The 576,716-nt window shown below is 42.0% G+C and overlaps 3 protein-coding genes across 7 annotated transcripts; 2 read left to right on the forward strand and 1 right to left on the reverse strand.

The window, feature by feature from the left end:
• The first annotated feature begins 213,021 nt into the window (after nt 1–213,021).
• GADL1 (glutamate decarboxylase like 1) lies at nt 213,022–329,970 on the forward strand. 2 transcript variants are annotated; one of them, XM_067561847.1, is made up of 15 exons: nt 213,022–213,066; nt 231,919–232,091; nt 232,969–233,095; nt 240,609–240,699; nt 242,304–242,410; nt 244,571–244,686; nt 249,429–249,508; nt 249,620–249,674; nt 253,593–253,709; nt 263,091–263,155; nt 263,409–263,490; nt 283,334–283,533; nt 292,599–292,650; nt 293,481–293,570; nt 328,852–329,970. In XM_067561847.1, exons 1-15 carry the CDS (start codon nt 213,060–213,062, stop codon nt 329,023–329,025), a joined length of 1,536 nt encoding a protein of 511 aa, XP_067417948.1. In that variant the 5' UTR covers nt 213,022–213,059; the 3' UTR covers nt 329,026–329,970. The 2 variants fall into 2 exon arrangements, with proteins under 2 accessions (XP_067417948.1, XP_067417949.1); XM_067561848.1 differs by lacking the exon at nt 328,852–329,970 and adding an exon at nt 321,860–322,535.
• A 14,399-nt stretch (nt 329,971–344,369) lies between these two features.
• Nucleotides 344,370–460,779, reverse strand: TGFBR2 (transforming growth factor beta receptor 2). Of its 3 annotated transcripts, XM_067561849.1 has the most exons (8): nt 421,400–421,450; nt 409,236–409,517; nt 382,101–382,272; nt 379,917–380,107; nt 366,066–366,865; nt 362,344–362,485; nt 349,148–349,275; nt 344,370–346,606 (listed from the first exon to the last, which is right to left on the reverse strand). In XM_067561849.1, exons 1-8 carry the CDS (start codon nt 421,407–421,409, stop codon nt 346,427–346,429), a joined length of 1,905 nt encoding a protein of 634 aa, XP_067417950.1. In that variant the 5' UTR covers nt 421,410–421,450; the 3' UTR covers nt 344,370–346,426. The 3 variants fall into 3 exon arrangements, with proteins under 3 accessions (XP_067417950.1, XP_067417951.1, XP_067417952.1); XM_067561850.1 differs by lacking the exons at nt 409,236–409,517; nt 421,400–421,450 and adding an exon at nt 460,130–460,779; XM_067561851.1 differs by lacking the exons at nt 409,236–409,517; nt 421,400–421,450 and adding an exon at nt 385,514–385,530.
• A 97,430-nt stretch (nt 460,780–558,209) lies between these two features.
• Nucleotides 558,210–567,336, forward strand: LOC137162248 (zinc finger and SCAN domain-containing protein 29-like). Of its 2 annotated transcripts, none has more exons than XR_010922339.1 (2): nt 558,210–566,472; nt 566,851–567,336. XR_010922339.1 is itself a non-coding variant. In XM_067561852.1 (2 exons), exons 1-2 carry the CDS (start codon nt 565,856–565,858, stop codon nt 566,982–566,984), a joined length of 516 nt encoding a protein of 171 aa, XP_067417953.1. In that variant the 5' UTR covers nt 558,210–565,855; the 3' UTR covers nt 566,985–567,336. The 2 variants fall into 2 exon arrangements, 1 of the variants encoding a protein (XP_067417953.1); XM_067561852.1 differs by having other exon boundaries at nt 558,210–566,237.
• Nucleotides 567,337–576,716: the final 9,380 nt, after the last annotated feature.

The raw sequence follows: 576,716 nt of genomic DNA on the forward strand, positions 1-576,716 counted from the left end.
TTGCTTCCCCATTTGCCTGGGGTTAGGGCCCGGCTCCGAAAGTGAACGGTGTCTGCTGGGGCCTATGATAGCGGCGCACTACCTGCCTCTCCGGCTGGCGGCACCAGCTCGTCAGGCCACGTCTGTCTCCACTGGGCAGCTGGGAGGCCTGACCTCCTGTAGGAGGAGGATTGGAGAGAATAACTTTCCCAGGCCCAGCCTCACCTGCCTGGAGCCTTGTGTTGTGTATTCTCTCCCCAGGGGGAGAAGCAAGTCAGTGGTGTGTCGTGTTGTGGTGGGGCTTGGGGAGGGGGGGATCTGTTTCCTAAACACTGTAAAGTGTTCCCATCTATTGTCACTGGCTAGTAATATTTAGTGTTTTTCTTGCAGTCCCATTTTTTGGAGCCACATGACTGCCTGGGAAGCTCCGCTTTCATTTAAAAAAAGTTTATAACAGAGAGAAGCTTGGAGGCAAATTAAAAAACAAAACAAACCAACTTCTATTTTTAAATTTTCATTAACATTGGGGGGGGGGGGGGGGGGCCTGACTCATGATGTTTTGAGCACTTGAGGTTGCCAGTTCTGCTACCAACTATATAACCAGCCCTGCTGCTGGGATTCTAATCAAGGAAATGTAAGCTGAGGTAGATTCCCTTTATATGAAATGTTGTGTTAGAGTAGGAGCTGTCCAGGAAAATGCATGGTGCTTCTGCACTGCTGAATACTTGTACCACTAACTCATCATGTGGCCTTCCCTTAGGTGTAATTTTCCACAACGGTCACTCAAGTTTTTGGTGCCTCAATTTTGGGCATTCAGTTTGAGACACAAAAGGCCTGATTTCCCAGGTAATGAGTATTTGCTGCTCCTATTTCAGTTACTTACTTCATTGGGAGTTATTTGTGCTCAGCACTTCTGAAAATAAGACCCTAGCAATTCCAAATTGTATGCTCAGAATTAGTTTTTGCCTTGTCTGTCTGTTTCCCCAGCTGTTAAGAGAATAATAATTTCTTTTGTAGATAGTTTGAAATCCTTGGCTAAAAGATGCCATGTAAGTGGAAGGCAGTATTGTTGTCTAGGAGGGACTTTTGATTATTTTAACTCAATATTTAATTTATTTTGCTATGGTGCTTGGTAGCAGTAAAGAAGATGAGCATATAGTAAGTAGCATCCTGATCTTGACAAAAACCTCTGTCCCCATCAGAACATGAGACTTTATATAATTTGTATAACGAACCGAATAATTACTACTGTACAAGTACCACAAAAAATATAATATAAAATACATAAATAACTTATAAAATAAGAGACCTTCCTGCAGGCTTGTATGCAGAGGCACAAGTGCCCACCCACGTGGATCTCAGTGCAACTCAGCCATAGTTATTTTACTATTTGATAGATGATTCTTTATATAGCATAAATAAGTATCCAACCTGTTGTCAACCTCCTCTCATCTGTCATCTCATGTGCCCTGCTTGTTCCAGAAGGAGAGTGACTTTAAAAGCTACTTTAAAATTAGTCCTAAATGGGAGGAGTTTCCACTTCAAATAGCCATTAGGTCTGTACAACTTAAAGCTGTGTGTATTTATTTTTTAAAATGATCTCTTAGATTTTTAGGAGCAACAGCATGGCAATCTAGAGTAGGCGTTTTTTAGACTAAGGTCCAGGAAAACTGAGAAAACTCTACAAGATCCAGTGCTGCCAAACATGCATTCTTTAAAATGTAACTTTTGAATATAATAAATGTACTTTGCTAGTGTTGTTCTAATAGGCCAATAATATGTCTGAGGGAAATGAAGTTAAACACTTTCAATGCCCCTGTTCCGATGTTCCCTCCTAAATTATTTTTTTATAAGTTGACCAACTGGCAATTCAAGTGAAGAATTTTTTACATTGGTTCATGAGAAAAGTGCAAATGTATCTAAAAGTTTGCCACTATCAAACTTCTGATGTGGACTGATTTTTATTTCTGAACCAGGGTCATTCCATTCTTTGACTGGGATGATTTGCTATTAAAAATTAGGATCCAATCTTTTGATGGCTGTGCTTCCTGGCAGTGAGGCACTAGAGCTATTGCTTTAAAGGATTGATGATGTATACAGGAGTTCTTCACCCTCAACCTCCTCCTCAAACTGGAGAGTTTGAGAAAAGATTCCATAGACAGAAATCAGCCTGGAAAAATACACAAAGAAACTTGGTTTACACAGCTTTTGTATCGATTTAATTATTTTGGTGAGGCATGTGATTTTTTTTTTTAACCAAAATAATTAGTTTGATAAAAATCCTAATATACTGCCATTAACTTATTCCTTTAAACTTATGAAGGAATTATTATTATTAAGCAAAAACAATGAGTCCTGTAGCACCTTTCAGACTAACAAATTTCTGCGGGCATAAGCTTTTGTGGGCTGCAACCCACTTCATCAGATGCATGACGAAATGGGTTGCAGCCCACGAAAAGCTTATGCCCGCAGAAATTTGTTAGTCTTTAAGGTGCTACAGAACTCTCGTTGTTTTTGCTGTATACAGGCTAACACGGCTACCCCTCTGGAACTTTTCATTATAAATATGCTGTTACTGGTATTCCTTAATAACTGTATTAATTGCAGCCACCCTAGTGGGGGTTGTACCACTTTAACTATACCAGTATCATTAAAGCTGTACAATTTTTGCATGTAGATAAGCCCAGAGAACTTGATTCATTTGAATGCTGACAAAAGGTAGAGTGTCTTCTCATCCCTGGTAATAAATTATGTTGTTCTCTGTTTCAAACAATTCAGAAAGCTGGACCTTTGAATTCCTCAGAACTCAGTCAAAGAATTTCAATGGTAATAAAAGCATATTTCTATTAAAAGCTGTCTTTGGTGTCTGTAAATATGTACTTAGATTGCTCTGTTGAAATTGTAGCATGAAATAAGGATAGTAGTCTTCATAGTAAAATAGATCAAACAAATATGATTCCGTGAGTCTTCATCTCCATAGGAATTAGGAATGGAAAATACCTCTCCTCTGCCAGTGCAGTTTACAGTTCTCCAATAGAGAACATAATACAGCTCTCCAGTAGAGGGTATATATCTTGGTGGGAGAGAGACTGATTTACTTTTGTCATCATGTAAGCACCAAAGATAGTACCTTCTCTTACCTCCATCCTTCTATCTCTTTCCAAATCCTTACCTTGGGTATTGTGGATATTCTTGTTTTTTAGTAGATCTGCACTAAAGATCAAGGACCACTGGTTCTTTGCCTAATGACCATTTATGTTTTCTCATGCAGAAGAGTAATCTTCTGTTCTGAGGATTCAGAAGAATACCCAAATACCTCCATTCCCTGAAGAAAAGTTAATTTTTGGGTGGTTTTTAAAATCTTCACATTTCCTTAAGGGTGAAGTTATCGTATGTTGATGGCTGTATTAGGTAACGAATGTTGCAGTTGGTGATATGGTATGGCATAGTTGTTAAAATTGGAGAATCTTAAAGTTATTTCTGTAAACAGTCAGGAAAATGTAAAATCAGAACTCATTCTCCAGCTGATCTACAGTACGTCTTTGACATTAAACTCACTGGTGACTAATGGCAAACAAAATTTGTCTTAGAGAAATTGGACAAGCAAGCATACCTTTGCACTTTTAATTAATAATTCATCACAATCAAAAGAAAAAAACAAATTAGGCTGTTTAGAGGAGGAGAAGGTGCTGTAGTCTAGTAAGCTTATATGGTCAAAGAGCAGTTCTGGTTTGATGTGGATGAGCTGGTCATTTTTAAACAGACATCTAAATTCCTTGTTGTCCTGTAAGAGAAGACTTCAGTAGTCTTACACTTCAAGACATCTCTTTTACAGGTGACTAGAGCAACTGCTGTAACAACACGTTGTACGCAGAAAAAAAGTATAGGGTACTGAATATTATGGTGCTGCATAAATGAGTTTAGCAAAAGGGACTGATGCCATGGTGATGAGCTCAGTTAAGTAAATAGATAAAAAAAATTATTTAAATGTATAGCACTATTTAAACCACAAAAAATGTAAAACTTGAAATTCCCAGGGAAAATTATGTGCAACAGTAGAATGCACTGAAAAAAAAAAGAAACCCTATGTATTAGGCTTTATCTACACACCCAAACTGCATCCGTTTAACTGAAATTGATTTTTAAATATACTTCATCTGGTGCCATCCTATGCAGATACATTTCAATCCAAACTAAATTGATATGTCATTTGTAAAAATTGTTACAAAGATTGTCAATGAAGGAGTTTGCAGAAGTTTTTAAATTTGTTTTAGTTAAACTGGTGCAATTTTTGTCTTTAGACAAGGCATAAATCTACCATTATGTCTAACAGCAACATTTTGACTCAAATCTCATTGCCAGTAACTTTCTACCATAACTTTCCTTTTCCCAACTCTAGAATTAAGAGTTGTAAAATGTAGAAAATAAGTTGTCAAAAAAAGTAAACTTCAAAATCCTACCCACTGCAATCTCGTTTCCAGTAAAATGTCCCATGTCTTTATTTCTTACTTTCCTCTTTCTGTCTGCATTTTTCCTCCCCCCACTTTAGTTTCTTTCATCTCTCCTTTCTACACTTTCTCTTCCAGTGTCTTTTACTTTTTACTGAAAATGTAACTTTTTTTTAAACAACCTTGAACAGAGTTGCATTTTGTGTGTCCTCTTTTCCATTGACACTTATCTCTCCACTTTTTCTTTTGCTACAATTCCATTGTTCCTCTCCTACTCCTTCTTTCTTTTTTCCTGTGTGGTTCTCCTAGCAGCCTCCTCTTTCCTACCAGTTAGCAAGTGTGGTTCCCCCTCTCCACCCTCCAAGAGGCTAAAGGACTGCCCTAATATTCACTCCACCCCATCTCCCATGGGCTTTGCAGTTGCGGGGAATCACCAGGGCATAAGGAAGCCTTGGCCACATCCTCTCCTGTCCCCAGCTAGCGTCTGAGTAAGGCTAACCAGAAAACAAGAATGCCATTTCCTGAAAAATTGAGGTTTTGGGGTTTTTGTTCTGATGCAGAATGAACCTGAGACCTTCTGAAACTTTTCACAAAAATGAGAGAGAGAGAGAGAGAGAGCCTCTCCTAAATGGCCAATAAGCCAGTGATTTGGGTGCTCCTCTAAGATGTAGGAGACCCTTCAAGTCCCTGCTTTTCAACAACTTTTGATGAAACTGATAAGTTTCTGTGAAAAATTGTGGTTTAGATGAGTCAACAATTACCAACAAAAACATTTAGTCAAAAAATTCCTGACCACTTCTACCTCTGACATGGCCCATGTGTTTCCGGGTATTCTGTGGGATTCACCCAGATGTGGGCCTTATATTTGCCCTATCACTCCTTTATGCCAGCTCTGCCAATGCAAAGGTATTCTCTCTCTCTCTTCCTTAGTTTCTCCAACCATGTTACTGCTTTGGTTTTTCTCTTTTTGCAATAGTCCCCTTCCCTGCCAGAATGACCAAGGTAAGTGCTCTCACTGGGCAGGTTTTAAAAAAAAAAAAAAAAAAAAAAGATTCCCTTCGCAACATGTATATGCACTAGGGCCCCTTACACTTGCAAACCTCTGGGGTACCTGTCTTGGAAAGCTGTGATAGCTTGTCATCTGTATTGTTAGTAAATGGCTTAATCATAACTTGGTTATCATTGCTAAAGGATTTAGAAAAGTGTTACTGCAAAATGTTCATATTGTTTAATATTATTAAGGAAGGGCTTCTTCCGGGTGATCAGCACATAAAAATATGTAAATACCATTTACTTTAGTGATACCTACTAAATAACCATATCAAGCAGGTGAATAGTCATATTTAGTATATAAATAAAATCTTAATGGTTATATTTATTGTTAGGTCCTTTGAAATTATGGTTCCTAGGTTTCCATTCATGCACCATGTTATGACATCAAAGCGGCCAAGGAATTCTGAAGGATTAAGATCACCTAGGGGGAAATGGAGTAAGATAATTTATTAAAAATAGATGGGTTCTGATACTGCCCATTTGAAATTAATAGGCGTTTTGCCATAAATTCCAGTGGGAGCAGGATCAGGCCTTTGGTGCAGGAACTGTACCATATTACAGTGGTTTTCTGTGGTGGCTGTGACTCCTCAGCATGCACTCTGTTATGATATCAGAAGAACAGTGCCTGGCAAGTTTTGTGTTCTTGAAAAGGACGGGGGAATTAAGGCCTGATCCAAAGCTTGTTGAAGCCAGTGGGAGACTTTTCATTGACTTCAATGGGCTTTGGATCAAGCCTTCTGTTATTTAAAGACTGAATGTGCTTTCCATTCCCTAAGCCTAATTAAGAGGGACATTCCTCACAATTGTTGAAGTACATGGATTTTTTTTTTTATTTGCGGGTCACCTTTAAAATACGGACATATTTGATCAAAGTCCAACAATTGTGAATTTATTTTGGCTGATAAATTTTGACAGGTTGTTTAGCTCAGGAAAGTACTACCATAGTAATAAAAGATATTGTCTTCAGTGCATTAACTAATTCAGGTGGAAAAATTCTGAAGATCATGTAATGTAATGTCAGCAAAGAATTCCCCGTGCTTGAAAAATTACCTTTCCAAGCTCTCTGCAGCTTTGTCCTTAAGCAGAGTTGTAGCCTAAAAATGCCTATCCTTGAAGAAAGAGGTTATTTTACACAGTATTGTCTTCAGAATATTTCTGTTACTAGTAACTCAGACTGTATAGTCTCATCTTTCTTTGTATTTTCTAAGTTCCTTTCTGGTATTTTACTAAGCAGCTGCTGCACAGAACTAATCAACTAACCATCAGAATTGCAAAAGAATTTCTTATGTAATTTTGTCATGGAGTGACCCTACAAAGAAACACAATGCAATATAAAACAAGAGTTTATGGGCAATTGGAGGGTGATGTAATTTCATCCTTTTGTCACAAATAGATCTGAATTGTCACTCTTGAATTCATTCAAGTATCATTCTTGAAGTATCAATCCATAGCATTCTTGAATTCAGCAATGACTTTAAAGTAAGTTAATGTGAATTTTCTGGACACTGCAATGGCATCAACTGATTTTAGGGGCTCATGGTGCAAAGACTCCGTTACATCATGACAGTTACTCAGGGCCATATAATGACTTCAGTCTACTCATGGAGTGAAGGCAGTATATGGCTCTAAAATATTCTGCAATGCCTGATAAATGGCTCCTTAATTTAAACCTCAGGAGTCTCTTATATTATTCATTTTAGACCCCAAAATTACAGGTATTTGACATAAACCTGCTGACATCTCAACTTTTATTGTTGTAAATTATTTATCTCAGAAAAGCTGAATCTTTGTTATAAAAAGTCTTAAATTAATCCCACAATGTTTAAAGCATGGTGCTGTATTTGTCGTCTTGTGTCCTTTTTGGGGGGTAGGTTTGTTTTATATTTGAGCCTTGAGAGATTGAGGTTCATACCAATAAATGCCAATTACTTTTTTAAACTCTTTTTGAAAACTCATCTAATACCTCACATCAGTTTACCAAAAAGTCTCATTCCCAAAAGAAAACAGCCACTCAATTTGGAGAGATGGAAAAAGTTATGCTTTTTCTGGTGGGGCTTATAATTATAACCAGATTCAGAGACACTGTTGCACAAATAAGAACATGGCTAAAGGACAGATTCTAAAGCTAAAGCAGTTAAGCCACTATACAAGCAACGGAGAGAGAGACAGAGAGGCATCAGTCATATGATATGACTTTTTGGGTAGTTTATTTTCCTTCCCTGGTGTGGCAATCAGGCAGTGTGAGGTGGAGGTTCACAAACCCAACAAGTCATGTAACCAACAATCTTGTACTCAAGCCACCCTTTCTGCTGAACTTCACTGTGCATTACACATTAGAGAACTTGTCATATCTATTATTTACTCATGTTATGGCATTTACACTTCTGCAGTTAATTCTGTATGGGTGTCTTTCATCTGAGGATTTCTAAGTGCTTTACAAACACTAATTATTCCTCTCAGGTAGGTTGGTATTATCCTCATTTAACACATAGGGATCATGAAGCACAAAGTTGTGCAAGGTCATCCAAAGCTTCTCAGAGGTGTGCTATAACAATAGATCATATTGCTTCTCCATAACACTAGATCATACTGCTTCTCCAACACACAGTGTGATATAATGGATTGATCAGCACTAATTGGAGATACATGTATTTAGAGTGTGTATGTATATTTATTCTTCCAAGTATATGATATGAAATTAGCACGGCTTTTTTTCTTCTTTATATGTGTACTGATAACAGTTATGCCAGCACAATTCTAAGAATGTTTATTAGTAGTGGTTGCTGCTGGAGTAGAGGAGAAAGCTCAGACATTTTTGTTATCCCTAAGATTTAAAAAAATGTTCAGTATCATGGTGACTACATTGTAAAAAAATAAATCTTTAGTAGCCAAAGGATATTGCGCAACAGATATAATTTTAAAGTGGGTGCAATTTTGGGCCTATATTACTTGCTAATTTTATAGTGTCCAAGGTCTTTAGCTTACTTCTGATGCTTACTCAATAAAGACCTGCAGTATCATTCAAGATACTGAGGACTTGTGATTTCATTGTGAGTTAAGGGTTCTCAGAACTACCCAGGAAGTGCTCCATATCATTCAGGATTCAGGCCTAAGAACAGATGCATGTTGTTTTGCCAGAACATTTGTACCGTGTCATAGGAGGCTTTTATAACTTTTCAGGGAAAAGACTTGTATTTGACAGGCCTTCAAACTGTGTTGAGAACAACACCCAGAAAAGATGATGAAAGTCACAGTGAGCAAAATGTAGTCAAAAGGGTTAATTTAATTCTTCATGGACCCTTGACTGAAACAAAATCCTGGCTCCATATTTAATTGCAATAGTATAAAGTAGACCTATGATGTGGGTCTGAAGTCCATAGCTAATCTGTTGAGATGCCTGGATTGGGGCATTTGCATTGTAATATCTTTTTGCTGATTAGCAGGAGTGTTTTACTTTACCTGAACATTTTGGCTTTACACGTCTAGTCTTGTTCATACAACATCTAAAGTGTGCTACCTGCTATACAGACTGATATGACTGTTCCTGCCCCAAAGAGCTTACAGTCTATAAATTTATACTGACACTTCTGTCTTTTCCTAGATTATTCAGTTTATTAATGTCAAGAATAAATTCAGGAATCAGTAGATTTATGGATCCCTTTTCTTTTGAGAATACTGTAATGGTCTTGATGTATAAGGTTCCAAACAATTGGTCAATGGTACTAATAAAAAAAAAAGCATTAGCAATTTTGCCACTCTTCTTAGTTTGCTAAGTCTTTTCCCTTTGCAACTCTTTAGTATAACTTCTGTTTTCAGCAAAGACACACACTATGGTTTTTACTGCAGACAAAATATGATTTGTGTGAAAATCTTAAACTATATAATCTTGGCTGTTAATTATTGATATTTGAATTATACATGCCAGTCTTCTCCTGTTTGTAAACTGAGTATGAGAGTCTAGTAAAGACTAATGAACATTGTTAGGCTATGATTTTTTGCTCTCTTCTTTAATTCAGACTATGTCAGGGCACACCTTGGCATGTGAAAAGAAAGTGTTCAAATACTGTTGTAATAATATTCAGAGTTCTTGTTAAGCTGGGGAGAATGCAGCATTGTCCCAGTTTTCTCCCTCCTGCCTAAGACTTGTAGTTTCGAGTTAAATGCTGCTACCCCAAACTCTCACACAGAGGTTTAATGTGGTTTCTTTTAATAAGATGGGGGGAAATGTTTCCTTACACAATCACAGATGAGCAGAAAGTGTCTCATGCATTCACTACTGGTCCTCATATCCTGGTATCATGAAAGCTGTGAATACCAAGTGTAATAACTGTGAAGTCTTTCATTTAATTTTTTATTTTAGCTGAGATTGAGCTATGTTATAGAAGATCAGCCAGATTCTCTAGAGTATTATAAGCACTTTCTGCCAGCATAATACAATTATATTCTGGAATATGATAGACTGTTCTGAAAATTCTGAAACACAAGGTCAACCCCTGAGTGCTTCCAGATATGCAGTGCAGAATCATATTAATTTATGATTGCAGGGAATTTTCTATGTCTCTGTCACAGATTAGGAGAGTTTTAGAGAACTACAGATCCCCATCCTACAAGTGGTCAAGCCACTGGAATGGCTTGGGGCAGCCAGGTACCTGGCCACAAGCGACTTTGCAAAAAAGCTACTGGCAGATCCCATATACTTCAAAATCGAGGGAAAAGATGGCATTCACCTTGCCCTTCGGACTGTAACACTTTCTGACCATGCCATTAGGGCTGCATGGAGTGACCTCAACCTTTCAGAGGCTAATGGATCAGGTGCTTCTTTCACATGGACACTATGCCACAGCTTAGACAATATAGAAATATATAGCCCAGATTGGGACAACCAACTATGTCATGTCACTGTGGTGTTAAAATCAATCGCCAAAGCTGGCTGACTGCCAACTCGGCTAAGTGTAGATTCAGGAATAGTGAGGCCACATACCTGGAGTATGTGATGAGAGGTGGGCCTATTCGCCTGCTCATGGACAAAGTGCAGGCTTTGGCCAACTACCTTATACCCCGTGACCAAAAACCAAGTTAGGTAATTTTGGGGGTTGAACAGATACTACAGGCGATTCATGCCTAATTTCACCACCATCCTGACCCCCTCTTTAAAACCTGACGAGATGAGACCTTGGAAAGTGTTGTGGTCAGATGAGTGTGATGCAGCCTTCAAAATGTTGAAGCAGGTGGTGTCATGGTGCTCTTCAATCCAGATTTATGCTCCAGACAGATGCATTACACTTGGGGTGGTACTCTCTCAGACCTTTGAGTAACACCCCATATTGTATTTAAGCCAAAAGCTGTTCCTGCATGAAAGAGCCTACTGTGTGATAGAAAAGGAGGCCCTGGCCATGAAGTGAGCCATTGATGCCTTGCAGTACTACCTATCGGGGAAAGTCTCTTTTGCTCATCGTGAATTACAGGCCCCTCTGATGGCTACACACAATAAAGGACACAAAAGCTCGGATCATGCATTGGTACCTAGCTCTCCAGCCATACTGGTTCCAGGGCTGGCAGGGTTCATACCAATGTTGATTTCTTTTCACAAAACATGAATGTGGGGGTGGATAAAGAGGACACATCCACCACCAGAAGCGACTCCCCTGTGTTGTTTTTGAGGGGAAGGCTATGTGACAGGGTGTATAGGCCCCACACAGATGAGGAAGGAGCCACAGAAGCCCTGCTGGTAGGGCTAGTCCCAACCCTCTGGCTCTGTCAATCACACATGATAGAGAGGAGGGCTCTAAAAGGGAGGAAACTGCAGTCAGCAGGGGGAGAAGGAGCAGGATTGCCCTAGTCACCAGACTGCAGGAGTGACTCCTGACACTCTAGAGTGAAATCCTAGGCAGGAGAGCTTCACTCCAACCCTGAGGAGCATACAGTGGACTCCCAGGGTAAGACAGACTGGCTGAGCCTGACACAGAGAGCCAGCCAGAGCTATTTCCCCAAATATATTATCTTGGGACTGGACTGTTGCTAGCACAGTAGACACCCTGCCCCCCTTTTTCTGGGACCTCTGGGAGAGAGGTGTGGGGTGTTTGTTACTTCCATTTTGTTCACCCAACTGGAGAGACTTAGGGAGGTCAACAAAGGGCAGAGCCCCCCTTGCAAGGAAAGTGGGACAGGTGTTGCCACCAGTGTCAATAATTGGGAATGGTCAGATTCCCCCACCTTCTGAGGTAGGAACCACGAAGAACTCTGTTACAAGCAGCTTTTCTTAAAGAAACTATTGTTAGATGTTTGCTCAAGAAACTGTCTCTTGTCATAGACAATCTCTCTAATAGTTGTACTTGTTCAAATCTCCTTTTCAGTAATATTAGCAAAAAAGCAGTGGGGGGGGGGGGGAAGGGGGAGGAGGAAGGCAGGGAGGGGGGAACTGCAGTAACAACTGGAGTTTTCAGTCTGGTTTTAGGCCTGACTATAATACAAGAATTGGACCTAAGAATGGATCAGCTCCTGATAATGGAAGAAGATAGGACGTCCAAACTGAATCTGAGTGTTGGGATGAAGTTTGTTTGGGAGTTAAGAATGTTTTATGGGACCACTTTTCTAAGATCTATTTTGGCATGTTTTGCTTAAAATTTGTGGTTTTTTTAAACTGATATAATGCATCTAGGCTCTGATACAGCATAGCACTTAAATATATGAGTAGTCCCACTAAAGTGCTTAAAGTTAAGCTCATGTTGAAATGTTTTGATGGATCAGGACCATAGAAAATGTAATGGGCATAAAGGAAAATGTATCTAAACATGAGTATTCATAGGTTTAAGTGGATATACAGTGATATTATCTATTCATATTATGCTTAGTGCAAATTGACACTTCTTTTAAGACAATTCTACTCTTCAGCTATTCATGTACTGAAAGTCTGTATAGGGCACATCCTGGACCAGAGAAATTTCTTGTAGTTCCATTAGAAAAAATATCCTTGCTAAATATACATTCTTATTTTATTTAGCATTTATATAGTGCTAATCATTTACAAGGTCTTTTGTAGTTTTTTCAGTCTAAAGGCCAGATGGTGCACTGCCCTGTACAGATGTGCAGGCAAGGAGAGAGTGCAAGGACCCTACTGTGCTCCCCTTGCATCCCAATACAGGGATTGGGCAGAATGCCAACACAATGGTTGGGTGGGGTAAGGTTGAGGCTCTGGCTCACCTCAGTACTGCCCTGGCTCATGGATGTGGAGAGTACCTGCTGGGCCCTTTCAAAAGGTGCCAGAATGGCCACAATACACTTTCATTTCTGGAGACATTGTGCCCTGTCTTGAGCACAATGTTCCTGGGGGCTCTCACTGGGACAGTGCACCTATTCATCTTCCTCAACCTGGCTGGTAGCTTTATAGCCACATTTTGGACCTAAATGTACGTTGTATACACTTAGTTTATATGTATAACTTTGTTATTTCATATTACTTTGAGCATATAACTTGGTGTTTTGGAGTAGAGTCCAAATGTAAATGTCATAAAACATACTATTTAAAAGTGTATGTATGAAACTATTTGTGAAATAGGATTCAGAATGTGAATCACTGATTTTATTTTGTTGCAATTTTAGAAGCATTAATCAACTTGTCAGATTACTCAGCTTTATCACCTAGCATAATGAAGCAAAGAGTTTTCTAAAGATGCTGCTGTCAAGGAATGCTTGTTTTATTATAAAAAAGTCACTGGTCTCTGTTGTAAGCTTCATGACTCATAGAACTTAGAGATGGAAAAGTCCTACTAGGTCATCTAGTCCATCTCCCTGCCACTGTATATTTTGCAGTTCTTTAGCTAATCTAGTTTTAAACATCTCCAAAAGTAATGGGATTTTGACCACTTCCCTCAGGAAATTATTGAACACTGCAGTAAAAATCATCTTTGTGATGTTTTCTCTGATATTCAGCATAATTTTTTTTTGTTAAAAGGATACCACCAACTTGGAACCTAGTCTGTTTAAAAAAAATGAGTTAAATATATTTTCAAGTGCTACCTCTGTCCAAGTCTCTTACCAATTTTTGTGTTTTAACCATCACGTTTCCCCACATTTTAAAAAAATGTTTTGCTGTCCCCTGTTAAAGGCCCACACAAGGAACAGGGGGAAACTGATTATCCTGGGGAAAACAGTGAAAAATAACATTTGAAAAATCATTGTCAAATGCCCTGAGTAAATAAATGCGGGGAAGGGAGGGGAGGGAGGGAATGAAGATGTTTTTCCCCTCTCATTTCTTTCTGTTATAGCCATTTTAAGTTTAACTTTTAGCAACAATTAGTCAACAAAACCTCATTTTTATGTTGACATCTTTAATTTCATCCTATTAATCCTACTCCTACATACCCTTTTACTACCCTAAATAGTTCTTCCTCCACGGGATGGACACCCTGGAAGTGCATAGGATGAACTCCCTGGAAGTCACGTCTCATGTACTAAAGAAGTTGTCTTTTAATAATTTTTATGTGAAGGGTCAAATATAAAGGAGTATATTAAAGATGCTGGACTCTAACATCCTATTTCATTTTGCTTCTGGCTTTTATTAAGCTGTTGTTGTTCCTTCTTAAAGATGCAACAGCAATCATTACTAGTGACTCTAGAGTACATTTCAGCACATCTACTTGTCCACAGATGCTATTATCCATCTCCTCTCAGTGGGAAAGTTATGGGATAATGATTTGCAGTATCCTCTAAAATTATATGCAGTAGAAAAATGATTAGTAGTAATCTCTGAAACAAAAACAAATCAGTTTAATTAAACAAACACCAAAACAATAGAACAAATATGCTTGTAGCAAAATAAAGTTATATTTCCTCTTGCCTCATCTTTTGTTGGTTTATTTTTTTAAAACTGACATTAAATATATTGTCCTCTTTCTTAGCCTCCACACTTTGCCCAGAGTTTTACAATAGAAAGAATAACCTACAGGCCCATATCTCAAAACTGCCTGTTAGGAGGCCTGAAAAGCCACCCTGTTTTTAAGTAGTACGGTAGCAGGATGAAGGTTAAATAACAATATGCAGCTTCACCACTTTGACAGTTCATAGTCTTTTCTTTCTTTCCACAAGAGATTCATAAATGAACAAGTACTGTCAGAGCAATGGATTTGGACAAATCAAGCTTAACAGAGAGTCTTTGGGTGGACAGAGAAATCAGCCCCATGATGGCCTAAAGCCATTTAGCATAAAAGCAATCAGGCAGAGCAGCTTCAATTTTTTACAGCAGTCCCACAAGCCTCAAATTGTTTATCTGAGATTTATTTTCACAAATAGCCATTTTTATAGTACACTTTTATTATCCTCATCCAAAAACAGGAGACAAGGGTTCCAAGTAATCTGTTGCCCTTAATTCCAGTACCTCCATTGTATTTTATTGGTATATTCTAGTAGTAAAAATAATAATACTGAGTACTTGCATAGTACTTTACATCTTTCAACAAAAAAAAAAAAATCCCACCAATTTTACAAACATTAACTAGTTATGTCTTCTGAGCTAGATATGTATTATCTCTTATTTTATAGGTGGATAAACTGAGACAGAAGGAGGTTAAGGACCACATTTTCATGAGCAGCCTGCAATTTTAGATTTCTCAGTTTTTGGGTACCAAACCTTAGAAACTCTAGGGCTTGATTTTCAGAGGCTCTGAGCACACCTGCCCCTTCAGTTGATTTCATCTGGGGAATCCTAGGTGATTGTATCAGTAGTCAGTTAGGAGTATGAGCAAGGGAACATAGTTTAAATAGTATCTTGAGTGGAGGAGGAAGAGAATAGGGATTCCACACTTCCCCCTTCACGTCTGAACATTTCCTTCCATTGTGAAGTGACAGCTGAGAGGAGTGGATCATGGATTTCTCTTCCATCCTTCATCCTGCTACCCTCAGCAGTCCAACTTAATGATCCTGTTCATTATGCCGTTCCCATCACCATTCTTTTTGCTCCCTCTCTCTCCGTCCCTCCTCCTCCTCATTTTCCCTCTCATTTTACCCACACTCCTCTCTCTTACTCCCACAGTCCCTTCCCATAACTCCTCTCTTATACTTAAACCCCAATGAGTGCCTCCAAAAAATTCTATAAAGTTGTTTTATTTAAATTACAAAAAAAAAAAAAAAAAAAAAAAAATTCCCAGACAAAAAGCATGTGTAGATGAAGTTAAGGAGGAAAGTACGTATCACCCTGGCTTACCTCCTGCTTGCCCTCCACATTCTATGTGAAAACACACCAGTTTTCCCCTTCCTCCTGTCCTTACATTCCGTAACACACACCCCCGTTTTCTTCTCCCTGCTGAGCAGGTATGTAATCCCCTGCACAATCCTCTCTAGTGAGTAGATCGGGTGCAACAGCTAGTTTTTTAAAAGCAATATTTTGGAATATGTCAATTTTTATTGCTATTTTTCACAGCTGAAAGTTTATCTGTCAGAGGCTAGTACAGAAAGTCTTCGAAGAGAAACTTACGAAGATCTGCTAGCTTTCCAAACAATAACCACTTTCTATTGTTCTCAATAGGAGTGAAGCCAAGCTCCTTTCAGAGTAGATGGTGGCCCAACCTCCTGTCTGAAGATGGAGAGGTGCACTGTGAGGTAGACAGTAGAAGCTCTCAATAAGTTGCACTTCTTTGCTAAGGGCAGCTTATTGATTCAATTCCTTTGAGATGACTGCCATTTTGAAACTGGGCAATTTTTTGTGGATTTCTCTAACAAAGAACATTACTCTTCAGCATCTATTAGTCCTATAATTTTTCCAAATGTTACCTATATATCAGATTTTAGCAAGCATTAACTATCTGAAAAATTCCAAGAGTTTGTGTCCATCACTGAAACCATCCAGGACAAAGAATAAAAATTAAATATATATATATATAAACCAAAAAAACTGACCTAAGGAGCCAAATTTTTTTGAAGACTAATTTTAAAATTAATTTTAACTCATAAATAATTAACCAGTTTACCTGTAAAATCTTAAATTCAGTCAGTGCTCAGAGAGTAAGTGGTCTAATTTTGGGTAGAATATGCTGTATTCTTCCCATTCAAAGCCATCTGCTACAGGTCTGAGCTGCCAGAAATATATTCATTAATGAATAAATGAAAAAACAGTATAAAAATAGTGTTTGTGAGACACACACACAGAAAGAACATTTAGATTGCCTGATTAGTAGTATTGTCAAAGTTTTATCCCTTAACAGGCTGAGGGTAAATTTTGAACATGAACCTGTCACTAAAATATTCCCTTTTACTGAAAGGAAAGGATTAGCAGAGAGCATATATGACTGTATGATGCTCATATAGGCATTATTTTCATGTGTGAGACTCATTATTTGGCATGTGATATTTAAGAAGCTCTCTGATGTGCTAATATTCTTAGAATGTCAATAGATGTTTCTTATTTATAAACACACTACAAAGGTTGGAATAGTTTTATTATCACAGTTTTTAATCAAAACTGGAGGGGGGTGTTTAGGAGGTTTGGATAATCCTCTTTCCATGTATTTTTGGGATTAATTTTTAATAGTTCATCTCTTTCAATGGTAGTTTAAGCATGGAAGTTCTGATCTAAGGCAAGCTTTTGAATCAAGGTCCAATTTCAATATTGAAAAGGGCAATACATTTTACCTACAGAGATTTAACATAATCTAGCAAAATCTGCCAGTACATTTTGATGTTTATTTATAGAAAAAGCCTGATAATTATAAATGATATTTAAAAAGCGCTTGCAATGTCTTTTAAGGATATTATGAAGTCACAATAGTGGTTCCACAGTTAAGGTTGTAACTCACTTTCCATTAGAAGCTCAATATTGAACTTGTCTCTGGTTTTCACAAAAGAAAGTGTCTTTCTCCCCTAAAATTTGTGTGTCATGTCTAGTGTAAGGAAACTGCTTAGGGAAAGATTGAGGTTAATTGGACAAGATCATTTCTGAGTGGTTGGAAATTTGGGGGGAGGGAAAGAGGAAGTGTTGTTTTTACATGAATAAAGGTCTTAATTTTTTTGAGAAGTGATATAAAAATGCCTTTGTCCAGGCACTACACAATTGTTCTATTCATTAGTACTGGAAAGCATCTAGTAAATAGGCCTTTTATATCAGATAAGATGCATAACATTGACATTACTACAAAAATGTGAATGACAGAATTTCATCAGGACCTGTGATGTTTAAAATTTTTTGACCGGTCTTAGAAAGCTTATCAGCTCTGCTAACACACCCAACATAATTATTCTCTATAAACCAAATCACTTTGGTTCAAAGAACATAGTAAGTCTACAGATCAACTAGGTTTGCATTGACTCACTTTTTTTAAAAAGTGAAAATTACTATAGATCATTATTTATATTTGTTCAATGAGTTGGAGTTATAGGAACCACTTACACATGTGCTTTCCTTTAGCTGCTCTGGATCCAATTCAGCAAAGCATTTAGTATGTGAGCAACCCCATCCCTACTTAGCAAAGCACATAATTATGTCCCATTTGCTTCAATATTATTATTTGTATTATGGTAGCATGTAGGAGCCCCAGTCATGGACCAGGATCTTATAATGCTAGGCATGTACAAACACGTAACAAAAAGACAGTCCCTACCCTGAAGAACTTGCAATCTAATTAATCAGTAGGATTTAAGCATGTGTTTAAGTACATTGTTGAATACAGATGTGCTTAAGTGGTTTCTTTTTTTAATCAGGACCTGTGAGAAGTACCATTTGAGTTAAAAGTGAATACTCACAATGTGTAAAATTAAGTACACGTGTAAGTCTTTACAGGTCAGGACCTAAATCTTAAATAACCAAGTTACATTTTCCATCTGAAAATAAATTTGGTATAGTCTCATACATAGACAATAACATATCAAAATCTCAAAGCTCTGCCCTTTGAAATGCTGAAATATCTAATATCCCAGGATAATTGAGAAACATGCTTTCCTTACTTAAAACTCTACCTGGATGTTATGATTTTATAAATATTTGAAAAGTCAAGGTTAAATCAACTTCCTCCTGGGTTTTACAACTAGCATACTTTCTTCTACTTTACCTCTTTGCTTCTATACCCTTGCACTTCCAAAAAAGTTCAGTGCTGGATTGAGTTCACTACCTTGTTTATTAATGTAACCTCTATTTTTTGAGTCAATTTGTTATGTGCTATCAAGGAGACAAGGTACACTTCCTTTCCATTCAGAATGCTGATAATGGATGAAACTTCAGGAATGAATAATCAAAATGCTGTTGCTTTAATTCCCTTATAGAAAAAGATAAGGGGTCAAATTCATCCCTGGTGAAGCTCCACTGCAGCTTGTCTGTTCTTATCTTCTCATAATAATTATACTAGCATAAATGTTGTTACAGAAACTCTGATTAATGGCACTAATGAGACTTCATTATTATTCTCCGACAGAAGATTTCTCTTCCTTTTACTCTGCTAAGTAGGGGAAATCAACATGTGAGTCTTCACCTTATTTTTTGATACATGATAGTTACTGGATTGTTGACCTGGCATGTGGTATTTTATTTCTGTAACTATATTCAAACTTCAGTAAAATATTATCTTAAAATAATAAAAAGATAATCTCAAGGCTGATAGACCTGAAATTAGATGCAACATCTTTGTAGATGTGTGTGTCCAAGAGTAGGATGACATTTTAATACCTACCTAAGTGCTGAATTAAGTGCGGGTTACCTTGGTAATGAGTACCCTATCTGGTTACAAGAATAGAGCAGACAGGGAGAATGAAAGATAAGTCTCTGTGAGTGATCATGACCACAAACTGCACCTTCTTCAAAAATTAATGATACAGAGAAAGTTATTTGTACACATATTGGTAGGAGGGGTGGAGGAAGAAGACTCTTAGGGCAACCTATAATGTGCCAGTTATCAAAATTCAAATCTCTATTAATTAGCACATTACTATTTGTACACCTAATAAAGGAAAAGAAAGTATCAGGGAATAACAAAGTAGTATCATTAGTATCCCTAATCTGGGTATCTGTAACAACTATTTATGCTAGTATAATTATTCAGAGAGTAAAAGAACAGAGAGAATTTACACAAACACTACAAGTCTTCTGGACCTAAGTCTGGATAGGAATGATGATAATTCTACAATTCAAGAATTCCTAAAGGATAGCAATACTAAAGTAGCTGAGTTTGCAATAACTCTTCAGCTGTTTGGAGGCATAATTTAGCTCAAAAGTCTGCTGAAATATACATTCATCCTTTCATCACCATCCAGAAATGGACATGAGATGTCATGCCTCTTGCAAGGCAAAAAGGTCATTAATGGCCTCAACTCGCTGAAGGTGCCCCAATACCGTGCAGGAAATGGGGTGGGCTGAAATTGTCCTTCATAACTCCGTAACTGCTAAACTATAAATCAAAACTTTAGATTTAACATCTTGGTCAAGGCTTCAACTGGTCTTATGCTTTAGGTTTTATGAACAATTAAGGAGCAAACTGTTTTCAGTCAAAGAAGTGTGGAAGAAGCCTATTGCAGCTGTCTGTTTCCAATTCCTCGTTTTCAGAGTGCAGATCCAGAACTCCTGCAATCACGTCTAGTTGCCTTTGCAGGTAAAAAGGCTGTTTCAATTATTTTTTAAAAAAATGCTTCACTACCATTAATTTGCTGTTCAACTTCTTTATACAGTATATTGAATTTAAAACCTTAGTCCCACAGGTGTGTTTTTGCTCTGGAATATCATTGACACTTCTTCATGAGGGATGGAATAATTCAGATACTGTACATAGCAACTTTTAAATTGGAAAACATCCAACTCCCAAACCCTGCTGCAGCTGTTAAGATCTGGTTCCTGACTATAAAGGGGTCACAAACAGGGCAGTACTGTTGGTAAAATTAGTAGGCTTTTTTCCCTGTGAGTCAATTAGTCAATACTAGTATAATCAGACCTCCATCTAACGACCAGGCTAGAAAATTTTTAAACCATTATGCAAGAAATCTGTGGCTTCCTGCCTTCGTACCTTCTCTGAGAGGTGACCTATTCTCAGGGTCAAATTCACTGGTGGGAGTAAACTTGCACTCCCTAAAATAGCTTGATGTAATTGTGTCCGATGGGAAATTCAGATGTTTTTCTATGGGGAGTGGGTTTAAATTCCAGACTGGTCTTCACAGGCACCCATCAATGTAGGCTGCTTGGGAGAGGTGTATAATCAGCGTATTTTCCAGAAGACCAGCTCAGTACCTGGGCAGAGTAGGTATTATTGGACTTCATTCCAAGAGGACTTATTACTGCCTCTGGGGGAGCCTACATCTGCTGTTGAACTGGCAAAATGAACTGAGCCCTTAGAGCTCTAATTCTTCTTTTGTTTTTGAACACAACTGGATGAAATAAAGAGCAAGGAGTCAGTAGCATACTAAACATCGGAGCCCATGCTTTCCTGCTAATCCTTTCAAAGACCTTATATGCACATGAACAAGGTACAATCTGGTGGAACTTCTTTTGTGAGTTCTATTAGGATGATTAGCAGTTGTTCAAAAGGACCCTCTGGGAACACTGATCAAGGAAGGAATGGAGCAACCCAAAAATGGTCTTGTTGATGCCTGCAGGTCTACTGTCCTCAAGTGAGTCAAAAACACTTCATGATCAACTGCACCAGAGGCAACTGATTGAAATAGGAATATCAGCATGAATTCCCAAACTTTATCTATCCATCAGGAGATCATCTGCTCACATCACCAATGCTGTCTCTGTGCTGTACCCAGATCTTTATCCAGCTTGAAACAGGTCTAGCAATTCTGAGGTTTTCTCATCACAACTCTCAATATAACATTAATCACAAATGGAAGATTAGATACTGGGTGATAATTGGATGGATTGTCAAAAGCATTGGTCTCAAGACTCTCTGGAAGCACCCTTGCTCCATTAAGATTAAAGAGTAGACCATCAAAACAGGCCCCAAGGCCCGACAAGGTAGATGCATTTCAATTTCAAGGACACAGTGATTGATCCATGACAAAGGCAAAATTTCTAAGTGTCAAACATCCTGTCTGAGCCTACACACTAGATCAAGAGTGTGAATGACTTTGTGAGCTGAGCCATTAACTTCCTGTGTTAGTCCCATGGTTGAAATAAAATCCTGAAATTATTCAGAGGATTGAAAAACAACACAAACCACTGGTGCACCCAAGAGTTTAGGACAGAAAGTGAAGAACACTGTAGTTATCTTGAAACTCCATTTTGTCTAACTAAAATTCACCTGGTAATTACCCAACTGTAATGCAGATTGAACACTGAGGACTGAACTGTTTAGAGCAATTTATGTCTTTTTACTGTGTCTTATATAAGAAGGCCTTGCTCCTTGAGAGATATTAATAGATTCTACTACAATACAGATAAATCATAACTGAGGCTAACAACTCTTCCTGTTGTGAAAAGTACCATACATTTTTGAAAGATTGCAGATAGTTAGGATCTTGATTTTAAATTCCATTCAAAAGAAGGCACCTTCACTGGCAAGGTATCTTCTCACCCCATTCTGGGGGACTGATACTGTACTGGCCCAGAGAAAAGTGTATTATCACTAACAATGCCTCCTGCAATATCTAGATTTTCTTAAAAGGTCTCCTATCCAAGTTCTTAACAGGGCCTCACATTTTCTTAGCTTATGCGATATGAAGAGATCGCAGCCTAAGGTGGTCTGGATGGAAAATTAGAACCACTGAACAAAGAAAATGCTGAAATTTCATCCTCTGCAGGATTTCCAGTTTCATTAGCTTGATTGAAAGCAGCATTTCACTAAATGTAAAGCTGCAGCAAAACTCAGCACAGATAGTGCATTTAATGTATGCTCTGGGCAGTGAAGCTGAAACTATTTTCAAGTAATTTCCTTGAATGTTGGATCCAGCCAACATGTAAGTCTTAATAACATAGGATTTTTTTTTCTCTGAACAGCAATTGGTGCCTCTGCCAATGCAGGCCAAGGTCCTCCCTGACAAAGTTGGGCCATTGTTTCATGTAGCATGATGTTGCATATCAGCATGTAGCAATATAATATCATAATATGATGCTATCACATCCACCCCAAATATGTTCTTTTCAGTTCTATGTGGTATGAAAGACTGTCAATCCCTAGCAAAGACTCTTAAGGGCATGCCTATGCTTGGAGCTGGCGGTGTGATTCCCAGCTTCAGGAGACATACTTGTGCTAGCTCTGATTTGAGCTAGCATGCTAAAAATAGATTATAGCTGCAGCAGCAAGGGCTGCAGGTTGGGTTAGCTGCCCTGAACATTTACCCATCTGAGACCATAGGCATTTACTTGGGTGGCTAGCTATTTGCGCCACCGCAATTATGCAGAGCTAGCATGAGAGAGCCAGCTCCAAGAGTAGACATACCCTAATGATATGTTTACACTGCATTCAGAGGTGTGACTGTAGCATGTGTACATATGTTCGAACTAGTTTTGATCTTGCTAGCTCCAATAGCAGTAAAGTCGTGGCAGAGCATGAAGCAGCAGGAGCTAGTCATTCAAGTACAGACCCAAGGGTCCAGGAAGGCTTGTATCACCTGTACTGCCATCCATGCTGCCACAAGTTCACACCTATTGCTGTTGGTGCTAGCTAGATCCAAGCTAGCTCATGTATGCTTAGCAGTGTTACAGTCACACCTCTGATGGCAGTAGAGACATACCTAATTTTGTATCCATATTCACCCTAATTATGCTCTAGTTAAAGACAGAAGTATGTTTAAGATCAACAAATATAGAAGTATTCTGCTCAAAAAGGGGAAGATGTGCGTGTTGTATCTTTACATGCGGAGATAGACATATGCAAAGAAGACAAAAAGTGCAAGTGGGAGACGTTAAGAAGAGATCTGTGACAAAATTTTACCTATTTAAAAAAATATTTCCAACTGTAGAAGCATGATGCTGTGCATTGACACAGAGCAATGCCTTTTGCCTTAGTTTTGGTATATCAGTGATTCCAATTTTCTACCCATTTTAAATGCTGCCTGTGGTAGTCTGCAGCTAGACTTAATCAGATAATAAAATTTATCTGTTTGGTATTTGGGATCCTAGGCCATGACTAAGGGTTTTAGGTGCTAATAAATAATAATAACAGGTTTCCTTTAATCATTACTTCTGCTCAGAGAAAATGAATGAAATTCTAGAAAAATTTCTTCAGAATTAAATCTGCAGAGCTTGTGGGGATAAGAATAGCTGATTTTGGCTTCACTTCTTGTCTGTTTGCCTTTGTGATGTACAGTTGATATTTAAGAACTGGACCTAATTCTCCACTCCCTAGCATCTTGTAATGTCATTCACACTCATGCAAGTGGGTGTAAAATGCTGCCATTCTGTTTGGGTAGCACTTTACACCCATTTTCCACTCACTGTGCCCAGGTGTAAATGATTACAGAAGGTGGAAGGCAGTGGAAAATCAGGCCTGGTGGGATTAAATTCCCTATGAAAACAGACACATTTTGCTCATTGTTGGGGTGTTATATTTAACATGACAACATAAAGAGTGACTAAAACTTTGAGTCATGGAACCTTATGTCCCCCAAAGTATTTTTTAACATAGGAGTTCTCATCCTGGGCTTTGTGACCCTCAAGGTCTTTGTGTCAAGATATTGCAAGCCCTCTGCCCTACTTTCATTGCTAAAGGAGAGGGAGGGGCAGGGCAGAGTGAGGTCCCAGTATGAAAAAGGTTGAGAACCACTGATCTGTTTTTTATTTCCTTTCTAAGATGCAATGGGACTTTCACATGTGTTATGTGGCTAGGAGTAAGAGTCTTAGAAATGAGTCTGCTTTTTGGCACTGTAAGGTCTTCAACAAGCAGGATTATCAGAAAATTATTTTGTTCAACTTTTTAACTGTTTTGCTGGTAAAAAGGATATGGTAACTAAGAAATTCAATTATACTAGAAGGTCTGGCATAAAGCATATAATCAGAAGAACCTTCTGGGAACCTATGGTCAAACCAGGCCTTAGATGATATAGATGAGCATTGAATAATGGCTTCCTGTCTCGTAAACTCTGGATACTGTTGGTTCACAGAAATTCTGCTCCAAATTAGCAGCCATTTTGGCATTTGGGCACTGTTCCATGTTTACAACAATGGCTAATTTGGAAGGGGTGAAATTTTAACAGGGTGGAATCTGACCCCAGAGATTTCAGAGTGCTATCTAACAGAGAGTAGATCTTCTGGGGTGACAGATGTAATCACTATTTCCATAAGTCTTAATTGTTGAGGAGTGTGATTGTTCACTGCTGGGGATGATTTGGATTTGTAAATTATTAAAGCTGTAGATTTAATAGCTAAAACAGAATTTCTCAGATAATTGCTGGAGTTGAGTCAATACAGTGTTTTATATAAGTTCCATATGGTGGATTATAGATTCTTTTAGCAAGAGATACAAAGTGCTTTAAGGTGCTCCTTAAAGTTCAGAACAGGAATTTGGCATTTTGGTATAGTGAATAGCACAGCAGATGCTTTTTTTTTGAGTTCTTGGACCTCTTTGGAAAGAATAACGTCCCAAGGGAAGGAAACAAAGGACTAGATCCACTAAAGGGATTTAGGCGTTTTGACGCTGAGCATCGCAGTGCTAACTTTTAGGCACCTAGAAAACAACAGGAACAATGCTGTGATCTACAAAGCCTGAGTTAGTTGCCTAATCTACTATACAATGAATGGGGAGAGACAGGCATCTTAGAATAGGTGGGGAGCTGCTTAAGCTAGCCCATGGGAGATGCCAAGAAGAGGGGTGTGTCTGAAGCCCTGCCCCTCTCACAGATATAAGCACTAAAGTCCTGGTTGCAGGCAAGCACCTATCTCTGCTAAAGATCAGCAAACTGGAGGAAGATAGGTGTTCTTCTGCCTAAGTTGCAGTGGGGCCCAATCCAGTAGGTGTGCTCAGAGGACATCCAACTCCACACAGATCAGCTAGGGGGAGGAGGCGGCAGCCCTCCTTTGTAGCCTTTAGCCCAGTAGTTGGGGCACCCACCTGAGAGGTGGGAGACCCCCAGTCTAAGTCCCCCTGCTGCCTGATGAGGAGAAGGGATTTGAGCAGGGGCCTCCCACCACTCAGTTGAGTGCCCCAGTCATTGGGCTCTAGAGTCAGTTTTACTCTTTCTCAGTTCCAACTAATATTTAATTATTCACTTATTTAATTGAAGTGGAAAAACTTCAGTAGGAAAGATTGCAAGAGACCCATATCTAAACTTCCTTGGGGTAAGAGCACTCACCTGGGAGATGGGAGACCCCTTTTCAAAGCCCTTCTCATCAGGCCCAAGGAGTGCAGGGCAGTCTTCCACACCTTGGGTGAGTGCTATAATAACTAAAGTTTGTAAGGGAGGTGATCCACCTTCCTCTAGCTGATTGGCATACAGTAGGTAGCCTCTGAGCACTGGATTGTGCCCTGCATGCAAGTTAGGTGGAGGACTTCCTATTTTATCCCCAGTTCTTGGATTGCTCTGGGGCTTAGGTGGGAGATAGGCATCTGGATGCCTAGAGTAGGCAGCATTACACATGCCCAGAGATAAAAAAGCAGGGAACTTTTACTGCAAAAACGTAGGTGCTGAGTGAATTTAGGCCCCTCCAGGATTAACTAGCTGCTGAGTGAGGGTTTTGTGGATCTCAGTGGAACTTAAAAATGGGACGTGGGTACCTAAATAACTTTGTGGATCCAGGTTAACTTGTTTAGTATACAGCAATGGTTCTTAACCATTTCCATACTTAGATCCTCCTCCTATCTAGCTGGGATCTAGCCAATAGCCCCCTTAGTATGTGAAAGACAGTGTAGTCATGATCCTCTGATACTGACATTGAGAAACCATGGGTTAAAGAATTACCTTCCACCTACCTAAATTTCTTTGATATTTCAATTGAATTCTTCTTCACTTTCTGTTCTAGAAAAATACAGTATCGTGTTGCTGTTCACAGTGAAATAGCTGCCACATTCCACACCAGATGTGGATGCATTTCAGAGTGGTGAAGCGATCCCTATAATATTGTTGTAACTCTTAATAAAGTGTTTTGAGATCCCTGAATGAAAGGCACTATAAAAATACAAAATGTAAGTATTGTTACTTAGGCACTTTTGAGATCTACGCAGTATATAACTGCTAGATTTTTTTTTTTAAATTAGCACTCTTTTAAAAATGGTACTTGTTTTTTCTGATGTGTAATATATTTGGCTGTGTTTATCAGTAAAGGGGGCTGATATGTTAATAGGATATCCCCTTTCTTAGGCATCAGATTTAAAATAGTGTCGTCTAACTTTTTTCCCTACCTGGAGTTGACTGTAAATTAATATATTTTCTTCTTGTAATTGATGGCATTTTCCATTATTATTCTCTACTGCCAGAGCATGACTATTACTCACCAAATGCTGATAATATCGTGGCACCTTATTCCATTGCTGTCTTTAAACATATACCTCTGTTTGCTGTATTAAGAAGCACATAGAAGGACTTTAACTCAGTGTGCCTCATAGGTTAAATGTTGATAAGGATAATTTTATTTCAAAGGCTTTTTTTTTGGTAAGCTTGCCCACATTCATTAAAACCTTTGTATTTAAAAAAATCTGGAGATAATAATTGAGGGAGTTCTGTATTAGTATCTTGGCTACATAAAATTGTTTCTAGAATGCAAACAAGAAACAGAAAATGAGATTGGTAATGATTTGGAAAAAAAAAATCTATTTGGCTCTGGATTGTTAGAAGTACTGATTTCTTTGCCTTTATGGGTTGATCCTTTATGATGTCTCCTGAAATGGAGATATGACTCAGATGGGCAGTGGGCCTTTCAAATGCTTTGCCATCTCCAAAGACGACAAGAGGGGAGCAGAGTAGGGCAAATCATAGTACAGAGTGGTTAACTCCAAAAGATTTGGTTAGTTTCAACAAACTTGCAACATGCAAACCTTTTGGAACTTGTGTGCAGGGAAAGCAACATTTTTTATTTTTGATATTATTGTTTGCATTATAGTAGCATCCATAGATCCCAATATGTTGGGTGATGTAACAAACATATTAGAAGACAGTCTCTGCCTCAAAGACCTTACAGTCTGAGGGCGTGATGCTGCAATGAGCTCCACATGGGTAGACTTTTGTGCCCACATGGAGGTCTTTGAAGGATCACGGCCTAATTGAAGACAGGCAGTCGGAGAGATGAGAAAGGGAGGATGAGGGTAACAGTAATTGAAATGTGGCTACATATACTGGCTATGGGACAATTAGCTGATTTCAAAGCAAAATACTTTTTAAAATGTAAAGAAATCAGAAGTATTAATAATCTCAGTAAGTCCCACTGGCCACTTGCCTAGGCATAATCAGTTGACAATTTACTGCAGGCATCATGGTAGAAGTGTACAACCTTCCCCCTTCCACCCCTCAAAAAAAAAAAAAAAAAAAAAAAAAAAGATAAAGAAAAAAACCCAACTTTCCCCCCTAGCTTTAATGTCCTCATTCGTTTCTTAATCATGTTGATGTCTTGGATCTTTAATTTCTTCTGACATCCTGTTTTAGCCGCTCTGTCTGTAATGTTCTAGCTCTGTACTTTTAGCTCTCGCCCTTTTGTTTGGTCTAGCTCAGCAAAACCCTCGCCCTTGTGTTACTATTAATGTTAGAAACTGATGTCCAAAAGCCCAATATGTTAAAAACCACTCAGTATATTCCAAATGATCCCAACTCATTTATAATTTAGAAATCAATTTCCTGATAGTACTATGAACACTGCAGAAAAATAAGCTATATCTGTAGACCTGATGGATGTCAACATCAATGGAAAATGAATTACTATTTGTAAAATATATGGATGTTGGTAATAATTACATAGCAAGCCATACTTAAAACAAGTCATGATCCATCACTCTCATGACAAAATCATCATACTCAACTATTCGGATGGCAGAACAATGCTCTGAACATTTGTTCTGTTTTTTTTTTTTTAAGAAAGAACAATAGAAATGCTTTTTTTGTTCCAACTGTATGAACAGCAAAATATCCTCATAAACATAATACTAAATGACCAAGGCATCCCCAAGTTCTCACTGGATTTAATCCTGCAATTTGTTATTTTCTGACTGACTATTTAAAGGAGAGTGGGGAAACATTTTTCTCCCTCTTCTTGCTCCACAGCCAGCGAAGGGCCAAATACAGTAGAAACATAATATTTCTGCTGTGCACATGGGACAGGACATTGAGCATCTGTACAAGTGAATTTGTAGCAACGCTCATGCCACAGAGCTAAGCTCTGTGGTGGTCTAGTTTATGGGTTAGTAGTGTAGGAGAGCAGAGTGGAAATTTATGGGTTAGGTGAGAGAATAGCCAGTGGGTCCATTAACTGTACATTTCCACTGTCCTCAGACATGGTAAATTGGGGTTGGAGTAGAGGGTTGTGGCTGCTACTAAGACCTGTGGGCTGGGATAGCAGCCGCAGGCTAACTGTGCTGGTGGCCCATGCCTTGCCTACTGGGTTTTGGGAAGATACAAAATATGGGAGTTCTTCATAGGGGCTGAGAACTTCACCCAAGTAAAATTCTAGACTGTGGTATATTACAAGAAGAGATGTCCCGAAAATGGCACATAGCTGATTACTGTTTGGGAGCGGGGAGGAGGGGGAAAGGAAGTATGTCTCAAAGCTTTAAAGTCTTTTTACAGTGTCCTAATTGGTTCTTGCAGATTGAAAACTGAAATTTTAAATTTTAAATCTTAAATTTTACTATTTAGGCAATTTATTTGGTTAGTTGCTATTACGTTTCTGTTGCTGAGATGGCTGACATTTATGTACTTCCTGGGGATGCATGAGTAAAATAAATCTAACATCTTTAAAACATACAGAAGTGAGAGAGGTGGATCCACAGTCAGTTATGATGCCTCCCAAACTATATACAAGTTGCGCTGCAGCTGTGCAGTTTTCTTTTTAGTAAGTATCTCTTTAATTGAATGAACTATTTTGGGTAGGGGAACTCATCTTGCAGAAGATACAGGCATTTATATAAATAATTAACTTTACAAGAATGTTATCCTTGGAGCTTAAAAGTCTTTACAATGTGTCTATGATTAGTACCTGTGCAATATGTATCTCCAGTGACCATTGTCTGACACGCTATCATTAATGTTCTTCACAAATGATTTTCCAGTAATCGTTCTTGACTCTAATTTAAAAGTGGTTTTTATGGAAATGGCTGTTCTGGCTGCTTCTAGCCAATAAATTAAAGTTCTAGAAAAATGCTAGAAAATAGAAACTGTAAGATGGAAGCCGTACTTAGTTATAATTTCTTGTGACTTCAGGTAATCTGAGTAGATTTAAATTCAGGGCATATGCAATGAGATGAATGAAAGGTCTGTTCTTGGAAGCTGTTATTCATCAATCAATTAACTCAGGAAATGTTTTAAAATTCTAATCTTCCTGCTTCAGCTATATTGAATTAAAATGTGACACCCAAGCCGTTAAAATTTCACCCTGAAATATATACTATGATATAGTATGTGACCATCCATCTGCCTTCTGAGGTAAGCAGATGGGGCCACTTTTACTGCAGTGAAAAATAAGGAAACATATTGTACCTTCTTTCTACAGAAAAATGAAATATGCCTGTTATGTATGGATTCATTTTTTTAAAGTAGGACTTAGCACATTTGTCTGAATGAAAAGTATCTGAAAAAAAGAAGGTGACAAAGATTTTATTAAAGTGGTGTAATCTTTATTTTGTAGGATGCCATTTTTGAATTTATAGATATTTAATAATTTTTAAATGTTAAAATAATGTTACATCAAAAATACAGCATCTTTAGCATAAAGGTTGAAATGTCATCCTTTTCACTCCCCAGGTTTGCCTCATTTATTAGAAGATATGTCTAAATTAATATAAAAAATTTGTTTTTAAAACTTATTAGCTAACATATTTCAACTAACATTTTAAAATCCTGATGTAGACAGGATAAGTTGTTAGTGGTGAATACTATAGAAGAGTGTAAGGTTCATCTCTTCCAGATAATACATGCTAAACTACAATTTGCCCTATTTATGCTAGAGTTTTAAAATATAGTAAAACAGTCCTTTTATTTTGATCTAGACAAACCCATAGGGGTCTTTGATCATGGGTGAATTTGTATCTATTAAGAGTTTCTCTATATGGGAACAACATAGTAGATTATTAGCCTCAGATCTTTCTGGGGTGAAATCTGGCTAGCTATATGGTTGACATATTCTAACTGAGCCAAGAGGTACAAGACTATTTTAGGTGCAAGAAAAGGTAATTGTGTACTCAACACTGAGAATTACTTTTGCATATACCTATTTTGTATGTGCAATGTATGTGGGCAGTTTTTAAAAATGTGGACCATAAAGGTGAGAGGAATCAAAATTTAGGACTCCCTTTTGATAAGATTTTTTTAAAACACAGATTGAGTCATGTTTAAAAGGATACCCATATACAAAACGAAGCTCGAGAAAACAGATTTCTTGAAAAAGCAGCTACCACCAAAACTGATAAGGACTCAACAGCTGACTCCTCCAGCTGCTGCTAAATCAATATGATTCTCTGGTCTTGAAATGTAAATAAGGATAACTCCATAAGAAAACTTTTGCAAAAGATTGGTCAGAAATGGAAAATTCAGAAGCCTCTAAGAACTTCTTGAGGAAGTTTGAAACTCTCTTGCCGAATATTTTGGAGGGATAGGTATAAAGTGCCAATATGGGACTGATCAGGTGAAGGAAGATAATATAGGGCTTTATTTAATTGGATTTCTACTAGACTCCCTATCCCAAGGTACTTCCCAGGTCCATTCTAAGACTGGGATTATTTAATATATTAATGATTCAGAAGATGAGGCATCAAAATTTGTGAATGATGCAAAATTATTTAGGTTGTCAAGTTTAGAGAAGAGTATGAGCCATTTCAGAAGGACCAAAGAAAACTACACAAATGAGAAATGTGATGGTAGATCAAATACAATTCAGGTAAATGCAAAATAATGCCAATTGGATGAAATGATTGGAACCATTCCGACATGCTAAGGGCAAATCTACACTTTGAACCAGGGGTGTAATTTTGAGCTCAAGGAGATATCTGCGCTAGCTCTGATTGAGCTACTGTGCTAAAAATAGTGTGTAACTGTTGGGGGGGACAAGCAATGGGAGGGGCTAGTTGCTCAGTATGTACCTAGCATCTCAGAGGGGCTGATACTTAGAGTGCCTATTCCTTGCTGCAGTTCATGCTACCATGGCTACGGTTCTATTTTTAGTGTGCTAGCTTGATCAGAGCTAGTGAGGATACATTTTCTCGAGCTGGGAATTACACCCCAGCCCAAAATGTAGACACAACCTGGTGAAGTTCTAAATTAACAGCAACCACTCAAGAAAAAAGTCCAATCATCACTGTCACCAGCTGAATGAAAACATTTACTCAAAGTATAGCAGCAGTCAAAAAAGTAAACTAGATGTTAGACCGTATTAAGAAGGGAATTGAGAACTTGTTGCACTGGACAGACCAGATGGAGAGGTCTGTGTAATGAGGCCATGTCCACTTTTGAGTAACAACATGTGAGGTCTCTGAAGGAGAAGAGAGCATCATAAGGTCAATGCCTAAAACACTACCTCCAACAATGACTACACTTGCAAGACATACAACCTTATTTGCAGATCCAGGATGGGACTCGCTTTTCCTGTGAGAAGCCATAAAAACAAATAAACCTATACCTCACACCAACGCTAGCTGAACACTCATCTGTCGAAGTGACGGGAGAATCTAACAACAAGAAAGGGACTGAGCACAGTACCGAAAATATTACAAATCTATTATATGAATTGATGGCAACCCTTCATCTTGAGTACTATGTTCATTTCTAGTCATATGCTCTCAGTTAGGATATTGATGAAACAGAAAAGTCCAGAGAAAGGCAATGAAAATGATTAGAGGCACGGAAAGACTTCCATATGTGGAGAGATTAAATAAATAACCTTAATCTTTTTACATAGGTGCAGAGATGAATAAGAGATGTGTAAATTATGAATGATTTAGAAGAGGCCAAGAAGGTGCTTTGATTTACCTGTTTCTCAGAATACAAGAACAAGAGAACATACAATGTAATCAATAGCTCAGTCAAAAACTGGTAACAGGAAATGCCTTTTTACAGAATGTGGCACTCACTGTTTCAAGACAAAGATTTGAGGCAAAGATTTTATAGGCTTAATAAAAGGCTAGACATTTCTATCTAAGGTAATTATTTATGGCCCCCATTACCATAGGAATTGACTACCATTAATGTAACACCCTTGTGAGGTAGGACATTACTATTCTCTCCATTTTATAGATGGAGAACTGAGGCACAGAAGGACTAGGATTGTGTCTACACAACATTGTTTAGTGAGTCTCGCACCCTGGATCAACAGACTCAGGCTAGTAGGGGACAGCCACGCTAGTGCTCTAAAAATAGCTGTATAGACAACACTTTGAAGGTGTGGCCTGGGCTGGCATTCAGGTTCTGAAGGCTAGGGAGGGGGAGTCACCAATCCTTCCATGAGAACTTTCTAAAGGTTATTTCCATCTCGATGCCTAATATGACCAAAGCACATAAGTTTGCATCTTTTGATTTCTGACCACTGGGTCTGCTTCCCTCCAATAATGCTACTAACCTAAGGATTCATCTTCTTTTCTATCCAGGAGATATGCAAAAGCCTTTGCCAGCACCGCATCTCAAAGGCTTCCATTTTTTTCATGTCAGCTGCATTAATTTCCCATGATTGCATCAGTCACTCTTGATAAAATTAAGCTTTCAACCAGTCGAGCTTTTGCACATTTGGAGATGTCACCATTGTCATGGGGCTTGGGGTGCAATCCAGACCATTAAGGGGTTGTGTCACCACTTGCCCTACAACTCTGGGTGCCTTATAGTGTTTTACTGCTGTAGTTTCTGGTCTGGGATGCTCCCAGCCAGCCTACAAGCATGCATATGCAATTTTGAGTGTCTGTGTGCTAGATAATTCAGCAGCTCTGACCCCAGCAGCCTGTCTACAGCCCCACTCTTGCTTCTCCCAGCCTTGGTTATTACTTGCAGGGTGACCCCAATGCACTCTCAGTTCCAAATTTTCCCCCAACCATGTGCTCTGCAATGTCCAGCCTTCTTCTGGACAATTCAGAGAAATAATAAGGTTTGTTTGTTCCTTTAAAGAGACAAAACCACATCATAGCTTATTAACTTAATTGGGGTAAATACACCCTTCCCTTCAAAGACAGCACTAAGTTGGTTTATAGTTAAAAAAAACAAAAAAAACCCCAGACAAACCAAATTTATTAACAATAAGACATAGGCAAAGTGATGCTATGTAAAAGAAAAAGTTCAAAATGGTTACAAGCAAATAAAAGTGAAAACATGCATCTAAGCTGGAGCAGAGGAGTGCATTGCCAACACTTCGGAGGATAGAGTGATCCCTTCAGAGGGATCGTGATAAATTGGAAAACTGGGCTATGGACAACAAAATTAAATTCAACAAAGACAAAGTAAGGTGCTACACTTAGGGAAGAAAAAACAAATGCACAAATATAAAATGGGGAATAACTGGCTTGGGAGCAGCACTGCTGACAAGCATCTAGGAGTTATGGTGGTTCACAACCTCAACATGAGTCAGCAGTACGATGCTGTGCAAAAAAATCAAATGCAATTTTAGTTTGCATTAACAGCATAGCATGCAAGTAATGGGAGGTGATAGTACCACTCTACTGGTTAGACCTCAGATGGAGTACTGTGTCCAATTTTGATCACCAACATATAGAAAGGATGTAAAGAAACTGGAAAGGATCCAGAGGCGAGCGACAAAGATGATGAAAGGGATGGAATGCAAGCCATAGGAACAAAGGCTGAAGGAACTGGGTATGTTTAGTTTGGAAAAGAGGAGCTCAAGCGGGAGGATATGATAGCAGTCTTCAAATAATTGAAAGGCTGCCATAAAAAAGAGGGAGAAAAGTTGTTCTCTCTTGTGAGAGAGGGCAGAACAAGAGGCAAATGGGGTTCATACTACAGCATAGCAGGTTTAGATTAAATCGCAGGAAAAACTTCCTAACTGTAAGAACAATAGGACAAAGGAACAGACTACCTACGGAGGTTGTGAAAGCTCCTTCACTGGAGGTTTTCAAAAGGAGTCTGGATAGCCATCTATCCTGGATGGTTTAGACACAACAAATCCTGCATCTTGGCAGGGGGTTAGATTAGATGACTCTTGTAGTCCCTTCTAAACCTATGGTTCTATGAAAACTTAATCTAGCAAGGTACAGGCTTTGTTCAAGACGGTTTCTCTCACCCATCTTTCTTCTTTACAACCATGGCTGACTTTCCATTGGTCAGGACCCTCGACAGAAGTACAAGATGCTGGCTTCCCTTGTTGTCTTAGGTGAAAAATCTTTGCTTAAGCAGGTTTTTCACCTATATTCAATTCTAGAGAGTTCAACCCCACCCCCCTTGGTTGAAGGGCCCATCTTTCTCAGCTTGCAAGATCTCTGTTCCTTTGTCTCTGTCTAGTGATAGATTCAAAGATGGCTTTTGTCTTTCCTTATATCTTCCAAAATTCAATGACTTTGTTTCAAGAGGCAGGATGACCTCAAGCTTTTCTTTCCTTTCTGTGGGCTTCCCATTCCCTTGCTGACTTGAATGTAAATGGGGCTTCCATTACTTTTGATCACACCTTGCTTAATTTCATTGGAGACAGGTAGGTTGCTGTGATGTTCCCTTCTGTCTGGGATAGAGCTATTTCTCTGTTATTTGGACACAGACTGTAAAGCCTAATATCAATGAATATCTGTAATTCCTTATACAGTGTAAATATATACATTTTACAATGATATTAGTCACCAATGTGTCATAGGCTTTCAGGAAACACCTCCCTCAATAAACCTTTATAAGGCAGTAATGTTGTATACAATCAGTTGATTCAATCACTTATCAGTTGAGGTTCAGACCCCCTGTCTTTATAGTCCAGATAAAGGTTCTCTTCCCTGCTGGAAGCTGTCTTTCCCCCCAGCTTTTGGCTTGATAGCTTTGTTTACCTAATATGTAAATGGACCTTCACTGTTTCTGACAGTTGACTGAGCGGGTCAGAGAAGCAAATACATATTGCTTTGCCTAGGGGAGACTTGTTAACCAATTCCCCTTGACATGCCTGTTTTAAAGACATTTTAGTAACAATTCCAACATATATCCATGACTCCTAATACTCACAGCATACATACATCATGCAAGAATATTGATGATCAGTGAGTTATTAGTTTTCCAGTGACATATGGCATGACACTCTTAGGTACAGGTTATGACCATAGTGAAGTCGGCTATGCTGAACTGGTCAGGTTACCTGATACCAGTGAGCGTCATGCTGTCTGATACTGGGATGCTCTCAGGGTCACACCTCACCCTTTACAAAGCTGCAAAACAGGTAGTCACTGGTTGACCTGGAGGCAGCAGGCCAGAGTCCTTTTTCCTGGACAGGGTATCTGCCACCATATTTTCCTTCCCTTTTATATAGAAGAAAATTGTCTTGTCATCTTTGTGTGCTTATAGGCTCCAGGACATGATATCAGAGAACATCCATAATTTCACCTACAGGGTTGTTACAAACATTTTATAGTGACATTAATGACCAGTGTATTAGGTTTCAAATTATATATTAAATATCACCTTTTAAATAAATATCATGACACCACTGAGTGAGGTGTAGCGGGTATGTCAGACCTGACAAGATCTGCTGACACAGAGTAGTGAACCAGAAATGAGCCTCTGTGTCACAACAGTTTTTCCAAATTTTCATGAGGGAGGCCGTGGCTGAGCAAGCCATTCTTAATCTTCCAATTTCTTTGGCACAGCCTCCTTGTTTGGATATGTATGATCCCAGGTAACTTGAATTCATCTACTGCCTCTACAACTTGACCGTTAAACATGATGTCTGCTTGCATTCTGTTTTTGTTCGTTGTTTCAATGTACATGCATTTTGTTTTTTGCCATATTCAGGGATAGTCTCATATTCCTCCTAACTTTTGACATTGGATACTCTGCTGTGTGCAACCTTGGAGGCAGGCCAAACCTATCAGTTGGAGACAGGGGAGGTGAGGCTCCCCCTCGAGAAACTGCCAGGTTTTGTCAATGTCCGCCTCTCCAGCTGCAGGCAGACAGGGATACCACTTCCTCCCCGCTGCAGAACATATTTAAAAAGAAAAAAAAGAAAGGAAAAATATGGCTTAAATTCTCCAGGCTGTCAGAGTCTGCCTTAATCAGCAGAGAGGATTCCCTTTCTCCTCAGTTGCTGGGACCCGCTGTGCTGCCTGCTCACCCATGTGGAGTATAGCATGGCAGAGAAGGCTCAGAGGGAACACCAGACGTTGTGTCTCATGCACCATTCCCATTGATGAAGTGTCTGCACGGAGATGTGAGCCTGTTCTGTGTGAGGCCTCTCTCAAGAGCTCAGTTGGGAGCAGTGTTTCCAGCAGCTTCCCTCCCTGAGCTGGAGAGCGCCTAGGAAGCAGTGACAGCATCTCAGCAGGAAAATCTCTGAGGCTTGACACAGGCAACAGAAGCCATCCCCAGGGCCAGCAAGGGGAGGCTCCCTCCTCCCTCCCCATGTGGGGGGAATGTAGGTTGAAGTACCTTATCAAAGAGCCAGGGAAGCTTTTTGCCCAGCTGCTGGAACCTGTGCTCAGAGCCACATCTATTGACCATGGAACAGCTGCCTAGTCCCTCCTCCTCCTCACTCTTGTGGAGGCAGGGAGCGACTGACAGTGATCCTGAGACAGAGCAAGGAGAATCTAGTAATGTTCCCTCAGGTCCCCCGCTTCCACAGCATGCCCCCTGGGATAGGGCATACAAACCCCACATTGGGAAACCAGGGGTTGAGGGCTCATTCTGGCCCCAGCCAGCATTCCTCCGGCACATCTGCAGCAAATGTTCCATCAAGTGGAGCACTTAAAAGAGAGATGAACAGCTCATTTGAATGGCGGAGGTGGAAGGAAACTAACCAGTTCCAGCAGAGCTGAAGCAGGTCCTGAGTCTGGCACCACTGTTCCCAAAGAAGGGCCCTCCCTGACAGAAGGGAGGCACTAACCCTGGGACAACCAGAAGAAGGAGAGGGAGATATCTTCCCTTCCTGTTCCCCTGCCGGTGAGTCTTGGATATTAAGAATCCCCTCCCTACAACGCCCCTGCTGGCTACAGACTACAGTGCAACCACGAGGCCACGCTCCCCTCGCAAGCCCTAAGGGGGAGGCACCCTTACGCACCCACCCCCCCGCCCGCCCAATCCTGCAGTGGCTCGGGGCTACTTTCTGCCATCAATGTTAGCCCAGTGCTATCTCCCAGTGCAGCTAACTGGCCAAGGACTGCCTTTGAATGTTCAGGGTTGGAGCCCTGGGGTGAGATCAGCCTATCTCTAGGCCACGTCAGGAATCTCCCTTAAACAAAACATGGGACCCTGGGCAGCTCCTCTCTGGACCCAGTACAGCACAAACCCTTAGAATCACAGAAGATTAGGGATGGAAGGGACCTCAGGAGGTCATCTAGTCCAACCCCCTGCTCAAAGCAGAACCAACCCCAACTAAATCATTCTTTCTCAGGGCAAGAAAGCTGCTCAGAAGAGTAACTACAAGATCCCTGCCTGCCTCCAGGAAACCATCAGTCTGAAATTTCTCTCTCCTTCTGAGGAGGAGGATCAAGGGGAGGCATAAGAAAGAGGGCTCACAAACGTTCAGATCCGTCTAGTGACAGCAATATAAAGCACAAAAAAAGCCCTCAATCCCTTTAATCTTCTGAAGGATCTGATGCAGGGGATTTCTCGAAAAGGCACTTTAGAGACATCAAGTGAAATCTGTTTCTCGCAGACTGTATAAATCTTCAGAGTGCAACAGGACAGACAATCCTCAGCATCTGGTTCCCCATTTCACCTTGACGGAGAAGGGGGGGGATAATCATCAGTGCTGGGTTCCTTTGCTCACACTCACAAGAGCAGCATAGCTAATCAATGAAGAAAAGACCAGAACATAGACACACAGTGTTTCTTCTCAGCATACATACACAGAACCCCACAACGGGAATTCTCCCTGATTTTGGATGGTACTGAATCCTTTTGAGTAGTCAATGAAACACCTGACTGTACACCTTGCATTTTTCAGTGATGTGATGGATGTTTATGATTTGATCATGAACCCAGCACATTGTGGTGGTAGTTTAGCTTCTATCATTTGCTTCATGCAATCCTGGTGTAATGGCATGGAGGTCACCACAGCACACCCCATTCCAATCAGGCGTGGAGTTGCAGGAGAACCCTGCCTCAGTTTCCCTTCTAAGGAAGCCAATAGCTCCACTTCAACCCCTCTTGACTCAGTAGAACTCTCCTTGGGGTTGGTTTATTATAAAACCTAACGCAAAATAGTTCAAAACAAAAAGTCCCAAGTAAACAAAGCGTTCTTTTAAAGCTCACACTCTGAGTTATGTTCCCAGTCCCCTCAGGTTTACCTCTGAGTCTTTTCTTACAGCAGGAACCCCAGCCCTCCTCATGGAGTCTGGGTAATTCAGGCAATTATCCCTCTCCTTAAACCAGGAGTCCCCAGCTCTCTTCCTGGAGCTGGGTTATAATTTAGCCCACTTTAGGGCCTTAGCAACTTCTCCCTCAGCTGGCCATTTCTTCTCTAAATAGTTCTCTGGCTCAGAGATTCAGCAGACCCATCTTCTCCTGTTGGTGTCTGCCAGTGTTTGTCCTGTTATGATGGTAGGCCTTTATGTGGTTTGCTTCTCACTGCTCATTCCCAATTGGCTGGGTGGAGAGGGCAGACTTGCCCTGCCCTCTCTGCAAGGCTCCTGTCCTTGGGCCCTTAAAGAAACAGTCATAGGATTTCCTCCCAAACATTTCTTACTCCTGCTTCCTCTCTCCCACTGCCTCTGAAGTCCTTGTATATATAATCAGTCCTTTCAGACTCTTAAAGGGCCATTCTATGTGGCGGGGTGGGCTGACCACTAGACACAACTGCCCTTAAGGGGCAGATGACCTCTCACACCTGGATTATGTAGAACAAAACTTTGCTCACGTGCAATATCAAAGAGATGATATGCTTGTTACTACTCTCTTTTATGTCTCTTTTCTTTGCTAACGGCAGAAAGATTCCCTTTGTCCGGTCATCTGCCCAATTTCTAGTGATCCATACATCACTGCAAATTTTCTACATGAGATCAACACTGCAGTCACCAGCCACTTTTAACAGTTGTGCTCCCTTCACGCTTTCCCCAGCTTCATTTTCATAATACCATGCACCACTTCCTCTCCCAGGATTGATGGCTCTGGCTCCATACTCTCTTTGCTGTCATCCTGTATTTGAATGGCTGTAATGAGGCATACGGATTGGCACAGTAATCTCTCCTCAGGTGTCTAATATCATTACCCTTAATGAGGATTCTGCCATCATGATCTTTTATTCTGTTCAATTGCAAAGGAAGTTTTTTGGTAAGAAGTCTCTCCACTGTAAATATACATTTTTTATTATTACTCTTCCTGGCTTCACTCTTATTCATTCTTATCTTGCCTAATTTGCCTTTGGATCTGGCTGCTCAATTCCTTGTACTCTTTCCTACATTCCTCAGTCTCCAAGCCATTCTTCTCCACTCTTTGCCATTGTTCCGCCAGCGCAAATACCTTCTCAATGAGCCATAGTGCAGTCTGATGCTGACTTTTGGAATGTGTACTTTGGCAGCTTTGCACATGAAAATTTTACTTTTATTACAAAGTTCATGAGAACATAAGAATGGTCATATTGGGCCAAACCAATGGTCCATCTAGCCCAGTATCCTGTCTTCCAACAGTGGCCAATGCCAGATGCTTCAGAGGGAATGAATAGAACAGGTAATCATCAAGTGATCCATTCTACCAGCCATTCCCAGTCTCTTGCAAACAGCAATCCTTGCCTATCCTGGCTAATAACCATTGATGGACCTATCCTCTATTAACTTACCTAGCTCTTTTTTGAGCCCCATTATAGTCTTGGCCTTCTCAACATCCTCTGGCAAGGAGTTCCATAGAATCAGGGCCGGATTAATTCTCCTGTGGGGCCGGGACTATTAGATTTTGTGTGGCTCCTTCACCACACTTGAGAAACGGGGATTAAAACGCCATTGTCCTACCCTCCCCCCTGAGCTGCTACCCCCGCCATACCCAAGAGCCTCTTCTGTGCTCTGCACTCTCCCCTCCCCGGCGCTGCCCCATTCACAGAGCAGTTCAGTGTCCTGCTCTCCCTCCTCCACTCCTCTGGGCAGCCCCCTCCACAGGACACCCCGTGCCCGCCTCCTACTTGGGTCACAGAGGATCCCCTGGGCTTTCCCCCGTGCTGTCCTTCTGCCCGGGGGCATTGCATTGCCACGGCCCTGCAAAGCCATTCCATCCATGCCCACCCCACTCTGCCAGTGGCAGTGCCTTGCCCTGGCTCCAGGCAGGCCCTGGCCAGCGCGTCCTCTCCGCCCCCTTTCCGCCCACGGCGCCAGGCTCTTCTCTCTGCTCGCGGGTCCTGCCGGGGCCCCTCTTAGCCTGAGGCCCTGGGCTGCAGCCCCTGAAGCCCCTGAGTTAATCCGGCCCTGCGCAGAATGTCTGTGCATTGTGTGAAGAAATACTCTTTTGTTCATTTTAAACCTGCTGCCTATTATTTTTCATTTGGTGATCCCTAGTTCTTGTGTTATGAGAAGGAGTAAATAACACTTCCTTATTTACTTTCTCTACACCAGTCAGGATTTTATAGACCTCTACCATATCCCCCTTAGTCAACTCTTTTACAAACTGAAAATTCTCAGTTTTATTGATCTCTCCTCCTATGGAAGCTTTTCCATACCCCTAATCATTTTAATTGCCCTTTTCTGTACCTTTTCCAATTCCAATATGTCTTTTTTGAGATGGGGTGACCAGATCTGCACACAGTATTCAAGATGTGGGTGTACCATGGATTTATAAAAAGGCAATATGATATTTTCTGTCTTATTATCTATTCCTTTCCTCATGATTCCCAACATTCTGTTAGCTTTTTTGCCTGCCACTGCACACTGAATGGATGTTTTTAGAGAACTATCCACAGTGACTCTAAGATCTCTTTCTTGAGTTGTAACAGCTAATTTAGACCCCATCATTTTATATGTATAGTTGGGATTATGGTTTCCAATGTGCATTACTCTGCATTTATCAACAGTGACTTTCATCTGCCATTTTGTTGCCCAGTCACCCAGTTTTGTGAGGTTCCTTTGTAACTCTTCGCAGTGTGCATTGGACTTAACTATCTTGGGTAGTTCTGTATCATCTGCAAAATTTGCCACCTCACTGTTTACCCCTTTTTCCAGATCATTTATGAGTATGTTAAACAGCACTGGTTCCAGTACAGACCCCTGGGGGACACCACTATTTAACTCTCTCCATTCTGAAAACTGACCATTTATTCCTACCCTTTGTTTCCTATTTTAACCAATTATTGATCCAGGAGAGGACCTTCCTTCTTATCCCATGATTGATTACTTTGCTTAAGAGCCTTTGGTAAGGGACCTTGTCAAAGGCTTTCTGAAAATCTAAGTACACCATATCCACTGGATCAGCCTTGTCCACATGCTTGTTGACCCCCTCAAAGAATTTTAGTAGATTGGTGAGGCATGATTTCTCTTTACAAAAACCATGTTGACTTTTCCCCAACAAATCGTATTCATCTATGTGTCTGATAATTCTGTCCTTTACTATAGTTTCAACCAATTTACATGGTACTGAAATTAGATTTACCAGCCTGTAATTGCCGGGATTGTCTCTGGAGCCTTTTTTAAAAATTGGTATCAGATTAGCTATCCTCCTGTCACCTGGTACAGAAGCTGATTTAAATGATAGGTTACATACCACAGTTAGTAGTTCTGCAATTTCACATTTGAGTTCCTTTAGAACTCTTGGGTGAATGCCATCTGGTCCTGGTGACTTAGGATTGTTTAATTTATCAATTTGTTCCAAAACCTTCTCTAATGACACCTCAATCTGGGACAGTTCCTCAGATTTATCAGCTAAAAAGAATGGCTCAGGTTTGGGAATCTCCCTCACATCCTCAGCCGTGAAGATTGATGCAAAGAATTAATTTAGTTTTTCCACAATAGCCTTATCTTCCTTGAGTGCTCCTGTAGCATCTTGATCCCCCACTGTTTAGGAGGCTTCCTGCTTCTGATGTACTTAAAATTTTTTCTGCTGTTACTTTGACTCTTTGGCTAGCTGTTCTTCAGATTCCTTTTTGGCTTTCTTAATTATATTTTTACACTTCCCTTGCCAGAGTTTATGCTCCTTTCTATTTTCCTTACTGGGATTTAACTTCCACTTTTAAAAAATGCCTTTTTGCCTCCAACTGCTTCCTTTAGTTTGTTGTTTAGTCACAGTGGCACTTTTTTAGTTCTCTTACTATGTTTTTTAATTTGGGGTATACATTTAAATTGAGCCTCTATTATGGTGTCTTTAAAAAGTTTCCATGCAGCTTGCAGGGATTTCACTTTTGGCACTGTACCTTTTAATTGCTGTTTAACCTACTTCCTGATTTTTGTGTAGTTCCCTTTTCTGAAATTAAATGCTATCGTGGTGGGCTGCTTTGGCGTCCCACTCCACAGGAATGTTAACTTTTATTATGTTATGGTCACTATTACCAAGTGGTTCAGCTATATTCAGCTCTTGGACCAGATCCTGTGCTCCACTTAGGATTAAAATCAGGAATTGCCTCTCCTCTTATGGATTCCAGGACTAGCTGCTCCAAGAAGCAGTCATTTAAGTTGCCAAGAAACTTTATCTCTGCATCCCATCCTGAGGTAACATGAACCCAGTCAATATGGAGATAGTTGAAATCCTCCATTATTAATTATTATTATTACTGAGTTTTTTAATTTTTATAGCCTCTTTAATCTCCCTGAGCATTTCACAGTCACTATCACCAGCTTGGTCAGGTGGTCAATAGTATATTCCTACTCCTATATTCTTATTATTTAAGCATGGAATTATAATCCATAGAGAGTCTATGGCATAGTTCGGTTTATTTAAGATTTTTATTTCATTTGACTCTATGCTTTCCTTCACATATAATACCACTCCATCACCAGTGCGACCTATTCTATCCTTCCAATATATTTTGTATCCTGGTATTAGTGTCCCATTGATTATCCTCGTTCCACCAAGTTTCTGTGATGCCTATTATATCAATATCGTCATTTAATATGAGGCACTCAAGTTCACCCATCTTAGTATTTAGACTTCTATCATTTATATAAAAGCACTTAAAAAACTGTCACTTTTTAGCTGTCTGCCATTATGTGATGTAATTGAATGGAACTCTTTTTCATTTGACGGTTTCTGATCAGATCCTACCCATCTTTTCTCTTCTTCCATTCTCTCCTCCTTACTAGGATACAGAGAATCTCCATTAATAGATCCTTCCCTAAGGGATGTCTCTGTCCAAACCACATGGTCCTCCTCACCTGTCAACTTTCCCCCAGCCCTTAGTTTAAAAACTGCTCTACGGCCTTCTTAATTTCACGTGCCAGCAATCTGGTTCCATTTTGGTTTAGGTGGAGCCCATCCTTCTTGTATAGGCTCCTTTCCCAAAAGATTCCCCAGTTCCTAATAAATCTAAACTCCTGCTCTCTACACCATCATCTCATCCACACATGAGATCCTGCAGTTCTGCCTATCTAACTAGCCCTGCGTGTGGAACTGGACGCTTTTCAGAGAATGCTACCATGGAAGTCCTGGACTTCAATCTCTCACCTTGCAGCCTAAATTTTTCCACCAGGACCTCTCTCTTATCCTTCCCTATATCACTGATACCTACATGTACCATGACCACCAGCTCCTCCCCGGCACTACACATAAATCTGTCTAGTTGTCTCAAGAGATCCACAATCTTTGCACCTGGTAGACAATTCACCATGCGGTTCTCCCGGTCAACATAAACGCAGCTATTTATGTTTCTAATGATCGAGTCCCCCATTACCATTACCTGTCTTTTCCTAATAACTAGAGTTCCCTTCTCCAGAGAGGTATTCTCAGTGCGAGAGGATACCATGATATCATCTGGAAGGAGGGTCCCAACTATGGGATCATTTCCTTCTGCTCAGTTTGATGTTCTCTTTCCCTGAGACTTTCATCCTCCTCAACAGTAAAGAGGCTGTCCTACCGGGGGTAGGACCATTCTCCTGTGCCCCGAAAAGTCTCATCTATGTACCTCTCTGTCTCCCTTAGCTTCTCCAGGTCAGCCACGCTGATCTCCAAAGCCCATATGCAGTCTCTGAGGGCCAGGAGATCCTTGCATTGAATGCACACATACACTGCCTGCTCATAGGGTAGGTAATCATACATGTTGCATTCAGCGCAATAAACTGAATAGCCTCCACTTTTTTGCTGGATTTCTGCCTGCATTCTGTTTTCACTCCTGCAGCTCTTTCTTTTATTGTTGGTTTTTTTATTGGGGGGGGGTATTGTCTTTAGTTTACAGCATGTTAATAAAGTGTATCTACTGCACCACTCTCCCACTCCCCCTCTAAACTCCCCTATTAGCTGCTCCTGTTTGCTAGCTCCTCTGGTTGCTTAGGAGTGGGCTTTTGAAACCTTGGTTCCTCCTGAGTAGCCCCGCCCCCTGGTTAAAGATTGATGGGTGTTACAGGGCTTGGAGATCAAAGCCTCATTAAGAAGCTCTCAGCCTTGCCTAGCAGGCCGATAGTATCAGCTTACAGTCCCCCAAACAAACAGACCACACAATATACTTCAGTCAAGCAGCAAGCACACCACTAAGACAAACACATAGACTACAGACAACTAACACCCCAAGGGTCATGTAGCCACTCCTACTTCACCTGCAGAACAGCCTCACAAAACTCCCCTGTTCACTGTCCCTGTTTGCTAGCTTATTTGGGTTATTCTCCTTTTTCACATGTAACAATGCCTCAAACCCATTCTGGATAGAAGTCACAGTTCTTCGAGTGCTTGCTCATGTCCATTCTACTATAGGTGTGTGCATACCTTCGTGCACGTTTCCTGGAAATTTTTTCCCCTTAGCAGATCCCGTAGGGCTGGCTCCGGTGCCCCCTGGAGCCCCGTGCACCAGCGGAGGCAATTTTGATGGTGTGCCTGAGGGTGGCGCCCCGACTGCTCTCCTGGATCCGCCCTGCCCGTTTCTAAACAGGTTAAGGCCCTTTTATCCCGAATAGGCAAAGATCACTTGGGACCGTTGGGTCCTTGGGATAATCTCAGGGGACTATGCCCTACAGTTCACATCTACTCCCCCCCAACAACCCTCCCTCTCCGTCCCTCTTCAGGGACCCCTCTCATGAGCAACTCCTCTTGCAGGAAGTGGACACCCTCCTCAACCTGGGAGCGGAGGAAATGGTCCCTCAAGGCAGAAGGGGAAAAGGGTTCCATTTCAGGTACTTCCTCATCCCCAAGGTGAAGGGGGGTCTGAGACCCATATTAGACCTGCGTTGTCTAAAGAAAAATGTCAAAGGACTCAGGTTTCACATGGTCTCCCTATCCTTCGTTATCCCTTCCCTGGATCCAGGAGACTGGTATGCTGCCCTCCACCTCAAGGATGCATATTTTCATGTGTCTATCCCCAGCCACAGGCGTTTTCTCCATTTCACGGAGGCTGGCTCCCACTACCAGTTTACAGCCCTACCCTTTAGCCTGCCTTCGGCTCCAAGGGTGTTCACCAAGTGCATGGTGGTAGTGGCTACACACCTGAGACGAAAGGGGGTGCAAATTTTTCCTTACCTGGATGATTGGCTGATCAGGGGCAGATCCAGGTCCCAAGTGCAGGAAAACGTGACCCTCACTTGCTCCATGTGCAGAGGCTGGGACTACACATAAACTAACAGAAGTCCACACTAACCCCAGTGCAACACATAGAATTCATTGGGGCCACCCTGGACACTTCCCAGGCCAGAACTTTCCTGCCTCAGCCACGTTTTGAGGCTATGTTCTCTATCATCTCCTAGCTGCATCGATGCCCCACGACAACAGCCAGGCACTGCCTACAGCTGTTAGGCTACATGGCGGCCTGCACGTACATAGTGAGACTAGCTCGCCTGACGCTCAGACTGCTTCAGGCATGGTTGGCCTAGGTATATGTGCCGAGCAGACACCCATTGGACTGGGTGGCCACAGTTCCTCCGCCCGTCTTACCCTCCCTAAACTGGTGGTGGACTCCCAGGGTAGTGATGACGTTGGACGTAGGATGGGGAGCCCACATCAGTGCCGACCTAGGCACTCAGGGGCTCTGGTTGGGGGAGGAGACGGGCCTGCACATCAATGTGAAGGAGCTGAGGGCCATTCGCCTAGCATGCAAGGTGTTCCTCTGATTCCTGACAGGCAGAATGGTGCAGGTGCTGATGGACAACACTGCACTGTTACAAAAACAAAAGACTCACAGGGCCCCCCTTTGAACCCATGGCTTCATGCTCTCTGCTCATCCTTTCATGGAAGGTCGCCTTCCTGGTGGCCATTACCTCAGCCAGGAGGGTCTCCGAGATTAGGGCCTTGACCTCGGTGCCCCCTTATACAGTATTCTATAAGGATAAAGTGCAGCTGAGGCCGCATCCAGCCTTCCTACCCAAGGTGGTTTCCCAATTTCATTGTAATCAAGATATTTTTCTCCCCGTGTTTTTTCCGAAACCTCATGGTTCAGAGGAGGAGAGGAGATGGCATTTGCTGGACGTGAGATGAGCCCTGGCCTTCTACATCGAGCGCACAAAGCCATTCCGGAAATCGATGCAGCTCTTCATCGCAGTGACCGACCGGATGAAAGGCTCACCTGTCTTCACCCAGCGCATCGCCTCGTGGATTACATCACGCATCAAGTTCTGCTACGAGCAGGTGAAGGTGCCGCTTCTGGGAACCATCACAGCTCACTCAACCAGAGCTCAAGCCTCATCTACGGCCTTCCTGGAGAGAGTGTCCCTGCAGGACATCTGCAAAGCCACCACCTGCTCGTCGGTGCATACCTTTGCATCCCACTACACCATCGTCCAGTAGGTGAGAGAGGACCAGAATTCAGCAGAGCGGTGCTGAGGGCAACTCGCCGGTAACTCCAACCCACCTCCAAAGGTATTGTTTGTTAGTCACCTGTAGTGGAATGGACATGAGCAATCACTTGAAGAAGAAAACAAGGTTACTTACCAGTAACTGATGTTCTTCGAGATGTGTTGCTCATGTCCATTCCACAACCCACCCCCGTCCCCGCTGCCAGAGTTGGCAGAAAGAAGGGACTGAGGGGGCGTAGGGCCGGCAGTGCCTCATATACTGCGGCATGTGTGCGGGCTGCAGAGGGTGCCGGAGCCAGCCCTACAGGATCTGCTAAGGGGAAAAATGTTCTGGGTAACTGTGCACGGAGGCATGCACTCACCTATATTGGAATGGACATGAACAACACATCTCAAAGAACATCAGTTACTGGTAAGTAACCTTGTTTTTTTGTTGATTCTGGACAAATCCAAATGCAGTGGATCTGCCCAATGTCTTATCTTTTATAATTTTATGTTTGAGGCTATCCGTTGATGGTCTGACCCTGTAATGGGGTGGCACCCCTTGTGAGCACACCCTTGGCTGAGTGCATGTGCCTGCATTCAATCTCTAATTGCAGTAGATTTTCCATGATTCGGCCCTCTGGCCAAGTCACACACAGTCTGAATGTGAAATACAAATCTCTACTGGGATAAACAGTCAAACAGGGGCCTATCCTAGTGCCCCTCAGTTGGCCTCTTCCTATACCCTTTCCCAGCCTCAGTCTTTAAGCAGCTCCACAGTCTTTAAACAATCCTGGCTCTGGCATCGAGCTGTGCCTCCAGGGCTCCCTCCCTAGAGGCAATGTCTTCGCCCTGTAGAAGAGGTGGCCTATCCTTCCCTATCAGTTTTGGGGGGAAGTCTCGCCCCCCTCTCAGCCACACCTGTGTGGGCAAGCATAAAGCAGGGGATTAGCTCTCTATAGTCTATTGCCCCAGGCCATCAGGCAGGATGGGGCAAGCACAGAGTCTGTATCCCTGGCTGCAGGCAGTTCCTTCAGGTCGTTGGCAGCAGGTAGCTCCTGCAAGTTGCAGGTGGCAGGCAGCTCTGGCAGGTCCTCTGAGCTGCAGCCAGTAGGCAGCTCGGGTGCTCTTCAGTGGTGCCATGGTCGGACTCGAGTCCCAGTACCAGGGAAGAGACATCCTTCTCCTCCAGCAGCTCCCCCTAGACTGAGTGGTAGGGTCCGCTCTTTATACTTCCTGTTCCTGTTCTGGCTTCGCCCTTCTGCTTGTGGTGTGGCAGGCATGGCTTCCCTGACCGAATGGCAGACCCTCCCTGTCAGTCTCGGAGGGAGACCACACCCCCTCGCTACATGCCCACTCTGGGCTTTTCTGGTACAATCCTCCATCTGGGCCACTAAACAGTGAATCCTCCAGGGATGTATCACAGTTCAATATTCAGGCTATTTCCCCAGTGGAGGGGGGGACCTGGGCCTGCTCACTCCTCTGGGTCCCAGCCTAGGGATCCTATGAATAGCAGCTACCTGATGTGTCCCTTTAACTAAAATGCATTGCTGCTATGATTCCCTGGGCCACTTCTCCATGGCCCCAGCATCTTCACAAATTCTTCACCCTCACTGTAGGGCTGAAGTCTTTGACCTTTTCTGCTCCCCCAATCCCTACCACCAACTGCTCCGTCTGTGGTCCTGTAGCTCTCTCAGCCAGGCAGAAATACTATCCATTCTTTTCCAGTTCCAGGCAACAACTGCTCTCTGATCTGCACTGCATTTCTTTTTATATGGGCCTTCTTGGCCCAGATTGGCTGCTCCCTGCAGCCTCTTTCTGATTGGTTGCACCCCACACAGCTTCTCTAGGCTGCTTGGAGGACTCATCTTCACTGCTCCTTTCTGGGACAGGGTGTGGTAAGACTACAAGGCCTCCAGCAGGGGGCATCAGGGCAGGTACTCCATGTTACAGACTTTAACTGTGCACTTGGGGAAGTCTTTATCTATTGGAGACTCAATGTCTAGTGTTGCTATATCATTACACAGTTAATCTAGGTTTTTGTCATACTGTCAGGTGACCTCCATGTGTCTAGGGTATTCGGTAAAGATGGTGTTTGTAATGACCAGGTGATTAGACTAGCAGAATTCAACTAAATACCTTCCCTGCTCATTGTGTAAACCCAGACCATTGTTTCCCATTACTTCTTTATGAGAGCTTACACTTCCAACTTTCAAATTCAAGTTCCCAATTACAAGGGAGATATCTCTGCTTGGTATTTTAATGAGTGTCTCCTCAAGCTGTTCAAAGAACTCATCAGTTCCATCATTGTCAGCTACAGTTGTAGAACTGTAAACCTGTATGATTGACATGTTGACTGGCTTGACTTGAAGACAAATTGTAATGATTCTATCACTGATTGGGTTATATCCAAGCACCCACTTTGAGGTCTCCTTGGATAAGATAAATGTGATGCCATTTTCATACATTTTCTCAGATCCTTAATAGTACTCTGCATATCCATCCATTGTCATGAAATGGTCTCTACTATTCCATCGTAGAGCTGAGATTCCACAGCTGTCTATCTTACATCTTTCCAATTCTTTGGTCATAATGGCAAACTTCCCATCATATGTACCCCTTATGATCCATGTTCCTACTCTGATGATTCATTTAAGAAGGTTCAGGTTACACTTTTCTTTGATGCAAACATCAGGCACTGTACTTTCTGACAGGTTTCATACAGCACCATCATAACCATAGTCTTAGTCCCCAGAACCTCTGGCCGAGTATAGTTTGTTGCACCTTCTGACCTGTGAGGGTATCACTGTCCACTGCCACACATGAATTAATGCTTTGACTTTGTTCTGCCATGAAAAATCTCATGAGAGAAATTACAGAGAGTTGTTTCCCATTGCCTTGCCTCCAGTTTGTGACTGCCATTGGTTAATTCATTGATTTAACTCTTCCATCTTTCAATGACATCTCTGCCATTGGGGTTCCCACTATCCTTCCCCAGCACTGATCCCCATGAAACTGTTGGCATTTCCTGAGGTTTGCCAAGTTTCTGAATGCTGCTCAGCATTTTGTGTCAGCAGGTTGCCAAGTAAACATTTGACTTTGACCTGTCTGACTTTGGTGACTGTACCAGAAGTTAAAGCTCCTGCTGGCATAGTTCTCAGGGTCTTTGGTCCCCAGTTACACTAGCTCAGATAAAAATGTTTAGCAGATATCTACCTCGTGCCTGCAGACATAAGCCAACCTCTGACTTCCTGAAGTTAGGAAGAAGCTCCACACATAAGCATGTTGTTGCACAATTGTCTATTAGAGACATTAGTTTACATCTTTCCCTATAGTATAAGGTTGTGGCTACTGTTGGAGACAGGATACCAGATTGGATGGACTATTGGTTTAATATGATATGACAATTCTTAGGTGAGAAATAAGGCTGTAAAGAGTTTATCAGTGAGGAATTGGAGGAGTCAATGAAACTCAGGCTTTAAACTTTGATCCTTGTGTTCAGACTATTTTGGTGATATTGGTTTTAAAAGGACGTTTTATTAAATGTACATGTCTTACCTTAATGGTTAGAATGTGAATTTCTTATTTATCTTGCTTTTTTCTTTTTGCTTAACCCTGGAAATTGTAGAATGTGGGGCTATAAAACGTCTTGGAAAGTATTACATTTCTGTAATACTTCAGGGTAAAAGAATCTTTCTTTATGGGGCTATATTACGATGTGGTGATGGATAATTACCCTGCTTGCAGGAAACAATAAATATACTGCTATGCGCTTGAGTTACTGTTTCTTTCTTTCGGGTATAATACACTTCTCTAGAATGGCATGAATGATAAACTATGCATGAACAGTTGTTAGTGTTTCCTCATTTAATTTTTCTTCTGAATATCTCTGCAATCTTGGATCTGCATAAAGCTGTAAATATGATTCTAATACTTTGCTGAGGAACCTGTTAAAACTCCAGAGCTATTTGAACTCTCTCTCTCTCTTTTATTTTTCTTTCTTCTACTTCAGAGGTGGCCAAATGTGGCCCACAGCTTGTGGAGGAGAGGCATATGGAGACTGCAGATCCCACAGGCAGTGCTCCATACCAATTTGAACAGAAGGCTGTTTGGATCAAGATACAGCATTGCATGTTAGGAGCTCTAGTCTCCAAGAACACACATCTATGTTAAAATGGCTACAGCCTACTCCCTTTAAGTAAAGTAGGCTTGACACTTGGGATATGGGCAAGTTGCTAATGCAGCTCTCAGCTGGTCAAAATTTGGGAACTTAAATCATGGCAAAAGAACTATAAAATGAAGTAAATTTACATAAAACTAGAACTTTACATCCTGGATTTTTTTCAGTTTATTCCAGGTCTGTAGATTTACTTTTTGGGTGTCAATTTAATTTATCTAATGATTCAATCAGTGCAGGACTCTCACTCTTGCGTTTCATCGTCCAGTGCAAATCAACTAGTGAAACTCCCTCTGATTTTTGACCCTCTGAGGATCTGCAGGCTGACTTGAGGGCTTTGTTTTACTAAGCATGCTCTAACCTCAGGTATCTCGGGCCCAAGAACACTTCAGACAGCAACTTTTCAGCTGTGATCAGTGAGGAAGCTCACTCCAAGAGCTGCTTCCAATGGTTCTAACTAACACAGCTCTAGCTTTTGTTGCTGCTGCCCCTGTTAGGAGCTGGGTATAGTTTTTTGTCACTATTTCCTTGAATCCCAGTCAGTCTCATTAATCTGAGGCTTCATCTTCCCTTCCACTCTTGGTATCACTTGCATTGAAATATTAATTTAGTCTCTCTAAGGCTTGCCTGAGGTACCAGCTGTTCAGCAATCGGGCTTTCTTCTTTGTGGCTACTGCCTAAGGCCTGAATGTTAGTGATTCCCATAGCTAGCACTCCTAGGAGCTTCTCTTGCTATCAGCCCCAGTCTCTGAGTCAAAGTTTCCCAATGCTATTTTCAGTTATTCAGCATAAGCCTTCAGTGGCTGTTGATAACCTTTATGTTGCATTTTTCTGTTTTATTTCTCTCTGATAGGTTCTCTGATGGCTGAACTTGATGTGTTGATAACAGCTGCTTCTTGCACTGTTACAAGGACTTAGCTGTGAGGCTCTGTTGGTTCACGGCCAGCTTAGCAGCATAGACCTTTTCCTCAGTGAATCTGATCTAGTGCTTGGAGCATCAATGTCCCTGTTGGTGCACAGGTGCGCCACTGCCTCAGCCCTTCAGTGCAACCAGCATCTCCACTGTTTTGGTGCCTTAAATACCTCTGTGCACAAATGCCTTGGCTCACTGGCACCTTGAGAGATGTAGTGCACCCACATCTCCATTTTCTTGAAACACCCGCTCCTCCTCCACCTCCACACACAAATGCCCCAGCTCTAGTGGACAGACAACTCTGCTAACAAGCCTGTTAGGTGCTTCGTGCACCAGCACCTTCATTGCCTTGGGACAGCAATGCCTCCTCTACCTCAGCATCCAGGTGCCTAAGCTGACCAGTACCTTGAGTAACTTGGGTGCACCAGAACCTCACTAGTCCCCACACATTTGCATTTCTACTGCCTCAGAGTGCAGGCTCTTTGCTGAACCCAGTGATGCATGTACATCTCCACTGGCTAGTGCATCACTGCCTAGGTAGCTGGACTGGTTCCTTAGCCTCAGCGGCCTTGGGTCCCTCACTCTCCTATGCAGAGCTGTGAGAATAACTGATTTTTTGGAACTGAAAAATTTAAAAAAAAGTTGTTTTGGGTCAGCCAAAATGAACTTTTTTTTCTCCTGGTGAACAGAAAAAGTCGATTTTTTTTTGTTTCAGGTCAAATGAAACATTTCGTTTGATTTGAAACGAACTGTTTAGTTTCACTTGGGAGTTTTCCTTTAACTTAAAAAAAATAAATAAAATGGAAGGAAAATTCAAAACAAAAAATTGTTTTGAATCTAGAAGTCAAACATTTCATTCTGAAAATGTCAAAAGAAAACATTTCAACTCTTTTTGGGGGGTGGAGTGGTGGGGTTTCGACTGAAACAATTTGTTGAATTTAACGTGAGTTCATTAAATATTTAATCTGATCTGAATCTGCATTTTTTTGTTCAAAAGAAGTGTCATCCAAAATGTTCACCCTACTCTACTCCTATGGAGGCATCAGTGCCTGAAGAGTTATGGCACTTCAGCCCTCAGAGTGCTTCAGCACATCTAGTGGCATATTGGTATCTTACGGGATACAACAGCACTATCAATGCACTGGCACTATCAGGGGATGTCAGGGTCATCAGCTGCCCATTGCTGCTTCTGTAAGGACAAGACTGTAGTATATAGATTGTAAGCTGTTTGAGGAAGGGACTATCTTTTTTTATTATATGTGCATGCAGTGCCTAGTGCATCGAGGCCCCATTCCCTGACGAGAGCATCTAAGTGCTACCTACATACAAATATTAAATAATAATAATGATAACTGGAGAATCATGCTTCCCTGAACTGATAATTCATTCCTGCTCTTTTACGATGCACTGGTGCCTCTATAGAAAAGATTAGACCTGATCTGTCTAAATACATTTATAACATTTTTTAAAGCCCCATTATTTGCCAGCTAAACTCAATATTAAGGCAATTTTAAAAAACAAAAATGTAATGTTGATCTGACCCATCATACCTTCATTTTGGAGTTGGTTTTGTGTTTCTTGGTAAATGTGTACCTTGGCAGGTATGTTATACTCAGCATCTCAAGTAAAATTTGTAGTAAAATCCTTCAGAATATTTTCCAAAAAGCACTGGCTGCAGCACACAAGCAAAGATAAACATCTGGGTCACATTTCAGAGATCTCTTTCAAAAGAGCAAACACCTGCGCACCAAAAATCACTTGATAAATATCCTGATTTTTACACTGAAAACAATTTGGTGTTAAATAAGGGGACACTCTGTGTGTTTAAGTTTCATTTCAGAAGATCCTATGGTTTTTTGTTTTATATGTGGAGGGAAAAATAAAGAAATTTGCCTTCAAGCTAAATCTTAAATCTTATTCTCGTATTAGGGCCAATCCTGTATCTTTTGCTGAAGTGATTAATTAATGGGGCTACTTGTACAAATAAGGATTACTCACATGAGTAAGTGGTGCAAGATTACATTGTAAAGCTGAATGACAAATCTTGGAAATTGGGAATTTCTAAAAGGAATGATAACAGAATTTTAACTACAACACTGCTACCGCAATATAGCTACTACAGCAGTAGACTGTAATATATACATGTATTTATGTATGATGACTTAATACAATATATTATTATGGAAGGGATGTTTGAGTCTAATTTTTAAGTTTAAAATTTTGACCTAGGATTGCAGCAAGAGATCAGCCAATCCAGGTTAAGATCTATAATTTTCTAAAAATTTATTCAATTGGCAAATGTTTGTAAGATATACTCAATGAAAACACACTCTCCAGAGTAAGTGTATATTGTACAGGAACTGAGAACCATGACTTTCAATGACCAATTAGTAACATAACTTTTGGACAGTGAATTTTTTTTAAATCTAGTTTACTTATAAATTTACTAGTATCCTACTGAGAACGTATTGGGAGTCTCAGAAGCTGCTGTTCCATACATAGAGTGGGATTTTTGATAGTACTCACCATAGACCCAACTACTCCTGTTAAAGAGGATAGGAATTTTATCATCAGCTAGGCTAATGCTGAAGGTTTTTGAAAATCTTACCCTTTACATTATAAGAAGGATTACTGAAACTCAATTTTTTTACTAGCGAGTATTCTGACAGTCCAACACTGTGCCATTAAATTAGTGACCTTGGATTCTTTTTGTAACTTGCTCAAGACCAGGCTTTCTGTAAGGTAATTGAAAGTGCATTCATTTCTGTGACATCTTAGGAAGTAAAACACCTGGTTAGTTTTTGTATTAGAGATCTCCTGTGTTAGTTCCCTTTCTGATATAAGAACTATTTCCTATTTCCCTTTTTCTCATTTGACATTTTCCTAGTAAATTAATTATGTTTTTCAAACCGCAGAAAATGTAAATTATTTTCCATTTTCAATGACTGACAATTTTATGGCGTATAGTATCTCTGCTTCAACATTGCAGGCTGATAAAAAGGAAGACTGTGAAATCATTTCGCATGTTATATTTAAATTTACCCAAAAAATGGAAGAGGCTTTGTCAAAAATGATGGTTAATCTTTTGGATTCTTTTAATAAATTGGAATTATGGGTGCAAACAGTGCAGAAAACTACTGTTGCCTTGTGCAAATCCAGATTACAGAAATTACAAACGTCTTGTTTAGGTACATGAGAAAAACGTTTTGTTGTTATAACCAGTGGTTTGATATGGTTGTCCTTGATAATATTCAAATGAGAAGGAAAAATGAGAATTCAGAACTGTGTTAAGAATATAATCTGAGAATCCTTTGTTTCTCTAAATACATTAGGGAACATCTTCAATTTACCTTATTTTAAAAGTCATATCTCGTAGATATTGAGTTTCTCAGATAGAAATTCCCTCCTCTTATACAGGTATATTTTTGAGACATAAATGTAAACAATACTATCTATATTGGAAGATCTTAAGGAAGCCTCTCCATTTGCAAACTTTGGGTATGCCGCTAAAGTTTATTTTGTTTTGCAACTTTAGGAATTATGTATTTAAATTATTTTATTCATTTCATAATGAGATTGTTAAATGGTATAAAAAATGTTACTTCTGGATTTGGTGAGATCCATACAAGGTCAAGTGCAGTGTGGAGCCCTGGCTCAGAGGGAGCTGTAGGTGGCAGATACATAAAATAATACATGGATCCTCTCACATTCAATTTCCTGAGTAAATAGGGTGCGGTGGGGGGCTGGGGAGTGTTGGAGATCCTTATAAATCCTACAGAAGTACTCTGGTCATTGCTCTTTTTGGTCCAGCTACTCAGGTCAAAGCTGGGCACTGGATCTGAATCCAGTAGAATTTCTATATTGATACAGAACTAGAAACTTTCCTCGGCTACAAATAAGGCCTCACTCATAATGTCTCAGATACACTACTCAGGGGAAAACTGTTCTGAAGGTCATCAAATCTGGACTCTGGCAAACCAAGGTGGGACGTAAGTTTTAGAGGCATGGATCACTCAGTTTTGGATTGCTGTTTCTGCACAATTGTTTAATTGCAAAACCAAAACAAAAATAATTTGAAGCATCCTCAGTAGAGTCATTCTGATTTTATTTTTCTGACTGTAATTGCAATGCTAAATAAAGCTAGAAAGTCCTATGTATCTTTTGTGAGTGATGGGGCATCTTCTCATTACAGAATCTGAACTGTTCTGGGACTGTTCAATCTCTAGTTTCTATCATGCTTCCCATATCTTTCTTTTTAATTGTGTAATGTGAGTGGAGAAATGGTGCAATTATGTGAAGTTAGTATTCTTCCTCTTAGTTACTTAAAAATATTTTTAAAAATCTTAGAAATATTGAGATTGTAAATTAATGACACTTACATGCACCTTTAACCTGAATAGCACTTCTTCAGCAATAGATCACTCCAACTCAGGCACCATGGTAGGCTTAGAGGTCATATTTAAATGCACTGAGAATTCTCCAACTGTTAAATTCAGTGGGCACAAATCGGATTTTAATCAACATTAGGCATGCATCTCCCCATATCACCTATTTTAGAGATATAGTTACCAATGCTGTTGCAAGGAAAATTTCCACTCTCCATTAGCATTTGATTTCCCTTGTGTCACTTTTGCATCATCTCAGGATAATGCTGTAGTGCAGCATTCTTTACTCTTTTTCACCCCCTTCCCTTCCTCCCCCACTGTCTGGAGGAGTCAGTCCCCTGTAAGACTCCAGTGTTGATGAGCATGTGGTAATATTTCCCTGCAGTATATGTAGCCACAGTTTTTTTATGGGATATGGATGGGGGATAGAATCTGATGAGAGCGTTACATATCAAGTGAGGAATAGTGTGTATTCTCTCCCACACTGCACAAATGGGTGCATGTAACAATGTGGGGTTTTTTTTTTTTTGCCACTTCATCATTAGTCACATTTTTCATCACTTTAATTTCTTTACTTTCAGGTGGTTTGGTTTTATGCATTGTCTAATAATTAATCTTTTCACACAGCCTTTTTCCCATTTGTCTGCAATAATAGCTTGCACAAAAGTGATCAAACACTGCTGGAATTTTGCTTTTCATTTTCACCATGTTATACATTTGAGCCTGATATTTAACTAGCATATTGGCTCTGCCAGATTTGTAGTTTCTTTTTGTCTGACATATTAAGGCATATGGTGTATTCTTTTATTATGCTTCTGTTCAGAATAAGATCTAGGAAGTATGAACATGTCTTAGAAAAATTTCCCTATTTCATTTTTTATGACAGAGGAAAAGCATAGGAGTTCTGCATTCTCTTCTTGGCTTTCCTGTGGTCACCTAAGTGACCTTGGACAAATTAGTGATTCCTTTCTATGCCTCAGTTTCCCCAATTCTAAAATGAGGATGATACTGTTTTCTATTTTCCAGAGAAATTGTGAATCTTAACTCAGTAATATAGGTACAGCTGTCCAAGATCTGTGGATAGAAGTTGTCAGAAAAGTTCAAAGTATTATTACTAATTTATTTTATTATTCCATCTCTGAACTGTATAACAATATTAATTTTTACCCTTTGAAAAGTAGATTTTACTTCAAGAAGTTTTCATAATGGTCTTCTGTGACACTGCTGGTCTGGGAATTAGAATATTTAAGGCATTTTTTTAAGAAGGAATTTTAAAGTGCTTTTAGAAGGAATATTAAAAGAGTTTGGATAATTCTCATTAAAAAAGCAAGTAAGTTAGCAACAACATTTCAATATTTGAATCAGCTGTTACTTTTAAACAGAGAAATTGTACCTGGGTAAAATGGCTAAATATTCTGTGATGTTTTCGCTGTATGGCTCCCATTTATCTCTATGGCTCTAATTGTAGCCATGTTACTAGGCCTTGCAAGGTGCTCTGGAAACAGAGGGGTAATTTTGTAGTTCCAGTATTACAGTATCAGAAAGCAGAAAAATAGTCATTGTCAGACTGCTTGTCAAATAATTTTATTTAATCAGTGCATATTATAAGTGGGGCTACCAGCCCCACCTATTACTTAGATTGCTCTATACTTCCTATGATACGACCTTGTTTTCCTTGCTTATAATTTTGCCAGTTTTAAAAATTTTCCATACCAGTTGTTTGCTTAGAGCTGATTTTTTTTTTTTTAAAGAATTTCAGCCCAAACAGTTCCGCTATTTCTGAGAATGAATCTAAGGAACAATACATTGGTTTGCCCAAATTCTTTGTGTCAGGGATGTGCCTTTAGCTTGACAGTAGTGCAAAGATATAGGAGACATACCTATGTGAGCCCCTGACTCTCCCTCCCCATTCAGCCAGCTAACACGCTTCTCCATTCTCTACTCTTGTTTTGATTACTGCAGCCTCCTTCCTTTGTTTCCTCTTTGACATCTACTTTATTCAGTCCATCCTAAACATGGCCACTAAAATTCATCATCCTTACCTACTAATCTGATCACATCACCCCTCCTCTTTAAATTTTCCACCTGCTCATTTCCCTCTGTATCAATTTAAACTCCATGTCTTTAAAGCCATACATAACTCAGCCCTGGCCTACATCTCTGCCTTCGAGCTGGGGGTGTGAATTCTTGCATGAGGAGACATACCTGCGCTAATGTGCTAAAAATAAAACATAGCTGTGCTGTGTGAGCAGCAGCGGGGCTAGTCACCCTGAGTATGTACCTGTCCAAGTTGTTAGGTACATACTTGGGGTGGCTAGCCTCACCCACCGCTTGTGCCACCAGGGCTATGTTCTATTTTAATCTTTTATTATGTCACCGTCCCCCTTCCTCTCTTTTGCCAATAAACCCAGCCTTCATTTTTTTCTTCTATCTCCATTGATTTTTTTCCCAACATTTCACCTGTGCATAGGACCCCTTTCCTATTCCAATCACCAACCTACTGCTCTCTATTCATTCAGGTCCCTCCCAGAGATTTCCTTCTTCCAGAATGCCCACAAGAAGTAAGTCAACAAAATATGGAATTAAAATGAAAGAATTCTAGTCACTTACTTCTCCAGCCTCGCCAGTACATGCTGTCTATATTATGGGGCAGATTCCAAGTTGGCGTAAATCAATGGAATTACATCGTTTTATACATCAGAAGAGCTGACTCCCAAGTCTTGTTTAGATTGCATGCCTTCAAGGCATCAAGCATGTTGGCAAGTTAGCAAATAACAATAACGATAAATTAAAACAAAACTGAGGAAAACTGTGGTTTCTGACAAACCTAAACATATGAGCTTTAAAATGCATTTAGGTTCAAAATGTCTTGAGACAATATTTTATTTTACATACACTGTACTACTCAGGGATACATTTTCAGCACTGCATGGGAGATTTGAGTAGCAACTTTTCCATTAATGTACATGGCAGTAATGCTGCCAAATCTCAAATGTCACAGCGTAAATTTACTTCTATATGTGATGTGGAAAGTATAATAAAAATCTTTCCCGACAATATACCAGGTGAGTATCAGAATCTGATGCATTCTTGCATATAATATGAGAATTCCTCCGTATAAACATTTTTGTATAGAAGATAACACAAATGTGAAAATAATTGAAAACTGAAATACAAATGGCAAATACAAAACTGGTATTACTAGACCTTTATGCCCTTTACCTCAAAGAGAAGCCTTTAAAAATATTATGCTGAACTGTTACAAGACTGCGGTTATTAGGAAATGGACCACAGTGGAAGTACTTCTGTAAGACGAATGGACTAGACTTACAAGAAATATGAAATGAGAATCTCTAATGATGGGAATAGAATGAATTTGTAAGAGGACATTTGGACACTTCCAATATCTGAGCACACTTAAGCATAAATCTGTGGTTAATAGTAGCAGTATTCTCAAATTATTACAAAAGTAGAGCACAAAAAATATTGCAGATAACAGAATATATTCCTAAGTACTCTTTGATGTATAATTAGGTAGATACAGTTATATTTTTTTCTTTGAAGGTTCTTAAGATACGTTGTCCTGCACTCCAATTGACTTCATAATGATCATTATACTGAATGGAATTATGTAGCAGAGAAAGATTTTTACAGTGCTAAAACTGTTCTAAAACTAAGCTCCATGCTATTCACAATTTTAAACTGTCCAATTCGTACAAAAAAGGGTGAGAGAGAAATGTAAGAAAAAGAAGTCAGGGTTCATGAAAGATGCCATATTAAAATATTGGAAATTGAAATCCTCTATTTAGTGTCAGGAGAAGTTACAGCACAATCTTCTCCCAAAATGGGCAACAGCTATCACCTGGCAAGAGCCCTGCTAGGGTTGAGATGGTAAATCACTCTTTGTGCCCTTTGTTTCGAGTGCTGACTGTAGCATGGTGGTCTGTTCACTAGGAAGACGCACCAAGGGAATGGACTCTCTTCCCCAGGCTCTATAGGTATCAGTTGGTACCAGCTTTCCAACCCTGGCTTGATCAGAAGCAGTGATCTAGAGATGAACAGCTTACCAATTGCCTCTCCTAGGAGCTTTTTCTGATTTTTAATGTAACTAAGAGGCAGTGAATCCCTTGTGCTGCTGAATGGGTGTCTTTCATGACAAGTATGTGGAGGTGATGTCTATATACCATGATGAAAATTCATGGGATACATTTTATTTTGTACATACCTTTAACTGACTCACCAGCCCTCTGCTCACTAGTCCATCTCTCCTGGGACTTATTCAAACATTCAAATGTGGTGATTTCCCAACAGCTCTCATTGACTTCAGTGGAAGCTGTTCAAAAATCACTTTTGAAAATCAGGCCATTTGTTTCAGTATCTAAATATGGATTTAGGAAGCTAACTCTAGGCATCTCTTTTTTGAAAAGCCTGGCCAATTTTTTCTAAGATCAGCGCATTTAAGAAAATTAGAGTAAAACAGTTCCCTGAGAACCCAAGTTAATATTCTCTAAAGTCTTTTAAAAAGTAAAAAAGAAGATACAGTCACCATAGTTTTGGTTTGCTCTTCTGTACAGCTTGTTCATAGTGATTAAAGCTGTGAGTTTTATCTTGGTATAAATTCCTGTCATAAAGTGTTCATGTGGCTGACGGGCAGCGTTTGATGTTTTCTTATGAATGGATTTGGATCAGTTTCAGTGGAGAAACTGTAATATTTATAATTGCCTTGGACAGTGTTCTGTATGGAATTAAATGTCCTAAGGCATAAAAGTAAATTAAGTCAGCCTAGGGTTCTCATTCATGGCAACTTTTGCTGCTTTGATTTTGGTAGGCATTGTACTGTGGGTTCTTTTGTTTGGTTGTTTTGACATTCACTGGCTTCTTTCTCCTCTCCTCTCCTCCCCTTTTATTTTCCTTCCCATTCACTGACTGAATTCTTTCTTGATTTTTAGAATTCAGTGAAACTGGGGTATGAAGGCAGAGATGACTGACTACCAAAAAAAAAAAACTGTTTGCCAACAGCCCCCACACCACAAAACCAGAAAGTGAAACTATATAGAGAAAAAACATTCTAGTTGCACTGAGCCTAAGTGAAATGCCATAGTCAGACAAACCGTCTAGCAACAGTTTCAGTGTGTGAGGTTAGTAACATAATGACCCAGCAACACTAGAAGTTATTAATTCTTCTTCTTCTTCAACATGTTCATTACAGTAGTGCCTAAGGCCCAGCCAAGAGCAGGGCCCCAGGGTGGGAGACACAGTACAGGCAGATAGCAGATAGTTCCTACCTCAAGAGCATACAATCTAAATAGACCAAACAGACAAAGGCTGGGGGAAGGGATCGAACACACAAGCAGAGCGAACACTGTGATAGCAACAATGTTCATTCTGTTTTTTGGCGGGAGGGGCGGGGGGGTTGGTGGGGAGAGTATCAGCTAAATGGAAAGAAAAAGGAAGGGGGATAGGGCAGGGGACATGAGAGCAAGATAGGCAGGTGTGGACTGAAGCTGTGGTGAGGAGATTGTGCAGGAGGGAGGGAGATGGAGGGTACCAACATTTGACATCAGTCATTGCTAGCACTGCTAGTGCCATTATGCATTAGAACCTGTGCCAGCGTTTAACAACAATTACCCATCACAACAGGCCTGAAGAGCCTCTCTCTGCATCACCAACCGGTGCCACTAAATGAAGCCACTACACCATCTACCACCACGTCGAGGTGGAGAAGGGGCCATTCAGAGAAGTCGGTAAAACCTTAAGGAAAATTTGTAGAAAGCTGCCTGTGGAGGAAAAGAGCAGGGGGCACGCCAGCCCACTGAGGAGCGGGGAGACCAAGAAAGGCCCTTCTGCCCCTCCTATGAAACTGCCAGTAATTTAAAAACATTTAGGTCATATATTAAGCAGTCTCTAGTTATTAGTAACACAGATGAGAACTTTTTTTAAAAAAATGATTTTTAATCTGCCAATGTCCCTTTTTAATAAAATAGTCATTTTTGAATGACCTTCCTTGTGTCTTACAAGGATATATGGTATTCAAATGTAATAGCAGGAAGAAACAGCAGGAGGTATCACAGTTGAACTTGTTTGGTTATAACTCCCTTCATATTTTGGCCCTGACCTTGCAAATGGCTCTATGTGAGCATGAGTCCACATGGAGGCCCACTGACCTCAACTGGGCTTCATAGAGAGCAGCTTTCAGGGCCAGGACCTTTGTCTGTGGCCTGTGCCCTATCCACTCAATCAACTGATACACCCTCACTGTGGAACCAGTGGTTCAAGCCATCTGGCTTCTAATAAGGGATGAATCTTGAAATATTTGGATTCTTACCAAAACTTCTTAGGTGTAGAAATCAAGTTGAACATCTTGTGAAAACATGGGCTTCTTGCAAGATTTAAAGAACTTCCTGGTCAGTAACAGCCTCTCAGAGCGGGTGTTTTGATGCTTCCAAACCAAAAGTAGGAAAATTTTTTTTCAGATATTGGTGCCTCTCTGCAACATTTCCAACAAGTACCTCTAATATACTTGTTGTTTAAGGTGTAACTATAAAGACATATAAACCCCCTCATGCAGGTTTTTGTTATTCCAGTAGTTTGCAGATTCATAGGGAACTGACTGACTTGAGTCACTTTTTCTTTTTGTTTGTTCTGCTTTCTTGTTCTGAGAAGCCTTTACTGAATCAAACAAAACTGCTTTAACTCCACTTCACCCTGGTGCAGCATGTCTATATTAGGGGTTGCACCTGATATTTTGGTAAATTCATATTGTTACTGTTCCACTTTAGACAGATACTTCAATAGTCAGTGGCCAGAGGGAGACAGTAAGAATGACTGCAGTCCAGTGGTTATAGCACTCCCCTGGGATGTGAGAGACGCAGGGTGCAGTCCTCCTGTTCCAACCACTCTTTCATTTTTTATCCACAGTGGAACAGCTTCAACAGCAAGGACTGAGGGAGCCCCAGATGAGACTATCCCATAGCTCTGTGGTTCGCGCATGCTCCTGAGCAGTGGAAGACTTCTGAACCTGGGTCTCCCACTTCCCAAGTGAGTATTCTAACCACTGAGCTAAAAGTTATAAGGTGGGCTGCTGTCACCAGTTGTTTTTTGCAAAGCAAGGCTGACACCTAACTCATTCCCAAAAGAAACTATTGAGGTGCCTAAGCCACCTGACTCTAGAAGACAGTTCCCATTTGTGGATTGCCCGTAGAGATCGTCACATCCTTGCAGCATGGACTTAGGTGCCTATCTCCAAAAGAAGAGAGGAGCTGAGCGCACACCACTCTCTCCAGCACCTCCTATTGGCTCTAGCTCTGTATGCAAGGCAGCTGCTAATAATTAACTCATAACGAATACTTGTTAGATTAAAGCCAACTCTGCCATCATACTTCAGGGCTTGGCTGGTACCCTCTTGTGCTATTCCAACACATTGAGGTTAATAACTCACCACCATTGTTAAAGTGGATCCAGAGTCACATCTCTGAGTATTTAAGTAAATAGAATGGTTCTGGTGTTGTTTTCTTTCCCTCCATGCTTCCAAATATAAAACTCAGTCAGAGTTTATATTTTCTTGTATTATTTCCAGTCCAGAATGCTGCAGATAGGCAAACATGATGTTGGCTTCTCTAGCAGGCAGCCATACCAAGGCTAGAGTTGGACAAATAGCAGTGATGAGCAAAGTCGTTTGTCCTAACAGAACGGAGGTGCAGTTACAAAGGGACGCATAGGTTGATTCAGTTCTGCATTTTTGTTGAATGGCCCACCGGTCTCTTTAAAAAAAACACCACCAATATCATGTTTAGGAGGATTTCATGGTAGTTTGCACAGAGATACCGACAGTATGTATAGCTGTAGTGGAAACCAAAAGTAACTGATAACAATGGCTCTGGGAATAATAATATTGTAGTTATTGTGGCTGCCCAGTACACCAAGCCCCTGGGTGCTAGCTCTATCACAACGCAGAGGCAAGCAGTTGAGGTGCTTCAGCAGCTAGGCTGCTCTTGGGACCCAAAAACCAGTGAGACACATGGCTAAGTGAAAGGTTGTTTTACTAGAGCTGGCAAGGAAAGGGAAAGGTTGCCAGTACCCTAAGTACAGAGGTTTAAACAGTTACAGTTCAAAGTGAGTGATAGCAGTGCTTGTTTGGGGTCCATGGGGCAGGCCTATTGGGAGTCAGGGCTCTTCAAACCTAGTGCCGGGGTGCCCTCTGCAATCCACTCTCCTTTCAAGGAAATAGGCATTCATGTATTTCCAAGCCAGGCTCAGTTTGTCTCTCTCACTGTGGCCTTTTATCTGGCCAGGGGAAAGGGAAGTGCAATGGAAGGGGGCTGACAGGAGTTAAGTCCCCTACTTTGTAGATCCCCTCACACTATATTGCAATTGCATAGTGCCTTTGACTTGAGGATTTACTTAATCAACTCAGAGGAAGACAGATATTATCATCCCCGTTTTGCAGATTAAAAAATTGAGGCACAGGGTTGTTAACTGAGTTAACCACAGTCACGTAGTGAGTCAGAAGCATTGCTGGGACTAGAGTATGACATAGAGAGGTAAGGAAGCACTAGAGAATAGCTCATGAGAGATGTGATGTTCTAAAGCTCTGCTTCATCACACTCCTTCTCCTTGCCCCAAACATTTATATTTTTAATGAGTTAGGAGGGATATTGCTTCAGAAAGTAAAATATTTTATACAAGTTATTTTAATAACTACATACAGTTATTTAACTACATACAGTTCAGCGAGGGATTATTCTGCATGTAAAAATCAAATCAAATGAGGAGACTTTATTTTACTCAGGGAAAATGTTGGAATTAAGGAATTAAGCAGTTAAAATGTATAGAACAGCCACACATTTTAGTACAAGAGAAACAAATTCCAATGCAGGGTATTTCTAAGTATTTTTAAGACCCACAACAACACTAAAATGTTGCAAGACTAATTTTAAAAGCTAGCAGAGGGAAGAGGAGATAGCAATTTATTATAAAACATTTTTTTCCCCGCTTAAATTGCAAAAGACCATTAGTTAGTTTGACACCCTCAAGTGTCTAAGTAAAGTTCCATTTATTCCAAAAGCACCTGTTGGCATATGATGTGGATTATCGTTCAGAGAGATGTGGATAGTAATTGATGCCCAAAGGAATGCTGAAATTGTACCTGTTTTTGGATAAAGATAATTCCATATCAAAAGATAATCTTATTAGACTGATCCTGTAACTTGTCCTGTGTATGGGACTCCTGGGCCTGAATGGAGCTCCACTGACTTCACAGCATCCCTGTCCTGGCACTGGGGGCTTCCTATGTGGAACAAACTGCAGATCAGAGCTTTTTAAGTGATCCTAGTACTTGAAGCTGTTTGCTCTGCTGGTGATTCACTGTTCATTATAAAAAAGAAAAACCAACACATTAATGGCTTGATTTTTTCCGGGGGTGTTGAGAATCTGTAGTGGGAGTCTGAATTCTCTGAATCCTCTGAAAATCAGGCCTTGAATTGATGAATCATACAAATGTTTCATCCCTTGCTTGGGAGTTAGTGTAGACTTTGGGAGAGAGCCCAGGATTGGGGCTCAAGAGAGCTAGAATCTATTCCCAGCTCTACCACTGTCCTTCTGGGAGATGGTGGGTGAGTCACATCAGTGCTCTATGGCTCAGTTTCCCCATCTGTGAAATAGGGATAATGATACTTACCTCTGTTCTCTGCTTTGAGATCTAGTGACAAAAAGCATTATGTAAGACCTATAGGGAATTATTTCTTCACAAAAGGCCTGATTCTGTCAGGTGCTGAGCATTTCATGAAAGACATTGAGTCCCCTTGACTCTCAATGGCTTCCACTGGATTTCAGTGTGTGCACCCCACCTGGCAGGAACCATGAAGTGTTCTCCAGAACAGGATGTTTTTCCCCCCATTATGAAAGTGCATCACATTTTCTACTTCCATATTACTAAGAGATTGTATTTTGGGAGTCTTCAAACTGAATAACAATATGGCATTTTTCAGTGGATTAACTCTGCACTGAACACTAAGGAAATAGAGGGCAGCTGAGCCAGTGCCACCATAGTTATGAATTTTAAATTGTGTATGCCTTCTCATTGTTTTAGGGCCGAATTATCCTTGAATCCCATGCATAATAGTTAATTCAGACTGCAGCAGCACTCATTAATGGGTGTGGAGCTGACGCACAGCAGGATTCCTTTCAGCTGCACTCTGCCAGCAAGTGCTACTAGTTCCAGCAGCTGCTGTTCAGGTCATGGGGAATTTTATAGGCCAGTTTTCCCTTCACTTGCAGAAACAATCCAACATAGTGAAACTGACTCTGAGTCAACGTGCTGACCCATCTGCAGGTGTTCAAGATCCAAGCAGAGCCACTTATCAGTTTGCTGAGATGACAGATACTAACATTTTATTGTCTCTAACACTTTCTCACAAATACAGATAAATCTAACTGAATATACATGTGCAGTAGAGCACTGTTATTTTAAGACTTGCTATGCTATTAACATTACCCATAATATAAGGTGACTGCTGCAATAACTTTGCACTCCATTTAGCAAATTACATATGCTCTTTCACCACATGAAATACTTTAATGACAATGAGCAATGCAAATAATTACTCAATGACAACTCAGGTACTCTGCAACAGAGTTTCTCAGGTAGCTATGGTAATTCGCTAATTATAGTATATAGAAGGTTGTTTCATTGCCTTGTATTGTAAGGTATAGATCACAGCTGACACACAGAATTGTTTCATCAGTTACATACAGACATTGTTAGCTTGCTCTTTTTAAAGTTGGGGGGCAAACTGACAAACGTAAGAAATCCAGAGTAGTCCTCCATAGACATCTGATGCGTGGTTGGGGAAGGGACAGCTGTTTGAGAAAGGCAGCAATCTCATTAGCTAGCAATGTTATAATCTGTATTGATATAGGTCAGTAGTTGTGGAGAGAATCACATCAAAAGCTTACTCCCTTTCGCTTACTTTTGTCTTCTGTTGAAACAGATTTCATTAGTCACTTGGCCTTTCTTCCAAGGATTCTTGGGAATTTAACTTGAAGAAACCATACAAAATAATCATTTAAGGGGGAAAGTGAGTTGTTCTAGGTGTGCCAATTATATTTGCTTTACTAATGATTCCTCTATTTGACAGTCCAAATGCCTAAAGCCATCAGTTCAGGAATCAAGTCTATAACATTGCTGCCTGATAAAGCTGCATCCTCTGTTTTAGGGGATTCTAATTTTATACACCCATCAAGAGAGTTCTTTCAGAAGGCTTCCAGAATGGTTTCTCTAGGCAACAAATTAATGGCCAAATGTCTCGGGAGTCTGCAGCAAGCAAGAGGCAATCAGCAGGGCTACACAAAGATTTGGGGGGGCCCTGGGCAAAATCTGGAACTGAGGCCCTTCTATCCTTCTAAAAAAACTACCACAGAGACAAAAGAGGCCCCGGAGGAGGAGGAGTGCTGGAGAGGGAGCTTCCCCCACACTGACCCTGCAGATACAGCTCCTGTACATGAAGCTGAATTTAGCTCTGCACTCCAGATGTTGCAACCTCACACCCAAGCTTGCAGCACCACTCAAGTTTGGCCTGGCCACACCTCTGTCATTATAGAGGTGGGAGCACGGCCAGGTCAAATTTGAGAGAGTAACATTGTGACCCTGTGAGCCAGGATGCAGCCCCAATTGGTCCAATTCCTTCAGTTTGGGGGCTCACTCAAATGGGGGGTGGGGGTGATGAGGCAAACTGCCCCTTTTCTTTCAGCCCCAGTCCTTCCTGGGTGGCCTTGGCTATCAGAGCAAATACCAAACCATCAGAAATAAGTTAATGACCAGGAAGTGGCCCTGGAGATAATAAATAGCAGATGTGAAATCTTTCTTTCTAACTCATGGAGGGGAAGTAAACTCTAAAATCTAGAAATTAATGTGTTGGGAAAAAGGATAAATGAGAAGTTGAAATGTTAAGCGTAGGTGCATCCCATGACACCATGTGGTCATGCTTTAAAAGCTTGTTCTCAGATCTCAGGTGTGGCTGCTTCACATGCAGCATGCACAGAACCTTCCTTAAGTGATTCACACAGGCCACTTGTTTGCTGTCTTGTACCCCAGGCCTGAAAACTGATCCAGAAGGGTGCACCTGTGTGGTGCCCTGTTAATTGCCGTGGGGCTCCATTTGGGTGTTGGGCTGTGTCCAGTCTGTAAGAGAGGAGCTAAGAGATCAACTGGTTAAGTGAATTTTAGTGCTCTTTTATTCAAATAAACCTTGAGGGGTTGGAAGTCTGAAAGGTCTAAATTATCATTCTAACTCTGCTACTGATTCATGGTATGGTTGTAGGCCCACAAGCTCAGTGAGGTAAGTTCAGTTGCAGGTCTGAACATTGCATCGTAGCCTGATCTTCACAATCTATTCAATGCTTTCAAAATAGACTGGATCCAGATTATAGATCTGCAGCAATCAAGACATTATATATATATATATATAGAGAGAGAGAGAGAGAGAGAGAGAGCTGTTTGTGAAGTAAATTGTCAGATGAGGGGCCTAGGATTCAAATATGCTTTGCTTTCCTGTTTGAGAAAGGGTACATGTATTAGCTATTCTGGAAGCACTTAAAAAAAAAATCTCCAGAAGTCATTTGTTTTGTGAATCTTATCATTAGAGAAGCTCAGGAATAAAACTCTTGACTCCTGTATCCTGAGTTCATGTTTACAATTTTTTGTATTGTTTGATTTGTTTTACACAGCAATATCTCTTTCTAAACAAACAACATAAAGCGGTAGCTTTGAAACAATTCTACTTTTAATTAGGAGCCCATAGCAGGAGATGTAGACTCAGTTGCATACAACATATAATCTGCTTCCTTAAACTTTGATTACCGAGGGCTTAAAATCAAACTGGTAGCTCACTGGACAGAAGTCCCTGCATTACATATGTATATACCTACTGAGAGTTATTCCCAAGAATGTCAATTCTTAATAATGTCTTGGAAACTATTTTAAATAACTTCATCCAATAGCTCAAATTATTAAGGCAAAGAGGAACTATGATATTATTTTTTCTGGAGTTGGCATGTGGAGGCACTGCTTTAGAGGAAATGTCTCAGCCTTCTTTGGTTATACACAGATTTAACCCTAGTTTGATTTGTGAGCCCTGTCAGTTTTTGCTTGTGATGACTCTGAGCAAAAGGGAAAGCTCACACAAAGACAAGATCCTCTTGTAGCAGTGATTCTAGGACAAAAACTGTCATAAAGAAACCTTGTTTACACAAGGAAATCTTAAATTTCCCTTTGTTGCTAATACTGGGTCCCTTGAAATTTTCTTAGCAATACCAGAGCCTTGGTGTATTCAGGGCTTTGGCTACAGATGCTATTTCAGCACCATATTAATTAGACTTTCTGCCAGCAGAGGTTTTCTGCACAGTCATCTAACTATGTCTGCAGCTCGCAGGCTGTCTAAATGAAGGCTCCTAACAATGGTGGGAAATTTTTCAAACTCTTCCCTATTACAGACAAGGCCAAAGCTGCTAATGTAAAACTCTGGGGTTTGGTTTTGGTAATTTTAGCAGTGAGAGTCCACCAACTTTTAGTGCCAGCAGGGAGCACATGAGTCAGTTAGTGTGTGACACCCTAGTGTGGACTAAAGCACTTTTTAGACAAGGCTTGGGCAGCCTTGGCATGACTAGGCCAGGAGGGGAGCGGAGCCTCTTGCTCAACCTTTGCCTGACCCTGCACCCTCTCCCTGATGCTCTCGTGGATGTGCTGGGAACTGTGTTTCACGAAAAGACCAATAAGCTCATTTATGCATGCCCTCTGGGATATTTTTGTCTGGGCCTCAAGATATGCAGCTTCTGTAGGAATGCATCTAGTTAATTAAGTACTCTGGTGACCTTAGGTCTAGCTTTTGAAACTTTTTTCCTCTTTCTTAACGTATTATTGTCTACCAACAAGGATAAATGGGGGAGGGAAGGCTTGGACTCTTTGGGGTCTCTTCTTGGACACAGCTTCTAGATCCTCCAACAACAGCTGGAAGATCAGGCCAATTGGAAAACCATTGCTGTTTCCACTCTAAGCCGCCCCAGACTTCGGTAATTATTGAGGGTTAAGGATTGGGTGTTTTACTAACCTGCTGTGGATGTGTGTAAGTGCTTGAGCCTAAGTAAAAGTATAGCTTTAAAGTAAGAACACTCGTGTTGTGTTTGAGCCTAAGTAAAGTATAGCTTTATAGTAAGAGCACTTTTGTGTTATACTGTTTCTACCAGTGCATCTGTCAGCTGGAGGGCCATGTCTCCATTTGGCTTATTTCCTGACACCTTCTTGCACAAAGTAAAGTTACAATGAACTTTGGGTTTGCAAAACCCCCGATAACACCTGAATGAATAGACAAGGGAATTTGAGTAGGGGCCTCTGTATTTGGCATTTGTGCAACTGCTACTGGAACACTGTATCCAGTTCTGGTGCCCACAATTCAAGAAGGATGTTGCTAAATTGGAGAAGTTTCAGAGAAGAGGCATGAGAATGATTAAAGAATTAGAAAACCTGTCTTATAGGGCTAGACTCAAGGAAGCCAATCTATTCAGCTTGAGAAAGAGAAGACTCAAGAGTGACTTGGTCACAGTTTATAAGTACCTGCATGGGGAACAAATATTTGATGATGGGCTCTTCAACCTATCAGACAAAGATATAACATGATCTAATGGCTGTAAATAGAAGCTGGACAAATTCAGATTGGAAATAAAGCATGCATTTTTAACTCTCAGGGTAATTAAGCATTGGAACAATTTACCAAGGGTCATGGTAGATTCTCCATCACTGGCAATTTTTAAATCAAGATGGGATTTTTTTGTTTAAAGACATGCTCTAATCAAACAGGAATTAATTCAATAAGGTTCTATGCTCAGTGTATGCAGGAGGTCAGCCTGTGTGGTCAAAGTAATCCCTCCTATCTTTATAATCTGTGAAAGCTCCCATAAATCCAGGTCTCCTGCTTAAAGCTTGAGGACTGCTGCCCATAAGATGGTGCCCTTGCCCAGTGTCAGTGAGTGGAGTTCCTGTGAGGGAGGCATTAAAATATGGCACTTTATTGATTATGAGGCACTCTACCATATTCAGAGTCCTTTATGATGAATATGATCAAAGTAGTAATACCTTGTGCAATTGATTGGAAACTACTGGGATCAGGGTTCTGTTATATGTTGTTAACTATTTGGCTATTGCCAAGTAAACCTGGGTCTTAAAGATTTCTTTCTTTTTAGGGCTCTGACCCTAGACATTATCCTTTTCATGCTGTCTGATGTACAGCAAAAAGAATTTGTTGTAAAATATATACTGAACAAGCAATAGGAAGGAAAAAGAAAATATATTTAATAGTCTAACCCAACACACCTTTGGGTTCCTCTGCATGTCTTATGTGGGCCTGTCTTTTTGATTGCAGCCTTCTTGGGACAGGGCATCTTTTGGTGTGTTCTATACAGCTCCATACACATAACTGATGTGTAATAGTTTTGGATTCTAATTCACTGTTGCAGTGTAATGTCTATCATTAGAAGTTAATTTATATGTTGTAATACTGCTGCTGGTAAAAGTTGGTCCCTGGGCTCCTTTAGTATTTTCAAGGCTTGTTTCTTTCTTTGCTTTTGTTTAATAGTGATGACACATCCCTTTAGGATAAAGGCATTTTAATAACCCTCTTCTAGCAGCAAGGAATTTTGGCACCTGCTTCAATGTTGATAACAGAGAGCATCTGTACCATTTGCTCTGATCATGCAGAGAGAGAGCGTTGACTTCATTTCTACAGCAAAGTTATGACTATAATTTCCCTTGATTGCAGTCTAGGTTCATTTAATTTGTGCTCAAGGGCCCTTCAAATAAAATGATTTCTACTGGATGAAAGATTTTGCTACAGCTGAGAGGCCAAAATATAACTTACTGTATTGGTTCTCATGAATACCACATATCTGCTATATCCAGGATGTACTAAGGAATCCATTTTGGATACTGAAAAAAAAAAAAAAGGCAAGAGCTGGGTAGCCACTTGAAAATGTATTTATGGAAACTTCCCATCAGGCATAAGAAGTCTCCTAGCACTTGGAACATGCGGACCCAAAGATTTTCTTTGTTATTTTCTAAGTCCTCCTTTGAATAAAAATTCTTTGATTGGATTATGATCACCTGCAGATGTAAATGTCCTTGCAGCCCTTCTGAGGGACTGTAGTGTCTTGTTATAGACTGGGGAAAGATTAAGACTGAAAAATAGTCCTATAAAGGGGAGAGGTATTTGCTGGCTCTTACACAAATGCAACTTTCTCAGCAGGGGAGAGGTAAAAATAAACTCGAGGAAGAAAAGAAAAATACACCAGCACTGACCCAAAAGGTACAGAGCAGGAGGACAAAGACAATTAATTCCTCTCACCTTCTTCGTTTGTTTCCAGAGGCAATTTGAACACCCATGGATTACCTACCTATACTCAAGGGGCATCCACTCTCATATCATAATTTTTTTCTCTCCCTCTAAACCCTTTGCTTACTGCTTCTAATTAAAACTAGACTGTGTATGTATTTATAAAATAAATAAAATGACTGTGAATGCAGGGACAGGCTGTATGTAGGCAATGGCATGCTTCTTGATGGGGAAGTGACTGCTAGGGTAGGTAAGAGCAAGTTATACAGTATACTTAAGTTGTTCTTGGAGGCAGGTTGACTCCCGTTATATGTACTTCATGGGAGCCAGAGGCACTCTGTGGAGAAACACTGCTGCTCAGTGACTTTGGATATGGAGAACAGCCGACACGATGTTTAGGGTTCATGCCACTCCTGCTGTAGGACCAAGACCCATTGAAATGTTGTCTAAGGCCACCTAGTGAAACAGAGGCTATGACCTCTTCCTTGAGTGAGTTTACTAAACTTAATAGGGATCCAATCATCATCGCTGTGTGTTAATTTGAGAAAGAACTTATGTGTATTATGTGTGAAAGTTCAAAGTGATGTACATGAATTTAAAAGGAAGTCCACCTACAAACAGCCTGGGACAGATTTGCGATTTGCCCCCATTGTAAGCTAGTGCAACACCGCTGACTTCAGAAGAGTAGCATAGGACAAATTCCATGTCTGGCCTGAGGTCCACCTAGTCCAGTAGCTTATTTCTTGACAGTGGCCTGCACCGGTTGTTTTAGAGGAAGGTACAAGAACCCTACAATAGATGGAGATGGGATAATCTATGCCCCATATTAAATCCCCTCCTGATTTCTAAGGGTATGGCTACACAGCATTTTGGAGTCAGCCTCCCAGTCTGGATTGTCAGATTTGGGTTAGCAGGGCTCACGCTCAAACTCTAAAAAGAGCTGTATAGACAGCACTTTGAAGTTGCGGCTTGGGCTCTGAAGACTAGGGAGGGGGATGGGCTTCAGAATCCAAGCTCCAGCCTGAGTCACAACTTCAAAGTGCTGTCTATACAACTATCTCTAGAGCACTAGCATGAGCCCAAGTCTGTTGATTTGGATTGGGAGGCTCGCTCCAAAACGATGCATACCCTAATAGAGATTGGCTTAAACCCTGAAGCATGCTGTTTAATAGCGCGTCCAAAATTTTGTTATCATACTAATGATGACAACTCTGGATATTCTTATCATCCATATAAATGTCCTTTTTGAATATATATTTTGTGTATATCCTTGCGCAAGATTCATTTTTGAGCCTTTTGGGAAGCCTGTTCTCAGTTTTGATATCAATAGGTCTTTCACTGTTTCCAAATTCCTTTCATCTCTGGCAAGGAAATAAGACTGTATATCTAAACAAGGCAGACTTGTAACACCAACCCTGTGACGAAATAAGGAGAGAATGTGGGTGACTCTTGGAGCTGTTGTAATTCAGTATCTGGTATGTGGAGGTAGAGTTTGCATTTATTTATTTAATGTTTTATAATAGGACAGATAAAAATCCACTTCTAGCACTTATGAAACTTTTATCAGTTGTCAGGCTTATGTTCATGTTTATCTGCATTCATAAGAATTCACCTAGAATATTACGTTTCAAAATGCATTTCCTTTTCTCTCTTGCATTTGCAAAACATGAAAAATAGTTATCCTGAATATATTAAATGAATGATTGAAAAATTTCCACCGTGTAGGATATGCTATATTAAAAATATTTTAAAAGTGTTCAGGGATGATCTACTAGAGCAGCAAAACAGACGTTTTTCTTCTCTTAAATTGGCATGTCAAGTAATAACAAGCTGTGTGTGTGTGGCGTGTGCACTTGTATGTTTTTAAGCAGAAGGCTAGTGCCTGCAGTGTATCTGTGGGGAATATGTGATTTGTGTATAATGTTTGTGAAGAGTATGAGCGGGTGTATGTCAGTTGTTTGTGTGTGTGTCGAGTCTGGGGAGCGGATATAGCTCTGTGGTGTGTGTGTGTGTGTATTGGCATGACGTCTGTGGCATGTGTGTGTTTGAGCGAGCAGTGAAGTATTAAGGATCCCTGCGTACTTACTGGACAAGCTGAGCAGAGATTTCATATTCACAACCTCTTGCAGGAAGAAAGTTGCTGAGCCTTGGAACTGGGGGACAGAGGGAGGGAGTGAGACAGACCCAGGGAAGGAGGGAGAAATGAAGGGATTAATCCAAGGGTTGGGAAACTTGGCTGCAAACAGGAAAAAGCAGCAGCAGCAGGGTGGGAGGAAGGCAGAGTTCAGCGGGTTCCTCTGTCCCAGCTGCCACATGGGCTGTGCACTCAGTGAGCACCAGCTCCAGCTGCAGTCACTATGCTCCGGAGATGGACAGGGGCTATCTTCCCCCAGCACTGCTTGCCTTGTTATCCTCCCTTTCCTGCTCCACAGCCTCAGGGGTAAATTTACTTTTAAAGTTTCACTGTAGGAAGTTAGTAGGAACTGTGTGGGGGTCGGGGGGAGAGGGGTTTTTGTGGTGGAGCCTGGTTACTGCATGTAGCCAGACTTTTTTAGCGGCTGGTCCTACCAGGTTCCCTTTTCGGCTGGACTTTCTGGTTGAAAACCGGACAGATGGCAACCCTACGTCTGTCTTACAGCTCTCCTCGTATCTGCTGCCTGGAATGTGACCTTCGCCACAGGATTTCCCTGCTAGTGTCTTCTCCCTGCCAACTCAGGGCCCTGCAGGAACCTTCCTACTCCTTGCAATGTCTGCAGACATCTGCCAACATCAGGTTGATGTTCAAGACCCAGGTACCTTCCCTTAAACCTTCCTGGGCAGGAAGTAATCAGTCCAGGTGCACTGGACCCTACTCCCTCTTATAGGGGTGAATCACTTTGTGACAGGACCTCAGAAGCTGTACATTGTTAGGACTTGTCCAAACACAAAGTTACACAGATGTTACCAGAGATGTGATTTTAAAATTGATTTAGTTAAACCAGTGCAGAAGGTTTGCATGGAAACTTAAATTGATATAAACCTGGCATATATTGCTGTGGCTTCAATTGATTAGGAACAGGTTTAAATTAAACCAAAATAAACTGTTCTCAAACCAAAATAAGTGTTGAAAGAGGCTTTGTTCCAGTTTAACTAAATTGGTTTAAAAACCAATTTAAATTAAACAAATGCAACTTCTTTGTATAGTCAGGGCCTTAGCTCTTCCACCTTAACTGAGGAAATAAGGGTATTTTCACAAAGACATAATTTCTCCAATGAACCGAAATACTAATTAGACTGAAGTTGAAGAGATGTAAACAAAAACAAAGAGTTTTAAATACACTGATTAAACGTCTCGTCTAGTTTCAGTTTTTCAACTTTCACTCTCTTGGCTATCATTTTACTAATTTTCCAATTGTCCTTGAGTCTTCCAGGCTAGATAGGACCAGAATTTCTGATATAACCTTTTCCCTCCCTTCCCCCACAGAAAAAAAATCCTTAGTTAATATAAAGTGTCATTGATATGGCAGTACAGTCATTAACCCATTTACTAAAATGGGAAAAGCTGCAGTGTACTTAGTTAGATATAAGACATAAAAACCAAGTTCAACATCTGTGTAACTGTCTTCGAGAGTTGCATCCGCTTATTCAAAGGCTAAATTTTATCCCAATGGGCCAAAATTAGCCAGGAGTAAACATGACTTGTTCCAGTTGGAGCCTATGGAGACATAAAATAAAGCACTCTCCTGTTAGTTTTTGTGCCCTGTTGTTAATTGCTTTTCCTCGTACTCTCTCTTTTCTTTTCCCCAGCTTTCTATCCCATTGGCATGTAATTTACTCATTTTGTATACCTATTGAAAGCCAAATTGGTGCTAGTTATATTACTTTACCATTTATACTTGTTTTCTTACACCAGACACAATGTATGTCTCTGTTCAATTTGGCAGCTTGGGAATTTTGCCTTACAGTTATACCCTTACATTACCTACCAACTCAATGGGATTGTATGGGTGAAACCGAGGATAGAATTTGGCCCAAGGCTGCTGTATGTTAATTTTTTAGAAGTCAATTAACTCCCCTCCCCCCCAAATTTCCATTAAAAGAAAAAGCCATTAATAAACAGTGGCAGAAAACTCCCACAAGCTTGTGCCTTGGGACAGGTTGGGTTAGATTATCTAACCTCATCATATTCCTTGACAATACAAAGGATTGAAAAATCAAAAATGGATGCTAGGAAGTGCAAGTTTTAGATGCTCCAGGCACGAGTGTATATATATATATATGATGGATAACCATTCAGCTGTGGTAGCTGAGTCAATAATTTCCAGACTTCAAGTGTTATATAGGCAATGTCAGGCTGCAGTCCAAGAATAGGAAAGGGTAGCCAATCCATGTCATAAAGCAAAGAATAACATCCAGTGGGTGGAAAGCATGTAGCAGTAGCCATTGAGCACTGGCATTAAATACAAGAGGCTTGCCCAAAAGTAAAATATTTTAAAGAGGCATTTAAATAGGAAACTCTTAGATTTAGGGCACATGTATCAGAGAGGGATGGCGATAGGGGAATGCCACCACCTATCAGTGGTTAGTGCATTTTGGTTCATTTAAATCTTTCCTTTAGTATAGAGTTCCCCTGCTAGTTGGGGAAGACAGGCCTGCTACATGTTGATGAAGGTCAGCAGTTTAAAAAATAAAAGTCCCATGCTGGGGTTGGCATAAGAGAATCAAGTCCAGTCAGTTGATACACAGCTGAATGACTTGGCATGTGAAGTCATGATCTGGAAAAAGCCTAGCAGAACAGCTAAGTACACTGAAGATCTGAACAACCAAAGTCTTTGAAGGAAGAAACTGCATGCGTGATACCTTACAAGTAATGAAAAATTGTATTGAACTCTATCCATGGGCTAGCTGGCTGCGAGCCCTATCTCCAGCTAAGGTCAGATGTGCCAAATTGAAGTTGGTCACAGAGATGAGCCTAGTGCTGGAGAGCAGCCAGGAGCAGATGGTCAGGCGGGAGCTGACTTGATGTCCCATCTGACATTTCAGCTCCTCAGGGTGAAGCATCAAGAGACAACTAACCACAAAAAAAAAAATGTTTTTTCACCAGTAAGCAGAAGTGAGAGAGGAAATTTACTGCTGAATTAGGTGCACTGGCACCATTAGCAGATTTGAGTCATAGCTCCAATTATGTCAGTAGGGATTTATAGAAATGTAGTGCTCATTTCCAAATAAATAGAATATTCTCTGCAAATACGTATATGGTTTTTTACTGTTTGGATTTGAGGTCTGTGTCCAGGGTGGAGAGGGGGAGTGTTGTTATGGAATCTTGACAGGGTTTAGATTAATCGGTGTTTGTTCCAGTAAAAATTGTAGTCTTGGTAAATGTCTGTTGTTGAAGACACTGAGTTAAATGTCTCCCCTTTTATTCAGTTTTTGTGTGGATAGCTGTTATACAAAATAGGAACTCCCAGATTGAGGTGTGAAGGGGGTATTAATGATTAATTTAAGATCCGTTCAGTGGAACTACTCTGTGAACCAAAGAGAGCAGGTTTCTGTACTTAGTTAAGTATCCTGTCTCCACAGTTGCTATGGTCAAATGCTGCAGAAAAATACTAAACTGAAGATAGAAATTTCTTCCTGATATTAGTTTTGTACCCTGGGTCTGTTTTATATTCTGATATAGGTGGATTGAAAGCCTTTGTTATTCTTGCTAGTGTAACTATGTGCTATGTGTGACAGGGTGTACAGGCCCCACCCAGATGAGAAAGGCACCAAAGGGGCCCCATATGTTGGGCTAGCCCTGCCCCTCCAGCCCTGTCAATCACATATGATAGGAAGGAGGCCTTTAAGAAGGAGGAAACAGTAGTCAGCTGCAGGGGAGAGCTCATCCCAAGCAGGAAACTACTGGAGTGACTTCTGAAGCCACATGGGGTATGTCTACCCAGCAAAGAAAAACCCGTAACTGGCTGACTCAGGCTTGTGGGGCTGGACTGCAAGGCTGTTTCATTGTTGCGCATACTTCCAGACTTGGTCTGGAGCCAAGCTCTGGGGTCCTCTCCTCTTGCAGGGTCCTAGAGCACAGGGTCTTAGAGCCCAGGCTCCAGCCCAAGCCCGGAAGTCTGCACAGCAGTGAAACAGCCCTGCACCCCAAGCTGGCTGGCACAGACCGGCTGCAGGTTTTTCTTTGCTGTGTAGACATCGCCTGGGAGAACAACCATCCAGATATCCACCCTGACCCTACTCCCAGGAGAAGCCTGAGAGAGGGAGCCCAATTCAGCAGCCCAACCAGAGGGACTCCTTGAAAACCACTCCACAGATGCTGTACTGCTGGTGATTCTGTTGCCTTTTTCCCTTTAGTGGGGCCCTGGGAGGAAGGTATGTCAAACGTCCTAGAGGGATGTATTGAGCTTTCTAATAATTCAGTAATTAATGCCACTCACTGAAATTTGGCTGGGCCAAATGTGAGTGAGTGGCATTGTGACCCAGCCCATGGGGTCACAATGCCTGACTGGGACCTGAACCAGAAGTGCGAAAATATTGTGAGGAAACCTGTCTCACAGGAAACCTGGATAAACCAGAAGTAGAAGTGCTGCAAGAAAATATCTTCTCACAAGATTCCCAGGTGAGTTTTTCACTAGTGCACTCTTGCTATTGTAAGGGGTGAGTGGACTCCAAGAAAAAAAAATACTAAGAGAGATTTAAAAAAGGTTGAGAATCTCTGATTTAGTATGTGATTTTTTCCCCCCAAATCACTGTAGTGTTTCTCTCACCTTAATCTTAATTGAATTACATAAATTATTGAAGACAAGAGTCTGTAACAGCCAAATTCTTGAAAGCATTGACTTCACTGGGATCTGTGGGTATCCAAGAGAAGAATTTGGGCCTTTCTGGTGGTTAAATCGACAAAGTCTCTACAGTACTGTAGCTGGCTGTGACCCTGAGCTGGCTTCTCTCAGATAGCCCTTTGCATTACTTCCACTCAGCTCATCTGGACTGGAGACAAAGCCTCTCTAATGAATTATATTTGAAACAAAAACTTTTACATCAAAATGTCCTTTCCTCCCCAGGCATCTCTCCTGGGATGTGGTTTTCCACAGCTTGGAGGAAGAGTTAAAACAATTCAGGGTATGTCTTCACTGCAGAGTTAACTCAAGTTAACGCCTCTCAAGTTATCCTGCTCCAAGTGAGAGCAGCCACATTGCAAGATAACACTCTCAAACTACATAGAGTGCTTGTGTTAGTAGCTATCAGGTTGTGCTAACTCGAACTGTAGCTATTTTTTTAATGTCGTCTACCCCAGAACTCCTGGAATTGGAGCTGTCTGGCACCGAAGACTTCCCTTCTAGGGGTCAGTATACCATGTTACATGTTCCATGGAAAATCCAAACTATGTAATTTAATTTAATTTAATGTAACTACTGTCAGACAGCTTTACAATTTGATTTTTTTAGATAGTCCATTGTTAAAATTTATTAAAGAACAAATTTAGATTTTTTGTAGTACTCATTCCACCTCTATACTCCAGAAAAAGATTTATTTAAAACATTCAAATCCCTCATTTCCAAGCCACTATATTTGTACTTTTGGTTCAGACAGAAAATAATAGAAATGTAGGGATGGAAGGGACCAGAAGAGGTCATCTAGTCCAGATCCCTGTGTTGAGGCACGTCCAAGTAAACCTAGAGCATCCTTGACAGGTGTTTGTCTAACTTGTTCTTAAAAACCTTCAATGATGGGGGTTCCACAACCTCCCTTGGAAGCCTATTTCAGAACTTAACTATCCTTATAGTTAGAAAGTTTTTCCTAATATATAATCCAGTGGTTTTCAACCTCTGGTCCGCGGACCTCTGGGAGTTCAGAGATTATGTCTAAGGGGTCCATGAAAGGTTGTCATTACCACAGAACAGTGGTTTTCAAACTGTGGTCTGCAGACTCCTGGGGGGTCCGCAGGCTATGTCTAAGATTTCCAAAGGGGTCCGCACCTCCATTAGAAAATTTTTAGGGGTCTGCAAATGAATAAAGGTTAAAAACCACTGATCTAATCTACATCTCCTTTACTGCAGATTAAGCCCATTACTCCTTATTCTACCTTCCATGGACATGGAGAACAATTACCATCTTCTTTATAACAGCCCTTGTCATATTTGAAGAATGTTATCAGGTTCTCCCCCGAGTCCTCATTTTCCCAAGACTAAACATGCCCAGTTTTTTTTAACCTTTCTTTGTAGGTTAGGTTTTCTAAACCTTTTGTCATTTTTGTTGCTCTCCTCTCGACATTTTCTAGTTTTGTCCACATCTTTCCTAGAGTGGGGTGCCCAGAACTGGACATAGTACTCCCGCTGAGGTCTCACCAGTGCTGAGTAGAGCAGGACAATTACCTCTCGTGTCTGACATATGACGCTTCTGCTAATACACCCAAAATACTAGCTTTTCTTGCAACTGCATCACATTGTTGATTCATATTCAATTTGTGATCCTCTATAACCCCTAGATCCTTTTCATTAGTACTACTGCCTAGCCAATTATTCTCCCATTTTGTAGTTGTGCACTTAATTTTTCCTTCCTAAGTGTAATACTTTGCACTTATCTATATTGAATTTCATCATGTTGATTTCAGACCAATTCTCCAATTTTTCAAGGTTTTTTTAATTCTAATCCCGTCCTTCAAAGTGCTAGCAACCCATCCCAGCATAGTGTCATCCACAAGTTTTTAAACATACTCTCCCATCCATTATCCAAGTAATTATTGAAAATATTAAATAGTACTGGACTTAGGAATGCCCCTGTGTGACCTCATTAGATACATCCCCTCAGTTTGACAGTGAACCATTGATAACTGCTCTTTGAGTACAATCTTTCAATCAGTTGTGCACCAACCTTATAATAATTTCCTCTAGACCACATGTCCCTAGTTTGCTTATGAGAATGTCATGTGGGACTGTCAAAAGCCTTACAAAAATCAAGATACATCATGTCTACAGCTTCCACCTCCCCCATCTTCTAGGCCAATAACCCTGTCAGAGAAGGAAATTAGGTTGATTTAGCATGATTTGTTCTTGACAAATCCATGTCGGCTATTGCCCATAACTCTATTATCCTCTAGATGCTTACAAACTGATTGTTTAATAATTTGTTCCAGTGTGTTTCTAGGTATTGAAGTTAGGTTGATTGGTTTATAATTTCCTTGGTCCTCTTTGTTCCCCTTTTTAAAGGTAGGTACTATGTTTGCCCTTCTCCAGTGTTCTTAGACCTCACCCATCCTGCATGAGTTCTCAGAGGTGATCACGAATGGTTCTGAGATTACTTCAGCTAGTTTCTTAAGAATCCGAGGGTGAATTTCATTAGGCCCTGCTGACTTGAATACATCTAACTTATCTAAATATTTTAAGCTGTTCTTTCTCTATTTTGGCTTGTTTTCCTTCCCCTTTGTTGTTAATATTAATTGTATTAAGTATCTGATCCCAATTTACCTTTTTAGTGAACATGGAAGCCAAACACATTAAACACCTCTGCCTTCTTGAGCTCCCCTTCCCTGCTAAGTAAAGCACCTACAATTTCCTTTATCTTTCTTTTGCTCTTAATGTATTTATAGAACTCCTTTTTATTGCCTCTTATTGCTTTTTATGTCCCTGGCTAGGTATAATTCATTTTGTGCTTTAGTCTTCCTGATTTTTGTCACTACATGCTTATGGTATTCTTTTGAACTCCTGTTTAGCAATTCATCCATGTTTCCACTTTTTGTAGGATTCCTTTTTGATTTTCAGGTCACTAAAGAGCTCCTGATGGATCCATATTGGCCTCTTACTATTCTTCCTATCTTTTGGAATCCTGCATCAGGATAGTGTTCAGTTCTGCTTTTAATATGATGTCTTTGAAAAACCACCAAACCCTTTTTCTGAAGCCCTTTTCCCCTTAGATATTCTTCCCATGGCATCTTGCCTACCAGATCTCTGAGATTGTTTGTCTGCTTTTTTGAAGTCCATTTTCCTCATTCTGCTTCTTTGATTCCTTCCTTTCCTTAGAATCATTAAATCTATCATTTCATCACCCAAATTGCCTTCAACCTTCACATTTACAAACCATTCCTCCTGTTAATCAGAATCACATCTAAAGTGGCTGTCCCCTTGGTTTCTTCCTCCACCTTCTGAAAAAAACAATTGTCCCCAATACATTCCAAGATCTTATTGGACATTTTATGTTTTGCCATTTAGTTTTTCCAACAGATGTCTGAGTAGTTGAAGTTCTCCATTACTACCAGGTCTTGTATTTTGGATATGTCTGTTATTTGTTCTAGAAATGCCTCATCCACCTCTGCCTCCTGAATTGGTGGTCTCTAGAAGACACTTACTATGGCATTTCCCATTTTCCCCCCTTTTATCTTCACCAGAGACTTTCAGTTGGTCTGCCTCCCACCTCCTTCTGGACATCAGAGCAAGTATATGTATAATACAACACCTCTTCCCTTTTTTCTCTGCCTGTCCTTCCTGTTATACCCATCTATACCAAATTTCAGTTATAAGATTTATCCCACCAAGTCTTTGTGATGCTATTTGTCATTATTTAGCTTATGTACTAACACTGCCCGTTCTCCCTATTTATTCTGTGTATTCTTTAAATTTATGTATAAACATCTAAGATGTTAAGTAGATTCCCCCACTGTTATCCCTCTTGTTGCTTCTGTGACCCTATTGTAATTTTCCATTCCCCTCCCCTCCCCAAGGTTTAGTCCTCTGTTAAGGTCACCTTTTTTATACCTGATGGTGAATTTGTGGGATCAGTTCCCTTTGAACCTAATTTAAAGTCCTCCTCACTGGATTAGTGAGTCAGTATGTGAAGGTGCTCTTCCCCTTTTTGGCTAGATGGACCCCATCTCTTTCCAGCATCCTCTTTCCCTGAACAGCATCTCATGGTCAAGAAATCCAAAGCTCTCCATTCAACCAGGAGGATGAACAAGAACACTAGGTACACCCCTGAACTCCTTCACCCTTGCTCACAGAGCTGTGTAGTCACTACTGATCTGCTCAGAGTCATACCTGGCAGTATCATTAGTGTCCATGTGGATGAGCAACATGGAGTAGTGGTCAGAGGGATAGATAAGTCATGCCAACCTTTATGTAACACCTGATGACTGGAAAAAAGCAAATATAGTGCCCATCTTCAAGAAAGGGAGGAAAGAGGATACAGGGAACTACAGACCGGTCAGCCTCACCTCAATCCCTGGAAAAACCATGGAGCAGGTCCTCAAGGAATCCATTTTAAGGCACTTGGAAGAGAGGAAGGTGATCAGGAACAGTCAACATGGATTCACCAAGAGAAAGTCATGCCTGACCAACCTGATTGCTTTCTATGAAGAGGTGACTGGCTCTGTGGATGTGGGGAAAGCAGTGGACATGATATACCTTAACTTTAGCAAGACTTTTGATACGGTCTCTCACAGTATTCTTATCAGCAAGTTAAAGAAGTATGGGTTGGATGAATGGACTATAAAATGGATAAAGAACTGGCTAGAGCATAGGGCTCAACGAGTAGTGATCAATGGCTCCATGTCTAGCTGGCAGCTGGTCACAAGCGGAGTGCCCCAGGGGTTGGTCCTGGGGCTGGTTTTGTTCAACATCTTCATTAATGATCTGGAGGATGGGGTAGATTGCACCCTCAAGTTTGCAAGTTTGCAGATGACACTAAGCTAGGGGGAGTGGTAGATACCCTGGAAGGTAGGGATAGGATACAGAAGGACCCAAACAAACTGGAGGATTGGGCCAAAAGAAAGCTGATGAGGTTCAGCAAGGACAAGTGCAGAGTCCTGCACTTAGGAAGGAAGAATCCCATGCACAGCTACAGACTGGGAACTGATGAGCTAGGCAGCAGTTCTGCAGAAAAGAACCTGGGGGTAACAGTGGATAAGACACTGGATATGAGTCAGCAGTGTGTCCTGGTTGCCAAAAAGGCTAATAGCATATTGGGTTGCATTAGGAGGAGCATTGCCAACAGATCGTTGGAAGTGATTATTCCCCTCTATTAGGCATTGGTGAGGCCACATTTGGAGTATTGTGTCCAGTTTTGGGCCCCCCACTACAAAAAAGATGTGGACAAGGTGGAGAGAGTCTAGCGGAGGGCAACAAAAATGTTTAGGGGGCTGGAGCACAAGACTTATGAGGAGAGGCTGAAGGAACTAGGTTTGTTTGTGTACAGAAGAGAAGAATGAGGGGGGATTTGATAGCAGCCTATAACTACCTGAAACGGGGTTCTAGGGAGGATGGAGCTAGGCTGTTCTCAGTGGTGGCAGATGACAGAACAAGGAGCAATGGTCTCAAGTTGCAGGGGGGGAGGTCTAGGTTGGACATTAGGAAAAGGTTTTTCACTAGGAGGTTGGTGAAGCACTGGAATGGGTTACCTGGGGAGGTGGTGGAATCTCCATCTTTAGAGGTTTTTAAGCTGCAGCTTGACAAAACCCTCGCTGGAATGATTTAGCTGAGGTTAGTCCTGCTCTGAGCAGGGGGTTGGACTAGATGACCTCCTGAGGTCCCTTCCAACTCTGATTCTATGATTCTTGGAAGTGGGCTCCAAGCAGGAAGCACATTTCCCAGGACATGAGGCAAGACTGGCAGATGGATGCCTATAGTCCCTGACCACCAGCACCCTGTTTCCTTTTCTTGGGTGTGGTGGCTGTGAGTGTCCCAGCCTTGGGAGAAGGCGGTGCTTCTCCTCAGCCATTGGGGCATGCTTCTCTTCTCCTGTTGCCAGAGCAGCATATGAGTTCCTGACTTCAATGGACAAGGGACCTGGACTGAGGTAGGGGTGGAGCATTTTCTACTGCCCAAGGTGGACAGCAGCCATTCTCTTCCCTGCAGAGCAGCTGGTTCTCTTCCTCCTCTGCGTGCCACAGCAGTCATTTGTAGTCTGCTAGCATTCTAAACCCTGGATGTCTACATATGCATCCTGTTGATCAAGTCCTCTGCTCCAGGATGCTACTCAGATAAGCCACCTCTTCCTGCAGCTCTCTTACCTGCTTCCGGAGAGATTCCACCATTTCACACTGGGTGATTCCCCCTGCCTGGCTTTCTTTGGTAGGGACATGCAGGTTGCATTCCCAGCAAGTCAAGGCCAGGGCCTGAGAAGCCTGCGGCTCAGGATGCCTGTCTGACCAGGGCCTCCACAGTCCACAGGTGCAGCAAAGGAAAAGCTAGCAGTGGTGTTGGTGATGTGCTGTTTTCCTCCTATTGCGGGTCCTTCTTAGAGTATCTGCAAAGTGGGTGGGGAGGGGGAGAATGAGTTTTCCTTAAACACATTTTTATTGTATTATAACTTGATTGTCTGCAGATCAACAGCACAAATATAATTGCCGAACCTCCCCTCTTGTCATATGATTTGATTCTTACACAGTTTGTGTTTTAAGGATATGTTAACTCTATTTTAAATCTAGCAGTAATTAGCATTGGCATTCCAAAAATATTGACATTTCCTAGTGGTCAGTTTCAGTAACTCTCTTTTTCTTGCATCTATTGATGATATTAGAATGTGATGATGCAAGTTAATATATAGTTAATGAAGAGTACACCCCCCTCCAAAATATTGTCCCCATTAAAAGTCTCGTTGATAGTTACCTAAAGTTTATCCAAATGTTTTGGATTATGGTAGTCCATGCAAATGTCTCATTGACTTAAATGAGAACAGGATTTAGCCCCAATCTCCATCTTGCCCATTTAGATGGGCTATTGCTCTGCTTCTATACATGTATAGCAATTTATGGTCCTGTAAAAATAGAGTACCTGAATGGTAGTGAGTTAACGAGGGAGACTATGTGCACTCCTCACTTTGAGCCCGGCACAGACTCAAGCACATTGCTATTCTACTTTCTCTAACTTTAAATATATATTACCATGAATTTCATGAGCTTACTAATGTGACTGTCACGTCTTTTGCATGAAAATGATAATCACTTTTTCCATTTAAGAACTTGATATTCTTTATGAACATATCTGAATTCTGCAAAGATAGTTGACAGTTCCTAGGTGTGTTTTTTTTCTTCTTCTTTTTTCTTTTATTATCTCACTTTTATAGAAATGCTAATGGAAAAACATGAAGGACAGCATAATATGGTGTTGCTCTAGTGATTCTGTGGTTAAGTTTTCCTCAGAGCTTTAATTATAAACTACTTATTTCAGCAGTTTAACTTTATAAATTCTCAGACAAACACACTTTGGGATACTTTCATGCCACTTGTAGGTGTAAACTGGACCTCTTTTAGCCAGAGGACCTTACTGGAGCTGGGAGTTCCTACCCAGGGATGGGAGGCTGCATGTGGTGGACTGGATTGAAATGAAAGAATATGAGAAGTTCAATTCTTCTCATACTTAAGGAAAATAATTACAGAACTATCATTGTCCCTTTGAGAGGTAGGTGCAATTAAATAAAATAAAGTCAGAATGTACTGGAGAGTGCTAAGTAAATGCCAACATATTGAATTGACTAGAGGAATAATTGCTGAGTATGCAAACAAAACCAAGAAAGTTTGAGTGTAGCAGGGGAGAGAGAAGAATATATAGGGGAGTATAACTCCCAGTCAGCATGTATGAAGTCAACATAATAGGATGTGTGAGCTCAGAATGGGAAAATGCTATAAGAAAGGACAAAACCTTGAAAGAGCACCAGCTAGGATACTCCTTTGTGAGCCATAGTTCTCCATATTCTGGAAACAGTTCCACAGACATTACATACATTCTAAGGCTCTGATTCAGGAAAGCATCCCTATTCAAGAAGCAAATTCTTAAGTTAAGCAAATTCTTAAACCCCATTAGAGTCAATGAGACTTAAGCATGTGCTTAAGTGATTTCCTGAATAGAAATGGCATGTGCTTAAGTAATTTCCTGAAATGGGGGCTAGAGAAAGACAAAGACCTTTTTGTTAAATTCTTAAGAAATAAATCTACAGGCTGATCACATTCGCAGAGCAACACCAGAACAGCACACTGCAAACATATCAAAATTGTAAAGCACAAAACCAATGATTAACAAAAATCCTTTGTTCAGAAAACAGCACTTTGGAAGCTTGATCTGTAAAGCCTCAAAGACCTCATTAGAAACTTGTAATCCTTTGTTTATTTACAAATATAAGATTTACTCTGACAGTTCTGCACCAGAAACCTAAACCCGGAACCCTTGGTCCCCAACGTTTCAGGGTGATTGCATCCATACCAGCTTTTGCAGTTCAGGCCCATTTCTGCAGAAAGCACAGCAGCTGCTTTAGCTGGTCTCTTGCTGTGAAAGATTCAATACCATGTCTTGGAAATAGGGAAAAACAACAGCTTTAAAACAATTTTAATGAAGATCTATGAGGCAAATTATTTTGTTTGTTAAATCCCCAAAAGGAAAATAGGAAATTCTGCACACACCGACTTATTAGGATATTAGCCAAGAAGCTACAACTCAGAGAAATAAAATGTCTTATGCCTTATGTGTTAATTTAAGATGAAATATTATTTACCTTTATGGATACCACAGGGACATCTTGTTTTTTCCCCTCTTTTTGAAATTTGCTTCTATGCTTTCAATATTTTTTCCTATTGCTTGAATTGGGAGTGTATAGTATGCCATAACCTTATTGCTCACTGAAAAGAGGATGAGTGAAGAGAGCTCCAACACTATAGCCAGCAGTAGAGAGACATGTAAGAAGGTCCAGAGTTGTGCTCCACTTCTGGAACTGTGCTAGATTGCAGCTCTGGACTACTCAGTCTACCACACCTTGTTTTTTTTCCATGCCCTCATATGCTGTCCTCCACCATTCCATAGTTGCTCTCCAAGCTTCCAACCTTCCCCCCAACCCCAACCCTCAAAACTCTTTGAACATTGCTCATTACACTCCGGGTATGCCAACATTGCAATAAGGAGGTGGGATAACAGCTAGCTAGATCACAGGTAGCTCAAGTAACAAGAACAGTGTAGCCACAGTAGCAGGGACAGTCACAAGCCTGAGTACAACCCCGCTCAGGACTTTAGGTACATACTTGATCAGCTAGCTCATGCTTCTGCAGCTACATTACTATTGTTACTCAAGCTACCTTTTGATCTAGCTAGATCAAAACTAACTTGGGTATATCTATACAAGCTGCAATCCCACCTCCTGATTGGAATGTAGATATACCAGTAGAGTAAAACTGACTTTCAATGGTACTTAAACACATTTGAAAATGTTACCCGAAGTCCTTTTAACGCATACCAATGGTTTGTACAAGCTCCAGCCATCTCATTGCCTGATCCTTTGAGGAGCTTGGAAGCACCCTTCAAATCCATATTAAGAGACATTCAGTCCCTCTCAGAATTGGGTCCACTGATCAAGGAGGCAGAAAGTTTAAAAAACAAACAGACAAAGCCTTTCCAAATGGGAGTTGTTCTTTGTCAAGACTACTGGATATGGTGGTTATTTCTGGCTGTGTTTCTCTGTGAGTCGCATATTTGGTGTCTAACAAGTCACCCACAAGTTTACAGTGTGTGGGCTGCAACTGAGAACCTGCTGCTGTACTTTATTACTGCTGTGCATGGTGTGTCCTGTCCATGGTATTTACTTTGACTTAATCTTAGCTATTAAATGACAAAGGCATCAGTTATCAGAACTTTTTTAGAAGTTTGAATGGAATGGCAATTTGGTGCAATGTTTATAGATCTTCTACAATTGTTTTCACTCTCTCTCTTGCCTCCTTGGAAATGTACTTTAATTTTTATCTTTTAATGGACTCTTCTGGTCTAAGGTGAGCGAGACAGACCCTGAGTGTTGAGTGGCCCGAGTGGTGGTCTCAACTTGGAACAAAGCTGGTCTCTCAACAGAGCACTGGTGTCAACACCACAGTGGTGGTTTTGTCATTCTTTTTGGCAGTCTCAGCCTAGATGCTCAGGAAAAAATGGACACAGAGACTGAACAGCTCTCCCATTTCTAATAGTAACCCCCTTCCATCCATGTTGACAGGTAAATAAGGGTAGCTTGCTCCTCTGCTGTATCTCTTCTGTGGAAACCAGAGGACTTCAGGTCACCAGGAATGTGTATCTGTACTCTTCACAAGGCCTAAATTTACAATCTTATAATAAAATGGAAAGAGAGAGGGGGTATTGATGTGGAAAAGTGCAGAAGAACCACACAAAATATTTGAGACTATTCTCTTGCAACAAACAAACAAACAAGTAAAGGGAGAAAACCTGGTATTATGCTTGCTGGAGAAAAGAGAATTAAGATGGGCTATATCTTTTTTGTTTTCAATATGCAAAAGAGAATAGTTTAGCTTGATGCATAATCACAAATAATTTGTATTAACAAATTTGCATCCAAACAAATAAGCTAATGACAGTGTCATAGTTCAGGGCAATTCCCCCTCACTGGTCTAGCAAGGGCAGCCACTTGCAGGCTTCCAGCTCCCCAGCTGCTGCCTCTCTTGGGTGGAGATGCACATCTCACTCCATTTTTGACCTGAGTATTTCCAGGCTGCACAGCTCCCTGTCTTCACTGTGTTATTCACAGCAGAGACACGTTGCCCAAGGACACCTGCTGCTTTCTCTTTAGAGATGGTTAACAGGTATAATAGCTACAGTTATAAGGCACCACAGAGCACTTTTTATACAAATCTGCTTTATTTTTAAGGTAAAGAGCGTTACAGAGAAAATATATTAAAACAAATAAAAGAACCTGCCCCCATGCTAATAAGCTTACCAGAGTTCACCCTAACATGGGCTCTGTCAGGAGCAGTCCTTCAAACCCCCGCCCAAGGAGATTCCTTGTGGTTACCAGTTCATCACAGCTTCAGCTCAAAACAGGCACCTTATGACCTCAGTAGGCCCGGTCTTTCCAACCCTACCCTAAGGATTAGGGCCCTGTGGATCAGGAGTCCTATTCAGTTTGCTGGATCAGGAAGAAGGCCTCAAGTCAGTTTAAAACCAGCCTCTATATCCAAAACTCCTTTTTTTTTTTGGTCTGTTGGTCCTGGGGGAATTCAGTTTGAACTAGTATATGCATATCTTTCCAATGGGGTTGGCTTCTCTGGAGATTTTACAACATGAGTGAATTTGTCTATTCAGCCCCTGTTGTTCTTCTGTTTACCCTTCCCATGGAAATACATACAATCCCACAACACCACCTACTCAATTTCATTGTTAGTACAATGTACCTCAGAGGTATTGACCTAATTCAGTAAGGGTTAATAAGGTTTATTTAATTCAATAAACCTTATTGAATTAAATTCAAGTTTATCTTAATTCTATAAGATTTATTCAGGATATTGTCAGTCTGTTACAGATAGATCCCAGGACCCAGAGGCAAATTACACATATGGAAATATCTGAAGAAAATTAGGTGAAGTATCAGCATATAGAGGGTGCTTATGGAATGCTCTACAAGGGGCAGCAATAGAAGAAACTAGCATGGTTGTGTTCAGAAGATGAACTAGATAGCAAAAATACTAGAAATGTATTGGCCTTATAGCTCAGGTCCTACTTGAATTGAGGAATGATTGACTTAAAATTGCAGCTGAGTTGCGGATAAGCCATGGAAAATTGCAGAAAAGTAATAATGGACCTTATTATTTGAGGTAATAAAGTCCATTATTGCTTTTCTGCGATTTTCCACTATTGGTTGCTTAGGGCTGAGAGTGGGGGCTTCCGCGGTTGGCTGCCTGAGGCTGAGAGCGGGGGCCCAGGACGGCCAGGGCTCCCACTGTTAGCCCTATACATGGCAGGGCTCCTGCTGTCAAAATTGCAGTGGAAGCCTAATATTGTGGAATCTGCAATTTCCGCAATACTGCAACTTAAGTAGGGCCTTACTTATAGCTCTTCTCTCCCAAGGATCTCAAAGCTCTTTATAAACAAGTCAGGGATTGATAGAGCTACCCTGTCCCTGAAATTCTGAAGTGGAATCTAACAGCACTGTTGTTGTTTAATAGCATATAGCAACACTATGTAAAGGATAATGAAAGGAAATGAAAAATACTGTATTGAATTGAAACTGCAAAGGACTTTTAGCTAGGCAGAATATATTTAATGGATATGAAATATGGCCACAAGAAATTTACCTGGTTTACCTCTCCGACTATTGTGAAAACAGTGGTGGGATCTTTAGCAAACATAACAGTTTAGAGCTTGTTTTACATATCATCTAAAAGATGGCCTCTCCAGCAGCAATGTGTACCCTAACACCATTGGTTCAGTATTGAGTCACATGAAAAAGTGTCTCCTGTTAACTTACCAGCACCACTTCCTTCCACATCTTGGTGGTCTTCTACCCTGATCGAGCCAAACTTGGCTTAGCTCGTGAGATCATTTGGGATCATACAACAAGGTGTAATGGCTATAGGCTGTGACCTTGATCCTCTGGTAGGATAGGGGCAGTCTTTCCCCTCCCTGATGGCACAGAGATGCCCTAAACCTGACATAGCTGGCCACTAGATGAGTCCTCCATTGTAGGGGTCCTCAAGTGGTATAAAGTGACCATGGCTGTTGGCAGCTGGTGCAGATTGGAACAGCATGCTCTCATTTATGTTGTGGAATCACTTGGCACCAGGAGAACTTCAGGACTGAGGGACTTTAAAAGTGGTTTAAAGCCACTTCTGTGCGTCTCTCCCCACCTTTCCCCTCTGAGGTATGCTGAGTTCTTCTTAGGTTAATAATTAGTACATCTTCCTCTTTTATGAGAGCTTGCTTTGATGTTCTTCCTAGTGCTTTGTTGCATGAAATTAAACTGGAACACTATTGTGACCTTTAATAAAGAAAGAAACACATTAATATTTTAAGATAAAAAGTTAATTAATTTAGCAATAACTGTAAAAATATGTTCAGGTAAGTTGTGATAAAAATTGATTGACATGTTTAAGATGTTTGGTATAAAGAAAATGTTTGCATTTCCCCTTTTTTATTTCATATTTGATATTGATTTTAAAAACATTAATTGTGTAAGCCTATGGCAGTTCTAGAGAAGGAGATCTCTGTCACAATCTGTTGCGGAGATGGAGGAAGAGACAGAATGAGCAGGCTTTGATTGCAAGCTTGTTACCTGCCATCCCAGTGGGAGTATTTTGGTTAAAATTTATTTAAGTTTTAGTTGTAGGAGTAATGACATGTTCTTATCCTGGCTGAGTGACAAAAGGGCAACAGTACTGTATTTAATAGGCCCTGAATGAAGAGACACCACAATCAAAATCTCCATCTTGAACAGCTGGGCAGTGGAGCTGAACGCATCCCAGGGGAAAGGGGTTCTTGTCTTGTTGGGAGGAGTGAATCCCTGGTGGCAAGGACCCTATTGGAGGGACCTATATATACGCTGGTGAACTGTTTACACAGATTATTGACAGAATTGAGTGAATTCTGGTACTAGGGACCTGGATCTGGGCCTCTGCCTGGCACCACTAGAGCTGTAGATATTATAGATGTGTTAGGAGCCTGAAACAGGTATCATGGCTACAGGTGAGAGATGACATGGGGACAGTGACATGAGACAATGTAGAGAGGGCATTGTGGCCAGCGGCAATGGCACAGCAAGAGATGATTCAGAGGCAGTGGCAAGGTGTCTCTTCACAGAAGCCAGTCAGTACTTATCCCTAGGGGCTGGAGATGGAGCTGCCCAAGTGCACTCCTGGGCTCTGGACCTTCATTAACCCCTGACAAACTGAATGGGGTGCACCAGAGAGGAAGAGGGGAGGGGAGTGACATTTGGGACACAAAGACATTTGTTCATTGGATGTTCACATTATTACATGGGGAAACTGAGGCAAAGGATTGCTGTCCAAGGTATTGTGGGGCTGAGTGTTTTACTTCCTCTCCATATAAATATGCGGTTGATTTATTGGTGTTGTTTCTGGCTGGCTTTTTTCTCTTAAAACTTTCTTTGTTTTATCACAAGTGTTGAGTCTGTGTTGCGGGTAAGTGTTGCCTGTTAAGGGCTCCCAGTGAAGGTATTTCATTTTTTCCAGGGTTCTTAGTTGGGATTAAAGCCAGTGGGGCTTGTTCATTTTAAGGGCAGAAGGTTACAACTGCCAACTTTTCTGCATACTAAAGCAAACTGGCATGTCTGGAGGGACACCGAAAATAAAGAAAATGTTTTCAGACTGGAACTGTGTTACCACAAAGGGGAGAAGGAAAGAGAGCCAGTTGCAGATACTGAGCAGAAAAAATAAGTCTATAAACCGTTCAGACACTCTCCCAAAGCAAAATGGATTCAGTCCACTGGGCTCAATACGACTTACATATTCAAATGCATTATTAGTTAAGCATTTGTCTCATTGCTTCCACAATGAAGTCAGATAATGTCAGTGACAGGAATGAATGAGCGCACAGCAATTTTAGAAGGAATCCTTAGTTTTTGAGACAACAAATTGCAGTGGTTCTATTTAATCCGTCAAAAAGGGATGAGAGAAGAGTCTGGCAGCCAGGCGGGAAGAAATAAAAGTCAAGAGCATAGTGTTCCAGCTATTTTAGGAGCCATTTACACTATGAAATTGACTGCATTTAAGAACTGTTGTTGAACACATTTGGGGAACAGCTGTGTTATTGCAAAATGTAAGGGTCTAGAATGTGTCTAGGCCTGTGTGGGTGCACAAGGGTGGGGGGTGGGGAGAGGGAGGATTTCCCTTCCCTATATTTTAAAGCCACAGTGCCAGTCCTTGAGTAGAGTCTGGGAGAGTCTATTGCTGTAGTCAGCACTAGAAACCCCACAGTACAAAAGGAAGCACCAATCTGTGAGCTGAGTGATTCAGGAGGAAAGCACACGCTGCAGCCTGTTTAAAATGTGTGCTGTAGCAGTAGCCACAGTTGTGCGCAACCCTCCCCAGTTATGAAGGTATGAAGGTATGAGGAGCTGCCATGAGTGTAAAGTCCCACCTCACCTTTCTCAAACGCCACAAAATATTAATATCAATGGAAATGTTTTCCTAATCTTCATTTAACTTTCCATGAAACATCTCTTTATTTAACAGAAAACTGCAAAAATGAGATAGCTAGATTAATCTTTTCCAAATAAGACCACGTAGCATGAATCATAAAAATATTTTAAGCCAATTTTTAGAAGTACCTGTCATTGTTTAAGTATCTCTATTCAGTGACTGGAGCTGTTGCGCCCTCTCTCTGCAGGGCTGCCATTTTGCTGATACTTCAAATAGGACCTCCTTCTGAGAAGTAAATTGAGAATAAGGAAATGCAACTCATCATGGGATGACATGAGAAAGAGATATCAAAGACACTATAAGGTAAGTGTTATTCCTTTAAAAAAGAGGTTGCTCACATCCCTACCGCACCTATCAAAGTCTTCATGTCAAACCTGTCCTGTATAAAATATTTCATTGTCTGTATGTATCAGTCAATCTTTGTGTGATGTGCTTAAACAATCTTTGATATTCCTCACAATTCTATATCTTTTATTTGTAATACTGCTACTGTCCCTCTGCTAAAGTCACACATGGAATACTATTTATCATATCACTGACTATTTCTGAAAATACTTGTTAAAATAATTTGGTTATCTTAATATTCTAGAAAGTTTAAAAATATAGAACTGACCTTAGAAATGTGAGTGGTTTTCATAATCAGGGATTCTTCTTTTGTGTTTATAGTTACGGCAGTTGCTTGCATTAATTGTGCATTTGCAAATGAAAGTTGTCTCCTCACTTGTGCGTGCAAAGGTTCAGGCCTGGTCTATACTACAAACTTAGATCAACGAAAGCCGCCTTATGTTGACCTAATAATGTATGTGTCTACACTATCAGGTCCCTTCTGCCAACCTAACTCGCCTTTTACCTTGACTTAATTGCTCACCTCTGTGAGAGGTGTAGCACTGAATTCAATATTGATGGGATGACAAAGAGGCAGTGTAGATGCAGTGTTCTGTAAGTCGACTGAATTGGTCTCCAGGAAGTGTTGCACAATCCTCCATTGTAACCGTTCTGGAGATCGTTTTCAACTTCACTGCACAGCAGCCAGGTACACAGGAAAGAGCCCCTCCCCTGTTAAAGCCCCAGGAACTTTTGAATTCCCATTTCCTGTTTGATCAGCCTGGAATGCTTGCTAGCCTAGTTGATCATGGCGATTTAATGCCCCAAATGCACTCCAGCCTGGAGTATATGGGAGCTGGAGAATCTTATTGGTCTGTGGGGAGAAGAGTCTGTGTAGGCACAGCTCCAATCCAGGCATAGAAACATAGACATCTATGAAAAGATTGCGCGGGTCATGGGGAAAAGGGCTACACCAGGAGGACACAGCAGCGCCGCATGAAAATCAAAGAACTTCAGTAAACATAAAAGAAGACAAGATGAGGCAAACAGTTGTTCTGGTTCTGCACCACAGACATGCTGCTTCTATAATGAGCTGCATGCGATTCTCAGTGGCGACACCACACTACCCCCCAAATACAGTGTGGATACCACGAAGGAGTCTGAGTCCTGGGCCACCTCAAGCAACAACGAGGATATTTTGGTTTTTTTCCCCACTTTTAAGAAGGTGAGTGTGAAAACAAGTTCCTGAATTATGTGGAAGAAGGTCCTAGCTTGCACTGAGGAAGGAACTAGAAAGGGGCTGCCCTCCATATAGGAAATCTTTATAAAAATAAACCTGTATGGTAGCTGGGGAGAGGAAAAGAAAGAGTTAACAAGCAAGAACACTGATCCAGAAGTCTGAGGGAAAGCTAACATGTCAATACCAACTGGGAGAGACTACAATTCCCTCCCTCCCACCCCCAATTTTTTTTCTAACTTGTTTTAGTGTTAAGCTTTTAAAGGCTCTTAAGCAGTCAGCTGTCATGGGATAAGAGGGAAGGTCCTCTCCTGGATCAGTAACTGATTAAACTTGGAAAAGAGATTACTAGGGGGGATATAATACAGGTCTGAAAAATCATGACTGGTGTGGAGAAAGTAAATAAGAAAGTGTTATTTATTCCTTCTCATACCACAAGAACTAGGGGTCACCCAATGAAATGAATAGGCAACAGGTTTAAAACGAACAAAAGAAAGTATTTTTTCACACAACACACAATCAACCTGTGGAACTCTTTGTCAGAGGATGTTGTGAAGGCCAAGACTATAACGGGGTTCAAAAAAGAAATAGATAAGTTAATGGAGGATAGGTCCATCAATGGCTATTAGCCAGGATAGACAGGGATTGCTGTTTGCCAGAGGCTGGGAATGGCCGATGGCATGGATCACTTGATGATTACCTGTTCTATTCATTCCCTCTGACGCATCTGTCATTGGCCACTGTCAGAAGACAAGATCCTGGGCTAGATGGACCATTGGTCTGACCCAATATGGCCATTCTTATATTACATTTGGTAATAAAAACACATTAAATCCCTTTCCTTGATAGGGTCTGGTTAATTTTGCTGAGAATTTCTACCAGCTTGCAAACTTTCTGACAAACTTCCAGAATAGCATACTGCAAGATCTCTAGTATTCAAATATTGTCTGTTTAAAGAACATAGCATCTTCTCCTCAGACTAGCACTCGATCTGGATTTCAAAAACTTTGTGTGACATCTCTTTGGACACTGAGAAATTGTTTATTTCTGGACTTATATGGTGTCTATAGCTATTGAGACCACAGAAATTCATTAAAATCATATGAAGTTCAAAACTTATCTGCAGTCCAGGCATTCGTAAAAACCCATTTGACTTAAGGCTTCCAGTTAACAAAGATGCTTGAGGAAACCTGAATAGAAATTTAAATACAAATAATGTTGTTATAACAAACAAGGGAAAGATTAGAACGTAAATTAAGTTCCTTTTTTCATACAATAAAGTTAAATGACTCAAACACTGTTTTAAATTCAGATATTTTTTTCTTTGCAGTGCCTAGTTCAATCTTTTCTCCCACCCACCCCATCTCTCAGGTTATGACATTTCTAACAACACTTTTTCAATATCTTCTAAAAACTGTAAATATAGATTTTTGTGATGAGTGATTCAAAGGGGATTTGCCAGTGCCGCCTAATGGTCAGGTAGGGGCATGGCATTTTTTTTTCTGGGCACTCCCTTTTTACAGCTGTTCCTGCCCTGTAAAAATCTGTCTTCAATCATTCAGCTCTCTGGCCAGGTCACGCGTTCAAGTCCACCCCTTTAAGGGTACATGTAAACAGTCCAACAATGAGGTAGTCTTCTGGATTAGACAAGAGACCCTAAGGCTTCCCCTTGGGTCAGGGTCTCATTGTCTGGACCCTTCTGTCTTCAGGGCCCTCCCTCAGTTAGATTCCCTGCACCAGGAATAGGCTTCTGTAGTTGGCCCCTCCTTAGGGATTGGTAGGGAAATCTAGGTCCACCTTCTCCACCAGGTTCAATTCAGGGCCCAGTTGTAAGTCCTGTACCCTGGAGTGCTATGCAGGTAGTACCGTGGATCAGGGCCTACCAGTCTGATCTCTTCCCAGCAGGTAAAGCTCTCAAAGAACTGAACACAAAGATAAAGTCTTTAACCTTCAGAGAGTCATAGATCCTGTCTTTGTTGGCTTGGTAAGGTCACATTAGCCGGGCTTCAGGCAACAAGAGCTCCTGCAGTGCCCCTTCTTAGGAGCTCAGAGTGTAGATTAGTTTACTGGCACGATCTGCCAGCCACTGAGCAACTCTGCTCCACTTTTAAGCTCCGCCTCCAGCCTGAGCAAGCTTGGTGGAGTAGAGCTGCCGGGGTGAAAAAAAAGCAAGTCTTTAACCCCTTGCTTTTCAGTGTGGGGTTTGTACCTTCATCCCTGGCCTAGAAAGCAGTGTATTTCCATCCTGGAAAACATCCATATGTTATTAGTGAAGTTGCTAAAATATTGGTTAGACAACAGTGACCCGCTGCCTACAGTTCTGATTCAGGAAGATATATATATATAGAGAGAGAGATTTTTTTTTTACTTGAGAAATCTGAGCAGATCATGTATTCAGATTTCTTCCTGCATCTGACTGCCTTAAACATCCCATCTGTGGTTTCTACTAGGTGAGTGCAGAAGCACTCACTTTGATAAAATAGATGTTGCAGAGATTTGACGTCAATGAATTTTTCATGCAGGCTGTTCCTGTGGGATTGCTGGCGCTAAATTCACTTGAAAAGCATATGCCTGGCAAAATTGCCACAATCCAAAGAAACCATGATCATGGCCAACAGTGAATAACACAGGATGAATAACAATAAGTTGTTTAAGGTATAACTTGGATTGAAGCCTGTGAGTGTTTAGGCTCTATCCTTGCACAAAACAGCTGCAGTCTAAGATATACTCCATTACAGCAGAATCTGTCTGGTTCCAAAGTGAGTCCCACTGCACATACATGCAGGTGTTTCTACACTGCACAATGTAAATCAGGAAAGTGTGTTGCAAATTAAACCCACCACTCTGCAATAACAGCTGCTCCCCTGCTTTTCCTCCACTCCAGTTTATCTACAGTAGACAATACAATACGCTAAAGTATTCATCACTAATTAGGATGCTGAGAGCAAAGGGTGTTTCTCACTGTAGAAATGAAGCAAAAGATTTCAGCTTTCACCCTGATTAAAGAAGAGATAATAATGTATGTTGTCTAAGAAATGCAAAAGCCAGTTAGGAGACTGTAACAGTCATTAGAGTTCCCTTATTTCCTCTTTGAAAGCCAAGGATATGAGAAAAAGGCAGGCAGAGAGTTTGCAAAGCTTTTGGATTAGATTCACCCCTGCCATGGGTGCAGGGTAGAGCAGCTTGCATCTCCCTGTGCTAGAGAGAGCTACTGTGCTTCAGGGAGGAATTGCTGCTTGCTTTCTCTCAGGGATTCCATCATGAAACAGCAGCTTTAATCTAGTGCAGGGATCCAGGAGAGGCCTGTGGACTGACACTACTGAATGGATCCAGGAAATTAAACCATCACCTTGCCGCTGGTTTAGTCCACACCCCTTCTCAGCCAGCATCACCCAGTGCTGGGGTTGCACTAGCTGATTATTGGTCCCAAGTATTGGAGGGGAAGTTGGAGCCACTTCTTCCTCCAGCATCTATGTCAGCAGAAGCTGCTGTAAACCCTTGATGAATTTGACCTGCTAACTCCTTCTAGCTTCTTTCTCTTTGCCACTGAACAAATACAAATGATGACAGTCTTCAGCAATACCGGTCATAGTTGCCACTCCTCATTGTCCTACCTTTAGGTTCTAAGTTGATGAGGGCATGGATTTTATTATATTCATTTAGCATATGAAGTGCTCTGTACAGTTACGGCATTACCTAAAGAAAGCCTAACTTTAATGTTATACAGACAAAAGTTCACAAAACATTTAAAACTTGTGATATATAAATTATTTTAGCTACTTGGTATGTGCAGTAATCATTCAGGAATGTGCTGCTTTCAGTGTCTTATTGCTATTATGAACTGGAAATTTACATACAATTTTAAAAAGCCTTCCAGTGAATTTAGTGATCTGTTGATAAGAGTTTGACATTGATGGAAACAAATCACCCTCTGATTAGCACGAAGTTCTGTGGCAGATAGCTTACAATTTTTAATACAGTTTTCAATCACTTTCATGCTCAGGAAGTTTTCCTGGGCCTGCTTGCAGTCTAGGGGACTCTATAGGGAAGTGTGTGATCTGGGTCTACCAGCCATTAGTCTGGAGGCAGCCATCCCAGGGTAAGGTGGGGGGAGAGAGATGTTTTAGAGAGCAGTCTGCTTTGTCTCTCTCTGGTTTTGGGTTCTTGTGTGTTATCATTCTGAATGCTAAGAAATAAAGTACTGTTATGCTGCAACCTTTCAGCAAGAATATTGTATGTTTTTAAGCCAACTTCTGTGTGTGTATGGTGTGAACATGACAGAGAAAGCTGGCAATGAAGATGGTATTTAGAGATTGTTAAGACAGAGTAAAGATAAAATGGCTACCTATAGCAATATGGCCAGTTTCCAGTTTAAGATTTTGCAACATAGACCAGAGCATTATTGGTATGCAAATGTTATAGAAGATACTAATGAACAAAGGGCTGTTTTTCCAACATTGGTGGGAAAAATCACATTTACAGTGCTTAAAGACATGTTTTCCAGAAGAATCTTGTGAGCAGGAGTGCAAGGACACAGCAGAGATTCTAAAGAACATTATGTATCTATCACAATTTCTTTTTAAACAGAAGGACATAAATTCAATCTAAGAAACCAAACAGAAAGGTAATGAATTTTTGGCAAGCCTGTAAAAACTGTCTGCTACTTGTTGTTTTGGTAATTTTCTGAAAGAGGCTCTCAGAGATCAGTTTGTTTCTGGAGTAAAACACACTGAATTTAGAGAGTGGCACAACTCACTTGATCTTACTGGCTGTCTACAGACTGGCGATTGCTAGACCCAGATTGCACACTTACCTATAGATTTACAATCAATCTACAATCTAATCTACAAGCAGGAAACCCCCCATGAGCATTTCAAGTGATGGCTTACAACTTTAATATAGTTTTCAATATACCATGAGTTCTGAAGCCATTTTAGATTAATAGTTTAGACCCTGATTCTGCAAACACATGCTTAACTTGAATTAAATGGGGGTCACTGATTTCATTGAAGCTAAGCATGTGTATAAGTGTTTGCAATATCACGTTCTTATCTTGTAAGACCTCCGTGGCAGAATTATTTTATTTATGTCTGTGTGATGCTTTAGGGGTTCACCCAGACCAGTAAGGGGTGGTATCATCACCTGTCCTGTAACCCTGTGCTGTGCAGCTTTGCCTTAGAGCCCTGGCACCAGCAGCCTGCTCCCAGCACAGTGGTCTCACCCTGGCTTCCACCAGCCTGGTTACTCCTTGCAGGGTGACACCAACAGTCCTTCCAGTCCCGAGTCTCCCCAAAATGATCTCTTCAGACCTTCACAGAAGTTAAGTTTGCAGCCTCCAAAGAGACAGAACGTACACCAGCCTAGTAGCTTGGCTGAGGATTTTACCCTTCAGTTTAATGCACAGCACTGAGATGGTTTTGTAATAAAACAAGAATAAGTTTATTAACAAAGAACAGAGATTTAAGTGATAATAAGTAAGACTAGAAGAGACAAGCATGGTGACAAGTCAAACCAAGCCTGCTTTCTAGTGACTACAACTTAATTTCAGCAAGTTACAATCTTTGTCTAAGTAGGTTTCTCATCTGTACTCAGTTTACAGCTATTCTTGGCTTCCAAGCCAGGAGGATCCTCTTTTCATGAACTCAAAAGGTGCTGCTCCTCTTTTTCCCCTAGATGATGGATATCTCAAAGACTTTTAGCAATTTCTTATATCTTCAAAGTTTATTTTCATTTTCAAAGTCAGGAAGCCCTTCTAGGGGCTCAGATTTCTGAGTCCGCCAGGGACCCAACAGCACGTTAATTTTTGCAATCTCCTGTGATTTTACAATGCAAATGATCTTCCTGTGATCCTGGATTCAAATGAATAGCCACGCCTGGCTTGATTTGCAATTGAGCCCAAGAGACCTTGGACATTCTGCCACCTTGGTCTGTTTACAGACTCCAAAACATAATATCAGAGTAACCATAATTTCACCTACAGCGTTATTATATACATTTCACAGTGATATTAATGACCAGCGTGGTGTTAGTTTTCAGTTGATATATTACAAGACACCCTTTAAATAAATGTCATGATGACAGTGTGTGAAATATATTGAGCTGCTCAGCTCAGCTGAGTTTTACTGTTACATACTAGGAGGCCTCTTGCCATCTGGGACTCTTAAGGTCACAGTCTGTACATTGTCCAGTACAATGTGATCCTATTCCCGGTCGGGGCCTGTGCACACTACTAAATGTGTTGATTTAATGATAACATTGCATAGGATCAAGTTGTTGATGCTATTCATTGCCATTTTAATTTTTTGGACTGTAACAGTAGTTTTATTTGGCTAGAGTTCCTTTGAATAGCACGCCATGGTATCCCAGGTTTTCTAGTGTGGTGGGATGAACACTCAGAAAGCAGGCTGTGCTGATTCTATACTTACATTTGTGCCTGAGGTAGAACATCCTGGCTCCATCTAATTAAACAATAAGTCATCGCAGGCAGCAGTGCCTTTCTGAAGGATTATTGCCCTCCTCAGTGGTATTGTCGAAAGGCACAAGGCTGCAGGCCAAGTAACATGAAGAGCAACACTCCTCCAGACATACCTTGCCTGGAATGTTTTCCTAATATGAAGTAAATATTTTCTCCCTTTTTTAAATTACGTACTGTCTGCTTGTGTAGACCACCTGTTGGCTGTTGCGGACAGTAATAAGGGCTGAGTTCAGGTGACACGTAAATATCCCCTTGCTAACATTTTGAATTGAGCAGCACTGAAAGAACTGAGAGCAGTCAGTCACTTCTGGCTCCATGCTAAGAGTGTGTGTGCAGGGCCGGAGGTGACTGAATGAGATCTATTGGTCATGCTTAAACTGTTGGCTGGGCCCACATTGTTTATCTTTGTTGGCTCACTCAGGAAACCTGTACAGCTGTGATCCAGGTTCTCATTGTCTCTCCCTAGACCTAGCCCATGACTGCTATTAAAACTGAACTGTATGTTGAATGTATCTTCTTGAAATAAATAGAGACCAAAACTATAGGTTCAGAGTTAGACTGAGTGGAGAATGGCAGCAGAATCGGGCTCTGGGGAGAGGTGGGAAAGGTCTATCTTGAACAGACTGTGAGAAGAAAGGGAAAAGAATAGGGACAGAAAAGAGCAGAGGGAGATGATTAAGGAACAAGAAGCAACTGCCAGGATTAAATGGCAGGGCAGTGCCAGGGAATGAAGAAAAATTCCTTGGTATGAAGGTAACAGTGCTGCCAGCAAGACTGGGAAGGGAGAGGGTCAGGGGAAGCCTTAGTCAGGAACAGCAATGTGGAGTTTGAGGTGAGTGACTGGGAAAGAAAATGAAGGAAGCCCCAACTAGTGATAGTGAAGTTGTAGTCTTCTGAGTGCTTTGGAGGGGAAACCTTAGTCAGGGGCAGGCAGCAGGCTGGAGGCAGCCTAGTTGTGGGTGCAGGGGAGTAACTTTGTGGGAGGCCATGGGAAGGGTCTTTGGAAGACTTCATCAGCAGCTTTCTGGCAAGGTAGGCTCATTAAAAGATCTTGTTAAGGTAGGAACAGTTGCTACAAGGGAGGCAGGGGAATAATAAAGACCCAGTCAGGGGCAGCTCCAGGAACATCAGGTAAGTAGGAGGAGGAAAGAACATTGATCTTCTCAGATATCCTCTAGCACTTATGTCTCACCAGTTGTGTTTATGGATTCACAGCACGGGGAGGCTGCAAATTCTTGGCTGGCCTAGAGGGCTTTGGTTCACGAAGCAAGGAGGTGTGTTGTGAGTAGCTTGCTCTCCCATTCTCTCCTCATATAGTACATGGAGAAATGAGGAACTTGAGCAGAACTATCTTTGTTTGCCTCTCTCGGGATCCCCCCCATTGTAGCACTCCCTGCAATCACAGGCTCCACAGTCTGTTAGAACCAGCACAGAGGAGAGCAGAAAGAGATAAATGAATTGTCTTCTCTCTGTATGTTAAATGCACAGTCTATTAAAGTCTGTGAAAAGCTGTAGCTTCTAAGTTGCCTAACACAACCATTTTCACCCCTCCCTCCATCTATCTATCTATCTCCCCCCAAAGCCAGTTTAATAAAACTTTGTATAAATTCCCACACTGTGTTGAATTGTCTGGAAGTATCTCATGTATAAATCATTTGAAAGCACACACAAATAGCCATCACTGGGAGAACTGAATGGTGAATTGTCTATCAGCTGTAATGACAGCTTCAAAAGGTATTTTTTTCCATCTCTCACTCTCCTGGAGAAGTTAAATACATGTAAGCGTTGGTGGGTAAGATTTTATTCAGCAAGAGTCATTAATTGATTTCTCTCTCCACCCAACAACAGATTGGGGGAGGAAATTCCATTGTTAATATAATCAGCACTTACAAAGAAAAATATATGCTTCTATATGTTGCACTTCTAGACAACTGGTACTCTTTTTGCTGTCAGTTTTATCTGGCACTCAGATAATATTATGATTAATAAATGAGATTTTATTTCTAAATCCATCATGGAGTTTGACTTTGATGGTCATAAAATTTTGTACAAGCAGTGTGTGAGATTTTTGTTTTGTTTCCTTTATGTCTAGCTAGTGGAAAAATTAAACAAGGAAAACGTGTGGGTGGGGGAGACATCAATGTTGTCCATAAAAATTCCTTAAAAATAAAAAAGATAACCCTTCCAAGACTAAGCATGTGTTTCAATCTCTTTTGGCTGTTTCACAGGCTTGGCTATCTTGGATAAAGTTATGAGAAATGTTCACACGAAAAAGAGCCAAATCAAACAGAATTCTCGTGGTTTTGGGTTGTTTTACAAACTAAGGGCCTAATCTTTCTGCCCTTATTCATACGAGAAGTCTTATTGGAAGTCCTATTGAAGTAAATGAGAATTCTCACAGAAGTAAAGGCAGCATGATCTGCCCATGGACTTGGTGCCGTGTTGCCCTAAAGGTTTGCTGAGGGAAATATACCTTTCTAGTGAACCTGGATTGATTGATGCTGTTGCACTTAGAATCGTGACAAATTAGTGGTGACACTGGGCGGCTTCAACAGTGTTTTGCTCAGTGGTTTGGAGTAAAAAGGAACCTGAAATTCAGAAGCCACGATCCCAAATGGGTCAATGCCAAAGGAAAATGTTTGTGTGAGCTGCTGCAAAGTGAAACTGGCGTTTCATACAGTTTTATGTTGCGCACTGTGGAGAAGGGTCTATGTTAAATTCTGTGATAGAAGATGTTGTTACAGGCTATGTATTATGTGAAATTGTATGATGGGGTATGTTGTTGGATGAAGACCAAAAGAACATGTGCTGCTGGGGGCACAGAGACTTAGGAGCTTGGATCCTGAACGGATGCATCACTCAGGCTGCTTGTTTGGAACTGTGGGGTTTGGATTGGAAGGGCATTGGCTTGCTTCTCTGGTGCGAAGGAGCAGGCTCCCAGAGGGGGTCAGGCAGCTAGACTGTGATCAGGAAAGAAAACCCTCTGGACTCTTATAAGATTAGGTTTTCCCTCTGGGAGTAAGAAGAAGGGTTACTGAATGCTATTGTTCGGTTGGTTCCATTTAATTTGATGAAATAAAAGTTTCAAACCCAGAAGTTAGAGGCACAGTCACTCAGTGGGTTTTGAAGGGAACTGCAGGGCCCACAAAATAGAGTTAGGTAAAGCAACCAGGATCACCAGATATTCACAGGCAAGTGTCCTGCAAGGAAGCTTAGAGAGGTAAAAGGGCTGTATTGAAGACCCAGAGACACTCATGTTGAACAAGGTATATGTCCAGGAAGGGGCAGGCCATGACACTAACACAATGTATTTTACATCAAAACAGTTTGATTATCATCCATAGTTTGTATGTTTATACCTTGGGACCCTGGTAGTTGGGGAACACAGGAATTTAATCTTGGCAAAAAAACTATAGAGCGCATTAATGCAGGGGCAAGCAAGTTGAAACAGCAGAGTTCTTACTGTTCTGTGATCAAAAGTTCTTTAAAGCTGTTATGATCTTCGTTATGTAATCTGATTCTCCACTATTTAAGGTTAGCAGGAGAGTTGTACCTTCAGCCCCAAGTGTTGAACGACTGGGAAAGTTTTGGAGTTTCACTCTGCTGTGTAGCTAGCCTTTGAAGTGATGGCCCATGGAGTGAATACATCCAGCTGGAGTGATCATCGTGTGTGCCCAGTTAAAGGATTTATTTGTAAAGATGGCAGAACATTTATGTCCTGCAGTTTCACTGTATCGAATATGTCTCTTTCTCTTTTTGCTGATTAGTACAGAAGATACTCTATTTTACAATTTAAAGGAGTACTTTGTCCTGCCTAGGGCTATGTCTTCACGGCCAGAAAGATGTGTTTTTACAACACAATAACTAACCCAGTAAAATCCTACTGGAGAGAAGGCACAGGTAGTTTTTATTGTGATGTAGCTAGTTTGTCAACACTATATCCCACACCTGGAGTTGATCTCAACTAGCTTTATCAAGGTGCCTTGTCTCCATTATGATTTTACAATGAGAGAGCTATCATGAGCTAATCCCTCTGTAAACAAATCACACACCGTCTTTGACAGTGAAGACATGAAACTCTGACTTCCCTAGTGGATAGGGTGCATTGTACTGGAGATCTTACAGTTTTGTGGTCACTCCTTGTACTTTGAGGAAAACATTTTTGTGTATGTTTGATTCAATTTACCCACTAATATTTGTTACTGCAAAATCTTGTAACAGTACCTAGCAATAAAGAGAAAAGAATTTTCTCTTTCAATTAAAGGGTGTTTGCCCCCACTCAAGTCTCCTGTATACAAGCCTGCAAACTAAGGCCCCAGCCCTGCAACCAATAGCATGTGGGCAGACTGTTGTACCTATGGGACCCATATTGACTTTGGTGGGGCTGCGTGAAGGCTGCCTGCGTGTTAACAGTTGCAAGACTGGAGGTAAAAGCCCTGTGACTTTCATTGATGTCAGTGGAACTTGTTATGTGAGTAAGGTATGGATCAGGCCCTATGTGAAAAGCTCCTGAGAGAAGTTTGAGTCTCATTAGCTGAATTGTGATGCACATTTAAATTGATATTTGTTAGCTCTCTATGGAGCTATTTCACAAAGGCATCTTTAAGGTCTAATCTTTATAGTTTTATATTGATATCCCCACCACTGAAAACAGACTACCTTTGGATTTAAGAAGACGGTAGTTCTGTTTATTTGAGAGGGTAAGATAGATGTATTTTTCACTTTTGAGTATTTACCCTACCTTTTCTAAATGAGAAGAAGCAGATCTTACTGCCCAAAGCTTGTTGTTGGACTTGCCAATAAATAGAGATTGCTCCCCTACTAGCTGATTTTGAACCAATTACTGAAATTGGAAACGTCTGAAACGTTAATATTCCCAATGAGAACAATACTAACTTTTGCATACAGATGAAGTTATACTATAACACATCAGAACATCCTACACATATAGAGCCTGAATCAAATTAGGCACCTTTTTTCAGGAATAATTTTGTGACTGCAATGAATTGCCTGGAAGAAAGAATTGTGTGTAGAATTCATTGTAGGTTCAAAATTGCTTGAAAATGGAGAGCCTGTTTGAAAATCAAGTCTTTAAAGAGTAGTTAAATATCAAGCAAGATAATTCTAGACTCTTCTGTATCTATCCAAAGTAGAGCTTGTCAGTTTTTCACAAGTGCTTTTCCCCAAAAAGATTATCTTTTTTTTTTTGGGGTGGGGTGGGGTGAGGTGGGGTATAGCAGCTCTAATCCAACCCAGGAAGGAAATACACATATGAAATTACTCTCTGAAGAACATACAACTGAAAAAGTGCAACTTCAGGTCTGTAAGCTAACCTAGGAGCTCTTCTAAGTCATCTGAGATAAAGATATTGTCTAAGTAAAGAAACATCATGAGATGGGAACTGGTCTCATTACCATGATGAAGTCTCTTGGGAAAATATACAGGCCAAACCCCCAATGCCCTCTGTTGTTAGAGATCTGCATTTCTGGTGGACCAGAGGCATTTCCTGTAGCTTGGATGCATAGGGATACTGAGAGCCTTTTGTTCTGAGCTGCTTTTGCTAGAGATTCTCACTGTAAATGGTGACATTAAGTCTCTGAGAGTATTCATATGAATGTTTGGTTAGACACAATGGGTGTGATCCAGAAAGTTACTTAGGTACTACGTTACTAAGTTCCGTTTTTAGGCATCATTGTGATCCACAAAACTCCCAGTCAGCAGCCTCCTAGCCTATAGGTGCCTAAACTCACTCGGTGCCTACGTTTTTGCCTGTGGGCATGTGCACTGCAGCTTCACTCTAGGATCCTGGGAACCTCTCTTCTGACTGAGCATATGCACTGCTACCTCATGATAGAGGCCCATGTCCCCCAAAGCCACCCAGCAATTCACAAACTGGGAAAGACAGGCGTTTGGTGGTGGTGGCCCAATCCAGTAGGCCATCTACAAAACAGGTGTGGGGAGGACTTCCCTTATAACTTCTAGTCTAGTGGATAGGGTACTCACCAAGCACTTGGGAGACCCCTGGATGACATCTGCTGTCCTCAGGGAAGAAGGGATTTGAATGGGGACAGCCACCTCAGGTGAATGCTCTAACCACAGGACTATGGAATCTCTCGTATGGAAGTTGTTCCACTTTAATTAAATCACTGAATAGTTAAATATTAATTGGGCCAGTGACAGTTAAAATGGCTCTATAGCCCAGTGCTTAGAGTAGTCACCTGAGAGGTGGCAGATCCCTGTTCAAATCACTGCTTTCTTTGGGGATGGAGGGGGGACTTGAACCACATGTTCTCTATGTTGTGGGTGAGTATGATAGGGTGAGTATCCTATCTACTAAGCTAAAGCCTTCACCCCAGTGTCAGGGTGCTAAGGTAGCCTGCAGGTAGATTGCACCTTCTTGAAGGAAGATACCTCTACATTTCAGGGAGCCCAAGGCAGCTGGGAAGAAGCACCAGGAAGTGAGTCTGCCCAGGATGTTCTGTGCTGGTAGAGGGGCCTGCAGGGAACAGGCAGGCTCCAGCTGAGTCAGGGACTGCCTCTGGAAGTAGTGGAGAAAATGCTCCTGTAGCAGAGCCAATGGGAGAGCAGAAAGAGCTGAGAAGCTCTGTGGTGAGTGGGTGGAAGAGGTTTAGAAAGGGGTGCTGATATATTGGTAGTCTGGGAAGAGGCTGACGCAAAGGCCTAAGATGGGGCAAGGTAGGAAGTGATCCAGGGGGCAGCAAAGACTCTGTATACTTAGGCCTTGTTTGCCTACTCAAGGACCATGGGGCCCATAAAACAAATGGAGAGGGAGGAACTCGGTTCTTCCACCATCCCACAGAGGAAAATGGAGTGGAAATGCCCTTGACAAGGGGTAAGGACTAGTGAGTCTGGACTTGGACTGAGGGTCAAATGTGAAGTTGAAGGAGTACTGGTCCACTCTGAACTGGCTGGAGGGGAGAGTTGAGAAGCAGACCACAGTAGGGCTGAAAAAGCTGTTAGCACGGGCAGCTAAAGGAGTAGAGCCTGATACACTATGCCCAGCCACTAGGAGGCCCATAGACCCATGTGTCACGCTTTCAGACTATTGAAGAGAAGTGCTAATTTCACCACACAGCCATGCTATATTTGGTGAGTCTCACAACACAGGCAGGCAGTGGTAGATGTCATCTATTTAATGTTACCCCTTCTGGCCCAAGCAGCTAGCCAACAATTTGGGGTCTTGTAAGTCATTCCAGTTAGGAGCAGGAAATTGGTGATAGCCAGATATTTCTGTGCTGCGATTTTGTTTATTTACAAAAATGTGCATAGTTCCTTTTCTCTGGATGCAGCAGGAAACAAAACAGTCCGCAACAGTTTATTTTGTTAGCTGTTCCAAGCTTCTTTCCACTTTGTACTCAAAAAACTTTCCCTCACCTTTCTGTCCAGGCCCCATTACTAGCTTTGTGTTACAGCCTGCTTGCTTTTCTCTTGCTGCTTTTGCTTTCTGTAGTGCTTCATCAACTTGTGCTGTGTGTGTGGCTGTCTCCCTCTCACACACACCAAAACAGTTCCACTAATCAAAGCACTAGCCCCTGCATCTGAAACCCCTTGAGCCCTCTGATTCAGATTTTCCCTATGCCTGTGTATGGGGTGCCAGGCTATTGTTTCAGACCCCTGATTACAATGGCTTCTTCACACTTATCCTGAATGCAAGGTGGTGGCTATGCCCAATCAATAACAAGGTATAACTCTCAATTATATTCTCACTGTAGGAAGTAAGTTCTTTGGGGCTGGGCCTGGGGCCTTATTCTTATTTATAACAAGGCCCCTTTATACCACTCTGATAATATGAAGTGGCTTTAAATGTAATTTATGCCCATTTAATTCTCTTTCACATGGCCAGTGGTGTAAAGGGGCCTTGGTGTAAAAGAAATTCTGGTCCCTAGTCAGTAAAACACCTCTCTCACTCCTCGTGCTAAATAAATAAGAAATAATCACCACAGTTTCTGTTGTCTCATAGCTATTGTCTCATAGGTCTGTCCTTCCTTAGCTGATGTCATTGAAAGGTCACAGTGAACATCTAAATGTGAAGAGTGATATGGCTTTCTCCCCTAGTTGATTGAAAATAATTTTTGGTCTGAAGGAAATTGCAGTTAACTATATAAATGTTGAGCTCTGGGTTCTCCTACTTCAAATGACTAGTTGGTTTGATCTGCTCTGTCCCTAAATCTCAACACTTCTGTAATACAGTAAGCTCACAATCTTTGATTGTATCTGACACTAACAAAGGAGTATTGATCAGAAATATCCTCCTTTGATTTTCTTTGGGTAGAGCATAAGATTCATCAGTAAAAGGAAGGAGTTGAGTAGCACACAAAATGAACTTTTCATCTACTCCTACAAAGATGTGCCTTAGAATTTTGACAACATAATCAATCTTTTTTTAAAGTTTCAGTACATTCAAAATGCAAAACAGTCTGAGCCTTCTACATTGAAGTCTCATATTGGCTGCACATACCACTTCAAGGGAACACTGGCACTTGATTCTCCATTACCTTGCTCCCTGCAGCCATTTAAGCTGTGCAAAGGACGTAGAACGTGATAACAAATCAGAATGCTAACAACTGACACTCACTGGGGGAAAATGACTATACAAGGCCGTGAAGAATCAGACCCGTTGTAGTTGAAGCAATGCAATGCCCTGCGGGGAGGGCAGTTACTTCCAAACCTTTTGAAGAGGATGTGGCATCTGCTTCCTTCTGTGCATGGTCATATCTGGTACAATAGGGTTGTGGCCGTGACCCTACCCATTCCTTGGTTCTCCCTAAGACTCCTCAGAAGAGGCAGAAACCAGCAGCAGCACTCTTCTTATGTATCCATTATCCTTCGGGGAATGCAAGGGCCACGTTTTGTAGCAGCTGATTTGGGGCCAGTATAGGTATGTAGGTAAGAAACAGGTAAAAGTTAAGGCAGTAATGCAAATATCTACAGGTCTTAAGCCTATAAATCGCTTACCCAAACTAATGGCCAAAGCCTTATCATAACATAAATGCACTTTTACAACAAGATAGTCATGCTGTTAGTGTTGTTAATTGCTGACAGATGACCCCAAGATGCCAGTTTGTGTGACCTTTAGATATTTTTAAGTTAAGAACATCAGCAGATGTTCAACTACAAGAATGCCATAGTAACTCATTGACATATAGGCTAATACATTTGAGGTAATGGATTTAGTGACCTATGAAAAGAGAACCCAACATTAGTAGGATTAAGAAATACAAATAAGGGGGAAAAGGTGGAAATCCTACTGAATATATGTTAGGTATGTTAGGTGTTAGATAACATGATAAAAGGTGGTACCTGGCCCATACACTCCAGGGAGATTTCCTGGAACCTGCCAGGCCAAAGGTCCACTCATAGGATATCTTACCGACTGCAGGGGTCCCCTGCAAAGGATGATCTGAATATGCAAATTACAGTGCTGGAAACATTGTATTACCTTAGTCTACTTTGCTGGTTTATAGTGTTTGTGATATTGCTATAGTGTTTGTTATAGTGTTTGTGATATTGCTAATAAAACTAAACCACAGAATGTGGCTGCTGCTATATCGGCACACGGGAGGAGGCTTTATGCATTCCCACTCTTTGTGTACCTCTTCAGGGCTAGGCACACTCTTGCCCTATGAATGTTTTCAGGGCAATGCAAAGTAATTTGTGTATTCTTCTAAGCAACATTTTTGATACAAGCATTTTCTTGAGTTATGGATCTGAGCTACAATTTTTCATTTTGACTTCCACATCCACACCATTCCTGTGTCTCGGATAAGTGATGATTAGAGCTTTGCTAAAGTAACTGTTTTTATAGCTCTAGCAGTGCTGATGTGAGAAAGGACAAGCACATTAATTATAAAGCACACTTCATTTGCACTGCCAGCTCTGGCCAGAAAACTTTCAATGGGCACTCTGGATCAGCTGATTCTGCTCCTGCCTCTCTGGAAGTGGAAGCCAAAATATTTTAGGAAGTTTACTGTTCATTTAAAATGATAAAGTATGGAACTACAATTCTTTTGTGAAAGCTACTCATGCCAAATGCACTGTACCACATATGGAATACTTAATTACAGAAGAAAGTTATGTTTCAATTGTTAGGGTAAGCTAACCAATATTGCTTACTCTCAACTGTAATTTACTTGTCTTACAACTCATTAAATTTGAGATATTGATTTTTTTTTTTTTGGTAGTAGATCGCTTAGTGGTTAAATGAGTACATTTTCTCTCTGGGACCTTGGCTTGAGTTTGATCTGTGTACGTCTGTCAAATGAGTCTGGAAAGCTCAAATCACTCTTAGACTATGCCTATGATATCATCACAGCAGACCTACTTGAATGGTATTAGTAATGTAACACTATTCCAGTGATTTACGCCTAGGTCTTGAAAGATGGTGTTCCAGCGGGATGACTAAGTGACTGTGATTGGATGTTAAACCCTAAAAGTCAGGATATAGGTGATTAACAGCTCCATCTGTTTCAAATTACACTGGGTACAAAGTTATAGTGAACAAAAAAATAGTTGGAATTATTCTCTTGTTCAGGAGAAGGCAGACACCCTGTGTGACCTGTCTGTGCCTAGGGAAGCCACCTGAAAATGCCAAGGTCAGGGCAGGCTGTAAAAGGAGAGCAGATTCTCCCAATACTGGTGGATGACACTGAAGTCAGACTTCCCAACCAGCCACAAACAATGCTTCTGATTCCCCACACTGGTTATCAAGATGCTAAAACAAAAATATACACAGCCCCCTTTACTGCATTTCAGTCTCTGGCTCCCAATCAGCCACTAGGTCCAGTAAAATGATCAGTTATTTAAAATTCTATGCTTTTTTCCAAAACCGTTCTCCTGACCCCAAAGGGTCAGCCACAGTACCAGATCAATATAAGTTTGGATCTTACCCAAAATACCACGCCGCTAGCCAATCCTTTAATAACTAAAACTAAAGGTTTATTATAAAAAGAAAGGAACAAACAATAAGAGAAATGTTAAATGGTTAAAGCAATCAGATATGTACAAATGATTTGAAAGTCCATATATATCAGGTTTCTAGAAGAATTGTGGAGTTTGCAGGCTTGTATCGTCCCTCTGGTGTACATCCAGTACCTGGATGGGTCTCAGTCCTTTGTTTCACAGCTTTGGTTGTAGATGAGTTGGTCCAGAGGTAGGTGTAGACTGAAGATTGAAGACAAAATGGATGTAGTGCAGCTGCCTTTTATGTCCTTTGGCCTTTGCCATGCTGCTTGTGGAAATTTACAGGAATAAGAGGGAGTCCAGACTCCAGGGTCACATGAGAAAGTCCTGGTGACTCATCAGGTATATCCCTGACTTCTCCCCCTGGGCCCATGGTACCTGTGAGTTTCCTTAATGGGCCATTAAGCAGGCTAGTGCTGCAGCCATCCTGTCTGGGGTGTCACCCAGAAACACAGCACAAGTTGAAATACAGATACATCGTACATATCCATACCTTCCAATACACATATGACACATGAACATAAACAATATCATCATACTTAGCAAATTATAACCTTTCTAATGGTACCTGACATGGCATATCTCTTATGAATGATTGTAATTTTGAAATATTAATGTTAAATAATATCATAAATGGTCCCCCTAATCTAGCCAGCATCACACCCCGTAGTGCACATAAGTACCCCAGAATGCAATACCATGGGTAAGGTGTCCTGATGGCAACCTGTTCAGACTTGAAGCATGAGGACTGATACACTATCTGGGTTAAATATCATAAAGGTAGATGGTATTCTATGCCCTGACTTTTTCGGAAGTTCTGAGCACCTGCTCCTCCTGTTTATGTCAGTGGAATTTGTGGGCTCTCCGCTCTTATAAAAGCCCAACCCTTTCTTCATGTGTCTAACCCTTTTTATCTTGTCAGATAATTTGCCTTTTATGTCAGTAAATCCCAGGGTTGTTAATTTTGCACTTAATTATTTCCTTTTGTTAACCTTACATTTTGTTGTTCAGTTCCACTTGGAATAAAGGAATTGCCATAACTGATCAGACCTGAAGTCCAGCTAGAGTCCAGTATCCCATCTCCAGCAATAACCAATACCTGTAACCTATAATGGTGCCTTATTGCAAAATTGTCACAGGGGAGAAGTTTATTTCCAGCCTCAGGCCATTAGGTATTAGTATATGTACTGGAGCAAGAAGGTTGATGTCCCTTGTAAATGTTCTTAGACAGAATTTTGTCTGCAGTTACATTTACTGTTGACCTAAAAGTCTAATCCCTCTTCAATCCAACTAGGCTTTTTGCCTCAATAACATCTTCTGGCAGTGAGTTTAATAAGTTATGCATATATTTCTTTTATCAGTATTAAAATGTGTTGCCTTTTATTTTAAGTGAGATGTTCTCTTGTTCTTTTGTTATGAGAAGGGGGTAAATAGGAGCACCCCTAGGACACCCTCTACACCATTCTTAATTTTATATACCTCTATCATGTCCCCTCTTTGTCTCCGCTCTAAATTAAATACTTTGACAATTCTTGAGGCACCCAGGACTATGAGTCATCTTATTACCCCCTGCCTCTAGCACGAGGGAGTCTTTCTTGTGGTACCTGGGTGTTAGCTCTCTGACACCACCAGCCTTTCCTTTGCTGTACAGCTTAACAATATGTGTACCTGAATCCCTTTGAATTACTCCCCTGTGCTCTCCAGCCCCTGACACTGGCTACTCACAGAATTTTCAGATCCTTTACACCCAAAGGTGCAGTGTACCCCAATTTATCAGTTTTACCTTAAACCACTATTTTTATAAACCACACAGGACATGTGAGCACGTATAATAAAACAAAAGTAGGCTTTTTAAGAGAGAATAAAGACTGAACTAGAAATCCAAGAAAGTGATGAAAAATAATTGGTTACAACAAAAAACAAAACCATAAAATACAAACGTGGGTCTACACTTATCAATGGTTACATTTCCTATCTAGTAAAATAGACGACCCCCAAAAGGCCAGGCTTTTGCAATGCTGGCTGGCTTCAGACAAACCAGGATCCAGGTGTTCATGAATGCCCCCCTCCCCCAGCTCATGCTCTACTTTGAGTTGTCCATCTAGATCTATCCCCTGCCTAGTTATAGGTCATTCTGAACCCTTCAGTCATTGAGCACTTTAAATTATTTCTTTCAGTGTGAATGGCCTTGAAATTATCTACACTGTTCAACATAGTGGTAGATGAATTTCAGTCACCCAATTTTATTTGTCATCCTCCTCCTCTTTCTTAGTCAGTTAGCATGATTCTGTCCTACTGTGAGGATTAGACAAGGTAACATTTATCCCTTCTCTACAGCCATCTGTGCACGCTTATCTCCACTCAATCAGCTGGCATAAAGGGTAGGGTATCTTCTTTCACATTAGTGTTCTATGGTTCAAATTAATTTTATGAGATACACTTCAGTCATCCATATCATGACAGAAAGACCATTTGTCTCTGTGTGTGCTATGATTCTACAAGTTCCCTCAGGAACCATCATCCTAACAGATGCTCTGCTAATAGAGACCTTGCAGTGAGATGGAGACACTAATTCCTTAACACAAGTCCTGTTCCACCTTTATATGCTTCCTTAAAAAGGATGGAGAATGCTTTTTTCCAAATGTAGGGGAGACAATTCTTGATCTCAGGTCCAAAGGGTAAATTTAATCACAAAGTAAACACAATAAGTATTTGTCTAGTCAAGGCAAGGGAAGGCCATACCACTCCTCTTTCACTCCTCAACTCCACAGATTAGGTCTAGCAGCAATGTGATGGAATTTTTAAAAAATGATGTGCATGGTCTGTCAATGGGCCACTATAACCTGATTTAGGTAAACTATATCAGAATGCAGCACAGGGAAATATGCTCACCACCATCTAGCTTTGGGTAGGTCTACACTAAAAGTACTACAGCGGCAGTACTACAGTGGCAGTATAGACACTACAGTGACTGAAGGGAGTTTTCTGTTGCTGCAGTAAATCCAGCCCCTTGAGAGGCGCTAGCTATTGATAGAACAAATCTTCTGCTGAAGCTGCATCTACAGTGGGAAGTAGGTCAACCTAACTATGTCGCATAGGGCATGACATTTTTCCCAGACCTAAGCAATGTTGCTAGGGAGATGTAACTTTTAAGTGTGGATTAGCCCTTAGTGTAATTAACAAAGTATCTTTCACGCAATCCAGTGGGTCTAAAACTGTGGTCTGTGGATCTGTTTCTGGCAAGACTGTGAAGCATCTTCAGGTTGTGATGCTCTCTGTTGTAGCCACACTGGTATTCTCTTAGCACTGAGCTAAACTAAAAAAGTGAGGCCCTCTCTGCACCCTGCATGCCTGCTTTCTGGTTTTTCTTGATCAGCTGTCTCTTTGGTATGAATTCAGTTATGAACATATTTGTCAATAAACTCACAATTGTAGGAGTAGCCAACACCCAAGAGGATGGAATAGAGCAGCCAAGTGACCCGGAGGGAGTAGGGTCTGCAGGTAGCAGTAACTGATTTAGAACTAATAAATGTACAGTTCTAACCCAGGGTGAGGAAGTAAACAGCATAGACGGGGAGGTGTCGCCAAGCAGACGCAGTGAGGTGCAGTGAAGTCTGTATATTTCATTGTCTCTTTAATGCTGTCCTAATGTTATATGTACATGTGTAAACAAGACTTGTACAGTCGTTGCCAGATGGAAGGTTATGCAGGAACATTGCCTCGTCAAGCCCCATGCAGACTGCGTGTGTGTGTGTGTGTGTGTTTATGCAAAACACGTGTATGTCTTTGATCAGTGTGGTCCACTCTAAGGCTTATACATTTTAACTTTAATTTGTATTTATAATACCATATTTGCACAACTGAGGTACTACAAATGTGGATCAAAGAAAGATTTGGAAAAAAATAAATATTAAAAAAAATGGACATAGGATCACTGATTCTCAATTACATTAAATTATTTTTTACCTCAAGGGTCTGTTCGGGTCTAGGCTAGCTTGGTAGTGTATAATCCAGGCCCAGTTTGTTTTGAAAACACCTGTCTTTGTGGTTTTGAGTCTCTAACATCTTACAGGGAGATTGTCAAGGCTGACAGGCCCAATATATAAACTGCCTTAAAAATCTCCACCTACACTGTTTTTAAAAACTCTCTCAGTGCTACCCACCCACAGTAGAAAGGGCAGTGACACAGATAACATCCTACCTTCTCAGCCAAACAACTCACTGCTAACAGAGTACTGGCTCCCTCAGTGCTCTCTGTGACACACCATCCTTGCTCTCTGCCTTTGTGCTCCAATCCTGTGAGCAGGCAGGGCATGAAATATACAAGAATCTTGCTCTCTGCTGTACTTGGTGAGCAAGACTCTTTCAGATTTCACTCCTCTGCACCACCTTGTAAGAACAAAGTAGAGTGGAGGGATAGTGTGAGATGCACAAGCCAGAACACAGCTGGTAGGTCTAATTTTAGGCCTACCAGCTTTCGTGGTGACCTTTCAACAACATAGATCGTATAGGTTTGTATCACAATTGCTTTTAAATAGGATTTATTCATTTAAAGGGGATGATAAATTGTTCCCTTTTATCAGACTCTTAAAACAAATAAGATTAAGGGAAGATTATTTTGGCGGGATAAGGGAGAGATGGACGCCCAACTAACCTCTCTAGGTCAGACTGCCTGCCTTCCTGCCATGTGTCAGTGCACAAGAGTTGGTGGAGAGGAAGCAAGCAGCCTTCCAACTCCCCATGTATGTCCAGGCATAGAAGCCAGGTACCACCTCCATTCTCGCTTTCCCTGTACACAATGATTTAGAGCTATTGGCAGTGCTGGAGACCCCAGTTGGAGCAGGCCAGGGCCAGGACAGCACCTCATTCTGGCCTAGGGAATAGAGAATGTGGAGCATGGAGTCCATGAGGGGGCTGTGCTCCCCCAGTGTTTCTAGAAGTGTTGAGCGAAATCCTGCTCACGCTGAAGTAAATGGAAAACGTCCATAGCTAGGATTTCACCCCATGTATCTGCTTCATGAATAATACCTCCAAGAGCTGCTGCTGGGATAGTGCACCTCTCCCAGCACAGGCTGTAGATTAAAGCCATCCCATTGTCCCTTTATACATGTTCAGGCAGAGGTAAATCCTGGCTTTGTCTCTATGGTGTGGAGCCCCTTTGGCACAGAACTATTGCTGTGGAAAGGAAAAGGGGGTAGGATTCCAAGGGGTCATCTATTCAGGGAACTCACTGCTTTGTTGGTTGATTGTCCCATGATCCTTCATTGCCCCCAGCTCCTGCAAGGGCTCTTCACAGTCTGAGCCTAATTCCTCTTCTCTCCCCCCACTGATGCGTCTCTGTACTAGCTACTTTGGGCAGAGAATGTGCCCCATTGTATATATGAGCAGATCTACCTGCTATATTCCTCCCCCACATCACCTTTGTATTTACACAGAAATTGAGGTGAAAAATTGATTTAAAATGTGCCACTGGTGCATTAACTCTGGTTTGGTTGGTTCCTTTATGGAAAGCCCAGGAAGATTCTGTGCAAAGCATACAGATTGTCTTCTCACTTGTCTTCTCTCTCCCCTTTAACAGAAATCCTAGCCACATCACGTTGTTTCTTTCTTGCTTTTCAAACCTTAGTTTTCTAATAACTTCTGGCTATGAATGCGTCTGCAAAACCTGACATCTGTGATGGCATTTTGCCTCACCTGTCACAACTATCCATATTTTAATAAATTAGCTGTACGGGGTTGCTGCTTTAGAGACCCAAGAGTGTAGCAAGTTATTTTACTGGCGTCTTTCTCTTCAACACCAATTGCTAGTCTCTTATCTACAGTTTGAATTTAGTGACCCAAGCATCCCGCGTTGCTAGTTGTAGCTATGTATTTTATGGACTTGGGGCATATTTAGAACTTAATGCCTGGCCTCAGTAACCAGGTCAAACACTTTGGCTGAAGTGGGGGTAGGAGGAAAGAGATCAATGATATAACTTCAGCAACTCCTCATGGCAGAAGATAGAAGGATCCGTGCACCAGCAGCTTCTCCAGCTCCTCCTGTGACTTACCCATGCTCCCTACTTTCCCCTTGTGTGTGGGTGCACAAGGGGCTGCCAAAGAGGTGAGGCCTATGCAGGGGAATGTACCCCAGATTCACTCCTTGTCATCCAGCCCAGTGCTCTTGTGCAGCAGAACAACTCTGGTTCTGTTGCATGAGGAGCCTCCACGCCTGCGGAGGAGGAGGCTGGATTAGAATCCTTGGGATAGCAATAACGTTTTTCAGAGGTGTCGTAAATCATCTCGTCCAAAAGCAATGAGGAAAAAGTGTGCCTGATTCTGGGAGAAAGGAGAGAGATGACATTGCTCTCCATATCAACCTGCCACTGAATCAAAAATGGACAGTAGCAACAAATCCCGGACACGGGGGAACATATCCCAAACGCAATGTGTAGTCTTCAGCCAGGGTGGCTCTTACACTTACCTGACAGACACTGAAAGGTCTCTCTGCTTTATACTTTGGCAATGTTCGTACAATTTGTCATTCCAGAGTTTCCTTGAATTCAATTAAAATTACTCCTGCTGGTCTAGTCCACGAATTCAAATCCCCCCCAAATATTATCGGCTGTAGCTTCCTTGTCCATGTTCCGTCAGAGGCCAATCACTTGTCAGCTTTCTCTGTGTGCATGCATACATTTTCTTCCATCTGTCCACAAACACCTCTCAAAGGTAGGCTTTGCTTCTTCCACCTCCTGATAGCCTTAATATGTTAATGACAGGGTATGATCTAATTTTTGCCTCACTTTGTCAATAGCACATTTGTCTAGCTTTCCTTCAAATTAAATTGACAAGAATGCACAAAAGAAAAAAGGTGACTGATCATGCTGAACTCTTGTGTAGTTGAAAAAGGTTCTGAGACACTGGAGGTGCCACTTAAATCTATGCTGACTCATTGCAGAATTAGATCGGAAATACTGAACACCCATTCAACATCCTGTAGGGCCGTGCTGATCTAGCTATGTGGCACCTTGCATGGTCATTGGCTGTCTCATAGGGAGATGACTTCCGGACAACCGCTGGAACTTCATTAGCTTCAACCTACTTTACTTGACTAAGATGCTATTGGGAAACTGTGGAATAGCAGAAGAAAGGAGCATTAAAATGCCAGGTAGTACCACTGAGCACGCCACAAGACATATTAGTGAAGTTATTTACTTTCTTTATATCTTGGGGGTAGAAGCAGCCTCTGAAGTTCCCAAAGTCAAATTTAATATAATACTTTTTGGACTGAAAAAACCAAACTAGCCTCTACACACAGCGTTAGAAGTCAGTTCCTGTGAGATAAATGAATACACCATCCTGCTATGTTCCTGCAGATGGAGTGTAGCTTCAGCGGGTGAGTTTTCAGTTCAATTGGAATAGTCTCTGTATTAATCCTTTATGCCTGGATTCAGAACTCTTATATTCAGTTCCTCAAAACGTTCGTGAAACGAGACATATACAAGTGCCCTCATTGGTGCCAAAGGTCAAAGCCTGAACAATAGAGGAAAGAATTTTATTGCTTTAAAGCATTAGACAACTTATCTGGAGAACAGCACCACAGGACTATCCTGAAAAGGAGGAAAGACAACCAGAGACTTCAATATGTTCATTGTCTTTGCAATGTATGTTAGCACTGCCATTAAAGAGAGACTGGAGATGATGGACTCTTAAAAAAAAAAAAAAAAAAAAAGTCCCAAGCTCGCTCTCAGTAAGAATGTAGAGGAGACAGCAGCATAAGTCAGAAACTGAGTACAGGAAGAAAAAAAACAGCTCTTGTACATTATGCAGGTTTCATAGAAACCGGATTAGTTCAAGCAGGGATAAAGTTTTTATTTATGATGATTTGCTTTTAACAAAGATGGAAGACATCCCTGACTAGTGGGGGAAGAGAAGAGTGCAGCAAGTTCATTCCTCTTGTGTTGTAATGTTTAAAAACTATGTTCCTAAGAAGTTAATTCCAAAAATGAATGCATGGGACCACAGTGTGTTATGAGATAAAGCAGTGAATCAGTTTATACAGTAAGATGACAAACAAAAGAAATAGGCACCTCTAAGTCAGGGGGCAAAAACACACAAACAGTGACTTGAATATTTAGCACAATAAGATTGCTTTCCCTGTGTACTGTATGTTTCTGCTTGCTTTTCCCTTGTCTTTATTATTGTATCTATTAATTTGTCAAAATATTTCCAACAAAAATGTGAAAAGGAGCATATGACAGTGAAAAGAACAGCTTTGTAGCTGAGCCACAAACAGATGGTCACAGTGAATGAGGCCTGGAATGAAACATCTAAAAGGGAAAATAAATGTCCTGGGCAGGTTTGACAAAATAGTGGCCAAAGAGGATGCCAGTCACCTTCTTTTGTAACTTGAAAACACTTTTTGTACCGCTCATAAACACGAGACCGTGCAGAACTCGCCTTGTCTTTTCCTTTTAGATGTTTAACAATGAAAGGAAAGTATTAACTATTTAGATGGGATGCAGAGCTGTCACACCATTTGTTGCAAACAGTCTCTGTGTCCAGTCCATACCATCTCTGGGTTCATTAGAGATGGATTCACACCAACCCCTAGCTCTGATCTATTTGAAGTATTTCCGAGACACATGCCCCAGCATTTTGGTAGATGGTGCTGATCAGAAGTTAATCCAAATCTAGTTTTGAATTTTGTAACTGGCCCAGTCTTTGTAATGGAGCAAACTAATAGATCTGAACCCTCCCCTCACCACAAAAAAAGCATGGGGGGGGGGGGGGGGGGTTCTTTTAAAATCCACTTCAGAATTTTGTCTTTGGGCCAGAAGTGGCGTAATTGGCAAACGATAATGGTGTCCGTCACTCCTTATGTAACCGAAATACAGCAATTCTTAAATCTTGTAGAACTTTGGTCTTTTACCCTGCTGGCTGGATTTATTCTAGCCAGCAAGCATTTCTGGCTCCTTTCAGTTCCTCTTCAGAGGGAGACATTTTTCCCACAACTCCCTAAAGCCCTGATCCCTAGGATATATTAGACAACATTCTAGGGGTTGTGTCTTTCCTCTGCCTCCAGCAATCCATCTGCTGAGCTAGCAGGCAGCTACACAAAGGAAGGCTGCCTCTGCCTGGCATTGCCAGAAAACTGTCCATCTCTCACTCCGCACAGTCCAGCAGCACCCTCTCTCTCCTATAAACTCAAAGAGTGGCACTAAAGCAGCTTATGAGTCCCCTGAGTTGGGGAGACAGCACTGGGGGAAGTCAAAGAGTGGAGAGAGAAATGGGGGAAGAAATTTAGGAAGGGAAATTTGCAGGTTGCAGAGAATTGGAAGGGACAGAAGACTAAGGGTATGTGAGACTCAAAGGGGGTGGGTTTGGAAACAGAAGGGAGGAGTATGCATGTTAATAATTGGTTTGCTTTCAAGGCATAGAGGTGCCAACATCAGATCAATCCTATCCCAGCCTTGAGGCAAGAGAAAGTGAAGAAAAGTGAGAGGCTTGAGCAAGGAAGCAAAGTTCAAGGGATCTTTAAAGACATGTAGAAAGACTGGTCCCTGCTCCAAAGAGATTACAGTCTCAATATGCAAAATAGAGACATGTAACCTGATTCTCTTTCTTGCCTTGCAACTTGTGTACTCATTTGCATCTGTGCAGACTGAGTGCAAAATGCTACCAACAATGGGAGGGGAGAGATCTGGCTTGCTAAACTTTTACATCCAATTTGCAAGGTGATAGTGTCTAGCTGAGGTGCAAATAAGTGCATAAGATGACCCAATGTTTGGAGGTGGGAGAAAAGGGATAAAACATAATTTAACTGCATAATTGCTTTGTTTAACACATAATTTCATGAGCACAAGGGTGTTTTTTAATTTGCTGTTTGCTCCATGTGTGAGCGCAATAAAAGGATGCTGAAGTGAGGTCAGAGCAGGGGCAGGTGGTTAGCGGGAGAAGAAGTGAATTTGTAAGAGGGATTTGAGGGAATGGAGTAAGGTTGCTTGATGTAATGGAGAAAAGCCATTCCAAGCATAGGGAGCAGAGTGAAAACAGTGGCTGAGACTGAGGATTGGTAGAAGCAGACTGAATTAACAGAATATAATGTGCTCAGAGCGCCAGGTGGGTGCATTCTACTTAAATAAATCCCCAAAAGCAGCGTGGTGAGAACCAAGCTGTAGGCAGGGACAGCACCCTGTCAAGTGTTTAAAGTGACAGCCAGGAGTTTGACCCTTCTGTGGAGTGAGACATGAAGCCAGGGGAGGGATCCAAGAAATGGGGCAGGAATGCCATCGTCAGAAGGCAGGGCAAGGAAGATAACTGTTGCCGCAGCAGGGTGAATAGACTGGAACATGGAAAATAAGAAGTGTGGAGGCTGGAGAAGAGGAACCATTAGTTCCTGGCAGATGTCCCATAACCCGGGTGAGAGTGACTATTCACTGCTCTGCTGGGCATTTATACTTACATCTGCCCCTTGCTTAGGTCTAATTCTAGTATCAGACTTGTGTGTGGTCTGTGTCACATCTATGGAAGAGTGTAGAAACTAGCCTTTTTTAGGGTTATGTTGTTTTTTTTGGGTCAGATTCCAGGAATTGCGCACAGAGCCACCCCCTCTGTTCCGTAGATTGTCAGTCTCGCAGTCTCACATGGTGTTACTTGGTATACCCAACCAAACTACAGTACTGCTTCTGCTTTCTGTGTCTGGAAATCTATGCTCAGCTAAGTTAGTAGTAACTGAAACACTTCACTGCTGATAAAACTTGACTGTGTGTCTTTTAGCAATTTCCTGTGAGAAGGCCGTTCAGATGAAATAAACAATATTAATCTACGCCAAGGTACATCTTTCCACAATGGAGACATTAATTGCTAAACATACTTGGTATATTGTCCACTAGTAAAGTGATTAACAGTATAGCTTGAAACATTAATGTCCATCAAAACCCATTTCATGGTACAACAATTTGAATGCTGTCTGAGTTACAGCAATGTGTTAATATTGTGTTTTCTTAATACTGGAATTAAAGCTTGTTTTCCAAGCCAAAATTACTGTCTCAATCTGCACTTCATAACACTGACTTTGGCAAGAGTAGCCTGATAAACTGCTCTAAACAATTTATAATCAGTCAGAGCAGATGATTTCTTTAGCTTGGACTAGTACCAAATCTGTTCAAAAACCAATTCAATTGCAGATATTACTTGATAATACAATGTCACTTTGTAGTGACAGACAAAAACTGCACTTTATAGGATGTGAACTTGGCACTTTAACATTAAACTGCCCCTCAAAACTTGTCATCTAAAATTATATCTGTAGGCTTTGCAGAATTAGATTTATTTCTTTTATATATTTTGAAGGATAATATCTATTTTAAAGAATTTTTAAATTTTTATTGATTTCAAACTTTCAGTTGTGCAGAATGATGGGTTTTAAGATTATTGTTTTATTTTCAGTTTTCAAATTTTCACAGTTGTGGGAAATCATGGGAGGATCAGACAAGAACAGTTGACAATACATGTTGAGATTCAAAAAGTTAAAGCTTTATAACAGTTGAAACAAATATTGTCACGTCAAAATATACAAAGTAAATATCTTTAAATCTTATTCTAATACATTCTCAAGTAGCATTTTTATTATTTTGCCTATCTGTAACTTTTCATTATTGATGCAAATATTTGTTCATCTGTTTGTGAGAGTATGGTGAAATGGTTGTTTACGGACATTTACCGATAATCCAATCCTTCCAACCCTAAATATCAGAAGCTGAGATTGCACATAACGTTCTACAGAAGTGGTTAAGGAATTGTTTCAAGAAATTTGCACGGAGACAACATGATTTATAGATCCAAATCTGCAGCTTCAATAAATGGTAATGAAATGTTGAACAAAGACAAAAGCTGACATTGTAGAAACTGCTGGATAAAAGGTTCAGGTTTCACTATCAATAGGCAGTAATTCACAAAACAAAAGACTTCTGTAAAGTATAGTCCAATATTGTTGGTAATAGATTTCTAAATCTAATTTAACAGATTGTAGAACATTAAAAATCTCAACTTAAAAGCCAATAAATAAGAACCTGTACCAGGCCTGGTCCCAAGGTGCGTGATACACATGGAACTCCTGTTTATTCTGGTGGGTTCTATGCTTCTGGAATCTGTTGCAGGAGTAGTGTAATAAACTATACAGGATTTTTTTCTCCTTTGGTTTGGCTGCAAATATATTCCAGACCCTCATGAGTTCATGCTGGTGACAAGAGAATGTCTGTACAGACAATCTTCTGAGAACTCACAAAATATAAATAGATTTTATGACATTTGACCATTTGACTTTTTTAAGAGATGGATGGGAATTAGTCATGCAGTTTCCATAGGAAGGAAATTGAAAAGAAGCTGGGTGGTATAATATGCTGATGTTTTAAGGATCCATTCTTTCTTTTAACTGAGATACTGTGCCTTGTTCATTTCCTATTCTACTGACAGGAGAAAATAGCAGTACAGTATCTCGGATACAGTTTTCTGATGGTGGCTGGCAAATGTTTACTATTTAATGGTGACCATTAAAAAGACTTTTTTTGTTTTTACATATCTCAAGATATGAAGAAAGTACTGGGTAGTTATGCCTAAGAGAAGAAATCATGAAGGGAGTCTTCCTCTCCCGCCCCCCACCAGTTGCCTGTAACCACAGGGAGCATTATGATACCATGTTTTTTGGCAAGTTGCTGGAAAACCACATCTTCCAGACTCATAGAATGGTCACCACTCTAAAATGTCAGCATTTATAGTAACTACACCATGGTACATAAGCAACAACAGTTTTCCATTGTTTGTAGTTTAGGAATTACCCTTGTTAAATGTCTGATATTTACTATCAAAAATTGATCTTTAATAGTGAACACATTTGTCTGTTTTGGACACAGCAGTTTGCTTTTGTTTGAAGTTCAAAAAACTATTTGGATGAAGAATTGGGATATTAACAAGGGGAAAGGAACACAAATCAAAATAGGGGAAGAACAGTTTAAATAATGTTTAAATCAGATATATTCAAGCTGGCAGGGCCTGATGAAATTCATCTTGGAGAACTTAAGGAACTAGCTGAAGCAACCTCAGAACTGTTAGTAATTTATCTTTGAGAGCTCCTGGAGTACGGGTGAGGCCCCAGAGAAGAAGGGAAAACGTAATACTATCTTTTTAAATGACTGCAAAGAGGACTGGGGGAATTATAGAGCAGTCAGCTAATTTCAATACCTGGACAGATTCTGGAGCAAATTATTAAACAATCAGTTTGTAGAATCTAAAGGATAATAGGTTTATGGGCAATAGCCAACATGGATTTGTCAAGGACACACTATAAGTGTGACCACCTTTTCAAAATGCAAAACGAGGACACATAAAGGAGGCCCTGCCCCTCTGTGGCCTTGCTCTCTGCTCCTTCTCTTCCCCTGAGGCCCTGCCCCCTAGCCAGACTGGAAGTCAGAGCTGGGCAGTAGTAAGAGCTGCCTAGGAAGCCCAGACTGCTGTGGGGAGCTCTGGACCCTCCACCTGCCCACTGAGAATGGCCACATACCATTCTCATAAGCAAAATAGGGAAACATGGTCTAGATGAAATTACTGTAAGGTGGATGCAAAAATGATTAAAAGACCATAATCAAAGAGTAGTTATCAACAGTTTGCTGTTAAACTAGAAAGACTTATCTAGTGGGGTCCTGCAGAGGTCTATTCTGAGTACAGTACTAGTCAATATTTTCCCTAATGACTTGGATAATGGAGTGGAAAATATGCTTGTAAAACTTGTAGCTAACACCAAGTTGATAACACCAGGTTGAAAGCGCTTTGAAGGACAGGATTACAATTCAAAATGACCTCAACAAATTGGAGAACTGGCCCGCAATCAACAAGATGAAATTCATAAAGATAAGCACAAAGTACTTCACTTAGGAAGGAAAAATTAAATGCCCAACTACAAAATGGGGAATAACTGACTAGGAAGTAGTACTGCTGAAAAAGGTTCTTGAGGTTATAGTAGATCAAAACTGAATATGAGTCAGCAATATGATGCAGTTGTGGAAAAAGCTAATATCATTCTTGGGTGTTTTAACTGGAATGTTGTATGTAAGACATGGGAGGTAGTTCTCCCATTCTACCTGGCACTGGTTAGGCCTCAGTTGGAGCTCTGTGTCCAGTTCTGGCTGCCACACTTTAGGAAAGATGTGGACAAACTGGAGAAAGTCCAGAGGAAAGCAACAAAAATGGTTAAAAGGTTTAGAAACCCTGACCTATGAATAAGGATAAGATTATGTCATGGAGGTCATGGATGCTGTGACTTCCAGAGACCTCTTTGACATTTTCTGCTTCATTCCCCAGGTAGCGGGCTGGAGCTGTCAGCCTGGTGGGGAGGGCCTCTCTGCACTCAGCAGCTGCTGAAGGGGGCCCCTGGAGCTCGCAGATGCCGCAGGCAGTGATTGCTTGACCCTCCCACTCCACAGCCGGGCTAGGGCTCTCATCCCCCCCACATAGGCTTCAGTATTGCTTAGTCAGCCCTCCCCGCCCCCATTGGTTTTAATAAAAGTCATGGACGGGTCACGGGCTTCCGTGAATTTTTGTATATTGCCTGTGACCTGTCTGTTACTTTTACTAAACATAACTGTGCCAAAATCTTAACCTTACCTATGAGGAAAGGTTAAAAAACTGGACATGGTTAGTCTTGAGAAAAGAAGACAGAGAGAGGACCTGATAACAGTCTTCAAATACAGTGAGGGCTATTATAAAGAGACTGATGATCAATTGGTCTCCATGTCCACTGAAAGTAGGTTAAGAAGCAATGGGTTTAAACCACAGCAAGGGAGATTTAGGTTAGATATTAGGAAAAACTTTCTAACTATAAGGATAGTTAAGCACTGGAACAGTCTTCCTATGGAGGTTGTGGAATCCCCGTTATTTGAGGCTTTAAGGAACAGGTTAGACAAACACCTGTCAGGGATGATCTAAATATATTTGATCCTGCCTCACAGCGGGGGATTGGACTAGATGACCTGTTGAGGTCCCTTTCAACCCTTCATTTGTATGATTATTATGGCTAATTATTTGTATTGCAGACAGACACCATAGTAGAGGCTCAATTTAAATGTACACCTCAAATTAAAAAAATGTAGTAAAAGGACCAAAAAAATGGCATCGTGGCTAAACAACAAAGTAAAAGAAGTTAGAGGCAAAAAGGTGTCCTTTAAAAAGTGGAAGACAAATCCTATTGAGAGAAAATGGAAAGGCGCATAAACTCTGGCAAATGAAGTGTAAAAATATCATTAGGAAGGCCCACAAGGAAGGTGAAGAACAACTAGCCAAAGAGTCAAAAAATAACAGCAAAATTTTTTTTAAAATACATCAGAAGCAGGAAGCCAGCTAAACAACTAGTGGGGCCACTGGACAATTGAGATGCTAAAGGAGCACTCAAAGAAGATAAGGCCATTGTGGAGAAACTAAATTAATTTTTTGCATCTGTCTTCACGGATGAGGATGTGAGGGAGATTCCCAAACTTGAGCCATTCCTTTTAGGTGACAAATCTGAGGAACTATCCCATATTGAGATGTCATTAGAGGAGGTTTTGGAACAAACTGATAAATTAAACAGTACTAAGTCACCAGGACCAGATGGCATTCACCCAAGAATTCTAAAGGAACTCAAATGTGAAATTGCACAACTACTAACTGTGGTATGTAACCTATCATTTAAATTAACTTCTGTACCAGATGACTGGAGGATAACTAATGTGATGCCAATTTTTTAAAAAGGCTCCAGAGGCGATCCCAGCAATTACAGGCCGGTAAGCCTAACTTCAGTACTAGGCAAATTGGCTGAAACTATAGTAAAGAACAGAATTAGTAGACACATAGACAAACATGATTTTCTGGGGAAGAGTCAATATGGTTTTTGTAAAGGGAAATCATGCTTCACCAATCTACTAGAATTCTTTGAGGGGTCAACAAGCATGTGGACAAGGATGATTCTGTAGATATAGTGTACTTAGATTTTCAGAAAGCCTTTGGCAAGGTCCCTCATCAAAGGCTCTTAAGCAAAGAAAGTGGTCATGGGATAAGAGAGAAGGTCCTCTCCTGCGTCAGTAACTGGTTAAAAGATAGGAAACAAAGGGTAGGAATAAATTATCATTTTTCAGAATGGAGAGAGGTAAATAGTAGTGTCCCCCAGAGGTCTCTACTGGGACCAGTACTGTTCAACATATTCATAAATGATCTGGAAAAAGGAGTAAACAGTGAGGTGGCAACATTTGCAGATGATATAATACTATTCAAGATAGTTAAGTCCAAAGCAGACTGCAAAGAGTTGCAAAGGGATGTTACAAAACTGGGTGACGGCACCAAAATCGCAGATTAAATTCAATGTTGATAAATGCAAAATAATGTATATTGGAAAACATAATCCCAACTATACTTATAAAATGATGGGGTCTAAATTAGCTACCACTCAAGACAGAAATCTTGGAGTCATTGTGGATAGTTCTCTGAAAACATCCACTCAATGTGCAGCAGCAGTCAAAAAAAAAAAAAAAAGCTAACAGAATGTTGGGAATCATTAGGAAAGGGATAGATAATAAGACAGAAAATGAAATATTGCCTCTATATAAATCCATGGTACATCCACACCTTGAATACTGTGTGCAGATGTGGTCATCCCATTTCAGAAAAGATTTATTGGAATTGGAAAAGGTACAGAAAAGGGCAACTAAAATGATTAGGAGTATGGAAAAGCTTCCATATGAAGAGAGATTAATAAGACTGGGACTTTTCAGCTTGTAAAAGAGATGATTCAGGTGGATATGACTGAGGTCTATAAAATCATAACTGGTGTGGACAAAGTAAATAAGGAAGTGTTATTTACTTTTTTTCTCATATCACAAGGACTAGGAATCAACAAACAAAATGAATAGGCAGCCAGTTTAAAATGAACAAAAGGAAGTATTTCTTCACACAACGCACAGGCTGACTGTGGAGCTCTTTGCAAGAGAATGCAATGGCATACTGAGGGTCTCCGGCACCTGGGGGCCAAGCCTACATTTGCGCTCCCCAGGCCTCATATGCCCCCCCCCCTCCGCACAAGGCAGGAGGGGTCCCAGTACTGATCCTCAGCAGCCCCAGGCTGGTTCTTCACGACAACACGTCCCCAGTGTCCCCTGCCTCCTGTGTGTGTTGAAGGGCCGGCCTGGTGTCCCCCACAGGCTGGCCTCTGGGGGCCTGGCCCCTGCCCCCCGCTTGGTACGCCATTGAGAGGACGTTGTGAAGGCCAAGACTATAACAGGGTTCAAAGAAGAGCTAGATAAGTTCATGGAGGATAGGTCCATCAATGACTAATAGGCAGGGATGTAAAACCATGCTCTGAAGTGTCCCTAGCTTGTGTTTGCCAGAAGAAGGGAATGGGCGACAAGGGATGGATCACTTGATGATTACCTGTTCTGTTCATTCCATCTGAAGAACCTGGCACTGGCCACTGTTGGAAGACCAGATGCTGGGCTAGATGGACCATTGGTCTGACCCAGTATGGCCATTCTTATATTCTTAGCATCTCAGTATCAGAGCTGCAATGTGTTAGGGGCTGCACAGACATAATGTAAGACAAAGGGTGGGAGAACTGAAGTATTATTATCCTCATTTAGAGATGGAGAAGTAGATCACAGAGAAATTAATTGACTAGCTCAAGATCACACAGGAAACATGGCAGAGCTGAAAAAGTAATACAGGTCTTATGAATGCCATTAAATGCCAGTTCAGTGCTTTCACCACAAGATTATCCTTCTTATGTGTTAAATATCTGAGCAAGAACACCTTGTAGTAGCTCTTGAAATTCAGTCCCACCATTCTCCCTAATAAACATTCTCCATGTACTGTTCTTAATTTTTAATTCTTTCTTAAAAAAGACCCATAAAGCTTTACACTTACATTACTTCTCAGTCTTTCTTTCAAGAACGTAGTTATAGGTGGGGTATACAGTAACTAAAATACTCTTGAAAGCTAATTCAGTTTTATTGCATTTAGTCTACTCAGCTAAATAATATAGATCTAGTTCCAGGTACTTGCTTTTTGCCTCAGTTTGTATAGTATTGGCACCATAGATTTCCTCTACAACAAGGAGTGATGTAGATTCCTCAATAAAACAATTTTTTAAACAGCTCATAGAAATTGAGAAAATGCTACTTAATTTTCCCTTTGATTTTTCTATGATGTTGAAAGATAGTCCCCAGATATTTGCTGGCTGACCTTGCAACCTTAAACACTGCAGTATAGTGTTATTTCTTGCAGACTATTTGACATAGTAAACTGTGTTTAAAAATTAGAGAACACCATCTGTGTATATACTGATACAGCTTTGTAGTCATTTTCCTTCAGTGAAAATCCTCAAATCCCTTGGTTATTTCTGCTGTTGTTTAAGGTCTTGATAACCATAGCAAAATGTTAAAGACAGAGGGAGTAACTCAGCCCTTTCCCCTGAAATGATCTGTCAACACACCATTTAGCAAGAGCTTTGCTGCAGGGGAGAGATTTAGGGCAATTACATGTTGTCTCAGTGTCTCATCAAACCCATACGTCTCCAGATTCTGAAACAGACTATCCCACTCTATCAAATAAATCTTGTATGGTATCCAAAGAGAGAAAGTATAGTTTTATTTTTCCAGACTCCCCAGGACATAATTAAGAATTATCATCAGATTGAGATGATTTAGCTGTGAAATTCCACAATATGGAGCATCACTATCTCTGCTGTCTGGAACTACTTTTGAGCATATGCTGTCTCAGTCATGGGGTTCTATTGTGACATGGACAAATGGTCTGTTAGGAACTAAATTGAAACTCCGATATTTTACCAGCTGACTGAAGCTGGGGCTTGAATCCAGAGGCCAAATTATTTGTGGCTTGTGAAAGAGGACACAACTATTTCCTTGAATGGAGTAAACCTGCTCATGCCATTAGCTAATATGGCCCCATAATTGCATTGGTAATGGACTAGTGCTTTCATTAATTTATTACAAGGCTTAAAATGAAAAGTCAGTCTTCAGTTCTATTTTATTACGTTCCTATACCATGCTGATTACTGTGATATCTCATCACCTAATTATTTATGAAAGGCTTACTAGCAGTTAACTCACAATGCTATCTGAGAGATTGCAGTTTCTCCTTGATTAAAAGCGAAATAATGGAAGTAACTGTGTGTTAATATAGGCTCACGTTGATTTTTAATGGCATCCACTGAATCTCTCATAGAATGACATATCTGAGATATACATTGGTCTTAGAACAAACAGGATAGTTTTTAACCTTGTGTAAATACATTTCCTAAGATGCTCAGATCTGTCTTGATACATTCTCTATATATTTTTATATTAAAAATAAAGTGTATGAATGATTTTTCAAGAGTTGATGTCATAGCTATGATGCCTATTTTACTTAATTTTCAAAGTGAAAAATCCAATCTGGATGCAAGTTTCATTTTATAAAGAAACTTTCCTTTTGGGAGATGGTGCACTTTCTCTTAAATAATGGCTAAACTTTCACAGGACTCTCGTAAATTTCTCCTGAACCCTTTTGTGCATGCTAATCCCCATCATCTGTGTGCACCAGTTTATTATACCAATATTAATAATTCCCTTCATTCGTAGACTGGGATTTGCAATGTGCCCAAAGCAGTTAGATGTCCAACTCTTATTGAAATTCAGTGGGTGCTAGCATCCATTTTCCTTAACCTCTGAAAATCCCAGCTGGGATACCTGCTTGCAATGTTGTGTTTACATTTTGCAACTGCTATTTATGAAGGTTCTGTAACAATTTATTAAAAAATAACAACTTGGAAATATTTAAATTCATGTAGGACATAGACCAGAATAATGTCTGTCCATGAAATTTCTCTCAAAGGAATGAAGATCAGGATAGCAAAGACTTTCTTCTTTTGTTTTGACCTGCTGATCACCTTTGCTTTCTTTTTTGTACTCTGCAAGAAAATGCTACAAACATTTTCCCTTTCCCGATATACAAGAAATATGAAATCATCTCTCAAAAACCTGAGCTCTCTCTATTTTATAATGTGTCTGGATTAAGCAACCTGTTTGCACATCAATTTTCTTCCAGTCCTGCCAAATCTTTCATAAACAATTCAAGCGGTGTAGCAGCATGATATGCCTTCACATCCATAATTTTCTATGGAGCCAAAAAATGTCAGGTATTTAATGATGACAGTATCTTTGGAAACCAACTTTAATATAATATAAAAGGTATCCTGGTTTACAATTGATTTTACTGAGCTAACCATTTTCTGGGCATCATTACTTTATACAGGTGGAATATGGATAGCTATTTCCTTAGAATGAAACAATTTGAGGCCTGTCATAAAAGTCTGAAAGAATACCTTCTCTGCTTCACTTCTCTTTTAACTGCCTCCATAAAACTTAAGGAATTGCAGTATAACTTTTGAAACCACTTTTACCATGGCAAACCAGAGAATGCTATTTGATAGTATTTAGGAGATTATGTTGTACTTAATATTAGTGGAATGTTTTGAAATTATATTTCTTTTCTGGCCTTTTTGGCTTATATACAAAGATCCCATTTTTTAAAATCAACATCTTTAAACAGGTCTCTGCCTCCTTGGCATTTCTTCATTCAACTTTTCATTTTATGCAAATTCCCCTGGGCTCTGACTAGTTCACAAGGTAACTTTGTAGTTTTCAGTGGTAAATGACAGCCAGTATCAGAAATTATGTTCTTTGTCTGACAGACAACTATGTTCATATTGCTAAATATTTGTCCTGAACTTTGAATGTAACTTTGTCAACTCCTCTCTTTCCTTCTTTCAGGGTCATCTGCATTGCATTTCTGAGGTATCTCACACAAGTCTTCCGATGTTCCTATATACAGGTTTGGTGTACCATTTGGATTCTGATAATGATGTATTTTGTGTGTGTGTAGTTGCTTTGGCTTTTAAAGGGGAACTGGAGGGCTCCATGTAACAATCAACTGAGCCATTCACCTGAATGGCATCTGCTAAAAACTGGCTCATGTTAGTAATGATGGCAACTCGTAACTGTTTGATAGCTATATGTGGCTTATGTGGTCTCAGCCCATTTCCTAATGGGATCCATAGGAAAAAAAATCTACTAACAGAACTATCATACTTGCTCACCGGGCCCAAGCATAATTTTTTCAGGTCCAGTATAAACTTGTAACACGGGCCTCCTCCCACACACACATACCACAATCCCTCATCCCATACATACAATCTCATGAGACATGAACATTTCTTTCCTCGTGGTAATGAGGGTTGCAGCCTGGATTGGGCCCCCAGGGCCTCCAAGCCCCGGTAAAGTGTATACCCTTTTCCCGTCCTCCATGTCGGGGACCTTGCTTGCTGACAGTTTGAGCAGAAAAGCTACGGAATGTAAAAGGTGGCAGCCTGAACATCCCTCTCAGACAAGTAGCCTCTCCATATCAAAGTTGGGACATACTGATGGGGCACTTTGGGAAGCTTGCAGTGTGTTGCACCTGCTCTTTATGTCCCCAGTTTAACAAAGCACTTAACGATATGAGTAATCCCCGTTGGTTTACATACTTCAAATTACACATGTGCTTTGTTGGAGGAAGGCCTAACTAAAAAAACAAGGCTCTTGACTATAAAATATGGAGGACTTCTCTAGCCCCTTATGTGAGTAGTGTTGTCATTCTGACACCTTTGAAAAATATTTGTTTCACTGAAAATAATTAGGGAGGTGAAAGGGGTAAGTTTTTTTAAATGACGAAAAATGATGGACCACTTACATATGCAGGTGACATATTTGAAACTGCGTAGATGTTCTGAATTTTGTGTCTTGCACACAGAGCATGCAACACTGTCAATGTTTCCAGTGTGAGAATTCGTGGCATTTGAAGCAATTATAATCTGTCAGCCCTCTGTCTGTTTTCTATAATGCCAATCATCGAAGCCTTTAAGTATTAGAATCTTAAAATATTCTACTATGAGTCAGAGAGCTCAGTTTACCTCACCAACCCTCTGCCTATAGAGACTGGAAACCCAACTGTGCCTTTTATATCTACTTTCCTAATATGGGTCCTCTGGTTGGACCAAGATATGAGAGGGTTAAGGATGGCGTAAAACCCTGATCCAGAGGCTGTAATTTAGAATAGCCTTAAGGGATTAACCCCTAGGGAGACCAGAATGGCCCAAAGGGGACATCAGAGGCAGAGTATCTGGGCCTGCTAATCTACCATTATCCATTACACTCAGTTAGCAGTGTGTATCTTTTGCTCTTTACACAATAGGGTCCAAATAACCATGTTTACTAACTATATATAAACAATCGAGTCCTAGCTTCCTATATATACTGTTGCTCTGGCTGGGGTTCCTGTGGCTTCTAGCACAGAGAAGACAGTGAGAGCTACTAGATGGCACATAAACTATTTTAAGGGATACTGCCCTATTCCTGTACACTACCTACTGTAGAGGCCACAGACCTCAGAGTACTTTTTAACTAAATGACTTATTTACTATGAAGGAGAGGAGTTAACATGTTTGTAAAAATGTTTTTTTATTTATAGATTATTGGGTTTCTTTTGAAAGAGTAATGTAAGACTTTACAGTTCTCTTTAAGGGTATCTAAAATTTTTCTTCCTTCTTTTAATTGTTAACTTCCATACATTTAAATGCATAAATAGATGTTTTATTAACAAAAAAAAAAAAAAAAACCCTCTAAAACTCCTTTGTATATTTTTGTTTTAAAATGTAGTTTAAAAAGATTTATCATGGAGAATTTCCATATATATTTTTCCAAATAAGAATAGCATGTAGTTCTGTGTTTGTTTTCTGTGAATTGTGTTTAAAAGGACTTGTGATGTGGTGTTCACACCACACCAGCCCTGAAAGGGTCAAGGAAGCTGAGAAAGGGCCAACTAGTGAGATAGGACACACATGAGGGGTTTAGGCTGAAGAAGGTTGGGAAATGGAGCTCAGCTGAGCAGGTGGGGACTGGACTAGTATAAAGCCAGGAAGCTGGCAACAGAAATGGCTGCAGTGAGGAAGTCTGCAGGCATTCTCTGTGGATTAGAAAGGGAAGGAGAGAACCAGGAAAAGAGTAGAACCTGGTCTTGAGGGAAGGGTGTACCCAGAAGAGAGAATGGTGAAGAAAGCTTGTGGGAAGCAAGTAGGAAGCAGCCCAGGGAGAGAGCAGCATGGCTGGGGATTGAGTAGCCCTTGGCTGTGTGTTGTAGGGTCCCTGGGCTGGAACCTGGAGTAGTGTGCAGGTCTGGGTTCCTCTACCACCTACTGACAAAGTGGCAGTGTCTGGACATCCTGTTCAGTGAGACTCTATATCCTGGAAGGGGAAACCACATAGTGACCTGGCTGGAGGGCTGAGTCACGAAGAGGAAGCTGTAGTCCCTAGAGGGAGAGGGGAGTCACAGAACAAGAGAGAAGACAACAGGTGGAGAGACTGAAAGGGGAAGCGTTGGATCTGAAAGAGAGCGGATTCCCAGAACAGCAAGGAGGAGTCACTGCTGGCAGTTAAAAAGCATCCTGTGACAGGATTACAGGAGCTTCTGCAGATCTCAGGTCCACAGGAATAATGGCTATGATGAACTTTTTTAAAGGGTGCAGTTTTTATGGCTTTTCAAAGCTCTGTAGGAATGCTAATTTATTAGGAGGAGAATCAAACAGGGAAGGGTAGAGGCCAGGGGATGGATGGGGAGACTTGAGCTGTGGAGGACTTCTTCAGAGCTAAGGATCAAAGGAACCTGCAGATTTTAGGAGCTGCACTTGGTCATCAACTTCTTTCTTGTGTCCCCCACAACTTCTACAATCTTCTCTATTTGGCTCTCCAACTTCCCTCTAGGTTCTCTTGTTTCATTTTGTGGCCTCAAAAGTGGCTCCTGTGTTTTTTAATAGGTGAGCAGATTTGCTGACTTATTAGATAAAGCCCCCCATGCTTTATCTAATAACAGGGGAGACTAGGACCTAAGGGAGAGGCTGGGTATCTTAACTCAGGAAGATGGCCCGAGAATAAGGGAGCAAGGAACACTGGGGAGCTTGAGAAGTCCTGCAGAGTCTCTGATTTCAAAGTCTCTTCTCCTGCCTTCTCTTGAAATCTAGTCTGTTCTCAACAGTTTTCCATCAAGTGGAACTTATCCAATATGTCCTATATTTAGTTTTGTAAGATGATGCCACTGATGTTTACCCAACAACATGTACTGTATCCAACAGTGTGAATAATTTCTCCTCAAACTTCAGCTGTCTCCATTCTGCATGTGGATACAATTGTTAATATTTTGAAATGTCTTACATAGTTGCTATGATAAGGGACTCCCGCTCTTGTGGAAAATGGATGTAACCTTGCGGTTTTGGTGGTTGACTATAACTTGTAAGCATAATTTTGGACTATTGGTTCCAGTGTGCCATACTGCCATGGATGGGGTAGAATGGCCTTCTAGGCTTGCCTTAAAGAATCAGTACACCCTATTACAGGTAGCATATTCAATTTGTGTATCAGCTTCAACTTGTTCCTTTCAATGTTTGCATAAGAGTTTGTCATTGAAAATTGAATCTAGTGCCATTATTTGTCTTTCTTCCATAACAGGGACTCTTGCTTTTGTATCTTTTTTTATTATTTGCTTGAAAAATTGCCAAGTTTATGATGGAAATTATTTTTAAAAAGGAGCCCTGAAAGATCATTTCACTCCATTGCAAATATATAGGGAGACACTTGCTCTTTGATTTAATTTATCCTATAATGGGATGGAGAGAGAGTAAATGGAAATCTGTGAATTTCTTTTGGAAATTGTAAGGTGCTCATACTGTACCCTGACAAGGGCAGTATAAATCCCATATAATGTAGAAATACATACCTCACAAAAATTTAAAAAGCAATTTCAAAAACTATATTAATGCCACATTATTTCTAATATAAATGAATACTGGAGAAATATTTTTTATGTCCCATCAACTTATATATTTCTACCATTACACTGATGTTAATTGATTCCATTTTAAGAATTATGGTTACTCATTATGTATTCATAGGATGTAGACTTCTTTATTAATGATGATGGTATTTTATGGTTCTCTTGAGGTAAGGTGGATGATCTTATTGGATTTTCTTTTTCTTTGTAGTTTTTTAAAAAATAATACCAACAGTGGGTTTCATTGCATAAAACGTTGCTCTTTGAAGGGTTCCAATTCTCCTTTGACTCCAACCTCCCACTCCTCTATCCAGGTGAAAATAATTCTGGGGTCTCATTTGCACCCCTTCTTGGCAATGTCAGCTTACGTGGTGCTTCTAAACAACACAGGCTCTCCAGGCATGAATCTCTGAGTCACATCAATTTTAGTTCCCTGTGGAGGTTTGTAGATTCAGCACTGATTACTGCTGGGGAAGTCGGTGACCGGAGGACAGGATGAGGATCAAGAGAAGTGCAGCCTGTGAAATCTTTTGTGTGCCGTATTACATGCGTACTGTATATCTTTATGCACAGGAGTCATTTTATTTTATAAATTGTGTTCTTGTCACATGGGGTGAAATATTTTCCGCACATAAAGACATGTGTAACACCATACGCAGCTAAAAAGTGTGTGAGTGCAATGAACAATGCACTTAAAAACTTCATGAGTAGAAGGGTGCATGGTATTTGTCTTCCCGAATGGCACAAGAGTCACTATCTAACAGTAAATCAGAGATTCCAGGTCTGCATTCTCTCACCTGCTGTAGTCATGGAGGTGTATCAAATCTCAGCCCAAAGTGACAATACATTTAGAAGCATCACATGCGTTGGGTCTGCTGTGCTTCTGACTTCTATAGCTGTCCTTGTAGATTTGAGAAGCAGCACATGAACTGGGGGGACCAACTGGGAAGGAATGGGGACTTAAGGACCATAGAGTTAAGGCTGGATCCTGGCTCCAGACATGACTCTTTAAACATCTCTATTAGCACAAAGGGGCCACAGAGCTGCTCTAGTAGGGCAGCTGAGGATCCTCCCAGGGTTCCTAGCTATCTATGCCAGCTCATGCCATTGCTTCCTGACATCCCCACCCAGAGGCATGGGTATGATGCGGGCATATCTAGGGGAAGGACATGACCTAAATACCACCGTATTCTTTCAATCTCCACTGTCATGATTGCTTCTAGGGGACTGTTCCCAGCTGGTGTAAGCAAGAACAGCCTAGGGCTGCTCAAATTTGCACTGTGGATGGGGCTAACATGACTCCTGGCAGCTTTAGGAATTAGGAGTGCAAAGTTGGCATACTTTATCTGGGCACAAGGCTTGGGCTTTGGGTTTGGTGTGGACAAAGGAATGGCAGCATGGAGCAAAGAACCTGAGCAGAGCTGAGCCCATACTGACTGTGGGGTGAAATCCAGTGTTTGCAGGAATCAATTCACCTAAAAAAGTTTCCCTGCTCTGATCTTCTGGCATGCAAATATTTTCCTGTGGAAAGGCTCCAGTTTAAAGATTCCTCTTTCTAAGCAGCTCTCACACACAACATTCATGCAGTGTTTTGAAGATGAAAATATTTTCCATCAGCTTGTTTTTGCTCCATCAGTTTGAATGACAGTCACTCTGGTATCACTTCTGAAAAATGATAATTAGCCTTCATATTAACATTGCTTTCTGTTGCTTATTGTAACTCACCACATACAAAGTAGAATTATTCTACCTGGTTTTCTACTAATTACATGTTTGTCTAGGTGCACTGCATTTGACTTTCTCTTGCATTTATATTTCTATTGGCTTTTTTTGCAGCTGATCTAAATACGTTTTCCAAAAGCAGCAGATGTTTGTTATGAATAATACCTCCCAGCGCTGCTCTGAACCATCCCCAGTGCAGGGCTACGTATGAATCTCATTCTAGCTCAAAGTAAGAGTGACTTTCTACTATATAAGAGAACTCATCTAATCTTTAGACGTCAGAAAAATATTTGGAAACGTGTACATAAGGGTGTGGGGTTTTGGGGGGAGGGCACCATTTAAGAAACTGAAAGGTACTACATTTATATTTGGGATAAAAGCATCTAGTAAATATAAATGCATCATCTGTGCTTTAGTCTATTTTTCTCTTGCAATAAGGTGTTAGAAGCCTTAAGGAGTTGAAAAGAGCAGAGCAGACAGACAAAGGGATTCTTATCACTTTCTCATACTCTGCACGTAACACCATTTTTTTTCCAGCAGTAAGGAATTTGTTTTCAAAAGAAGATTGTCAGGCTCACTAAGATTCATCAACTCCTACTGGTATTGTAAGCTTGAGCCAATAGTGACAGGTTTTCTTCCAGGACACTGCATATCACACAATATAAGCTTCCTTCAGTTGGAAGGATGATTGAGCTACAGTAACACCCTGCCAATCAACATTTATTGGGATCAGGTAAACAGGGTTAATGTAGTATTTCTGCTCACTAATCTGCAGCTTCTTTCAATTATGCTGATGATACTCCCCTCTGTCAGTATCTTTGAAGGAATTCAGAAGCTGACTTATCCTGCCCCCTTCCCCGTTAGGACTCCTAGGAATAAAATAAGAAACCAAAATGCTAAAGCTGAATTTAAGGCATCCATTTTCTAAAGGGCCTCAAGTTGGCCGCCAGTTTTGCACTCGCAAATAATTTAAGTTGCAATTTTGTGGCTGTGGATAATCATGGGTGTATTTTATAGCTGACTGGCAGGTGCAATTGGGTAGTTAGCTCACCAAGTGAGATAAAACACACATGCTTATTTACATTTTTTATAGGATCAGTTTTTATAAATATGCATTTTCATAGCACTTGATACATAAGTAATGTACTGACACTAACGAGGTGATATTGCAACACAAAAAACTGATAACAAGTCATAAGGTTTATACCACATCAGCAACTGGAAGTATAAGGAGCAGGAGGGCAGTTCATAGTGTCTGTATTTATTCCCTCTCTCAACTTTTGACTGGCAGGGCCCACGCCAGTTACCTCCTCCTGGTCACTTCTGTGTTTCATCCTGTAGCAAATGATCCTAACAAAATGTGTCATGGATTGTGTGAGACACAGGCGCATTGCTACCAGCTGGCAAAGGCTTCACTGTTCTGTAAGAGACACTCACTATACCTAGCAAAGCAATGATGTCATGTAAGGTAAAGCTTTTGTCATACTGATCCTTAGAATCACTGTGAGATGTCTGTACGGATGATATTTAAGGAGCTATGTATATGTACTGAAAATATGTTTTAAAGTCTGTGTCCAAGGCAGAGCTGACAAACAGGCTTTGTTCAGACAGGAGATAAGATGTGTATCTCTCTGTCAAATGTAAATTAAACATTGTAAGCCAGTACAATGGAAGACCTGTTTGCATCCAAAATTAACAGGGGGATGGGAAGACACTGGAGACTCAACCTGTCTGTGGGGCAAAAAATGAACTTTGAAGAAATTAAAAAAATGTAAAGAGACATTTTGTTATCCATTCACTGAGGAAAACCCCTGGTGGAGGGGGGCGCTTCATGAATGCTTGGATCCTGGTTTGTCTGAAATCAGCTAGCTCTGCCAAAGACTGAACATTTGGGGGGAAATCTATTTTATTATATAGGAAAATTAACCATTGATAAGTGTAGATGCAGGTTTGCATTTTATTATTTCGTTTTATATGTAGTCATTTCGATTTCCATTATCCTTACTATCTCTTAACTCTCAGCTTTTGAGAATGAACTTATGATTTTATTTCATTATAATATTCAAGTGCTGTGGTGTTATAGAGGAACTGATTCTCAGCTGAATCAAAGAAAATTGTATGTAATTGTCCCTGTGGGTTTAGTGAACCCTGGTAATTTTTGTGTGTGTCCAATAGTTAAGGGCTACAGGGGAATGGTTCAAAGAGTCTCTGGATGTACCTACTGTTAACCTGCAAAGCAAATTAAGGGCTGGCATATCCCTGGGGACATTACTTAGGTGACTAACAGACTGGTGATGTCAGGAATCTGGTTTAGTACCAGCAATTCTCTCTTTCATGGAGGCAGAGAGGTAACAAGGTGGCTCTCACTTCTGGGCACCCTGAGAAAGCATCGCAGATGGAATCTTATAAAAGTTCAGAGAATTCCAGTGCAATGAAGTTCCAGTGCATGGGCCTGCTGTATCTATGCAGCGATTTCCTGGCTTGATCTTAGCCTTCAGGGAGAGTATTCAGTGGTTAGTTTTCAAGGTTTCCTTCCCCTTTCCCCATTCCTATGCTTTTTTCCAGTGTGCAGCTTAGATTAGAAATACATTATGTGCTTCCTCTCTGTGGGCTCTTTGACTAAATTACAATCATTATCAAATTGGAGGCTCCAACACATATTAATAAATTATACACCAAGCAAATGTACTTTGCATAGATTTGATATTTTAATGGGAAGTTGTAATATACAGCATAGTGAAGTAATCAAGAGATGTTGTGTGAGTAAAACTTAACTGCTAAATTCTAATGTATATATGAACATTTAGATAAATTGAGAGAGGGCACCATGACTACCTCATCATTATGAAAAATTATATTCATGTTTTATGCAATTAAGACTATATTAAGCCTGTTTCAAGCAACTAACATGCAGATCAGATTCAGGAGAGATTAACTGGTGAGATGAATGCTTAAGCCTCATAACTTACTCCTGATTGAAAAGGAAATACTAAAATGAGGCTTTGGCAGAAGTTGGATGATGGTTTGCACTGAATCTGTTTTTTAAATGCACTGGGAAGGGTACAACACACCTTACCCCTAAACTTAGTCTTAAATATTGTAACCCAGAGTGCTCTGCACTTCCACTACTCTGAGCTGGTGGAGTGGCCTATAGATAGGGCTGTAGGCATCTGCCATAAGAGTAGCCCCTGAATTTGAGAGTGGCCATAGAAGCTTCATACCACATTTTGTTCCCCTCTCCTCTATAACCTGAACTCTCTCACTCACAATAGTTTCAAACCAAAGCATTCCAAAGTCATGAGTCAGGCTGCAAAAAATAATGGAGCTTGTCTTAAAAATCACCAAGATTTTACAAATAATAAATTTAAATTAATAATTTAAATAATAAATCCAGTTTTTGAGACTGTAGGTTTCACATATTCAACCTTTACTCAGCAATTGTGAGAACTAGAAACCTGCTTTAAGAAAAGCAAGCAAGCAAGCTGAGATTCCCGTATATTCACCTGACTCCAGGAGCTGGAGCTTCAAGAAAAACACTAAATATCGTGAATCCCATAATAAAATTGCGAGAGTTGGCAACACAGCTCTCAGGAGGTGCAGATGAGATTTGAGGCCACTGTCTGTAAGATGCATGTTTCTTTTATGTTTGGCTTCTGGCCTACATCACTCCATAGCCCCTACTAACCTCTATAGATATCACTTGCCTTTAATCAGCAAGCTCAGATAAGTTTCTGGGAAGAAAAATAGGTGTATTGAATGGTAAAATTGACAACACTGCAGGTAATATTGTTTATTTCTTTTGGCTGCATCTTATTTCTTTGGTCCTTTAAGCTAGGAGAAGTTAATTGGAAGAATAGACCACGCCTTACTCTCAGGAGAGTCCTACATCGTTTCCAGCTTGCTTTCCTTTGACTAAACCTTAGGGCATGTCTAAATTAGGAAAGTTGCATCATCTTAAATTAAGATAGAAATTTAAACTGATATAGTAAAACTGATGCAAAACTCATCCCCATTTCCAGCTGCTAACTTGCATTAGAAGCCAGTGGCGGTGCAGTAAATATTTTCTTAATGTTTCTTACCCTGGTAAGCGATTGAGTTGCTACAGGAATGCTATGGGATCATGACAGTGAAGAGATTGTGGTCCACGTATTAACACATCATCCACAATCTGGGCAGCTCTGGCTTAGATAGTCTTTTGATTGGCTTTCTCACTAAATAAGATAGATTTATGCTGTTCCTTTAAAGTTATTAGTCATACATACTCCACCAGCCTGAGCTGAGGGAGTCCATGGTTTGGAGCTGGATGAAGAAGATAATAGAATAGATATACAGAAGGAAAAATAAAGTCTGCAGCACTTGAAAAAGTGAAGGTGGCCTGGAAAGGTAGTGGTCCCCCAACCTTTTCAATTTGGAGAGCATTTTGGAAGGGAGAGATCCTTTCACGGCCTCAGCCACTCCTGCACTGGCAGAGCTATCTAAGTGCCAGGTGGGGAGTACACAGTGTTATGGAAGGGATTGCGCTCCCTTTGCATGCTGGTGGGATTTTGCTTCCTGGGACATAATCCCACCCAGAAATATGTCAGGGTGGTGGGGCTCCACAGTGACAATTGCCAGTGCCTAAGACAATAGTTGACTCTTAATATGAAACAATAATTCTCCAAAACATCTCACAGATAGGTACAGTATGTGTTCCTGTTGTACAGGAAAAAAAAACAGTGCATTAAACTTTCAGGCCACCCAACTGTTTTGCTAGTCTTCCCTGATATATATACTTTATCATTTGACCCTCGTTTTTGTTGTAATAACAAATTACACCTATCTGAAGAGCGTCAGATGGATCTGATCCTGCATTCTTTGTGTGACCCAAATGCCCACTGAAATCAGCTAAAGCTGTGGGAGCTCAATTAATGCAAAATCTGGCTATTTATAGGTTTAAGGTGAAAGTGGGGGTATTTATGTCAACAGCTAAGGTAGTTGTGATTTCTCCTACATTTTCAAAGAAAACAACATGGAGGATCACATTTTGGCCATCAGTTTTCACTGTTTCGCTGCTCCCACACATACCAAATGCCACCTAATATCCTGCCACAGCACACATGGTATAGTGGAGGTCCAGCAGTGGAACAGTTAAAGAAATACGGTTATTCATTAAGGCTGTGGCTCACAGGTTCCAGAAGATCAAGGGTTTCTAACAAGAATGTAGCTAGAATCTGAGAAGCAGATGCCCCTGAAAAATGAACACAGAAAGGAGAAAGAAAGGGCAGAGATAAAAAATAAATGGAGTTATCTAATTGCAATATTTCAAGTAAATGCAATAAAAATTGTCTGTGACTAGGGGTGGACTGAAAGCCAGCATTTGCTGTTCTGTACGGCTCTGTTTTATTTGCTGACAATACAGAAGTTATGTCTGGATGGCAATATACATTATATGTGAACTTGCCTTGATATGGTATATTCCTAAAGTATTAGTGGGAGCAGCAGTTTATAAAGGTTGTATCCAAAATGCCTAACTATGTGCAGTTAATGTGTTAAGATACTACCTCACCCACCGAGCCTCTCTCTGTGCTGTTAGCACAGATATTAAATTGTATGCTGCTGCTATTATAAACGACTGCTTTGCTGTCTTTCTCAGCAAAGCGGCAACATTCATCCTCTCAGGAAGAATAAGATGACCATCTGCATTTTTGCAGTGATGGCTACCCATAGCAAGGTCAATAAAAGAAAATCATGGTTTGTGCTTTGCAACACCAATAAATCAGCAGCAAGTCTTGTGCGGAGGCAAAAAATGAAAAACAATGTGTTGTGGAAAGACTTTTTATAATGCCAGCTGAATGGACAATTGAATGGGAAAACGCTTAGACTGAATCTCCTGTAATGGCTATGGCTAATGTTCTCTTCTTGAGGTACATACCAGAGCTGCTAGTGGCATAGTAATGTATGCACATTCAGACAGTATCTGCATGCTGGTGGTCTATCACACCAGTTTGTGCACCAAAGAACACTCGCCAGCTGCACGATTTCAGTCCCTTTATTTCAGGGCTTCAGTTTTTTTTCTTAAAAATAAAGCTATTTAACACAAGTTCAACATATCAATCCTGTCCTTTCCCCACAATCTGGGCTCTCCTGCAGGAGTTTATCTACTACCTACAGGATTACTTTCTCCATGCTCTCTGCCTGGGAGTCAAGGCAAGTATCTCTGCTTCCTTCTTCCTAGCCTGCTCCCTGCAGGATTATATTCCACAGTCCACCTACCTGAGAGTTATATATTAACTAGGTTCTTACTCTTGTTTCAGGGTTTCTTGAAGAAGCCTTCCTACGATCTTCAAAGCTGCCAATGTGCAACATGAGCAATGACCAAAATGTGAGACACTGGTGTTTTGTGGAGCATCAGTTGCATGAATTTCAATCAACAAGGTTTTAAAAGAGAAAACTAGAAAAGCAAACGTCAGCTTGTGCAGCCATAGGGGCCCTTTCCTGGTTTGCCAGCAAGGTTGGAATCCTGTGGAACTTTCAGATTCCTAGGACAGACCTCTACGGCTCGAGGTAAAAGAGTAACTGCTATCTTCTGTGTGAAATAACGATTAGAGAGAGGCCAGTAGGTTGTACAACTGTTTGCCGGAGAGCTGTGGATTACTGGTGGTCAGGAATCCGGGTTCTTTTCCTGGTTCTGGAAGGACAGTGTGATTTAGTGGTTAGGGGAATGGTAACAGACAGGATAGCCAAGCCCATGGTTCAATCATTCTGAGTGGCAATGTGTGTGTAGAAGACTTGGACCTGGGTTCTGTTACCACACATGACCTTGTACAATCTGTTATGTGATTTTAAAAATGGAGGAATGATACTTGGCTGCCTTCTAGGCCTTTTTCGATAATAAGGGTTCTAAAATCCACAGAAATAAAACAGCAGTCAATAGCTGTGAGACCAGAACCTGGCTTAGTGCATTTTCCCTAGGCTGCAGGGTATTTTGAGGGGAAGTGTTTCTTTCTTTCCCCATGATCTACCGGAGAGGATAAAACTAGAACCCACTTACCCTCTCACCACCACCACACACACACACACACGTGCACGCCATAATTATCCTGTGCATGGATAAATCATACACATCACCTTACACGCAAACAGAAATGTGCTAATTAGAGGTAAAGTCAATCTAGTAGTCAATGGTTGTAAATGGAATTTTGTCTGCCATGTTCATATAGATTCTGATGAATCTATATGACTATCTTACATGTGTTAAATAAATACAATACTAAATGGACCAAATTCATATAGAGCAATGAATGAAGACATTTCCCCCCAATTACTTTAATTCTGATTTATTTGCATTACATGTTCAATGACTATTTCTGTAATTTTCCTATGTCTATAGAAAAATAGCAGTTCAAGGGCCAAATTCTAGTCTGTGGTAGGGATGAGTAAAACCACAGTAACTCCACTGGAGTCAAAATTACAGGTTTAATGCAGATCAGAGCTCTATTCTTATCTACCTCTGTTGCAATTTTATATTCAGTGCTTAGATGCCATGGTGACAGCTACTCTATAAATACCTAAGGAAGAGTTTTTCCAGAGCACTCAAAATGCCATCAGTGGAAGCTGCACTTTTGAAAATCTCAGTTTCAAGAAATATTGAAAAGAGTAATTATCACTAGAATTTAGTTAAACTTACAGGTGATACGATGTATTATATACAAATGGGGCAGTAATCTCCCTTTCATAAATCAGACTATTATTCCATTTGTATTATATATTAGTAAATATTTGGGCTAAATCTTCTGACATAATAAACTCCCTATTCACGCAAAAGACCACTAGATGTCAGCACACTTCTACTTCCGTGCAATTGGAGCAGCAACCATCTGGTAGTAAAAAACCTGCCCCCTAATTGAGGATTTGATAATATACAGTATACAGTTGAAATTATTTTGTTCTTAGATGGTATTATAAGACACTCATATATGAATATGATATCATTTGTTTTAACCGACAAGGCAGGAGAGAACTTCAGGCATTTTAATGTTGACTTTTATGCTTGTTGCAAACTGCATTTACTCGCAGTTGTGTTCTGTCCATTGTCTTTCAGGAAGTATTATTCACTCTAGCTAGTGCCTGATCCTGCACTGATGTTAGCTAGAGTTTTGCCTGTATAAGCATTCCAGGATCAAACCTATTATAAATGATGATGTGGCTGCAAATTCAGTTTATAGTAGGAAGGGGCAGTGGGATCAGAAATCTATGGATTGCTTCAAGCATCATATTAACGGCATAGCACAAGGTACAGATATTTATTGGGTCAGGCAAGAAATAAATATATTTGGGACTTGTTTAACTCATCTGTATTGACCCTATTCTGGATGGGCACCTTAGAAATACCAGGAAAAATATGTGGCCATTCTGTATTCAGCCTATGTATACAGCATAGGTACAGGTTACTGGTTGTATTAGTTTAAAACTGTTAGATGAAAAGCATTCTTAAAAACATAGTCTTTTCACCACATTAGCAAGTATAATCAGGCCCTCTATGTTTAATGCTGTATCAGCGTTACTTAATCCATCAAGATGTAATCTCAGATCAAATGATAAAGCTTCAGTGGCTTTGACTATGAGCCTATTTTGTCATAATCATTGGAAAACTGAAGGGTAATGTGGTGGTTCAGAGAATTGGAAACAGAAAGCTAAAAGTTAATTTTTTGTTGTGTGTTTGTACAGCACCTCACACAATAGGATCCTTGTCCATGACTAAAACTCCTCTTTATTGTTAAGGTGCCCTTTACAGATACTTAAAGTTTAAGGCACATTTGTCCTTCATTGCAGTCTCTTTCAGTAGTGACATGATGCAAATCCTAATAAGTCTAGAGTCAGGCTCTAGATCCTGTCATTTGTTCAAAGCTGACTGGGCCCAGTAGTGTCTCAAAGTTGCTAGGTATTCTATGTGAAATGAGGCAGTGACCTCAGTCCGTTTCATAGAGGAGAGATCTTGTTCACAAAAACCACCATTGCAGCTGGGTTCTTGATTGCCACTTTCATCAGAAATGTCACTAGCTTGACTGAGGATGTAGGATGAACTATCATGTCACCGCTGAAAAAGACTGCAAGGAAGGATACATGTGCCCCATACCTTAAGTGTCAATAAAGAGTACCATAACAATAAAGTTATAGCTTCAAAAATGCATATGTTTCTTTAGGTAGGCTGGGCTTTCCACTAACTACTATCATGTTTGTCACTAGGGATTTGATAAAATAATTTAGGGTCTGATCCTACAGGTGCTGCATTGAAAACATACAATCCAGACACTTGGCAGAGATTAAGGCATGTATTTAGTAAAACGCTGAGCACCGTCAACTCCCACTGCAGCCAATGGGAGGGAGTTGAGATGCTCAGCACTTTACAGAAATCATCCCTTAATTTCTGACAAGTGTCTGGATCGTCTGTTTTCAATCCACTGAGGAGGAGACGCAGAATGTTTGCAGGTAAACTGACCCAAAATGCATTGCGATAATCAACCTGTCCTCTGAGGGCTATATTGGTATGAAGGTCACAGCATCAGCCTGGGGAAGGGAGCTTTTCACCCCGGCAATATTTCAAAGCTGATAAAAAGCTGACCAAGGCCTGGGAGAGAGTAAGGGGGAAACTCAGAGTCAAGAATAAGACTGAGGCTGTTGCTGTGTTTTGCTGACATAAAATGTATCCCGCTGAAGTACAGACCTGAGCCACTCACTTTATTCACTCTGTGCCTGGGGCTGGTTGCCTAGCAGCAGCTGTCTTAGCAGGATTTAGGCACACACAATTTCTCACTGTCCAGGTCTGACCTGCTGGTAAATATTTAGATAGCACAGAGACTTCCATGCCAGGGAATGCAGAAAGCTCAGAATGGTGGGTCTGGGGCTATCATGAGCACAGCGGTGAAAGCTCAGACAGGCTGGCTTTAGTGCTCATTTAAAAGAAATAACTTGCCTATCTTACTGATGCATAGCCTTTTGCTAAGCTGCTAGAAAGGGACTGATTTGTTTAAACAAGCAAATCTGGGTATTTGAGCCAAATAAATAGTGGGGAGAGGGGGAAGAATTACTGTTGGATTTAAGAGTGAATTTCAATGTGACTGTGTTAGTGACCCTCTTGTGTTCCCTTGCTGTGAACACTAGAGAAACATGCAGGAAGTCAGTAGGAAAAATGAGAACACTGATATGTCCCTTAGAAATATTATGGCTGCCTGTAATCAAAACAATGTGCAATCTGTTGCTAATAATTACGTAAGGGCCACATCAAGTTATTTGTGCCCAATGTCCCTCCCAGCACAGCACATCTCCTGCCCACCCCTGCTCCGGGGCATCTCCTGACTCTCAGCAGCATTCATGGAGCTGTGACAGCATCTGCCTTCTTGCCAGCTGCTCTGAAGACAACCAGCTGTGGGACAGTGAACCTTGCTGGCCTCTGCTTTGTGTGGTTGAGCTCGCTGGTTCCAGCTACCATCGCTTCAGCCCGGAGAAAGGAATAAATGGCTATCTACATGGCTCAGCTTCACTTTAATTCTCCCTCCATGGCAGTGTCTCAGCCACAGGAAATCCTTCTGGATCTCCACAGTCTAAACCTGGACAGGTGGATAAGAGGCAAAAGTCATAAGTGGGAAAGACTTGCACAAGGTATAGTGATGACCTTCAGCATTATATGGCATCTCAAGGAGTTTCATTTTCATTATGTGCTGTTGCAGCAAAATAATGGGTCAAATTCTGTGCTGGGGGAAAGTAGCACATCTCTTCAACAGAAGCCCATGGAGCTGTGAGTTGACATCAGCAGAGAATTTGGCTCAACTGTTTTGTAAACTAATCTGACGATGAAATACAAAATGGACAAACACATCATTCCTTAATTAAGGTTTTCATCTTGCAAGGTGCTGAGCATCATCAAAATCCTCATCCATTGCTGGATCAAGCCCTTTCTCCATTCTCTTCTCTGCAGGTTTTTATACAGTCCTCATTACCATGGTATCAGGATGCCTTTGGTAGTTCAGCTTTGTTCTGTGTCAATTAATAGTTGTCATTATCAAAAAAAACCATGTGTTTTGTCGGTCATTTTTTTTCTTGGGGCAGCAAGTCATTGTCCTTCCTTTCTGAATACAAGAGGATCCTAGACTGATTTCCAGTCACGTCTCTAATTAAATAAAGCCTTTCGTTCCAAATTCATCCATTTGGGCCTCAGTGACGGTGGAAGTTTCACAATGGTGAGTAGATGTAAGCCATGAGAGTTGATTTCATCTGACTCCCGCTGTTGGTTGCTTTTTTTGATATAACCCACTCTTGGGCTGGTGGAAACAATCAGCCAGGAGAAAGCAGTCCATCAATGGAACTAACATATACTGGCCTCATCTCACTATGAGGCATCAATGAAAGCTAGGGTTTAGGATTAGAGCTACAATGTTTAGCCACATACTATTTTTCTGAAGTGAAGAAATCTCTCTGTCTAGCTCACTCACTTAGTCTTCTTACAACATTTCCATTGTCTTCAATTTGCATGATTTGCTATATGAAAAGAATATTCTACCATTTTTGCCTTCAACCTCTTAAATATCTACCTTCGCTCTGGGCTAAGTGCCATATCTTTTAGCACAAGTCCATTTAATTCAGTGATGTCCAATGTATCTACAGACCCTATAGCAGCATGTTTCCTAAAGGCTTTAAAGTGCGTTAATGTGGCAAATAACCATCGGAACTCCAGGAGTTAAATATAGGTAGCAATGAATTCCTAGCCCTACTTATTAATGCTGGAGAAGTGCATGTGTCTTTAAATGATTAATCAGACAGAATGAAGCTGGCCATTAGTGTGCACTTCATGTTAATTGGAGCCATGATTCATTCATTTGCATTTTTTTCTTTCCACAGAGAATGGCTAAGTAAACCCTTTGCTCCTTACCTGGAAACCTGTGCCTATTTGTATATCAGAGAAGCTACTGATCATGGCAGCCAGTCAGCAAGCATTGCATCTGACAGTAAAAGCCCACATTGTATTCCAAACTCTTTCCTTTTCAGCGTAAAACTAACCAACCCTTTTGCCATTCCTTTTTCTTCATTAAAAAATCTGGTTATTACAGGAGACCAAGTTTCAAAGCTGGCTCAGGTTACAAGAGAAGAGCAATTCAGTCCCTAAGTGTTCAGTTGTTGAAAGTGCAACATGCCATAAAATCACTGAAGAGCTCAGTATTCTGTAATGGATGGTCTTTGCTCTGAAAAGGGCCAAGATTGGGATGGCAGGATTGTTGTAGGGCAGGACTGAGGTGCATTTGCCGAGCTATGTGTGGGATGTGCCTCCTCACGCTATGCCTGATTGTAGCCAGTAGCTGGTCAGTTCTGACTGCTATTGTGGGTGTGATTTTGAAGGAAATAGGAGCCAGGCAGATTCTATCCTAGCATTAGTACCTTCCTTTCACAAATGATGCATTCCTTTCCCCACCAGAAAATTATTTGTATGATAGTAATACATTGTGGCCCCAACCAAGATCATGGCCCCATGTTGCTAGGTGCTGTATATATACATAGTAAGAGACAATTTCTGCCCTAAAGATCTTACAATCTAAATAGGCAAAGCAGATGGACCGTGGGACAGAAAACAGAGTAAAAAAGAAGTGAAGTGACTTGCCCAAATTACTCAGAGGTCAGTGGCCAAACAGGGAACAGAACTCAGTTTGCCTGACTCCCAGTCCAGTGTCCATCTAATTAGCCACCTTGTCTATAACATTGGGCCAAACTGACCTGCGTTGAACTCCGCAGTGTAAAAGTCCTACAGAAGTTAAGAGGTGTTAAACCAATAGGGTGCTATTAAAATTACTTATAAATCTATAGAATTAAACAAATCTTTTCTATACCATTTTTTGAAAACTATTCTACAGAATTCGATAGTAGGGATATAATTTTCTATTAAACTCTGTAGCTTAATAAAAAAAACTACAAGCCTTTACAAATCTATCATTTTCTGTTAAATTCTAATAAACTATACAAGCCACATATGAATCTATCCTATTAGGTATTTTAAAAATTAACGCATTATTCTCAAATTTTAAAAGTACATTATGTAGCTATAACACAATAGTTCTATTCAATTTTACTTTTTTCATGTAATTTTGTACCAGCATTACTTTCTTCCTTGTGCACCATTCAACTTGGGACACATCTCGTTGCAGTCCATTGTCTGACTGGTAGAGCCTGCAGCAATGGGGACTCTTGTTTAATTGGAAAGATGCACTGGTGCAGAAAAGGTACATGTAGTTACTTCTTGCACTTGTACACCTTTTTTAAAAAATGAGTCATTACAGAGATGACAAACTGTCCTGTATTCTTTGATATGAAAGATTTCCAGAAACTGCCAGGTTGAGAAAATGGACAGAATTGAAACCTAAAATTCCTTCTATGTCATGTTATGGAATAGATGTATAAAGACAAATGCCAAGGAAGCATCAGTAGAGAATTTTTTAGATGCTTTTCACAGCAATCAGTGAAGTCTGATTTAAGAATATGATACAATTTTATTTTATACTTAGTATCTTCCAGATAAACTGATCTCAAAATGCTTCATTAGGTTAATTAATACAATTAGAGTTAAATAACAGCAGAAGAAGACAGACATTGCAAGGTGTGGGCAAGAACAAACAGCTGTTTTCAGCTGAGATTAAAAATGATATGGCATAATTTCAGTACGTTATTTGGTACTGCAGTGACCAGAGGCTTTCCAGCCAGCTCCAGTTATAGCTGAAAGTTGTCAAATAAGTAAAGTTAACCAAACAAAGAGAGACAAAGTGGGTGAGTTAATATGTTTTATTGGACCACCTTCTGTTGGGGAGACAAGGTTTGGAGCCACATAGAGCTCCTCTTCAGGTCTGGGAAAGGTACCCGAACATCACATGCAAGGAGGAACAGATTGTTTAGCATAAGTAGTTAGCACATGTTCTAAGGCATATTCAAGGCAGAGTGGCCAACTAACACATCTGCAGTCATAGGACAAAAAGAGGATTAGTGGGCTATAAGTTGTTGTAATAAACCATAAATCCAGTAAAAATGAGAGTCCTGTAGCACCTTAAAGACTAAAAAATTTCTGCAGGCATAAGTTTTCATGGGCTACAATCCACTTCATCAGATGCATGAAATGGAAATCAGAGATAGGAGGTATATATATACACATCCAAGGGTAAAAAAAAAACAATGGGGAGGGCACATACTAACAAAGTCAATTCAGTTAGAGTAGATGAGGCCTATTCACAACCGTTGATTAGAAGGTGAGAATGTGTGAACAGTGACCATTACTTCTTGTAATGAGATAACCGTTCCAAGTCCCTATTCAGACCCAGTCTGATTGTGTCAAGTTTGCATATGAGTTCCAGCTCTGCAGTTTCTCGCTGAAGTCTGTTTTTGAAGTTTTTTTGTAGAAGTATGGCAACTTTTAAGTCAGCTACAAAGTGTCCTGGGAGACTGAAGTGCTCTCCTACTGGTTTATGGATGTTACCATTTTTTATGTCTGATTTGTGTCCATTTCTTCTTTTGCGTAGTGACAGTCCAGTTTGGCCGATGTACATGGCAGAGGGGCATTGCTGGCACATGATGGCATATATTAGATTAGTAGATGTGCAGGTGAATGAGCTCCTGATGGTGTGGCTGATATGGTTAGGACCTGTGATGTTGTCACTAGAGTCGATATGCAGGTAGAGTTGGCAACGGGGTTTGTTGCAGGGATAGGTTCCTGGGTTAGTGTTCGTGTTGTATGGTGTATGGTTGCTGGTGAGTATTTGCTTCAGGTTGGGGGGCTGTCTGTAAGCAAGGATAGGCCTGCCTCCCATGGCTTGAGCAAGTGAGGGATCATCTGCTAGGATAGGTTGTAGATCCTTAATGATATGTTGGAGAGATTTTAGCTGGGGGCTGTAGATGATGGCCAGTGGTGTTCTGTTGTTTTCTTTGTTGGGTCTGTCCTGTCATAAGTGACTTATGGGTACCCGTCTGGCTCTGTCAATTAGTTTCTTCACCTCCCCAGGTGGGTATTGTAGTTTTAAGAAACACAGGAACAAATCTACACAGATACACCCTCTGAGCCCCGACCAGGGTTATTCTATCTGCTACCCAAGATCCACAAACCTGGGAATCCTGGACGCCCCATCATCTCAGGCATTGACACTCTCACAGCAGGACTGTCAGGCTATGTGGACTCTCCCCTCAGGCCCTATGCCACCAGCACTCCTAGCTATCTTTGTGATACCACTGACTTCCTGTGAAAACTACAATCCATTGGTGATCTCCCAGAAAACACTATCCTAGCCACTATGGATGTAGACGTTCTCTACACCAACATTCCACACAAAGATGGACTACAAGCCATCAGGAACATTTTCCCTGATGACGATATGGCACACCTGGTAGCTGAACTTTGTGACTTTGTCCTGACCCACAACTACTTCAGATTTGGAGACAATATATACCTTCAAGTCAGTGGCACAGCTATGGGCACCCACACGGCCCCAAAGTATGCCAACATTTTTATGGCTGACTAGAACACTGCTTTCTCGAAACTCATCCCCAAGCACCTCTTCTTTACCTACGCTACGTTGATGACATTTTCATCATCTGGACCCACAGGAAAGAGTCCCTCAAAGAATTCCACCGGGATTTCAATAATTTTCACCCCACCATCAACCTGAGCCTGGACCAGTCCACACAAGAAATCCACTTCCTGGACACGACAATACAAATAAAGGATGGTCACATTAATACTACCCTATACCGAAAACCAACTGACCGCAATACATACCTTCATGCCTCCAGCTTCCACCCTGGACACATTACACGATCCATTGTCTATAGCCAAGCCCTAAGATACAACTGGATTTTCTCTGATCCTTCAGACAGAGACAAACACCTACAGAAGCTCCATAAAACATTCTTAAAACTACAATACCCCACTTGGGAAGGTGAAGAAACAAATTGACAGAGCCAGATGGGTACCCAGAAGACGCCTACTATCTGTCCATGAATAGGCCTCATCTACTCAAACTGGATTGACTTTGTTAGCACTTGCCCTCCCCATTGTTGTTCTTACCCTTGGATGTGTGTGTGTGTATATGTATATATATATATATATACCTCCTATCTCTGATTTCCATTTCATGCATCTGATGAAGTGGGTTGCAGCCCACAAAAACTTATACCTGCAGGAATATTTTCATCTTTAAGGTGCTACAGGATACTCGTTGTTTTTGCTGTATACAGACTAACACGGCTACCCCTCTGGAACTTTTCACCATAAATCCAGTGTCTCTGTTCGTCCACGATTTTTAGTGTGTAGCAGAGTTATGAATTTAAGCACCTAGCAGGGGCGTGCACAGAAATTAAAATTTGTCGGCCAGTGTCTCTGTTCGTGGATAGAACAGAGACACTGGATTTATGGTTTATTACAACCATCTGTAACCCACTAACCTCCTCTCTTTTTCCTACGACTGTAGAGGTGTTAATGGGCCACTCTACCTTGAATGGTCCCTTAGAATATTTGCTAACTGGTTAGGCTGAACAGCCTGTTCCACCCTGCTTTTAATTGTGATGCTGGGAGTACCTTTCCGAGATCTGAAGAAGATCTCGATGTGGCTTGAAAGCTGTTGTCTCTCTCACCAACAGAAATGGGTTTAATAAGATATTATCTCATGCTCTTTGTCTGTCTAATCTCCTGGGACCAACTAAGCTATAACTACACTGCATCCAGACAAGAGAGCAGTTGGAATGAGGCGAATGGCTTGCAAAAAATATCTGAGCTCCATTGTCACGGCTGCATTTGAATCTGAACCTGCACAACAGTGTAAGTTCATCTCAGCATCAGAAACAGATGCTTGCATCATGACATTAATGCACCGCTTTGTGTTGGACAATTAATCCCTCATGCTAACTCCAGGAAAGCCCCAAGTCAGTCCCCAGAGTGCCAGAATGAGGAAGGCAGCCACTTCCTTGTATGGCTATTCCAGAGGAGTTCTGAGCTTAGGGAACCCATCCCTGGAGCATGGGCAGAAATTTGGCTGAGCTTGCAGAGGGCAGTTGCAGAACTTTAGCTACTTTAGTGTTACACACCCCAATACCAGTGCACCTGTGTGGGTCATCGTTTCATATGACAGCTATAGAGAAGGGAGAGTTACCATTTCCTTAGGAAAGCAAATCTTTGGCTGGTGTACATCACCCTATCTTCAGTGACTACAATGGAGCCGTGTCATAGAATCATAGCAGATTAGGGTTGGAAGGGAGTTCAGGAGGTCATCTAGTCCAACCCCTTGCTCAAAGCAGGACCAACCCCAACTAAATCATCCCAGCCAAGGCTATGTCAACCCAGGCCTTAAAAACCTCCAAGGATGGAGATTCCACTACCTCCCTAGGTAACCCATTCCACCCTCCTAGTGAAAATTTTTTTCCTGATGTCAGTTCACACCAGTTGAGGAATTGGCCTCATGGTGTTTTTAAGAGGTTTAGTACTAAAGCAAATGGTAATTCACCAGTCTAAAATTGAGCATACATGTATAAGCTCAGAATTAAATCACAGCCAAACCTGGTCAATCCTGTACTGTAGTACAAGCCTTGCAGGGACCCTTGGTCCTCAGGTAGCTATTCAGATTGGCAGCCCATGCTGAAACTCATGCCACCATATCAACACTGCTGAGTACCTCCCCAGGGTCCCTGGAAGGCTTGTGCTCTAGTTGCTTGCCTGTGCTGTAGTCTATGCCACCACGTCCACACGGCTATTGCTACCCATGCTAGCTAGATTAAACATAAAATGAGTATGCCTAGCCATGGTGCCATCTTACCTTTCTCTTGTAGTGTAGACACACCCAGAGAGAGAGAGAGAATCCTTGCCTTAACTTTTCATCTGTAAAGGACTTGTAGGCATAATATCTAGATGTTTTAAATATTTCAAATACATTTTAAATATTTTAAATGTTTAGTGTCTTATAATAAGTGTATAATTTACGTGCTTTGGATTTAATACCTGATGATAGACACAGATGCGATATCATTATAACACCACATTCCCAGCCTGGGGATACACGATTATTTGTCATGTAAATGGCACACGTATTACGCCATCACAGTTTATTACTGCAACTATGTTGGTTAAGTTACCTTCTTAATTTTTTTCCCTATGGAGCCTTCTGCATTTCAGTGATAGAGATCCACCTGTTTTTCCCACTCTTTATTAAACACACATACTTGAGGAATTATGCTGTGTCCAGCATTCTTCTGGCTTGGGAGGAGTGCTTGTTCTAAAGCCCATTGAAATCAGTAGAAAGACGTATTTCTACTTTAGTGGGTTATGGAATAGGGCCTTATTCCAGAGAGGTTTTTTTCTCTACCCTGTACCTCTTTTTGTCATCAGAATTATGAATCAGAAATTTGTGACAGGAGCCCACCAAAGGTATGACCTGCTGTATATTAGAGTTGGTTGAATAGCTAAAAAACAAAACTAATTTGTGAATATTTTTGTGAATGAAATGCAGGGTTTGGTTAATTATGGTAGGTGGGGTCATCTTATTCCTTATTTGTGAGTAATTAGGCAAGCACAGGTATTTGTGAAAATGCTTGTGAATCAGAGCTATTGATGGTATTCTAGGAATTAGAATTGGTGAAAAAGAAAATAGTCTCCCATGTTATATTGAATCTCTGTAAATCTACCATCAAACAACAAATTTTACATATGATACTGTTCTTTATTCCTTCCATAATAACATACTTGATGACAGTATCTTATTAAAATGAATTGGGCCAAACTCATCCTAGTTTTAACTCCAGGTAAGTCAGGGTGGGTATACCTGGGATAAATTCGGTTCTGTATCTTTCACTTGTATCACACACAGGTTTCAATACCAAAAGAAAGAAATCAATGTTGTACACAGAGGACAAGAATGCATTGAGAGAGAGAAAATGACCACTTTCTAGAGAGAAAATATTATATCTTTCCCTCTTTTTTTACTATTCTACTGAAATGGGTGACTGTTTTCCGGGAACTCATTTGAAATTATTATAAAGCAAATCCTCCCTCTCAGGAGAATGACAGAATGCAATGGAAAACTAAGAGGCTAATTGCAGGGGAAAACCCAGCTGTAATGCTAAATGAAAACATTCTGTGTGGATTTATAAGGAAGGACATTAACAATGTACTGTCTGACACTGGTTATGAGTAGCCAGCATCTCAGAGTATAGCCAGCATGAGAGGCAGAGCTATCAAGAAGTTAAGGAGGCTCAAAACCCATAAATTGTAAAGAGCAGATGCATTTGCCTTAAGGTAATAAAGAGATGAGAGAGGAATATAACAAGTCATAGACAAACACCCTGGAGACTTGGCTAGGTAAAATTGAGGTTTAAGGAAACCTTTTGCAGGCAAGCATGACATCAATATATAATGGTAGCCATCTAAGAATCTGTATGTCTCTGAGTTTGCAGCGTTTCCACTTTACTGTAAACTAAAGGAAATAATTCTGACTTACATGTGAGCAGACCACTCATTCGACCATCCATGGAATCAACCACTAGAGAAAGCCAGCATAGGAAAAGGGTTCTGGCATTGCTCATGTTTATCTTATGTCCCTCCTCCCCCTGGAATGTACTAGATGATAGGCTGACAAAATCAGTAACTATGATATATAGTATGAGAGTTTCAGCAAAGTCTTTGTCAAAATGCAGTGTGAGAACACTTAGGTAAAAAGAAGCAAGAATTTGAGATAAAGCTTGAAAGTACCTGGAATGTGATAAGCACAAAATCTTTGAGAAAGAATCTCTCAAACTGGAGTGCATGTTGAGGTTGCTGCTTGGAACCTGGAACAGATACTACTCTGTTTCCCTGGTGAAATCTTTTTGAGTCAGTGACGTTTTAGCAGTGTAACCGAGAGGCGAAACTGGCCTCATCTTTGTATTCAAAATTGATGAAAATATGGGAGGGTCCATTTTCAAAATGGTGTCTGGAGAACTGTGCCTTTGTAGGTGCTGGAAATGACTTAGATACTGCCCCTGTAAATGGAGCCTAGACTCAGCAATACTTTGAAGATGTTAGGTTCACTGATGACAAAATTGAAAGGACACAGAGGACACGGCTGTGAAAATTCAGAATGATCTGTATTTTTAGTAAATGGACAGATAGATTTTGGCAATAGTTTGCCATTTAAGTACATTTCTTACTTTTTACTCTTCTGATATGGGTGATCATACGTATTCTGTAAACTACTGTAGAGTGAAATGGCTAAAATGAGATGGAGAGAGAGCTTTGTCCAATGGTTAAAGTACAAGACTCTGAGACAGAAGATGGGGGTTCTTGTCCCAGCTTTGCCACAGACTTACTGTATGATTTAAATCACCTCATTTTCAGAGGTACTGAGCTTCTGCTTCTCCACTGACTTTTCATTGTGACAATACTTTGCCCTTCTATAGCACTATTCATCTAAGGGATATAAAGTGCTTTGCAGTAGTTTAGGAATCAAACCTTTCAACTAATCTCCATATTATAGATGGGGAAATTGAGGCAGAGAGCATTTACTTGTCTGATTTTATGACCCTCCTCCCCCCAGCCTGGAAGAAAGCTAATGTTGTGCCAATATTTTAAAAGGGTAAATTGTATGACTTGGATAATTATAGGCCTGCCAATCTTACATCGATCCCATGCAAGATAATGGAGCAGCTAAGATGGGACTTGATTAATAAAGAATTAAAGGAGAGTAATATAATTAATGGGTTTATAGCAAATAGAGCCTGTCAGTCTAACTTGATATCTTTTTTTTTATGAGATTACAAGTTTGATTGATAAAGGTAATAGTGTTGATGTAATATATTTAGAATTCTATCAGGCATTTGACTTGGTGCTGCATGCCATTTAAATTTAAAAATATAGAAGGATATAAAATTAACATGGCCCATCTGTGACTCTGAGAACCCCTAACTGCTAACTAGCAAAGGGTTCATTGTTCCATAATGGCAACTTCTATCAAACCTGACAAAATCACTATATAACTAACTTTCATGCATGCAGTATAGTTGTAGCAATGTCGGTCCCAGGATATTAGAGAGACAAGTTGGGTGAGGTAATATTTTTTACTGGACCAATTTCTGTTGGTGAGAGAGACAAGCTTTCAAGCCACACAGCTCTGGTTAGCTCCAAAAGTCAAAATGACTGTGTTAAGTATCTGTGTGTTGTATCTAGAAAAGCTGTTGAGGCAAAGAGACTGAAAATATATGCTCGCTGCTGCTTTTGCAGTAATCCACTGTCAGCTGGAAAATGGCAGGTGGCAGAATATGAATGGGTTCTGGCAGGATGGATGGCCTTTTCCTCACAAATATTTCTTCAGCTCTTCTGTTACCTCCCAGTAATAATGCTTACCTTTTTATAGAACACTGTCTGATTCGATGGCAACCTTTAGGTAGTTTATTGATTTAACATTTCTTCTGAGACACTGTGAAATATATGGTCCATAGACAATCCTATGCTTTGAAAGATGAGTCTGCTATGCTTTCTGGTGCCTGATCTGCAGTCTATGGTTCACATTCAATTGTTTTAATACAGTTTCTGTTCTGTTTATGGACTAAATTTTCTTTTCTGCAATTGGCAGTGGTACTGTATTACAGTCTTTGGTGTATATCTCTAATATACTTGCTGAAGTGAGCCATTTCATGGCGAAGTAACCTAATTGTAATAGAAATCTGTCTTGGTGGGACACTGTAGTTTAATATATCAAAGCAATAAAGAGTATGGAACGGGTTGGCAGAACTTTCCAAATCCATTTTATTTATTACTTAAAAGTAATGAAGCAAAATGCATTTATGAGAATGTGCTGTCTGAATGTTAATCTTCCCAGCTGTTGAACAGTATAAAATGATAACTGGTTCACTAAGAATTGCTTGTAGTTCATCTAAAAACTAGAGTTAACGAGTCATGTGGCTACTCTATCGGAGATTAGTATATGAAAGACAGTGGGACTGTGGGCTGGAACACAATAAAGATGATGATCAGAGATCCAGATTTTCAAAATTAGAAGGTTAAAGTTAGGCCCTTATCTGATATTTAGGCACCTACATATGTGGCTAATTTTGAAAAGATCTGAACATCTAGCAGCAATCACTGATCACTTTATTTAGGTGCTTAAATATGGTTTTAAGACTTTAACTTTAGGCTCCTGTGTTTGAAAATCTTGCCCATAGTCTTTAGTGTGTAGTAATTTTTCACTATAATTAACAAAATCTGGGGATCCAAATACATCTCTGGTGCAACCTAATTCATAGTAATGGGAATAAATTTGACCTATCAGGTTTTGGAGTGCAAACTGTTCATGGTAAATTCTAGTACCATGAAGGTTGGGATTTTCAAAAGCCTCAGCACTGGCCTAGTTCTGCTCCTATTGGTAAAACTTCCACTGATTTCAATGAGAACAGAGTCAGGCCAAAGATGAGCGCTTTATAAACTCCACCCCTAATTTTCCCCCGCTTTTTCCCCTCTAATTGGTTCCTGCAAGTTTCATTTCTTGGCTCTGTTTGTTTTGTTTTTCCTGTTTCATCCTTCTCTGTATCATCTTATCTCTGTCCTGTCTGTTAACTAATATGCTCATGCTAGTGCTGATGATCCTATCTGTATGTAATTATAGACAGTGATGTGCTACTGAGTAGGAGCTCCAGGGAGATGCCAAACTCCCTGTACACTCTAGAAGATGCAGTCCTTGTTTTTTTGTGAGATGCTGCCTTCTGGGGCAGAAACAAAGAAGCCCAGGATAGAGCAGTCACAGGCTGCAGCTACACAGAATAGCTGAAGGTTTGTTAGAGTCGGTCCATAAGTCTATTCATAATAAAGGATTTATTCTGACACCAGTCGGCTCGTGAGGAAGGTACTAAATGACTCCTGTTAGAGCTGGGTGAAATTTTTTGGACAAAACTTTTTTTGCTGAAAAATGCAGGGTCGGGTTAACCAAAACATTTTGCAGATTTGTGTTGTGTTTGTCAAATTGTTAGCATTAAAAAAAAAAACAAAAAAAGCCCTCCAGATAATCTTTCACTTTGACATTTTCTAAATGAAACATTTCAATTCAAAATGACATTTTATTTCAAATTTTACTTTAATTTTATTTTTTTTAAAAAGATACCCCCCCACACACACACACAAATGAAGCATATGTTTAGTTCAACCCAAAACAATATGTTTAGCTCACCAAATCAATTCCCTGTCACTGCAGGGGCCTCAGCATTGGTGCATCTCAGGGCAGGTCTACATTGCTGGCAAAATTCAGTGGCAGTCAACAGGAGTTACGCAAGCTACTTTGTTACTTCCCTTTAGCGTGCCGTCTCCACTGCACTGCGCCAACGGGAAATGCGTTCCTGTCGACAGAGTGCTACGCTCTTTTTGGAGGTGGTTTTAATAGATGGACTTCCGGATCGATTGTGTCTTCACTGCCGCACAGTCGATCCGGAAAAATCGATCTGATGGCAGTGAATTTGCCGCTATCAATGTGTATATAGTCTCAGTCTCTCCTATTCTCTAACTGTGGCACATGATAACTGAGTCTTGGGAGGACTGTAATACTTCAGGCTAATCTGGTTAGTGGGCTCAGTAGAGGGGTAACTGGATGCAGTTTAGTAGCCTGTCATATATAGGAGGTCAGGTTGGTGTGCCCTTCTGGCCTTAAATTCTATTACTGTTTTGTTCAACCTTGAAACTTTTTATTTTTTTCAGGTTGCTGGAAAATTAAAAAAAAAAAATCATTTTGTACTGACTCAAAACAATTTTTTTTTCTGGTTCAACCAGAGAACTATTCACACAGCTCTACTCCTGTCTGTCTATTTTCCATGCCTGTTTTAGTCAGATAAATGTATATTTATTTCTTCTTTCTTCAGCTAAATGTTTCAAAGACAGGGGTGCTTCTCTTTGGCTGGAAGAACATCCTCAGATACAATTCACCCCCTTGGCCTCCCATCTTGAACCACATCTCACTTTTGCCTCCTTTCTGTAAACTTTGCTCTCCTGCATATGCAAATCTGCCTGTTGCCATCTCCTCAAGTGCCCATGCATTCAACTCCCCTGCCTCAGCTTTTCAACTATTATTCTTTAAAGGATTTTGTGACAGAGTGTATGAAAACATTAGGCACTCAGTTACTATGGAGATTGTGTGGTGATGAGGGCCATGTGTGTATATGGATGAATAGACAGACACTTAACAAAAGTTAAGAACATAAGAACGGCCATAATGGGTCAGACCAATGGTCCATCTAGCCCAGTATCCTGCCTTCCGACAGTGGCCAATGCCAGCAGCTTCAGAGGGAATAAACAGAACAGGGAAATCATCAAGTAATCCATCTCCTGTCACCCATTCCCTGCTTCTGGCAGAGCAAGTTGAAATGTAGCAGCGTGCTCTAGTAGATGTGGTACAGGTCTGGGACTTGGGACTCGGAGACCTGGGTGCTAGTCCCAGTTCTATGTATGATCTGCTGGGGGTCTTCAGGCAAGCTACCTGGCCCCTCTGTGTCTCATTTTCCCCAGAAGTAAAATAGGGATGATGATACTCACCTTCCTTTGTAAAGCACTTTGTGATCTATGGATATGAATCTGCATCTCTGTCATCTCCTGTTCTCATCACATCTATGTGTGTTAGAATCAAGTGGGAGTTGGGGGTGGGGGGAAGTGGAAGGGGCACCTGACCTACTATAATTGCTTTTTCTGTACTGGCATATCCATACTCATCACATTACATTTAGGGGTCAGAATTGCTACTCTTTAGCGTGTTTTTGTTGAACAGCCCCAGCTCTATACTCTATTCTCCTGTTCAGAAGCCTACATGAAGGTTGAAGAGCAGAGGTGGAGCAGGAAGAAGCTTTGTCCACTGAAAGTCATTCCCAGTCCAACAAAAGTCTGCACTGAGAGGCTATCGGACTTTCTTCACATAGCAGCATAAGCAGTGCAGGGGACACCACAGTAAACAGTGTTAATGACTCAAATATTTACAGGCCTAAGGGGGAATCACCACTCACTTGATTTGGTGGCTGAGGCTGTAGGTTTTCCTACAGGAAATAAACACTCAAGAGATAGTGTGTGGAAAATAGTTTGCTAGAGCATTAATGTGAATACAATGCTCTGTAAATGACTGAGGCAATTATGTGCTGGAGAAGAGGGCAATATAAGATAAAACAGAAAGCAGAAGGCCACTTAGCCAGCTGGCCTCTTTCAGATCCATTATAAAATGTAAAACAGAAAGATACATCTAATATGAAAGTGGATCTAGTACATCACATAGACTCTAAAAGGAAACATGCTTACCTCGGAGGGTCTGTAAATATGTTGGGCCTGATTAGCCACTATCACTCCAGTTTTACACTAGCGCTCAACTGAGCTACACTGGTAAAACTGGAGTGCTGCGGCCGTGAAGCATGCCTCCCAGCTGGAACCCAAATATTAAAGACTTTTGTGTGTTCGCTCAAAGCCAGATGACAGGTGGTCCTGAGCAGATACACAAGGAAGGGTGAGAGTGTGTGAAAAGCCTTCCTTCTCCTGTTTTTTACTCCCCGTGCAGAGGTCCGCTTCAACTCATGGGTGGGGAGTGCAGGCACTGCACTAGTCTAAAGCTGTCAATACGGCTAGACTTCCAAAAAGGTAGGACGGTGAGACCAAATCCAGGACCCCACTACTTCCACCTGCACGAATCAGAGACGCTAGGCTAGGCTGGGAGAGAGAGAGAGCGCGCTTGCTACAGCCTGTCAAAGATGGAGTCCGTCAGAATTCTTCTGAGGATGCCTGCCACAACCTGACCCCTTTGCATCCTCTTCCACGCAGACAACATCTTCAAGCCAGAGCCTGGCTTTTAACCTTTGATGTATTAAGCAATAAGAGCTATGAAAGTTTAATCAACAGCATTCTTGCTCTACCAAACAAATGGGTAATTTCGCTCTCAATTTCGTAGTTCATTCCAGATTGTTTTTCCTGTAGATTTGCCTTCTGATATTTTCTGCCCTATCAATTCTAGTTTTTCTGAGTTATGTTTCTCAGTAAATAGAACTTTCCTTTTGGAAATGTCAAGCATGTTTTCAATTATTGTGTTCAATTCAGTTTTCCCTGTTAAGAGCCTGAAGGTTTATTAAGAAACTAAGTGCCAATGTGCAGGTCTTCCCAATTCCAGCTCTGTTCTAAGAGGAAATGGATATTGACCAATTCAGATCCTGGGGAATTGAGGGTTAGCCATCTCCCTGACAGCTCTCCCCAGAGGCTCCACACACACAGGTCTCAGGGAGTCTAGGATTCGTGTTTGAAATTCCATGTAGAATTCATTGAATGTTTATGACAAACATTTCTGACTATTCACCCAGTCCTAGTCACTCAGAATGAAATTCACCCATGTTCAGAGGCCGAATACAAGGATTATACACCATCTAAATCCAAGTGGTCCATAGGTTATGTGCGAGGTTCTGTGTATGGTGGGTGAATTTTGGTTTATATAGTGTAGTTGGAAAGAAAGTGGGAGTCAGTGTGTATGGATGAGAAGACAATGTGGCAGAAGGTAGCAGCAATCAGCCAGCAAGTTTCAAAGTCCATGGTTGAATGATGAAAATCTAGAAAGTGTAAAGTTAGATAAATAGATATAAATAATTTAGTGAATCAAATGCTTGTCAAAAGTGCTAAATTAAGTGCTCTGTAGACTGTTTATCCAAAGGATAAATTTAGTAGATAGCATGAACATTGGCTATACAAACTTTCCCATATGTGTCCTATTGTTACGCCTCAGACTTTAACTGGAGGGACAACCTCTAGGAAGGTAGTTCAGTCTCTATGCCTATTCAGTCCTTGGTCTTACAATTGAGACTATCATAAAGGTAAAGGTACAATTACAGCTGGTCTGGATTTTTCTGATGAAACTTTTTTTTTGTTGGAAAATGCTGATTTTGTCAAAACTGAAATGGTTTGCAGAAGAGTCGATTTTGACAAATTTCTCCTTTCAAAATTTTTTGAATTTTTTTTTTTGAAACTGTCAATGTCCCATTTTAAGTTTTCTGAATCTCTAACATTCTGTTTTTCAGGTCAAAATGAGTTTTTGTTTAGAAATTTAATTTATAGTTAAAAGTGTAACAATCAACTTATAAAAGTCAATATAAAAATGGAACATTTCAACATTATTGAAATTAAATATTTCTGTTGACCCGATTAAATTTTTCTCTTCAGATTTTTGGTTCATGAAAAATTTTGAGACTTTAACTTTCTGTTCTGATTCAGGATGGGAAATTTTTTTGAAATCTCAAATTGTCAGGGGACACAAAAACCATTTTGGGCCCACCTTAAGTGCTGTTTAAGGTCAACATTGGTGGTGGTTTTGTGAGGTTTACTCCTGTCCACTAGGAAACAGAGATGAGATGCCACCAAAAAGTCATCAGATGGCAATAACTATCAACTGCTAGAAACATGGGCTGCAACTGAAATGGCAGAAAACAATTTTAAATTTCTGTTTAGTTTCTGTAAAATATTTGATTAAAACCTCAAAATTAACTTCACATGGAAACAAATTTACCACACTTTTTTGATACTTTCAGGGTGGTACAAAGTGCTATTTGATGATCTGCACAATGAAATGAATACTATAAGGTGCTAACATACCCCAAACAATTTCTCCTCACCATTTCCTTCTCTCCTTTTCTATTTTCTACCACAGAAATGTTCTTCACTTGTGAAATATTTTGTGAAGCTGTCAGTGGTGTCATCTGATGGCTTGTGAGATTAATTTTAAGGTATGCTCAGGACAAAGAAGACAAAGTATACGTTATGTACACTATTCAAAATCCTTACAGGTGACAGTCTAAATCTGCTTTAGATATATCTGTCTTCCATAACCAATAAAGGGAAAGCTTTCTAAACAGACTTCCCCAACTCATTAAAGACCAGCCACAACATGCAAGTTATTTGATCTTCTTGGCCATGGTTAGTTTTTTTTTTCCAAAATTGGCTAGTGATTTTGGGTTCCTCAATTTTTTTGGAGTATTGAACTTGAGGCATCTATACCTGATTTTCAGAAAGTTGGCACTTGGCATTTTCAGAAATCCATCCCCCTTTAAGGTGTCTCAAACTAGCATCCCAAAATGAGAACACTCAAAATCACTAGTCACTTTTGAAAATGTCTGTGATGATCATGTGTGCTGCCAGCTGACACTGCAATATTCCATGTCCTATGGCACTTCTGCCGGATGTGCTCTGTAAACCATTGCTCACACGCTGTCAGAAAGAATCCAGGCTGGGCTATGTGTGTTGCCCCTGCCATCTGCTTTGTGTGCCTTCCACTGTTTGTCTACCTGTCAGGAACTGAATATCTTCTAAATGTCGCAAACAAACTGGCTCCAGTGCCAGTGGGGAGTGTGAATGTCCCATCTTATTTACTTGTTATGACTGGGCACCTAGTGTTCCTAATAACCTGATTTTTGCCTTGCTTTTGCATCTTAGTGAACAGATCTTCACACCCTACCAGAGTTACCTATGGCTGGGGTTTCTCTTCAACTTCCTGCTGGATTTTAAGCAGTATAGGGTGAAATCCTGTCGCCATTGAAGTCAATGGCAAAACTCCCAAAAGAACTCCCACTAAGACCACGATTTCAGTCCACATCCCTTGCTCCTTCTTTGACTTTGCCCACTTGAATCATCCTGCCCTCCCTTCTTCCCTGCTCATCTCTTCCCTTCCTCTCTCCCTCACATTTCACCGGCAAGATTTTTCCCCCTGTATTACCATGTAAACAACTTTATATACATTGCATATACCATGGCATGATACCACTTGATGGTGTGCTGTGGTACGGTTACAGTACAGTACATTACACACTACATTAACATATATTTGACTGCAAATCGAATGCACTATTTCAGAGAGAGGCAGAAAAGGTTGGATATCCCTACACACAGAATTCTGTAGCTTTCTTGCCAGTTCAGTGGAGGTCTTATGCTTTTACATTGTCGGCCTCCCAGGACTGGCAGTTCAGTGTCCAAAGTGAACCTGAAAAAACTTAGTTTGAGTAACTTTCCCTTTGCTTCAAAAGCCACTGCCAAATACATATGAACCAAAGACTTAAACAGGCGGGTCTTGTTTTGAGAGTAAAACACCTTTGGAATGGATTAAATTTCATTGTGATATTATTGATGTTGATTGTAACCTAAACAGAGGGAGGGAAGAGGATTTATTTTCTTTTTCTTACAGTATCTTAAAACCATTACTGCAATGGTAAGTTTGAATTTTGGGTACTGAGACCCTTCCACTCTCAAACTTATTGGGCTCTGAGGACACTCAGCCCCTTGAAGAAGGCAGTCAGGACCTTTCAAGATTGAGCTCTTATTCATCATGTACATACTACTGTGTAACATATTACTCCATGTTGCCTTTGAACCATGACAGTTATTTGCACATTAAAATCCTTGACAAATATACCTAAAGGGACACTGATAAGGCTATGTCAAAAATTGTATCTACCTTTAAAAATTCTATGAATCCTTCACTAATGTCCTGCTGAGAGCGTCAGCACTATTTTTCTTTGTTAAATAAAAATGCCAGCCATGCTAGCTTACCTGATTAAAGCACATTAGGAATCTTTTTTTTTGAACACCATGTATTTTATATGATATGAGCGCCCATGTACACATAATAACTTTTTTTTTTTTTTTTTTTTTGGTGCTATGTGTCTGCTCTATTCTTGTACCTAAGCGGTCAAATGGAATTGAAAAAAATTCCTTCAGAGCAAGTACAAAACCCGCACATTACTTTCTGGCTGGGCATACAAAACAGCGAAAAGGCACAGCATGGAATACTTTTATCAGAATATATCATATGCTCCAAGAGCACTTCTGCAAATAAAGCCACAACAGACACACTCGAGAGGAATGTACAACATCCTTTTATTTCAAAGATGTCTTTATTACTACAAATGCCTACGCTGCCCACATTCTCCCTGCTGTTTCTATTAGGTATCACATCCTATTCTAATCTCCTGGAGTGAAGTTCATTCCTGTGCATGGGCCAGCAAAAGGCCTATGCACCACTTAAGTGCCGCTGAAGCGCTGTTTTGAGGGCTTGTGCCAGCTGTCTTCACAGGGTGAATTTCATCCTCAGGCAGTGTTAAATGTGCTGTTTAAACAGATGAAGCATTGCACTGCAGGGATGGCTTCATTTCATGGTCTTTATGTACCCTTAGCTGTCTCATAGGTGTGGTATGAGGCTTAGCTAAAGTTTGTAAAGTGTTTGAAATCTTGGACTGGAAAGATCTGACACATTGTTACTCTTGTAATTATTAATCCTAATGTGCACTATAAATGCATTTGTAGAAAGGCATATTATCATCAACAGAGCATGTCATGCAAAGATACACATTTTCCCCATTTAGTTCAAAGGCAGAAGGTAAGTCTGATTTGTATCCATTCTAGGCAAGTAAATTAACTGGCAGTAGTTCATTTGCCTGTGGGGTGGAGATGGGGAATTGGCCAAAACACAACTTTCATGAATCACATTCCAGCTCTCAGCAATCTGGATATATTATATCAGATCCATTTGCCAATCAAAGAATAAATCATTAAGTAAGAAGTGAGACTATTAAAATAATTAAGAAAACCCAAATACAGCACATCACATTTCCTTCATCAGCCGGTACAGTTAAAACTATATTTAAACAACAAACAGTAGGGAGAGACATTAAATTCCTATATAATTTGTCATCTTCTGATGCAGCTGTAGCTCCCATTGTAGCGTATGGTAATAATAGAGAATGTTTGTAAAACATAGTTGGAGAAGATAATTATCCAAATCTAGGTCTGTTATTTCCTTTGTTAAAATCTTGTTATTCAGTAGCTTTTCTGCAGATTCAGGGCTCCCAGACATGTACTATTTCCCTTGATACATACTCTTTAACTTTGCTGGGTACTGGATCAGTGCTTCTGGTTTTTTGTTTTTTGTTTTTTTTTGCCTAGAAAAGCCTGCTGATGTGGGATAAAGGCACAACTTTTTACTTTTCATTGGGGTGGTCAGGGAATGTATTCTAGAAAATACTCTGGTGTTTAACCTGAACAGTTGTGCCAACCATCAATGTGGTTCATGCTAGTGGCTGTGCCACCCCTGCTTTCTACCCTGCCCTTGTTCCACCGCAAGCCTTCTCTGCTCCAGCTCTATTCCTGCCTACCCCTGATTCCTGGCTCTAGCCTTGGGCTTGTTGCCTGACCACAACTCCATCTCTGCCCTTTGATTCTGTTCTGGCTCCTGGCTCCAACCACTGGCTTGTTTCCTAACCATGACTCAGTTCTGTTCTCTGAATCTGCTCCGACCACTAGGTCGCACCACCTGCACCTTGTTGTGTGGTGCATCTGCCTTATCAAGGCATTGTTCTTTTAGGTTATTTTATCTAATTTCCATCTCAGTAAGGACACGGTACCTTGCAAACCATTTAGTTTCTCATTAATCTTTTCCAGCGTGGCTCCGTTTTTCATCTGTCTCCACAGTTACTATCTGGAGAGAGGAAGCTGCTGTTCCCATCACTTGTCACATGCAATGCATGGTTGCTTTTGATCCCTTGGCCTGAATAATCATTTTTGTTTTGTTTTTTTAAATTAGGAACGAGTATATCCCTTTAGCTGCATTTTACTCCGTCTGAGCTCCTGTGCAAGAAAATTCACCGAATGAAACTTCAATAGGAGCTGAAAAATAAATAGAGGAGCAGATCTGAAGTGTGTCCTGCTACTTGGGACCAAGCCCTACTCCTCAGTGTTTCTTTTAACAGTATTTGTGGAATTGGAACAATCTAGAATTTCAACATGTGCCTTAGAGTAGAAATCCAAAGGGCCGTATCCTAAGCTTGCTTACTTTTGCAAAACTCCCAATGATGTAAATGGACATTTGAGGACTTTGGGATTTGACCTACTATAGTCATGCAAAATGAAAACGTGTGTATGTTTTCGGGGTGAACAAATTAATGAAAACTGCAGCCCAAAGGAAGAAAAAAGATACATGAAAGGAGTGCCTTTTTCCTCTTATATCAGACCTCAGACCCCCCTGCGTTGCTGCCACTTCAAACAAGAGGGATGTGTCTTCAGCTACAATTATATCCACATCCTCTAAGAGCAAGATCTTACACTCAATCTGAATGATCAGTTCCCTCTCTTATGAAATGCCCGCAGTTATATTACTGAGACTCGTAATTTTGTCATTTCATAGTCTAAGAAGGGTAGCCAAATTCAGTAGCACTCCTGAGATAAAAAGGTGCTGTAAGAATCAGTGCTGCTGGCCCAATAGGTGGCAGTCTTCCTACTGTGTCAGTTCTGAACAATGCCCTCGCAAGATATCAAGGAGTACTAGGTCAGTAGAGGAAATGGCTTTTGAATGAATACAACTTGACTGCTTGTCGCCATTAAATATTCCATGGCTTTTTATTTGATTTATCTTTGAGTGAGAAGAGGTTAGATTTATTCTATGATGTCCTGCTCAAATTCTCCTGCAGCTTCAGCTGGATAAGGTATCTATTTTTTTGTCCTGTAATATTGCTGTGTACCATTTAATGGTCTTCCATACTAGAGGTGGTTGCATTTAAGTGATGAGTGATGTGATCGCTCTGTACAGGTTACAAAGTTTGTCAAGTGCCTTGGGATCTTTAATACAGCACATTTCATCTAAATGCAGTCATCATTATTAAAGACATGGCCCTTATTAATATGGATCCAATAATGAACAGCAAGATGACTGAAAAATAGTACGGTGCTTGACGCTGCTGAACCCTATTGACTTGCTTCATTTTATATGATACATCACAGAAGACACCCTCCATGGAATGGTTATTTAAGGTTCCTCTTAATCTGGAATACTTCCCGCCCCACCCCCCACATTGTAACAGTTTTTAAGAATAATTTAACTTTCTCTGTCATGGAGCGAGGAAGTTGTTTAGCTTAGCTACAAGATGATAAGCGCCTTAGACCTACTATAGATAGAGAGATTAGACTAACAAGGAAGAATTAAGACATAAATATTTGGTATTTGAAATGGTAAATACTAAATGCTGCCATTTTAAGAACAAAAACTGTAATGAGGAATGCTCAGGTTAAAATGTTTCTTCATATAGTCACAGAGGCAAAAATATCAGAGGGTAAGAATCAAAACTAAAGAAAATCAGTGAAGCTTTTCTTTTAAATTATGCACCAGTTAAATTTCTGCCTCTTGCTGATCAGTCTAATCCCGTTAATGAGGCTAGGTAAGCAAAAAGGTGGCAGTAATGATGATGATGATGACTCAGGGATTTCTGCTTCCAGAGAAAGCAAGCAGAAGCTGGTTAGTCTAAACAGCACTGCCCAGTGAATCTATGGTTGCTCTTTCCAGCTGAGTTGCTGGAAGGATGTGTGGCAAGCTAATAGCACTTAGAGACACTTGTCTTCCTTATGTGCACATATTATGGCAATATATATGCATATATTCTACAAGTGTGATCATGTGCCAGTCAATCTCTAATAGGTGGGATGTGAATTTTGTATAGCTAAATCTACATATTTGCATTGCAAGTTGCAAAATGATGATATGAAACAAAACATTTCTTTTCTTTTTTTAAACATTGCAAGGTTATCTTGCAAGCTGGTATTCTAACAATAAAACAATATCAGGGTCTAGCTAAAGTAGGGATTTTTACACTGATGTGAACCTTTGGTGTTGATAAGCTGCACTGTTGTATAGTGGAGAATACATTAGTGCAGCTTACCCTGGTTTGGTGGTAGCTATTGTGATTCAAAATTCCCAAATGCAAATAGCCATAGGGTACTTTACCACTCACAAATAATGTGGCCATCCCAAATCTTTCTATCATTTCATTCTATATTCTGTGGAAACTGCATATGTAACAGGAAAAAGTATTTTGGGAAAGTATTAGGGAGTTCTTAAGATTTCTATTGTGATTATTTTTTTTAATCCCTTCACCTGTAAAGGCACATGGCTGAGTTACCATCATTCCATCATGAGTCCAACTGTCAAGGTTCAGCAGAAGAACATGTACTGGAATACAATACAAATGTTTTATACAGATGCTTGCATACTCAAAAGAATTCTAAGGCAACTTACAAAACAATGAGTTAGATTTTGGTACTACTTTGATGTTGTTGAAAACCATATCAGCAGTTATGCACCATCAATAGCTTGCACATACAGTTTTGGACACTAGAATCTATTTTGCTGAAAGCTATAGAACTTGACAATTTGACTTATTTTTCTCATATAATATTATGGTGGATTTATTGCTTAGTCACGGTATAAATGTAACTGAACTTTGCTGAAAACCTGGATGGCAACTGCAGGCGTTAGTCATTATTCAGATATACAGGATAGGAGAGCATGTCCCATGCAATACAGGACTTTTGTCTATTTCACTTGAATAACTCCTGGCATGCTATGCAAATGAAAGCTGAACAGGCTCCAATGTGTTCTGCAATGCTAAGACTTAGTTATGAATATGGTAGGGGTTTTGATGTTAGGTTAACACTGAAAAAACCTCAGTGAAGAAAAATTTTAGTATATAGGCTTATAAGGTATAAACGAAGAGTCCTCCAAATGTAGACGTTTTGCAGATTTGAAAACGATAGGACCTCCCTATGCTTGTTGGGAGTCCATGCCCAGGAGCATGGGCTTCAGTGGAAGCTGTTTAAAAATAACACCCCCTTCACACCAAATATTTTTTGAAACACGATAATTCCTTCATTTCCTCCTAAAAGTGAGTCTTAAAGGCCACAATTTTGAAACCCTAGTAGACAGCATCTCATTCTCTCTCGCGTCTGACTTGTTCATGCACTCTCTACTAGAAACGAGGCAAAACATTAAGGCATTTTAGCATAGAGGAGAAAGTATAAACGTGGGGCTTAACTTTCATTAAACCAACTTTGCTTCCTATCAGCTTGTCTCTGTTCCTAGCTGGACACCAGAAAACAGCTTCATTTCAAGGGTGGCTTTATAGTGCTTTTTGCTGCTAGCTTATGGTTTTGTATGTGTCAGCCTCTGAGTTGGCTATCAGACACTCTCTTTTTCTGTCTTGGCTCTCAGCTCCTACTCCCAGATCCTGATCTCTTGTATCCTGCACTCCTAGTTGCTGTTTCTATCTGACTTCTTGATTATGTGATGTTTATTAAAAGTTTTTTAGTCCAAGAGGGTATGATAGTTTTAAAGTACACATGTATAACCTTGACAGGATGAGTCCTGAAAAGTCGAGTTTATAGAATGCTATTTATACTAGAGAAATTGATCAGATATTTTTTGTCAGTTACACTTCTTGGTCTATTATTTTACTTGTATCCCTCATTCTGGGCCTGTCCTATATTGTGTCCCACATTTGAGTCATGGTAAGTTGACCTGGATATGGAGAATCCGCCTACACAGTTCACACCCACAAACACTGATGGGTGGTTGGAGGCCTGCAAGGCACATATGGGTGGCTCACAGTGCTTCTCTGTTCTGCCACCTGCACTCCTGTTCCTGCAATGACTACTGCCATTTCTTTCTTGTTACCTTATATTAACTCAGGGTCTTGCAGTGCCTCAGCCAGACCCAGGTATAGAGCCATGTTGAACTGTTGCTCTTGTATGTAAAAGGCTCTGGGAAAATCCAGATCCCGAGGTCTTTGGAAGTAGCGGTGGCCAGTCTGAGGCCACAGGCTGCATGGAGAGAAGCTGCAGAAGCAATGAGGTTAGGAAGAGTAGGCAGGGAGCCAGCCTGAACTTTGTTCCTGAGTTGTTTTCAGTCTATTGGAGAGGCGATATACACACTGGGTTCTCTCATGGAGACATTCATTTTGTTCTTTGCTCTTCCAGATTGAAAATAACAGGCATTTTAGCGTAAAAGTATGTGTGTTGCCTTTTTGTGGGAGGGGACTTGGGTCTCTTGACCTGAAGAATTAAGGAGAATTGGAGCTTGGAGGTTCAAGAAAGGCATATTTGCCACTAGGGGAAGCAGAAGGATTTTGGCAGTTAATGAAATTGGATAGGGAGCTCTTATTATGCAGTGCTGCTTGGTTAATACCACCATTCCTCACTGGCCATTGAGTTCCTATGAGCATGCATCAGAATGGTTGCTGTCGCTGGGGACAGGCAGGATTTTCAGGAGTTTACTGGTATGCAGAAAACTTAGGCGTAACAGTGTCAAGCTACATGTAAGCAAGGTCTGAGTGTCTGAGTAAAGGGGGGGCACATTATTTGCATGGGCTTTATATCTGCATGAGTACAATTAAGTACTTAGCATAATTTATCTAGGTGCGGAGCGTAATGGGAAATGGTTACAGGGCTGGGTTTGGGTTACAAACCACTTTTGTGTTAACTGCTGGGGTAATTAAATGTTGTCCTTCAATTGTATGAACAGATGTCAGCAAAACTGTGCTTAATCTGTTATGATAGAACACTTCACCCTAAACTAGACAGAGCTCCCCAAGGGTGGCAGGCCGATGTTTCAGCCTGGAAAAGCGGGCGGTGGAGGAGTCTCCTGTTGGGATTGCAAGGGCCAAGCAAAAGGGCTGCCCCAGGCAGGGAGTGACTCTCGCCTCCCATTGTTAAAAGGTAGACTTAATGACTCACCTTGGAGTCTTTTGTTTCTTGAAAGCAGGGACATTTCCTGTATGACAGCAGAACGTTTACAGCAGAAGGTTTACAGACATTGGAGAAACCATTGCAGAGGGCTGTCCTGAGGAGAGCAGTGACTGCTGAGCAAATGGACCGGACTAGAATGGTGCCAGCCCAGGGTGGCCAGCGGTCGGAGGAGGGGCCGGCACAGTCGGTGCCAGCAGTCGGTGGGAGATTGGCGTGGTCGTTGCCAGTGGTGGGGACTCAGTGAGGCCTAGACAAGCCTGTGTTGGACTGGGGCGGAGCCACACCTGAGAGGTGGATATTGCAACTACGATGGTCAGTACAGGGGCAAGAAGGAAGGGAGAGGCGAAGGACATGCCCTGTACTCTGGGATGGGTTTGGGCTCATTGAGTTCATGAACTCTGTTTGCCCTGTTTCCCAAACCAGTGTGGTGTTATCTCTGTTTTGCTATTAAAAGGTTTCTTTCTACACTCAGACTCTGTGCTTGCGAGAGGAAAAGTATTGCCCTTTGGAGGGCGCCCAGGGGATAGTGTGTAATTTCCCAGGTGACTGGGTGGGGACTCGAGCCAGTTTGGTGTTGTATCATTTAAAGGAACCCCTAGATATAGAACCAGGCCCTTGCTGCTGCTGACTTGGTCTGGCAGAAGGGTTACATTTTTGGGGGCTCGTCCGGGATCTCTGGGTCAGTACCCCTTGCAAGCACATGTTGAGTGATTCATTAAATTGGGAAAACTATGCTGTATATTTGGAGGAAATTATAGTGGTATGATGGCTAATATGCCAGGTGGGTTGGGTCCTGACCCAGCAGCCCCAAGCTTGGGGGCTGCAGCCTCACCTGATGAGTGGGTCAAGGCCCTAGGGCAAGCATTGGAAAGGGTAGTGCTGTCCCATTGTATGTCAAGACCCTACTGTAAGTAAAGGCTCTTTGCTGGAGGTCCCATCCCAATACCTGGGGAGCAGGAGTTCGAACTCTGGTTGGAACACACCACTGAAGTGCTGCAGGAGTGGGCAGCACCAGAGGCAGAGAAGCGAAGATGTCTATTGGAGAGCCTCAGGGGCCCAGCGTTAGATGTGATTCGCACCCTTAGAATTACTAATCCTGAAGCCAGTGTGAAGGACTGTCTAGAGGCCCTAAATCTCATCTTTGGGAGCGCAGAGGGCTCTGAGGACATCTACTGTAAGTTCCTTAACACCAGACAGAAAAAGAGTGAGAAAGTTTCAGCCTATGTACAGAGGTTGGAGAAACCATTGCAGAGGGCCGTCCTGAGGAGAGCAGTGACTGCTGAGCAAATGGACCGGACTAGAATGGTGCCAGCCCAGGGCGGCCAGTGGTCGGCGGAGGGGTCGGCACAGTAGGTGCCAGCAGTCGGTGGGAGATCGGCGTGGTCGTTGCCAGTGGTGGGGGACTCAGTGAGGTCTAGACAAGCCTGTGTTGGACCGGTGCGGCATACGGGGCGGAGCCACACCTGAGAGGTGGAAATTGCAACTACGATGGTCAGTACAGGGGCAAGAAGGAAGGGAGAGGCGAAGGACATGCCCTGTACTCTGGGATGGGTTTGGGCTCATTGAGTTCATGAACTCTGTTTGCACTGTTTCCCAAACCAGTGCGATGTTATCTCTGTTTTGCTATTAAAAGATTTCTTTCTACACTCAGACTCTGTGCTTGCGAGAGGAAAAGTATTGCCCTTTGGAGGGCGCCCAGGGGATAGTGTGTAATTTCCCAGATGACTGGGTGGGGGCTCGAGCCAGTTTGGTGTTGTATCATTTATAGGGACCCCTAGATATAGAACCCGGCCCTTGCTGCTGCTGACTTGGTCTGGCAGAAGGGTTACATACATATATCACCGCCCTCAACAATGTTACAAAGCAAGGCACGTGTTCTCTGTGCCGATCCTTGCTGGTTATGCTTGCTCCAGAGAATGTAATCTTTGGCCCCTTCTGAAGATTGATCCTGTGCATGATTGTCTGACACAGGAACTTTACAAACTGCATAGTTATTTATTTTTTCAGGTCCTGGAGATGTGCCTATATCTGACTCCCTGGCTCCTGAAAAAGGCTGCCAGAGTTTGATCCTGGGTTCTCTCTTCGAGAGTTGCTCATATGCATTCCAATATAGGTGAGTGCGCGCCCCGTGCATGAGTCTGCGGAAGCTTTTTTGCCCTAGCAACCCTGGCGGTCGGCTCCGGCGCCCCCTGGAGTGGCGCGCGCATAGCGTGGCATATAGGGCGCTGCCGACCGCGCGGGCCCCCAGTTCCTTCTTTCCGCCCGTGACGGTCAGTGGAACGCCTGCCCCTTGCTTTGTCGCAAGTAGCAACCTCCAATCTTGTAGATAAGTTCTCTTGTTTAAACTTAGTTAGCATAGTCATTAGTGTATATAGATAGAGATAGTGTAAATAGTTAGCCCTTAGGGGCTTTTCCTCAGGAGCCATGCCAGGCTCCACGGGGTTCAAGCCATGTGCGGCCTGTTCCAAGGTGTTCTCCGCGAGCGACCCGCATGATCGCTGCCTTAGATGCCTCGGGGAACAGCATCGCAAAGATAAGTGCCGCATTTGCAAGTCGTTTAAACCCCGCACGCAAAAGGACAGAGATGCTCGCGTCCGGGCGATCCTGATGGAGTCGGCACTGTGTCCCGACTCGGAGCCCTCCAGGTCACCGACGGCACCGAGCATCTCATCGGTGCGCAGCGCTCCCTCGGCACCGACATCGGCACCAACAACGGCACTGCGCAAGACGGTACTGAAAAAGAAGAAGCGGCCGGTGACCGTAACTATGGACTCCCCCCTGCGACCGGTACAGCAGGGGGTGATACAGGAGGTGCCCCAGCCACGTGCCGTTGAGGGCGTCCCGGCACTGGCATCTCCTCGTAGGGAGCCTCCCCCGACCCCGGGGGGTGGGGGAGCGCCCCTACAGGGGCCGTCGACACAGGAGGCGTTTGCAGCGGCACAAGCCCTCATGGCCTTGCCTACGCCTCCGTCCCCCCCTCGGCTGAGGGACTCGGGGACCGCATCTCGGGGTAAGCCCGCGCTGGGCTACCCCGGTGGGCAGAGGAGACGGGATTCGGTGTCTCCCCCCAGACAGTTGGGGAGAGGGAGAGCAACAACCTCCCCTCCCAGCTCCGACCATGAGTCGTCGAGCTTCTCCACGCCGCGGCACCGGGTGCGGTCTGGAAGTTCTCGGGAGAGCCACTCCAGCTCCGTATTCGAGCCAAGGTCCTCGGAGCCCTGGCACCGGTCAACGTTGCGGGGGAAGACCCAGCCGAAAGACACAAGGCACCGCTTCTGCTCATCTTCGGGCTCCCGGCACCAACCATCTTCGGTGCCAGGGGACTCAGTGCTGGCAAGAGATCGACGCTCGGTGCCAGCAAGAGATCGTCGCTCCTGATCGTCGGAGCACAGTCCAGTGCGGATCCCGGTGACCCAGACACAAGCCCGGCACCGGTCTAGATCCCCGGCTGTGCACAGAGACAGGCGCCACTCCCGCTCGGTCAGTAGGCGGCGGGACAAACCAAGCTGCTGGGCTCGATCGCAATCCTGGACTCCGAGCCCGTCGCGCCCTTCGGCACCGGATGCTCCCGCACTGCGTCAGCATCGTTCACCGGTACCGAGGGAACGAGATCGGTACCGCCACACGCGATCCAGGACGAGTAGTCCGGTACAACCTGCGGTACCGGAGAAGGCGCCCGGATACCATCGACGTTCTCAGTCCCCGGCACCCAGGGACAGTCTGCAGTACCGACATAGATCGCGGTCGCCAGCATGTTCTCCGACGCAACATACGGCACCGGAGGACACGGCACCGCGTTGGCGTACTGAATCCCCGGCACTGAGGGAGGGGCATTACCACCGATGCTCGAGGTCTCTCACAGACAGCCTGGTGCGACATCATCGGCACCGACAGACCTCTCAAGCCCGTTCCCGCAGCCCGGCACGAGCCCCGGCACCGGGCATCTCGGCACCGGGGGTCTCTCCGGTACCGCACGATAGCCCTGAGAGACGGCGCTCACGGAGTCCCAGGGGCCATACCGGCAAACATCACCGCAAGACTCGGAGGCACTCATCTTCCTCCAGCGGCTCTCCATCACGCTGGCGCAGCAAGTGCCGCCATCGCTCCCCCTTGTCGCGCAGCCCATCTCCAGCTAAAGGGCAGCGCAAAAGGAGCCGGAGATCTCCAAGCCCGGCTCACACAGGGATTGCACCATACCCGGCACCGGGCCCGGTACTGACATGGGGGCAAGGCCCATGGCAATGGCCCTACTGGGGACCCTGGCCACCACAGACAGTCCAAGGGACAGGGTCCCTCCCATCAACAAAGGCCCAACCTCCTCCTCCACCTAAGAGTCAACAAGGGGACGACCAGTTGTTGGAGTATGAGTCGGACCCTATGGAAGGGCCCTCCACGGGTCCTCTGCCGCAGTCCTCCTCCTCTTCTCCCCCTGATACAACATCCAGGGACCAGAGGACCCCGTTGCCTGATTTTAAGGCACACCAAGAGCTCCTGAAAAGGCTAGCGGAGAACCTAAAAATCGACCTTAAGGAGCTCTCCGAGGAGGAGGACCCCATCTTTGGCATTCTGGCCTCTGCGGGCCCTTCTAGAGTAGCGCTCCCGGTGCATGACCGGGTACTGAAATTGGTCAAGCCTATTTGGGAGACCCCCGCCTCGGTGGCTCCCACATCAAAAACTGCGGAGCGGAAGTACTACGTCCCGCAGCAGGGGTTCGAGTACCTGTACAACCACCCAGCCCCGGGCACGCTGGTAGTGGACACCGTTAATCAATGAGAACAGCAAGGTGCCCAGGCTAATACTCCCAAAAACAAAGAGTATAAAAAATTGGATCTTTTTGGGAGGAAGGTATACTCGACCGCTGCTCTCCAGCTCCGCATAGCCAACCATCAGGCTCTTTTGGGGTGTTATAATCTAAATCTCTGGTCGTCACTCCAGAGGTTTACATCTGCCCTACCCCAAGACCTCGCAGTGGATTTTACCACCCTTCTCCAGGAGGGGACAACGGTTGGAGGAGCTACGCTGCAATCCGCCAGTGACGCTACGGACGCCGTGGGCAGAGCCATGGCATCGGGTATAGTCATGCGCCGATCGTCCTGGCTATAGTCCTCAGGCCTTTCATCCGAGGTACAGCAGGCAATACAAGATCTGCCCTTTGAAGGCACAGGCCTGTTCTCGGATAAGACGGACAACAAACTACATGCTTTGAAGGACTCGAGGGCCACTCTGAGGTCATTAGGCCTGTATGTACCTCAAGCCACGAGACGCCAGGGCAAACAACAGCCTCAGGGGCAGCAGCAAACCGCTCCCAGGGTGCCCCCCCGACCATCACAACCCAGGAGAGGTCGGGACCGGTTCAGGCAATCCAACCGCCGGGACCGCTCAGGCCCTGCCAAGGGCTCCCAATCAGGGCCGCGGAAAAACAATAAGCGCCCTTTTTGATGGGACGCTCGAGAGCGGCACCTCCGCCATTCCCACGGCTCTTGTAGCCGACCTGGATCACACCCTGCCCTTCAGAGACAGGCTACGGCCTTTCCTCCGAGAGTGGCGGGGCATAACCTCAGACCGCTGGGTGCTAAGTGTGGTGCGGAGAGGTTACGCCTTGCAGCTTTCGGCCTTCCCGCCGGATTCTCCCCCTACCCCGTCCCTCTTCAGGGACCCCTCTCACGAGCAACTCCTTCTCCAGGAGGTCCGCTCTCTGCTCCGCCTAGGGGCAGTAGAGGAAGTCCCCCTTACGGAAAGGGGCAGGGGGTTTTATTCCCGGTATTTCCTTATCCCCAAGGCAAAGGGAGGCCTCCGGCCTATTCTGGACCTTTGCCGTCTAAACAAGTTCATCAGGCGGCTCAAGTTTCACATGGTCTCCCTAGCCTCCATTATTCCCACACTGGATACAGGGGATTGGTATGCTGCTCTCGATTTAAAAGACGCATACTTTCATGTTTCTATCCTCCCTGGCCACAGATGTTTCCTACGGTTCATGGTAGCTGGTGGCCACTACCAATTTTCGGCCCTCCCCTTCGACCTTTCCTCAGCGCCCAGGGTGTTCACCAAGTGCATAGTGGTGGTAGCAGCCTACCTGCGGCACAGAGGCGTTCAAATCTTCCCCTACTTAGATGATTGGTTGCTTCGGGGGAAGTCCAGGGATCATGTGACAAACAGCTTAGCCCTGACGTGCGCGACATGCAACAGGCTGGGGCTGCTCATCAACGAGCAGAAATCCACGCTGACCCCAGTACAGCACATAGAATTCATTGGGGCCACCCTAGACGCAGTGCAGGCCAGAGCCTTCCTCCCACAACCTTGGTTCCAAACCATGACCGCCATCATTTCCGAGTTACAGAGGTCCCCCCCGATGACAGCCAGGCACTGCCTCCAGCTGTTAGGGCTCATGGCGGCATGTACATATGTGGTGAGTCTGGCTCGCCTCAGACTCAGGCCCCTTCAGGGGTGGTTAGCCTCAGTTTACGCCCCAGCCAGATACTCTCTGACCAGGGTAGTCACTGTCCCGCCCCAGGTCCTAGCGTCCCTGAACTGGTGGACAGACCCGAGACAGATAATGGAAGGAGTCCCATTTGCAGACCTTGTCCCCTCTGTAACACTGATTACAGATGCTTCCGACGTTGGTTGGGGGGCCCACATGACCCATGACCTCAGTACACAAGGTCGATGGTCACTACAGGAAAGAACACTCCACATAAACATTCGAAAGCTCCGTGCAGTACTTCTAGCCTGCAGGGTTTTTCTCCGCTTTCTGAAGGGCAGGGTGGTGCAAGTCCTCACAGACAACACCGCAGCGATGTTTTACATCAACAGACAAGGGGGAGCACGCTCCTCGGCCTTGTGCCAGGAGGCGATTCAACTATGGGACCTTGCGGTGAGGTACGATTTCCATCTGGTTGCCTCTGACCTCCCAGGGGTGAGGAACGACGAGGCGGACCGCCTCAGCAGGTTGTTCTTACCCCGCCACAAATGGTCACTCCACGGGGAGGTTACAGCGTTTCTCTTCCGCAAGTGGGGAGTTCCCCATCTGGACCTCTTTGCCACATTACAGAACAAGAAATGCCCACTATTCTGCTCCCTACATGGGCGCGACCAGGACTCCATCTCGGACGCATTCCTGATACATTGGTCGGGGCCACTACTGTATGCTTTTCCCCTGATCCCACTGCTTCCCAAGGTCCTCTTGAAAATCAAGAGGGACAGAGCGGATATCATCCTGATTGCACCGGCATGGCCGAGACAGCACTGGTACAGTATGCTGCTCGACCTCTCCATCGCCACACTGATCCCGCTCCCGAGACGCTATGATCTCCTCTCCCAGGACCAGGGTCGCCTGCTGGACTCCCTCCACCTGACGGCATGGAGGCTCCGTGATTAGCAGAGGGAGAAAGAGCTTGTTCGGAACAAGTCCAGCGCATCCTGTTGGGAAGCAGGAAACCTTCCACTCAGGTTGTATACCGCGCAAAGTGGAGACGTTTCAGTTACTGGGCGCAGTCACGTGGCATCCTGCCGCTGGACTCCACCATCCAAGCCATTCTAGACTACCTACTACACCTAAAAATGCAGGGCCTGGCCCTGGCCTCCCTGAGAGTACATCTGGCGGCCATCTCGGCCTTCCATTGCCCAGTGGAGGGGAGGTCTATCTTCTCTCACCCAATGTCCATCAGGTTTCTCAAGGGCATAGAGAGGTTGTTCCCACAGGTTCGTGAACCATTGCCTCTCTGGGACTTAAATCTGGTCCTCGCTATTCTCACAGATCCCCCCCTTTGAGCCTATGGCTACATGCCCACTCCTGGTCCTTTCATGGAAGGTAGCCTTCCTGGTAGCCATTACATAGGCGAGGAGGGTCTCCGAGTTAAGAGCCTTGACCTCAGACCCTCCCTACATGGTCTTCTATAAGGATATAGTACGACTGAGACCGCACCCGGCCTTCTTGCCTAAGGTGGTGTCCCAGTTTCATTATAACCAGGATATCTTCCTCCCTGTGTTTTTTCCCAAACCACACGGTTCGGAGGAGGAGCGGAGATGGCACTCATTGGACTCCAGGTGAGCCTTAGCTTTCTACATAGACTGGACCAGGCCGTTCCGGAAGTCCACGCAACTCTTCGTCGCAGTCGCGGACCGCATGAAGGGCTCATCTGTCTCCACCCAGTGCATCTCCATCTGGATCACCACCTGCATCCGCACCTGTTATGAGATGGCAAAGGTACCACTCCCGGGACCGGTTACAGCGCACTCAACCAGAGCCCAAGCCACCTCGGCGGCCCTCCTGGAACGAGTGCCCCTGCAGGGTATCTGCAGAGCAGCAACCTGGTCGTCGGTCCATACCTTCACCTCCCATTACGCCATCGTGCAACAGGCAAGAGAGGACGCAGCAGTCGGCAGAGCCGTGCTGAGAAGGGCTTCTCGCCAGTGACTCCTTCCCGCCACCAAAGGTATGGCTATATAATCACCTATATTGGAATGCATATGAGCAACTCTCGAAGAGAGAAAACAGGGTTACTTACCAGTAACTGTTGTTCTTCGAGATATTTGCTCATATCCATTCCAAACCCACCCTCCGTCCCTGCTGTCGGAGTCGGCAGAAAGAAGGGACTGGGGGCCTGCGCGGTCGGCAGCTCCCTATATGCCACGCTATGCGCGTGCCACTCCAGGGGGTGCCGGAGCCGACCGCCGGGGTTGCTAGGGCAAAAAAGCTTCCGCAGACTCGTGCACGGGGCGTGCACTCACCTATATTGGAATGGATATGAGCAACACATCTCAAAGAACAACAGTTACTGGTAAGTAACCTTGTTTTACTTGACTTGCGCATGTGTCTTTCTCCTGCTTCTGGACATCAGTGTTTGGTGCTTTTGATGTCGGGCTATACTTACACACTCCCATATCTAGGGGTCTGCATATAGCTATTTGCATATTGCTGACTTCATGTCCTAGGTCCTTATATGCCCACAATTTGTATATCTGCTTATGAGCGCTTGCCTGATGCGTCTGAGTCCCAGAATTGGTTTTTTAGGATTCTTTGCTCGAGTCCTGTCAGATAAACCTCAACTTGGACTTCTGGCTGCTTTTTTTGGCTCTTAGTTTTCAGAACAATCTACTCTTCTTTCCTGAGATTTGCCTCTAGCTAAGTTGTCTGGAAGAACTCTGTTTAACCTCTCCCCTTCTGTGCCTTTGATTCTGTGGAGATTCCTACTTGATTCTGACTGGTACTGGGGGGTCACAAGGGTCTCAGAATATGGTATTTCTATAAAACTTAGCTCCTTCGGTGTTTTTTCCTTCTGCTTTTCCAAACACAAATCCCCAAATTGTGTTTTAGTTTGTTTTTGTTTTGATATTTTATATCAGTTTACGTTTATTCACCTCACAGCTTTGAACTTCCTGATGACTATTTAAACTAATTCAATATGCTCTGCAGATCCCTAATTCAATTGTGACATGGTAAAACATCAATATTAGGGTATGTTTCCTGTACAATATTTTCAAGAAATCAAAAACAATACGTAGGTGGTTTTGTTGTTATAGAAACAAAATGATCAGGTTCCATTGTATTTAAGATAAGGACTGTCTGTCATCTGAAAGTTTCCATGTTAGATTAGACAATGTGGGGAAAATTGTCTTAAGTCATTGATTACTTAAAAATTACAGTAATTCATCTTCATCTTAAAGATTCTGTCATTATGCAGAACAGCTGCAGTTCCCCTGGGGGTGATCTAAACTCAATAAGTATAAGTTACACTGATTTCCTGAGCAAATAAGAGATTTGGTGCTTCTTGAATGTGTCTTTCATACTAGGAAATCTCTTAGATATAACACGCGTAAACATATATCCATATATCTTTCATAAAGTTATTTTTAAATAACTGTTCTTGTTGAGAGTTGCTATATTTAAATGAGGTACACTATTTTGTCCACTTATTTGACCCCCACAGTGAAATAATATCAGAAGAAGGATAATCTAGTTGTTAATGCACTGGGCTGGGACCTACGTGATGTAGGTTCAATTCTTAGCTCTGCTATTGCCTTCCTATGTGATCTTGGGCAAATAGCTTAATCTTTCTGTTCCTCATCTGTACATTATAGTAATAATCACTCTCAGGCTATGTCTACACTGGTGTGCATATTCAGTTACTTTACCATGTACATTCTCATGCATGTTCCTTATAGCCGTGCTGAGTGCAGTCCTGGAAATGGGATAACACTGCATATATGTAAGTCCACACTGCTGCTGTTGCTATGCAACATTAGCACTACAATTTTTTGGGGCCGTATCCCAGTGTTCTGTATGCCACAGGGAGATACTCTAGGAACTGTTTTGCTATGTGTCAGAGGTACTTTAGTGTCCCCTGCCTACACACATTTGCTGATGGCAGCACCTGCTCATATGCCAAAGGGGTTGAAAGGCATGGAGCAATGGTACGGTGATGTGGTTCAGCTCCTGGTCTAGAAGAACCAGCATGAAACCTGGGATGACCAGCAATGGCTTTGGAAATTCTAAATGAGGAAATGAGGAGACAGACCTTCTTGTAGCTGTGAGAAGTGCTTGCAGAGCCAGGTCACTTGATTCAAGGAAGCCATACTGGTTCAGAAGTTGGAGGCTATTGCCCTGTTGAAGCAGCTACACCAGACAGCTATAGATCCATTGCAAACCACTTGGAGGTTGGCAAGTCTGCTGTCAGGGTTGGGGTTGTGCAGGTTTGTGAGGCAATTAACACTGTGACCTACCCACAGGTGGTTGACATAAGAAAAGTTCTAGAAATAATAACTGGACCTGAGAGGATGGGTCCCAATGATGCAGGGGTCACTAATGGCACTCATATCCCAATACTTTGCCCACCACAAGGGGCAAGTGAGTATGTGAACTCACTAAACTAGTAAGTAGGTCCTAGAGTGGCCTACAAAGTTGCAAAAGTAAGAGAGCAAATCAGACTGATTTGCCGATTGAGTGACTATAGCAATCTTATTTCTAGTAGAACTGTAATATACCTATTAAGTCAGGCTTTAAAAAAAAGAAAAGGCTACTATTCATTTGTTCTGCAAGGCTTAGTGGACCACAGAGGCAGAATCATGAGAAACACTGGAAAGATTCATGACACTAGAGTGCTGAGGAGATCAGGATTGTACTTGAAGGGGGGAAGAGGGGAATTTAATCCTCAGAAATTGCTATTCTGTATGGTATGTCTGCACCAACATACCTGTTCCTAACCTGGCTAGTGAAACTATACCTCAACACCAGTGAACCTAAAAAAAAATGGAATTCAGTTACAAACTCAGTAGCTGCAGAATAGTCAGGGAGTTCACCTTTGGTAGGCTGAAATCTTGATGGTGGTGCCTATGTGCATGTTTGCCAGTGTGACTAATACCGTTCATATAATCATTGTGGGCTGTGCACTCCATAATATTTGTGAATGTAAAGGGGAGTGCTTCCATCCCACGGGGGCACAGGACAAGTCTGGTTTACAAACTCTATACATATGCAGTTTGGTGTAGCCATGTTGGTCCCAGGATATTAGAGAGACAAGGCGGGTGAGATAATATCTTTTATTGGGCCAACTTCTGTTGGTAATAGAGAAAAGCTTTAAGCACTGAGCCCAGATGTGAAGAAGGGCTTTGTGTAAACTCAAAAGCTTGTTTCTCTCACCAACAGAAGTTGGTCCAATAAAAGATATTACCTCACCCACCTTGTCTCTCTAAACTCTCTAAAGACAGCAGACCCCACTCATGTGCACATTGGTCCTGGTTCCCAGTGGGCAAGTCAGGGATGCCATATGTGTGCATATCTTGGCAGAACAGAGAGAGACAGGATGGCATCTGTCTATGCTGTGAGACTCCTTCACACCCTGTGTAGATGCTAGAAAAGCACATGAGGGAATATTGCTACATACTTGTGGGGCTACATAGCTTTGTCAGGGTTTTGTTCCCCTGCAGCCGAAGGTCATTAGTCATTCATTCCTGCGACAAGTCATACATTACAGACAATTATAACAGGGCACCTCCTCCGGGATTAACTCCATTTTGGTTGGGTTTGCTCTGTGGAGGGAGGAGGCCAAATTGTAATGCAGTCATTGTGCAATGCTTTTGTCTTACTTGTTTACAAACCTCTGTTACTGGAAGCCCTCAATCTCTCTTAAGAAGCTTAAGAACATTTGCTTTGGGTGGGGCTGGAAGGGTGCACCCATTCTTTTTTTAACCAGTTCTTTGTCAGTGGCATTAACTGCACTTAGGAGCTCTTATGGAGTGCTAAGCTACTAAGGTCGAAAATGATCAGGTTGGGGTGGGTGAGAAACAGGTGCTGGAACTAGGAGTGCTGCTGCATGCCCTGGCTTGAAATGGTTTCCATTATATACAGGGTTTACTGTTTGGTTCAATGACTCACAGCACCCCACCCCTCCCCCGCCCCGCTATAAAAATAGTTCCCACACCCCTGGTGGGAGAGAGGGGCCATTTAAATACTGGTTAGGGACAGATCTCTGTATTGTTACTTGAATTGTGTTTTGTTTTCCTGCATGTGAATCAAGCCATAAAGAAGTTTATCTACCCATTTTCTGTGCTGTGAGTTCTGCTGCGTTTAGAATGAGCAGCACTTTCTGTAAGCACATAACACTAACTGCACTTTCCCTGTCCCTTCCGTGTGTCCTGGGGAGCGTGGATATTTCTGAACCTGCAGGGAGAGGGCTGTGGGTGGGGGACAAACAGAAAAAAGTAAGATGGCACCAGACAGATGCACCATTCCAATTCATGTGTTGTGAATCATGAGGCTCAATGCTGAACCTGAAAACATCTTACATTCATCATTCTTAGGAAGGAGAGTCCACACAGAAGTCAAGGAAACAATAACATTGATTAAAAGTGCTACTTGGAATGTATAAGTAAAATATTTTTCAGGAGAGATGGAAACCAACAAAACTTAATGGGACTGAATCTGTGAACAAAAGCCACATGTTAAAGTCTTTGCACCCATCTCCTTGCCCTGTCCCTGACAAGGGAGGAATGACAGGAGGAAACTGTTCTTGGGGACATATGGCGATGTCTCTTGCTGGGGGCTCAGAGGGTGGGCATTTGGTGGGGTTCAGGCTTATGGTGGGGGGTGCACCTGGGTGGCGTTTCATGTGCTGGAGGATGGTGTGGTCCTGGGAGTCCTGCAGGCTCAACCCAGTTACACTGGGGGAGGGAGATTGTGTCGTCTGCCTCAGCAGGACCCTTACAGCAGCCCGAGAAGGAGGAGGTGGTCACAGTTCATGGAGAGGTTCAGTGGCCATGTGTGACAGTCTATACTATTATACTTTGATAAATTTTATACAATGTATGCCTTGTGAGGTATCATTCGAAAAGTCATAATCTGATGAATATCATTATCCTGTTAAAATATCTGTAGCGATACTATATATGAAGTTATAAGATTCTACTGTATGATTGTTAGTGAAATACTTTGTAATTGTGGGTAACACCCACAAACCAGTTTTTTAGAGACAAAGACACACTAGCACCGCAGAGAGGTGTTAAAGGGCATCACCTACTTAAGTGTTCAACTTCCAGGAGTTGGGAGGGAGGGGGAATGTGTAAATAGGATATGTACATTTCATCACAGGGACGATTCAAACCTCACATCCACAATGGACTGCATGTCACCATGACTCAGCAAGGATGTTTCTAGCACAAGAGATTGTAGTATAAAGAGGGAGGAAAACACTTGACTTCACCTCTCCTTCTCCCATGCTCATGACATCAACGATGCTCAAAGAACTGAAGTAAGGGGGAGTAGTCCCATGCTGAAAGGAGACCCAGACTGTGAAATTTACCACAGCATATGATAAGACAAAACCTTCGCTTGTAAGGTCACGTAGCTTGTTAAGTTAGGTATTAGCTTGCGTTTTACTCTTATTTTCTTTTATAACCAATCCTGACTTTTATGCATCATCACTTAAAATCTATCTTTCTGTAGTTAATAAGCGTATCTTATTGTTCTATCCTAACCAGTGTGTGGGAAGCTCATTTGGGATAACAAAACTGGTGCATATATAATTTTCCTTTGATGAAATGATGGATTTTCTATGAGCTTGCGTTGTTCAATAGTGTGCTGGACAATACAAGATGCACATTTTTGTGGGAAAGTCTGGGACTAAGAATTTGCGGCTGTTTCCCTGTATGTATTTCATGAGTGACTGGTCAAGGTGCTCATGTATTTAGCTGGGAGTGAAATTGCTAGCTGAACGCTGTGTGAGCAGCCCAGGAATCGATGTTCTGACAGCACAGCAGTGTAAAAGGCACTCCAGGCTAGAGAATTAAGGGGATAGAGCTGTTCAACCATCCAGATTGTACCCTGGGTAATGTCACACCATGGCAGCAGGTGGACCTCCAATTTGTTTGGCCATCAGTTCTATAAGCCTCTCCATTAGAGAATGCTCCTGTTCCATAATGTGTGCCTCCTGCACCATGAACTGGTTCATCAGTGTCTTTTCCGGCAGAAGAGCCTGATCCTCCCATGCCCTGAGGAACTCAACCTGCTCCTGGTTCCTCCTGTCCATGCCAATGACAGATCCTGCAGGGTCCTTCTCCCTCTGCCTGTGTTGTGTCTGGGGTGCTGTTCCTGTCCTCCTGGTGGAATGGTTTCCCTCTTTGGAGATGAAGGTCCTGACAGTTCAAAGCCAAGGGTAACATTATATATATATTTTTTTCTTTGGAAAAATCTGAGAAATCTCCCAGATACCTTAACTTTGCTGAGGAAGGCCAAAATATTGATGCTTTGCAGGACTCCAGGAATGCAAATGTTAGGCTATCCTTGGTTCTCAGGCAGCTTTTGCAGCCCATGAAGAAGGAGCAGAAGCTAGTAATGGTAAGATTAATGTACTCATGTTTTAAAAAATTTTAAATGTCTATAGTGTCTCAAAAGAGGTGGGAGGCGGCAGTTCCTTCTAGAGGTTATGGTACCAGTTTGCAATTTCTTTTTAAAGACTGGCCAACAACTGGAGAACATAGCAGTTTTCAAGGTACCAGAATGGAAAAGAGAGGTGACTTTCCAATCCTGTGGTGAAGATCTAGCAATCTACACCAGAGAGATGTTTCTGCTAATAGATTCCCCAGTACGTATTGTGAATGGAGAGGTGTGGTCAGCTATGAAGATAGATGAACATCAAGACCCAGCTGGAGTTTCTGCTACACCAGAAGTTTGCTGAAATATGCTTACAGGACTAGGAGACAATTCAATTGGAAATTGACTATATTCTCAGCTAGCATATGGAGTTTCCATACAAAGGAAGATGCAAATCATGAACACTGTCACCTTGGGATCACCAGAAAATCCAGCCCCCGTGTTTGCTTAAGAATGGTGAAATAGACAGGGAAAGAAAGAGACATCAAAACTTTATTTCCTTTCCTGAAATCTCAGATCAGCACCCCAAGCCCCTCGCCTTTCCACTGCAAAGGGACACCACACTATGTTTATCCAGCCACCAAACCATATCCTTCTCCTACCCGTTTCCCCCAGCTTGTGCAGCATGGTTTGGTGCAGGGACAGGCCAGACCCAGGGACAGTAACAATTTTGTAAGGGAGAAAGGACTGATGTGACTAACTTTTTCTCAGACAGCCAAAGTTCCCTTCCCTTTCTTGGACCTAACCGCCCCTTTCCCCACCCCAACCCCAACCCCCTGTGCCCCAATCCAGGTGGCTCCCATTGGTAAGGGAATGGTAAGATTGGAGGTGGGTTGGAGAAGCACTGAAAATGTGTAATCTTCCAAGGGACAAAGCCAGCTGTTACTTAGCAGTATTTTGCTCTGGGATCTTATAAGAGTTGAAGCAGAGCAGGAGGTGGGCTTAAAATCAGGAATGTATCACCAGAGCAAGAGGGGATATTGGCAGGGAGGGTGAAGGCCCATTGTAATTTACCTGCCTTGGGTTCTGGTTCCTGCTGCAGCTTAGGGCCCTACCTGGGGGTCCTACCTGGGTTTGTTGAGGGAGATCCCTCAACCAGATCCTGCGGTGCAGAGCCACATGCTCCTCGTCTTCTAGGTCTTCCAAGGCATCCTCTGAGGTCCTTGCTGCCTCTTCACTCTGGCTCTCTTTGGCGTCCTGTCAGACAGTGAGGCTGGTGGAGTGGAGGAGGGGTCATGAGCCACTCTAGGCGAAGTCATGGAGGATGGTGTACTCCAAACAAACAGTGTCCAGCACAAAGGTGTGGCTGGTGTGCCAAATGTCTGCTTTCGGAGAAGGATCCATGTTCACCTGTACTGATCTGCAAAGAGTGCAGCAGAAAGCTGTTCTCATGTGGTCAGCCTGCTGCTATTAAAATTTAGTAGGGAAAGGCCAAATTGGACGGGTAGCAGGACACCTGGATTCTTTTACGAGGACTCTGAGATTGATGGGAAAAAACACCCCAGGTTGAATCAATGAATAATTTTATTAATGATTACAAGCAACAAGACAATTGACAAGACTTCTTACAATCAAACAGTTATACAATTAACATTTACACTTATTCATTTCTATTTATGGTATCTTATCTATTACCTATCCTTATCCTCCTTATTCTAAAAGCATTTTTTCTTAGCAATTGCCTAGGGGAGACGTGATCCACAGATCTCAATTAAATCCCCCCGATTCCCTGAGTCCATAGACTCCTGAACTATCCGGATACTATACTCACGGCCAGACTCTGCCTCAGCCTCTGGTCTGGGTTCTTGCTTCAAAACCCTTGTCCTCAACAGGTGGTCACTGGGATCTGGAGCTCGCAAGCCTCTTAGGGTTGGTGTCCTCTCAATAGACTCAAGAGTAGACACTCCCCTCTTGAGCCGGGCTGCAGTCCACTGAACCCCTGTCTGCTCTGAGTATTTATTTACTTTTCCAACACTCTGTGGTCAAACATTTCACGTGGGTTTGGGCTGTCTTGCAGAAGTCTGCCTTAAGCGCATCCGGCATTCTGTGGGTGCTCACATCCGGCAGATGGCCTGCGGTTGAGCATATTCCTGTCATTACTTGTGTAAGTTCCTTACGCCACCTTGACCTGTCATAACTTCCCTATGCCACGTGGTTAACTGTTATAAGTTCCCTGTGCACTTTGGTCAATTATATTTTGCTAGGCCTTGCATTTATCAGGCCTGTCCAATTTCAATTATATCACGGTCAGCACAGCTCACTACTACTGGTGACAATGGGGGGACAAGGACCTTTATAGATTGGGTAAGGGTCAGGAAGACAAGGGTTCAATGCATTGTGGGAGGAGGACTATTGAAACTTGAGATCTGGTACATTCCCCTTACCCCTGTCTATATTGCAAACTGGCATGGGTACAGAGCTATGCCACAGCCTGAGGCGTGTACATGCTCTCACTCCTCTGGTGTGCTAGTTTACTCACCCTCTATTTGCCTTCAGATATGCTTCTGGAGTTTAGATATGGAAAACAGGGTGGGTGTATAGCACAACCACGTGCATGAATATGTGTACAATCGCTACTGTACACGTAGACTCAGACTGGAAGATTATAAACATGGGATTATCAGAAGGAAGGAAAAGTTAAGTAGCAATGGACGAAAATCCCTATTATTAACACACACAAACATCTTGACTAATAGTAAAGGACACGGGGGTTGAGTGGTGGGGAAATTGGCCAAATTTAAATTTGTATAAACTTTCTCCCTTTAGTTTTGCTCCAGTCTCCTTTGTGTGTTTCTCTGTGTGGCTTCCCTTTTTTCCTTCTGGAAACAGTTTACCTAGCCCAGCCATAGTGTTCTAATGATCATGCCTAATTTCAACTATCAGATTAATGACCTGGTGAATGCATTTACTGTAATGTTGCCCATTTGTTTAAAGATTAGTGCAGTTCAACAGCAACTGTCAGGGAAGTTAAACTTTGTCCAGTTTTTGCAGTCAAATGAAAAAACAGGCAAGAGTTCAATATGTGGAGCTTCAGAGCATAAGCGTGTGCAACACATTTCATTAGGGTGTGCACTCAGGGAATTTTCATTAGGGTATGCACCCAGGGAATTTTCATGATCTTTATCAGGGTGTCAAACTCAATTCCACCGGTGGGCCACATTTGAATTACCCGCTGGCGGAATTCTCGCTGCGTCCTAGTCTCCGACCAAGAAATATGAGGAATGGTATTTCGGCGGCAGATCATGGCGTGTTCCCATCCGCCGCAAAATCTTGCAGCTCCTTCTTTTTCGGCGGCAGCTCGCTGTGTCTTGCCGTCTGCCGGGAAATTGTGCACCCTCCATTCTTTCAGCAGCAGCTCTACCCTCCAGCAGCAGCTTGAAACACAGAGAGATGGCGCCGCGGGCCACATCAAAAAGGTTCATGGGTCGGATGTTTGACACCCCGGCATTAGGGTGTGCCTGGGCACACCCCGTATGCACGCCTATGCTTCAAAGATGGATGGAGAAGTACAGATCCAATCCACTTTCACTAAGTGATCATCCAAGTTATTTCTGTTTCTTGACATGATGGGGGTATTTTGGCTGGTTCTTGAACTGGAAATCACGGCTGTCACCTGGATCAAGATTCTTTTCCCATTCGGGTCTTGACTGGTTGGAAAATTTTCTTTTTACAATTCTGGTTTTGGGAGTAATAATCACAATTTATTTATTCATGTTAATATACAAAGGCATGCAATAAATTACAACATCAGAGGGAATTCAAGGGCATGTATAAAGCTATGCTATTAATTGAAAATATTTAAGCTAACAGGCTTTCTGGAATATACTGCGGTTGCTAATATATTTTAAAAAATTTTATATTAGGATTCCTTTATGGTTTCAAAGGGAATGTATTTACTGAGAAAGGGTGAGGAGAGAGCTGTGATGCTGGCTGTGCAGGTCATGCTAGAGTGTATTCAGGTCAAGTCACTTGTGTAGATCAAAGTAATGGTTAGATGTATAAGTGTGTATGCAGATGTTTAAACTTCATAAAAACTAGTGGAATGTTACTGGTATTGTTTTCACTTATCTTTTCCTGTCATAATGTAATAGCAAACTTTTACATGGTAATTTAGCTACAAGGGTATTTACCCATCAGAGAAATCTGGTAACATGTTAATGGACTTAAGGACTTTAACAGAAAATGCTAATTTCAGAGCAAGTGGCCGTTATGTATATGGTTGGAGGTCAAAAGTCTTAGTGCATTCCTCACTCATCGACATCAAAGGAAAAACCCATGTGGGTAGAGAGACTGTCAGCTTGTATTCTGTGAGAAGAAGGTATAAATATGGATTCAAATAAAGATCCTTTATCTCTGGATTGTTTGGATTCTAACAGGGGAGAATAACTGAACGAGAAGACTGAGATCCCCGGAATTATTCTGGGTACCCCAGAAGGACTTTTGGGAAATTGGCAGTTTATTACATCCTTGTCACTATTTGGAGTTACAAACTGTGTTTTACTTGTGGTTATATTTTACCTGCTTTAACCTCTCAATAACTCTCATTCTTTTTTCTTAGCTAATAAACATAGTTTGTTTATTATAGAATTGGCTGCCAGCATTGTCTTTGGTGTAAGGTCTGGACTACTGATTGATCTGGGGTGAATGATGGGTCTCTTGGGACTGGGAGAAACTTGATGTGGTGTGATTTTAGGTTTCAGTAACCTTTTGTCACAAAGTTCAGTTTGTCTGGGTGGTAAGATAGACTGGAGAGTCTGAAGGTACTGTCTGTGACTCCATGGTAAGACTGGTATAGTGATCCAGGAGTTCACATTTGCTACTGGTTTGGTGAAATCTTATTATAGAATATATCACCAGTTTGGGGTGTCTGCCCTTGTTTTCTGACAGTCTGCCCTGAGATAGACACTTGGTGAGCCACTCCAGATAGCGTGACAAGAGCCTTGTACATAGGCAGAGGTTTGCATTTGAACATCTGTGACCCTAATCCTGCAACTGGGTCTAAACACATGAATATCTCTACTTGTACAGACCCCCATTGAAGTGAATGGGGCTCCCCAGGGATCGGCTCATGTGCATGCATGATCGCGGTCTTTGTCTCTACATTATGTCATTCTGGATGAATGGCCACCCCCATTTGATGACAGTTTACTGCCTATATAGATAAAGTCATCCACTACTTCCACAGTTTGTCCAGGAGCACGATGTCTTGTATCACAATTTTTGTACCAACACTCTGGATTTTATTTTGATCCACTAAACTTTTCTTTAAAGACTTCCAATGTTAATCCACTATTGAGAGGTACATTTTGGAAAAAAAAAATCTTTATTGCCTTTGTGCACATTACTACAGCAGTGATCATTATTCCTAATTAGAGATGGATCAGAGCCACAATGTTTGGAGCCAGATTTAAACATGCCCAAAGCTCAGAGGATGTCTGTATATGGGATTTTGGTTGGGCCCATCATAGTGAAAGGGGCTAGCTACAATATATTGGCCTTTGTTACATAAGAAATTTGCACCAGTTTAACTTAAATTGGTTTTTAAACTGATTAGTTAAACAGGTGCAAACCCCTTGTTTTGGTCACTCTTATTTCAGTTTAAAATTGGTTTATTTCAGGTTAATGTAAACCAATTCCTAATCAAGTTAAGATAAACTGAAATGAGTGTCCACACAGCTTTTTGCACCTATTTAACTAAATGGGTCCAATAACAGAATGGCCAATAACAGGAATGGGTTAAAAAATCACACCTATAGCTAAACTGGTGTAACCTTCTCATGTAGACAAAGCTACACTTCAGCTTTGAAATTCCTCAAATGTGGATTTGTTCCGATCTGGGGTTATGGTTTGGGCCCCACTCTGTTTCAAATGGAAATAATAGTTTTTGGTACTTGGCCATTACAAATGTGTGTTACTTGCATCTTCATTGCACTAGATCACATGCTTTCATGCAAACTGTGAAAATGAAATCCAAGATATTGCCTTCATTAAGGTATAAATGAAACTATTTGCTGTGCTCACAAAGACATTCTCAGCCTGCTTTTGGCATAAAATGTGTGTTTTACATCCCATCTTGGCACACACATCTCCTGCCTTCAAATTATGAATGCCTTGGGGTGAGCAAGTAAGCAATAATTCTAGCTGCTCCTGATAGAAGAAGACACTGCTGCACTGCATTATTTTTTCTGATGGATGTATATTCCCAATAAGCATAAATAGACTTTACATCAGCAACATCTGCCTCAGCAGGGATTTAAAAATTGGGTCAGGTACTTTGGTGGATTGAGGGAAGGAAGGGGGTGAGGAGTTTGTGTGCATCTGAATGTGTTACTGTGTCTATACTTCATTTTTTCCTTGTGATTCCCCACTGTTGCTACCTCTAGTACAGCTCCATTAGTTCTAGGAGCTGAGGGAGACTTGCATGTAAAGTGACTACCAGCATTTTAATCACCTTCATTGAAATTCTAGCTTGGTGGAAGTCAGTGGCAGAACTCCCATTGATGTGAACGGTGCCAAGATTTCAGCCCACATTGTTTAACCATTGATCAGGGCTTTGTCTAGTTACACAAGCTCAGAACGACAAAGAGACTTAGGTGTTGTGATGTTCAGTGTTAAAATGCCTAACTTTTAGGTGCCTAGAAAATCACTGCAATCCACAAAGCCTGAGTTAGGAAACCAGACTCCCTGTACTGTATGGAGAGAGAGAAGTGCCTTAGAATGCAATCTAAAAAAGCCAGCATGCTAGGAGGAGAGCTGTCTAAACTAGCCAATAGGAGATGCAAATGAGAGGGGTGTGTGCTAAGCCCCACCTCTCTCACAGATAGGTGCCCAAGTCCAGGCGGCAGAGAGGCACCTATAGTGGTTTGCAATCTGCAACTGGGAACCTCTTTCAGGGAGTCAGACAACGTGCCTAAGTCATTTCATGTGAGAAGGCAACTGCTGTAGAATAGCTCTTTAGCCCTGTGGTTACAGCACTAACCTGGGATCTAGGAGATCCAGGTTCAGTTCTCCCCTCTGCCTGAGAAAGAGAGAGAATCTGAACAGAAGTCTCCTACAATCTTTCTGGAGCAAGCTCTTACTGCTGGGATGTTCTGATGTGGGGCTCATGCAGTCTCTCCTGTTGAAGTTGTACCACTGTGGATTAAATAATTAAAGAACCCTTGAAGCCTGGACACAAGGCCCAGGTTGGTGCCCTCATCATTAGGTTAAAGATTCATTCTTGCTTTTGCTCTCTGGACCAATTACTCTTTAAATATTTATCATCGACAGGAGAGACTGAGGGACTCCTACAATCGGTGTATCCCATAAGCTCAGTGGCTAGCACAGTCTCCTGTTCAAATCCTTTCTCTCCTTCATGCAGAGCAGGGAATTGAACCTGGGTCTTCAACATACCAGGTCAGTGCTCAAACCATGAGGTTTAAAATTATAAGGTGGGCACCCCCTCCTCCAACAGCTGGATTTTGAATAGGACCTATCTGGCAAGCAGTCTCTGAACACAGGCTACTGGATTGCAGTCTCTGAACACAGGCTACTGGATTGGGCCCCGTGGGTGAGATAGGAGCTCTTCTGTCTATCTTCCCCAATTTATGATTCGTTCTGGGGCTTAGGTGGGAGATGGATATCTGGGCACCTAGAGGGAGGCAGCAGCTCTCAGGTCCAGAGCCAGAAACATAGGCATCTACGTAACTTTGAGAGCAAAAAGTTAGGTGTCAAGTGAGTTTGGTGACAGCTGAGAAGATGTTTTGTGGTTTGTAGTGGAGCCGAAAAATATGACTTAGGCACCTATATCTAGGTACCTGTGTGGAGCTAGACTACAGTGATTAAAACACTAGCAGCTGTCAGCAGGTTATCACTGTTAGTTACCATTGTTGCTACTGCCAGTGGACTCACACTAATGGGAGCAATACTGAGATAACAGAGGGGACAGAGGTGCAGCTAACTCTGAACAGTGACACCTGACAGCATAGGCCTGAAATGGGATTCAACCAATTAAAAAAAATCAAAGGATATGAATATCGTTAATGCTGTTGTGGTTTTATGGAAAATAGGTCTTGTCAAACAAATTTCATTTCATTCTTTGATGAAATTGCAACTTTGGTTGATAAAAGTAACTGCATAGATGTAAGATACTTAGGCTTTTGTCTCAGTACCACACAAACTTCTGATTTAAAAATTAGCATTATAAAATATCAATAGAGCACTACTTAAATGGATTAAGAACTGGCTAACTGACAGAACTCAACAAGTAGTTGCCCATAGGGAATTATCACTGAATAGAGATGTTTCTAGTAGAGTTCCACAGGCACTGGTACTAGGCCTTATGCCACTATTCAACATTTTCACTAATGAGCTGGAAGTAAACATAAAGTCACTGCTGATAAAATTTGTGGATGACAAAGATTTTCAGAGTGGTAGATAATGCTGAGGATAGGACAGTCTGCCAGCGCGATTTTTAAGCACTTGGTAAAATGGGCCCATTCAAAGAAAATGTGTTTTAATATAGTCACGTGCAAAGTTACACATCTAGGAACCAGGAATGCAGACCATACCTACAGAGTGAGAGACCATATACTGGAAAGCAGTGACTCTAAATAGGACTTTCGGGTTATGATGGACAAGCAACTTAACATGAGCTCCCACTGCATTGCTGTAGCAAAAAGAACTAATGAGATCCTTGAATATATCAACAGAGGAATAGTGAGAAGAAGCAGGGAGGTGATCTTACCTCTGTGTATGGCACAGCCAATAATGGAATACTGCATCCAATTCTGGTGTCAACATTTTTTAAAGGATGTTGAAAAATTGGAGAGGGTGCAGGAAAGAGTCACAAAAATTATTTCAATGGTTGAGAAGATGCCTCAGAGAGAGTTACAGAGCTCTGTTTGGCTTGTCAGAAGAGAGAGAGAGAGAGAGAGAGAGAGGTGATTTCATACGTCACAGGGAGAAGATACTGGGTACTAAGGGGCTCTTTACTCTAGTGGAAATAGGCATAACAACAACTTATGGCTGGAAAAGCCAAACAAATTCAAATTAGAAATTAGGCACAAATTTTTAACAGTGAGGTTGATTAATCACTAGAAAAAGGGAAGTGATGGATTCTCCATCTCTTGCTTTTTTGCAGATCAAGGCTGGCTGCCTTTCTGGAAGATGTGCTTTAGTCAAACTCATGGTATTGAGTTCAATAAGGGGTAACTGGATGAAATGTAATGGCCTGTGATGTATAGGAAGTCAGAGTAGATGATCTGATGTTCTCTTCTGGCCTTAGACTCAATGCATCTATAATATTTTAGGTTAAAAAAATATGGCATAGATGAAAGCTGGTGTGTGCATGAAGGTATGTAGCAAACCACAAATTGAATTCATTGCAAAAATCAAAAGTATTCAAGGCAGGGTCTTTTTAAAGAAAACACTCTTAAATTTATCACAGAATGAGCTTGCCCTTTAATGGAATCTAGGGTTCAATCTCACCTGTGACTAGTCTAGGGGTGGCATGATGAGAAGATGTGACTCAGAACAAGGCCTGCTGAGAGAACAGGGTGGAGATGACTCTTTTAGTGCACCAAAACAGAGGGTATGGGGAGTGGAAGCTTGCAGGCAGGAGGAACCAGCCTGCAGGAGGAAGCTAACTGGGGAAGAACTTCAGCAGAGACAGGACCGAGAACACTATGCCCAAGGAGGGTTGTGACCCACCCACCTGGAGGCCAGGTGGAAGATTTGTGTTGTTTTGAACTTGATGTTAATAAACCAGACTCTCAGCAGAAGAAGGTTATTCTGAAAATATCTGCAGCATGAACTTTGATCCCCTGGAGGGGAAAGGGAAACTGAGGCAGTATAAGCATCTAAAGGGGGACCGTGTAAGTTCAGCTATAGTTGTTTATCTTAAAAAAGAAATAATCTGAGTTATGCTAGACTGATGGCTCTGCAGACTTTATTGCTTTCTTTCTATAGGCCAGGTACAAAATATGCAGAACAAACTTCCTGGCAGGAGTCCCTCAGTCTGTCTAAGCCGTAAACTAGAGGCACCTCCTGTGCGAGTAGGAGGGTAGTTCACTTTCCATGCCCATTCATTCCTCAGCCCCTTCATTGCTAGACTGCTAACAAGGTTGTCAGTTAGTGTCAATCATGGCTTTGTTTTTGGTGAGATGGACACGCATACTAGAAATTAACTAGACAGAGAGCACCACCTCTATTTTGTAGACCTTCACAGACATCTCCTCTAGAAAATAAGCAAGCATGGTCTTTGATTTCCATCAGTACTTGTTGTAGTATGAAATAGAGGGAACCCCCCCTACCCCAAACATTCAGTTTGACTCATTGCAAACAAACTGGCACAAGTGCAGCATGTACAGCTGTCTTCTTTTTTCTGTTCCCCATACTATAAAGGATCAGTTGGAAAAGAAGTCCTTTCCCACATTTGTTTGTAAATTAAGACCTTCTAGGTGGAACTGCTGTCAGAGTAGGTTAACTTCTAGACTCCACAACTTTGACGGTGTCTTTTAAATTATCCCATGATACTTCCAGGCCATTGTGGTCCATATGCTTCCAGCCCTTAAGCACACAAAAGGGAGCAGATGGGCAGAGGTTGCAGAGAAGAAGATAGTGGAAAACTTCAGTCCCACCTCCAACACTAAGAGTTGTGCAGAGAATTCTGAAAAAGTGTGCAGCCTAGAGGAGGCCATGGACAGCCGACTCACTAAAGGTCATTAAGGGCCATATCACTCTTGAGCAGAAATTATGGTGACTTCTCCACACAAATTGCCAGCCACTTTCTACTGTAGAACATGGAGATAGAGGAGTTTCAGCTTTTCACATGCAAATGGTCTTTTAAATAAAGTTATTTATGATAGGTATGAGTCAGTTGGCTTGATGTAACTTATTAAGTAAAAGACAATTCTTGATTGTGTGTCTTTTAGTAAATTCTGAACAGATCCTGAATGCATTCCCTATTTACAATTTCACTGTAACCTTCCTACTGAATTAATTTTTTTGACTGTAAAGAGAGAAAGTACTAATTAGCTCTTTCCTTTTTTGGCAGTCTGTCTTATTATAAAACTAATTAGTACCTGGCTTTTTTATTGTTATGACAATTAAGATATTAAAAAAATAGGCCATGAAATAAAATTAAAAACTTAAATTTCATAATGATCCTATTCTTGGTCAGACACTCATAGATAAAAATGTCTTTGCCTTTCTTTCCTCCCTTGCCCCCAACTTTTTAAAAAAACCACTGTCCCTTTGGAATCCTCTCTGAAAGTTCAAAGGAGTAATGAAATTTTAGGGATAGTTACTGATGAAATTGAAGCAGTATGTATGGAAGATATTCAGGGCCCAATTGAGACATTACTTATTAAGCAGAAATCCCCATTGATATCAAGAGGGGTTTTTGCTTGAAAAATGATGGTACAATATGGCCCTAAGATTGGCTCTATTTGTATGGGTTCTCAGGAATCTGGATATTTGACATCTGGATGGATATAATGGTTGCTATTGCACTTATATAACTAGGCTGAATAGGGGTGGGGAAACCCTTCATACACTTTTCTGTTGCTATAAGTGAACTGGGTAACAAGGAACTAGAAAAATTATTAACAGACTTAGCAGAGAAGAGTTAACAAGACAATAAGATCATTTTTCATGCTCAGATACTTTAGTAAGAGGCAAGCAGCCTTGAAATGTCATCTTGAAAAACACAGAAATAGTTTTAAATGTTATTCTGCAAAAAATTGGCTTACAGATATTCATATCAGGAGATCAGATCCATTATTTATATCTGAAGACGTTTAAACTATAGGGTTTGGCCTTTGCAGAGGTAGCAGTTGGTCATGACTATAGATTAAGAAGAATACCAATTATAAGCACTTTTGTACCATAACAGGAATAAGCTGATTTAAGCACCTGTATGCCAGTAAAACTGCATTCACTTAAGATAGTTTTATGCTTGAACTAGATTGGTTTCTAAAAAGCTGTGTGTAGACAAGACCTTAGTGATGGGCAATTGATGTGCAGTATGCAGTACCATTACATCTGGGATAAAATTTTAGGATTTTATTTTTATATTGCTATTGGCATTACTTAGTTCAATTCAGTTATGCATTCAGGATAGAATGTAACTGGTTTAAATGGACTGTAGATGGCTGTATATAATTTAATGGTTATGTATCATTTAATAGGGTTTTTGTGCCTAAATGAGTTATAAACAACATTGTATTATTTTACATAATTAGGTACAGAAGCAGTGTGTTAAAATTATGCATTTGTTCTTTGTTTAGTTTTCACTAATGTGTATGTTTATACACTTTAAGATCATGCACCTGTGACATCTTCCATATAATTAAATTTATTTGTAAAATTGTTCCAGCTTCTTCTTTAAAACATGAGTGGATGTTCAGTCTGATGAATTTTTATTGCACTACTGGCAGGCCCTATATTTTGGGAATTAATTAGCTCCTTTCTTACTGACTTGTTTACGGAGTAATTGTTTGCAGCTGTATGGTACTGTGGTTCTCTCCCTTTGAAGAGTTGTCGTCATCTTTGTTGTACTATTTTGAATAAAATTGGCTCAGTGAGTGATCCTCATGTACATTTCTTTACCTCTTGTATCCAGAGAAACCCCAAGAGCAAGGAGATTTTAGAATGTGAAGAACTCTTTTAAGGTCTGAATGGAAGGTATCCCAGGGTGGAAACAGTGTTGAATTGCCGAAGTCACTTCTAGTCATTGATCAGTTGAAGCACATTCTTGGCGATAACCAATGCCTCTACTCCTCTACTTGCTCCAGCAGCCTTATCCCAATACGCCTCATCAAAAAGAGTCTACATAATTCATCTGAAGGATCCAGTACTTTGAACTCTTGCTTTCAAGTTTTAATTGTTACTTTGCAATGGCTATAAGTTGTGTTCTAATTTTCTACAGCAAGAATTCTTAAAAATGTTGGGCGAATTTCTCTTCAGTGAGGAGTACTGCTAATGCCACTCTTACTAAGGCTGCTTCTAAAAAATTGTTGGGAGGGGGCAAGGGTAGGAGTATGGTAACATAGACTCTAGCTCTATTATACAGTTATTAGTGTATTTAGTCCAAGTGAAAATGTGATCTGAAACAAAGAAAGGGCTCTGCTGGTTTAAACTTCCCTCAGCTCTATCACTTGGCCTTGTCTACTTAGGAAAGTTTTACCAATTATACTGATACAGTTACACCTGTATAACTCCCCGTGTGGAAACTCCTATAATGGAATAAGAATTTTTACACCAGAAATTTATACAGGTATAACTATATGCATTTAAATTTACACTTTAGATTATACCAAACAACTTTCCAGTGTAGACAAGGCCTAATATTGCTTCCACCCCTAACAACAGATTCCGATGCTTTCCTTCACCATTTTCCTTGGCAGGGGCAGTCCTTATGAAGCAAAACTGGACATACTAGCCTTGCTTCCATCTACACTCAGATTGAAACCAAGCCAGTCCCACCCCAACAGAGAAGAAAGGTGCTTTTTCCTTTTTTATGTGCTCGGGACTTCCATTTTGCTGCATGGATGGTTTTTGATTGAATCATAGCCATGGTATCATCTATTATGAATCTGAGACGCTTTCGTGGGTCCATGCATGTAGCAGCTGTTTCTTTATCTTCATTGTAGACACTTGGAGCCATAATGAGAATTGGCAGACACAGAGACAGACACAGAGAAATGATATGAATGGAGCTGCACTGGCTTACAAAAGCTGGGGTCAGATTTTCAGATATCAGTCTAGTGTACAATGCGTATACAAATTGGCGTGTGTAAAACAAGTACAGTTCTGCCTTTGTGCCTGGAAGTGGATGGGATGCCATTTTAGTTGTGAATTGAGACATTATTTTATAAACAAATAAAAATAAAAGTCCTTTTTGTGTTTCTTGCAATTGTCACAATGATTTGGACTTTTTGGAATCTTCCATTACAGAGGCGAGGGCTCTGCTATATTAACCTCCTGCCTCAACCCCTTCCCCAAACTCCTGAATTATCATTTAAAATCTGTATTGATTCCACATGGTCGTAATCTCTCCTTTTATATTAACAGAAACAGGGGATATATGATGAGAATTCAAACTTGTTCATTAGATCATCCTTCCTTAAAACAATTCTACGCAACAGAAGGTAATGTATAGGTTTTGTTTTATTCCATGTAGGTTCTGCAATCGCTGTTTATACTTCTGACTCCTCTCACAATACTTCTGACTGTTCCCTCACAATGCCCTCTAAGGGATGGAATGTTAGACCTGCTCACCTGTGTGTGGGGGTGGTGTGGGGGAGGGAGGCCTAAGGGGGAAGGAGTGTCTTATCACCTTCTAGTGGCTGCAAATTACAAAGGATTCTGATTCTACAAACACCATTAATGTCTCACATGCTTTGGCTAGTTTACATCCAGAATTGTGTTTTTTATGCTAACCGTGGTTCACAACAGGGACGCTTGGCCTGTTGAAAACTTTCTGATCCTTATTCTTCTGGGCAGCCAGTAGGGTCTTTCAGGACCCAGTAAGAAACATACAAGTTATTTGATATGGAAAAGCAAACATGCAAACAAATCTTTTTTAAAGCTTGCTTTTCTTGATGTTAAATTATGTATTACACTGAGAATGGAAAGATTTCAGACATACTTAATTTTCTCTGATGGATTACAGAGTTTCTCCTTTAGAGAATATTCACAAAAGCTTGAATTAAAAAAAAATCTCTACAAGATATATTTTTTCAATTGAGCCATTATACGACAGCCTAGTTATTGTTATGTTGATGCTGATCTAGCTGACTCTTTGTGACTTGAACCTTATTTCTATTGTTTGGATTTTCAGTTTTTGTAAAATGCATACATCAACCTCCATTTTGGTTCTATTTCCTAGGCCCCAATATAACCCAGTGATTGATTTTGGTCTGCTTCTGTAGCATACATACTTTCTAACATTGCCACTTGTATTTTTTTTTCTTTTAATTTTCACAATTTTAAAGGCAATTTTTAAAAAAAGAGCTAAATTTATTTGTATTACAATAGCCCCACAGACCGCAATAGAGAGAGAATTCCCCTTGTGCGAGGCACTACACAAACACATGGTAAATGACAGTCCCTGCCCTAAGGAATTTACAATGGGTAGGAGAAAGGAAGTGTTATCCTTTTTTTTCAAATGGGGGAACTGAGGCAGTGAAGTATTAAGTGACCAGCCCAAGGCCATGCAGAAAGCATGTGGTATTGCTAGGAATTAAACTCAGATCATCTGAGCTGGTAACTAATGCCTTAACAGTGTTACCTCTGCAATTACTTCCATTCTCCAGATGAAGAGTTACTATAACTGTAACTTCCTAAGTAATTTAAGAAAAGAGAGAGTTAGAAAGGTGCAGTAGCAGGTGATAATATAAAGTAAGGGGTATATCTTCCCTATCATGAAACAGTCAGGTTGTAATACTAAATTGGAGTCCTGATGACATGATAAAAATCAGGATAGCTCAGTATTGCCAATCCCAAATTTTCAAAATCATAAAAGTCTTAAAATAAGATTATAATTGTTGAGGTTTTTTTATTCGCCTTCTGGTTTTTGAGTCTTTAGGGTACACTCAGGCCACACTTTCAAGCTCTTCTCTGAATCCCTGGGAGTTAGAAACTTAGGTTCATTTTTTATTTTTTAATGAAAAATGAGATTCTTGTGTAATCACTTGTCTCCAGGAGCTAAGGCTTTAAGTAAAACACCACCTATTGTGAGACTCACAATAAAATCATGACAGCTGGCAAAACTGAGAGTGTGAAGATGGAATTCTCTGTGATGTGCAAGTTGTACATTTTGAGGGAATAATATTCAATAATGTATATGACTTAAAACAAATGTTCTCCTCTCTACTGTTTGTCTCTTCTCCCTTTCTCTGTGTCTGTCTCTTTGCCCACTCTAACCTCTCCCCCATGTGTCTGGTTCCTCTGCCACTTCTTCCTTTCCACTTGAGAGTTTGAATTGTTAAATGATTTGAGTTCCAAAAGGCACATAAATTTCAGTTACTCTTCTGGTGTCTTTTTTTGTTTTTTTTTATAACACCAAATACAGACACAATGATAAAGATGTAAATACCTAGTTTTTATTAAGCGTTTTCTCCCAGGCATCTTTGGCTGGAACACAATAAAATATTCAACTCTGAATTATGTGACTATCAAAGGGTTTTGGTAATGTCATAAACTATTAGCTGAAGCTTATAGGGTTGTGGGTTTTTTATTTGTTTTTTAATCAATGGGATTCTGAAATGAGATTATAGCCCTGTAATTCAAACTGTGCTTGTTTATTTGATATAATACATGGACTTGATTTTCTGATTGCCTCTGCTCTCACTGTTGCTTTCCTTCCCTGATTCAAACTGCATCCTAGTGTATTTGGTTTATTCTAATAATTTTTATTTGTGGGTGTGCTGTAATCCTTGTGAAATACAAGGGGTCAGGTGCCATCATATTCCTGGATTATGAGATGTTCTTTTATCATGAGGTTCTTTGCCAGAGAGTGATTTCTATCCAAGAAGACTTAATTTAAATAAAAAAGACCAAATACTGTGCTGATTTCCAACAAAATCTTGCAAAATTCTTGGGTAAAAATTGTTACTAACTCTTCTGCTAAAACAGAGTGCTTAACAGGGAGAACAATACATCTTTTCACAAACGATTGTGATCATGAAATTAGTAATGCACATGTTAAGTGAAAAGGAATGGCTATGCAACAACTGCAAAAGTATCTAAAACAGGTCTGTTTGTGCTAAAGAACTGGGAAAATCAGAAGAGAAACACAGCTTGTGTTATAAAAATTGGTGCCTATTACATTGTAAAAAACCAAGTTAATCTGTGTATTAAATTTGGGTTACTGAAAACAAGAGAAATGTAAAACAAACAAGCAAAAAACTTTATTATTCTAACCAACTTAAGCTGTTTAAAGGTGCATCCCACAGACTGAAGACACCAGAAGATAACAGTGCACAGTGAAAAAATCCCAAAGCATGAAGAAAAAAAAATGAAGTGCTTTATAACAGACTGGTCAACTAAGCCAAACATGCCATATCTGGACAATTGAGTATGCAATCATCTACAGAGATATTATAAAAAACACTGGCTGGGTGAGGTCTTACTGTTGTTTAAAAATTACAAAAATTGTACAAAAATTACAATAGGGATCCTAGAAATCCATTTGCCATGGAAAATAAGGCATTTGCATTTTTACAGAGAATAGTCTGTGTAACAAAATAACTAGTTTTTACTCAGGCCACCCAGTTCTGAGGGCAGCGCCACTGCCAGCAGCAGTGCTGAAGTAAGCGTAGCATGGTATGGTATTGCCACCCTTAATTCTCTGCTGCTGCTGGTGGTGGCGCTGCCTTCAGAGCTGGGTTCCAGCCAGCAGCCACTGCTCTCAGGCCGCCCAGCTCTGAAGGCAGAATCTGTTTGGCCCTCACAATGTTGTGCTTAGGTTTATGTGGCCCTCCTATATAATAAGATTGGGCATCACTGCTTTAATGTGTCTCAAATTTCAGATAGTCAGTTCTTAATCCATTTAATATGTGCTTTATTGATATTGTACTGGGTTAATTTTTTAATTAAAATATTTTGGGGGCACTAAGTCAAATGACTTACAAAAGTCTAAGTGTGTTACATCTATGCAGTTACCTTTACCAGCCAAACTTGTAAACTCATCAAAGAATGAACTCTGGTTTACTTGATGGTTTACTATTTTCCATAAAACCATGTTGATTGGTGTTGGTTATATTTCTGTTCTTTAATCCTTTATCAATTTAATCTTATCTCACCTTTTCCAATATTTTGCCCAGGATAGATGGTTACCCAGGTCATCCCATTTGCCATTTTTGAATATTGGCACAACATCAGCACTCTTCCAGTCTTCTTGAATTTCACAGGTATTCCCAGATTTATTAAAAATGAATGTCAGTGCGCTAGAGATCTCTGCAGACAGCTTTTTAGGACTATTGTGCAAGATAACTATATGCAAGTTATCTGGATCTTCTGGTTTTAAAAAGGTTTATCCCTACTAGATGTTGTTTAACATCCTCCTTAGTTAATAATGGATAGGAAAGTAATTCATTATCCTCATGTGATACAAATACATCATCCTGTTTCTTTCCAGGTACAGAACAGAAATATTCATTGAACAATTCTGCTTTTTTAGCATCATTAACAATTTTTACTATCCGCATCTAGTAATGGACTATAGCACTGCTAGGATTTCTTTTGTTCCTAATATACTTAAACTCCTTCTTATCATCCTTAGCACTGCCAGCCAGAGAGTTTTCCCTGATGTCTTCAGCTTCCCTTATCCATTTTCTACACTTCATAACTTTTCATTTATATTGATTGATATCTATTTCTCTTTTTCCCATTTGTTATACATTGCTTTTTTATTTATAATTGCTTCCTTCACTTTGTTACTGAACCAGGATGGGCTTTTAGCTAAAGTTGTCCTCTTTCTTTATTGTGTAATTGTGGCTTTTGGCCATTTAATATACTCATTTAAAAATTCCTGATTTTCATTCACATTTTTCTATCTAAATTTTTTCTTCCCAGTCAATTTCACTCATAATTTTTCTTAGCTTTGGAAATTAACCCTTTTGAAGCACCAAGTTTATATATTAATGTTTGGGACTGTCCTCTCTTTGCCCAAATTGAATGTAATCAGGTGGTTCCTAATCACTGGACTGGAAGCGAGTTGTTGCTTAATTCATCTTTATCCATCATAGTGTGGTCTAAAATAGTTCCCTTGTGCTGGATACCATATCTTTTGTGTTAGAAAATTACCATCTATAACTTAGAAACTCTAATGACATTTTGCTATTGGCTACATTGAAGCTAAGCAAGGGTTATATTTGTTTTTTCTTGAGCACTGAGAATTAGGATACTGTATATGAATAAATGTGCAAATCGCCTTCAGAGATCTAAAGAACATCTGAAAAATCTTTGCCAAAATGTAATTCAGCCTGAATTTTAGTGAAAAACATCAGCCTGTAGGGGATTTACCTGTTAAGAGTTTGGATACTGTTCATGCCTCCTTACTACCATGGCTCTAATAGCCTGTATAGATATAGCTTATTTTTATTTTATGGAAAGATGGCAACTCTTATGGAATTAAAGGGATAAGTTTACGTCTTAGAACTAGGAATTCACATGTGGGGAAGAATGGGATCAGTGGCCTGAAAGGAACTAGAGTAATAAGGTCAGACACAATTCACCCAGCAAGGGGTTTAAAATAGCACTAATGGCTGGGCAGACATGCCAAGGTCTTTTTTAGTCTGCTGTTCCCTAAATATATTGGCATTTCTCTCACCCCACTATAACTTCATGCAGTAGTGGCTTCATCTTTCCAGAAAAATCACAAAGGGCAATCATTGCCCAATGCCACCAATCTTCACTCATTTGAATGGAAGAATTCTTCATTTTGGATCAATGTTTAAGGCATTCCTATTGTGAGGACAGATTTTGCGCTGAGCATGTGTGCATCAGGTAGATACTGATTACATCTCCCTCCTAATTTTTTTGATATCTCTTTCATGCACAGTCACAGCTTGGGACTGCCCTACCTGCCACACAACCAAATTTCCACCCAACCCTGCGCCTGCTATTTATACCCACAAAGTCTGATTCTTCTCTTTACTTCTCATGGTATGATTGATTTAAATGGAGTTTCTCTGTCTGGAGTTACCCTGGTGTAACTCAGCGAAATCTGACCCTTTAGCTCAACCCTATTTATATTTTCCCTTCCTTCCTCCTAACACCATCACGTCACGTAATCACTGTTGCCTTCATTTAGAAGAGGGAGCTCCCCTCGTTTTGCAATATTATTTAGGTGTCTAACCCCCCCCCCCCCAAAAAAAAACAAACAAACATACAAAAACTAAACTCATAAGCTCTCCCCCACTTTAGATTGAAGGATTTCCCCATGCCTTTCCCGTTGCCTGCTCAAATCTCCCAGGCAAGGCGATAGCTTCCTTCCCCGGGGCTTAATTTCACAGCCAATGGCTCTCTTTTCTGACGCAGGATGTTACTGCGTGTGTTTCCAGCGAGAAAGTGACATTGGTTTTTGAATCTCCCTTGTTTCACACTGCCCCCTCCTCCCGAGATGCCAAACCAAGTCCTGGCGGGCCTGGAAATGACGTTCCCATTGCGCTTGAGAGGGAGCCGCCCCCCCAGCCCGGGAAGGGAATTCAATCACGCTTCTGGTGTGGTGTCGTGTCCTCCCGCCACAGCAGGCAGGGCGTTGGAGGGCTGCGTGACCAGCTCTCTGCACTTGCAGGCCTGTCTGCTGCCACAGCCCCCCCCCCCCGGGCTAGTCACACGCAGGCAGCAGGTGCTGCAGCCCGGACACCGGGGGCCCGCTGCGGCCGCGTCCTACGTGCCCTGTGTGTCGCCCAGGCCCCGGGGCGCGCGGCAGCAGCTCCGCGCGCAGGACAGGCGGCGGGCAGGGAGCCAGCCAGCCAGCCCCGAAGTTATTAATAAGGCGCCGGGAGGCTGCAGTAGCTGGGGAGGGGGGCGGGGGCAGCTCTGGGCGGAGGCTGTGGGTGAGCCAAGGGAGACGCGTGAGCCCGCCTCCTCCTCGCTCTCGCTCCCTCCACCTGCTACAGCCATTTGTCAAGGGCGGGCTCTGGCACCGGACGAGGCGTGACACCTGAGCCGGGCCCCTGAGCAGCAGCCACCGCCGCCGGGACAGCAGCGCTTGGGTCGCGCGCTCTGCACCGCGGGGGCGTCCATCAGCAGCAGCAGCAGCAGCCAGCAGCAGCGGCAGCGCCGACTACGGAGGCGAGATGGAGGGTAAAGGCGGCCTGGGCAGCGCCTTGGTTCTGGCTCTTTGCTTTGGCTGGAGCGGGGCCTACCCCCAGCCCCGCCCGCTCGCCCGCCCGGCTTTCGCGCCTTTCCTCACGAGCAGTAGCGGGGGGGCCCCGCTTCCTTTGAGCCCAGCCCCTTGGCTCTGTAGGGCTGGGTTCCCTGGGTGATAGGGGGCCTGTGGGGTCGGGCTGCCTCCCTCTGGGACAGCGGCGGTGGGGGATGCAGCTGCGGGGGGCTGGGGGCTTCCCCTTGGCGCTTGGGTTGGGACTTTCCCGGCTCTCAGTGCCCTGGATACCTTAGCTGGCCCTGAGTGCCAGGCTGCCAACCTGCTCCGAGATTGTCCTGGAGTCTCAGGGTGCCCAGATTGCAAGTGTGACAATTCGGGACAGGAGGTGGGCAGTGATAGGTGCCTATAAAAGGCAGGCCCCCAAATATTGGGACTGTCCCTATAAAATCGGGACCTCTGGTCACCCAATGGGTGTTTCCAGGAATTGAAGATTAAACCAGAGGTGATGCCAGTGCTTAATTTGTAACGAACGAGGTGCTGAGGTTCAAGCAATTTTTTTTTTTTACATTCACAATTGATGCAGCAGAGGTGCCGGGGCTATGAACTGCCAACCCTAGAAGTACTGGGGGTCAGCCCTGGCACAAGTTAAGCATGGGATAAGGAAAGTGTGGATGGTGGATGGGGGGGCATAATTGGAAAGTTCTGTGGGGATGCAGGCCTGCCCCACCTGTTGCCTCTGCCGCCACACTCTGAAACTTAATATGTAGATAGACAACATACATTAGCAACTACTTCCTCCTGCTCTCTGTCCTGTGGCTGGCCGGATCCCATGCAGAGCTTGCAGGCATCCCTCCCTGCCTGAACCAGCCTTAGTCAATTTAGCAAGTATTCAGAACAAGACCAACCAAAAGGGGGAACACAGTTGGGATACACAGTCCCTCACGCGATGACAGGGAGAATGGCACCAGGGTGGGAGGGCACTTGGGGCTGGATCATCTCAGTTAGCAAGACACTGGAGAATTACCAGTCACTTTTTGTTGGCGGGTGGTGAATAGGAAGGTAGGAGGGCGGTGTCTGGAGTGCAGGTGTCTTTGGGATTTCACGGGGGAAAACCTGGGGCAGTTCTGAGGAATTTCCTCCGGGTAAAGTTGTGAAAGGGAGTTTGCTGGTCTCCTTGACGTACTTCTTCTATAGTAAGAACTTTCACAGCAATTTAGGGAACCCCTCAAAATGAATGGATGTTGGATATACATAATCTCCATTTATAAAAGAGCTCCAGTAATGTATACCAAACCCTTTAAGATGCTATAATGTTTTGAACAAGTATCATAGAATAGTGAAATGAAGAATTTTTGTTAAAATAAGTGCTCTTTAAAGATCAATGCTTAGCCCCACTACCCAACCCTTGCACTGGGCAAAAGTATGCACAGAAATATAATGATGCTATTTGAAGCAAATATCTTAGGAAAGGAAAAATAAACCCATTGTATTAATGCATTAGTTGTTACACCAGAAAGTAATTACAATAGTACACGGACCTATATTAAAAGGAAGAAAGCTGTTAAATAAATAGGTGATGGACAAAAAAAGCTTAAAACATAGGTTTATGACATTAGGGATGGGAAAGACCTATTTTTTCATATAACCGTGACACATTTAATGATGTTTGAAAAGATAACTGTCAAGGGCATAGTTTGGTGCATTTATAAATTAGGTTACTGCAACACGATTAATTTGCAAAGATTAGAAATGTGCAATTTAGTGGTTTCTTTAGTGGGAAAAAAAAACCTCCTCCTCCTCCTCCTCTCCTTTTTCCAGTGCTGAGGTTGGGTAGGACCAAGGTTATGAGAAGATTCCATCCACATTTGTTTTGAGCCACCATTTGAGTCCATTGCGGGGGTGGGTGAGCTGCCTGGATGGTTTTGAATACCCCGTTGTACCACTGTCTCCTTTAACATCTAGCAGTGTGGCCAAACCATTGTAGTTGGTGTTTTTGATGATTACAGTCATGCACTATTCTTTCAGTCTTCTATGGATGTTGTCATTTCTTAGGCCAGTGGTTCTCAATCAGGGGTATGCAGAGGTCTTCCAGGGGGTATAGAACTCATCTAGATCACTGTTTCTGAACCTGGGGGTTGTGACCTCCAGGGGTGTTGCGGGATGAGCTTAGAGGGAGTTGCAAGTACAGGGCTGGCGTTAGAGGGTGGCATGCAAGACAATTACCTGGGGCCCATGAAGCTAAGTTATATGCTTCACGGGCTTCAGACAAGGCTAACAGGTGAGAAACAGGCTCAAGTATCACACTGAAATGTAAGTACAATATTTATGTTCCAATCGATTTATTTTATAATTATATGGTACAAATGAGAAAGTAAGCAATTTTTCAGTAATAGTGTGCTGTGACACTTTTGTATTTTTATGTCTGATTTTGTAAGCAAGTAGTTCTTAAGTGAGGTGAAACTTGGGGTATGCAAGACAAATCAGACTCCTGGAAGGGATACAGTGGTCTGGAAAGGTTGAGAACCACTGTCTTAGGCAATCTAGCCTTGTCACCTCTATGATATAGTGCAGACACCTCATTGCAAATGTTTACAGCTTTTGCTCCAAAGATGCTTTGTCAATACCCGTGTTTCACAGCCATATAATGTGGGTAAAATGAGCATTATGTATAATCTGGTTTTAGTTGTCATGGCACTGATTTAAGGTTTGAAACATTTTTATTCAGACACACAAACCTTCTGCTGACAGTAGCTGCTTGACTGCTGACAATCTGCCTGTTCATGTCATCTTCATAGCAGTTGTCATGTGTTATGATGGAACCCATGTAACAGAAGCTATCTACTAGTTTGATGTCTACAACATTAATGACTAGCTTAGCCTGTTTCTTGATTTTTGACATTACCATTAGTTTGGTGTTTTGTTCATTCATTTTTAATCCCCAGTGGCCCTGTTTCTATTCTGTTAATATTCAATGAGCTATGTTTGCAAGAAATCAGATACTGTAGAATAAAGCTGTTGTACATTCATACTTTATTAAAATTATAAAGGAGACAAAAATGGGTCCGGGGTGGACTATTGCTAGTCTGAAAATTTAAAAAGTGTACTTAGGGATGGACATTCCACCTCCTATAAAATCAAGAATAATATTCTAGATCAGTGGTTCTCAAATTTTTCCGTACTGTGATCCTGTTACAACAGAAAAAAGGTTTGGGAGCCTCCTTCCTTCTAGTCATAAAGTTAAGGGTGACTGCGACCCCTGAGACTTGGTTGCAGCCCCCAGGTTGAGGTTCTGTGTCTAGATTTCCACATCTCAGGAGCTCAACTTTTTTTTTACATTGATTTGGGTTTAAATCTTGAGCATTTTATTTGTGGGGAAAAAAATAACAATAAAATATACTTTTAGCTGGAAGCTCCGGATTCTTCTTATTTAAGAATCGTGATTTTTTTTGTTTAGATTGTCCTAGATTGAATGAACTTCATAAAGCTACATGACATTTCTGGTATGTTTTGAAATATGCTGTAGTGTACACTGTAATTCAAGACATCCTACTGTGTGAGAGAGACCTACATGGAACTGAACATCCTTGAAAATTATTGATCTCAAACATAATTAATTTTAGTTTTCTTTACCGAGACAAAACTAAAAATAAACTTTTAGTAGCCACAAATGTATGCATCAGACTCACTCAAATGCCCAGCTAGAGGGTCCAGTGCTCCCTTCTATTGTGCAATGGTATTTATACTCAAAGGTGGCCAAAATGTGCTGCTAAAATTTAAATAAAGCTCTAAAATGATGTCTAGTCAGCAATGCACATGACATTCCTTGTGTACGAGACTTCCCCTACCCCATCAATTCTGTGCTCTTTCTTGCCATGCCACCTCTCTCCTCACAAAAAGCATCTGTTACTTTCATATTCTTCCCCTCTACCGAAGAATTATTCCATCCTCCATCCCTCCACCATCTCACATAGTACTTTTTTGATCAACTATGTGTCCCTCTCCCCATTACTTGACTTGAAGGTCCTCTAAGTTGTTTCCCTATCTGGCAGGTGTTCTTCACAACAGCGGTGGGGGTGGGTGGGTGGCTCTGTGATTTCTGCTGGTGGCAGTGGTTGCAGGCATGCTGTCCTGTGGACTTAGGTAGTTGGGGGGCTAAGTCAGTTGGGCAATGGGTTCCCCCAGTGATGGGCTAGGTAGTTGGTTGGGGAAGGGTCCTCCTCAGTTCTGGAGGTGGGATGATCTCCACTGATTGCTTGAGGTCTCCTATAGCATGTGTGAGTTTTGAGATCAGATTTTTGGGCTGATGCATGGGTAGTTCTCCCCTGGCTGGAGGGTGTTGGAACAGGGCTCCAGGTTCCTTTCCAGTACCAATTCATAATACTTCTAGTGGGGCATGTGCAGGCATCAGTGGGCAGAGAGGTGGGGTACAGAAGCTACAGGACTCCACTCACTGCAGCAGTAGTACGGCTCTCCTTTTGCACAACTGCAGTAGTTGGCAAAGTGGAAAGGGTTGCAGGGGTGACATTGGTTCATCTGTGGTGTGTATCTAATGCTCTCACAGCAGCTACTGCAGTCACAGAAATAGTGGGAGCGCTCAGAAGGGACTGAACATTTTAACAAGCAGAGCCAGCCTTAGCATTTTTTGAACAGGTCGTGAAACAAGTTCAAACTACTTGCTGTCAGTTGTAGCCCAATTTTTCTCCATAAATCATGACCCCATTATGTACAGGGCCAACTTAATGATTGCAGGGTGGATCAGCAAGATGATTCTTTGGGATACACCGCTAATTTAACTAACACATTGTATGTAAAAACTGTTTTTGTGTGCGCACACATCAGTTAACTTTTTCAAGTCTGTCTAGGCAAGGAAAAGGCCCAGAAACATACCTATTTTTTCAAAACGTGAAAGCTGAGATCTTCCTTCATGGGCTCTAAAGGATGAGTCTATTTAGAAGATTCTCATGCTCACCCCCTTTAGCCCATCAAATAAAGCAGAATGGAATAAAAAATCACAGAGGACAGGGAGCACAGCTTATGCAATATGATTCCTTTTAATTCTGAACTGCTGGCTGCTCCTCTGTGTGAATAGTACATGTCTGGGCAGCTACACCGTATCAGCTGCTGCTGGCAGAATGGAGAGATGAGTCTGAGAACTTCATGCAGAATCTGAAACTGTAATGTACAACCTAGGAAATGCAGCAGAAGTTAAGGCTGCCTGACGCTTATGGCAGTTTGACTGGAATAAGGACTGCAGGATAAATCCCTTTCTCTGTCTTAAAATCTCGTTTGACAAAAGAGATGTGACATCCTATGTTAATCTCAGTTGATTGCAAGAAAAGAAGCGCGTGTTTCCAAGAAATCAAGCTAGCATAGAATAAAGCTGTTATACATAAGTACATTCATACTTCATTAAAATTATAAAGATTTTTCTAGGCATTTAGTGAATGTTTAGCAAGATGGTTAACTTGACATTTGAGAAGCATGATAAATAATGTCTCATCTTTGATTAAGATATCTTGTCAATTGTCAATTACATAGCTAGAAATTGTCACATTATAATGCACTGGGAATCTTATTCACATTAACTTTGTTCTTATGGCTTATTTGACCATTTATATTTCATATGCCTGAATTCCTCCCTCCTTAATGAAAACTGTCTTCTTATTTGAAGGGCATTTAGATTTCCATCAACATTTACAGTATGCTTTAAACATGAAGCATGGAAAATTTAAATACACACATTTGCATTTCTGTGTTTCTTTTAAATATTCAAATGCAGGACAAAAACAAGAGTCCTGTAGCACCTTAAAGACTAACAAATTTCCGTGGACATAAGCTTCCGTGGGCTGCAACCCACTTTGTCAGATGCATGAAATGGAAATCACAGATAGGAGGTATATATACACATCCAAGGGTAAGAAACAACAATGGGGAGGGCAAGTGCTAACAAAGTCAATTCAGTTAGAGTAGATGAGGCCTGTTCACAACCGTTGATTAGAAGGTGAGAATGTGTGAACAGTGACAATTACTTCTTGTAATGAGATAACCGTTCCAAGTCCCTATTCAGACCCAGTCTGATTGTGTCAAGTTTGCATATGAGTTCCAGCTCTGCAGTTTCTCGCTGAAGTCTATTTTTGAAGTTTTTTTGTAGAAGTATGGCAACTTTCACGTCAGGTACAGAGTGTCCTGGGAGACTGAAGTGCTCTCCTACTGGTTTATGGATGTTACCATTTTTTATGTCTGATTTGTGTCCATTTCTTCTTTTGCGTAGTGACAGTCCAGTTTGGCCGATGTACATGGCAGAGGGGCATTGCTGGCACATGATGGCATATATTAGATTAGTAGATGTGCAGGTGAATGAGCTCCTGATGGTGTGGCTGATATGGTTAGGACCTGTGATGTTGTCACTCGAGTCGATGTTCAGGTAGAGTTGGCAACGGGGTTTGTTGCAGGGATAGGTTCCTGGGTTAGTGTTCTTGTTGTATGGTGTATGGTTGCTGGTGAGTATTTGCTTCAGGTTGGAGGGTTGTCTGTAAGCAAGGATAGGCCTGCCTCCCACGGCTTGAGCGAGTGAAGGATCATCTGCTAGGATAGGTTGTAGATCCTTAATGATATGTTGGAGAGATTTTAGCTGGGGGCTGTAGATGATGGCCAGTGGTGTTCTGTTGTTTTTTTTGTTGGGTCTGTCCTGTAGTAGATGACTTCTGGGTACCCGTCTGGCTCTGTCAATTAGTTTCTTCACCTCCCCAGGTGGGTATTGTAGTTTTAAGAATGTTTTATGGAGATCCTCTAGGCGTTTGTCTCTGTCTGAGGAATCGGAGCAAATCCGGTTGTATCTTAGGGCTTGGCTGTAGACAGTGGATCGTGTAATGTGTCCAGGGTGGAAGCTAGAGGCGTGAGGGTATGTATTGTGGTCTGTTGGTTTTCGGTATAGGGTGGTATTAATGTGACCATCCTTTATTTGTATTGTAGTGTCCAGGGAGTGGATTTCTTGTGTGGACTGGTCCAGGCTGAGGTTGATTGTGGGGTGGAAATAATTGAAATCCCGGTGGAATTCTTTGAGGGACTCTTTCCTGTGGGTCAAGTTGATGAAAATGTCATCCATGTAGCATAGGTAAAGGAGAGGTGCTTGGGGACGAGTTTCGAGGAAGCGGTGTTCTAGGTCAGCCATAAAAATGTTGGCATACTGTGGGGCCATGCAGGTGCCCATAGCTGAGCCACTGACTTGAAGGTATATATTGTCTCCAAATCTGAAGTAGTTGTGGGTCAGGACAAAGTCACAAAGTTCAGCCACCAGGTGTGCCATATCATCATCAGGGAAAATGTTCCTGATGGCTTGTAGTCCATCTTTGTGTGGAATGTTGGTGTAGAAAGCTTCTACATCCATAGTGGCTAGGATGATGTTTTCTGGGAGATCACCGATGGATTGTAGTTTTCTCAGGAAGCCAGTGGTATCACGAAGATGGCTAGGAGTGCTGGTGGCATAGGGCCTGAAGAGAGAGTCCACATAGCCTGACAGTCCTGCTGTGAGAGTGCCAATGCCTGAGATGATGGAGTGTCCAGGATTCCCAGGTTTGTGGATTTTGGGTAGCAGATAGAATAACCCTGGTTGGGGCTCACGGGGTGTGTCTATGTAGATTTGTTCCTGTATTTCTTTAGGGAGTTTCTTAAGTAGATGTTGTAGTTTCTTTTGGTATTCCTCAGTGGGATTGGACAGTAGTGACTTGTAGAATGTGGTGTTGGAGAGTTGTCTGGCAGCCTCCTGTTGTAATCTGACCTATTCATGATGACTACGGCACCTCCTTTGTCAGCCTTTTTGATTATAATGTCAGAGTTGTTGTTGAGGCTGTGGATGGCGTTGCGTTCTGCACGGCTGAGGTTATGGGGCAAGCAGTGTTGCTTGTGTACAATCTCAGCTTGTGCACGTCAGCAGAAACACTCTATGTAAAAGTCTAGTCTGTTGTTTCGACTGTCAGGAGGAGTTCATGCAGAATTCTTCTTCTTGTAGCGTTGGTAGGAAGGTATCTGTGGATTAGTGTGTTATTCAGTGGTGTGGTGGAAATATTCCTTGAGTCGGAGATGGCGAAAGTAGGATTCCAGGTCACCGCAGAATTGCATCGTGTGTGGGGGTGATGTGGCAGAAAGAGAGTCCCCAAGACAGGACAGACTCTTCTGCTGAGTTAAGTGTATAGCTGGATAGATTTACAATATTGTTGGATGAGTCAAGGGTATCACAGTTGTGGTCCCTTGTGGCATGTAGGAGCTTAGATAATTTAGAGTCCTTTTTCCTCTGTAGAGAAGCAAAGTGAGTGTTGTAAATGGCCCATCTTGTTTTTGTAAAGATCAACCAAGTGGACGTTTCTGTGGAAGTTTGGCTTTTCATGAGCTTATCCAGCATTGAGAGTTCTTTTTTGATCTTCTCCTGTTTGCTGTACAGAATGCTGATCAGGTGGTTCCATAGTTTTTTTGAGAGTGTGTGACAATCTCTCACCACAGTCTGTATAATATGTCCATTGTAAGGGATTTTTCACTTTCAGTCCATTTGGTATGATGTCCATTTGTTTGCACTTGGAGAGGAAGATGATGTCTGTCTGTGTCTGTGTGAGTTTTTTCATGAAGTTGGTAGATTTCCATTTCAGTTGGCTAACTTCAGTGCCTTCCATGGTGAAAAGTTCCAGAGGGGTAGCTATGTTAGTCTGTGTACAGCAGACAGGAACTTTTGAACATTTATCCAAAATATACATAGAAAAAAGTTAACGTCCCAGCAGCCCTTTTTGTTTTATCACTTGCCGTCACGAACTGCAGAGGTTGTGGGAGGCAATAATTTGTAAAGCATCAGAATTGGCTATTTAGGAAGAATTGGTCGGACACAGTCAAGTTGAGCTGATTTTTTTCTGTTTTTCCCCCTTCTGTGCACACAGGTATTTCTTATTAGCAATAATGGGGGTTTATGTATACATGTAGGGAATCTTGGATGTCCTTACATAAATGCAGGGAAAATAGGGAATAAACAAGAAGAATTGGAAGTATTAGTACAGAAGCTAAATTATAATTTAATTGGTGTCACAGAACAGGCAAGATAAAAAGGGAGGAGGTGTTGGATTCTACATAAAGAACATATACACTTGTTCTGAGGTCCAGAAGGAGGTGAGAGGCAAAGCAGTTGAAAGTCTCTGGGGGGGAATAAGGGTGACATCATGGACCATCAATCAAGAAGAGGAGGTGGATGAGGCATTTTTAGAACAAATAGCATAAATATCTAAAACACAAGCCCTGATAATAATGGGGGATTTTAACTTTCCAGAGATCTGTTGGAAAAGTAATAAGGCAAAACACAAAATTTCCAGTAAGTTTGTGGAATATATTGGGGACAACTTTTTGTTTCAGAAAGTAGAAGAAATAATCATGGGGACAGCTATTTTAGACTTGATTCTCACCAACAGGGAGAAATTGGTAGTGAATTGAAAGTGGAAGACAGTTTTGAAATGATAGTTTTCATGATTAAAAGGAATCAAAGAGGTCTAATCCTACCTTGAATGCAGGTGCAAATCCTACCTTGAATGAAGCAAATTTGCTGCCGTCAGATCGATCTTTCTGGATTGATTGAGCAGTCAGTAAAGACCCGCTCAGTCGATCCGGAAGTTGACGCACTCAAGCCACCCCCTCAAGTGGTGTAGCGCTGCGTCACCAGGAACGCATTTCCCGTCGGCGCAGCGCAATGAAGATGCCTCACACAACGGAAGTTAAGAGGTTGACGGGCGTTACGCAGTCTACTTTGTGTAGCTTGCGTAACTCTGGTTGACTGCCACCAAATTCTCAGGTAAGTGTAGACCTGGCCTGAGTTAAGTGCATGGGTGAAGAGAGGAACACACCTCTGAAAATGTAATGAGATCCAAACAAGAAGTAAATAGATACTTAAAAAGCAGAGATAATTTTAGTCTCTCAAAATTTAAAAATATGCTCATAGAAAATTCAAATTAATCTTTTTTAGTAGGGAACCAGCTTATCAATTCTAGAGGAGGTGCATTTTTAACTGAATAGCTGTTTTTCAGTAAATAGATTTTTGATGATTATTATGAAAAAATTTCTAACTATGGGCAAGCAACAATAAAACAGATGTGCTTTTTGAAAAAAATCAAAGGATCATAAGTTTATTTTGAACGTCTTCAAAATTATTAGGTTGCTGAGCAAAAAACTGATTTATTAAGGTAGCAGTAACTATGGAGGGACCAGCTGAGTGCTGGTCTGTTAATTACTCGGCTATCTCAGAATATCCCTCTGCTTGCTCTAGGTTTATGTGCTCCACCCTGGGCTTATTTCAATAGCCCAACCTTATGGAAAATTGGGCTTCCTCGTAAGTGTGATCCCCCTGTACTGATGTCAGGGTCTTACCAGGCACTTCCTTTCCTCCCTTAACTGTGTGAGTCATCTTGCCAGGGTGTGTCTTCATGTGTCTCCCACACTGACCCTGTCGATCTTCTGAAACCTCTTTTTGCATCAAGCACTGCTCAATCATACAGTATTGTTGCTGTCTTTGATGTGAACATGCGGTGTTACAAAGCTATGAAACTTGGGGAAATGAGACAGCAGGCAACAGCACATCATATATAACTGACATTCATCTAGTACAGTCCAGTTTTCCATGATGCTCCAGTGGATAGCGGAGGAGTCAGAGGGCATTTCTATAATTGATTTGGGACCTGCGGATAGAAATGACCAATCAAATTGTAACTCCTTGAACACATTAAGGACCTGAAAGTGTCATATGCAGTAATTTCCTTTGACTCACATGTTGTAAATGTATATCTGCTTTCCCACAGGAAGGAAAGAGGAGGATACCGATCGTTCAGCATAAAATACTCATTGTTAATGTGGCAATTTTTAATTTAAATAAGAACCATTTTATGTCTGATACACTCTAGAACATTTGCAGATATTAAAAAGTTAGAACACACAAGCAGGCAGCATCTCTTTGGGGTCAGGGAGTTAGGATTTCTATTTCGTACTCAGCATGTGCCGTTTTTCAGTTGTGTCAGATGAATTCCTCTTTTACTAATCGGAAATATTACAGAATGAATCTCTCTTTCAGTTACTTGGTTGGGACCTCAAAATGTCATTCTTAAATGTTAACATCTACTCCTGAGCTCTGCCTGCGATGTGGAACCCAGCTACTTTGTTTTTGGGTATTTTTGGTTGGTGGTTTTTATTTCGTTTTTAAAGCTTGATACTGTTGTGTTTAGTAAGCACTCAGCAGACAGGATGTTTGGGCAGAGGCATAATACTCTGTAAGCATTCAACTCAGATTGCGTCTGTTCAGGATTCTGGAAACATCCAGGGATCAGAATGTGGCTCCCCATGTGGCTGCTTTGTGTCAGTCTGCTTGTGCAAAGCAGGTACAGAGCTGCTTTGGCTGCTTGACCACAGTTTACCCAACAGGGAGGAATCTTTGAGTGGCATATGGCTGGGTAGCTATGTCTACACAACCTCCTTCTAACCCTTCCTGTCATACTGGGCAAATCGGGTATGTGGCTTGTTCAAAGCATAGTTGCACTTCAGTGAATCCCATCTATTGGAACGGCTTCTTGGGGCCATTGCAGCCAGGCACAAGTTAGCGTAGCCCAGAGCCTGCTCTATCCTACATTCAGGGCTGAGGTGGCCTCTTGCCAACTCTGGGATTAGTAAAGGAGGCTTAAAGCATCTCAGGCTTTGCACCATAAGGTTCATCTTTGCATGGCCATGTGCAGATCCAGTATCTAGACATAAGTTAGAGCATTCAAAAGGCAAGCATCCTGGCCATGCCCTCTTTCCTCAGCCACGTCCCTTACACCAGCAGCAGGGAGGAGGTGTGGCGTAGGAGACAGTATGCCACTCTACAACACCTGAGAATCCCTTTTGCACTTGGGTCATCCATTCAGGGCATCAAAGCAGCTGTACCTCACCATTCTGGCCCCCATGACATTTAATACAAGAAAGAATGTTTACAATTTTCAGAGGTTGAATCCATGATTTGAAATCAAAATTTGTTTAGGGATGAATGCAGATGGAGTTATTGAAATGAATTTATTGCAATTTGTGATTTACTCTTTTGGGTCAAATCCCACTCTATTTACTCACTTAGTTAATGAGACTATTTCATTAGCAAACTGAGCAGGATTTGATGCTTTATATTCAGACAAGTGGTGTCCCTTACAGTGCAACCTTTCACCCATCCCCCTCTGGTTTTGTCTCCTGTAAGCAGTAAATCTCCCCATGACATTTTATTCTGCTCAAATAAATGCTGTTAGAATGTGTCAAGCACAAGGCTCCAGTTTTGCTTTGCAGAGTGAGAATGTAGCAGCAAAGGTTTTTCTATTTTATGCAAACACAGAATCACATATTTAACTGTTAGCAATGCTTGCATAGTGAAAAGGATGATAACATCAAAGAGTATTTTGTTTATTTTTGTGTGTATTGTTTCAACTTTAGGCACTCATATTTTATGCTTTCTTTTGAGGAAAATAATATCTATCATAAAATGGAATGCTGGTTTGAAAATACTATGCTTTGGAGCTAGAATATTGTTGTCGCAGAATGAAATGTCAGAATTATGGGCTTGTCCCTGCTCCCACTGAAGCCAATGGCCAAATCCTCAGTTGCCTTGAATGGGAGCAGGATCACACCCTCCTTTGTCACAGGCCATCTTGAGCAGGCAGTAATCCTTAATCTCCGATTTAGAGCACTTCCATTTGGTAATGTGTTCGCATTCCTTCTAGCCTTGAGCCATTTACCTGAAACTGCGTTTGCTGCTGGTGCACTTTCTTTGCGCCTGCCCTCTAACTCTGCTTAGAATGCTACCTCCAGATTTTTAAATCCAAAACAAAGATCTTTGTCACTATCACACCATTTGTAGATTGTATGCCTGCCACATAAGATATGCACATAAGGTGCTGTCTTAGCATGTGGGCTACCTGTGAAACACAAAGGGCTTTCTTAGACCCACTCTGTTTTTTTCAAGTACAATTGTTTAGAAGGAGCTTTGAAAGTCCACTAGAAATAGACAATAAAGTAATGCTATTTTAACCATGAAGTTTGGAGTAGTTTCTAAAAAGAAAAGTACAGTTAAAAGCACTGGTCATTTAAAATGTTGCATTTTGAGGCTTGGAAGAAAGGGTATTAAAAGCACACAATTTAAACCAGCTACCATGTCATTTAAAAGTGAAAACTAAAGGTTGCGCTAAGTCCAGTATTGTCAATCCAAAACATTAAAAAACATGAGTTGGGCCTCTAGAAGTCACAAGCTTTGCTTAAAAATGGTGAGATTTAAAAGAAAACTACTGTCTTTTGGGTTTTCTTTGCCTTCTCTCTTTTGAACTTTTAGGATACATTCTGGTCAAGTTTTCAAGCTTTGCTCTGCAGCCATGAGGGATACAAATTTACTTAAAAACAATTAATAAACCGAAATCTCAGATTCTCACAAAACTCCAGCAGCTGGGGCTTGAAGTAAAACATCAAATATTGCAAGACTTGCTATAAAATTGTAAGAGTCACAATACTTTAAGTCCACATTTTGATCAACAAAACTCAAACCCAGCCAACATAAAAAATGTATATATATAGGGCCAAATTCTTCTTTTGGATGCAAATTTGTGGTTCCTATTAAATTCCATTGAAGCCGCCTCCGTATGATTTATTCCAGGCTAGAATTTGGCCCATAGGCCAAAGTAGAAGTCTACAGTCAAAAGCTATTGAGAAAATGGAGAGCATGCTGTTCTCCTGACTAATTTAAGAATCTGCTGAGGACCAGGTCCTAAACGCCTTATTCAGTCCTTAAAGAGGTAAACTCCCATTTAAATGAATGGGAGTTTATCTGAATAAGGACTGAATAAAAGCTGAGGGCCAAATGTCCCCTCAGATCTGCACATAAATCTAATCCTTTCTGTGGGGGCGGAGGGAGAAGAGGAAAGGAGTCAGCTGTCTCCACAGTGTTGTCCTCTGCCCCAGGATCTGCAAATACTGTTTGGGGACTGGAAACCTGAGTGTGCAGAAAGACAAGGCTGGGAGAACACCTACTCTTACCCTACAACCAACCCCATGGGAAAGTTAGTGCAGAACAAGCCTGCATTAACTTTTTCTGCAGAGCCCCATGAAGGGTCGTTCTAAAGGCAGTAGGAGGCGAGGAAGGCCTGGCAGCTGGTCTCCATTTGAGCTGTGATCTGAGGTGGAATTGATGCAGTGGCATGGGGGTAGCCTTGTGGCTTTGGCACAACCTTTGACATCCAGTCCTGTTGAGAGAATTTTTTTGGGCCCCCATACATCATGTTTGTTTTTCACCCCAGTTACAGATTGGGCCCCAGTACAGTTGTCCCCCCTTTCCTTAATGCTCATCAGCCATGCTGAAATCTGCAAGTTCTGGGAACAGAAGAGAACCCCTCTACTTGCTCCATTTTTTTCTGCTTGGGGAAAATCCTGTTTTCCAAAAAGAACAATCTGTGGAAGACTTTGCAATAGCTAGCATCTAAGCTATACAGGTGGCATGCATTCCTTTTGTGGCCTTCTCAAATCCTACCCCCCAGCCCCTGCTATGTAGATCTAAATGAATTCTAATGCATGTGGGGCTCACATCATCTGTAGAAGAGGGAGGGATAGTATTTTCCCGTGTGTGTGTAAATCCCGTTAACATTTAAGGGGGTCAGACATACATCAAAGGGGGAACTTAATCTTAGTCCTGAGATAATCCCTAGTTCCCTTTTCAGTGTGCCCAACGAGTAGGTGTCTTCCTGTTGCGCTCTAAGCCCAAGTCCTGTAAATCTTCTGAAATCTATCAACTTTGTTTTCATAGAGAAAAAACCCCTGAGATTTTTCAAAGCTGGAAATTGTGTACAATAGCCATGCTAAGGTGTGTTCTAAGGCAAGATGGAAATTGACCTACATAGTTTCCAGTTGAAGAAGGGATGGAATATTACTTGCCTGCTAGCAGTGTTTTTATGTTGGATCCACAAGAGAACATGCACCTTTTTAATAGCCTGGTACAAGAGGGCATTTTATCAACCTAAATTTACCACTTATGAGTCGTATTCTTCCCTCAGACAATATTAATAGTAAAAATAATACTTTTATAGACGGGCGTACAAGCTTCCATTAAAATTGGTAGGTTCATGGGAGGCCTGACTGGACATTTCAGGTCAGAATTTGGTCTTATTTGTCCGAATAATGAGAAGCAAATAGAGTAGCTACTTTGTGCCTGCGGAAAGTTAACGTCATGGGGATTGACAGGATTTCTTTCAGTCAATGGACTGACAAACCGCATCCGTATTTCTAGGTTATATATTGTATTTCTATGTTTTCCTCCATGTGGGAATGTGAATTGTGACTAATACCCAAAGTGAATGTGCTTCAGACTTTCAGACAGCATGCGGGAAATAAGCAGTCATTTATTTAGGCCCACATAAAGGAGTTTGCTTCTGTTAGGAAGTGCAGCTGGGAGCAAAAAAGAATTAAAAATTGACAGGAGAGTTAAAAAGAATGTGGAGGGGGAGAATGATGCTTCCACAGTTTGCTTCCTCACTCCTTAGAAGCCTAGACAAGCCCATCTATGGCAATACTGCAGGGTCATGGCTAGAAAGTTCTTGAGTATGCCAGGATGGGACCAGTGAACAGCCACTGCCTGTAACACAGTGGATATTGGCACAGAAGTTAATGTGGCCCCTTGCAGCATTCACGTTTGTTCCGTGCCTGTAGTTCCCTTGTCCCTTTGGAAAGGTCTTTTTGATTTTAAAGGCACAAGCAGGAGAGCTAGTGATATCCCTGCTTCTTAAGGAGCCACGCTGTTGATGGAGTCATGGAGCAATGTGTAGGAGCACTTCCTTTGTGGAGCCAGAGTTTCCTTTTCTAGAGATTCCTCCAGTCTTCAACTCTCAGCAACCTTGCCCTCTTCCACCTGTAGGGAGTGTTGAGAAAAATTCTGCAAGGTTTTCTGAGTTCTCTGTCCCTTCCACTGTTGGCTTTACCGTGAGAAGAAATGGTAGGGCATGAAGTTGACTTGTGCAACCATAGCTCATGATTAGTCTTGGCAACATTCAGTTTTTATTCTTTTATAATTTCAACAGATAATATTAATGTTTATTTTAAGCATTTTTTCCACTATTTTTATTAATTTCAATATTCATAGTTTTGGGAAATTATGGGAGGGGGTGTCAGACAATAATTATTTAATAATTATTAAACCTTTGTCACCATTAAAATATAAATTGTCAACATCTTCTCTTGCCCTATTGAAGTACTGGCTCACCTGCCATATTTCTGGCTGTGCTTTGTATCTCTTGGTTGGTAATCCTTCCTTCTGTCACTTTCCAATGCGAGGTCCCTCAGGGTTCTGTCCTAGACTCCCTCCTTTTCACTCTGTGCTTCCTATCTCTGGGTAACCTCATCCATTTACCAGGCTTTAACTACCACTTCTGCACCCAGGAGTAGTCACAGAACTACCTCACCACTCCTGGCTGTCTTTGTCCAATCTCACATCTCAATCTATTTTTCTGACATCTCCTCCTGAGTGTCTCACCCTCCACTTTATACTCAGCTCAGCCAAAATTGGATTCCTGGTCTTCTCTTATGAGATAAATAAGTAAAATAGATAAGTAGGTGCCTTAGTCAGCTAATGATATAAAAGCAGTGTGGCTTCAGGGGAGATCTATATGAAGGGATGACGACAAGGGCTTTGTGGATCACCTCAGGAAGTGCATCCAATGCATAGTGGTGGCAGGGAAGAAAGCAATGAGATGGCTGTGGGAGAAGTGGACAAGCATGATATGGCATCATTGAGCAGACAGGATGTGGGGTGATATGATGAGGCAAGAGCAGAAAGTAGGGAGGAGTGTAGAGTTGGGTGAGGGCTTTGAAAGCAATTGCAAAAAGCTTGAACTTGATGCAATGGAGAAGGGGGAGCCAGTGGAAGGATTGAAGGAGAGGGACAGAGGTGGTGAGGTCAGAAAAAAGAGGCCAGATGTTGGAAGGGAAGGGATTAGGGGCATAAGAATGGTGGAAGTGATTCTGGGAATTGCTCCATGAGGAAAGAGAAAGGGCTGAATGGTGGAGGAAGGGTCAGAGGAAAAGGAAACCTAGTGTGTTTAATACAGCACTAACAAGCCAGGTGCTTGTCACCACACACATTATAGTGACAGACTCAAAGAGTTCGATCTATTTAGCTTCATACAGAAAAGGTTAAGAGCTGACTTGATCATCTTATAAATACCTACATGGGAAACAAATATTTAATAATGGGCTCTTCAATCTAGCTGAAAAAGGTATAACATGATCCAATAGCTGGAAGATGAAGCTAGACAAATTCAGACTAGAAATAAGGCGTGAATTTTTAATGGTGAGCGTACTTAATCATTGGATCTATTTACCAATGTTTGTGATGGCTTCTCCATCACTGACCATTTTTAAATGGTGTAGTGTTCGGTATTTTTATCTCGGTGGCGGGATGGAGCACACTGACAAAATGATTTTGAAAGTACTTATTTATTACATGAGGTAGCGTAAGAAAGACAGAAGCGGAAGCCCTTCACCATACAGGAACAGGAGCTCCAGCACAAGTCTCGAGGTGAAAAGTACAATGAAGATACACTCAACCACAAGAATGTAGAGTAGCAACTTACAGCTTTGCATGGGCATATTATACTAAAGGGAAGTGCCCATGCTTATGCATTGTTGTTATTATCATGAGCTGAGCAACCGCAGCAGCAGCTGCAATTAGTGAACAGAGAAGTGAACCATAAAGCCAGGAAGAGACCCGCCAAGAGGATGCCTAATGCAATATACTCCTGGGGGGCCACTGATATAGTAAGAAGAGATCTATTTAAACGGGTAGAGGGGCGCTTACCAACGCAAGAACGAGGAGACCCATACTTCGTCCTGATAAGCGGGTGGCGTCCGGGGAACCGCCTTGACCGAGGCATCCGCTGTGGCTTCCACGGAGTCTTGGGGAGTCTCAGCTTGGGGAGGCTCCCGGGGGACTGATATATCCCTTTTCCCCCCTCACCTTGCAGCAAGCCTTACCCAGTAATACATGACGTATATCTCAATCCCAGTAGGGATTGGGCCTTAACACTTAGTTGCTATTAGTCTATTGGTGGTTACTTGGGGGCTTCCTGGAATAAGGTGACGTTAGTTGTTTACTTCAAAGAGAACTTAGTCATAGCCTCACTTCCCCTTTATTATTACTAAAATAGGAACTTTTTAGCTTATCAAGCATTAGCAAATGTCTGTGGTCATCTCAGGATGCTCCAGACCCTAAGGCACTTCCTCCTCTGGCCTAAGGTCGGGCAGAGGGCAGCGTCTGGGTTCTGCTCCTGAAAGGTCTTAACTCTGGCTTTTCTGGCTGCAAAAGCTTAGCATTGCTTTCAGGGCCTTGCTCTTGTCAAGCTATACTGATTTCGCGTTACAAAGTCTTGCGCACCCTAACAAATGGAAATTGCAAGTGTTTCTAAAAAATCTGCTCTAGGAATTATTTTGGGGGAGGTTCTATGGCCTGTGTTATACAGGAGGTCAGATTAGATGATTACAGTGGTCCGTTCTGGCCTTAGAATCTATGAAAAGTAGCTGTCTATCCGAAAATAAATGGAATTAGGTCATTTCTATTTTAAAAGATGTTCCTTCTTATTTTGGGGTCTAACCCTGCATTCTTTGTGCATGCTAAAGTCCATGGCAATTGTTTCCTTAAGCACTGCATTAATTACACTGTGGTATGTGTACAGAGTTTAATACATTGTCAGTAGTGAGAGACTGCTTTTTTCCAGCTTATGATTTAGCTGGCTGAGCATCATGTTAACTGAGTGATATTTCTTTTACAGTTGATAGTAACAAACTGGAAATATCCCAGAGGAAAAAGAATGCTGTCTTGGTAGATGGCATCATTCTAAATGGCCCGATAACAGATTCAAAAGCAGGAGAGAAATTTGTAGAAGAGGCCTGTAAGATCATAATGGAGGAGGTCATACAGAAAGCTGCTGATGTAACAGAGAAGGTAAAGCCTTGGAATCCGTTTGAAAATATATTGTAATAGGTATGATTGATACAAACTTTAGCTTTCCAAGATAGCTGAGATTTATAGCACATTGAACTTGCTTTTAGTGTGTGGTTAGGTTTTGAAATAAAATATATCTGTCCAGATTAAAAAATGTGGCATCATAAACCTTTTAATAGCATAATTAAATTAAAATATACATTTGCAAGAAAATGTTGCCAACATTACTTTGAAATGCAAAATTTTTTTTGTCTTGGGGTCAAATTTACCCTTGAGTTTGCCGAGCCTGCGGGAGCATCTGTGCAAGAGGTGGATTCAGTCCTGAGGAAGGGTGGCTATGGTACCACCGAAGGAGGGCAGCATTATAGATTGGTCTGGGTTCCATAGTGCCCTTATTTGCAAAGGCTACTTGGGAGAGGTGCTGGACAGGTAGGGCTTGCCCATTTTTGGGCTGCATGAGCCAGCTCCATGTCCCCTGGCACAACAACACTTGAAGACACTGGGATTGCATGGGTGTGGCCAAGGGTGGAAGTTGGCCTACAGGTTTATTACGTTTAATAAAGATACACAAACCAGGAGCAACTCAGCTTGGTTTCCATATTCCAGGTTAAGTTTGCAGCTCCGGCAGTTAGAAAAATGATCTTTTTGCTTGGAAGCAGGACAAGTTTGAGCAGGGAGTGTCTGAGACAATAAAAATAGGATCCCACGAGACCATTTTTACTGAGTCACTTTTCATTGTAGTGCTGCGCTTTAAAGTGCAAGTTTCTTAATTTGGAAATCATTATAGAACCCATTGTTGAGTGAGGTTTTATTACCATAACATTTGTCTTCACCTCAGCCAAGGTGTATTCATTGCTGGCATTTCCCCCGTCATTAGGTTTGTGAATGGCAGCCTCCGGAAAAACTGAAAAAACTTCTCGATCTGGAAATGAGGGATACTGGAGAGCCCCATCAGAGACTCTTGCAACTTTGCCAGGATGTTATACGATACAGCGTCAAAACTAGTAGGAATTTGAGTTCTAATTGTGTTACTTTATTATCCCAAAAACTCTGAAGTCAGGGTATTTTCTCCTAAGCTTTGTTACCCTTCAGGAAACAAGGTGATGTTTTGCCATGTCAACATTTTCTATTTGCCTGTAACCATATGAAAGCATATGAAGGCTTTCGTTGGCTGTTCTATAGCTGTTCGACTAAATGCTGGCATAAGTAATTTTTCTCTCCTTCATATCTAGTCCTTATTCTAAAATGAGAATATCATACCTGCCAAGCCACCAGGATCCTCACAGTGATCAGATGGATTTCTGAGGGGGACAAAAATCTGTGTATGATGACATTAAAAAAATCCTGCGAGGGATTACCATTGATGTTAATGGGAGACTCTGCTATTCTAAAGTCTCCTGAAAGACACCTTTGGCCTCTAGACAGGTATGGAATATGATATAACAATTTACCAAATCAGGCAGGAGAAAGACTTTTATGAATCCCCAAGACTTTTGCATAGGACTTCCTGCTGTCTGATTGGTGAGTAGTGATGTCATAGTCACTGCCGTCTAATGCACATAAGGCAAAGTTAAGTCACCCTGTTGGTAAAGAGTTGCACTGCATTTACTGTTACCATATAGCAAACAGTCCATTTGCAAAAGGAAAATCAAAACCTTAATGAATGCTTTAAATCACTTTTTAAATGTAATCAGGTGATGAGATACATACTGGCTTTTTCACAAGTGGATTCAAATTTAACCTAGAGCATAATCCTGCTAGGTGCTGAGTGTCCCCTTGTAAAATGCTGATCAGACACAGTTCCTGCTCCAGACAATAGGAGATGAGTGCTTTGCGTTTCAGAAAAGACACCCAGTACTTTGCAGGATTAGTCCTATGCAGGTAACCTGGATGAAAAACATTCTGTATAACCAAATATCAACAGAAATAAATGAATAACATCCGTTTAGGAAATAGTGTGGTGTATCAAAAGCCTAGTTAGAATTTCCGAAGCCTAGCTACATATCTAATACTCACAGTGTATTTCAGAAGGTGTGAAGGACATTTAATAGAATTAGTTATGCATTTACTGGGTATGTTCCCTGCTGTTGCTACAGAATAAAACAAAAAATAATTTTAAGAGCGAACATATGTTTTTGAAGAACACGGAAAGTAGCAGTGCTCAACTGAAGAATCTCATGTAATATTAATGTGCAGATGTCATTACAATGTCAGTGGAATATATTATCTTTATCTTCATTTTGTAATTTTCTTTACATTTTCATTTGTTACACTATGCCAACATAAAAATGGAATTAAATACAAAAGTAAGATACACAAATAATGTTAGCCTAATTATAAAAGCTAGCAAAAGCTTCAAATTTAAGTCTTCTAGTCTGTTATGAATTCATTCTGTTTTATAATACCTGTTTACCATGTGGTGAACTATAGTCCAGGTAGTAGCCTGGACCTTGAATTGAGTTGCTTTTATGATCAGAACTGTTAGATTACTTTAACATAATTTCTCCTCGTTGTTTGTTTAATATTTCAGGCCCCCCACTAAATGCTGCCAATTAAACTGGTTTATACCTTATTACCTTAATTTCTCTTTTTCTCTATATCTCAGAAATTCTGGTAAAAGAAAGAAATACAGTTTTTAAAAAGAAATATTTAGAAAGCTTCCCCAGAGGTTGGGAGGGAGGGATACGAAGAAGAACACACATGGGGAAGTTGAAAATTACCTAATATCATTCCATTTGTGCCCAAATTCTGCTTGTGTTACTCACACGAATAGTCCAACTCACACAAGTAGTCTCATTGCGGTATGAGAAATGACCAAGGATAGAAAAACAGAATTGGTCAGTCACAACTTTATAGATAAGTGCAGGGTTAAAATGGTAAGTGAAATTTAGGAAGCCAAAGGCAGAGTGCAAAGTGAGACTGCCCTCAATTCCTGACTCACAAGGTGAGGCTGTATGTGTAAATTCTAGACTGACTCAGAGAATGGTGGGTTTTTCAGTAGAAAATATAAATGAAAATGAGAAAAATTGTTTTTGTTAAAATTTTCAATAGAAATTTTTTTGAGGGGGGGGGTAGTCCAAACTGAAAGCTGAACGTTTTTTCGGTTTTCAACAAAAAGCTTTCAGTTTTCCAATACAAAATTGAAAATATTTGAGGAAAAACTGGTACTTTATATGGAAGTTTTTGTTTAGACTACACCAAATTTTCCTTCAAAAGTTTCAGCAGGAAATTTTCAAGTGGCCCTAATAATTCACTCCTGTGAAGAAGGCCAGCTTGAGGCAAAGGTACTATTTAAGTCCCGCTTCCGCCTTGTTTGAGCACAGTTGAGAATTTCACCCTTTGTGAAAAGTTTGGCCAATCTGGGGAAAGCAGAGAGAGTCACATGGACACTAAAAGGATAATAAAGTAAAATGCTGCTGTTTGCCCATGTAGTGTTTTAATTTATATACCTACATCATGTGGTATTACAGTAGAGAAGCTGTTGTGTTTATTTTCATTTGTTAAGTATACTGGAATATGTATGTTCTTCTTCGAGTGCTTGCTCATGTCCATTCCACTATACGTGAGTGCACGCTTCCATGCACGGTTCCTGGAACTTTTTTCTCCTTAGCAGATCCTGTATGGCCGGCTCTGGTGCCCCCTGGAGCCCCGTGCAAATGCAGCGGTATATGAGGCGCTGTGGGCCCTACGCCCCCTCAGTTTCTTCTTTCTGCCCTGATGGTTGCTGGAACTAGCCTTGCTCTCAGCAAGTACTATTCCCCTTCTTTGAACTTGTTTGTTATTCTAAGTTAATTTTAGTTAGTTAAGTAGTTGTTAAGTGTTGTTTAGAATAGTTAGAGATAAGGCAAGTCCCTGTGGGGACTTCGAGCGGCCGGACTATGCCTGGTCACCAGGATTCAAGCCATGTGCCTCCTGCAGGAAGGCCTTCCCGCTCAGCGACTCCCTACGACCGCTGCCTTAAGCGCTTGGGAGAAGTGCACAGAAAAGAAAAGTGTAAGATCTGCAGGGCTTTTAAACCGAGGACTCAGAAGAACCGGGCAATCTGGTTGAAAGCCCTGCTGATAGAGGTAGCGCTCCGTTCGGCGTCTGAGCTGGCCCACTCCACCTTGGCACCGAGCGTGACCTCGGTGCAGAACGCACCGCCGGCACTGGCCTCGACTCGGAACCACGCAACATCGCAGCGTGTGAAGTGCAGACACTCCCCTGCGCCGTCGGGACGGGTAGGGTTGAAAGCGGAGATGCACCGGTCCCGGCCTGTTGAGTCTTCTCCGGTGCCTGCTTCTCCGGTCAGGGAGCCTCCTCCGACTCCTGGGAGTAGGAAAGTGGCCCTGCCAACGCCATCCACTCCAGAGGCTTTTCAGGCGGCAAGAGCCTTGTTGACCTTGCCTACTCCATCTCCGCCCCCCCCTCCACCGAGGGAGAAGGGGCCGGTGTCCCAGGGAAAGCCCACATTGGATCCCCCTGAGGGGTGGTGGAGATCCCCAGTACAGGGAGGAAGATCTCCCACCAGACGGCCACTGGGAGTAGAGCGAGGACGCTCCCCCAGCAGTTGCTCCAGGTCAGCGTCATTGAGACAGCCTGCTTTGATTCACAATGCAGAGTCTCCCTCTCGGCACCGATGTCGATCCCTGGCACCGGAGGCAGCACATGCCAGGAGGTGGCACCGGTTGAGGTCTGCCAGGTGGCGCTCGGACAGCTCCTGTTCCAGATCTCCGGCACCGACGAGTTCGCCCGCACTGAGGTGGCGCAGAACCCGGTCGCCATTGGAGGACCCGGCACCGCGCAATCTGCGACGCGGAACCTGGTTGCTGGAGTCCAGCATGGCACCGAGGATTTTGGAGCGGTGCCGACCTCGGTCACCGAAGGTGTCTGCAGAGCCGCAAGGCATGCGGCAGTGGAAATCATCGGTACCGAGATGACGTTCCGGTACCTCTAGCTCTTCGGAGTGAACCTCCATTCGTCGGCACCGCTCGTGGTGACGGAGGCAGTCCTCATCATCCTCCAGGTCGGAGGCGTTGAGAGGGCGGTCTCCGGCAGGGAAAGGCGCCCGGGACCGAGAACGGACATGGCACCGCCGGTCCAGTGGCTCGGGGTCTCCCAGAGAGGACAGTCATCGGGAGAGCCAACTCCCTCACAGAATGTCACAGCCTGTGGCGCATTCAGCCCCAGTTGCCCCAGGGTCAGTGGTTGCAACAATGGCCTTATTGGGCCCCTTGGGGTATCCAGATGGGGCTGGGGCCCCAATCCCTTATGTCATCTGGGGTGCAGTCCATGCCTCCAGTACAGGAGAAGGCCCATAGACACCACTCCTTGGATGAGGAGTCGTACCCCATGGAGGGACTCTCAATGGGTGCAACCCTTCACCACGAGAGGGCGCAACTGCAGGACACGCCTTGACAGTTCTCTTCCTCCTCACTGGATGAGGCAGTCTCCCGGGACCACTTGGTACCATTGGATGATTTTAGGGCGCACCAGGAACTGCTCAAGAGAGTGGCCTCCAACTTTGGACTGGAGGTGAAGGAGTTAGAAGAGGCAGAAGGTGGGGTCTGAGACCCATATTAGACTTGCGTTGTATAAACAAAAATGTCAAACGACTCAGGTTTCGCATGGTCTCCCTAGCCTCTATAATACCTTCTTTGGATCCAGGAGACTGGTATGCTGCCTTTGACCTCAAGGACGCATATTTTCATGTATTTATCCTCCCCAGTCACAGGTGCTTCCTCCGTTTCACGGTGGCTGACTCCCACAACCAGTTTACAGCCCTACCCTTTGGCCTATTTTCGGCTCCAAGGATGTTCACCAAGTGCATGGCGGTAGTGGCTGCCCACCTGAGACGAAAGGATGTGCAAATTTTTCCTTACCTAGACGATTGGCTGATCGGGGCAGGTCCAGGTCCCAAGTGCAGGTGAGCATGACCCATACTTGCTACCCGTGCAGCGGGCTGGGACTGCTCATAATGTCTATACTAACCCCAGTGCAACACATAGAATTCATTGGAGCCACCCTGGATGCTTCCCAGGCCAGAGCCTTCCTGCCTCAGCCAGATATCGAGGCGATTGTTTCTATCATCTTCCAGCTGCACCAATGCCCCACGACAACAGCCAGGCACTGCCTACAGCTGTACTTAGTGAGACTAGCTCGCCTGAGACTCAGACTGCATCAGGCATGGTTGGCCTTGGTATATGTGCCGAGCAGACAACCATTGAACTGGGTGATCACAGTTCTACCGCCCGTCTTAGCCTCCCTAAACTGGTGGCAGACTCCCAGGGAAGTGATGAAGAGCGTTTGTTCAAGGAACTGGTCCCTTAGGTCAGCCTAATTTCCGATGCTTCGGATGTAGGATGGGGAGCCCACATCAGTGTCAACCTAGGCACTCGGGCTCTGGTCGGGGGAGGAGAGGGGCTTGCACATCAACATGAAGGAGCTGAGGGCCATTTGCCTAGTGTGCAAGGTGTTCCTCCTATTCCTGACAGCCAGAGCGGTGGAGGTGCTGACGGACAACACCACAGCCATGTTTTACAGAAACAGGCAGGATGGAGCAAGAAGCTATCTGTCTGTGGGACTTTGCCATGAGGCATGATTTCCATTTGACTGCCTCTCACCTCCTGGGAGTGAGGAATGACAAGGTGGATCGCCTCAACAGGTTGTTTCTACCCCGCCACGACTGGTCGTTGCACCCAGAGGTGGTGGCTATGATCTTCCTGAAGTGGGGCATTCCCCAATTGGACCTATTTGTGTTGGCCTGGAATACGAAGTGTCCGAGGTTCTGCTCGCTCCGGGGTTGCGAGACAGGGTCGATTTCCGACACTTTCCTCATGGACTGGATGGGGACCCTCATGTATGCGTTTCTTCCCGTTCTGCTCCTGCCCAAGGTCCTGCTGAAAATAAAGAGGGACAAGGCGAATGTTATACTCATCGCTCCAGCCTGGCTGAGACAGCACTGGTTCAGCATGCTGCTGGACCTTTCGATCGCCCCACCCCTGGAGCTCCCGAGGCGGCATGACCTGTCTCAGGACCATGTCGCCTGTTGTACCTGGACCTGGACTCCCTGCACCTCATGGCCTGGAGGCTTTCAGGCTGATGGAGGGAGAGAGAGCCTGCTCGGTGCAGGTCCAACAAGTCCTGCTTGGCAGCAGGAAACCTTCTACACAGGTTGTGTATTGGACTAAGTGGAAACAGTTTACCTCTTGGGCGGAGTACCGGGGCTTTCCGCCCAGCCTCTCGTCTTTATAGGCGATCCTGGAGTACCTGCTCCAGCTAAAGCTCCAGGGTCTGGTGCTGGCCTCACTGAAGGTTCACCTGGTGGCTATTTCGGCCTTTCATCAGCCGCTAGAGGGGAGATCACTGTTCTCCCATCCCATGTTGGTCAGGTTTCTCAAGGGGGTGGAGAGGCTTTATCCGCAGGTCTGTGACCCAGTGCCTCCCTGGGATCTCGACCTGGTCCTCTCGAGACTCATGGGGGCCCCCCTTTGAACCCATGGCTTCATGCTCGCTACTCATGTTTTCAAGGAAGGTAGCTTTCCTGGTGGCCATTACCTCAGTTAGGAGGGTCTCCGAGATTAGGGCCTTGACCTCGGAGCCCCTTATACAGTATTCTATGAGGATAAGGTGCAGTTGAGGCCGCATCCAGCCTTCCTGCCCAAGGTGGTTTCCCAATTTCATTGTAATCAAGATAATTTTCTCCCCGTGTTTTTTCCCAAACCGCACAGTTCGGAGGAGGAGAGGACATGGCATTCATTGGATGTGAGATGAGCCCTGGCCTTCTACATTGAGCGTACTAAGTCGTTACGGAAATCGATGCAGCTCTTCATCGCAGTGGCTGACCAGATGAAAGGCTCACCTGTCTCCACCCAGCACATCTCCTCGTGGATTACATCATGCATCAAGTTCTGCTACGAGCAGGTGAGGGTGCCACTTCCGGGAACCATCACAGTGCATGCAACCAGAGTTCAAGCCTCGTCTACAGCCTTCCTGGAGAGATTGCCCCTGCAGGACATCTGCAAAGCTGCCACCTGGTCGTCGGGGCATTCCTTCACGTCTCACTATGCCATCGTCCAGCAGGTGAGAGAGGATGCAGGATTCGGCAGAGCGGTGCTGAGGGCAGCTCACCGGTAACTCCAACCCACCTCCAAGGTATTGCTTGTTAGTCACCTATAGTGGAATGGACATGAGCAAGCACTCAAAGAAGAAAACAAGGTTACTTACCAGTAACTGACGTTCTTCGAGATGTGTTGCTCATGTCCATTCCACAAGCACCCCCCGTCTCTGCTGCCAGGGTTGGCAAAAAGAAGGGACTGAGGGGGCGTAGGGCCAGCATTGCCTCATATACCGTGGCATGTGCGCGGGACTCCAGGGGAGCACCGGAGCCAGCCCTACGGGATCTGCCAAGGGGAAAAAAGTTCCGGGAACCGTGCACAGAGGTGTGCACTCACCTAAAATGGAATGGACATGAGCAGCACATCTTACCAGTAACTGATGTTCTTCAAGTAACCTTGTTTTTCATTTTTCAATCTGCAGATCATCCAAGATTTTTCAATCAGTTGTATGCTGGTATTGATTATTACTCTTTAGTGGCTCGTTTCATTACAGAAGCATTAAACCCAAGCGTGTAAGTAGATCTCTTTTGTACTCAGTGAGATGACCCTGGACCACAATTGTAGCATTCCACATTTTTTTTTAAATTATGAATACCTACCTCAGGTTTCTGTTTACATTAATAGAGAGAACTTTTAGCAGGAACCTGGGGATAATAGAATTTCGTTCTGTGGTATGTAGCCATGTATTTCATCAGAAACTTGGCTGAACTGATGGAGCCTTTTTCAGTCTGTTAGTCTTAATGTAGGGATAGAGATCTCCCACTGATGGGCTTTTCTTTGTCCTGCCTTTTACCTGTAAATTTGTTCTTGTTTAGAGGAGTCAAAAAATCAACCATTGAAGATATGGTTTTAAAAACACACTTACTGAGATAAAGACTGTCCTCTCAATGAGCAGGATTTTGATCTCACTTCCACCAATGTAAATCCAAGTTAACTTCAGTGGCGTTATTTAGGATTTATGCCATTATAACTGAAATCAGATCTGCTCCCATGTGTTCAAGGTGCAGCTAGTACTGTTTGTTTTGGTATGAAATGTTAAATTGACCCACTTTTCTTTCTTGTCCATGGCATCCCAAAGTTACATGTCCTTAAATAAACCTTTTCCATTTTGGGACTGGTATTATAAAGCTGATCCAGAGTTAGTACTGATCTTAGCTGAACTGTTATAGGCATGGCCAATGGCATCCTTCATCCACCTTCAGCATTTGCTCCATATAGTATTAGGTATGGGCATCACAATGAATTTGTACGAATGTTGTATATGTATATGTGCAAGCAATAAGGGGAAGATAGAACTGTCGTCTAGTGTCCAAGTACAATTGCTTCAGAGAACCCTTAGTGTTTTTGGTGCCAAACTACAGAAGCCACAAGAGCTCTTGCAGTTCAGCACCTACAAAAATCTATCTCGTTTCATTAATGGGTGTTACATTTTCCACACATTTTCAACCTGAATGACTTTTGGTTTTGATGAAGAGAACAACACAATAAAAAAGCACAATGTAAAGTCTCCATGAGAGAGCACAGTGTGTGTATCTTCTCTGAAACAGTCTGCAATGAACTGAACACAAATGGCTTCCTGATTGGGCAGGTAGCAATTTCCTTATAGATGTAAAAGGTGTAGTAAACAAAAGGATAACTTATATACAATGGGAAAATTTTCCCATTAGCGTGGGGTTTTAGCTGTTATTCACTTAATGTGAATCACGTGATTGAAATCTCTACGCATTGGTTTGAAAATATAAGGGTTGGTGTTATAGGAACAGAGGAAATTGCCATGCTGGATTAGACCTTTGGTATATTGAAATCCAGCACCAGATGCTTCAGAGGAAGGTGCAAGAAACCACTCAGTAAATCGACGGGGGGAAAACTGCCACCCAGGGAAGTCTCCTCCTAACCCCTAAGAGTTAGAGATTGGCTTAAACCCTGAACCACGAGATTTTTATCTCCCTCTCAAAACTTGTTTTTAGCATTAATATTATAAACTCTGGATATTCTTGTTATCTATATAAATGTCCGGTCCCTCTTTGATTCTTGCTAAAGTCTTGATCTTGATGATGTCTTGGGGCCATGAGTTCTGCAGTCTGTTGCCAATCATGATACTTCTATATTTATTTAGATATACATATGAGGTGTCCCCCGTGTTTTTGTTAGTGGAAGAAGCAGTCCTGAAGAGAATGATTGAATTCATAGGCTGGAAAGAAGGTGATGGCATATTTAATCCAGGTAAGAAGAAAACCTTCCATATTCCAAATTCCAACCTAACCTATAGAAATTGCAGAGACCTACAGATTAAGAATTTTGTGATTATTTTACTTATATTGTGTATTCAAAAAAGCATACAAATTCAGATGATTCAAAGGCTTTGGGCTTTAATAAAGTTATATCACCAAGGCTTCTAGACCATAATAATAAAAATTCTATGAATCTGTACAGTCACATGAAATGAAAGCAACTATGGATCAGTTTAAAAAAAATTAAAGAGAATGAATTCTCGAGTCCCTGGAATTGGAGCCCATCCAGTTCTCATTAATAACAATAACAAGATCACCTTCAGTGACCCAAGTGGGCAGCAGGCATAGGCTTCAGTTCTATGGCAGTATGAGCTAATCAACTCAGACTGAAATTGGAGTGAGATTGATCCATTTAAAATGGTCATGGTTACATCTTTTAAAACTGCTCAGAGGCACACAAGTTCTTTACAAAATATATTGTGCAGTAATTCTCCAAGCAATTTATTTGTTGTTGTGGGCCACATTGCATAGTTTACATAGAGCCCTGCACTGAGATGTGGGGTTAAGTACCACTTTAGAGAGTGATTGTACCTTTTGGAGCATGTAGGAATGGTGCATATACTGCACCATCCTTCAGTGCTCTCTTCTTTGTTGCTGGCCAGCTCCACTGATTGCTATGAAGGGGACAGCCTTTGAGTTGGTTCTCCCTCTCCAGATGGTAGGAGGGAGCAGGCCTGTGATTGTGCCTGTTCTTTGTGCAAGATGCCTGAAGCATGCACGCACAGGAGGGTCAGGTGCAATACACCCCTGTATTTTACATCTTTATATCCATGTTCATCCCATGTCTAACTTGTGCTCATCCCGCACATTTCCTAAAAGCCATTCCCGGTTACTCTTCTCTTCTGCCAGCAGCTTTGTAATTATCTGCCTGGAAGCCAGTCGATGGTGTGGCAGGTTACATCTCTGTGTACACGGACTACATTATGGGTGTCAATGTTTATCCTTCTAGGAGTGGCTTGAGCAAACTCCTTTTGGTGTGTTACTGCTTTGAAATGATATGAGCAGGTAGACCATGAAATATTTCTGGATTAATTTTTTTATAGGCTACATTCTGATAATTTTTTTAAAAAGTAGCATTATATTGTCAATATATTTCAGCTACAGGTCATGGAGAGAATGGAATGAAACACTTTATCCCCATAGCCTTTCTATACGGAATTATTGGCATCAAAAAAACAAGTTGTAAGATTCTCTAGTTTGCTTCCTGTGAAAGAGAAACAAATGTTAAAATATAGTTAGTGGAGGGGATGAGAAATAATTAATCTATTCCACCAATAAGTGGGAGAAAAGTAAATTAACCATAATGAAAGAAATTGGAAATTTGTGGGAAATTATACCAAATTTGTGAATTATTTGCCCTTGATTCTGTGCATATTTTTGGAAGAACCTCTGGCATATTCTGCAGATTTTTTTAAAATTAGATTTACTCAAAACATATTTGAAGACACAAAAACATTTAGTAAATTAATTGTATCTTTATTTTCTAGATTTCATAAAATGGAATTTTTATATAAACCAATTTTGCCTTCAAAAAATATTCTATCTGTCTCCTTGAGATCTTCCATTTCCCTTCCAGATCTTCTCTTAGAGGTCATCTATTCCTTCCAGTTCCTCCTAATCGTCTCTTTCCCCTTTCCTCCCTCATTTGTTTGAGTCCTGGTTGCCTGAGGGACCATCTTTCTCTGTCTGTGGTTTACTCCCACAATTGAGATCGGCAGAGACACCAGAGCTGGCACTCCCACAATATATATAAGAATGAACTGCTGGCAGGGCTTTCTCTATGAGGTTCTCTCCTTGGTTCTAATAATAATTCCCCTACCATTTGGTCCACTACAGCCCAGATCTGTTAACCTTCCAAGCAATCTGCAAAACCTCTTTTTCTTCTCTCATCTCTCAGGCTGTTGAGGAAGGACTGGGCTATGATGGATATATTTACAGGCTAGTTTTGTGGTTTTAATTTATGAGCTAGGTGCCCAGAGCACAAGATGGGTACCAAAAGTGACTTATTTCCAATTTCTAAAATATAATAAATGAACGTGTTTTGTGTATGTGTTTTTTTTCTTTTTCTTTTTCTTTTTTTTTTTTTTTACAGGTGGCTCTGTTTCTAATATGTATGCTATGAACTTAGCTAGATATAAATATTGTCCCGAGATAAAGGAAAAGGGGCTTTCAGGATTGCCAAGACTGGTCCTGTTTACATCAGAAGAGGTAAAGAAATTGCACCCATCTTCATTATAGACTTTTTAGTAATGAACCTTTTTTCTTCTTCTGCATATGCTGGTCAAATTGCATTGTTTGATTGTGTGCTTAATGCTGGTCCAAGCATAATAAAAAGATTGTCAATATACAGTGTGAAACATGGTGGGTGGAGGTGGCTGGTGGTGAATTCCCCCTGCACAGAGAAACTCTTCACTAGTGGAGAGTAAGTGGGAGTGGCTCTGCCATCTCCTGCTGACCTCTGGTGTTGGGACAAGGAGTGTGAGGGGCAGCATGGGAAGGGGATGTGGTGAAACAGAGCTCCCCTATGCCTGATTTCCCACTGATATAAGGTCTAGCAGGAACATCCATCAGTGGATAAGATTAAGTTGCTTTCCTTCAGTTTCAGTTTACACTGGGACCAGGCAATCAATGGTCAGAAAGCTACAACTGGCTCACTACAATCTCCCTTCTCCATCGTCTGTGAGCACAGTGTGGATGTGGTGGAGAATCAAACCCAGCAAAATTGCTTTCCCTGACACTCTCTAAAAGGCACTGCTTTAATAGCCTGCTTTAAAGAATCTAAAAACTTTTGCCAGATTTAAAGCTTTCAAACACAACATATGCAAAACTCAGGTGGGAGATAGGAGTAGGAGGGATGCCCACTGGCACTAATCCTCCTTCAGAACCTCAGCTTTTAATTAGAGCCTTTTTTCTTACACCTACATCTCTGCTCCTGGGGCTTTGTCACATTCACAACCCTTTAAACAAACTATGTTGAGTATTGTTGTCTTTGAGATTAGATTGGCATGGATGGTTTAATTATTATTATTACTTCGTTACAATAGTAGCTAGAAGCCCCAATGGAGATCATTTTGCTCAGAAATATACACAAATATAGTAATAGTACAGTCCCTACCCTTAAGTGCTTACAATCCCCAAAAGCTTACAATCTAAATGGACAAGGTAAAGGCTTATCATCCCAGTTTTTCAAATGGGAACCTAGACACAGGAAGATCCCATGGCTTGCCCAAGATAAAAGAAAAATTCTGTGGCAGTGTCTGGGATGGAACCCAGCTGGCCTGAGAACTAGTTTAACGCCTTAACTACAAGTCCATCTTTCTCCTCTCTCTTTGGTATCCAGGGATGTAGGATGTCTACCTGTGCCCCTTGCCTTTGTTGTAATATCTTTAGTTATTTAATTGATATTGTACAAAAGTGCTAGAACTTTTATCATTTTAAGAGGGAGGAGACATCCATCTGTACAGATCCTCGTTTTAGACCCATGTTCACCTCTGTTCCACCCAGATTTGGCATTATCTCTCTTTGTCAAAATAGATTGCCTCAGATATGATTGATTATTGAGGTTATATAAAAAACTGCTTAAACTCAAGAAGCTGATGCACCATAATGTCAACTTTCTATTAATAATTATGTATCATGTTTTGTTTATTTGTATTGAATAGTACCTAAAGGCGAGGGACCTGTTGTGATGGGCACTATACAGACATACAGTAAAAAGATGGTCTCTGCTCTTAAGAGCTTACAGTTGAAGTATCCACAAGTGAATAAGACAAACAGATGGGGGGAGCACAGGGAGACAATGAACTTGTACTGCTCAGCATGATAAGCAGTGGTCAGAGCATACCGACTGCCATACGTCCCTTATTTTATGGCTTAGTCTCAACACCGAGTCTTATATTTGAGCTTTGGTAATATAAGAGATGGTCTGTTAGTGTTGCACAGCACTGGTGTTCTCAGGCTGGCTCTCTGTGTCAATGTGGTACTGTTCTTCCGGAGACGCATAGACTTTCAGGCCACATGGGACCATCGTGATCATCTAGTCTGACCTCCACCACATTGCAGGGAATAGAACCTCACCCACCCCCCTCGTGTAATAGACCCCTAACCTCTGGCTGAGTTACTGAAGTTCTCAAATCATGATTTAAGGACTTCAAGTTATAGAGAATCCACCCTTTACACTAGTTTAAACCTGCAATTGACCCAAGTCCCATGCTGCAGAGGAAAGCGAAAACCCCTCAGGGTCTCTGCCAATCTGACCTGGGGGAAAATTCCTTCCCAACCCCAAATATGGCAACCAGTTAGACTCTGAGCATGGGGGCGCGACCCACCAGCCAGACACCTGGGAAAGAATTCCCTGTAGTAACTCAGAGCCCTCCCTAACTAGTGTCCCATCACCAGCTGTTGGTGATATTTGCTGCTAGCAGTCACAGATCAGCTCCATGCCATTGTAGGCAGTCTCAGTGTTCTTTTGCTGTGAGGTACAGTAAGCTCAGATAATATGCACTGTAACTCAAGAAGATAGAAAATCTTTAGATACTTGAAATAATGGTGGTTTATAGAGGACACTGCACATACCCCATTGGTAATTCCTTTGCTGGTCACTTCCTCAGTGACACTTGAGATTAGCAGCAGCAAAAAAATAGTTAGTATCCTGCCTCCCTGAGTTTTAGTTGATACATGTAATACATGAGCTGAGTACAACTCAAGCTACTGTCAGAAGCCCACATTTTTATAATTTTTCCTTTTCATTATATTTGAGTCTTATCTGACTTTGTTCTGGAATAAGAACAGCGCAGTGGGCCAGGAAGATGAGAATGCAGTGAAACTGAGAATAAGGGAAGAAAAGAAATACATGAAAAATTGTAGTGAAATACTTTAATGCCGGTAGTTTTTTGGTTTGATGAAATGGAACCCCTCCCCAGTGTGACTTGATCATACATATAAACTAAGTGTGAGAGTACAATATTAAGCAATCTTTCTGATCCACTACTGAGATTACAATAGACATAATGAGCAATAAAACCATCTCATAATAATATAATTGCTTTATGTGCTCAGGTTTCCAGACAACATTTCAAAACCAAGAAAATATTAATTTTTATTCTGTCTTCATGAGTGCAGGATAAGGTTACATTGTTTGGAATTATAACAGAAAACACCAACTCTTCCATTCCCTAGTCAAAATAATCTTACGTACCCTCTCCCTGCCATTTTAAATATACTGGTGTTCAGTTTGGTCTTGTGCTTTGAATGGGTTTCTTTTTTCAGCCTGAATGATTACAGATAGAATATCTCCCTCCAAAGAAAACTGCAGAGAACTTACTTAAAATGGGAACTCTAAGCCCTGTGATAAATGGATTGACACTATAGTTTGACTAGTTTTTGTAAATACCTGCACATCTCTTGCTAAAATGGTGCTGTGTAACTTATTACATGAGCGTGTTTAGCAAATAATAAGAGAGATCTTTCCATCCAGTATATTTTGGAGACTACTTTTTATTTTAGTCCAGTGGTGGAAGGACTCTAAAGCTATGCTTTAGCATAATTCTTGTCCTCTTTACAGTGATAGCTTCTGACTATACACTTAAGGCCTGTTTTTTGCTCCCATTGAAATCCATGGCATAACTCCCATTTCACTGGGAGCAGATTGGACTCATAAAGTTCAGAAATGACACATTTACATGTTGTTTTCCTTGGGGATTCAGTCAGTTATTCTTGTAACAGTCTAAAGGAATGAGTCCTAAAGGTTTTGTGAATGTGTCATGTTAGAAAATTAAACATTTTAGGATTGACTGATATTAGCTGTAGGTATTGTGTGTGCATTTAGTTGAAAGGAAAAAAATCTTCCATGTTTAAAAAAGAGAAAAAAAGAAAAGAAAACCCTTTGAGATGATCCATCTCATCAAAATAAGCATGACAGGCTTGAATACCCTTAATATATTCATACCCACACATTAAAGTGCTGTACATTTTTCATAATTATGTTCCTCTGTAAGCATTTGTGTGAACCCTCTGGAAGAAAATGGAATTAATTAACCACCTGGCTTCACCTCCTGTATGATGAGGAACAGCTCTAGACATCTTCAGGCTTGTTGGAATGTATGTTATTTTAACCCCTAAAATAATAACATGAAGGATTTGCTTCTGTTTTCCAACAAAAGCAATGGTGAGCAACCCTTTCAGATTTAGGGCAAGCCTTAGTCCTGCAAGGTGCTGAGAGATGCTGAGTGCCCATCAGTACTATGGGAGATGAATGCATTCAGCATCTTGTAGGTGGTTCTCAGTACCTTACAGGATTGAATTCTAAGGACTTGTCTAAACTTGAAAGTTAATTTGGATTAAGGCAGGGTGTGAATGTAAAGTGCAATAGCCAACTGTGACAGTGAACTAAATTAAACCAGAACAAAGCACTCTTATTTTGGAATAAATGTCCACATATAGAATTATTTCAGAATAACCCCATGAGTAGTCAAGCCCTAGGTTACAAAGATGAAATGTAGAACTGTGATGAATATGAAACTTTGAACAAACTATAGTGCAGAGATTGCTGACGATTCTTATTCACACTAGGCCACTTTACACCACTCTCCTATTGTAAACACCCACTTGGAAGCCCCTTCACACTGTAAAGTGGTGTAAAGTGAACTAGTGGAAATGGGGAACAGGTTTGCTATGTGCACACTTATGTAAAGTTATTATGGTATCTTTTTATCAGTATCTTAAATGTGGACCCATGTTACTCTTTGCCTCATTATCAACTGTACTATTCAGTGCATGTCATTTGACTCTATCTGTCTTGTTTCTGCACAGCATTCACAATTTCCTGTTTGCCTTAGAAAATATAGTTAGTGATGTGACTATGGTCATTTATTGATGCCATTATATGCTGTGCCAAGGTTTTTTTAGTTGCTTGTTTGTTTACTTTTTTAATGTCTTTTTCATTTATTCAGTGTCATTACTCTATGAACAAGGCAGCTTCTTTCCTGGGCATTGGCACACAGAATGTTTACTTCATCACAACAGATGAAAGGTAAGGAGACAATGCCACTGCCATGGTCTGATCCTTTTAAAATGCAGTAGTGCTGTAATTAAGTAACCTATTTGAATATAACTGAAAAAGTTTTAAATCTGTGTCCTTTAGAGGTAAGATGATACCTGAGGAACTGGAGAAACAAGTCCAGCGGGCCAGGAAAGAGGTGAGAGGGGGGACAGAGAGAGAGAGAGAAAGAGAGCGAGCATGCAGGCTGCGCGTTTGTGCATTTGAATGAAAGAAAGGGGAATAAGAGTGAGCGAAAGTTACAATAGGGCAGTTTATGTACAAATGTTCTTCTTACACGTGCAAGCTGTTTGCCACAAATTGTTCAGTAAACCAGAAATTCCAGGGGATATGCTGTACAAAGCCGTTAATATTTCCCAAAGGCCTTTGCTAGTATTAATCATGAGAACAAGTAATGCTGGACAGAAGCACTCTAGTACAACTTTTCTTCTTGCAATATTCCTTTTGCCCTCAAACCTTTGTAAATTGACACAGTGAATGTATTGCTTTAAACTGTTGCTGCTTTCTTGATTATAATGTAACAGCCTTAACTTCTCTTCTATATCAAAGAAGAATCAGCAAATGTTAGGAAGCATCTGGAACAAAGGCCTGTTGTCATAGCGTGTAGTAAATATCAAGTTCCAGCCTGCCCAGGGAGCAGAGACTCCATCCAGTGTTTATGTTCCTCTAGGGATCTAGCCAGCCAGGAAGATGGCTGGGGGTTGCATTTGCAGGGACTAGACCAATACACTGTCGATTTATTTTGCTGTCAGTCTGTCAACCAGCACTTGTTACTGACCGTAGCCTATGAACTTGTTAGCTTAGGGACCAGAACATGACTCCTAATATGCAGATCATCTCTTCTTGGGTTGGTTAGCTGGGCCTACCTCTAATACAACCAACTTGTGCATCAAAGCAGCAATTGACAGAATTGAGCCCTTAGTCCTCAGTCTGGGAATTGCATATCGACACCTGGTGTACCATCTAGGATGTTAATGTGCTGGATTACACTTATGCCTACTTTCCCGTCATTTGCAATGAAGTCAGAAGTGACAGTGCCATCCTACCTTACACTAGGACAGCAGAAAAGACTTTCAATAGGGCCTGACTTACAGGTATATACTTAACCAAAACTGACAGTTATTTCCTCACCGTGCACCATATTGAGTTGACTGACTACTGATTAATGGTGGGCCTAATTGCATAACATAAAAATTCCTCCTTGCCCCCTTCACTCTCCCAAGACAGCTGACGCAGAAGATCTATTCTTCACTCATTTTGAGCAGGTAGGAGAAAGCAGAAGTGGAAATAAAACTGGGCAACTAAAAAGCAATACAGTAGCAGGGCTAATAGGGAAAATTGCCTTGCTCAGATAGGAAAAGAACTTTCCTTTCTTGGCTTGTGAATGGACTGTTGATACATGTTTTAGGTGCTTTTCTTTAAAATCCTCCAAAAAAGAGTGCGCTAGATCCTTTTGTCCTGCATTGATTTTTATAGAAAAGAAAACCTTTTCCTTATTAAAAATGTTCCGGTTACAGATTTGCTTTTTTTGATCAATATTTATTATTGTTTCATTTGCCTTGAAATGGAAACGACAAGCACTTTTAAATGTTCTCTCATTTCAGTTTAGGTTCTGTAAGTACCTCTCTCCTTGATGAAATACTATTTTATAATGTTTCCACAGCAATATGCCTCAGAGAATCGCAGTAAATATTCTCATGACTCCTGTATACACCAGAGGACTATTTTTTTCCTATCCTGCAGTGATGGAAGCCCATGACTGTTCTATAAAACATAACAGAGAGACAAAGTGGGTGAGGAAATATCTTCTATTGGACCAACTTCTGTTGGTGAGCAAGACAAGCTTTCAAGCTTGCATAGAGCCTAGACCTGAAGAAGAGCATTGTGTAAGTTTGAAACCTTGTCTCTCACCAACGGAAGTTTGTCCAATAAAAGATATAACATTACCCACCTTATCTATGTAATATCCTGGGACCAACACTGCATAAGGCATAATAGACAAGAAGCCTAGGCTTCTTTATTAACAAAATACCACTAGACCTGGTACTTAAGAGCAAAAAGGAAAAGACTCAGAAAACAGGATTTGCTTGTATATAGTGCCAAGCAGAATAAAAAAATGCTTCCTTTACTTACCAAAAAGTTATGTTTATTATCGAGAATTCATAGAGGACCCATCCTGTTTGCGTAATTGAGGCAAACCTCTTGTTGGTGGCAGTGGGAGTTTTGCCTTTGCCTTTGCCTGTTCATTGACTGTGAGAGCAGCCCAGCAAGGACACTTTAATGACTTTTTGATAAATGTAATGAATACATAGAGTTATTACCATGGGGAAAGTGTTGCTTCACTTGGTACTTTAGCTTCAGGCTCCTTTGTTATATTTCAGATTAGTTGACTTGTTTTAGGCTTTGTCTACACGAGCACTTTTGTCGGTAAAACTTCTGTTGGTCAAGGGTGTGAAAAAACCATCCCCCTGACTGACATAAATTTTGTCGACAGAAGCACCAGTGTGGACTGCGCTATGTTGGTGGGAGATGCTCTCCCGTTGAGATAGCCGCCGCCGCTTATTGGGGATAGTTTAATTATGCTGGTGGGAGAGCTCTCTCCTGTCGGCATAGAGTGGCAACACCGGAGGAGTGGCGCAGTTACAGCGGTACAGCTGTGCCGCTGCAAGGTCTGTAGTGTCAACATTGTCTTAGACTGTGAAAGGAATGAACTGTTCAGCAGGACATTACAGACTGAGATTTTTGTGAACATATTGGCCTGATTCTTATTTACACTAAAGCCATGTTACACTGCTCTGGAGTAAAATTGACTCCCCCCTGCAAGGTCCTTTTACATGGTTAAAGAGGTGTAAAGTTGCTTTAGCGTAATTGTGAATCAGGCCCATATGTCTTCAATCGACATGTAAAAGCAAGTGATAGTTATTTAAACTGGATTTTAGTTGAAATAAAACATCACATAGAATTCACAAATAAGGCCAGATTCTCATTTGCTATCAGCTGGAATGAATGGATCTATGCTGACTTACATCAGCTGAGGATCTGGCCCTAAAATAAATCGGAGAAATGTCCCTCTCCTTAACCTAAAATTAAACATGTTGTAGGCGATGAGAAATCCCAAATGTAACAGTTTAATACTGCTTGGGATGAGTTTACCTTCTCTAAATAACTGCATACCTGGTTGCATGTGCAACTCACGCTGACCGCAATAAGAACTGCAAGCACGTATTGAAGGGCAGAATTCCGTCTACTGTTGTAATCACTCTGCTGGTATTAACTAAACAGGGAAGCTATGGGCAGGGCCGCTGAGGCCAAAAGGGAAAAAGAGACGGAGAAAATTGTCAGAGACCTCAAAGCTGCCAAACTTTTCACTACTTAGTCTATCTAATCCGTCTGAGAGAAGATCTCACAATATGTTTAACCACTGCCTATAATCCTTACTATTTTCAGAAGAATAGGACAGACACAGTGACTTGCTGTGGGCCACTGACATTGGGGTCCGATAGTGATAATTGTTCCAGCTGTAGAATATGCTGGCACCGTCTAAGGCAGAAAGTGTTACCAAGCTTAGTGTTCCTCAGTGCTAAGCAAGGTGAAGAATACAAGCATTGCAGAGGTAATGCAGGTGGAGTCCCCTGGGAGATGAGGGGTCACTTCCTTGCTTGCTAGTTGAACTAATGGTGCCATCAATATTAGGCAGAGCTGCAGCAAACACAGTAGTGAGAGGGAAAGGAGTATGAAATGACAATTAGAGTAAAAAGAGAGATGTCAACTATCCAACATGCTTTCATCTTTACAGGGCTCCTAGCTGTCAAAACATAGTCTGCGTCTAGTGAAGTCCGGCCCATGACAATATGTCATCCTGGAATGCTGGTTTTTGAAAGTCAGCACTTTTAAATATAATACTTCATACGTTAGCCTTTTACTGCTGAGAAACTAAAATGTAGACACTATTATACCTGCCCTACTTTTCTAGACCTTGTTATATTTTAACTCAGCATGCATATTAGAAGCTATGAACAGTACAAGTGACATTTCTTTGTTTTGAATCATTTCACAGGGGGCAGCACCATTTCTTGTCTGTGCCACAGCTGGTACAACTGTGTTGGGAGCATTTGATCCTCTGGATAAAATAGCTGATATCTGTGAAAAACATGGTCTCTGGCTGCATGTGGATGTAAGTTAGTTTATATACCATGTAGTTTGTTAGTATTGCTTTAGCATTGTTAATACTTTCTTCAGCTGCTGAGATATTTTCAGGTACTCAGAAACTAGACAGAGTTTAATCCCATTTTCCATTCTTTGCATGGGCACCACAAATGCAGCCAGTTTCTTCACTAAGTTCTGCTTGCTGAAAACTAGCAAAGTGGGTTTTGAAACCTGGTCAAAGTCTTTTTGCAGATTGCCAGATTGTACTTTAAGAATGCTTCTAAATAGCTTCCCACTCCTTCCTCCCACACCCAAAAGACAAAACCAAACCCCATGCAGTTTTGAAGAGGAGAATTGTATAGAAATATTCCTTCAAATTCTTTCCACTTCTTAATGTGGGCTGGGTATAGCACAATTACTGTTTGTTAGATCAAAGTCTGCTCCCAGTGAGACTAGCAACACTTGTTGTAGTCAATGGGTTTGTAGTGGTCTAAACGAGAGTAGAAACTGCCTTGATCACAATAACTGATGGCTGTCTCCATTTGTGGTTTTGGCTTTCCTGTTGACCCACTTAAGTTTTCCTTGGCTGCTCAGAATAAAATGTTCTCTAATCCTTTTTTCATTGTATGATAAGATTTTAATCTTATGCAAGTGAAAGGTTGGAAAGCTGAATTTATTATCCCTGTCTGGAGTAACCATTGAGTTACTGGTATGAACATGAAGAGTTAATTTTTTAAAATTGTTTTATCTAGCATTAAATCTGGCAGGCCAGATTCTGTTTACTAATTACACTAGAATAAATCCAGAATAAATCAACTGAAGCCTATGGAGTTACTCAGGATTTATACTGATGTAGTCAGAGGAAAATCTGGAACTGAATCTTTAGTGAAGATTACATTTTTTTTGTTTGTTTAATTTTGAACATTTTAAGATTTTTGTGATGGAAATGACCTGCATTTTAAATAGAATTTTTAAAAATACATTTAGCCTGATCATGCTTGCCTTTGAGTCATAGTGAGTTTTGCCATTGATTTGATGGATAGGCCCTGTGCATTTTAATATAAGAGCTGGAGAAATAGCATGGTTAGGTCATTGTTAATCAAATCTAATATTTTTGGTATGATGATTGTCCTAGGCCACTGGTTCCCAAATTGCAGTCTGAGAAGTCCTTGCTGTGAATGGGCATTTAGCGTAAATGAAGTTTATTCCCAGCTCTTTCACAGAGTTGCTGTGTGACCGTGGGCAACTTACTGAGCATCCTTGTACCTTCTTTCCCATTTGTAAAATTGAAATAATAACTATTAGTAGTTACAAGAAAGTGATGAGACTGAGATTCACAGATGGAGAGAAGTACTGAGTATTAGTATTAAAATTTGATTCCTTTCTGTATGAGAAAGAAGGTAGTCCAGTGGTGAGGACATTAGCCTGGGACTTGGGAGATCTGGGTTTAATTCCTTACTCTGCTGCAGACTTACTGTATGATCTGAGGTAAGTCACTTATTCCCTCTGAGCCTCAGTTCACCATCTGTAAAATGGGAATAAAAGCACTTTCCTACTTCACTGGGATTTTCTGGGGATAAATATGTAACACATAAATACTGTGTGGCACACGTAGTGCAGTAATTGGGGTCATATAAGTGCCTGTAAGATGTGATTTTAACCTTTCATTCCCTTGGGTGCCTCCACTGTTCCTATCTTTCAGCTATGGCAAATACCATTCCTAACCTTTTGCCTCTGAAGCAGATACTGGTACAGATAAGTTATAGACCAGCTGTTGCAGCTGCTCCTCTAATACTAGCATTTCCCATATTTGCATCCTGAAAACCCAGATCTGGTATTTCTACTTTATTAATACAGCAACTCCAATACACTTATGCTAGTGAAAATTGTAAATGCTCAGTACTTCTCAGGATCGAGTCTTGGCATTTTCTTTTTGGGGACTTCAGTCAGAAGAGGCACTGTGCAGGTATGGGTTGTGCAGTCACAGTTGTGCCAGTGCACGTCAGCCCGAATTTAATGAGTTTCTGGGACATGAGGCCTCTCTCAAGGTAAGACTAAATACAGTGTGCCAAACTTGCGATGTCTGGAGACCAGACTGGAGCCGCCACGTCTAAGTCACTTGCTATGACCTAAAGTCATATTTTAAATCAAGTCTTCATACGTGAAATGCCACCACAATGTGTTAATCCACTGCGTAATCTAATTTTATGAATTTGTGTATTTTTAGAGCTGGGCAAATGCCCATTGACTTAAATGAGGCCAGGATTTCACCCTCAGTGTGAAATTCACATTTCCTGAAAAAATTGGGCCAATGTAAGATTTAGGGGTCTCAGAATCTCTGCCCCACCAACACAAAAGTAGAGCTCTGTGGCACCTATTCAGCCATCCTTGGGCTGTAGTAGTGGCCATATCTCAATATGCCCCACACCTGTGTGGGATTCATAGCTAATGGATCTAGGTCACAGGTTCCCAGATTGTGGTATGGAGGAATGTTCAGGGGGGTGTGGTAACAGTACATACCACCACCATATAACAATTGCTTCATAAATATATATAAAAAAGCATTTTATTTCTATTACCCATTCAGAAAAAATGTTTATCTTTAATGGGACTCTTCTAAGCGGCTTTCTGAAATTTTCCACAAAATTTTGTTAGATTTTAATTCCTGGAAAATTATTTCTTCTTCGAGTGCTTGCTCATGTACATTGCACTATAGGTGTGTGCATGCCGCTGTGCATGGTTACCTGGAACTTATTTCCCCTTAGCAGATCCCATAGGGCCAGCTCCGGTGCCCCCTGGAGTCCCACACACATGCTGCGGTATATGAGGTGCTGCCGGCCGAACACCCCTTCAGTTCCTTCTATCCGCCCATGACGGTTGCTGGAACTAGCCTTGCTCTCAGCAAGTACCATTCCCCTTGTTTGGACTTGTTTGTTATTCTAAGTTAGTTTTAGTTAGTTAAGTAGTTGTTAAGTGTTGTTAAGAGTCGTTAGAGATAAGGCAAGTCCCTGCGGGGACTTCGAGCGGCCGGGCTATGCCACGGTCGCTGGGATTAAAGCCATGTGCCTCCTGCGGGAAGGCCTTCCCGCTCAGCGACGCCCACGACCACTGCCTTAAGTGCTTGGGGGAAACACACAGAAAAGAGAAATGTAAGATCTGCAGGGCTTTTAAACCGAGGACTCAAAAGCACCAAGAAATCTGGTTGAAAGACCTGTTGATGGAGGCAGCGCTCCGCCCAGCATCCTAGCCCGCCCGCTCCACCTGGGTGGGCACCGAGTGTGACCTCGGTACAGAGCGCACCGCCGGCACCGGCTGCAACTCGGCTCCGCGCAACATTGCTGGCACCGAAGAGGAAGAAGCAGCGTGCAGAGTGCGGACACTTCCCTGTGCCATCGGTACGGGCAGGGTCGAGTACGGATATGCACCGGACCCGGCCCGTCGAGTCTTCTCCGGTGCCTGCATCTCCGATCAGGGAGCTTCCCCTGACTCCTGGGAGTGGGAGAGTGCCCCTGCTGACGCCGTCAACACTGGAGGCTTTTCAGGAGGCAAGATCCTTGTTAGCCTTGCCTACGCCACCTATGCCCCCTCTCCCCCCGCCGAGAGAGAAGGGGCTGGTGTCACGGGGGAAAACCCGCGTTGGATCCCCCTGAATGTCGATGGAGATCCCCGGTACAGGGAGGAAGATCTCCCACCGGACGGTCTCCGAGGGTAAGGCAGAGCCGCTCTCCCAGCAGTCGCTCCAGGTCAGCGTCATGAAGCCGACCTGCTCCGGCACAGGACATGGAGTCTCTCTCTCGGCAATGATGTCAATCCCCGGCACTGGAGGCAGTGCATGCCAGGAGTTGGCACCGGTCGAGGTCTGCCAGGCGGTGCTCGGACAGCTCCCGTTCCAGATCCCCGGCACCGAGAAGTTCGCATGTACCTGAATGGCACAGATCCCGGTCGCCATCGGAGGACCCGGCACTGAGGAGTTCGACTGCATCGAGGTGGTGCAGAACCCAGTCGCTGTTGGAGGACCTGGCACCGCGCAGTCCATGAAGTGGAACCCGGTCGCTGGAGTTCGGCTCGGCACCGAGGAGTTGGGAGCAGCGCCTACCTTGGTCACCAAAGGTGTCTGCAGGGCCGCAAGGCAAGCGGCAACAGAAATCATCGGTACCAAGACGACGCTCCGGTACCTCTAGCTCTTCGGAACGCACCTCCAATCGTCGGCACCACTCACGGTGATGGAGGCAGTCCTTTTCGTCCTCCAGGTCGGAGGCGTGGTCCCTGGCAAGGAAGGCTGCCCGGGACCGAGGATGTACACAGCACTGCCGGTCCAGTGACTTGGGGTCTCCCGGGGGATGGGAGGGGAACAGTCGTCAGGGAGTTGACGAACCCACAAAGCATCACAGTCTGTGGCGCAGTCAGCCCTGGCTTGGCCCCAGGATCAATGGCCACAACAGTAGTCTTATTGGGCCCCATGGGGTATCCAGATGGGGCCGGGACCCCAATCCATTATGTCATCAGGGGTGCAGTCCATGCCTCCGGCACAGGAGAAGGCCCATAGACACCACTCCTTGGGTGAGGAGTCGGACCCCATAGAGGGACCCTCAATGGGTGCAACCCTTCGCCGGGAGGGGGTGCATCCGCAGGACGTGCCTTGGCAGTCCTCTTCCTCCTCACCAGACGAGGCAGTCTCCCGGGACCACTTGTTGCCACTGGAGGATTTCAGGGTGCACCAGGAGCTGCTCAAGAGGGTGGCCTCCAACTTGGGACTGGAGGTGAAGGAGTTAGAAGAGGCTGAAGATAGCCTCTTTAATGCGTTGGCGGCGGCTGCCCCAGAGAGAGTGGCACTCCCAGTCCACGAAAGGGTGCTTAAGATTGTAAAGGCCCTGTGGCAACCCCTTTCCTCGGTCGCCCCTACGTCAAAGGTGGCCGAGAAAAAATATCATGTCCTGGCTGAAAGTTTGAGTATTTGTTCACTTACCCCGCCCTGGCAACCCTGGTGGTAGATGCGGCTAACCAGCGAGACAGGCAAGGTCAGCCAGGGTCCACTCCCAAGAACAAAGACAATAAGAAACTGGACTTGTTTGGGAGAAAGGTTTATTCCACGGCAAACCTGCAGTTCAGGATTGCCAACCATCAGGCCCTCCTGGGTAGATATAATGTCAACCTGTGGGACTCCCTCAAGCGGTTCGCTGAGGCCCTGCCCCAGGACCAGGCTGCAGACTTTAGCACCATTGTGAAGGAAGGAACCACGGTAGTTAGGGCAGCGCTCCAGACGTCCTGTGACACTGCTGACTCGATGGGCAGGGTCATAGCCTCTGCCATCTGTATGAGAAGGTGCTTGTGGCTGCAATCCTTGGGCCTGTCCCAGGAGGTGCAGCAATCAATCCAGGACCTTCCCTTCGATGGATCGGTCCTATTCTCTGACCAGACCAATGCGAAGTTGCATGGTCTGAAGGACTTCAGGGGCCATGCTTCGCTCCCTGGGCCTGTACACGCCCCAGTTTTCCAGGCGTCAGTCACATTCCCGGGTGCAGCAGCAGCAGCCAAGGCCACTGGCCAGGCCTTTTCAACCCTTTTCAATAGGGATAGGAATAGGGGGTATAGAAGGAGAAATCAGCCCCCCAGCTCGTCCTCAACTCCTCAGCAGAGGCCCCCCGGGAGGTCGGGCAACCGGAGGAGAAAATTTTGATGGTGTGCCTGAGGGTGGCACCCCGACTGCTCTCCTGGATCCACCCCGCCCCTTCCTAAACAGGTTAAGGCCCTTCTATCCCAAATGGGCAAAGATCACTTCGGACCGTTGGGTCCTTGGGATAGTCTCAGGGGGCTGTGCCCTACGGTTTACATCTATCCCCGTCCAACAACCTCCCCCTCCGTCCCTCTTCAGTGACCCCTCTCACAAGCAACCCCTCTTGCAGGAGGTGGACTCCCTCCTCAACATAGGAGCGGTGGAAATGGTCCCTCAAGGCAGAAGGGAGAAGGGGTTCTATTTGAGGTACTTCCTCATCCCCAAGGCGAAGGGGGGTCTGAGACCCATATTAGACCTGCATCGTCTAAACAAATATGTCAAATGATTCAGGTTTCACATGGTCTCCCTAGCCTCCATAATCCCTTCCCTGGATCCAGGAGACTGGTATGCCGCCCTTGACCTCAAGGACGCATACTTTCATGTGTCTATCCTTCCCAGCCACAGGCATTTCCTCCGTTTCACGGTGGCTGGCTCCCACTACCAGTTTACAGCCCTAACCTTTGGCCTATCTTCGGCTCCAAGGGTGCTCACCAAGTGCGTGGTGGTAGTGGCTGCCCACCTGAGACGAAAGGGTGTGCAAATTTTTCCTTACCTAGACGATTGGCTGATCAGGGGCAGGTCCAGGTCCCAAGTGCAGGAGAGCGTGACCCTCACTTGCTCCATGTGCAACAGTCTGGAACTGCTCATAAACGAGCAGAAGTCCACATTAACTCCAGTGCAATGCATGGAATTCATTGGTGCGAACCTGGACGCTACCCAGGCCAGAGCTTTCCTGCCTCAGCCACGTTTCAAGGAGATGGTCTCTATCATCCCCCAGCTGCACCGATGCCCCACGACAACAGCCAGGCACTGTCTACAGCTGTTAGGCCACATGGCGGCCTGCACGTACATAGTGAGACTAGCTCGCCTGACGCTCAGACTGCTTCAGGCATGGTTGGCCTCGGTACATGTGCCGAGCAGACACCCATTGGACTGGGAGGTCACAGTTCCCCTGCCCGTCTTACCCTCCCTAAACTGGTGGCAGACACCCGGGGAAGTGATGAAGGGCGTTCCGTTCAAGGAACTGGTCCTGTCGATTGCCCTAATTTCTGACGCGTAGGATGGGGAGTCCACATCAGCGCCAACCTAGGCACTCAGGGGCTCTGGTCGGGGGAGGAGAGGCTCCTGCACATCAGCGTGAAGAAACTGAGGGCCATTCACCTAGCGCGCAAGGTGTTCCTCTGATTCCTGACAGGCAGAGCGGTGTAGATGCTGACAGACAACACATCAGCCATGTTTTACATAAACAGGCAGGGGGGAGCGCACTCCTGAGCCCTCTGTGACGAAGCTATCCGTCTGTGGGACTTTGCCGTGAGGCACGATTTCCAATTGACTGCCTCTCACCTCCCGGGAGTGAGGAACGACAAGGTGGATTGCCTCAGCAGGACGTTTCTACCCCGCCATGACTGGCCATTTCACCCAAAGGTGGTGGCTATGATCTTCCAGAAGTTGGCCGTTCCCCTACTGGACCTATTCGTGTCGGCCTGGAACAAGAAGTGTCCGAGGTTCTGCTTGCTCTGGGGTCGCGAGACTGGGTCGATTTTCCGACACGTTCCTTGTGGACTGGACGGGGGCCTTCATGTACGCGTTCTCCCCCATTCTGCTCCTACCCAAGGTCCTGCTGAAAATTGAGTGACAAGGCGAATGTTATACTCATCGCTCCAGCCTGGCTGAGACAGCACTGGTTCAACATGCTGCTGGACCTTTCGATCACCCCACCCCTAGAGCTCCCGAGGCGCCACGACCTTCTCTCCCAGGACCACGGTTGCCTGTTGCACCCGGACCTGGACTCCCTGCGCCTCATGGCCTGGAGGCTCTGTGGCTGACGGAGGGAGAGAGAGCCTGCTCGGTGCAGGTCCAACAAGTCCTGCTTGGCAGCAGGAAACCTTCTACACAGGTTGTGTATTGGACTAAGTGGAGGCAGTTCACCTGTTGGGCGGAGTCCCAGGGTATCCCGCCCAGCCTCTCACCTATACAGGCAATCCTTGAGTACCTGCTCCAGCTAAAGCTCCAGGGTCTGGCACTGGCCTCGTTGAAGGTTCACCTGGCTGCCATTTCGGCCTTCCATCAGCCGCTAGAGGGGAGATCGCTGTTCTTCCGTCCCCTGTCGGTCAGGTTCCTCAAGGGAGTGGAGAGGCTTTATCCACAGTTCTGTGACCCGGTGCCTCCTTGGGATCTCAACCTGGTCCTCTCGAGACTCACGGGGCCCCCCTTTGAACCCATGGCTTCATGCTCTCTGCTCATGCTCTCATGGAAGGTAGCCTTCCTGGTGGCCATTACCTCAGCCAGGAGGGTCTCCAAGATTAGGGCCTTGACCTCGGAGCCCCCTATACAGTATTCCATAAGGACAAGGTTCAGCGGAGGCCGCATCCAGCCTTCCTGCCCAAGGTGGTTTCCCAATTTCATTGTAATCAAGATATTTTTCTCTCCGTGTTTTTTCCCAAACCTCATGGTTCAGAGGAGGAGAGGAGATGGCATTTGCTGGACGTGAGACGAGCCCTGGCCTTCTACATCGAGCGCACAAAGCTGTTCCGGAAATCGATGCAGCTCTTCATCTCAGTGGCTGACTGGATGAAAGGCTCACCTGTCTCCACCCAGCACATCTTCTCATGGATTACATCATGCATCAAATTCTGCTACGAGCAGGCGAATGTGCAGCTTCCAGGAACCATCACAGCGCACTCAACCAGAGCTCAAGCCTCATCTTCCTGGAGGACATCTGCCAAGCTGCCACCTGATCGTCGGTGCATACCTTCACGTCCCACTACGCCATCGTCCAGCAGGCGAGAGGATGTGGGATTCGGCAGAGCGATGCTGAAATCCAACTTATGCAGAAATCTCTGCCATGTATATTTTAACACAAAAATGCATATGCATTTTTAAAATCGCTTGGGTCCCAATCCTGCAATGACTTCTTCATGCGTGGGTCCCCTTACCTGTGTGGATCCCCGCTTAAATCCCTGCTCTGCACAAGCATGTGGTCTGCCTCTCTGGAGCTCTCTGGAGGATCAGTGTCTTCAACAGTTGAGTCCTTTTCTTTTTTACTAATAATAATTTCTTACAAAAGGCTTTGAGAGCATTATATGATGTGTGCCACACAATCTCTCTTTCCATGCATAGCTGCATGAAAACTCTTCATCAGTGTTTGAGACTTAGATTCACTGCAGCTGTTGGTAGTTGGTGTCCAATCCTTCCAATGTTGTATCCATGTTAAAAATTCTATTGATTTCAGTGATGCAGCATCAGACTGTAGGTGTTGCTGTCACATACTTGCAAATATTATATTCCATAGTAAAAGTTAGTGGTCCAAATTCTGGGCTTGACTCTGCGACTTCCATAAGGTTGCATTTACTTGAGATAGTATTGTCATTGAGGTCAGTGGGATTACTCATGTAAGTGCTACAGAGCATGAGTGAGATTTGAAGAATTGGGCCTTCTGTGACACCAGTGCAACCAACTTGATTTCAACAGAATTTTGTACAGTGAGCAAGGATCACATACATTTAAAGCCAAGTATAGCTTTCACGTAAAATGGATTATTGAGGCTCTGTAAAATAAGGCCGTGGGAATACCGATAGAACCCTAGAATATCGATATACTAATAACATTGTCTTGGTTATATAAATATTTCAACAGGCATCTTGGGGTGGCTCAGCTTTGATGTCAAAGAAGCATCGCACGCTTCTGCATGGCATTCACAGGTAAATAGTTTAATAGCTCATATGAACACCTGGGGTAATTAATTTGAAAGAGGCACTGCTTTTGAATCTCTCTGGAGTTTGTATGTCCAAAGTGCTTATTTTTTAATTGAAGAGACCACAGGATTTATAGTGGGTGGGGGAAAAATTCAGAAATTTATTATAGACATTTATACTATACATGGACATTTTTTCAATGTGTACCACTGTGATTATAGGGTAATCATTTCTTTTCCCTCTTTCCTTAATTTCCCAGAGCTGATTCTGTTGCCTGGAATCCCCATAAAATGCTGATGGCAGGAATCCAGTGCTGTGCTCTTCTGGTGAAAGACAACTCTGTAAGTCCTCCTTTTATCTTTTAAATGCAACTGGGGGTGTGTCACTGCTGTGTTATGGAAGTGGAGATAATTAGGAAGCAGTTGCAAATAACTTTTACTACATTCTCCAGTGCAAAGTAGAGAGCTGTAAAAAAATATATACAAAGTTACAAAAACATTGATAAATGACAAATAAATGATATGGAGCCAAATTCACCCATGACACTAAACTCAACAGTTATACTAGGGTTGAATTTTACACATGGTGTTCCTGTAACTTACATGATTTAGATAATGAATTAAGCCGCTCAGTCTCTCAGATGCAGAATGAAGCTGTGTCTATACTAGAGAGCTTACAGCAGCACAGCTGTACCAATGCAGCTGCCCCACTGTAAGATCTCTCGTGTAGCTGCTCTATGCCGACTGGAGAGAGCTCTCCTGTCGACATAATTAAACCATCCCCAACGAGCGATGGTAGCTATGTTAGCACTGTCCACACTGGTGCTTATGTTGGTGTAACTTAGATTGTGTGGGGGTGTGTTTTTTCACATCCCTGAGTAACACCAATGAAAGTGGTAGGGTTGACATAGCCTTAGAGACTGATCTTGTTCCCATTGAAGTCCATGGCAAAATTCTCATCCATTTGAATGGGAGCAGTAGGTGGCATTCATTAAACAGGACTAACTGTTGCCTTCCTTTGCACTAAAGAAGGGAGAGGAAACGGGGGTTGCTCAAAGCGTACCCAGGCAGAAGCCAAGTATAAGGTATCTCAGAGTACTGAAATGGCTTGTTAGTTTTACAGGCAGAGGGGACTATGTGGGCAGGGTAGGCGTGGGGACAAGCCCCTTGCACCGTGTTGCACAGTTGAGGCAAGGGATGTCCCTGGTTGGCACTCCCCAAGACCTCTACAGGTATTATACCTCTCTGCACTCCTTTCCAGGTGCTAGTCTCCTTTCCTTTACCAGGGTGGTCAAGCTTGTAGGAACAGTAACTAAAACTTTAAATTAAAGTGGTAACAATGACAATAACAACGCAATAGTTTCAGTTTGCAAGCTAAACAAAATGAACTGTGTCTTTGTAATGCATTATGCATCTGTGTCTATATCTGTATGGAACAGGGCTGCTATTGCTGGTTAATTTTTTTTTTAAACCAACTAGTTAATTATTTAAAACACTGGGCCAACTTCATCCCTGCTATACCTCCATTGACTACAATCAGGGATGAATATTGGCGCATACTTGGGGTAAATTGCACTCTGTGACTTTCACTGTGCTGTAGTAGTGTCCACCCAGGATATTAGTGCGTGGGAAGCTGCTGTACTATAGATTCACACTTTGACTTACAGGATGCCATATAATCAGGCTGTAGAATTAAAAACAAACAAAACAAAAACTGTATTTATTGAGGTTAGTATAAGCTGAAAATTGCAGGCCAAATGAATGTCTCACAGGATGAGTTTGGTGCTATAGTCATAACCAATAAGGCCCAAATAGAGGCCACAGCCCAAACAGCTGAACTGTGCACTGGGAATTCATCTGGGCCTGAGAAGGAGGGTGGAGAGGAAAAGGCATCTTCCAACTGCCACAGCTGACAGAGTCCCTTCACAACCACTGTCCTAGCTTGAGGGTTCAAGTAACATCTGTGACATTTGCATCCTCCCTACCTGGAGGGGAATGGCTGGTGGATCTACATAGTGGCAGGTACCATCTTCATCTTACCTCACCCTATGCACTGGGAACTCTTGTAGAGCTGGATTTTCTGGTGTAGAGGGATATAAACATGAACACTGTACAACTCACCCAAATCAGATCCCCTTGTGCAGGGGAACTACTTGAGTTAGTTCCAGCACAACACACACACACACACACACACACACACACACACACACACACACACACACACACACACACACACACACACACACACACACACACACACACACACACACACACACACACACACACACACACACACACACCCCCCCCCCCCCCCCCCCCCCCCAGTGGACATGCAAGATTGAGGAAGACTTGTTCTTTAATGTTCAGTTATTGGCCTATTGGCATATTTATGTTTTGTGTGTGCACACATAGGCTTGGATGTGCAAAACGTGCACTTGTAAGTGTGATGGCATTTTCTGCAAGCCCTGTGCAAATTTTGGGCTCCTTTTAAAATCTAAATTAAATACATATTCGAGACATTTTGGGCCCAGCTTTTCAAGCTGATGTAACAGGTGTGCCAGAAACAATTAATACTTGCATTGGCAAAAATCAGTGTTCTTGCACCACACTTCCATTTGGACTCACTCACTACTTCTGTGAGGAGACATCACTGCTCCAAAGTGTCTGGTGTCTCTGTGGACTGCACAGAAGGAACATAGCTACAATTTCCATCATCCCATGGAATTTCCTTTTCCACTGTGTTGTGTGAATAAACCTCTTCCATGACAAATGAAGTCCCATGGACTAATGGGAAGTGCAGTCAAGCATCTACCCAGGAGTCTACAGAGTTATTAGCTGCTCACTTGAAGCCAGATCCACGGACTACTGAATTCAATTAAAAGACTCACATTGACTTCAGTGAGCAATGCGTTAGGCCCTTGCCCCCCAATCCAGGAGAGATGAAAGCTTGTGATTTGTCCCACTGCGATCAGTGCTTAAAAGGGCTGATCCAAAGTCCACTGAAGTCTGTCAGCTTCAGATAAGACCCTAAGTGCTTTGCTGGGTTGGATAAATCCTTGGTTGTTTTTAGCTTCATTTGGAAATTGGGAACTGCCCTGAAAGCTATAAGTACGATTTTGTAGTGGTAGATGGTCCACAGAAGCTTAGTTTTTTTCCCTCCTCTTCATTTCCTTTTAGGCTTAGTCCTTTGAGGTCTACAAGGACTACCAGATCCATGCATTGCAGTTTACTTACTTTCTCCCAGATAGAGGAAAATTGCAGGGGAAAACATCAAATTTTCCATTAATATGGCAAAAAATGTGACTTTAGTAGATTGCAAGTGACATGGTAGATTTCTTTTTAAACAGCTTGATTGAAACTATGTGGTTTGAAAATGTTTAACAAGTTGAGAGGCACAATGTTGTACCTAAATGTGACTAGAGTAAAACATCACTAAAAAAATGTTTTCCCAGATAGGGTGAAAATGTTGAAATGTTGTGAAATTTTTTTGGAAGACAATCTTCCAACACTAATAGATCAGAAGTACAGCATTCTCAAAAGGGGGAACAAGGGAGAATTAGAATGTGGAAGCATATGACTAAGAAGAGAGTGGTTAATCCACTGCTTTGATCAATCAGAGTAACTCTTTAGAGCAGGGGTGGGGAACCTTTTTTATGTCAAGGACCTGATGCTGGCCCTGGTGGCGGGGGAGAATTCGGCGGCGGCACGGTTCCGTTCCCCACCCCTGCTTTAGAGCTCTAAATGTTCGGAAAATGTTCAAGAACACCAACCCCTTCTCCCCAGCAGCTTTCATCCTTTCTGTATTAAAATAAACCAATACAATAAAAACAATTCTCATGCCCTGGCTTAAATAACAATGTCTGTCAGTCTGTATTGCAGAGAGAGAAAATGAACTAGATACTGGTAGATGAACAGATAACTCTCCGAAGTAGAGAGAGTAGATTTTGTCTTCATTTTTTGAATTTTAGCCCCCCAAATGGCTGTTTTTAATCTACTTTTGAATCTTAACAAAATGCTCTGGGCCAGATCATCAGCTGGTGTAAATTGGCATAGCTCCATTGCAGTCAATGGAACTACTCTGATTTATACACGCTAAGGACCTGGCACTATAATTCTGTAGCATCTCTCTCTCTCTAAATGGGTGTTTTATAAATAGTGAATGATGTTATCTGCTATATAAGCCAATGTTCTGTAAATTGTATAGAAATTCTGTAATTACAGCACTAGATCAGCTAATTTAACAATCAATTGTAGATAATGAATAGAATTTCCATTCATTTGTTAAAAATAAAAAACAGAAAATATGTTTATTGAAGCCCCCACCACACACGTTCGCTTTAGCACAAAAGTGTTGGTTGAGATGAGCAAGGCAAAGAGATTTTTCAAGTGTAATTCTTCTCCATCATTATCATCAACATATGGATACCTACTCAACTGATTTCTTGCCAATGCCTCTGCAGTGAATGTACTGTCTCCATTTCTTTGTTTGGTGCCAAAATACAACATGGTTTTACAAAAGACAGATTGTGCCAGACCAACCTGATCTCCTTCTTTGAGAAGATAACAGATTTCTTAGACAAAGGGAATGCAATGGATCTAATTTACCAGATTTCAGTAAGGCATTTGATATGGTTCCACATGGGGAATTATTCATTAAAATGGAAAAGATGGGAATTAATATGAAAATTGAAAGGTGGATAAGGAACTGGTTAAAAGGGAGAATACAACAGGTCATCCTGAAAGGTGAACTGTCAGGCTGGAGGGAGTTTACTAGTGGAGTTTCTCAGGGATCAGTCTTGGGACCAATCTTGTGTAACCTTTTTATTACTGACTTTGGCACAAAAAGTGGGGGTGTGCTAATGAAGTTTGTGTATGACATAAAGCTGGGAGGTATTGCTAATACAGAGAAGGATTGGGATATCATACAAGAAGATTTGGATGACCTTGTAAACTGCAGTAAAAGAAATAGGATGAAATTTAATAGTGGAAAGTGCAAGGTCATGTATTTAGGGACTAATAAGAATTTTTGCTACAAACTGGGGATGTATCAGTTGGAAGTGACAGAGGAGGAGAAGGACCTGGGCATTTGGTTGATCACAGAATGACTATGAGCTGCCAATGTTACGTAGCGGTGAAAAAAAACTAATGTGATCCTAGGATTCATCAGGCGAGGTGTATCCAGTAGAGATAAGTAGGTGTTAGTACTGTTATACAAGACCCTGGTGAGACCTGGAGTAATGTTTGCAGTTCTGGTCTCCCATGTTTAAGAAAGATGAATTCAAACTGGAACAGGTGCAGAGAAGGGGCTACTAGGATGATCCGAGGAATGGAAAACCTGCTGTATGAGAGAAGACTCAAAGAGCTTGGCTTGTTTAGCCTAATCGAAAGAAGGCTGAGGGGAGATACGATTGCTCTCTATAAATACATCAGAGGCATAAATACAAGGGAGGGAGAGGAGTTATTTAAGTTCAGCACCAATGTGAACACAAGAACTAATGGATATAAACTGGCCATCAGGAAGTTTAGACTCGAAATTAGACAAAGGATTCTAATCATCAGAGGAGTGAAGTTCTGGAACAGCCTTCCAAGGGGGGCAGTAGGGGCAACAAGCCTAGTTGGCTTCAAGACTGAGCTTGCTAAGTTTATGGAGGGGATGGTATGATGGGACAGCCTAATTTGACAATTAACTGATCTTTGATTATTAGTGGTAAATATGCCCAATGGTCTGTGATGGGATGTTAGATGGGGTGGGTTCTGAGATATTGCAGAGAATTCTTACTGCAGCAGGAATACTGCAGCGGGTATCTGGCTGGTGAGTCTTACCCACATGCTCAGGGTTAGCTGATCTCCATATATGGGATAGGGAAGGAGTTTTCCCTCAGGGCAGATTGACAGAGGTCTTGGGGATTTTTCGACTTTCTCTGCAGCATGGAGGTCATTTGCTGGTGAATTCTCTGTACCTTGAAGTCTTTAAACCATGATTTGAGGACTTCAGTAACTCAGTCATAGGTCAGGGGTCTATTACAGAAGTGGGTTGGTTAGGTTCTGTGGCCTGCATTGTGTAGGAGGTCAGACTAGATGTTCATAATGATCCCTTCAGACCTTAGTCTATGAGTCAAGTGCAGTGAAGATTTTTTGCATCTTATGGCTGGTCAAACTTTTAAGCATGAATTTAAAAAGACCATCTTTGGTACTTCATATGAAGCATCTAGGGAAAGTATTTTCATAGTTTCATAGATTCCAAGGACAGAAGGGCCCATTGTGATCATCTAGTTTGACCTCCTATATAACACAGGCCATAGAAGTTCCCCAAAATAATTCCTAGAGCAGATCTTTTGGAAAAACATCCAATTTTGATTTAAAAATGGTTGGTGATGGAGAATCCACCACGACCCTTGGTAAATTGTTCCGATGGTTAATTACTCTCACTGTTAAAAATATATGCCTTATTTCCAGTCTGAATTTGTCTCACTTCAATTGCCAGCCATTGGATTGTGCTAGATTGAAGAACCCATTATTAATTATTTGTTCTTCATGTAGATAATTATAGATTGTAATCAAGTCACCCCTCTACCTTCTCTTTATTAAGCTAAATAGATCTTTGGGTTTGTCTACACAGGAAAGAAAAACTTGTGGCTGGCCTGTGCTAGCTGACTCAGGCTCGTGGGGCTCGGGCTGTTTCTTCACTGTGTAGACTTCTGGACTTGTGCTGGAGCCCGGGCTCTAGGGCCCTGTGATGTGGGAGGGTCCTAGAGCTCAGGCTCCATCCCAAGTCCAGAAGTCCACACAACAATGAAACCACCCCGCAGCCCAAGTCAACTGTCATGGGCCAGCTGCGGGTTTTTCTTTGTTGTGTATCCTGGAGTCTGTCACCGTAAGGCGTGTTTACTAATCCTTTAATCATTCTTGTGACTTTTCTCTGAACCCTCTCTAAATGTATTTATTTTCATTGGAAACAAATGTGTTCACGTTTGGCCCATTTGAATTCCACTGACAACCCGCCATTCTAAACCAGGGAAGTGGAAGCAGATCTGAAGTGCTGCTGTGTTTGAGTCTTAACAGTAAGGAAATTGGGGTTCTTACTAATGATAGTCCATCAGCATGGGTTCTTCATTTATTTGCTCTGCAGTAACTAGCCACAGACTTAATCTGTTTGAAATTTCAAGGAGGAGCAGGACCTAAAATAAAAATAGCTCAGTTTAGTCAGGGTTTTAGAAGGAGCCTATAGGAGGTGCACAGGCACCAATAGTGCTGCCTAATAGTTAAGTGGGGATTTGGCAGGGTGCCTCCCCTTTGAAAGCACAGTCCAGTCCTTCAGTTTCGCTGTCATCCGTCCGTCGTCGTCTTCCCCCCCCCCCCCCCCGGGGTTTCCAATCCTTCTCTTTTGCACAGAGACTTTGTTGGGGTTGGGTCAAGGCCTTTTCCAGCAGGTCGCTCACCTAAAGTGAAGACTCCTGGTGTGGTAACATCCTCTTGGAGTGGGTAGGGGATCCCAGGCTTGCTTTCTCTACCAGGCTCCAGCCCAGGACCCAGTGGTGGGCAACTACACTCTATACCGCTGCCTTTCCCTAGACCACTTCTACCCAGTCCCCTTTTGTTTCCTGGAGTCACTCACTCTAATCAAGCCTCTGGTCTTCAGTCTCAGTTGCCTGCCTCTCCTACATGGGTTTGCACAGGCCTGTGTCTCCAGTTCCCAGGCAGTAGGCTACTGGGTAGTATTTTCACTTCAGAGCTCAAAGCAGCCATCTGCTCCCTTCCACTGCCTCCCTCTAAACTTCTCTGCTCCTCTTTCAAAGCCCTGCTTCCAAATTGTGCAGACTTTGCAGGTGTGATTTGTGGGGCTGCCTGGACCCAGAGCTGTTCCTTAAACCCCTTGCTTTCCAGTGTAGGTTTTGTACAGGCACTGACACTGTAGTTGGCTCTAAATTAAATATGGGGAAAGGGGGAGAAAATATGCCAAAAGGGGAAGTTAAATTTGCTGGATGGGCTAGTTCAAAGTGTAAGCTTTAGAACTATAGTCTTTGATCCTGGCAGGGCAGCTCATCCTTTTATGACAGAAAAACTGAGTATCTTGTGATTTACTGTAAGAGGGAAGGGAGCTCTCAAATGGGACCCACAGGTTTCCTCTTCTTTGTGTGGATATTAATGATTTCATGGCCCTTTTTGTAGGAATAAAGGTTTTCCCCACAGCCTTTGGCCAAAGTGCCCCCTTCTCCTGCCCTGTTGAACAGCATGCTATCTTCTGATTGACTGGTGCCCTCCACTCCAGAGCTGGATGCACTTCAGTAATGAAATGATTCCTGTATATAACTTGGGAGGCACTTTGGCATGCTTGGGGGGTGAAAGATGCTGTGCAAATAATATAAAATCTGAAACCTGAGAGAATCATGGGCATTCTCTTTTATTAGGGGAGAAAGATGCAATTTGGAAGCATTTAAATACTAAGATAGAGTACATCCTTCCTCCAAATGTTTCCCTCAGTTTCCCTTCCTTTGGCAAAGTTTTCCCTGCCACATCTCCCCTCTTGACTCAGTTTTTGAGGCAGTGACTGAAAGGGGGACTTTTTTCTAGCACGATGGATTTGTGCTGAATCTTTTCTTCCCCCTTCCACTGCTCCCTTGCCTCCCCACATTGTTCACTGCATTCTGCTGCCATTTTTCTTTCATTCCTCCCATGCTCTCCATATGGTTTGGTTTCTTCTTTGTCTGTCTGTTCCGGTGATGTGCTACGCTGCATAGAAGTCAGCTGGAGGATGACTTGGTTTGTACCCTCACAGATTGACAGGAGGTACAGAGTTTCTTCAATACTTGCACCAGTGCATCAGCAGGATAGATAGACAAAAAAGGGATGGCTCATCGGTATTTCTGGGGAGGGATGGGTGGGAACATGTCTCTCTTGTTTCTGCTTGTGTAAGCCATAATTTCTCAACCTGTGGTACGTGTACCCCTGGGGATATGCGAGACACAGGCAGAGGGTACGCGGCGAAAAACTCAGTGAAGGGAGGCGAATGGTAGCCGCTGACTTCTGGGGAAGCCAGGTTGCAGCCATCTGCTTCCCGCCCGGTCCCAGCTCCCAGCTGGGTGACAGGCGGCAGCTGCCAGCTTCTGGGGGAGGCAGGCGGCAGCTGCTGGCTTCATGTCCAGTCCCTCCTCCTAGCTGGGAGGTAGACGGCAGCTGCCCCAGTCCTTGGATGCCGGGTGGCAGCCGCTGGCTTTTTGGGATGCCGGGTGGCAGCCTCCCGCATCCCGCCCAGTCCCAGCTCCCAGGTGAGAGCCCGGTGGCAGCCTCCTGCGTCTCGCAAGCTGGGCTTGCAGCTGGGTGACTGCCACCCGTACCTCGGCTCTGAGCCAAGAGACAGCCTCCTGCGCCCCAGCTTGAAGATGGGCAGCAGCTGCCTGCTGCCTGCCCGCATCCCCGGGTCCCAGCCTGTGCGGAAGCCTCCTCTGCCCCAGCTAGGAGCAGTCGCCCACCTTCCAGCCTGGCCGCCAGGTGGTAGCCGCCTGCAACTTGCCCAGGTGGCAGCTCCCCTCCCTTGCTCAAAGCCCGGTGCCCAGAAAACCAGGCGGAGAGCCCAGTGGCTTGCCCAGTCCTGGAGCTGGGCTCTACCCGCAGGCTTACTTGTCAGTTTTACTGCTCTAGTTGTGCAGTTTAATTGACAACTATGACAGCCCCAGATTTTAACAGTATAAAAATGTTAAGAGGGGCCCACACAGTGTGATTTGCCCCAAGCCCACATCCCCCAGGGATAGCCATGGGGAGTGCTGCTTATCCACTCTGGTGAGCTGCTAGTGCTTGCTCATACCTCACAAGTTCCCGCCTGTGTGAGGAGAATACCACATGACCCCGCTATCAAGCCATTGTGATTGACTGGCGTTGACCTTTGCTCCTTTATGGAGGAAGGGGAGGAGGAAGGAGGGAAGAAACAGCAGGGGGTTTTGTGATCTGCCACAGCCACACAGCATTGCAGAACTCTCCTGCTTTACAAGAAATACAGTTGTCCAGCGGTAAAGGGGAAAAAGATTGTATTTCTCAGAGTGGAAAATTGAGTGTTGGGGTACTTATTAAAATTTTAAGAAGTTAGGGGGTACTTGCTACTTAAAAGGTTGAAAAACACTGGTGTAAGCCATGCCTGCTTGGTGTGGCCCTCTGTCCTCTTTTAGTGGCGCCTAGCCTAGCTAGAGATTGATGAGTCTGCTATAGCCTTGGCTAAGAGCCATGCGGCTTTTAGTTCATGCAGTAGAGGCTCATACATTCAGCTTCAGGGGTCCCGGCTTTGATCCTGCCCACTGATGGCTGGGGTCTGTTGGTGTTACACTTGCATACACTGGTACCGTTTCATTTTCCCCCCATGAATTCATCACTCTGTTCTCTGTAGTAACCTTCCGAGGAATTAGCATTTATTCCAAGTAACTATGACTACTTTTTAAACGCTTGCTGGGTTTGCAGTCTGAAATATTCAGTTATGAAGCTGTTCAGTTCTGGTTATAGCAGTGTCTCAAGTGACCTTCCATGGCTTGCAAATAACATTACACACCATTAAGTCTTTTTGTGATAGACATAATTATTTCCCATTGGAAAGAATGACATGAGCAGAACTGATGCCCTGTGATGCTCTCTGTCAGAGAGCAGGATGTGGGTGACTGTGCTTGGTGGTTAGATCAGGAGTGAGCCCTGTTGGTTACAGCAGAAGCCAGAAATTGGAAATTGGAGGCACGAACCAGAGCCAGTGACCTGGAGTGAGGCAAGGCAGGGGCAGGGCTATTTCCAAGGCAGGAACTGTCACAGTGATGGGTAAGGCTGTGAGTCTGTCACAGAGGTCGTGGAGGTCACAGATTCCATGACTTCCAGAGACCTTTGTGAAATTATCCTCTTCGGCTTCCGCCCAGGGCTGAAGCTGTTAGCTTCTGGGGGCTGCAAGGACTTGGGAGCTCGCAAGTGATGAGGGTCCCAGAGCTCTCAGCCTCTGTGAGGGTCCCTCAACTCAGAGCTGCTGCCAGCAGGGATCCCACCCCCAGCTCCAAGCTACTGTGGCTGTCCGGGACCCAGACGTGGTAGGAACCTGGAGGCTCTGAGTCACTGCCACGGTGGGGACCCCACGGCTGTCCACTGGGGCAGGTGGCAGGGGACCCCTGGCTCCAAGCTGCCACGGATGGTGGGGGAACCCTCCAGCCCCCAGCCACCACAGGGGAACTCTCCAGCTCCCAGCTGCCAGGGGAGCACCCCACAGTCATCACGGGTGGCAGGGGGACCCACAACCCTGAACCGCCATGGGTGGCCAGCCCTGCTGCAGCTCCCATCTGCTGTGAGCAGTCTTCCAACCTCAGTTGGCGGACCCTCCAGCCGCGGGCAGGGGTGGATCCTGGAGCCCCGAGCCATGAAAGGGGAGCTTGGAGCCCCAGCGCTGGAGGGACTGGGCTGGTGGTGATTGCAGTAGCCTCACCCTCCTGCAGTGAGGCTATGGCTCTTATCCCCCCTCCATGGGCTTCAGTAATGGCTTCAGGGCACTCCTACCCCCCATTATTTTTAGTAAAAGTCATGGACAGGTCATGGGCTTCTGTGAATTTCTGTGTATTGTCCGTGACCCTGTCTGTGACTTTTACTAAAAATAACCATGACAAAATCTTAACCTTAGTTATGGGTGAATGTTTTGAGCAGCCACCAAATTGCTGCTGCTGGGTTTAAGAGCTGGTCTGCTGACTCTTACCACCTATCAGGCAGCTTACCACAGGCCAGCTGCACTCCTTAGATTGCCCGGAGACTGACTCTGCTGCAGATACTGATTCCTGACACTCCCTGCAATGCAGCTATGTTATATTCTGATAACCACCCTGATATATTCTGTCCCACCCTCACAGCTGAAACACTGTGCAAAATAGTGGCACACATATGAGTAGGAGCAAAAGTAAACAACACATCTTTTTTTTTTTTTTTTTTTTTTTTTTTTTTGAGTATCACTACTTCTTTTTCAAACTGTAACATTACCTGTTCTGCTAGTGGACTTAGATATCCATTTGTGAGAGCAAGCTTGCTTCTTCTTCGAGTGCTTGCTCATGTCGATTCCGTGTTAGGTGTATGTGTGCCCTCGTGCACAACTGTCAGAGATTTTTTACCTTAGTGGTATATGTAAGGCCGGCTCTGGTGCCCCCTAGAGCCCTGCACTCATACCATGGTATATGAGGCGCTGCTGGCCCTGCATCCCCTCAATTCCTTCTTTCCACCTGTGGCAGTTGTTGGAATGGCTTTCTCTCTTGCGTTCACAAGTGCCTAGTGGTTCTTGCTTTGCTAGTTATTGATGGTTCTTGTAAATAGTTAGTTTGTTGGTTAGAGAGAGTGGTCCCATCAGGGATGTTCGCCCAAGGACCGGGCATGCCCTGGTCCCTGGGCTTCAAATCATGTTCTGTTTGCCACAAGTCCGTCCCGCTTAATGACCCTCATGACAGTTGTTTAAAATGTTTCAAAGAAATACATGAAGGATAAGTGCAAGATTTGCAAGGGCTTCAGGCCACGGACTAAGAAAGACAGGGCTATTCACCTGAAAGCCCTGTTAATGGAAGCTGCACTCAGACTGGCCTCAGAACCCTCCTGCTCTGACTTGGTGCCAAGTACTTCAGCAGTGGTGCGAAGCGCCCTGCCGGCACCAGCCCTTCTCGATGCTGTTCACCTTCACCAGTGACGAAGAAGCGGCAAAAGAAACAGCGTGATCGAGGCTGTTCCCCCGTGCCAAAGCAGGATAAGAAGACGGGGTTGGGCAAGGGATCCACCTTGGGCCAATCACCTGCCCCAGAGCAGTTAAAGCCAGCTTCTCCTCTAAGGGTAGAAAGCCCTCTGAGGGAGCCACCGATGACTCTTGGGAGAGGAAGGGGGCCCTTTTGCCTAACAGTGCCCTCGACTCTGGAGGCCTTTCAAGTGGCCAGGGACTTGATGGCCCTCCCAGTCCATCTCACTCTGCTGACCTTACTCTCGGCACCAGAGCTGGTAAAGGCACCCATCTCCTGGGGTAAATCCAGCATTGGACCATCGCAGTGGTCAGTCTACTGGAACCGTTCCCCATCTCAGCACTGGTCCATGACAGCTTGGCCAAGATCTCCAGCGCCATGGCAAAGGTCTTTGCTATCTTGATCTCAGTCCCTGGCACCATGCTCCCGGTCTCTGACCTGGAGGAGAGACTCACCAGCTATGTATTACTGATCTTGGTCTCCCCGGTGTACTGGTCATCGCCCTGGTGGCACCGGTCACCGGTAGCATGGCGACGGTCACTGGATCCCCAGCACCGACCCCTGGCACCACACGGCCCAACACTTAGTCTCACTCCACTGTCTCGGCACCGCTCCCCAATTCCACACTGCAGCTGACAAGAGGAGCCACTTTCGGCTCCACCTTGGTCCTTAAGGGCAGGGGGGTGAGCGGAGGGGCTGTCCTTGGAGTTGGAGGGAGAGCCCAGTCACCGGCCTCAAAAATGCACGTTAGCGGGTGTACTATCATTCAGTGTCGGCCCAGCAGCGGGTGCCTAGCCTCAAGGACAATGGTCTGTCCATTGGCCCTACTGGAACCCATGGGGGATCCCAGTGGCAACGGGACCCTACTCACTCCAGTCCTTTGCATCCAGAAAATGATCTGCAGCACCGACTGGCCCGGTGTGGGACCCAGACTCAGGTTCCGATAATGGCTCCGAACTGTGGGACCCAGTGGTTAAGACGGCTCCCCTTGAAGAGGAGGTGTCACCACTCCTCCCCCCGGCATTACCATTTTCCTCCTTGTCCACGGACAAGGTGGTGGCCGGCCTGGCTCCCCCAATACCACCAGATGATTTTTGGGCTCACCAAGAACTCCTTAAAAGGATTGCATCCAACCTGGACTTGGAGGCTGAGGAGCTCACGGAGCCTACAGATGGCCGCTTTGACATCCTGGTGGCCAACATCCTGGCAGCCGCAGCACTGGCTAAAGTTGCACTGCTGGTGCACGAAGAGGTGCTGCTGAAGGTGGTCAAAGCCCTTTGGGAGACCCCATCCTCCCTGCCATCAATATCCAAAATGGCCAAGAAGAAAAATTATATTCCGACCTGTTTTCCCTTCTCCCCCCCACAAGATCCCTGGTGGTAGTTGTGGCAAGCGAGCGGGACAGGCAGGGTCAGGCAAGTTCAATGCCTAAGAACAAGGACGAAGCTGGACTTGTTTGGAAGAAAGATTTATTCCACATCCAGTCTTCAACTCAGAATATCCAACCAGCAGGCATTGCTGGGAAGAAACAATTATAATATTTGGGACTCTGTAGCCAAATTCAAGGACTCTCTGCCACAGGACACCAGGCAGGAATTTTCGTCCATCTTGGAGGAGGGCAAGATGGTGGCTAGAGCCTCCCTCCAAATGGTGCTGCTTGCTGCTGATTCTGCTGCCAGGTCAATGGCTTCGGCGGTATCCATGCAATGGCGTTCCTGACTGCAGTCCTCGGGATTGTCTCAGGAGGTACAGCAATCTGTACAGGATCTCCCATTCGAGGGGAATGCCCTATTTTCAGAGAAGACAGATACCAGGCTTCACAGCCTGAAAGACTCCAGGGCCACTGTATGATCCATTGGCCTGTATATACTGCAGGGGTCTAAGAGAGAGTTCCAGCCACCACAGCCACCATGTAGATCTTTGGGTCAGCCCTGGCAAGGAACCTATAAGGGAAAGGACATAGATAAAGTGCCGCCGTCCCACTTCTTCCTCGTCTGCTGCCCAGTTGGGGCCTGCACGCCATCAAGGTGGCCTGCAGCAGGCATTTTGAGGTGTATCTAAGGATGGCTTTCTAGTCTGGTCTCAGGATCCATCCCCCCTTTTATTTTTTAATAGACTGTTCTCTTTCCTTTCCCCATAGGTCCAGATTACATCAGACAACTGGGTCCTCAAACCCTATCAGATGGCTATATCTTGCAGTTTTCAGTTTCCCCTTCCCACACTCCCTCCCCATCCCTCTTCGGGGACCCTTCTCCTGAACAACTTCTTGTTCAGGAGGTAGGAACCCTCCTTCATGTAGGGGCTGTGGAGGAAGTTCCTGAAGACATGAGAGGGAAAGGGTTTTATTTCTGTTACTTCCTTATACTGAAGGCCAAAGGAGTCCTCAGACCCATCCTGGACCTGCATTGCCTTAACAGATATCTCAAGAATTTGACGTTCCTCATGGTCTCTCTAGCCTCCATCGTCCCTTTTCTGGATTCAGGGGACTGGTATGCCGCCCTCGGCTTACAGGATGCATATTTCCATTTTCCGAGGCCACAGGAGATTCCTCCAGTTTGTGGTAGAGCAACGACGCTACCAATTCACGGCCCTGCTTGTTGGCTTCTCTTCCACCGCAAGAGTCTTCACAAAATATATGGCAGTAGTGGCCGCTTACCTGAGGTGTCGAGGGGTGTAAATTTGCCAATACCTCGATGACTGGCTCATCAAGGCCAAGTCTCAATCTCAGGTTCCAGCACAACCTCAGTCTTGTGAGATCCACCTGTCAATATCTGGGCCTGCTTGTGAACGAGCAAAAAGCAACTCTGTCCCCTGTTCAGTGAGTAGAGTTCTTAGGAGTGATTCTCGACTCCACACAGGTCAGGGCCTTCCCGGTTCCAAGTTATGTCAGGTCTCATTACAGACATACAGTCCCATCCGATCTCAGCCTCTCAGTCATGCCTCAGACTGCTGGGACACATGGCAGCATTCATGTATATGGTCCGGTATGCTCATCTACATCTCCGACCCCCTACACTTGTGGCTAACGTCAGTCTGCACTCCCAGCAGGCACAGTCTGGACCTTGTGGTCATAGTACTACTGCACGTCCAGTCATCCTTAACTTGGTTGATAAACCCTCACTCGGTGTTACAGGAAGTGCCCTTCGCAGGGCTTTCCTCCTTAGTGTCGCTGGTCTCCAATGCTTCGGAGCTGGGTTGGGGAGCCCACTTCAAAGACCTCAGCACACGGACTCCGGAAGCAGGAAGATTGCTCCCTCTTCATAAATGTCACGGAAGTCAGGGCGGTACGCCTGGCTTGTCAGGCATTCCTTCCCTTCCTGGCTGGCAAGGTGGTCCAGATTCTGATGGACAATATTGCTGCAGTGTTTTACATCAACAAGCAAGGTGGTGCTCAGTCATTACCTCTGTGCCAACAGGCTGTCTGCTTATAGAACTTCTGCATGCAGAACGCCATCCACATTGTAGCTTCACATCTCCCGGGCACCAGGAATGCACTAGTGGATGTCCTCAGCAGGTGCTTTTCATCTCATCAAGAGTGGTCACTCCACTCAGAGGTTGTCAGTATGATATTCCAAAGGTGGGGGACTCCCCAAGTGGATCTGTTCATGTCCAGAGAGAACAGAAAGTGCCACCAGTTCTGCTCCATCTGTGGGTTTGTCAGAGGCTCTCTGGCTGATGCCTTCCTGCTCTCCTGGGCAGGGATGCTGCTGCATGCCTTCCCACCAGTGCCACTGGTCCACATGGTCCTGTTTGAAGATCAAGCGAGACAAGGTGAAAGTGATACTGATAGCCTCGGTGTGGCCACAACAGCACTGGTTTGGCACCCTGCTGGAGCTCTCAACAGGAACCCCGCTGGAACTGCCACTTTGGCCAGACATTCTGTCACAGGATCACGGCCGTCTGCTGCATCCGGACGTAGCATTCCTGCACTTGACAGTGTGGCCACTGCATGGCTGACTGCAGAGGAGCAGGCTTGCTCAGCGCAAGTTCAGTAGGTCCTCATGGGCAGCAGAAAGCCTTTTACCAGAGCCACATACCTGGCCAATGGAAGAGGTTTTCCTGTTGGGCCTCGGACTGGAATCTTTCAGCTCACCAGACCTCAATACAGTCCATATTAGACTACCTGTTACATCTCAAGCATAAAGGTCCAAGTCCTTTCGTCACTTAAGGTTAACCCGGTGGCTATCTTGCCTTCCATCCTCTGGTCCAGGGTAGATAAATTTTCTCCCATGACATGATGATCAGGTTCTTGAAAGGCATGGAGAGACTTTACCCACAAATCATAGATCCTATTCCTCCCTGGGACCTGAATTTAGTCCTTTCAAGGATCATGCCTCCCTCCCCGCCCCCCCCTTCAAGCCATTTGTGTCCTGCTCTCTGTTGCTCCTCTGTTGGAAAGTTTCCTCCATGGTAGCAATCACCTCAGCATGAAGAGTTTCTGAGATCAGGGCTCTCACCTCAGAACCCCCTTACACAGTGTTTTATAAAGACAAAGTCCAGCTGTGACCCCACCCAGCCTTCTTACCAAAGATGGTATCTGAGTTCCACAATAAACAGGATATATTCCTGCCTGTGTTCTTCCCCAAACCACACAGATCCAGTGAGGCGTGTAGGTTGCACACTTGAGTTGTTAGATGGGCCTTGGCCTTCTACATTGAAAGGACGAAACCCCACTGCAGCTGTTCATTGCAGTGGCAGAAAGGATGAATGGTCTGCTGGTCTCCTCCCAGAGGATCTCCTTGTGGATAACCGCCTGCATCGGAGTTGATGGCAAGAAGGAACTGAGAGGGCACAGGGTTGGCGGCACTTCATATACCGCGGCATGAGCATGGGGCTCCAGAAGGTGCCAGAGCCGGCCCTACGGATACCACTAAGGCAGAATATCTCCGACAGCCGTGCATCTCCGACACCTAACATGGAATGGACCTGAGCAACACATCTCGAAGAACAACAGTTACGGAAGGTTAGTAACCATTTTTTTCTTTTAAAAACTGACTTACTGCAATGCAATGGCCGTACAAGTAGATCACTGTAGGTGGTGTGGGGCCACCCAGAAGAACATAAGACTAAGAAACTTTAGGGATTGGAAAGGGCCATGTGACTCAATGTTTGACCTTTGTTTGATTTGAGATTCCATCTTGCCTTCGTTACCATAACTTCCAATCTCCCCAAAGGACAAAGAGGATACTTTCTTAAATCTTACAAATGTAGGGCCCAATTGTGGTTTTCCAGCCACTGCTCCAACTAGTGGGAATAGAGGAGGAGCAATACCATTCTGAGAAGTGCAAGGGGAGAGCAGCCATGGTACCACTCTTTCCAAAGTCACAGCCTGATTTTCCTCCCTAGAAGGCCAATTTTGCTGGCCAATAAGGAGGTGAGACAGAATGGTGATTTGCTGCCCCTTCTGGGAAGCTAGTGGTATTGATTGTGTGCAGTCCCTGCACAAGCCTCTTTGGTGCCCCTCAATTAAGTCCATAGTCCAATGTTTGAAGGGGAACTGAGGAGAGAAGGAGGAAGACACATGACTTGAGGTGGGGAATGTTGTTCCCTTTTATTATTCTCTCATCCTTTTAACAGATTTTATTCTATGTGTGTCAGTAGATAACTCGTGTCACTTTTATCTCCCTTGGATTTTGGCTTGACATATTTTCTTTTATTTTATTTCCAGTTCAAGAGAGTTATCTGTGGTATATTGTAATATAGATTAAAATCTGTACATTCTGTTATAGAAATAGAGACTTTTATTAAAAGTGTTGTCAGACTCCTTGTACCATTTTGCAATCAAACTTGCAACTGATGTAGAGAAATGGGATGAAATATGAAATGTACCTTCAGTCAGCCCAAACTGAAATTTTAAAAAGTGGATTGTGTCCTCTATATGAGATGTTCAGCAAGTTTTCATGTTTTATAGGCTTCATGATCTATTTAGAACCCATGCAGTGTGCCTGTCACTTAAACACACATTTGAAAATCCAGATTATATTCTGTAGCCAAAGTTTTACTCTACATGCATTCTTAATTGAATGGTGTCTTTCAGCCAAAATCCTCCCCTAGTTTTTTCTCCATCATCGACAACTCCATTACCCTCCCTGTCATCTAGGCTCACAACCTTATGGCCATCTTTGACTTCTCTTCCATTTCCTGCTACATCTTGGCTCTTGCCAAATTCATCCTCGCTTCTTCCTTGGCAATATTTATCAAATCTGTCCATTCCTCACTGTCTCAACTGCTGCAGCCTTCTCCTTCTGCTTATCCCTATCAGTGTCCTGTTTGTCCATCCAAATTTCTGCAGTTAAAATCATCTTCTTCTCCTGTTGCTCTATGACACTGCTTCCTTGAGACACTTCACTAGCATCTTGTCTCATTGCACTTTAGTTTCAAACTCTTAGTCCTCATCTTTCAGGCTTTTCCCAGCCTCTGTGCCTGCTGCATCTTAGCTCTCCTTTCCTCCTGCTGTCCACCTTGTGGCTTATCTTCTGCCAACTCCCCTCTCCTTCAATGCTCTTTCCCTATTTGTAACTTCATGTCTTTTGTCATATTTTGTACCCCATAATCCTACAACAGCCACCCTCCTCTTATGCAGTATGTGGCTTCATTCTTCTTCAGATCCCTCCATCCAACTCATTTATTGTGGCTTCTTTTTCACCACTTATCTCTGTTTGGACAGTCTCTACTGAATTAGTCGTGAGAGTCAGCGCATGCAAATCTTTGCGTAAAATGCTTTCATTTAAAAACTGATATTATGATTAAATAAATAACTTCTTGTGTGCTACTTTTAAATGTGAAGAGTGGCGGAACTCTGTTAGGAGACTGAAAGTGCTGCTGTGCTGGGTATATTTTTATTGTACCAAATGAATAATCTATGCTAACTCATTAGAGGTTGTCCAATGTTTGGGGGGAGGGAGGAATCTGAAATTTGGGGTGAAATCTACACCATCCCATAAGCCCCAAGTAATTGGATTATATATAAGGAACTCTGTCAGAGCAGACCAGACTGGATTCAGCTACCCTTTTATTCACAGGTGGACCATAGGGCTGCAAAACACATCCTCTGTGACTTTTCTTCCAACCTATGGACTGCAACAGTGGTGGCAGCAGGCCACCATTCTATGTATTTGGCAACTAGTTCTGTGTAAATGCAGATCCAGTCTCCCTTCTTTTGATCTGCTTCCATGGCCTCTTCCACAGCCCACAACTTTTCATTGGCAATAAAATCCTGGCCCCATTGGGGTCAATGGCAAAACCCCCATTGACTTCACAGGGTCCAGCGTTTCATCCAGGGTTCTGAAGCAATAAGGAGGCCTTGCATGGATCCTCCACGCCTGGTTTAATTCCATGTTTTTTTCAGTCACAGTTTGGCATGAAGTCAATAGTGAAAGTTAATTTCCTACTTATAATGTTGGTTATGAAACTCAAAGGTTTTTTAAATGCACAGCAGCAGTCTAAGCTTTTATTTTATTTTAAAACAGGACCTGCTTAAGAAATGCTACTCTGCCAAGGCCTCCTACCTTTTCCAGCAGGACAAGTTCTACGATGTCAGCTATGACACAGGAGACAAGTCTATCCAGTGTAGCAGACGACCAGATGCATTTAAATTCTGGATGATGTGGAAGGCATTGGGAACTACAGGACTTGAGGAAAGAGTAAACCGAGCACTTGCCTTAGCTAGGTACCTGATCTCAAATTGTAATGTTTTTTTTTTTAATTGACTGATGTTTTCATAACAATGTCACTGTGCACTGCCTATCCTGAAACCAGTTAAAACTTTATAACTTTAAAACAATCCAATAATAATTGATCAACTGTTGATAAAATGAAGTTCAGGGTCCAATTTAAAGGGTAACCATCAATGTATATTAGGCCTAAACTTGATCTTCTCTGAAACTGATGTGGTCCAGTGAAGAATGCCCTTCTTATTTTGGATATCTAATTTAGAATCAGTTGCTGCTCTTTTTTTTTTTTTTTTTTTTTTTTTTTGGTACCAAAACACAATGGCCCAGATTCTGTGCTACATCTAGCTGGAGATGAATTTGCCATTCTCCTCCTACCCCATATTGCCTCATGCCGGGGACTGTGTATGCTGGGGAAATTCCTTGGCGCCGCTGTGGCCTCTTTATGGCTCCCACCTGTAGGGAGAGTGGGTTGTTTTTATTTCTCCCTCTCTTAAAACTCCTTGGTGCAGGCAAGGTTTTAATGTATAGAGTGCTGTTGGTTTTAAAGTATGTTAGAACCTATGGCTTCTCTCTCAGCAGCCAAGAAATACTATCTTTCTATTGCAGATGCTTCCAAGAGGCATTTGAAATTAGTGCTTTGTTTTTAAATTATATGTTTGAACATGAACCATAATGTTCTTGAAAGTCAGGTGCAGGACCTGGGTTTAAAAATGAAGGTTGGAATTACCATACTGACTCAGGCAAGTGTTCCATCAAATCCACACTTCATTGGTGGCCTGTACCTTGTGCTGCAGAGGAACCTGCAAGAAACCTTGCAGCAGGTTTTTATGGATTAACCAGCTCCCAGGAAATGTTTCTTCCTAAGCCCCATTAATTAGAGGTTGGCTTCTTCCCTGAAGCATCCCTTAAAAAAAAAAACGCAAAAACCTCTACTAGTATAACTTTGCATGTTCTTGTTATCCTTATAATTTTTCAGTCCTTTTATTTTTTTGGAACCTACTAAGTTCTTGATCTCTATCTCATAGCAATGAGTTCCACAACCTCATTGTGTACCGGGTAAAATTCTCCCTCAGGAGCACTTCCAAGTTGGTGTTACCAGAGACTCTGAGAAGATAATTATTTATATGGGTTATTTTGTATGGACATTAATCTTTTAAAATAATATGTTTAACCAAAATATCCTTTTCTTTTTGTTCTGTTTGTAACCTACCCTTTGTTAATATTTTATTTTTATTTGTTGCCAAATACCATGTCAGAGAGAATCATAACCTAGCATTTACAGTGGTGCTAGTTAAAGGGACAGTTCCTCTTCAACTCTTCCACTTAAAGAAAAAGTTAAAACATTTATTGCCTAAAAGTATATGTATTATAAAGGAAAAAGGTGACTCTAAAGGGAATTCATTAAAGACTAAAGTCACTGTCATGATTCTGCTGCTTATCTGTCCCTAGAGTCTTCTGAGTAAATTGCAGTCTTGTGTGCATTTCAGGGCCCTCTGTTTACATATGTATGCAAAGCACGTCAGTTCCTTCCACTATCAGTAGAAGGATTCAGCTACATCAAGGTCACCGATGAAGGTCATCTGGCTGAGAATAAACAGATTACTGGTGGGATCAATAACCTCTTTGATAGTTAGGATTTAGCTGGTGGTGTTTGAGTAACAATGTGGGTTTTTTGTTTGTTTTTTTTGTTTTGTTTTGTTTTTTAATGAAATTGCATTAATCAGATAACAGCTAGGAGTGATATTCTGCTCAGTAGCTGCATTGCTATCTTGAATTTGCATGGGCACTGGCACTTGGTAGCTGAGACATCAGTTTCCCTGGGCACTAAGCCAGATTTCTTAACTACATGACCAGCTGTGCAGACTTTTTCTTGCTTTGTTACAGTAGGGCTTACTTTGATGCTGCAAAGATGATGGTTTAGTGTTCCTCAATATGGACCTGGGTTAATTCTGGAGCCCATGACCTTACAATTTGAGGGCAAGAATTTTTCCACTGCCAAGCAGAGTTGCAAAGATTTTAGTCTGATTGCAATACTGTACTCCCTTTGCATCAAATGCTGCCCATTGCCATTTCATTGATTTCTTCCTTCTTTAGAGGTGACTCATGTTTTCATAACATTAGATTAGATCAGATCAGAGTGCTCCTGAGCTCTTTATTTAAAAGGACCTGTTTTTAAAATACTTACGATCGAGTGCTCAGCTGATCACTTTGGAGATTATTTTCTTTACATTTAGTACTGGTGGCAAAGAATTAGATTCCCTTATGAAGTAAGCGCATTTCAGAGTAATATGTCACAAGACCGTGATCACATCTGCATGTTGTGTTAGACCATCATCTCTACAGTTTCTGTCACCTCTATCTGATTCCTTTTCTAAAGGCATCCTTCTGCCTGAGACCTAGCTTCATTCACTGCTGGTTCCCCCTCATTTTCTGCAGTGTTAGTGATTTCAAATACTTCTTGTTTTTTTCTGCTCTGTTATGAGGTTGTTAAACTTGAACCAGTCTTCACCAGGATTCAGCCCCTTTTGTGATTCTACAATCATGGGATAATAATAATACAGTTCCACTGTCAACTGTGGAAAGATATAGGGAGAACATTACACTACTGGTGCCAAATGGACCTGGCATTATAAATCAAGAATGATGGATTTTCTGTTCGCTGCCTTTTTAGGCCATCGGCAGCAGTGAGAGAAACATCAGCTGTCAGTCTGTCAGACACCACTTTTAATCTTGTTTCAGAGGGTGGTGAAAAATAAAACCAATTAAAATGCTAGCCAGGGGGGAGAGAGATCTATTTTGCATTGCTAATTATCTTGCTAACACTATTTTTAAATTGCTAACATCTTTCAAAAACAAGGTGATCTCATTTTAGGTAATCCAAAAAAGGGAAGCGTTGTGTTTTTTGTGTGAAGTTTTGTTTTGAGTGAATGGGAGAACGGGGGCTATTTCAGTCTAGGGCCTCTCCTAAGCAGACTGTTAATTGTGCTGGGCACTGTAGTTTTACGATGTGGACAGTGTCATCTAGCCAGTAGGTCAGGGTCACTAAACTCATTTCACTTGAGTCCATAAAAAATATCTCCTCCAGAGGCCTGGTGGGTGTCTTTGCCCTGTTTGCCAACTAGCCTGCTAGCCATCCCATAAATAGGGCGCTACCAAATTCATGGTCCATTTTTATAAATGTCACGGTCAGAGCATTTTAACAATCTTGAATTTCAACGTTTCAGATATTTAAATCTTAAATGTCAGGGTGTTGTAACACAGCCTGAATATGTATTTTAAAATGGCAAAATATAAATATGTAAAGCCCAGCTCTGAAGGAAGTGCAGAAGAAAGAGTGGCAATACAGTGACAACCCTCCCTCCCCCCACAGTAGCCTTGTGACTCCCTTTTGGGTTGGGACCCCCAGTTTGAGAAAGGGTGCTGTACACAAAAAGTACACAAAAGACGAGATTTCCTGAGGGGAGACCAGATTTCACAATCCGTGGTGCGTTTTTCATGGCCGTGAATTTGGTAGGGCCCTAATGATAAAGTACTTTTTTTGTTCTGTGCTTAGCTTTGTCAACCTGAACACTATTGTGGCTGCTCATGATGGCCGGGTGGCAACTATAATGCTAACTGCTGATCTAAATGGACATGGAAAAAGAGATTCAGTGCTGGCTTCGTTTTGATAAGACGGGTGGAAGAATCTCAGCAGCATGCAGTTAGATACAGCATTCAGAGCTGCACGTTGTTGGCGCTGGCACCAGCCCTTTGTCATGGCAATCATGTTGTATGGATATACACTGAGGGATAAGGAATCACATGCACAATTCTTGTTAACCACAAACAACACGGCAACTCCCTATGCTCTGCTTTGAAAAATGTCTGCTCTCTAAGGTATTCTTTATTGAGCCCCTGGATAAACAATCTCTGCGGGATCTCAGCTAAAGTGCCAGGCTGTGACAATGAAGCTGTGCTGATGATGCCCATATTGAAACTTTTTCTTGGCATGTACACAGGGCCCAAAGGTGGTGTTTTGACAGATTTCTTCCTCTCTCTGTTGTCTGCTATTTGTACTCGCTGTATGTGGTGATGACCAGTAAAAGCAATTACAAGCAGAAAAATGTCTAAGTACCAAAACGAAAGGACAGATTTATTGAAATTTTCCCAGACCCTGGCCAGAATCCTGACGAAAGGATCTTTATAGGGTCTGATCAAGCTGACTGCACACACAGACTCATGCTGGCATTGCTCATTTGCATTTGCTGACAGAACAAAGAAGAGAGAAATATATTCCGTAAACACACTAGGTGGCTAGATGCATGGACTATTGCTGTGTGTGGAATGGGACAATTAACATCAATATAGAGCTATGGGAACAGTGCCAGGCCAGCGCTCTGGAGCCAGTGCAGTTAAACAAGACAGATAGGAGTGTGTGACCACCTCTTTCAGAGCAAGGGCCACACAAAACCCCTTACCTAGTGCCTTTACTCAGGCAGTAGCTACACGAGAGAGCTTACAGCGGCACAATTGCATCATTTAAGCTCTCTAGCGTAGCCACTTTAAGCCGACGGGGGAGCTTTCTCCCACTGATTTAAGTAATACACCCCTCACGAGCGGCGGGAGCTCTCCCGCCAACATAACACTGTGCACGCACACTTAGGTTGGTGTTATTTATGTCGCCAATGGAGGGTGGCCTATTCACACCCCTGAGCGACATAAATTATACCGACCTAAGTGGTTTTGTAGACATTGCCTCAGAAGCAAATAAATAAGCCTGACAAGAATTTGGCTGCATTCTTTGCATTTGGGACTGTGCATGCAAATGTCACATGTAATTACTTTGTGTGAATATGGCAAAATCTAGTTACAGTAGAGCCCCTTTTATCCTAGCCTTCATTATCTGGCTCTCCTTATTAACCGAATCACCAGTGTGTGCACAGGATCATAGGAAATTGATGTCACCTCCATGGTAGTGTTGCCATGCCATGTTTTCAGCCTTGTAAAATGATTGACGTTACTAAATGGAAATGTGTAGTATGGTCATTGAATGCTAAATTAAAGATTATTAATAACATAAAAAAGGAGAGTCACTGGCAAAAATAGCCCAAGATTATAACTTTGGGAGAAGCACAGTATTGGACATCAAGCACAATGCCAAGCAAATTCTTAAAGATGGCATGAATAATTCTACATACTGGAAGACCATGAAGCAACCAAAGGATGCTGGCCTAGATGAAGCCCTTTATTGGTGGTTTATACAGGTGACAGAGGAAGGCATTCTTATTAGTGGTCCTTTACTGTGCGAGAAGGCTAAGAGCTTTAATCAAGCTTTAGGAGGGAACATATGTTTCACTCCGAGTCGGGAATGGCTCAGTCGTTTTAAAAAGCGTCACTACGTCCCAGAACTAACAGTCACCAAGGAAAAGCTGTCTGCTGATTCGGGAGTTGATTCTGATGTCCCCCCCAAAAAAATGGCAAGATATCTTAGCTGAGCACAACTTGTCACCGGAACAAGTTTACAACTGTAAATACACTGGTTTGGTTTGTATTGGAAGATGTTGCCCTCAAAAACACTGGCTGCCAGAATGGAAAGATCAGCTCATGGCTACAAAGCAAAAAACGTTTGACAGTCCTGGCATATGCTAATGTCAGTGCCACACACAATCTCCCATTAACTCATTTGTAAAGCAGTGAATCCACGTGTGCTTAAAAATGCAAACATGAATGCTTTGCCCATCATCTACAAATCACAGGGAAAAGCATGGACGGACAGTGCGTTGTTTCATGATTGTTTTTTAAAATGTTTGTATCAATCATGCAGGCTCATCTGAACAAAAACAACATCTCACCGAAAGCTATCTTACTGCTGGACAACACACCCACTTACCCTGATGACAGAGGGCTCACCTCCCCAAATGACCTAATCTTCTGGGGTTTTATTCTCCCCCAAAACATAACATCTCCTGTGTAACCTATGGACCAAAGCATGCTGGCGAGTTTAAAACGATGCTATACATGGTATCATCTTAATCAGCTACTGATGTCTTTGATGATGCAGCTGAGAACAAAGGCAACATGTTGTAGCGCTGAGAAAAAAAATAAAAATCAGTAGTAAGGATGCTATATTCTGGGCTGCAGAAGCATGGGAAGACATCCCCAGGTCAACCTTACAAAAACGGTGGTGAAATCTGTGGCCCGAAGTTATTGCTGACACTCATGACGGTGAACTTGCAGCTGAAGAGACCAATGCATTTGTTGACCTCCTGGCTGCACAGTAATGGATAAAGATGATGTTGCAGATTGGCTTGAAAATGACGCTAATGACCTTGGCCATCAGTTACTGGATGATGGCGAAATCGTACAGACCGTGCTACATGCTGACAGCGATGATGAAGATTTTGCTGAGCAAGGATTGATGAAAAAAAAGTCTCACAGGAATGCTGCAGCAGCAGGAAACCTCTCCCTTCAGTACTTGTAGCCTCAGCCCGATACCGACCTCCCCTGAACTGTTATCGATGAAGTGACTCCATGATCGCGCAATGAAGAAGAGAACCTCTCATCTAAATAACGCAAGCTGTCAGATTTTTTGCCGGCCATTATAAATGTGAGTGCTGCTGTATCTCCCACTGTGCTGTGCACTGTACTTTGTGCATAGTACACATTGTTACCACCATTAGTATTGCTGCTGTTAAAACTTAAAATGATAATTTCTGCATTTTTTTAAAACGGATGCTCTTTACTTGAAGTAACAGTTCGCATATGCTGTAAATAAAGAAGGGGGCTATGTTTTATTGCTTGGTAGTGATTAGCATTTTTTCTTTTAAAAAAATTGTACTGATTTGTGATGTTATGTGTACACAAACTAGAGAGAGTGCCTTATGTAACATTAAACAAACTTTGTAGATGAATGTTTCTCAATCTGGGGTCACAGGACAGGTTTAGGGGAGTTGCAAGTGCAGGGCTGGTGTTGGGGGGTGGGATAAGCAGGGCAATTGCCTAGGATCCCACGCCACTGAGGCCCTGGGAAGCTGAGTTACATGCTTCAGCCCCGAGTGGCGAGGCTCCTGCTGTCAAATTTCAGCCTCAATAGTTTGAACAATTATGAATAACAAATGAACAATTCAGAAGAATCTGGGAACAATTCAGAAACAGAAAAAAGCCAAAATTTGGACAAATTGTTCAAAGTGAATAGTTTGACCATATCTAATCTTGGTACATTATTACTAGAGCCAGTCAGAAAAACTTTGGTGTAGCTATGGGTGGGCCATGGCCCACCCAATTTGAAAGCAGGCCCACCCAATCAGATTTTAAGCAATTCATCCTGCGTTTTTATTCGCCTCTGTTTCACTTGTGACACAATGCTTGTGCCTGCTCGTGTCAACCACAGGCCCTGCCAAAAAATCAGATCTGGCAGCGCCTCACGGAACCATATTGCATTGGATATGTATATGCAGTTCTGTTGAAATTCAAACGTTGCAAAATCAGGTTGATTTTACCATCATTTTGTTTCAGATGAAAAATATGGAAAAAAGTTCAGACAATACTGAGGCATTCCTTTTCAACATTTTTGGAACAAAATGTTTTGATTTTTTTTTTGTTTTGAAATGACTTTTTGTTTTACATTTTAAAAAATTTTGTATTATAATACAAAATAGTCAATGTTGCAAAGTTTCGATTTCATCTAAATTAAATGTTTTGACTGACCCAAAACAATTTTTTGTCGAGTTTTCCTTTGTGGAGAATTATGAAATTTTCAGTTTTCATTATAATGTGGAACATAGCCAAACTTTGCAATCCTTTGTAAAACAGAACTTGCATCTTCCACATAGCTGTAATTACTACCTTTATGATGAGAGATGGAACTGAGCTACAAAATTTGGATCTAGACCCAAAGTTTTCTTACATTCAGATGGGTTCAGAGCTACCCTTTTTGGTTTAGAATTCTGTAGAGATCTGTGCCAGCTGTAAGGTTTACGTCAGGATCCAAATATTTCTGTAATCTGAGGTTTTTTGGATCCAGGGTTTTGGTTCAGGTCTATTTCTGCTTATTACATTAGTGTGTTTCTGCTGCTGGTGAAAGAGAGAAGAAATATTTATTTTAGTGCATTGCTACCGTAGAATGCCCAGGGATTATTGTTCAATATGAACTATTGTGTAAAAGTGGAACTGTGAAGATACTGGGGATTGCTGGGAGAGAGGCCCAGTGCATTGGTGCAAGTTGCTAAAGAATAGGAGAGAGTAAGAGAACTGGTGACAATGGCATGACTGAGACAAATGTCAGAAGTGGCAATGAAGTGAAATGAGATGTGAGCAATTATGAGTATTTAATGGAGAACAACTCAGGCTTCGTCTACACTAGCAACTTATGTCCGTATAACTTTGTTGTTCGGGATGTGAAAAATCCATACTCCGAGCGATGCAGTTATAGCAACCTAACTTCCAGTGTAGACAGTGTATAGAAGCCCTCCCGTTGACATAGCCAACACCTGTCAGGGCAGTGGAGTACCTACTCTGTCGATGTAGGTAGTGTCTTCACTAAGTGTGACGGTGGCGCAGCTGCATTGGTACAGTTACACCGCTGTAGCATTTTAAGTGTAAAGAAGCCCTCAGTGTTGGAAGAGGAAGCTATATCGATGGATCAGTGCAGCTCACAATTATTTTACAAATAGGGCCAATTTCTGCTCCCACTGAAAGCCCATGCCTGCGGGCAGCATTTGGTCTACACCAGTGGTTCTCAACCCGTGGCCCAATCAGCACACAGCTGCAGCCCATGTGACATCCTCAGGGCCATACAGGTAGTATATATTTTGTGTGGATGTGGCCCATATAACATACAGAGAGCTGCATATGTGGCCCACAATGGTAAATAGGTTGAGAACCACCGGACACCATCATTCACCAGGTGGCTCCAGTCTTCACTTATTTTTGGTTGCTGGGAGCTGTTGTATTCACAACTGATAGAAACTATTTTTAAGCTCTTTCATTCTTAAAAAATCTAGAGATATCCAAGACAATTTTTTGCTACCTGCATATACTATACATTTGTGACATCTCGTAAACACTGTATGTTTAATTGCAGATACCTAGTAGAGGAAATTAAGAAAAGAGAGGAATTCCAGCTTCTGTTGGAGGTAGGTCACCATACAAGTGATTTTATATGTTTGCCAAATGCCAGTCTATATTTTGGGTGCATATTTAAATAAACTTTGTAAATGTCTGATGCACAGAAGTGTTAAACCACATAATATTGTCCGTATTTCACATAATCAATCTATCCATTGCCCTTGCTTCTAGGGTTGTGTAGGCATTAGGACCTATGGTTTGAGTAATCCTCTTGTATGGCAATGGGTAGGGTTACAAAAGGACCACCCATGCCAGAACTATGACTAAGAACTAGAGCTGGTTGGAATTTTTTAGTTAAAACTTCTGTCCTTAAAGTGGACTCTTCTTTACTTAAAATTCAATAAATAAATAAAACCATTTCCTCCCCACCATTCTCCCTCTACCCCAAAATTTCCAGTGCAGAACAACTGGCACTTTTCAACCAGCTATACTGATAACTCCCCCTCCTCCTCCCCGGCCCCCACAATTTACTCCATAGTGAAGTAAATTGGTGTAGATCCCTGTTTACTGAGACTGTGCTGAGCAGCAGGGGCCTCAGCTTTTATTATTGATGACATTTCAATTTTTTTCATGTGAAATGAAAAATTAAGGAAAAATCAAAATTTAAAGTTTTCATTTTGAAATTGTGCCAAAATGCCCACCTTCTGTCTGCTTCCCTTCCCCCCCACCTTTTTACCCTTTCAATCTGATTAGAAATTTTTCATCAAAAACCTCAAGCTCAAACATTTTGGCTGAAATTTTTCACAGATATAAAATAGAACTTTTTGACCTGCTCTAATGAGTATGATGTGACACATAAGCATGAGAGAAATAAGCAATAATTTTTTCTCTTACTCAGCCAGAGTATGCAAACATTTGCTTTTGGTACATTCCACCAAGTTTAAGAAAAATGGAGGAAGGACCTGTGTTCTGGGAGAAGCTCCATCAGGTGAGTAATACATATGTACTAGGTATGTGGTTTACCGGTTTATTATGTTTATCCCTTCTGCCAGGCAAGAAAGAATAGTTCCTGGATGTGCTCATCATCAACCCATAAATAGAATGTTATTTTAATCCTTAGACAGATGTTAGTAGGATTTTTAAGTTTATTATGCTCTCTATTTAGACAAGGCTACTTAAGTTTCTTTTCTTCTTAATGAAACAAAAGCAAGTCATTATACACAACTATTCAGTTTTCTTTCAGAACTGTTAGCAGAGAGTGGAGCTGAGGATATGAACAGTTTTGTCTGTATCTCATGTCTAGATAGAGCATTCATTACCTATTTCAGACACTTAACATTGTCCTGGGGACTTGTCTTGCCTTATCAGTGGATAATGTAAGAGAAGAAGTGCTTTAGAATACATTTCTGATGTTAAGCAACCCATAAAAGGAATTAGGAATACAATGGAAGAAATTTAATGGTGAACCTTTTGGTAACTTTTGTCACTCTGATGGAAAATTATTAACATTTTGAAAATGTACTAAGTACTTTGATCAGAGTAAATTAACTACAGAGGAGCCCACAGTTGAGATTAATTAGAAAAGTAATATAAACTGATATATTTATGTATTATTGAATAAGAAACTCTGCAACAAAACTGAGCCAAGCTGATTGTTTGATCACTTCGTGGTGGGTGGCTTGTTCAAGGTGGAGTGAGGATATGTAAATCCTAGACACAGCTAGGAAGTCTTTCTGCAGAGCCCAACTCTTCTCCCCATGGTGCTCACTACACAAAAAGACTCCCCTTTGAATTAAAGCAGGATACTTCTGTCTTTTGGGGTGAGATCTTCTCTCCCCCAAATATTTTATTGTAAAGAAATTATTTATTACCTAATATTTATACAAGCCCCATAAGCAAAAATTGGCCAGTTGCTCATCTGGTGTAAGTCAGCATAGCTCCGGTGACTGCAACAGCTGAGGATTTGGCCCATGGTCCCTACTCCAAGAAGCTTACAAACTTGAGGTACACTATGGCCTCAAGCAGGGTGGGGAAAAAAGATAGGTTTCCATATGCCGTATCGCAAGACACCATACTTGTTGGGTCAGATGATGATGACCCCTTATCGCAAGATGCCTCCTCTCCCCTCCATACGCAACTGCCAGTGGCCTCTTACTGCAGCAGTGCCTCTGCCCCTCAGGGGCATGACTCTGAAGAGGGAGCAGGGAGGAGCATAGAAGAGGGGAGGTCATGGCCCCCCACCTTTCTCTGTGTCCGCTTGTGTAGCAGGGCTGGTGCACTAGGGAGGAGGGATGGGTTAGAGATGGAATTGATCCAGCCCCCTATTTCACGTGGACAAGTCCGGGTGGAGAGAATGCATTCCTGAGTGTCTCCAGTGCTCCCCCTGGAGCAGGGCAGCACCCCACACCTTCTATCAGGGCTGTGATGTAAATACCGCAATGTATCCCATTCTGTTAGCTTTGTTAATTTGTTAAATGAGGTTGGCATGAGACTGTGGATTCTGGTAGAAGGTGGGATGTAAGAAAGAATTTGAAGGAGGAAAGGGAGTTCACGTACAAAGGAAGGGAGAGAAGAGTGTTTTCCTTCGCCTTCCCGATAAACCAGGGGGCGTCTCTGTGGTTATTTTACTTCCCCATCACTGGAGGGGCCAAATGTGGGACACGTAGTGCAACCAAGACCCACAGTGAGAGATAAAAGCAGTAAAGAATATAGCTGAAAGATTCAAACATCTGGGGGTTAATGTCTTTAGCATCAATATAAGTTAGCTCCATGATTCAACATTGCTGATTTAAATAATAACTTACAATAATTCATCTAGTAATTAATAATAAACTAATTATTAAAAAGGTGGAAGAAAAGAGGGTAATAAGAAATGCAATTTTTGTCAAAAAGGCTTAAGTCCTACATAACTGAAGATGTAAGGAGTTTGTTGCATCATGTCATCAGTATTCAGTGTGGGGATGCATACGATTTCCTTCTTAACTGCTGGCACTTCCTGGATATCCACAGTACTTCCCTAAAACTAACATTAAAAAATTAATTTACAATATGTCTTTTCATGCTGTACTTAAACACAGTAGTTACTCCATTTAGACAATGATCAGTCATCTACTTTTTCGATGATCTGCAAGTCTGTGAATAATTAAGTGAGGCTGTATCTTAGAAATTCTTTGTGCAGTTCATTGATTTATTATACTGCATGTTCAGCAATAGAACTCAAAATAAAAATCTGTTTTCTAAGGTTATTTAACTTTTTTGCTTGTGACAGATGCTCAGCTAACAGCATTGGGACCATATCCTCAGCCTTGCTAAGGTCACTTTGTGCCCTTAGAGTGGTGCAAAGTAACCCTAAAGCTTCCCTGCACTTTGGCTTTACGCCAGACTTCATGGCCCATGCAGTGCAGGACATGTCAGGACTGGCTGAGGTCGTGGTATGATCTGATTATGATGTCACGCCTATTGTTGTCCTGCACAAACTGTTATCTCTCTCAAAGCATTTTTCCGTTCAGTGCTTACTGTAAATTCGTACAGAATAATAAATTTGCTCCTATAAATGCAAAAATCTCTCTGTTTAGCAGGGAGTCGGGGGAGGGAGGGAGAGAGAATGGACATTTTGTATCACTAGAAGCAGACTTGGTACTGTCAACAGATCTTCATTGGAGTGTATTTTAAGGCATTTTTAAAGAACAAAACACGATGGTGGAGGGGGGAAATAGAGCTACCAAACATCAGTAATGTAGTGAAATGGACTTTATTTAGAGCATTCAGCTCATTACTATAAAAGACTAAAATATTTTCAAGATTACAGTAGCAGCTAGAGGTCCCGTTGAAAATCAGGGCCCCGTTGTGCTAGGTCCTGTACACATGCACAGTGTGGGAGAGTCCTTGCTCTCAAGAGCTTACATTATTTTAAATGCCTCTTGAGTGCCTAGCACGTAGCACAAACCCCAGAGCAAACCACGGATTCAAACCAAATGCTTTACACAAGATTCTGAAAAAATAAAAGGAGATGATAGGAGGGATTTCTTTTTCAGGCATTTAAAAAAATATTAAGTGGAGTGTCCTGGTAAATGGTAAGCTTTTGTTACTATCAGCTAGGAAATGAGTGTGGATTTCAGTATGCTTCTCACTGCAAAATAAGGGAAATTGCTTCTAACCTGGAACGGATGTAACTCATTGGGTGAAGTGACAAGCGTTGAATAGCTTTGCTAGTACTGTATGTGCCCCAGGTGGTGTTTTTGCTGCTCATTCTTTTACGAACATACTGTAAATGGGTACGACTTAAAACGAAGGGAGCCAGTGGAATACAGATCTAATTGAAGACATGATGAAGAAAGAAAACGGAAAAGTTTGGCACTCCCTCCCGCATGGGAAGGGGTAAGGAAAAGAGAGTGGAAACCCCCTCTGAGCTTCAAGTGGTATAATTTCATAACTATATGTATCCATGTATATTTGTATTCATAAAGTGGTCACATTCTGGCGCACACACTGCTCTGTTGGCATGACCCCAGCAGCACAGAGGAGAGAAACTGGCTGCATCACTGCAGCAGAGGATTCTTGCAGCACTGGAAAATACCTTTGAGGCACTGAAATTGCATGAATGGTTCGTGGTCATGCCATCTCTGCAGCCTCCTGTCCAGGGATGTGTTGGGAGAGAAGAGGTTTGTCAGGGGTGCAGCTGGAGCATGTTGCACTCCAGCTATCCCCTACTGACCAATGACTTTGCCAGCTGGTGTAGTTTAGAGGCAATTGCAGGCTGCTCCAAATTCTGCTGGGATTGGTACAGGCATAAAACCAGCACCAAGAGAAGGGAGAAGGTACTTTCTGCTGGCTGATTCCCTATTCTGCTGGCCCATTGGAACCAGTGCTTAGCAGAGGATCTGAACCATAATTTTGTCTTCAAGTGGGATGAAGTTTATCCCAGTGCACAGGGCCAATGGAACATACTAGGCCCCATGTAAACCCACAAAACTGGGTTTATATGATGTAATTGGCCTTGTGGGGGGTTCTTTGCATTGGGGTGAATTTCATCTGTACTGTATTTCTAAACAATATATATTAGAGTATCACATTCCCGTAACATCAGTAGAGCTTCTATACAAAATTATTGTAATTAGTTCTAATGCTGGCCTTTTGGATTTTGCCTTTTTGTGTTTGGATGCTGTCCTTTATAATTTTTTTTTTTTTTTTTTTTTTTTTTTTTTTTTCAAATTTTTTCAAAATTAGTTTGATTATATTGAATGATCAGAAGGCAAAGCATTTTATGAGTGTAAGATACTTTTTCGGCACTCATATGTAGCTGTGCTCTAAAACCTAGACCTTAGTGTGTCATTTCCCCCTTTATACAGACTACCTCCTTCCCCACGCCCACCTACCTTTGGAGAAAAACATGTTTTCAGTTAGCGGACAGCTAGCTTTGCAAAATAGCCTGTCACACGAGTAGTGTTCTGATACATTTATGAGAATGAGAAGCTGTCTATCAAGGCAGAAATGTAAGGGGGTTGCAGTTGGGTTGTCTTGACAACCTTCAAGTCTTCATCTAATGAAATACAAATCAAGGGCCCAATTTTGCATTCTTTGTGCACCCAAAATACCTCTTGACTGCAATAACAGTTTTGAGTGGGCAAGAAATACAAGACCTAGAATAATCTGAATGACTATTATTTATGTTCATTATTTGTGAGGACAAAAACCAAAACAATGGCACAGTTAACAACTGCTACGTTAAATAAGAGGGCCAAGTCTTTGCACAGGCAAATGATCCCTTGGTATCACTGTGAGTTTTGTCTGCATCTGGGATGCAGGATTTGGGCTCAGAGTGTTGTTTCTCTGGCTTCAGAACATTCTTGGTATAATACCTTAACTTTCCCTTTTTCTCATTAAGAAATCGACTTTAAAAATGTGTCCTATGGGAGCGTAGGTGTTGCAGTCCTGATTCTGTAAACCCTTGTTTACATGAGTAATTCTTACTCTCAGCATAGTCTCATTGACTGCAGAATCAGCGTCTGTGTGAATCAGAGAGTCCCCATATAGGGCCTTATCCAACTCCCATTAAAATAAAAGGAGAGATTTGCATTGAAAACCATAGAATCATAGAATTGTAGGACTGAAGGGACCTCGCAAGGTCATCTAGTCCAGTCCCCTGGACTTATGCCAGGGCCAGGCATTATCTAGACCATCCCTGACAGGTATTTGTCTAACCTGATCTTAAAAATCTCTAATGATGAAGATTCCACAACCTGCTTAGGCATTTTATTCCAGTGCTTAACTACCCTGACAGTTAGGAAGTTTTTCCTAATGTCCAATCTAAAATGCCCTTACTGCAGTTTAAGTCCTATCTTCAGAGGCTAAGAACAATTTTTCTCCCTCCTCCTTGTAACAACCTTTTATGAGCTTGAAAACTGCTATCATGTCCCTCCTCAGTCTTCTCTTCTCCGGATTAAACAAACACAATTTTTTCAATTTTCCCTGATAGGTCATGTTTTCTAGACCTTTAGTCATTTTTGTTGCTCTTCTCTGAACTTTATCCAATTTGTCCACATCTTTCCTGAAATGTGGTGCCTAGAGCTGGACACAATACTTCAGTTGAGGCCTAATCAGCGCGGAGTAGAGCGAAAGACTTACTACTTGTGTTTTGCTGAAAACACGCCTCCTAATATATCCCAGATTGATGTTTGCTTTTTTTACAGCCATGTTTATATTGTTGACTCTCATTTAACTTGTGATCCACTCTGATCCCCAGATCCCTTTCTGGAGTACTCTTTCCTAGAGAGTCATTTCCCATTTTGCGTTCATGCAAATGATTTTTCCTTCCTAAGCGGAGTTCTTTGCATTTGTCTTTATTGAATTTCATCCCATTTACTTCCGACAATTTCTCCAATTTGTCCAGATCATTTTGAATTTGAATCCTATCCTCCAAAGCACTTGCAACCTCTCCCGATTTGGTATCATCTGCAAACTTTGTAAGTGTACTCTCTATGCCATTATCTAAATCATCGATGAAGATATTGAACTGAACCAGACCCAGAACTGATTCCCGTGGGACCCCACTTGATATGTCCTTCCAACATGACTATGAACTGCTGATGATAACTTCATGGGATTTGGATTGGCCTAATAGTCATTGGGAGTTGCTCTGTAATAATTTATTAATACTGTGTGTTGGGGTGTTTTCTGTATGACTATATTAGTTTAATGCAGCTGCAGGATGTCTACAAGAACAGGCAGGAAAGGAAAGAAGGGCTCAAGATAAGCCACTCCTCCCCCTGAGAGTTGTTAAAGGACAATCCAAGGACTACTAGCTTTAAAGATTTTGCTTCCTCTCCAGCTAACCTACAGAACTGGTTGAACCAGGACAGGAAAAGGCCTGTGAACACAGCAGATCAAAAGACAAGTGGGTTTGAAAAGAAACACTCTCTCAAGAAAGTGGATTAGTTTTTTAGGGGAACCAGACTAATACATAGTATCCCATTGGGATGTCTGAAAAAGCTAGACCTGCCGAGATCACCATCATGGGATGGGAAGCCTTTAAGTAAGACGTACCTAGACTGTTCGTTGTTTTAAAGTCCTTTAAATGCATTCTTCCAACTGTTAAAATAAACAGTACTTTAGTTTAAGAAGGCTGTCTGATCACTGTAGTCGCCACTGGTCACAAAAGGGAGATCTGCAGAGGTCTAAACTCAGTCATATTTGTTGGATAAGCATGGTTTCTTTTAAAAAGGAAAGCTTAGCAAGCATTTTTTTAAATGTCAAAGAAATCTGGTCGTTTGAGTGGTAAAATGTAAAAATGGCATGTTATTTTTTCTTCAGTAATTCAAAATTTACTTTTTTGTTTGCAGCATAATTTTGCATATAACCAGGGAATTTAAAATTACAAGTCTTAGACATTCTTTCTTGCACTAGTACGAAAAAAGCAGTGCTAGGCCAAAGGACCAGAGTTAGTTTTAAGGTCTAACAACTCTGGAACTACTAGAGATAGTATGCTAGTACTATAGTCTAGTATTATACTATAGTATGCCAATGCTTTATATGTTGAAAACTTGAGTCCCAATTCACAAAAAGTGTAAAGTGTTAGGCTCTGATCCTGTAAATACTTAAATATATGCTTAACTTCAATGGGCCTGTGCATGTGTTTCGTTATATGCATCTGCATAAGTGTTCACAAGAATAGTGTGTTAATCTCTAATTTGTGTTACTTGTGGGACTACAGCTGGCAGAATCCTGTTGGAATTGAAAAGAATGGTGGGGAGAGGGAAGCAAGTTGCTAGCAAGAATAATGTGTGCGCATTTTTAAGGTGGAATAGAATGCAGTAGACTTGGGCTAGAAACACTTTGGACCAGTGCAAATGCTTTCAAGGCTGGCACACTCATCTAAGAAATGGTCCTGGACCTGTGATCAAAATAAGTGTGTGGGGAGGTGTGGGGAGGGATGGCATGGAAATTTGGCTGTAATTCTTATGTATTGGGCCTGATCTTTTTCTCACGTTAGTCTTTGCTATTGACTTCAATGGAGGCAGGATCGAGCTATCTGCAGATATAGGGTGAAATTCATTTATGGCCAAAAGGGCTGGTTTAGGGCCCTTCACACAAATCGAGCCTTTCATTTGGGCCTGCATGGGAGGAACAGCAGTCATTCACTCACTGAGAACCATGGAAGATGTCTGCGTTGGCTCTGGTTTGGTCGGTCAGGCTAAGGGTGGTCTTGGGAAAGTGCCTTGTATCTAGGCTGGGCATGGATTTCATCTTCCTCATCTGCATAGAGCCAGATTATGCAGACTTCATGTGAGTGAAGTTGATTTCAGTGTAGCTGGTAGTACTGGAAAATCTTCTAAAAATAATTGAGGGCCTGTTGTGCCTGTGACGGGGCTGTACTCACAGCCAGGCGGCACTGCCTCCTGGTCACTCTGAGGATTAGCTTTGCGCGGTCAACTCCCCTTCCTGTGATGGCACTTCATCTCTCTCTCTCTCTCTCTCTCTCTCTCTCTCAATGTGCAGCTCCTCTTTCACTCCAGGACCTCCTGCTTCCTCTTTGTGACTTAGCCCTCTGTCCAGGTCACTCCGTATGTTTCCCCCTTCCAGGGTATCAGTCTTCTAGCATGAATTACTCCAGGCAGCCTGTCCTCCACTGCTTGGTCTGTGCCACTTCTCAATGGCTGGTAGGGGAACCTGGGCCTGCCCTCCACTCTGGATTCCAGCTCAGTGGCCCTCTCATCAGCAGCCAAGGTTAGGGTTGCCAACGGTCCCTTATTACAAGGGACATCCCTTACTTTTTCATCTCTGTACAAGATCAAGAGTTGCTGAGTGCTGCAAAAAGCAGCAAGAAATACCCCTCGTGAATGTAGGTGAGTGCTGCTTATTATTATTAATTATAATCCAATAATAATAATATCGAGAGGAGGGGTGGAGCAGAGGTGCTAAGAAAACAGTTCCTTATTTTTGAAATACAATGTGGCAGCCTTTAACCTTGCTGCTTTTCTCTTTAGCCTTTCCTATCTTTCTGGCTCTTCACCCCCTCTGGGTTTACCACCCTAAACTTCCTCCTCCCAGAGAGTAATTATAGACTATTTCCCTGCAACCAATTTTGGTGCTGTGTTCGGTCATGGGACTCACCAGATCCCATATCAGTTACTGCTACGCTTGTGCCTTTTATAAGCTCTCTCAGACTCTTCTGCTGCTCAGCCTGCCGTGCAAGGAGGGATTGGTAGGATTCCTGGAACAATGGCATAGCCTTCTGCGTGTTCTTTTGTTGCTCCACTAACCATTGTAAGGTCTGCTCCATCACCCGAACTCTGACAGTTTGCACCGACTTCCCCTGTCTGGTCCTCTCTTACCATGGTTGGGGGAATCACAATCCCAGACAAGTCACCCTGTGTAACAGGGGCCAGTCTCCATCCCTGTCCCCTTCCCTGCAGAAACCGCATGGACTTCACCGGGTGTGCTGTCAGTGAAACTTTATTTCAATTCCCCTTCACCAATATCGCCACAGTCCCCCTTCTATTTACAATATTTGCCAAGCCTCAGGCCCTGTCAGCAGGACTTGAGGGGCACAGAGGTCTCCCTACTCTGAAGCCCCTGTATGACTCAGCTAGCCCTGTTCCTCCCTCTCTTCCCCCTGCACTTCCTTCCTGAGCCTCTTTCATCAGCCTTGGGCTGATGGGGGGCCAAGTGAGTTTTTTCCCCAGACAGCCCACCAGCCTGATCAGATAATTACCACCCAATCAGCTTCTCCTGGGGCACTAATTAGCAGATAAGTGACCACTGTGCAGGCTCACATACTCCCTGCACTCTGTCACAGTCCCCTTATGTGGCAAAACCCATAATGGCACAAAATGGTCAGGGACCTGAAAGGCAGAAGGAAAACTGCAAGGGAGGATAGAGACAAAGAGGAAATTAAAAAACACCAAGGTCAGGGAGAGTGTCAGAGACAAAGTGAAAGACCTGAGTTGTAGTATATAACAAGACTGGGACTTTGATGGTGGGATGGGGGTGCGGGGGGTGAACCATTGCAGGAGACATTGCTTCCACTTCTTGCCCTGGGCCCTGTAAATCTTATGTGCAGCCTTAGTAAAACCTTGAAAGACCCAATTCATTCATATTTTCATTCTAGATGTAGAAAAAACACCTCCACAAAACATGAAGTACTGTTTGTGAATGATGATGATGATGATTGATGATAATAATAATAATAGCATTAAATTAAAAAAAAAAACCCTGGATTTCAAAATCTTGCAATATGAACAGCTGTAATGGGGAGTTTCCTAGCAGAAAGAGGGTAAAGAACCATTTTATTCAAGCTGAAGGACCACAGACTCCAAGGATGCTGGGACTCAGTAGGGCTGGATTCTTCACTTGCTTTCACTTTGTGCAGTTCCAGGTTGTGTTGCCTGATGGGAAAGGCACCTCAAGCTGTGGACCAACATTTTCCTATGACTGACTTCTTTCTAAGGACTTGTCTTCACAAACAGTGCTACAAGAGCACAGCTGCACCAGTGCAGCTGCGCCACTGTATCACTTTAGGGAAGATACTACTATGATGACAGGAAAGCTTCTCCTGTTAGCGTAGTTAATTCACCTCCCGTCAACATAGCACTGTCTATACGTGGGTTTAGGGTGGTATAATTACTCGGGGGGGTGGATTTTTCATACCTCTGAGTGATGTAGTTATACTGATACTGGTCTGCAGAGTAGACCTAGCCTTAATAAAATAATCTCTTTCACCAATTCCAAATGGATGCAACATTTTACCAGGTCAGAACAATAGAATTTTGCACTCACTTTGCACATGTGTAACATATTATGGAAGAAGGGCAGAAGAAAATCAGGCCCCACATCTGTTCCAGAGAAGTGAGTTCTCAGACAATCATTGTCTCTTTGCATTGGAAATGAGACCATGGTAGAATTAGTTTACCCTAAGCAAACAGCCACTTTCCTGAGCGATGATATCCTCCTTCTGTGGGTTTGTTTCCGAAGAATTAGAAAGGTGGACTATTTAAGTGCTTCTGATAAGGAAATAATGGCGGTTCTGATTCACTGACTCTGTTACTCCATTGCTTTCAATAGTTATCTTGGTGTAAAACTGGAGTGCCATAGTGGTAGATCAGGGCTCAGAGTATCAGAAGTTATTTGAGGAATGGAGAGAAAATATTCACTAGTAGAATCTGCTGAAAACAGAAACAAAGAAGAAATTGGCATGTCCTGGATTAGCCATCCCCATCCAGGTAAAACACCAGCTACCCAGAAAATAAAAACAGCATTGTTTTTAAAAATGCTAGCGCTGACACTCTTTTAAGGGCATAGGAAGCTTGTGTAAACGTAGGCTGAATCTGTCCCGTTAGCTAATCCTCAATACATTCTTGAGTGTTAAGTAATTAATGAAGTAGTATTTTACCGATGAGGAAACTGAGGCAAAGAAATCAAGTGGCTTGCTCCCTAGATAGAACTGGGGTTAGAACACATGAGCTCCTGACTCCAATCTCTGTGTGCCTGCTTTTACTGATTTGTAATACTTGTTTCAAAATAACTTAATAATAGCAACTCTTGGAAACATTTTGCCATATTGAACAGCATTGCAGAATCTGTTTGCTATTGCTATAGAGATGAAATGACACAAAAATTACATGTTTTGCCCCAGAGATTCCAGGAGGATTTCAGGAATTGCTCATCACACTGTCCAAATATAATGATTTTTATCAGACTTATCTAAAATAAACATTACTATTCATGAAACGAAGGTGGTGGAACCAGGTTAGGAGTAATGGTGACACTAATAGCCCTCAGTTAAAATGTGTTTATGGAAAGAGATGTTGGATAATTACATCTCCTGCATTTGCCAGTTTTTCTCTGATAAACATAGTCAATGTCTTAGTACTTACTTTGCAGTCAGCTATATAAAAAACTCCAAAAGCTAGGGCTTCCAGGCAGCAGAGGATTTTGTCTGCAGTGTGATTTTGCAGAAAGTCTTTTTTTTTTTTTTTTTTTTGTCATTCCTGCCCTATTTACAGTCAAATATCTTCCATTCTGAGGCTTAGGTATTAGCCAGTGCATGGTGATATACTCTGCATCATCTGTCAACTTCAGCTAGTGCATCTGGATTTCTGACTCCATTTGGCTCCTTTGGCAAAACAACATAATTTTTGCTCTGCTTAAATCTGGCTACTTAGTTTTCCATTCCTTCATTCCCTTTTGAAGATTTAAAATATCAGTTGGTGTTTAATATGATCTTTCATGCTTGCTCTTGTTTTTTCCATGGGAAGACTGGATTTCAGGTGTGTGTTGATCTGTTTACTGCTGAATGGCCCTATCTTCATGAAGTGTCATTGTCACTGCATCTCTCTGCACCTCTTCATTATGCAATGGCTTTCTCCATGCTACAGGCAATGGAAGAAAACGAGTTTGAATTACATGCTGAACTCCAAACTACAGATTTTTGAATGTGTCACAGATAATGTTTAATAGCCTGTGGATCAAAATTAAATCCAATATACATCACAGGGGGAACTCAATAATTGCAGCATCCCAGGAATGTCTTAAGTACTGGAATCTTGAAGTCACTAGAAGCTTTATTCTTTTACCAGATTTTGCCTGAATAAGGGCCTTTTTATTTTCTTTTAACAAATAGAGGTCAGATTTTAACACAGAGAGGTAAAGGCTACAACTTGCTTTGTGGGAATAATGATTCCCTCCCTGCCCCCCAGTTTTCCATGCATAAAAGGTGATGTTCACTCCAAGGCTTTGGCACAACCAAAAGCCCCCAGTTCAACAGAACCACAGCTGCCTTCTGTGCACAGTCATAGAGTTTAAACCCAGAGGAACTACCAGATCATCTAGTCTGACCTTCTCTATATTACAGGCCACCACCACCACGCAGCATCCGCACACTAAACCCAACTTCAAAATTAAACCCAAGTATTACAGCCCACAGAAGACTAGACTATTATGTGTCACAGGCAGAGAATAGGAGAACCTGAGGTGGTGCACCAATAGCCAAGGTCCCTGCAAAGGCAGTGAGATGATTAAGTGAGAGAGACTCAGATAATCCTGGCAAGTGACCTGCATCACACACTGCAAAAGAAAACAAACCCAAGGTCACTGCAGCATCTGACCTGGGGGAAAAATGCCTTCCTGACCCCACACATGGTGATCAGTTAGACCTTGAGCATGTGAGCAAAAACCAGACAGAGCACCTGAGAGAGAGAGAGAGAGAGAGAGAGAGAGAAGGCTTGGTGCCACCTCACATCTCTGGCTCTCCCTGTCCATTGTCACTGTCACTGTGCCTGGTGTGGATCACAACTGAAGAGCCAATTTCAGGTCAGAGTGACAAAAACTGGGCAGACACACGCACACGGGTGGTTTATGCTATAATCAGATTTAACCAAATCAGCAACAAATGTGTGCTCCGGGATCACTATACTAACTTAATATGGAGCCACAGGCAGTCCTCTTAGATCTTCCAGTCCATATTACCATCCAGACAAACTGGACTTCTGTGATGAAAAGTTATTAAAACCAAAAATCACCACACATTAGATTCTCCTAGTGCCAGAGGGTCAGTCACTTACCCAAGTCACTGGATGCCCAGGACCTTACACCAAAAACAATGCTGCAGCCAATCCTTACTTAACACACTAAGGATTTATTAACTAAGAAAACAAATGAAAGTTATTAAAAGGTTAAGGCAGGTAAAACACAGTATAATTGAATCAGAGTATGTATTCCAAAATGTTAGCAGGGATATTAAATCTGCTAGCTTTCTGTCAGTCTCTCTGGGTTGCCCAAATAGCTTTGGGGATCTCAGTTCTTTTGCTTAAAACTTCCCCTGTCAGAATTCACAGTCCAGAGATGGGATAGGAATAGGTGGCCAGAGGCTTTGGTTCTCTCCTTTTATATCTTGACTCTTTTTGCTGGAAAAATCCTGGCTATGTCAATAGATCAGACAGTTTCATGAAATATGTGCTCTACCATCCCTTCTTCATCTGAGTTGCAGATTCTAGCTTGCAACTTTGCCTGTGTGCTGTCTGAGGTGTCTTCAGGAACTACGTGTCTTGTTTACAGCTCCTTTCTTATTTCCAAATAGCTAACCTGTGGGCGTTTCTCAGACCCATGACATGTTTGAGTTACAAATACATAGCAAAATTTCATAACTCCACACACAATGTCTATATGCACATTATAACAAGCTAATTGTATTCAGCAGGTTATAACTTTTCCAGTGATACCTCACAAGGCATGCTTTGTACAAGATTTATCACAATTTTTTAAAGTGGTGACCAAGACACTTGTAAGCAAGACTCACGAAGTAATTTTTTCGCTCTACTCCATAACAGGCCTCGGCAGGAGTACTGTGTCCAGTTCTGGGTGCCACAATTCAGGAAAGGTGTGGAGAAATTGGAGAAAGTCCAGAAAAGAGCAACAAAAATGATTAAAGGTCTAAAAAAACATGACCTGTAAGGGAAGATTGAAAAAATTGGATTAGTTTAGCCTGGAGAAGAGGAGACCGAGGGGGGACATAACAGTTTTCAAGTACATAAAAGGTTGTCACTGGGAGGAGGGAGAAAAATTGTTCTCCTTAACCTCTGAGGACAAGACAAGACAAGCAAGGATCTGCAGAACAGGCACAGAGGAAACTGAGCATGCCCTTTGCTCAGCCTTTCTGCATTGACTCCTCAACATAGAGATCCTTAGAGATATCTGGGGGCATGCAACTGGGTCTTCAGTTACATGTGTCCAATAGTCACAGTCCAGGAAATCAAGTCATAGAGGGGTTGCAGAGAGCCCAGCTCTCTGCTTGTGGATTCCACTCCCCCAACTCTCATGTAGTTCCCCACAAAAATCCTGTCTACTGATCAGTATCTGTGCTTGGAGGTGGGATGGGAAAGGGAGTGAACTTCACTGAGGGAGTTTTTTAAACGAGAATAAGTGAAGAATAACTTCACTTATTCAGGAAGAGTTTGAATTAAAGGGGGGATTCATGAACAGAGGAGGAGGTAAATGTGGGGAATGATAGATGATGATTTTGGGTGAGCAAAGTTTTTTTGGTTAGTATTTACCCTGTTTTTGAATTATCTGCAAACAGGTTGTGACTTTTGCCAATTTGTTGACTGTTCACAGTTGCTCAGCAGTTTAACTATTTTTTGGCAACAAAGCCTGTGGCTTTTCAACTGTTGGCTGTGATTATTCCTTCTAAAATTTGACATTCAATATTTCAACTGTGGAGGGCTTAAATGGGATGTAAGTGATGCACGGGCCTTGTGTAGCCCCTCTGCACTGGTAGATTTCACCCACAGTGGAAAAGCAAAAATGGCTGAAGCAAAATTATATTTAGCATTCCCTTAATGGTTAGTGAATAATTTTTCTCACTAGTTGCACACAACACTGAGTTGTCTATTGGGTTTGGCTTTTGGAACAAATCTTTTCTACAGGGAGAGATACGTTGTCTCTGATTAAAAAAAAAAACCTTTTTACCGTATTAGTGTCATTATTAACACTGCATTGTATTATTCTTTCCCATTTATACCTAACCACTCCATTGCTGCCCTGTCAGCTGAGCTGATTGTATCTCTCGTGTCCAGGGTAACAGGCACCAGCTGTGTGCTGAATGAGCCTGGTGCATCCTAACATTCTGTTGGTTTCAGTCTAATGTTAATGAATGATGACAATGCGTCAGGTGTGGTTGAATGCCAGTGATGAAAGAATTAATTACACATTGATGATCTGGACAATTTATTTTCTCCTGACTGTCTGATTCCCTGTAGAAGCTGTGAGGTTCTCCCACCTATAAACATGGAGGACCCCATCGTCTGCCAGAGGACTAGACAGGACTCACTTTTGAAGCTTCTCCTTCATCATCCACAAAACAGTGATTGTTTAACCATGTGCATTTTCCCTTTTGTTTCCCCCATCTCTTCGAGAAGGATCTGTCATGCTAGCCCAGAAAGTGAGAGAAAAAGCCAGTTTTGCCCCTGGGTAATTCCTTTCGGGAATGACTGCATTGTGATGTTACACCAGAGATGAACTTGGCCCTGGAAATGGTACCTGTTTCTCATGTACAGTACCGCAGAGCATTGGCAGTAGGCCACAAGACTCAGCTCTGTTATGTGGAATTTTTAAAAGTGACGGCAGAAATACACCCAAGCTACTCATGTCATGGGAAAGGTGGTTTAACTATGTATTACATAAAGGCTGCAGTTGCTGCTTTCAGCCCCTGTCTTCAACAGAGAGCATGCAGAGAGACCAGGAAGGGGTGTAGGGGGTTCTGGAAGCATTCAGTGTTAGCCGCCAAAGAATACCTATGGGGTCTGTTGGGAAGCAAACACCAGAACAGTAGCTCAGCCTCCAGCTTTACGCAGGGGGTGATGTGCATTCTCTTCTGGAGACTGCAGAAGTGGGATGGGATGCATCTCCTTTGAGGTGTCTTGTGTGGGCAGCAATTCTAGGCTAGTACAGTGCTTGTGCTTTGACAATGGAGGGACTCTGTGCGTGGAAGTCGGGGAGAGGCAGGCAGTTTTTGTGTCTTGGCCCTTCTTTGGAAAGTCTATCAGGCGAGACAGGCTCTCTATAATCTTACAATCCGTGTGAAAACAGACTGAGTAATTTCACCTCCTTCCACTTGAAAGTATGAAGACAACGAGAGATGGAGAAACTATCATTTCCCTTGGTAGTTTGTTCCAATGGTTAATCAGCATCCCTGTTAAAAATTTGTATCTAATTTGTGTGGCTTCATCTTGCAGCTGGCAGTTCTTGTTATGCCTCTCTCTGCTAGATTAAAGAGCCCTTTAGTACCCAGTATTTTCTCCCCATAAAGATACTTATGCACTGTAATGATGTCACCACTCAATCTTATTTTTGGTAAGCTAAATTTATAGAGCTCTCTAAGTTCACTGTAAGGCATTTTCACCAGCCCTTAAATAATTTTTGTCGTTCTTGTCTGCACCGTCTCCAATTTTCAACATCCTTTTTAAAATGTGGACACCAGAACTGAACACAGTATTTATAGCATGTCCTCTTCTGTATTTCTACTCACTTCTCCCCTGTTTATACATCCAAAGATCCCATTAACCCTTTTCACTACATCATCACCTGGAGACCTCATGTTGAGTTATTTGTCCATTCTGACCCCAGATTCTTTTCAAAATCACAGATTTCCAGGACACAATCCCCCATTCTGTAGGTATAGCATGCATTCCTTCTTCTTAGACGTAACCTTTGCATTTGCCTGTATTAAAAAGCATTTTTGTTACAATAAGCTGAGTTTACCAAGAGATCCAGATCGCTCTGTCTGACTGCCCTGTCCCCATCCTTATTTACCCTCCACCAATCTTTGTGTCACCCACACATTTTATCAGCTGTAATTTTATATTTATTTCCAAATAATTAGTGAAAATATTGAATAGTGTCAGGCCTGGTACCAAACTCCGCGGAACCTCACTAGAAACACCCTCATTCAATGATGACTCCCCACTAACTACCACTTTTTTTGAAATGTTCATTTAGCCAGTTCTTAATCCATTTAACGGGCAATTTATTGAAATTGTGTAATGCTAATTTAAATGCTATTGTTGAGGTTTTTTTAAGTCCGAATGTCTTGTGGTATTAAGTTAAAAGCCTTAAAAGATTAAGGGCTAGATTTACAAAGGTATTTAGGTGTTTTACCCCCCAAGATTTAGGTGCCTGAGTCGTGTTTTTAGGCACAGCTGAGATTCACAAAACTCCTGCTTGGCTGCTGCCTAAGCCTGTCGGTGCCTAAATTTACTCGGTGCCTAAATTTTTGTAGTAAAAGTTTGCTAAGCATCTGTATTTTTGCCTCTGCCTGATGAGGAGAAGGGATTTGAATGGGCATCTGTCACCTCTTAGGTGAGTGCCCCAACCACTGGGCTATAGAGTCATTTTAACTCTTTTGCTGGCCCAGTTAATATTTCATTGTTTAGTTATTTAATTATAGTAGAACAACTTCAGAAGGAGAGATTGAGGGAGACCCACATCAGAAAATCTCATAGCGTGGTGGTTAGAGCACTCACCTGAGAGATGGCTGATCCCTCTTCAAATCCCTTCTCATCAGACAGAGGGAGGACTTGAACCCGTGGTCTTTCACATCCCTAAAGGCTTATAAATGAGATTCTCATCCTCCTTTCCACCCTCCCTCCCAGCTGTTTTGTGTGGAGTTAGATGGCTTCTGAGGACACCTTCTGGGTCAGGCCTCACATGTGAGTTAGGCAGAGGAGCAACCATATTTCCCAATTCATGAATTGTTAGCAGAGATAGGCACCTCCCTGTAGCCTGGTCTTAGGCACCTATCTCTATGTGAGGGGGTGGGGCTTACCACACCCCTCTCATAGGCATCTCCCATTGGTTATCTTAGATGTCTACCTGCCTAGTGTACTGCTTTGTTGATCACATTCTAAGATGCCTGGCTCTCCCCATTCATTGTTTAATGTTTTGGTGTCTTACGCAGGCTTTGTGAATCACAGTGTTGTTCCTGTGATTTTTCTAGGTGCCTAAAGGTTAGTTGTTGCGATGCTCAGCGTCACAATGCCTAAAGCCCCGATTTTTAAAGGATTAGACATTGCTGAACTCTATCAACCAAATTTGTAATCTCATCAGAGAATTAAATGAAGTTGATTTGACAAGACCTATTTTCCGTAAGCCATGTGGACTGGCATTAATTAAATAGCTATCGTTTCATTCTTTATTTGAATCCCACATCCGTTTTTCCATTGTTTTGCCAGGGACTGAGGTCAGGCTAACTACCCTATAGTTGCCTGAGTTATCCCACTTGCCTTTTTTGAATAGTGACACAACGTTAGAGCTCCTTTGTCTTTTGGAATTTCCTCAGTATTCCAAGATCTATTAAACATGAACATCAACTAATGTTTAACAATGGGCCAAAGATGTCCTTGGTCTGCTCTTTTCAGACTCTTGGATGCAAGTTATCTTGACCTGCTGATATGAAAATGTTTTCTCTAGTTCTTTAATGTCCAACTTAGTTACTAATGGAGTGGAAAGTGCTTCATCATCCTCTCAAATTCCAGTCAAGTGACTAATTCATCTTTATCCCGCATAGTGAGGTCCAAATAGATACCTAGTGTTCAGTGCAATACCTTGTGTTATAACATCCTGCTTCAGGCAGAGATAGGACAAGCAGCTACACAAAACTTGGCAGCTGTTTCTGGTTGTGGGTGCATGTTGAAGAGTGTTTGGGAGTGCTAAGTAATGAGTGGTATGGAGGGAGGTGCTGGAAGTATCTGGAGGGACAGTGGGCTGTGGTGATAAGTGGCTGGGTCGGCATCAGTATTAGCAGTATATCTTGGGGCAGAGGGAAGCAGCAGCAATTGCAGGGCTGTATGTGTGGCATCTCAGCAATGGGCTGTAGAAATGCATGGCCCCTGTCAACCCTGAAAGGCAGGGCCTGTGTTTTTTGAATCTGCTTCTTTTTATAATCAACACTAGCCTTGAAATTTCTAAATCAAATCTTATGGAAAATTCCATATCCCTGGCTTGAGCTTCCCAGTGAAGCATTCTCTCAGTTACGATTCATTTTGCATGCCAATTAAAAGCTGGTAAAGGACTTAAACAGCTTTAGTGCTTGGGCATACAATATGTCTCGAGATCTATGCTGAATCTTAACAGCTACATTTGTTTTCAGAACACAGCCATCCTGATATATAAACAGTACAACTGTAGGTGTACATACAGCTACACATGCTTTTTGGCATGAATCTTGCAAAAATTCTTTACAAAATATCTAAAGCCATAGCTGGTAGTGAACTAGTAAGACCATTGGGGGGCACTAGAACAACAGGAATAGGTTTGAGCTACTAATTAGTATACACACCGTTAATGTCTGCTGGGCGCAATCATGCAAAATCTACTTCTAAAAAGAAAAGAAAAAAAATCTTTCTTCAGTTTCTGCATGAACATAATTTTCACAGATGTGTCCACAGTGTGCTCTGTTTTCTGAGAAGACAAGCTGTTGTTAGGGAAGATTCTACGGTATGTGTGAATTGTCTCTGACCTTCCAAGAAGCAATAGCTGCTGTCCTTTTTGACAATCCTCTGTATAAAATTATACATTACTTACAAGATTTAGCACAGAATATATATTTACTTTGAATATAGTTATTGCTGAGAGGTTGGTCCTCAGTGAAATGTGAAAGCATGTTTGTAAAGATACACAATTCTGTATTCACTGGGCATGTGTATCCATTGAGAGATTTGAATCCACGAATGTTTGAGAAGCTAGTATACACTTTTAACTGTAGACATTTGAACAGTCAGTCCTCCAAGGAAGAAACTACTCAGCCTTTGTTAAGACTTAAAAGGATACACGGAGAGGTCCCTTGTGCCCAATTAACATATCTGGTTTTCAGCCTGCGTCGATGTTCTGTAATGATGCCTTTTTGTGGCCACGGGGAACTGACATGACATGGCATCTAATGGGGAGTACTGACCTCCCTGCTCCAAGACTTGGGGTATCTGTGGGCCCGCAGCTCTGGAAGCTGCTCTTTTGTATGGAAAGAGATCAGTTTCCTTCTTTCAGCCATTCTGTGCTCATTGCAGGGGCTGAGGCCTCTTCAGCAGAGATTTGCAACTTTCTGGGACATCCTTTTCCGATTCCTGACCCAAGCTTTGTACTACTATTGCTATTTAACATGGGTATCTAGCACCATAATACTGTAGGCATTGCTGTACATGTACTGTAGGTACAAAGCATGGTGCTTTGTACAGAGAATTGTAACAGTCAGAAGAAGCTGTGCCCTGAAAGAATATATCCCAGTTTTCATGTTGAGCCCAGTACTTCCTGAGACAGGACTTTGGAGAGTTCAGTGCATGCTGTGTGAACCCTCATTCAGAGCCAAAGTGATCAAAGGTGCTCTTAGATAATGATTTTGCCATTGACTCTCAGTGCTTTGATTTAAAGAGTCCCTGGTAACATGTTTTCTGAAGGGAGTGGCCACCGGCCATAACCTAGACTGACTTAGCCAATACACTTGGAAAGGGTTAGCCACGCTTGCCTGACTCACCTACATCACTGTTAAGCCTAAAGCTGCCAAGGATTGTCACCCACAGTGAAATTGATCAGAGGTACTTTATCAGGTTTGTTGTATTACTGACCCACCAGCTGTGAGGTAGTGTCTCTGATGCACAGATCTGCATTGTAGATGGTGTGAAGCACAAAAAGGACACACATTTTTAATACTAAAAACACTCAAACAAATGCATTTTGTAAGTGAAAAATATCTCAAATCATATATATTTCCAATAGAATTTGTGCAAACGTTGTATAACGAGCAATGAATGTAGGAAAAAGACACCCAAAAAAGGCATAATTAGAAAATAAGGTCATTGTAGAACATCTGGCTTTCATCGGACAATGGTGGGCATTTGGAAACGCCTGCTCTTTCAAACTTACTCACCTTTTCTTGGGGGTTAGTTTAAAATGAGATAAAGAACAGTTAATTGTATGGCTGCTTAATTCCAAATCAGGAAGTCACTCCCTACATTCATGCAATTCCTTAATTCACTCACTAGATGGAGATCAAAAGCAATCCAAGTTGTTTTTATCTCCACTGCTTCCCTAAATCTCCATAAGCGCAGTAGAAAATGAAAATACATGGTACTGACCATTTTCCCTGTCAAGCTTTTAAACTTTTTTTTCTACCCCAGAATCGTCTTAGAGAGTAAACTAGAAGCAAATATTTTGAAAGGTGCTGTGGAATTGTTACATCATTATGCTATTGTTACTCATTATCAAGTTATTTGATAAAACCAAGGAAGTGCTTCTGCCACTGTCATCCAGTATCCATGAAATGTCTCATGCCTTAAACTGGCATCAGATTAGTATCTTTTCCACAATCAAGGAATTCAAATATACCAGTTTCCACTTAATTGCCGAAGCCTGTAACCCAGTCTCTGACCATAGAAATCTACTACCATGTGATAAAATATGTAGAGGTAGGCAACAAGAGGAAATGTGAATTTGTACAGAAAGCTTGGGGGTGAATTTTGATAAGACTCATAATGAACTGGTGAGAAACATTTTATACTGCCAGTTCTGAAATTATAAAAACTATCCCTATAATAACTCTCATTTCTGTATTTTGAGAGCATTACCAGTTTTTAAGGGAATGAATGAAAGATTAATTTTGGATTATATAACTGGAAAATGTATTTTATTACAGAGAATCAGCTCAAGATTTTCCTTTTGGTAAAAGCTGGAAAGTAACTTTCAGGTATAGAGCTTGTAGAAGGCGTTCTGTGGGACGGGGGAAAAGATTAATAAATACTGTCAACAAATTAAACCATCTGGAAAAAGTCAGTGAAAACTGTGAATGTGTGATTTCAGAAAAACACACAACATCTGGGCTGTGAGATCCAGAGGGCTACTTTATGGCCTATGCTAAGCCCTGTGGTGCCTCTTGAGAACACAAGGGGTCCATAAAATTGCACTAAATAGGCAGCTGGAAATTCCCCTTCGAGTGGCTAAGAGTCGGTGTGAACAGCTTTATAAAACTTGGATGTGCTGGAAATGAGAGTGGGTGTGGCAGTGGCTGAAATAGGCTGCTCTCCTGTAATCCCTTGTTTATGTAATGACTGCTGAGAGGATGTTACATTGTGTGCCATTGAACCATGACTTCTCTGTGCTATTTTAGCAGCATTAGTTTCTGACCATTTTCATGGCAGTTCTTGGGTCTGATGTGTTGGATTATTTTATGTAACTTAGAGCAGTTCTGAGGCTGCTCTAAATAAGATTGCACACTGTGCTAGGGATTAGGAGAGCACAAAGCCGTGCTGAGCAGAACTCTAGTACAGCTGAGGATCTAGTCCAAAAACGTACTGAACAGTCGGCACATACATCTTCAAAATGAACTACATCAAAATCCCTGGTAATTGTGGAGAGGCCAGCAATTAGACCAAGGTTGTACAGAGAGATCAGTGACGTAGGTGAATTGGCTGGGCAATGTGATGGAGGTAACGGATAAGTATCCACTCACAGACAACTGTAGAATTTAAAAATAAATAAAAGGAAGTTGGGATGTGAATACAAAATATTTTACAATGGAGTTCTACGTAGCTGTTGGGAAATACAAGGTCAGGCTGCTGAGCACACGATATGATTAATACACTAGTTTTTTTAATTCAGACTGGTTATAATGAAAATCATCTGGGTGGGTTAAAATAACAGTTCAGAGTTTCTAGAATGTTAATAGGGCCTTATTCTGTAGCCACTCTACTTGCAGAGTGGCTCTATAATTGCCCCATAACCTCTCCATACCCAAAGTGCTATGCCATGTAATAATTGGGGATTTTTTAATTGGGAGTCCGTCCTGGGTCAGATTTACAAAATTAGGCCTCATGATTGCATGCATACATTTGCATGCACTGAGTATGTACATTCAAATAGTCTGTGTGCATACACACATCAGGTACTTGCAGGTGGTCAGCTTGGCCAACTGTACACATGGGGAATTTGTATGTTCCAAACTTTGTAAATCTGGCTGCGGAAATGGAAAGAGAAGTGGGCAAGGGTTGCTACAAATTCCCCCAAACTGTTCTTCCTGCTAAGAGATGGCCCTCAGACTTAAGTTGACCTGTAAGCTTGGTGTTAGTTTCACTTTGATTATTTTAAGTTAGTGACCTCCGACATGTGAGACTTATAGAACACCTGATTTTCAGAGCACTTCATCTAAAGCTTCCTGTGTGTCTGGTTTTTTCTGCTTGTGCTCTGGACTTGTTTCACTTTTGAGCTTCTTGAGTTTGAAAGGCACAGTTGTCTAGTGATACATATGGGGCCCTGGGCTTTCCTGTCACAATCAAAGACAGAGTGCATGTTTACATAAAATGCTCCAAATTAGCAGTTCCCAAAACTGCAATGAAAAGGGCCAGGAAATAACTTGTCGGCTAAAATACTACAGGAAAAGCATTGGAAACATCAGTTCAGTGCATACATTGGCTGTGCTTCCATGATGCCCCAAGTTTCCCCAATCAGTTTGCTCTCCAGACCTGCTGCCATTGGTTGAATGGATTAATGACTTCGGCCCATGCAGTGTGTTCCATGGTCTGTGAATATGGCCACTAGCTGCACTGCGTTGTGGTGGAATTTCCATATATTACTTTCGGTTCTGGGGAAACATATAGTGTCTGGCTTTGTGAAGTTGACTTCTCCCACACTTCTGTTTGAAGAGTCTTGAAGGTGTAGTACAGCATACATATTAATGGGAAAACATTGACTGTTAGGAATCAGTGTGGTCCAACAGATAGGGCATTGGCTTGGTAACTGAGTGACATAGGTTCTGTTCCCAGCACTGATACTGATTTATATATGGTTGTGGGCAGCTTAGCCTCCGTGGGCCTTTGTTTCCCCTTCTATATTAAAATGGGTATTAAAAAGCATATTTATAAAGTCTTTTGGAATCTACAAATTAAAAGCACTGTAACGTGACCCAAGTACTCAATTTTCACCTGTGCTAGGGACTTGCTGCCTTTTTTGGGAGCAACTTCCTAGCCATTTGTCCCCCACCCCCACCCCGCCACCCATAATGCATAAAAAGTAGCATGATCTGGATCCAAGAGTTTTAAGATTTAAGTCAAATTAGAGAGAGCTTAAAAATGGTGTAAATCCTTGGCTATGCTGCTGCTAGGGTTAGAATGGAAGGATCATCTCTAATAGCATGAAGGGGGAACTCAACTCAGGGGATCCAATAAAATATACAAAAATAAAATTATAGTAGCAAAAATAAGTATTTTCATCCCCTAGCATTTAGATTAATTGAATATTATTAGATGAAATTATCAGAAGCCTATGCAATAGTAATGAGTATTGATTGGCAAAGAACTCATGGGTGCACTAAATCTAATTAGTTTTAATAGGACGGGTTTTATAATACACAGATTAACATCTGTTAGAGCCGGATATCAAGATTCATTGTTATTCGAATAAATATTGACCTGAGAGCAAGGGGTCAATAAATCTTGAGTTTGGCCTCCATTTATTATGTACAGTAGCACTTCTTTGTTCCCTGTCACCAACGTTGGAGTGCATAGGTCCTAGAACTGGGTGGGGGGTGCTTGAAGTGTTCTTATTATATTCAGTGTTTACAATTTGTTTCAATGGCTGTCAGCACCTCTACTATAAACATTATTCCAGCGCACCTGTCAGTGTGTGTGGAGTTTAGTTGCCCTTCTACTTGGATGTAGTACCTCGGTGGAAAGCACTATTTCCACTCCCATTACAAAAAGGATTGGGATCTAATCCGACATCCTTTACTCAGACAAAGCTCCCCTTAGATTTGGTTGGTAAAGGTTTGTAGAAATATTCAAAAATCATTGATGTTGCCAGAGAAAATGGTGCTGCATGGGGGTTTTGCACCTGCATATTTGTCTCATGTTTGTGTAATACACACCTCAACATTAAGATGCATGCTGATGATAATACCTATAACGTTTTTTAAACCATCCAGCTTTCTATTGTGATCTGAGGTGTAAAGTCTTTTAGAACTTTGCATTTTACTATGTATTTAGGACACCTAAAAATAGATCCCTTTTTTAAAATATAAGTAATTTCTCAATGGGATTGAAATGGAATGAGTTTCTTCCCCATGAACATGCAGTAGATATTTCCAATCACTGTATAAAGAGTTCTGAGTAGTCAGAAATATCCAGAAGTATGTAATATGGTTATAACCTCTAGGAATTATTCTAAAACCTATAGAAATCACTAGAGAATTGTATCTTTTCTGCAGAATATTTAAGCTATCCTACGAAGTTTAATAGAGAATTATGTGGGATTTTCAAAAGTGCTTAGTGTTGGTTTAACTCTGTTCCCATAACTCAGAGGTGAAACTACCATTGCTTCAATGGCAGCATAGTTAGGCCAATTCTGTTTAACTGTGGAAATTCTTGCCCTAAGTCACTGATATATAGATTGGTTTAACAACTCTACAGAAAGATTATTGTTCTGTCTTAAATTGTACAGACCTTTTCGATAAAGGAAGGGAAATTTAGCAGGCTATCAAAGGCAACTTCTCTAAACTAGGTCATAACTGCTTTAAGAGATCATCAGATTGTTCAGGCAATCCTGCACACACACTTTTTTTTTTTTTTTTTTAAATTAATATAGGTAGGGCTTTTTTTTTTTTTTTTTTATTTAATTTAAAAGCTGGCTACTAAGATAGGTTACTCAGCCAGAATAATGCATGGTGTTTTTATTAAGGCTTGCTTTTATCATGGTATTCAGTAAAAATACAACTTCAGTGCACAAAGTCACAAAAGCAAGAGTTTGAAACTATTTTACCTTTTTTCCCTTTGGTATCCAACTTTGGACAAGTAAATCATAAAGACCCTGATCTAGCAAAGCACTTCAACATGTGCATCTCCCTCCCCCTTCCTCCGATTGCTAGATCAGGGCCCAAAGCCATACAGAATTTGTTGTAGTGAAGTTTAGAAAATTGCTGCATTGGTGATTTAAGCGCCAAAAATGTTGGTAGTAGAGCTAAGACTTTTGCATGGTATTGGCAAATTTTAAGTTTAAATGCAACGCCCAACTTCCTGAAGGGTTCAAGTCTTCAGTAAACATTAAAAGGAAGGATTCCCTGTGTTGTAAGCTGGCCCTGTGGCACTGTGCCAATGGGAAAAAGCTAGACAACATTCAATCCAGTATTTTCTGCCTAGCTGAATGTGGACTGAAAACACTGGGTGGGGCTATTGGGGAAGGGTGAGAGGACACCTCTACATCTGACATGTTCAGATGCAACAGCAAAATCTGAGAACAAGTTATACCAACCTGCAGGTGGAAAATCATCAAGAATGTGATCCCAAAGTTTTTCCTGCTTGAGCTCTCACCTGCTCCTACCTCATAAGGCCACCACAGATTGCTCCATCCTGGGTGTTGCCATTTGAACTATATAGATCCTTACCATCGCCACATCTCTTCCCACCACCATCACCAGCGCAAGGTCTGACATGGCTCTTGAATTCCTGAGACTCAGCACCCCATCTTTGCTCATACTCCTGATGTGCCATTCCACAGTACTATTGGTCCACTCCATCACGTGTAAAAATCTGTTTCCAGCTCCCTTGTCACTTGGCAGAAATCTGGCTCTTTTCATATCCTCTGAGAGTCCCACCCATTTTCCCACTCCCTCCTCCATTGTATGCCTATAAACCTGACCTCCTCCTATTAGATCATCTTTCCATCCCAGCCACCCGCCATCACCCAGCCTAATGTGGCTCCTTTTCCAGTTTCAGTACCCTACCCACTGGGCCGTGGAATATGAAAGGAACCATGCTGATGACCGCAAGGGCTCTTCGGCTCCTTGTAAAGCTTCCATTTTAGCAACACTTCTGCATGAGCAAAAGTTGGGAGACGGCAGAATACTTTACAAATTGTGTCTTGTGACCAACGCTAATTTCTGTCCCAAGGTCCTGGCCAGAGGAGCACTTAGCCCTTGGAGTTTGCAAATATAATACAGAAGTCACAGAAAATTTCAGGCGAGATTGCTCCCTCTTATCCTCCAAACTCCTCCATCTCTCCAAAAGAAGATGATTTGCTACATACATTTTTAAAAGAACATTACGTATAAATTTTAGCTCTGTGAATACGGCAGATACCAAAGCAGGTTTCAGAATTCCTTTGGACCCTTGACCCTAGGAGATGTGTAGGAAAAGGGGATTCTTGCAGTTCTGTCTCCAGACTGAAGTGCTGCACAGTGAACTTTAACTTTGCATTTTAAAAATATTTATTAATATTTATTTGTTTATATGGAGTACTAGAAAAATGAAAGTGTAAAGCTTTTGTTTGCTTAATTAAAATATTCATATAGCGATGCTCCATAAAACTAAAATGGTTACTACTCCTACTTTACTAAAGCATTAAAGACTTTATATGATCAGTTATAATGTATTTAATGACAAACACATTACTGCATTTAATAAAATTGTTTGAGAGCAATAACAATTATTCGGAAACCCATCTGGTGGCCAGTCTCTCTGCCTTTACTAGAAGAAATGAGCAAGATGCCCTACAGCCAGTCCTGCAAACCCTTCTGTGAGTAGCCTTAACTCACATGAGTAAAGTAAAAATGAGCAGTTTTGGCCAGGCCCTTACACAGGCTGTATAGGATGTAAGGTGGGAAGTTCCTTTCTCCCTCTCCCCTTGCCGGCAGCTCAGCTGTCTAAGGGCTACTCACAATCTAGCCACAAAAGATTAACACTATTGACTAGAATTTTGAGAAGGGCTTGTGCATCTTTTGCCTTACTCAGTTTGTGAAAGGCGGCAGGTGTAAGTCCTTATTTCAGCAATTCTTCTTACCTGCCCCATCTACCCACTCAGACTGAAAAAAATCTACAAACCGTGAAATCTCATACATCTGTGGGGTTGTTTTGTTGTTTCCAGCCATTGATCGTGCATCATTTTAAAGCATAGAGACTTGTGACATTTCTCATGCAAGTAGTGAAGAAAAATGGGAGCTGCCGCCAAATAGCTGAATATAGACAGGAGTTTAGGGAATGGTGAAGCCTTAGCACGGTCTCGATCCTGCAATGAGATGCAGGCAGGCAGACCCTTGTGCCTTCTCTGAGCCCTTTTGGCTTCAGTGGAATTCCGTGCATGTCAGGATCAGGGCTTGAAACATGAGTTGGAGGAAGGTAAAATAATTACAGGTGAGGGATAAACACAGGGGCAATTACTGGTTTTGGTTTTTGAGACTGCATAGTGTTGTCTCTGTGAAATAGGGTAATCAGATCAGATAGTCTTGCCTATGTAACCGTCCACTTTTTTCCCCTACAGAGAAACTGCCAGAAACCTCCATGAAGGTCATTATTCTTCTTTACAAGGTAGAAAGGATACAAAGAATCTGGCTTTGTTTTAATGTTCATTTTGCCTTTAGATCCAGTATAAAAAGATGAAAAAAGGCTCATTACTATTCTCTAATCCTTACTGCAGTTCAAATACAGTGTGTGCTACACATGTACCTTATGCCTAAAGCTGGCTCATGCAAATAGAATAAGAGTTCTTAACCGTGGGGAACCATTCCAAATTTCTGAAGAGACACTTATTTTTCTACAGGACAATTTTGTTGGAGTTTTGAACTTATGTCACCAAATAATGGAAGTTGCTTACTGTAATGTACACACACATTGCATTGTGATTTCCTTTTCCCAATGGAGAAGGAAAATAGAAGTTCATCCCTGTGGATGCAAAAGAAAAAGGAAAAAAAAATGTTGATATCTTTCTTTCAAGATGAAAAGCTGTTGTTTCATTCCTGCATGAAAGGATCTTCCTTTGCCAGTATTGAAAAATAGGGAAACCTAATCACTAAATGCTAGCTTAACACAATACTCTACTGCAGAACCTCCTGTATGCTATAAAAGCTTTTAAAATGATTATTTACAAAAGCATAACACAGAACTGTCTTGCTACTGTTTAAACAAATCAGAATGTTTTTGTCCCTGAGCTATACACTAGTGGCATTGCTAACCTCTGAGGTTTCACTCAGTGCCTAGACTTTCCACATGGCTTGTTAATGAAAGGATGATAAAGCAGTACATGCAGAGGACCAGGAATGGGTCAGAAAACAATAAGGGATCCACAGAAATTACCTCACAATGGAGAAAAGTGCACATTAATCTATGACAAAAGTAGATGTGGGAGTGTGCTCCTGGGAAACTGTGTTATTCACCAATGTGCATTTTAACAGTAGTGAAAACCATGCACACATCTGGAAGTGCTGAGTCAGTTGCACTGTCCCTCCTGTCTCATCCTTTTTAGAAAGGAGTACCATAAATGTAAAGCATGTATCTGAAAATGTGAACTGAAATGAATCTCTTCACAGTAAATGATAGATCTCACTTTTGTAAGGGGATTGTTTGGGGTCCCTGCAGAAATATTGCAGCTTAGGCCATGTCTATACTGACAGTGGCAAATTTGCTGTCGCCAGATCTATCTTTCTGGATCGATTGAGTGGTCAGTGTAGACCCGCTCAATCAATCAGGACGTCGACTGAGTAAATCCACCCCATCAAGTAGCGTAATGTTGCATCCCCATCGGCTCAGCGCAGTGTAGACAGTGCGCAGAAGAGAAGCACAGCAGTCGACGTGAATTACGCAAGCTACTCTGCGTAGTTTGCCTAACTCCCGTTGACTGCCGCCGAATCGCCAGGTGAGTGTGGACCAGGGCTCAATCAAGGATAAGTAAAATACAACATTGGGTAAGGCCGCACAAAATAATAAGGTGGTGCATTAGACAGCTATGATCATTGCATAAATGAATGGCTAAAACGATTGAAGCAAGCAAAAGCTTAGCCAACCTGCCATACCCTATTGGTCAAGAAATTTGTATAATTAATTAATGTTCCTTGTCACAGAAAGCAACGAATGGGAGGAGGACATACAAATTACTTTATGCAAGGTGTAGCACCACAGCCCCCAGATCAAAGTGCACAGAGAACGTTCGGGGCAGAGCAAAAATACAGAAGCATCTGTTTCTTGCTTTGATTCTTTAGTAGCTCTGAAGAATGTGGAAGTGGTTTACTGTTACTTTGACAAATGTATTTATTTCTCTGTTTGTTGTATGGTATGACACGAGGGAAACGCTGGCACAGTCATGTTCTGTAATAAATTTATTAGTGGGTTAGGGCTGTGGGCCCAGAACAAATTCTAGACAAAAGAAAAACATGTTTGGGTTTTTACAGAGTGACTTGGCGACAGGAACAAAGCTGTGATTGGGAGTGCAAACATTTGGTATTTAGATTGTCCCAGTTGGGGTGACAGCTGACAAATGGCCTGGGTTTGTTTTTAATTATCACCAAAAAGAAAAAGCTTTCACTTAAAGTCTGCAACCAATTTTGCAGCACAAAGACAAGAAGTTATTAAACAATGGAGAATATGCTTTCTTAGTTTTTAAAATATATTGAAAGAGCCATTGCTTCCAAATATTTATAGTGTGTAGTTAGTGCAGTGATTATAAACAAATATAAAAAAAACCCAAACAATTTTATCATATACAGTGGTCAATGTATCAACAGTTGTCAACAGTTAATACTGATTGGTATCTTTGATTCCATAGGTATCTTCTATATTTAGAATAGGGAAAAAATACTGGCAGATGCGATGTGGCAATTGTTTACAAGACCTGTTGGTAAATATTCTTGTTTATGTTATAGTAGCATCCAGAGAAACCATGTGAGATTGGAGCCCCACTGTACTAGGTGCTGTATGAACACATAGTAAGAAATAGTCCCTGCCCAGAACTCTTATAGACAAAACGGTCCAATGATGAGGGTGGGAGAAGGGGAAATATAGTTGTCCCCATGATGACGAACTGAGGCACAGGGAGAGAGAGGGTATGTCTACACAGCAAAAATATATATACCCTATAGTAGTGAGTTTCAGATCCCAGGTTATAACAGACTTGGGCTTCCACTAAAAAACAGCCTTGCAGACAGGCTCAGAAACCTGGAGAGGGTCTGAAAGCCCAGCTCCAGCACAAGCATCTCCAGGGCTGTCGTTGGCCCCGTAACACAAGCTCCACATGCCTGATTCAGTTGACCCAGGCTCTGAGACCCGCTGCCATGTTTGTCTGTCCCAGAGTGATACAAAGAGTCTGTGGCAGAACAGGGAATCAAACCTAGTTGTCCTAAGTCTCAGTCCAGTAATTTAACACAAGATCATCCTTCCTGTCTTGGGCCTTGTTTCAAGTTGGGTGTGGTCATAAGTGCTTCAAGTTAAGCGGGTGCTTAAAGGCTTTCCTGAATTGGGGCCTTATTAATTTTCTGAAGATGACTGCTGCATGTCAGTTACGTAGTTGAGTTAGTAACTCATTCTGTTATAAATATCTGTGAATTTGATCCAGTCAAGTCTAGCAGCAGGCAGTATTTCATAACCAAAAGGTCCAAATACATAAGGCAAAATCATGAATTTACTCTGAATGAAAATATGCCTCCTTTGTAGCCAAAACAGATTTTTGTGGTCAAATGAAGCTGTTCCATGTGTAAACTTGTCTTGTGTATTGCAAAATAACTAAGGCAAGAATGGAAAATGGTTCACATTTTTGTGAAACCATGAAAATACGATCTTTCTCCAATTTTATCAGCAGGGAGAGGTTTTTTTCTTCCTGCTACGTGTCTATTGCCAAATTCTACTGCAGTGTTCCAAACTTTGGAAAGATTCATCGGGATTGTATCTGAGCAGTTGAAATCCTTCACAGTTGATCTGACAGTGTCCTGCTACTTTCCAAAAAGTGTCTCTTTTGTGGATCCATAGAAAGTATATGGATTTCACTACAGGTAGTTTTTCTAGTGAAAGCTAAAATCTTTTTGGAAGCTACCATTTTAAGTCGTGTATCCAGAGAAAATTTAGATAGCCAGATCCTGCTCCCATTGAAATCAGTGGGGGCACAATCAGGTCCAGTACATGTAGATTACTGCTGACATAAATAAGAATAGCTTTGGTATATAGCAGCAGCAGCTGATTTACATGGCTATGTTGTAGCTATGGTGGCACATAGAATTGCCTTCTATCTTGAACAGTCCCTTGCAAGTCATCTTCCTTTGGCAAGGGTCAGCATGAGCACATTTAGGCTTCTTTAATCCCTCAAAATTGCATCTTTCAACTTCATTCTGCTCCCTTTTTTAACCATAGTGGAAAGGATCCCTGGCAGAATTGTTACAACAACCGTGTCATGTTCTGCAAATAGAACATCCAGAACACGTAATGGCAGAGCAGCAGCTGTGCTTTGTACATAAAGGTGTTTGGCTTCATAGCGTACTGTGATGGGACATGCCCTCATCCCAATGATAGTAAGCCTAACAAGCATCCCAAGGACCCAAGCCCTCGGCAATGATTAGCCTTCCCTTCCCTTCCCTCCACCACCTTTGTTTAGGGCAGACACATTGCAACCCTAATAGGGGCTCTGGACGTCTGTTCTCCATCAGTGCCCTGATGGACCTGAGGAGCAGCACCGGGGACTGGCGATAGTTAGGCTCAGAAAGGACCCTGGGAGTGAGACCAACTCCTGCAGGGAACAGTGAGCGTGCCGAGGAGTGGCAGTTCTGGAAAGGACCCAGGGGCAAGAGACATTAAGGAAATGATGGCCGAGCCCAAGCTAAGAGCCGGTAGGGAAGGTGACACTTCAAAATACATTGTGGGGACAGTCCTTCAGTGGTGTATGAGCTTGCCGTAAACTGGGAATTGTCTGGTTTATCTGAAAGATTAAAAAAATATTATTCATCCAAAGATCTTAACATTAACTCTAGTACTGGAGGACACTGTGGCTTTGTGAAACTCTTAAGATTAATGTTTATTACACTTCCTGTGAGATTCCTGGTCAACTTTGCAGACAGAAAAAGTGTGTCAGGAGTTTTCTGGTGCTTTATGCTTTGATTTAGGCTGAAATTCTACCAGAACAGTTTTTCATAAGCTATTTGAACATTTTTCTTCCCATGTATTCATCAGTTTATAAATGGACTCCATTGTCTTAGCTCTGGGGTGCCTGACATTAATTAAAATATAAATAAATATGAAAGTCACAAAATACACTCTCTCAAAAACTCCCATTGTCTTGAATGGGAGCTATGGAAGCTCAGCACATAACAGGATTGGGCCCATATCACTCATATAAGACCATGGCAATTCAGGGGTGCCTTTGGTTCTGAATTAGCAGAAATAGAGTGCATTCAGAGATGGGTGACAAGTGATTTGAGGCAGGAAAAGACATTGGAGAGAGAATTGATTTGAAAATATTGCAGTGTTGTCTAGAGAGGAGTCCCATAAAAGGGATTGTGGTAGAAGTATACAGAGTAAGGAATGATGTAGAGAAACTAATTAGGCATGTCTTTTTACCATATAAAAACCAAGGAACAGTCAGTAAAATTGAAAGGGAATATGTCTAAAGATAATGAAAGGACATTCTTTTTTATGCTACACACAGTGGTTAACATTTTGTCCAAGAGTTTATTAGGATTAAAAACAGTTAGGCATATTAACGAGAACATCCACAGTTATTTTAGAAAGTGTATCCTTTACCATGGGATATAAATCCTCATATGTCATAGCATAAGCTAGGGGTTAGAAAGAAACTTCCATTATAGGTAGGTGAAGTTATAATAGGATGTAGAAAAAGTACAAACAATTAACAAAAATTTTAAAAAACTCTAAAAATATTAATCGGGCCAAGTCTTTTACTCATGTTCATTAAGAGCTTGGTCCTGCCAGGAGATGAGTGCTCTGGTCTCAATCCAGCACAGAACTTAAGCGCATGCTTAACTTTAGGCACATGGATAGCTCATTGGACTCAGTGGCACTCCTCACATGCCTGAAGTTAAGTACGTGGTTAAATGCTTTGTTGTTTCAGAAACAGAGTGCTCAGCACCTTGCAGGATTTGGTCATAAGGGCCTTCTTCAGTGAGTCTTGTTCATGTTTACTTTGCAATGGGATGAATTGCAGGGTAACATGCTACTTACATGAAAAAAGTATGGCAGGGCTAGTCACCAAGTAAACAATAAAGGCTAGGAGGTGAAATCCTGGCCCCATATAAGTCAGTAGAAGTTTTGCCATTGATTTCAGTGGAGCCAGGATTTCATCCTGCATGCTGCACTTAGCTGCTTTTTATTCCGCTGCGCAGGGGATGCAGGCCGAGTGCAGTCTCTGCTTTCCAGAGATGAATCCTCCCAGCGAGTGGTTAGGGCGAGGGCAGAATCTTAGTTCAGTTTCATTACTCGTGGGCTAGGCACATGTGGGAGATCAACTGTGACCTTTTGAAGGCTGCAGTAACTTATTTCCCCTTGTGCCCCATGCCCTTCCTGCACACAGCAGGTGGGGGCTACTCCTAGAGCGGTGTAATTCATCCTTGCTCAGGAATAAAGGCACAGTCTAGCCCTAGAAACTGAAACTCAGAGCAGGTGCTGAGAGATTAATATCCAGTTTAGAGGAGTAACAAGACTGGGCATAAAGGCCCCAGGAAACCGTGTGTTTTGAGACTGAGTTATTGCTATGATATAAGATGAAACAGGCATGGGCTGAAACTGAAAGGTTGTGGGCCAGATTCTGCTTATCATTCGCACTCATTTAAATCCAGAGTGATTCCACTGACATCAAGGCCTGGTGGTAGCTGAGGTCAGGATTTGGCCCATGGGGATTTGATTTATTTTTTTTAAGTGATGCAGATCCAAGCTGTGTGTATGGGGGACATTTCTCGAGTGGTTGTTCTGCACATTAGCTAATGTGTAGGTGGCTTGAGTTATCTCTCAACATTTCTTTCAGTTTATAATAAAATACAATTACAAATAAACAGCCAGAGAGGGATAGGTTTTTGGCTTGATTTTGATGTATTGCTCATTGCAACATTTCATACTTCTGATTGATAATGCAGCTCATAAGTAAGGCATTTGGTTTTGGTGATCATCATTCAATTATTTAGGTCACACACCAGAAGTTTAAAGATTAATTAGTCAGTGTTTGTACAGACCTTTGAAGATGTCAATTGTTTTATAAATAGATCTCTGCATAGGTCCAATCTCTCTTATCCATGCAAAGAATTTTTATGTGAGTTGTACCATTGAAATCAGTGGCCAATTCATGTGAGTAACGGATGGCAAGATTTTATCCTAACTTAATGGTTCTCAATCTGTTCCTAACTGGACAACATTTTCCATACTGGGGACCCTCCTTCCCATTTAGCAAGGCAAGGTGATCATGACTTCCAGCCTGAGAATCCCTGTCCCTGGTGCTAAATCTGATAGAAGATTACAATTTTAAGCGCCTGTTTTCTTTCCCCACTGTAGGTTGCTCCTGTAATTAAAGAGAGGATGATGAAGAAAGGCAGCATGATGTTAGGGTACCAACCCCACCGTGGCAAAGTCAACTTCTTTCGTCAGGTAGTGATCAGTCCCCAGGTGAGCCGTGAGGACATGGACTTCCTGCTGAACGAGATTGACTTGCTTGGCAGAGACTTGTAGCTGTGGTTCAACAGCACCAGGCGCTGCTTATATGCATGATGTTTACAGATCAGGAATGTTTGTAGCAGACTGGTACTGTATTTTGTAATAGGTAGTTTAAAGCTCAACAAACAGTGATATTAAGGATTTCGCAGATAGAGTATCTCTGGACTTGAGTGTCTGTACTTACAGTGGTCATAGCTGTGCCACTGCTTACAATAGCTGCATAAGTCGCACCCTCATGACCATTCTGAGATGCTTCTGAGAATGACCTCTGTATGCTAATGGGGCAGGTATTTGGTAGGTACTGGCGGACAGAGTGGGCCAGATTGGCCGCTGACATAAGTGGGCATGACTTCATTAACTTCAGTGGGGTCATGCCTGCTTATGCCAGCTGTGAATTTAGCTCAGTGAGTATTAAAATGAAAGCACATCTCTAATACAGTAATGTTTAGCTTGGCATGCATTTAAGGATAAGTGCCCAGTTGGTGACTGGATAAAGGCCCAGTGTTAAGGGTTCTGTGGCTCTCTTAATGAAAGCTCCAAAACTAGGGAATTGCCCAGCACAGAATGGGTCCAATCAGCATTTGTCCACCCAAAAACATACCAGGATTTTAGCAGAGCTGAGAATGTTGGAATGCATATATCATCGTTTAACTTTTTTGTCAACAGGAGATATCTATAGTTTTTGAACTACTGTTCATATTTCCTGTTTTTAAAGTGCAAACGTTTCCTTAGTAGCTTCAGATGTACGTTAAAATTTTAACCAAAAAATTATAAATAATATATTTATCTTAAAGGGGTGTGTTTTTTATGCAGGATGGCTATTTATTAAGAGTTGATGTAACAAAGCATTATATTTATCATGGTCCCATATGATTTCTCTACAATTTTAAAAACCACTATATCTCATGTGTTCAATGTTTAATTCTTTCTTGGCATTAAACTTAAGCTGCTGTATAAGTTACAATTTGTCTGTGATTTTAGCATATGAATATTGTTAAAAAATAATTGGTGAAATACCGAAAGTAAATTCTAACTTTTAGAGTTATTCAAAATTACAGTATATTTTGACATAATTTTGTGAGTGAGCTAGTTTAATTTTTTCTATTTATAAAATGATTTTTTCAATCATAAAAATAGATAGAAATCATAAATGTATCTTTATGTGGGAGTTGTAGCAGTAAACTTAAGGAAATGGACACATTTTTTCACCCTCTAACTTGTGACACTAACTTACTTTGATGTTTTATTCTTTGTTCCATAATCTGTCTTTGAGGAAGCACTGACCAATATGAACTTTTTTTTGTAATGTATCTGTATTGCTGAAAGCTGTCTTTAAATGCAGTGCTTGATGTTTTCATTTTATATATTGTGGTAGTAGCCAATATTGTACAACATTCCCAATTTCAATTGCCAAGACACTAGTGTGCAAAGTTTAAGTAAATCAGTGTAAGTCACACAGGATAATCAGAGCAGTCAATGGGAACAAGAGCTTTATAGATCTCTGTAGAGTATATTGGGAATAGATATTATTTCTTGATAAAAATCATTGGCACAACATGACGCTTTGTTTCTGCCCTGTAACAATTACTGGTTCACATAATCAAATGCTACCTATGACTTCTGGGTATACCAGCCATCATGAAAACATAACTTAATAACGTGATCCAGCAAAGGACTCAAATACCTGCTTAAAGTTAAGCACTTGGCTGTTCAGGGCCCCATTGCTCAGATAGACAACCAGCCATTCTTGACTGATGTGCAAAGAATGTAAAGAGCACTGAGTTATCAGAATTGCTTTGCTGTTGCTTCTTGAGATAAATACTTTAACCATTCTCTTTTTTGACTTAGAAAGAAAAGTGTTGGATTTTCTGATTGTAGCCCATATTCTCAGCTTTTATATACCAGCGTAGCTCCATTGACTTGAATAAAGCTGTCCCAGTTTACACCAGCTGAGGATTGGGTCCTCTGTATTTTCTGTTAGTGAAAAGTGTCACCATGCTATTATGTTCATTTTAACAAATTACTGCTTTCTTGTATTTCCAGTGATTGTGACAATGACAGTACACTTATGATTGTCAGTCTGAAATACCATATTTCTAATTCTGTCATAGTAGTAGCTGTATTTTTAAGCAAAAGCCAAATAGAACTTTTTTGAATATTTACACACATTATTTCTTGGATTTACACTTGCACCGTATTTGCTTTCTTGATTTACAGTATGGTGGAATTAACTTATTTGAGCTCTGTATTTTATCTGTTGCTGTCGGCTCCCTATAACACCTAAGGTATGTAATAGGATGATCCTGCTTCATGTGGGAGTTCTAGCAGTAAACTTAAGGAAATGGACACAGATGTAACTGCATTTTCTTATAGTAGCTTATTTAGATCTAATAAATGCAAAATGTCTATTTTGTAGTCAATGATTTGAATAAAAAGTAAAGTAAATGACCGTCTTATAAAGGCAGACTGCATTTATCATTGGTAAATCTAAAACCCGGGAATATATATGTTGCCTTTAAAGAAGGGTAATGGGCGAGTGCCCTAGGTGGAAGAAGCAGCATGGGTTTGAGAACGTCGTGTGCTCTACCCCTGCTGCAGGGTTTGGGTTATTAATATGCTTTGTCAGAAGAATACTGCTCATGATATTTTTGATAAACATCTGGCTGGCATAAGGAAGGGTTACGGTTACTCTTCTCAATTAAATTGTCAAATGCAGATGTTAAATTGTCTTTGCAGCATATAGTAGTTCTTCGAGTGCTTGCTCATATCCATTCCAAGTAGGTGTGCGTATGCCGCATGCGCAGTCATCGGAAGACTTTTCCGGTACCCTCTAGAGTGGCTCCTCCATGGTGCTGTATATATGGGCCTGCTGACACGCTGCTTCCTCAGTTCCTTCTTGCCGTGACGTAATGGTCGTTGGAGCTTCTTGCCTTCTTTTGCGTCTGCAAGCATTCTTCTAGAGGTAAAGAGTTATTGAACCTGTAAATAGTAGATTACAGTGAGTTACTTAGTACTTTGCTTACATTAGTAGTTAGATAAGTTTCTTTGGGGAGGGAGGGGGAGGCCCATTATGCCCCAGGATTGCGGCATGCCTCAGTCCCAAGGATTCAAACCATGCGGGACCTGCCATAAACCTATGCCAAAGGGCGATCCCCATGAATCCTGTCTGAAGTGCCTAGGGGGAAGCCCAACAGGCTGACCGGTGCAAGATCTGTAGGGGTTTCCATCCAAGGACCAAAAAGGACAGGAGAGTCTGATGCACCTCCTCATGGAGACAGCTCTCCGCCCCCAACCAGGCCACTCGGACTCAGCACCCAGTACCTCGGTGCAGAGCGCGCCAGCCTCTCTTAGAGAAACTTTGGCACAGAAGGACTCTGCACTGAAGGACCCCTGGCACCAAAAAACCCGGCACCGATCCCATTCTCCAGTGCCTCATAAAAGGCGGAAGAAAACCAAGAGAGGACTCTCACCTACACTAAAGGCTGTGGGAAGAGATGATAACCAGGTGCATCCCATGACTGAACACCTGGCACCTTCCCCACCAGGGCCAGCACTGTCAACTTTGTTCCCGCAGAGGGTGCTGTTGAGTCCAGTGCCATTGGACTCGCCCGTAAGGAAGAGTCATGTGGGAGAGCTGTGCTGTCCTTCCTCTTGGACATATTCAAGGTGGCCTATCAGTCCCCCACCAGGAAGGAGGAGCAGGAAGAAAGACCTACGACTCCACAGTGAAGTGTGGTGCCGTCTAGGGGAAAGTTTGCCATGATGTGACACCAGTCGCCCTCTCCCCAGCATTGCTCCCCGGCTCAATCCTGCTCTGCACCACCGTGGTCTCTACACTCAGAGTCTCAATCATCTGGCTCAGAGGCAGAATCTTACATCTCCAGGCACAGTCAGCACCAGTTGCAGGGACGCCACTACAGGCAGGAGAAGGGGTAGACCTCCTTCATGGGACCTTCGCCAGCACAGGCCCTTTTGGACTCTGTGGTCATACCACCAGGCCCAGGAGTCCTCTTCTAGGTGTTCCTATTCAGTCAACTCACAAGCATGGGCTCCCCTGCTATCTCGCGGCACTGAAGCGGATGAAGACATCGGCGCCGAGGTGAGCACACAGTATTGTGTGAAGACCAGCACTGCAGTGGACCCTAACACTGAACTTGACAACCCAGCGCAAAGGGAATTCCGCGACCCAGTTAGACAGGAGGATCCAGTTCCACCCAGGGTGTTGTCGTTGTCATCGTCCTCCCCTGACGAGGCAGTGGTGGGGACTTCGACAGCGCCACCACCAGTGGATAGCAGGGATCACCAGGAGCTGCTACAGAGGGTGGCCAAGAACCCAGGACTCCATGCAGAGGAAGTGCGGGAGTCAGAGGACCCCTTGGTGGATATTGTGGCACCAGAAGGCCCTTATAAGGTAGCATTGCCCCTCATAAAAACAATCCACCACCTAAGACATTGTGACAGACACCAGCCTCTATTCCCCCTACAGCTAAGGGGCTAGAATGAAAGTACTTCATGGGACACGAATATTTCTTTACCCACCCACAGCCAGGGTTGCTGGTGGTAGCAGTGGCAAATGACAAGGAGAGACAAGGGCAACAAGGACCAATGCTCAAGTTCAGGGACTTGGAGAACCTGGATCTCTTCGGTAGGAAGGTGCACTCCACTGCGGGGGTGGAGGGGCTCCAGCTTCATTTCATATCGCTAACTAGGAAGCGATATTGAGCTGCTTATAATTTCAACTCGGGGGGACTATGACGAAATTCAGGGAGTTGCTTCCAGCTGACTCCAGACAGGAATTTGCTGCAGGCATTGAGGAGGACAAGGCTGTGGCAAGAACCTCACTGCAGGCTGCCCTGGACATGGCAGACTCAGCCACATGGACGATGTCATTGGCAATGGCCATGAGAAGAAGCTGCCGACATCCTCTCCTTGGATCTAGGGATTGGTATGCCACCCTTGATTTGAAGGACACTTATTGTCATATTTCGATAGTCCTGTCTCACAGGAGGTTCCTCAGATTCATGGTAAGCCACACTCATTATCAGTTTACAGTCCTTCCCTTCAGACTGTCAGCGGCCACTCAAATTTTTACCAAGTGTATGGTGGTTGTTGCTGCTTTACAAAGGAGATGACAGGTATAGGTGTTCCTGTATCTAGATGACTGGCTTGTCAGGGGCCGCTTCATGGACCAAGTAAAGGTACATATCAACCTGATATGGTCAATCTTCAGCAAACTGGGGTTTTGGCTAAATGTGCCCAAGTCAACCTTATCTCCTACCCAGAGAATAGAGTTGATAGGAGTAGTCCTTGATTGGTTTAGGCCAGGGCATTTCTGCCAGAGTCTTGCTTCTGGACTGTGTGCTCCATCATAAAGGACTTAAGTCGTTTCCCCACCACAATGGTGTGAAATTGCTTGAAATTCCTATGTCACGTAGCCTCCTGTACGTATGTGGTTCAGCACGTGGGCTGCGGCTCAGACCTCTCCAGGCTTGGCTGGCATCGGCTTATTGACTGAATAGAGACAAATTGGACAAGGTGGTTTCACTTCTCCCTCGGGTCATTGAATCTCTCCAGTGGTGGCTCAATGCTCAACTGGAATGTGAGGGAATCCCCTTTTCCAGACCCCAGCCATTGTTGTCCCTAGTCATGGACGTATGTGAGTTGAGATGGAGAGCACATCTAGGGACCCTCAGGACTGAAGGCCTTTAGTGTCCGGCAGAGCTGTTGCTCCACATCAATGTCAGGGAGCTGAGAGTGGTTTGCCTAGCATGCCAGTCCTTCCAACCTCATCTAGAGAGCAGATGCATGTCAGTCATGATGGACAATATGACAGCGATGTTTTATATAAGAGACAGGGTGGAGCATGCTCCCTGCCCCTGTGCCAAGAGGGCTGCAAACTGTGGGACTTCTGCATCACTCATTCATACACCTGGATGTATCTTACCTTCCAGGATCCCAGAATGAGCTGGCAGACCATCTCAGCAGATCCTTCCACAGCCATGAGAGGTCCATTCGCCTGGATATCCTGAACAACATCTTCCATCATGGGGCGTTCCCCAAGTAGATCTGTTCACAACTCAACTCAATAGGAACTGTCAACAATTTTGTTCCTTCCTCAACCAAAGCCTGGGCTCAATCATGGATGTGTTCCTCCTTCTGTGAAGGCACACCCTACGTTGTGTTCCCCTCTTTTCTGCTTGCTGACAGGGTCCTATTCAAGATCAGAAGAGAGAGAGCGTCTGTCATACTGATAGCCCCAGCCTGGCCCCGGCAGCATTGGTATATGACATTGTTAGAGCTGTCCATGGTTACCCCGATTGCCCTGCCATTGGTGCCAGACCTAATCATGCAGGACCACAACCACCTGCAACATCCCAACCCTGAGTCTTTCTACCTCACAGGGTGGAAGCTTCATGGTTGAACTCCATGGAGTTTGCATGCTCATGGCCAGTCAGTGAGGTCCTCCTCAGCAGCAGGAAGCCATCCACCAGGGCTACATACTTGGCCAAGTGGAAGAGGTTTTCCTTTGGGCGATGCAAAAGGGCACTCCTCCAATGCAAGCATCACTTCCCTTCATTTTGGACTATCTGCTGTACTTGAAACATCTAAGGCTGGCAGTATCATCCATAAGGGTACACCTAGTGACGATCTCTACATTCCACATGGGAGCGGACGGACGATCAGTCTATGCTAATCTAATAGTGACCTGTTTTCTCAAGGGTCTGAACAGACTCTACCCTCATGTTTGCCGTCCAATACCAGCATGGGACTTGAAACTGGTACTCACCAGATTAATGGGGCCTCCCTTTGAGCCTGTAGCAACATGTTCGCTCCTCTACCTCTCGAGGAAGATGGCATTCCTGGTCATGATTACCTCAACTAGGAGGGTGTCTGAGCTCAAGGCTTTGTCATCCGACCTTCCGTATATGGGGTTTTACAAAGACCAAAGTTTAGTTGCAACCCCACCCAACCTTCCTTCCTAAGATTGGTATCCCAGTTTCACACAAACCAGGACATCTTCCTCCCGGTGTTCTTCCCGAAGCTGCATGCCAATAACAGGGAATGATGCCTCCATTCCCTAGATGTCAGGAGGGTGCCAGCCATCTATATAGAAAGGAATAGACTTTGTTGTAAATCAAACCAACTTTTCATCGCTATAGTGAATAAGATGAAGGGTCTCCTGGTATCGCCAGAGAGGATCTCATCGTGGATCATCTCCTGTATCAGGATCTGCTACGACCTGGGTAAGGTGCCAGCACCGGCACTAACAGCATTCTCCACAAGGACGCAGGCTTCCTCAGCAGCTTTCTTGGCACAGGTCCCTACACAGGCTGCAACTTGGTCATCGATCCATGTGTTCACCTCGCATTATGCCATTACTCAGCAGACTAAAGACGATGCAGCATTCAGCAGAGCTGTGCTTCAATCAGTGATTCCATGAGCTCTGACTACTCCTCCTATAGCCATCTTGGGCATCACCTACTTGGAATCAACATGAGCAAGCACTCGAAGAAGAAAAAACAGTTACCTACCTTTCATAACTGTTGTTCTTTGAGGTGTTTTGCTCATGTGCATTCCAAGACCACCCGCCTTTCCCCTCTGTCGGAGCCTTCTGGCAAGAAGGACCTGAAGATGCAGTGGGTCGTCAGGGACTTACATACAGTGCCATGGAGGTGCCACTCTAGGGGGTGACTGCACAGACCTGACGGGGTACGGCTAGGGGAAAAGCCTTCCAACCACTGGGAACGCGGCGTGTACCCACCTAATTGGAATGGACATGAGCAACACCTCTTGAAGAACAAGTTGCAATTTTTTTATTTGTGTTAGTTTTTTTTATTTTTCCTAAATATCCCAGTTAAAAATGAATGGATCACTCAACTCCTCCTCTTCTGGTCAGGGAATTACCATCGTTCAGAGCACTGAGCCAGATTCTTCCAATGCATAGATATAACTCAAGGCAGAATTTGACCGACTGTCTTTGGTTTCTGTTCTAAAATAATTACTGGTGTCCACATGTTTTTAGATCTGTGCCTTTATGATTCATATACATGGATTTGGTATTATGGCTTTAACTGTGATAAAAGAAGTTCTTAGAGCGTACAATGACCTAAATTCTGCCTTCACCGATGTGTATGCATATTGCAGTAACTTGGAGCATAATTATTTCTTGGGCATTTTATTTCTGTCTCCATCTGCAATTTCACACACACAATTCAATCATAATGCATGTAGAAGAAACCATCTTGGACTATAGAGATCCTGCTAACATGAATTCCTCTATAGAATTAGTGTAGTGTCTGATCCTGCAAGATTTGTATGCATGAAATTCCTATTGATTTAGCGAAACCCTGTGTTTGGAGGATCCTTGCTGGATTGGGCGCTCAACGTCATAGTCCAAATTTTGTATTTTTAAGCTTCTTTGATTTGACAGCACTATAGTACATGTCTGGATACAATATTACAAGTGATATTGGTAAGGATGCATATCCCCCATAAATCAAAGAAGATTAATTTAGTCTAACCCTAAATAATCCAAGATTATCATACCTTTTCTCATACTTGGTAGCCCCACAGTCCACCCTTACTTCAGAGGGACTGCTCATGGTGTAGTGTATAGTCAGCATGAACCAGAGGGTATCAGAATTTGGCACTGACGCTGCTGGTATATTTAAATGCGCATCTTGCAAATACACAGAGGCTAAACAATCTTATTGGTCACAGGGTTAAATAATGATTCTTAAGGTATCCATTTTGAAACCTTTGTACTCTGCAAAATTGTTTAATCACTTTAAGTCCAGTCTGGGTCTTCCTCATGTCCTGGGGAGGTGATGGAGATGAGAAAATACAGATGATAAAGCTCCTTCGTGCTGCTGGAGAATTGATGTCAGCCTATCTAGGTTTATCTGCCCTGAGTACTCCTTATACTTCTCTTGTGCAAGGATTGAGGTTTATCCTTATTTGCGTTACACAGAACTAAAGTCTTCTCGTTTATATCCCTAAATGCTCCCCAAATAGCCTCTGACCCTTAAAGGGCAGGGCTGTCAGTCTCATTTTTCAGGCTCAGGCCCCCTGCTGTCCAAGCCAGGGGGCTTGTCTGTCCAGAACATTAGATGGGCTGCCCCAAGAAAGATTGGTAAGCATGTGGAGCCACAACATAGAAATAATCTGCAGCCCAATGCATAAAAAATTGGTTTTTCTTTTTGTGTTTTTAATGCTAGAGTTTCTAGCCAAGTCTGTCTTGCCCCATGCTAAATTTAATGGAAACTATATGGACGGAGCTCCAGACAGCGGAGCAGTGATGCCAAGATAGAATAGTCTATTGGCCCATCTGCTGTCACTGGAAATTAAACGTAGGCATCCATATTTGTGGGACAAGTAGAAGAAAAATGGATTCAAGGCTCAGTTTGGGTTGTGTTGTCACCACGTAGGAAGATGTCTACTCTTTAGTAATGATCTTTTCTCAGTTCAATCAGGAAGTCCCCAACTTCCAGCTTCTGCTATAAGTATACACTACCTCCTCCTGCTGCTTCCTGGACAGCGAGGTGTGACAAGACCTGGGAACAGGGAGGTATCTGCCTGACCGCCTCAGCCTGAGGAGAAGGGATATTTCATGGTAGAGTGGGATTTACTGCAGACAGAAGTTCGCCCTTAGTTTCTAATTTAGATGTGTTCTCATATTTCCATCCATCCATTTACACCATGCTCACCCCTCTAGTTTCTGGGAGCCTCCTTCCAACAGCCGCAAACCCCATCGAACCCTATCTCCCCATTCCCTACCTCAATGGGCTCAACAAGACCTAGTGGTGTGATCATTTTAGGAGATGGACAATGAGTGATCTGGCTTCTGGAAATTAGCCAGTCCCCAGATATCTTCTACCTGTGAAGGATACAGTTTCCTATAGGTGAGTTGGCTGATGTTGTTAAAGCACTTCGAAAATATCAGCACTGTATGCAGTAAAATAAATGCTAATTATTATTATTATTACATGCTGAAATAATGCCATTGCACGTATTCATTATGTTATAATTGCCCATGGTAATTGCAGGTTGGATGCAATCAAAACAGCTTTGTCTGGCAAATGCACCGTGCAACCCATGAGAAACCTTGGGGAGGGTTTTTCTTTCTTTAAATTGAATCTAGCCCTACACAATTATATGTTTTTGCTTCGGATATACAATTAGCTGTTATTACGCTAATTCTGTAACTACACAATAATCAGCCAGAAATTACACTGAAAAGCAAAACAAAACAAGGAAATTTTCACAGTGAGGGGTACAATAAAAAGAATGTGAAAGTTTTTGTGACAAACCCATAAAAGGAAATAATTTCCGTGTGATGGTTAAACCTCCATTTGATGTAACGTTCATTAATTAACTTGTGTGTTATGTGACTATCATAAAGCTCAATTTGAACAATGGAGTTGTGAACTGATAACTACTGCAGCCTATCATACTCACATATGGTAAATATTTATGCACCCTGACAAAAATACAATGGTCTGTCTGCTTACTGTGGATGAGCTCTTTGAAAGAGAGAATTTCCCTTTGCATTGTGGCAATGTTTTACATATATCTCAACATAAAACTTGTTTTGAGGCATTCCAGGAAAACATGATCTTGGTAACTGGGAACTGATCATAAAATATTATTGAAAATGTGGTCTTGGAAAAAGTCTAACTCCAATAAAGATGTGAAGCCTTTAAAAGAAACCCTATAGTTGGTTGAAGTTTTTTCAAATTTTTTTCTTCAAAAAGTGGCTTTTTCTTGAAATTGGAAACTCCCCTTGCCCTCCCTCCCTTTTTAATGGCGGTTTTCCCTCTGCTTTGATCTTGCAACGAGCTGTGTGTGGGAGGAGGACTCCTGTATCCATACAGCCCCACCAGTGGGCGAAAATGCAAACATTTCATGACTGTTGAGGAGTGCCCAGAGCAAAGGTAGGTAATTTCAAGCTCTTTATTGCCAACAAAACTGATTCAGTTGTTTATTTTGTTACATTAGCCATTGTGATTACAGCTATTTATAGTCCTCCAAAGAGACAGTTCTCAGGTGCTTCCTCCAGCCATTGGTCAGGTCACCAGACCGACACCGCCCCCCCTTCCCCCCCCAGTCAAGCGGCGACAGCATTTAGTCCAGTAAATGCCCTTTGCATCCCCAAGTTAAACTCTAACTATTCCAACAGGTTTATAACTAGACTAAAACAATATATTCACTCCTTTTATTGCAGCTACTATATAAAGGCCCACTGAAGTCAGCGGGCCCACGCCCAATGGTAAAGGTTTGCAAAGATCAGGTCCTAATTTTCTGTAGCACGACAAGTGAGAGCGGCAAACCATAGAGGGATGTCCCCTGGAAGATCAAGGGATTCTCAGCAGTCAACGCCAATGAGAACTCATTTCTAGTATGTGCACATCTCAATAGTTCTGTTAAACTTATACTGTGTGTTTTGGTGAATTAACTTGTTGCTTGTGGGTGGTTTGGAAAGAAACCGTTTCTCAAGAGGAATTTGAAAGAGGAGAGGGTGATGACTTCACGCCTAGTTGGCGGCGATGAGTTAGCAGCGGTACACAAAACAAAGACAGCACCTTCCTCTGAGACTATTTGCTCTCTAACCATTACCACTTCAGGATTGTCCTTTTATAGGAAATTTTTCCCAGCATGCCTCCGGTGCATTGGCCCTTTAAATCTGGCAGGCAGCAAGAGCTGGAGCCTTAAAATGACCATTTAGGACTGGCTGCTGCTTCTCCCTCTTTTTCAGTTGGCAAGGATTCTTAACTCCTCTTTTGCTTTTGCTCTCTTATTCCTGAGGATATAGCACATTTTCAGAAGGAGGTTGCTCCATGCAGTGAGGCACTGCCAGAATGCACAGAGGTGGGACTTGGAGAACAAAAGGAAAAGGGTCTCAAGGCTGGCACAGTGATGGAGCCATTTTTTGCAGTTTTGGTTTCTTAGTCTTTGTGATGTGGTTTGTTAGCCTCCTATATTTATGGAATATGTTCTGGCCAAGGTTTTAATACAGATGATAACCAATTTGTAGGCAGAGCCATGTAGCCACGAGTGCAGTCCTGGAGTAGTTTAAAGAATAGCGTTATTTACTATGGCCTTACATTGTATATGGAATGTGTTAAATATAACAATGTTTGGAACTGAAATCTTTGTATGTAATACTGCATGAGTTTACAGGAAGCTTTGCTTTTTATTTATTTATTTTAATGGGGATTTTGACAATTTTTGCTAGTTCCTGGTGGGTATAGGAGCGGTGCTAATCTGTAGTTCTGTATTTTTATTTGATGTCATTTGTTCTCTTGAGAGAAATTAATCATATTAGCCTGAGGAAAAGTGGGCAATTTAATTTTACAGATGAATGCTTGGAATAGTTTTGGAGAGAGTGGGTCAGGTGGCTGCACCCATCTTTGTTTCAATTCCTTTCCTCTGTGTGCTCCCTAATAGTTGCTTATCACATTCATAATTGGAATGAATTAATTTTATAATGCGAATGACTCCTGTAACAATCATAACTGCCTTCTTTCCTGACTGAGCCACCAACTTTAGTGATAAAGAAATTAACTTCAGCACAGTCAATACTCTAGTGAGCAACCTGTGTACATTTGTGATTCCATTTGTATATACTTTATAGTATGAATTATATTTGTATGTAAGTGAGTGAATTGTCATCCAGTGGCAATTGAGATGAAGTTACATCCCGTGGGAGTTGCATGCAGTGCTGTGACCGAGCCAGCATCTTTTCTGGTGCTCATTTAATGTTTTTTATTCAGCTATATGATGAAATATCCTAAACTATATTAATAACCAGTTCGGAGGGGAGGGGGAGGTATTAACCACTAAAAGATTAAATATGTAAGTATCTTCCAGTGACAAACAGATACAACAAAATAAATAGGGGAGGCATTTTTTTTCCAGGAAAAGATCTAGATAACAAAAGACTGGATTCATACCTACTTTAACCCCATTAACTTCAGGGGCAATACAGCGGGGATGAATTTAACCCAGTATGTGGCACTGAAATAACAATGACTTGGCTGTTGATGTGTCAGAGAAGCTCTGGTGTGTTCAGCCTAAGGCAAGTTGAAGGGGAGCTGAGAGCGCTCGGTCATACACAGGATTGGTCTCAGCAACACTTGAAGACAGCAAACACTCCTTTCCTTGCCATTGGGCATTACAACCAGTGGCTTCCCCATTGTGCACACTTGCTTACTGCAAGCACCACCATAAAGCAACAAAAAACCGGTCAGGCAGGGTGCGTACTTGATCAGTTTAACATTTTGTTCTTTTAAAAGAAGAGATTGGTAAATGCAGCTGTCTGCAGTGCTGGTTTTGTTGCTGCTCCTCCAGCTGAACAAATAATTGGGAACAGAATTTATTAGCTACATGTTACCTGTTTTTCTATCCACGAACAGATTAAACCGTTCTCAGATTTAATCATGAGGCGGGAGTGGGAGTGTGCTTTCTGGGCTTGATCCTGCAACAAGCCCCTTGTTTGGACTCCATCGCTTATGCTTGAACTGATACACGGGAGCAATTCTGTTGATCACCCTGGGCCAACTCCAGTTCCCCCAGCTGAGCATGTTCCTGAGCATGGTGCAGACTGAGCCCGCATTTGTGCTAATGAACCTGGCTTACCCTAAGCATTTGCCCAAAGGGGGCAGAAAAGAGTCCTGAACAAGGCCAAGTGACTTCATGAACAATAGGGGAAGCTGAGTACACTGCTTGCTGGACTCCTACTTACAGCTGCCAGGGGCAACATCCTTAATTATTCTTTAATATACAGTGTTTTAGCAAAACTGAAAGTTCAAAAACAGGAGCGTGGCCAGCACCTCCCATGCCTTGTCATTCCCCTGATGCTGGAGCAAACCCTTCAGTCCAGGAGAGCTGGGTCTACAGCGGTTTTACAGTCTAGCTTACAATTCCGTGGTCCTCGCCTGCACACCTGCATCCTGCTTGCCTTGTACGTTAGCGGTAAAACTGTGATTGATGCTAATTAATGATTGATGCTACTAGCTGAAGGGTGTCCACTACAATGTTTAGGATAACAAAGCTGGGTGATGGGGTTAATTGTCAAAGCATAGTGATTACTTTCATTCAGTGCTGGGAGTTCCCAGTGGTTTTCCCTGCAAAGAGACTGGCAATGTGCTTTTTTGTTTGTTTGTTTTTGCAACACTTGTTATGCCAAAGGATTTTTGACTTTAAGCCAATGTAAACAGATTTTACAAGCTGGGCAGTTTTGAGTCTACAAAGATGTAAGTATCGATTGGAGGCGGGGTGGGGGGGGGAGGAAACGATATCTAACTGTGTCAGTATGTGTTTGTGACAGGCAGTAGTAACTGTAGCGTGGTGTAGGGATACACAGCATCAGACCAACTCTCCCAAAGCAGTGTGCGTGATTGATTACACCTGCACAACTCTGACTCTAGGGCTCCATTCAGTGCTGCGCCTCCTGAGAGGGGGCTGTGTGGAAAAAAAATGACTTTACACCTCTGTTGTGGGCTAGTGCATCCCCCAGCATACGTTCGGTCAGCCTTTCCCTGCAGCTGCCTAGGAGCGCCTCTGCAGCTTGGAAAGGCCCCAGCATTGAGCACTGCAACCAGTACCTCTCTCCTGACTCCAGACTGCACAGTGGAAGGCCACAGCTGCTGGCTGCCCTGGGTGGATTCTCCCTGTACCTGTTGTGTGACTTCACCCCCTTAGGGCTGCCGACGTGCCACACAGACTGGAATCTACCCCCTTCCTTCCCCCATGACTTTTAAATAACTTCTGCAGATCAAAGAAAAAACGGTTGTTCTCGGTGCTATTTTTTGCCTGTCTTCCACAGAAGGGATGTCATTCCCAATGGGCCAGGCAGGCTCAGTGCCCTGACCAGCTACATAGGCGCAGACAAACCAATTGGAGCTTACTCTGTAAGACACGGTGCTCATGCTAGCTTCTTTCTGGGTTACTGCAATATCAGACCAAAACGGGGATGTTCGAATTAAGGCCTCCTTTGCACTGGGGCTTCAGCAATCACTCTGAAATGGGGCTAATCCCACCCACCTTGGCTATAATTGGGGTTGCATGACTAGAGCGTGGAGAGGCTGGGAGGTGTGGGACAGGTTTAAATTTCCATAGGTTTTCCTCCCCAAGAGTCGACCAGGAGGCTCTGACTGAGGCCTGCATTTGTTGGAAGTAGCCATGAGGCCAACTGGGCAGTTGTGCTCTGAGTTTCACCCTCAGGCAGCTGGAGAGAAGGGATGAGTATGAACGCTGGCATCAGCGTGAGAATTGTTTTCTCTGAGGAAACTCATCTCCCCAGCAAGGTCACCTACTGATTCTGGAAAATCTGTATGGATAAGAATATCCCAATCAAAAAAAGTATCTAGTTGTTTTATTTGATCTAATAAACATTTGATTTATACAAAACAAACACTTTAAAATGAAAATAAGTGCGTGAAACAGTTGATAAAGAGTTATATATCCACATTCGTATTTCATACATGATGGACAGATGAAGAATAAAAATTTCCCTTTATATGTAGTAGTTCAAAAATGTCAGTATTGTCAGGGACTACTGGACGTTATTCCTTGGCCTTCACCCTGGTGTGAGGAAAAACAGGCCATGATACAATCTTACGCTAACTTTCCAGTTTGTGAAAATGGCTTGCTTTTCCCGTCTCTCCATGCAGTTACTGATGTGCATTCTACAAACTCACCACTAGAGGTCAATGGGCCACAGCTCTGCATAGTCGACACATCAACAGGCCAGACAGCATTTATTGTATCATAACAATGTCATTGATGTTTGGAGCACAAACTAAGCTGTATTCCTTTTGCCTGTAGCTCCACTGGTCAAGCTAAAATATTTCCCCTATAATATCTGGCATAATTTAGTTTTAGTTGTTGACTTTCTGCACCTCTTTTAAAATATTTCTAAGTAGTTTAGTATAAAAGCAGATACAAAAACATTTTAAATAAAATATTTTCACCATAAATCTTAACGTCTATGTGAATAAACATGTTTCCTATTGTTTTACAAAGCAGTCTCCTAGAAAAATATCTGTCTGTTTCGACAAAGGCTTTCATAATTGCACTGGTCACATCTATATATATATTTATTAATGCAGAATTGTTTTGTTAATTTCAGTGGCACCTTTTATGCCTCTGTGAGAAGAGCACGGAAAATATCTGACGCTAAAACTGTTAGGAAATACTGACTGCTGATTTAAAGTCCGCAGTAAGGCCAACTTCAAATCTAAACCTATTGGAGGGCTAAAAGAATGTAAGCAGTGTCTGAAGGGTGAATTTTGGAATGCATGGCTTTTTTGCTAGTCATAATGAATGACTGGGGCAACTCTAACTACTGTATATGTGCAGTACATGGCAGTCTTGTGCTACAGAGCTTTCCCATTGCATCCAGATATGCATGGGAATTCAGAAACAAATAAGGCATGAAAGAGAGTCTGAACTAAGTGTGTCAAGAAATTAGACCCATTGTATAAAAGTTGGTTTTTATATCAATGCATAAGGGGTTTAAAAAAAAAAAGTACTGCCTTCCATCAGAATGCACAGCAAATGCAAAACATCTGGATTATTGTTGGTTTTGCCTGATTTCATAGGGTGGAGGGAGGGCAATTTATTCCTCTGATATTTTGCAGCCTGCTAGCATGAAGTGTAAGTTCAAAGCAGTAAACATAGGGAGAATGATCTTTGTATGCAGATACATGTTAAGAGGCAAAAACACAACACATCTTTGCTGGAATATTTTTTGGAACATGGGTAAACATTGGAGAGTGATGGTGACCATTGAACAATACATACTGAAACCCTCTGCAGAAATTATTGCATAGTTACTGCATAACTGAAACAGACTCTTCAGCTGAATCTGTCTGTCTGCTGGAAGCATAAAATACAGAGCAGCAAGGCAACAATAGGATATGCATAAGTATGTGATTTGAAAGCCCCTTTCTGTTACATATTGTTCCTATGCATTTGGTGTGGTGCCTAGCACCTTGTTGCTAGTATCAGGAGAGACCTCTGCACTTCTTTCCTTAATGAGCAGGATTCTCTTAGGCACTGGTAATTTCCTGGAAGCACATTTTACTCTTGCCAGAGTATGGCTCTCTATATAAAAATAGCTATTCTGTAGTTATATACAGGCATTAATAAAGTGCAAATATGGCTATTGTCAAATCTCATTTCCTGAGGAAGTGCTAACAGAGCTGATCCTATGACAAGCTCGAGGACAGCCATGGTCTGACACCAACTCCCTGCTTTTGGTTCCCAATAAATTGTTGTCCCTTGCTGGAGCCGCTGCTTAAAGGGAGTGGCGAGATCCTCAATATTACAGGAAGCAGGCACTGATCAGGACCTCTTCCTCTTCCAAGCTGCATGAGTTCAGGAGCAACCTCCCTCAAGCCTGAGCTGGTGGCTACTTGGGGGCAGTCACAGAGCCGTCTTCTGGGATTTTTTCCTCTGAACAGCTTCTTCCTGAGAGTCTGTCCTGGTGCTCAAGCTCACTGAAACGCTCAGCCACGCACTGTGCAGTGAGCCTGGCTTCAGGGTCATGATCCCAGCATTCAATGAGAGTCTCACACACCATCTGGATACCCTGCAATGGGCACAGAGATACAGCAATGAATTCCTTTACATGGCAGCTCAATGCAAACACTTGTGTGTGACTACCTTTGTGTGTGACTTCTTGGGTGTGCAAGCTTACTGATGTGTGTAAGTGTTTACACAATTGGTCTCATCATCATCTGATGTGAAGTGCAGTAAGACCTCCAGATAAAAATACTGCACTAGTTACAGCAGTTAATAGATTGGACCATTATTATTGTAGAGTACTGTAGTATAATATACAGTGGACCATTATTGCAGAATCCAGCAGTATGTTTTAGAAGTGAGTCTGATGACCTCAGTTACTGCTCAGCTAATCAGGCAGAGGGAAGTGGGAAATCCACATGAAATCTCAAGCAAAACTGACTCGGGTATCAGGCCCCACGTCAGCTCTTCATGAGTTTCTTGGAGACTAGATTGATGTAGAAACATAAGCTCTCGTCCTGCAGCCACACATTACTCACAGGTATAAGTATTTGGTCTTAGTTGCAACACTGCTGCACACGTTTATCGGAAACAAAAACAGCTGTGTTAGCAATATCTTTATAAACAAGAGATATTTGCCAGGAAATTGTGTGTTTTGCTGTCTAACACTAAAGGCCATTAAGCAGGATTTACATTTAACTTTTTATTGAAAAAATAACACTTCACAATACACATTCATTGCATAATTTTCCTAATTGGTGATGTTGACTGATGTCAATTAATAGTAGAATGTTATTGTCTGTATACAAATAACATTCATTTTCTGCTGGCACTGAAATTACAAGCAGTAAATTAAATTAAATATTAAACATTAACTTGAAATCAAGAGTGCAACAAGTCTCATTAAGGGGGGAAACATTGCAATATGTAAATCTATTCCAGAATGTTATCACTATGAATAATGTGTTCATTACCAAAACACAACTGCAGAGGAAGAAAATGAATATGGAGGAGCCATTACAGTAAGAGCAACTTCTACTGATTTCAAAATTAACACTAAAGGATTCTGGGGTAGATCCCCACCTGATACAAATTGTCATAGCACCGTCAAATGCCCTGCTGAACTTTAGGGGGCACTGCATGAACTGTTGAGAGGATTTATAGGGAGGGAACCAAATCTCCTTTTATTAAAGTTCCTTATCAGGGAAATCAAATCCAGTATTGTCAAGTTCCCTAAATTATCCTTTTGATTAACCCTCGCTTAGGGCCCAGCCCCAGCAAGTACACGTAGTCTGCCCTTCCCAGTCTGCACTGTTAGGAGGGCTGCTGCATAAACACCACACTTTCTCCAGAAGGCTGTATTTAGGGAGCAGCAGCTATCCTGACACCGGATTGCACAGGGCTGAGGCTAGTACAAAGCACTCGCCTGTTGCCAGACAAGGGGCACAGATCCTTCATGACACGTAGTGTCCTTGGGGTTCTCTTGCAATTGCTCTAAGGCTTATGGGACCTCTGGAGCCATGAGATCCCTCTAACAGAGCTGGCAGCAGAATGGGGAGTGTTTCTCTGCTCCTATTTCTCTGAGACAATCAGGCTCCTTCCTGCTCGCTGAAAACACTCGTTTATCTGGCCCCACTTAGTGACTGTTGACTGTGTTTTTCAGTGAGTAGCTGTCAATTGAATTGATGTGATCTGGAGGCTCAGGACTGGGTTGTCTGCTTTTGTGGTAACAACTAGAGCAGGCGTTGAGAAGTACACAGCCTTGGCTGGTTTTCAGACTGTGTCACTCAGGACTCGTCTGCACGGCGCCCCCGTCCCATCCGCGGGGGTGTGAGCTGTACAGCTCCAACGTGCTGCACTCTAACTGCACCATGCAGATTCTGCTGGCTCAAGTTACAAACACACACTAGGTACCTTTGAGTCTGACCCAGCAGGGTCTACACAGGGCAGTCAGAGCGCTCTGTAATTTACACCCTTGTAGGCAAACCCCTAGTGGGGTTTGGGCTGAGATTAGTGTGCTGTGACTAGCCACTTGTGTGACAAACCCATGACTGGTTAAGGCCAACAGAGAGGTTCAGAGCCTGTAACCGAAGAGAATTGTTAATGCTTCCCTTCCAACGAGAGACTGCGTCTCTTCTATCAGTGGTATGCTCTTGCGGACGGCACCTAGGGCAAAATTCTGACTCCGGGTAGCAGCTATTTCTCAGCTGAAGGGACCTTCATGTGGAATTTGCTCCCCTCTGCCCCTTCGGAGCCCGAATTGGGAATGCTTTAGGGGGCCATATATTCTACTAAGATACGGCTGATTGGGGTTGATTTCTAATATGGATCGTTTGGGTAGACATTTTGTCTTCTGAGACCATAGGTTCAGTAGAACTTCACTGCCCTGCACTAATGGGGAAGGGTTGGAACAGGAAGCCCAGTGCAGAACGAGGAGGTGTGCGACTTACTAATGATGTGGAGGAGCAGGAGCCCCAGCCCCGCCAGCCAGTTAAACTCTAGCCTTTCCCTTAACAGACATTCAGCCCCGTGCATACCAGGGCACGGAGTGAGGGACTGTGTTGGGCCGTGGCTAAATGCAACAGTCTCTTGCACTGCATGTTCTTACCTGATGGTTGAGCCAGGAGCTGGGGATCTCTGGGCGCCCGCGATCTCTCAGGACATTGTCCTTCATGCTTTCGACACAAGGGTGTTCTCGCACTTTAGAACCAAACGGGGGCTCGTAGTCTTTCACTTCTGCCAAGGGAATGCATAAACACAAAGCTATTCAGATGGGTTTGCCTGTTACATTGTAGCCCAGAGCCCTTTAGAGAAGCAGGACCTGCTGATTAGTTGCCTCGGCCAATGGGGTACCAACTGGCCAGTTTCAAACAAAGCCAGGTCTGGGCCTCTCTCTAAAACGTTTCAACTTTTTTTTTTTTCTTTTGCCTGACTGGCTCATTCTCTCCTGTCATATTATGCCGCATACTTATATTGACAGCAATTACAGTATCACAGCCTCTCAACGATTTGGGAATCTGATCCAGGGGTTCTCATGCAGGCAGAAAGGGCAGGGTTGGCCCCTTTGGGCTGATCGAGTTTGCAAATCCAGGGAAAACACTTTTGAGGGTGGCCAGCCAACTGAACTCTGTCTAGGTCTCAGATATTAATGTGACTGGTCTCTACAGGACAATAGTTGCCTGAGAAATTCAAAGGTGCAGCTTATTAAGGCAAGAAGCAGTGCTGAAAGGCAGTGTACAAGGCTTTGGTATGATCACTGGTAGAACAGAGTACATTTTTTTGTTCTGCTTTTTTCCTCTCAAAAAAAAAATACAAGGGGGGAGGGTAGATTTTGACTGATTGGGACTATGTAGTGGGGATGGATTCCTGAAAAGACTCCTTCCACTCGAGTTTTTGTTTGTATGCTCCATATTTTGTGTGTGCCTGCATATGTGTGTGCGTGCGAATGAGTGAGTAAGAAAGAGAGAGACTAAGTCACCTGGGATCTTTGGAGAATATTATAGTAGATGCCGACACAATGTAGAAAATGCTGGGGTTTCTTTGGGAACAGATGGAGAATTTATTAACACGGATGGGCCTAATAACTTACTGGTACTGGATAAAGGTTTACGAGGTTAGCCTGTTCTACTGCCTCTTGTTTCATTCCAGGAATTAATTGAGGGCCATTTGAAAATGTGACATATATAAGAAAAACTTAAATGTAATCTACAAGGTAGATAAATAGTCTACACGTACATAGAAGATGCACAAAAGGGACTGGGATGAAGAATAAGGACAATATTATAATACTATTGGATAAATCAATGGTACGGCCTCAGCTGGAATACTGCTGCAGCACATCTTCCAGGATATTCCATCATTAAAATAGTTCAGAGAAGGATGACAAGAATAATCCAGGGCCTGGAAAAACTCTCATATGAAGAGAGATTGAACAGATTGGGAACATTTATCTTAGAAAGAAGATGAATAAGAGGGACAGGATAAAAGTACCAGAGGGGTAGCCATGTTAGTCTGTATACAGCAAAAACAACCAGAGTCCTGTAGCACCTTAAAGCCTAACACATTTCTGTGGGCATAAGCTTTCGTGGGCTGCAACCCACTTCGTCTGACGCGTCTGACGAAGTGGGTTGCAGCCCACGAAAGCTTATGCCTGCAGAAATGTGTTAGTCTTTAAGGTACTACAGGACTCGGGATAAAAGTAGCTCATATAATGAACAGTACAGTAGAAAAGGTAGAGCAGGAACTTCTGTCTCGTAACACATGAATAAGGGGACAATCAGTGAAACTGAAGGGTAGCAAATTCAGAACTAAAGAGATATTTTTTAATATAATGCATATTTAGCCTGTGGAACTCATTATCACAAGCTGTTGTTGAGGCCAGGAATTTAGCAAAATTCAAAGAGGAATTTGATATTTAAATGGATACTAAGAATATTTGGAATTACAACACAATGATAATGACAATTTATGAAAGGGATATTTAAACTCATACTTCAGGGTTTAAGTCAATCTCTAAATACTAGAGATCAGGAGGAGATCTAATATGGGGCAGATTATCCCACAGCTGCCTATGGTGGTGTTCTTATATCTTCCTCTGAAGCACCTGATACTTTCCACTGTCAGCACCTAACACTACATCAACTGGACCACAGGGCTGCTCCACTATGGCAGTTCCTAAATTCTTAGGAGTATGTCACACTGTCTTTAAATCTTAAGTATAACTAAGCAAACACTCATTTATGGGCCAAATTCTTCTAGCCTTCCTTTAGTACCTTGTTCCACAGGTAGGTCCACTGGTTTCATCTGAGCTAATTACGGAGTAAGACTACTCAGCAGGGGTATGGTTACCAGACTCTAGCCCTTAAAATCATTAACTGGAAGCTGCCATCTTGGCAGTCTGATGCCCTCGAGTTCAATGCAGTGCATGCACAATGACAAAGCAGATACGTTCAGTTTCAAAGTTGTTGCAGGCTTTAACCAGAGATAAGCAAATCTAATTAAAATCAATATCAGAACCATGCACTAACTCAGAAAGTGTTCTGTTTTGTCACAAATTCTAATGCAACCGGCATTCCCTAAGTCCTGCTCTTTTTGTTACTACTGTTCATTTGATATCAGTAGCGCCCATGCACTCTACTCAAAGGATCAGGGCCCCATTGCAATATATACAAATAACATAGAAGAAAATCTCTTTCACAAGGACCTTACAGTTCTAGTCAGTCAAGACATAGGAGGATAGAACAAACAAAGGTGGGGGATGGAGGGAGGAGGAGGATGAAATCAGGTCCTGCTGGAAAGTATCAGTAAAATGGCAGCCTCATTAAGAGACACCAGCACCATCCACTGTTATGGTGGATATAGTAACATAGTTGTTTTCAGTGTTGTTGTAGCGGTGTTGGTCCCAAGATACGCGAGAAACAAGGTGGGTAAAGTAATATCTTTTATTGGACCAACTTCTGTTGGTGGAAGGGACAAGCTTTTGAGCTTCACAGATGTGGAGGCTCATGGTTTCAATGCTGAATATTCTTAATTTTTACATTTTTTATTATGCTAGAAAATGGTGAATGATGCATTTCCCAATAGGTAATCATTAATTTTTTACTTATGATTCAAGTCAAGCTCTATGTGGATGGAAATTCAAATTCAATTAAATGTATAAAAACAACATTTTAACTTTGTTAAATAAAACTACTTTAAATGTGCTGGATACGTAAGAAAAATGCTTCTCAAAGATTAGCAAAACATGTTTTGCATTTAAAACCAACTGATTTTATGAAGCAAAGGAACTATAATAAAGAATTACAGGAGAGTAATGCAATTAATGCAGATCAACATGAGTTTATGGAAAATAGCTCCTGTCAAAGTAACTATTTTTTTATGAGATTATAATTTTGGTTGATGTAATATACTTAGACTTCTGTAAAGTGTTTGATTTTTTTGTTCTGCATGACATTTAGATTAAAAACTAGAGCGCTATAAAATTAACATGGCACAGATTAAATGGATTAAAAATGTCCAACTGATGGGTCTCAAAATGGGGAATTGTCATCAAGTGAGTGAGTTCCAGTGGGATACTGCAGGGATTGGTTCTTGGCCCTATGCCCCTTAACATATTTATCAATGATCTGGAAGAAGACAGAATATCGTCTCCGATAAAAGTTGCAGATGATACAAATTGGGGGAGTGGTAAATAACGAAGGGGACAGGTCACAAAGAATGTAGGCCATATATACAGAATGGGGGACTCTATCCTGGGCAACAGGGACCCTGAAAAAGATTTGTGGGGCATGTTGGATCATCAGCTGACCATGAGCTCCCAATGTAAGTCTGTGGTCAGAGGACCTAGTATGATTCTGGGATGCATAAACAGGAATCTCAAGTAGGAGAAGAGAGGTTATTTTACCTCTATGTTTGGCACTGATGCGACTGCTGCTAAAATACTGTGTCCAGTTCTGGTGCCCTCAATTCAAGAAGGATGTTGATAAATTGAGAGGATTCAGAGAAGAGTTACGAGAATGACTGAAGAATTGGAAAACCTACCTTATTGTGATAGACTCAATCTATTTAGCTTAACAAAGAGAAGGTCAATGGCTGATTTGATCATAGTCTATAAGTACCTACATGGGGACAAATATTTAATAATGGGCTATTCAATCTAGCAGAGAAAGATATAACTGAATCAAATGGCTGGAAGTTGAAACTGGACAAATTCAGACTGGAAATAAGATGTAATGAACCACTGGAACAATTCACCAAGAGTCGTGGTGGAGTCTCCGTCTTTAAATCAAGATCGGATGTTTTCTAAAAGATCTGCTCTAGGAATTATTTTAGGGACATTCTATGACCTGTACTAGACTAGATGATCAGAATGGTCCCTTCTGGTCTTAAACTATGGATCTATGAAAGCTTGTCCCTTCCACCAACAGAAGTGGGTCTAATAAAAGATTACCTCACCTACCTTGTCTCTCTCATAGTGAAACAGTGTCAGGTATTTCTAAAAGCTTGTTTGAATATGTATATGTCCATCACCCTGCCCATTCTCTGTCCCTCTGTGCAAATCGCAGAGCAGTCTGCATGTCTGGGACAGGGACGCTGTGGAGGTGGTTGATTTCCTCCCACTTAGCCTCATTGAAAGTCCACTGGAGTTAATGAAAAGACTCCCACTGGTCCCAATGGGTTTTGGATCAGGTCCACTGAGAGTACAGGGTGAGATGTGGGTGTGGTGAACCACCCCTCTGCACAGAGGGATAAATAGGCCCCGTTTAACTAGCATGCCAGTGTTTTGTTATGAATCACTGCAGCTTTTCTTTAACACTTAAAAAACAATAATAATAATGCCCAGCTCTTACAAAGCACTCTTCATTGGTAGATCTCAAAGCACTTTAGAAAGGAGGTCAGTATCATTACCCTCTGTTTACAAGTGGGGAAACTGAAGCAAAGTGACTTATCTAAGGTCACCCAGCTGGCCACATAGAGCTGGGATTAGAATCCACATCTCCTAGTCCTATTTCAGTGCTCTATTCATTAGACAACACTGCATTCCCAGAGATGCTGGCTAGGCTGGTGAGGCTTAAAGCTTATCTATATTCTTCTAATATTTGCCCAGCCTGCAATTACTTCTCTAGTATGTGCTTTCCCCTCCAAATCAAAAGATTCAATAGACTTTTTTTTTAAAGGAGACATTTAGGTCAGATACTAGTTCTCACAAGCAACATTATAAGAACACACTACTGCCTACCCCTTGTGTGAAGCGCATACAGCATATTCTTGCTATTTGTTCAGCTATATTACTTCACTTTCCCTTAGAAAACCCAGTCCTATCATAGTAAATCATCCCTGTGCTATGGAATTTAAAGAGTCAGACATCTTTTGTAATCATAGCTAAGGTTATTCATGGACCATGTCAACAGGGTGACACGCCAAGTACTAAAATAAATGCATGGATGTCAATTTGAGGTAGGTTAAGATGTCACCATTTGTCTCTCTCTGGCTATACACTGCTGTACAGGGCCCAAGCATAATTTTTTCGGGCCCAGTACAAACTTGTAACACGGGGCCCCTCCCACACACATACCACAATCCCTCATCCCATACATACAATCTCATGAGCTATGAAAAATGTTTTCCTCATGGTAAGGGGGGATTGCAGCCTAGGCCAGGGCCTCCAGGTCTCGGTAAAGTGTACCCTCCCCTCCCCCCATATGTGGGGCCCCTGCTGCTGTATACAGACATTGGCTCTATTTTTCATTCTCTCTCTGTTTCTTTTGATTTTTCTTTAGCCAATCAGGGATTAAAAATGATTGAGCACATGAAGTACCAGGAGTTCCATCACACCTTCCTGACCCACAGCACCATCAGCATTCAACAGTTGTAGGATTCCTTCCTGATTAACCTACAGCAATTCCTGGGGTCATTGTGTGTGACCCTGGTCAAGGCCCTTCATGTGCCTCAGTTTCCCTGTATGCTTTGTGGCCAGAAGGACTTGATTTTCAAGTGGCTCAGAATGCTGAGTGCTGGGCATGTCTGAGAACCTTGTGAGTGCTTGGAAGACCTGGCCCTGAGCTCTAAATGAAAATCTGGATCGCTTTGCCTTGTCTATGTACCATATGCTCTTTGGGGCAGGGATTCTCTCACAGTGGTCCGGATGGCAAACCTCTCCCTTATTCACATGAGTAATCCCTCGGACTTTAGAAGAGATAACTCATGTTGACACTGCTGACCATGGGAGTAAGAGAGACACAGTCTGGCCCTATGTATTTGTACAATGCCTCGCACAGCAAGACTCTGATTTTGCTTCACAGATTCCAAGGCCAGAAAGGGCCACTGTGATCATCCAGTCTGCCCTCCTACAACAGGCCACAGAACTTCCTGAAAATAATTCCTAGAGTCCATCTTTTAGAAAAACGTCCCATCTTGCTTTAAAAATTGACAGCAATAGAGAACCCACCATGAGCCCTGGTAAGTTGTTCCAATGCTTAATTACTCAAACTGTTAAAAATATATGCCTTATTTCCAGTCTGAATTTGTCTAGCCAGCCACTGGATCATGTTATATTTTTGTCTGCTAGATTGATTCTTAAATATTTGTTCCCCAGTAGATACTTACAGACTGTGATCAAGTCACCCCTTAACCTTCTCTTCATTAAATTGACTAGATTGAGCTCCTTGAGTCTATCACTATAAAGCAAGTTTTCTAATCATCTTGTGGCTTGTCTCTGAACCCTCTCCAATTTATCAACATACTTCTTGAATTGTGGGCACTGGACACAGTATTCCAGAAGCAGTTGCACCAGTGTCAAATACAGAGGTAAACTAACCTCTCTCCTACTCGAGAGCACCCTGTTTATGCATCCCAGTACTGCATTAGCACTTTTGGCCACAGCATCACACGGAGAGCTCATGATTATCTACCCAACCACCAAATCATTTTCAGAATCACTGCTTCTCAGAATACAGTTCCCCTTCTTGTAAAGCATGGCCCACATTCTTTGTTTCCAGCTGTATCCATTTATATTTAGCCATACTACCACACAGATATTGTTTCCTTGTGCCCAGTTTTCCAGGCAATCCAGATTGCTCCATATCAGTGACCTGTCCTCCTCATTAGTTACCACTCCCCCAATATTTGTATCATCTGCAAACTTTACTAGTGATGATTTTCTATTTTCTTCCAGGTCATTCATGAAAAATGTTTAACAGTGTGGTTATTGTAATACAAATAATTAATGGTAATTAATATTAATTGAGAATTTCCATCGCTCCATTTTCACCTCTGGAGAGTCACCATTTTTTCTCAGGTGGAAGGCTAGCCCCTTAGTGGAAGATTGTGTCTCAAAGAAATGTGAAAATGTGTCCTGCTTGCCTGAAGATGACAGGCAAAAAACTGGAAGGTGATGAATTTTCAGATTAATCAAAATAATTTTCGCATGCATCTGTGATGATTATCCAGCATACTAAAATATAATCTCTCTCTCTGACAGTTCTCAGAGGCTCTCAAGACACTTTACAAACATTTGCTCATTCAGTAAAGCCTCACAATGCTTACGTGTAAACTGAGAGTGCACAAATGTTCAAAACTGGGTATTTTAGACACCGAAGTCAATGGAAGCTCAGCACTCTTGAAAATCTGGTTACTAACTTAGATGACTACATATAGACTCAGGCTCCTAACTTTAGGAACCCAGTTCAAAACATTGGCTACAGCGGATAATTGACTTAAATAAATACTTAACCTTTATATTTCACATCTCATAGTTCTCAAACACTTAACAAAAGTCAGTGGGGGGAGATTTTCTAAAGCACCTTAGAGATTTAGGAGCACCAATCACATTATGGATCTTGGCTCCTAAATCTCTTTTGTGCTTTTGAAAATCTCCCTAGTATCATTTTCCCTATTTTAGAGATGGGGAAAGTGATACCCAAGGAGATTCAAAGATATGCTCCTGTTTACACACTAAATCAGGGCAAAGGTGGGAATAGAACCTGGCTGTCCTGAGTGCTGGTGCTTTGTTCTAACCACTGGACCATACTCCTTCTTCAAACATAAGGGTTGCTCATTTCTTTCATAGGATTAAAGCTGGTTTTGTGTGCATTATTTCAATAAAGCCAGAGTGTGCCTGGTAGTTCTCACACATGGGTGGAGTCCCGGCCCTTACTGCAGTTCAGGGGAGTTCCACATCAACTCAGCTGAGCCTGAGGACCATCAGGTAGGCACCCATCAGATGGAGCAGCTCCAAAGCAATGTTATAGTTAGGTTGAAGGAGCTACTGAATGGCTTATCACTCAACTCCACAAGGTCTTTGCAAATCCATCCCCTTGGTCTCCCATCCAGGCACCTCACAAAACTACTGTGATAGACCAATACTGCAGAAGGAGATGGCAACAGGGAAGGGGGGGATGCTTGAAATGGAGGAACGAAGCGTTCTCTTCTGGATAGGTGTGGTCTGAGGTGGGAGGGGAAACTAAACTGTCCACCTCCACCTCTGATTGCTCATGGGGAGATCTTCAGCACAGCTGACTGCTCTGGGTAGGAGTTGTCAGCTGGCCGTGCTGTTTCTAATGTGCATACTCTTTACAGCTCTCCACATCTGACTGTCAGCTACAGAGACTTGCCCTCACTTTCCCGGACGTGGGGACATCCTCTGCTAAAGACAGGAGTGGGAGACACATTAATTCGGCCACGTGGGTTGGGTGACATGCTACGTAGCTGCTATGCTGCAGCTCCTGTGGTGGGGAGGGGTAGGAAGAGGAATCTAATTGAGCTCCAGCTGCTGAGTCATGAAGTACAGAGGCCTACTTGGCTCCACCCCTTAGAGACCTGGGGGTAGGGTGAGCCCCAAAGCGCACATTACACTTGTGTATCCCTTCCCAAGCCCAGGCACACACTGATGCAATGACGGCTGCGTTTCACTGGGTTAAAGAACACATTAGTATTAGTAACCAAAAATCTGTGCTTCTGGTTTGACTCTATCCAAGAGCAGCAGAGGGTAAAAGAGTGCCCTTGTTCACGTAACAAGCACTCACTACATAATTAGAGTAAAACCAGGCCTCTGTTTCAACCAAAGTTGTGATGCTGCCCCGGAGCCAACCTCCTCCCCAAGAAGTATTTCTTGAGTACCCCAAGCAAGTCAGCCATGCGCTGGGGTGTATCTCCCCTCCCCACTTCCCCAGATTGTATTTGAGAAGAGCTACGCCTGAGCCCCTTCCCCCCGACCGATGGCAGCTCCAGTCCTAAACACAAATGCTTTCAATTTCTTTCTCGAAGGCTGGCAGAGAAACTGCACTTGCTGTTCTTACGCCTAAGGCAAGTCTTTGGGAGGAAAATTATATTTCTTGCTACGTGCAGCATCTGGTGCCCAGCTGTTGCACTGATTGAAATACCAAATTACCAGTGGAGTGGGTAGTTGAAGTTCTCCCAAAAGCAGTATTGCCAGGTTTCTAAATATGCCCTCTAAGTTATACTCCAGTGAAAAATCATACAAACTATCTGTGTCTCAGTCTCCCGGTGTGCTTCTCCATATTTAGCACAACAAAATAACAACACAGCATGGCCGTTGTATAAAGCTGAGCCCCACCTGCACCTACATTGCTCTTTGCAGTGAGATGCTGCTGCAGCTTCCCAGTACAGATGAAACTGCTGATTTAAAAAAAACAACAAAGGCTGACTCGAAAGAATTCACATACTGTGGAGACTGTGTTCAACAAAGCTTCTGCAGCAAAAGACCCCTCCACACAGTACCTCCCACGCTACACGATCCTCCCCAGCCACAAACACATTCTCCAGAGAAATACAGAGCTCCCTTTGATAAAGTCATTGTCATGCAATAGTGTCCAGGTATTATGGCTATCAGGCCCACCACCTTCCCCAGCTTCACAAAGTTGGTAACATAATTGCTGGGACCTTCCACTGATTCATGCTACTTTCAAAACTCCCGCAAACTTTCCTTGGGGTTGGGATTACTGACACTGTAATTATGTCTTTGCTGGACCGAGAGACAGAAGTATTTTGCATCTTTAAATTCCACTGGCTCCTCTGGACATCCCAGCTATATTCACCAACATCAATCACATCAACCTACCATGGTTCAAATAAGGGTTACTTTCTCATATGTAGGATACACAATCCAAACAGGAGGAAGCGTGTATGCACCAAAGAAGTCACTCTGGTAGGAGAGGAACTAGTTGTGATGGTGGAAGAAGGTATCATCATCCAGAGAGATGGGTCAGTGATAATCGTGAACACGGTCAGGTAACCTGCCAATCGGGTGCCAGCATGTCAGAACTCAGGAGGCAAGAAATGATCTTTTAGAGACACACAAGAAACACCCAGTGCATCTGCTATGGCTCTGTGTGAAGGGTGGAGGGGGGAGCAGAGTGATAGGAGGGGGTATGGGGAGGTACTGCGACCCAGAAGTGGGTGGAAGAAGAAGCCATCTCCAGGCTGAGAAGGGGTGTCCCAGTAGTTTCTACTGCCGGTCCTACTGCAGTTCCTCAGTGGCTAGTGGCCAGTGCTCCATGTCCAGCCCCCTTGGCATCTGATGCACTGTGGATAGTCCCCTACCCCTTTCTTAGAGGCAGGTGACTTGTCCAGTCTCCAACCCCACCTTGGTGGCTGGCACATGTGCTTCTGCCCCTCCCTGGGGTCGGGTGTCTTCGCTGGGACCCATGTGGCTGCTCATTGAAGCGTCGTTGGGCCAGAGAGCAAAGCAAGAATGACTCTACAGTTCAGTGATTGGGAGGTGGGAGACCCTGGGTCCAATCCCCCTGCTCTAACCACTCTCATTATTTATACACAGTGGAACAGCTTCAACAGGAGAGACTCAGGGGACCCTCTTCAGACTATGTCATAATCTAGTGGTTAGAGCACTCTCCTTCAGGCAGAGAGGAGAACAGAACCTAGGTCTCCCACATCCTAGGCACATACTCTATCCAATTGACTAGAAGCAACAACATGCACAGCCCCACCTTTGCCATTTTGTGTGGAGTGAGGCAGGTTCCTAACTGCTTCTCACAAGAAACAACTTAGGCACCTAAGTCATCTGACTCCAAGAGAGGGGTTCCCCATCTCTTCAGCATCTTCATGGGCTAGCTTAGGCAACTCCCGAGCTAGCGTACGCTGGTTCTTGTGGATCCCATTCTTAGGCACCTGTCTATCCCCAGGTGTTGTGTCAGGAGCCTAGGCACCTAACTGAGGCTTTGTGGACCGGAGTGTTGTTCCAGTTTTCTAGTCACCTCCAAGTCAGGGGTTGCAACACACAGTGTCCCAATGTCTAAATCCCTTTGTGGCTCTGGGCTCAAGTTCGGGAGGTATATTTCGATTATTAGGACAAAAGCTTAAGGGTCAGCTCTGTCCCTCGTGACTAAAAGGTCACCCCAGATCGGTGACAGTCAAATCTTTATGCCAGGCCACCATGTTGTGGAATTACAGCGCCTGGGAAGGTGATTGAATTAAGGAAATAAACAAGTTCAAGATACTTGTTTCTGGAGACAGATGTGATTGAGAGGTAGGATGAAAAAAGAAAACCAGGAAGTGGGGTTAAGAAAGAGCAGGGATGTTGGGCCAGATAAGCTTTTGCTTTTCCTTTTCCTAACATGCCTTATGTGCTTATTCTAAAAGGTTATAATGGGTCACTCTCTTCTAGTTGACAAGCTGATGATTTTTCTTCCTTATGAAACCACAGTCATATCCTCTTTTAAGCAGCTGCCTTGCGAGCAGAGCTTCAGTGAGGCTTGCTTTCACCACAAGCACCATTCCACTGTACTCAGCAAATATCAACAGGAAAGGACCTCAGGCATCAGCAAAAGGATGAAAGACTCCTGAGAAAACAGTTCCCATATATATTAATAAACGCGAGCTGCTAAATGCAAGAAACACACAGTGTTCAAGAGACAGGGCAAATATCCTGTATTTCAGCTTTTAAATGTCATCATCATCATTTACTAAATGCAAATTAAAAAGGGCGAGTGGCATCAGTAAATGGCCTGTATTTATAAATGCGCAGCACCGTAAGAATTAAACTAGGATGGGCTTGTCTTGAAAGACGCAAGCTTGAGGTTAAATCATAGAGCCACAACATGTTTGTCAAGCTATACTTCCTTCAAATATTTGAATAGCTTTGGATTATTTTTTTTAAAGCTTGTAAACTGTTATAGCTACAGCCATTGCATATTTGCTTTGCAAGTTACCTCACACACTTCTTCTAGGGGCAAATCCAGAGCCCAGAGCACATTGCAGAACAAGGTGCTCGGCAGATATATGGAGAGGCTGGAATGGAGGAATGCTCCTCTGATCTCCAACCATGATGGTGCTGTGCAACATCTCCACAGAGACCATTCCAGCCCAACTGTAGATAAGTCTTCATGGACAAGAGGACCCATGAAGCAGCAGATCTCCACCTTGATCATGTCTCCCTCCCATCCACTCATCTGTGCACTGCCATGCAGAAGTCTCCACCTTGTGAAACTCTGAACCTTGCCGGGTTGCCTCCTCTCTGTGCAGTCCCTAGAAATACTATGGCTCTGATTCTGCTGGAGATGGAGCACAGTAGTTTTCGAAGAAGAGTCAAAATTTGCTTCCTGATGTACATCTACCCTGATATTTGTCCAATTTATCTGCAACACCTCTGTCACTCAGTCCTGTCTATGCAAGTGTCAATGTAGCAAACTGGGCAGTGGTTTTAGGGTGCGCAGAAATGTCCCATAATGCTATGTACTCTGAGGAGACCAGCAAACTTTACTTGAAACCTAAACCAGAAGTTAAATTCAGAGGGGAGAGAAAGACAAGGCTCTGTGTACATCATAGCACATTGCATATAAATTCTGTGGCCAGCCTCTTGGTTTCTATATCATACCATAGCTACACACTGGAAATTTTGGGGCAGTGTTAGGTATATCAGAAATGAAGATTTTGGTTTACTGAACTACATCTGAAAATGAACAACACAGTAGACATTCCTTGGATTATTTATTAAGATTCAAATTATTTTACTCTTGTCCCTCCATCTTCAATTTTATTCTTGTCCCTACTGTTTTTTATACTGCCAAAGTATTACTGTATTATAGAAGTTGTCAGGGGTGCGGTTGGGCTTTTAGCACCAATATAAGGTAGGGGAGAAAGATTGGGACCAGGGATATTTCTGCCAAAATGACCAGTCATAATTAGGTTTCAGAGTTAACGCACTATGGAGGTAAATGGGGGGCAGTTCACACTTCGGTGTACAATGCGCAGGGACTGCTGGATAATTCCCCCAGCAATTAAAGAAATGAAAACAACAACAGTAATTCAAGCATATCTAGCCAAACGTACCTCCAACACCATTGCAACGAGATATCATTTCCCACAGGACCAAAGCCATAGAATACACATCCGTTTGCTTGAAAGATTCGACATTCTCCAAGTTCATCCTGGATTCCAGGACTTCAGGAGCCATGTATCTCGCTGTGCCAACCTATACCAGGCATAAAAGGAATGGGTCAAGCACAGAAATCATAGTTCACGTTTTCTATTCTATTGCAGTTTTGCTTCTATTTTAAACCACAGCGATGTTATTTGATCTTTAGTAAGAAATACAGACCAAGTGCTTTGTTGCTCAGAGAATTTGGCATTATATAGACCACCAGTCTTTTTTCATCCCTGTGAATCAGTGATCTAAAGTGCTAAAAAAGTTCCTAGAGTGGCTTTTTATTGTAGGATTTCACCAATGACTGTTCCCTTTTTTGCTCTTTGGATATTTACAGAGATAAGCCCTACTACTCACAGAGTTAAGAATTTTCCATACATTCAGTGTCTTTCTATGGGTTTCAGACGAACGTGAAATATGTTATCTTCATTCTCACTGGATGTTATAATGCTAGCCGATCCCTTGGCTAATGATGGCACAGTTTAAAAAGCAAAGTGTAAAATATATGCAAACACTTAATGCAGAATCAGGTATCTGAATCAAAAACAGAATATGAGGCTTTGTTTGAAAACCCATATCATAAAATGTACACGTCTAACAATTTTCAGAAATAATGTCTTCAATTTTTGGCATAGCCTGGATTTTGACCTTGGTGTGCAGAAGACAAAATATTGATTATAACTTTTATCAGAGGGGAGGATTGTGGAGATAATTCTTAGATATCTCAATTTGCAAATTCTCCATAAACTAGAGATCTAAAAATCTATCTTGAAAAGCCCCAAATACATTAAGGCCCAGACCTTGTAAAGACAGGCTCCAGTGGGACTATTCACATGCTTACGCATGTGTGTTAAGTATGCAGGACTGGGACCTAAATTAGCCATTTGCAGACTGACGTACAGCTATAACTATACAGTTCAGAGGCGGTGACAGTTTTACATGACACAAACCTTGAAAAAACTGTGCAGTGGGGTGCTCATCATTATTTCAAACACAGATTTAATATGAAATTGGAGTGGCCAAAGTATTAGACTGTAATATTGGATGGAGTCATCCTGCACACTGTGCACTTAATTCTCTGTTGCCCTGCAACATTTGTAGTCATTTATACCACTGCTACGTGCCATTCTGATCTGGCAGCATTTCACACCCACTTGGCAGCGGTGCAAATGACTACACAAGCTTGCATGGCAACAGAGAATCAGGCCCTATAACTTAACTGCACCGCCTAACATGTAGAGGAAATAAAAAACTCTTAACTCACATAAAACCAACCACATTTACTTATTGTTTAGCACTTATCCTCCACTCCTCTACCTCACTGTGCGCTGTCCTTTGTCTAAATTTCAGTTCTAAGCTCTTTGAGCCAGGGACTGTTTTTCTAGGTCTGTGGAGTCCTAGTGCACGATGAGAGCTACTGTAATACAAACAACAAACTCAATATACTTCCAGTCTCTGTATAATCCTATATGCCAGTAATGTTTGTTAAAGAACACAAGGAAGACATGTTGGCAAAGAAAGCAGAAGTGAAGGCAATGCTTGTTAAGCAATCTGCTAACTAAAACTCTCCCTCCTTTGGGGTTGTCTTCCCATACATTGACATAATGAATACACCTTTTCTTTGCTGTGAAAACTGCTTTGCTTTTCAATTATTTCCTATACAGAACATTTAAGGGGGCACTGACATTAGCACCAGACAAAAGCTCAGAATCAAGTGTTCTCAGTAAACCACTTTTGCCTCCAAATATTACCTACAGGTAATAGGTGGACTGAAAACTGAACATAAAGGAGAAAGAGATGGTTTCTAACCTGTTATTAAGGTCACTTGTATTATAAATATTCAATAATGGTTAAATGCATGCTACACAGCTGGTAGTTGGTTAGATAGGAATTAAGTCTGCCGTAGGTACACCACACTTACAATGACTTTGCAAAGTACATTTCGTTCAAACATTACATCCTACAGCTCATCAGAAAATGAGAAGTATTTCCCACAAGAAGTTCAGAAAGAAACAAAAAACCTGCCCCTGAATGGAAAATTTTGGCCAGCCCTATTACACACCTTTAAAAACTGGACTTTCTGCTAGGAAAGGCCTGAGTCTATGGATTAAATTCAGAGGTGAGATGTCCAGTGGTGCAGAGTCCTCACATTCACATTCCTTGACTTCCACTGAGTTTCCCTTACACCTGTTTAATACTCATTTTATTGCTGTGTAAGGGAGTCTATGCCAAGGAGAAGGAAGAAGTAGGCTGAATCCATTTTATAGTATCTTATATCTTCTCCTTTTATCTCTTCTCAGTGTGTGAATGACACCAACTGAGTCTCCTTTATGCACAGACAGCGTGGGGGTATACAGGTTTAAGGGACACAAAGTGTAAAGGGATCTGAGTTTCAGGGGCTCTAACTTACACCACATTACACATCACTTCTGAATCCGGCCCTATTGAGTAAATTCTGCTTGCTGTCAGTTATGCCAGTGTAAAGATGGTATAACACCACTGGATCCAGTAGACTTTCTCAGAATTTACTCTGGTATAAAAAAGAGTGGAATTTGATTTGTATGTCCATTTTTTTGTTTACTTTGAGATCACTCTTCCCAGCTTTGAATAATAAGCCCATTCCTATTGAGGAAAATGGTAAAACTGCCTTTGATTTAAATAGGATCGGAACTGTTATATATATAGATCTTAAGGGCCAGATCCTCAGCTGGTGTAAAGCAGCCAAACTCCCTTGACTCCTATAGAGCTATGCTAATTAACTCTGAATACTCTCTAGCCAAGAAAGAAAAGGGTCCCCTATGAAGTAAATTATAGTGTGAATGAATATACTTGTCCTTTGCCCAGCCATACAATCTGTGGAGCATAAACTGTGAAAAGATATAATTATGTAGGACCCACATTAGGACCTAAGTTACAGTGAAGGAAAGTTTATGATAATAACAGATATTTACAGAAGCATTTATATAACTTCACCTTCAAAACACTCTACAAACATTAATTAATCTAACAACCCATGTGAAGTTGATAAGTACTATCCATGTTACGGTCATTAGATAACAATGTGGAATTATAGGACTTGGGCAATTTTGTATTTGCCTGCATTTGAGGAAAGTACAATAATCCTAAAAAGGTTTCTCAATGGTGTTCTAAAGTTACATCTATCGAGTGAGTGATCTCTGGGATAGGTTCTGATCTTATTTATACTGGTGTAAATCATAAGTAACATCACTGAAATTTACGGAGTTTCGGCATATAAAAATATTGTAAGATCAGACTTAGGAATTGTGGCAAAAGATTTCCAGAATTTAAAACATACCTTCCTAATATTCTTTGCAGAAGCCCAAAGAGTAGCTAAGTAACCCAGCTGCACTTTAGTGTAAGTTCACATAGGATGATTGTATTGTTATATGCGTAAGGTACTGATAATCACAAAACCTGTCCTGTGGCATTACCCACACTGCTTCCTTTAATGGTGAGATTCGAACCTCTTTATTTATGCTGTCACATTTCTTTCTAATAGTTTTTTAATAGCTATCATAACAGAGGTTTTTCCTCCAGTCCCAGGAAGTGACTCAGACTGACACACCAACACACCCAATATGAGCTACTCTTCAACATTTTAACTCACCTGCCCACTGTTAGCCAGGTCATCCACAGAGAGAGTAGGATCAAGCCTCAGGGATAACCCAAAGTCACAGAGGCAGCAGGTTAGATCATTTTTCACTAGGATATTGGAGCTCTTTAGGTCTCTGTGCACAATGGGTGTTTTGGGTCGACCACAGGGTGTGTGGTCACTATGCAGGTGGGCAATTCCTCGGGCCAAAGACCCACCTAGCTTCCATAGGTCCTCCCAGCTGATGATGTGTCGCGTGAGGTATTCCTGCAAGTTCCCTCTAGCATGGAAGGCGGTGATCAGCCAGTACTGTTTCCCTAGCTCTGTCTTACGCTCCTCTGCTGTCAGGAACTGGAGGATGTTCTCGTGCTTGAGGTTTATATCTGAAAAAATGTCTTTCTCGATCTTCCAGGAGGCATACTCTTCATAAGGGAAGATCTTGACAGCCACAGTTTCAAACTGCTCAGATGTGTTTTGCTTCAGCTTGGCCTTGTACACTTCAGCAAATCGGCCTTTGCCCACAAGGGTGTCGAGCTCAATAGGCAGCAGTTCGGTGTTGTGGTTGATGTTGTTGGCACAGGTGGAACTGATGTCTGAGCGATCGTCATCTAACATAATGGCACAAACATCACTGCAGTCCTTATGTTTCCTGGGCTTCACATTCTTCTCCCATGCCTTGTTGAGCTGCCTTCTCCTATGAATACGGTAGCCGTAAAAGATAATGATCACAGCAATGGTAATCACGAGTAATGGGAGGAGACTTATAAGCATCACTTCAGCAGTCTCATCTGTCTCTGGGAGACTTGTGGGGCTTTCTGGAAGGAAAAAGAAAATCCTGGTTCAGATTTACATACTAGGAGATAATAGGTAGAGTACCTGGTAAAATGCAGTTTAAATATACTAACATTAGAATTAGTTTAAAAAAAAAAAAAAAAAAAAAAGAGGGTGGGAGTAAGGAATTTCAAAAACAGTTTCTTCAATTTTCTCCATTTTTAAATTTAAAATTTCCAAATTCAAAGTTTAGTTGATATTCCAAACTTCAAAAAGATCTACCACCTCCAGTTAAAATGAACAACTGTTATGGATTCCGGTGCAAGCTTCACAGGGACCTACCATTTTATTTGTCTATAGAATACAATGAATTACTCCTGCACTGTGTAAATAAAGAGCAAATAATATTCATTTACTACATTGCTATTCCACAATACTTTTCTGTAAACAGGGCTCATTTATGGGTTGTTGTTTTTTTGTTTTCTTTTACGAACCACCGTATTTTGGATTGGTCCAAAGGAAATATAGTCATTAACAGCTCTGGTTTTTAAGAGGTCACTTTTTTTAAGCATTTTGGATGAATCCTGGTCCTATTGAAGAAAATGGTAAAATTTCCATTGAGGTCAATGAGCAAAATCTCACCCTTTACCTTTTGGCACCATTTGGCACTTTGGAAGCTTATTCTTAATAAATCTATCCATTTAGCAAGTAATGACTTTAAAATATGTATTTTCTTTTTTTAAACGTGGACAGGCTCGATCAATGATTGATTTCAACACCGGTCACCGTCAGGTTACCAATTCAAATCCAATGGCTATTGGTACTGACTACACGGAAAAGGTAGCCAGGCTCTCTCTTGCACAGGCACAATATTACACATGCATGAACACCCACTTGCAGATGCAAACACCTGTGTACACACTTGAACATGCCTAACAGCAATACATACGCCCATTAAGAATATGCACCTACAAACCCCGTTAGGACAAAGGTGTGTTGCAGGAGTGAATTCTAAAGCTTGCACAAACATAGGTGTTCAATATTTTTTAATACATGTTCAGGTATTTGTTCCTGGCAAAGTGAGACTGTATGAATTTCTGGGCGCACACATTGAGGCTGGGATTGAAAATGTATCTCCAAATGTCATTACCATCTGCTGGCTGTACAGCAGTCTACATGGAATGAGTTGTGGGGGGGCTCAATCCAAATTTCTCATCTGATATAGTCCACCTCACAACAACTAACATCACACACCTAGTGCTAACTAGTATGCTTTTTAGCAATTCCAGCAGATGTGACAAGACTGAGCTACCCAAATAATTTTTTTTTTAATTTAAACTAGATTTCTTTTATTTTACTTGAATTATAACGTTTTTCTTTTTAAAAATAAACCTGTTTAAAATGCAATCTGAATTTAATACAAAATATGTTAAGGCCTAAACTTCTTATAATTTAGTTTGTAAATGTGAAGCATGTTTGGATTAGAGATGCTTATGTATCCAAAACATTTAAGGTTTTGTTTATTAACAATAAATTTTATATGCTGTTTTGTGTTTGTTTAAATTCCAGTTACCATCCTCATGCAGCTTAACACAAATCAAGAGGAAAAAAGTGAATTATCTAATGAATAAGCAATACATCATTCACAATATTCTAACATTCTAAAATGTATCATTAGTAAGAATGTGAAAATATTAAGCTATATAATTGCTTAAATAAATGTATATAATTATAGTGTACCCTCCTCTTAGGTAGCAAAAAGATATACCAAGTCTAATGTAAAGGCTCCTTTTAGCTGTAAATCCACGTTTTAATGGTTATATCAACCAATAACACTGCAATTTTCTTTAGAAAATAAATGAAGTATAAATGGAAAACTTGAATAAAATCGCTGATTTAAATCAAGGCTTTCCACTTGGTGATTTAAATCTCCTTGATTTAAAAATCAATCCACCTTGTCCTCTCCCCCTTAAAAATGAATGTTTTGATAGGAAAGGAAGCTTGCACAACCAAGCTGCCTTTTAGGAATATACTGAGAACCATGTCAGACCCACACCATTCACCAGCATGCAAAGCACTTTTGAAAAGACTTCAGGGAGGGAAGGGAGCCTTCGTTTTATTGCAGTCCATTCCATTTCTATGCCAGATTTGGTTTGGTGCATAGAAATGTCTTCTCTTACCCCATTTCGTTCTATGAGGGGACTCATATGAACAATGTTATCTCACTCACTGATTACAGGAGGCCCTGGGAATCCAACTTTAGCAGACAAAGACAACCAAACTGGTAACCCCAGTTGCGTGAGTGGCTTGCATTGGCAGCGCTCCTCTTTGGGGGATGTTTGAGGCCAGGTTTTGTACACCATGATAAAAAAATCAGTATAAAAAAAGAAACCAGCACAGGCTCTGAGAAAAAGATGCCACTAACTACGTAAGATCTAACTACTTTTTCTCCACTTTCTCCACACTGCGTGATAAAAAAGCCTCTCAAAATGACATCCAGCAATGTGCAAAAAAGGAGATATGTACAGATAGAATGAGCAGCACATGCAACCCCAAAATTTGACCCAAAATCCCTCCTGTATCACGAGAATATATTTAGTAATAAAGCACACAGGAATCCTCAGCTTTTCACAAGGCAGCAAGTGACAGAAATAAGAGAAGACCTTTTAGAAGATGAGTAAATTCTTCTATATTTGGAAGACCTGAATATTAGGCATGGCTCTGTTTGAAAACTTCATCGATCAGGTATAAACTGAGTAACTCAATCCTGGGTTGTCTGACAGGGTTTCAAGAAAGAGGCAGCTTATTTCTGCCTAAGGCTGACATTCTCAGTTACCACTAGTTACTAGTGCATTATTACAACACATGCATTTTTAAAAGACAAGAATCTCCTTTTGCATTTGCAATGGAGCAGGTCCAAGAAAAAAATAAAGAAAAGCTAACATAGGGAGACTAGAACCAATTACTGTGAACTTCCTTCCCTCAACAAAAAACATTGTCAGTATGTGTCTGTATTGAAAAGTTTTTTGCAGATCAATTCTTGCACATTGTGTTCTTCTGCTTCTCACCGTACTACAGAGAAAACTGGAATGTGTTATGGCACTTACTGAAGAAGTACATTTAAACACTACCATCCCACTGTCAGTAACACAAAAGTTCCACATTGCCTATCCTCTCTTGTGTGTTCTGTGCTCTTAGAAAACCTACCATGTAAAGATTTAGGGAAATCACCTAGTAGGGCTAACTAAGTTTTTCATTGGAATGATTTATTCCTTGGATTTGACCACAAACACATCATGATTTTACAAATATTTTATTATTTGTAATTATCAAATAAAAAGTTTTGATGAACAGGTTTGGGCAAATATTTTTTCCCCTGACTGTGGATAGTGAATATTCACTATTTGAACTGTGAGATTAGTCATCTAAGCCATATGCTATGGTTTCCACAGAGCCAGACACATTCAGCCAAGGACATTTCAGGATACTTTAAACTCTTCCTGTCCTCTTTTGAACAGGAACAAGGATTTCACTGGGCTATGGCTGTGGACCCTAGATTTTAAAAAATGGGTTCCATCCTGGCTGAGGAAGTCAAGTCAGATTTATTGGCCGTCTATATTGCCAAATTTCTCACCATAGCCATGAAGATAACTGTGTACATGCACAGTTCTAGCTGTGAAGGCTGTGGCTTGATTTCTTCCCTGGCTCATCTAACTTCTTGAGTGCCAAGGCTACCTACCTAACGGGCTTGTACTGCTGTCCATCACTATATCGTCAGTATTGCCATCTATATCAGTTAGATTGGCAATGGTGAAATCTCTAGAAGACTTCACGGAGACTTTGGCTCTTCTCCATTTTGGGATTATTGAAAGCCCTATTTGTAGTGGTTTTTATGGGTACATATATATGTATGGTGGATAGCACCCATTTCCGGCATGCATACAGCTATCTGAGAAGCCCATTTGCTTGTGAATAAGTGTCTGTGAATCAAAACTCATATATAAACCCCACAAATAAAAGCCCCGTTCCCTCCTATGAACATGAGTATGAACAAAACCCAGTCACACAAGTGTTTGTGGAAAAGTGCAAGGATGGTTAGATAGAATAGCCATTCAGATTTCACAAATCTGTTCTCAAATAATTTCTTCCAGTTGAATAATTTCACCCAGCCCCTATGACTCAGTGAGATCAGTATTTCTCAAGCATCAAAAGAGCCTATTCACATAACAGTAGAAAAATGCTGGCTAACAGGAAGCTTCCTGTATGTGGTTTAAACTAAGCATAAGCCATCACCCCGGCTCTTGACATTACCTTAACTTTCAGGCTATTGCAAATGTCATTCTGGTGTCGGAAAATGGATAAATTGCAGCAGCCTTTCTTAATAGTCAAAAATCTTCAAACCCCCTAATTTATTTGATTGGGGCAGATTTGGTGTCTTTTACAATGCACCATCAGCGCTTAAATCCTAAGGGACAAAATTTTAGGCTCTTTGCTTTAATGTACACAAGAGAAGAGATGCACAGGTACTGGGGACAGCACTGGCTCAACACTGATAGCTGGTCCCGATAAGCTGCTCACCTATTTTCTGATGGTAATGTCCCACCACATGGATTGGCAAGGGAATAATCTGGATTGTCACACCTCAAGAATAATCAATCTCAAGCCCACTGGCTACAGTTGGAAAATGGAACTTGCCCTACTGCAAAGGGATCTTGAAGACATGTCCTCCAAAAAGAGGCCATGAGCAAAATATGGACCAGGTCCTTAGCCTTGCCCCAGCTGTCTTGCACTGCTCCAGCAACACAAAGCAGCATGAATCCATTTAATTGGTCCCTTGAGGATTGCATCTGCACAGAGGAATCCTCAGGTGGTGTAGAGCTACTATATTGGCACCTATACGTTCCCCCTCTCTGGCCTTCATGGCCATCTACTGGCAGAGGGCATAGATTCACAGATATTTAAGGCCAGAGGGATCATGTATTCTGACCTCCACCATGACTGAAGCCATAGGATTTCACTCAGTAATTCCTGCCACTGAGAGAATTTTTCTTCCCTGCTACTTAAATGAATGCTGTTGAGACCAATCATTTACCGTTGAACTATAGCATATCTTTTAGTCCAGGGAAAGGAGGTGTTGTCAGGACATCCCTATGCCTGGTAATCCCAGACACTGAATGGCCTCTTAGGGGGCTCTGGCAGCCAGTATAAATGAGTGTGACTATCTGGTAGTCAGATGGCCCCGGGACTGGAAGGAGGGACAAAATGATGACTTAATTCCAGCTTTGCAGCCTACCCCATAAACTGCCAAGCACTGCACCTTAGAATCTGGCCCCTTATTTAAACTTGTCCAAGTGGGAGGGAACTCACTCTCTTAACCTTTTGTTTATTTGCTAGCCTAAATGTTTTTCTATCCACATTTCATTATATAACTGATAAATTACTGCAAGTGGAATTTCCATTTTGAAATCGAGTGCCAAATATTCTATTTAGAATTCAGGAGGCTTAAGAAACTCTTAAAGTATAAGAACTAATTGTTCGCCTGATGCTGGTTTTTTGTTTGTTTTTTTCCTGACAATAAAGTGTCACTCCTATATACGCCGACAGAGCAAACAATCTTTTAGAAAAACTTAACTCTGATCTTGCTTCCCATTTATCCTCTCCATTTCCAACTCTTGCTCTCACTATGTGCGTGCGTGCGTGCATCTCCCTCTGACATCAATGTTCACAGCAGAGCTTTCTTACCCTGTTATGAAAAATAATATTCTCCCACTTATGTTGTTTATCCTGGATTCTGTTATGAATGCTTCAGTTACACAACTCAAAGTCTGCTGCTGTTTTCTGCTGATTTTATTGAACAAATCAATCTCTGTTGCTTCAATATGTTCCAGCAGATGTCACACATTAAAACACTTTTTTTTCTATTCTAAGCCCTAGTTTCACCCTGCCAAACTTTATCAAAATATTGGTATTGCCAGTGTTAGTTACAGTTTATTTCTGTCTGTAATTATTAAAATCTCTTCCTTGACAACCTGATAGAAGGTTGGCCACATTCCTACTCTATTCAGCTTTTAAGTGATACGAATTGTAACAAATATGCCAACCAGGACCATCATACCTGCTACTCTGATTTTACAAAAAAATCAATAACAAAGCGCTGCATAGTTATTTTTCTAAAGAGAAAACAATGGTTTTAATAAAAAAAGAACAAAAGAGAACTCCTCTTTACTTCTGTTGCTTCTTCCCATTCCAGTTTCCTTCCTATCCCTCTAAGTGATTCAGATATTGGGGGTTATGAAGGCTTTTCTTTGATTACATACAGCTGCAGGCCCTAGTTAGGTCACTGCTGCTGCAAATGCCTAAGAGAAAACATTGAGAACAATGCCAATACATGAGTGGTGAGAGGTTCTATGCGATGTTATGAACTGCAACTGACCTCTTCTGTGGTAGAGCTTGAACACAGTTACTTTCTGAATGAGCTAGTTGAATGGGAAAATAGATTTATGTTTGCTGAATTCCACTTGAGGGATGTAATTCAGCTGTAACTATGTCCCTTTTTTTGTTCTTTGTACATTTAGATAACCGGTCATATGCATCTTTGTGGAGGGGCTGCTAATTGTTCAAATACAGGTATTCCTATATTGCATAAGCATACTTGCATGATCACTTTGTACACAAAAAAATACACTGGCATGACTGACTAATTCTAAATCTGGGGTCCATCTACGTAGCCAGATATAATCACTGGGGCTTTGAATCTATCAAGGAGAGGGGGAGGTGGGAAGGGAAGAGGGCAGCACTTTACAGAGTTTAAAAAGAAAGACTTTAGAAAGAAAACTTTAGAACATTTTCAATCCTTTCCTGTGCTCTGCATAAAACAGAACAGCCTTCTGTTTATATAGTTTAGGTCATCCAATCAGCAACCAAACGATACCATGTCACCTAGGTGACTAATTGTACACAATGAGTAGTCATAGCACTTAATACACAGATAATCCCTGGGTTGTAATTTGCTCAAACGATTCAAACAGCTATGATTAATGAACAAATATGGGGAAAAATTATCAATTTGTATATAGTTCACAAAAGAAAAAGCTTCATTAATCTAAACAATTCTTTATAAATAGTTCAGCCAGCTCTGATACTGAAGTTTTGAACTCTATTTCAAAGCAACTGTTCTGATGAGTCAGTCTAAACTGTGAAAAGCTAAGCATACTAATGATTGGCACTGAAGGTTTCTTCCACATTATGACAACACATGGATGGAATGCCCAAAACAATGATCTAACCTTGCAGCATAAAATGGAAAACATTCCGGTTGTTGACAGTATAGGTTCTACCTTAATATTCCCACTGAAGCTTAAACCCCCTAAAATAGTGAACCTCACAAATGTTCAGACAAGGTAGGTGATGTTTTCAGGCTGGTGAAGTAAGAGAAATGATCAAAACATAAAATCAAAATTAAATACACAGAAGAAACTGAGCTAGTGATGTGGTACAAACGAGTGACCTGTTATTAAGCCTCGGCCTTTTCACTCTAGTTCAAATTTGAGGCCCACGGTAATACCTGCATTTATTAAAACTGTAACATGCAACAGCAGGTCACAAAAAAGCCTCTAATTTTTCAGATGCAGCCTCTAATGTTCTGAGCCCCATTATAGGCATTCAAACTAATGAGGCTACAGGTCAGGAAAGGGGAGATCGTCCTCCCCAAGGACTGTATGCTGATCTCCCACTTCCTTTGCAGAAGTGGAGGAAACTAGACACCTCTGCATCACCTCCACGGGGAGGACAGGTGAGGCCTGAGGCTGGAAGGAGGAGTGCACAATGCACATTATGTTCCCACATGGGGAACCCAATGAGGAATCTGTGCAAAAGGTAAGGCTCGAGGATCTTTTAAGATTGAATGTCAGCCAGCCACTCTAGTATAGGGCTCTGGCATAACGTCTTCTCCAGCGAGGCAGAATGCTCCCACTAGTGAATTGCTTGTCAGGTTATGGAGACTGCCAAGACGGTATGGTGAAGGGAGAGTAGGGAAAACGTAGAAAAGATATTGGCAAAATAATAAACGAAACCTGGATTTGTCCAAATTGTTAGTGGTAGTTTTGATTCTTCAGAATGGTTTAAGTTGTGGGAAGGGGAGTGCAGACATTTTCATGAATAATTGTGGAATGAACTATTGTGATGTGTGGGGCCATTCTATGTAGCTAGATCTCACCAGAGCAAGGTGTCGAGGCCCAGTCATGCTCCCATTGAACTCAATTGTAAAATTCCCATTCTCTTCCGGGACAACAGCACTGAACATCTGGCAAACCTTTTCCCCAGCCGACTGTTTCTGGGTAACTCTTTTCCAATGTTTTTTGCTCCTGAGGATAGCTTCTGGTAACACCGAAATTAGACATTTAAATAAATAATAATTAAAACAGCCTGGGATTGAGTTTTGCTTTAAGGAGCAATTTTCCACCACAAACCACACAAACTTGGTGTGGGTTGTTTGCCAGTCGGCCACAATTTTGTTTGGCAAAAAAGAATGAGAGCAGAATAAACCGAACAGTCAGTTTCAAAGTGATTAACTTGTCCCTTTGATCTTTTTTCCTCATTGAGTTATAGGATATTGTTTTGTGTGATCAGGCGCATAAAAATGTTATTCTTCGGACAGAGTCCTCGAATATTAATTTAAATGGTAATGATCAGAAATGGTAAGGGTCAAAAGCACCACACAGCAGCAAAATTACATATGTGTAGTTAGAGACATGTCTGGTTTCTATTCGTTTGTTTATTTTACAACTTGGCAATTTAAAATCCACAAAAGAATGGGCATTTGATCTGGTTTTACCCATTTCAAATATTTCCAAAGCTATGACTGAGTGAGTCACAGTACCTACCACTATCCACAAGCTTTTGATTTTCACATCTAAATATGGAGCATTATTCAGAGATTGGGGCTGGAAGCTAGCCGTTCACCACAAGAGACTGATAAAGGATGACCATTCCATAAACTGATTTGACTACAAGAAAGAGCTGCTTAGCTGTGATTTGTTGGAACCCAGGAACTAACCTTTTTATGGAAATGAGAACCTGCTGCTAGATCCAGTTTTCTGTCTCCTACCTCAGACACATATTTTCCTTAGAGAAGGAACTAAATCTGGTTTGCCTTTTAAATCTTGCATGTGTACCAAGCAGGAAGAAGAGCTGGGGAGTTGATCACTTATAGCAGTAGGTGCACAGCACAGACACTGATGATCAAATGTAAGATGATAATTTTTTTATTATTTAAATTTTATTGCTAATACAGGGAGAGACTCTGGAGGCTTGAGCCAAAGCCCACTGAAGTCAGTTCAATCAGCTTTGGATCAGGCAATAGAAGGTGACCCTGTCTCACTCTCTCACAAAAAGAAAAAGAGATATGCAAAGGAATAGCAAAATTCACACTCTACTGTACAAGAAAAAGTAGCATTCAAAAGACAAGAGCAATGTACAGAATGGAGCTGGATGACAGTCATTCCAAAGGCAAAATTATTATAGGCTATTATCTAGTTGTCTGGAGGAGCAGCGGACCAGCTGGCTGTGATGTTCTGCTCAAAGTTAAACACAGACAGGAAACCACATGTCTGATACTGTAAAAATCGTTTGTCTTCCTTCCATGGCTAACCAGGCAAGGAACCCAGCTGGGCTGTTTTCATTTAAAAGCACTAATCCACAAGAATAAAAAAGGAATGACAAAGTCTCAATTTTTCTTCCCCCTTGAAGTTGTTCGTGTTTGCGAAAGGACTGGAAATGTTACAAACTGAAGTTTTGTATTACTTTATTTTTCATCTGCGCTACTCATAGAATATGTGCAACTAGGTGTAATTGCTGAATATAGCTTTCACAGTTATATACTTACTTACAATGGGACCCTACCCCAGGGAAAATTCTGAATCTACCTCTTCTAAGAGTGAAAGAAATCAGAGTAATAGGGCAAGATTTTTGTTTGCACTAAGGCCTTTTTACACCAATCTGGCGATAAAAAGGGGCTGTAGTGTAAATGAGAATAAGGCACTTAATGTTGGATTTATGGAATGGTTATCATTATAACCATTAACAGAGAAGACATGTTTGATATCCAAATTGCATTTAATTATATAACCCCAGGAGAAACAGTTCTAACATGACTAATTTATAACAAGTTAGCCAAAATCCACAGAGGTGTGGTCAGCTGTGTATAGAAATCCTAGACAACTGACAGATGGTAAGATGGTTGTTACCTTTTCACTGAGAACACATTCACTTCTCAGCTAAATAAAATCAAGAAACCTAGTAGTGTTGAGGCCAGATTCTGCATTCTCTGTTCACACAAGTGGTACCATTTACTTCAATTACTATAACACTTGTGTGAGTAAGGATTACTCAAACAATAAAATATAGAAGGAGTCGGTCCTTATTTGGTAAATATACCGGTTCCAGAAATACAAGCACCTTCTTTAATGCATATATTTGAGCAACGCATGTATGTGCACTGCATGCAGTATTCACATGGAAAATGTATGCACAAAGCACATCTTATGTGCATCTGTAAGACACCAGATTGTCTTTGAGGCTTGACAGTAAGTGAAATAATCATGGGGCCTGATCATTTGCTGTGGGAGAAATTAAATAGGTGTGTGTGTGTGTACGCACGCAAGCGTGTGTGTGTTTTCAGAAACTGGTACAGTACTTGTAGCACCAACTGCTGCCATCCATGATGAAGAGTAGGGCCCAATTCTTTGTTGCCATGCAGTCTGAGACCTTGTCTATCCATAAGCTTGCACCAATTTAATTAAACTGGTTTGGTTCAATTGGTACAAAACCTGTGTGAACCCTCTTATTTTGGTTTAAGAGTGCTTTCTTTTGGTTCAGTTTAAATCTGTTCCTACCTGACTTCAGCTAGGAATGATGCGTAGGAGTAGAAACATTAAACAGGGGTAGGAGTAGAAAGGTTATATTACCTCTGTATTTTGCTCTGGTGCAGCCACTGCTGGAATACTATGTCCAGTTCAGGTACCCACAACTCAAGAAATATGTTGATAAATTGGACAGGTTTCAAAGAAGAGTCATGAGAATGATTAAAAGACTGAAAAACCTGTCTTAGAGACCCCAGGAGCTCAATCTACTTAGCTTAACAATGAGAAGGTTAAATGGGTGACTTGATCAGAGTCTATAAAGGGCCAGATTTTTAAAGGTATTTAGGTGCCTAGTGGGATTTTCAAAAGCATCTAGGTGCCTAACATCCACTGCAATCAATGAGTTTAAGGTGCCTAGATGCTTTGAAAATGACTGTAATGCCTAAATACCTTTAAAAAGCTGGGTCTAAAATACATACATGGAGATCAAATATTTGGATAATAGGCTCTTCAGGCTAGCAGACAAAAGGAATAACATGATCCAATGGCTGGAATCTGAAGCTAGAAATACTGGAAATAAGTTGTTAATTTTTAACAATGAGTGTAATTGGCTACTGGAACAATTTACCAAGATTCTCCACTTTGGCCATTTAATGTTTTTATAAATGATATGCTCTCATTCAAACAGGAATTATTTTGGGGAAGTTTTAGGCCCTGTATTACACAGGAGATCAGACTAAATGATCACAATGGTCCCTTCTGGCCTTAGATCCTATGGCTTGGTCTACAAATTTACTGATTGGTCAGGGGAGTGGGAAAAAAACACACTTCCTAGAGACATTGCTATGCCAACAAACCTCCCCACGTAGATGTGGTTATACCAATAGAAGAGTGTTTCTGCCAATGTAACTAATACCATTCAAGGAGGTAGTGCTCCTACCTCAGCAGAAAACCCCCTTTTATCAGCATAGGATGAGTCTACACTCAAGGGTTATGCCAGCATAGACTCTGTAGAGTGGATATAGAATATGAACATAAGCATGGTTGAAGCCAAAATAAGTGTGTCTAAATAGCCCTTTGCACCAGTTTAACTCAGGCTTGGTCTACACACGGATTTTGTACCGGTATAACTATGTCGGTTGGGGTCTGTTTTTGGTTTTTTTTAAACCAAAGTAATTACACCAGCACAACGCCTAGTGTGGACACGGTTATACCAATATAAAGGGAACTTAGACTAGTAATGTTACTCCCTTTCCTGCTGTATAGGAATAGCTATACTGGTATAAAGCATCTTTGTACTGATATAACTGTGTCCACACTAGGAGAGCTGCAATAACCTGGGGAACTTGGGGATAGGTAGTGCCTTTAAGATGGTGGAGCCTGGACCATGTGGTGCAGCTGAGTGGCACTGCAGACCAGTACAATGGGTCTGATGCAATGGAGCCATGACTCTCTTCCTGCTTTGGAAATATGCCCCATTGGGGGTGTACATAGGGAGAAACCCTTTTGCTCCCTGAAGGAAGGAACTTCAATTGCCCATGGTTCTAGGGGTTGTCCCTAGGATGGGGCGTGCATGAGAGTGACTCCTTGTGAGCTCTCCTCCAGAACCTAGCTAATGACCAGGTGGCATACAGCCAACTTTGCCCACCTCCAACTCTGCCTCCAAAACTAAGTAGAGCTCATCCAGACCCTAGGACCCTGCTCCAGGTCTCTCACCATGTGGCATGGAATACAACTGAAATTTGGGATTTTAAATATCAAGTTACCAAGTATGCAAAATGTCCCCCAAAATGCAGAACAACTTTGAATAGCAAATAAATGAGAGAAAAATCACAAGCTCTTCAGACATTGCATGAATAGATAAAAAGGTAAAATTAGTTGAAAATATTACCGGTTATGGATTATTTAATTCTCTGTATGCATGAAATGAAATGCAAACTTAACAGAGAGCGGCTTTTAATAGAAAACCAGCCATATAATTAAGGAATGACGTTTCCCATTGGATGTGATACCGTTCAACTCGAAGGTACTGGCTGGGGCATTGACTGCAACCCTCGAAGAGCTGCAAATTTAGTGCAATGAAATTTCTGGAACTGCATTGCTTCTTTGGACCCTCCTCAGTGGCTGAGGAGGCAGTATTTGCCCCAACAGGAGGTTCTAGAGCACAGAAAAGCCCTAGAAAACAACCCAGGTTGCCTGGCAGCAGGAGGGATGGGAAAAGAGAAATTAAACTTACCTCCTGAAAAAATGAGCTTATCATTGCATTCCTCCCCTGTGCAGGTGCACATGTACAGCAGTCCACCAGCTGCCTTCTTCTCTTTCATCAGACAGTTTTGTGAGTCAGAAGCCTCCACTTTATGTCCAGAGAGTGGCAGATCAGGATTGTGACATATTGTTTCTAAAGTTATGTTTGCATCATTCTGTCTCCTAAAAATGAAAAGGAGAATTGAAAACCAAAACCAAAAGGAGACTCTCATGTCAAGGCAATAGTTAGAACTCACAACCGAGTAAATTTCACCCAGAGAGAGAGCTTAAGTAGGACTTATATAGTGCACAGGTCTTACTGTAGTCTCATTGCACAGTGATGAATTTTACCTTTTGTAGGCTTGTCTACACTTGGGATTTGTGCACTGCAGCAGCTATCTCAATATATAACTAGTGGACTTCGATGGAAGCAGAGTCAGACCAGCGCTGAGTGCTTTTGAAAAATAACACCCTAACAATTCAAACTAAAGTTAAACTGAACTGCTTTGAAATTCAAAACAGACTTGATTCAAATTTGAGGCCAAGGTAAATCATCTTTTCGCTGAACTGGTTCAGTGCTGTATATTGTTTTTGCCTCGTTCTTTTTCTTGAACTTACATTGTCATCAAGTAAAATGTGTTAAGCCCTGGATCCTCAGTGCAGAATCTTGTGATTATGAGATCCCTTTAAAAAAAAAAAAAAATCCTTCCCTCCCCCCCCCCCCCCCCCCATTTTGTTTCTGTGGTTATTGGTAGAGACAGCAAAAATTGGTGGAAAATGTTGACAAAAAGTAAATGACCTCTGCAAAATCTGTGGAATTTCAGGGTGTTTTTTTCTTCTAAGATCTGCATAGTTTCTGCAGTGAGTATGAGTGAGTACGTATTTTTAAAATATAGGGCTGTTACAAACCAGAGTAGCTCCACTGACTTCAATGGAAGTGACACCAATTTATGCCATCTGAGAATATTGCCCATACTTTTTTTGGTCCACCTCTAATATTTCATTGTACGATACACGAGATGGGACTGGAAGGACAACTCAGATGTATTTATTGACTCATTGAACGGGCTTGCCTTTGCTGTTTCTAGATGCAGTTGCATTAACAATCCAGGGAATCTCAAACTGTACAGCAGCCACTTTGTAGCAGACAGCAATGTAGACAGAACATTTATTTTACTCTTCAGACACAGTACAAATATTTAATAAAATATTGCACTATTTCTACATTTGAAGTGTCTGTGTTCATTCATGCTGGACATCTTTTCAAGTGAATGGATGTAACAAATCCATGAACCCCAATGGATGTTTCTGATGATTAATCATGTTTTCACCTATATGGTCCTAAAGAGGCTTCAGCATGAACATTCAATGATGTATACAGAATGTTTGCAAATTTTCTGTGCTATTGCTTCAGCCTGGTTGTGAATTGAAAAAAACAAGAATGTTTTGGTTCTCATTGCCAAGGCTGGCTTCATGATTAGAAGGGCAAGAACCATTTAATTTTAAATATGAACAGAAAGTTTAAATTCATCAAACACTTCAGGAAAGCTTCACAAATCACTGAATTTTACATGCCCATAGTTTCTTTTGTCTCAGGTATATATAAATAATCTCCAAGAGTCACTATATTTAAACAGGACATAGAAAAAAAGATTCCTTTATGTATACACTATTATACAGGTAAAGCAGTTTCTCCCATACACTGTACATAAAGCTCCTGTGATAAGCACATATAATCTAAATGATAGGGTCAGTTTGCTGTTTAATGGTTTGACTTGAAATGTTACTTTCCTCCATTCACATTAGATAATTCAGCCATGATCTGCTTTTTAGAGTCTCAAATCTGTTTCTACTTTCAGTGTGCTGTGGGGTGGATGCAGTTTAATGGGCTGAGGAAAAACATGACTTTTTTTCAACAGCAGAATAAATTGGAACATAAACTGTTTAAAAAACCCCAATGCATTTCAGATCAGAATTTTTGTTAACCTCAAGCAACTCGCAACATGCTGAGCACAGAAAAGAGACAGAGTGTAGAAAAGACGGTCTGTCATGGTGGCAGCAGTTGGAGTGAATGTTCCAGAAGAGAGTTCTGAATGTCTTGACAATAAGAGGAACTTCTAAATAATGATAGAAGTGAGCCTTCTTCTCCTAGCCCCCCAAAAAAGAATGAACTTACCATACAGCTGCACAGATTTCATTCTTATTCTCACAGATGGAAGTGATGTTGCAGTTGCTATTGCAGTGACCTTGGTTTGTGCAGGTTGACACCTTAACATCACAGAATTTACACAGTGAACCCAATTTGAATTCATTTTCCTTCATTTCTTTCCTAGACAAGAAATTGTCAGCTGGAAGAGAGAGAGAAATAAAACTCTGTAGTAACATCAGCATATCAGACTGTATTAGAATTAATCGTGTTGGACAGTTTTACAATCAGTAGCAAACTGTCTCCTATAAGTCAGGGACATCTCAAATTTGCCCAACTGGAAGATCACTCCAGCAACATGCCAGGAGCCATTAGTGTTCTCTCAAGTCCTGGTTTCCCTCAACTCCTGTTGACTTCAGAGGAAGTAGAAGGTGCTCTGCTTCATGAAGGATTGAGCCCAGTTTGAGATTCATTTGCATAGAAGAAGAAAGTTGCATCTAGGGTGAGCCAACATGCAATATGTTGCAACTTGGTTCTGAGCAGCCTGCCAACTTGGGATGGCATAAGCATGGCATCCTGGGAAAGGAGTGTACTTGGGAGATAACATTGTAACAAAAACCCAGGGTGGACACTCTGGGCTTGTCTTCATTGCACTGTTAGCTTGAGGTATAACTTGTGTGTTGTCCCTAACCTGATGCCTGTCCACACACAGAAATCCCTAGCTTGAGTTAAGTGGTGCTTTCAACTCAAGCCAGTTGGCCCTTCGGGTGCACAGGCTGAAGCATGAATGCTGCTGATACTTATGCTAGTATGGCAGGGAGGACCCAGCTACTTTATGCCACAAATCCAATCACTCTGCGCTATTCAAGTGTTTTTCAGTGCGGCCGTTCTCACTCAAGCAAGGCTAGCTCGAGAGCAGTTAACTTGAGTATAGCAAACTTGAGGTAACTCTGCAGTGAAGACATACCCTATAGAACTCTAAATTCCAATTTACCCGTGGGCTGCACTTTGCTTATGGCTTCTTTACACAGTCACTTGATGGTAAATTAAGAATTACCACTTGCTAGATACTTAAAAAAAGGCTCAGATCTTTTTGTTTGCTTCACTTGAGCAGCAGTAAAGGAAGAGGAGACAATTCATCCCACTGAGGTTCCAAGCCTATTTTTCAGGAAGTATATTTTTAGTTCAATACTATTTTGAAATCCCAGAACAACTGCAAGGAACAGAAAATGCCCACATATTTACTAAAAATAATATGCAACTCTCTGAGATGGAACAGACTTGGACTACAATAGTTTAAATACAATTCACCCACAAAAGTAAGTGGAACCAATTTAAGCAGATAACAGGCTTTACTGATTACAATGCTTTTGTTATAGTCACCTGTAGAATAAAACTATATTAATTTGGTGCTATATGTCCAAATGTTGCTAGTCAACATACAATAGGAGATTGGAGATTCATAAATTTCCCCTCTCTTCTCTACAAGCAGTACAATCAATACTTCCCCTTAGAATTTGAAAATATTTACCACCTTTCCATATGAATTAAATATATGTGGCCTGATGCCAGAAGAAAAAAGTGCTGGTGCTAAAATTGTCAGTGGATCTCTGCACCACTGTAAGAAGATCAGAGAAAGAGGTTCGCTCATTCCTCCCTCTTCCCTTCCTCAGCCAAGCAATGCCTCCTTCCTACACTGCTGTGGATTTGACCCTATAGCTCTGATCCCACTGCCATTAAGATCAATGGCAAAAGTCCTAACTGATTTTTAATGAAGGCCCTGCCTGCAGAGAAAAGGACAGCATGAGCTCACTGGGAGTTTTGATTGGGGGAGCATACTAGCATTATGTTACAAACTGGCTGGAGTTCGGCCTTAAGTAAACATTCATCTTACTAATTAATCGTGTTGCAATAATTCCTAAAGCCTGCAATCAGGATCAAAGCTCCACTATGCTAGATGCCATACAAACACAAAAGGAACAATCCTCAAGAACTCATAATCTAATGCAGTATATATAAGATCTAATAAATAATTAGTCATTACAAATTTTTCGCTAATCTGTGTGTGACAGTGCCTGTCATGTAAATATGCCTCTAACATTAGCACTATTTCTTATCTGGAGTAGAGTAGCTCCTAGAGGTCCCAACCAAGATCAGGGCCCCCTTCTACCAGTGGCTGTACATACACACAATAAAAAGATACTCCATGACTCTAAAAGCCGATGATCTAAATAGGCAAGACCGAAAGAGTCGGAGAAAGGAGGCATCACTATCTCCATTTTACAGATAAGGAACTGAGGCACGGAGAGCTTAGGCCCAGATTTTTAAAGGCATTTCAATGGGAGGTAGGTGCCTAAATACCTTTAAAAATCTGATCCAAAGATGACTTGCCTAAGGTCTAACAGGAAGTCTGTGGCAGAAACCGGAACTGGACCTCTCTCTCTCTGAAGTCCGAGCCTTCATTGTAAGACCATCCTTCCTCACATATGATGGAAAAAATGCTCCAGCTCCAGAGCTTGCATTTGAGGGCTTGTCTTCACTGTACTGTTGGCTTGAGGTTTAACTTTAGCGTTGTCCTTATCCTGACTTCTGTTCACACACACAAAGCTCTAGCTGGAGTTAAATGGTACATTAAACTTGAGCTAGCTTGCCCATCAGGGAGCATAGGTTAAAATCCTCAGTGCTGCTGATGCTGGAGTTAGTAATGCAGTGCGGACGCAGCTGCCCTGTGCTGCTTGAGTGTTGTTCTGCAGTGTAACTGCTCTCCCTTGAGCTAAGCTAACTCGGAGTGCAGATAAAGCTAACACTGCAGTGAAGACAAGCCCTTGGATGAGCTGTTTCAAATACACTGTGTTTGCTGACAACCGGGCCAGAGTAAGCATTGGCCCTGGATTACACCAGCTTCTGCTAAGACTCACCCACTGTAACAAACCAATGACAATGTCTCTGGACTCACCCTAAGGAGCAAATCTCCATTCCAGCCCACTTGTTTAAAAAGAAAATTCAGTTTGGGAAGCAGCCCCTTTTGAAGTATGGTACACAGCAAGGGCACACGTCTAAATGTAAGAGTCATAGGCTGTGATTCAATTATTAGTGAGGAGTCAAAGGAAACATTCTGGATTGTCAGCTTAATTTTAAACAGGGTTTAATTGAGGAGCAAAAATAAAAAGTGTTTTAGGACATCCAGTCTGACTTCACTTTGAATTTTTCTTGAAAAGGACGGCCATAGAGCTTGGGAGTTCAGTACCTCAATCACTATTCCCCATATCATTCCACTGAGACAGACGTGCAATGTGAATATAGAGAGAGACTTTTTCCCCATTCAAGTACAGTCTGGTTTGAAGAGTTGGTCCTTAAAGATGGACAATGTTTTTCTGGATATTGTTATGCTGCTCTAGCAAGTATCTGGGTGTCATTCTTTACTTTACTTCTGCTTTGGTTACCTTGACAGCTCAGATGACTGTTTCATTCCAAGCTGGTTCAAGTGAAGTTTGACTCTCCCCAATCGAGCATTTATTGATACACTGAAATCAAAGAGGTATCTTTTAAACTGTGCAAGGGGACATGAATCAAAATCTGCATCCAGGTGTAAACTTGGCCCCTAGCACCTCTCTCTCCTGCCAACAGGCCATACCAAACCGCTATATATGATGAACACTCCCAAAACTCTAGAGAAATTCAGATCTGCTTCCAACCTATGTTGCCCAGGGCTGTCTCTAACAAGCTTACAGGCTGGCTGTAGGAAGAAACATTGGTAGGGATCTCCGCTAGGGGACTGCATTGTTCACTCACCCCCTGCTGTGCCCGGAAGCAGTGAAGGGTTTGGTACCAGCAAGTTTGCTCCTCTTTTGGTAGGGAGTTGGATTATTTTAATGCATATCATTAGACTCACTTGACTGAACCATTCCCAGGTTCATGCTGTTAGCCTAAGGGTGTTAAGTGTTTCTTGTATTCAGTTGAGCAAACAAGGTCATTTGGCTGTTTTTTAAGCAGAAGTGGTCTCTAATTTTGAATGAATAAAACTGCCCATGTAATTATAACATTTGCATGTGTAAACTCGTATTTGCACACACAAAATTAGAGACCCTGTTGAAGCCATTCTAAAACTTTTTCTAAAACGTTTTCAAGGCAAGTGTGATCTCAAACATCTCCATATGATCCTGTAATGTTTCTCCTGTTTAGACGCACAGACCTCCAGATTTATAGGCCCAGATTTTGGCTCTCCCTTGCATTTTCCCCCTCCAAATAGATCCAAAACAAGGGGTAGCATTTACTTGGCTCCTGCATTCTGGCTGTCCATGGGTCTTTCAACAGACCCAGTACAGCACCGATCACTCATGCCAGAAGCACATGCCTATGGACAGAGATGGGAATTCAGATTAAAATACATGGACCGTACCTATTGATCCCTAGGTCTGACCTGGAACAACTCTTCCACAGTTCAACATGGAAGTATCAGTGCTGTACGTTTTGGGGAACAAGGATCATGAAACAACCATTTTACCCTATGGCTCACTGCCCAGCCGTGGCTTTCCAGGCACAAGTACACAGTATGTCTTGCCCAAAGTCTATTGGCTACCTTTATTGTTTGCTTTGTGTCTCTTGTGTGTGAATGTCTAACTTTCACTGAGACCTCAAGCTACAGTTTATGTTCCTGTTATTTGTTGAGTATTGCGAGCTAATAGCAGGACTGTGAAAAGCCCACAAAATGTAAACAAAACCAAAATGCTTTCTTTTTCTAGAATATTTACACTGAAAACCGCATCGCACTCGTGCCTCAGGGAGGACTTTAAAAGCACTGGCAAACTCATCCTGCTCATAACTCATGAAGTATAATTGCCGCATTTCTCTTCTCTCATTCTTTATTACTTAGGATTTATGAACAAAATAGTAGCTCTGGGCGGAGCTGCCCTGCTTTAGAAAAGCCTGCTGGGAGAGTGAAGGGGAAGGAAGCAAAACTCTATGAGGTTTAATTCTTGTGAAACTATCCTGTCTGCTGGGAGAAGCATGGATTTGGGACCCCGCCCTCTCCCAACCCCACAGACCTTGGGAAGTTGCAGGAAGGAAGACATCTTTATCAGGGAGACAGGAGCTGTGATGTAGAGAGAGATGCATGCTCCTCTCCTTCCTGGCAGCACAGTTCCAGTAAGGCCAATGCTGTCACCAGGTAGGGCTTAGGCCCCTGTGCAGCTGCACTCCAGCGGTTATAGAAGAGATCCAAGCTCTATTCCTCATGCCTGGATGCGGGCACAGAAATCTCCAGACTTTCCCAGGGACAGTGCTGCAGAAAGCATCTTCCCTGCTCCATCCACACAGCAGAGCTCCATTTGGGCTGACTGCTGCAGCATACATATTGTGCAAGTGAAGGGAGGATGGTGCCATGGAAGCAATATTCCTTCCCTTCCAGGCAGGCCTTCCAAGCCCTGAGGATCCTAGGGTGGGGGAAGGGATGATTCCAGCATTTGTGCTGAAGAGCTAAAAAATCAGGAGATATTTAAAAAAAAAAAGGTTGGGTTCTTTTTGCTTTCTGGTTTCAGAGCATTTAGGGTGTACTTGAGTCACTTTTTCAAGCTTTTCTCCACAATCATGAATTAGAAACTTATTGTTTTTAATAAATGAAAACAGATGCCCATGCAATCACAGGAAAAAATACCAACTATTTAAAAAAACACCAACTATTGCAAGACTTCTGATAAAATTATGGGATCTGGCATAGAGCTAGCACTGGGTCAATATGTGATGTCATTGTGACCCAGGCAGTGGGAACCCAATAGACTGTAAATCACCATAAAATATTTTATTAACAAAAAAAGAGAACTCTGTTATTTAAACACAATATTTATATCTTAAATAGTAAACTTTAAAATTGTAGTCCTGTTCATTAGGAACCAGTTTACATTCTTCTCTATTTAGCTCTTACACATGTGTGTCACATTTGACACCAACCTTCAACAAGATGGTTCATTCGGCACTAGGTTCAGAAATGCCAATTGGAATTAAAAATGTCTTTTAAAAATAATTCAGAGTTTATTCCTCATGAGAAGTACTTCTTAGCCTGTGAGATTTCAAAATGCAGGAGTGAGCAAAACGGTGCAGCGATCCTGTGTCAGTCCCCTATGTGTGACATCACAATTGCCTGCTTTTGATGTCAAAGAAAGCATGACGACTTCAGGTGGGAAACAGGCAGCAGGAGCAGATAAACTCTGAATTAAATTCTCTTTTCATGCAACTATTTCTAGCTGTGCAATAAAAAGGGAAGTAACACCCCTCCCCCTTCCTCCGGAATCTATGACATAAGTAGAGCTGTTACAACTGTTACCAGAAAACGTTCAACTTTTCCCATGAGGTGTTATTGGCTCTTTAAAAGGTTTCAGCAGAAATATCACATATTCATGTACTCGGGAGTTGTGAATCTGTGGTTTGATATACGCAAGGGGCTTCATTCAGCAAAGTGCAGGTGGAGAATGTTGTGCATACAGGCATAAACAACTTGATTCTGCACCAATAAAGTTAATGGGACTTCTTCCATTGACTAGATTAGAAGCAGGGCCAAGCCCTAAGTGATGAGCGGCGGAGGGAGGGCAGGGGAACCTGCACTGAACTCAGTATTTAAATGTTTTCACAGGATCATTGCCAGAAGACTCGACACCTTGCAAGAGCAAGCCCTTAATTAGAGCATAGCTGTGCAGCCAAGCTATTCTTGCTAATAGTAGAAGAAAGGCCAAGGAAGGGAGCATGTAGTTAAGTGCCTCATTTGTATCCTGAGCATAGTGCTTGACTCCATGTCTCCTCAGTCACAACCATTCCTTAACCATACCCTGGCCCTTTTTCTCCCACTGCTTTTTAGAGTGAGGTAGCAGGGCACACAATGGACTTCCACTCAATGAGGAAGACTCTACTTCATCACAGTTACCAAGCTAACTGCATCTCAGACCCTTCAGTCTCCCCAAGCGTACCCCCCGCTAGATCACAGCCTCTAGCCATTTCCAGTCTCAATTCTCCCATTCTCAGGCCAGGCCCTGGGTTGCAGTCCCCCATGTTTCAACCATGATTTACTTCAGCAGGTCTGACCTAGGCAGTTGTGTTCCCTCCATGAGCCTGAAAGCGGTTAACGCAGTGACCAAATAGCCTTCTTAAAGCAAAGTATCATTCAGCTGGAACAAAAGCATTTAACAGAAAACATCTTACAAACAATAAAACTGACTAGGTATGTCTATCTTACCAAGGCTTTAACCTAACGCGGTTCCCAACCTGGAGGGCAGGATCCCATTGGGGGGGGCGCCAAAGTTTACAGGGGTCCATGAGGCTTCAGTAATATTGAGGTCATTTAGCCCTCCTAGTTCCACACCAGGCACAGCAGCCTTGAGCTCCGCGCCAGCTGGAATGGAGGAGCAGCCGCCCCCCAGCTCTGCATCGGCCAGGCACCCAGGCAGAGAGGAGCAGCGTCGTGCCGGTGGGGGCCTGGAGCAGCCCCAACCAACCTAGCAGGGCCCACCTCCGTTACCCTCAGTCCACGAGCAACGGGAAGAGGGTAGGCCACACGAGGCGTGTGGTGGCAGCTGTGCTAGGGAAGGTTTAGCTTCTTACTCAGGTGAGAGTAATTTATTATTATTATGCAATTGAATGCTATTACTATGATTATATGCGTTTATAGGGGTTATATGTGTTTATGGCTGGTGAGGAGGCGGGGCGGGGGGCACGTGTTTTACCTAGTGTTAACTAGTGGGGCTTTCACTCAAAAAGGTTGGGAACCACCCACATGAGGACCCTGGAGTGACTAACTCCTTATAGAGATCTTCCACAGAGCCTCCCTCTGTGTGTCAATTTGTCTCCCTGCCAGAGCTCGCTGACAACTCCCTAAACAGTCCTGGCAACTCCACCCCGTCTTTTCCTCAGCAGGCTTTTCAACTGTTCAGTGTTCTTTTGATCTCCAGGCTCCTGGCCTCACAAAACAGTTGTCTCCCTTTGGCCCACAGCCTGGCAGCATGCCACCATTTTGTAATTGCCCCTGATGTTGGCAGAGAGGTTGCTTTTCTGGGATCACTGCCTTCCTGTTTATTCTTCCCACCACCCCTCTGAAGCTAGACAAATGCATTCGTACACGAGAGTCTTATAACCTCACTGTACAATAACTTCACTTCAATAACCAGGTCACATACCATGTTGATGAAATGGTTACATCTCAGAGTTCATAACATTCATACAAATCAGCTGTGTGTATCACATACAGTGCTTATCCTCCACAGATCATTTTTAAAAACTTGCCCCTATGTGTAACCTGCTCATACTTCTCCTGGAGCACAAGAGTCAACGCCCTGAACCATACCACACAAGGATCAAAGCTACAAAGCAGAATGATCTCTTCAAAATGGGAAGGCACTCAGCAGCACTGCGACAGACTGACAATATCCTGGACCAACCTTATGGAATTAAGATAAACTTTACAGAATGAAGTTAAACCTTATTGAATTAGGTTTAAAATCTTTGGGGTCCATTGTGTTTAAAATTCAACCGTGTATGTGTTATTGTGGAATTTTATGTAACTCCTCTGGTAGGAGGGAGGATACAATGTACTTCCTCCATTAGCAGCCCTTTGAAGCCACCTCTGGAGAGGTGAGCAGATACTAGCTCAGACTAGATCTCCAGAGACCAACAGACAAAGAGAGGATTTTAAATAAATCCACAGCCTGATTTTAAACTGGCTCAGGGACTCCTTCCTAATCCAGCAAAGACGGACCTCTGGTCCATGGAGGGCCACAGTTGTTTGGAAAGGGTTGGTAGGACTGACTGGGCCGATGGAGGCCCCATAAAACTATGTACTTGTCCTGAACTAAAGCTGCCATGAGCTCAAAACCACAAGGAAACCCCTTGGGTGTTGAAGGGCTGCTCCTGCCAGAGCCCATGTTAGGGTTCGAGTGATCTTTGGTAAGCTTAGTAACACCTGTGTAGATTCTTTTATTGTTTTTAATGTTTTCTCTGCTTTTACCTTAAGAATAAAATAGGCTTGCATAGGGAGTGCTGTGTGGTACCTTGTAACTGGGGACAGTCACGCCATTAGAGGTTTCTGATGAGAACATAAGCAAGCATGCTTGGGCAGCTTCTCGCTGCTGGGAATAACACACTGAAGACAGGGAACAGTTCAGCCTGGAGATATCCTGCTCAGAAGGGAGAGAAATGTGTTTCTCCACCTAAGAGACGTGATGGCCAGGGGAATTAGACCCCCTAGACTGGGTGCCCTTGCTGTATTCCAGAGAGGGAATACAGGTGCATTTGCCACAGACAGTGACAAGCATGTTAAATAGTCAGCCCTGTAATGTGGGGAAGCAGCTGTTTCCAATATGCACTGGTACAAAGGAGCGGAGCAATGAAGGAAAACAGAAAAGAGTATGACAGAAAAGAGTAGGACAAGTATCAGTCGTATCTTTGAATTCCTGGTGGGGTTTTTTTTGTTATGAGTCATATCCCCATCATGTTCCTGAACCAAAGTTTCTGTGCAGCCTTTGGAAGAAATATGTCCATGCACATCTCACTGGTGTGTGTTACATCTCGAGCTACATGAAACACAGTGGTTTCAGTCTGAAGCCTGTCCTGCCATTGTACTCGTTCTGTCGGGACAGTACCGTTTTTGGAGACTGGTACTTGGCACAATTTTCCATGCGCTTAGGGCACTCACACCTTTGTAGTTCCTACTACAGAAACTCTCACACACACTTACAGATGTTTATTAATACCTAATTTTAAAAAAATATTCCTTCTTGATTATAGGAAATTGAATATTGTGAGAATAATTAAACATTTCCCCAGTCGACAGGCTCTTTTAGGAAGCACACCTTGACTCATTTCTCAGATATTCCATAAGGAGCTCATGCAGAATAGATGAGAGAAAGGGTGTTCTTGTGGTTAAGGCACAGGACTGGGAGTCTGGAGTTTTGGTTTCTGTTATCATCTCTACCACGGACTTCCAGTGTGATCTGGAGCAAATCACTTAAGCCAACATTTTTAAGAGACTTCATTAATTTTGGGTGCAACACTTTTTAAATACAACAATCTTTGGGTAACCTAGGTCCAGATCCTCAAAAAGTAACTAAACTCCCTAAATACCTTACAGGATCTTGACCTTAAGGCTTGATTTTCAGAGATGGTAAAGAGCTGCAGGTCTTATTTACTTCCATGGCTGCTGTGATTGCTAAGCACGCTGGAAAAAATCAGACCCGAAGTGTCTCAAGTTGGTCAACCAAAATTACTGGACACATTTAAAAATGTTGATCTTAACATCTGTGTCACAGTTTCCTCAACTGTAAATGGGAATAATATATTTCCCTACCTCACAAGGATGTGAGAGGGCTACTGCATCTATGTTGGTAAAATGTACTGATTTTATTAATGAGAAGGTATAACCTAAGAGAAAAGTACTGTGTTATTAAGTGGATCTATTTCTCTTTCCCGAGTATTTTTGTTTTGGGTGGGCTGCACCCCATGAGTTTGGTGTACATATGTGATGTAAACACAAAGAGACAAGGTGGGTGAGTTGTCCCTCTAATATCCTGGAACCAAGACAATTACAACACCACTGCAAACAACATATAAACACAATGTAATTTTCAGCCAAACCACCATTTTTTCCTTGCTTCAGGGGAAAAGCTTGCATCAGCCTGGCCAAACAGTCTGTGAACTTCAGTAAACTGTGCCTAGGTTTTGGTTTTTGTTATGAATATTTTTCACAGTTCTAGTTCGTCCGGTGAAATTAAAGGGCCTGCTGCTGATTTCACTTCCATCCCAATACATTGGGAGTAAGATCACTGACGTAAAGAGGAGCTAATTTAAATGAGATCAGAATCAGGCCCAAAGACTGGATGTTTTTGTACTATTTGTGGGCTGGGAGGTGGGCGGGCATGAGCCCGCCCACTGCTAAAGGCCCCTCCCCCTGAAGAGGAGGAGTCACTGGACCCAGGACACAACTAAGTGTGGGGGACAACTAATGAAAAAAGGAGCGGGCGTGGGGGTCATAGATTTAAAAGAAGGGAATCAGAAGGGGACACCGAGCAGAGAACCCCGGACAGTGCCCACTGCTCCCGGAAGGTGTCAAGGGAGCCGGCAGACATTGCCCAGAGGAATTCTGCCCGGATGCGTGAACGGACAGAGGAACGGAAGCAGGCCCCACAGTCGCAGAGCGCCCCCCCCAAGCCAACCTCCTGTCCCTGGTCTTGTAGATGGCCACTTTGGCCAGGGCTAGGAGGAGGTTGACGAGGAGGTCTGGCGACTTTGTGGGGCCACAGATGGGGTGTGCATAGAAGAACAGTGTAGCAAGGCACTGTGGCCTTCCTCAGAGCCTGGGCCCAAGGAAGGGTCCCGACGCACCTACTGGGCAGAACCAGGCCCTGCAGGCCAAACAACTTGGAAGCAGAGAGGCGGAAGGGAAGGGCGGAAGAGGGCAGGGAAGGGAAGTAAAAAAGGCTGGCCCAGCAGCTCAGGCAAGGGGAAGCTGCCGCCGGAGGCAGATGTGTCTTCCCAGAGGCTGCGGTCTGTGCCTGACCCAGGCCCTGGGCTGTTTGGAGCAACCGCCCCACCAAGTGGAGCCTCTAAGATCTGCCCAGGCTGCTGGGCCCAAGCGACTGGATCAGGCAGCCATACCCGAGCGACTGGGGAGAGCCACCTGAGACTGCTGGGTGGGAAAACCCCCCTGAGGCCGGCCCTGATCTGGAGGAGCTGCCCGATGTTGGGGACCCCCTGGAGCTGCCTCAGCCTGGTGTACCAGAGGAATCCCTGGGACCCGGGGACCTGGAGGAGCTGCCCTCTGTTGACGACCCTGAGGAGTTTCCGGACCTGCCGCTGGTCGACGGTGAGGGACTCATGGGGCTCCCACTCACCATCTACCCCAGTGACCCGGAGAGAGACAACTGGCTGCAGGTACCTAGGGAAAGGGTGGGAGGAGTAGCCCAGGGACAGCCAACTAGAGAGTGGCTGAATCTATGGCCGAACCAGTCAGCGTGTTGCAGCTGGATCCCTGCTGACTCGGTGGCAAACCACTTTGCCACTGATAGGTCCCTGGGCTGGGATGCAGTGGAGTCAGGTGGGCCTGTGTCCCCCTCACCCCTTCCCTAACCACCCTGGGAGTGCTTGGCTTCCTCGGAACTTGCCAACCCCAAGGATACAGAGCTTTACACGCCACACCTGCCTGCAAGGCCAGGGGGCTCCATACTATTTCGCCTGCCCCACCCACTGGAGGGTCGGGAGCTAGTGACTACCTCATCAGCCCTGCCTGGCTTGTGGGCCGGGGGCTAGAGGCTGCTTCGCCTGCCCCGCCCTGCCTGAGTCCCTCCCTGCCCTGCGCTACGGGAGGGCCAGGGGGCTACAGACTGTGAGAGAAGCCCGCTCCGGGGCTGGGGCTAAAGACTTGGAATTTGCAAAGCTTATTCCCCTAGACCAAGGCGTTACGGCCTTCCTCGGAGCCTGGGCCCGAGGAAGGGTCGCGATGCCCCAGCTGGACCGTGCCACCAGCCTACAGTCAGATTTAAAAAAAGAAATCAAAAGAACTCTTAAAATATAACACTGTAACTGACGTGGGCTGCATCTGTTCCCATAAAGTTTAAAGTGTCACATTCATGCACTGATAATACTCCATAATTATGAAGCACCAGAGGCATAAATGGCATAAGTAAGACCTAAAAAGTTTTTGGCTAAGATTATGTGGTTTAGAGTAAGAAAATTATAGTGCTGCTGTTTAACTTTTTAAAAAAAACTCTGATACAGGAATTCATACTAATGTTTCTATTCAGACCATGATTCCTCATTGAGCATCTCAGAACTGCTCCTTCATTAATGTACCCAAGAATCCTCAGTGCCAGTTTTTGCAGCACTATAAAAGAGGTGCAGGAGATAGTGCAATGGTGCTTCATGCATCGGAGGACTAGTTTGATTAATCAGACTGAAAGAATAATCTAGCCATCTAGGATCGGAAGTGCCTGAGTAAATTTGCTTCAGTCAAAGCCCAGAGACAAGGAATAGTGGGGATGTGATTCACATGTTGAGAATCTCCACTATTCCCATATGAGACAGACGTTTACGCACATGCTTGTTGTTGGTTAACTAGTCTGAAACGTTTATAAACCTTTCCATAAACATCCAGCACATCCATGGGAGTTGTATTTATCAGCTATACAAATCACAGTTGTAATGTCGCACAGGTGCCCATGAAAAATGAGTAGTTTAATGCATTAACCAGGCAATTGTGCTTCTAACCTGGCAGTAGTTACACATACATGTGCATCCACACTGATTTATACACATGTGCAAATCCTTACTTTCCAGATGCAATGAGTGCATTTGTATTTTTGTGGGTGCACTGTTACCATGTTTGAAAAATCTGATCCTTCCTGATTTAAAAAACATCAGAAAAAGGTCCCCACTATAAAATTTGGATCCAGAGTTCAAGTACTGAAAAATTCAGCTCATTATAAACATAGGGCTGTTTGCAAAATTTAGCCCTTTGCTTCAATTTTGAACTTTTTCACATTTCAACAGGAGTAAGGGTAGTGGGATCTAGAACTATACTTTTGGCATATCACTAAAAACATTCTTATAAGGTACCACAGCATTGGTCTAAAAAACAGTAGTTTACAATAAAATGCATTGTTTTAATACTATAGAATACTGTACTATTTATTTTCTAAAGGCTGTATGTACCTCTTCTTCTGATCCATCCTAGTTAATCTACTTGAAAAATTAATTGTATTGAAATAAAAAGGTTTATTTTACCAAAAAGGAAATTCTCTGTCAATCACTGATGGGCCAACAAGCTTTTGTGGCAGATCTGTTCAGAAGACCTTGTTGACTGTAAGGAGCCATTTGCCTGTGAAAAGACGCTTTGCAAACGGTTTCGTGGATGCACAGCAATGTTTGAACAACGGATTTGATGGGAATAGCATGAGAAACAAATTACTCACTTTCATAATCCATCAGCTCAGTTAAAATAGTAAATTGCTCTCCTTAAAGAAAAGTTAAACAAACTTAATCCTTTGGGAGCAAAATCACTTTGAATGGTTTTGGGGGAAAAATACACAACCTTCTCAAATTCAGCAGCATGGATGGCTATATTTGTTTGTCAGATTACATGTGAGAAAGAGAGTAACAGAATGACCTACCCTTGGGTAGGTTCTCTTGATGCATGCATCTAATTTCCACCAGCACTAATGGAAATTATATACAATACATTGAGGAAAGGACATAGCTCATAAAAATAAATTTTTTAAGGATATCCAATCTTAGAATTTTTTTCCATTTGGAGACTTCTACTTAGGAGTCCTAATGTCCCTTATATGTTATTCAATAATGACACCGTATTTCTTGATTTCTTGAGAGAGGTGTATGGGGACTAACCCTTATATACTACAGGTTGGTTGGTTAGCATGCCTCACTGATCAGCTATTCCTTTTAGTGTTTTTACAAACTGATTCCTTGAGTAATCCGAGTGTTGCTGAATGAGTGGTTTGTAGTCCATTCTGCACTTTCCCCCAAAGAGGGCATCATTCTGACACTAACAAACAATGTGTGTATGTGTACAAGAAAAGACACTTCTTACCACCTGCAGCAGTGGCTTTTAGTCACTGCACGATGTGCTTCAGTTGTCTGCATCTCAAGGCCTGGCATTAAAGCATGAGGCAAAGATATTCTCAAAGAAGAGACTGAGCTGTCTGGAGGAAGGCACTTGCCAGGTTAAAATGTTTAGTCTACCTGTCTGAAGGTATGTGAGAGACTGCAGACTGGTCTAGCTTGGTTATGATGTGTAACATCGGGTGTTTAGGTAGAATAACATTGTAATTAAGCTCATCATGTGAATTGTATGGATAGGATTGATTTTTTTTAAACATATATACCTGTGTGAAAACACTTAATGAAACAGCAGTCTTTTATGAAGATCATTGTTTCCATAACCCACTGTCTCCTGCATGCCGCAAGCTTAAAATGACAGTTAAAAACAGTTCTCTCTCATTAGTCTTTCCCCTGTGTCTGGCTGGTGGGTCTTGCCCACATGCGCAGGGTCTAACTGATCACCATATTTGGAGTTAGGAAAGAATTTTCCCCTGGGTCAGAGACCTTGGGAAATTTTCACTTTCCTCTGCAGAATGGCGCACGGATCACTTACTTGCTTGTTTAAACTAGTGTAAATGGTGGATTTCATGTAAACTGAAGTCTTTAAAATCATGATTTGAAGACTTCAGTAACTCAGACGGAGGTTATGGTGAGACGAGATGATCATGATATTCCATTCTGACCTTAAAGACTGTGTGTCTGAGAAACTGGTAACTTTTTTTAAAGCTATTTGGTGCCTACATTAAATGACTTGATGGCCTCCATAAAGTTCATAATGGACTAATGAGCAGATCACAAAAACACCATCTCAACTGACACCCATAGGGAAGGCTAGGCATTCAACGGACATGGAAGCTGAAAAACTTGTTAAATTTCAGAGCAAATCACAGTAAGGGGAAAAAATGTTCTCCTGCTACTGCTCATGCTGTATGCGTTCAGGGACAAGAGGAGTTGATTCTCTTGAGCTGTCAATCTGGCACTTTTCACAAACACTACATTCACTTAGAACATCAATTTAACAGAATGGTCTTAAAAACATAAAATTTCTCAGCTTTCCAAATTCGACAACATGGTAGTTTAAACAAAAATAAAAACTCTCCCCAGGAAGGGATACATTTTTTTAAATTTCATGGATGCAAAATTTTATAATCCAAGGGGTTAGTCAGCAGAGTGGTTTAAGCCTTTGTAGTTTCTGGAGACAGTAATCCAAATTCTGGTGTAGGACACAAGTGAAACCAGTTTGTGGGGCTAAACAAATGCCTCATGGTTGACAGGGTTTAAGGCCAGAAAGGACTGTTCTCATCATCCAGTCTGACCTCCTGCATAACACAGGATAGGATTCCAGCCAGTACTTTCTGCATCAAGCCTATTCTGTTTGAGCCATTGTTTGTCTTTTAAAAAGTTAGCTAGTCTTGATTTAAAGATGTGAAATGATGGAGAATCTATCAGATCTCAAGATAAGTTGTTCTAATGGTTAATTACCTTCACTGTTGAAAAATGTGCAACTGATTTCTACTCTGAATTTGTCTAGCTTCAGTTTCCAATCATTGGAATGGATGCTTGCCCACTGCAGAGATTTGCTACATAATCCATATTAAGCATCAATCTGTAGTCAAGGCTGGAATAGGAGGTGGATATGCACTATTCCTCACTCTAGTCCAAGCTATCTATTCCTCCATTTAAGGAGCACAACATGCACAAATTTTAAAAATACAGTTCACATTCTACGCGGAGGAGGACAGTTATCTTGGTGGGTACAGTCCACATCAGGCTATACCGGGGGCATCCAGATGCCAGTTTCTTCTACTCAGATGCACATGGTTAGTGGTGGTAGTAGTAGAGGTGTGTCAACATTAGCTTTGAAGGTTAAGATACTTTAAAATTATTGCAAATGAACAATGGTCTGCTTATAACATTCACCCTCAACCTCCACCAACCAGGACAGAGACCAGTGTTTTTCCACTTTGACACCATGGGCAAGTACATGTGACAAAACACACTGCATTTCACATAAACAAAAATAGCTAAGTTAGAAGAAGTACAACTCAGCTGCCCAACAATACAATATCCATCAAAACAGCCATGAAAGAAAAGAGGTAGGCCATAAATTGGTCAAATAACACAAGATGGGTCCACCTTGCACAATCACTACTCCTGACGGCTCACAACACATGGAAGCTCTTAACTGGGGAGGAATGGGGAAACCGATTAGCCTTGTGTCTTGTTTAACTTGGCATGGTATACGGGAGAAGAAACAATGCAAGACTGACTGTGCTTCCTGATGGCCTTGGGGCTCTCATCCAGAAATTCTGTTGAGGAATTCCTGTGCTTAAGACTCTCTTTGAATCCAAATTTACACACATGGAGGGGCCAAACTCCCACATATCACCCAGTTTCCTTGGGGAAGGAGGAGAATGCCACCTCCATGGCACCACCCTTCCCTCCCTTGGCCAATGTGGATGCCTCCCATCAGAGATCCACACTGATGGAGCTCCGTAGGGTTGAAGGGGTAGAGGAGGGAGGGGGTGCTGCAGGACAGGTGCCCGGTTCCATAGCACAGCCCCCTGGAGAGCTTGGGATTTCTTTGTGGAAATAAGAAGAGGGAAATTGTTAGCTTGGGCTGCAAACCAACCTATTAGAAGTAAACAGGACAGTGGAGCAGCAGTCATCTCTGCATGACAGCTTTTCTCTGTCCTCATGTATTCCTGATCATGATCAGTGAGCTTGGTGAAGCTGTGGCCTCCAAAATCCACAGTCCACCATATTCGTCCCGTAGTAGGCATGGCCCAAGAAAAATCCACAAGATAAATCTCCCTTCTCTAAGCCTGGACCCATCCTACGGGGTTTTCAGCAGGCGGGGAGGTGGAGAGAGGGAAATCTGGCATCAAGACACCTACAGCCATGCTGCAAAATAGTTTATCTTTAAGATCTCCATAGAGTCAAGTTGGGAATAAGGGCTTTTATGTTATGTTTCTAGATGAAAAAGGGGACCAATTACAATGTGACTTTTGGAAGCAATTTAGCAATGTTTGGATTTCAGATTGACCCTATTTTCACATGTTTTATTGTCATTTGATCTTGTAATCACTGAAAACATAAATAAAATGAGACACATTCTTAATTTTTACTATGCTGCACATTTTGGTACAAAAGATAAAACAAAATAAAAACAAAACAAAACAAACAGCAGCCTGGTAGTCATATCATGCCTTACTCAAAATAACAGAGAAGTGCTACTCTATGCTAATTAGTAGCTCCAGAAAGAGTGGAAGCAAAATTACTGGACTTTGCAGCTACACCCTTCAACAGCAGCCTTAAAATTGCAAACTTTGAGCAATATCTGTCCACCAAGGAATATTTTAAGAGACTAGGCAATTTGAGAAAAAATGTGTAAGTACTATTTACTCCATATCATGTTTTCCCCTCCATAAATCTATTTTTTTAAAACTCAAATAAAATACTTACACATACCAGCATGCTCTTCAAGATCTATGGGAGAAAGTGCTAAGTATTATTATTATTATGATAGTTTCAGATGTACTCCAAACATGCAAACAAATTGTGCAGAAGTTGGTGGATAGAGATTTTTCTTTCATGGACATAAAAAATATAAGATCCTTCAAGGTGCTGAGTAATTTCAGCTCCCATTGAAGTCTAGGGGTATGTCTACACTGCAGCTGGAAGGGAGCCTCCCGGCCCAGATAGATATATTCACAATAGTGCACGCAAAACAACAGTGTGAACATTGTAGCACCAGTTGAGGCTCAAGCTAACCACCTGAGCTCAAGTTCACCCTACCTCCTGGTTCTCAGCTCGGGTGGCTTGCCTGAGTCTCTCCCAGTGCCGCAACATCTACCCAGCTAATATTTATCACACAAGAGCAAGTCCCACTAGCACAAATCTACCTACCTGGGCTGGGAAGCTCGCTCCCAGCTGCAGGACAGATATGCCTTCAGGGGTTTTCTAAATTACTGAGTAAGAATTATGGCCAACAATGTCAAAAGTCATTAGTGATTTTGGATGCCTGAAGTGAGAGACTTCAAAAGGGATGATTTTCAGAAAGTATTGAGCCACCCATCCTCCGGAAATTAAGCCCATTTCAAGTACATCAGCCCACACAAGGTGTTAAAAAGTGGAGGCACCTAAAATCATTAGTCACTTTGAAGAACCTTGATCAATAGTTTCTATTTTTGCCCCTGAAGATGGCAAAATGGATTATAATTTTCATCTGTGGACTGCTCCAGTCTTCAATTTCTTGTACTTACTGGAATAATAAAAATTGCATTAAAAATGCACTTACTGTAGTTAGGGATATGAGCTAAGAAAATTCCTACACTCAGCCTCTTCTCATCCAGAAATAACAGGCACACCAAAAGTCTGAAAACAGGTATGCATACTCATACACTTTTAGTGCTGGAACACTGACAGTTGGAAAACTGGCAGTGGCTTATCTACATCTCAGGTCTGAAATACCTAGACTCACTGGAATCATAGGTTAATTCCTGTCAGAGCGGACCCAGCCCTTCTTTCTTCCACAGTAAACAAAATGAGTTCTATGCATTTTGTGACATTTGGCTCTTTTGGATGAGACCTTTAAAAAAAATTTAAAACCTCATAGCACAGTTTGGGTAGACATTTGCCCCCTTGTCTTTGAAAAGTCCTTGTCCTTCACTCCACTTTGTTAATGCCTAGTCCCCATAGGTGGCTGCTTTTCAAGGGTGAGGTGCCTCTTGTGCTTACGTAGTTTGTGAAATGCTCAGGAGTCCTTTGGAATGAAAAGCATTATATTAATGTAAAATACTATTCAAGTGTTTTGCTTCTTACATCTCCCTTTTCTGTAAGTCTGCCTATTCCCCTATCGGCTACATTGCCAGAATTCATTCTCTCCTTGGTTCTGCTCAAGTTAAAAGCCTTAATCATTCCTTTGATCATGTCCCAGCATAATTCTGGAAATTCCCTCTTCCCATGGCCTTCTGAAAACTCTGCTCTCTAGACTCTGGGGAGTCCCAAATCCTGCAGCCAAATTACTCTCTTGCTCCAGGAAAGTGAACCATATAATTTTGGCTCTTGTAAGATATGATATCACAAAGGACCCCTCAAGGGAATTAGCACCTCATAACTCACAGTTGTCAGTTATTAATTCTGTGGGACAGATTCTCATCTGAGATAAATCAGCATAATTTCATTGCCTTCAGTAGAGTTATGTTGATTTATGCCAGATGAGGATCTGGCCCTAGATGTACTTCACTTGCACAAAGGCCAGTTTTCCAAGATATCTATTAATACTACCTTTGCATGTAAGAGCCATACTGTGTCTTTACTTGGCTAGTCACTCTGCTCTGAAAAAATGACATTGGCGCCTTCCTACTTAACAGACCTGCTTTCTGGGTGTATTCTGTCACATTCACTCACTTTTCTAACAAAAATGAGTTTCTATTCCTGTTTACTCCTTGGCAGAGGCAATACAATCATGAGAAGGTGAGATGGATTTTATTTTGGCACCTGCATTAACAGAATTTTTAATTCAGTTCAATTGCAGAGCCAAATCATGCTATCAGTTACAACAGTACAATGCCTCAGTGGGGTTGTACAGGTGTAATAGGGCAGAAATGATCTTTCAGAATCTCTATCAATGGTGATAATGCATAAGCCAGAAAGAGCACTGCTTGACTTACAAATCCCAGGTTGAACTTGAGGCAGTGGCTGTTAAATATGCTTTTATATATATATATACACACACACACACACACACACATCTAAGATTTCCAAAGGAGTCCACACCTCCATTTGAAATTTTTAGGGGTCCACAAATGAAAAAAGGTTGAAAACCACTGTCTTAGGACCACACAAGGTAAAGGCTCTGAAAGGATTGCTACAGCGTATTATCTGATGTCAACGTACACTTAGAATATCTGTTTAGAGGCAGGAACTGTGCCTTACTATGTGGTTGTACAATGCCTAGAATAATGGGGCTCTGCTGTCAGTTGGGGTCTCAAGCTGTTGCTGTAATACAAAGTATAATAATAATAAACAACAATCTTGGTGCCATTATGATCACACACAATATCCATGTTAAAATCAATTGGATTCCAGATATCATCATGTAATTCCTTAATGAGAAATGTTTGCAGGTCCTCCCCACCCCCGCCAGCTAGTAGAAGTATTTATGTTACTTCACAAACATGACGGGCCTGATTCATCACTAGCTGGTATCTTGTGTTGTCATTTACACCTGCACAAAGTGAGCATTCTACTCTAAAGAGTACTCATAATGTAACACACAGTGCAGTTAAGGTAGAAGAGAGCTGCTGGCTGTGTTGTCTTCAGGATGTGGTGATTCTGGGAAGGCCAAAAGAGAGAATCCTTTGAGACGTGTGGAACGTTTGGTCGGGGGTGGATGGAGATGGTATTCTAACATCTATGGTTTCAAGTTAGCTTGTGAGTTAAATGCAAAACATTAACCCTTGGTGTGGATGTATTGATGTATGTTAGGTTTTAAGATAAAAACTGCTTTAAATAGCAGCAGCCAGATTCTCCTGTGAGTTACAGAGGTGCATCTACCCATGGAATCAACCCATTGGGCTGCAGCTGTGGAGGACTGGGCCCAATTCTCCTCTCACTCACACCAGTATCATACTAGAATGACTCCATTAATTTCAATAGAGTTGCTCTTGACCAACTCTCAGGCACGTGTGTGAAGAATTGGACCCATGGAGACTGAACTATTTGACCAGTTTTCAAGAACTGTGGTTTATTACATAAAATATAATAGTTTATTTTTATTATGATACGAAACAGATTAGAGACTCCATTCATTCTTAATGATGCCATTTTCATCCAAACAGGAGAAGAGGAACAAATCTATCAGGATAATTTAGAGATGGATGCCAACAGGAAAGGCTTGCTAACTGCCAGCTGTTTCAGCACAGGAAAATAATTTTCCCCAACATTCATTCTGGAGGCAAAACTGGCTCTAATACCAATCTAAAGGGAGGAGCTACAAAAAACTCAGACAATAAAATTATAACAACAAACTCCAGTTAGATTTACAAGAAGACAAAGAGGAAGGAACTGGGATATTTTAAAAAAAGCACAGACAGAAAGTAGTAAAAAACCTAGGAATTAGTCTTTTTCCTCCAAATGCCAGTGCTCCTGTTTCTTACAATTTAGGACTGTTGCTAAACTCTGTTACACTATAACCAAAGTAATATCAGGCCTGAATCAGGAAAGCATCCGTACTGAGGATTTCACTAAAACACATGCTTAACTTTTAGCATTGCCAAATCCCACCGAAGTCAATGGCATTTAAGCACCTGATTAAATACTGTAACAAACAGAGGTGGAATTAACACCCACACAATGGCTTTCCTGAATTGGGCCCATAATTAGGAAAAGTGTTTCACTGTTCTACTATGTTTGAAATAGTCTGTTTTTCTGTACATAGCTTTTTGTCAGATCTAAATTTCATATTACCTACAGTTGTGCAACGACAGATAATTACAGATAGAAGTGATAAGTGGATGCTAAACTTGATTGATATCAGTTCTGCTGTCCTGTCCATGTACCAGAAAATACACCTAAGAAAAATACTTATTGAAAATTTAGTTTTCATCACTTAGAGCCAACTCATGCAAACATTTACTATGGAGTGTGTTGCTCACTACAACAGTCCCTTTGCACTCTGATATAGCTACAACACCTTGTCTCAGTTCTTACACTTACATGAGCAGCAACTTCATCAGTCTAATCACCATAATAAACAAAAAGTTCAATAGTAAGTTGTTTGCAGAATTGGGCCCTTAATTTCTTAAAGTAACTCTTATCCCATTGACCTGATAAAGGAGCTGAAAGTCAAAAGGGACTAGCTGAATAATCTCTAGATAGACATATTCTTTCTGATTCATTTTGGGCTATTATCACCCTGTAGGATTAGGTTAGTTCAAGTAAGCTCCATCCACTTTTAATTTTTATTCTTGTTTACAAGAACTTGTAAATTCTACTTCCATTGCCCGATAGAAAACAATATGCCCCTGACGAGATGTGAAGCCTAAAACCTATTAGGCAACCTAGATGAAAGCCAAGGGCACTGACTCTTTTAAGGAAGGGCTTAAACAGATTTCCTATTCCACCACAGAGGGACTGATTCCCCACAGCTCTGCATTAAAAATGCCTTGTTATCATTTACAGCTGTATGACCCGGGCCAGATACTTAGTTGCATTGCACCTTATCTGCACTGCTATGGAGGGGCAAAGCTGCTGACACCCACGGGATCTGCCCAGTTCAGGATTCCCCTAGTCTGAAGGAACCCCGGGTAGTGTAGAGCTAGCACAGAGCTGGCTATGCTGGTTTTATGGGGCATTGTGTGGGGATTGTTCCTGGAAAAAACTAGCACTCTCAATATGTCTCGGCATTCCAGTAATCTGCAGCTGCCAGAATGGCCCCAAAGAGGAGGGTAATTTAAGAGTAGCCTCGAGAATACCCTAAATTATGCTAGATGCCAAGAAGGGCTCCAGATGGGCCAAAGAGCTGCAAAGGCGTCTTAAACTTTTTGACTCCACAGATGCAGCTGAGTTGAGTGTGCCTCAACTGCATATGAAAATCAAGCTCACTTTATGCCCACTTTGCACAGATGCAAATAGCTACACTAGGTGCTAGGCAGTGAAGGTCTAGGGGTTGGTTCTGCTCATTTACACCAGTGTCAATTGGTCATAATTGGTTGGTTAGTTGGTCCACTGCAGTCAATGGAATCACAGTGGTGTAAAACAGGTATAACTGCAAAAAGAATACAGCATATGGCATTGCAGCTGTGATATAGCACTACTAGGAAAAAGTCCCTATACCATGAAAGCAAAAATATCTGCAGAGGAAATCTGGTCATGGGAAACTTCATCAATGATACCGAGTTCTCTCCTTTTTTTGGCCAGAAAGAGGAATTGCTATATGACAAATGTTTACAAATACATAGATGGAAATCCTCTCTAAAGGATCAATTTTGCAAATAAACATGAATAATTTTCTTCACATGAAAAGGGATATGATTTTGAAGGGCCACTGTCAGGCTAAATAGTGTTTGCCAACCAAAGATTACAAAATTGCAATAATGCATGAGAATTTGAAATAGAATTGGACTAAAAGCTGACTTGCAACACAAGTGAAATTTGCTAGTCTATTCTCACTGTCCAGGAAATGCAAAAATGAAAGATGCAACATAAACAATTAAAAGAAACTGGAATCATCACACTATGGTCTAGCTTCTACTCCTACTGCAATAAATGGGAATTTTGCCATTGGCTTTAATAGGTGCAGGATTGTTTTTATAATATTTGAGTGTACTATACACAGGTTCTCCCACATTATAAAAAAAAGGGGCAGGGAGAACATGTCATGTAGAGTATGAGAACTAATATGAGAGTCTAAGAGATGGTGTTAGAACAAGTACATAATAATGATTTGAAATGTACTTAGATGTTTTTTAAAACTGAAACAATAACATAGAGTTTGGCTGGATTGAGGGGCTAAGCCTTTATTATATAACATTGAAGGCTGATGTGCAACAAAATCTCAAAACATAAATTCAGGTTCTTCAAGTACTACCCAAAATATAGAAGTCAAACTCCATTCTTGTACATAGGTGCATATTTATTACACATACCTGGCCCACTGGCCCTCATCAGTTAAACTCATATTGTGGCATTCATAATAATTTGAAAAATATTTCTTTATCCTTCTATTTGGTGAAGATATTACAACTAGTTGTGTTGAGTAAAGGTCTTTTAAATGTATAGATCATTTACATAAATGTATCTGCTTTTAAAAAGATGCTTTATTTCAGCAAAGCAGTACACCTGCTACACATATGATGAAAATATTCTTTTTTTGTAATGATTTTGGGATTTCATAAGAATTTTAAACAAATTTTGTGATGGCTATCGAGTAACTGAATAAGAAGTGATAGTTAGTATGCTTTTTAAAATTTAGAATATTACAGTATCCAAACTGTGTTCCAATTTTTTTAAGTAAAAGCTTCCTTTGCGTGAGCAGAGGAGAGCAGAAAAGTGTTCTTAAGTTATCTCCAGTTTTTATCTGTCTTCTAAACTAAAGCTGTCTAAATTGGTTTTCAGAAAAACAGGGTGAAAAAGAAACAATAAAGTAGAAGATGAAAAAAACATTGCTTTTATATTGAGGCTGTGTGTGACAAGAACCTACCTAGAGCAACTTTTATTCTGACGATGAAATGAAAGTTCCCACAACCATCACTTACAGGGTTTTGGGATTTATTAGTCAAAAAAGATATAACTGTAAACAAATTTCAAACACAGCTAAAAGTATCACATTTAAAACTCTTACATTATGGTATGCTCTCAGATAATATAGTTGTTCAAGACACAAACTTTTCACTATTTTTGCATATTTATACCCTAAACCTATAAACAGCTATGCACACAAATAACTTCGCCCATATATGGGACTTTAGCAGGATTACATACATGCACAAAGTTACTCAAGTGCAAAAAGTATGTGCAGGATTGAGACTTCACCTAGTAGTTCTCTGTAGTGTATTTTACCAATATGGAACAATTCTTAAGTTTTTGCTGGTCTGGCATAGACCAAGTGGAGGAATCTGAGGACACAGAGCAAAGCTTCCAGAAACATTCAACAGTCTATGCAGTGATTACATCTTAAAGATTTAAGAATAGATGGTTAGTGCTAATATGCACGTTGGAGGTCATATCAATAGTTAGAAGCTAAATGTTCCAAATTTTGTTTTGCAACAATCTGAAGTCTTTTAACTCTTTATTAATCAACCCCACACAATCAATATGCAACACCAATTTCAATAATGTGTTGTAGGGCCTAATCCTTTAGACACTTACAGATGTAACTTTACACGTGAATAGTCCTGTTGAGGTCTCATGGGGATAAGTGTGTGTTTGTGGGATTAGATCTACAGTTTGCACATTCTTCAGGCCAGGGAATCTCGTTCTCACATAAAACTGCAAGCCCTTTGCTCACTCTTTGCATAACATAAATAAATATATTAATAATAGTAATATGAGCCATGTCCTTAAAAATATCCAGAGATGTACAATGCAATTAAAAATCCCAACAATAGGGATGTGAAGTGTCATTAAAAACCAAGCAAACCAGGCATGAACTTTTAGGAATGCTTTGAACAGTGAAGGAATCTCTGACGTTTCATAGTGTTTAAGGCAGGTGTTCTCAAACTTTTTTTTTCTGGGACCCCACCTTTGAAAATATTTCAGGCTATGACAACCTCCCCCAAAAAGTGACCAATTCCCCCCTGCCACCCATACCCTGCCACCCATACCCTTAAACCCTTCTTCACCATTACTTCTGCACTGCTACTGGGGCAGCACTGACTTCAGAGCACCCAGCCAGCAGCTGCTGCTCTCCAGCCACCCAGCTCTGAAGGGCTCTGGCTGTCAGCCATGCCCGGGCTGACAGCTGCAGCCACAGCATGCTTGGGGGCTGACAGCTTGTGACCCCCCTCCCCGCCCCCAAATAATAATCTCACAACCCCTTGAGGGGTCCCGACCCCCAGTTTGAGAACCCTGGTTTAAGGCCGGAGAGGTCCATCAGTTCATCCAGTCTGACCTCCTGTATATCACAGACCACTGCATTTCACCCAGATACCCCCGTCTTAAGCCCCAAGACCCAAGCCCTTCAATCCACAGGAGACAGTGCACCACAGGCAGAGCACAGGAGAGAGTCCGAAGGTGCCACCAAAGCCCAAGGCCCCTGCAAAGGCAGGGACCGAATTAAAGGAGGGTGCAACCAGCGCAGCTGCTTACAACGCGCGCTGAATTTCTCAGTTACCTGCAGCCCCTGGAAAAACAAAATCGCGTCTAGATTAGACACCGCCGCACGTTTTGCCAGGTCAACTGAAACACAGAGCTGGGGCCCAGCGGCGGGCCAGGGATACACCCAGCTAAACAATCCTCCGGGGCCTCAGGAGGCTCTGAGACGAACTGGTTCAGCTCGCGAGCCACTGTCTGGAGCCTGCTCGTACCCTGCACCTCGCCCCAGCCCCGAGAGACGCGCTCGCGCTCGCGCTCGCGCTCTCCCTCCCGCCAGGGCTAACCCCGCGGCCAGCTGTCACGCGGGCAGCCCCAGGAGCGGAGGAGCCCGCAGCGGGGGCCGGGGGGGCGGTGCCAGCTGCTGCCGACTCGCGCCCGTCGTGGGGCCAGGTGCGGCGGGGCTGCAGCGGGAAGCCGGGGCCCGAGCTGCAGCTGCTGCTGCGCCCCCCGCCGGATAACCCGGCTCCGGTCAGCAGCCAACTGCCGAGCTAGGCTTTCCACCGGGCCCGGGCTAGACGGACCCACCCGGAGCAACCCTCCCGCCGCGCCGCTTCCTGCCGGCTCCTCCGCCCCGGCCTCTCCTCCGAGCCCCTCTCCCGAACCGGGCAACCCCGCCTGGCTCTGCTGCCGCCTCCTCCTCCTCCTCCAGCCGGGCAGCTGTCAAGCTGCGCGGCCGCCGGAGGGGCGCTTGGGGAGGGGCGCTTGGGGAGGGGAGCCCGCCCCCCCCGCCCGGACAAAGACGGGACCGCGCCGTACCTGAGCTCCGCGCCAGAGGGGGGGTGGGGCTGCCGCCGACCAGCGCCCACGAGCAAGCGTGCAGCAGCCACAGGCTCCTCAGGAGATCCCGGCTCATGGTCCCGCCCGCTCCGCATAGGAAGCCGAGGCAAGAAGTCGGGGTCCTCCGCTGAGCCGGCGGGCGCGAGGGCTGCACCCCGGGCCGGCCGGGGAGCGACAAGGCGAGGCCGCAGCTGGGCGCTGGGCTGCTGCGGGAGCGGGACTCCTCTCTCGCGGGCTGCCTGGCTCGCTTCGCTTCGGCGCCTGGGGTGGGGGGGGGGGGACAGGAAATCTTAAACGTCGCAAACAGCTGGGCAGGACTTGCTCGCTCCGACACACGAGTTCCTTCGCACGCCGCCCCTCCTGTCACTCAGCCGCCCTGGGCCAGCCCCTCGCAGGTCTCGGGCCCCCGCATACACCCACAAGCCGGCAGCCAGAGCCCCTGTGCCTCGCCCGCTTGTCTGTGGGCAGCCGTGCTTCGCCAGCAGAAAAGTATTTGCCCTGCCTAGGGAGCAAAGCCCGGAGGGTTTTCCCCAGCCCCAGGAGCAAGGCTTGCAATAGCAGTCTGTTGTTGTTGTTGTTGTAGTGGGAATGCCTCCAGGTAGCAGCTCGATTGGAGTTCCTTGTGCTAGGCGCTGTACAAACAGTAAAGGGGCCCAGCCCTGAAGAGCTTAAAAGCTTAGGGCACAGATCCTGCAATGTGTTGCTGCCCTATGCTCAGGCCTGCCTGTTGACTCCACTAGGGCTCTCCTGGTGGCATTGCACCTATGTGTCACACATTGCAGTGTCGACCCAAAAGAAAACATGGCAGGCAGGTGACATAAACAGGGGGAGGGAACTTGACGCGAGAGTAATAACAGGAAATGTTAGTACAGACTAGCTTGTGTTCAAGGTATAGATGTGTAAGCCAGTCCGCAGCAGCTATCCCAGTCATAACAGCTTGTTACCTGCCTCTTTTGCGTTTTGTTCCAAAATTCATAATAAATAGGCTGAATCTTTTGCAGAAAAAATTCTCAAAAGGAAATGAACAAAAGTTTGCCTGCACAAGGGGTCAAATAGCTAGTGAAATTAAAGAAACTTTAAGAAGCAAAAGCTTGGGGTTTGCAATGAAAACGGAGAAATTCACATTGCATGTAGATTTTTGCACTGAAAAGATACGACACAGGCACAAAGTTGCCTGAAAGAAAATTGTGAACATTTTTACAAATACATTCATGAACATTTTTTCAAAATGTGGCACTACCCTAAAACATAACACACACTAAAATAAGATGGATGAAGCAGTGATTACCAGCTGCAATGCATGTGTGGCATGGGTCGCTTTAAGATTGGTTGATGTGCTTATATGTGTGTGTCCACACGCGTGCACACACACTGTTCTTTAACAGTCTCAGACACCTACTACATCAGCAATTGGGGCACGACTTTGGGCTGTTTTATGTACATTTTGGACATGAAAGGTAGGTAAAATTCGTCGGCTTCCTTCCCCAACCCATCTCAAGTAACCAGGCTTTTTTGTAGGAACCAGCGCGAGCAGAACATAACATTCTGGGGCTGGAATCAGTGCAATGCAACCATTCTGCACCCCATATATAGCTACTGCAGACCGTGAGATCTGCTGGAAGTTTGCACTGAATAGGCACTAAAGGTCACTAGAAGTGCAGCCACTGGATATGAGGTCACTTTTTTAAATATATTCATTTTTAGTACATGGGCTGTGGACATTACTCTCCCCTCACGTATACATCTGTGTATGGACTGGAGAATAAACTGCTGCACAGAGAGATAATTTGAGACTCTCTGTTGTGATTGTGGTGAGTCTTGATTACAGTGCTCAGTATGGATGCAGAGCTGGATATTTCAAAGATGGGGACTGAACTCTCAGGGAGAAAGAGAATGTGTGTGTGCAAAACGTACCATATCAACCATTTACAAATTTTGATGGGTTTACACAATGTATTTAATTGGTCAATAATTTAGGCTTAAAAAATCTCATGATTTTATGTAAATTTGGTTTTAAAAACATTTACACAGTACAGTCACAGTTTATGTTGTGAATTCTCATACTTCTCTAAGAGGTTTTTAATTTCTTCTTTTTGCTTTAAATTTACTCAAGATTCTCTCAGACACAACTTTTCCCTTGAAGTTGGCGGGAAATTTGCCTCAGTAACACTCGAGTATAGATGTGGGGTATTTTTATCAATTCTTAGTGCAAATCACTGTGCTGCAAACTGGCCATATTCTTAGTAACTTTGCTACATTTTATTTTTAACATCCTTCATTATATATTGTAGCAATGCAATTCTCTAACTGTGGACCACAGAGTACTTACTGGTGGACTTGAAAGTTGGCTAGTCTCATGGGGTAGACTCTCATCTATTTCCTCTGCTAACTTGCATTATTACAAGAAGCTATATGTTCATTAAATACATTCCTAATGTTACTTTTCCATGTAAGCAATTGCTGTAGTTGCCAAAGGAATGTTGCATGGTTATGAATGGGGGAGGGGAAGAATGACTGTACAATCACAACATGGAGGTCAGGTGGATCCCTGACATAACACAATGAATTCTTGCTTGGATCTCTAAAGGAAAAGTAACTAATTGGACTAAAACTGATGCAGCTTGCATAAGAGGTGAAGCAAAAAGCAAGTACTATTCACATTTGTACTTTCACAAAGATATTCCTGAGTTGTGGTACACTTATAAACAAAGACACTACATTTCTTGAGCATCTTAAGCTATCCATGCTTGGGCCCAAACTCAGTTTAGTCAGGATTTCATGGACAACTGAAAATATATAAAACAATGTTAAAGCTGGTTACTTCATTCCAATTGCTTATTAACAGTTTCCATTTCCTTATTAACAGACTGAAGTTGCCTATTTATTTCTAAATCAAAACTGTGAATAATTAACTTCAGCCTGATATAGGTGAGGGAGGCCAAATAATGCAAACCTCAGATGAAATTAGAAGAGAAGTTTAAGAAGTTGTCATCATTATTACTGTTAAATGATCACAACTGTTGTTTTCTGCAACCGTTGTATACACCAGGCTATATGGCACAGGAACAAAATGCCATAACTGTATACTTTAAAAAAAATGTTGTACTTTATAAACTGTTAAAGTCTTTGTATGCTGTTTTTGTAGAAGTAGGTTATAATGCGCAATGAAGTTTGAGTAGATTTTGATCCTCTTAAAGGAAAACTGCAGTGACTCTTTGATACCTTAGATAGTAACATAAGTATGTACTAACTAAGAGTAAGTACAGTGTATTATGAAATCTGTATAGTTTTCTGTGACAGGATCTTGTCACTGCAGGGGGAAGTATGGCTTGTGGGCTGATGGATTGCTAAAACATAACAGTTTCTCTTTTACTGCCTAGTGTCAGGACTACACAAGATCAGGGGTGACCACCAGTGGCCCCTGCCTATTATGCTGAGCAATATTGTCTCATTGTTTCCTTGTATTCCTCTGTCAGTTTGTTTTCTCCATATGTTGTCTTGTCTTATATGTAGATTGTAAGATCTTTGGGGTAGGGACTGTCTTTTTGTTCTGTGACTGTACAGTGTCTAGCACAATGGGGTCCTGGTTTATGACTAGGTCTTCTAGGCACTAGGGTAATTCAAATAAGTTAATAATAATCATAAAGATTGAACCCAGATAGTTGAGACCAATTTCTTCCTTGGCCTTAATCCAAATAGACACCCAAAATACAAATAAACTTAATGCCTCACATCACTCAGGCCCTTCTATTAAAACCAAAAAACCAATTACTAGTACTCCAGAATAATCTTTTACTGCAGTGTAGGCTGCAGCTTTAGATAATTTTAAGAGTCCAAGTAAAAACCACAGAGGAAAAAGGGTTTCTCTCCTGTAGCTCAACCCTCTTGTACCATTTTATTCTTATCACATGGCAACCAAACTGCTACACAAATCTCACTTGAAAAAATGTTTTTCTAGCATCCCCGTTTCTCAAGTTTCAACATCAATGTTACAATTGTATTTATAGTGCTGTGAGACTTTTAACCCAAAGTCATCCCGCCCACACCGATGAGCTGCTAAAGTACCCAGCTAAGCCACTATTTTGATTAGCTTTTTGTTAGGGATAGCTCCACTCAGGTTCAGAATCCTGTTACAATATGTTTCCTAGGTCCACTGATGCAAAAATGAGGTATGTACAACTGCATCTATGCAGGAAACTGTTTATGCCTAGGTAGTCTTGGCATAAGTGTCCAAGATGAAACTTCCTAAAATCTGTGTGTGTTGTACAATCTAAGGTCTATGATATTTTATTGACTGACAAACCTCAAAAAGATCAATAACACAAACATCAGGTTGGTGTGACGTAGTGGCTCAGGCATAAAATTAATTGGAGAAATTTCAACAGAACTATTCCATCTCAATATGCGTTTCAGCCAAAATATGTTGAATGGAATGGAATGGAAACTGAATATAAGTGAGAAACCTGATAAGGCAAAGATCTTTCACCTAGGAAGACAAGGGAAACTAGCCCCTTGTGCTTTTGTGGAATGTCCTGACAGAGGGATAGTCAGCCATGCCTGGGAAGAAGAATGACCGGTGAGAGAAACCATCTTGAACAAAGCTTGTATCTCGCTTGATTAAGTTTTTGACCGTTAGAAGTGTATTTGTTTCTGTTTTACTTATAACTCTTTCTATCTTCATTCCTTGTACTTGAACTCACGTAATCCTATGTCTATTTTGTTAATTAATTTGTTTTATGTTCAGTATAAACCAACTCAGTGCTCTGTTTAAAGGGAGGGAAGGGTTTATTCACTCCAGTTAAGCTAATAAGCTTTTATATGGTTTTGTGTTTTTAGAGGAACAGATGAACCATATTGTTTCTCTGAACTGTCCAGGAGAGGCTGGACATCGCAGAGCACGCAAATTTTGGAGAATTCGGTGTTGGCGTGATCCTGCAAATAGTAAGCAAGGTTGGTGGAAGCCAGAAGGGGCTGTAAACAGGCTGCTGGGGTCAGAGATGCTGAACCAGGGCTGTCTAGACTAGCACACATACAATCAGGGTGTGACCTGCATGCTGGTAGACTGTTTGTGAGTGTCCCAGTTGGGGGGCTTCAGCAGCAAAGCATTGTGAAGCACCCCAGCTTACAAAGCACACAGTGACACAACCCCTCACTTGTCTGGATGGCATCCCACACCATCACAACCATGCTACTTTTTTTGAGGTTATCAGTGCCGAGTTTTAGCTCCTATTAAAATGCAGGATTTTTTTTTCCTTTGCATAATCATCTCCACTAGTTTGGACTTTTACTAATAATTCATACATCACTGTAAAAATGTGAGGCCTCAAGTAATGGCATTTCCAGAAAGTTACACTAATTGCAAGGTTTTATGAAGGACTAATTCAAAGGGTTTGGACTTCTCACAGCATTATGCTTCTCTCCCAGATATAATCAAATTAAAACATCTGCTGTGTGTGTGTAATCATCCATCACAAGGAGGTGATCAGTGTGTTATCAATCCCTGAATAAATCAAAGGAAACAACAATTATATTATCTTCAGGATTTAGCTTTCTGATGCTTTCTGTATACACACAAAACTCCTGAAAGTCACTTTGCCGAATAAAATTCTGAAATGTTATTAAAATTAACATTACACTTTTAAGCATTGATGCTTATATAATCCCCAAGTAACTTTCATCTGAATTCAAGCCAAATCCAACTGAGGTTCATTGATTTACTGTCTCATTGTTTTTAATATTTCCGTATTAGGATACCTAACAGTGAAAACAGAAATGTCAAAATACCAGAAGACTAGTTTTCCTATGTTTTTGGCCAGACCAGAGGCAGGAAATACTAATAATCTCACAGTGAGGCCTATTCAATGGAGAATTCCAATCCAAATTTGCAGCAACAAAGAGTTTGGAGAATTCTCTTCTATTCTCTTCAGGTTTTTGTATTGCACCCATCACTTGGGTATCTGAATTTGAGTAAAATCCTGAACCTTTTTGGGACTCATTAGCTAAAAATGTTTATACATTTCTTCTTTGCAATCCCTTGCTTTGCATTTGTACAAGGGACTGACAAAAAAAGCCAGTTTAGTTCATGTGATTAAAAAATATTGAACCAAATTATTCTGTAAAACTCAGGGGTATTTTAAGGCAGTTGCTCAAAGTTTGGAGTTGCCCAGTGGTTCCAAGAGGAGGCTACACTGTATTTGTATTATTTGTCATCAAATTGCCTGTTATTTTAGGCCTCTAATTAGAAATAAATTGACGGTTGGTTACAGAGTCTCTACAGCTAGCAAAGGATCTAAGCATATTCTAACATAACCAGGCACACCGACAGGGGTGGGGGAAGGGGAGCAACTGCCCAGGGGCCTGGAGATTTAAAAGGGCTCAGCTGGATGGGAGGATAGATACATATCCTCCTCCACATCTGCAGACCCTGCCGCTCGCACTCGCCACTCCTGAGTCGAGCTTATTTAGTATGTGCCATGCAGGTTCCCGGGCAGGCTCAGGAGGTGGTATCTGCTACTCAGCTTCCCGGGTTCATCAGTAATCTCCCTGGGGAGCAGATATTGCCTCCTCAGCCACCTAGGAACCTGCATGGCACATAATAAGTAAAAACTTCCAGCAAAAGCTCACTTAGAGCTCAGCGATGTTCTGCCCTGGGGCCTGGAATTGCTATCGGTGGGCCTGAACACAACATGGAATGCTTTTCCTGTTCTGTCCCCATTGAAACAAATGGAAGCTGGGAGGATATGGGATTGATAATGTTTATCCCTAAATCTAATCTGAAAGTGTGTCAATACTTTGACTGTGAAGCTCTGTTCTTTAGAAACTAGCCTCTCAACCCCCATGACTATTACAGAAAGAGAAGTTATGTCTTGTCTGATGCCGATTCAAGAATGTAGCACACTGCGATGATGTTATACTGACTCATCCGACCAGGGTCTCAGATGAAGTGACGTCATCTCATGGTAGAGGGCTTTTAAAAACATATTTACAATCGCACAGCTGTTCATCTCAAAAAGGAAGTTCACATTTCTTTCTAATTCCTATAGGTACTTCAAGATCTGTGGTAACTGTGCATGGTTACTGAGCTTTAAAAGGTTCTAAGCATTTTGTGTGTGGGAGTTAAAAAAAAACGTAGGAGCTGGAAGTAATTGTGACCAGCGTTGAAGTCTGAACCAAGGAATGAAGGTGTGGCTTGTAAATAATTGTGCTGAGAGTCATGTTTTACCATTGTCTTTTCTTGTTGATATCCTCATCCATTTCAAACTGGGCCTGAATCTTAGTTGCACTGAGGTCTCTTTATACCACTCTGACAATATAAAGAGCCATTAAAGTAGGAATGAATGTAATTTACACCTCTTTTATGGACTTTTTACAATGCCCAAGTGCTATAATGGGCCTTAGTGTTGTTGAGAATCAGGTCCCTCATAAATAATTGAGAAGACATGATTAGCTTTATTAGATATAGAGAATTAACACTATCCATATTCTATTAAGAGGCATTGGGTGTGGCTTCATAAGGACAATCTTCTTCTGTGTCCATGTATTGAATGTGACTAGGAAACAGATGACCTGTGTTTCTTTCAGCATTGACTATCTCCCACTCAATTAGGGCTCCATGTACAGGTATACAAAATCTCATCCTTGGTTTTGCCCCAATTATAAGAATATCATGATATGTCCCATTGACTACAGATGGATAAATTAATCTGGGAATTATCCAGTTTGGTGCAAGAAGGGATGTGATGGAAGACCAGTTTGGATGAAGGGTTGAATGGATGTTTGTTGCATTTCCTGCACCATCAACAGCCCCAACCCCTCTACTTGTGATTTTCCCCTTCAGGAACTGTTACTTATGAAATCTAATTGCAGGAGCCTGGTGGTCTATGACCTAGTCTACACTTAAAAGTTTTGCTGGCATAGCGATATTGTGTGTTTTTTTCCTCAGCCTTGACCAACGTAGGTATGCTGGTAAAATTCTAATGTAGACACAGTTATATTGGCACAAAAGGTCTCCTCTGGAGGGTTTGCCAATATGGCTTTACTGGTATACGGGCAAACACTTTCATGTGTAAAGAAGGCCTACATCTCTGCACAATCTGATCACTTCAAATTGTGTATGGTTCCAGGGCCTAGTTGTCCTGAGATATTATGTTACACCTGATGGGAAAGCCACAAAACTGTTTAACCTTTGTGGAGTCTGCGGGCTTACAGTGAAACAGCCTAAAGTCTTAGTAAGGTAAGAAAACATCAAAAGAGAAGAGGAAGGTCGTTGTCCAGGAAAGAGGGAAGGATATTCATGCGGGAGTCAAGTGAGCCTGTTGAAGTCATAGTGAAAGAAGGACTTCAATAAGTCCTTAATTTGAGCATTCACGGTGAGACAGAGTCCCAGTGTGATACTAGCTGGTATTTGCTATTTGATTTAATGTATTGCCCAACATAAGCATTAGCCTTATTTTATCTTTTTCTTTCTTTGAGGTTAGTATTGCTTTGGATGAAAAAATAAGACAGACTTCAAAGTCAACTCCAATTTTTCTCACTGATAATCTCCATCATAAATTAGAGAAAATTTACAGCTTTTTGCATGACATTACACCAGCCTGAGTTTCATGCCTTCCATTTAAAGTACAGTATCTGTTCTGACTTCACATCTCTTTCTTTTCTACATTTCTCTTTCTTGTTCTTTCTCCCTTCTTTCTTGAACTTCCTTTCCCTCTTTCTCTGATTTCTCTACCCTTATTGTCCTTTGATTTATTTATTCTTTATGGTGTTATCCTATCCCGCCTAGCTTTTCCTTTTGGATATTGATTACAGTCAGTCATTTAAAAAAACTCTTTTACCTTTTTACAATTTCTGGTCTGCCTTAAAGCTTGACACTGCTAGAAAGATTAACAAGTCGCTTGTACTATAACGGTTGTGTGTGTATCATTCATTCAAACTTTTTAATAGTTAACTTGGAATAAACAGCAACACTTAGTTTATTTACTGTAAATACGTTCTTGTTTAGATTGTGACATTTAGTCACACCCAGAGTTAGGGGCATTGTGGAGCCACACTGACCCAGGAAAAGCATGGTAGGCACAATAGCTCCTGGAGCTTTCAGTTTGCACTGCATAGCACACACTGTGAAACTCTTTTAAGGCGTTCAGTACAGTGCCACTGATGTGGCTGACCAGCTTTGCTAGCCACTCCATAGGGTGGGTAGAGACATGGCTTCATCTAAGTATTGCCCCTTCCTGCCCCCTTTCAAGAGAATTGTTCCCAGGGAAGTAGGTAGCATGCTGGCAGCAGATCCTATGCTTTGCAAAAGCAAAACAAAAAACACCCCAAAACCAGGGATTACAATTATGGTTAGCCCTTACCTGGGCCTTTCAAAAGGGAAAGACTCCTGACCTTCTCCCACCCTCTATTAAGTAGTTGCGTTTGAGTCAGTCATAATCCAGCGCTATTATGTATGTACATGTGAGTACTGGTACAGTGAACATGCCAAGGTCCCAAAGTGAGACATAATGAGTAGGAAAGACCTAAAATGAGTGATGCAAGAATATTTGTATACGGCAAATGAACTGCCATGGGATTCATCTCTTTAGAGTGATTCTTTCTGTAACCTCTGCTTCATGATACCATATTTATGATGTCAATAATTTTCAAATATAAAAAGTGAGGTAACACCAAAATGTGAGTAACATTGGGGCTAAAATGAGCAAGATCCTTTGGACTGAGGCGCAGGTGAGTGGTCTGACACTGAGGTAGAGCAGACATGGCAAAGTACAATCTGCAGGAAATATTTTTGATGAGAGAGACAGAGAAGGAGAGGGGGATGGGATTGCTAAGAAAGCAACACATAAAAAACTGGCTAAGTCACATTTGTGCAAGTCACCTTTTACACCAGTTTAACAGCTATCCAGTAGGGGTTTTACAGATGCAACTATAACAGGGTATGTCTTCACTGCAGCATTATTCAAGAGTCGCCCCTAATCCCCTTCAGTTCCACCCACCAAACCCTCTCACCCAAGTTTAGTGGGGCTTTCAACCCAGGCTAGCTGGCACAGTAGGGAGCCTGAGATAGAGCTTGCGTTCCACTTTCATTCAGATGGGTAACCTGCCCAACTGGCAGTGTGGACACAGGCTAAATCACTCACATGCTGATAGTCCTTCAGTGCCTACCCACAATTGCCCCTGTGTACCCAGAAGGACAGATACATTCTCCCACAGGTCACTGGGAAAGACTTATACAGTGGTTCAGTTCATTGGAACATAAAGAACCATGAGGATATACCCCCAAAAGTCCTAGTGATACACACAGCACCAGTGAAGACAGTAACTCAAATATGATTTTGCAGGGCAGCTGCTCATATCCAGGCTAAGCTAACCCAGGTGTTCAGACCCAGGTGCTGATCAACCAGGCTAACTCTGCAAATACCCTCAGTGTAGCTACACCAGTTGTTAAGCCCCCAGTAAGCTCTTGGCGTAGCCATTATTATGTTACTGCAATTAAAGTGTTTTCAAATTAATAAAGAAAAAAGTCCCAATATGAAGTGGCCATTGGATCACTGTTTACTTTCCTTCTCTAGCTTTGCTGCAATTGACCTATCACAAACATTGCAATTAAAATGCTTTTGGTGCCACAACCATGTAATCATTGCCAGAAGCCCTTTCATCGCTACCTTTCTGCAGACAAAAATGGAGACGAAGTTCCCTCTGCAGTACTTGGAAATTCTAGCTGTTGATTATTGAGTGGTGTTTATTTTACCCATCCCCACTGCTGGGGGAAAAGTAAGGGACTAGCAGAGAGTGTAAGCAAATTCACAGAGACATTCCATTATGTATAGTAGGACAGAATGAAAAAGAAAGGAACATAAAGTGATAGGAATGAGAGATGGACTAAATAGAGTGAGGTATCAGAGAGAAGAAGAGTCAAGCTGGATATATTTTCTAATACTGTTATTTAAATATCTGGCATTGTTTCCCTTACTTCTTATTCCTTTGTCTGTACATTGTCTGCATTAAAGACTAGGATGTATTGACCCTTCTGCATGCTGGTGAGCATTTACTCACAAGAGTAGACACAGTGAAGTCATGTGTAAGTGCTCTCTAATGTGACTAAGGGTTGCCACAAGTTAGTCCATCCATTGTAGGCTCTTTCAGAAAAGGACCAGTCTCCTTGCATGCCTATGAGTGTTTAGCTCATTTAGGGCACTCACTCACCGTGAGCATAGGGCAGGCCCCAATGTGTCTTGTACAAAATGTCTTTTTAAATTTCAGCAACACTGTGCTCTTATTTTTAAGAGAACAGAGAGGAGGAAATTATCTCATCACCACTCTAGATGTCAGTTGTTCCCCTTCCCCCTGGGTAGATGATAACTGATACTCTTAAGCTGAAAATAAATCAAATTTACTATGTAGTATTAATATATATTATTGATTACATTACCGTTGAATCTTGAGGCCTTGACCAGGGACCAGAGCCCCAGCATACGAAGAATTGTACAAACATAGGCCTGAGCCTGCAGACCACCCCATGACAGCAGACCCTAGTGCCTCATTAACTTCAGTGAGAAGCCAGGCAGGTGTAATGCCCACTCATGAACACTCTGAGGCCGCACAAAGGTGGTTTTAAAGCTCATCTTTGCATTGCCCTCAGCCTGCTGATGCTGTGCGCAAGGGCCAGTCCCTCTGTGCTGAGTCAGACCAGAACAGCCTTTTAGGGTATGTCTACACTGCAATAAAAGACTTGTGGCATGGCTGTGGTTGGCCCAGGTCAGCTGCCTCAGGCTCACAGGGCTTGGACTCTGGGGCTAAACATTGCCGTGTAGATGTGTGGGCTCCAGCCCAGGCCCGAACATCTCCACTGCAATTTTTAGCTCCACAGCCCAAGCCCCATGAGCCCAAGCCAACTGACCTGGGCTCTGAGACTTGGTGCCACAGGCTTTTTATTGCAGTGCACATGAACCCCCTAGTCCTTAATCAGACTTATTCTGTGTGGCTAATCTGCTGCAACTCACTGTCCTCTGCCCTGAGTTCAAACTTCTGTCCTCATCCTTTGGTTACAAATACAGACTGCTTATAAGGGAGATGGCATTCATTCAAGCAAAAGACTAGCACGTGATAAATTATGAAAATTATGACAACAAAAGGTTTTTTCTTACCTTTCCCCATGCTATTCAAGAGGGAGCCTTTCAAGCCAGAGATTTGTCCCTCTTTAAACAAAGAAGAAGAGAAGTGGTATAATAAAAAGACAATGTTGTTAAAGTAAAAAAAACCAAAAGCTCTCATTTTGGCATTCAGAGAAAATTATCATCAGAAGCAGATGTTGTGTGCATGTGTATGCCTTTAAACTCTGGATTGTAAATATATTAGGAAGAAGAACTCAATATGTGTAAGTGTTACTTAGAGCATCCCAGAAGAGTATTGCTCAAGAGTCATAATTCAATCCATGATTCCATCCTTTATCGGGGGGAAATGTGCCGAGACTTTCCAGTCCATGCTGGTTCGGCTGGCACATTTACGGGGCGAAGTCAAGGTTCCACTTGAACCTCACCCCTGCCTGCCCACTCTGCCCCCGCTGCACAGCAATGGGAGTATTGGCTCTTTGGAGCCTGATCTTCCCTCTGCACTGTAACCCAACAATTCCCTCCAAGACCTTTTCCTCTCAACTTATCCTGAGCATCTTGGCCAGTTCTGGGAGAACACTTCATCCGGGTCTCTGGGATCCAGAACACTCAATCTGACTCTGGATTTCATCACTTAGGTTCATTTATTTAGCATACAGCAAAGCTAGGTTGAGTTGATCAGACTCAAGCTAAGGGGGTGGGTATAGGGTGTACCACACATCCAAAGTTACACAGACAACATCGTACTTTATACACATTCTCACATGACATTGTTGCATTTCCTAAACATTATATCACCCATCTGGGGATTGGCTTGGTTACTTTGCAGGAACCAATCCCTGTACAGCATGCTCTGTCCATGTGCTGTTCATGGAACCTGATCTTTACATTCCAGGATTATCTTGTCCATAGTCCCTATCTTATCTAATGTAGCACAGATATCCTGGCTCCTGCATATTGGTTGTCAAGCTCCTATTTACAACTGAACCTTCCATTCACCTTCCCAATTATGCCCACTAAGAAATGAGGCAAGTTACTTATGTCAAGCCAGGCCTACAATAATGTAGGTAGCTCAGGTAGGAGAAAAAGGAGGCACCTTACTATCTTGCCCTTAAAACATACACAGAAAACTTTATCCAGCACTGAACTGGAATCACTTTGGGCAGATTGTGGCAACACCAAGACACCTTCTACAACCTTCATTGCAGCCTCATACTCCTGGCTGTATAACAGTGCAGTAAATTTAACAGAGAATTTGAAAATATCTAATTTTTACCTATGAATAAAACGATTTGAGCTATGGGTATTCATTATGGCACCATGCAACCTCTTAGCTTGCAGATCTCTCAAGGGAGCCACCAGAGCTTTCTTTTAATCTGAGGAAGTCCAGTGAACTAGATTCATTAATGTCTGTAAAGTGCTTTGAGATCCTCAGGAAGAATGCCTTAGTGAAATGCAAAGTATTACTAAATTAAAAAAAGGAACCCAAGGGGAAGGATATATGACTATCCCTCCTCATGTGATAAACTCATCCTCCAAAGTTTTTCTTTGTGGGCTTCAAAACAAAGGAGTGTGGATCATGATAACTGGTTCTGTAACCATTTCTGTCATTGACTTGTTTTCTTGTTTTGGGGCAAGTTGCTTAAATCGCTATGATTCTCAATTCCCTCATCTGTGAAATGGGGGTAATAATTCCTATCTCACAGGAGTGGGTGTGGCTTAATTCAGTGCTTCCCAAACAGTGGAGCACAGGAAGATTCTAGATGGGTTGTCACATCCAGGGACAGATTCACCCATTACTGGCCCTTAGGCAAACATACGCTTCTCCCAGGCCAGTGCAGAGGGAAGGCCTGCTGGGGGTGGGGAGGAAGTGTTCGAGAACAAGCCTGCCCTGCACTCATCCCACAGTGATGGTTTCAGTTCCTAGGCCTGGTTCCCCACTCTGGGCATTGTGACCTGGTGCACAGGATCGCAGTGCCACTCAGGTTGGGTCCAGGCAACCCACCATTTGGGAAACACTGAATGTGTGGGGAAGCCACAGCCACTCCTGTAAGGTAGGAATTATTGCCCTCGTTTTAGAGATGGGGAAACTGGTGGAGCAGGCTCGCCCTCCAACCCCTTTGTTCCCCTTCCTGAAGTCTCCCCTTCGCAGTAGGCCGGGTCTAGATTGTGGTGCCAGGGTGGAAGATGTATATATGTCATGGTGGGTCACAAAAAAACCCAAAATGCAGTAGATGGGTCACGCTCGTAAAAAGTTTTGGAACCACTGGTGATTCATTATTGTTTGTAAAGCACATTGAGCTCCTCAGATGGAAGGAACTGTACAGGAACAAAATGCCACATCATGATATTATGAGCATTCTCTTGGATGGCTCTGCAGCAGCAAACACTATTCCCAGTGTGGTGCCAATGATGCTGATGAACAAACGTAAATCATATTACGTGCAATACCCTCAGGAACAGTTAACTACTGGCCACCTACTTGTATCAACAGATGCCAATTATAGACTGGCAATTTAATCTGCCAGGCGCGAAAGGACTGATGACAGAAAAGAACTGGCAAGAGCTAGCAGGGGGTGTAGCAAACATTAGATAAGCAGAAGCTAGTCTGAGATGGATGTACAGCTCTGAAAACTCACTTTGCAGAACTCTGCTCAGAGGGTGCTATTGCAGTTACAGCCCTAGACAAGAGTTATAGGTGGTTTTGCAGTAGCTGCAGAATTTCATTGTGTTGTGGTATGGTAAAGAATGTGCGTTGTCTTCTGCTTTTGCAAAAGAAGCAGCTTAATATAGACACTTCCTCACGGGCTCCATTATAACACCTACCTCTGCTACATAAGAACACAGTAGAAGGACAATTCTCACTTGGGCTCCCAGTGTTTGATAGAAATAAAGTTAAACAAATATAAGGTTTTAAAATAGAAGCTCTAATGAAGCAGCAGCTGTATGAGGAGCCCTGCACTGCTGGCCTGACTTGTCTGGTGTCTAGAGCTGTTTGGGGAACTCACTATACCATATCTGCTTTTGCAATCAGCATTTTCTGGCCCTTGTTTAAATCTTTTTAGAGAGGGCCCCCAAGCTGTTAAGTCTGGCTCTGGATCCAAATGCAGCTTTTCCCCAAGTTCAGAGGAGTTTGCGTCCAAGGTCTGGCTCAGTCCATTTGGAGCAAATGACAGCAGCAAATCTACTCCTCCAATCAAAACTGTTCCATAATTTTAGGATTTGTAGCCAAGGTTTTAGACTTTAGCCTTTTTAAAAAGTACTGTACCTTTAAAATTCAAGGCTGGATCCTTCTCCCATTGAAGTCAATGGGGGAATTTTGTTTTCTTACTATCAACTTCATAAAAAGCAGGACTAGGTTTTTAGGGTAACATTTTCTAAGCTATTTAGGTGCCTATAGATAGGCGTCTAGTGGGATTTTCCTAACTCATTTGGAAGTTAGGCACTTAGACACTTTTGAAAATGCCACTAGGTGTCTACTTACGCCTTTAGGCATCTAAATACCTTTAAAAACCTGGCTGTTGGTTTACAGTTATTAACTATTAACTCACCTAAACACTTCAGAAAGAAGCCCCCATTTAATATGGCACTGCACAATTCGACAGTGCCCTCTAGGTGTTTTGCATCTTCCTCTGAAAGATCTAACACTGGTCACAGGCAGATACAAGACACCAGACTGGATCATTGGTCCGTTCCAGTATGGCAATTCTTATGTTCCTGTTACTTTGCAAAAACAGAGCCTGATCCTACCAGGTGAAGTTCAAAGGTACTCTACACCTTGTAGAAGGCACTCAACACCTCACAGGATCATTCTTTCCAGAGACTGAAGAGCTAGGAAATGGCACAGAGAAGCAGAGTTTATTGTGGAGCACTCCCCGTTCTCACATAGTGGGTTTTAGAATGGCTCTTGGATGTGGTTCTATCTTGGAATGGGCTTTGGAAATACTCTTGCTTTAAGAGATTTTTTTTAAAAATTACATGTTTTATTATTTTCCTTTTTTAGACTGTATTAAATTGAACAGGTTGCCCCTGCTGAGTGGTGTGGAAGCAGGAATCTGCCTCAGACAAACGGAAATGGAACTTGTTCAGCCCCAGACACACTTTGGGCAACTTTCTGTGTTTGTAAAGAATGTGATAAAGGTTATTTGTAAAAAGATAGATATTTTCAAAATGTTCAGAAAGTATCACTTACCCAGAGCACTAAGAGACTGCGTTCGCATCTCTGTTCATTCCTCTCAAATCGACCCTTCTTCAACGTCCTGGGAATAGAGATAACTAGGGAACCTAGAACTCTGACCAAACATGCTGGATGTTGACCTGAGGTGTGTCAACCTGGCTTCCATTTTTTTGAGTGCTAATCACATGTGGGTTTAATTTTTGTGCAGTATAATTTCTGCACACACAAATTACACAGGTAAAAGTATATTAATGCACAATTTGCATGTGCAGAAGTGTTTGCACTAAATTCTAATTGTGTGTACAACTAGCACCAAGTCTATAACCATCTCTAATTTTTATAGTTTTCGGAATGTCTGCTAAGGTGAAATTTACTAATGTCTGTCTTGTTTGTGTCTCCTAAATGATCGTGTATTAGACGAGTGCCATAAAAATGTGCCTAACACTTGTGCGTGAAGTAATTCTGCAGTTGATCTAGTACTGTAAAGTCCATCTATACTGGCCTTACAACAGAGTTTAAAAACCACTTGTCAAATAGGGTTCTGGCAGGCCCACTGACAGTAATTCTAGGACCCAGGGCAGAACAGTGAATGGCCCCCCTGGAAAGGGATGGCTGAGGTCTGAGTGGGCTTCCACTGGAAGTTTTTACTTATTGATTATGTGCCATGCAAGGTTCCTGGGAGGCTAAGGAGGCAGTATCTGCTACTCAGCTTCCTGGGTCCCTTGGACTCTCCCCAAGGTGATTACTGATGAACCTGGGAAGCTGAGTAACATAGACCACCCCCTCAGCCACCTGGGAACTTGCATGGTGCATAATAAATAAGTTCAGCTCAGGGGTAGGGGCGGAAAGTGCGAGTGATGCGGGTATCGGGAGAAAGGGAGTGTGGAAGAGAAGCGGATACTGATTTATCCTCTCATTCGCCCGGGCCCTTTTAAATCACCAGGCCCTTGGACAATTGCATCCCCTTTCCTCCCCGTGTTAACGGACCTAGGTTTGGGTACTAGAAGCTCTAGCTGACCAGAGTGGATAGGATTAAATTGTATAAAGCATGTGTACAAACCAGTATTCAGACTTAGGCTGAGACTGCTCCAACAACTGTGCACTCAGGAGCTGGGACACACACCAGTGGATTCTGTTCAGTGTATAAGATGTTCTATAATATGCTGTGAGAGGTAAAACTTTGTATAGCAGTCGTTTAATTTCTATCCCCTAAACTGTCTCCATTGACAGCTGGTTTTATAAGAAATGAAGAAGTCATAAAGGCAAAAAGTCGACCTTTGAGGTCTGAACCCGTGAACAGGAGATGTAGGTGGATGTGGCAGAATAATCCACCAGTGAAATTAAGTCTCCACTGGATCTATCTTTGTCTGTAAATGGAGGGAGGATGCTCATGTGGTTAAGGCATCAGATTCTGACTCAGGAAACCTGAGTTTAGTTTTCAGTAGTCAAACTTCCTGTGTACCCATAAGCAACTCACTTAAGGTATCTACACTGTGAAAAAAAATTAAACCCAACAGTGCATCTCAGAGCCCAGGTCCCCTTATTCAAGCTCACACTATGGGGCTAAAAATAGTAGTGTAGACATTCCTGCTAGGGCTGGAGTCTGGGCTCTGAGACCAACGCCCCTGGTTGGGTTTCAATTAATAAAGGAAATCAATGGTAGAATATTCTTTCAACCCCTTGAATTAAAAAAAAAGCACTTATAGTTTAAAAGGTTTGTGAGTCTTCAGAGCCCTTGGGAAGCATCTGATATTTGGTGATCATTTTCCTCTTACCAATCAAACTTTGTTGCACTTCATATTTAACTTATTTTCTTTCCTGTAGAGTGCTGTCCAAATGTTCTTTGAAACTCTTGGTACATACTGTTTATTGAGCCAATGTGACTGAAAGAAAATAATATGCAATGGAATTGTTTTCATAAGTGAGGGGATTTCTGAAGAGACCTCCAAAGCAACTATATTTCATGTGGATGCAAAGTTGTTTTTATACAGTGAGATGATGAGATTCCATAGTGTAATGTTTTGGCACCATGTATTATTTTGTTTAATTGCAGGGGTAAAACTTAAAGGCAGCAGCTATATCTAAATATGTTGCTTAGAGAGATTAAAGCAGGGAGAACAATCTTTACTGGTGATAAACTAAAAAAAAATGCCCCACAGCTGACAATAAGCATGTCTTCAAGCATAAACAGCTTATTCATTCCGATCAACAGAAGTAGTAAGACAATCTGTAATTGCACCATCTGGCAAGTCCCAATATTAGGACACAACCTTCTTACCAGAGAAGAAGAAAATGTATCATGATTACGGTAAACATAGACTCAAGATTTGCTCAAACCAAATATTTCAGAAATGCTCTGTTTAAATTTATGAATATTTGTAGTGAAATTAGTATTTCAACTTTCAGTTGATTTTATAACATGATCAGCAGAGATAAAATACTATGTGTCTTGGTTTCTCTGTGGATTCTGTCAACAAAGGTGTAGGTGTGTTCAAAAGTATTTTAGTCCTCTTATAAAACTGGTATTTGGTCAGAAATGGAACTTTTTGAGTCATAATCAAGACCAACTAGATTGATTTTGTGTGATTTAAGCCCCGTAGTTTGTGTCTAAATTTTCCTGCACTGCCTGACTACAACAAATAGGAACTCCGTGAGTTTAATCTGGCTTTGCCAGTGCCGAGCTGCAGCTGACCATCAAAATTTTATGCACACACAGTCTTTCCTTTCTGGAGAAGAATTAAGGCTTTAACGTTGCTTTTCTAACATTTGGAACAGTGATCCTCGTCTTCATTATGTCTTTAATACCAAGACATGAGAGCAAATATCTTGCCCTGCACATGCACTTTTCTACTCTATGTAAATCAGGGTAAAATTTTTCAGCCAAAATGTCTTTGGCAAAAACACATATTTGGTAATATTGAACCATTTTGTGAATGTGTGTTGGTTTCAGCAAATTATTTCAGCTGCTTATCCACTATGACCCCCAATTTTTTTTCAGAATCACTGGTTCCCAGACTAGAGCCCCCATCTTGTAAATATAGCCTACATTCTTTGTTCTTAGATGTATACATTTACATGTAGCCATATTAAAATACATATTGTTTGTTTGTGCCCAGTTTACCAAGCAATCCAGATCACTCGATATCAATGTCCTCTCCCTCATTTACCACTCCACCAATTTTTGTATCATCTGCAAATTTTACTAGTGATGATTTTATGTTTTCTTCCAGGTTATTAATTTCAATGGTTTTTCATACTTTATAAGGGTCAAGGCTGATCCCCTTTGGTAAAGGAATGATCCAAAGACTTCAGCAGCAAAGATGATGCATGGTTCGGGTTTACCTTGGCCCCCTTTTTCTAGAGTTTGGAGTATGGCATGTAGATAGGGGGTATATATATACATCCAAAGGTAAGGAACAACAATGGGGAGGGTAGGTGTTAGCAAAGTCCATTCAGTTAGAGTAGATGAGACCTATTCACAACCATTGATTAGAAGGTGAGAATGTGTGAACAGTGACAATTACTTCTTGTAATAAAATAACCATTCAAAGTCCCTAACTGAATGGACTTTGCTAACACCTACCCTCCCCATTGTTGTTCCTTACCCTTGGATGTATATATATATATATATATATACCCCCTATCTGATTTCTGTTTCTTGCATCTGACAAAGTGGGTTGCAGCCCACGAAAGCTTATGCCTACAGAAATTGAATTTGTTAGTCTTTAAAGTGCTACACGACTCTCCTTGTTTTTTCATTTATTAAAATTTTTCATTAAAAATTTCTCTTGAAAATTTCAGTCTAGAAAATTTTAAGTTTTTCACTTTTTGATTCCTCCCCTTTTTTCCTCCTGCCCACCTTTTTTCTTTTTCCATTTTGCTCCTGAAAAGGGAGATAGGGGAGGGAAAAGAAAGAGGGAAAAACAGAAAAAAAAGTTTTGTTTTCAGATAGGCCTAGGAAAAGAATTGAAAAAAAGGAAATTTTCTCATTAAAATGTTCAAAATAAGATAATTTTCCCAACAAAAATACATTAATACAGTTTTTTTATTCTTTCATTAAAATATTTGGTTTAGGCCTAAACCTAAATTTTAGGGATTAGTCTACAGGGATTATAGAAACATAGTTTGGTTAAATCTTAAATCATGCCTACCCTATAGGGATTACACAAGCATAGTTTGGTTAAATTTTAGGCAGTGCCTACCCTGCAGGGATTACAGAAGCATAACTACACAGGCATAACCTCATTATGTAGATGTAGCCCACAGTGATGGAAGGGTTTTTTCTGTTGCTTTAGGAACACCAAACTCCCCATGTGATGGTAGGTAGATCTTCCATTGACCTAGCTGGGTCTACACCACAGATGAGGTCAGCATAGCTACAATGCCAGGGGTGTGGATTTTTTCACACCCCTAAGTGCCGTAGCTATGTCAATCTTAATATCACTTGCAATGTATGGAACTTTAAGGACTATGGTGACTTTATGTGGTTACTGCACCTGTTTAAAACATTATGCGTAGCAGAGTTCAAAAGACCTGTCAGTTAGAAATAGTTGCAATTGGAATTAAAGTTGGAGACCAAATCAAAGAGTGAAGTGGGGCTAGTGTAGTTGTAAATAACAGACCCTCTTGCCAAGCCAACTTGATTGCTTTGTTGTTAATTTGTTTTTCTTGTTGATGTTGTTCAGACCCAACTAAAGGACCTGTACTCAGTTTTAAAAGACATGGTTAGCTGACTGGATTTGGGGACATAAACACAGCACAGGAGCTGGATGTTTCCCACTGTCATTAGCAATTTGATCGATTTAAGGTCCAGGCCCTGATACCAAACAGTGACTATGCTTCTTTGTTTACAATGTAGGCTTTTTGCCAATTATTATTACTTGTAGTACAGTAGAACAGAGACACCCAAACTAAGATCAGGCCCATTGTGCTAGGTGCTGTACAGATACATAATGAAAGGCAATTCCTGCCTGTAAAGATTACAATCTAAAAGACAGGATAAAGGGTGAAGGGGACACAGAGGCAATGAGCGAAGGAGTGATTTGTGATGGTCACATAGCAGGTATTACTGTTATTGTTCGTATTGCAGTAGCCTCTAGAGGGCCCCCAATCAAGAAGCAGGGCCCCACTGTGCTAGACAGGACACAGAACTTGGATCTGTTTCACTAAAATCGCATTTACAATTGATTTAGCTAAACCAATACAAACCCCTATGTGGGCACCTTCAACAGGCGTATGCCAAGCTTTAGCCCAACTGACAAGTCACCACAGGAATTTGACTGAGAAGAGAGCCTAGAAAGAAGACTGAGAGGTGAACTGATTGTAATACGTAAGTAAGTATAACATGGGGAGAAAATACCAGGTCCTAAAAGGCTCTTTCATCTAGCAGAGAAAGGCATAACAAGAATCAACAGATGGAAGCTGAAGCCAGGCTAATTCAAACTAGAAAATCGGCACAAATTTTTAAGAGGCAGGGCAATAGACCATTGGAACAAACTACCAACGGAAGTGGGAGATTTTCCATCTTGAGATCTTCAGATCAAGACTGGATGCTATTCTGTAAAATATGCTTTAGCCATACACAAACTATGCTCTAGTCACACACCAGCTATTGGGCTCAGTACAACGGTAAGTGGGTGAAATCCATGGCTAGTGATAGACATGAGGTCAGATTAGATGATCTTCTGTCCTTACACTCTAGGAATCTATTAAAGTAGGTGAGAGGAGCAGCAGAGTGAAAGTGACTATTATGGTCACAAAACTGGCTGAAAAGTAAGGCTTTCCTATTTCTTCCATTATTTTTACTATTCCTATTATTTATTTGTATTACCATAGTGCCTAGGAGCCATAGTCATGGGCCAGGACCACATTGTGCTAGATGCTGTGCATATCTAGCATCTACTGGATGTTCTCCGGTGGAATGCTCTTTCCTTATTAGCTCACGCATACTGGGAAGGAGAGATTCCTTTGGTCGTTCCTCTTGGCTTATTTCCCCTCTTTTTTGAGCCCCCTTCACTGTACTTCTCAGTCTCTTTCTCGTGGTCACAAAGTTTGCTCTCTCCCTCCAGCTGAAGCAAAGAGAAAATGACATGGCTTTTACTGCTGACATTGTAAGCTCCCTGGGGTGTGAACTGTTTTGTTATTCTAGGCTTGCACAGCACCTAGCACAATGAGGATGACTAGTCCATGACTAGGGCTTCTAGATGCTACAGTAATACGAATAGTAAATAATAATAATACTTACTCAGGAAGTGCATGGACTTGGTTGATCCAGTTTCTTACCTTCATGACCAACCAATTTCAGTGTGGTGGGTCTGAAAGATGTTGCAGTTATACAATTTTGTGAACCATTACATTGACTTAAACCCCAGTACCCAATTTGAACATTCTCCCTGGCTGTAACCCATAAGAACAGCTGGTCATATTGCTGAACTGAAAACTGCCCTTTCCATGGGTTACTGCTTGTATGACACAGAGATGGAGGGCCTAATGCAATGAGAGTCTGAGTACCCTCATTTCTCATTGGCCACCCTGGATTCTACTGCACCCACTTTATATTATGTTTTTCCAAAGAATTTTGATGGTGTATCCTTGTATTTCAGTTTATTTTAGGCACATTCTTTGTTACTATAAGAATACCTCCCTTTCTACTTTTCCCTTTGGTTTGACCTCTGCACCCTTGTCAAAATAACCCTAACGATTAAGCTTTCCACATTTTAAAATGCAAACTGGAAGGAAAGGAAGGAGTGAGAGTAGTAGTATAAGGACAATGGACTTCAAAGGAGCAGACTTTAACAAACTCAGAGTTAAGGACCCACAGGAAGAAAATCAAGCGATAAAGGAATTCAAGAGAGCTGGCAGTTTCTTAAGGAGACAATACTTAAGGCACAACTGCAAACTATCCCAGTGCAAAGGAAAGATAGGAAGACAAGTAGGAGGCCAATATGGCTCCATCAGGAACTCTTTCATGATTTGAAAATCAAAAACGAAGCCTACAAAAATTGTAAACACAGACAAATTGCTATGGATGGGTACAAAAGGAATAACATATGCATGTAGGGACAAAATCAGTTACAATTAGCAAGGGACATAAAACACAATTAGAAAAAGTTCTTTAAATACATTAGGAGCAAGAGAAAGATGAAGGAAAGTGTAGGCTCTCTATTTAGTGGGTAAGAAGAGCTGATAACTGTGACATCAAGAAAACTGAGATGTTTAATGACTATTTTGCATCAGTCTTTAATAAAAAGATTAATGGTGAACAGACACACAACATAATTAATATTAACAACAAGGGAGAAGGAACGCAAGCCAAAATAGGGAAAGAAGAGGTTAAAGAATATTTAGTAATGTATTCAAGTTGGCAGTGCCTGATAAAATTCATCCCAGGTTACCTAATGAACTAGCTGAAGCAATCTTGGAACCATTAGCAATTATCTTTGAGAAGTCATGGAGAAAGGGTGAGGTCCCAGAAGACTGGAGAAGGGCAAACATAGTACCTATCTTTAAAAAGGGAAACAAAGAGGACCTGGGGAATTATAGGCGAGTCAGCCTAACTTTGATACCTGCAAAGATATTGGAACAAATTATTAAACAATTAATTTGTAGGCATCTAGAGGATAGTAGGGTTATAGATAAGAACCAGTGTACATTTGTCTGGAGCAACATCCCAAACCAACCTAATTTCCTTCTTTGGTAAGACTGCTGGCCTAGTGGACGGGAGGAAGCAATAGATGTGATATATCTTGATTTTAGTAAGGCTTTAGACAGAGTTCCACAAGGCATTCTCATAAGCATACTAGGGACATGGAAGGTGCACAACTGGTTGAAAAACCATTCTTAGAGTATTTATCAATTGTTCACTGTCAAATTGGGAGGGCATCTCTAGTGGAGTCCTACAGGGGTCAGTCCTGGGTCCAGGGCTAGTCAATATTTTCATTACTGACTTGGATAATGGAGTGGAAGAGTACACTTACAAAATTTTCAGAAGACATCAAGCTGGGAGGGTTTGCAGGCACATTGGCCGACAGGATTAGAATTCAAAACGATCTGGACAAATTGGAGAATTGGTCTGAAATCAACACGATGAAATTAAAGAAGGACACCTGTAAAGCACTACATTTGGAAAGGAAAAATTAGATGCATAACTACAAAATGAGAAATAACTGGCTAGGTGAAAGTACTGCTGAAAAAGAACTTGGGGTTACAGTGGATCACAGATTGTCAACAGTGTAACGCAGTTGCAAAAAAGACTAATATTCTGGGGGTACATTAATGGGAGTGATGTACGTAAGAAACAGGAGGTAATTCTCTTGCTCTGTTCAGCCCTAGCGAGGCCTAAGCTGGAGTACTGTGTCCAGTTCTGGCTGCCACGCTTTAGGAAAGATGTGGATAAATTGGAGAGAATCCAGAGAAGAGCAACAAAAATGATAAAGGGTTTAGAAAACACGACCTATGAGGCAAGGTTAAAAAATACCAGGAATGTTTAGTCTTGAGAAAAGATGACTGAGAGAGGACCAGATAACAGCCCTCAAATATGTTAAAGACAGTTATAAAGAGGATTGTGATCAATTGTTTTCCATGTCCACTGAAGGCAGGACAAGAAGTAATGGGCTTAATCTACAGGCAGGGATATTTAGGTTAGATATTTGGAAAAACTTTCTAACTATAAAGGTATAGGAATAGGCTTGCAAGGGAGGATGCGGAATCCACATAATTGGAGGTTTTTAAGAATAGGTTGGACAAATGCTTAACAGGGAGGTCTAGATTTACTTCATCCTGCCTCCACGCAGGGGACTGGACTTGATGGCTTCTCAGGTCTCTTCCCTGATGCCCTATAATGTTTTTATTTTTAACATTTTCAAATAAAAAAAAGTTACCTTTCTCTGACCAATTCTAACAATTTTGCTGTCATATCCAAAATATAACATATTAGATCCCATAATAATTGCAGACTTAAGGGGGCAAAATAAGTTTGTGTTCAAGCAATTTAATATTGTTTGAGATCCAGCACAAACAGCCACAGGAATAAAATCTGTAGCTTTCTGCATGACTGAGAACTAGCAGTCATAAAAATCATTGCATGGATTACAATTCCAGCAGCATTCATAAAGGGAAATTAACATACTGAAGCTTTGTCATCAAGATACTTCACTGAAAGATACAACGGCGAAAGAACTTCTGGAATCTCTTCATTTTAAAATCAACATTCTTAAAAAGCTCCATCGCCTCCTTTAAGGTCAAGATAAATAAAGTTGAGGGCAGGTTGGAGAGAGTTGAAAAGTGAATGCAGACAACTGAAATTTGTCAACCACAAAAAGAGAATTGGGTAACAAACATCACAAAGACCTGTGAATTTCCCATAACCATAATACTGCTACAGACTGGAGACTAGATCTTCTGGATAATTAGTTGTGTTGCTCATTGTCAAAGTGTCATGGGTGACACCGGGTAGCAGATATGGAGAAAAAATTAGCTCTGAGGAAGGTTGGTTGCGAGAGAATGGGCACTGTAATTACATTTGATCAAGTTGTCTGAGCCCTAAAGCATTGGTATCCAGCTTCTTCAGAGCCAAACACATTATTTCAAAAAGGTCAAGAAAAGAACTGGTGAGAACATTTCATATTTCAAAGTTTTCCACTGAAAAAAGGGACACATTTTTCATGAAAGTTTTTGCAAAACGTGTCCTCGTTCTCTGACCAGCTCTAGTCAAGAGGCCACAATCAATACTTCAACTACTTCTTTAGGCTTGGACAGCGCCATTTGCACTCCTCTCATCTTCTCCTAGGGTTCCGTAGCACGGCAGAGATGTAGGCAAGGGAACTTGCCAGAGACATTCCTTCCTCTCCTGAGATGTAGCAGGTGGCCAGTCAGGGAGCTGCTAAGTAGCTGCAGCAGGAAGTGCTAGTTTGAAAATTAGGACCCATGCCTTAAGTTGGCATTGGAAGCTGACTGGGAGCCAGTGGAGGGATTTGAGCACAGGCCTGATGTGCTCCGAGCAGCCAAAGCCATGGAGAAGGCAGGCAGCCACATTTTGTACCAACTGGAGTCTGTGCATCATCCTCACATCCAGTTTCAGTTACAGTAATCCTGCCTGGAGGTGACAAATGGATGGATTAGTGTGGCCAGGTTCTCATCTGGGAGGAAGCAATGAAGTTTCCTAGCACACTGGAGATGAAAGAAGGCATTTATGGCCCCAGATGTTATCTGGTCATCCAAGTTCAGTGAAGAGTCAAACAAGACCTTTAAGCTTCCCACCATGTTGGCGAATGGGGTGGGTGGGTGTATGTCTTCAATGGCCAGCTCTTTGAAGCCTGAGTCTGCTGCTTTTCATCCAAGAGCTAATTTCATATTGGCATCATGACATTTTAGTAGTGGTGTTGCCTGCATCAGTTGAGAATGAAATATATAGTTGAGTATCATCAGCAGACAGTTAGCAGCTAAGGCCATGGAGTGTCACAATCTCTCCCAGTGCTCTCAAGATGATATTGAAAAGAAGTGGTGATAATATGGATTACGAAGAGAACCCACAGGTGAGGGCCTTCAGGGAAGAGGAGCAGACACCCATTATCACTCTCTGAGTTCTGCTGGAGATAAATGATTGAAGCAACTGTGGTGCTGGGCCAGCTACTCCCGCTATGTGACGTAGGCAGGTTAACAGTACCCCGTAGTCCACTGTATCAAAGACTACAGAGGGGGCCGGCAGTCTGAGCATGTCCACAGCCAGGAGGTGGTCATCTTGTAATGCCACTAGAGCCATGTGTGCTGTGCCCTGGTCAGAACCCTGATTGCAAGGCCTGCAGGATGTTGGCTGATGTCACATCTTTCTGGAGCTTGGAAGTTAACTACTTTCTCAGTTATTTGCTCAGGAACAGGAGGTTGGAGATGGGATGGTAATTTGAGAGAGCTTCAGAGTCAAGTGCAGGCTTCTTTTGGATTGGATGAACTATTGAATTTTTCAAGGAGCTTGGTAGGTATACTTCGCTGAAGGAGGCATTGATTATTTCCATACTACTATGCACAATTTTGCTTCAGCTGTTTTGGCAACCATTTTTCTTCACTTTTCATGAGTGTATTTGTAAGTTTTGGTCATATGACATTTGCAAGTTTGCAGAAAGAAAATTTTGGGCATGTTGTCGAGATTTGTTTAATCCCAGCACAAAATTAGTTTTATGATGAAAAGAAATTTATTTCTGATGGAGGTGTTCGTAAAAAGAAAAGAGAAACAACAAAAGGGAAGGCTTAGAAATCAAAGACCTGAAAGTCTGACATGTTCATTTTGCTTTAAAATATATTATTTTTCTATCTTGGTCCCTCATACCCTTCTGAAAAAGATTTATATAATAGAGGTGAAAATTGTAGAAAATTGATAGCGTTCTCTAGGCACGAGTCTAAAGTCTACCAAATTTGATAAAGAATGGCAAAAGTCCCATTGACTTCCATGGAGTTAGGATTTCACTTTCTATGTTTTACAAACAAGCTAATAAAATTCTGTTGGAATGCTGAACACACTCCTGGGTTCAGCAAACCACCCAAGGCACTTAGCACCTCAGAGGAGGTGCTCCGCACCTTGCAAGATCAACCCCGAAGTGCCAGATTTTCCAAAGTGTGCAGCACCTACAATTGTAGCCAGATTTTCAAAAGCGCTTAGCTCCAATTTTGGAACCTAAATTAAGTGGCCAGCATTTAAAAACGAATCACAAAAAACCTCAGCAGCTTCCATTGAAAACAACAGGAGCTACTGGGTGCAGAGCACTTTTGAAAATCTGACTGAACTTTTAAAAAAATCAGATCACTAATTTAAGTGCCTGAACAGCAGATGAGTTCTCCTGAGATTCTAGTCCTGATTGGGAGTACTGAGCCCCTCTGAAAATTTAACCCTACGTTTCTTTATAATATACTCCTTAAGGACAGAATGTGGCCTCTCCTGTGTGCTTATGCAAGGAAGGCAGAGAACATGCCCCAGGCCCTTTATCCCCTGCACCAGTTACCTACACCATGGGAAAGCAGCCTCCATGGGGCTGCTACATCCCCTTTCACACGTGTGGGAGGGGAAGAGGCAGGAAGGGGCAAAACCATGGCTCTGTTTCCCCAGCTCATGGGCTGGTGCAGGGGTGTCAGCATGCCAAGGCAAGTGTGCTGCACCAGGTATAGAGCTAGTGCAAGATACACCCCCAACCACAGAGCAGGGGGAAACCAAGAAGCAGATTATGACTGAGTCCTCAACTGGCTCCCTGGCTGCTGCTGGAGGAGCAAAGCTATATGTGATTTAAATGATATTGATTAATGTCAAAATAGTGTATTCTCATCCAGGAAGGCAGATTAACTAATTTAAACTAATAGTGAATCTAAAACAGCCATCTACGCAATAACCCTGTTGTCTTTAGATACTCTTTAGATTGATTACACTTGGTCCTCTGCTGCCACTGAAGTCAATAAGAGTTTTGCTACAGACTGCAAAAGATGTTGTACCTGTATATGATCAGAAATTAAGCACTTGGCAGTGCTAGCTGAATTTTCAAACAGAAAAATTAATAAAAGCAGAGTTTAAAAATAACAATACATTTGTTGTTTCCCCTCTATGCAATATTAGCAATGAGTAGATGTGTGAAATATGTATTGCAAAATACAAATGTACAAATGTAAACCAGATTTTTTTTTTTTTTTGTCTTTGTATTTTATTATGAACTCGAAAATGGGCCCACCGTTGTGAAATGTGGCAGGGTACGTGGATTTTATTGAGCAAAAAATAGACCCATTCCCAAATCTCAGCCAAGCAGGTCTATATTTCAGCAAAGACAGATTTCTAGTTGCTAGACACTATTCTAGTTGCTACCAAACTCTAACTTTCATTGCATACAGATTTGTACATCTTTTGTTTGAGCCTCTATTTAACTGTCCCTTGTTCATATTTGTATAGTACCAGTCACATGCAAGAAACTCCCATTCAAGGTCCTCATTCAGCAAAACACTTTAAGCACAAATATAAATCCCATTGCCTTCAGTGAATTTAAGCACATGCTTAAGATAAGCAGCTGCTCAAGTAATAAGGTCTAGTCAATGCATGCTTACAGGATTTTGCCTTTCCTTTGTTACATAGCATGGACTGAACTATACGATTTAACAGACCTCACATCTGGGGCTGGATTCACAGGGGATTTAGGCACCTGTTGCTAGTGGAATTCACAACCCTTACTTAGGCACCCAGGCTCCCCATGCAATGCATGAGGAGAATAGGCGCCTGAAACAGGGTTTCACAGAAGCCAGCATGCTGAGTGGAGAGCTGCTTAGGCTAGCTAATAGGAAATGCTGTGGAGAGAGGCAGGGGTTAGGCCCCACTCCTTTAAGGGAGTTAGGTGCCTAACTCTGGGCCAGAGAGAGGTGCCTGCCTCCACTCAGGATTCACAGCTGTGAATCCTCTCCTGGAGTTAGGTGCTTAACCCAGGTCAGCCCTTTCTCACAATAGAGTCACTCTCATTTTCTCTGACCCAACAAATATTGAATTATTTATACAAAGTGGAACAATTTCAACAGGACAGATTGAGAAAGGCCCACCACAGAATAGCCTGTAGCCTACTGGTTTGGATGCTGAAGTGGGAGACCTGGGTTCAAGGTCCTTTTCCAAATCAGGCAAAGTAGAGATTTGAACCTGGATCTCCCACATGTGCTCTTACCACTGAACCGTTAGGTTAAGGGGGCCTTTTGTGGTGGTTAGCTGAGCTCAGAGCACATCTACCGGATCCGTCCCCCCAAGAGTGAGAGGTGGGGGAATGCCTAGTTTGTGAATCCCACTGGGATTTGGGGCTGAGCTACTTGACACTGTCGGGACATTGGCAGCTTTGTGCATGCCAGCCTAGGGGATTTAGGTGTCTACTGGGTTAGATGGCACTGAGCAGGGATTTGTGAATGCTAGTGGTGCCTAAATGTTGGATTTAGGCCCCTAAATCCCCTCTGAATCAAGTCCCTAAAGTCTTATGGTTTCATAATGATCAATTTAGTACTTAGACCAGAGCTGGGAAATCTACCATACAAAGATGAAAAAACCCTCAATTTTCTAAATGCCAGGAAACTTATATTAGACACGAGAGATACAGAACCTCTGTAATTTTTTAATGTTTCTATATGCGTAGGCACAAGAGAGAGAGAAAGGACAGATGATGGAGAACTGAAAATATTTGTGTTACATTTCCAAAATTCCTTTCTCAATAATTCTTTGAAATTGCACAGCTGCTGCCCTTTTCTGTTTTATGACTCCTTCTCCAGCTGTGTGAAATGCTACAAACCACTTTGTGACCTGAGGTTTAAAGTATTTTCAATCAACGGACAACAATGACACAGAGATTACTTTACTGCATGATATTACCCGGCTCTTAAACTGGTGCGGACAGAGATGGAGTTGATTCTTAACCAATGTCAGTGGAACTGAGATGTGTGGGATCCCTGCTCTCAGAAAGAGAGGAAGTTGTTTTGTAGTTTATCTCATAAAAGAGTTTTGAGAGTTCAGAAGCTGGTTTCTAAAACTTTCTATAGGAATCAAAGCAACAGTGAGATTTTTCCCCACTGTAGTCTGTTTCCTAGTTTTCCTCAGAATAGTGTTTTCTAGCCTCAGCAGTCTTTGTCTGATGCATGATGATTTGTTATAATCGGTTCAAAGAAAATTCTTTCAACCTCCTCATATTTCCTTTAACTAGAAGACAATATATATCAAGGAATAAGGAGGCTAGCACCCAGCTTGAACCAAATATATATTACCGGCCTTTAAAATGTCTGATGAAGAGTGATGGGCTGCTTTCCCAACCCCATCCCCTCCCAAAAAGAAGCTTGACTTCATGTCTCCACTGGAGAGATTTTGCTTATAATGTCTCATAATTAGTGAAACAATTAAACAAATAACATGAAATGCTGCTTCACTGGGGCATGTAGTCAGCCTGTTAAATTCATACATTTCCACGGGAGGTTGTTGCATCAAATATTGTGGTTAGATTTTGAAAAAGGCCAGATAATTGTATTACCAAAAATAACTTTAGTTATGCATGCTAAAATGTCAAATCATATGCTTCAGGGTGTAAGCTGATCTCTGCAGGGACCAGGAAGGAATTCTCTGTCGCACACAACACAAGCACATTTGGCTAAATGCAATCTGAAGGATTTTGCCTTCATTTTCAGCATCAAATATTGGCCAAGGTAGAATGCTAGGCTAAAATGGGTGGATACCCATTTGAAATTTGGCAATACTGTTGCTGTTAGCAAACACCCACAAATTTCCCAGGCTGACTATACAAGGATGTTGACAAGAAGCAGGAAACTTGGCAAGAGAAACTATTGCTTAATATAATTCTTTTCCATTTTAATTGACAATTTTTTTAGACAGCACAGTTCACCACATTTACAGAAATTCTTATTGGTGTCAGATTTCTACTTTCCATAGTGAAAGGTCACCAAACATCTGTTATTTTAAGGGGGAAACTATTATTTCCAGACACACACACCATTTCAAAAAATATCTGTGCTCTATTAAAACGCTGTGTCTGAAATGCATGGCCTTTAGAGAGATTTAATCTGAGTGAGATTCACATTCCACTATATGACACTGTATTACAAATTACAACGGGATTCAGTGAATGAACTGTCACAGTACAGTAATCCAATAACAGGATAATACTGGTACACTATATCCTTATTATCCTGAACAAGCAGCTCCCCTTGGTACACTTTGTTGCCAACACAGGCATGAGTGGAGCTTTAAAAAAGAAGCCCCATTTATTCTCATTAATACCAGAGACCACTCAAGGCAATCTGCTGCTGTAGGCAACATTTCAGTAGACCGCATCCCACACCACTCAAATTTGGCCCGGTCTCCCCTCTGTTGTGATGGAGGGACAGCAAGGCCAAACTTGAGCGAATGACGTTGTGTCCTGGCACAGGGGGTCACAACGCCACTCGGACCAAGGCTGCCACTCTAGGCAGCTGCCTAGCTTGCCTGTAGAAGAACGACCTCTGATTAATACTCCTGATTCTTCTGTTCAGCCACTCAGTCAACTTTTCTAGCAAAACTTTAAGGATTGTTTATTGCAAACTAAAATCTGAAAATAAAGCCCCATAGTCAGCCAAATAAAACAGGTTTTAGCTGCCCACCTGCTCCCCAGCACAATCACAATCACACAGGCATAATGAAATGGGGATTGTATCAACTCGCTTGGGGGAGTGTGAACTCTTTCAAACTTGGCAGATTCAAAACCCCTCGACAATTTAAACTGTGTTCATCTGTGTCTCTTTAGGATAGGCTGGAGAAGGGGAGTAGCGAGTAATAAATATAAATACAGTGAAGGGGACTGATATACAATGACATTTTCTTAGGCCTTTCTCCCTCCCTGCCTCACAAGAATTGTCACTGGAGGTAAAATGCACTCCTGTGCAGAGAGCCAGAACAAGTCCTATGCACTGCTTAGGGTCTCAGGCCTAAGCCTTGTGATAGCTTTTTTACAGGGCTGAATTTCACCCTATAAGCAGAGTTTCACTGTAACAGTAGAAGGCCTATGTAGTAAAAGATCCCCATCCCTTAACTCAGGAGTGGTGGCATGTCCTCGGTGTAGTGGCAGAGGGAGTTGGCAGCTCTGAGCAGCCTCTGGGAGGCCCTACTTTCACTTCCAAGATGAAACAGGGTTGAAGAGTGGCCTGACACCTCTATCTTCCCTGCTGGGATCATTTACACCAAAAATCACAATGCAAGGATAGCTCCTTGACCTTCTTCTCTCAGAATAATGGTGATTTCTCTTCTCTTTCCTCTCCATTATTGCTGTATACCTAGGGGGGAACAGTGATCAGTGAAGAAGAGGAGTGAAAGCCCACTGAAAGAATTCACTACTTTCTCTCCACTGCGGCAATATCCACTCCCAGGTGCTTAGCCAGGCACTGGAGAATTACATGGTGTTGGCGGAAATAATCTTCCCCTATAAGTCATGAAGCAACAGCACTCTACGGCTGCTAGTTCAACCCATTGGCTGGAGCAGCCTCCACAGCCCTACCATTGCACCAGGCAGAAGGATCTTCTTTTGCCCCCTGTATCTCACTCACTCTTGCACAAGCTGGTAGAGAGTCCCTGTAAAGCTGGGCTCCATGACATTCTGGGTTCTGCACGTCCTGTGAAGTCATCCAAAATGTCCCTCTCTCTGCTGCAGTAGAATCTTCAGCACATGCAGGGGAGGGCACAGGATTTGTCCCTGCCCCTGTGGGCAGAGTTTATCTGTAACTGCATCTGAGCGCATTAGATGGTCTACATCAGGTGATCGCACACTACTGAAGTGTGAATTACAGCATGCATTAGCCTGCTGTTCTGTAGCTCCCTCTTCTGGACATTGTGGGTGTAAACTAAAAAGTACCCAGTTCGCAGTAATGTAGTCCTCCTTTTTAAATGTTCCAGAGGGGTAGCCGTGTTAGTCTGTATACAGCAGACAACGAGAGTTCTGTGGCACTTTAAAGACTAACAAATTTAATATTTGTAGACATAAGCTTTCGAGACACTTAGCTCTCTTCTTCAGATGCAGTAATACAGAAAATAGGTAACAGAGATATCTTATAGGTATCCAGGTGCATTGAGAACAATGGGGGAGGTGGAGTCCGGTACTTAAGACCTAATGACGACCATTGAGTAGGAGGTGAGAATGGGTAAGCAAAGTAATTTACCTTCGGTAGTGAGATAGCCACTCCAAGTCTCTGTTTAAACCCAGTTTGAATGTGTCAAGTTTGCAGATCATTTCTAATTCAGCAGTTTCTCTTTGAAGTCTGCTTTTGGAGCTTTTTTTGGAGAAGTACAGCAACTTTCAGGTCAGAGACAGAATGCCTTGGGGAATTAAAGTATTCTCCCACTGGTTTATGGATATTATTATTTTTTATGTCTGATTTGTGTCCATTTATCCTTGTGCGTAGTGATAGTCCAGTTTGGCCAATGTACATGGCAGAGGGGCATTGCTGGCACATGATGGCATATATAACATTAGTGGATAAGCAGGTGAATGAGCCCCTTATGGTGTGATTGATGTGGTTAGGACCAGTGATGATGTCATTAGAGACGATGTGTGGGCAGAGCTGACAACGGGGTTTGTTGGGTGGGATTTTTGTAGGGTGTATGGTTGCTGGTGATCTTCAGGCTGGGGGGCTGTCTGTAAGCCAGGATGGGTCTGCACCCCACTGCCTGAGCGAGAGATGGATCATCTGCTAGGATGTTGTGATATATTTGAGAAACCATGAACTTCTTTGTCACTTCAGCATCACACAGTCCTGTTCCCGGAGAGCAAAGTTAAAATGACATGAGACAATATAGATGTGTACACACACATGCACGCACCCCATTTCAGCATTATTTTCTCCCAAATTCTGACATGAGTAACCCCAATGAAGAAACAAGAGTTACAACGGGTTTAATTTAGGACAAACAGTGGCTTGTTGCCTCTAATCTCATGTTGGTTTCTACTATTTATAGAATCATAGAACCACAGAGTTAGAAGAGTGTAGCTGTGTTGGTCCCAGATATGAGGTAGATGAGGTAATATCTGTTACTGGACCGTCTTCTGTTGGTGGAAGGAACAAAGACTTCACCGAGCTGACAGACCTGAAGAAGAACTCTGTGAAGCTTGAAAGCTTGTACATGCCACCAACAGAAGATGGTCCAATAAAAGTTATCATCTCACCTACATTGTCTCATTCATTTATAAACCTTTTCATTATGGTTTTAAAGCTTATTGGAACAAGACTGAGCAGCTAGGAGACTATCTTGGTGATGTGAATTAGGAAATGCTAGTACTTGAACTGATTAAGGCTAAGCATTCCATTTGTTTTCTCTCATTAAAATGCAACAGAGTGTGCAATACAAATAAAAAAACCACCTGAATCACATGCTTACTTTAAGGAGACTAACACTTGATAACTACAGACACCAGTTTGCCAACAGTCACCTGGGATTAATTTCCATACAGCACAATGTATATGGATTTCATATACCTAATAAAACTAGGATTAAGATTTCAACCCTATACTAAGGTACATGGCAAATTTCCAGCATGGAAGAGTGAAAAAACGGGGCTTAAGGGGAAATTAAATTTACGATGCAAGATATTAATATCTGGACTGTGGATCCAGCATGGAATTTTGCCAGGTACTGTATATTATAGTAGCTCCAATATTCCTGGTGGTGCTTTTATTCAGAATAAATTTGTAATATGTACTGTATATTTCTTACGTGAACGATAGAAAGAGACAGACACCTAACCTACTCTTTACCTCTTATGTTGTCTTTATTGTGATTCACTGAAGATAGAAGCTGGAGGGGCTAGTCCAGCAGCATGAGCTGGTCAAACATTTAAAATCTTCATTAAAGCTAAATCTTTTTTTCCCTTTTAGGTTGAAAGTTTTATACAGAAATGTTGCCCTGGTGAAAAAAATACATTAAGGAAAAGGACTGATTGAGCAAATATGCCAGACCAAAGGTATGCCAGCATATATCCCAGTGAAATGCACTGAAACTACAAAGGCCTATTTCACAATGCCAGACTAGTATGTAGGTCTGCCTATGCATTCTCTCTCTCCACGTCAAATTGCGCCCACTGTCATAGCACCTAGACACTTAAAACACAACTCTTAAAACCACAAGACATTTCTGCGTCAGGCCAGTGGTTAACTTAATAATATTGTTGCCCACAGCTTGCACAGGTCACTAGTGTATATTTACTTGTCATACTTCAGTTAAACAAATTCGTTCAAACAGGATTTTCTTCATAATGCCACTAGATTTACACAGTATGGTACACCCACACCTTGAATACTGAGTGCAGGTCTAGTTGCCCCATCTCAAAAAAGATATATTACAACTGGAAAAAGTACAGAGAAGAGCAACAAAAATGATTAGAGGTATGGAACAGCTGTGAGGGGAGGTTAAGAAGACTGGGATTGTTCAGATTAGAAAAGAGATGTAAGGGGGATATGAGAGATGTCTATAATATCATTAAGGGTGTGGAGAAAAAGTGTTATTTTCCCCTTCACATAACACAAGAACCAGAGGTCACCCAAATGAAATTAACAGACAGGAGGTTTAAAATAAACATAACGAAGTACTTCTTCACACAATGGACAGTCAACCTGTGGAACTCATTGCCAGGGGATGTTGTAAAAACCAACTGGATTAAAAGAAGAATTAGATAACTTAATGGAGGATAGGTCCATCAATGGCTTTTAACCAGTCTGGTCAGGGACACAACCCCATGCTCTGGGTGTCCTTAGACCTCTGACTGCCAGAAGCGGGGACTGGATGACAGGGCATGGATCACTCGATAAATTGTCCTGTTCTGTTCATTCTCTCTGAAGCATCTGGCGCTGGCCAGTGTCAGACAGGATACTGGGTTAGATGGACCATTCTTAATTTTTTTTTCACTAAAGCAAGGTGGCTTGTGAAAAGGGATATTATTGATTCAGCTATTTGGCTGACTCAGCCATTGCTTGTGGGTCATATGGAATTGTAAAGAGCTTACATGCTACGATACCAGGCACAACATAAGGGTGCAGAAAGATAGAGCACTCTTCAAACAGACAGCTAGCACAGCTTTAAGTCTGCTTTGTATCATTCAGGGCCAGGACAATGGCTAAAATATCAGATCACTAACATGGTCTCTAAATTTGTGCATACAATTACATGTGTTGTACAAATTGGATCATTGGATCTTATTTACTTAAATGTTCATTTCTAGGCATGGATGAGATATACTGCTCACTCACTTTTGGAGATTTATTTTTTTGTGATTGCTTGTCATAAAAACCAAGGGGGACCAAAACAGCAAGAGACAGAGAGGATAACTGTTTTGTTTCTCAGTCATATCATAAACTCACATCACATGCATATTTCTGCCAATAGCAACAAAAGGGTAAAGAATATGTGGGCGGACAGGTGGGGAAACAGAATTCAGAACAGTACAGTAAAATTGAGATATCCCAGCTAAACTTTTCAGAAGCTATAAAGGACTTGGCATACCATATTATGCCACCATTTTATAAGTACAGCCAAAATGCACTTTTCTCTTTTCAGTATAAATTAATTATATCACTGATAAGTTAAAAATATTTTTGTTATGGTGGGAAGAAAAGGTGAGGTTTACTGCAGATGTTATTGCTTTTTTTTTCAGGGCACCATGGCTTTTATTTGCCTGGTTGACTGACAGTCTTATTCTGTCAATAATATATATCCAATAAACCAAATATGTGGCTAATGGATTAGGTGAGAGACCAAAGGGGTAGAATGTGTCCATGCATGTGTCTGGGAGCTTCTTCCACTTCCAGACCCACGCATAATTTTAAAAGTTTAATGAGGGTCAGCTTTTGCTCCCAGTTCTACAACACCTTCGACTCTGGACAGCTTGGCCCAAAGTCTTTTATAGGTAGCTTAAGAAAAAAAAGGAAAGTGAGTGAGTGATGAAGATTACAAGGAGTTCTGTGATAGCACCAAGGCACAGAGTAAGCAAGCTGCACCTTCCCTCAGTGTACAGGTGGAGGGAAAAATAAAGAAAATAATGGATTTTAAGTATTGGGTAGTATGACATAGAGGGGCTATGCCTTTAAAGGCTGAGCTTCCCAGAGAGGTGGAGTGCTGTGCAATTCTTATTATTATGCACAACCCTTTGGAAGGAACAGGAATCAGAATAAAGCAGAGCTCCTGCATACATGCATCTTAATCACTGTGTGAATAATGAACATCACAGGTAAGCCTTAATCTTGCAGTCAAACCCACATGAGTGAAGCCCTATGCCTGTGCAGAACCCTACAGAATCCTTCAATGGGGCTTCACATGGGTTAGAGGCTCACTTTCATGGATCCAACTGCAGGAATAAGGCCTTGAGTTACCCTTGTCCCCATCCACCTCCAGAGTGGATTTATGCCTTACGTATCTCTGAGATACTATAGTCTGGGAAACAAACACTACATGTTTTGGTCTAAGATACCCTATACATTTGACTCACCCTCAGGAAGGCATCTTCCCAGATGCACCCAGTGTTTTTTGGGAACAATCTGCCTTCTGGAGAAGAAGAAATCTGCCATTCACATGAAGTCATTTGGTCAGTGTTTTGCATGGTATTTTCCGCACGTTTTCTCCATTAGATCAGCAGTCATGCCCTCCTGTTCCACATTATTATCCTTTTCCCAGCCAGCGTTCCACATTAGCAAGTCAGCCAGCTCAGGGATCCTCATGTTACAGGTTTTTATTTTTATTTTTTTTAATTAATAGGAGGTGGCTCTCCATTATGCATTGTTGCTGATAAACTGTTTCCTTTCTTCCTTCCTACACCATCCAGCAATGAGCCCACTGTTTCTTCAGTTGCTATATTCAAATCCTGCCAGGAGCCAGGCAGCTGTGAGTCACAGAGGAAGAATACTGCCATGATGGTACAACCATTCCACTTCCACCAACAGGGGAGGCTTTGCAATGAAGAGCAGGAAGGATTTAAAATGTGTACTGCTCTTATGATGAGCCCTTTGCTATAACTTTCTTTCTGACCTAAAGCTACTGCACTCTGTGCCTAGCTGCATCATTTGAATCCTGTTCTTTGCACGCAGTCTTTCTTTGCATTTTAGTCTATGACTGACACTAAGCCCCACTTACTTTTCCATTTTGAGCATCCTTTCCCTACCTCACTGTAAAGAGTAGAGCTGAGTAAATCCTTTGCAGCAAATCATTTATTCAATTAAGTGTGCTTTTTTACTTTCTGTTCATGAATTGTCCATGAAGAGATTGTGATTTCCTCAAAAGTATACACTTTTCCAAAATCATTCGGTAATTAAATTCAGCAACTAATTCTCAATCTAGATCATAGTTCATTTGCAGGCAGCTGGGTGAGAACATTCAATATTCATAATTCAAGACATGGGTTAGATGTGATTGGACACATGTTGGACACGGTCTTTTTTTCCTGTTCCCTAACTGGATAAGTACAATTCTAAACCACAGATTTCGAAGGACTGCGTATGAGTTCACTGCAAATATTCACTTAAAATTCACCTGTTCTGAGGACGGGTGAAAGAATGTTTTTGAAAAGCAAACCTGAGCAGGGCACAACCACAATGGAAGCATATTCAAAATTTGGGAGAAGGGAACAGAGAGATTCGCTCAGCCCTAATAACAAGTTTAACAAAAACACTTGCAAGATTTGCATCTTCATTGCTTTAAAGTGTCCAGTTTCTCTTCAGGAAAAATACAGAAAATGACTTGGCTCCCCTGGGTACCTCAGAGTATACAGAGGATTGGACATTTAATCCTGATTCTTGCTCTCATGTAAAATACTGAAAAGAGCTCCAAATCTGGGCACTGGGCACAAGCAAATTCCTCACAATGACATATTGCCAAAGATCTTTTGGCGGGGCTATTTCATCTTCTTCTGTAAACAGGGATCCACGGCTAGGCTTCGATGAGTGCACATATCACAAAACACTTCCAGAAACTATAATGTGTTGGGAACTGGTAGTTTTAGATTCCTCCTGTCTTCTACTCCATCCCTATAGATTATTTTCCCTTTCCACTTGTATGAGTCATTGCACCTGTTAAAGTTAATTTCTCTGTTATATGTCTATGAATTACAGTTTGATTTTATGACTGTCTGTATGATTATATGCTTGGTGATGTCATTCCCTTTCTAATGTAAAGTCAGGTTGGATTACTTCATCCTTCTTGTGCTTTGGGGAGGGGAAAGGGTTTGGCACCTAGGTGTTACTCCCATTTCGTTATACAGCAGAGAAAACAAATGTGAATTGAGTGGCCGTGCTTTCACAAAATCGACCACTTTGACTACCTGATCTAAAACATTCTTAAGATTGGCAGGCATTTCCTTGGTTGTGAGTGCCTCATGGTGAATGCTGCAGTGGGAGCAAGAGTTTTTTTACTTTTGCCAGAACGCCTCCTGACTTGCTGGTCATGGCTCAAGCTCCACTGGTACACACGCCAACGCAGTTTTGCCACAGTAATTCGTTATTTGTTACAAAGTTGTCCAGTTTTTAAAAATCTCCTCTGCTGTTGTGTGACTCAACAGAGCTTCACAAAACCAAATTTTTTCCTTAATTGACATATCTGCTTCAAACCTTACGTATGCAAGTAGATGGGCAAAATTAGTTACATCTGTACTGTCATCTAATTGCAAAGAAAAGTACTTACTTCTCTGACTGCTTTTAAATAGCTTGTCATTAGTTTATCTTTCACCTGGCAACCCATGTCTTCAATTCTTCTTGATACTGTATTGTTAGACAAGGGAACAATGTCCAGTTGTTTGGCAGCTTTTTTTCCAAGAACCAATAAAACTATGTCTTTTGCAGCAGGTTGCACGACAGTCTCCCCTATTGTATGTTCACTCCCAGTCTGAGCAATCCTCAAGCTTACTTTGTAGGACATTTCCAAAGCCATTGCTTTAGCGCCACTTAAAGAGTTTCTTGCTTTTTTAGGTTTGTCTTTAAAAGAGTTGTGTTTTGTGTAAAGATGGCGCTGAAGAAGGGACGGCTTCATGCAAAGATTTGACAGGAGTTCATAACAAATAGCACACTGAGGTACTAGTTCACTTTCCTCACAACTCCAGGTAAAACCAAATGCTAAATAGCTGGGATCATATCGTCAGTTAACGTTGTGTTTGTTGTAGCTGCAGGGCTTTTAGAACTGACAGCAGCCTCCGCTTGAGCTACAGTTGATGACAGTGTCATGCCAGTTTCATCAACCTGCAACTGCTTAGATGGCGGAGTGAAACAATTTTTTAAAAGAATTCTGCAGTCTTAATTAGTCAGTGGATGCGTACCATTGGGAGGTGGCCTATGTACCACTGGTAGTACACATACCACAGTTTGGGAACCACTGCCATAGTCCATAGAGGATTGAAGATTGGACGAGACAAGGTGTTTGAAAACGAGACTCTAGCAAATAGATACCAGAACCTGAAGACAAGACTGGAAAGGAGGAGAAGGAATGCAGGAAGGTCATAGACTCCATGGAGGGACACTGATTGAGACTTAGTTTATGCTGCTGGCGAAATTTGGCAGCAGTCGACGGGAGATATGCAAGCTACATGAGCAGCTTGTGTATCTCCCGTCGACTTCCTAACTTCTACTTACCACAGCGTCCCCATTATACTGTGCTTATGGGAAATGCCCTCCCATCGACACAGCATTAATCTTTTTGTGGGGGTGAATTAATGCTGTTGACTTCTGGATCAATTGAGCGGGTCTCCACTGCTGCTCAATCGATCCCGAAGAATCGATCCGGCGGCGCCAATGGTGCCGCCGTCAATATAGACATACCTTAAGGCCTGGGCTACACTAGAAAGTTTTGTTGACCAAAGTCAGCTTTGGTCAACGAAACAGAGGCAGTGTGCACACTGCAATCAACTTCCCGCCAACAAAACTGCCCTGTTTTTTGAACAAAATAAAACCACCTTGGTGAGAGGTGTATGGCTTTTGTTGGCTTAGTTAGGGCGATGCAGTGTCAATGTAGACACTGCATCCCATTACATCTGTGGTGGGGCTGTCATTTTTATTAATTTCACTGCTAAATTGACAAGAAAGCCCAAGCCTGGCCTGGGCAGCTGGTCTCTGCTGTTGGCTGGGAGGCAGGGCAAGAAGTCCAGGTGCTTCTCCATTTGCTCCCTGCTGGGGCAGCCTTACATGGCTGAGTCATGAAATTGACATGGCTGCCCATTCTGGCAGAGAGTGGAGAATAGAGAAGCCCTAGGCGGCTTCCCCTGACTGCTGGCAGGGAAAGGGGAGGGAAAAAGTCCCTGGTGGCTTCCCCAGGCTCTTGGCTGGGACCAGGGAGTGGTGGGGTGGGGAGCCCACAGAAAGCCTGGGAGAGCCCTGTCTCTCAGCTCCCCACACTGCCCCTTAGGTTGGTGGAAGTGCTTCTGGTGAGGATGCACTCCACTGACCCAAGGAGGGCAGTTTGGACATCAGCCACTACTATAATTACAGCAGTGGCTGTAAATCGACCTTTGTGAGGTCAACTTATTTTTTTAAGTGTAGACAAGACATAAGATCCAAAGGACCCCTCTAGAGGTATGAGGATACTGAGGGAGGATCTTGCCTGCAGATGTTCATTATTTTTCCCTAGATATGGTATATTTTATGTGCTCTGACTCTGTGTAAAGTGTAATTGGTTTTACAAATTATTTTGCAAGGTCTGTGTGGCCGTTGCTTTAGGAGGTCCCTGAAGCAGTAATCCAGAACATCCACTAGGGTGGAGCTTTAGGGAGGAAATGCGCAAGTGATTGGGAAGACTTGAATGGTCAGCGCTGGTCTTGCAAGTTTGGACAAGTGGACCATAAGGTTCCAAGTCCAAGGAACAGGGTGCTGGATGGGGAGGTCTCTACCCTGAGAGAATGACAGGCTGGATTTAGAGGCAGTGCCTGGGTGTTACTCAGACCCAATAGGCTTAAAACCACATGCGATCCAAAGGCTGGGTCCAGCACAGGAGTCTGGTGACCATCCATAAGGGAGCTCAGCCAGCACTAACACATTCTTCTCTTTCAAGAGCTTTCGGTGATCTTTTTTCTGAAGGATGCTATTGCATTATAATGTGTGTTTTCATAAAACTCCTAATAGATGAGAAGGTTTAATAATTCCTTTATAGTCCAAAGGATCATTAACACTGAATCCCCATTGGTGACTTGGCAATACTGCTGCTGCTCACAATACCCACAAATTTCCCAAGCTGACTGTACACAGACGATGACAAGGGTCACGTAACCTGGGTCCCACTCACTGCTAGTGTGCCTTCGTGTGTCTAGATCTGGGAAAGTAGCTCTCATGGCATCAGGTGCCCCTTCTGCTCTCTGTGATGGTCTCTCTTCCGGTAGCTTGGGCCTCAGGTGAAGACCCCATTTAGTGCAGTGTCCAAATGCCTTCTCCAGACAGTGTTCAGCCCCAGCTCAGGGCTCTGTGCCATTATACCAGTAGCTGGTAGGGGAACCTGGGCCCACCAGTTATACCAGGTTCCAGCCTAGGGACCTTATAACCAGCAATCCAGGTCTGCTCAGTCCCCATTTACGTTGCTGTTTCACTGGGCTCCTTCCTACACAGCCTCTTCTCTTCCCTTGCCTGTTTCTGGATTATCACAGGAGCCCACTCTACTCCTTGTGGATACTTCACCCCCTACAAGACTCTTGCTAGACTCCTTACTCCAGGGCAGAATTTCAAGGATTATTTTCCCCCTGGACTTCTTCTTTATCCCTGATGTACTCCCTCATCCCAGGGAGTGACTGCAACCTCCTTCTGCTTTCAGCCTTCCAGGCTTTATAGAGCTTCCCCACCTGGCCTTCACTCATAATTAATCGTGGCCCTCCCTCTCCTGGGTGATGACAGGTAACCTGATAGGCTTCTCAGGGATGGTGCGGGGTGCACCCCCCATCACAGGACAGAGAACTTGGCAGTGCACCCTATTGCTCAATGTACTCATCCCCATTTTACCTGTCAGATTCTTCAGAACAAGCATTGTTTTACCTTATTTACAGAAATTCTTTTTGGCACAATTCTTGCCTCCTGCAGGCAGAGTTTCTTAAAGATCCAGAAGTTTGGGGGAAAATCTCTTTCTAGGAAGACTTCTTTTAAAAAAGTATCTGAGAAAACTTCAGAGTCCCGTGAAGAATTCAAAATCCCAAGAAATTCCTACTCTCCAAATATCCTCACCTCCCTCCAAAACTCCACTTCTTACACCCAACCAAGATGAAGCAACTACATGAAGCTACTTAGATTGGTGGTTGATTTTTAATTGGCATGAAAAAAATACAAAGAAAAAAGCCACCACCACTTACTAGTAGGAAGAATCAACTTTTTTCCTTAATAGAAGCAGTTTGCATAAAACTTTAGAAGGAAAGGCGAGATTGTGTGTCTGGCCCAAATTCTCAGGGAAGCAAAAGCCCCTCAGTCCTGGGTTCAGGAGCTCTACACCAATCCTCAGGCTTGGAGGAGGAGGTGTGGGCATGCTTTTTTTTGGGAGGAATAGATGGCTAGGGGACTGATAAAGTAGTTCTGAGCTTATCAGCACCAGATCATCAGCTTAAATCTGGCCTGTACTGGTAGTGATGGAAAGATGTCACCCACCTGATGGCAGATGGGTAGTCTAGTGTGAGCAGAATTGATCCCATATAAAGTTAATGGCAAAACTCACAATGACTTGAATGGGGGAAGGTTGGGTCTATGGGTAATGAGTGTTGGTGATGGTCTTAATCCATTAACCAAAGGACAAAGATTTCATCAACATGGAGAATGAGAAAGAATCCTTTAGTTTCAGGAATGAAGTATTGTTGTGGGGCTGATTTGGAAAGCACAAGTGGGATACTGGGAAAGTACCAGTTCTGAGGCAAGACAAATACCTAGTTTTGAGGCAACTTTCACATTCAGTTAGATATTTAAAATAAAATGGGGAAGGATGTGACACGCTGTACCCATGTACTCCCTTATGATGTGATTTGTGTATCATTCATGTTCACCCTTATTGTATAACTGTTTATTGTCTAATGCAAAGTATGTCATGTAAGGGGTTTTTGGAATGCTCATGGCATACTGAACATGGTAGTGTTATGGTAGTATGTCCCCTGTTGTGTCATGCATGTGTAGATATGAAACGCTGCTATGGCAATATTCTCAAATATGTGTCTCACATAGCCTGAATAGATCCAGAAAAACACAAAGCTGAAGGTTCACACCTTGAGAGGCATGCATACAGGAACAATGGACTGGCCTGAGCACCTAAGAAGGCGACGCTCAGTTGATTCAAGTGAAAGAAACCATGCCCATTGCCGGACATGGCCGATCATCTGACCCCAAGGGGTGTCAAGGAAACTTGTTAAAAGAGAGAGGCATCTTTGTCTCTGACTGAATGCCCACTGGGGGGGGGGGGGTTGTGGGGGGTTGCAGCAAGAATCATTTCAGCCAGCCTGTGGGTAAGCTAACATCAAGGACTGAAAGGCTACTGAAATATTAAGTTTAGTTTAGCATGCGATTTATTCTTTTAGTTAATTGTGGTCAAATCCTTGATTCATATTAATCAGATTTATAATCACTTAAAATCTTGCTGTAGTCAATAAACTTATTTGTTTGATCTAAAACAGTGCATGTGGATTGAATGTGTGTAGAGACTTCACCTAGAGTGACAGATCTGGTGCATATCAATTTCTTTGATAAATTGATGGACAATATAATGAGCTTACATGGTGCAATGTATAGCACTGAACTCTATATGACAGCAGTTCCCAGGGTTGCATCTGGGACTGGGGGTGTTCAATCCCATAAGCGGCTGGCCAGAAGTGCTCTCTCACTGGGCCAGGGACTGGTTACTTGCAGGATGCTGGCGTGGGCCAACCCAGGAGTGAGTGCTTCACACAGCAAAGCAGAGTAAGTCAGGGCCCAGAAGTGAGGAATCAGGTTGACACAGCTACACACCAGTTCAGATCATGGGGGGAGAAAGTCACAGAGGAGGAGAGCTTTCCATGCACAGCACAGGAGAACATATACAACCCCTGGAAATGGGTAGCAATAGGAGAATGATTCTGAATGATGCTCTTAAAAAACAACAATTCTAGTATTTTTCACCCTATTATTGATCTAAATGGCCCTAAATGGGCAAATATTGCAAACATTTCCATAGATATTCACTAATGTTGGCATGAACTTGCTTCATTCATGCTTACACCACTTTCTACTTGCTGATTGGCTGGCTTTCATCCCTGTGCAGTGACCCAGCACAAGGTGAATTTCACCCTCTGTGAGTATTGGAACAATTAACTCTTACAGGCATGAAAGTTAGATAAGGAGGATGTTCTGGTAGTTAAAGCACTGGACTGGGACTTAAGAGACCTGATTGCTATTCCTGAGTCTGCCACTGATTTTCTGTGTGACCTTGGGCATGTCTCTTAATATCTTTGTGCTTCAGTTCCCCATCTTTAAAAATGGGATAATAATGATTCAATTAAACTATCTGTTGGGAGCTACTTTGTTTAGTAATACTGAGCATGTATTAAGAACACATCTATAAGAAGGATACTGACCAGAAATGCAAAAAAAATAAAATAAAATAAAAATAGTTAAATTAAATGTCATAAGGTGGGCGAAATGCCCCAACTTTGAAGAATCCTTCATGGTTTGGAGAGCTCCTCAAAAACATTCATAAAGCTACCTCGTTATCTTTCTTTACCATCAATACCTCCAAAAAGTTTGACAAGAATTAGGCCACAGGTGTGGTGAGGTCACTGCCTATCATGCTGACCAATATAGTTTCATTATTCACTTTCACACCTCCATCAGTCTGTACACATCTGTCGTCTCTTGTTTTAACCTTAAACTGTAAATTTTTTGGGGTAGGGGCCATCTTTTTCCCCCTTTTTCTGTGCAATGCCTAACATAATGGGGCCCTGGTTCAAGAGTGGGGATCCTAGGTGCTATGGCAAGACAAATTAACACTAATAAACTAATGCCCCTCCTTTCTGGCCAAACAAAATCTGCACAGAAGAGGAAGTGAAATAATCATGTCTAAAATAACCAAAACCATTTGAAATTAGTTCTGAAAATCAGTCACAGTGTCTCCAGCAGAGTTTCTTAGGGATGCCATGCACTGAAGAAGCTCTGTCCCTGTGTCAATCAGATGTTATCTTCAGGATGGCAGGCAAGCACAATGCATTAGATGTCAGTTACACAGGTGAAAGGTGATTTACATGGCCCTATGTTCTCTGCAACTATGCCACCTAGATTCTGTGACATCCCAGTGCAGCAGGCTGGAAATTATGTGACAACTAGTTTTACTTTAATAAAAAAAAAAAAAGTAGGTTTTCACTGAATGAAACATGAAAGGATTCCTACAGGTCATACAATGATATTACATTCTATTTATTTTATGCTAGGCCATATTTTCAGGTTTCTGTATTGGCAATGCAACACAGAAGTGGACAAATTGCCAGTGAGAAAGTGAAGTGTAACCCTTCTGCCAGGCAGAGCCGGCAGCAGCAAAGGGCCGGGCTCTATATCTAGGGGTCCCTGTCAATGATACAACACCAAACCAGCTGAGCCCCCACGCAGTCACCTGGGAAATCACACACTATCCCCTGGGTGCCCCCAAAAGGCAATACTTCCCCTCTCGCAAGCACAGAGTCTGAGTGTAGAAAGTAAGCCTTTTAATAACAGAAGGGAAATAACACAGCCCTGGTTTTGGGATCAGTGCAAACAGAATTCATGAACTCAATGAGCCGAACCCACCCCAGAGTACGGGGGACATGTCCTTCGCCTCTCCCTTCTTGCTTTCCCCTGTACTGACCATTGTAGTTGCAGTGTCCACCTCTTGGTTGGGGGCTCAGCCAGTCCCCGTTGCTCCTGGCTCCCGCAGTCTGCAGGTGTGACAGTCCACAGGTGCGACCGTCCGCAGGTGCCGACCGCTCCTGGCTCCTCTCTGCTGATTGTCAGTCAAGGTTTCCCAGTTGTTCTAGTGATTTCAGCTCTCAGTGAATTTCAACATTGAGCTCATGGAAAACCTTCTGCTGACACAGGAGCAATGTGTCTGCTTTTTAACAAGACAAAAGACTCCAAGAGGAATAATTAATTCTACCTTTTAACAGTGGGAGTAGACAGTCAATCCATGCCTGAGGGTAGCCCTTTGCCAGGGTTAGTGTAATCTCATCAGGAGACTTCTCACCTCCTGCCTACTGCCCTTACAATGCTGGGGCATCTGTCTGCCACCCTTGTTTGAGCTCTGTTTAGTTGAGAGTGAATTTTTCATCAGAACAACCGTTTCCCATCATGCTCAGCACTTAGATGTGCTTATCTATATACAATGAAATTATGCTAAGTACTTAATTGTACTCATGCAAATACAAAGCCCATGCAAATAAAGTGCCCTCCCCCCCTTTCAGCTGACTGAGCAGGGGGGAGTGCCACTCAGATCTTGCTTACAGAAGATTTTGGAAGCTGGCTAAGGGACATGTGGTGCTTTTGGCAACTGGGAGCCTTGTCTATGCTTGAAAAGGTTTACCAGTATAGATACACAAGTAGAGCTATATCAGCAAACCGCTTAGTGGACACACCCAATACAGCTTAAACCAGTTCCCAGAACAAAACAAACTATACTGCCACAAGAGATTTCTTGTCAGTATGGGTTTTTTTCCAGAATAGCTGTATCAATTGGGGATGTGATTTCTTTCAGGCTCCTAACTAATATAGTTAGGCTAGTAAAACTTTCTAGATAGACTGGGCCTAAAAAGGTGAGGAACACAGTGTGGGACTGTGCAACACACACAGTAACTTGATTTCTGTTAAAATTAAATGTCACCACCATTAACTGTTTCAATAGTCATCTGAGATTTCGAGTTGGATTACATCAAAAAAGATGGGAAGCACGTGGAGCTTAGTGCTGCCTCAGACAGAAGAAGATAGCAGAGGTTTGCACAACAGCTGGACCCCCATTGATGAGCTAAGGGGAAGATGATGAGGATGAGGATTTCACCCACTGAGGTGAATGGAGTAGCTCACACCTCTTAGAGCTATTGTTTCAACTGGTCTGCAGACTCAGAAAATAAAACTGCTTTGGTCTGCCCTTGATTCAAGTGTTTTTCTTCATAACCAGGGCCCAGAAACATTATTTTTAAATGAAAGCTTAGATTCTGAAGCACAGTTCTGTGGCAAGGGGCATATTCCGTGGCAAATTCCATGCCTGGAGAATAGCAGACTACTTGGGGCCCTGGTATGAAACTATTAAGTGCTTGTTTAACAACCAAATGTGCTGCTACTATGCTCTCAAAAGAGCTTACATTACAATAAAACATTTATTTTTTAAATGCTAAAATAGCATATCCGTCAGTTACCATGTTCCTCAGCCTTTGATCTTTGTTTATTGTTCCATGTACTGGTTCTATTTTGGGGTCAGAGAGAGATCCTGAACGTATTTCACAGTACCTAATAATGCAGGGAGAATCTTAGGGCTAGAAATCATATCCAGCAATGAAAGGCAGTGTACCGAATGCCAGAAGGATTATAAAACCGGTCATGTGTTTTTTAAATCTACAGGACAGGTTTCAGTTAAGGCAAGTTGGATTCAACAATAACAGAAATCAAAGCCAGGAAGTCAGGGCCTCCCAGCCCACCTCAGCCTGTCGCGCGCGCGTGCGCGCGTGTGTGTGTGTGAGAGAGAGAGTGTTTTAGCCAGATATAAAAAGAGCATTTAATAATCAAGTTCAGAAAACTTTACAGCCCAGATAAGGGAGATCTGTTCTTGAAAGAATTAAAACTCAGAGATGACAACATATGAACCTGGACATGCTGCTGGCTCATTGTCAAGAAGATAACTTATTCGTATTCTGAAACTCACCAGCATTATATAGGCAGGAAGTGCTGTATTTTAGGGTGACTGACTCTAAGCCAAAATACGCCACTGAAATGAATATACAGTTTAGCATCCCAAACACTGTACTGTCCCAACTGTGGCAAAGGAAAACATTTTTTTCCTGTTGCTATGTACATTGGCACATATCCTATCCAAAGAATTGTGCTCAAAGTTCTCTGGAAACACCTGCCAACAGACTACTTGGGAACGTTATTTAAACAAGCATACCTGCCAACTTTCCAGCACTGTTGACTTTGCAGTACCAAAAAAACGTGTACTATTTTAAAACATACTTGATGCATAATAAGAGTTGGGCCTTGGAAGGAGGCACAGAATGTGTTCAGAATCTTGTTTATAATTTTCAGAGCTGCTCAAAGCATGTCAGTCTAACACACAGACATTGCAGCATGTAGTAGTACACAGGGGTTGGAATGGTTCAGATGGAGCTGTGTGAGAGAGGGAAAGATTCTTTTTTCCCCATAATACTTTTTGCGTGAGCCCTCCCCTCTCTCCCCGGTCTCCATTCTATTGCATGAGAAATGTCATACCCCTAAAAAGGCAGCTCTGCAGTACGATAGATTTTTTTTTTGCCTGGATTCAGGGGAAAAAAATCACGCAAAGCCACTTTCACATGACATTTTTGTTCTCAGAACATTTTGTGCAGAAACAGGAGTAGGATGGCGGCCATCTGTGCAATTTGTCCTTTGAGTGGAGGAGAGAGGGTTGGAGAGACAGGGCGAGAAAAATGCATTATTTAAAAATATGCACACATATATTATACAGGCACATACCATTTTTGGCAGAGAAGAGGATAGGTGGGGGGAAGCAGGGAACAGCAGCAAGTGGAAAGAAGGCTGTGAATGCAGCTGTCAGTGGAGGACATGAGGACAAGGAGTACAGGAATTCGGGAAACTTGGATGAGGAATGGGCTGTGTTATGTTAAGCTAAGTGCAGGGAGTGTGGGATAGTGGTGAGATGAGGTCCAGGGCCATGTAAAGGCATGAGAACAATGTGAAAAAACCAGGGGTGACATTCACCCCGGTGCAGAACACGAGTATAAGGTCTGCATACAACCGTAAATCCTACTTAACCCTACTTTGCAGATTTCAGTGTTCTCTCTGTTCTGGTTCTTATACCAGGCCCATCACTCTGACATTTCTTCACCAATAAAAGTGGGACTGTCCTCACAACTGGCTTGAGATAGACCCTTGCTCCAAAGACTCACCAGGGATTGATTTCGGAAAGCAGGGGGAGTGGTGGTCCTCTATCCCCATCCAGCGTCTTTGGTGGTGGCAGGCTCATTCCTCCACTGGTGTCTTTTGATGCACATTGTTCTCTCCCATGAGCCTGAGAAAAAAAGAAGAGGGTCACTAAAAACCATATTTTAAGTATAGGGACTAGGCTCAGCTAATCAGCTGCAGAAGAAATACTTAGACTTCCATCATGCTGCGAAGTTCAACAAATCCAGTTTCAGGACTGAAAAGGTGCCAGAAAAAACTGCACTGGTCTTTTTGCTGACACACAGATGGAGCCAAAAAACATTCATGTCCAATGTCACATTTCCATTCGCTGAGAACAGGGTACAATTCAAGTATTTTTAATTTTCTGATGAATATTTCACAGTGTCTCATAGTAGTCGTGAAGCCATCTGCCACCTGTAATTTGATATTTCATGAGCTTTAAAAATGTGTTTTTACTCGCTACAGCACAGACCTAGGCTCAGCTCTGCTCTGTGTTTGGATAGAAAGAAATCCTGTGGGTTATCACCAGTCCATAATTTCATCTTGAAACATTTACTACGTTGTCGGCCTTCTTCTCTCCAAAGACAGTCAATGGCCAAAGCTTTGCCCATTGACTGCAATGGGAGCAAGGCTGGGTTTTTAGGGCTCATCCAAGTTCTATTGAAGTTAGTGGAAAGACTGCCATGGAATTCAGTGGGAGTTGGATCAATCACAGATCATTAATTATGAGGCAAAAGGCTCACAAGATTTAGCCACAGCAATTCCATGCCTAAGCGCTAATCTATATAACCCCCTTCCACCTTTTTCTACTATAAAATATGTAACAATAGGGTAGCGTCTTCTTTAACATTTTAAAACTCTTGTAAAATGGTCAGAGCTGGTATTTAGGGACAATTTTGAAAAGATTGCTCACAAGAATATGTGCCTAATACCTACCATAAATGTGCATGTAGTGTCCATTGGTTCACATATACAACTGCCATTGATTACTGCTGGATGAGTATTAGTTGTCCAGCTCTGCTGACAACAGTATGAATTCTATGGAGTCCTGAGGGTGACTGGAGGGCAGTTTATGGATGTTTGCTTAATTGTGGCAATTAACTAACATCAATCTTTCAGATATTGTACATTTTCAAAGGAGGCCTTTGTAGCTACAAGAATACCATGTATGCAAAATGTGTGTAAGGAGGCCATGGAAAGCTGTTTGTACAAGCAACTGGAATTTTAAATTGCAAAAAATAGCGCTCCTTACTCTCATTCTAGTTGTGCAAAGTCAGAGCACCCTCTGTAGATTACAGAGGTGGTACTTCAAAGGCAGGTCAGCCTTCACTGTCTATCCTCCGTGTGCTGTTCAGTGGGTAGTGATCCAGCTTTACATTTATCTTCTCTGTTTTCAAATGATATACATGATTCCCTCTGCTATTATAGCCCTGTTAATATTAATAATTAATTCATAACTACTACTACCACTACTAATTAATTAATTAACTATTAATAATGTCCTGCCCTGTGCTTTATTTCTCTTTGCATGACATCTACACCAATTTCTGCCAGTTTTCTGGAGTTTTGGCTTCTCCTTTCTCTGATTTTCTTTCTTCTTTTGAACAACATAGAAACCAATTGCATAACTATGTTACTCAAAAATATTTTTAGCAGAATTATGGCTTTAATCAGATATTTTAAAAAGCCTCCATGGCATTTTAAAATAGTTGGTTTAGTGCACAGAATATATATGCACTGCTGTCATATTTTTAAAGTTCAGATCTCTGACTCCATGGGAAGAAATCTTGTTTAGGTACTATGAACTCTTTTATCCGCTGTCTAGAGCTTGTCTTTGGTATTTTTATATAGCAGATTCAGTAATAAAGTTAATTAAGGTAGGAAGTGTATTTTAACAGGCTCATTTTTTTCACCAGGTAATTTTTGTGGTGAACTGTACTGTATTTGACATTTGAAAGCTGGTGGTCTTTTCAATACCCTTTGAGACTAAAATATTTGATATTGGAATATGATTTTTTTGTTGGGACAGCAGTCTCTAAAACCAACTTGAGATGTTTGTCAAAAATGCATGTTTGTTTGTGTATGCAAATCATCAGGGAAACAGCCTGCAATTACAGCAGAGACAATCTTATGCCAATTTCATTCTCGTAAAAATATAGCTATTTTTTTCCATCATGAGCAACACTGCACAATAACTTTAATAAATGTATGAGTAATCTTTATTGCAGAACTAGTTATGAAAACTTAGATCTCTAAGAACCACAATGAAATTATGTGAATGGAACTTTAGAGGATATTAAGTTGGGATCCGTAAGATGCTAAAGGTCATTATAAAGATGGAACGTTATGGCAAGGCCAGTTTCAGAATTGTGGAAGTTCCCACAAGATTATTCTTGGTCTGACCCCATCACTTCAATCTGTCTGTTCCATCACAAATCCACTCAGGTTTTTCTGCTTCATCTCCCCTTCTGCCCCAATGGTTCAGGCACAGCTACCAAAACTCTCAGTCAATTCATTCAAGCAGCAGCCAGACCTAATACACAAGAATTTCATTTGGGACTAACCTGTAAATCAAAGCCCCTCAAAGTCAGGCATACCCCTGTCAGCCACAGACCCCAGTTCAGAAAAGCTGGCTTAGTGTAACAGCTGCAATGCTACAGATAGAATCTGTCTATCAGTCTATCTACTTTCCAGCTGCTAGGAAATGTGAAGCAGGTTGTTGGGGCTTTACCAATAAAATAGTGTTGGATTTGTTTGTGCATGAGTGCATTTACTTCCAATACAGCAGTACATAAGGGCGAGTTTATAAGGGAGGTAGAATTGAAAACAGTATGGCAGTGCAGAGCCCTTCAGGGTAGTTAGGTCAGGTCAGAGGACATTGATATCTAGTGTATGATGATATGCTCAGCATAGTTGAGGGGGAGGGTGCGGGGTAAGGAAGTGTAATGGATAATTGATTCTCAGTCTTTTCCAATCTTGGCATAAATTAGAACATAGGGGCTGCTCAAACTTTGGCCACCTGGCTATGGTTATTAAGGGTCCTATGCCACTTGGGCAGTTGACACAGGAGCCTGATGTGCTGGTCTTTTAACAGCTGTGAACTTCCTCATGCTAGAGGAATTCTTAGCTGGCCTGTATGAGCCAGATTCCAGCTACTTCGTGCCACCTGAGTAGTGCAAACAGATTGGGCCGGAGGTAGAAAACCTGAGCCAATACTTTTACTGGACTATATATATTTTTATGTTGTAAATTAGGATGACCTCATAATAAATCCCACAAAAATACAATAAGAAACTGCAGAGAAAATGTGAAATACAAAGAGGCTTGATTCTCTGCTCTCTTACACCAGTGCTATGTTTGCACAGTTCTACTGATGTCAGTGGAATAATGGAGCAGAGATCAGGCCCAAATTCTTTAGCCATTGTACTAATGAACAAAGAAAACAATGGAATGCAATCCTTAAAGAGCTTTAGGTAATGTGATCATGTACACAGAATATTCTTGCAGGGATTAAAACCCTGATACAGCAAAGAACTTAAACACATGCTTACATTTTAGCATGTGAGTTAGTTCCACTGACTTCCCTGTGACTATTCACATGCTCAAAGTTAAGCATGTGCTTAAGTGCCCAGTTTGTTGAAACTTTTTAATTTGTCAAAATAACTTAGAAAGAGGTAATTCAGTTCTTTTTTTTTAAGCAACCAACAAAAGGAGCATTAGTAATCACCGTTTCATTCATTGCAATAATCTTCCCTCTCAAAGAAGATACCAGTTAGTGATCTGATGTTTCTGTAATAATCTCAGTTCATTGAAATATATACATATCCTCTGTGCAGACATGAGATTTAATCCTATGTTTATTTATAGGTTTCATATCTTTAGCACTTCCACTATGTAGTATATCCTGACAGGCAGCATATTAACATCATTTACAAGGTATATACTACCAGAGCCTTTTAAATGATCATGTCTTTTAATGCAGACACTAATGAATTTGGAAAATGGCTCAAGGTAATTGGTTCTTTTGACAAGGATTGGAATGGGAATAGGAAATGACAGAGGAAATAGGTATAAAAATAAACCACTTTTGTGCTCTTAAGTTCCCAATCTCCTGGACCTTTTCATAAGCTAAAGTAAAGGAAAAACCTAGCAGCTGCTGCATGCACATTTATTCATTTTAGATGAATATGAATAGGAATATTTATGCTTTCAGACACAGACCTTATTTCTTACAACTATTTTCTAATCTCAGCCAATATACACTTTATATATTTCTTGGCTTCTTCATTTAGACAAGATACAGGGATCTAAGAAAGCTCAGGACTGCGTTAAAAAAAGCATGTACTGCTATCTATTGAGAGGCTTGCCAAACCCAGTGGAAATCAGGGAAACAGGTCAGCTCCCTAGAGCACCACCTCTGGGCCGTAAAATCAGGAACATTTGCTGTCCAGGACTGGACTACTTTATTGAGGAAAGCCTTATGTGACTAGGTAGCAAAGAACACTATGTGCTTAAGCAAAGCCAATACCCAAAACTCATTTTTCCATAAACAAGACTCAGCTATGGAGACATAACTTTGTTTAATGCTGTCTCGATGACTTCATTTGCAAAGCATTCCAAAGCTTACCCTAGATCATGTGATTTGCCCAGCTTCCTTCACTCTGGAAACTGATCTGTCCCTTTGCTTCTGTAGCAGCAGAGAGAGGCCATTTATCAAAGCCTTGTGAGGAGTTGAGTCTATTGGATCACTTAGGTCCTGAAGGTGTATTTCTTCTCCCTAAGAATTCCTTTTAAACCATTTACTTTTATTGCTATTTTTTTTTAAATAGCCCCAAACATTTGCAATGAACATTAGCAGGCATCTAATAGCTACAGCCACTGGATACAGTGTTGGATAGTTTGACTCTGGGAAGCCTGTATTAAAAGGAACATTTTTAACTTCTTCCATATACTACGTTTCAGATACATGCTAACTACTTGCTTCAGATAATTTTCATGGATCTCTTTTTTCTTTTTTCCCTTTCTATATATGCTTACACAGTGTGTGAAATCAGTGCTTTTATTGTTCTTTAGGCAAGTTTTAAATTAATGTAGTGCTCACAAATGGCACTGGATTGATGGAGCTATAGACGGAAGTCCTTTACCCACAGAATACGTAGAGTTCTGGAAGCAGTAGTGCAAGCTTTTTCACCACTGCTCCTCATCCTTAAATATGTCCGAGTATGTCTACACTGCAGATGGGAGCTCCCTGCAGGGATAGATAGACTCGTGCTAGCACCACTTGAGCTAGCATGTTAAAAACAGCAGTGTAGATTTTACAGCATGGGTGGTGTCTTAGGCTAGTCACCCGAGTCTAAGACTGCCTGAGCCCTTGTGTCTGAGCTCCAGTAGCCACCAGCTGATCCCTCCAAGATCTTGATGAATTGTAGGGTTAAGCATATGGGGCTGCTTTTCTCCTAGAGGGGGTAAGAAGGAAAACAAAACACTGCCTCCTAGAGATCTCAGACAGGAGACAGGGCCCTTGTGATAGGTGCTGTACTAACACATATGGTTCAGGTGCAGAAGAGTTTACAATGTAAAGTGTATTTATGGCAGGGAGTTGATTATAACTTCATGACGGTGTCGACATTTCCTTGTGAGGTACAAAAATTTGTGTTTGGTCAACGGAGGGTTTTTTTAAAACATGGGTTTGATTGTCAGCAAGCATTATTTTCAATCCTTTGTAGTACTCAGTTCAGCTGATCCTGAATTCTATGGCAGTGGCTTCTGTAGAGAGGTCAGTGTCTCATTTCTGTATGGCCTCCATTTGCAGAGTTAGTCTTTGATTTCATTTTTAATCATACTGAGATATACCTATATATCATTCTCTTCTTTTGTGTTGTTTGCTACAGTAATAAGGAAAGAAAAGAGATCCTGGAGATGGAAATACCCTAAGAACTGTATAGTGCCATAGAGGTTCCCCTGAGTGTGACTCCTTGGTCTGAGGGCACCACGTGACCCACCACCAGTGTAGTTTGCCAAACAAAGATGCAACTTAATAATCAACTGTAAACAATCCTTGGATTACATAATGGTCACATACTAACCTGCTTTCAGATTGTATAAAGTTGACGTCTGTATCCCTTACTTAATAGCTAATTAGCTTACTATACTCCAAGCAACTCAATGTAACAGGAAAAAAGTCACTCTAGAGATTCTCTAACACACCAAAGTATCAACATTGATTTACCTGCCATGACATATGGCTGAAATGGCTTTGGAAATGCTACAGCACAGGAAAAAAAGATTGATCTGAGTTATACACTGTATCTGTCTTCTAAATTTCTAATACACACAAGCTTGTACATGTTTCTCCCCCAATACTTCATATATTCCAAAATTCCTGAGAAAGACAATTTTCTATTGAGTTATAAACTTTAATTCCAAAAGTGATCTCCGTGAAAAATGATAGTGCAGCCATAGTGGCATTTGGTGTTGTTGTCTCACAAACAGTACAGTAATTTATGACTTTATCACTAAGGGATCTCTATGCTAGTCTCCTGATCCTATCAAGACGTGATGGTACGGTAGTCCTGGAAGCAAGTTAGAGTAATCAACTGATGGAAATATTGGTCTCTACTCAGAATGACAAGGGCAAATTTTCTGTTCAGCTTCTCAAAGGCCCTGTCTTAGGAAATGACAAACACATAGCTTACTAACTGGAAAAAAATGAAGACTGGGATTTCTAAAGGGACAGAAGGAGTAATGCACCAACTTGCATTGAATTTCAATGGCAGATGGGCATCTAACTCCCTTAAACTCCTTTGAAATTCCCAGCTAAAATACATAAAAGGGTATGGCACAACCAAATGCACCAGTACATGTGCCATTAAAAAGGAGGGAAGAGAGATAAAGCATTTTCCTTCACTATTGTAATTAAATTATTGTGGCTATATTAGATGTAAAGAGCAGTAATAAGTCACACTTATCTTTGGTTATGCTTGTGTAAGATGGGCTTCAAAACAACTTGAATTGGTGGAGCTCCTGGCTTTGACCTAGAAGAGATTCCAAATGAAACAACTCCACAAGATTTCCAGTTCACCTTCTCTCCAATTTTTGGCCAGAGTCCCATTTTAGGAACTTGGCCTACTTTATAGTTTAAGCCATTTCCTCTGCCCACCTTCTCTTCCCTTCAGAATGCAAACAATAAAGGAACATTCATATTGGCTTAAATATTATGTCTTTAAGATAGAGAGAGAGACAGATCTGTGTGTTGGTTCAGGTTTGTTTTCCACTTGGGGTAACTCCTGTGCATTCTGAAACTATCAAGCAGCAGGCTACCATGCCATCCATCTCACTCCTAGCCTGTTGTCATTTTTCTCTGATCTTGGCAAGGGATGGCAATGCCATACCAAGGCTGCTGGTTTTGATCAATAACTTCTTTACTTTACATGTCTCTCTCTCTTTCCCAGTGTCTGACTTGTAGCTTGCTGGTGGAAACCACTGAATTTTGGCCTTTTCCCCAATGAATTTTCATTTCCTGAAAGGTTTTTTTTTTAAATTAAGCCCCTCCCCCCACCTTTGTCTCTCTGAAGCACACAAGAAAAGGACATACTATAAATTTGACATTTAACCTAAATGGGTTAAAATGTTGAAGTCCCTGGGAAGAGCTGAGATAAGATGGTGTATACAAAGTGAAACCCACCCAATCCCACAGCTGAGATGAACGATGAGGAGACACTGAGCTATTAGCAGCTGCTGGGGTAATAGGAGGAGATAATGCAGTCTCTTGAGCATTGCTCTGGAGGACTGTACATGGCAGTTCAGGATCCCCAGTTAAACCAAACTCTCCCCTCAAATACACACTTGAAACTAAACAGTAGTGCTTAGTGTGTTTTGGTTTTTATATCAAATATTGATCAAATTTATCCCTAACGCAGGAGAGGATGGTGTAGAAGTCACTGGGTTTATATCAGGGCAGGGTGAGGTTTTTGTCTAGCTGAAAAGAGTCATCCCTACATTGTATTGACAGGAAAAGAACATTAATCTTTGGAGCATGTCCACATCCCAGCCCAATTACTGTACACCCAGATAACAATAAGCCTCATAGTTCATAGCCTGTAAACTATAATTTAAAGTAAATACTACCAGTGAAACAAAAGATTCCCTCATCTACTCCCACTTCTACTTCACTGTAAACCTGTCACTCTCTAATTTATTGAAAACCCACAACATTATGGACAATCTGAGGAAGGAATCCCACAGTCTGATCAAAGATTTTGGAAATCCAGGTTCTTCAGATTAATTTATTATAATTCAGACTCCTCGAATAAGAAACAATAGAGGCCTGATTAGGCCACTGATCTGAAAAAAACCCGAAAAACACACCACCAGAAAGATCTGTTGTATCCTAACACTGAACAAGAAACATTATTGGAAAACTGGGCAATAGTATTATCCTTAAAGCTATTCTGCTCTCTCTGCTTCATGGTAAAGCTTCTCCCTAGAGCTTTTCCTAGCCCACCTGCCTGGCTTCCTGCTATAGATTTAAAGAAACAATACACATATACTCACATGGGGTCCACAGACAAAGTTTAAAGCAGGTATCAATTGCAGCTTTGTTTCACCTCTGAGGAGGAGAGATGCCTAGGGAACAAGCTGGGTTTGCTAGAGATTGTGAATCCCAGATCCAAGTAGGGGATTCCCCCAGAAACAGAATATTTCTGCTATGCAGCTACTAAGGCACAAGATTTAATAGAGCTTCTTATTGCTGAATTCCATTTTTAATGGTATAATGTTATTAAAAGGAAAGAAAACCACAAAGATTAAAAAAGTTGTTTCAGGCATCTCATACACCTTACATAGAGAGGCTACTTAAGTAATCTTCTTTACAGATGGGGAAACTGAGGCAGAGAGGGTCAGACAATTTGCCCAAAGCCACAGAGGGAGCCAGGAATAGATGCAGTATTAGAATTCAGGTACAGATCTAGTAAAAACTGCTGATTATTTTTTGTGGGAAATTTCAGAGCAAATTTGTTCTTTTCCAATTTTCCTGTGAGTTTTTTTTGAAAAGTGGAAAAAAAATAAAATTGTAGCTTTGGTTTTCCTTCTTATCCTATAAAAATGGATCATTTTGACCAAAGCCAACTTTTTCTGTGAAAAATTTCCTTTGGTTAAAAAGAAATTCATTTTTCATTGAATTTTGACAAATAACTTTTGCGCAACTCTAGTCAGGAGCTCCCAGCTTCCACTTGTGTGCTTATCCTGCTACACTATTCCCTCTTTATATTTTATTCATTAATAAGATACTCTCATTTTCATCATCACTGTCGTAGTCATCACTGTCATTATTAATATAGAAATATATGTTTTCACACCCCTTTAGAATACTGGGACATACGTTCCCTACCCAAAAAGCATCCAATCTAAAATAGATGAAATCAAACAAAGATAAGATAGACCTGGGGCAATGGGCCAGTTGAGGTAGGCTGTGGAGAAAGCATTGGTGAAGAGAACAAAGTAGAGCGGATATTCTGAGGTAGTAAGCAGAAGGAAGAGAGGATGCATTTTGGCAACAAGGAAGTGGTAGAATTTTTCAAGCGTGGGAGGAACATAAAAGAAAGTGCAAAGCCAAAACTTAGATAAGGAGATGAAGGAAGCAGTGGTTTGCTATATTTAGAAAACAGGGGCTTTCAGATGCATTATTGCAGCCTTAGCAGCCCACTGTAACATGCCCACTGTACACCTCAGAACACTGACGTTGATATTTGTGACAGCCCCTGGAAAGGAGTCTTATTGGTTCTATGATGTCAAGCAACTGTCTGGAGGTGTTTGTATAAAACAACAGCATTTATAACATGCAGTATTTACTAATAACTGTCAGCTCCCTCTTTTGCACAGCCACTTCACTTCCTCACACACATAGATTAAGAACATGCATTTTTTAAATGACGTAAATATGATTGTTATGGCTCCTCTGGGGTGGTTACTGTCTATTGTGTAAACATATCATTGCTACAATTTATAGCACTCCTCTTATTTATCCATCAGAATGTGTAACTGTTCCAAGTGAGCCATTACTGTCTGCCCCATAATGTAAATCCATCCTCAGGCACTTTTGAAGACATGAACCAGAACAACACTTAGCATTTCTATAGTGCCTTACATTGGAAGGTCTCAAAGCACTTTACAAACATCAGTGAAATTAGCCTGAAAATAGCTCCACGTGGCAGGTGTTAGGGCTGAACAAATAATGCTTAACAAGGCCCTGATAGCCCCTGTGTACCGTGGGCTATGAAACTGAGGTACTTTAACCGCATCAGCCCCATGAGCCATTTGCATAACCTTTGTGTGTTGTGCTAAAAAAACTCCAATGTCCACAACAGGACATGTACAAACAATGCTGGCATGAGGCCATGATTAAAATTAGTTAGAGAATGTGTTAAACAAAAACAAGTTCCATTTGTGGGACTTCCTTTTTAAAAAAAAATCCAAGCTGGCCAGTCTCTCAGACGGATCTTGACTAATACAGCCATTTACAAACTATATTCCCATTTAATTTGTTTTCTCGTAGCAATCTTTCTGGTAAATAATAGAGATTTTTTCCTTCACTGAAGGGAAAGAGGAATGTAATTTACATTTATTTCCCTGGTAAATATTTTAAGTCAAATTCTCTCAGTTACACTGGTTCAGAAGCAGTGAAGACAGTGGGGTTGCATTGATATAAATGGGAGGAAAATCTGACCCTTTTATTTTACTTATTAAAAATCCATTTGAAGACAATAATCTAACTAAGATGCAAAGCTCTCAGTACAAATTCAGGACTAAATTCTATAAAAAGGTCTCTTTTGAGTGTGCAAATTACATATGTATATAACTGTACTTGGTGGTTGCGCATGTATCCATGCTCAATTTAAGAAAGAGGAGGGTGATTTCAGTTTTTAACTTAAATTGCTTGGCTTGCTGGTGACAGATTACGGTGAATGTACTGATGTACTTTAGCTATGTTGGGGTATTATTTTTTATGTTCTTCTAGGCTGTGTCAAGGGCATCTAGAACATATGGATAGGAACCCTTTTTTTAGTAATTATATACACGCAAAGAAATTAAAAAGCCACTTGTGCATATCCTTTAAATAGTCTACTGCCCGAGTGTGTATCACTGTTAAAATTTGCATCCAGGGCCTGATAGCTTCAATAGGTTTTACAGGTATAAATTCTTGTGTGCCCAGACATTAGATAATTTACAGTATATGCAAAGTTGGTAGACTATTGGAAATCAATGTAGAATCATTTGCATCTGCAACATTTGAGGTGAATGCCTGTGTGTGTGTGTGTGTGTGTGTGTGCATACACCACCTCCCCATACATCAACATCCCTCACCAAGATGGCATTGCTGCTTGCCTCAGATACCTACAAAATAACATACAATGCTTGGAAATCCAACCCAAACACATCCCCAAACTCATCCATTTCATCCTCACCCATAACAATTTCACATTTGACAAAAAAATGCTTTTCCAAACCATGAGAACAACCATGGATACTAGGATGGCTCCCTAATATGCCAATCTCTTCATGGACCATCTTGAGGAAGAATTTCTGGAAAAATGCATCATAGAACAAATTATATACCTGATACATCGATGATATTTTCATCCTATGGACAGACGACCTAAACACCCTCATAGATTTCCACCACAGTGTCAACAACCACCATTTACCTATTAAACTCTATCTAGAACTCTCCTGTTCCAGCATCAACTTCCTGGACACCATAATGACCTTCAACAATAGAACCCTCTTGTAGTGGGGTTCCGGTTGTTCCTCCACCTCTGGGTTGGAGGGAGGCCACACCGCCTCACTATCTATTGACAGGGGGAATTAGCCAATAGGCAGTTTAGGGGAGCTCTGGCCCTCAGGCAAGGCAGAGCAACTAAGTAGCCTACAGCTCAGGCCCTCAAGTAGGGTTGGGCAAGTGAGCGGTCTATAGTACAGGCCCTCAGGCATGGTAGGGCAAGTGAGCAGTCTATGGCCTGGTATCTTGGCTCAAGTAGATGACAGGCAAATGCAGGCTTCTTGGCCTATGGTGGGGGATGCTGCCACCCACAAGTGGGGAGGCAGGGGCTACAGGGACCCGGGACCACCCTATTCCATTGGGTCCCAGTCCAGGGCCCTAACAGTGGTGGAGTAGTCCATCACTGGGTCAGCAGGGATCCACCCATAATACGCAACCGGGGATCAAGCCCCAATAGAGCCGAATTGCAATTGGCAGTCCCTGGGCTAATTCCTCCCCTTCCCTTCCCTTCCCTTCCCTCCCCTCGGGTGTACCTGGATCCACGGGGTGTCATCCATCTGTCTCAGAGTAGGTGGCCAATGGCAGTCCCTGCAGTTTACCTATAGACACAGGCTTCTCAGTGGGCAAGGTGTCTCTGGGACCAATAGTGAAGTCAGCAACCTGAACTAGCTGGATGCATCTGTCTCCCTCACTATCTTGGCTCCAATTGAACTGGAGGCTCTGCCTTTTATACTTCCTGTCCCACTTACCCACTTCTGGTGGGAGGAATGAGGATGATCTGGCTCTGTCCCCTGCAGTTCAGAGGGTTGACCCTCCCCCTCTGGCTCAGAAGGAGGCCATACTGCCTCACTACACCTACAGAAAACTATATACAAGAAACCTACAGATCATGACACTTACCTCCACAGATCCAGCAACCACCCCAGATAGACCAAGAAATCTGTTATCTACAGTCAGGCACTCATGCCACAGAACTTTCTCCAAAGAGAAAGTCTGGGATACATACCAAAACATACTTAAAACACTAAACAAAGGACATTCCACCAAAGAAGTCTATCACATAACAGAAGAGCCACCTAGATACCACAGGAGAACTTGCTTCAGTATGGAAACCCCCCAACCAAAAGAACACCACTGACCACAAACCCCTAGTTCTTGCCAACCACCCCCTGCTGGAACCCATACAGGGTATCGTCAAACAGTAACACACCATACTTGATGGGGACCACATTGTGAATAATCTTTCCTGAGCTCTCTCTTCTAGCCTCCCAACCTTGCCAAGCTCATCATTAGGAGCAAGCTCCCCACAGACCAAGACACACCAACTCAAAGTGGCACCCAACCCTGCCATAACAACTGATGCAAAACCTCCAGATATATCTCCACTGCTACTTTGATCAACACTCCCCACAACACACCTTTCAAGATCCATGAGTCCTACACATCCCTATCACAACATGTAGTGTACCTCATCCAGTGCACTCTAAATGCCAACAACAACTATGTGGTGAAATCAGACCAGACAATCATTACACTCTCAAATGAATTCTCACAGAAAAATGATAAAAGGCAAAAACACCATATCACCCTTGGGTGGGTCAGTGCACAATACTAAATTTATTTTTATTTATTTAGTAATTATTATTTATTATTAAATATATTTATTTATTTAAAAATCACTGACATATAGATGAACATGTAAAAATAGAGAACTCTGAATTTCCCTCTCCCCTTTTCTAGAACTGAGTCAGATCCTTCAATATTCTATGGTGTATATTAAAGAATCTGAGAACAATTCCTAAGCAGTGAATTGAACACTCTATCATTCAAAAATGTGATACGAAAGTGAGCTATTACCATATATGAAAGGACAAAAAATTAATATTCATACCCTCACAGCTCCTAATGATAAATGATGTCCCACACGTACTTTGAAAATTGCCTTCCTTTTGCTTATCAGTGTTTTTATAGTTAAGGTTATTGAAAATAGAAAGATCTTGAAATATCTGTAAATATGGGGGAATACTTTAATTGGAAAATATATCTTGTTTCTTTACATGTGTCTTACTGGCTTTCTGAATGACTCCTAAAATGCAGATTTGAAGTCCAATAGGTGCTGATGGATTTACATGTACTCCCAGTCAGAAATACACACAATTAGTTTAGTCTATCTTATTAACCTACCATCTCCCAATATTTTACAAAAGCTTCACAACCCACAAACTACAGCTATATCACCTGGATTACAATATTGTTGCAATAATTCATAGATAAACAATGTCAGGCTTGCTTAGTACTTTGATGGGAAACTGTTGTGTATTTTGTGTCTCACCTAATTGCCTAGATTGCCGTAGCTACAGAGCTTAGCTTGTTGCCATAGCAATAGAGTTAGACTATTAGGGGATAGCTCAGCCAGTCCTGACTGGTTTTAGTGTTAGTTCAATAAAAACGCTCCTTGTGTTGCATCTCTCTGTGTTCCTGTGCTGGTTTCTCTCTCTGAATACAAGCAATTAAAAGGATTCAACATAACAAAAGTGGCGACAGAGGATGGGATCGACCTGTGCTGCACTGGCAAAAAATTAAAAGTCAATGTAAGAAAAATTTTTTTATGCTGTTTTGGGGGCTGGGTTGTTTACACTGACAGTTGAAACTGAAACTAAAACAGGCTCTGCTTTTTTCTGACCAAAGTGAAGCAGACAGACTGGGAATGGAGAAGAAAAAAAAGCAGTGCTACTGAATGGAAATTACCAGCAATTGCGTGTGAATGACCCCAACACACATGAATAAAAGACACTAAAAGATGAGAGAAAGAAAAAGACAAAAAAGAGGGGCTGCAATGGCTACACTTACAGGACCCCTGGGACCTTTTGATGAGACTCTAGAGGAATGGAACTGAGCGTTTTCAGCTTTTTGTTATTGCAAATGAAATTACAGATGCAAAGAAGGTGCCCATTTTCTTTTAGTATTGTAGGAGCTAAAACCTATATTTTATTGTGCAGCTTAGTGCACCCTGATAAGCCAGAGACAAAATCTTACAGTGACATTGTGAAAATCCTGGAGGCACATTTTTCTCCAAAATCGCTGGTAATTGCAGAGATTTAAGTTCCACAAAAGGAATCAAGAAGAAGGTGAAACAATTGTGCCATTTGTAGCAGCTCTGAAGAAGCTTGCTGAGCACTGTGAATTTAATGATGTGTTAAATGACACCCTCTATGATAGGTTAGTGTGTGGTCTGCACAATGAAGCAATATAGAAGTGCATACTGACAGAGGCCAAGCTCACCTGGCAGAAGGCCATTGAAATTGCAATCTCTATGGAACTGGCCACAAAGGAAGCCCAACAGATCAGTGAATCGACCAGAGTGCATAAGGTGACACAAGAACCTACCCACAAGACAGTGGGGAGCTAGGAATGTTACCGCTGTGGAAAGCCGGTTCACCATGCATCGGAATGCTGGTGTAAAGACTGAGTGTGTCAACAATGTGGCAAAAAGGGACATAATGAGCGTGCCTGCAAACAAAAGAAAGAAGAGTCAAACAGAACAGGCAAACCGGAGAAAAAGAAGCCTGCTGTCTGGTGGACCAAAAAGGAAAATCTGCATGTGGTAGAGCAGACTCAGGATGATCAAAGTGACACCCAGTCAGAAGAAGAAATGCCACTCCATGTCTTGTCCATGACAGTTGGCTCACATGAATACTGGGTAACCCCACTGTTGGAAGGTAAACCTGTATGCGTGGAACTGGACACTGGCACAGCAGTTTTGCTGGTCTCAGACACTGTGTATAAGGAGAAGCTGAAGCATCTCCTGCTCACGCCGACAAAAGTTGCTGTGAAGACGTACACTGGAGAAGCTGTACCCATGCTGTGCACTACTGATGTTAAGGTGGAGCTCAATGGACAGACTGCTGAATTGCCACTGTTTGTGGTGGAAGGCAATTACCCAGCCTTAATGGGAAGGTCATGGCTTAGGAAGATCCAGCTGAACTGGGCAGAATTGCACAAGATGGCTAAAGAAGAAACAGGTCTGGCAGCTGTATTAAAGAAACATGCTGCTGTTTTTGGAGAGGTCCTGGGAAGTATAAAGGGAATCACTGTGAAATTGAACATTAAGCCTGACATCCAACCAAAATGTCTGAAAGCTAGAACTGTCCCATATGCCATCAGGCCAAAGGTTGAAGCGGACCTGAAGCACCTGATCAAAAATGGAGTCCTAGTACCTCAATCGTTCCAGTATTGAAGAAAGATGGCTCCATTCGGATTTGTGGGGATTTTAAGGTCACTGTTAACCCGGTGTTGTGTGCAGAGCAATACCCTCTTCCCTGCATCAATGACCTCTTCGCTGGCTTGGCTGGCGGACAAAAGTTCAACAAGATTGATCTGAGTCAGGCGTATTTACAGATGCACGTCGATGAGAAGTTCCAAGAGCTGTTGACTATCGTGACACATAAAGGGCTGTACCGATACTGTTGCTTGCCCTTCAGAATAACGTCTGCTCCAGCTTTGTTCCAGAGGGCTATGGACCAGATCTTGAGTGGCTTGCCAGAAGTCCAGTGCTATCTTGACAATATCCTGGTCACTGGCAAGAATGAAGAGGATCAGCTTAAGAACTTGGAGGCTGCCCTACAAAGACTGGAAGAGTATGGCCTATGAGTCTGCAAAGACAAATGTGAATTCTTACAGCCTCTGTTGAATATTTGGGACATATTATAGATACTACTGGCCTTCGTTAGGCTCCTGCAAAAGTCAAGGCTATTGTGGAAGCTCCACCTCCTCAAAACGTAAGCCAAGTTCGCTCTTTTTTAAGGGCTATTGAATATTATGGAAAGTTTATTCCACAGTTAGCAACACTACTAAAACCACTGCATGAACTCCTTTGCCAGAACAAGGTCTGGAAGTGGACTGAAGCCTGGGATATTGCATTTAACAAGGCTAAACGAGCATTGCTAAATTCAGAGGTTCTGATGCATTTTGTTCCGTCCTTACCTCTACACAGTTGGTCTGCAATGTCTCCCCTTATGTAGTGAGAGCGGCCGTGTCACACATTATGCATTCGAGAGAGGAGAGACCCACTGCTTTTGCCTCACACACCTTAAGCAAAGCAGAAACTAACTATACCCAAATTGAATGTGAAGCACTGGGAATCATTTTCAGAATTCGGAAATTTCACCAGTACCTGTTTTGACAGAAGTTCACACTTCTCACAGACCATCAACCTCTAACATCAATTTTTGGACCATGCACAGACATTCCACCATTAGCTGCTTGTCGTATGCAATGGTGGGCATTGTTGCTTTCCGCGCACACACATGAGGTCAAATATCAGAAATCCACTCTGCACTGCAACACAGATGGTCTCTCAAGGCTGCCTTTACCAGTTAAACATCAAGATATTGGCCAGAAAGAAATCTTCTACTTTGAACAGGTAGAGATCACACCCATCACTCCTACTCAAGTAAAGAAGGCAACTTGCATTGACCCAGTACTGTCCCAAGTTATGGACCTAGTGATGCATGGAACATCTCTACGGAACTCTCAAGTCTCACCTGACCTTCTTCCCTACATGTCCAGGAGGATGGAGTTATCAATCCATTCTGGGTGCTTGTTGTGGGGTATGTGCGTCGTTATTCCACCACTACTGAGATAACAGATGTCAGAACAGCTACATTCAGGTCACCATGGAATAATGTGCATGAAAGAAATTGCATGAAGCTACTTTTGGTGGCCTGGCCTGGACAGTGCCATTGAAGAACAAGCATGAGCTTGTACTTCATGTCAGAGTGTGACGAACGTGCCTCAGTTGGTGCCCCTACACCCATGGGACTGGCCTGAAAACCCATGGCAGCATATTCACATTGATTTTGCTGGCCCATTTGAAGGAAGAATGTTCCTGGTTGTTGTAGATGCCCACTCTAAATGGACAGAAGTCTCTGTAATGTTGTCCACTACTGCTGAAAGTTCTATCCAGAAACTGCATGAAATCTTTAGTCATTTTGGTCTGCCAGAACAACTTGTGAGTGACAACAGACTGCAGTTCGTCTCTCAGGAGTTTAGACATTTTATGAAAGCAAATGGGATACATCACTTCAGCACTGGGGGGGTCTGTATTGGGACCAGTACCGTTTAACATAGTCATAAATTACCTGGAAAAAGGGATAAACAGTGAAGTGGCAACATTTGCAGATGATGCAAAACTGCTCAAAATAGTTAAGTCCAAAGCAGACTGCAAAGAGTTAGAAAGAGATCTCACAAAACTGGGTGACTGGGCAACAAAATGGCAGATGAAATTCAATGTTGATAAATGCAAAATAATGCACACTGGAAAACATAAGTCAAACCATACATATAAAATGATGGTATCTAAATTAGTTGTTACCATTCAGGAAAGAGATCTTGAAGCCATTGTGGATAGTGCTCTGAAAACATCCACTCAATGTGCAGCGGCAGTCAAAAAAGCTAACAGAATGTTCGAAGTCATTAGGAAAGGGATAGAGTAGATAGAAAATATTGTATTGCCTCTTTATAAACCAATGGTACGCCCACATCTTGAATACCACGTGCTGATCTGGTCTCCCCATTTCAAAAAAGATATACTGGAAATGGAAAAGGTACAGAAAAAGGCAACTAAAATTATTAGGAGTATGGAAAAGTTTCCATATGAGGAGAGATTAATAAGACTGGGTCTTTTCAGCTGAAAAAGAGATGACTAAGAGGAGGGGGATATGATAGAGATCTATAATATCATGACTTGTGTGGAGAAAGTTAATAAGGAAGTGTTATTTACTCCTTCTCATAATGCAAAAACTAGGGGTTACCAAATGAAATGAATAGGCAGCAGGTTTAAAATGAAAAAAAGGAAGTATTTCTTCACACAATGCACAGTCAACCTGTGGAACTCCTTGCCAGAGGATGTTGTGAAGGCCAAGACTATAACGAGTTCCAAAAAAGAACTAGATAAGCTCATGGAGGATAGTTCATTCAATGGTTATTAGCCAGGATAGGCAGGGATTGCTGTTTGCCAGAGGCTGGGAATGGCCAACAGGATAGATCCCTTGATGATTACCTGTTCTATTCATTCCCTCTGAAGTACCTGGCATTGGTCATCTAGATGGACTATTGGTCTGACCCAGTATCGCCATTCTTATCAGGCTGATTTTCTTCTGTGCTGTGGAGCAATATAGAGAAACCTTAAAAAAAGGGGATGTGTGTATGAAAATGACTTCCTGGGAATATCATTTGTGTCAGAGAGCTCCCCCTTCAGTTTAAGGCTATGAAAATGGCTCTACAGCAGCCATGCTCTCAATGTAGGATGCCTAATGGGGACAGGGAGGTGGAGAGAGGGGACATAGCTATAGCTGAGTATGCTGCAACTATTCTCTGTTTCCGAAAGGCCCAAGAATATAGGAAACACAGAAGTTACTTAAAGCAACCTTTGCCTCTCCACTCCATTTCTGTATTGAGTGCATAAATTGAGGAGCAAAGAATATGGATTATATAAATGAGAGCTACTGTTATTAGCAATTAGTCCATTCCATTGATGACAGATGCTATTAAATACCTTGGCCCAAGAATTAGGCCCATTAAACACATCATCCCAAATACTAGAACATTTCTAACCCAAGAAGGAGATGTGTATCCAAGTTATAGATTTCCTGTACTTGGCTCATTTGTGTAAATCTCCATGTTTGTTATAATACAGACACCGCTTCCAAAATGAAGAAGTCTGCAATATATTCCTAGAGTATATAGGCCTAATTCTCCTCTCTTCCCTGGTGTAAAGCAGCAGTAACTGCACTGAAGCACAGAAGGGAACCAGAGCTTTTAATTCATCTAATGTTTAGGACACTAATAGGGTATAGATTAGGAAGCAAAGAAGTAGTGCAGTTCAAATGAGAAGGCACAGACCAGAATGACATTTGAATTACTGACTTAAAACAAACTAACATACACACAAGATTTTCCCATTTTTCTGCTTTCTGGAGTCCTAAAATCTCAAAGTCACTGCAGTTAAGTTTCTAAAGTGCCAACCACAAATCCAGGGTCAACAGCTCAAATAAGATGAAGAAAACGATGGCATTCCTGAACCGTGTGTTTCCATTTCATTCCTCATCGACCCTTAGGTCACACGGTATTCTAGCTTCTTTTTTTTGCCATGGAGTTCCTCACTCTTCAATCTCAGCATCAGTGTTATTCTTCAAATACAGTTTATGTATCTAGAGGAGAACATTCAGTGGGAGAATTAGGGTTCACATATGCAGGTGATAACCAGCTGTCACTTTTACTCCTATCTCATTGACTTGGTCAGATTTGCTTCTTGATGGCTTGTGGTTGGCTCAAATGTAAACCTGAACAGACTGAGATGCTATGAGTTATATCTGACTGAGGAAATGATGTATTCAATGGAACATCTCACTAGAATAGATTTCAATGGGACTACACATAAGCTTTAACTTAAGCATGTGTTTGGGTGTTTTGTTGGATCACTTGTTAGGTGAACATGTACAAGGAAGTAATTGAACAATTCAGGGGGATGAAATTCACCTTCCACTACTGTTGTAATACAAGTGTTGAGCGTGGTGAATAGTGCCTTTTGCTGATTTATCATATTTGCTTCTCTGACATCTAGCGACTGTGATTCATGCTTTTGTCATCAAACAGTGCAATTACTGGAAATGAATTGTACACAGACTAACTTACTAGGCCGTTCAGCTGATTAGACATGGTGCTGAATTTTGCAGCCAGAGCTTTGATATTATCAGAGCATACTAAATTAATTTAAGATGCACTACACGGTCTGTCTGTATTCTCGGCTTGAAGATACAGGTTTTAACATACAAAGTAAGGTCAAATATTCTCCTGTTACATCTGTGCACCTCTTTTCACATCAAGCCCATTAAATTAAGTAGCCTTGGGTAGGGTAACAAAATCTGAAGATAAGATTGGGTCCATAAAACACTAAATGGTCCAGCCTAATCTCTGTGAGCATCTGGTGCCTTATGTGCCCTTCCCTTTTTTTTGTGCTGCTTAAATCAAGGAAAAATGAGAAGGGTGCCAGCCCCAAGCCAGCCAGGTGCAGCAGCAGCTCCCCCTTAGCCAGCTGGGTGCAGGACTAGCCTCTCCCCTCCAGCCCCTTCAAGCTCACTGGCCCAGAGTGAAAAAAAAAATTTCAAGGTGGCCCCCCACACAAAAAGGTTGGACACTCCTGGTATAGACTAATGCCCAATCCTGCAGTGTGCGGCAGACTCCTGTGCTCATCTGAAGCCCTGTTTAATGGGGCACTGCATGGTCACAGGTGTTGACATTTTAGGGGTCATTGAAGGATCGGAGCCTCATTTTGCTAACTCAATTGGGGACCTCAAAGGCATTCCAAGTTAGGGTGGTCAGCAACCCCAAATCACTTATGCATCCATGCCCATGCAAGGGACTTTTGTTCAGTATTGGCTCTTTTAGGGCCTGCTCCTGTTGATGTCAGTAGGAACTGAGGGTGCTCAGCTCCTTGCAGGAACAAACCCTATATAAAGTTTACATTTAATTTGTTCCTCTTCCTTGCATTCCCTCTCAGGCTAGGATCCTGATGGTGAAAATGTCCTGACCCTGCTGGGAGCAGTGCTGACATCCAGTCACCTCTCCCCACCAAAGCTGCCTACTTACATAGCATTGATACCACTTACATAGCATTGGGCAGACACCGGAGCCCGTGCAGGTCTGCTTACTTTATTGGGGTGGTGCGTGGACTCTGGGGTTGGCCTGTGTAGCGCAGCTTGCCAAATAGGGGTGAAATCCTGGCCCTTTTGAAGTCAGTGGACATTTTGCCATTCAATGAAGCCAGGAGTTCACCCAAGGCATTCAAAGTACACACTTTAATTTATTCTTGTGTATGCGCACAAACGTAGATTCTAGTGAGTAATTTTAAGGTTTTATTTTAAACTCAGGACACAGTGTGCAGCAGTTTCCCCTTCCCCCATTATTTCTAAAATGTTTCTGTGTGGTTTATGTATTTGGTTTGTTGGTTTTGTTTCCCTACTACATTTTCCTTTTTGCTTTGAATTAAATCTAGGAGGTTTAGTCCTTATTTAGTGTAAGAGTAAAAGCTTTAATATGAGTGTGAAAAGAGACCAGGGAAACAGAAGAAGGACTGGAAATGAGAGGGAGATCACTAGGCCTTAGGGAGAGGGCACAGGCAACTGGAACAAGGAGGGTGGAAGGCAGGCAATCTTTAAGATGGCTGCTGACAAATGGTGGCAGCCATTTTAAGTAACTACATTCATTCTGGAGTCAGATTTATACAGCTACACATTTGGGGAAATTGCCAGACTCTTGTACAAAACGATTCCAGTTTGGAGAACTGTCCCTGATGCAGAATCCTGAAAGATTAAAAAATCCACCCTGCACTACTACAGCATATTCACAGAACACATTTAACATAATGTGTTGACACCTCATTTCAGCAACAGAGATCGCACATAAATCCCTTGTTATGGGAAAGGATTAAAAAAGAATGGAATGAATGTTATCATACCTCTAGAGTTTCTTTCTAGCAATCTAATAAGAGGGGAGGGGAAAGCCCAGTGTCAAGCAAAGGATGCAAAAGAGGATTTGGGGAATAGCCTCACTGACTGGCAGATTTTCAGTTCTCTGCAAAAGTGACTCATGCTAATTCAGAAGTATAGAAGGAAGGGTTTGGCAGCACCGTGAAAGGGAAGCTACTCTTGTTCAGTGGAATCATGCTTCAGTTCTTCAACAAGGGATATATACAATATCTCAGGGATCAGTTTCCAAGAGGGAAGAAAGTAAGAAACTGTGGATGATCTGCTAGTGGATTTCTTACTAGTAAGTGCTATGGACGAGGTGTAGATTTAATTCACTGATAGATTAATAAATTCACATTTCTTACAAAGGCCTCGTTCTAAGAAAAACATCATTTATATCAGAGATTCCAAAAGTCACCCCCCTCTCCCCAAAGCTTTTTATGTGGGAGCTGAGCTGCTGCTGCTGCAATTTATTATTAAAAATAGCATTTTAAAAATCCTGCTGTAGGCAAGGTTTGGCTGCTTCCAAAATTCACACCTTCTGTGATTTTCAGGCAACTCTCCATCTCCCCATATATTACAGCTAGAGCTTACTGCAGGTTTGTTATTAAGGCATTTGTTGCCAGTAGTTTTCCACAGCTCCAGAACGAAAATGAAATGACATCACATCACAGAGAACTGACACTTTAGCATCCCTCTGGCTTTTCTATGCAATTCCCACAGACTCTGAAATATGGATTTTAGAATATCAGTTCTGGAATAAGGAGGCTGGAATATGGATTTTGGGGCCTCTTTTTGGGGGAGTTTTGGGGGAGTATGGAGTGAAGGAATTTCTAGAGACCCCATTTTCCTCTACTTAAGACAAGCTACAACTACAGTTTAATAGGGCACAGATCAATGTTTATAGCCCATGGGTTTCTCACTTCAACAGATGTCACTCATTTTAATCCAAAAGTACTGTAATGCTTCCACACAAATCTGGTGTGCCACAGACTTTTAAGAACAGAACATTAAGTTTTCTGTATAATTATTTTTTTTAGTATCCATTGTTTTGGGTTTCTACTGCATTTGGGCCTTAGCAGATTGAGAGGTGTGTCTCATTATGTTAAATTTGGAACTGTCTCACAATTTGGGGAGTTCTCTGGGTTTGGAGCTACATATAGATCTGTGGTCGAAGTCACTTCTGATTTTCAGGGAACCTCCATATTGTTTTACATATTGCTAAGTGCTGTGCTACTAGAAAGACAGACAAAGAAAGAGGATACTGCTGTCAGGTAAATCAGTCAGAGCTGAAAAATAAATGTTTTGATTTGTATTAGAAAAAACCTGTATTTTTAACTTCAACTTTTAGCACAGGAACCTCAGGCACATTATTTACAGTTCTTTAATAAAAGGTTAATACAATGGGGAAAATAACTATTTACAGAAAGAATCACAGACAGACTCAGTCTAGCATCTTTACACACACACACTGAACTCGATGGAAGCTTAATGCAAACAATAGACTGCAGAATCATATTTTTTTGTTTGTGAACAGCAAAGAATTGGTGATGTTAGATGGCTTTGGTTTTGTATAAAACAAAAACAAATTTTACAGAAAACATACATAATTTGTGTTCATTTTTAAAATATTGACCAAAAATTCTCTCTGCTTTTGTAAATAGAAAGTAGAAATGGGAAAATGTAAAGGTTCCATTTGTGTCAAGATACTCTGGGGAAGACATTTAAAAGATCCTTAAAGCCTTAAATAATTTTAATGACTCTGGGGAGCAGAATGTTTGAATTTCTAAAGGCTAAGAGAGGAAAGCAAACCATTCCAAGGTTTTTGAGCGAATTACTGACATGTAAGGTAAAATCTGTGAGGATTCAACAGCAATGTAAATTTGCATTTCCACAGTTATCCCTGCTGAGATCTAAGATGAAACATTAGCTTCACATGTGTAATTTACTGCAGGAGCTATTCAAGGCTACTCTAATGAAGTGTACAGTATTTGCAATTATTTTTATGAATACTTATTTGCCATACACTGATGTTCTTTTTTTAGGAGAAAAAAAAACTAAGTTAACCTAACTCTCAATCAGCATATTAAAAGTAAAATGGCAACCAGAGTGTTTAATTTTATTGTTCTGATGTGTGTAGCAGGCTGAGTGTTATTTTTCCCTGAGTAGGCCAAAGCAAGTTTAGAAGAAAGGAACAAAATGAACATCCTGATTCCACAAAGCATAGAACCACCTGGTTAAATCCAAGTCTGTTCAGCAAACCACTTAAGCATATACTTAAGTGTCTTGCAGAATCAAAGTCTGGTTGTGTATTTAGCTAAAGGTATTTACACAGTTTTCATTACCAGAGTGTCCCACAACATGTCTGTAAAGTAGGGAAGTGCTATTATCCCTATTATACTGATAGGGAATAGAGACCATGTGACTTGCCTGAGGTCACAAAAGAAGTTTGTAGTAGAGCAGGGGATTAGTCTCTAAAGTGCTAGGCTAATACCTTAATGGCCGGACCATCCTTTTCGCTAAGAAGAAGAATAATGCAACCAAGGGTAAGTAGGAGACCTTTCTCCTACATACTGTCAAATAAAGACTATTCCCACAAGGCCACCAGGAAAAACGTATAGACATTTTTCAAAATAAAATGTATATAAATTATTATTAAAATCACTTCTGTAGTGCCATATATATATACACACACACACACACACACAGACACACAATTCTTTAGAAACTTAGCAAGACACTTTCCCTGTCCCAACAGTATAAACTGAGCAAGCCAAGGCAAAACTTAGTTGTCTTTCAGGATATGGAAGGATATAGGATTATAGTGGAGAAGGAGAAGGTGGGAAGGATTTCTACAACAAGAAGTGGATTTGAAGATGGTATTTGAAAGAGGAGAGGTGCAGGAGGAGCCTGTTCTAGGCGTAGGGGAAATCAACACCGATGACCAAAAAAAATAGAGCCAAGATTATGGGAAAATCATGAGGGTAAGTCATGACAAAGAAGCAAGAAATCTAGCACATTAGGTAGCTGCTGGTGAAAATGCATCCAAATACTAACCAGGTGCAAAATCTTCTGAAGGCGCTTATAAGTTTGAGGAGCATTTGGGATCAGAGCCATCCCTAGAGTACGGTGAATCTGGGTGACAGACCCGGTTCCTGTGGTTTGGGAGGCCCCACACTTTGGTAGGCTTCATGTTAGGATTGGGTGGGAGGTGGGCAGCTGCCGCCAGGGTCCCAGCTCTACCCCAGGCCCAGCACCCTCCTAGGGACAGCCCTGTTTGGGAGTGTGGAATAAGAATCAAATGGAGGGTCCTTGGGCCATTTTGTTTTGTGCACAGGACAGGAGATCATTCATGAGTCTTGGGTTGGTCACACAGGAAGTCTCTGATAGAACAGGGAATTAAACCACCTCCCAAGCTAGTGGTCTAACTACTGGACGATCCTTCCACCTGTATAGGGAATAGATGCTTGAAGCTATGTCAATATATAGATTGCAAGTGGAACAATTGGGTAATCCTAGATACGGAGTAAAGTTAGAAAATTGGTCAGCAATGACATTTTAAAACCTTCTTGTGGAATGGTCTGTTGCTAAATATAGGTTTTATATCTGAAATATAGGTTATCATATCTGAAAAGGGGGCTATGGGCAAAATGCCACTTTTAACTGTATCTTTTGTTCCCAAAGTGAACTCAAAGCCTTTTGTTCTAAAAGGAAAAAGATCGCACCAACTCCTGTGTATGGCATAAAATAAGGTACTTATATGGTCAGAAAAAGAAAGTCCTATTTATCAAGTGAATATAATTAGGGAGTCTGTGTTTTAGTTTCTATTTTCACAAGTGTTCAGTACCTTGCAATTTCATAGAAAAACCAGGTTGTTACATGTTTATTTGAATTGTAGCTGTATACATCAGAACAGGAATCAGTATCATTAGTACTGAAACAAATGTTTTTAAAAAATTATTCATAAAACTTTTTAAACAGTTTCACTTCCTGTGTTCCCACAAAGTGTATAACCACACAGTTTAAAAACCACTTAACATGCTGCTGTTACTGGTATAAGCAATCAAAAAGCACAAGAACAGGAAATGCTGTATGTAAATTTTGGCAGATAGTGTGAATAAGAGGTGAATTCTAATGAAAGGCCCTTCCAGAAGGAAACTTGTCACTGTCTGCATTTTGTTGTGTGTTTATTTTTACTCTTTAGAAAATTTACCACTGGTGCTTTTCTCTGATGTTTTTTGACTAAACTGAAAACCAGAATCCCTATATACACAGTAAAAACGAGAGTCCTGTAGCACCTTAAAGACTAACAAATTTCTGCGGGCATAAGCTTTCGTGGGCTGCAACCCACTTTGTCAGATGCATCTCTTGTTGTTTTTGCTGTATACAGACTAACACGGCTACCTCTCCGGAACTATATACACAGTGTTAATTGTACTGTTCCAATTTACTGTCATTGAACAGAAGCATACACAGAAACAGACTTAATTGTAACTTTTAATCCAAGGACAGGTCCTACAGCCCTTTCAGAGGTGCTTGGGCACTCTCAGCTTCCATTGCCTTCAAGACTGAGAGCTCAAACATGGAGGTTGCCTCCACTGGCTTCATTTGGACTTCCCACATGAAAAAGTGATTTTAGAATCGGGTGAGTAAATTTAAAGAATAGAAACTGTAAGTGAAAGTCCTGACCATATTGAAGTCAGGGGCAAAACTTCCAGCATTCATCCTGTGTTTTAGATTTGTCTGTAAACAAAATGTGTCATGCCTACTTAGAGCACTGAATTATACATAGGGGGGTTAAGGACTTGTTTCCTGTATACTTTAGGCACTTTTGAAAATCTCCACCAGAATGCTTTATATGAACAACAGAAAGTGTGAATATGCGCAAAACAGTCTAATCACTAGCCTTAGCACTTTGATAGCATGTCATCTATCTTCCTTATCAGTGTGATGTAAAGTTGAGACATGTTACGTAGAAAAATGCAGAATTAATACTTTCCCTGGTAAACAAACATTCACTATTATTGCCAATTAGTGATGTTTTAGAGCACCCTGAGTAAGGGCACAGTCATAGAGTTTAAGGTCAGAAGGGACCACCAGATTATCTAGTCTGGCCTCCAGTATATCACAGGCCAACAATACCAGCCAGCACCCGCACACTAATCCCAGTCACTTTAATGGTGTAAATTTGCTGCCCCAGCAGCTGCTGAGGGAAGGAATTAGTTTTTCATTAAGGGTTTTTCTAGATTTCAGAGGAAAATTGCTACCATTTTTGTACATCACCACAAACTATACTGTTACAATAATCACATTGGACGCAAATCATGAGTAAACTTAAGTAAAGCATCAATCACACCATTGACCAGGTTCTGATTTCAGTTACTCTGATACCACGTACACGTATATCTTCAGTAACTCAGCTTCTGTAGAATTATTTTGTATTTACATCAGTGACATGAGATCAGAATCTGGCCCAGTGCGTTTATGGTTATGGCAGAATAGGAGCTGCTCTACAATAAATGATGAATTCTATATGTTGAGCTGTTTCGTGGGACGCTTAATATATGAATATGTTGGTTTAGTTTGATGCAGGAGTTGTCAGGACAAACAAGCAGGAAGGGAAACAATGGCTCAAGACAAGATGCCGTAAACACGGATTATTAAGAGACAATGCCTGAACTGTCAACGTTGAAGGTTCAACATCCTTGTCCCAGACAATCCACAAAACTGGTTTTGATGAGCTGGGCCAAGACTTGGGAACCGGAAGATCTGAAGGACTAGAACAGTTTAAAAAGGTTCTCTCTCTTTCTCTCAAGAAAGAGGGGAGATGCGACCAAACAGAGACACAGAACCCTGGTGTGGGTGTCTGAAGAAGCATAGGTAACCATTACAGGATGGCAGGGCTTTAGGTAAGAGACATATGTGCAGACCAATCACAGTTTTAAAATTGTCTCTCTCTAAATGCTTTGTTCCTACTGATAAAATAAACAATACTTTGGTTGAAGAAGAGTGTCTGGTGACTGCATTCACCACTGGTCAAATTCTCAGAAGGAAGAACTGCAGATATCTAAACCCAGTCAGACCTGCTGGGTAAGCACAATTGATACCCAGAGTATTGTAGCCCAGTGCCCAGGCTAGGCATGGGGGAGTTGCAGAATTCCATGCTGGGAGAGATAAAGATAGGAGGTCTGATACTGGAGGGGGTACACTCAGAGACCTGGAAGGGGACAGTCCTGCAACCATGACAATAGCCATCAAGTTTTATGGTACAGTATTTTTCCCCTCTCAGAAGCCTCATTATTGTATAATGGGCTTGATAATAAGCTACATGTTAAATGGCTTCATACTAAATCCTGCAAGATGCTTCTTAGAAGTCGGTGTCTTATAAAGCTGTGCCTCCGGAAGCCCACTTGGTTTTGCTTGGATGTGGTAGAAAAAGAATCTGAGTGAAAAGTTGCCCAGTGTACCAAGTTACTGAAATACAATTCACTCCTTCATCATTGGCAGGAAGTCAGTGGCAATGATGTATTTCAAAGTTCACATATTCATAGTGTTATGAACTACAAATATATCCAGGCATACGAAAGCAAATAGTTAAGCTAACATCAAACAAGGTTTGTGTGTGAGGTTTGTGGCAGTGCATAAGCAATACCTACTGTACCCCAGAAGTTAACCATTTCAAGACACACATGGTATTTGCAGGTACATAATTGTTTTTTCCATTTTCCATTATATTAGATGTAAAGTACAGTAAAGCAAGAATGACTTGAAATACTAAAATGATGTGGAACATTGTGAGAAAGTAGAGGAATCAACAAACATCAGTAGGAGATACCTGGCTCTATATGTCTGAGGGTAAAGAATTATGATTTCTAATTGAGAAGAGACAGATATAGGGAATTTTGCTATTGACTCCAACAGAACCAGTATTTCAACCATAATATTTATACTTTGAATTATTTTGGGTGGAAAGGTTCTTGATCTCTTCTTGAATTCAGTCTTCTTCCTCACGGTTCTCTCTGGCAGTCTTGGAACTAAGTGTATTGCAGGAGCTGCATTGCTACATTAGTAATGAGTTTTTGTTTTTTTACAGTCAGGATGAATAATAAATAAAATAATAATAACAATAAAAAAAGACAATATCATCCCAAATGCAACTTCTGCAACATTCTGAAACCTGGCCTTCTGGAAGTCTGGAGAGATGGGGGCTCCACTTGATTTTACACTCCCAAGTAATGGTTAGTAGATCATTTAATGTTACTACTTATTGGTTTACATCTTCTAAGTTCTGTACAGTAATTAAGGACACGATTCAGATTTCATGTACCATGGTTTTACCTGGGTGAAAATATAAATAAGAGTTACTTCTGATTAACACTAGTGTGAGATTGGAATCAGGCCCTAACTAATTAATCCACACAGCACCCGTAGGAGATGGGAAAATATTTATTTACCTCCTCATACAGAAGTGGTAATGAGTCTCAGATGTTAAGTGACTTTCCTTTCCAGAGGCAGGATTCGAATTTGGGAGTTGTCTCTTGTTTCCCTAGTCACTCCACCAGATCACACATTACACAAGCAGAGATCTAGCCGAAACTGCCATATCTCCAGTGAAGTCAAAATATATTGATTTACACCAGAGAAGGAAGTTGCCCATTAAGACATTGTGTCAATTTTTTTTGTTCTTTCATGATCGATAAGATTACCTTTTTCAGTACTTTTACTATATTGAATGGCTTTTGTAAAAGACGAAGAAATAAGGTACTAAATACTAAGATCACTGTTAACGTTGATATGGCTCAAGAAGAACACACAATCAGTTCTGTTCATGGTACCGCTTCAGAACATTTCCCCCACCTCTCTCACCTTCAGCGTTTAGTAACCTTCATTATTTGGTTGTCTGTTCCCACCCCCATTCTACTTCTGTTCGTATTTGTCCTTTCAGTTTCTTGGATGCTGGTGTGGGGAGAAGAGGAGGAGGAAGATGAAGCAAGCCTGGAAAATGCTGATGCTAAAGATCATCTTCCTGGACCATCACTTGGACCACGTCAACCCTCTTCCCCTTTTCTTCACAAGAAAATTACGTTGTTAGGATGCAACCTTGAGTAGTTTTGTTAACTAGACTTGACTAGCATAGACGAGGGAATGTGGTTTTCAGCATTGTATCAACAGGTGGTGAGTAAACCCTACAGTTTACCCATGATCAGCTGACACATTGCTGAGCACAACATATCCCAGTCTATAAAGACTACACATCTCTGTGGAAACTTCATATTAGTTAACTTCTCAAAGCTGTGTTCTAACTGGATGCAGTTTTCTAGTGAAGATGTGCTCTTTGAGTCCTTACACTGGTCCCCACCCGCCATTCTCTACAGTATCAAACACAACTTCTGTGGGCCAGATTAACTGATATGCTTAGGCTGTCTTGTACCATTCCCCGTCTTAACAGGCCAGTTAAATCAGGCTTGCAGCTGCTTTGCATCACTGAACCTATTCCTTTACAGGCCCCTCAGAAACTAGCCCCTCCCTATTGATCTACTCTTGCATCATACCATGTCACCACAAACCCCAGCCTTTCAGCTCTGCCAATGATGCCATCCTTCACCACAATTTATTCACTTCGCCCATAAGCACCTTTGCATTCTTTTCCCTCATCTTCTCTGAATTCCCTCTATGTTCAGCAATGCTCGCACTTTGTCAGACACGTTCTTCTGATTTTGGAATGCATGAATATATAACAAATGTCCAAAGCAAGCAAACCGTGCTTGGGGTATTCAATAACAGTTTTTAACAGTGTGAGGTTTGTGGCAAGCTGTCGGCTTCCTTCTAGTGGGTCCCACACTTTTACTGTCTGTAGTGGGCCAGGGCGTCTCCAGTCACCCCATCTTCCCTAAGGAGGGGGGTAGGGACCTGGGCCCACCCGCTCCTCCGGGTCCCAGCCCAGGGGCCCTATGAGAGGCAGCTATGTGCTGCTGGCACCGTGTTCCCAGCTGCACTCTCTTCCCCTGGGCTAATTTTCCCCCTCTTTCTGGCTCCTCGAGCTGGATACCTCCGTTTGTCCACAGGACTCTGCACTCTGATCTGCTCCTCCACTTCAGTCAGTCACTCACTCCTATCCACTCCACAGCACAGCACAGCACAGCACGGCACTCCTACTCCTCCAGCTTGCGCCCTGACCGTTTGGGCCAGAGGGCTTTTATGAAGCACCCGGCTGGTCCTTCATTGGTCCCAGCTGCTCCTAATTGCCCCCTAATGGCTCTTAGTTAGTCAGCTGGGAACAGAGCCCTGAGCATTCTGGTGCTCACATACCTCCCTTCCACCACTCTCCTACTTCGGGGTAGGGCGCTGGTCCTCAACCAGCTGGTCCTGTTCATGCTCTGGTACCGCCTCAACACCCTGGTCCCGACCCTGAGTTTCCTGGCCTACCTCCAGAAGCTAGTTCTGGAGTTCTTTTGGCCAGGACTGCACTGGGTCTCTGCAGGGATTCTGAGTCTCCCCCTGGAGGAAGGGGAGCAGGGCCTGTGCTGCATCCGCAGCCAGGTCCACACCTTCCGCCTCCAGGCCCTGCAGAGACTCCTTTATGGTGCAGGTAGTCCGGCGTGGAGCCACTTGGCGCACACCTTCCTCCGCCGCCTCCGAGGGCTCCGATACGACCGGCAGCTCTTTTTTCTCCACCCGAGGGGTCTTCCGCGAGACCTCTCCGAGCTGCCGGTCTTCTACCAGGACCTCCTCCAGACCTGGAGGCTGGTCTCTGCCTCCAGGCCCCCTTTGGTCCCCGAGGGGGAGGATTTCCTCGCGGAGCCCCTGCTACACAACCCACAACTCGGTGTGCAGGTGGCGGAGACCCCCTCGGTGCAATGGAGGCTGGTCCTGGCGGGAGTCACCAAGATCGGAGACCTCCTGGACTACGCCCGGGGGGACTGGGTGGATCCCCACGCGCTGGCTCGGCGCATGGGGCTCTCCACCCTTCGAACCCCCCGGCGCGTACTCCAGGAGGTGAGGGCAGCCTTGCCCCCCACTGCTCACGCCTATCTCGTGCGGGTCCTGAGAGAGGGCACTCCCCGCCCGCCCCTCAGCCCCGGCCCTCCGGCACTCTCCATCAGGCCCCGGCCCCGCGAGCCCGCTCGGCCCCCTCCTCCCTACGCACCGAGCCGGCTGCATGATTTGCAGCCGATCCCCTTCCGAACCGCGCCGAGAGTCCACCTTTACAAGCTCGTGCTCCACACCCTTCACTTCCCCGCCCTCGCGTCCCGCCCTGACACCAAATGGCGGGACCTGCTGCCACCTCTAGAGGGTGGGGACCCCCGGTGGGCCAGCCTGTATTCCATCTTGACCCCACGGCCCACCGGGGACATCAGTTGGCGGCTCCTGCATGGAGCCGTGAGCACGGGCATGTTCTTGGCGCGGTTCACCCCCCGCCCCGACACCTGCCCCTTTTGCGGCATGAGGGAGACCCTGGCGTGCGTGTACCTGGAGTGCGCCAGGCTGCAGCCCCTCTTCCGGCTCCTCCAGAACCTCCTGCTGAGGTTCTGGCTGCACTTTTCCCCGCACTTGTTTATTTATGCACACCCCGTCCGTGGCCCCACAAAGTCGCGGGACCTCCTTGTCAACCTCCTCCTGGCCCTGGCGAAAGTCACCATCTTCAATACCAGGGAGGGGAGGTTGGCTGGGGAGGCGTCCTGCGACTGTGGGGCCTATTTCCGTTCCCTTCTACGTTCACATCTCCGGGCAGAGTTCTTCTGGGCGGCGTCCGCCGGCTCCACGGACACCTTCCAGGAGTGATGGGCGCTGTCTGGGGTTCTCTGCTCGGTGTCCCCCTCCGGTTCCCTTCTTTTATACCTCTGACCCTCACACCCTTCCTGTTTTTACATTTGTTGTCCCCCGTAATTAGTTGCTCTCTAGGTCCGGTGGCTCCTCCCCTTGGGCAGGAGGAGGGGCCTTGAGCGGTGGGCAGGGCTTACGCCCGCCCACCCACTCTAGTTTGCAAATTGTACCACTCTCCTACTGTCCTCTGCCCTAGCTATATCACAGGTTATTTCTCCAGAAGTCAGGGGTATGGGGAGAAAGACTGGCTAAGAACATTGTTATTACCACAAGAATGGTTTATTGAGTGCCACAAGAGGTATACAATTTTCTGTAGAAGATTGACTTGCCAGCCAGCACACCCCCTCCTGGAGGTATGTGGAACAACAGGCTCTCCTGCTTGCGCAGCCCCAGCTGACATCTGCTTCAGCCCTGTTCATTTCTGAGACTCAGCATTTTAGCCAGGTCACATGCTTCCCCCTCTTCCAGGGGGACAGAGTCCCAACAAACAATACTCCAGTAACCCTTGTGCCAAGTCTTTATTAATTACTCTGCTCTGCTACATTGGGACTCATCCTTAATTACCAATAGTAAAAGGTCCTATAGCCATATAAACAGGAAGAAAACAAAGAAAGAAGAAGTGAGTCTGCTAAGCACTGAGGATGGGGTGGAGGTTAAGGATAATCTAGGTATGGCCCAATATCTAAACAAATACTTTGCCTCAGTTTTTAATGAAGCTAACAAAGAGCTTATGGATAGAGGCAGGAGGGCTAATGAGTTTGAGGATATGGAGGTAGAAATTATCACATCCGAGCTCGAACTGCTTAATGGGGCTAAATCGGGAGGGCCCAGGTAATCTCCATCCAAGGATATTAAAGGAACTGGCATGTGAAATTGCAAGCCCATTAGCAAAGATTTTTAATGAATCTGTAAACTCAGGGGTGTTACCATATGACTAGAGAATTGCTAACATAGTTCCTCTTTTTAAGAGAGGGGAAAAAAAGCGATCCAGGTAATTACAGGCCTGTTAGTTTGACCTCAGCAAGGTGTTGGAAAAATTTTTGAAAGAGAAAGTAGTTAAGGACAGCGAGGTTAATGGTAATTGGAACAAATACAACATGGCTTTACAAAAGGTAGATTGTGCCAGACCAACCTGATCTCCACTTTTGAGAAGATAACAGATTTTTTAGACAAAGGGAATGAGGTGGAGCTAATGTACCTAGATTTCAGTAGGCATTTGATATGGTTCCACATGGGGAATTATTAGTTAAATTGGAAAAAATGGGGATTAACATGAAAATTGGAAGGTGGATAAGGAACTGATTAAAGTGGAGACTACAACAAGTCTTACTGAAAGGTGAATGTCAGGCTGTAGGGAAGTTACTAGTGTAGATCCTCAGGGATTGGTCTTGAGACCGATCTTATTTAACCTTTTTATTACTGACCTTGGCACAAAAAGTGGGAGTGTGCTAACAAAATTTGCAGATGATACAAAGTTGGGAGGTACTGCTAATGCAAAGCAAGACTGGGATATCATACAACAAGATCTGGATGACCTTGTAAACTGGAGTAATAGAAATTTAATAGTGGAAAGTCCAAGGTTATGCACTTAGGAACTAATAACAAGAACTTTTGCTATAAGCTGGGAATGCATCAATTGGAAGTAACAGAGGAAGAGAAGGACATGGGCATACTGGTTGATCTCAGGAGAACTATGTGGCGCCAATGCGATGTGGCGGTGAAAAAAGCTAATGTGGTCCTAGGATGCAACAGGTGAGATATTTGCAGTGGAGACAGTTATAGAAGGCATTGGTCAGACCTCATCTGGAATACTGTATGCAGTTCTGGTCTCCCATGTTTAGGAAAGAGGAGTTCAAACTGGAACAGGTGCAGGGAAGGGCTACTAGTATGATCCAAGGAATGGAAAACCTGCCTTATGAGACGAGACTCAAAGAGCTTGGCTTGTTTAGCCTAACCAAAAGAAGGCTGAGGGGAGATATGATTGCTCTCTATAAATAAATCAGAGGGATAAATACCCGGGAGGGAGAGGAGTTATTTAGGTTCAGCACCAATGTGGACACAAAAACAAATGGATATAAACTGGCCATCAGGAAGTTTAGACTTGAAATTAGACAAAGGTTTTTAACCATCAGAGTAGTGAAGTTCTGGAACAGCCTTCCAGAGGAGCAGTGGGGGCAAGAAATCTAGCTGGCTTCAAGACTGAGCTTGATAAGTTTATGGAAGGGATGTATGATGGGACAGCCTAATTTGGCAATTGACTGATGTTAGATTACTAGAGGTAAATTTGCCCAATGGCCTGTGAAGGGACGTTAGATGGGGTGGGTTCTTAGTTACTACAGATAATTCTTTCCCTGGTGTCTGGCTGGTGAGTCTTGCCCACATGCTCAGGATTTAACTGATCACCATATTTCGGGTCGGGAAGGAATTTCCCCCTAGGGCAGATTGGGATAGGCCTTGGGGTTTTTTTGCCTTCCTCTGTAGCATGGGGTACGGGTCACTTGCTGGTGGATTCTCTGTGCCTTGAAGTATTTAAATCATCATTTGAGGATTTCAATAACTAAGTCTTACGTTAGGGGTCTATTATAGGAGTGGGTGAGTTTCTGTGGCCTGCATCGTGCATGAGGTCAGACTAGATGATCATAATGGTCCTTTCTGACCTTATAGTCTATGAGTCTATATGCTCCTTAAGACAAAGCCTGATCCTGAGAGATACTAAGAATTTCCCAGTCTCTGGAAGTCAATGAATGTGGTGTGGATGCTCAGAACATCACTGCACCACACCAAAAGTTTGGATACTGTTTCAAACCATACATGCCTCTATGAATCCTGTTTGGGCATCTGACCAGAACATAATACCCACATCAATCCTATCTTGACATCTACGCTTATTTACATTTCTTTCCTTTTCCGTTTTTACCAGCTGGCCTATTACAGTCCCACGTGACACGTTATAATGTATCAGTTACATCAAGTTATTACATCTGTGAACAGAATATGAAATTAGGCTGGGGTAGGGGAAAGGTTTCTTTATAACAACGCATTGGATCAGAGTAATTTAAAGAGAAGCCTAGACTTTCCATGACTTATAAATTGCAGTTCCTCAGATGGAAGTATGTGAATGCTGAACACAGCTCACCAGCTACATGCACTTATGTTGCCTGAGCAATTCAAAGCTAGGATACTTAGAATGGGAAGAAACAGGGATTTCCAACAACAATGAAATAAGATGCCCCCACACCATGGCAGCACATATTATAAGGCCGGACATCAGTGGAGCAATGTTGATTTACAGTAGCTGAAGATTTGCCCTACGTGTCTATTCTTCTTCTTTTTCAAGCCATATAGTTTCATTTACATTTTTAATACGTTTGGGGGCAGTAATATTTTTCCATCCACAGCTATTATCTGGCTCTGTGCTTCTGAAATTGAAGAGTCAGTCTGGGAAAATACCTTTATGTTCTACATCTGTGTCTTAACTTGGAGGCGAGCCTTGGTGAATGGTGCAATGTAGAGGATTTTTCTGTGGCATTTAAGTTGCTGCATTCAACTACCCTTGTGAAGAGATCTTTTGCTACATTAAAACAATAATGTTATTATTTTTCATCAAACAATATGGTTCAAAGAATCAGTGCTATATATAATTCATAAGAATGTATTCATCAGGTTTGGAAGCCAAGTCTTTGTAAAGCTGAAAAGACGACATTTTAGTAATTGAACAAATGTCCTTTCTGCAGCCCAGTCCTTAGGGGTTAGAAAAATGGCAGAAGGCTACAGAGTTTATGGCATATCAGCATTTTTTGCATATGCAGCACTGGAGAAATGTAAATATCTTTGTTTCATGTGGAGTCTTTAGCCCTCACACTACGGAGCTATTCTTCAGATGCCTTTTACCAACAAAGACTTAACATTTACCAGCGGATTGGGCAAATTCCTCAGGCATTAGAACCATGGTTGATTAGAAAAGCCTGCATTTAGTAGTTAAAACAGTGCAACTAATCTACAATTTGAAATAGTTTGGAAGCATAACAGAGAGAGTGCACAAAACAGCTGTCAAGTAAAGAAGGTCTTTTCTCATAAAGGAGCCCTTCAGAATATGAGCTTCTCGAGCATCCCTCCAGCTATTAACACCACTTTTGCATAGTTGGGGATTTTTAATACTTCTTAATAGCCAATATAAATCACAACATTTCATAGCAGCACAAGACATCACAGGGTCGGTTCAACACATGTAGAGCAGCAGTTTTCTGTACAACCTATCTACATTCTATGCTCAAATTATTCTGATCAGATTATGCAGCATAATGATGGGTTTTGTAAATTGCTTTCTCTTCCACTTTCAGAATATATTTACCCTTCTATGTTCTGAGGGATGTTCCATGTTCTGAAACCTTGTGGTAAATAAAACAATTTTCTCTCAAATATTCCAGACACCAGGGAGGGGGTTTTCTGGAATCTAGAACCCCAGCTTTAGATTTCCAACATCTTAAATTTGGTGGGGAACCAATTCCCAGCAGTTAACTGGCAAGAAGAATACTTTAGCTTTTCTATCATCTTTCAGGAGGAGAGGGTTTGCATTTCTAGTGGGTTTTATTAGAGTTATAATAGTGTCAGCATAGTGTTCTGTGACAGGAGACAGCCCCGTTGTTGGTGCTTTGTGATAAATGAGGCAAAGTTACTACTATTCTCTCAGCTAAAGCTCTCCTGTATATTGTGAATCCCCTTTGATTTTGATGTTCTTCTACCCAGAAATGTAATCCAGATTGTGGGGGGAGGGGGACAAATTAAGAAAAGCAAAAGCCATGGTATTTTCTTACCTGATCTATACCCTGATTTTATAGACGAGAAAGGGATGGGGAATCCTACTTACTCACAACAGATATTCATCCCCCACCCCCTTCAAAACTTCTTACTTCAATCCAAAAAGATGTTCAGATCTCCTGTTGGAGGGGAAAAAGGTCCTTCTTACAGCAAGTCAGAAAGAATGGGAGCTCTATTGTATTGTAGGAGAGCTGCTGACACTCCACCACATTCACCCATTCTCACACACTTGCACACAGCTGCCCTTCGCTCATTCACTGTCACCGACATACAGCCAAACGTACTCCTAGCCATCTTCTAGTGGAACTTCAGGAGGTTCGGAAGCCTGAAGAGAAGTCATTCCACTGGCCCAGGAGGGGCTGACTTGCTGTCAAAATAGCATGGGAAAAACAATTCTTGAAGGCTGCATAGATGTCTTTCTACACTTTATTGTTGCACAGTAGGGCCCCCTCAGGCCACCCTTCAGGCACTGCTTCCTCCAAGTTGATGCAATCTTCATAACTGGGAGGAAGCAGAATAGTCCTTAAACCCATACAAGGAACCAGTCCAAGAGGCAAATGCTATATAACTAGCTACTTAGTCTTGGCCCTTTATACAGAACCGGGTAGTTAATGACTCATGTACTGGTTAATGGCTTCATTTTCTGAGATTTCTTTCCACCTTATCTTTACTACCTGCAGACAGATCATTTGCTGAAGTTTTCAACTAACACAGGGATAAAAATGTACATAATAAAATTGGATCACACTAGCACAGTGGTTTCTGATTCTGATTAGATTAAAAGCCACTACTAAATCTCTCCGAAATGCCTGTAATACTCAGAAAAGGATAAGAACATTTCTCAGGAATCTTCTCCCTGCCTCCCCATGATGTTGTCTAAACATAATACTACCGAGAGATAACATTTAAATAAAAGAAGATCTGGTGACATGAGAAACTAATAGTGGTTACTTTCCAAATGAACAATATAGGTCATTAAACTTTAACTGCTCTAAGTCATAACAGAAAGTTTTAAGAACAAGAAAAAACATCTGGTCAAATTGCTTTTGACCTGTTCATAGAACCCTTCTGCTTACCACATCATGACCGACAAACCAATTATACTAGTACATGACACCAGTGGAAATGTGTGTGGGACAGGTTGTCTAGTATCAATGAAGTAAAAGCTATAAACAATATTTAAGGCAACAGAATCATGACAGCCATTCTCTACCCTTCATCTATCCCCCCTTACCTTCCCACCCCCCAAAAAAAAAAAAAAAAAAAAAAAAAAAAAAAAAAAAAAAAAAGAGAGCTATTCATCAGAGTTAAGAAATTCTTCTGGCACTTTTTTGCCTTTTCATTGTAAAAACACGACAAAGTAGAGACAAATCATGATTCACTAGATCCATCTAGCTGAGCTCCAGTGCACAGAACCAGAGATTATTAGGTGACTAAGACTCTAATTTAAAAAGTTATTAACATTTTAAATAATATCATCGGGATAGGTTTCTGGGAGCTAATTTTAAATCTAATTTTAGATCACTGGCAGCTCTAGGGACAGAGCTGGGAGGCAGAAAGATCCAGCTAGGGAAACAGTGGCTGTTCCCTCCCTGGCTTTTCTGCACAAGGACAAATGCAGTGGCTGTTCAAAATTTAAGCCATAGACTGCTGACATCTTAAAATGCTTTCCTTTTTTTTTTTTTTTTTTTTTTTTGAAACCTTGATCCAAAAATAGCACATCTTACAATGTAGCTATCAAAGGAACAAGGCAGAGGCAGAACCCAGGTAATTTAGGTACCTTAAAAGAGAATTTTCAAACTTTCAAATCTTTGGGTTTTTAGTTAATTTAATCTTGATTCTGAATCCCTGCTCTTTTTATATATTTCTGGTAGCTTCAATGCTCTGGTAAGAATTTTCATCTGAAGTTACTGACCTGTACCCCTTAGCGAGGTTTACTTGTCAGGGAATATACATTACATGGGACATATTTTATTGGCTCCAGATTGTCCCTTTAAGCACAATGAAGAGTCTTATATGAAAGTGACTGTGCTGTCAATACCTCCAATTTCAGTTGTTGTATTGGCATGGATAATGAGCTCCTTTCTCCACCCTAAAGGCAATCCTTACAGGTTAAGGTTCAGATATTCAGGAGGGAGGGATCTACCCCAGCAGCTGCAACTTTTCTGCGAATTAACGGAGAGCTTCACTTTATAGTGCTGTCAGTCTAGGACTTTTCACAAGCACTAAGAAACATCTTAAAAATCACACCAAAATAAATCCCCTTTGCAATGTCAAATATTACATAACATAGTGTAAGTGTTAACAGAGTAGCCGATTATTGTTCGACCACAGAAGGAAAATTGGCTTGAGATTGCTCATTCTGAGTGATGAAACTAAGGGCAATCAATTGGTTTTTCTGTTCCAGACGCATCTTCTCAAATTTTGATTGACATAAACACAAGGAGAAATTTAGCACAGCCATTCCCTGTAGGAAAGTGTGACCATGCTAATCAATTTTTTACAGCCAGTCTGTACACTACAACAACAGCAAGCAGGCTATCCTCCATTTGTTAATTACCTCAAAGCTAATTTTGCAGCTTGAGTTACCATTATAACCTGTTAGTCAGCATAGGCAATAAAGAAGAAACCACATCCCTTCAGGACATGAGAAGTGACTTTTTAATATCTACCAGAGCTGTGAAATAAGGGGTGAACATTTTTGTTTAAAAATTATATACAGATAATTCTACATTTTGCATGTTAGGGTGATGACTGTGAAATAGAAGCCAATAACACATTTTTAAAAAGTATATATTCAATGTTTATTCAGGCTCATCATTCTGTTACAGAGAAAGATTTCTATGTTGACTTGCCCTTTGTCTGAGCAATTTCTCATTTCCCAGAGAAACATTTCCTCACACAGCTCTTTCACATTTTTTTTTTCCCATTTCCCCCTCACTCCCAACAACTTTACTGTAAATTAAGGTCTGGTAAAACCTGTTCCATTTTGTATATTGTTGAGCATTGAAACAATTCAGATCTTTCTTTCTATTTCACTGTAAATGGAATTTCACTACCTCTACATAAATAGGATCTGCCTTTGGAAAGAGTATCCATATAATACTGTCTTAAGGACCTTGATCATAAAAATGAGTTCTGTTCATTTCAAGGTGAGGTTTATTTACACTGGAAAAAATGGCATATATCTTCAATATTCACAGTTACACTGGTTTGGAAATTACGAAATTGGAAATTCCTTCTGCAACTATTATTGATATGCACAGATACAAACCACTGCAGGGTTTGCCCACCTCTCATCATGTCTATGCTTGGGTGAAACCCAAGTTTGTCCGAATTCTCCCTGTTTGAGTAGGACACGAAACTGAGCATTAGGAATCTGGATGACTTCCAGAGCTCTGGAATGAAATCTTACCATTGACTTCAGTGGGGCTAAGATTCCACCCTCCCCTTTTTTTGTGTGTGTGGGGCTATATAGCTCTCCATGTAGCTTCCCCTCTCCTGTCACCTCTGCTCTTTGCCTGGGATCCTGGACTGCAAGTTCCACTTGGCTATCAGATTCCATGTGCAGCTGGGGCTGCCAGTGCCATTTATGAGACCAAGAACAGATTTAAGAAATGCAGGCTCGTCACTGACTTTGTGACATAACATTGCCACATGATGACACTTATGTCACAACATAAACATCATGTTCACATTGGGAGGAGAGTTGGGGCAACATTATATTGTTGCTGCAAAGTAACTCAAATAAGCCTTTGAAATAATTAATAAAGACATTTATTTTCAAAAGATAAATGATCAGAGCCAAATAATAGTTCATTCAGGAAATTCTCTCTATAGAAATTAATACCAATCTCTGCTAAGGAAAGGCCACAAAAGAAAACAAACACCACGTAGCTTTAAAAAAGGCCTTGCTCTGCTTTTTTTTAAGCTAATGCTCATCAGAAAGAACAGGATTTAAGTTTGGCACATTAGGGAAAAAACCCACGAAAGACAGAATATAAGAAAAACATGAAGCAGATTCAAATGCGATTGATATTCAGGAAGCAATTATGTATCAAGAATATCAGAACCTGAGTTTGATATTTCACCTTCAGAAAACAGGTTTGGTTTTTTTATGCTACAAAACTGAGACAACAGAAAGGGCTTAGCATTATCACAGTCAGAGGAGCTACAAAACATTTCTTCTTTTATTAATCAAAGATTGCGAGGAAATAATACTGAGGCCTGGAAACCCAGAGAGCCAAATTAAAAAAAGATAAGATTAATAATTGTTAATGAGAATTATGGGTTAATTTAGAAATATCAGGGGAACATGAAAAAATTATTTGAATAAAGCTTGCATGTTGCCCTTCCATTTCTAGACCCCACTCAAATGTTGATCTTCATGATGTTGTGAAAATGACTATGATAGTAATAACAGTAAAAATGGAAGTATTCTGAGTGGATTTTTTATTTAACAGTGCATGATGTATTTCCAGTATATTCAAAGCAGGCTCAGTTGCTATCAAAAACACTATAAAAAGGATAAGACCTTAGCAGGCAATATACCAACAGATTCTAGGATACTCAAAGCTCAAATTGTTGAGTTAATAGTGTTTTCCATCAGTTCTGATTTACAGCGGTCTAACAAATTAGGGCCACTTGGAGACATAATAAGGTCCATGGTAAGAACTTTATCTCAGGCTCCTTTCTCTTTTCCATTCTGTTAAGTTGCATAATGAGGAAAAGAGTGGAATAAAAAAGGTCATTCTTTAAACCAAGAAGTAGGTGATCATTAAAAATACCATAGCTCTTAAACAGAGGGCTGGATCCTTAGCTGTGGATAAAGCTCAGCACAATTGATGAGGGGTTGATACAAAGATGTTCTTCATAAGAGTCTGGCCTGCGTGGGTGTCAGTTTGATCTCCGGTGTAAATTAGAGCCGCCTGAAGGCTTGAGCGTGCCCCTTTTTCCTTTACATGTTCCCCTTATGCTAGCAGCTTGTAGTGTGGGGCATAAGAGCCACTACAGATCCTTCTGTGCTGGGGTTATCCTTCAGTGACTGGTTAAGGAAGGCTTAGGGCTGCTTTGTGCCTCTGGAGCAGTGCAAAGAGTCCCCAGTGAACTGGTATTTTCTGTAGTGGAATCTCACTCCAAAAGAATCTCAGCAGAGAGCAAGAGAAAAGAATATCTAGAAACAGAAGGAAACCCATCTGATACAATCTAATAGAACTATCTTGGCATTGGTGAGATAAAGATAGTCATCCACATTTTGTGGTGGAGTCATAGCAACAACACTATCATAACGTAAGTGACAGCACTATCGTTTGAACTGTGTCCCTGACAATCTAACCATGCTCAGTGGCTATAGCCTCCAGCTGACTCCTGACAGTGGCAAGGAAGTGACGCTCTTATCTTCTCACACCATCCACAGCACAGTATGAGCGGGTTCAAAAGGCAGTGATCCTTGCCTAGCTCTCCAGTAATGCCACTTTCTGTGGAGCAGGCTGGATCAGCAGCCTGAGGGATTGGAAGCAGTAGGTGCCAAGAGTAGAAGGCATATCTGGCAATGGGGGAACTGGACTTCAGGCCTAGAACTCTTGTGCAGCTCAGCCAGCTGATGTCATTTCCTAGGGGAGCTGATAGACAGAGGCACAGCCAGAGCTGGAGGGACTGGTGCTTTTAGACAGCACAAGTAGTGTCATCACTTCCTGGTGATGCAGGGCCAGGTGGATGCAGGGCCCAGTGGAAATTGGCAGCAGCACTGGTCAAAAGGGCATGGGAAATGCCTCAAAAGAAGCATTTTTAATTGGGGGGAAAGGGTTTTAGCCTATGTATTATCAGTTAATGTTCCATCCTGGAAAATCCACTTGCAGTCCTATTGATCTAATTAGCAGATGGAGTATAATGGAGTAGAGAATAACTTTTCTCTGCTTTAAGTGAAATGGGGATTACTCTGCAGCAAAGACAGGAATCAGGGGTCTGGTTTTGTGAAACTCTAGCACTGCCATAGAGCTAAATTGGAATATATAAAACCTGCATTTGGGCAACTGTGGAAAATCTGGAATCCCAGCTTTGCAATGTGCCTGCTTATATGAACACTGAGCTCATAGCTGGCAACCATCTTCACCTGCTCCCAATTACTTTAAATTTATATTAAAAGCAAAGCATGTGCTGTTTCAATATTTGACCTTGGAAACATTTTAAGAGGTCAGAATGAATATCCATTACATCTGACGTGTGGAGATAAACTCATTTTGGTTAGTTTTCTTTCTTGCCTAATATAGGAAATGCCAGCTGAACAATACAAACACCTTCCAAAGCAGGGGATTCAGTTTCCATGGGGAAAAGTAAACGGCCAAGGTTTTGCTGCCCATCTTCTTTATCACGCTAGTGGCCAGCCACTACTATGAAACTTTCCCTTGTCATCAGAAATAACTTGCTTTCTCTACAGCCAACCATGTAAGACCTGGGATAAGCCACAACAATTACACTCTTCACTCTTAAGACCTTGCTATGCGCTTGCAGCAGTGATTTAAATTCATGACACCATATAAAAAAGTCAGGCAGCAGTAACCCAAGTGGGATATTTTTATGCTCCATTGTCAAGCAGCCTCACTCTCGAGTTGGCCAGTGACATTGATGAGGACAGAGCAAAATGGCAGATGATTTGGCAAGGTGCTGCTGTTATTTAGGATGTGTAGCAGATCAATTGGATGCCTGTGTACCAAAACAGATCATGCAGTAATTGTGTGGTATCAAGTTACTTATGGGTCACAACTACGGGTCTGTGGAAATATCCTCAGCAGCAAAGAATTGTGGTTTTGTGAAAATATTTTTGAATTTTTGGCTAATTTTGAAAGGAAAAAGCAGCTCCCAAAGGGAAAAAAATTGCAAAAACAAGCACAATCTGACCTTAAAACAACCACACATTCAAAAATCCCCAAACCATCCTTTGTTGCTCAAAAATGGTATTTTGTCAAGTAAATAATGCAGTGTTGGAAAACTGAACATATTTGGGAAATATCACAAACATTTTAGGTTTTGGAGAGAATTATTTGCAAACCGAAAGCTCAGAATTGTGCACAGCTTTAGGACCTGATTCAAAACTCCACTGATGCCAATGAAGGTTTTTCCACTGACTTCAGTAAGCTGTGGGTCTGTCATCATTGTTCACTCTTAACCTGCCGGGACTGCAAGAATCCCCAAAGCCAAGCCATTCCCAATCTACCTTCACAGCCATTACACTGTGCGGCACTTCTAATGTGCCTCTGAGCTAACAGGAGATTTTTAAAAGTCAGGCCCCAGATTAGGCTTTGGTTCTGCCACATACACCCATGGTTGAGTAGTACCTTGCTATAGTAAATTACCCCCTGTGCAGAGTACTGGCAAAAGATTTCAATGTTAACCATGCTTTTTGCTAGCCCGCTGCACAGACTTGAACTTCTCCTCCTCCTCCTCCCCCCCCACAGCCTATGAGCATTCCTATTGCAATTAATTCAGTGCAGGTTCTATGCCACCATGAATTCCTATATTGCAATTCCTCGAATAGCTTTCCAAACTGACTGTGCAGCTGGTTTGTGCTGATGGACTGGTCCCAAGCAGCCACAGTAGAGGTCAAGATCTGGCCCAAAGTGTCTTCTGTCAGTTTTGATTGCTCACCTAATACAATATCTTCTTCATTCTGTTTACTGGCCAAAACAAATGAGAAGGTACACTCCTTACTAGATTGCTTCCTGCTCAGCATAAAAAAAAATTCAGCTGCCTCCACTGCTGTCAAATCATATAAGAACAGCTGAGATTTTTAAAATTACCCAAGGGATTTGGATGCTCTAGTCCATTAAAATGAATAGGAATTGTGTGCCCAAATCCTATAGGCCTCTTTGAACATCTCATCTTAGATGTTCAGTGGAATCCTCCCTATAACAAAGCCTTTTTCTCGTGGACTTTCATGATGAGCAGACATTCAATATAAGTTGCCTTGCAACTCATACATTGTGATACCCTGAAAGTTTGGGACAGTTAATGTACTTCTCTACAGTAGAAACAAAGTTTCACTATATTCAAGTACAATAAAGGCAAGTTTCACTACATATAATTATTTATGACTCTTGCCTCCACATCTGAGATAAATCCATTCTTCTGTTGGTTGAGTCTGCGCTTTGTCTGTGTGTTGAACAAAGTGTCAATTGTACTGCATGTGTTTGATTTGGCGGATAGTCGGTCAGTTATTCAGTCTGATATTAATTGCTTCTCAAAGATCTCATTCAGAGCACAAAATGGAGTTTTTTATTATATAAAAAAATCATATCTGAATTGCTTTGACATGACATTCATCCATTTAGCAGACAATGGTCTTTTATCCCTAAGATGTAAAAAACTCGTTAAGGAATCCTATGATATAAGGACCTCATTATTTCCTTCCAACTGGTAACAAAAACTGGACATAGTTTCATTTGAAAAAAAGATGTACAATTTTACTTCTAAGGTTTGAACAATACATATAATTGGTCAAACATCCTATTTTTACTGGAAGCTGGTCAATTAGTTATTTTGACAATTATATTTTTTAATTCTTTTAAACGAATTGCCACAAGCACACACACATATAGGATGAGATCCACCCAGGTTAGCACATGGAGGTGTAATTCCCTGTAGGGGGATTCACCCTAAAGGAAGGCAGGCAGGGTTGCTGTCCTTTGCCTTCCATCAGTTTCTGTTAGAAGTGGTGTGAAATAGCTTTAACTTTTAACTCTGCCCTTACATGTATTCCAGTGGCTTCCACTGAAGACAATGGTAACTGGGTATGTGTGACCAAGGGCAGAAGATTCAAGGGATTAAGGACAAAAACCTTGAATTTAGCTCTACTCTTTAAGATGCTCAATGGCCTGAGCCCAGGATATCTAAATGATTGCTTAAAGCTCTGGCATGAGGACTGTGGTCAGTAGATCTGCTCTTCGGCCCAAAGGAACCGTTCACCACAAGGATAAAGAGTTTTCTTGAGCTATGAAATGAAGTCTCACAGGAACTAGTAACTGTTATATACACCTTCCACTACAAGTGTCAAGCACACTTATAAGCATATCCCTACTTCACATCAAAAGCAATTCTTCTTGCAGCACATTAGCAGCTGTCTAGTGTTTGAACATTATATAGAATTGTTAATTGTAATCTAATAAATCTGACATCACTTCACAGAGTATATGTGAAATAATTTATCATTATAATAAAATCCACACAATTCCCCTGAATTGTATCAAATGCATGGCATTGTCTGATAATCACACACTGCTATTTCAGTCATTTCAACCTATTGATCTCTCATAGGAGGTGCCAGTGAGAGCTGTTTGTAGCAGATAAATGGTGTCTTATGCACTAGTCAAGAAAATAAGTGCATTTGCTTTGTCATAATGTTTTTTTTCAAATTGCATTATGCTACTGGGCAATTTAAGTTGGAGGATGTGAGCTTTTGCCATAGTAATGTAGTACTGGTTTACTGAGTTAGTACACTATGTTCTATATTTTTAAGATGCGGCTTGACAAAACCCTCGCTGGGATTATTTAGCTGAGGTTAGTCCTGCTCTGAGCAGGGGGTTGGACTAGATGACCTCCCGAGGTCCCTTCCAACTCTATGATTCTATGTGAGCTACTTCCAAATTTCAGAGGACATAAAAATCTGTTCTGCCACTCTGTTTCCATCTCTTATGCAGTTTCCTACACTTTTTTGTACAGTCTTTTCTCCTTTCTGAAGAACTCTGATGTTTTCCCATAAGTGGATATGCTCCTTCACTTCTCTCTAGCCTCTTTTCCAGTAGTTCCAGCCAGTCCTGGGAAGGGCTATACATCACTGCCTGTCCCAGCATTCCGACATTTCAAAGAAGCAGTAAATATTTTAGCACCTGGGGGGCTATGGTATATTTACAAACAACATGTAGGTAGAATACTAACACCCAGGAGTTTCTAAAATGAGTAGAATCCCAGGTTCACTCTGGGCCAGATCCTCAGCCTGCATCACCTTCACTTTATTGAAGTCAGGGGAGATATATCAATTTACACAGCTAAGAATTTGAATTTTGGCTTTAGATAGGCCACGGGGCTTCTTGCTGCCTCAACCATCTTGTCTGGAAAAATGCATAAACTCAGGGACAACACTGAAAAACTAAGTCTTGCAGGCTAGTTGCGCTTTTCTTGGTTAAAAAGAAAAGGCCTATTGGTCTGTCTGCTGCATTTTGTTTTACAACTATGTGAGGAATAACCATTAAGCAGATGTTATTGACATTGAGTAAGGCTATTCGCTGAAATAAGATACTCAGACCATATGGAAGGACCATTAGCACAGTGAGGATGGCCATTAGAATACTGTGGGCTTAATGTTTATTGGCACATACGACTGGGTTGGAGATGGGCCAAAGAGATTCAGACCAGAGCAGGGATCAGGAACACCTCTGAGTTTTGTACCTGACCTGGTAGTTGCCACCATTGTCAGCCCTGTGCTACCTGGAATTAATGCTTGCACGGGCAGTATTGCCAAGGGTAACATCAGCAGATAACACTGAGATGAGACCCTTCAGAATACCAAAACCAAAGCAAATACAACAGTTTCACCCCAATTGGCTTTTAAAAGCTGCTGGGCCAGATTTATTACTGGGTCTAGCTATGCAGCACCAAGTCTCAGAGCTCAGGTCAGCTGACTCAGGCTCATGGAGCTTGGGCTGCAGGGCTAAAAATAGCAGTTCCCAAACCCCACGAGCCTGAGTCAGCTGACCTGGACCAGTCATTACTGTCTTTTATTGCAGTGTAGACATACCCACTCTGACACATGCCATCTGATCACGTCAGTCATCAAAATTCTCATAACATAAACTTGAAATTATCCTGGGCTACCACCACACCATATTGACTCAAGACACACTGAAAAAGATGCATCATAATTTACCTATTTTGGCATTTGTCCCCTGCTGTTTATGCCATACACCCTTGAAATTCCCAGACCATTAGGAGGTACCTGCTACATTTGAGGAACACTACTGCTATCTGATGTACCTGGCATATTAGGCTGCAGTCCTTGGGTTAATAAACAGACTCCACTCCCAAGCAAGTGACTGAAAGCAAAGGGAAAATAAGCAAGTCTTTCAGATTGATTTACATGGCTTTGCAACTGCAAATATGGAGTTTAAGAAAAAAGTTGCAATAGCAACTAGCACCCAGCGCGGCACAGGAAGTAGAATGGTGAGATTGATGGTACAACATCAAATGATCATCAGGCACTCAGGAGAGAAAGAACAGATTGTGAACCGAGAAACTGGACAGCTTTAGGAGGGGACTGCATTGAAACTGACAGAGAATGTGAATGGTACCTAGCAGAACAAAGTCAAAACATTCTATCCCACGCCATACAGAATGTTCACTCCAGCTACAAGTTATATAGAGGCCTTGAAGGAGAGGGATCTCTACAGAGAGCTTGCCAATCTTACCCTCTTAACAAAATGAAGTCAACATACGAAGAAGAGCCTCTTCCTTACAAAGAAACTATGGTAATGAATGCTAGGAATATTCCTAGAACAAGAGAAAAGGGTTTTGGCCACCGCAGAGACATGTGATTCAAACGTTAGACCGGCATTCAAATAGGATTTGGTTATAAACTTGTAACCACTGAAGAACACTGAATGAGAGCACTGCCAAAATTCAGAGTAAAAACCGTGCAGCAATATTCATAGCTATAAAGAAGCCATAGAATTTTTGGCTTTCCATCTTTTGTGCTTTGAATATGAAATTTCTGGCATTTTGCCTGAAATTTCTGTGGTAGCAGAAATTAGATCTTGCAGTTAAAGCCCTTTTTTCTTTTCCAACCATGAATCCTCCCCACCCCACAATCTACCCAAAAAACATGAGACCTGGACTATATAGGCATCATAGATGTGGACCGAAATATTAATAAAAAACAAAAAATAAAATAAAATAAAATCTAATATGGACAGAGTTATTCCTCACAGAATGGTGTTCTGCCATGTAAATAGCAGATTTTTCCCATTATGTGGGTCTTAATTCCCTGTTGGGCAAGCTGACTATCTATTCCATCTCATGATTCCATTTGGAGGTACTTTGAGTTGGAGTCAGTGGTGTTGCCAGCAGCCTCCATAAACTTATTTTAAACAAAACTCCAGGGTAATATAATATTTTGTCAATTCATATTGCTTATTTTAGAAGCCCTCAAATGTTTTCAGAGAGCTCCACGTTTGTTTTTCAGAGCTTGCAAAAGCTAGCTAGAAATTTCATGACTGTGCAGATTTGCACTTCAAAAATTTCGTGTGGTGGTAACATACTGGGCAGCTATGGCAGTTTTGGCTTGTGGAGAGGCGACATGGAAAGATAAAGCCACCCATACACATTTATAAATATGTACAGACACATGCACCACAAGAAACAGGTCAATTGGGGGTATATGCTGACTAGTCCTACCTTCCAGAAACAATCTGGGGAGCTGTACCAATATTTCCCCACCTTCTAGTCCTGCCAGGAATGACATACTGGAAACCACATGGACAGAAGCTTCTACATCTTTCAGTGAAGTGAGAGCAGGCAATGGTTCAGATGAGAGCAATTTCCCATTGTTTTTTAGTGTTCTCACTCAACATGAAAGGGCACTGGTGGATGGTGAGCAGGTTTTGGATAACCAGGAACTTAGTGGGAGAAAGACCTTTCTCCCCTCTGTGCAGCCAGAGGCCCAGATATCCTGCAGTTGTGAATGTAGATACAAACGTGCCTGGGGGAGAGACGGGGGTGGGGAGAGGAAGCAATCTGTACAGGCATTTCTTTTGCTGCTGTGACAGTTGTAGTTTCCTCATTTGGCCTCTTCCTGGTCCTGCCACTGCAATGCTCCAATTCCCGTTTCCCTACTAACCATAGGATTGCCCTCGAGGGAAGCCAGTTGAGGAAGCATGTTACATAAAACCTTGAATTTTTAGCAACCTGAGTGAGGGACAGAAAATGGGGATGAGGGCATACTTATTACTATTATGTTACAATGATGGGGCAGCAGATAAGGCACCATAGTACCATTATAGACCAAAGCATTACTTCTTAATGTGAAAAGACTACAAGGAGATCACTGGTAAATGTAAACTTTGACCTGCCTTGCTGATTCCCCCCACATACCTGACCATTGCTGGGTGTTGGACAGCAATCTCATCTAGACTGAAGGTTTGATCTGTTATGACAAATCCTTGTGTTGCTCTAATATTCAGTGAGGAGGACAAGGATGAGTAGGACCCATTTAAGAACAGGGGAAAGGAAAAAAGTGGGCAAATATGGGGGTAATATTTTACAGGTATTTTCCATACAGCATAATATGGGCTGTTGTTGGCTGCCCTATGTCAACACACAAGGAGGTGTGAAAGTGCATGGAGCCTTCCTTGTCCCTTGAACCCACGTGCAAAGGCTCCTACCAGTGCTCAGACTGGCCCTAGCTACCTGAAAGGGAGGGATGAGATGAGGGTGGGGCTGACTATAGTCTTCCCACACTGCCGTACATGCAAGCATAGCTGTCTGGGTGCTGAGGGGGAGGTGCTGTGCACCCATTAACAGTGCGGAAGCAGCAGAGCTGTCATTGTGGCATGGAGTCCCCAGGAGAAATTTCTGTCTGCGTCAGCCAGAATTCCCCATGGGGGTTCTTAGTGAAATGCAACCCTTCCACTGTGGCTAAAAGTCACAACCTGGCCCTGTCGGATGCTATTTCTGGTATGGGTGCATTTTACTTTGTGTGACAACAACATGCAAATGGAAACCGTTTGTGGTAGCTGCTGACACTTACACCTACTCCGACTAAAACTTGAACCATTAACACTCAAAACATAAAGGGCCAGCTTCAGCCCTCATGTACCTCCATTAACTTCAGGGGAAGTGTATTCACTTACACAAGGGATGAATTGGGCCCATAGTCCTGAAATGGATTTATGAGTTAAGAAAATAGCCAAATAAAAACTGTTTAGGTCACCAATTTTTCAAGCTTATTTTACATCTAGGCTGTTTTCCTAACCTAATTCTGCCTAGAAGATTTAATGAGCACTGATTCAATTTACAGGCTATGTTATTTCTTCAATAGCCCTGAATCCCATAAAACCACATGAAAGAGCTTTCTTCTCCCAGATGGTAACATGTAAGTGTATCTCCAGTTTCCACCTGTTTTCATTTATTCCAGGATTGTTAGCCTTGTCATGTTTTGTCACTAATACATGATACACCTTCACACTCATTAAAGGTCCAGTACTACAAACTCTTACTCAAGTCAGGGTTTGGACCCTTAATCAATGGGCTTGTCCATCTGAGTATAGATTTGTAGGATTGGGCTCTCTCCAGTAAAGCTGAAGCATTTTAGCTAGCAAAGCCCAGCAAATTCAAACCTTATTTACCTGGCTGAACTCTCCTTTTACATATAAAAGTTATTAAACAAAGAGTTTGGTCCTCAGCTACTTGGATCTCCAGCCTCTGACCTTGCAGCTAGTGAGAAAAACAAAAACAAAAAAACCCCCCTTTTTAGCACTTAATCCCCTTCACACACCATGCATCCCCCTACTCCCAAGAATTTTGCTGTAACAGGACTATACAAGGCCCAAACTAGAGGAAGCCATTTTCCCCATGCCAAAGGGTGGAGAGAGATGAGAATAGAGAGAGCCCTTGGCTACCAGTCTGTGGCATATAGTTTTTATGATCTTACGCTCTTAATCACTCACTCCATTGAGGAATCAGGAGAATGTGGCATTTATATCTGGTTACAAAATTTGAAGGTTTGTATTAAAGAGAGTCAGATATGCATTGTGGGAGGAACTGACCAGCTTTCTGGTTGTGCTGTAAGTCCAAAGGAGGCCACTGAGCTAAGTCATTTGTGTGTGTACAGAATGCTGCTTCTGGATAATGTGGGTGGGATTATTTGAGGCAAATGTGGCTGATAAATCTGAATTTCTCCATAGTACACTTGAGCAAGCCCTATTTTTACTTTGTACAAGCACTGCTGACATTTAAGACTTTTTTTTTTTCATTTAAAAGAGTTTCCTAAGATAAACTAAGGGAGTTTGATGTCAATGAGGTGGTTAAAGGCAGCTATATAGAACACATTGTATGTAAATTTAGAGAACAAAGATTTTGAATATTTCTTATGCATTAGACCATCCCAGGAGAAATGACAATATTATGCATTGCACAGTATGGTGCCGGTAGAAATAAGTTAGATCATTAATGAGGCCTACTTTGCAAAAGCTTAACAAATAATAAGTTGGTTTTTAATTGTGGACAAAATCAGTAAGATCTCACACACGATAAATTGCTGAAATGCACAACCTTTCTATGAAGATATGATTCTCTGAGGAAAAATATCTGAGGAGTGTGTTGTCCCTGTTATTGGTGGTAAGGGTAAGCTGAGAGCGTTCATGTCATTTAGCTGGTAATATAGGTCCTGATACTGCAACCTTACATGAGAGATATGAGTCACATGACTATTTACTGGAAAGTACTCAGATTCTGCAGTGATGAGGAGAATGTAAGAACCTATGTAGAATACATGCACATGAATAACTTTATACACAAAACTACTTACATGTATAAAGTTAAGTGGGTGCACAAGTGTTTGTACAATCAGGGTCAGTGGAACTACTCAAAAGTCAAAAACATCTGACACATTTGAGAGAAACATTCCTTTTTTGTTTATTCAACTCTTATTTGTTCTTGTCTTTGCAGGAGTGAGTCAAATATTGAAACTGGTAAGTGCAGTATTTATTTAACCCTGCTGCCTTTTTCTATCTCAGTTCTAACCAAACACTAATGATAAAATTTAAAGTCACAGTTGAACTGCCCATTTGTTTGTTCCTAGTGAAGAATACCTGCTTGGGCTCTAACAAACTACTGCTGTTGTTTATTAAAACCAAATGGGGTGATGAAATATGTTTGAATTTTATTTAGTTTTCAGAATTAAAGAAGAGTTCAGAATGGTACTGTAGCAGTTCTTGAATTCCATTAGGGAACACATAGAAGAGCTTGAATGGTCTGATTGGCTGATAAGAATTCCAATGTCACTTTAATCCACCCAAGGTTTGGCTCAACCCTGGATTGGTTCTTAGCTGTGAGCTGTGTTGATTACAATCATGAGGTTTGATCCCGCAACCAATTACTCACATAAGGAGTCTTTATTTATAGGTGTACCGCCCCTGAAATCAGACTACTTGTGAGATTAAAGATTCTCTTTCTCTCAAAAGCATCAGATCTTTGGCTTTGCTTTATGACTCATCTCTATGGGACAGATCCTGCAAATATTTAGATATTTCAGTAACTTTATGTAGTCCCATTGGCCCTGAACGTACAAGCACTTGTGCACCCACTTAACTTTATACATGTAAGTAGTTCTGTGTGTAAAGTTATTCATGTGCATGTATTCTACATAGGCACTTGGCTGAATAAGGCTTTCAGGATAGAGGTCATGGCTAAGAAATTATTTGCCTTCTCATATAGGAGCTGATCCTGCTCCACTGAAAGCAATGAAAGTTTTGCCATTGATTTCATTGGGAGTAGGAGCAGGCCTGCAATGAACTGTATATTTTTTCAATAACATTATCATCATGGTGACACACTCCATTCCATTCTACTAAAATGGATCCTGCAACTTAGGTCCCTATTTTGCAAGAAGCTTCGTGTGGGTGGACATCTGCACCCACATAGAGCGCTGTGCTGGATGAGACTTTAGGTAGGATGACCTGCCTGCATCACCACTGCAGAATGCAGCTGCCCATTGGTGCTATTCACTCCTACTCAGTCTAGGCTCACAAAACCTTTCCAAGCCTTAATCAGACAGGACGGATTTCCTCAGATTTCGAAAGGAAAGAGGAACGTGCTATAGAGCTGCTTCTCCCCATTCCAGATATGTCTAGTCTAGGTCTCCTCAGGTGCAATAGCTGAAGAGCAATTAGGATAGAAATTAAGGGCCAGCTCTTCAACTGGTGTAAATCAGCACAGTTCAGCTGATGTCAGAGCCACAACTATATACACCAGCTTAGGATCTGGCCTTAATCATTTAATATTTGCACCTTGCTGAAACAACCAGAAGGAAAATGGTCAGATGGTCAGAGTACATACCAGAACTCTGCCTCAGTATATTTCAGTATATTTCCAACCTACTCTTATTTTGTATCCATTGGTACCCATGGGGTGGAAAACAAAGGCCTGGAGATCAAATCATGATGGATGTGCTGGGGTGAGAAATAGCTGACAAAGAGAATCAGTGAACCACGAAAGGGAAGAACACAAGAAGCCACTTTAGGGGGGTATGTACATTAATATGTAATAAACAAGTAGAGAGCACAACATGCAAACAACATATGGCAAATGGCATTAATGTAGCTGAGGCGGTTTAGTGCCCATTTACCAAAATACAAATGCAAAAATGTAACTGGAATAATTAAACCAAGGGCACTTTGTTGTTGCTGTTGTTTCTAAAGCCAACTGGATTTGCCATTTTATAGCATTACAAAGTCTTTTTCAGATCAGCTGAAGATACAGAATCTGTGGCCATGAATATTTAACTAAGTAAGAAAAACCTGAAGCACCATCATTTTATTAATTAGGGGAGGTGCACAACCTTGCACCAGACTTTGCCCACTGAGCTCCAGGCCCGTCGGCCCTTCTTGGGGCTTTCACTGATGGGAACTGCATTCCTTTTCCACTGGTAGTCCAGCAGCAGAGGCTGTCTAAGGGAGTCACTGAATCAGCACATCCCATGGCAGCCCTGGACTTTTCCTGTCCCAGCCAGTGCCATTCACTGAGGGCAATACAAAGTCCTTGTGGACCCTGCAGTGTGGAGACAGCAATGGGGACCTTTCACATCAGCAACTGCCTTCTGGTGGATTGCTGCTGGGGGATCTCTATCCGTGGGTATGGCTGCACTCTGCGTGAGGGCTGTGCCTGCCCTGCTTGAGTACACATATCTGTACGCTAGCTCTCATCTAGCTAGCATGAGTACAACTAGCCACGGGAGCAAAGGTAGCAGCAGTGAAAGCACAGCTGAGCCGTGCCAAGTACATACCCCCCCGTTTCTTTCTCTCTGGGTGTGACTACACTGCAGTTAAGAACCCGTGGCTGGCCCGTGCCAGCCGACTCAAGCTAAGGGGCTAAGGGGACTGTTTAATTGCAGTGTAGATGTTGGGGCTCAGGCGTTAGCCCAGGCTCTAAGACCCTGTGAGGGGGGAGGGTCCCAGAGCTCGGGCACCATCCTGAGCCACCTGTCCACACTGCAATTAAACAGCCCCATGAGCTCGAGTCAGCTAGCACAGGCCAGCCACTGGTGTCTAACTGCAGTGTACTCACACCCTCTGAGAGCTAGCATGAATATGTGCACCCGAGCAGGGGAAATCATACCCTTTGCTCGTAGTGTAGACATAGCCTTCATGTGCTAGAAAACCTGGCACAGACCACAGGGTGGATCTGGCTCAAGAAAGTGAACAGACATTTACTCTAACGGCACCTGGTTGTTAATATTATATTCAGCTGAAGCAGCCAATATCTGTGAATGAAACATGTATTTATCCTTTGCTGCTTTGGATTCAGGGATATTCGATAAAACAAGGAAGGACAAAGCAGTTCAGAATTTATAGGAATTGGTAAGGGGTGGGCTGCATGAGCTAATGCAGTAGATTTTTCTTCCATCCTTGTCTCTGAATCTGTATATGCAAGAATAACATTGCTCCTACAATGGCTCAGCCAGAAAGGAATCTTCTCTTTTGTTCATTTCGAAACCTGCGGACCATGTGGTCCTTTCTATTCCCCATGTCCAATCTGAGTTGTGGAGTGTGTAGGACACGCAATAAATCCAGCCTTGAAATGGAGGACTCTGAGTCAGCTCAGAGTCCCTGGAAACTGGGATAGGAAAATGCAATAGACACATTAAATCTAGGCAGATTTCCTTGGGTTGTAATTTGATTCACAGTGAGAAACAGATGGATTTTACAGAGTGTTAAACAGAAATGACCACTTGCTCCTCTGTGAAAAATCTGAAAGATAAAACCTGCTCACCAGTGTGACCATGGGACCACTGTCGATAGTCCTGGGCGTGCCAGAGCAGGAAACAGCAGTTATCTTGTGGCACATTCAGGTCTTCTCGGAGCCAGGAAATTCCGTCACAACCTGTAGCTGATAAAATAAACAAACCCAGAGGGAGTTATGGAGATGCATGGAAAGCATTTGTTAGAACAGCACAAAAGAGCTGAAAACAGCATAAACTGTATTTAGTTTAAATAAGTCCTTACCCCTCCCCCCCACCCTCCAGTGTTAGTGATACTTCTGGCGAGTTCTCACACTCTCAAACCAGCTAATTCTTTCACTTTTTTAATGTATAATGAAAAGAAACATGCAAGCATAAAGAATCCATAACAGAAAAGAAAAAAGCAAATGTTCCTTCCCCTTGCTAGTGTCCTTTAGTTATGGTAGATGAAAGAGTTAAAACAAAATGAAATACAGTATGACAACTGGCCAAATCATAAAGCTTTTATTCAAGGAAACTCACTGAAGTCAATCAAAATGTTGCCTGAATAAGTAATGAGTAAAAATTAAGGAAGGACTTGAGGACTAGGTATTTGATGAGTAGGTCAGATATTTTCTGAGTAATTTTAAGTCCCCAAGAGCACACAAAGAGGAAACTGCACTTCTAAATATTTCCCATTGCTAAATCAGGCATGAGGACTTCAGTTCTTTTATTATAAATATTTTCTCATCAGGGGAATTCTGCAATAGAACTTCTTGTTAACGATTACTGTAATAAGAACCTGGGGTGACTGCAGCATATGACTGAGAAAATTAAAATAATGTGCCTGGAATGGATGCTTCCTTTTACAAAACGCTGCTAAGCATTAGGCAGTATACATACACACAATATATAATGTGTTGAATGTTTTATCAGTCTACCTGCCAGGGTCCAGATCAGGAAGAAGCAAAATTACAGAGATGATACAGTGGAAGTGCCTACGGATGTGAATTATCAGTTAGTCCCTGGTTACTAGGTTTTAGAGCAATGCAATGCATCTAACTGCCTACTAGCTTCTGGGGCAACTTATTCCTTGTCCTCCAGCAGAAATCAGAGTCAAGGAGATGCTAACAGAGACCATTTGAAGGATTACAAGGGAATTTTACTAGCATTTTTGCTAGGGCAAGGATGGACAAATGGCTTACCCGCTCTCTTCTGAGGCCTGGAAGATTCCTCCTCATTCTTGAGAGCATGTTAAATGGCCTGTCACCTACAGCAAGGTCTTCAGGGAGTCCCCCAGTAAGATTCGTTCCCAACTAATCCAAAGATTTTTCAGGGGTTGCCAATTTTGGTTGGACGTATCCTTGGAGGTTTCATCACATGATATAATCTTTAATTAAAGATTAATCCTTAATTCCTTGAAACTCCAAGACAGTCCTGGAAGGCTGACAACCCTACTCATAGAGCAGAGAGATCCCATAACTGTTTACATACAGCAGTGAAGTAATCCCACTTGTTCCCTAGCAACTACATGATAGGAACTATATGGTGTCCTCCAGAGGTTCCCTAGTTACTGTGCAAAGGATTATGGGGGTTCACTGTCACTACACTTGGGGCAGCAGCACTGGTAGAGGAAGGAGGAATTTATTATTCCTAGATGTCCTATTTGGAGTGGGATGGTGTAGGTGCAAGAATTTCTGCCTCTCCTGAAGGAGCAGTGGTCATAATTAGTAGTATCCAGAACACTCTGCCTGAGAGAGAAATCTGGCACCATGTAGACCAAAGTGGAGGCCCCTGCTGGAGGTGGCAGGGAGAATGGAAGGAGGGGCATCCCCCCCAAGAAGACGGTAAAGTTAAGTGTAGAGGGATGGGTACCTGAACTATAGGGGAAGGAGGCAGAGAGGAGTTTAGGGGAAGGATAGGGTAATATATGTTTCCTTAGAGGTATAGGTTTTCTAGAACCTGACCTCCGAGCTGTAGGGTAGTCAAGGTTAAACAGTTTACCTACTTCTCATTTGGTGACTATGGAGTTTAGCTTAGGTTGGTTTTTTATCACGACACCACTCTCTCTGAAGCAACCTATGGAGCAGGACCAATGGCAACTTATGCAGGGTTAAGTAAGTGTGGCTCTCACAAATCAAAGTTGGCATGCTTTACCCATCCTTCATTGAAACTATGATACAAGTTGCAGGCTGTAGAGATGCAATAAAGCAAACTCCCACTAATGCACTTCTCCAATACAATTGCAAAACTCATCCTAAGCCCAGACACTTGTGTGACTTTGGTATCACAAGTGCCAAAAGTGTAATACCAAATAAAGCTATTGAAATAGCTTGTGAACATTGTCATTCTCTATAAAAAGTGAGTTACCTAAAGGTGATGCTGCTCTATCTCAATAGGCCCTTTACCCCTAGATCCAAATGTTGTGGGCCAAATTTTACATTGACTTACATTCCATATGATCTTGTGGACTCCAATGTGATTGCCCAGGGTGTAAATCCATACATAATGTGGTCCTATATCTCTGTATTGATGCATTAATTCATTCTCTTCCAGCTCTCTTTTTTCCATCTCTCGTATATGGTTTGAGTCTATTCAGCAGAATGAGTACATTTACAACATTGCAGAATTAGCAGTTCATAGCCTTAAGAGACACCAGTCAGTCAGCAATCCTGGATTTGAGTACTGATTAGACAGCACAGAATGCAAAACATAAACCCAGTGTTTCTCAGCCTGCAGCTGCAGTTTGGAATAGAAAGCCATTAGTAATCCCTTCTATGTTGCTATCACTGCAAATAAGTGTTTTTAGTGGATTACCCCAGGATGTAAATTTTATATTTTAAAACTTCATTATGGCTGCTGAGTCTGAGAGTGCAAAATAAGCTGTTAGCAGTAATAGATATATAATCAAACGTGTTCAGGATGTGATTTCTGCTTCAGAGGTCTTGATTAAAGGCTCGGATTAGAGTATCAGTGAACAGATTTATATTTATGTTGTCAGGCTGATCTGAAACAAGATCATTAGAAACAAGAAAAATTTAAGCTGATTAAATCAGCTAGCCCTGCTTTATGTAAACATGCAAAACTTTTGCTTTTGTCCTCTTTTTTGCATGAATTTTTTATTTGTTTGTTTTAAGAGAGAAAAATTCAGTTGTTAGGACTGAATCCCAAAGAAAAAGAAAATGCTGAATTAGGAGTTTGTAGGTATGCCTGGTCAAACCCTGAATAGAGGGTAGGGATACAGATTAATGAGCATCTTCTCATCTCAGTACATGTCAGGAACTGATGTATGACTCTTCTTAGTGTGAAGGGGAGTTATACACATAACAAGCTCACAGAGTTTAGGGGCTGAGTGCCTCTGTCACTTTTCCAGTCACACCTCGAGAAAAGTCTGAGTCATGAGCCATCTGCTGCCTTTGCAGGGCATCAACTGACACAGGTGAGCAAGTTCTGAGCCAAACGGGTCTTGTCTGGGAGCCTTGCCGGGGGAAGAAATAGGTAGAATCGAGAATCAAGGTCAGAAAAAAAAAAAAAAAGTATTTCTGTGCCAGCTAAGACTGAGTAGTCATCTCCCACAAGGCTCAAAGAGCTCCTGGCTGGCATCGATACATAAACCTCTATGGAAAAAGAGATGAGAATATACCCTGACGGTCTAAGCTAAAAAAGATTGTTGTTCCACAGCCATGTAATATGTCACTGTTGGAGTTTTACTGAGCAAACAATAGAGCTAAGCAAATAACTCCAAAAATGATGGTCTGGCAACATCTGTCTTTTTGCCCATAGAAAAACTACCCACCAGTTCTTTCCTGCCCATGTTCCGTGCAGGCAGTTTCATTAATCATTTTTGCAATAACCATTTGCTTCTAATGTTTATGGCATATCCTGAGGCTGGAAAAGGATGTACAGCTGGAACATATGGTCCCAGCATTAGCTGGCTGGCATGGTTTGAGGACTTGCATTGCACAGGCACTTAGATGCAATGATGATGGGCATATCTGAGATTCATCGAAAGGGTAGAGCTGGGCACATAATTTACAACCACTTGGCTTTCTTCTGTTTTGGAGTTGCCTGTGAACAGATTGCAATTTTCATGAATCTATTCACCAAATTTCTCAGAATCAATCCTCGTCTATAGATTGTTCATGAGCAGTTCACTGGGAGTACTCGATGTTCAAAACCAAGCTGTGCTCTGACTGGACACAGTTTAATGATTCCTGACCAGAGATGAAGTTCCACATTATGCTCAGGATCTCTCAAGGTTTATGTAGTATCCAAGTGCCAGTTAAGCACTTGGGTACTGCAAGTACTTGGGTAGTGCAAAGTCCTTGTGCAAGTCTTTGGCACAGGGGTGAATTTCACCCTGCATTGGAATAATCCTTAAGATCAATTTCCTGGTGCAAAACACTCAGGTTTACAAATTAAAAACTCACTTTCTGTTAATATTCTCCACTATGTGCTTAAAGTTTACTGTTCCCACAAACATTCCTGCCAGCAAACACATTCACAAGAATATCAAAGGAAAGCAAACACATAAGAAGTGCTAGCCCAGTTAAAGTATAAACACATTAACTAAAAGCTGGAATAAGTATTTGTGGGAATTTTGTTATGTGCTGTTCAACTGCACAATCAATTCATTGTTCAGCCCAAAAAACTGGTCATAAAATGGAGAATGCTATTGAAGACCTGTTCTGTCATCTGATAATGTTTGAATTCAAGTAAGCTGAACAAGTTGAGTCAAGGCCACTGAGTATATGGCCTAAAGACTAGACTAAACATATACTATTGTTTATTCCCTATGCTTCCACAACAAAATTTTAGTTATACTTATAGGTAATCTATGTAAATTAACCCTTCCTCCCTCTCTAAAACAGATTTATTATGTGGGTTCTTTATACCCAGCTTGAATGCTGTAGCACATTGGTTTTTAATCTCATGTCATTTTTCCTTAATAAAGGCAACTTTTACACAAAAATAAAGGCTATTGATATCACCCACCTTGTTTGTAGCACCCATATTTCAAGCCTAGTCATAGCAAACAGAAATGAAGTAGCCTAAATTCAATGGGACAGCCAAGACTATTCTTTGCTTGATGCAGCTTGAAAACAAGGCTTTTCTGGATGTTATGAGCTAAACCTTCCCCTGTTTGTGTTATTGGAGAACATGCAGATCTATTTAAAGGTGATTGTCACAGCTGGATCACGGGCGGCCAAATCCCCAGTAGTCAGAGCTAGAGTCCTCCTCATAAGACAGGAATCCAGCATAGGCTAGATCAGGATACTGGGAGGGTCAGAAACAGGAGAAGACAAACTGGAGACCAGAACCAGCAGTTGGGAACAAGGGTCAGATTAGGTTAGAATACCAGAGGGTCAGAGACAGGAGACAAACTAGAGACCAGGAACCACAAATCAGATGTCAGGCATCAAGCTGGTTTGGAACGCCAGGAGTTCAAACCAGGGAAGGAGAAGCAGAAAGCAAGAAGCACAAGGCACTTGTGGAACCCAGTTGTTCAGATGGCTTCTTGTTCCTGCTGTTGGCTTCAGTAGTGGGCCAATTAACTGCTCTGGGACTCTACCAATAAGCCTGCTAGTAAGCTGCTGCTATGTGGAGGCTGGGTGCAGGGCTGCTCTAATGAACAGTGCAAGTGTGGGTTCAAGACCCATGTGGGACATGATAAAAATTCTCGTGACAGAGACCTGCCAAGGAAAAATTGGGTTTGTGCCCCTTTTGCTCCCTTACGAAGAAGGGCTGAGTGTTATTTTGTTTTAATAAGTGGGGGTTGTTTTCTTCTTGACTTTTCCATTAGAATTCAAGTCTTACCCACTGTAGAACTCTAAGGATGATGGGGTAACTAGTGGGATTGTAACATCACATGACACAGGAAATTGAGTGTCAATTGTCTGGACGTATTTGTGGTGGTGCAAAGTCAGTTTAGACAGACAGTGGGTGATTTTTCTTCAGCAGGGGAATCTCTGGGTGCTATAAAAATGTCATAGGAGCTCTTACACAACTACCTTTACTTCAGTCATGGGTGTAGGGTGCTTGTTTATGGCTCCATTGGAATCCAACAATCCCTGCCTGGCAGATCATAGAATCATGGAATTGTAGGACTGGAAGGGACCTTGTAAGGACATCTAGTCCAGTCCCCTGCACTTTATGGAAGGACCAAGCATTATCTAGACCATCCCTGACAGGTGTTTATCTAACCTACTCTTAAAAAATCTCCAGTGATGGTGATTGCACAACCTCCCTAGGCATTTTATTCTTAACTACTTATGCTTAACTACCCTGACAGTTAGGAAATTTTTCCTGATGTCCAACCTAAACCACCCTTGCTGCAATTTAAGCACATTGCTTCTTGTCCTGTCCTCAAAGGTTAAAAAGAATAATTTTTCTCCCTCCTCCTTGTAACAACCTTTTATGAACTTGAAAATCATCATCATGTTCTCCCCTCAGTCTTCTCTTCTCCAGACTAAACAAACCCAGTTCTTTCAATCTTCCCTCATAGGTCATGTTTTCTAGACCTTTAATCATTTTTGTTGCTCTTCTCTGGACTTTCTCCAAATCTTTTCTGAAATCTGACTCCCAGAACTGGACACAATACTTCAATTGAGGGCTAATCAATGCACAGTAGAGTGGTAGAATTACTTCTTGCATCTTGCTTATAAGTCTCCTGCTAATACATCCCAGAATGATGTTTGCTTTTTGGCAACAGTGATTACACCGTTGACTCATTTAGCTTGTGATCCACTCTGACCCCCAAATCCCTTTCTGCAGTACTCTTTCCTAGGGAGTCATTTCCCATTTTGTATGTGTGCAACTGATTGTTCCTTCCTAAGTGGAGTACTTTGCATTTGTCCTTATTGAATTTCACCCTATTTACTTCAGACCATTTCTCCAGTTGGGTAAGATCATTTTGAATTTTAATCCTATCCTCCAGAGTACTATAAGTGTACTCTCTATGCCATTATCTAAATCATTGAAGAAGATATTGAACACAACTGGACCCAGAACTGATCCCAGCGAGACCCCATTCATTATGCCCTTCCAACTTGACTGTGAACCACTGATAACTACTCTCTGGGAATGGTTTTCCAGTTATGCACCCACCTTATAGTAGCTCTATCTAGGTTGTATTTCCCTACTTCGTTTATGAGAAGGTCATGTGAGACAGTATCAAAAGCCTTACTAAAGTCAAGATATACCACATCTCCTGCTTCCCCCCACCCACAAGGCTTGTTATCCTGTCAAAGAAAGCTATCAGATTGGTTTGACACAATTTGTTCTTGACCAATCCATGCTGACTGTTACTTAACACCTTATTATCTTCTAGCTGTTTGCAAACTAATTGCTTAATTATTTGCTCCATAATCTTTCTAGGTACTGAAGTTAAATTGGTCTGTAATTCCCTGGATTGTCCTTATTTCCCTTTTTATAGATTGGCACTATATTTGCCCTTTTCCTCTGGAAATCTCTCCCATCTTCCATGTCTTTTAGAAGATAATTGCTAATGGCTCAGATATCTGCTCAGTCAGCTAATCTCAATGGCTCACATATCTCTTTAGATGGTGAGAGCCTGCACAAGTCATAGGCTGCATCTCAGAATCCAGGCATGAAAACTGAGCAGTTGAGAAAGGAAAGGGTTTTTAGATTAATACATGTTAAGACCAGAAGGGACCAGTCTGTTCATCTACTTTGATTTCCTGGATCACACAGGTCACAGAATTTTACCCAGCACCTCATGCATCAAGCCCATGATTTCTGCTTAAACTGAAGCATATATTTAGAAAGTCATCCAGTGTGGATTTAAAGGCAGACTGATCATCAACACCAAAAAAATCTTAACACCTCCCATATGCTCTTGGTATGACAATTGGCTACAATTTAATTGATTGTTTTACCCTTTTTAGAAAAAAATTTACTTCTGGCATAAATCTGAACTGCAAATATATGTTGCACCTGGGTATACCTGGGTTGAAGTTGCTCATAATGACCATTTTGTGTAAAGACTTTTTCCACCGAGATCAAAACTTTGGCTACAATCATGGACTTTGCCAGCACATTGCGATCTCAGTTGTTCCAGTGTAAAACTAGAATAACTATTTACTTTTTTTGGCTTTTTCTGGATTTACACTCAAGTAACTGAAATAAGAATCCCTTCAAAAAATCTTTTGCATTATTTAATTGACCCTGGTCTTCAAGCACAAACATAAATGTGTCTCAAGTCATTTTAATCTCAGTTAAGATAATACACTGGGTATAGGCAAGAGGGGACTAGCAGAGAGATCTATGTTTAACTGCCAGAACAGGCCTGCTTGAACCTCAAACATATGTATTTACAAGACTGTAAATGTAGCCTCAGGTATTGGATTTGCTATTGGCTGAATGCTGACCATGTGCAAAGGAGCATAATTCTGGAAACTTTTTCTGCAGCCAGATCTACAACATCTAGATTCCAAGAACAGACAGAAGAAAGCGTCCTTGGAACATGTGCAAAACTGGTGGGAATTGGAGAATTTGACTCTTTATAAATCAGAATTTCTTACTAGGCAGAATGGGACAGTGACATGTAGGTCTACTTCCCCAGGTCTATTGGCTAAGATGTATGTGAGTGTTAGAATGACGGCTCTGCCTACTCCCTTTTCAATTGCTCATGAACTGCTCAGAGTGGTGAGGGAGGCTAGTCCTTCATCTCACTGCATTATTCAGTATCTTGACAGCCCATATCTATAATTCAGTACTTTGATATAGATCTTTGCTGGTTCTATACCTGAGCATTGACACATTATTTAAATACAGTGATTTGTATTAGTACCCTAGAGTACAGGTTTTCTGGGATATAAGCATTTAACACAGTAGTGATAGACTCCCATCTACAAGTTATTTGCCTACGGCTTTACTTATGGTCAGTAGTGCCCAGCTGTCTCCTGCTACACTTTTACCAGTTTCTTCCATGCTTGTCATACCAGTGCAGTGGCCTAACCCATTCGTCCCCACTGGCAGTAATTAGCACAGTAAAGTGTGGGCTGTATTGGTCATGGTAAACCTCACTTGTATGAAACACGAGAAAGCGGACCAAATTATTTAGCAATTTGTCTCTCTTTTCTCACCTGTGCTCATTTGGGTACCCAAGCAGCCAAACCTAATTTATTGCTCTTGTGAATTATTGACTCATTTATTAAACTGAAATGAATTCTACCTGTCCTGAGCAAGCTACCTACTTGGAACAATCATTTACAGTGAAAGAACTGTTTAGAATGGCATTAGAATGGAATGAATCATTCCATTCTAAACAGTTCTTCCACTGTATCATTACAGCTATTTATCCTGTTTCTTTTTCTTCTCCACCAGTTATTCACTAAAATAAAATAAAGCAAGAGAAATGTCCTAAAGGAAGTTTGGGCTTGTTAAAGCAAAAATATATTTGGCCTCATCACAGTTTCTGCTTAGAAATACCTTGGGTTAAGTTACCATTCAGTGAAATAGTTCCCCAAATGCACAGAAAATGGAACTTCCAGATCAAGGTTGGAGGTTTATGGCAGTGAAATTTTTGTGTTCAGATACTTGCTAAGATTTTTTCCTGGTATTAAAACACAAATATATATTCAAAATATAGTTAGAAAGCTTAGTCATTAGTGAATGGAAAGCACCTACATGCAAAGCTTGTACCAAAATAGTATCAGGATACAGCGTGTTTAGTTTGAATTTATGGGATTGTTTTACTGTATGATTTCAAAAAGAGCCCTATTTAATACATACATAGTAACTGAACATTAAAAATAAAATGAAGACCAGCAAAATTCTTATTAAACCTTCTAGTATTATGATTAACGCAGGGTTGAAAGTTGGAAATCTAAACATGTCTGCAGTCCAAAGTCTTCTTTTGTAGCTTCTCCTCATGAAAGCAGTTGCAATACTTCCCCTTATAACAAATAATTTCTGGAACAATTGTGTCCACAATTTTGTTCAGCCCCAAATAATATCATCTAAGTGCCTGACTACATGCCATGCAAATGCAATCAGGGAGTTAGAGGTCAAAATATATAAAGTTGTTCCTTCTTCCAATACCAATGTCCCATTCTGACTACAGCGTCACCCCACTGGCAAATAATGACAGATATCTAGGGCTTTGCAGGTTGGCTTCTCAGTAGAGGAAGTCTGGGTAACTTCTAAGTGTAACTTGTTTTCTTTAGACACGCACACCAGCTGTGTAATGGAAGTGGTCAAACAGCATGCAGGGCAATCTTTTCAGGAATCTCAGCCCAAACACCAATGCTTTACTTCAAGAATTGACTCTAATCTAGGACCAAGGCAGAAAGCAAACTCTACTCCTGTTGCTCATACAGCTCCCTCTCCAATGACAACTCCTTCATAGAGTCTTGCATAATAAATGAACAACAACACAGCAAGACTCAACATGTGCTTGTTTGCTGAGAAAAAGAACTTGGGAGACTGTCACAATTCCATCTTGTGACACCTACCATAAAGATAATATCAGCACAAAGCTGTGTTTGCAGAAATGTGGATAAAAAGTGGTGGCTGGGTTGAGGCCACAGGACGGCTCCTGCAAGACTTCATCATCACCTGAAGCATGCAATGTCATCACACAAACTGTATGGTCTGAACTAAATTGTAAGTTGCGAAGTTCAAAGAATGAGCTTCTTTATAAATATATGCAGTCTTGAACATATTATTCGTGCTCAATAAATAAAATAATCCAGTCTTATATACCAGATATCAAGTAGATTCAGTAAATTCTTCTTTTGGAACATCTTGCCAACAAATTTTGAATGATTCTTTCAACATTTTATTGCACACTTAGGTTATCTGTATAGGTTTATACTAAGCAGTTGATCCAACAAAGCAATTAAGAACATGCTTAATTTTAAATTAGTGGGATTATTCATATGCTTACAATTTTTGCTGGATCAGTGCTTAAGTGTGGCGATTTAAATAAAAACAATTATTCAGTGCTGAAGTGGTTTATTTGGAAAGATAGTATTTGCAAAATATGAGATTTGTAAGAGAGTGAAATGATGGGCTTAGAATTAACTTGATACAATCCTTTTAAAAGCACATCACCAGACCAGCAGTACCAAGAAGAACTGGCTTGAGCACCATCATGAATCGGCAACGAGATGTGAATTGAAAGCCTTTCTCTGATAGATCGTATGTACTGAAGGATTATCTATACCATAATTCTCACTCAATGAGGGTCAACCCGCTTTCATTACCATATCCACTTCCTACAAACCACGCTTAAAAACATAACTTTTGTATGAACAATGTACCTTCTTACCCGACTGCTTGTATTTTAAACCGTCAAACCTATTACCCTCCATCTGGGATACTGCAGATTATGCTTTCCTTGTACTCTCCAAATTCCACCCAAACTCTGTACCCGCTGATAATCTGTACATTATTCCCGGCTGTCCAGAAACTCTCTTGTTTAAACTCTGTACCTGATAATTTCTTTAAACATTATGTTCAATAACATTTTTAAATCTGTTAAATAAATTGATATTACAGCCTTTATTAAGGGCTTACAAGACTGCACAGTCCATACTCCCATCCAGTGGGCTGCAATTAATACAATTTTGTATCAAGCTGGGAAAACCCAGGATTTAGTAAAAGCAAAAAGTCATATGATCCTCAAAGAAAAATAGTTCTAGTCCACTTGGTGTGCCCACCATGGAATATTTCTAAACACATCACCACCAAAGCAAAGGGAAGGCTGAGGATGGGGAGAAAGGAAATTGCCCTGATTTCATACAGCAAGTTAAAATAAAGAAATACCTTGTTCACATCATGTTGAGGGTCAGTAAAATAACATTGGTGCACAATTGACAACACTGTGGCACCAAAGTAATGATCATGATTGGCCTGTTGCCAGGTCATATCTATTCCTAAAAGAAGTACAGTTAGTTACTCGATCCAAATAAGATCCCAGTCCCCAAGCAAGTCTATGTGGATGGATCCATATACCTGTGCACACCTCCACTGAAATCAATCCATAGGCCCCTGCATGGCCCCTACATAGGCCCCATATGGAGCTACTTGCAGGATTGGGGCCTAGAGTCAATACTCTATAAGAATGACACATGACAACAAAAAAGAACTAGGAAAACTTCTAGTACACTGACATATTTCATTAAAACACCATAATTTTCAGTGTTGTCTCTTTTTCCTATGGTCTTTTGGAGATAAAGGACCCGATTCTTCTTCCATGTACAAAAGGTGAAAGTCAGAAATAACTCGGCTGTATTCAGGAACACTGAACAGTGACAGTGAAAGGAGAACAACAACCTAAACGTTGATACAGTCCCTGCGGAGATCTAACAATGTCTTATATTTGTACAGCCCTCTTCATCTGAGGCACTCAAAGCCAAACATCAACTAGTTCTTATAACACTATTGTGAGGTTGGTAAGTAAGTATTCTCATCTAAAATAGATGGGGGGAAACTTAGTTACAGAAAGGTTATGTCACACAGAAAGACAGCTGTCCAGACCTGTTCTGTAAATATTAGAACATGCTATAAGCAAAATGTCTATCATTCTTAATGGGATTTGTGCATCTATCCCCCCGTGAAACACACAGAACATGTGTTTTTGAGGACTTAAGTGGTCAATCAAACTGAATTTGGGATTTTTAAATAGACATACATTTCTAAAATGGATATCACAATTAGCTCTGGATTAACGGATTGCAATTCATGAACTTCCCTGTGTCACAGCAGTCTTCTGAGGATAAATACTGTGGCGAGGGCGGCCTGTTCTGCCCTTCCGTGGGTCCTTGTGCCCTTTTCAACTATGTGGCAATGTGGCTGGGTGGGAGCAGGGTGGGGGCCCGGTCCCACCCTCTGAGCTGGGCCCCAACCCAGGGACTCTGTGAGGAGTAACCTCAACTGCTTAGTCCATGAGCTACTGCCGTCCCTGGGTCACCTGTCCTGGGCCCCACTGCTCGTGGTCCGCTTCCTGGAATGGGGGTGGGGATCCTCACTCAGGCCTCTGTGCCTAGGATCCCTGGCTATGCCCAGATGGGCTCCCCCTTGCCTCCGGTACCTTGGGGTTGTGGTGGCAACAGCAATTACTCCAAGCCCTGTAGCAGCACAGCTCCTCCTCCTAACTCCCTTTCAACTGCCCCCATCTGTCTGGCCAGGAGGCTTTTAACTGCTGGGGCCAGCTCCATGATTGGCCTCAGCTGGCCTAACTGGCCTAATTGCCCTGGAGTAGCCCCAGCTGAATCACCCAGGGAACAAGGATTTGTTAATCCTGGGGCTAATATAGATACCCTCCACTACTCTCCTGTAGCTATCAGGTCTGGCCTTGTCACAATACATTAAAGGTTGTGATGCGGGCCATAGAAGTACCAAAGATCGATAGACAGATGAATATGTTGTTGTTCTGGAGAATATCAGCATCAATAGACAATGCAAGAGAGATTTTTGACTGTACTGGGGATTAATGGTGGTTAGCACTCATACACTGCAGTGCTTTCATCTTTCATGCCCTGTCCAAAGCTTATCTACTCAAATCCTCACAACATTTCTCTGGAGAAGATAGGAACTATTATCCCTATTTTACAGATGGAGAACCTGACACTCAGGTATGGACTGTGGAGGGGCAGATTTAATGTCAATATATTCAAATTTGGGTACCTAAAATATTGTTACTAAGGGGGAAATTATCAAAGGGACAAATGGTACTTTATCAGCCAAGGAGAGTTAGGTGACTAACTACCATTTTTGCCTTTGAAACTTTCCCCCTAAATCTAATATTTAGGCACCAAAATAAAAATGCAACCTGATTTTCAGAGGTGCTAAGCACCACAGCTCACACTGACTGTAATAGGAACTATGGACTTCAATAGAAACCACTTTTATTTAGGTGCCTAAATATTGATTTAGGTATCTAACTTTAGACCCCCATGTTAGAAAATCTGGCCTACGTGACTTGCACAGCAAGGCAGTATTGAAGTTGGAGCTAGAAGTCAGCAACTCTGGGCTTCCAGCCCCATTTGCAATCCACACTAATTCCTGTTCAGTAGCACACTGCTGAGGGGCAAAGTCCTAACACAGATGGACCAATGGCATTTATTTTGGACAGCTCAATCAGAACTAACTTGATTTTGCAACCGATAGTGTGATAGCAGCTATGTCCTTTAATGTTTGAGGTAAAAACTGCACCACGTTCACTCTTGTGGCTTGCATCCTCCTTGACCCATCCCCTGTGCAGTAAGGGGAGAGGAAGCCTTAATCAGTGCCTCTTTCCCCAGTAGGTGCTCTATCCATGACCCCACACATGCCTCATCATGACAGCTATGCCCTTTGAGGAAGCTGTGGCAGACAGATCACAGGACAACACTCTTGGGGGCTGATACAGGTGGCAGGCTCCCAGCTATGGAATTTCTTATCAACCGAAATCAGAATGAGTCTGAGCTAGACCAAAGTAGTACTTCTTTTTGCTCCAGGCTTCCCACAGTGATAAAGAAAGAACAATGGCCCAGAGTGAACTCTCATGTACAAGTAGGATGTAGCATTGACAGAAACACTCAACTGTGTGCTTTACAGACAATCTGTACTATGATTTGATCTTGTACATGACACTGAGATACCATCATTTTGGACACATCAGAAATGCTTAGATAGAGAGACAGATGGATGCACCTTTATTGTACCTATATGTCAGGCTTTATACTCCATCAACATTTATTTTACCTTGCTGCTCCTCACACAATAGATGGACAGAAATCTTTACACTGAGGATTTAAATTAAGATCAGTTTTTGAATCATTACATAACTCTTTCAACTCGCATCATAGTTATCTTTAGGTCTCTACCAACTCTGGTGGCTCTGATGAGATAAACAGGGATTTACTGTTGCTGCCACATAATTGTGGATATCTTTGAATAATATAAGAACCTACCTGAAACATCATTCCCATTTTCAACCTAACCAATGCTTTTTCAAGATTCAGGTCAGCATAACTTTTGGCACCGCTCAGTTCATTCCTATTTGTGCACACTTCTGCCAGCCAGAATCAAAAGCAGGAAGATTGAAAACATTTATTCTCATGAGTTCTACAGAGAAATGCTGCAGACCCAACAGTCTCTGATAGTTTGCATGCACATTTGGGGACAAATGGTGATCTTATTTATACCTATGCAGATCCATTGATGTTAATTGGGATATATCAGAATAAAACAGAAAAGAATTTGACTTCTCGATATTTGGGTGCTTATTTCAACCAAACCTGAACTCCATTCCCCAATCAATACACTTGAATTCAAAAACATTACCTTATCAGACTTAGCACTTGCCAATCCAGGACAAAGAAAATCTTCCTCAGCCCCCCACGCTTCTTGTGGTGATTGCCTGATAAAATTATATTTACTGTAGTCTAAGAACCAATGGGATTATGGAATCAAGAGTAATCACACACACACACACACACAAAACTTGGATCTTGTATATGTAAAGTAAACCAAATGAATCAAGGCCAGATTGTATTTATCTTCCATTGTGTAAGACTGAATACATAGTTAAATTAAGAACAATAGGTATTCATAAATCAGCATGCATGCCCATGAGAAACTAGTCTTCTAATTAAATAAGGAGAGAATGAGCATTCCTTGTTCCAGGAATTGTTATTTGGTACTGAGGCAGAATATGCTGAGCGTTAGCAAGGAAATATTTTTCTAGCCAGAAGAATCATTCTTTTTATATATATTATTTTACAAAAATTCACTGCCCCTTAAATTATTATTACAGCAAATTAAGAAGCACTCTTTTTTTAAAAAAATAAGCATAACATTTTAAAAATTTTCTTACTGGAAAAATAATTTATTTCTGAGTTTAGTGCAATGCACAAGTACAGAAACAATTCTGGTCCTTAGAATAGTAACTATTGTGTCACTTGCCTTTGTTTTGTCCTTAAACTAAACAGTGTAAAGAAATTAACATCACTCATACAAAAGGAAGTTCTCACACAGAAAACATATACAATTTTGAAAAAGAATAGGTCAGTTTCTGCTCTCAAGTACACTACTATAAATCTGGGGTGACTCCATTAAAATCACTGCAGTTACCCTGGTATAAACTTGTAATAAATGTCAGAAAAGTTTGGTCCTACATAGAAGGTTTGACCCTCAGCTGCAGCCACAGTGTGCTCAGTGCTGCTGGGGGGAAAAGAGCAAAAAGTGGCTTTAAAATACCTTTGTAGCTCAGAGCTCAGAGCAGCCTGCAGTTACAGATAGTAGTGTGCATCTTCCCATGGCTCCATGGGGCCATCTCAGGAACAGGGACTAAACAGCCCCCCTTTGTCCCTAGTCATGCCCCACAAACAAGCATTTACAAAATTCATTATGGGACCTCAGCAGTTCTTCAAGTTCAAGAGAAAGTGTATTCAGGTTATACTGGGCAACAAAGCCAAGAGATCATGCACTTCAAATCATACATCTGTTGAACCTTTTCTTAAAATGTATCTCAAAATAAGAAAAAAAAAATTGGAGACTCTCTTAACTTATTGCCTATAGTCCATCGGAAAGAGCAAGGGACAGGGAGCTTTAGTGATTAGAAAAAGCAATTAACTGCAGCCTGTATCCATTGCAGTATTTGATGGGTAGAAGCACAGATTGAAATAAGCAAATATATTTTATATACAAATTGAAAATATCAAGGCATGACTCAGATCAGCAGTCTAGGAGTCTGATTTTGATCTCACAGTGATAAAAATCAGTAATAATCGCACTGAAGTCCAAATGAGGTGACAGAATCAGGCCCGAGGCTACATTGATTTCATGTTCATTGATGTTTAGTTTGCACTGGTTGGTTGATGTTCCATGGCAGAAAAACAAGTCGTTCAAGTGTTCAAGTAGAGAACCTAATTACATGAGCCATTTGTAGCTCACTGTCTCCATTGAGGGAGATTTGAATATTCTGTCATGCATAACTGCTTAGAGCCTGATCCAATGCCCACTGAAAGCAATAGGAGTCTTTCTATTCACTTGAATGGGCTTTCAACAGGGCTTTATTACAAAAAATGAGCAGTTAGCTTCTGGCCATGCATTCTGGTGCACTGGTTACACCCCTGACCTATCTGGCTACAATCCATACAGAATGGTATGTTGTATTAATTTTGATGGAATAAACGGGCGCAAAAAGTCAAAGGTGTTAACATGACCCCTGTTGCAATCCACATCCAGAGTTAAACATGGGTCGGGGTTTGGCACACAGAGACCTCAGCCTGACATGGCAAAGACACTGTTACATTTTTTTTTTCAGCCTTTTATTAAAATACAGAAAGGTGGAAAAACAATTAAACCATTTGAAATGTAAAGTCTTAAGTAAGGTTCTGATTGTAACAACATCCCTTGTGCTGTAGAGAGAAGGAATCCTCCCCCCACCGCCCTGCATTGTTTGACAGTGTTTGACAGTCTCAGATGGCAATAACATTCCTTTTTGGGGAAAAGAGAGAAAATGTTGAGATGGGCTGGGACTGGAGCTGTTATTGTTGCTGTTGTTGTTAAAGATCAGTTCTGTGTCCTAGAAGGTAAAACAAGACAATAACACACAAGAAGGGAAATAAAAGAACAGCAAAGAGAGAACATGCAGCTTCTGTCTCTTGTGTTGACTCTTAGGCTAGGTCTTCACTAGAAACCCTGCAACAGCACAGATGTTACTGTGGCACAGTAGCGCTTCAGTGTAGATGCTCACTACAGTGACAGGAGGGGTTCTCCCAGAAGAATTCTTCCGTAGATCTAGTGCTGTCTACACCAGGGGTTTCACACCCAGGAGTGACATAGCTGGATCGACCTAACATAGTGTAGACTTGGTCTCACCTGCAACCTTATTGCTAGGAAAACACAAGCATGGCACGTGGTCTTATCAGCCACTCCAAGAGCTGGCAAACTTGTACCATCATCAGGTTTTTTAGGACATGCTTTTAGGGAACAAATTTAGAAAACAAAATTAATCAAGAAACCAAAGGACATGAAGAGAAGCAATTCTTGAATTGCCTATATATGAATGCTAGAAGCCTAGGTAACAAAAAGAAGAATTAGAATTGCTCATTTATGAGGACAAATTCAATCTAGTTGGTATTACTGAAACCAGGTGAGATGAGTCGCATGATTGGAATGTTAAAATTAATGGTTATAGCCTATTTAGGAAGGATCGAGTGGGCAAAAAGGAGAGAGGGAATTGCGCTCTATATCAAAAAGATATTCCCTGTTCCTGAGTCACTGATAACTCAGAAGAAAATGATCTTGAAAGCTTATGGATCAATGTCCTAACAGATGAAGCGCAGGATGGGGTACTAGTTGGTGTCTGCTACAGAATACCAAATCACACTAAGAAAGAAGATGCCTGTCTCCTTATGCACCAATCTATAATGTGTAGGGGGCAAAAAACTCTTGTGTTTTCAATTTGAGTGACATATGCTGGAGGATTCATGCTTTCAGTACTAAAACATTCCAAGAATTTCTAAACATTACAGATTAAAATTTCCTAACTCAAGAAGTGTTGTAGCCAACACAGGAAAATTCTGTATTAGGCATTATCTTAAAAGATAAAGATGAACTGATCACAGAACAAGAAGTTAAAGTTAGCTTTGGTATAAGTGATCATAAGTTGATCGCATTTATCATGTACAAGTAGAATAAAGTCCAAAACAGTAATATATACACTTGGTGCTTTGATAGGACCAATTTCACAAAGCTGAAAACAATTATGAGCTAAATCAGCTGGAAGGAAGAATTTAATTAGAAAAATGTGAATGATAATTGGGAATCATTTAAGAACACCTTCCTAGATGCTCAAAGAGCCACAATCCCACAGCAGAGAAAGAAGACGGTGCTGATTAAAAAAACAATCTGGTTTAGAGGGGAAGTGAAGGCAGCTGTAAAAAATAACGTACAACAAATGGAAGAAAGGGAAGTTGATAGTATTGAATATAAATCAGAAGTTAGGAATTGTAGAAAATTGGTAAAGGAAGCCAAGAGAAACAAGAAGAAATCTATGGCTGGTAGAGTTGACAATAAGGAGGAGTTTTTAAATATATATGGAACAAAAATATCCTGACAATGATATTCGTCATTACCAGATGGAGATGGTAGAATTATCAATAACTATTCAGAAAATCACAACTGGAAAAAACAGCTGATATACTCTCATCACATGGTGATGACAACATCTTTCCATTCCATTTGTATTTCTGGAGCATGTTAAACAGATACTCCTAAAGTTACAGATTTTTAAATTCAGAAGGTCCAGATAACTTGCATTCAAATTTTTTTAAAGAGCTGGCTGAGGACCTCGCTGGACCATTAACACTGATTTCCAAAAAGTCTTGGTGCATTGGGGAAGTTCCAGAAGACTGGAAGAAAGCTAATATTGTGACAATATTTTAAAAGGGTAAATGGGATGATCTATATAGGCTTGTCAGCCTAACATCAATCCTGGCCAAGATCATGCCCAGCTGATATGGGACTTGATTAATAAAGAACTATAGAAGGGTAATATAATTAATGCAAATCAATAGGGGAAAGCAGATCATGTTGACTAATTTTTTAATGACATTACAAGTTTGGTTAATAAATGTAATAGTGTTGATGTAAATATACTTAGAGTTCTGTAAAGCATTTGACTTGGGATTGCACTACATTTTGATTAAAAAAACTAGAAAGATATAAAAATTAACATGGCACACATCTATGGTTTAAAAACCAGCTAACTGATAGATCTAAAAATGTAACTGTAAATGGGGAAATACTGGGTGGATTTGTTTCTAGTGAGGTCCTGCAGGGATCATTTCTTTGCCCTATGCTATTTAACATTTTTATCAGTGACCTGGAAGAAAACATAAATCATCATTGATAAAGTTTGCAGATGACATCAAAATTGAGGGAGTGGTAAATAATGAAGAGGCCAGGTCACTGATCCAGAGCAATCTAGATTGCTTGGCAAACTGGGTGCAAACAAACAATATGTGTTTTAATATAGCTAAATGTAAACTCTGGGAACAAAGAGTATAGGCCATACTTACAGGATGGGTGACTCTAAAAAAGATTTGGGAGTTGTGGTAGATAATCAGCTGCACATGAGCTCCCAATGTGACACTGTGGCCAAAAGAGCTAATGCGATCCTGGGATGCATAAATGGGAATCTCAAGTGGAGTAGAGAGGTAATTTTACCTCTGTATTTGGCACTGCTGCGACAGCTGCTGGACTAGTGTGTCCAATTCTGGTGCCCACCATTCAGGAAGGATATTGAAACATTGGAGAGGGTTCAGAGAAGAGCCACAAGAATGATTAAGGGATTAGAAAACATGCCTGACAATGATAGACTCAACGAGCTCAATCTCTGTAGTTTAACAAAGAGAAGGTTAAGAGGTGATTTAATTAGTCTGTAAGTACCTACATGGGGAACAAATATTTAATAATGTGCTCTTCAATCTAGCAAAGAAACATATAACATGATCCAATGGCTGGAAGTTGAAGTTAGACAAATTCAGACTAGAAATAACTTAATTTTTAGCAGTGTAATTAACCATTGGAACAATTTTCCAAGGGTCATATTGCATTGTCCATTACTGACAATTTGTAAATCAAGAATGGACATTGTTCCTAAAAGATATACTCTGGGAATTAGTGTGGGGAAGTTCCATGGCTATGATATGCAAGAGATCAGACCAGATAATGATCCCTTCTGGCTTTAGACTCTATTAATCTCGTTGCCTCTCTGGTCACAGGCTTACACCAGGGTTGCAAAATATGCAGTCTTGGATGACTAAACCAGACTCTTATTAGACAAAAGAAATAGAAGAGAGATAGAAAAGAGAATACGGTATAGAACGAAAAAGACACATTGGGGGTTGGGGAAGACAAAGTCTCACATTCCAGTCGGTCTTTGGGATTTAGCTGAAGCTGGTGGAGGTAGTGATATCTGGGTCCCTCTCTCTGGCCCTGCTGGTCAGGACATGTCTCAGGAGTAGGACGAAGAATGACTGAGTCCCCAACACAAGGTGGGATGGCAGCCATGATGGTGAATCTCGCTCCTTCCCTTCTCTCATTTTTCACTCAGCCAGCTTTGCTTTAGCCGACTTCCCCTCCTCCCAATATCTCTTTCTGAGGACCCTAAAAAGGGGGAATGATGGGCAGATTAGCCTGTCCTCTCATTACTGTGACCTAGTTTCCAACACACCAATTTTGGTTCATTAATTTTCTGTTCCACACTTTTATTTTCTAAACTAAGTACAACCTTAACACAGCCCTGGAGTTATATCAGTAGGCTTTTTGTTTGGACTAATTCAATCTGTTTCAATTTTGCACATTTCCCCATCAACATTTGTTGTTCTAGGTTCTTGTGACATCATATGAACTTTCACTCACTTTTTACAGTTGAGTTCACGCTTAGGGTAAATTTGTAGGCCCAACTATCAGAACAGATATAGAACGTCTCATATGTTTCTCTTGAGATACCTTGTATCTTCCGGAAGATTATTTCCAGATCTGGGTTTGAGCTGATGTGACTTATTGAAGGGGATTGCAGCCTTGTCTACATTAGATACATTACTCCAAAAATTCCCCCAGTTACCAATATTGGTTCAGCTCCAATGATGTTAGCAACTTTGGAGCCCTCAAGCAGATGGGCTCCTGCTGGCATTTTACCCACTGTGTCATCTAACTCTGCTCAAGTTGGGCCTACGGTGGGATTTTTAAATGTTCCCCAGTGGGTCAGGTGCTTAATTTCCATTGAAAGTCACTGGGAGTTAGGCACTTTTGAAAATCCCACACCTAATCAATACGGTGTTTAATGTGTCTTGCACCTGGGCTCTAAATATTGCTAACACAGATGGGCGGCAATGGTATGCCAGCAGTTGGACATTTTTGCAAAATATGAAACAGAAAGCATGTCCCTGACATCAGTAGCACTATTCAGTAGCAGCTTGTAAGAGATTTTTAGTCCTTTCTGTGGTTCTTTGCTGTTTCTGTTTTGTGGATTTATAAAACCATTTAGTGTCTGCACTGTGTCCAAACAATTCTAACCATCAGCATTCTTTAAGGAATGATTGCTACTGAATTCCCTTCTTACATATGAGATAGGCTTTATTCCTCAGATCTCCATGTGAGTGACCATTGTATAAAACTACACTCCAAGTGCCTGCAAATCATGCTGAATTCCATTGTGGCTCACTGTATGCTTTGTTCCACAGAAGTGTCATTTAGGAAGTTTCCTTGCCACTTTGCTCCTGCTGTTTTGTATTAACTTAGTGAAACTCCAAAAACAGATCCCAGGAACATGCAGAAACAAAACCCCATTTTACTGACTCCCATTTAATGCTATTGAAGGTGTTATTGAAGATGCTGGTCAGGAAGATAACCTAAGATATTCCCTCCCTGAGCACTCTCAGTTTGGACGCAAGTACTTAATGCAGAAATAGATAATGCTGTGCAGAACATTGACCCCACTTTTGCCCTATGGATTCTGAAAACTTTAATACTCGATCCCACCAACCACATTATTTCCTGGCCAGGGTGATGCAAGATGTACGTTTTCATGCCACTTCACTCCTGCACACACTAAGTGTCAGCTATTGTTCATAGAAAAATGAGTAGCCCTGAGTGGCAATGTGCATAGCTCCTGCATTATTTTGCCATACAGTCATAGAGGACACACATCGTCACTACCATTGTGCCATACTCAAAATACAGGATGTTTTTTAACATGCAGGCAAAATGTGTGTGTGTGTGTGAGAGAGAGAGAGAGAGAGAGAGAGAGAGAAAATACAAATAAATAGGAAAGTAGATTAAAAAAGGAATTGATTTAAAGTGCAGACAGGGCCCAAGCATAATTTTTTCAGGCCCACTACAAACTTGTAACACGGGCCCCCTCCCAAACACATACCACAATCTTTCATCCTATATATACAATCTCACGAGCCATGAAATTTTTTTTCCTCATGGTAATGGGGGTTGCAGCCTGTGGTGAGCACCCTAGGGCCTCTGGGCCCCGGTAAAGTGTACCCCTCTCCCCTGCCCCCATGTGGGGGCCCTGAGTGCAGATAAAAGTGTACAGTGCCGTACAAGCACACATTGCTAAGCTTAAATCTCATAAAGAAAACCATTAAGGCAACAGTATTATTTTCTCTCCATTGTTAAATGTCAACTAAACTAATAGTCAAAAGATCAAGAAGGGTGGGGGAAAGAGACTGCAGATGACAGCTTCATTTTTTATTACAGTCCCTCCCCATTGTCCATCCTGCAGAGCTGGAACATCAATATAGTTCACATGCCAGCTCCCAAGTAAACAGCACGTATTTCCTGATTATCTCCAATCTGGGTAGCAATGTGTGTATGCAGGGAGACTGGCGAGTGAGCTACAGTTCTGACCTGGCATCCTGTTTGGATATGGGGGATTGTCCTTCACACAAGATTTTGGGGAAGTTGCTCTAGATAATTCTATGGCTGTCATGGGAAACCCTCAAGTCACTGATAAATCTGGATTGTTAAAATATTGATGAGGGTGGGGAGGTAAATAGTAAAATATCAGAGAAAAATTAACTAGTGTGAAATACTAGTCTCCTACAGAAAGTGTTATATCCTGCCCGACAAGGAAGGCTCATCTACCCCGATGGGCTAAAGTAGGACATTAAAAGAGACCAAAGACTTTGTTGTTTCCTCTCCACATGCCCACACACCCCGGTTGCCCAGGAAGATGGATTTCTTAGTGAATTCATCCATCAGCTGAGTTTGCAACTTGAAGCAGAACCAAGGAAGGGAATAAAAATCTCTAACAAGGACGAACAGTATTTTTATGCTGCTTGGACTCTGGGGGGCAAGGATTACTAGGCATAAGCAAAAGATCCCCAGTGATTAGCCTGACTTAGTCTAAAGGACATAGAAGCATATATTACTTTTTGAAATTTAAGAACTGGGACTCATTTGAATGTATATATGTTTACCTGCTTTAATTTTGTAAATAATTTGCATTTCCTTTTCCTAGATAATAAATCTTTAGTTAGTTCATTATGGGACTGGCTACAAGTGTTGTCTTTTGTGTGAGATCTAAGGTGCAATGGACCTGGGGTAAGTGACTGGTCTTTTGGGATTGGTAGTAACCTGAATATTGCTGTGATATTTGGTGTATGGAACCATCTGTCACAAAGGTAAGCTTACCTGGGTGACAAGACAGATCAGAGAACCCAAAAGGAGTCTGTGACTCCAAGTTTAGGCTGTTATAGTGCCTGAAAAGTTTACATTTGCTAACTGGTTGGTGAAATCTAAGTATAGAACTCACAGCCAGTCTGGGGTTTGTCCCCTGGAGCTTAACATTCTGCCCTGAGGTTGGTACTCACTCTCTCGAGTCAGCAGGACAGCTTGACAATCATAGTCATCACGTTAGAGCAAAATTGCGAGAGAGAAAAGTAAATCACTGGTCTCGAAGGCACTGTTAACATGTTGCTGGTCATCAGGAAATTGGGTTCAAATGGTTCTGACTTTGATTTGCTGTGGATCTTAGACACAAATCACTATCTTTCCGAGCCTAACTTTCTCCATTTACAAGCTTTTTGACAAAACTATTCACCAAAAAAAAATTTAGGGTTTTTGGCTAGTCATAGAACTGGTCAATGTTTTTCAACACTCACCAACAACAAAAGATTAAATGAAAGTTTGAAAACAAACAAACAAAAATTTTCAAAAAAGTCCTGAGACATTTCTTACTTGTATTTCAGCCAGCTCTGCTTGCATCCTTATTTTGCAAAGGAACCCGATGATCCTTTAGAATTACCAAGCCTTCTTAACATGCTTAAAAGGGAAAAGCCTTCCCACAGTTATGGTTGTACAACCCCCACTAAATTCAGCATCATTGCATGCATGTACCTGTGAGATGAATTTGGCACAATCATTTTAATACTTTCTTCCATTCTTCAGTTTTCACTGGGGCCTGATCCTGCATTCCCCAGGCACCCAAAACTATGAATATGTAAGTTTTGGATATGCAGGATTCATTCCCTTCTTTGCTTTCATGAAAAATTAATACCCTTGTATTATGTTCTGTGAATTCATTTCCTACTATGCTGAATACAAGTAGTTTGGAGTTCTAAGTATTTCCCACTGTCTAATAGTAAGCAGGAGTTTTTCCAATGTAATATACAGTACCTAGGGTGCTCATTCTGATCTTATTTACATTGTAATCACAGTGAAGTCAATGAACTTACAATCAGTGTGAGACAACAACTATCAGGCATGTCCTTAAATATCTTTTAAAAAGCAAACAAAAAATTCTAATTCCCTGAAACGTCCACTGCATAGGAATTCTGTGGTCTCTTTAGAGAAGAATGCTCAAATGAGGACCACTGGAGGGAACTAGTTAAAAGAATTTACTTTGAACCTATCTGGTATGAATTGAATATATTAGAAATAATGAATCATTACAAGCTGATGCCTTAGAATGCTAAATCCTCATTTAGTTTAAATATACTGGAGCTGCACAGGAATGATCTTGGAGGGTAATGAAAAGCAAAATAATGACAGATTACCCAGTTCACTAACTTCACTGATTAAAAATCTTTCTCCATAATGAGCAAGCCAAATTAAACTGAGGCATGATGTAAAAATATAAAGCACACTTTTTGTTAAGTTTTTAAGTAGTTCACCGCATTATTTGGGACAAATCTGAGGCCTAGGTTACAAAGGCCAGAAATATAGGCACTAAATCATTTTGAAATTCTCACTCCTAAATTGTATTCAGGCTGGCTACACTGACATTCCAATAATTGATCTTAAGACTAAAAGGGGGGAAGCCCAAAATATCAAGTTTCTCAGACTATGAAAGTCAAAACATATGGCCAGATCCTCAGCTGGTGTAAATCAATAGATTAATAGATCTCATTAATTCATTTTGGAAACTGGTATACTGGAACTTCGCATTGTCCGGCTATACTGAAAGAAGGGCAGGAGACGCTGAATATGGTTTAATCAGACCACAACTTTATTATTAGATGTCTGGGAGTACCCGGCAGATAAAAGCGTACAGTGCAGGTAACTCCATGATCATTTCAATATCTATCCGCCAGCCCCCTCTTTTTCCATCCTGGTCTCCAGCCAACCCTTTGCTGGGACCTTACCATCCCACCCCCCTTCAAATGAGGGTTGAGGTGGGCTATAAAGGAAGGGGGAGGGTTGCTCCCTGCCAGACTAGTCATAGGAGCCCTAAATGCAGCCCCCTCCCCCCCTTCTGCTCCTTTAACCAACACCTCCTTTAAGTCCTTAACCAAGTTATTTATCTGGTCACTGTATTCCTTCCCTAAAGTGTACCTGCACTGGATATCCGCCTCACATTTACTTAGTAAGTTGGGATGTCAATGCCTAATTCCCTTCTGTACTCATCATAGCAAAGTCCCTTCCCCCTGAACTAGCTGTGGGGAAGTGAAAATAACCCACTCCACCTAGACCAATATGGTGGTGAAGGAAAAATTCCTTCCCAACCCCCACAAGAAAGGAGCAGCTAGCACGATACCCACAGCGCATCCTGACCAAACCTGGTATTTTGCCACTTCCAAGGAGAGGAAAGGTGGGTGCTGCTCCAGGGAAAAGGGGCTTCTCCTGCCGGGGTTGCCCTTTATCAACTCCCCAACCCTTCCACTCCCTGGGGAACAAGTTCAGTGTTGCCATGCTAACCCCCTCTACATTTGCAGCAGCTTCTGTGCCTCTCTCTTACCTCCCGCCCATAAAGCACTATTCCCCTTCCCCAGCAAGCTAGACAATGTGCCAAACATGCACAGGGGAGGAGGAGGAGGGAGAATGGGGAAAAATGCATTTATAAATGCTGGTTGACCCTTTGGAGACAGATGATGGGAAGCCTTGAGAAGAGCACGAGTGAAGAGACCCAGCCCTGGTAGTTGTCCATCTCAGGAGTTTTTAAACTTATATTAAGCGACAAAATGGAAACTAATCAGTTTAGTTCCAAAAAATGTTTTTATTGCAACCTGAATTAATTCCCATTGAGAAAGAAATGCTTCCCTCAGGGTTCTGAAACCCCAGCTGTCAGAGTGTCCTATACCCAATTCAAAATGGTCTGTCTGGCCATATGAATTTTGCCTCATAAGGTTTACTGGACCATAGACCCAAATGTGCTCCACTCTAATGTACAGGTTTTCCCAACAGGGCCAAAATTTTCATCTCATTTACACTGATGCGAATCTGGATAAATGAAACCCCTTTGATGTCAATGGCAAAACTCCTATTGACTTCAATGAGGCCAGGATTTCACCCAGGGACTTCAGTGGAAATACGCCTGATTCACAGGTTCTGATTCACAGGATTCAGAAATGCAAAACTGGTTTCAGTATCAATCATAGTGGCAAAATGCTCATCCTTAGAAAGTGGAAATCTGAATCCCCACTGATTTATGTGGAGCAGCCAAAGGAGATGTCTAATATTTCGCTAATGGAAAAATTAATGTCAGATGGTAGGCATAATTGGGAAGTACAACAACATTTGGAGCCATAGGAATGATTTATGTATAGCATCACTTTAAATATGTTTGACTGTTATTTCCCTTTACACTTGGCTTCACGTTTATTTATTTATTTTTAGAGGGGAAGGCATCATAGTCACTCTCTGCTAGGGCCTGCCAGGCATTTACAAATATGCTGAGACATTCCTTTAGTTAAACCTTGTTTGAATTTTGTTTTGCCACAGTATTTTGTTAAGTATTTATCAGTAAACAAAGATGATATGCATCAACATTTTCTTATAATTGTCTTACATCATAATATGTGCAGTATTGTTGTAGCTGTGTTGGTCCCAGGAGATTGATCTTCGCTCTCTTATATAATAATATTCTTCTTTCCTTTTGCTTTATTAAAATCATTGGATATCAAGTTATTAAAAATGTGCTAAATCCTACTCTTGAGAAGCAGGGGCAGAAGCTGGCCTAGTAGAACAGAAATCTATTTACTTCTTCTACTAAACTCATCTGCTAGAACGGAGCAAATAACTAGCCACTGGTTGCAAAGAATTCCAGGAGGGCATGTCAGCACCTCTCCATCATTTTTTTTAGTTTTTGAGGGCTTTAAAATTGGCTAGCAATAAAATTGCTCTGGGTCAAATATCTGATATCCCAGGTTCTCAGCCTGGCATTTTTTTCAAATGAATTGACTTTTGTTAAATTATGTCTTGGACTATAGGCTTGCACAAGGGATTAAGAGGAAGTAAGGATTCCCCTTTTACTCCTGCACAGCCTACGTAGACCATGGGTGTGTGGCCCACTTACTCTGCACCACCAGAGCGGGTGGGCGGGGAGAGGCAGGAAACCCCACTAGCTGACCAACACAGGTGAATTAGCACAGGGCACATGTCATGCCTGACTGCTATTATAGGTCCCCTGGAGCAAGCATAAAGCAGGGGAAGACATGTAGCTCAGAGTGGGTACTTCTGAAGCACAAGGCAACCCCTGGATTGCTGCAGTTTATGTGCCACCCCCTTCTTGCTCAGAGTTGTACCTAAAGCCACAATCTAGCCCTTTGTTTCAATTTTTGAAAGAAATCCAGTTAGTCACGTAAATAACACAGGACCGAGGGGAATAAGGGCCATGACTTCATTGAGATGTTGTTCTGAGTTCCTCCCATACAAAGACAAGAAGTAAAAAAAGACACCTACCTTTAATAAAAGAAAATTATTATATTTGAAAGAACCATAATATTGACTAAACATTTTGATATGGAGGTCACAAAGCACACTGCGAAAAGGGATCCCTCTATGGAACTAAGAAAAGCTAAACATTTCTTAATGAGTTGTAAATTAATTTTGCATAATTTTAAAGATTTAATTAACTTTTTCGTCACTATTTTCTTGCTCAAAAAATAAGTCAAAGCTTGTTAAAAAACAACAATTCTTCTATAACCAGCTAACTGGGTTTGGAACATTGCTTAGGATAATGCTGGGGAGAAAATACAAGGGGAATTTTACAATCTTCCAGTTTGAGTAGTAACAGATTCCAGTTTGACTAGTAGCAGATTAAAAATCCTTGTGTGCAAATGAAACAGAGAAAAGTCTGTATATTTTCCTTTACAACCATAGATTAACCTTTTTTCAGCATTAAAATGAAAACGTAGTTAGAGATTTTATCTCAGAGTATTACATTTTGCTAGGAAATTAATACTCTCCTTTTCATATTTCTACTTTTCATCCTCTCCACTTTTCTCTTCTATTTGATCTCTAACTGTGGCTTTTCCCCAGTCCTTTTTCAGTATCAATTCCTATTTCTATAATTTTGTACATAACAATAGGATAGATTTGTGTGTTTTTGCCTGTGCTCCCACACTGCCTATCACTGAGTTCACTGGTATGCTCCAGATCTGCTCATGGGGTTGCTATGGCTTTTGTTGTCTAGGGGCTTCAGCCCACATTGTATTGAAGCCCTGTTGCTTTTTCACAAAGTAACATCTCTAAAACATGTGTATGATTAAATTACACAGTACTTATATTTGTGACAGTCTACACAGGATACAGGGCCAAATTCTCAGCTGGTGGAAAGCAGCATGGCTCCATTGACAGGCTCCCAGTAACTAATTAGAACTAGCTGGGTAGTGAAAAAAAACTATGAATATTCATGTGAATTTTTTAATGCATTCACTTCACCTGTGTTCTTGACCCCCTTTTAAGCACATATTGGCATAAAGGAAATTTGGAGTTTATATTTATGACTTCTCACACCAGACCTCTGATTGTAAAAATTATGCTCATTCAATCAAAACAATTTAAATTGTGAACCATTGAAATCTTCCACCTAGCTGCTTGCAAACAAATCACAGGACAACTGAGATACACAGCTACAATAAGAGAACAAATTATATTTGGCAAATAATTTCAGCCAACCCCTACCTTTAAGGAAACTGTGATATGTTCACAGATAATTCACAACTTGTAAAACCAGGTGAATTTCATCGAATAAATTAATGGGTAAGACTTATTTGCCTAGCTGTAGCTCTGAATCTACTACACACGTGTGACTGATTTGTGGCGTAGTGCTAGTGCTCTAAAATGCTGTTACTTTCCTCCCCCCCACCCTTTTTTTTTAAAAAAAAACATTAATCTTGCAACTCTCCCATTTCAATTTATTTTTCTCGCTTTTAAAAAAATTCTTCCTTTCTCTTTCTCTTATTTCCCTCTCATCGGTTTCCCCCTTTCAGCTTGTAATCTTATATTGTAGGGCTTTTTGTCTTTCATTACTTAAACATCGTTACTCACCCTTCTCATCCTTTGTAAAAGGTAATTTCACAACAATTCCAGAAACCAAATTACAGGCAAATTAGAGATTGAATATGATGTCCGTAAAAACAGACAAAACTCCCATTGACAGCAGTCAATTTCCTTTCATGAAGAGTGCAAGATTAAGCTTTAAATAGGACTTTTTGTAGTTGCAAAAGTATTTAAAGTTTGCCTCAGAGTCCTTCTTTAAAATGTTTTCTACCATCTTGAAGGCGTCTCACACACCCACATAAAAAAATCTCTTTTCAACACTACCAATTTCTCTTAAACAGCAGGACAAACTTCCCTACCAGCAATCTACCCACCAAAATTAAGGGCCTCTCATCAGTAAAAGGAATGTCCTCAACATTTCATTTCCATCTCTGCAGTGGGAACATAGCCCCAGCACCGATTTGAAAATAATTAGCTCATGGCAGCAACAGTAATTTCCTCATTGCCTGTAGAGTTTTTGAAGGTAATAATTTCTCTCTCTTCAGGAGCATCACGCTTTTCAACTGAATAATGATGGACTTGAACAAATATCAGTCTAGCTCTCAGCAGCAAGATGCCAACCATTGAAACCTGTAATCCATCTTTCTATGTAGTAATCCATTGTTTTTAGAACAACAGGCAAGCCCTCCACATCACAGTGATGTACTGATGTGTAATTAAAATCAATGTGGCTGAAATTCAGATTTCTGAACAGGTATTTTCCCTTTACACAAACTTAAAAATCTGCCAGCAATACTGAGTACATGAACTATCATGAAGTATAACTAGCCAGTGCATCCACCTAGAGAGGTACAACTCACACTCTCCACACAAATGCCTTATTAGTAATTGTTTCCCATTTCAGCTCCATGTAAGTGCTGTACTAGCACCTACCATTTCTACCATCTATATCGGCAGCATCATTCTCCAAACAGAGCTTTGTGAAAAGTATGATCTAGATTTTATCTTCTGGATAGTCCATCCAGCCACAATAAAGAGCTTTGCTGAAGCACATCTTGTGTATCTTTCACAACAATCTAACTCTTCATTTTACAATGCTTCCATAGATCTTTCATTTCCATTCTGTATTTACAACTCTCCCCTTCCAGAGTAGGATTCAAGAGAAAACCAGTCCACATTTGGGATCAAAGAATTGTCACCTTTGCCTTCATTCTGAGCAACCGTTCCTCCTTCCATCCATTTCTCTTGCACAAATGCAGTTTCTACACACGCCCATAGGGCTGCATCACCATTTGTTTTGCAGTAGCACCAATCAAGTTGACGGCCCCATTGAGCCAGGCACTGTGCAAACAGAGTAAAGACTGTTTTCAGGTATCTTGGAAAGATTATAACAACCAGGAATGACTGCTGAGAAATACATTGAGGACCTTTCAGCTTGTCAGGCCAAATCCAGACCTGTCCAGAAGAGTCATGGGGACAGGCAGCACACCTGTTTCATTCTATGGTGTCCTACTAGCTAGTTCAGTATTGATGGGGAGGCTCAGACCCCCACTTTCTGTATGCACAGTGCGATGGGTGCACCTTACCACTACTCAGAGCAGGGGTACATGTATGCCCACCATTTTCCAGCTACACTGGCTGATGACTGCAAAGTATCTGCTAGCTAGCTTGGGTGGTAGATGCACCATCCATAAGCCATGCCCCATTTAGGGTGCTGTGTGAAGTCAAATGTGGTAGATTACAGTGCACGCCTACAGATGATGGAAAGATCCTGTCTTAATATTTGCTGAGGAAGAAGAGCTTCCCTATGACATCTTAGCCCCCAGCCCCATGTCTTGGGACACCAGCACAACACAAAGCCCTTAGTGCGGTTCTATATCTCTGCCAGCAAAGGGTTGTCACTGTAACTGCTATGTGCCAAAGTGGAAGGCTCGCATGACAGTGCAATTCCATCACATAGGACATGCCTTTGTCATCATGCTGTCTAACAGTGAACATGAACCAACACACTCAGCTGCTCAGATTGTAGCCAAATTATTACTCTGTGCTGCTCTTCAGATATTACAATGCCCTTTGATTCTTGTTTGCTTGGGAAGGTAATAGGGGCTTGCTTTCACACTTTTTCAAAACCAAGAATCATTCCTGCCATACTGTAAAGCACAGTGACAAAATAAGGAAAGTTGAGTCACTCAGATGTAGGAAACCTCCTGAAGAAAACGTATCATTTGTCAAAGTTATCAGAAGGCATTTGTTAAATACATTTTCATTCAGCCTAAACACCTAACTTTAGAAACCCCATTAAGTCCTTTGCACACTGGCTGAATTTCTCATCAGGCACATTTACAATGATAACCAGATAAAACTGAAAGTTATCATTGTTTGAATATATTCATTTATTTTATATACATATGGTCCAATAATATAATAACTTAATTTACTATATTTTAAAAAATAAGGAGCATCGTTGCATTTTTATAGTGACCATTGGAGTTCTAAGTACTTTACAATAATGAAAATATTTTCAATCCTCAGTCCTCCACCAAAACTGTATAAAACCAGAGAGTTCTTAACTTAAAAAAGAGAGGGTTTGTCTGCACTTGAAAGTTAATTCGCATTATGATAGGGTGTGAATTTAAAGTGCAATATTTATTCCTGATTAATTCTGTGTTTAGAGGAGTATTGACAAGGCCTCAACTGGAATACTGTGTCCATTTCTGGACAACACATTTTTGGGAATGATGTGGAAAAATTGGAGAAAGTCCAGGTGAAAGCAACAAAAATTATTAAAGGTCTAAAAAAACGTGACCTACAAGGAAAGAGAAAAAAGTGGGTTTGTTTAGTCTGGAGAAAAGAAGACTAACAAGGGACATAACAATCATCTTCAAGTATGTAAAATAGTTGTTATAAAGTGGAGGGTGATAAATTGTTCTCCTTATGCACTGACGGCAGAGTAAAAAGCAAAGGGCTTAAATTGCAGCAAGGGAGGTTTAGGTTGGATGTTAAGAAAAACTTCCTAGCTGTCAGGGTAGTTAAGCACTGGAACAAATTACTTCAGGAAGCTGTGGAATCTCCATCATTCGAGGTTAAGAACAGGTTAGAGAAACACCTGTTTCCAGGATTTGTCTAGATAATACTTCGTATTCACTCAGTACAGGAGACTGGACTAGATGACCTAGCGAGGTCCCTTCCAATTCTACATTTCTATGATTCTATGATAAGCACTGAGAAACCAATGACACCACCTTAACCTTAGTGAAGGAAGAATCATTAAAATCCTGACCCTCTTCCCACTAAAAATCAATGACTTCAAGAGCATGAGGGCAATGAGGGAGTCCCCTGCAGAGAACACTTTACAAGTGCGACAAATTTTAAAGAACTGCAGCCCATGAGGATCTGGTGATCAGTACTGGGTGAGGGGCTTGGAGACATAAAGGAGAGAGAAATCCTTAAAATATAATAGACAATCCATGAAAATGTAGCCTTCCATGAATTCTGAAAAGTGCATTTATGTTTCTTAGGCTGTGTCTACACTTAAACCACTACAACAGTATAGCGGTAACGCTTCAGTGTAGCGATTCACCACAGCGATGACAGGGGTTCTCCTGCTGAAGCAGTTAATCCACCTCCCTAAGAAGTGGTAGCTAGATTGATGGAAAAATTCTTCCACAGACCTAGTGCTGTCTACACCGGGGCTTAGTCATCTTAACTACGTCTCTCAGGGGTGTGGATTTTTCACACCCCTCAAGCAGGACCAACCCTAGACCTAATGGCACTGCAGGTGAGGAGCATCTTTTGTGCCCTCACCCCTCCATTTGTTCAACTTTTGAATATCTTATTTTTTATTGCATTTGTAGCTCATTTCATGACTTTGATGCACAATTTGCATGCGTGATTTATCCCTGTCATATAAAAAGATAAATTTGCATGCTAGGATCTGTAAATCTGTATTTATTCATGCCATGTATAAGCAAATACAAAAAATTCATTTCCTCTAAGCTTATAGAATTTTTTTAATTTTAAGAACAAGTGAAATGTACTAACATCAGGAAATTGAATTGTGCACCAACATTGGGTGGACCAGCATTAAATAGTGTTACAGTAGGTGACAGCCTCAGAATGTTCCCCCTTGTCCTTTAGTTCAAAAGGTCGCTTTTTCTCGCCTTTGCTCCTGTGATCTGAAGCACAGCATCAAAGAGATCCAAAGACGGGCCAATGGCATTTTCAAGCGATTAAATAGCAAGCGATGACAGTCTCTTGTCGGCCATTCTCGATCGAAGATATGTTTTAATGAGCCTGAGCTTTGAAAAGCTGCGCTCCCCACTTGTGACTGCGACTGGCAGCGTGAGCAGAATCCTCAGAGCTGTCCACACATTAGAAAAAGTGTCCTTCAGCTCTGCATCATGAATGAATTGGAATGGACAGTGCTTCCTGTGTGGCAAAATGTGACAGACGTTGTCCAATTCGACAGAGGGGTTTTTATCATTGACGTCCGAATATTTCCCATGTATCAGCATCCAGAGAAGGTCCATACAATTGTTCAAGAGCATTTTCCTGTCTGCTGGCAGCTTACTAAGGTCATACAAAAAACCCTAGGACTTTTTGTGGTGTTTATTTGTTCGAACGTTTCTTCAAGCATTGCCAATGAGCAAGCAAAAAAATTCCCTCTTGAATTTTTCTTCTGAGCTTCCCATCACCTCATCTCTGGCCATGTAATCAAACCGACTCTTCTTCCAATGAATACGAGTTTCCTCGAAGACTGGGTCAATTCCTAAATTTTCCACCATTTCTTTAGCAGCAGTGATGGCATCTTCAAAATCTGTTGTCTCTGTAGGCCACAATGAAATCAAGGCAATTGCTCATCAAAGAAATAATAGTTACGATGTCCATTGACTGAGATGGTAATGTCTTGCTTACAACGTTTACTTAGAACAGCATATCTTGCCAAACAACACTTGAGACCAGAAATTTGAAGTCAGTGATCTGGTTTGCCAGGCTTTATGCCTCATGTCGAATTCCAGCCTCGGTTAGTGAAAAACGAATCCGTATACGGACTACCTGAAACATTTTACTTCAAACATTCTATTTTCCCTTTTGTTGCTAACAACAAAAACAGCACCCTGAGCCCGGCGCACCCCCAAGACTGAAACCTCGGCCCCTACATCCAGCGCAGTCCTGAAGTGACATAGCTGGGTCAACTCATCTTTTGAGTGTAGACCTGACCTTAATGTCTACCCTGCAATCAGAGGAGTTATTGCAGCACTTGTAAGCATATCTGATCTAGCTTTGATCTGGCTAGTTCTAATAACAATAGCAATGAAATCATGGCAGCACGGGCTAGCTGGTCAAGCACATACCCAGGGTCCTGATGGGCTTGTGCTGATTGGTTTCATGGCTATTGTTATTGGAGCTAACTCGATCAAAGCTAGCTCTGATATGCCTACAGCTGCACACCTCTGATCGCAGTGTAGACATAGTTTAAGTGTACTCTTTGGAGTCAAGGTCTTTTACACTCAATTGGCCCAATATTACCCTCTGCTGATTAAAGCTGGGGGATGAGGGGGTTGTTTTGTTTTAAGGAGGGAGTAAACAAACAAAGCCAACAGCATGGCTTGATGTATTCCAGATATTTTCCAATTTTGTTTTGAAATCACCCAAGGCTGTGTGTGTGTATATAATTCATATACAAACATATTTAAAATAATTGTCCCTAAATTAACACTTGATTTGCAAATTCAATTAGCTGACTCAGCTGGCAGCAACTAAGTTAGCAATTGCTAGGTTGTAACTAAGTATTACAGAGAGGCCGTCTCTTTTCCAAAAACCAAATAAGATTATCTTTGCAGCAATAGCAATAATCAAATTGGGATTGGTTTTACGACAAAGTCTGGCTCGATTGGCAAATTAAACCCTCTCTTTCCTTTCTGTCAAAAAGAAACAAACAAGCCAAACAAAAACAAACCTTGCCTTTGAAGTATATGGCTGCAGCTGAAAAGTCCAGCCCTAAGTCTCGCCCCTTCCTAGTCATCACAGACGTCTGATCAGAGCACTAGCAGACAAAACATTAACATGGGGCCCAGTCTCATGTGTGCTTAGCAGTGCACTACCTACACAAGTCATTACTGGTGTGGCTGACATCAGATAGGTCCATTCACCTGCCTTCTGACAGGCAGCTCAGTACCATGGCTCTGCTCAGCTACCTCATCTTTCTCTCCTCTTGAGACGGCTCCATTCCTGATTGGTTCCTGTGACCACTCTCTCTCCTTTGACTGGCAGCTGAAGATGGCTGGGTAGAGCTGGCTGAAATCTTTCAACGTTCCAAATTTTGAAATTTCAAAATTCTAAGAAATACACTAAAAAACTTTAGTTTAAATTTTCATGAAAATTTCCCTCCATTTTTTGACCACCTAATTCCTGCTCTCTCCTGCATGCTGATGTGCAGAGAGCCTGCACGAGGAAGGGCTCTGCAATACCCCATGCTTCCCTCTCCACAGCCTGCTACCTGATGGGTAGAGCTAGTAAGAATATTTTCTGACAAACAGAACTCCATTCCCCATACAAAAATGTTCATGGTAGTGGTGGTGGGGAAAATAAAAAAAAAAAATTTTTTTTTGACAAACTACTGGTGAGTCTGTGCATTGGCAGAGGTGGGGGCTTTATTTACCCTTTGCTGTATAAAATGTCTCTCACTGGCATTATCTTCTTAAAAGGGGAGATTCACTCCACTGCAGAGTGAGAGCACAAGGCCCTTGGCACCATTTTAAGCTCTATTTTGAGGGCTTACATAGGCCTTGTGGAATCAAAGAATTAATAATAGGATTGATTATAGAATGCCTGGCCTGAAACTGGGTAGCCTGAACTGTGATGGAAGCCCTCAGGTTAAATCATTGACAGGATGCCCCAAACTGAGACTGAGATAAAGATGCTAAAATCCCACAGGATGTCTCAGGACCACAATTTAAATGCAAACTCCTTTTGTGAACTCTAGCCCTTTTGAAGTCTGTGAACAGACATCTCCTGTTCTGATAAGTATCGGTATGTGCCCCCCTTTCTTCCTGGCCCCATAGGAAATTACTCCATACAGATTAGCATTTTAACATGTATTGTGTAGCCACCCATCTTCGGGTGATAGCCAGGGTACCTGAAACACATTGTATAATCAAATGGCTCTTTGGTCTTTCCTGTGAAAACATCTGGCATACCCCATTGTACATATCATTGTCTTTCCTGAACTGTTAATCAAATTCCACTATATGATCAACATGTAAATGAATCTAAGCAACCCCTATATAAGTCTTTTGTATCTGGTAGCCAGGGGAAGTACATTTGCCCAGCATCCAGACTTGCTGCTTGACTTCCCTATAGCCACCTGGGTTTTCCCTATGGCTATAGTATTCCCCATAGCTATGGTTATGTGATTGTGTGTGTGTCACAATTAAAGCTGCACCTGATCCAACTCTAAAATGTAGCTGTGTGACTTTATTTTTCCTCAACAGCCTTGCACTGGCCCAAAGCAAAACCAGTCCATTCCTCAAGAAGTCTGTATTCCTTTCCTTTGGTGGGTAAGAATCCTAACCAAGAAGCATAGTTTTATTAAAAATTAAAACATCATCAAAGGTATTTTAAAAAGACACACTGAAACAGAATAATTGTTAATCTAAATAAAACACAACTCAGCATTTCATCAGAAGTTCATCATGTCGTAAGCAAAACAAAAAAGTGGATTAGAATGTAGTACAAACGGAACCAAAAAAATGGCAAAAATGCATCTATCATCACAATCAAAACATTTTGGTGGATGATAGGCAACCACCACTTAATAAAACTACTAACAAATAAATATAAAAGTGGTTGATTCAGCTAGACTGAAATGATTTGATGGTTCTGAAATAAGGCGAGAGGGGAGGACTAAATTAATGAACCACGTCATCCTTCATTTTTTTTGCAGCTGTAACTAATGACCAGGTAAGTGGGTGGAGAGCAAGAAAGATATCAGAATGTAAGAATAAATAGTGTAATAAAGTGGCAAAGGAGCTTATGATTTTATGGTAAATCACGAGACAAACTTGTCACTGATCATCAGCATAAGTACAAGAATGGTTTAAAGTATGGAATAAATAAATGAAAAGGCCACATGGTATTCATAACCAAACTTTCTCATTTGCTCAGTAGTTTAAAAATTACCTTTTTCTTGAGCTTTGCCTAATGCTTCCTTTCTCCAGTTAACATTTTATAGCAAAGTGTAATCAATGTTTGGTTTCATTTTAAGAAACCGTAACAGGAAACTAATTATTTTCTAAAATAAATCTATCTCAGTCCATCTGCAAAGCTCTTCATACTTTGGCTATAAAGTCACAGCGTACTACTTCGTTTCCAAAAGTGAAGGACTAGAAGTGGGTGATTTCCATATACAGTATTAATTATTGTGACTTATAATATTTACTGTCATATGAACCCTTGTTTATAATAAGCTTCTGTAACCATTTTATGCTGATTATTCATGAAATAATGCAACTATAGCAGGGAATTAAAAGCTACTAGCAAGCACACTCTGTTGAGTAGATGTTTATGGTCATTATTATCCAAACAGTGTAAATTTACCTTCTTATATTTCTTTGAAGGCATGACAGGTTTAGATCTCAGCAGTTTTTAACTATGTAACTTATTTTTAAATATGTTTGCTGTCTACAGTATTTTGTCTTTCTTTGTACTTATATAGTTTCCAGTTTCCTTGTGACTTGTGCTTTCTACACTGTTTGAGAATATGTTTTAAAATAAGTTTAAATGTTTAAAATGTTTAAACTCAAATGAAAGCTACAGTGCTATGGAGCTATAGTAAAACCACAGCGCATATACAGTTGTTAGATAGTGGGTGAATATACGCAAGCAGCACAAAAGATATGGGATGGTGGTTTTGCTTATGTAAACAGTGTAAACGTTGAGACCTGTAGTGTGAAATTAAGATTAGCTGAAAATTCTCTCGCTCTGGTGTATGTTGTACTGAGAGCATGACAGGACTGCTTCAAAAATTAGATACAAAGAGGGATTTGAACCTTCACTCCCTATGTAAATAAAACTCTCATTAAAATATACAGAAGATTTGCCTATGTAAGGACTGAAGGATCACAATTCAAGTTTTGCTGTCTGAGATTATGTGGAACAGAATTTTACTCAGAGGAGACAATCTATCTGGAGTAGATAGTATTTCAGAAATGGCTACACAGTCCTTGTAGAAATTAAGAAAGTAATAGAAACAGGTTCACTATATTAGTAGGTAGATTAGATAGATTTCTAGGCAAAATCAAAGTCCTTAAGATGCATAAAGTTACTCTCTGTTTTTACAGAGGTATCTGGAATACAGTAAGTGAATCTAACAGATCTACAATGAGACCTCTAGGTCTAGGAAGGTGTGGATAATGGGTCATTATTATCTGCTTTCTTTCAACTATTTCCTAAGAAAGAAAAATAAAAGAACAAAATACTTGCCACATGAAGAACACAGTGAGATTTTTATATCTAAAATTACTGTCTGATTTCAGATAGCCTTTGTACAATACAGGATGAAAGAAAGCAAGATTTCCAAGTGGAATTCAGTACATTTTTGTCTTTATCGCCTTCAAAAGCACAAGAATTTATGCTATTTTATGTGATCATTTATACAGACACAAATCAAAGCCAAGCCCTTCTGGAAAGAAGACAAAGAGTGATTGGTTCCCCAGTTTAAAAGCCGTAGAGTGTATTGCAGTCATACATTTCTGAGTCATGATGAGGTGGGCCCAGGAAAGTTTATTAAATGTTTTGTAATGGGAAATGACTCAAAGGTTTGTAATTGGAAATCCTGATGCTAATCAGCAGTATAAACATAGAGCTTCTCCAGAATGCCCTGAAGCCATACTTAGTCAGAAGGTGAAAACAAAAATCACAGCAACCTTCCTCTTGAATACCATCACCATCATGGGCGATCAATCACCAGCCCTCCAAAACTACTATTACAGGGAAAGCGCAATAGCTAGAATGACTTGCTACAAAAAAACCGAGAAGTAATCAAGGCGAGGCACTGAAAGGCAGCAGTGTGCTGCACTGTCTTTGCATGAAGAAATCAGCAGAGAGATCAGATGCTCTTAATAAAAGTACTAATACAAAAATAGAGCTTCCAGGTGTTTCTAAGCCCCCTCATTTTTAAGGCCCAGATCACAATCCTGCAAGGCTAAATGATTTCCTGCAAGGCACTGAGTGCTCTCAATTCCTATCAAAGTCAATGGCAGACAAGGAAGCTTAACTTTTTACACGATAAAGCCCCTGTGGCCTAATCTTGCTCCTATTAAATCCCTGGGAGTTTTGCAACTAACTTCAACTATCCATTTTACAGATGGAGCATTATTATTATTGCTATTTGTTATTGTGCTAACATCTAGAAGCCAGGGCTTTATTGTGCTAGGCACTGTACAAACATACAAAGATGGTCTGTGCCCTAAAGAGTTTATAATCTAGCTTTTATGACTGCCATCGCACACTGAGCAGAAAAATATTTTAGAGAACTATCCACAATGATGCCAAGATCTTTCTTGAGTGGTAACAGCTAATTTAGATCCCATCATTTTGTGTATATAGTTCGGATGATGTTTTCCGGTGTGAATTAGCTTGAACTTATCAACACTGAATTTCACCTGCCATTTTGTTGCTTGGTCAGCCAGTTTTGTGAGATTTCCTTGTAACTCTCTGAAGTCATCTTTGGCCTTAAGTATCTTGCGTAATTTTGTATCATCCATAAACTTTACTAACTCACTGTTTACCCCTTTTTCCGAAATCATTTATGAATATGTTGAAGAGCTCTGGTTCCAGTACAAATCCTTAGGGTAGGGTGCTCAGATAGCAAGTGTTAAAAATTGGGATGGAGTGGGGGGGGGGGGTAATAGGTATCTATATAAGAAAAAGGGACATCTGGTCACCCTGTCTTGGGGGACCCCTCTATTTACCCCTCTTTCCACTGTGATAACTGACCATTTATTTCTACTATATGTTTCCTATCTTTTAACTGTTTACTGATCCATGAGAGAACTTTCCGTTTTATCCATGACTGCTTACTTTGCTTAAGAGCCTTTGGTGAGGGACTCTGTGAAAGGTTTTCTGAACGTTCAAGTACACAATGTTCACTGGATCATCCTTGTCCATGTTTGTTGACCCCCCTAAAAAAATTCTAATATATTAGTGAGGCATGATTTCCTTTTGCAAAAGCCATGTTGACTCTTACCCAAGCTATTGTGTTCATCTATGTGTTTCATAATTCTGTTCTTGACTATAGTTTCAGCCAATGCGCCTGGTACTGAAGTTAGGCTTACTGGCCTTTATTGCCAGGATTTCCCCTGGAGTATATATTCCTCACTGTTTTTACGGACTCCAACATGCGTTGCATTGTGTCAGTTGCTGAAGCATGGAGCACCAGGTCAGCATATCTAAGGTCAGGTGTCCACTAATGGAAATCCCAGCTCCATGCACTTTGTCAAAACCTTCCAAAGCTTGTCTCATAATAAATTCTGTGCACAAGTTAACGAGATGTGGGGACAAAATACATTCTTGTCTCACACCCTGCCCAGTGGAACACTGTCTCCTATTACTGTTCCCACCATGGAATGGTGGTGGTGGTAGAGACTTGTGATGAGTTCGGTAAGAGCTTTGGAATCCCCATGTCTGCCAGTATCTTCCAAAGATGGTTGTGTCTTATACTACCAAACGCTTTTGCGTAGTCAATGAAGCACATGATCAGTGGGTGATTGTACTCTCTGTATATTTCAATAATGTGATGGATATTCACAATTTGGTCATGCATGCCTCAGCCCACTCTGAAACTAACTTCTTGTGGTGGTAGTTCTATTTCTACCTTTCATTTCATATGGCCCTGGACTGTGCAGAGCACAACTTGGTTCATGACAAATATCAGGCAGATGATATGATACTTACTACACTCTGCTACATCTCTCTTTGGTAAGGGCAGAATTCCCTTCATCCAGTCTTCCAGCTCATTTCTAGTTACCCATATTTAACTACAAAATTTCCACATTCACATTTCCACATTCATAGTAATGCATTCACCAATCTCCTAAGATAGGTGGGCAAAATAACCCCCTAATAATAGTTATTTAATTTGTTTTAAGTGGTTTCAATATAAGATGTGGTACAGTAGCACTAAGTATATTTATTATTATAAATAAGGCAAAGTTATGTATTCAGGGGCTGTAGGGGGCATTAAGACATGCTCTTTCTCCCCTGTATGGGCTCCACATGCCATGGGTAGCATACAGGGGGAGACATAGGCCCCACAAAGCCGTTATTTTCCTTTACACCATCCCTAGCAGAAAATAGACAAAGCCTTGGCTCTACCTCCAATGTACTAGCCAGAATAGCTGCACCAGCAGAGAGAGAAATGCTGTGCCATGTATACACCTGGCAAAGCCATTATTTGAGTTCATAATTTGTAAAGTGTTTTGGGATCCTTTGGGACAAAACACACTATATAAAAATGGGACTAAACTGGAGGGCCCGGATAATCTCCATCCAAGGATATTAAAGGAACTGGTATGTGAAATTGCAAGCCCATTATCAAGGATTTTTAATGAATCTGTAAACTCAGGGGTGTTACCGTATGACTAGAGAATTGCTAACATAGTTCCTATTTTTAAGAGAGGGAAAAAAGCAATCCAGGTAATTACAGGCCTGTTAGTTTGACCTCAGTAGTATGCAAGGTGTTGGAAAAATTTTTGAAAGAGAAATTAGTTAAGGACATCAAGGTTAATGGTAATTGGGACAAAATATAACATGACTATACAAAAGGTAGATCATGCCAAACCAACCTGATCTCCACTTTTGAGAAGATAACAGATTTTTTAGACAAAGGGAATGCAGTGGATCTAATTTACCTAGATTTCAGTAGGCATTTGATTTGGTTCCACACGGGGAACTATTAGTTAAATTGGAAAAGATGGGGATTAATATGAAAACTGGAAGGTGGATAAGGAACTGGTTAAAGTGGAGACCACAATGAGTCATACTGAAAGGTAAACTGTCAGGCTGAAGGGAGGTTATTAGTGGAGATCCTTAGGGACTGGTCTTGGGACTGATCTTATTTAACCTTTTTATTACTGACCTTGGCACAGAAAGTAGGAGTGTGCTAATAAAGTTTGCGGATGATACAAAGTTGGGAGGTATTGCTAATGCAGAGAAAGACCGGGATATCATACAACAAGATCTGGATGACCTTGTAAACTGGAGTAATAGAAATAGGATGAAATTTAATAGTGGAAAGTGCAAGGTTATGCACTTAGGGACTAATACAAGAACTTTTGCTATAAGCTGGGGACGCATCAGTTGGAAGTAACAGAGGAAGAGAAGGACATGGGCGTATTGGTTGATCACAGGAGAACTATGAGGCACCAATGAGATGTGGCGGTAAAAAAAACGAATGCAGTCCTAGGATGCATCAGGTGAGGTATTTCCATTAGAGATAGGGAGGTGTTAGTAACATTATACAAGGCATTGGTCAGACCTCATCCTGAATACAGATGAATGTGCAGTTCTAGTTTCCTATGTTTAAGAAAGATGAATTCAAACTGGAACATGTGCAGAGAAGAGCTACTAGGATGATCCAAGAAATGGCAAACCAGCCTTATGAGAGGAGACTCAAAGTGCTTAACTTGTTTAGTCTAACCAAAAGAAGGCTGAGCAGAGTTATGATTGCTCTCTATAAATATATCAGAGGGATAAATACCAGGGAGGGAGAGGAGTTCTTTAAGTTCAGCACCGATGTGGACACAAAAGAGAAAATGGATATAAACTGGTCATCAGGAAGTTTAGACTTGAAATTAGATGAAGGTTTCTAACCATCAGGGGAGTGAATTTCTGGAACAGCCTTCCAGGGGAGCAGTGGGGGCAAGAAACCTAACTAGCTTTAAGAGAGAGCTTGATAAGTTTATGGAAGGAATGTATGATGGGGCAGCATAATTTGGGAATTGACTGATCTTAGATTATTAGTGGTAAATATGCCCTATGTCCTGTTATGGGATGGGTGGGTTCTGAGTTACTACAGAGAATTCTTTCTGGGTGTCTGGCTGGTGAGTCTAGCCCACATGCTCCGGGTTTAGCTGATCGCCATATTTGGGGTCAGGAAGGATCTTTCCCCCAGGGCAGATTGGCATAGGCCCTGGCGGTTTTTCACTTTCCTCTGTAGAGTGGGGTGCGGGTCATTTGCTGATGTATTCTCTGTACCTTGAAGTCTTTAAATCATTATTTGAGAATTCAATAACACAGTCTTAGGTTAGGGGTCTATTATAGGAATGGGTGGGTGAAGTTCTGTGACCTGCATTGTGCAAGAGATCAGACTAGATGATCATAATGGTCCCTTCTGACCTTATAGTCTATGAGTCAAACCCCAGGACATTGTGCATTTAAGGACCCAGGATCAGGAGCTCTATAATGTAGGGTAGGGAAGGGCTTCCCTCTCTCCCAGTCTATCGGGAACAGCTCTCTGGAGGAGGGCGGTATATAGACTGGAAAAAGAAGGAAGAGACACTAGCAAAAAGAAGGAAGCTGGAGCCAGAAGGCTCAGTTTCCATGGAGAGACAGCCATGGGTGGTGACCTTGTGAAGGGCAGGCTGTGATAGGGGAAAAGCTCCTTATGGATGGCTGAAGAGCCAGACATAAGTATGAAGGATTGCAGTGATGTACTTTATTGTTTGCAACTCTTTGCTGGCATTAAGTCACACCAAGTAGAGGGTGGTAGGACTCATAAGAAAGGCTGTGCGGAGCCTGGAAGGGGCCATGAAGAGGGAGAAGAGAGAGAGGCAAAGGGAACTCTGGGCGCAAGGGATCACTCAAAGCTGCAGCCCTGATACACCTTGTCCCCTTGAAGTCAATGGCAAAATTCTCCTTGATGTCAGTGAAAGCAGGACCAGGCCCCAGATTGTTTGAGAAACACTATAAAAAGATAGAAGAGGTTTCAGACTAAATTGATTTTAACTATTACACTACAACATTGTTTTGTGGATCAGTATTTTAATGCTCCTTTTCATTTTGTAGCCTAGACACTTTGGAGGAGAGTGTGTACAATCACTGCCTAGGGCAGGGGATTGCCCTGTTATCAGCAAACCTTTCTGATTGCTGGTACCAGTCAAGTGAATTAACTTTGGAAGATAGACAAAGCGCAATGGCTTGAAAGCTTGATATTTCAGGAGAGAGGGAGGCAACCTTGTCTTAGGTTCTTCTACTGAAACACAGCAGTGAAGCAGCAGGTCTTATAAAAGAGAGAGGAAAGTGGCTCATTTGCCAGATACACTGGTCTCTTAGAGACACATCAGCTTACATCCATTCTTTTATAATATCCCTTTCTAACAAACAGGATGATCGAAATGGGAATGATAATAAATGGGCTACACTTGTCAGTTTGCACAGTTTTGTTAGCCTATTCCAAGGAGACAGTTTTACTTCATTATGGTGAAATATGTCCAAAGAATCGTGGGTAATGAGTTTCTCTAGGGCAATTACAACAGGATGTCATTTACACATCAGTTTACAATTGAACTAGAAACAGACTCAACCAGCCATGGCTACTGTCAAAATGGGGGGAAAAGGAAAACAAATAAACCAACCAACCAACCACCTATCCACCACATACTGGGAAATTTAAAATGAGCGATATTGTCAAAGTGATAATAAACAAATTAGGCTGAATAACATGAAATATAATGAGATGATACTGACTGTAATATATTAGGAATACAGTAGTGCTAGTGTACTACAAAAATCTTTACCGTTCTATAAAAACTGGAATATATATTACAAAATCAAAGAATTTCTGATGGATTTATAAATTTGAATGTATCAGACAAATTCCCTAAAAATAACAGATAACCTAACATTCAAAATATTCTCAATATTAAGACATTGTAAAAAATCATATTGTAAAATGATAACCATGCACATACCTGCAACAAGTTAGCCAGGTATTAATGGTATTTTGGGGAAGAAAATTAATAGTTCAGAACACAACTGAGACTACAACATTATAGAGCAATAGGGAAGCAATGAAATAAAACTATCATGGGTTAAAAGTTCAGGTGACTTTATAAGCAAACTTCTGTAGTGAATGCATTTAACAAGAAACCAAAGAAGACTGTTCAAAATGGAATTAGTTTTGAACAAACTCCATCCTCCAACCAGGCTGAATGTATGTGGACCATAAATCACCAATATCAATTGAACCTCTTTTAGACCTAGCAAAATAAATTCAGAGATCAGCACAAGGTAATTCAAGTCCAGGGCTGAGACCTGAGTCATGTTTCAGACTGGTGTGAGTTTTTAAATGGATGAGCTATAAATCCTTGAAAGCAGGATTTATAATGAAAATGCTGACAGACCCATAACTATCTAGCAGATGCTACTATAAAAATATTCAGTAAGAATGAGATTCATCACAGTTGAAAAAGACCTCCACAAAGCCCTGCCCATCACTTAAACTCTAGGTTACAAGTTTAAGTGATGCAGAGGGCTTTGTACAGGCCATACAAGTATCTCACCACAAAACAGGTGGCAGCTAGATTTTAACAAGGCTTGAGGACTTCAGATTTGTGAATACATGTCATGCAAAAGGAGATGTGAGCAGACTATTAAAAGTTGGAGGGATGGGTTCATCTATTACTCTCCTCTCCAATCTCTATGCCACTGTATTTTTTCAGATCAAAATCTCCCATTCAGAAGTTCAGATATTCAGAATAAGAGCATGTAGGAGCTGGTAGGGGAACAGACTTGTATGAAATACAAAACACTACCAGAAAAAGTAGTCTCTCTACTGGAAAAAAGTTAGTTCAGGATCACTTTATTTTAATTAAAAGGTAGAGATGTTATTTCCCCAGAGTTTCGTTTTCACTTTTAGCTATATCTGTCTCTCCCTTTAATTAAGTTGCAGATCTCTTTTAGTAAGTGAAGTCGTTTGTTGTGAAGGTAATTTTGTCCACTCAGCAAAGTACAGAGAAGAGTTATTGGTTCATCACTTTCTCCTAATTCTCTAAGTGAATTTGGCATTGTTAATAGCTCAATGCTATAATTCACTGTCAAGGTTATGGCCCTTAATTTGTAGTGAACACCATGGGCCCAATTCAATCTGCTGGGCAGAACTTAGACTGTAGGCCTCCGTGGGTGGGTGGCACGGGAGTACAAGGCAGTTGCAATGCCAACTGTTCTGAAGAGCCCCAAAGCCTGCTGCTACAGCCCAGAAAGTGGGCAGGGCTTTCTGGGAAGGTGACATGGCTAAAGTACCTGTGAGGTGTGTTGATTTAGCTCACCCCCCTGTGCAGCCCATGTCTGTGGATCCCCTAGCCAGTCCTGGCTGTAGATTAACACTACTCTCCACCTTAGAGGAAACTCTTGAAAGAAAGCAGTGGCCATATCATTTGCCCATCCCAAAAGGAAAATCCTTCCCTTGGCACAGCTACTGCCAGGGGTTGAAATAATAATGGTGCTGTCTGGGACTGGTGTTGTCTGATGGCTTAATTAAGTCATTAAATGAATGGGCATAAGAAATGCGTGTGGAATACAACACTTATTACAGGAGTCCGAAAATCTAACAGATCGCTGCTAGTAACTGTTTAGGTTCCCTGTGTGTTATTGAAACCTAACATTTTATGGAGTGTTCAGATTTTCTTCTCTGAAACTGGTATTGCAACACTAATTCTCATAGACCACCATGCTATCTGTAAGAAACTGCCTTTCACATAGAATCATAGAAGATTAGAGTTGGAAGGGACCGCAGGAGGCCATCGAGTCCAACCCCTTGCTCAAAACAGGACCAACCCCAACTAAATCATCCTGCTGTAAAACACAATCAACACATTGAGTCAAATCTCGCCCCTTTCCTGACATTTGGATTTATTAACAATGACATTTATAATAAAGAGAAGTTAAGCTCAAGCCTTTTCTTCAGGCTTGGCTGCTGTTAAATTTCTTACCTCAAGGCTGCTCAGTCTACATCCTAGTTCCTTCCTTTTTTTCTGTGTGTCTCAGGCCTGGTCTACACTGGCAACTTAGGTCGACTTAAGGTCCCTTAATTTGAATTAATTACACCCACGTCTACATTGACGCCACTGTTAATTCGAATTAAGGTGCATGTAAAATCGACCTAATAAGACCATCTTTGCAAGTGGTGTAGCGCCTAAATCTAATTTGTTAAATCGAATTAGCGTCAGTGTAGGCACAAACTATCTTAAATCAAATTAATTAACCTCTGGGCTGTATCCCAAAATGCCCCACTTTGATCGCTCTGCACAGTCGCGCTGTGCTGCTCTTTGTTCACGGAAGCAGGAAAAGTCCCCTCCCCTTAAGTCCCAGGAACATTTGAATTTCCATTTCCTGTGCTAGCTGCCAGCGTTGGGAGAGCTTTGCCACTGTTCTCAGCAAGGCTACTGCAAAGCCGAAACGCGCTCCAGCATGGAGTCGACCAGAGGTCTTAGATCTCATCGGGCGGTGGGGAGAGGAGTCAGTTCTGGCTCAGCTCAGAGCCAGCAAAAGGAATCTGGACATATATGGAAAGATATCCCAGGGCATGCTGGAGAAGGGACACAAGAGGGACACTCAGCAGTGCAGAGTGAAGATCAAGGAGCTGCGCCAGTCGTATCAGAAAGCCAGGAAAGCTAACAGCCGCTCGGGCTCCTCTCCCAAAACATGCAGGTTCTATGATGAGATGCGTGCTATTCTGGGGGGTAATCCCACCATGATGCCTCCCCACAGCATCAATACCTCCGCTATTTCACAGTCCACGATCAATGAGGAGGACTCTGTGGATGAGGAGGAGGAGGAAGCTGTGGAGAGCAGGGTGCAGGAGAGTGGGGTGTCCGTTCTCCCACAAAGTCAGGACTTATTCCTGACTCCCGAGCAGTCTACCAGCACACAGGACAGCACAAATGATCCTGGGGAAGGCACATCTTGTGAGTTTTCTTTCTTCTTAGCATTTCTGTCCTTGAACATTGGGTGTGGGGTGAATGAAGGGGATCACAGGCGTTTCGTTAACTATGCTGGGTGGTTACCCAGGGATCCTGTTTTTTAAGTGATGCGAAATGCTACTTTTATCATCAGTTGATATCACATAAAAAATTAATGTATGTAATCTGTTATTCCTCAGAAATTTTTTCAAGGGACAGCTGCCTTGTTCCTCCCTCCACGGTAGGAGTCTTCTCTGCACTCTCGGTAGCCAGCATCATGGCTTCATGTGTTTTAAGAATATCCTCATCCTCACCCTCACCCCCCACACCGTCCTCAGTTTCTCTCTGTAAGGGTTTGGAATACAAACAGATACCCCTCTCCCCCCACAAGCCATCCGCAGTTCCTCTCTGTAAGGGTTTTAAATACAAGCACAGAGAGAAAATTAGCTACATTGTATCAAGGCATCATTACTGAGATTGATACATATGTATCCTGTTCCTCACTATGCAAAGCATGGCTACATTTTATCAAAGCATCATTATTGAAATTGACACATATGTATCTTGTTCTTCACTATGCTAACTATGGCTATCTTGTTATTTTTCTTTCATTCTGCAGACACCTCGGCAGTGGGCCGACCATTGAGCAGTGCTGCGGACAGACTGTCTCAGATTAGAAAAAGGAAGAAAAAAAGCAGAGATGACATCTTTTCAGAGCTCATCAATGCCACGGCAGCCACAGAGACAGAGTAAAGAGTGTGGAGGCTGACCTTGTCCCAGAACATGGGACAAATGCAGGAACATGATCGCAGCACCACAGGAGATGCTGCGACTACTGCGGGACCAGGCAGACTTGCTTCGGCTTATTGTGGACAGAATCCCGCTGCAGGCCCTCCATAATGCTCCTCGACGGAGTGCTATGCCGCCCTCCCCTGCCCCAAACAGGTCTCAGAGGAGGTTGACCAGGATGCAGTACTTGCTTTCCTTCACCCCAGTGGAGGGGAGCAGAAAGCTATGGCAGCCACGCTGACCGCTGGCCACCAAGCTACCACCCTACCCCTGGAGATGGTGAATGAACCCTCCCGCCCCCCCTTCACCCAAGACTTGAATGTTAAAAAATAAAGTTTTGCATCTTTCTAAAGCGTTTCTTTATTAAGTCTTGTTCATGAGGGATTTTTTCAGGCACAGATATCGAAGGGCAATGGGGCATGTGGGTATCATCAAAGGCAAACAACATACAGGGGTTTGGGTGGTGGGGGGATTTACAAGGCAAGCAACATACAGGGGGATGAGTGGTTGGCAGGGGGTTAGGGAATCATCAAAGGCAAACAACATACAGGAACAGAAATCAGTCCTGCATCTCATTGCAGAACCTGGTTTTCAAAGCTTCCCTAATGCAAAGCGCTCCGCGGTATGCTCTCACCGTGGTGCTGGCACATGGCTGCTCTTAATTGGCTTTCTGCCTCCACAGCCCAACCCTGGGGGAACCTTTCACCCTCACTTCACACACATTATGAAGAACACAGCAAGCAGATATCACAGAAGGGAGGAACTTCTCACTCATGTCCAGCCTAGTGAGGAGACTCCTCCATCTACCCTTTAAACGCCCAAAGGCATATTCTACAACCATTCGGCAACTGCTTAACCTCTTATTAAAACACTCCTTGTCACTGTCAAGCTGTATGGCTTCGTTAGCCAAGGGAGCAAGGGGTAAGCTGGAACCCCCCAAGATCACTATGGGCATTTCCAAATCCCCGATCTGAATTTTTTGGTCAGGGAAGAAAGTTCCCGTCTGCATCTTACAGAACAGCCCTGAGTTATGAAATATATGAGCATCATGCACCTTCCCAGACCACCCCACACTGATGTCTGTGAAACGACCTCTGTAATCCACAAGCCCCTGCAGGACCATGGAAAAGTATCCCTTGTGGTTTATGTACTCGGTCGCTAGGTGTGCAGGTGCTAAGATAGGAATGTGCATTCCATCAATGGCTCCCCTTGCAGTTTGGGAAGCCCATCACGGCAAACCCCTCTACTATGTCCTGCACATTTCCCAAACTCACTACCCTTCGTAGAAGAAGTCTATTTATGGCACTGCACACTTGGTGCACGGCTATGCCCACTGTGGATTTACGGACTCCAAATTGATTCCCAACCGAGTGGTAACAATCAGGGGTTGCCAGCTTCCAGAGAGCAATGGTCACTCTCTTCTCCACCATCATAGCTTGTCTCAAGCGAGTGTTCATGTGCTTCAGGGACGGGGCCAGCTCCGAGCACAGTTCGAGGAAAGTTGCCTTTCACATACAAAAGTTTTGCAGCCACTGATCATCATCCCACAGCTGCATAACGATGCGCACCCTCCAGTCTGTGCTTGTTTCCCTGCACCACAGAATACAGGTGACACGTTACAACCTGCAGCAATTGGGAATTGTTCTGCTGGATGTCTTATATCAGGGCAGCCTCGGTGGCATAGGTGTAGTATCTGCTTCGCCTTCTTGCTCTATTTCCAAAGTACTCCATGATAAGCTGTGATGTATTTGTCATGCTCACAATTAGAGTGCAGAGCTGAGTTGGCTCCATGTCTCTGCAGCAGTGGCGATCGCAGGGAGTAAAAAAAAGTCGCAAAAATCCTTTTCCTGTTTGTTTGGGGGGGCGGGGAAGGGAGGGAGAAAGCAGCGCTGCATCCTGGGACAATGACACTCATCCCAACAGCCACCGTGGCTAGTTGCACTGTGGGATAGCTACCCACATTGCACTGCTTTCTAATTCGACTTAAGGCTGGCCAGTATGAATGCAAGAGACCAGCGCAAACAGCGTAATGTGTACAGTCTGCTGCGATTCATAGAAATCGGCTGCTGAAAGTCGAATTAAGTTAATTCAAATTAGCACTGCAGTGTAGACATGTCCTCAGAGACCCAAGGTCTCTCTGTCAGGGGAGCAACTAGCTGAGATATGCTCCTCTCTCTCTCTTTGGTCCCTCCAGTTGAAGGGCGTTTCATTCCAAAGCTGATAGGTGTTACAGAGCAGGGCTGATTTCAGCCCCAGTTTCCAGGGCAGACTATTAACCCTCTCCTGCTGTGGTCCAGGATGGGATTTATTTACACCATCACACCGTATAAAAGAATAACCAGGGATGGGCACCTGAAAGACATACTGGATGGTAACAGTAGAAAAAGTATTTCACCTCTAGCATCCTAGTTAAACTCAAACCAAGGTCAGTAGTGAGTGAAGTTTTACGATCTGTTGGCTTTTAATGTGATCTCAGCACTCCCCAAGTTCTAATGGATATGGGTACTCTAGAAATAGGCACAAATGGAGACACAACAAAGACTCCCTGAGTCTTTGTTATTTTTTAAATCAAAGCCATCATTTTTCCACAGGTTTGAAAGGCTCAGATGAGTGCTTCTTCACTTCTAGCCAAGTCTAGAACCAGCATGGCTAATAACTACTAGCAAGCTGTTCTTCCATTATTTCTACTGATATTTCTGCCAGCATGCTAAGTAGCAGTGCTGCAAAGCCTAGTTTCAAGATTTCCAAGCCAGTTGATCAGACTCAAGGAATCTGAGTAGCTCAGATTTGCTTTGGAAAACCATCCAACTTTTGGGTGCTGTGGCAAACAGCCGGCTTCACCCGAGTGGGTCTCGTGCTTTTGCCTCTTGTAGTGGGCCAGGGAGTCGCCCGTTACCCCGTCTCCCCAGGGAGGGGGGTAGGGACCCCGGGCCCACCCGCTCCTCCAGGTCCCAGCCCAGGGGCCCTATGAGTAGCAGCTATAAGCTGCTGGCACCATGTTCACAGCTGCAGTCTTTTCCCCTGGGTTAATTCCCTCCCCCGCCCCTCCCCCTGTCCTTCTGGCTTCTTGAGCCAGGTACCTTCCTCCACACTCCTGTCTGCTCCTCCACACCACTCTGCACTCCTGCACACAGCATGGCACACATACTCCTCCAGCTCGTGCCCTGTCTGTCTGGAGCAGTGGGTTTTTATGAAGCACCTGGATGGTTCTTAATTGGCCTCAGCTGCTCCTAATTGTCCCCTAATGACTCTGGCTAGTCTACAGGGAATAAAGCCCAGATCATTCTGGGGTTTACATATCTCTCCTCTACTACTCTCCTACTGCCCCCTGCCCTTGCTATATCACAGTGCTTACCTAAAATGCATCCAAATGCATCCAGTTCTCCCGTCCCTATTATCCACCTAATCAGTATCAGCACTAATTTACATGTATCCATGACCTTTCCATCATCAGCATCAATGGGCACCATCCAGCAACCAGAACCAGTGTCGAAAGAGAGGCTGAAGGTTCCTTTCCCCATTATTCACCGAAAAACTGTAAAACCAACTGATTGATATACACATGCTTCTTATTTGTTACCCTGCAAAATTTGTATCCCTTGTTTAATTTAAATGTTTGTAGAGGCACCAACTTGGTGAAAGTTTACACACATCATTATTTACAATAGTTCTCAAAAACACACTACTAACTATACAGACATAGAGGAAGACAAAGTCTCTGCCTCAAGGAGCTTACCATCCAAAAATAATTCTTACTGCTTACGTAGCTCTTTTCATCCACTGATCTCAAAGCACTTTACAAAAGTATCATTAGCTCAATTGCACATATGGGGAAACTGAGGCACAGAGAGGGAAGTGATGTTTGTCCTTTAAAATTATACATATAATTTTAAAGGTCAAGTATGTTGTGCCCTGCTACATGAGAGTTTCAGCCCACATATAACACCTATTCTCAACAACTCCTGTACCTAGCCATTATTAGCTGATTTACTTCTTCAGAGTATCTCAACAGAAGTAGGTCTGGAAGAGGAATGTGAATGCAGAGAGGGTAGCCACTGTAGTACTAGCTCAGGAAGGGTGTCCCATATGTAGAGGGTGATGTGGGAAAAAAGCAAGTGTTAATTTGTTTGATGTTTCAATTCCTTCACAATCTGACTTTACAAACTTAACATTTATTGCTGCATTTCTTAACCTTAGATTCTTTGTTCCAAGAAGTTCAATAGCTTTGTTGCACTCTCTAAACTATCTTTTCTATTACCCCCACCTTCCGCCCCCAAAATCACCTATGCATAATCCCTCAATAGATTTCTACTTGCTACAACATTACAGTATTTTTCCCAAGGGTTTCTTCTTTGGCCTTATTCAACAAACATGACAATCACTACAGCAGTATAGTCTACTCTTATTCAGAGCACAGCATGGTTTCACAGCTTTGGTCTTTGTACATGGGGTTGGCACAATCTTCTTTGAAGTTGCATATGCCATTTTTCAGTTTGTTTTTTCAGTGCTTCCTTAGTAACTTAACCGCCACATTTTCACTTAAGCAAGACGGTTTAAAAAGGTTTCTGCCAAGAACGACGTAAGACATCATCAGGATGCAAAGAACCAGTCTGCCAGCCAGCATCAGAACCAAGTGAATATAAAGCTGAACTCACAATAAAAAGAACATGAGGCACTCTTTAAAAAACAAAACAAAACAAAACACCACAACTGTACATGTGGTGTGTTTTAACAAAACCCCCTCTTTATTGAAGGTGTGGTTTTATTCCATAAAACCAAGAAACAAATTAAAAAAACCCACCACAAGCCTCTATACTAAAAATTTATTTGGGTTGTGAAATGAAAGCACTCAGAAGTCAGGAAAGAAGAATGCTAACATTGTCTGTGCAACCTTGCTCTTTTCAAAATGTATAGACCTCACTTTGGGCCAGACCCTGAAGGGCCCGTGCTTGGCTGCACAGGGGCAGAAAAGTGTGCTGAAGCCTTGTACAGTTGTGCAAGGTCTTCGGATGCCAGCAGCCTCTGAACTCCCACAGGACCTGCTCACTGATGCGCCTCCAAATTAGCAAAACAAGTAAGCACATGCGTAAGTCCCACTGAACTAGACTTTATAACTGAAGTGTGCATATTAAATGTACCCCAACAAAGGAGAAATCTCTTAGCTCCCAAACACCCAAACTTATTTCCTAGCATATGTAATGTGGTATATCACACTGTCTCATATAGGGTCCATGGAAAGAAAATAAACATACAAGGGGCTAGATTATGCCTTTCCCCATATAAGGAGCAGTGCGGAGCCAAACACTTCCAGGAGCACCAAGGACTTTTAAGCATGTGATTGAAGATGAGTGCTATGCTGAAGCAGGGTCTTAATGAATGGAGCAATGCTATGAGAGATTGTGTCTGTCCGTAGAGCTGTGTAGCTCTGTACTGCCCCCTACACAGGACAGTGGCATACATGCCAAGATGCATGTTAAACTGACCTCATTCAAGAGGTCATCACACAGCATCAAAAGGGCACAAGAAAAATATCTTAATAGTGGCTTTTTTAGAGACTTTCCTACAGCAGCATTGTCTTCACTTTGCTGTCCTGATCATGGCCAAAATTTTCACTCACTTCCTCCAGTGCATGAAAACAACTTTACACTTCTGGTTGCTTGCTTTAAAAAGTTGTATAAATTCATTTTTAGAAGCTGCACAATGAATGCTAAGCTTTCAGACGGGCTCGTGTGGAGCATTGCCTTTCTGGAAACATAATGTTCCTGAAACAGCCATTTCAATTTCACTCTTTCTGGGCTATGTAGTAATTTTCCACAGTTAGTTTTATCACCCATGTCTTATTGTATTGCCAACATCTGTAAAAAGAATTCTCTTTACCTGCCAACTTAAAAAAAAACCAAACCCACACAGTAAATTCAAAGTACGCTTCTTCTGAGAATTTTTTTTTAACCACTCAACTGCCAACTTGTCGATGTCGGAAGCCAGACCTCAAGTTAAAATATATGATATGGAACAACAGAGATTTTGTTTTTAGAGTGAAAGGCCTGAATTAAATACGAGAGTAAATGTTGTCAAAATATTTTATCAGCTTCCTGCTATGCTTCAAGAGGTAGATTTTTAGCTATCATTTTATCCTCTCTCCTTTTATACATTCACATTTAAAATATTCATTCTTCAAAGGGTGTGCCTTCAGCAAGAGCTTGACTCTCCTCTTCTTTCCCAGATCCATTTATAGCTCCCATTACACAGCATAAGAAGGGTGAAATAGACCTCCTTTATGCTTAAGGAAACCATGGAAAAATATAGATTCTGGTGCTTGTAATGTGCACTCAGAGCCAGATTCTGGCATTCTTCTGGTTTTGACAAAAGAATAGATGCATATTAATGCTGCAGATCAGTAGTGGTATGAGCCTATATTGTGGCTAAACATATGCACAGTTTTCTCCCATTCTTTCCTCCTCCTCATGCCCATGCAGATTATTGCTGGCAGGAATCCATGCTCATTTGTGTGGATCAGGTTCTTCCTGCCAACATCCATCCCAGAATGCTCTTTCACGGCCCCACTCATGGAGAATATGAGCCACAGGAGTCTCACTATTTTGACTTATAATACATAAAAAGGCACCTATGGTCTGGTTACTGCAAACCAGTAACACATGCTTTGCATGATGATAATTTTTCTGGGGGTTTCAGTAAAACTAATAATGATTTACATAATGATTTGGCATGCTTTGATGGATGAGATTTAAAATGTTTAATCACACTAACAGTAAGTGAAGGAAGACTATTATGAGATCATAAACTGTTAGTTGGGGGCAAACTATTCAGTCTTGTGCTGGGCAGGAGAAGGTTAGCAGCAAAAAGCAACAGCTTCACTGTGGAGGGTCAAAGACAGAGGAAGTAAACACAGAAATAGAGGAGCACAAAAGATAGTAAAAGAACTAATTAATGTCAGAGGTAAACGTTGCACTGATCATAGAAAGCACTCAGATGGCTAGAGCAGGGGTATTATGAGAGAAGGAACAAAACCACAGCTCCTAGCATATAAACTGAGAACTTTGAGGGAACGACAAATTGTTGTCACAAGTGAGTTAACAAAGGGAACTGGGAAGTTGACCCACATGATATTTGGGAAAACTTCACAAACTTTTATGGAAAATTTTAAAAGAATCCAATAACAACATTTATTTGATTAAAAGACTAGTTAATGAATGTTAAATTACCAAAATCAGCTACTGTCCAGCAAAACCAACTATATACCTCTTGTTACAGATAAATTGCAAGAGGCTAGTAAACATCTTTAAAATGTGAAAGAAAAGAGTTGTCTTCTCTTACCTGGTACAGAGAAAGCCTTCAACAGGGTTGAGTGGAACTTCCTTCTAGCTATAGGAATTTAAGGAAGGAGATAGCATGCAGAGATGTACCATAGCACTTAATGTGATCCTTTGAACAATAATTAGATTCAATAGGCAATATTCAAACACACCTATACACATCTTGGTTGGCTCCCTTGATTCCCTTCTCATCTGTGCACTATTTATGAAGCCTTGTTTGTGGAATTAAAATAGAAGGACAATAAAACAAAGTGATGGTAATGCTAACCTCATGCTTAATAATGTAGTAGCTCCTCTTCCAAACAGAATGAATCAAAGAGAAGTGGCGACCCCTTTGAATCCCAGGTAAACTACAGGCATTGGGGTCCTTTCAGTAGGACTCCAATATAAAGAACAGAGAAGCCTGGAATCTTTACTTAATGTTAAAGGGACTAAAATCATATCAGATATTTGAGAGTTACTATCAAAGGTGACAGGAGAAAAAAATTGTTTGAAGTGAATCAGATCCCTCTATCAAATGCAATATAATCAGCTGTAGATAAGTGATAAAGTCTCATGTGGCTAAATTATGCTTCCTTTAGCCCTTCCACTCCCCCACAACTGTACAGGGTAGAAGGAAGAAGGAGCAGTTACGGTTGCTGGCCGGAGGAGGCACATCTGGGTTGAGGATGGTACAGTGGGAAGAGTCTTGCTACACCACTAATTAAGCATAGCAAGAGCGCTTCCCAGCACAATCCCCACAGTGCTCAAAAGGTACTTCAGAAAGCTAGACTACGTACTGGAGATGGTTTGGCTCTATCTGCTCCCCCATCCCATTTGGCTCAACCAGGTCAGAGGCAAAGTGTAAAGAAACCCATGATATCCTGATGGGAATTTGCACCCATTAAAATTAGACTTAATACATGACATGATACTGTGGTGCGTGCAAGAGTTGGAGGGAGGAAATGAGGGAGTTTGAACTCATGCCAGACACAAATTTGGCCAATTGGTCAGAACACTGAAGGAAAAGGGGTCTCTGCCCAACCACAAGTCAAGATATTTTTGGCCAGCTAATCTGAAGAGACCATTTAGGTTACTGGGCAAAGATACAGTGATCAGTGTGCACTTGCAAGGAAAAACCTTTTCTCTGTGCCTATCAGGTTACCTGGTAACCTGTAGAGCAATCTCTGTGGCTAGCAGGTGGATGAAAAACTCTCAGAACACAGCCCACACAAGTGCAGTTGTACAAAAAGCTGGCATGAGTTTATTTTCAGTGGGACCATTTCCAATGCAAAACACGTTTACTAGGAAAAATGATATTCTCCCAACCTACGTCAAACAACAAGGAAAAAATAACAAGCAAGTTCCTGAACCTTAAATCCCAGGTCATAAAACTCAAAGGAGGAAAATATATTCCCTGCAACTGGAGGAAATTTTCAGGCTCTCATACTTTTTTTTTTTTTTTGGCAACAGGAATTTGTGTGTACTAGGCATGCTTGTACAATATGGGAACGAAGCGACTCTAAGCAAGGGAAAATGGGGACTCAAGGGAAAAGGCTGTTTTAAAAAAGAGTCTATCCTTCTGCTTCTCCAACTTCAACAAGGGACCCGGTGACGTAAAGGACCCTTGACATATTGCCGCAGCACCACTGCACCTTATGGAAAATAACTTTATGTATCCAGTGCATTCTAAAATGTAGCTGGCAGTTTTTTTGCATACTAATCAATTCCAGTTTACAACTCAGGATTTCAGAAACTTCAGTATCTCCTCACAGCACATTGCACTGCAGTATGTAAACACAAGCGATATGTTTTAATTGGCACATGCAAGTGACCCGTGCTGTGACAGTACAGGATACAGCACTACGTGCCAGGAATGCAGAGCAGCGAATGCAACACACATGCCTTTGTGCAGACATTGAATCTCCAAACCTAGGAATTTAAAATAACCTCTGGATACTTTGGAAATAGTCAAGGTCAAAGCCTGTCCTGTCAAGGTAAACTAAGCTGGGGAAAGGGATTACAAGGTGCCTTTTCCTCTCCACTCGCACCCCAACTAACCATGCTGTGACTAGGCATGATTCTAACCTGTGTGTCTTTGAATGATAGCAGGAGGTTCCTAGCTAACACAGCAGATGTCCCACACTCCATGGACCCAAGGAAATTTGATGTTAGCTTTGGATGGTTGGTCTTGCTTGGGGGGCTGGGTCAGTCCTTCTATGCTGCCATGAGCAGCAGGCATAGGGCAGGTGTGTATAGTTTCTTTTGCTGGGAAAGGTAGCAAGTCGGAGCATGCTTTTCTTTAAGTTCCTCTGAGCATTGCACTAGCAGGTTGAGTCCTTTGGTTGCTACTACTCTTCCACAGCCACCCCTCCAAGAAGCA

Source organism: Emydura macquarii, unplaced genomic scaffold, assembly GCF_026122565.2.
Source record: "Emydura macquarii macquarii isolate MOO-44397 ecotype Brisbane River unplaced genomic scaffold, CSIRO-AGI_Emac_v2 contig_2422, whole genome shotgun sequence".
In the NCBI taxonomy this organism is placed as follows: domain Eukaryota; kingdom Metazoa; phylum Chordata; order Testudines; family Chelidae; genus Emydura; species Emydura macquarii.

Coding starts and splice junctions, on each gene's coding strand:
- GADL1 (XM_067561847.1), top strand. Junction 232,092..232,968: donor CTGCTGATGTAACAGAGAAG/GTAAAGCCTTGG, acceptor CCCCGTCATTAG/GTTTGTGAATGGCAGCCTCC. Junction 253,710..263,090: donor GTCTCTGGCTGCATGTGGAT/GTAAGTTAGTTT, acceptor ATATTTCAACAG/GCATCTTGGGGTGGCTCAGC.
- TGFBR2 (XM_067561849.1), bottom strand. Junction 362,486..366,065: donor ACCTGGCTAACAGTGGGCAG/GTGAGTTAAAAT, acceptor TGCCTGGTATAG/GTTGGCACAGCGAGATACAT. Junction 349,276..362,343: donor TCGTTGCAATGGTGTTGGAG/GTACGTTTGGCT, acceptor TTCCCTTGGCAG/AAGTGAAAGACTACGAGCCC.
- LOC137162248 (XM_067561852.1), top strand. CDS start 565,856: ATGCTGGAGAAGGGACACAAGAGGGACACTCAGCAGTGCAGAGTGAAG. Junction 566,238..566,850: donor TCCTGGGGAAGGCACATCTT/GTGAGTTTTCTT, acceptor TTCATTCTGCAG/ACACCTCGGCAGTGGGCCGA.